Source organism: Carassius gibelio, chromosome A6 (assembly GCF_023724105.1).
Source record: "Carassius gibelio isolate Cgi1373 ecotype wild population from Czech Republic chromosome A6, carGib1.2-hapl.c, whole genome shotgun sequence".
Taxonomy (NCBI): Eukaryota; Metazoa; Chordata; class Actinopteri; order Cypriniformes; family Cyprinidae; genus Carassius; species Carassius gibelio.
This window is the reverse complement of record NC_068376.1, coordinates 23337580-23862135: the sequence shown is the minus strand read 5'-3', so window position 1 is coordinate 23862135 and position 524556 is coordinate 23337580. Positions and strand designations below refer to the sequence as shown.

The window sequence follows — 524556 nt, the reverse complement described above, 5'->3', positions numbered from 1 at the left end:
TGTCCTTGGTTTATTGTCTCACTTTATAAACTTCACACTGTTCACATCAAGCACTCAAATTCATGTCATTTGCTTATCTTTTCTAATGGGTCCTCTTTCTTCCCACCACTTAATCATTCTTTGTGAACGTGTGCTGTGCTGGTGCACGTCCACCAGAGCCCCTCCCTCTGTTTTCAGGCATCAACACTCAGATTAACAGCTATGCTTCTCAGTGTGCATCTCTTATCACATCAATAATCTACTTACCAGTGCATCTGCCCACTTCCCTCGCTGCTGTCCTCAGCTTTTCTTTGTACACAAAGACTTAAAAGTGCAAATCTAACGGTTGCTGCTGATTTGAATTTAAAGCATTGAGAATATTCACATTTTAATTGTTTGCATATTTTTTATATTGAATGTTAAAAAGTAAAAAAGAAAATCTATTGCTATTTTGGTGAATTTTATGTAAACAGTTATTATATTAAATTATAAAATTTTGCATAAAGAAAATAAGTATATTTTAGGACCATATATATGTATTGAATTGTATTGAATATATTTTGAACTGTAATATTAGTACACAATGTTACCGTTTTTTACTGTATTTTTAATTGCATTTTTTACATTTTGACAATTGCAGCCTTGGTGAGCATCAGAAAGACATCTTTCAAAAACATTAAAAAATTTCACTAAACATTATATTATAGAAAACCAATTTTGCATCATGGATTTATGGTTATGAATGTTGTGAGGATGTGCTTATTTTAAATTATTTCAAAATTATTTTTTAACAATCGAAATGGCCCTACAACCCTCTATTAGTTCATTCATTTAAACGATCAATGTCTTTTACTCTATTTCTTCGAAAAGTGACGAAGTTGTCGGTTGCACTGCTGTATAAGACTGAATGAAACAACAGTCCTTCTATAACTGGATAAACAAGTGCAATCATGGTCAAGGCGTGTGGATTAAGGCATCTAAAGGTTGTGCAGAGTGATTGAAAGATTTTGCACCTAACTGAAATAAAACTTTAATGAGCACACTGTGAAAAACAGCTAGCACGTCACTAACCAGATCTAGTGCAAACATCATCCACCCACATACACGTCTCCAGTCCGAATGACCTTGGAGGGGGATTTCCTGATGGTCTTTTGCACCGGCTGCTATTCTGAGGTTGCACGCATTCCATTTATCAGCATAGACACATACTTTCCATCAGCCTTTTACTCACCCCTGCTGTTTGCACATATGTGCCAATTTGAAAAAACAAACAAACATATATCTGCCATCCTTCAGTCATACAAATACATTCATTGTAAAGAATATCACCGAATAACTGAGTGTCTGCACCATTTGTCGGCACACTATAAGACAATAGTTAAGACGTTTTCCTATCACTGTGCGCACAGACTAGCTCCTGGCCATGTGGTCTGTGTGCTACCCACCATTAAGGGTCAGGATACACAAGTGAGTCTGTCACCAGAAAGATCCAAAACGGCGTTGTTCTGTTTCATACTTCCTGAAATATCATGTGAGATTTAAATTAACCCCAAACAACCCAGTCTATTCAGATCCAGACGTCTTCATACACTTTAGGCATCCAACATACAGGAAAAGAGGGTGTCAGAACCTCTGGAGTGGTCCAAAATGGATGAACAGTCTACCTGATAAAAAAATCATATAAATCCAAATTGTCCAGCATAATTGCATTTCATGTGATATGCGACATAAGTTTATTTAATATCTAATAGTTTGAAATGAAAGCAAACTAGAAGGTCAAATTGGCAACTTATTTACTTCTTGAAATGTACACAATATTGTTAAAAATGTTGGGGTTATTAAGATTTTTTTTATGTCTAATCTTTAGTCTTTATGTCTTATCTGTCATTTTTGTATACATTTTTTTGGATCCTTGCTGGAAAAAAAAGTATTAACGGGATAGATCACCCAAAAAAAGAAAAAATGATGTTTAAGCCTTGATTCCCATTCACTTACATTATAAGACTGATAGACTGAAACGGTTTGAGCTAAAAATCTTGGTCTGTGTTCTACTGAAGAAACAAAGTCACCTACATCTTGGATGCCATGGGGGTAAACAGATAAACATCACCTTTTACATTTTTGGGTGAACTATCCCTTTAATTTATTTTATTGACCCCAAACTTTTGGAAGGTCAAATACTAGAAAACACATCTGATGCTGTTTAATTTGACTGGAGTCATGTGGAATACATGCACACATCATGAATTCAGGTTAGGTAATGACAGAGTGACTTCACTCAAGTTTGATAGCGTTTTGCCCTTTCCTTCCCAGCAACTGGATCTTGTCATCTGATAGTGAGCTAACATATCAAAAGTACCTGACACTCAGCCTTGTACACAAATGCACGCTTGCACACATGCACTTTTATTGCAACAGAGAACAGTCCATCATTCCTTTGGCCTCTGCACAGTTCATCCCTCAAGAACAATTCAGTCTCTACGCCAAATCAAGTGTCATGATCTGACCCACAGCAGCATGTGAACACAGAATCAAAATACATTGTGAAATGTGTTTTGTTACTATTTCCTCATGTAAGGTGACACCTTGATAATAAAACAACAAATAAACAAATTCCACCCAAGAACAAACAATAAATTACATTAAATTAAAAATGTATATAAAAAAAGCTACAAAGTTAGATATTGTGATAATTGGCTTAATCTATAAGTGTCAGTGAATAATGTGAGACTATATACATTCATAGTATGAATTAACAGTACATTAAGTCATATTTCATTTGTCCAAGTGTCTTTCTGTTTTAAAATCCTAGCTGTTACTCAAGCACAGATTGTAGTTGAATCTCAAATCAGGGAAAATGCTACACACTCACACAGTTTCATACCTTAACCATTTGAGCTCTGAACCATTTAGGAAGTGAAAATCAAGCTAATTTAATTAAGTGAATTAATTAAGCGAACATTGATCTTCCACTAATATAAAGGTACCAAAAAGTATCACGGTACAAACATATTTTTTGGTTAGGGTACCATGGCCAAAATATATATTTTTTTAGATATGTATCCTGTAGTATTAAGTGATGTTGACCTTGGAAACCTATGTCAATGCAAAGTTACATGAATATGGTAATAGTTTAGAATCAATGGATTGCCATTTGACACCGTCATTGTACCATGGTGCATAATTAAGTTGTCATATTGAAAGAGTCGTAATAGTATTGGAAAGTTTTATCCCATTAAACATTGATATTTTCTAGCGTTCATTGTGATTACGATGACTTAGATTCACTGACAGTTGATGTACAAGCATGTAGAACAGATGTTTCATTTCAGTCTTGAAGGGTATTTGCTTAATTTGTCAACATATGCACTAGCATTTTTCGTTCACAATATACTAATCTCGATGCCTTACCTTTTCTGATTCATACAATTTTCTGTGAACTGAGTGAACCCCTCAGACCCCTGCTGTTCACTCACCGTCTCTGATCAGCACCTGGATGAGACGGCCGGTTCCACTCCGTGCCCGGGCCAGAAACTCCCTCAGCTCCTCTGTAACCACCAGAACTAGAAACATGGCGGGTCAGTGTAGTGCCTTCCTACCCGCCAAGGTACCTTCTGTAGCTGGATGAAGCTGGACACACAGGTCAGGTCACCTGGATGATCTTCTTTTTACGAATTATCTTCAATCAGCGGTCAGTGACAGAGCTGTGTGTTATATCAGAATAAAATATAAAGGCAGCAGTATGAAGTAAGAGTTTGGTGTTTGAGAGACTGTGTGCTATCCAAGAGAGAGGGCATGTGAGAGCAGCAAATGTGTGAGAGAAGGCTCCTGTAACTAGGACAGGATCATGTGTGCTGAATGAACCCGATCCCTCTTGCCCCAAATTTAGCAGGCACACTGTCTGGCCTCGGGTAACAGCCCGACCATCCCCCAGCACGGCCCCGAGTCCAGTTGTTTCAATCTTTTGATATGGATTTGTGAGCATTGTATTTGGGATTTGATTCATGCCCTTAAACCACAAGTACATTTACTCATTCATGGAGATGTTTGTTGTTTCTAATATTTTTATAAATAGCATACCAGGTTCAAGTAAAGCTCTAACTTAACGAGGCAAAATAATGTTCTTTGGTAATCAACAGCTTGATTCTATTATCTATAAATAAAAACAATAGAACTTATTTTTGTATGTCCGCTATACTATTACAGTTACTCACTGTTATGATGTTAAGTTTGATTATTATGATTGTATTTATCATTTTCGTTTGGATTGTATGGTATACAGCATTCAGGACTTTAATTTTTCAAATGTTCTTTTATGTTTGTGCATTTGGAAATTACTATTTCTTGGAAATTACTATCCTTAATTAGACATTATTTTGCATTTTAGCCACAATTTAAGCACAAAGTGTTTGTTTCCTGTAAATGTAATTATTGCAAGTGTAATTGTTTGTTTTTATTCATTTTTTAGAAACAAAAATAACAATTATTCATCTCTTTGTGTATATTTTTTAGTTTAAATGTCATTTTTAAATTACATTATGACGTACTGCATACAAACTGACTTTCAAAAAAAAATAAAATGAACCTATTTAATTTAAACTCGGGGACATGATTGTGCCCATGTTGGTCAATAAACCTTCTGACTGCTAACCTGAGAAAACAAATGAAAGTACATATTTGGATGTAACCTCTTGAAAGATTTAATTCATTAAAGTGAAAATGGCTACATTGGTACAATCATCAAATTACCATTCTCCGCCTTTACCCCTCAAAACTTGCATAAACACAATTGTTTCCTCAGTAAGTGCAAATTAACTTGAACAAAATAAAGTGAAACTTGAGTGAGGGGTGGTCATTGTATATTGTTATGAGATGTTTTTATAAGCGATTCAAAAGAATGCCAGTTTTGCAAATGCAAAATACATAAAAACAAGAAAACAAAGCCCAGTAAAAGAATGGCATAAAAGCAATTTGCACTCGCAGATGGAATTACACACATCCGCTATGAGCACGTCTGAAAGGCTTCAAAATCATATCTTTGAACAGTTGCATATTTAAAAAATGTTCCATTGACATTCCATTCTTCATTCACAAGATTCTAAATCTACAGGTGCTGATTTCAGCTATAGTTTGATTAGGTAAGATCAGATCTGCAGAAATGTTTTACGTCTCACACACAAGTCAATTTGATCAAGCACTTTGCTACGACCTCAAACAAAACAGAAAATGTGAACAGATTACTTTACAATGTTTTACAAAAAAAGTTTTAATGATACAGATATAAAATGAACAAAGAAATACAACTTGGCATCAAGGCCAATCTATTTACAGTTCAAAAGTCCTAAGGTGAGCAACTGTGTTTGCAACTCCAAGAGAGAGGTGAATGATGCCACCTGCTGGAAGAACATCACAGAGGCCGACCTCTGACAGCGGCCCATCAGTCATCAATCGTGGGTAACCAGAATGCCTGTGGAGGTGAGATTTTAGCATTTATTTTAAGTGGTTGTCAACTGGTGCACAGTGACTACTGCAGTATTTATACCTAATACCTCCTTTAATGATAAAGAAATAGTTCCACCAAAAACGAGACTTTTAGCCATCCAAGACGTAGATGAGTTTATATCTTTTTCTGAACAAATCTTCTGACTTGGATAAATTTAGCATTACATCATTTGCTCACCACTGGATCTTCTGCAGCAGGCATGTGATCAGCTAGAGACAAAAAAGTGGGAAAATCTGACCACGCCCCCCCCAGACATACTATTATTTTTTTTATTTTTTTATCACATTAAAAGATATATCTTATATTGTAATAATACATACTGTCCTGTAAAAATGAGAAGCAGCATTTAATAATAATCATTAGTTAGTTATATTACAATAGAATACAAGTATTAATAGAATAGTTATTATTAAAGTGAATGGGTGCAAATATTTAGGTGGATTGTGATGTGAAAAGACAAGGGATGGACTTTTAACATCGGAGGAAGCATTATTATGGATCATGGACTTGTATTTTAGCTGAAAGTGACAGTTTCAAGCTGAAATGCCTTGTTGGATTCGTTTCTTACAATCATGCTGATTTTCACTTTACAAGACATGATGGACTTGAGTCGAGTAGATTAGTTTTGGATTATTGTGATGTTTTTATCAGCTTTCTTTGAACTCTCATTCTGACGGTACCCATTCGCTGCAGAAGATCCACTGGTGAGCAATGATATTACATTTCTCCAAACCTGTTTTGATTAAGAAATAATCATGTCTTTCAAGATGAAGATGAGTTTGAGTAATTGTTTAGCAAATTTCCATAAATCCAAACAGCAAAAATGCAAGGATAGTAGATGTTTCGCCAGTAATTCGTTTTCAGAGGGCATTTTGGGTGCATGTATTCCATATGGATAAAACTGTAACAAAAATATCAGACCGGCTTATGGTTAAGGCTTACCATGTTAGAACAGGCACTGGCAAAGGTCATGAATTTGGGGTTAAATTGTAGACAGGTGACTGGACCAGTGTGCTTCCCATCAAGAACTGCTACTTTCATCCCACTCTCAGCATTCCACACATGGATCTTTCCATCTTCTGATCCTGAAAATCAAAATGTTGAGGTGACGGGCATCACTTTCTGTAAACTAATCTCTAATCTGAATCCATTGGTGATGACTTACCGATCATGGCGAACTGAGAGTCTGGTGTGAAAGAGGCCTCCAGAATGACACCTTTACTGTTGTTATAACCCTGCAGGGAGGAAGAAAGAAACTCCATGAGCCACCCTCTTAAACACAAACTTTGACAAAACCTTTTCAAAATGACACTATTTTCTCACCCCAAATGAGTGGAGCACGGCTCCTTTGAAAGCGTCCAGCACTCGGAGTGTTCCTCCATTGGTGGAGACCAGAATGAGCTTTCCGTCATTGCTGAACTTGAGACCCGTCCACTCACAGGTTCGCTCATATTGTAGTTTAAAAGTGGCGAATGGACCCTGAGGCAGGAGGTGTGATACATTCATTTTTCTCATTTGAAAGAAAAATACCACTTCTTCTTCTAAGATGCAGTTTTATACACTTACCTTATCAAAGGAGCGTAGATCGTAAAGCTTGACCATCTCAGAATTCACTCCCGCCGCAAAAATCAACCCCTCCGGATCAAATGAGCACACAGGCTTCCCTTGCAGGTGCATGAGGCCCTAGAATTACAACCAAGATTACAATCAAGTATAGACTAAACAAGAAAATCAAACACCAACTCAAAATAAAAATTCTGTTTACCTGACAGTTAGGTGAGCGAAGGTCCCACAGACGAATAGTTTTATCAAGGGAGCCAGAAATGAATGTGTCGTCAACAGGAGACATAGACAGAGCAACAACCCTGAAACAGGATGAAACACACAAAAACAAGCACTATAACTCAAATGCCAATAAACAACAACAACTATATATTTGATGTCACAGATCCTCACCTCTTACTGTGTCCAGGGAAGTAGCGAATGTACTTATTGTCATGTAGGGACAGGTATCGAATAGTGTCTGTAGTAGCACATTGGCAGTGAGAAGAAAATATCAACATCGCGTCAAAGTAAAATTTTACAAGTGAATTGATCAAATGTACTGTGTACGGTGTCAGGTGAACAGGCTCAACCCTGGGCAAGGCAGTAGTCTGTACAGTTAGCTCCTTAATAGGGCAGAATAACAGACCCTAAAAACTGTACAAACAACTACCTCAACCCAGAGCAGGCACAGGTAGACACACACCTCAGCAGTAAAGCTTTAAGAAAATCACTTAAATAAATAAACAATTAAATATAAAGAAAAAACATAGTAGTAATCTAATATATATATAGGAGTAATAAATATGTCATTTCATCTCATGTAATATGAAGTCATAAAATTGCACAGTTAAAAGGGTAAATAGAAAATGTTCCACTTTTAGTTAAAATAAAGCATATCACGCAGCAGGGAAATGCTTTCATAATATGAAAAACATATGAGCATATGAAACAAATGGTGAATAAACACAAAAAAAAATATTAATATTTTATTCAATGTCCTTTGTAGAGGATACCAGGATTAAGTTATATATTTAAAAAAAAATAGACATAAGAAGGCACGTATAGACAAAAACGATGCTTTCTTTTTTCATTCACCAATGTCCATAAATTGGTTCCCATTCTATACAATGTATTTATTAATTGCATCTTATTAGCATATTACTGTGTTCTTGGGGCAAACCATAATGAAAAAAGAAGTGTTAGAATGGGAGTAATAACTTGGCAACATTTTCATAAAGATTCTCTCATATTTCAGAGGAATACATGATCTATAATTTCTTTCCCTATTGATTTGTCTTCCCAAAATGCCTGATTAACCTGATGTTTGTCCTGGTGTCCTCTACAGAAGACATGTATAAAAATTATGCACTATTTCGTAACAAAGTCATATTCCGATTTGAAACCCCATAACATTTTTCCAAGATGTTTATCTTCGACAAACAATTTGAAAATGTGGACAGATTTAAATGACAATTTACAAAACATTATCATATTTCCCTAAAAGTGCTAAATTTGATCATCCCTAAAAAGCCCTGAATGTAGCAAGTATGGTCTTAAATTATTATGTCCTCTGCACAATGACAAAAGTCTAAGCTTGGGTCCCAGGAGGATTTGACAAAACTGAAAGGCATAGGAACTGAAATACTTTGATAACATAGTGTGACTTTATAAGGAGTCCTACCATCAATCTTGTTGGAGCTGTAGACAACAGTGTTGGCGGCATGGGTGTATCTGATGAGATCCACACCATACTTCTTACTGTACAGCGTCCGTTTGGGTCTGATATACAGGACAGAAGAGGAAATAAATAATTTAATCTGGTTGCTTACTTAGATACATGCGATTAGGTGCTTCGTTGTCACGAAACACATCACATTAAAAACAAAATACTAGAGATAACAACAGGCGGGCTCGAAAAGAGGCGTGGATGCTAACGGTTAGCGCGCGAGCGACCTCTCATTCAACTGTACATTCGACTCATTTCCGCGAATCGGTTCCTTCGAACTATTCGTTTCAAAGATGCGGTGGTTCTTTTACATAATTTCGTGGTCCTTGACAACCGAACGTATCATGTTATGATAAAGCCATACCAGTTATTAAGAGCGATGTTTATTTTATTTTATTTTTTTAATCAATGAGTTACAGTTATTTAGCTACCGCCGTGATTCAGCGCATAGAACATTAAACCGACTCAAACGAATCGGACATCGCTACTGTACATAAACATGTTCAAACCACTAAGAACAATAAACGTCATAAATCTTATTACACTACTAATCGATCTTAATCTTTCACATTTCACACAGAAATACTCATGCAACCAAGATCAATACTTTAAGACCAAATAAACGCGGATCACCAGCCAGTTGTAGGACAAGTCACACAGAGCAATTTATAAGCTAACGTTACTTACTTTCCCTCCTGGCAGTCGTACAAGACAATCGAGTCGTCATCGCTACTCGATATTACAGTTTCGCCGTTCGAGCTGAAGTCAAAGCAGTTGATTTTGTCCGAATTCTCTCGGAAAACCTTCGCAACCCTGAAGCTCCGCAGCACATTGTCTGTGAGCTTCATTGTGGCCTTTCTGCCTGGCCAGGCGCTGGGGATCGTCTAGTAAAAAACAGCGAGTAAATCGGGATCTGGTTTATCAGTTTTGTGTGTTGCGAGTGTTTCGTAATATTTTTTTAAAGTGAAAACAGTTTTAGATGTACATTTTTATCACGTTAAAAAAGCCCGCCGACAAAATTCGTCGATGAACCGGATTTCGAAGCCGAGGTGAAGGTAGCGGTAGTAAGGCGGTAAACAAAATGGCAACCACACCTGCGCACGCTTCAGAATAAAAGTCCCACTTCGACTTTAGCTAATAGCAGAGCCATATAGAGATCTATATGGTTCTGGCTAATAGTACCAGCCAGAGGAAGATTTTGGTGTTATTTAGGGGACTGATTTATTTTTATACAGTTAACATTACCCTTCCATGACGTACATGATAAAAATTAAATAAATGAACGTCCAGTTATTTAGTTTTGATTTGACAGCTGTAATGAGGATCTGGAATTTCACGTCTGCTCTTTAGCTGCTGTTTTGTTTATCTGTATTTGTTGCTAGGTTGAGTCTCATACTTTCAGCCGTGATAAAAAAAATACATTTGTAATAAATCAATAGTACGTTTAGTTTTCCATCATAATGTTCATCATTTTTTGACTTTTTAAATAATATAATATATATAAATAAATGCAGGGCTGGACAGAAAGAGGATGTTATTACCATACTACAAGACTACATCTATTCTCTCTAGTATACGATACATTCTGCACATAGACATCATACTAGCCTCACCCAAAACCTGCCAGTGGTATAAAAGTAAGCACTGCACTGTTCTAGACAATTACACAGAGAAACTGAGCATCAAAAGCTAACCAAATACAAAGCAGACAGATTCTTTTTCAGTGAATTAAAGAGCTGGATTAGGTGCACTTATCTTTGTTTCCTTTCAAAGCAAAGAAATCTACAATGGCAAGCAGTGATTCAAAGGTGAGTTCTGCAATGAACATATGATTAATATGAACTTGAATCAACCGACATTTGTTTTTCAAAGGGGGAAATCTGCACTGTTGGAGATGTGTATGTATTCACAGTGAATGTGAGTGAGTTTGCACCAGAAGAAGTTACCGTAACCTCCACCAATAATTCAATCCAAGTCTGTGCAGAAAAGGTAAGCAAAATAAATGGCAATTTTAATAGCAAGCTTTCTCTCAAATTTCCTTCAACGATGTCGTCTTGTAAAAATGAAGAGCATTTAATATCAGATTGAGCTTTGTTTGTATTTTTACACAACCTCTTGTCATAATCGTGTTTTTTTTTTTTCATTTTCCTTCACTGATGGCTCAGCTGGCATCAGATGGCACAATTGTGGACACTGTTTGTCAGAAGTGCCAATTTCCGGCTGATGTGGATCCAATGTCGGTCACATCTTCCCTAGAGAAAGGTGGCTTTTTGAGTATTAAAGCCCAAAAACAATCAGTAAAAGGGTCTGCAGTCATAGACTCAATCTAAGAAGTGAAAAATGAATGTATCTATGAGCGTTTTAGAAACAATCTGTTTTATCATTATTATACTTTAAATGTCATCCTTTGGATTTTTAAACAAAAACAAATGTTAAAATTTGTATTTTCTATTTGAATAAGGTTTCTGACTTCTATATATTGTCCTAGACTAACTGAGACTTGTCATGGCACTTGTATACTGTTGTTCTCTCGTTGGTTTGATTGCTTCTGTTGTTCTCATTTTTTAGTTGCTTTGGATAAAAGCGTCTGCTAAATGATTAAATGTGAATATATAATCTGAGGTTGATGAACATATGCATATAACAATGTTTCTTGTTGCAACTGTCTTCAAACTACAAGCAAACTCATTTTTATATTTTTGTTCACCATTTATTGACTCAGATATTTGTCACTGACTGAAATGACTAAGAAAATGATTTAGGCATTAGAAACCGAAAACTACTTCAAGTAAGTGGTATTCAGAGTGTTTCCAGAGCAGCATATTCCATCTATAAATTGTATTGCCCAATCCATGTTAGACTGACCCACAATATACATACAAGCTTAAGCTATACAATAATCTCTGAGTCCGTTTCTCTGAGAGCAGCCGGTGTGGAGATGGACACAGATGAAGCAGCCATACAGTCTTGGTGCCACAGGTTTTCTGCAAGGGCATTTAGGAGGGGTGCTATTTCACCAAGCCCCGCACTCACATCACCTCCCACTCTGAAGATCGGAAGACCCCAGACTTCTTGAAAATGTGTTACGTCGCTTTCTGTCACGTCTGTGTGCATAAATAAGTCAAATCTGCACTGTTAAGGGCCATAAATGTCAAATGACAACATAACATTATGCTGTTAATCAGAGTTATTTTAGTATCATTCAAATACATCTAGTTATAGTTTTTAGTAACATTATGAATGTTTTTATTTTTATATTTTACATGTTCATTTCCAACATAATTTTGTTGTTGTTTTGTCTTATATATATATATATATATATATTGTGTATTATGTATTATTTACATTTTTATTTCAGTTCTTGTTTATTTTATTTCAAGTAAAAAAAAAAAAAAATTAACTGTAATAACCCTGCATAATAGTAAATAGTAAATTCAGCTGGATAAAGCAAAAACTGTGTTGTTTTTATTTCAGGCTGCAAAGCAACAAAATGTGATTATTTTAAGGGGGGGGGGGGGGTGATTCTTTTCTGTACCCACTGTGGATTTGAATGTAAATGTCAACTAAATGCTGTTAACTGGTGAAGGATACTTGGTGCCGACGACCAGTTTAACCACTCGATCTGAAGATTCTGTGATCCGTGTTATCTGATTTGAAAGATCATCAAAGGAGCCACGATCAGTGAAGGAGAACAGGAAAAGGATTGCATCCACCTGTTCCTTACAGGACTGAGAAGAAGAATGACGTAATATATTTAACATCATACCATAAAATGATTCAGAACTTGTGGATTAAAGGGACAATTCACCCAAAAATTTACTCACCCTAAAGTTGTTCCAAACTTGTATGACATTCTTTATTCTGTGAAAGAAGTGAAATGACAAAAGAAGATATTTTAAGAATGATGGTAACAAAGAGCTGCTAGTCCCGACTGACTTCAGTAGTACTTTTGGTCCATACTATGGAAGTGAATGGAGACCAGCAACTGTTGGTTACCAATATTCTTCAGAACATCTTATTTTATATTCCACAGAAGAAACAAACTCATACAGGTTTGGAACCACTTGGTGAGTTAAATATGTAATTTTTTGGTGAACTATCCTTTTAAGGAAATGTAAGTGACATAAACTGTGTAATATGATGTTGATTCTAACCGGTAACATGTGGTCAAATCTTCGTATTGCACTTTCCCCACAATCCCAAAGCTCAAAGCGGAAAAACAGCACTCGACCACTCTCCTTCAGCCTTACAGGCCAGAAGACCACTGTTGTCTCTATGCCTATAAGAATCATACAGAAGAAATTACCACTGATGTTTTAATTGACAATATTAAATGAATACACTTACTGACAACTGGTGTAAACTGACACCTATCTGTGTGGATGTGATGAAGCATAACTTGACAAAGTTGCCATCCAAAGCTGTTATAAGTAACATGTTAGCAATATTTCTGTCACCATCTACAAACCCGATTCCAAAAAAGTTGGGACACTGTACAAGTTGTGAATAAAAACAGAATGCAATGATGTGGAAGTTTCCAATTTCAATGTTTTATTCAGAATACAACATAGATGACAAATCAAATGTTTACACTGAGAAAATGTATCATTTTAAGGGAAAAATAAGTTGATTTTAAATTTCATGGCATCAATACATCTCAAAAAAGTTGGGACAAGGCCATGTTTATCACTGTGTGGCACCCCCTCTTCTTTTTATAAAGGCTGGCTTCTTTTTTGACCTATAGAGTTTTAGCCAGCAACGGCGAATGGCACGGTAGTTTGTGTTCACCAACAATTTTTTCTGGAAGTTTTTCTGAGCCCATGTTGTGATTTCCATTACAGTAGCATTCCTGTATGTGATGCAGTGCCGTCTAAGGGCCCGAAGATCACTGGCATCCAGTATGGTTTTCGGGCCTTGACCCTTACGCACAGACATTTTTCCAGATTCTCTGATATTATGCACTGTAGATGATGATAACTTCAAACTCTTTGTAATTTTTCCCTCAGAAACTCCTTTCTGATATTGCTCCATTATGTTTCACCACATCATTGGGGGAATTGGTGATCCTCTGCCCATCTTGACTTCTGAGAGACAGTGCCAGTCTGAGAGGCTCTTTTTATACCCAATCATGTTGCCAATTGACCTAGTAAGTTGCAAATCGGTCCTCCAGCTGTTCCTTATATGTACATTTAACTTTTCCGGCCTCTTATTGCTACCTGCCTCTTATTCCAACGTTTTTTGGAATGTGTACCTCTCATGAAATCCAAAATGAGACAATATTTGGCATGACATTTCAAAATGTCTCACTTTCAACATTTGATGTGTTATCTATATTCCATTGTGAATAAAATGTAAGTTTATGAGATTTGTAAATGATTCCATTCCTTTTTACTCACAATTTGTACAGTGTCCCAACTTTTTTGGAATCGGGTTGGTATTATAAATTTATTCTGCAACTAAATGTGTATTATAATAAACGTGTTATGCGGCTGGTCAAGTTATCTCAAGACCGCCTCTGAATGGGGTTGAATATAATCGCTTATTTTCATAGGTCAGAAATAAGAGTCTTCATCTCACACGATGTGAGTTGAGATGTTTTTTAAACGTATTTATTAAAAGTACTATAAAAAAGATTTTTTACAATAAAAAATAGCTTAATACTTTTTAAATGTGTGATTCGTTCACCTGTGGTCTCATAGTGCATTTTGGGGAAATCGAGGCCAGCGAGACGGGCAGCAAGAGCGCTTTTCCCGACTCCAGTCTTCCCTGAGATGAAGACTTTGTAGCGAACGATGTCCACATTCATATGAGGAGGCATCATTGGTGCTTCTAACAGCCCTTAGTATATATAAAAAAACATTAAATGTAGCATGTATATGTTGGCTATAGCAGATACTTATTTTGCTTTTCTTTTCCCAAATGAACAAACTCTGGCCTTCGATAAGAAACAAGTGATGCCTAACTGCTGTATCCATGGTGATCATCCTTACCAAACTTTCTTCGTTTCTTATTATGCAGTATTCTGCTGAAAAACTCTCTGCTGTCTGGAAATCGGTGCCAGTCCGACACAATTATGGATCCAGGTGGGACAGACATTTGAATTTAGCGAAATTAGATAAATGAAAAGACGAATGCGATGCGCTCTGCGCGAACGTGAAGCCAACTAGATTAACCGTCAAACTGAAATACGTCAAAATAAAAGTCCAAAACGGAAGGTCTATTATTATGTAGCAAGCTCAAATGAAACGAACTTATTATTGTTTTATTTTATTTTCCTAATTATGGGGGTCCCTGAATCCACATTCTAAATAAAGACAAATGAACAAAATGTACAGGTAGCCTATATTAGTACATCATGTTATCTTTATTGAGAAGCCACAGCTCTTGCATATGACAACTGTTGGCTTTGATAAGGCAAACGCAAGAATGAATCCACCAGCTAATTGACACAGAAAAACAAAAACAAAACAAAACAAAAAAAGCTTCTGGAGAAGGTGGATCCCACCGGCATGCAGCAATGGCTCAGAATGCAATGTACAGCATCATATATACAAAAACAATAGTGAGACCCCAAAAATGGCACATAGCAGTTTCGACATCTACTAACATGAAGAGAATGTATTTTATTTGGACATACAAACTTAAAAAAGAGAGATCCTCTGCAAAAGTGAAACTGAACCAAAAATATAGCCATTTTGTTGTACTTTCTGACATCTAATTAAAATACGTCTCCAATGAGATATCAAAATGGAGGTATGAAGATATTGCATTTCTAGAATACCAATTCATTTTCATTTTAAGATGCCTGTAAGACAATGCCTAGTTGGATATTTGCAACAAAGGGCCACAGAGCCTCGACACGAAAGAGAGAAGTACAATGAAAATGTGCAGACACAGAAGACATTTACAGTTAACAGTTTTGAACTTAAATACAGAGGTTCCTTTTTAGTTTTGAAGCAGTTGGCATCCACTTTTAAAACAGACAAGACAAAGAAAAGTGTTCATACACTCATCTTCACAACAATGTACCATTAATGTATGTAAGAGTACGTCAAAGAAGCGCCATATATGTTATCGCATTGGACAGGGACACACCTAATAATCTCAAACAAATGGTACTCCATATTGCTTAGGAAAACATAGAAACAAATTCCTCAAATAAATGAGTTGGAAAAAATTGGTGCTTGTTTGCTGTTCTTATGTTATGACACAGCTAAAATTGCCAATCATGGTCTTTGCAATGTTCTTTTTACGCTTCATTACAATTCTTTGATTTGTATTGTTTTTTTTTTAGCTTAGTTTGTGGGCAATTCGAGCTGATGGGGGAGATCCTAGAGTGGCTAACTGGGTAATCAGAGTTGTTACATGCATCTTACATCATCAGGCTAAGTTTAAAGTGTTGGGGTAGGGCATAGAGTTGGATAGACGGGTCAGGTTCAGGGTGGTGGGTGGCACCGGATGGCTCGATGCTCTAATCATCCTCCTCGTCTTCCTCATCGCTGTCCTTCATCGAGATGCCCTGCATGCCCCCCTCTCTGACAGAGGCAGTGGCTTCCTCCAGGATCAGCCGGTTCCGAACCGTATCATACCCCTTGCTGTTCAATGTAGAGTCAAGAACGCCTTGCAGCCTAAAATCTCGATATTTCTTCTACAAGAATGGGAAATATCAGCAAGCATTATACATAGTATAAGACTTCTTTGCCCCTGAATGTTAAAGCTAAATACTTGTGTGTCAAACAAGGCCAGAAAGAATAGTGAGACTAGGGATGCAAGCTATTAAAATTCTGGACAATACCGATAAATAGCTGATATTAAAACTCAATACTAGCCTATTTTGTCTTAATTAATCACACCGGCAGCCAAAAGTTTGTAAATCCGTTTATATATTTAAACTGAATTTATGAAGCACAACATTATAATGTACAGTTTGAAAAAATAATTTTCATGTTGAGATTTGCAGTGTTATTAAATAAAAATATGGTAACACTTTATTTTAAGGTGTCCTTGTTACATATGTTACATGAACTTACTATTATAATAACAATTAATTATGCATAATTACATACAAGTAAATATAAGCCAAACCCAAATCCTAACCTTAACCATATAGTAAGTATTTTTAGTTAATTGATATTACTCTGTACTCAAATGCATAATTACACTGCAACAAGGACATGTATATAAATGTTACCAAAATTATCACTACTGTTAAGCTTAATTTTAAGCGAGTGTTACATGACAGAAAAGGTAATCGGCATGTAAGAATAAGGGCATGCATAATTTATATCTAATATAATACAGCAATTATCCATTAGACCAAAAACCCTATAATGACGTATTTAACTCAATATAGTACTGATTTTGTGCATCACTAAGCAAGCCCTGAATCATAAACTGAAATCTAGAACAAGACGTGTGGATTTAGCTTGACTAGAATCATACTACTCTAGCTTCAGAGTAAAAATAATTCCATTTAAGTTATAAAAAGAAATACCTTTACAACCCTGATGAGGATTTTGAGTTGATAGACATGAAGCTGTTGGTCCATGCGCTCAGTCAGCCATGTCGCCAGCAGATTCATAGTGGCTGTATACCATTGCTGCAAAGAACAAAAACACAGCATTCTCCAGCAAAACACAGACAGACAAACAAATGCATGCAAAAGACCAGCATGTGTAGACATATATAAAGACATACAGCAACCGCCACATGGGCAGGCGTGAGTAAACCCACAAAACACAAACTTAAACACTCCATTCACACAGGCAACTGATACCAACATTTACACAATCACACCCTCACTTAAATCCAAGGTTAGTCAGACAATTTGAAATTAATTCAAGAGCCAGCAGTGTGACTATCTTAAAAACAAATCTTGCATTAGGAAACTGCATAAAAATATTTAAACAAACACTTAATCTGCCCTACATTTACAGCTTAGACTGTAACCAAAGTTTCAAATGACTTAATACAAATCTGGTTATCTGAAATAAGCTTGAACGAAAGCCTTATTCTAATCAAAAGTCTTTAGCTTTTAAAAGCCATTCGAAGAAAATTAAACGGATTCAATTCATTGCTTCCCCCACCCATTCACCATTAAATTATGCTGCATGTTATAAAACAGCACTTGTGCATGAATCACCACTGAATCCAAAAGCATACTCTAAAGAACCCAAGATGCAAACAAAATGAGTGCAGTCTCAGTCAGGATCCTCAGAAACAAACTCATAAAAAAGTGAGAATACAGCAGGCAAAGGTGTGTTGTTATCTTAAACCATATCTACATAATGAAGATCTCATATTCATGCATATTCAGAATCACTTAAATGCTTCTAGTTCAAAGAGAACAGCACATGTGTGGTTCAATGAATGATGCAAACTATTTAGAAGAGGTAGTGCTGTATCCTATGTGAACAAATCAGTCTGAAGGGTTTTGAAGTGGGCTATGATCAGTTCACAAGTGGTACAAATAGCCTTTACCATTTAGCCAATCCATTTATATGTATATATTATGATATTATATACATCATTTCGTATCACTTGATATGTGATTATGTGAATTAAATCAGATTTCGTGTTGTATTAGGGTCATCTGATGGTTAGATCGGCGATTTCTCTTTATATCTGTCCACTTCAAATAGGTGGCCGGTCAGAGCGTGCAGTGCATGCAGAGAGTGCAGGTGAGTGTACAGGGCAGAGAGCTGTGTTTGTGTGTGTGTGTGTGTGTGTGCATGAGGTCGGATTTTTAGGAGGTGGGTCATGCTAGAAGATGTACACAGGAAGATTATTTGATTAGAACTCATGCCACTCGACAGAATGTGATCAAATAGCAGGACATTTAGAGATAAGTTCCACTTTGTCCTATAAAGAATGCAGAATGAGTCAGGATGCTGTCATTGGGTTAGGATAACATGATTGCAAAGTGTTTAGAGAGGGAGAATGAAATGAAAATGATACAACAGATGTACAGAAATGTAGTTGCATGCAACCAAAATCTGTAATACAAGTTGCATAATAAAAACAAAAAAACATCACAGTTGCCTGTTCAGACAGTACATGATGCTGGAAGAGAGATATTCAGCTTGGAAAATGGAGAGCTGCCAATCCTGTTAATGTTCTGGTCCCAATGTTTGTTCAAATATGTAACCCTGAATGTAAATTTAATATACTTGAATTAGCAAGTAACAGTGACTAATCAGTAATGGGAATTGTTTTTGACGTACAGCCCTAAGCTGAATATGCCTTTAGACAACTGACCTCATAAGATCACACTGAACCTAACAAATTTCCACAATTTCAGTCTGTTTGACACAACTGTCCAAGCAAGAATTCAGTTAAAACAAACAGTGAATCATTACAATCAGAAACATGCATGTTTCTTGCCATTATCCTTTAATTTGCCAATTAACGTTCACTATGTGGCTGCTGCCATTCTGAATTTTGGTATTTTTATAACTGCTTTTGATTTCATGCCTCTGAGCCTTTCACTGATGGTGATTAGTTTGGACAAAATATTTGAGAAGACAGACTGAAACTATGGAGCAAAAACAGGACAAATCATGCCAGATTCAATTTGGGTCTTTGAGGTTGGATGCTAAATGCATTATTACAAACTTAGTGTGGAGGGGGAAAAAGCACAATGGACATAACAAGCACTGAATTTTAAATAAAATAAAACAACACATAAATAAAGGCAGATCCATGCATAAGATGTGTGTCACAAATGTTCCAAACACAAGCAAGTAAAGCTGCAAAAAGTAATAACATAATAGACTTCCTTACAGTCAAACACACACACAAACGTACACACTTTTATCCACAATATTCTGATACATACAACCCGTTACAGTATGGTATGACACACAACTAAATATTCACACTCATATATGTATACTGGGAAAAAATACAGAAAATTAAATAATAATAAAAACTCTGACAAACCCTCACGCGCACACACACACACACACACACGGCTCCAAGACTTGGACACTTGTCCACACATCTGTTACATTGCTTATTAAAATACATAAACACACATGTATGCCATTGTGTAACAAAGACACATGTTCACAAAATCACAAAGGATTATTTTTCTAAACCGAACAGTGCTCTCTTATGCCCTAGGTCAGTTGGTATTTAAAATCAGGACAATCGCTTACAAATTTTATTTTAATACATGTCAATCATTGTTTAAACTGCAACTTCAATATGTAGAATTTATTAAAGTGTACAATTAGTTTTATGAAAAGCAGTGAAGCATTGGTTTTTGCAATTGCAACTGAAACTGATACTATAAGCATGAATTGCTTTGATGGTTTAAAAATCCCATATTACCGTACAAGTTAGGTTGTATAGTTAATTGCATGATTTTTTTTACATTTTTGTATAATATATTACTTGTTACGATCTGCCTCTTTTTCTCTGTGATTTAAAAAATTACATTTTGTGTTTAATGTCACAATTTTTGGTTCAAGATAAAATCAACTTTTTTGAGAGCACTGTCTTATAAATAATCCACTTTGTGACACTTCCCTCTTAAACAAGAAACCGCTGTGAGCATAAAGTCCAACGCACATTAGCTAACACAACACCAGAGCACAAAGGTCCAATGCATCGTGGCTAATGAAACACCAGAGCACAGAGAGCTGGAACAGGAAGTCACAGCAATGAGACATAAGGTAGCTGACTGAAAGCTTCAAGTCATGATTGGCCTTATGTGTCTGGATGTAAGATCTCCAGGTTTGGCACTCAAAATGTGACTTATCCCTCGTATGCCCCATTGTTTTGCCACATTTTGGATGGGCCCTCCTTTGTTAGGCATGGAGGTAACGGCATCTTACTTACATCAAATAATCTCTCTATATACACCTCCTCATTGACCTTATCTCTCAGAATGTCCTGAGAGTGACGGACAAAGGTCACATAGCCATCTGCAACGTCCATCCCTGGTTTCTGTGGAAGGGTGAAACCAGAAAAAAGTTAGTTTTGTATGGAATGGATGTGAATAAGAAAAATATATTTGGTAAAGTATGTTGAATTTTCAGTACTCACAGGGACATCCACATATTTTGATGCTGCTTTCACCTGAAATTTAAAAAAAAAAGTTTGACTCAAGTGCTTCTAAGAAAAATCGCCCTCCCTTAAAGTTGCACTAAGTAACTTTCTTCCTCTTATTTTAACACCTAAAGGAATTTTCAGTGTACATTAAAGCCCATACTAGAATTTTATAAAAAAGGGAAATAGATAATACTTACCGTGAAGGAGAGGAAGGAGGAGAAGAGAGTTCCCTCATCGTACCTGGAGATCTTGGCAAGTAAGTTCTCCAGAATGGCCACAAACTGTTCAGGTGGCACAAAACCATTATTTCGATGACAAACAGCCAACAAGAGTTAATGTCAACCATTTTCTCAAAACTTACCTTTGCTACCAAGAGTGAAATCATGTCTTTTACAGTGTCTTCGATTAGCTCATCGATTTGAGAGTGGTACTGTTTCTAAAATGTAAAGACAGATTTAAATACTTAGACGAACTTATATGGTGCGTATATATGAAGACAGAGAACTCAAAAACCAAAGACGAATTCATACAGAAATACAGTGGATGGCCAAATTCAAACTGAACATAAAGATGCAGATGCATATACAACCAAATTCATGATTGTACGTGATTAAAATATATAAGTTTACAAATTAAAATACGCAGCCTTGTAAAATAAATATAACTACTGAGGTTGACCAAACATGAAATTGTACTTAATGGAGACATTATTATTTTTCCTATAATTCCAATATTCTACAAAACACTTCTAGAAAAAAAAAAAGGATTAACGTTCTTTAAAAATGATTTCCTTTTATTCTCAAACATTTGCATATTATTCAATCCAAAAAAATCTATAAAGTTTCTGGGATTCCTGAAAATGGTGTGAAATTTCCAGTATAGATCAAGCGTTTGTCTATCACAACAATCAGAAGTTCTGCCAATTACCTCCTGGCCCATTTCCATGGCACACAGTTTAGCAGACTGGTCCTTGGCGTCCACCATCACATTGAACATGGTGCATAAGGACAGTGGGATGCGGAAATCTGTGGAACGGCTGCTTTTGGCCAGCTTAGATTCAAACGCTCCCCTGGTGCTGTTGACCAGCAAAGCATGTGAAGTAAATGAGTCATCTTGCATGAAATTTCATTCATACTTCAAAGTCATACTTTAAAATCTTCATGTATACCATCAAACGTTTTGAATCTGTTAAGTACTAGAGATATTATTTTTACCGTTTAACGCTGGTCTCAATCATGTCACTTGACATGAGCCTCATACGGTTATCCAAGTGTTTGGCAAACTCTTCTTCCGGCCAATGTAGGTCCCTGATGAAGGTCTGTAGGGCATCCAACTTCCAGAACAGATCTTCTGATGTTCCCGAGCCATTGCTGCCAGGTATAGTAAGATTTTTAGAGGTAAAAAGTCCAAAATATTCAGGATTCGAGGAAGATGCAGATTATCTAAGACTTTAAGATTGCTTTATTTTACCTATACACCAACTGGAGGTCCCAAAATATGGGGAATATAATCACACAATCAGTGCATGGCAAAACAAATGTGTTTACAAAACACTTCAATAACCTCGCATTTTTGCATGGTTATTAACCCTTATAGGACTGACCTGAATTCATGCATATGTAAATTTTCTTTAAAAGAGAAGGACCTGGGAATGTCAAGGTGAGAGAAGGCTTGCACAGATAAAGTTGAAACTAACAGATGCCAAGCAAGAGTGCTTTAACATGAAGCCAATTCTCTTAATGCCATCTCCTAGACTTTCTTAGAGTTAGTGTTTAATGTTAAAGGCGACTCTATATGCAATATGATTCTTAAAGGGATAATTCAACAAAAATGCAAATTCTGTACCTTTTCCTCACCTTCATATTACTCCAAACCTGACTTTCTTTTTTTCCCCCTTGGAACACATGCACAAAAATATGTTTTAAAGAATGCTTTTGTCCATAGAATGAACTTTCATTTTATGGACAATTTTTTTTTTTAAGTTGGTCCAGTGAAAAAAAATGTAGTAAAGATCAAGCTATCTCTCACCACTCATGCCCACAGAGACTAAAGGAGCTCCCAAGATCAAAACACACCATGCAGTCGACTCTGAGGACGCTGCCATCCTGAGTAGAAAGATGTGTCATAAGGGCCAGGGTTAAAGAGTTAAAACATAGGAGCGAATCGTGTCTTATGGAGACAGTCTCCATCTTGGAATTGGGTAGGCTCAAGTTCAAGTGGAACTTTACTTCAAATTCCTTATTGAAATGGGTATGATTCAGTGATCTTCTACAGCAATTGTGATGTCGCTCTAGTGTATATGTTGAAAAAGAAGCCCACTCTGATGTTTGAACTCTTTGGGTGTTAGTTTCTACTGCCTTGGATGCCAGCTACACTGAAGTAATGTCTACTTCAGAGCATCAGCTACCAACGCAATGACAGCGCTACGATCAGGCAGGGAGTTACACCAACCCACACCCACCTTCCACACAAAACAAAAACCAGTGTCCCTTTATGTTTAGACAACCTTTTTTATCTCAGCTATCCTACAAAATATTTATCTTACCAGTGATATTCTGATGATTATACCAGTTCTTTTTAATATCAACAAACCCTAATGTCATAGCATAATTCATGCAGGCACTTTTAGAAAGCACTAGCTTAAGGAATACAAAATAGTAATGAGATATTGACTACAACGACATTGCTCAGGATACAGGTAAATTAGAAAATGAAAAACTAAAGGAACTTTTTGAACTTAACTTTAAAATTAAAACAAAACTTGTTTTTTAAATAGTTGTTTTAATTCATCATTGCTGTTTTATTAATGGTTTTAGTCCAAAATTATGTGTGTTAACTTCAAGGACATCTAGTAGCTAATTTGTATGGATTGAATATAACTGTATTTGAATACAAAGCAATATCTTGGCTGTAGGTTTGGGTTGCAATCCAGATCTCACCACCTCAGTCTAACCTCAATGGCATGCACATTGAGGAAAATGAAGAGCTTTTCAGTTCTCATTTCAAATAACAAATCACATGAGCCTGTCTGGAACCCTTTGCAGGCTACTTGACATGAGAATGATTCCAGAGGCAAGTCATCTTGCCCTGTAGTTATTCTATATCCAATACAAAGAACATGGAAAATCTGCTATAGCCATCATTTAAAAGTCTTTTAACTATTGACAAGTTTATCAAACATCTTGCAACGCAATAACACTTAACTGCCGGTAAGTTAACTAACCCCAAACATTTTCATGCCAAGAAGACTTTAGAATGCATCAGATCTCAGGTAAATGCATTGAATACACACTCAGAGTCATATATAGCAGCCATCCAGGATGGAGTGGAAAAGCTAGGCATTTGTGGAAGGTTAACAGATAGTCCTGCTACTGGCACGGGAAGATTTGGTACTTTGGGAATTTGGAGGTTCACATTTGGTAGATTCACATTGGGCAGATTACTTGTTAAACTCCTGCAGAAACAGACAAAAAAAGAAACAAAAAAATTCCATAACAGTGGCAGTGTGGAATGCTGCAAATAAGCAATGTAAGACATACAATACAAAAAAGAGAAACTGAGAAATGGAAAAGACCATTTTTTACACATAAAGGAGCAGACATAACAACTGGAGGGAGGGAATCTACAAGCACATTTAAACAGAAGACCTGAGTAGAAAGAAACTTGTGGTCAATAATATCGACAACAGCAGACTTATATAAAAAGGAAGTAAAAGCAGAATTTTTCCACAGCAAGAACAAACAGCAGCTTGAAAGATTTGAGGATGGTGGTGGGGTGTTACACATATAAACAGACAACAAACAGATGAGAGAAACCATACTGACATATATTTCTCAAGGGCATAAGCTTAATTGACATAAGAGTATTCTGTTAGGCTGGGAATATTTGGGTAGCAGTATCTTTTCTAAAGATAGCAGATTATCTAAATACTGAAATCTGTTCGTTGGGAACTGGTATGAAATCATTAAAGTCAACATGCAAACCAAAATCAAGCATGACAGTATTGATTAGGACATAAAAAGCATTCAGTTTAAAGTGCACAATATGAGGGTTAGTTCACAAATTAAAAAAAAAAAACACAGAAGAGGATGGAAACCTACAAGACACTGGCTGAAGTCTATCCAGATATTGTGGACTTGGTGAACTTTCTCTAAATGTTTGGCAGCTTTCTCATATCAGGGATGGTTACAGAGGTCACTCTAGTATTTACATTTTTTTTTCAAATGGTGTAAACAAACTGGTTTCAGACTTTACCTGAGAAATCTAACTGGATGCTTAACAGTTTCATTTGATTAGCTGTTTATTTTTGCAGATAACAAAATCCATCATAAGATGGGGATATGCCTATCCCTGCTATCTCATATATAAATTAGATATTTTATTTAGATTTTTGTGATGTTTTTGTCCTGAAAGGCCCTGGCTCCCAGTGACCACACACATCGCTGAGGAAGTGGTGTCTTACTTTACAGGTTCCCATGACTCCCGCTCAAATCCCCTGTGAATGGACTGAGCGATGGATGACTCCATAAGATCCACATATCGCACCACAAGAGGGGCGTACAGGTCCTGCAGGTGTTTGTGAAACTTTCCGTTACACAGGTGATCTGTAAAAACAGAACATAGAAGGTTATGACAATTTTGAGAGTAACATACCTAACTTTTACATTAAAATCTCTATTTTAATCAGAATGAGAGTACTTTGCAGTACGCTTAGATGACAATACTTTCAGAACTCTTAACTAAATATTGCAAGAAGTGCTTACAGTCGATACGGAGGAAATCATTTAGAAGCTGAAAGAGCGGGAAACTGTCCCAGCTCTCGGGAGACTGGATCTCAAGTGCAGCATCCATATCAACTCCATAGAGTGACAAGAAGTTCTCAGCATGCTCCACCATCAGGTCTGACCACCATGCAAAGGCCTTGACAGTCCAGAAAAGGAAGAAAGAATGGAAAAAAACAAGCAGATAGTTAGAAAATAACAAGAGTATTAGGTGACCTCAGGCAAGAAAAAGATTGTAAACTGGTTAAGTGTCTGCCATGTGGCATTTCACATATTCACTTTGTACATCTGCTTCTAAAGTAATATCTTTCCATTTGAATGGTACGAGTTCAAATGAAGAGAAGTTAGAGTTTTGGTCTGAGTGATTCATATTTTGCTTCAACATTTAAGGTCCTTATGTTAATTAAATAGATAACGCTTTCAAGTAACCAGTTTACAAGGGTTAATGTGATCAATTTATCATTATGGAATTTAAAACTTACATTAAACCATTTATAAATTTGCAACACAGAAAAGTATACTAAATATCTTCCAAAACAAAGTCTTAATATTATGAAAACCATTTCACCATAAGAACAAATTTATGAATCTTCTGTAAAAGGTTGCATATCTTAAGAATTCTGAAGCCCTCTAAAGGAAACATGTTATTCCAAATAAGAGAAATATTCAAACTCATTTAATGAGAGGGCTTGTCATTCAAATCTAAAACATGAAAATACACCTTAAATTTCGTGTTGCAAATGTTTGCATATTTGTGAGCAGAGGTTATTTTTCTTATATCAGGTCAATTCCCAGTGGAGTCAAGATGCCAGAGGAGGTGCAGTTCTCATGCAAGTGAGGTAGAAATCCCTGCATGCTTTTGCCCTCCAAATGGAAGATGTAGTTCAACCGTTCACATCACTGCATCCCTACCCTTCGGGATGGGGATGTGTCTTGCGATCATGCAACACTGCCATCTCTGATACGCCAAAAAATGCAAGCAAGCAGCAGACATCTTTACTTGGCAATGCATATGGTTTGACTGAATATTTTTTATTTAATCTCTTAAAGTGACCATACATTTTGGGCCTGTAGTTGGGCATTGAGCAGGAGTTTCTGAGATCAATCAGGCTTGCTTGCAGTCTTGGCATAAAACACTTTTCTTCTAATTCAAACAACCAACCATTGATAAACCCATTCAGGGAATTGATCAGCCTTTTTAAGAGGCTTAATCCTTCCCTTTGGTTGCATGTTATGTCTTTTTTTTTTTTTTACCCCTCTAAACCCACAGTTTCAAAGAGCCTCGAAACATTTCCCCCAAATCCGCTCTTCTACAAAGGGATAGCAAGCCCTAAAACCAGACTTACCACACATCTTACCTGCAGGCTTCATAATTAACACTTCAAAAGCTACAGTGGTCATAATATTGGGACCAACAAATATAGCATTTGCTAGTGTAGCAGGGCAACGCATATGGCTGAGCTTAACCAGACAAACATATATAAAGTGGGGTTAGAGAGTGATAAGAGACACCAAATCCAAGCAACCCATGAATCCTTCCCCAAGGCCCTTCTTGCTTATCTGGAAGTGCTGGGTATGTGTTAACACTGTCATACTATTTACTAAATGCTAAAAGTATATAACACGAAATAAAATCAGCAAGAGTGGTCCTGGGAAGAGGGCTATGTCATGAAATTGGATTGGTCATTTTGAAGGATTGTGAAGTCTAATTACACTAGTAGAAGGGAACATATATTACTGGGAAAAGTTAGGGTGACACAACTAGCGTGGTGCTGGGTAAATGTAAACGTTCCCCTGGAAGCAAAGGAATCATTGAGCACTGACCTTGCTGGTCAGGGACACAAGCCTTACAAGTTTGAATGGAGACTTGACAGGCACAATGCTGAGGAATTAAGACGAACCCATGTAGGATGCGGTAAAACATTCTCTCACGTTGTGAGGAATGGGACATTACAGGGGAAGGGAACCCTTCATAGCTCATGCACAAGCCAGTAAGGGGCTTTTTTCACTGCATTAATTTTGATCACATACCTCTTTTCCCTGCAACAACACCATGGAGTGAATGGTGAGGAAAAATATGATCAGTGAAATATGAAGTGATGTATGTGCAAAGTGTTTAAGTAAGCACAAAATATTGATTATGAACAAATTTTCCAAAAACTTTTGGATAAAAAGTCACAGTTGTGAGATTTAATTCAACTGGATGATATAAAGTTGTAAATACATTGGGTTGAAATTGCCTTCTATGGTTATATAGTATGATACCAGCGGTTGGGCAGTGAAGTTATACAAAGTAAAATGTAACAGTATGATATACAGTTGGTTCTATGATGACTTGGGACTAAATCTAAAATATTTTCATCATTTGTGAATCTTGATCAGTGTGTGAGGGGGGAGATGTTTAAGAATTTCTCAGAAATCCAAGAGACCAACACTTTATGTTAATTATATCATGTCCTTTAAGAATCGTCTTGCCATACTCCACCCAGACATAACAGAAAAGCCCTTAACTGTGTGAATTGACATGCTTGAGGGAAAAGGTACACTATGTGATGACAACTTAAGAAAAAAAGAAACATGATACTGTACCGACTGGTCTCCTGTACTTGTGACCGCAGCCTGTTAAGCATATTCAGAAAGATACAGTAAATCTATCAAACTCAGGAAGACCATGGATTACCTAATACTTTAAATTGCATCTCGGAATAATTCTAATTATGTATTTGCTCTTGGAGTAGTAAATGCTGAAGCATGCCAGTTATTATAATTATGTCTTAAACCCATACTTGGCTCGCTATACATAATGCATCTTCAGTTCTAGTGAGTTATAGGCATTCCAAAGGAAACTGTCTAACATTCAGAATATAGAAACAATCTGTATTCTGAGGCTTTCTTTAGAGTATAGATCCAGGGAAAGTGGTTTAGAGACCTGGATCTCACGGGAGACTGAACTCTTGCTGTTTCACTGATTTCCGCTAATACAAATTGCATTGTGCAAACTGCACAGCTGCCTTTTTTATTATTAGAGAGGAGCCACTGGCCATTTAAATCAGCCCTATTTTGTACTAAAGAAAAAAGAGAGTGAAAGTGAGGGAAATAGAGAGAAAGAGTTCAGACTCACCTCTGCGTGATGGTCCTGGTTCTGATGTAGAACCTCAATTACTAACTCTGCCAGGCGGATGACATGCTCCAGTTTTTTAGCAGGCGTAGCTAGGTTAGCTACATTCTCTGGAGCAGAATGGTGGGGAAAAGAGGGATGGTTAATATTACAGTGGTTGATTATTATATTTATTCTGTGAATCTGTGATGTCATGGACACTACAATGCAGTTTGAAGAAGCTAAGTTCATAAATACCTAACTGTGCATGCAGAAATGACAACACTGTTGATGACACTCATAACACTTCAAGGGAAAAAAATGCCTAACTGATGTCAGAGACACTAGAATGTAATCGGTGAAGTAAAAATATTGTTTGAAAAGCTTGCAACTACAATGGGCTTCAAAAGTCTGAGACCACAAGTGGTTCTACATAGCTTTTTTCATAATTAATATATATTTATATCATTACTAACTATATAATCAGCATAATAGTTGAAGTAAAAAAATTTTTTTTAAAAATTAAAAATTCATAGTATCTATCTCTCTTTACACAGCTTGCATGAACTCCTTTGTGTAGAACCTCATAATCATGTGCTCCAGCATGATTTGAAAATGTTTTAAATAGTATATTCCCTGTCAATGTACACAAAAACAGAATAAATGCAGAATCTCTACTATGCTGTGTTTACATCATAACTTTCCCTAAATCCTAACATTTTAAATCCAGGTTTGAATTTTAGATGTTTAATGCGGACACAGACTTTTGGACCCCACTGTTAATACATTTATACTGACACAGTATTTTTATGTATCTAGGTAAATTCATAATAAAGGGTAGGACTTCTCACTGCTGTCTAGAATCTAAGGCCAGCATATGAGAGAAAAAGCAGACTGTCAGAGATATGCAACACTTTGATGAAATGAGAACATCAGGACACACAACAGTGTTTCTGGTTTAACATATAACCAACTTTAATCTAAACAAGATGAAATGAATAAGACAGAAAAAAGAAAACAGCTAAAGAAATAAAATAAAATACCGACCAACTCAGCAATGCTGAGGTCTCCACTAAAGGAGAAAAGAAAATCTTTAATTTATTGAATTAAATGTTACTTCGGTCATGAGGGACATGACTTATTTATCATTTCGTCTGACTCTTTAATCTTAGTGACTAGAATAAAACATGCCATTGGTTTATCGGTCTGTTCAATTCATGGGTTATTAATGGGGTTGGATGCCCTGTACTTAAATATACTACACTGTGAACCATTAATATCTGATATAAACTCATTCTTCCTAAGGCCATGATGTCATCAACAAAACATGATAAAGCATTGACAATGGATTTAATGATAATCTCTGATTATCATTATCCAAATTTCATACTTTATCTATTTTCAATGTGACTAAAATGTTGTGGACTGGGAATTAAAGAAGCAAAATATTTTAAACTGGTGAAGATTTAGAGAAGTGGTTCTCAGCTGGTGGGTTGTAACACAAAAACAGTTAGCAAAAATGCAGCAAAACCAGTTGAGTACTACTTATTTATAAAATCTAATGATGTCAAGATTTAGATATTCTTCAGTTACAAACTTATTCCCAGTACTTTAGTGAGAAAAATCTGCAATCATTCTACCCTCACATTTTATCACATTGAAAAGTCTAACACTGAAATATTTGTGAAAGATAGTATTGTTTCTTGTAAGTCTGCATGATGTAACACCATCAGTCTGACCATTAAGTGCTAATAGGTTCCGTTTCTATCTAAAGTTCCGTTTTTACCCAAATTTTTTGCACATATTTATAAAAGAATACTATCTTCACAAAAAAAGAATTGCACAAGGGGGATCCTTGTGTTATGGTGTTTACAGGACTTTCAGACCAAATAAATTGTCCCTGTAAATGTGTGATGTGCATGTTCCAGACAGGAGATGACGTCAAACATAGCTTCACCTGGATCCTTCTGATCCTTTAGAGTTTTCTCAACTTGAGAGAAAGAGAGAGAGAGAAATAAAAAGAGAATCAGAGCAACAAAAGGAGAGGGAGAAATAGGGGAGAAAGAGAAGGGAGAACTGGGGGTGGAAAAATTATTATTCCTTAAGGTGGCATATTTGGCCCAAAATCGGTGCAGCATCCCTGGTCATTTCACTCTTAGTCACTCACCATAGAATTATTGTGTAGTTGATATAGAATATATAAAAAAAACAATGGCACACAAATACACATGTAGATAATTACCTGGAACGACAAGAACAAAAAACACATAGCAAAGTAGCAACTGAAAAACACGCTGAACAAATAGACAATAGCGATTGTTCGGTCGCACTTCAAATCGAACACAGCTGTAGTAATCACGAACAAGACAGACTTGTGATTTTGGAACATATAAGTCATAGCTCGTACACGTGTTACTAACTCCTGCTCTCCCAGTAGCTCAGGCACCTGTTGATGTGTCTGGAACCCCCCAGTGAAACCACCTACCACACCACAGTAACGATATACACTCAGACAAAGTAAAATAGCGGCCAAAGTAAAAATGCATTCAAGTCACAAACATGAGCTTCAATCAAAAACGAACAAGAGGAAGCTGAACGGATGCATCAGTCATGTTGTATTACAAACAGATGGAACATCTCTCCCAAAGGGATTGGAATTGAAACGTTACGTATCATTCTCTAGTCATTGTCTGTCATCTGTGTGAAAATGGCAAAACAGAAAATTCCAAGAAGGACGTGACATGGAGGATTGAGTTGATGAAAGAGAGGTAAAGAATGAGTGAGGAGTGAGGAGAGGGTGAGGAGTTGTTACTCACGGATGGTTAAATCCATCACTTGTGTAGCCAAGGAGTAGACAGGATGATCATACATTGCCCTCTTTTTTCCTAAAGAAAAGGAGGATTCCGGCATGCAAGAGTTTGGGGTCAGAGGAAAGGGGTCAAGGGTTGAATATGGTGAAGGGATGTCTTGTGTTAAGGGAAGTTCTCATTAAGAAAAGTTTTTGGAAAGGTCGGATAATACAATGTGTTTTGATGGTTAAAACCCTTAGATCACAATCACCCTTAAACTCTCACTTGGACACAGTACAAATGAGGAGCAAAGTGGAAGTGGAAAACTTTTAAAGGTGCACCACTGTTCAAATGTTTGGGGCCAGTAAGGTTTTTTTTTTAAAGAAATTAATCCTTGAATTTAGCAAGGATGCATTAAATGCATCAGTTTTATAAAAAAAAGAAATTAATCATCACTGTTTTCAACAATAATATTGAGAAATGTTTCTTAAGCATCAGCATCTTAAAATGATTTCTGAAGGATCATGTGACACTGAAGACTGGAGTAATGGCTACTGAAAATTCAAATTCAAATTATAATATTTTACACTATCACTGTTTTCTGTATTTTAATCAAATAAATCAATTATTGGAAAGAGACTTAAACTTTTTTTTTAAGCACATCACCCTCAAACTTTTGAACGACAGTGTATTGTTCACCCAAAAATGACAATTCTTTCATTTAAAATGGAGAATTTCATCTCTTGTGTTTTTGTCAAAAACTTTTCGGAGCAGCCAGACAATTTTGTTTAATGGAAAAGGACTGCTTAGTCAGCGCAGTATCTGCTTTGTGTTCCAGTGAAGAAAAGAAAACCATAAACATTTTAAATCACACGAATGACATGATGAACTATTCATATTTGGGTGAGCTGTTCTTTTAAGGATATTGTGTCAATATCAGCCAAGACCGATTAGAGAGGCACAGATACTGTGTTCTGAAAGATTGTCAGCATTTGGCTCTTGTGTCATTGGTTTGTCACATTGTTCGAAATAAGCAACAGAACCAATGATTTGATGAAGTAGAGGATATTCATTCAGCGAAACGATTTAAAAATGATCTTCAAACATCTAAACACAAACATCCTCCTCAAAACCAGCACACAATGACTTTTAGTCCTCTTCAAACAGACACCTCTCCATATTGCCCATCCTTTTCTTTCTTGTAATCCTCTTTCATGCTTGTTGCCCAACTTGGCATTGTTTCATGGATGCTTCCCTCTTCATCTCATTGCTCTTTCTCCCAACCTGTTTTCCTTTAATGGGCTCTCCCTCCCTTCAACCGCTCCTTCCCACATACTTAATTTATTTCACCACATGGTCCGTCCCCATTCCTACATCCTCCCTCTCATTTTCCTTATTCCTTTTCCTCCTCTGTAACTATTTATCTACCCTGTTGTAATTTATCATCCTGTTTGAGCCACAATAATAGAAAAGAGAACGTGTGGAGACCGTCTGAAAGATGTCCAGTTTTCTATGTTACCGCAGCAGATAGGAAATGGTAAGAAGCTCTTCTTTGTGTGGAACTGAATGCATTTTTACACACAAGTCCACAAAAGGAGAATGGACAAGAAGACATTTAAACTTTTCTTGAAAAGAAAGAGAAAAACAAATGCAGTAATTGTCTTAGAATAAACACGTATATTATTTCAATCAAGACAGATGCTGTGCAGTTCAAGAATGTAGTCTAGTGTACTAAAATATATGTATATAAATGTATATATTTATCTGCAAACCACCAAAATACATAAACAATTTAAACCAAACTTAATTACCCAAACCTAAATTACTTTTCCTTTCATAAACTGAAAGCTGAAGAGTAGATTATTTACTCAAAACACATTTTTCAAATATAAACCCCAGTTTATGCATTAAATGGATATAAATAAATGGAAGCAGAGTACTTTTTTTCTCTAAAGTACAAAACTTCCCTTCTGTTTAAAACCATAGCATGGTTAAGTGCTTTAAAATCATAATGCTGTGAAAGAAGGGGGCAATGCTAGTCACCTTCCTCTCTGGCGTAGTCAGTGATGTGCTGGTAGTTAATTTGAGCTGCTTGCTCTAAGCATTTACGAATGACAGCCTTGACCTCCTCCTGTGGGACTGGGGTCACAATGTCCTTCATAAGCACCTGTGAAAAAGCACAAATCCAAATTTGTTATCTAGTGACAAAGTTTGTTGTCCTCCTGTAGTATGAATAAGTCATACTTTTTTTTTTTTTGTGAAATGATGCATGGCAGAACAAGTAAACATAGACAGGCGGTGCTAAATATAATAAAATACCATCAATTGCTTCTCTTTTCCTTCTATTGCTGCTACTCTGAATCAATATAAGCAATGTTGTCATTACCCTCTCCAGCAAAGACAGAGTGGCTTTCAATGCTCCCTCAGGGCGACCGAACGGAAAGCAATACCTATAACAACAAAAATTACATTGTGGTTGCTAAAATCTTATACAATTATATTGTTGCATGTTAAGTGGAGAAAAAAACAGAAAGGTGTGCATCAGTGGTTCTCAACTGGTAGGCCGAGACCCAAAAATGGGTTATGGACAGCAAGGTAAAAAACACAATGCTAAATGTGAATAATACAATATAATTAAAATGCAACTGTTTTCAAGAAAAGACAAAATACTTCCCATATCTTTTATGGCTGATGTCAGTCAATTAAATTTGATTTGAACAGGCTGTAATTGATATGTTTATGCACATATTGGCTGTGCACTCCTCATATTCAGCATAATACAATATTTGGCTCAGCATTTGTTCCATGCATTAAGCTGATAAATCACCTCTCCGCTGCTGTTTATGCATTTACAAAACTGTCAATTACTTTACTCTGCCTAATAATTTGCAAAATGATGGGCCTATGCAGTCCATGGTGATATTATTTTTAATATATGATTTTGAAGCACATTTTTGTCTACTTTTGTGGTCTTAAATTTTTAATGAGGTGTTGGATTGGATTGTTTTTTAATGAATATAAAATCTGTGTCCTGAAACGAAAGCAGTAGAACTGCTGATGTTTCCTGCTATAATACAGCTTGTGAAATGTTCAATGAAGGCCTTACGTCTACATACTCACCTAAAGTTTGTGATCTGATTCTCCAGAAGGACACGTAATCGCTCTTTGATTTCCTCAAAGCGTTCTTTTTCCTCCACCGTTACTGTTCCAAGACCATCAGGCCTATTTTACATGCAAAATATGGCAATTTTGAGCCAAGACAAGAGGGATACAAATCCAAAGAAAGTCTTGAATTGGGTTATTTATTATTTTGAGCCAAGACAAGAGGGATACAAATCCAAAGAAAGTCTTGAATGGGGTTATTTATTATTACAACAGCTACTTATGATACTACATCATTGCTTTTTAAATCTCTGTATATTTTCAGGGAAAGCAAATCAAACCACATTAACATTTCAGTCTGTAGTATATCACACTTGTAACAATAAAATACATGCCTGGCACACTGAGTCCAGAAAGAACATCTAACCAGAAGCAACTTTCTTAAATCTAATACACTGGCTATAAATGTATTTGTACCCAGCAGATGGGACCCTGTTGTGATACTCTTGGGAGACATTGATTCCAACCCAATTTTTTTATTTACAGCTATCGATGTTACAATACTCTACTTGGGAAAACGATTAAAATATATTGAATGCACACTCAGCTGTAGCACAATAATAAATATGCTTTCAACAAGTCAGTGGGAAGAGAAACCTAAACTAAACATGCTGTACAAGTGCATACAGGCATAAATTAAATGAATTAATTAAATTTAAAATCGATTCTACTTATTTTCTTACAGGTTATTGGTCTTATTGTCAAAGTAAATATATGACATTTTGCAATATTATGCTGAATTTAAAGGAATAGTAGCTTTTTCCTAATGAGAATTCACTGGAATTCACTAAGAATCTCTTGTTTTTCTTCCAAAATCATCATGTCTCTTTCCAGATTTCCACAAAGATGCTTTAAGATATAATTATCCCCCCTTTTCAATTCTAATTCATATAAGCAGCATTTACTGGAATGTTTCTGAAGCAGCTAAATACAATATTTGTTATCTGTCAAGATGATGGAAATCACTTTGAAATATAATCACTCAATTTTCCAGTTAATGAACATTTTTAATTAAGGCAATGTATGTTACATAACGGACATGCAGTATATTACTTTATATTGCTGTGGGAATAATCTAGGGAAATAATCAAGCTTTAGGGGTCATGGTCTGTTGAAAGTCATTTTTCAATGCTTTTACACTTTTTAATGTTCATTTACTGAAGGCTGAGTAGTTTAATGTTACCTCATTGAACCCAGTTTTTGAAAATGCTTATTATTGTGTTCATAGAGCAAGCCTTTGACTTATCGTTTACAGTTTAACAGAATTTACTCCCATAATTTGTGCAAAGCATCATGAGGTGTAGGAAAAGGGTGGATATATATATAATGTCATTTGACTTTGGAAAGAGAATATTTATATATTTTGGGTGAAAGACTACTGCAGTAGACAAGCTGAGCTGTTTAACCCATTTCACTTTGTGTGAAGTGTGTACTGTACAGTGTAGCATAAGACGCTGGTTATATGAACATACTGTATCCTTGATAAGCCCTCTTACCTTGTGCTTTCAGGGGCCAGCTGTGTTTTACATTTCCTTATATTTTTAGACTCCCTTTTCCCTCCAGACTTTGAGCCAGCCCCCTGAAACTCAGACCCCCTCTGACTATCAGGAACATGTAATAAATGAGCAACACAATGAGATTTGGAAAGTAAAATAACAAAAAAGGAGAATGGAAGATGTAGTGGCTGAAAGAATACCGCCGAGGTTTGGAAAGTGGAAAAGAAATGAAAAATGATTGAGAACAAAATACACAACAAATCAAACAAAATTTGGCAAAATTATAAAGAACATTCACATGGGAAAATATAATAAACACTGACGCAAAAATATGCTGATGACTTGCAAAGAGCCCTTGTTGTCTAACCTCGTTCCTGCTTCCATGATCTGTATCTTTCCCAATATCTAACATCCCAGTAATGTGGTGTAACCGAATGTGGGGCTGTACCTGTTGCCGTGAACATGGGAGGCACAAAACGCGAAGCTGTAGTGCAGCAGTGTCGGGTCAATCATGTGCCCGTTATCTGCCCTCTCCAGCAGGTCGCCAAGATAACACAGATGTCTGTGGCACCCTCTCACCCCGTTCCGAGCACAATATTCATCCAGAACAAACACCTGGCCAGGGCTAAACCATCCCTACAATTCCGGCAAATGGGTAGACATTTCGAAAATGATGTTTACAGTTGTTTTTCATTGAATTCAACCAAAGAACAAAAACACTTACCAGACATGCAAAGTTGTCATTAAGCCTGTGGTCCAACGTGAGCCTCTGCACCATCTCGAACAATGAGGCATGATTAAAGCTACACGGGTTAGCTGAGATAAACTCATCCATGCCGTGCTTCTGTGCCCTGTCAGCATCTATTCCAGCCATTCATGGGGGAGAAGGGGGCAGGGGTGGGTTCAAGGAAGAGGAAATTAGCAAACAGCAGGAGAATGATTTGTTCTCCTCCCACCACAAAAAATAAAATAAAAAATAAAATAAACACCTATAATGAGTATTCTATGGCAAATCAAGGACATTGAGCTTTCACATTGTCAACTTGCAGCAAAAGTCAAGCAGAGTTCAATTGGACCTAGCAAATGTGGAACTGAGTGATAACCCTCAGCTCACATTCAGTCTGGACGTGCATGCATGAGCTGATCTTCGCGTGGTCTCTTCCTGTTCTCTCAATCAAAAGCTTTTTCAATGTAAAAGCCACCGATGGCTTTGAGCAAGTGGTCGCAAGTCTAAATGATTTGAATTGTATTGTAGTTTCTTTCACATGATTGCAATAGATTCTGCCATTCGCAATTGGTTAATGTCACTCTTTTCAAGAGAGAAGATGGATTGTGTGCTCGTAAAAATACCAATGCCAAAAAAGAATTTGGGGCGATATGTTAGCCATCTTTGATTGAATGTAAGTTATCTTTAAGATAATACTGAAAGACCCAATGAAATGACATTTGATTAGACAGAAATATGTGAAATGGAGCATATTTTTGGTCCTTTTCTTCTACAAAAAAAACTTAAATAATTTTTTAAAAACATTTACTAGCATATAAACTACCATTCAAAAGTTTGGGCTAAATAAATCTTTTGAAAGAAGTCTCTTAAACTGCATTTATTTAATAAAAAATACAGTAAAAACACAAAAATATTGTGAAATATTATAACAATCTGAAATAACCATTTTCAAGTTTAATATATTTAAAATATTTCACTAACACTTCAACAAGGTTCCAAGAGTTAACGTTAGATAAAATATTAACTAACATGAACATACAATGAACAATACATTTGTTGCAGTATTTATTAATCTCTGTTAATGTTAGTTAATAAAAAATACAGTCGTTCATCGTTAGTTCATGTTAATTCACAGTGCATTAACTACTGTTTACAAGTACAACTTTTGATTTTAATAATGTATTAATAAATGTTGGAATTAACATGAGCTAAAATGAATAAATGCTGTAGAAGTATTGTTAATGCTTAGTTCATGTTAATTAAAGTAGTTAACTAATGTTAACTAATGAACCTTATTGTAAAGTGTTACTAATAATTATTTCTGAAATTATTCTAATATGCTAATTTGAAGCTCAAGAACATTTCTTATATTTATCTCAGTTGAAAAAAGTTGCTTAATATTTGTTGTCGAAATCGATAGATTTTTTCAGTTTTTTTTATTAATAAAAAAATCAAAAGAACAGTATTTATTTGAAACAATCTTTTGTAAAATTTAAAATGTCACATATGATCAATTTAATATGATACTGTATGAAATTACAAAAAATAAAAATAATAATAATTCCTACTGACCCCAAACTTTTGAATGATATTGCAGATGCTAAAGGAAATGACATAAAAGTCACAAAACATTTTTTTTATTTTTTTATTTCATGGGCTGTTCAATATCCTCAGTGTTCTAGGCTAAATTTAATCAAAATCAGCTAAATATAACAATTTTCTAAGTCCTATGCACAATTATTTGTTGGAGAAAGTAGTAAAAGAAAAGTTATTCCTATAAAACTGGCCCCCTGAAGAATTACATTATAAGCAACAGAATGATAGAATCTAAATTTGTGCAGTGATGAGAGAAAATGCGAAGAAATAATGTGCATCGTGTTACACCAGTGACTAGGGCGTGTGTCTAGATAACAACAACGATCTCACACCTTTCTTGTAAAGACATATGTCTAAAAATAAAGTGCTTAATTCAGTGCTTATGTGGAAAACAAATAAATACTAACTGGATCTGCTTAGAAGAACTCTGATCAAGTTCTGTTATCCTTTGTCTGAGTAAAGCATTGCTACAATTATAAAGACGTAGACTAAAATAAAAAGAGAAGGCAAAAAGAAAATAGAGGCACAGGAAAAGACACGGGATTGTAGGAATGAAAAACTCAGTGAGGAAATGAGCAAGATAGACAACCGACAAACTGAATGGGTTGAGAAAAGACAAACATCAAAATGAATGGCAAAGAAGCCCTATAACTAAGCAACTCGGGATGTTTAAAAGGAAGTGTAAAAATATACAACCATGGAATTGTAAGGAAGAAATAAGACGTAATAATTACAGGGTAAACCTGCAGGATTTAAGTATTTATTTTGCCTCATTCATTAGAATTTTTACATATCATAATTTATCTAATTAAAATACTGTTTTTTTTTTTACATTTTACACAGTTTAAAATCGGCTTATGCACAAATCATTGTGCTGCATTTAAATAAGGATATGACATAAGAAGATGCTAATAGGCTAGGAAACATTATTAATATTATTTTACTACCATAACATATTTTAATGGTTATATATGATATATCATTAAAATGGATGGTCTTTTACATGCAGGAACAAAGTGAGACACTCCACTATGCTTCCCTATGTCATGCAAGGAAAAGAAAGAGGTAACATTTTCCGCTTGCCTACCCATTAGCATTCCATATTGTTCTCTTTTCTCTTTGCAAGTTGACAATACTGGAGAAATTTTCAGTGTGTTCACAAGGGTTGTTGAGCACATTGACAAGCAAGCCACTTCAGTGGCGCGCCAATAGGCTAGCATTACCGTTCTAGTGCAGATACACGGCTTTAGCAAGGAGCCAACAGAGGCTACAAAAGTAATTGATTCATTCTATGTAAAGAATGGAGAATAATCAAAATAGGAAGAAAATGAACTTGTCTTTCCATCAGCATCTGAATGGATAACATGACATCAAAATGCTCACCTACTCAAGCAGAATAAGGGCAAACACACAGGTGCAAATAATGAACTACTGTATATTTTGCTAAGTTCTACTTTGGGTTTAGGGACTACTTCAAATAGGCCCATTTCCACAGGACAAAAGATAATTAGGAGTATTTCTCGGTGAGGAGGGATGGCAGTGCCTGCTCCTTCACATTGGCATTCAGAATACTCCACTTACATATTTGCCAACTCTTGTGAAGCTCAAGTTCAAAAATAAAGAATTTAGTTGAAAGGCAAGAGAACCCTCAAGAGTAAAGTTCAAGTCGTCAAAAATGAGCAATGCTTCACTGTTGCAGTTATTGTAGACAGAACTGATTGTCGAAATGGTACATTTGGTTTAGTTACTCAACCTAAAAACATAAAGTGCCAATTAAGTAACAATTAGTTGGCAAAATAAACTAAACAGATCTCAAAAGTGACATTTTCAGATAGATTTTTTATTCAGTCGATAACCAACAGGGCAATCCAAACCCTCCTCTACTTTACTCTGAGGGGTCTTGTGATGCCAGTGATGTTTATGTAGAGAAGGCAATTATGCAAATAAGTCATAAACCATACTACCTTAGCTAAATGATAAGTACATACGCACTAATTAACATGCAACCTAAACTGGAATAATGAAAGTTTGTAGTTTTAACCATCATCAAAAAAGTTCAACGGAAAAATTTAATTATCTACTTAGGGCTAAGGCATGAGGAGTGAGATTTGAAAGGAGGAGAAAAAGAACGAGAGAGAAAAAAAAATCAAGAGAGCACGTTGCATTGGTCAGATAATGGTTTTAGGATTATCTGACTGGTGCTAGCTAACAGGTTAGCACTTACCCTTGAGTCCAGCTAGAAGACAGCAGGGTAAGAAGGGACAAACCAGAATAACATAAAGACTAGCAACAAGGCTGAAGGAAAAAAGCAGACACGAAAACCCTGACTCCACTACAGCTGCAGGACTAAAGAAGGGTAAAAGCAAAGCATGAACTAAATAAAAACACAACGTAAAATACAACGACCTGTATCAACATGAGAGTTCAGTTTGAACTAGTGGGTGAAAAAGAACGAAAGAAAGAAAGAAAGAAAGAAAGAAAGAAAGAAAGAAAGAAAGAAAGAAAGAAAGAAAGAAAGAAAGAAAGAAAGAAAGAAAGAAAGAAAGAAAGAAAGAAAGAAAGAAAGAAAGAAAGAAAGAAAGAAAGAAATTTCGTTGTGCTCTGCTGCAGCTGATTTTGACAGGATTCTTATCGGTGCACTGGATACAATCTAAATCACAAGAACATTTACTAACACTGTACTGGCAAATACACTTACCTTCAGACATATATGATGTGAATATATTTGGTCGAATGTGTATTTGATGCCAGTATCAGCTATTAAACTGATTCTATGAAGGTACTGTTTAAAGTAAATAAATAATATAATCTGCTCATAGAGAATCAATCCAGTAACCATTTACCATTTAAAGTAACAATTGGAAGTCATGAAAATAATTCAGGCTACCTCAAATGTAACTGCTTTCAAAAGTATAAAAACATTGGTAACACTTGACAATGAAGTTCTATACGTTTAAAATAGCTAACACGAAATAGCCATGCTTTCCAGTTTAGTTATCTATAGGTTAATGTTTTATTTCTATTTTAACAGTTGTAAGAATAAATATTAGTAATGTATTATGAATGAACATGAATTACGATAAACAACTCTGTTACAACATTATCCTAAACAATAACCAAGATAATTACTGTTTCCAAAGTGAACTCTTTTATAAAGTGTTACCAAAACGAAAATACTCAGGGATTCAATAATGTTAACTTATTCGTTGTTTGTTATTTGATGTGATACATGCATTCTGTAATCAGAGTAAATCATGTCTATTTAATATATAAAAAGCTGTCATCAGAACCTTCATAGCATTCCAGAATCTGCAAAAACCATCTGCAGCAATGGGATGTTTGCTCGTGGGTGTGTATGTTGTATGTTTTATATTCCACTACTCTGTGCCATTCAAGACCACCTGGGGTGCGTTAAAGTGGAGGTTGAAACATTTACCCAGTGTAATAATGTTTCAGAAGGGAGAGGGGTCTGTCTTATAGCGAGAAAATTGAATGGCATCTGAACTTGTGAGGGAATCATCTGACCACAAGAAACATTCACAAACACACACAAGTAAATCAATGGAAAACAACACAGAACCTCTACCTTTAGGGTTTGTATATGTGATTAAAACGTGCTCTATACTTAATTGGATTTATTTGAAAAGTGTTAGTGTTTCCCTTAAGAGACATTTTGTGATATAAGACATAGCTATGGACAGATGCTGAAGTAGATGCACACCAAAAGACAAGGTTCTGAATAGCAGGATCTATTATTATTTAGAAGCTTCAAAGTGATTTGATATTAGTGTGAAGTACAATTTTTTTTTTTTTTACTTTACCAGGTGTTTAAATGCTTGGTGAGAACATGTGTAGCAGAATCTTTATTCAATAAAAATTGATATTCAAGTTTTAAAGGGACCCAAAAATGAAAATTCTGTCATTATTTAATGATTCTCATGTCATTCCAAACCCCCAGAACTTACTTTCGTCTGTAGAACACAAAATGACACAATATGAAAACTGTATTGCATGCAAATGAACAAAGGACAGGGTTTTCTGAAGTCTTTTGAAGATATATAAATGCTTTGTGTAAGAAATAGACTAAAATGTATGTGTTCTATAGAAAAAAGTAAGTCATATGGTTTTGAAACAGCATGAGGGTGACTAAAAGATGCCAAAATGTTCATTTTTGGGTTAACTATACCTTTATAGATAGAAGCTGGTATTGGTTGACCACTTTAAGTTAGCTGAAAAATCTTACTGTTAAAGCTAATCAGAGGTGCATAAGGGCAGTAACAAAGACATGGATATTAAAATAAACAAATTTTTCCACTCTACACACTCAATCTTACCTTTTCATGATACTTGTGCAGTATGCTGAGAGTGCAAGGTAGCATTACTATGACATTATGAGTTACTAATTCAACCTGACAACAACCTGAAATAATTTATTCATTATTAGTCTGTTTTATCTACTTTGTGACCGAAATGACAAGTTGTGATGGGAACACTGTCACTGTATGTGAGAGGTTGTGGGGTAAGGGGGATGTAGCCTAAATAATAAAGCCATCACTGTTTTAAAAAAGATGGATATTAACAACCCTTGCTATTTCATTTACTCGCCATCTCAGCTTCGGGCGGTTTTTGTCCTAACTGACAATGTAATAAATGCTTTGCAGGTATGTTTACTTACAGAACTGAGAGATGGGGGCATCCATCTGTGCTGCTGCTCCGCCCTTAGAATTCAGTTTCTGGACTTGGGTGGGCGGGACGGGTTTGTGTGATTGGCCAGTAGCTCGATACATGGCCTGTACCCATAGGATGCGGTCCTGCTCATCATCACTGGCAAAGATCACAGTGTCACCCTCCTTTACTGCATTGAAGAAAGACCGGCCTCCATCCAGACCTGTACAAACAGAAAAAAAAAGAACATTTGTCAACTTTCTAAATTCAGCGTAGTGGATAAGATGCGTATTTGCAGCATTACAAACAAAAACCAAAGATGCAGTTTATTACATTAACTATGGACATGTTCCACTAATGTCTGACAACCAGAAAGTGAGAATTGCTCTCATGACAGTCTGATACATAAGAGTAATGTGTGACTGCGGGAGTATAACCTGGCTGTGGGTCAGTGTAGTCCACAGTATAGCCATCTAGCTGGAGCAGCTCCTGTGGTTCTGACTTCTTCTCTCGATAGCTGCACACAGCAAAGGTATACTGACTTACCTATAGGAGAAAGAGAAACAAATTAATATGCCATATGTAACCCATTAGATTCCCTAGGATATATCTGTTTCATATTCACTACTTGTATATGGTTCATTAAGACACTGATGATCGAAAGCCATTTCTAATTGAAGCCAAAACCAACTTTGTTACATTCAAAATATTCTTCACTCTCTCAGCTGAAATATATAAAAATGTACCTGGACCAAGACAAAGAAGCGCTTCTTCCAGCGTTTCCAAACATTTTTGCCGACAGCCCATAAATACCTAAATGAATAATCACAGGTTTCCTCAGTATTTTACTTCATTCATTTAAACTCATACATACATAAAAATACTTTTATTCAACAAGGATGCATTACATTTGTGACAATAAATACATTTATAATGTTACACACCTAAAGATTTTTTATTTTAAATAAATTATGTTCTTTTGAACTTTCTATTAATAAAATAATAATGAAAAAATATATATCACGGTTTCAACGACAGCAAAACTGTTTTCTATACTGATACTAATATGAAATGTTTCTTGAACACCAAATCCACATTTTGATTGATTTCTGAAGGATCATGTTACACTAAAGACTGGAATAAAAATAAAGACTAAATCTTAAGTTCATTAAAATAGTAAACAATTTTTCAGTTGTAGTAACATTTCCAAATGTTTTTACAATGTTTGAATATGTTATTTTTTTAACTGTGTTTTTATCAAATAAATGCAGCCTTAAGCATTACAGATAATAAAAAAATAATAATACTTACTGACTGCAAATGGTATAGAGAACAGTAATGTACATAGTGTTTCATTATATCAGGAAATAAAAGATGTTATGTCTGGATGATACTGTTATGGAATGCAATAGGAGTATTCATGTACCCACAAAATCCCTTACCCGCAAGCCTTCATGTTCTGAGGTTTGTCCATGCGTACAGCAAGTTTGATCTTCAGATCTTGATCTGGGCAGGCCTTGGTCACAGTCATCTTGTGAAGCTCTGCCTGCTTCGGGCTGTTTGGAGTTGGGTGAAGAACCACCTAATCATTCAACATGAGAGATTCATGATTATTAGTCCATCTGATCACAATTCATAACACTAGACTATCACCATTTAAAGGAACAGCACGTCCAAAATTAAACTTCTGTGATTATTTACTCACTCAAATGTTATTGTTCCAAACCCGTATGAGCTTCTTTCAGGACAGAATGACAGAACTTTTATTTTTGGTGAACTATCTCTTTAACATGTAATCCTATAGCCTGTCTGCCCTAAACTCAGACTTTTCCACACATGAAGCATTCAGTAGACGGATAAACAGGTTGTGTGAGTGTGGGAAAATATCTGAGTCTGTGTGTGAGCCGATAATGACATATTACCAGCGTTTTCTGAGAAATTCTCAACATTCAGTTAATTCTGGCTCATACAGCTGTGTACTGAGAGTTAGAATGTACAGCTCTTGGCACCTTATCAGAGAAGAGCCCATTTTTCTTGTGTTTCCTCCTGTGCTTTTTTAATATGTCTTTTCTCTCTTGGATAAGTTGGCATAATCTTTTTCTTTCTGAAACATAATTATCAGTGTTGAAAATAGTTAACTTAATATTTTTGTGGAAACCATGAAACAAGATTATTTTATAAAATGTTTAAAAGAACATCAAAAATGTGACCATTTGTGATTCTGAATGGCAAAATGATGTAATATGATGCCTGTGCTAACAGTATTGTACTTATCATAGCCTACGTATTTTTCGGACTATAAGTCGCACCTGAGTATAAGTCGCATCAGTCCAAAAATGCGTCATGATGAGGAAAAAAACATATATAAGTTGCACTGGACTATAAGTCGCATTTATTTATAATGCGACTTATAAATAAATGTTGCACGAGGACTGAGCAGCATAGAGCGCCCTCTGGCGGCTGTAGACGGTAATGTTTTCTTTTAGTTAACTTCTCTTGGTTCATGTCAAATAAATTTTGATAAATAAGTCACTCATAAGTCGCAGGACCAGCCAAACTATGAAAAAAAGGGTGACTTATAGTCTGGAAAATACGGTAATTAATAAACAGGCATAATAAGCCAAAATTTTTGATCATTTCATTAATTATTTATTATATATAACAAATTAGCATCCAGAAAAAGGAAGTTTTGTTCTTTACGAACCTCTAAAAGTAAAAAAAAAAAACTTTTACTGATTATTTAAATATTCACTGAAACAGATCAGGGATTTGACTTAAAAGCAGTGCTTCTTGTTTCTTTACAGGGATTTTCAAGACTGGAGATTATTTTTTAGCCCCAGGCATCAATCAGCAGGAGAATGAGGCAAAAGGAGAATTAGAAAAATAAGACATCACTTCTACAACACCATAACAACCTCAAATAATCCTGAAACAGAATGTCACATGTCCAAACCCACAAGAAAAATAAGAAGGATGGAATGTTACCCGGCCCAGCTCCTTGTCCTCCAGGGCCAAGACCCCTGTGCTCTCTGTGAAGAGCTTCACTTTGACCGCTGGCAGAGGGTGTGTGGTGGTGAAGTCTCCTTGGGTTCCCCAACTGAGAACACACATAAACACAAGGCTTCTATTTACTTTTTCTACTCTCATTTTCATCCTTCTCACACACAAACAGTACAACCACCAAGGAGTTTCTTCAAGGCGCTCTTACACCTGCAGAATATGCCCTTTAATATGCATGGGAATGCTAACATATGGCTTTCTCCAAGTATCATACATCTCCTTGACACTTGGCCACTCTTTATTACTTTATCACTGCTTAACCAATGCGCACAGGGATTGTTCTGGAAAACAATCTCCGCAGTCCTATTCGGCTATACGGCAGGGCTGATGAAATCTTTCACTAACAAATCATTTGATAAGGTCATAAAAAAAATCTAATATTGAATGTCAAGTGCATGAGAGACAGACCAGTGCGTAAAATGTATCATCTGATGTTTTGTACTGTTGATTACTGACACAACAGACAGTCTGACATTTGGAAAATAAATACATAAACAACTAACCTAAACAAGATTTCCTCCTCTTTATGGCCACTAATCCATATGTAGGTAGTGTAAAGCCTCCATAAAGAGAGAAATATAATTGTGCAGCTTTGCAGGCTTCAACTTGTGTATAAGAGATCACACTGTAGTGCGGCTCAGCAAGAATGAGAGAAGACTATAACTCACAGACGTAATTTTAATTATCAGTATTGATATTATAAATAATAAATGCACACAATTCTCAGAACAATATGATGCAACAGTATAGAAAAGTACACCTAGGAAAACACAGATACACTCTCTGCTGCACACACACAGAGTGAGGGGTAGATTTGGCCTAGTAAAACTGAAACACGTGACATGATCTGCTGCCGTGGAAACAGGCTGCATGTTTCAAAGGCAGAAGTCAAATGAGATAGAAAGAAAAAGGGGGACAGCAAAAAAGAGATGGAAAGGGAAAGAGGGCAAAAAAGGAAAGCTAGCACAAGAGGGGTGTAAACCTGCTATGTGTGTGGTGGGAAGTGTGATGTATCACATGGAGAAGTGACAAATGCAGAATGAGCGATGGGTGAGCACTATCGTCAAGCTGTTTAATGAACACCAGGGGGCGATAAACATAACAGCTGGGCGTTGAGGACGGATACACACCATTAGAAAAAAACTGTTTTATTTGCAACAGACCTGTGATTTATATGTGGTCATTTGCATGTGAAATTATTAGCTTGAGGGAAATTTGTTTGCCAAATGTTTGCCAGTATACTCTTCTAAGGGCCTACAAGGGATATTCAATATTTTAGAACATAAAGGGATGAACTCACGAAGAATGACTTGCACCCGCTGATGATTTTCACACACTGTCTGTGTTGTCATTGCAATAGATTTACTAAAAGAACTATGGAAAGTATTGTTGCATCTGAAAAATCTATGCTGATGCAATTTTACTTTCTGCAGACAGCACAATTGTGAATGTTGTGAATGAGGCGCAATCTATAACTTATATGATCATTTACTGTATACAGAAAAGAGATTTTAGCACTGAAAATAATTACAAAGACTTAATTTACTGGAGCACTATTTTATTGAATTTAGCACCTGGTTGACAGATGGTTAGTGAATAAGAATCAGGTTTTTGCACGGATACATCGCAAATATTACTGAAGTCTTATGTTAATGAATGAAAGATTTTTAGTTTCAGGCTGAGTGTATGTATGGTTTTCATGGATATGGATGGGTTAGCATCCAACAGTGCTAAGGTTGCTGACACTGCACAAGGGCATGCATGGCTGAACTGTGTGCGTATGTGTGAAGGTGCCTTTGGGACAGCACAAGATATGTTTATTCTTGAACAGCTGACTGGATAACATTTTCTAAGTACATCAATGTCAATTTTTTTTTCTTGTCGATTCTGCTGTCTCTTTCACAATCTCCTCCTCTTAATCTCTCTTCTTCAGCATGTCTGTTTGATGTGACACATTCCTGTGTATCCATTAGCGCTGTTATGCTTCGCCAAAATGAGCCAATTCTCTCTGATTCCAGCCGCCAGTGACAGCATGAATACATGAATATAGACTGAATTCTATGACTCATAACCATAAGGCTTTTATAAGAGCTAAGTGCTTTACATTTGAAAGATGAAAAGAGAGGGAGCAGGAAGCAACATTTAAGTCACAAAAAGAAGAACAGACTGGAATAAAGTCATGGATAGAGAATAAAAAGGAGTAGGGGAGCTTTATTATTGGAAATAAGAAGAGCTGCATGCTAAATATTCATGATAAATGTACAATTTAGCTGGTGACGCAAAATGAAACAATATTTTGAATGTGTGATGTGTTTGATTCTGATGAATTTTGCAACATCAACACTGTTATTAAATTTAATTTAATCAACACTGAACTGATTTGAGTAGAATAGCGACACGACTGTCTTCAGTTGAGCTGCTGATCGCTGAATTGAACTTGTTTTACTGAATAAACTTTATCCAGTTCTTGAACTAAACTGAACCAACACTTAACCAACTGGAGCTGAATAATGACATTATCGTCTCGTTACAGCTGTTTTATAGCAGAATTTGAATTTGCATAATTTATTCAGTTATTTTCCAGCTTAATATTGTAATGTTGCTTTGAAACAATCTCTGCTGCATAAAGCATTATAAAAATAAAGGTGTCTTGGCCTGAATGTTTTAATAGCATCTTTCATTTGAACTTCAGTAGCAAAAGGTAAGTTTTTGGTTAGTTTGACTCACTTCAGTTCAAATGAATCCATTTCAGTAAATCAACTCACAACTCTAATTCAATTATTAATTTAAGTATTCAAATACTTAAAATGGTATTTTTCATGTTATGTAAGTGCTAAAAATGTATAACTAAAAAAATGTGTGAAATAATAGTGGAATATGTATATTACTGTTTATTTATATGCACTGGCACACAAAAAAAAATAGCTCTTGTGATCACATAGTGGAAAACAATGTGGAAAACTTGTTCAAGATTTATACAGAATACTGTCCCCCAAAAAAACTGAGATTTTATTGATGGATGGATGGATGTATTTATTTATTTTGTTAGCTTTTTTGCTATATTGCCCAGCCCTGGGAGGAAAGCACATAAAGGAGAAAGGGATAAAACAGGGGAACATGTATTTGAAGACTATGCTTCATTGTAGGTTTCTTCATTTTGTGTTGCAAGAAGGTGACCTTGTATATGAAACAGATTGTACTCTTGTCAAAGGCATGCTATATGGTGTGTATTTATGTGTGTGCAAGTTCTTACAGGTACACACACATGTGAAGGTTGGTGTGTGTGATGATAGAATATAAATGCTAATTCTCATGTGATGTCGTTATTCTTGGGGGGTGCTGGAGGCTCTCTGTCTCTTTCTCTCTTTCCCTTTGCCCCCTCTACTGGGATACGCACTCCTAATCAGTTTCTCCACAGCTGATTACTTTTCTGAGGAGACATGGAGGCTGCGTCTCACATTCTCTGATTCCTTCTTGCTCTCTCTTTGCTCTACCATGCTCCCTCTCGCTCTTTAGCTCGTTATAAAATTGGCATCTGATCCAATGATGGAACGCAGGGCCCAAAAATAGCACCGCGTCGTGTGCTCATCCCTTGTGTAATTGCCTCTGGCCAAATAAGAGAGTTCTAGTTGGAGGACACAGCACCTAAATCTGCACTGACGTTAGAAAAATTTAACGCATTCTGAGAATGTGAAAGATTGCATTTCGTATCGTCGTAACATAATTTTATATGCTCTAATTGTCGGGAAAATCTACCAATCCATAGGAAATCTATAGAGCTTATATGTTAAGTTACTAAAATGTAACTTGTTCTTAGCAACAGAAAGATTTATAAATGGATTATATAAATTCTGAATAAACATTTGGTAAAATAAGTATTTGTAAACTTTTTTATTTAAATGCAAATTTACACACAGCTCATTTTTTTAAACTTGTAATACTTTTAACTTTAATTCTTTTAACAATATAATTATACATTTTTACTAGATTTCTGATCACATAAATGCAGCCTTGGCAAGCACAAAACCATTTTAAACATCTCACCAACCCAAAACCTTTGAATGGTAATGTAGATGTAAATTTTGATCATCAAAAATGTTTGAATCTTAACACTGGTTCCAAATGAGCCATTAAAAGGAAAAAGAAAAAAGAAAAATAAAGAAAGTTGCCTACGTGGGTTTGGAGGCCTCAGCCTGGTCCGTCTGTAGCTTCTGTCCTCCTTCCACCTCCATTGTACAGTACACAATGCGATTGGGAGCCAGCGACTTCAACCCTTGGACTTCCATAATTACCACCTACACAGGAGGAACATTTGATTTTTATTCTGCATGCAGGTGTAGTATGTTTTGTAATGCTCACATAAGCAACTAAACATTCCTTTGGATGCTGTTTTAAAAGCTCTTATTTCATTAGCAGCCAGTTAACTTAACATTTTAACCACATTGTCAAATTTGATCAGTATTCAACTTTCTTGTTCTTGACACTCATTGAATAAGCACTGTTTTGTCTGGACCGAAAATCAATCCACACACCCAGAGCACCTATAAAATCTGTCAGCTCGTAGCTCCCCAAAACAAAATAGACTCCAAAGACAGAACCCAGGCTATCAAATCTATAAAACAATACTCCGTCAGCCTCTGTGACTACTAAAGCTGTGCCACGTTATAATCAACTGCCCTGAAAACGAGCTAGCTCAAGATAGTATAATTATAGCAAAACCTCAACCAGACCTGAGAGGGGAGATTTCTCAGAGGCATTTAATATTCTAAGGAATCATTTATCAAAATGAAGTATAATTTATTTTATTTTTCTTATGCCGCAGCCCTTTCTGTCTGCAGTCTATCGATAATTTATGTGATAGCAAGGGCTTAAAAACTCAGTAAAGCTTAAAATCTCATAGACGTATGTGTTAAAGTAACACTGCAGCTGCTAATGTTGCCAAATTTATCATAACTCCTCATTTAAATTCTCTGTCAAAACTAAGAAATGTCCATTAATTCGAAATGATGAAAGGCAAATACATAGATTCCTTAAAGATATTTACAAGTGCTATTTGAGATTGTCGAAAGGTTGGACTTTTTTTCAACTATGTAACATGCTACAGACAATTTTTTTGTTTTAAGTTTTGTACAAATCAGCACATTTCAACAGTTTAAAGGATACAACTACTGCTAAAACCTAAAAATACTTGGCAAAGTCTGTAATTTCTATGGAACTAGCACCAGAAATGCTTTAAGCAATAGCTTACAGAAGCCTTGAGCAGAGCCACAACTTAAAATCTCTCTCTCTCCCCTGGGCCCGTTGAGACGGCATACTATGTGAACCATGGCCTTGAGCACAAAACTAAGCTACACTGCCTGAAGGCTAGAATAGTTCTTACCTCAAGTGTGAAAGACAGCACAACATCAGACTTGGACAGCTGGTTTTCATCTTCCTGTCCCATATCAATGATGGACGTGTTGTGTCCCCTCTTTAGCTTCTGCAGTTTGAACTCTCCTCCCTTTGAAACCGGCATGCTCTCCAGGTTAGCCATCAGCTGGTTGACTGAGCTCCTCAGTTCCTCGATATACATAGCCTCCATCTCCTTCGACACAAACTTGGGGAATTTGCCAGCCTGAATTTTTTTGAGAAAGAAAGAAGAAATTCTAATATTTTTAATAACTAGTATATTTTTTTTGTTTTGTTTTTTAACTAGTATTTTGTAAGCCTGTATAAAAAAGAAAGCTGAACTTCATTAAAAATGTCAACCTGATGACCCAAAAGATATTTGCTATGGAACAAGTCCTACTTGGCAAAATTCTAGTAATTCGGTTGGAATTATAAAGTGACTGTGGGTGCATAAACTGAATTGGCTGAGATGCAATGGAATGAATGCCAATTGTGTTTACAACACGTCCAGAGCATCTCTGTCCACGTGTAAGTGACCAAATGATGAGACTTACCCGGGCAATCTGATCAGCCATCTGCAGACGCCCATCCAGTTCCCTCCTGATCTGAGCTGCTTGCTCGTCCAGATTATCCAACTGCACACACACACACACACACACACAATGTCAGTTACTGTCAGCCCACACACTAATACTAACCTATACATCTCCAGAAGGCAGCTAATCAGGTCTGACCAGTTACAACTTCCCTGCACCCCATATGTGACATAATTGGGGTCACCAAGGGTCAGACTTCGAAAAGGCAAATAGCCACACACATCCTGAAAGCAGAAATACAGCTGTTCCTTATGACTCTAAGTGATTAAAAATAATACAAATAACTTTCATTAACTGGAATAAAGTGAAAAAAATGAATATAATAATAATTCATTACATTTATATAGCACTTTTCTAGGCACTCAAAGCGCTTTACAAACATTCTACATAGGACCCACACAGACCACAGGATGAGCACCCCCTGCTGGCCTCACTAGCACCTCTTCCAGCAGCAACCTAGTTTTCCCAGGAGGTCTCCCATCCAGGTACTGATCAGGCTCAGCCCTGCTTAGCTTCAGTGGGAAACCGGTCTTGGGCTCCAGGGTGATATGGCTGCCGGCATTTGATTGAAACTTTATCTTAAAACGATAATGAGAAATATTGTCTTGGCAACTGACTAAAATAAGTAAAATTTAATGTATCAAAATTACTAAAACTAAAACTCAGATAAAAATAAATTAAACCTAAATAAAAGAAACAAACAAATCTTTTTTACAAATAACGTAAAAATGTATATAAAATTAGATATAAATGAAAAAAAAATTTATAAATACTTTTTATAATTACTATAAGTATTTATTTTATTTTAACTGTTTATAATACTAAAATAATACTGATCCTTGGTTCATCTGTGAAATAAAAAAGTAATGAGGAACAGTTGCATTTCTCCTTTCAAGATGTGAGTGACCATCTACCTTTTCATTTAAGTGATTAAAGAATAAATAAAATAAAATATAAATTTTCAATGTTTCCTTACTACTAAAAAGTACTAAGTTAATTTAATATATGTTACAAAGAAAATAAATTTAATTCATACTTTTTCATATTAACCATGTATTTCAAAATGTTCATCTTTATATATTTGTTTGTCCACTGCAACCCACACACAGAATCAATAAAAAAATATAATATATTCCATCTGTAACCAATTTTTGCACTGCTCAAATATATAGCCCCTCATACATAAATATATGGCTATAAATCCTGTTGTAAAGCATAAATTATATCACGCCCACAAGGGCCCTGGGGAAGATGAAAAACTCCAATGGAGAGGAAAAATCTGATGTGCTGGAATTGGAAATAATCTCTCCACCCCCGATAACTCTGTTGCATGCATGTGGGTGTGCAAGTGTGTCACTGTCTGTTTGTGAGGTTATGACATCTGAAGCCTCCCCATCCAAAACCATCACTTCCTGTCTATGTCACTCTCCTGCTCCTGTCCACACAGAAACCACAGGCGACAGCACCAAGCCAACCCTTGCCATGGCGACAGTCAGTCTGGAGTGGGAAACCCTGTCACATGGGGCAGAGTTGAGTCCTGGTCCCCAGAGCCCTGTCTATCTTCTGTCCTGCTCTCCAGAGGCGGTGTTCTGATTAAGCATGGCTCAGCAAATACAGGAACCTTCTGTGTGTGCATTTGTGTAAGTGCGGCCCCTGGAATAGAAGAAGTATGTCTTTGGAGTTTTACAGAGCAGAACTCTCTGCTCCATTGTGTTCAAACTAAAAGCTTTTGTTTACATTATTGATCATAACCCCTTTGGTCTTCAAAAGTCTGCATATGGGTATTTCTGAAGCTAAAAATGCCAGACTTAACTTTGATGGAACATTGGGAGGACTAGAGTGACCTAATGACCTGTTTAATGACCGCATTGTTCTCCAGGCTGGCTCGGGGGAGAGTAGTTGTGGAAGGGTGTGCCATCATTTTTTGGAAACAGACAACCTCTGCTCTCGATTTATGCAACATTATCATCTTTCTATGGTTCTCAAGTTAGCAAGCCATTCTAAATAATTTACAGGAGACGTCCACAAATATGACTGAAATGCAGTTCAGGAATTGATTGATAGTTCAAAGTGCAAACAAAGTGGTATAGCACAATTTCCTCGTTTATTCGGCCAGCTTCTGTTCTGTTCGGAGGTAAAAGGCTCTTTCATGAAAAGCCTAGACTTAATAATAGATGGTAAACAAAGCATGAAGGTTGGGTGTCTGTACAGGAGGTTCACCATTAGTTTATTTACCTCAGCTATTAATTTACCAGCTGTAACTCTGGTGTAAAGGCCATGTAATGGGCATGTGTTTAACATTAATTCATACAGTGTGTGACATTTCTCATCAAAGCATATCAAAACAACAAGCCATAGGAAGTCAAGCATTATATTGATTTTACACTAATAAAAGGGTGTATGCGTGTGTGTGTGTGTGTGTGTGTGTGTGTGTATATATATATATATATAGGGGGAAACAGTTAATAAAGTAGTAATTCGGGGAAAAAACAATTCTTCCATATAATTCAGTTGTCTCAAACAAAAAAATTGGTTAATTAAATAAAAATAATTATTATTAATAATTCAAGGGGGTATTTAGAAATTAACTTGTCTTGTGCTTAAGTCCTCCATTATGGACAGTAAGTCAAACATGTTTACCTTTTACTCAAGGATTACATGAAAATGTATGGACTGTTTATGGAAGGGATTCTTTATGGGAGGTTTAGCAAAAATAAAATTCAAGGAGGTAAATACTTTCTGAAGGCCCTGTAATTAATTAGAAAGTCCTCTTAGCTCTTGTTATGCTCTGTTGCAAGCAGTAAACAGAAAATTCCTGGCCTGGTGTCATCTCTAACTCAGGACACTGAAATATAATTCAAAGGATCTTTAGCCTTTAATTTGGACACTTCCAATTCAAAGGACACTGAAATCCCTGTTGGTTTTACATACAGCACCCAGTGTAACAGTAATGTTTGCTTAAGTGTTGTGATCTGCTGGAGTTAGACGGCATCTCAGCAGAGGAAGCTCCCGACAGCTGTAACCCCGATTCCTCTGTCCTCGCCGAGATGGAAGCGAGTGAAAGTCAGATTCACTACATCAATAATGCATTCACACATTTAGATTTGCTTATGGCAGACTGTGTTCTCTACCTTGCTTGTTTATTCCTCGTCACTCTCTTTCTCGCCGTTTCTGCTGTCACATAACTCCTTCACAGCATTTCTCTCAACCAACTCTACACCTGTCTTGATTCTCTCTCTTCCCTCAAGACTCCTCTGCTGCGTGCGGGAGAGTGACATCTGTGACAACACCAGATCGAGTCATGTGACTAAACCCTACAGCATGACCTTCGGCTGTCCACTGATATATTCGAAAGCCTGAATATCTTGGCTACTTTATTATTGATGTAAAGGCCAATCTGGCAGCTAGGAAGTGACAGAGGTGTTGTACGCATGTCTCTGTGTGTGTGCATGGGTGGGGTTAGATTAAAAAACATATTGCAATAGTCAGCAAAAGCAGGGTATTAAGACACACGGCAAATAAGAAGAAAAAGAAAGGATTTGTAAGGCCATTTTATACAGTACACTGTTACAAAGGGTTTCTAGTTCATTTTCAATGGGACAGAGGCGGCAGAACGGAGGCGGCACTGAAGCAGCACTGCTTGCTGAGCTTGTGCTCAAAAATCCTGATTTGTTGTGCATGTGGAAAGATTTAAAAAAATACAAAACGTTCTATAGCTTTTATTCAAAATATGACATTTTTGTTGTCAAAAAACAACAACAACGATTTTGCCGTTTTTTCCCGAGCTATATAAATCCTAGAAAATAGTTAATATCCAGTCTGTTCACCAATCTCATTTATTTAGGCTGATTTTTATTTGTGCTTAGCCTATTTTTTGGAGAAAAAAAATCACGCATTTTATGGACACATTGACACTAACACAAACCAATCAGCTACTGTATAAACATGTTAGACTAAAAATAATGGTTGCCTTATTTATTTTATAATTATATATATATATATATATATATATAATTATATATTGCTACAACTGCATAAACACAATACAATGATCACAAGCTGACTTTTTAATGATAATTTATGTAACAAATTTATCTGAATTCATTTAAATATTTTATACTTTTTTAAAACCAACATTTTTTTAATACAAAAAATGACTGGAGAGACTATCAAAAACAACGACAGCTGGAAGCAATTAAGTGTTCCAGTGTAGATCACTTCATTATAATGAGTGCAACTTAGTTGCAATGTGCTGTTTTATTAGCCATTTCTTATAGTACATGCAACCTGGAATATAATATTTAGAGTATTTGCCTCATTCATAAATGCACCATGTTTGTTTTCTAGCACTCATCATGGGCATCATTCTATATTCAACATCACTATGGAAAACAAGACTACCATGCTCTGTATAAAGTGCCCTTAAGACAGAGAAGTAGTAAGTGAAAGATATTAAAATAAAGAGACAGGTAGACAAGGATATGTTCTTAAATGACCGATGGTTTCCATTTTAATAGTTAAGAGTCAAATATGCCACATTTCATCATAAATATATAAATATATAAAATATATAAAATAATGAAAGGACATAACAGTAGAACTGTTCTTTTAAAAAGGAAAAAAGCAGCCACATCCTTTTGAAGGGCTGTTAGGGAAATAAGACAACCAATTATGAAAATAATTATATAGAACAAATGCATTGTTTCAGTCCATGATAGCATAAAAATGTGAATGATCATTTGCAATGTGTGTGTGTGTGTGTGTGTGTGTGCCGTAACCCTGCTGGTTCATTCTGAGCAGTTGATTAGTGGAGCACATAATCAGCTCCTGTCACTGGCAGCAATGAACAAACCTTCTCTCTTTCTCTGTTTCTGCAGTTACTGTTACTAACATAGGAAAAGAACTGCTTTTGTCATTGGGTCAGCTGGACTGCTATGGGTGTATCAACTTTTCCAATTGCTTTTGAGGAGATTAACAGGAGCTTTAAATGCAAAGCAATGGAGCTGACAAATTTAAGGAGCTTTTAAAGAGGGAAAAGGAGAGGGAGAAAAAGAGACAAAGAGGTTGTCTGACAAAGCACAATGTCACTGCCAGTTTTCATATGCACACAATAACTATATGTAGTCTTAGCAAAGATAACATACTGTAATGCTATTGTAGAAACTTATGTTCGACCAGTTGTGGAAACAGTGGAAATGTTGTCTAAAAAAAAAAGTGGAAAGAGATTCTGTTCTCTGATCACTTCATGGTTACTGAAAGAAGTTTGAGTTGGTTCTTGTAAAGACTATAACACACGTGAGAACACCCACATTTTTCCCAAATTGTCAGACCCTAAAATGACAGTTCAGACTTAAAGATGCCTTGAAGGAAAGATGCCCAATAATTCTAGAATGATTTCATTCTTTTCAACAGCTATTCTAGTGAACATTCCAATGCAAAATATGTTGCCAAAAAACTAAATATTGCAATGCCAATTTTATCCAATATCATGCAGTCCTCTATCTATCTATATAGATGGTAAATATCCACAGACAATTCTTTACATACATTTTTAAGCTGTCAGAGAAGCCAACAATAAAAGCTATACATGTCTCCTATACAACAAATAACAGACAACAATGAGAAAGAAGAAACATGAAAGGCTGAATGAATCTATGCAGTAATTCAATGAGGAGGCACTTGAGAGCACCAGAGGTGTGCATCACAGAGAGAATCTATTTGTGACTGGAGGGAGATGAGTGTGAATGGACCAGTTTATGAGCTAGCACTAACTACAGCACACAGCACATTCACTATTTTCTATCAACTTGACATAGAAGCGATCTAAGCAATAATTTTTAAATGTCAGAAGATGTCAGAATCATAAAATGTTACTCCCGAAATGTGGTTTGTGTTATCCATATGACTATTAGAAATGCTGCTTTAGAGTAAGTCATGTTGATTTTGCGTTCACTGGCAAACACTAAATATGTAGTCTTCGTTGCTTTGTTTGCAAACATTTCTTGCAGAAAACACTCCCGCCATAACTGCCCGCCATGGTTCATTAACCATTGCGTGGCAAAATAATCAGAAAGCAATCCATCCTTATTTGACAGGTTTCCTGTAAAAAGCTTCTGTTTATTAATGCACAAATGGCTGATAATAACACACTTTGAGATGGTTCAGTAGCTCTACATTCTAATGGTCTGCAATATTTGCTGCTGAAATAAGCAGTGAATACATACAGTGGCCCAAAAAATGTTTGGGGGATATTTAAGCCATATTTGTATGACTGTCAACGCATTGGATTTCAAACCAAGTCACATTTTTACAAACTTGTAATGTTTTAAATTCAAAAACAACAGATTCAAGTTAAAATTATTTAGGCATTTTAAGACTACAAAACCTTTTGGGGGTCGCTGCATGTATGGATTCAGCTCTTTTAAAAACAAAGCCAGAGGAGAAGTTGGCTGCAATGTTAATATATATATATATATATATATATATATATATATATATATATATATATATATTTGTGATGATGGGTATATGTTTATGTGCAGGGCAGTCAACAGCGCAGTTGCTCCAGCTGAATGCACAGAGCAGCAGACAATTTTTGCAAATTATGTGTGATTGTGCTTTCATTAAATACACTGCAGGTGGTGTATGAAGCATCTTTTGGCAGCCAAGAGAAAACGCCTCCTACACATGGCCTTGTGACCCACACAAGAGAGTCCTTACTGAGGATAAAGGGAAAGAGCTAGAGAAAGGCTTTGTTACTCTACAAATGCAAAATATGCTTGGTTTGATTTGGAGTGGCCCAATCGATTTTTGTTTACTGTGTAAAGAAACTTGTGGTAAACACATTTTTGATACTACCTCGGAAATCCGACCAGTTGCCTGCTTTGAGATTAGCTCAGAGTGCATGTTGTAACAGTTCTGAAATCATCAAAAAAACATAAGGAACCTTTCACCAAATTAGTTTTCCAAAGCTAGTATAAATCAGTGCTGATTGACCAGCTAATTGATGATCTCCCAAAGCAATTACAAGGGCTTTTTGATCATAAAAAGCATTGATCTTGCCAGTAGGATGATATGACATCCTAGCCTCTGAATCATCCCAAATGTGTGGCTGTGATCTATTCAAAGTGGGTTTAAAATAGCTCTTTTAGCTGTGTCATGAGATCTCAATCTATTCAGAAAGCATATGCCTTGAAGGATTCTCTAAAATAATCTCTTATAAACTAAGATCATGAAGATTTGGTTATATGACCCTTTATTTTTGTATCCACTAAGCCTAACAATAAATTTTAATAATCAAAAAATGTCCTATACACTACCGTTCAACAGTTTGGGATGAGTTTTTATTGAATTTGAAAGAAGTCTCTTATGGTTGCCAAAGCTACATTGAAAACAGTATTATTATGAAATATTATTACAGTTTTAAGTAACTGTTTACTATTTTAAGATATTTTTGTGAACTTTCAACTATTTCTGTAAGTGCATGAACCATCTGCTTTTGAGGATATAAAAGTGCCTATGAAACTGGCATAAAATCAGATGCAAAACATTGTTTGTTTGTCACGGAAACAGTGCTCACAGGTATACTTGTCACACAGAAAAGGTAGAAAATTCTGGTTGTGGGCTTATTTGTCAGCAGATGCAGCAATTTTGCCCCTGCCAGCACTGTGATGATTTGACTACACTGCCATGAACGCTGCCAGGACTGAGGAGATTTTACGCTGAACTTCCCTTCTACCTGTTCCGCTCCCCTCACTTAATGTTTGTCCATCCATCTAAAATGCACGCTTACCAGTTGATAAATTAACGGTTTCTTACTGTTTCCCTGAAGGCATTTTTCAGTGTGTTATAGATCTCTTAAGTGCTTACAACGAATGCCAATTTGGCCATATTTACAAACTGAGGATCTTTAATTTGGATAAGGTAAATGCTCTGTAGCATCCCATCTGAGGAATAGAAGATCCATTAAGAACTAAAAACAGACTAACACAGATTTTCTGGCAATTTAGCTGTGTTTTTGGCTTTCAGAGTGATGAACATGGGGAGACTGTATGCTAATTCCCTACTCTGAAGTCTGAGCTAGCAGGAAAAGTGGAAAAGGAAAAGTGGGTTAGCCATCTTCAAAGCACATCTGAAAAGAGAGATTTAATGGCGGAAGCTCAGGAAGGTGAAGAAAAATAGCTAAAATATGAAGACTATAAGAGTGTGCAATTTTTTTAAGCCCAGTGCTTTTCACACGGATGCCCCTTTTGGCTTAACACCTTTTAAAGTTGCTGTCCTAAGGTGATGTGTGTATTTTATTCAGTGTTAAAATACATTCTCCTAACCCAATTTAATGTGAAGAGACGCACTCACATGAACTTCCTGTTTTCCTACAGAATGTAAACACTGTGCTTATGTCAAATTCTGGCTCAGCCAATGTTACGAGTTTGGGATAGAATTACCTGTTTGGCCAAACAAGATGGGGAAGTGTTCAGTGAAAGCTGTATGAAAACGATGATTATTTTTGCACAACTGCATTACATAACCATAAGTAATCAGGCTTGACCTTAGTAAGAATAGAAACTTCAGAATTAGATGAGGTCATTTTACTTTCTATGTGAATACAGGCACACCTGCTAATTTTTCTTGATTACACTCTTCATCCCCAAATGACAGTAATTTCAGTTCTTCTAGACAAATATCATAACTGTGCCAGCACTGAAGTTTCTGTAAGGCAGGGGAATTTGATTTATTATAAACCCAAGGACAATAAAACCAAAGCAAGTCCTTCGCTTGAGAAGAACAAATTATTTTAGATCTAAAAATATGATGTTGTTTGAAGTAGACATGAGGGATCTTTGCATTACTTAGATCTCAGTACAATGGGGATCTTACTGTAACATTACACTGCGAACCCTAAGGGGATGTTAACATGAAACTTGTATTTGTATTTAAAGTAGACTGAGCGCAATGACAGAATGCAAGGGTCTCCTTGCATTATTAATTAATAGTATTAATAATGTTCATCATCTGGCAGACTACGTCTTGTATTAATTTTTCTAAAAATCCATCAAACGTGCACAAACTGACAGTCACCACCATAAGCTACTACTAAATAAAGTTGCTTTGTAACGATTTGTATTGTAAAAAGCGCTATACAAATAAACTTGAATTGAATTGAATTGAATTTAAAGGCAAAAACAAATAAAATATAATACCTTGATTATACAAAGAAGTCACTGTTCAACGTTGCATAAACATAATATAATTAGTCTTGTCACTAGTCCCACCTACCTGGCAAGCCTGGTACAACAGCTGGTGCTCAAACTTCTTGATCCCCAGGATCAGCTGGAACATCTCGTAGAGCTGGTCTTTGCTCAGGATGAGCTCGGAAGCGGCGCTGGCTGTCATGCGCTGCTGTGCCTTGCGTGGGTCCTCGTCTCCACGGTAGATGGTGTCAAACTTTGCCATCCAGGAACTCAGCACAGTCTCCTTGCTCAGACCATCGATCTCTGGCAGGCTCCGGACACGTTTCTCGATATGGCGCTTGAACACCTCGCGACAGTCCAGAGCGGACAGTCCGCCTGTTTGCACCATCTTAGCAACACGGTCGCTCTTAAGAAAAACCTACAATTCAAAGACAAGGGGAAGCCCAAAAAAAATATTATTCAAGACATATTTTGTGACTTTTGGTCCATAAACACTGACTTGATTGGCCTTTAAATATACAAATGTAATTTTACTGAAAAAAAGAAAAAAAAAATATATGTATTGAATATTATTCTTTAAACATAATACTTCAAATATACTCATTTAATGTTTATTCTAAATGTATAAAAATATATATATTGGTGACTATGACTAGCAAGTATGGTTCATAGCTTCTAACGTAACTAGATAACTAAAGCCTATTGGCAATTAGTCTCAGCCTTAGACGTCACAGACCACTGGCTAAACGTCTGATGCATACAGCAGACAAAAGTGGAAACACTTCAGGATTTTATTTTAAAGTCGTCCTCGGATTGGTTGAATTATACAGGATTCCTGGGAGACGTGCGAGTCATGTTCTTTAACAAAGACGCCGTGGCGCCAAAGCACCTCACGAAAGAAGAAAGCTGTCGCGTTCAAAACTGTGATGACGAGCGCTTATCAGGATTAACTAAACGGTGGATTGAAAAATGTAAAGTTTGCAGCATAGAATATTTAAAATATGTCAGAGAGTTTTACACACTCTACTGTGATGATCTTTCCATCGCCTGAAACCTGTCACTGAATGAAAAGGACCGTTGGACCTTTAAAGGTGAGATGGTGATAAAACCAGGAAACAGTTCTGATCTTAAAAAGTTTCACTTGGGTGAATTCTTAACATAATATGTTTTCAGTCACTCCAATCTGCTAGAAGAAATTATGCTTCCGTGCTCCTTTAATATTCTATGCTGTGATAGATACAACATCATCTACAGTGATATACTGCAGTAATATAACCAACGCCATTAAAGCCATGGAAAGCAATGGTTACTGTAAAAATTTCACAGCTTTGAAATGATGGGATCAGTGTGAGCAAAAATATTGCAGTCCTATGCGCTCCTCTGAATTATTCAGAAGATATTCCCTAATTCAAACAGGAATAATGGGAGAGAACATTTGTGATTTTATTCTTAAGTCCAACCGAAATGACTACTGAGTTCCAACTACCTCCTCTTTTCCTGTTCGCAATGTTTCAAATCTGGTTTTATAGATGTGTGTGTAAAACATGGTTTATGTTTTTCCTCAACAACTGGAGTGCTTGGCAGTTGCTTTTCTTCATTCATTAAAAGCCTTTCTGACATTCACTGTTTAAGAAGACAAATAAAGCTTTAAATTGCTGTCTGGTCCGAATCCAGACTGCAGTTTACTGTGAGCTTCTCTTTCCTAACAGACCCTGCAATAGCTTTTCTAGTTGGATCATTAAGGAAACCTGAGGGGGAAAATAGTCTAATTGAGCATGTTTCTGAGAAGTATTGCTACAGTCTAAAAAACTGTACAAATATGGAACAATGTATGTCTTAATATGAATTTTCCATATTGATTTTCACAGGTGGCTTACCTGTATTACACATGTTTTAGGGTTAAAGAAAATGTCCTGGCAGAACATTAGCAGTACCATTTCTGTTTTTCTATGTATTTTATGGAGTGTAGCAGTTCGCAGTTTGCCCATTCTATAACTAACTGCAGTTATATCTGCAAGTTGTAGGCACTATTGTAGACATACACTTTCATTTACTGTATATGGTTAGCTTTAATTCTTGCATTAATTATTAATTTCTCATTTAGCACATAAGGTATACAACACACATGAGAATCTTGTAATTGCTAATGGCTACAAGAATTCATTATTTACAACTTAGGCAATTAAACACAACGCATATGTATTAATGATTTTATATGCGAGGCAGCCTGAAGTATTCTAATAACCACTTTCAGCCATATTGCACAAGTAATTAGCATGCACAGAGGCCCAAACCACAGCAACGGGAAATAATGTGGTGACCTTACCACAATATTTGAATCCATTAGAATAGCAGTCTCTTCACAGAGCATGTGTAAACACTTGTTAATTAGCTAAGGAGAGCTGTCCCCGAAGGGCTATTAAGGCACTCTAATCTCGATGGTAATTCACTTGCAAAGTCATGCCATCTTCTAAATGTTTTGTCTAACCTGCAGTATGGTAACTACAACTGGCTATGTATCATTTCAACACACACTGTACAATAACCAAGGGGTCATTGTTTTTGCCTTCATTAGCTCGAGCTAATCGCCTGAAGGAGAGGTGACCACGACCTCACATGGACAGAGACACCAAACTTACTTTAATTAATTCAGTGCACTAGTCTATAGAGAACAATTTAAAGAATTCACATAAAAAATGAAAATAATAAAACACCTAGTTTATTTCTGGCTGCTTATTCTACTCAAATGTCCCTTATCTAATAATTTTACTGTTAGTTTAAAAGGTACTGTAAACTATTTTTGGGAAGCAAGCATCAACAACTACATGTCAGATTTCATTGAAATGTGCTTTCATATGTGTTTTCGGGAAATCATACTTGTATTTTGTAATAATATGCTCTGCAAACAGCAAAAAGCAAAAAGCAAAAAAAAAAAAAAAAAAAAAGGGGGAGTGGCTTGCACGTTTTTAGCCAATTTGAAAACCAGGCAATTAGAAATGCTCTAATGGTGTGTTTTCATGTTTGCTCAGATGGCCATATTTAAATATTTTTTATAGACTACCATTCCACTATTTCAGGCGAATAAGACTGATTTTCTTAATGATTTTGAATCCTCACCTTTGAATGCTCACCATTGCTGCATTTATTCGATCAAATATCCAGTAAAAACAGTATTATTGTGAAATATTATTATAAATTAAAATAACTGCTTTCTATTTTAATATATATATTAAATATATATATATATATATATATATATATATATATATATATATATATATATATATATAATATATTTTTTATGTATTTGGTCACACTTTATTTTAGGGTCCAATTCTCACTATTAAAAAACCATTAACTATGACTTTTGCCTCAATTAACTCCTTATTTGCTTCTTATTAATAGTTTATAAGGTAGTTGTTAAGTTTAGGGTATTGGGTAGGATTATGGATGTCATGCATTATATGTACTTTATAAGCACTAATAAACAGCTTATATGTTAATAATAGACATGCTAATAAGCAACTAGTTATTAGTGTGAATTGGACCCTATACTAAAGTGTTACCCCCCCCCAAAAAAAAAAGTAATGGTAGTGTGGAAATTCTTATATAGATATAATATCAGTAACATAACGATAAACATAAAATGTACATTTTACAGTTTAACAATATTCTTCTTTGACCAATAAGTCAAATATGAAACCAAAACAGGCTGATAAGTCTGAGGTGCCAGGTTGGAGGCCAATGTGATGCTTAAAAAAGTTAAAGAGTAATCATTGAAAAAAGGCTGCACAACCAATAATGTCATGAAGTGATTACTTGAGCAATTCAAGGGTCAATTTCTGCCTTTCATTCTACTGTTGCAATAATACTTCACCTCAAAATAGCTTTGAACTGCATTGATGAAAGCTTCATCTGCCACAATCTGTGTGTCTCCTTTGAGAAAAGACTCAAAGCGGTCCTTAGTGGTTTGCAGCTGCTGCTTGGTGATCTACAAGAAGAAGCGGGGAAAAGAAAACAATGTCAAAATTCTGATCATTTGCCATCGCAAAAAAATCAAAAATGTTTTCATAATGCATTCATTTGTAGTTCACATAGATAATACAGCATTTTAAAAAGATCTTAGCTTTTTAATCAGTGACTCCATCTAAAATGGTCTCTGTTGAATCTGTTATCAGATTTTGCACATCAGATGGATCCAATTCTATTACGGTGCAAGACTAAAGTAAATGATGTTACCGCAAAAGGGTTAGAGATTTTTCAGAAACAAATGACAAAGCAAAGTTGATTTCCCTTTAGCAAGAGACGTTTAATACATCCTTGTTTTTCTTGAAACACTCCCACAAGTACATAGTCTCTTCTCAAGTCTACACTTAAAAATACCCATTCTGCTTTAAGCTAAAAAAAAAAATAAAAAGAAAGAAATAAACAGACACCCACCTCCTAACTCAATAACAAACACACTCTCTATTCTCACAGTCAGATATCTCTAGCTACATCTGTCTCACACTCATTCTCTCACTTGCATGCTCTAATTTGAACTTCCCTGGCAGAAATTGTGTACCTAAATCCTTCACATTTTTTTTAGATATGTTGATTTTACATGCATAATACATCTTATTTCACCGAATGCCTACAAACGCTTCTACTACCTTTTTACCGTCTCCTAATGTGATTCATCACTCTCTCTCTCTGAATGTCATCAGGGCACAAGATGACAGAGTGACGAACGAGTAAGCAACAGAACGAGAGAACTGTTGTGAAGGAGAAAAAGAGCAGGCCAAACAGTATCCTCCTCCTCCTCACATAAAGCAAAAGAGCGAAGCACTGACTGTGCAACTGTGTTTTATGGCAGTGGTTATCAACTGGTTTTGCATCAGGGCTTAGATTTTACAGTAGATAAGTTGTTTATCATAGAAACAAGCCAAAAAAAAAAACACACACACAAAAAAAAAACACACAAAAAACAACCGCTCAACAACAACAAAAACAACAAAAATTATGTTTTTTTTTGTAATATATAATTTTGTATATTTAAAAATTGTATTATTTGTTTTTGGGGGAATTTGAGAATTCACTATGATATTCTATAATGTATTTAAAATAGCTGTGTTAAGATTTTTAATTTTGGTTTTATTTTCATGTTCAACTGAAAACATAAAAGCAAACAGCTTCGGAACGACATGAGGTCAGTAAATAATGAATAGAGTTTATATTTTTGTATTAAAAATCCTTTTCTTATCCATGAACTGCCCATCAATATGCAAACTTGTGACATGACAGGTTGAATAGGAAAATTGCCAAATCTGTAAACAAATAAACAGCAGTCTAACATATGGAGCAAACACTGGGCCAAATATTGTATTAGGCTGCTGAATATGTGAAATGGCTCACTGGAATACTTTTATTTCCTATTGGTCGATCATGACATTCTGTTGTCAAACATTTTGTTTAATGATCTTTAAACCATATGTAGGGCCACATTCTCATGATGTCCAGCATAGCCAAGTTTAATGTCTTACATGTCCCTCACTCTTTCTTCTCACATTATAAAGAACTCAAATCAATATTTCAGAGGTTTTTATTTATTCATTTGGTAAGTACCAGTGCAATAAGCAGAAGAGTTTACAGTGAGCCAGTCATAATCACAAAACCTAAACCCCCATCTTCTTCTAATCATCTTGTCAGAATAAATTTAGCAAAAAGGACCGGCAGACTGTACATTACCTGTATATTATTTTTTTACTCACACTTCTGCTCATGAGATAAAGGACGACTGATGTGCATGACAATCTTACTTTTTTCAAGATTACACCACTGTTTTTATCATCTCACTGAAACATTCAAAAACCTTTAAATGTGCTCTATTGCTCTGTCATGCATATGGTGGCTTGCTAAGCATACCAAAAAAAAAAAAAAGGTTTAACACGATGTTATGTTGCCGTTTGTCTTGAAACCACCAGTGTGACAAAATCTAAAGGAAACAGTGTTTTTTTGTGTGCAAATGTGTAGGAGGAAGGTGGAAAAGTACAAAGTACCATGTGCCTGTGAGACATCACAGCACCATCTGTGTGTTCATCTCTCTACTACAGTCCTCTCTCTTTCACACACACATAGAGCAGTTGACTTTATCGGCCTCCTCAACTGTCTGTACAGAGAATACTATAACTCCCAACAGCTTGCAGCCCTCAATATTTCAGAGTATGCTTTTCTCTTTGTTATTTCCAGAATAGTTTTTATGAAGGTCAGGTACAGGCACACAGGAGGTGATGTCTGTTAACACTCTGTTAACTGTAGAGCGAGTGTGTGTGTGTGTGTGCACATGTTCCATATGACATGAACATCTAATATCCTTGTATATATAATGAAGACAATCGAATGCAGGTGTTTAAAGGCCCCATTTTCTTTCCTGTGTTGACTTATTTCATACTGGAGGAAGAAGATGAAATAAAAGCGAGGGCACATTGTCTATGAAGAGAAAGATTATACATTTTAAATGCAAAAAAAGTCAAAAGTTTATTTTGTCAATGTTCTGAAGCACACAACTATATCTATTGCCCTAAAAACTTACAAACACGGACTAAAAACCTCAAAACGTACATTTTGATTTCGTAGCACCTTTAATAATGAATGAAGAAATTAAAGAAAGCAAGGTAGAAGACGAAAACATTGAAATGATAATGACGAACCTGACCATAATAACCTTTATATTTACTGGCTCGCAACATTAACTGCACCATTTAAAAGATACAATGATACAATATGGATGCCATTTCTTAAATTAATCTGCAATAAGGTAACAATAAGGTTCCATTGGTTAATGTTAGTGCAAGTTCATTTTAAATGGGTACATTTTGCCTTATAAACAAGTACAGTAAACCTGGAGCTCTTTTAAATCACAGTCTGATTTTTGTTTTAATCAGAAAGAAAGAAACAACCAGCCCTATATGTTGGACTACACCGATTTCTGTCCAATTAAAAGCAAGAATAAGTATTTTCCTCCTCTGCAACTGACTAGCAAAAACCAATATATCTAGTTCTACTGTAACATCATGTTTCAATAGGAAATATCTCAAAAGAGAATGGAAAACTGTGCTTGTGAAGTGATTTCTCCACTGAGCAATTTGGTAGAATCACCTAACAAGACAGAAATAAAATGGTTCATCAGGGCTCGAACATTGTTGACTTGTCTCTTTCAGCTTCAGCTAATCAGACTCAAGACACTCCTTCTTTGGAAATGCTATCGCAGTGCTATTTACTTCAACCTCACCTGATGAACCCATTCTCCTGTTATAAAACAAATCATTTCAGCAGACTTATCTTATTTAAAGCGTCATTTACATTTCATTTCTGTGAAAAACAAAAGTGTACATTTTCTATTGTGCGAATGAAGAAACAGCAGAATAAAATGCGGCACTCTTTCAGTTTGCGTGCGCGCGTGCACACTCAGCAGCAGACTGCAGAGTCATTAGTAATTATGATAATTGCATGAGTGCAGCAGCTTTTGCTGTGGGCCAGAGATGATGCATAAGAAGAGAGAGAGAGAGATAGATAGATAGAGAGAGAGAGAGAGAGAGAGAGAGAGAGAGAGAGATTAAATATAGATGAGTGATTTCAATGTTACTCCATAGAGGGGGGATGTATCATGTTTACATTCAATAATTAGCATCTTAAAAGAAATTAAACCTTATTTAATTTTAAGTTATCTCACTGTAAATTTGTTTTTTGAATTTCTTACATACTAGTCTGGCTGGCATCAAAGAAAGAGGTAGATGAAAAAATGTTACATAACTGAATGGGGGAGAGAAAATGGAGGTGTTTGCCAAATTTAGACCCAGACAACTAAATGAAACGGAACAAGAGGCTGAATTGAAATGAAACACACAAAGCCAAATTCAATATAGCACTCTCATCGTAATCATTTGTAAGTACATTATGTAAAACTTAAATGGATCTTTCACTTGCTTTCAAAGTTTATCTTAGAAAAGTCCTAACAATTTTGATTAAAGCCATTGTACGTTGAATTAAAAAAGATAAAATAAAAATAAAAAGTCTGTACGATTTTTGAAAGACACTTTTGAATGAATTATCTTATGTTCATCAATGCTACATTTATTGAATTAAAAAAAGTTAAAGTTAATTAGAACATTTATTTGAAAAAAACTTAACATTTTTGTAACAATGTAGAAGTCTTTCCTGCCGTTTTTGATCAATTTAAGGCATCACTGGTGAATGCAATAATACATTTATTCTGAAAAAATCTTACTGACCCAAAGCTTTTGAATGATATTCTGCAGTACTTTCAGCATCTGGAAAGGTTCCAACACTTTCCTGTAAGCTATTGAAAAAATAATGCATCATTATATTATATTATATTATATTATATTATATTATATTATATTATATTATATTATATTATATTATATTATATTATATTATATTATATTATATTATATTATATTACATTATATTATAGTTCTTCCTGGGAAATAGTAATATGTGTTGCTTTGGGAAACAGGTATTGGCCTATAGCTAAATACATACTATCATGAAATAATTAACAATTTAAATAATTTAAATTAAAATAATATTTTAAATTGATGATATAAGACATACTTTATATTATACAATTCCATATCTATTATGAGTAAAAACTGAATGAATGAGATAAATACTGTAATTGTGATTCCACACAAACTCATTATGCTGTGCCATTGAGAATATCAACACATCAAATACCAAAGGGGCCACGCACTTTCTAGCAGAACATTTTTAATGCTTTCTGTTCAGTAGATGCAATTAATAATCAGGATAATAAACAAACAAGCATGTAGAATACCATCCACACACATACAAAATCCTTGAAAGAAAAAAATACTAGCAGCAAACTGAGCAAATAGTGTCAAATAACATGAACCCTCTGAATACAGGTTTCATTCTTGAAAGCAGATTTAGATTAGGAACTCTAGCATCACAAAACTGCCATAATGAATCATTCCCAGCTTCACTGGACTCCCTGGAACTCATCTGCCAACGGGGAACAGAGTGTTCTACATTGTCCTGCAGCCTGCAACTCTTTTCCTCCTCTCCCCTCCCTGCGTCCCTCCATGGCAGTTTCTATGTTTAGCATGATGCTCTGAGCAGGGCTATGAACCCGCAAAGCCAGTGCTGAAGATAGCAGCTGGTTAGTTTTGGTGTCTCTGAGCCACAAGGCAGAGAGACCAGCCTTCTACTGTGCAGTCCCTGCAAGCACATTACATCATTACACATTACAAAACCTGAATTTAGCATTTCATACATGCTGTTAAAGGGCATCCTAAAATCTCCATTTTGAATTTCATTCAAATTCAAATTCTTTAGCATAACTGAACCTTGTGTCATCATCCATATTTAAGATGATTATGATAAACAATTAAATAAGAGGATGAAGAAAAGAAAAACCACTAACATCGGATATTTGACAATGGGTTTATGCAGCTTATTAAACAAAATGACATTTACATTACATTTTAGACTAAATATCTCCGGTTACTTTGTCTGTTTTTGCGTCAACAAACCTATTTTCAAACATACTGTAGTCACAACACAGTCGCGGTGTAGAGCAATTGGCTGAATCTGTGTTTTAAACAATTCAGCTAAGTGGATGTGTCAATGAATTATTCACAAGAAGTCACTTTTTTGTTCCTGAAAGAATCAGCATTTTGAACAACAACAAAAAACAAACGTTTCAGTGAGTCATTCAATGAGTCGTTCATAAAATCACTTCTGTTGAATATGCAGCTATTAGCATTTTGAAATAATTGGTTGAAGGAATGAATCAATGTTTCACTCAAAGTCAGTCACAGGTCGCCATCTACTGCCTTAAGTGTAGACAGTTCTTTATTCCCTGGCTGATTGACATTTTTTATAATGAATATAATTTAATTAATTTGCTACTGCCATAAGCTGAATTTAGTACACATAAATGTAAACATAAAAAAGGAAACATTGATTTAAATTTTGAAGACAGACATTCAGTAAGGATCATTTCAAATTTGTAAAATGGGTTAATGCATGTAAATATGTTTTTAATATAGCCTTTCTTTTTAATTTACCTTTTTGTACAGCCCCCTGGCTGTGCATTAAAAACCAATTAGCCAAGAAAGACTTTAAAAAGTTATTTGTTTCAGATTTACAGTATTTCAATATTATGATCTTTTTTTGTTGTTGTTTTTTTATCCCAATAAAATTCCCAAATTATTCCCCTATACTGATATTTTCTACTTTGTATTCGCCAACTTGTTCTTTATTTTTTTTAATTATATATTATCCTTTTAATTTAAGTCTTGTGAACAATATGTAAAACAACAAGAAGAAGAAAAAAACAGTTGTTTTGTTTACAGAACTATTGTACAAAAGCAAAAATGACTCTCAGTAACAGCCGTGCTGACAGTCAATACTAACACTGTAATAAAATATTCCTTTCTAACAAACCCAAGCATATACAGAACTTTAGCAGAAACAAAGCCTGAAGCAACAGAAGCTCGCTTCAGAGCAGTAGTGTTCAGGGAAATGCAAACAGATTATTTTGCACTTGCTTACATAAAACTTCACAACACTCCAAGATGCCTTCTTCAATATGTTTAATTGAATCCCTGGACCTCAGATAGTATGTACGCATGTGTCTTCTTGTGTACGAACATTGTCTCATCAACACGCTATTGGTGTATTGACAGCACAATAAAACTATGTGATGTTGGATTTGGGTGCGGGTGAAGTATCTATATGCAGAACGGAGTACAGTGCTTCAACAGATTGTGAAACCGTAGCATTTTAATCACACTTTCAAAACAGAGCCCACAGCTAGACTTTTCTTTGGCAGAAGCGAGCGAGGCAAGAACAATACATGTTCAGAGTGAGCAAGGGAGTAAAGTGGGGGAAATGATGGAAAAAAAAAAGTCTCATGTGATGGACGGACAGAGAGAGTGCCTTTAGAAGGTTTTTGGTGCTTCTATGTGAGCTGAAAGGTATCAAAGTATGAGACACTGTGTGACAAAAAGCTACCACAGCATGCTCAATATTAGTTGATGGGCGTGTGTGTTTCGCTCTCAGAGAAAGCTAATGATTGTGTGTGTGTGTGTGTGTGTGAAAACACTTGCCTGAAACTCCAGTTATCCAGCTAAAAATAAGAACCTGTGACATGTGACACACAGACTCTGTAAGATGGCTTCCTCCTGTGAAGAACTAATGTTTCTCTGACAAAAAAGCGACATGCACATGCCTCAGCCAAGTGGATTTTGAAGGCAACTTAAAATACAATTTCAAACATAAAAAAAAAAAAAAAACTTCAGTAATTGTAAGTATTTTGCACATTAATTGCTTTCATATTCTGAGCTATTCTACTTGTCTGTAAATAGTAGCCTATGCTTTATTAATAAGGTGTGTCCTCCAGTGTCATTGTTTCAGTAGGATGCATTAAAGGTGGTGTAAGCGATTTCTGGTAGCCAGTGTTGACATTACAAATCACCAAAACAAACATGTCCCTACCCCAAAATGGTCACGCCCCTATTTTGATAGCTCTGCCCCACACATACATATGCAACCCTGTCAACGATTAGTGCTGTGAAACGAAGCAAAACCAATGTTACACCGTGTCTACACCAGACACGAGTGGGGCAGCCCAACAGAATACTATAGAACTCATTATAATCAGTGCTGCTGTCTACACCATAGATTTATATACATATCTAAGATATATAAGAGATCATGACAAATCCCTGACAGATAACCGCAGCTGCTTTCTATTTATGACACATTGAAAAACATTTCTAATGATTTTCAACGGTCGCTTTGTCGCATTCAGTGTACTAGACAGACTTTAGCTGACACTGTATTACTCAACTATTGAGAGGAAACAAAGCAACCGATTGCAGGCCTTCAGCTCCTTGAGTTCTCTCCAGCACTGGAAAGCTGATCCGATGGGCCCTATTTCTTGGCTTATTGCCTTAAGCCTTTTCCTCTGTTGTTTTTATCCACCATCTCCATCTTTCTGTCGCTCAGCTCGGCTAATGTCCGTCCTGTGCACTGAACGCTCTTTCCTCCACATCATAATGTAGAAATGCCCCTTACTGCTGATAGGCTACAAGTTTTTTTGATACTCGGCCCAAATCGGTTTTCTAAATTGTTTTTGAAAAATTACTTCCCCCACTTTTAAGCAACGTTAAGCGTTTGTGACAGTCCATGGCCACAACCTTGTGCCAGTGGTACAGCATACGACGCAAATTGCAAGAAAAAAAAGGAAAAATATAAAATCATTCAGATTTTATTTATTCAAACCATCATTTCTGAAGTCACAATTTAGCAAAAAAATATGTCCTCCAACCAATATGCCTGCATAGGTCATTTGTCCAAATCCCTGAAATACGACCCATTAGAGCATATGCTACAATTACGCCGCTATCGGCAACAATAGACACTTTCATATTAATGCTTTTTACTCTTTAATCTGTATCATAATTTAGGTTTCATATTGCTTATTTGCTAGAGAATTGTGTTATATGACAATATCCGATCATAGGTTCGACACTGTCATGATTTTAAAACTTTAAAACATAAATATAGGTCATAATTGTACGAACAAGACGTACACGCTGTAGGGCCGTTTTTTTGTTGGAGCAAAATTAAAATTTGGTTTAATTTTTATTTTTGTATTTTGTTTTTGCACCACATAGTCTGAAAATGTTACTGTTAAGCATTACATGGGGGTTACATTTTGTATTTACTGATGTCTATGCTCTTGAATTTCAATAATTATAGCTGAAATAGAGCTAACATGTTTTGCGTTTGAGCTAATGCTGTTACTTTTTAATAATTTGTTCTTGTGGTGTTTTACAACTATTGAGAATGGTACCCAATGTCTATAAACGCTTACACATTGGGGTGGCAAGTTAGTCTGTGACTAATCTGTAGTGAGTGCTACAGATGCTGTTGGGGAGTATGGTATGGAGACTGTGGACCTGAGCCAAGATCTGTGTCTGTCATTTGTTTAATTTTCTCCTTTTTCACATGAGTTTTGAAGTTGGACTTCTGTATGCCTTTAAAAAAGTGTCCCCTTTTTGAATGTTTTGTGATTATTCTTAAAAGAGTGTATTTGTCTCCTTTGGCCATGTCTTATCCCATCTAATGCACAAAATGGGCCAAGCCTGCTTCTGCTGCTCCCTTAAAAATAATAGGATAAAATGGGGTTTTGAGGAAGCTTTCATGCTTCAATGTAATGGATGCTTTCTTCATGTGTTCAATGCTGAAATAGAGACCTTGAGAAAAACAGAAGGTCATATCGACCTGCCAGGAAATAGAGGAAAAGGGAGAGACAGGGACTGAAAGGAAGGAGTGCTAGTGATGCTTAATGGATTATAGGATATGGAAAAAGCTGTATGGGAGGGAGGAAAGGAGAGAGTGTATGTTCTGGTTTACAAGTTGGAGAGTGGGTGTGTGTGGCGGTGATGGCACGAGAAAATTCTGTCACATGCTTTAGAAAAAGGGTCCAGGCAGGGACCACAACAGCTAGTTACTGCTGTTCATCACACTAGACTGTGACACTATCCTCCTCCTCCACTCTGGCTAATACTACTTCCTTTCATCCTACATTCCATGCCTCTAGGCAAAAAAACCCTGCAGACTTATCTAAACTACTGTTCTGTCTCAAAGCTATAGACCTATTGGCCAGACTGATTAACTGGCAGTTTTGAGATTCCCAGCATCAGACAGCCAATAACTGTTCCCACTTGACTAATTGACTTGTGTCCAAATCTACAAATAGCTTTAAAAATGAATAATTTATTTAGCCTTGGTTGCACATTAAAATTATACAAATTCAACATATTCCTTTGTACGCCAAATCAAAGTTAGTTTTGGCTTGCTTCTGCATTGTAAAAACTAGAGAATCGTGTTATTATATCTCTCACCCCTAATTGAGCTGTCTATCTTCAAAGTGCACAAATATGAGAGGCCAATTAGTGCTGAATAGCAACATCTAATTGATCATGGGCAGGACACTTTATTTGCATAAATATTAGAAGTCTCATTAGGAGCTTCATTAGGGCAGAAGTAAGTTATCCATAGTTCCTGAAATCTAAGTGTGAACGCACATTCATATTTAGATATCATCTTAATTACACCCAACCAAAGACAAATGCACATGCGAGAGCAAAAGACATTGCCTCCTTTCCTGACCCATCTGTTATGTAAATGCACTTTATGATAGCTTGGGTCTCTTATTCAGTCTTAATATTTACAGAAAATAGTTTTTGCTCAAGCAGATGTCACTTATATCGCTGTCTTTCTCAGATTTCTCTTGGAGCAACACTTATTTAAATAGCCATAAAAAAATCACACATGTACAAAACCAATACAAACACAAACTTCCACACATGCTGCAATGCCCCTAAAAATTTTAACAAATATCAACACATTTTCAGCAAAAGCAAACATGTTCAAACACACACTGCTCTGGCTCTTTATAAATGTAAATACACTGTTCCAAAAGTTCAAACGCAGCCTTCAAAATGAGCATTGATTAATGAATATGGATGCATAACATTTTCTGTTGTCCACATTTACATTATTTATAATCAATTTCAGCTTCTGTAAAGACCTTGTATTAAATTAGATTTAGATTATATAAAATCACAAATGTAATATTTATGTTATATTTATATTACATGCATTGCAAATTTAGATATAATTAGCTTTTTTATATATATCAATATAATTCATAAATCTACATTTATCATTTTAAGAGAGTTAAGCTAAATTTACCCCAGAGCTGGGTCATACATTAATTAAAGTAGCACTAAAAATAGGCACCATTTATTCCACTGTTTAATAATTCACACTCAGATGTGAATAACCTGTAATATAAAGGAGGTTTAAGGACCTTCCAGCTGGATGTTTATTACTTCTGACAAAATGAATCTGCCAGTCTCTCACCCTCTCTTTCTCTCCTCACCTGTCCATTTTCTCTCAGTGTGCTTAATGAACCGATAAATTTCATCCCTCTCTCCCTGATATATTAATAAGGTAATTTCAGAATCTCCAAATCTCTTCAGAGGAGATCCAGCTCTGGCCTTTCAATCAAACATCCTCTTATCTCTCCTAACTAACTCCTGCTTCATCCAGCTGCCATAACCGCTGCTGTCTCTCAGGTCCTCCTAATCTCCTGTCTGACCTCCAGTCTCTCTCTATTATTGTCATTGTCACTGCAGTTTCCCCAACCTGTTCCCTTCAAAACAGACCCGTGTCTCTCCTCTACCCTTATATAGTCCCTTCCCTATTATGAATCATTCAAATTAAACATTAATTTCTATGATTTCCTTATTGTTTTAAATTATTTTTTAAATTATTTTAATGATAACATAGATATTTTTTTTAATATAGTATTGGAATCTCCATAAACAACCAGCAGACTATTTTTGTAACATTTTGTAACTTCATGTATGGTGCACATGATTTTGATTTTACAATGATAGATTTTTAGTGGACAATTCTCACATCTACTGTATGTCTCTGTAAATTAAAAAAGGAAAAGAAAAGAACTACTGGTCAAATAGGTCAAGCAGAGATAGTCAGAAGATTTTGATGTGCTTTCTAACTGTCCATCATTTTGGACATTTATGCCAGTCTGACAGTGTGACAGCTGAAATATTCTCATTAAATGGCATATTTACCTTCATTGTCAGTTGTTAGTTTGTTGTGAACTAATGCTATTTGTTTTTGGCAACACTGACACTTTGAGGGCTCTATTTTGTAAAGATGGGGGCTTGTCTGTTCAAACTGCAGTGCAAACTATTGGATATGTTTAAAAGCAAATATCTGGTTTCATGCATTGTGAAAAAAATGCAGAATTTGCTTACATAACTGTATTCTAAAATACATTTATCAGTAATCTGACACACACACACACACACACACACACACGCACACACATACACATACAAAGTTGTGTCCTGGTATGTCACAAAAACATGCCCACGCCCACGCGCGTGCACACACACACACACACACACAAATAGCAAATATAACGCGGACCCATTAATCTACCTCACCCACTGACCTGTTTTTAATTAAATCACTCATAAAATCACAACCCACAATGTATTATTGTTGTTACAGATTGTTTAATACGGTATGTGCAACATTTGTCTGGGAATTTTTTTTTTTCTTTATAAACCAAGCATCACTTGAATTTTAATTTCTAGTGACATGCATTTGGGCTTATTAATGCAAATTCTGTTTTACATCTTGTTTTTCACATCAAAGCCCATCACAGACAAGACCAAAAGAGACTGATTATATTTCTTGGGGGATTTTTATGTCTTTCTTGCTTCATATTTTTAAGTTTTCACTGCTCTACAAAACTATAGTTGATTTATGAAAGTTGGTCTCTTCAAGGTATGCATTATTCAAAGATGTCATTGCAATGAAAGTCACCATGAACTTCAAATGGACAAGTATCAAGCAATTTGTTTTATTAATATCTGGTCTTGTCATATTTTTGAAATTTATCATAGATTATGACATTTTTTATAGCTGTCTATCCTCAAAAAAAAAAAAATTCTTGTCTCATCATCTGCTAGTTTCATGTTTCACACTGATAAGAAGCTCTCCTTTTGCTTAGCAATCTGACCAGCCTTTCAACATGTGTGTGGGACTGCGACAGAGGTTTCACACATGCACAACCATACACACACACACAATACAATACATGCTGGCAGTGTCGCTCCGTAAAAGTCCTCAATTGGAAATCAGTGGAGAATGAAACTGAATTTGTGAGACTGGCAACTCGATGCAGGCATGGTAACTTCATCCATCATACAAAGCTGCTCAGGTTTTCCTTCTTGTCTGAAAAAGAATAAAATCATGTGGCCAGCAGGCCAACCCAGTGGGGCTCTTAGACCATATAGTGTCCTGTTGGGTCCATCTCTTTGAGTTTGATTGTGCTAAATACTATGAAAAAAAACAGGGTTTGGTTTAATTAATTTCTTATTCACCCATATTTCCTGGTCTTGCCTCTTGTAATAAATAAATAAATAAATCAGTATCTTCTTTTGCAAGCCCTACAACAATGCAGAAATTTAATTGGTTTCTAAAGCCTTTTATGTGGGACAGGCATTAATTCTTCTCAGTAGATGCTATAAACAGACCCTCATTTTAATATGTGAACACAAGACATTGCATTAATAAAAGTATCTAGGTGATGCATTTCATTTGAGACCAGCATTTCAGTAAATTTCCATCCAATTCATTCATAAACATTTGTGTGTGATAAAATTCACACATTTACTGTATGTAAACAGCATAGGTTTTAGATTTCAAACAGGCATCACTAAAGGCTTGTACATAAAAGTATAACACTAAAGTCCCTTTGCACCATTTTTCACAAGGTCAACAGCCTTTACAAGGTGTGACTGTGAAACACAAACAATAGTCAAGCTAAGGCTGTCAACATGTGATATCCCACACAAATGCACACAACAGCAGAAAATAATGCAGATGTGCAACTATAAGTGATGTGTATTTCTTTATCTCTGTATAAGCTTGATCCTGACTCCAATTAGGAATGGTAAAATGTAACAAAACAGTTCTGCCAAGATCTTTAATGTACATATTTATGTATTTAATGCATTAATATACCAGTTCACTAAACACGTTTCAGCAAATTCTGAAACATTAAGGGCCCTATTTTAATGATCTAAATGTAAAGTGTAAAGCGCATGGCGCAAGTGCACTCTGGGCTTGTCCAAATATACTTTTGCTATTTTAACAATGGTAAAAAGGTTGGCACGCCCGGGCACATGGTCTAAATGGGTTGTCCCTTTTCTCTTAATGAGTAATGGGTGTTTTTTGGGCTTAACGTGCAATAAACCAATCAGAGTCTCATCTTCCATTCCCTTTAAGAGCCAGTTGCGTGCCATTACGGATTTGCTATTTACACGGTGTAATTTGGCAAGCGCCAAGACAGAACGTGTCTCCGAGATGAAACAGAGCTGCTTGTTTGCCAGCAAATAGATAGCCTAATTCTGATACATGCGATGACTGTCCATTATGACATGTAGGCATTTATATATATATATATATATATATATATATATATATATAATTTGCCTACAAAAATTCTTATGCATAGCAATCCTTTAATGTTTTATATTTGGCATGTTTGTGTGATGCTGTGCATCCCTGTGTTTAATAAGCAGCGTGTACGCGCATTGCGGACCCACCTATACTAACACGCTCTTTAAATAACAAAGAAAAAACTTTGCGCCAGACTTTGAGTTGGTCTATGGAGCAGTCTATTTTCAGCTTCTTAAAATAGCAATGCACCAGCAATGCACCTGAACAAACCTCTTTTTTAGACCAGCATGCCCATTGGCGCACAAATTGGCACAAATTTTAGACAAAATATAGGCAGTTATTTAGTCTATTTTGCTCCACCAATGGAAACAGTTTTCAGCAAAACTACAACAGAATACCATTGTATGAAAGATAAAAAATAATCTTGATAAAAAAAAAGATTGAAATAAACATAAAAAAGAAAAGGGCAGGAAAGGAGACCTCATCTGTGTTCCTGTAGCTCAATTGGTAGAGCACTGCACTATCAAGTGCAAGGTTGGGGGTTCGATTCCCCAGGAACACATGATATGTAAAAATTGAATGCACTGTAAGTCGCTTTGGACAAAAGTGTCTGCTAAATGCATAAATTTATTTATTTAATTTAATTTTTAAATTTATCTGTAGATAAATTCAGCTGAATTTACAAAGATTTGCTTAGTTAAGTAAAAGACAATAAGCCTTCGAAAGCTGACATCAGCACCAGTAGGAGGAGTGATCTCTCAGCACGATGTACATACAGGGAAGTATGTACTGATCTAATGCTAATCTTAACACTTCAGTTTTTAGCTGGAGTGTGTAAGGGCCTCTGATGTGCCCTTGTTTCAAAACCACCTTATCTGCTAAAAAAGGGGGACATCTACCATCTATCAGTGATGAAAATCAAACACGGGAAGGATACAGATAATTGAAATTCTATCCTCCCCCAAGGCCCGTGAACAAAACTGGTGAGAGATCTTTATCATGTGCCTGTATCGTCTGGGGTTCAAGCAAAGGCTGCGGGCCCAGACCAGAGGCTCATGAGAGCAGATACAGGGTGAGTACAGGAGATGCAGCTGACAACATACAAATTAGTCTTAGGCAGTACACACAGTACAAGTGACTACCTGGACTGAAACTAGGAAAGAAAATGAAATGTGTCTCATATAGAAGCAATGAGTCTTTATTCAACATTATTGAATTTTACAATGAACTGGCTGAGCATTTGAAGGCTGAGTAGTGAGCAGTTTGCTGAAGATGTGAGCCACAATAATGAAGTCCTTTAGATTCAATACACTTGGATGGAAAAACTCCAAACATAGGAAGGTAGCCTTTTAGAAGACCAAAGATTTTAAATCTAATTCTAGATTTGATTGCTTTCTACTGTAAACACTGCATTCTTGGACGCTTAATAAGGTATTTTGTGAATAAACAAAAATTGAATACGTTTTGTTATGATAGCCAGCAGGTACCCTCAGTGATACACAGGAGTAGAAAAGCATGTAAAATTGGCCGCAAATGTAATAATAATATACCCAATGTATGGCTGTGATTTATAAGTGAAGGAAATAAATGTGAAACTCCGGTGAGACAGAATGCTTTATATTATTACAGCAGAGCATAATGTCATTATATATGGCTTTAGTTAAACTACATTTAGAATGACTTTAGAGAACAGAATGACAATTTTCCTTGTTGCAAGGAATCACCGGCATGACCTAGCATTATGTTGTAGGTAACATTATAATTGACATTTGGATATGAACCTAAAGAACATATAATATGTCCCTGCTTTTACAGTCATAAAGCAGAGACAGAAAATCAAGATACTCCATACACATAAAAAATAATCCACAAAGGAGATTTGATTTTCTCATGATAGAAAAACTGATTTCTTAACGAGACATATGCTACAGCCATTACCTTCAATCCCCTGAGCTCCTCTGATATCACATTAGCTGAATAAGTACCCATTAAACTACTAGTCAAGCTGTCTGCAAATAAAGTAGGGCAGCTCAAAGATATAAAAAATAATTTAATGATTTTTAGTGATGATATCTTAATCCCCAAATTCATATGTGAGCATCCAATTTTAGCATTTTTTTTTTCATTAAATTATCTTTTTCATCTGACGCTCCAGAAAAATCTCAATTTAAGAATCTTTGATGGTTTGAACTCACTGTTTGCAGATTCAGTATGTTATGATGTATAAAATGAGCACCATTAATGTGTACATATGTTTGTCGTTTTTTTATCATTTTACAGGCATTATCTTTATACCTACAATGTTTTATCTTCAGATTTATATTTAGTGACTAAACAGGTAAATATCATGCTGTCATATAGCTATCATCGAATTCCATTTTGCTTAACTTACTGTATGAATTTTATTGGGAAAAGTGTACCTTAAAACAACTAGAGCATGACATGATGCATGAATCTATGGATAATCTTTTTAACAAAGCCTCTGATGACACATTATTTAGCATTCACATTCCTCCCAATGGTGTTAGATCCATCTTAAATTTAGTCAACAAAAAAAGAATTTTAAACCTTCCTTCGACCCTGTTCTTGATAGGTGTCCTTCATGTCTATGATTCACATGGATTATTCTGTCATTAAAGTGATTGACTGCAATGACTCTATTGAACCTAAAGGACCCCAACAGTGACTCAACTTTGCGATTTTTTGTAATGACCCAAATACCACCATCTCAGACTCACTTAACTGAACTGGCACGCACTGTGAAGATCAGAGCTTTGATTTTTTTTCAATGACAAACAGCAGGTATTCCAATGCATGTTATTGATCAAAGCTTTTATATTTATAATTGCCTCTTAGACCTCATGTGAGGCTGCCTATAGCATTGAATAACAATACTGTGGGACAAATGCATGCGGTATTTCAATGAGGTCTATTGTGTGCTCATCTGACAAAGCCATATGGCATAACCAAATCTTGGGCTATATCCTGCTATGTTGACAATGTCAGATGTTTTTTTTTATTTATTTTTTTATTTTACACTTACTTACTTACTTACTTTATACTTTATTGTCAGACTGTGTCTGAAATTTTTCTTGCATAACAGTATTTATGTTTACAACATTTAACATACATTCTACATTGACATTCACTCTAGCACGTACAATTATACATTTCATACAACATTTATACATCCGCAACACCGTCCCAATACTCTTGATCTCTGATTAGGTGTTTTTGTTCAGTGCAAGGATTGCCTGGTGCACAAAAGAATTTTTCAGCTTCACTTTCTTAAATTTGGGAACTCTATACCTCCGTTGTGACGGTAATAATTCAAAGTCTTTATGCAGTATATGCGTAGGATTAGAGACTATATTGTTAGCAAGCCTAAGCATCTTCTTATAATAGGATGAATCGTAAAGCTTCTCAAGCGGCTGACCTACTATCTTTGAACAGATTTTTAATTGATTAAAAACCTTGTTTTTTAGCGCAACAGATAAACTTTTATACCAAATAGAGTTGCAGTATTGCAGTAAGCTCATTATCACAGACCTATAGAACAACAAAAGAATCTGCCTTCTTACTCCAAATGACCTAAGACGGCGAAGAAAATAGATTCTCTGCTTTGTTTTTTTACATAGAGTATCAATGTGATCTTTCCATGACAACATGTCGTCTATAATTACTCCCAAGTATTTATAGGTCTTAACAAATCTAATTGTCTCGTTGTGAATAAAAACAGGAGTTATATCCGCCATAGACCCGAATACAATCTCCTCAGTTTTACTTGTATTAATGATAAGGGCATTATTGTCACACCACTCTATCAATTTAGTTACACCTTGTTGATGAACCTCAGAACTATCCGAGTCATTCAACACAGATATTAAGACAGTGTCATCAGAGTACTTCAGAATATACTGATTAAACATGTCCGTTCTACAGTCGTCAGTATATAAAGTAAAAATTATAGCAGAGCTAACGCAACCTTGCGGTACTCCGACATTTGTAATGATTTCAGACGACACGGTTTTATTCACCATGACTCTCTGAACTCTATCAGTGAGAAATGATCTATACCACCAAATCAGATAAGGATTTACCCCCAGCTGTGCAAGTTTTAACACCAGTCTGTCAATCTGTATTGTGTTGAAGGCGGAAGAGAAATCCAAAAACAAAGTTCTTACAATTGTTTTGGGTTTGTCTAAATTTTTTGAGATAATGTGCACTAAAGAAGCAACTGCATCTTCCGTACTACAGCCTTTCTTATAGGCGAACTGCCAGGGATCTAATTTATCTTTAACTACCATAACCAAATGATGGAGTAACAGTCTCTCTAGACATTTCACAATTACAGAGGTAAGAGCTATTGGTCTGTAGTCTTTACATTTTTTTGGACATGATATTTTTGGTAGTGGTTTTATGTATGCAGTCTTCCATATCACAGGAACAACATGTGTGTCGACTGAAGATTGAAATATTGGTTGCCACACAGGTGCTAATTCATGAGCAAAATTTTTTAAAAGGCCTGCACTACAACCATCAGGACCCACAGCCTTTTTTGTATTGATAGATTGAAACATTTTCCTAACATCTTCAACCTCAATGACAATTCTCTCTGATGATGCTAGAACTACATCTGTTGTTTCTATGAATTTGTCTTGTTTGCCTATTAGTTCAAACCGGGTAAAAAAGGTGTTTAATTCATTCCCAAAACCAAGTTCATCATCAGTTACAATGGATTTTTTTGAAGATGACAATCCAGACATAGTTTTCATAATGTCCCAAACCTTTTTAGTATTATTAGTTTTGAGGGCTTTTTCCAGACACTTCTTATGAGCTTCTTTTGTTTCCTTTAGTTTAATTTTTAGTTCTCTTTCCGTTTGTTTAAATACCTTAATATCTTTATCCTTGAACGCTACTTTCCTCACATTTATCATTTCTTTAATATCTTTAGTCACATATGGTTTATTATTTGGAAAAACTTTAATTTCTTTAGTAGGTATGTTCAGCTCCACACAGAAATTGATATAGTCATTTAACACTGTAGTTCTTTCGTCCAGTGAGCCTTCATCAAAAATGTCCCAGTTTGTCCAATCAAAACAGGCTTTCAGTTGTTCTACACTTTCATTCGACCATATTCTGATCATTTTCGTTTCTGGTTTACTTTTTTTAAGTTTAGTCCTGTACACGGGAATCATGTGCACAACATTATGGTCAGAATTTAAAATTGGTGGCATACATTTGGACACATAGGCATCCTTTACATTTACAAAGCACTTATCCAGAATGTTGTTGTTTCTTGTTTGAGTCTTTACATACTGTTCAAATCCCGGCAACAAAGTCTCCAATTTGCACTGGTTTAAATCGCCCAGTACGATCACAGGTGCGTCGGAGTAGCTGAGTTGCAGTTCGTGAACATAGTCCGCTATCAGGCTTGCTGCCTGAGATGGTTTACCGTTGGGCGGTACATATACCACGAACAACAAAATACAACCAAATTCTCTAGGCAGATAAAAAGGTCTTAAGGTCATGCCGAGAATTTCCACATTTGAGTCACATATTTTATATTTTACTGAATAAGATCGACACCATTTCTCATTAATATACACACAGATGCCTCCCCCTTTATTTTTACCTGACATTTTATCTCTATCCGCTCGAACTAGTGTGAATTCAGGAATTTCGAAAAGCGAGTCAGGCATTGTAGACTTCAACCAGCTTTCCGTAAAACAAAGCAAAGATGCTTCACGAAATTCATTACAGTACCTTGTGTGTGATCGTATCATGTCCATTTTGTTATTCAGAGAACGCAGATTACTGAAGACGATTGACGGCAGCGGTGGTTTTTTAAATCTCCTTCGCAATCGGCTCCGAATTCCTCCTCTTCTTCCTCTTTTCTTTCGTTTTGTTCTCACCAGCTCACGTGGAACATTTTCAAACAGATTCTTATATTGGCCTGTTATCGTATACATAACACATGCTATATGCCCCAAATTACATTTACAAATTGCATACTAGACTTGTTTTTCTTTTTTCACATACTGTGAATTTAACACTAGTCAGGTAAAAAGGATTTATTTATTGAAATATTTAGCTTTTACTAATTTATTTAAAAATCTGCAATAGCATTTATTGAATGTCTGAATAAGAATGGACAAAAGAACAGATGTTTTTCCTTTTGTTACTTACAATAGCAGTAACTCAAGCTGTTAACTGTGGTTTCAGAGCATGTTGTTCATGGGATCAGCTTGAATCAATAACTGAGGGAAATTGAATAGGACCTCTAAAAGATACCTCTTAACAAGGAAACATTTTTATGATGGGTGACTACCACTGGTTTATTTTGTTTTTTCCAATCTTAGGTCAATTGTATGCAAATAAAACTGATAATTTCTAAAAACAGATTTGTTGCGTTCATTTAAGCTTGTTTATCAGCGGCCTTTTGAGTAAAAAAAACGGCATAATAAAAGAACGCGTGTAAAGTCGTTTTTACTAAATCGTATTTTATTATTTTACTATCATAAAATACGAGGAAGTATTTACACAATCAGGCCACATGACAAATACGTTCGTTGTTTTTTTTCGACCTTCTGAACAGTGGATCCCGTGTTCGCATCTGTCACCAAAAGTCACCTTGGAAGATGAATGAGTGGCGCGAGTGATGGCGCAAATGGAACTGAATATCCTATGTCCGCAAGACTGCACGCAACCGCTGACTTCCAATGTGAACGAGTCACATGACCGTACTACGGCAATGACACCGCTTTATTTTGGTCCTTCAGCCTCTTGAAGAATATCTATAATTAGAGCTCGTCTCGTGCGGCCGAATTTGACCGAACGTGCACGAATCCCTTCGGGTTTGGGGTCTCGCGACACCACCTCTCGAGGTTGAACAGCCTGAAAATGAAGGCTGTGATTTTTTTAGGCGTCCCATGCAGGATATGGTGATTTCTATAAAGGTTCCCTCACGTTAGAGTAATATCACGTGACATATGCATGGGGTTTCAGTACAATGTTTGCTGATAATGGCATGACATAAAAGGGGTATAATGATGCATAACGTTTTTCTCAAGGTGAGACCCGGACACCTCGTGCTCTTACCTTCAGCTGTCGCCTTGCCATGTCGGTAGGCTGCTTGGCGTTGAAAGGATAGGCGATGCATCGCATTACAAAGACATAGAGTTGCAGCTTCTTCTTTCGTTCCTCTTCTTCCCTCTGCAGTTTCTCCACGTCCTCCTTTTCCTGCTCGCTAGCGGCCGATGGGCTCGGGCTGGATGGTCGCGCGCTGGAGCCTCGGCTGGCGGGTTGGAGCCTATCAGAGCTCTCGCTGGTCCTGCTGGGGGAGATGCGAGAGGATCCGGATTGAGGAGCCATAACCTCTCTGCTTTCCTCTTCCACTATCCCGTCCGATTCCTCTTCACTGGAGGATGGATCCAACATTTTTGCTCTCGGACAGCGCTCGCCTAACCGTACAAGCGAATTAAACGCACGATGGGATGTTTACGGCGTGGAAGCGTGTCAGTTTGTTGAGGTAGCGTTCGGCATTCAGAGGGCTAATCGACTGTTGGTGAATTTTTAATATCTTGAAACACTTCGGGTGCGGAAGCAGACACTGCAATCTCTTCACACGGCCAGAGCAAAGGTGCTGCTTCTGCTGCAAACGAGTTCCGTGCTTTGCCCTCGTTCGCCAGTCATTGAGAGAGGGACTCGTGAGGAAATAGGATGGGAGGGGTGCGCGCAGTGAAATGAGCGAATGATGGCCACATCCTGCTGAGTCTCGCGTGAGACGCAGGCGCTGTCCGCGGTGCTGGATGAGAGAGCGGGTCATTTCGGTCATAGAAATGGTGAGGATAGTAGACACCGAGAATGTGTTATTTCATTTGACCTCTGGCATATTACATCACCCTATTGCATATTTCATATGAGATGTTTTAACTATATTTTTTGAAGTTATAACAATTGTGAACTCTATGTAATTAGTAGGCTATCTTTAGAACACCATAAAACATATAATATATACAAAAATATACGCTGTTATGGAATTTTCTTACGATTTAATAATGACAATAAAATGGTGTAGAATTTTTTTTTACTCCGAATTTGCTAGTAAATTTCACAAATACTAAGAATCCAGCAGTAACGCTGAATTAATTAAAATTTTGAAAAATGAAATAGTATTTTCTAGTAACACATACTCTAATCATCTGTTTTATTTGTACTGAACAATATTTTTTACAATGCAGAAAATATATAGGTTATGCACTATTTTAGTTTTAGCGCTATTAAAAAGTAACCTAATGTGTACTTCTTGTGATTACTATTTTATTACTATTAATTGGCTGTGTTTTAGTCCAAATAATATGATGACTTGATGTGACTGAATGTCAACCTGAATACATCTTTTTTATTTTTTCAAGTAGACTTGACATTCTCCAGTAGTCTGTGCACTGTTGGCTAAATATGAAGAAATCTTTTACATTTTTACACCTTAGAGAGACAAACAGTTCTTACAAGCTTTGCCATTTAGCGGAAGCTTTTCTATCCAATGCGACTTCCCTTGCTATGGCAACAGTCCCTCTGGAGCAACCTGGGGTTAAGTGTTTGGCTCAAGGGCACATTGGTGGTAGGGCTTTGTTTTCCTACTTAAAGAAACATGTCTTAAGGTAATTTTGGGGTCACTTCTGAAGGAGCAGCAAGTCACAGATCAGCAAAATCACAACATACAGTGTTTCTAATTGTGTTGCCAAAAAGGACAAAATGAATAAAGAGCAGACACAAAGAAAGACAATCAGATAAATTACGGTGTCAGCTGATAAAAGGATAGTCTGATTTATGATGAGCCCCACCCTTATGTGAGGCCTTCTCTTTCTCAATGATGACATGTTAAATAACATTCAAGGTAAAAGATTTAGGATCTGTTGCCTTCAAAAACAAATACATTTTAGTTTGTTTTTGACAGCACTGAATATTTCATATTAATATTTTTTGCTGTCTCATGACTGTGACAAATTTTATCATCATACACAGTCATGTGGCAAGAATTAATATTTGACTATGTACAGTAATATAGCCATATATCCAAAGGCTTATGTGAATTTTCCTGATGGATAGGGGAATTGTACTCCAATTATGTTGACTGCATTTTAATAATTTATCAGGATTATTCAACCACTATGAAATCAAAAGTAAAGTCATAGTGAAGATAGACAATATTTAACATGAACATTGCTTTCTAATTCTACAGAGAGACTTCTGGACTGGATATTAGACTGTTAAATTTGATAAAAGAAATAATAATTTTCATAATTATAATGTAATAATCAGTGTCTTCCGGGTTTTGACGTCACAACTGCAGCACTCTATAATAATAAAATATTTCAAGCATGAACAAGTTACAATAATAAAAATTCTGTTTCTGAAACTATACAATATTGATTATGCTGGAATCCTCTCTCACTGCTTATTCATCTATATGTTTTGCTGTCAGTGGATTGCTAACAAATACACTAAAACATCATTCTGATCATTTAGTGAAAATATGATTTAGAAACTGTATTGTACTGTACTGTATTATATTCTTAAAGTATAATAATTGTCTTTATCAAATGCAGCCCAGTGGCAAGACTTAGTCCCTGGCTATGTGTCGTCATATATTGAACAACATATGGGAGTTTTCCTGATGGATGAGGAAATGTACTCCAATCATGCTGCCTACATTTTGATCATTTATCAAGATTATTCACTCACTATGAAATCAAATTAAAGCAACAGTATTTGACATTATACAAAGACTTCTGGACTCCTCATTCTAAGAAAAAGGATAGAAAGAAATATCCTTCACAAAAACTGCCATAACGAAAATACCTGTAACACACACTTTGTTCTGTGAGGCTTGCCGGTGAATTTTCAGTTAAGACTATTAATATAAAGTCCCAATGGTTCAGACTATCACAACAGATGTTCAGTGAAAGCGGTGCTCTCCAAAAGCACATCTGCATGTTCACACATTTGCTAAATATAGATAAGTGTTTGGTTTATTTCAGAATAATTAAACTCTTCGAATGTGTCAATGAACCTAACCAATATGAAAATGAAAAATTTGGCCTTCTGCAACATAAGCAAATATACAGTAAACACAACAACCCACTTGTTTATGTTTTTTTTTTTTTTTTTTTACTGATCTCAAATCAAATGATTGCATTATGTCTGGTTCAGTCAAGAAACTTGATCATCAGATTCTACAGGCCATAAATTATTATCTTTGGAGGTCTACTTTCATGTTCTGTAGCACACTTTCATGTTCAGCGTTCCAGACCACAGGAACCAACCCTGGTGTTTCCAGAACAGTGATGCTATGCTGGCACTTCCTGTTTGGGCTTTCTCCGCTGGATGTTGGCACAAATGGTTCTCCAGATCCCCTGTCACAAACCCCATCCTCCCCCCAACTCCATCTGCAACAGAACTCTCTCTGCATTTTAACCATCAATAATTGAGTTTCCCTCGGCTGTGCTTTACTTCGGCTTCAATGTATGTTTTGCCATCTCTCTGTAGGTTGGAGGAACTTGTGTCGTAAAGCTATCATTGGTTTGCAGTGTTTTTGGCTTGGAGGAAGAATCCATTTCTGGTAATGTTTTGTATTCATTTGTTTTCACAGCATTTATATTATTCTTAAAGTTAGCTCATGCTTCTCCGAATATATTGTCTAATGCATTAAACATTTTGAAGACCACAGCCTGTATATGTACAGTAACAGTCTATAAATAATATAAAGTCAGTGAGGGTGCTTTTGGTGTTTGTGTGGATGTTACATGTTTTCATATTATAACAAAAATCTGACAATATGTTAGTGATTAATTCACAATATGGGGAGAAGTAGTTCATTTTATTCTCTCCATATCTTCTCCTGCAGAAAAAGACAAAATGGGTTATTAATAGAATGATTTGAGCTGGCCTTGACCCTACCATTTTCACATCCTCGCTCATTTCCTTTCCCCCTCAGTCTACTTTGACTTTAACACCTTAGCCATGACAGTTCCATAATTGCTGTATTTCAGGATTTTTACCAGTCATCTTTTCTCTCTCTTACTCTCTTTACATAAACTAATGCTGAACACTCAGAAGTGTCAAACCAAATCAAACCAAGTAGACACATTGCCCTTTAGATTATACACACACACACACACACACATACAGAGAGATATATATTGCATATATATACAGAGAGATAGAGGGAGGGAATTAATAAAGTGTGAAAATAAGCCTTCTTGTAAACATATTAATAAAAATGCAAATACAATACAAATAATAAAATAAAAAGAAAAGTTGTTCCAAAAAACTACTCAATGTGTACAAGATTCAGACATGGTAGACACGTTCGTTCTACAAACATTTCCTTACAAACATTATTTCCTTGTAAAGCAATTAGACTGATCTGAAATTAAACAACACAGAGAAGAATGGAGTGTGGGAAAATGTGCTCTGGTAATCAATCAACTGAGCAAATATAATTTGCATATTCTGAAAATCATGAAAACTGAAAAATACTGAAGGGACCATTTTAGATTTGGAGTTTACAAATATTTGTCCAATAAAATGTTCTGTCAAATATGTTCCTTCCCCATATATCACTATTTTTTACATAGCAGATCATGAACATTGAACTATTATATATATATATATATATATATATATATATATATATATATATATATATATATATATATATATATATATATATATATAGTACAGTACATATATATAAACAGTTTCAATAGGAAATGCATCAGTACGGAAAAGAAAACTACACTTGTCAAGTCATTTCATGGTTTCTTTAGCCCATAATGTCACTGAGTAAAGAACATCTAAAAAAGATCAGTCTTTCTTGACCGTGTGACATTATTAAAACATGTATGTGTGTCTGTTAAGGCAGAGTCATGAGAAAATGCCTGGATGTGTGAATGTCAGTGGGTCAATGGCAAGGCTGTCGACACATTACAGACATGGTTAAAAAGCTCTCTTACTGAAATGTCATTTCGACAGATTTCTGGAATCTATGATTTCAACATGTTTGATGATTTTGTCCTCAGTATTTTATAATAAGCAAGGGACAACAAAGTCTTTTATATAAAAATGTGCTATTGCAACTTGGCAAGTTAAGAAAATATGCTACATACAGTAAATTAACCTACATTTTAGCACAGTTAACTTGAAAATGTAAGTTAACCTAATTTAACTAAATTTTGCAAGTCCAGATTACTTGAAAATGTGAGTTAACCTATTTCAACTTAAGGTTACTTAAAGGGGTCATATGATGATGCTTTGAAGAACAATGTTTTGTGTATTTGGTGTAATAAAATGTATTTATGTGGTTCAAGGTTAAAAAAAACATTATTTTCCAAATAGAGTACATTACTCCTTTATGCCCTGCCTTCTGAAATGCATCGTTTTTTACATAGCTCATTGGTCTAAAAAGCTAGGTGTGCTCTGATTGGCCAGATATCCAGTGCTTTATAATTGGATGATTGCCTCAAGACTGTGACAGAAATGTTACGCCCCTTGTCATACTGTGATGTTTGTCCCCATCAGAAAACCCGAGGGACAAGACAAAAACAATCAAATCCATTACAAACAAGGCATTTACTGCATCCAGTGTAAACATAATACTGAGAAAAAAAAAACAACAAGCACTGCTCTACACTGCTAAAAACTCGTGTTTGAATCATCAGTGGCAAATCCTTTACATATGTAAACCTACTTACAGTCTGGGAGTCAGAACAGCTGGCAGGACTGTATATATATATATATATATATATATATATATATATATATATATATATATATATATATAAACTGTGCATCATCAGAAGATATTAGATTCCACCTCTGTTTTCAACTTGAACATTTGAGCTCTTTGAACTCAATACAAATGCTTTCAAATGCTGATGTTGACGAACTGTTGCTAGTGTTACAAGTGTTGATTATTGGAAAAATGGCGTAATGTGATTGTGTGCACAACTGTTTTTTTTTTTACTTCTTACATTTAAAGGAAATTACTTTTTGAGTCTGTTTTTCACCAAATATTTTTAGATAAATGAGTCATTGTAAAAATAGAAATTTCAATCATATTGATAATAATGCTATGGTGTTGAAAAGGGCTGTACCTAAGACAAGAGGTTTAAAAACACTGCTTAGATCAGTTTACTTAAAGAGAACTTAGAACTTAAACATGCATTCTGTTTTCTAGCTACAGTATTTAATGTGTATGTAACCAGTCTTTTCTTTATTCTCCATCTTGTTCCTAGGCTAGACAGGAACAGGAGAGAAGAAAAAAACAGAAAAAGAGTCATTAAATATGCAGTGAAGAGCAGCAGCACTTCAGGCTGAGTGAAAAACTCACTGCTGTCAGAGTTTCAGACCTGCCATTCACCGGGAAACACCAACTCTTTCCTTATTCTGAGAGATATAAACCAGGATATACACAAGTATCCTATTTGAAGACAAGACATTTAGATAAACATACAGGGATAAGTAGGATGCTGTTGTGTTTATTATGTCAATTATGAACAATACAATTTATCAGTCTTCACTCATTATTCAATCGTGGTGTATCATTACATAAAAGATTAATACAGCTGACATGCCTAAAGACACCAAGCGCTTTGATTCACTGAACAGTGCAGCACTGCAAACATGTGATAAAGCAGTCCTGCAAAATTACCTGCAACTTTCTCATTTCTGCAGCATAATAAAATCCTATTGTTAGCTGCATATTATGACACCTCTTATTAGGCGCTCTGAAACTCTTTTTGTATTATCAGTGTATTTGTTTTTTTTTTCTCCGATAATCAGTACAAGCATAATTAATTACCAAATTATCATTTCATAGAAATATTAAATGTAAAGCCTCCTTCTGTGTTGTAGAATTGCTTATGAGTTTTATAGTAGAATGCTCACGTCCGGTGTAACATTGGTTTTACTTTGTTTTACAGAACTAATCGTTGCCTGGTTTGCTTATGTGTGAGGCGGCGCTATCAAAATAGAGGCGAGAACCTTTTGTGTTAGGGGCGTGTTTGTTTTGGTTATTTCAAATGTCAACACTGAAATACCCTGTGAAATACCCTGCAGAAACAGGAAAGATTAAGAAACATTACTTCACCACTCTTATTCACTCTTAATAATTAAAGTGAAGTTCTTCTGTGCCACTAGTGCCTACATAATGAGTGAAATTCTTGGCATTCAGTGCAGCTTTTTAGATGAAGGGCTGTTTTTGTTACATTGTGTATCATCCACTATTAAAAACAGCAAATTTCCCGAAAGAACTCAGAACTATTATTAGAAATTTAGTGAAGCATCAGAATAATTTTGAAACTGATATTTCAAAGGTAAAAAGCTTCCAAAAAGTTGCTTTAAATCAGGCAATGTTGTTCCTGGGGTACTGATGACATGCAAAGTTTAGATCCTACCCTTACCTGCGTGCACCCTTGGTAAAATGAAAGACAATTTTGAATAGCTTGTTCAGGTGTGTTTTTTGTATGGCAGAGACATTACGATTTCACCAAGTACAACATGTTCCTGGATCCTTGTTGATCCTGGAACAATATTCCAATCAACCAATCAGAATTAAGATATAACTTTTCTGTTTTAGGATTACAACTAGAGTTAGGTGCTCCTACGCTCTTGTTAATCAGTTATCATTTCCCACTGATTTTGGGAATAAATTATGGGTAAGGTTAGGTTTAGAGGTAGGGATTGGGTCTATATTTTTGGAAAAAAATGTTGATCCAGGATCATCAGAAGATGTTGATTCAGGAACATGTCTTACTTGGCAAAATCACGACGACTTATAGGACGGCTGCTTTGAATCTTTTTATTTTTAAGCATTTCAAACACAACAGCACTCCTAGTGGAGAAATAAAGTAACAGAACATTTTTAATTCAAGATTGAAAAAGAAAGCACACTGAAGTCACAGCAGTGATAATGGAGTAAGTAAGCCCATGAATATAAGAGTGTTTGACACTAAATAATAAACAAAATACTTAAATAAATATTTATACATTTATATAACAATTATGGATTCTGAACGTTTGTATGAATGGCATGCAGGAAACATCTTCAAACAGCAGATGACAGCATTGTATAACAACATAACACGTAACTCGATTAGTATGAATGTGTAAGCACTTGAACACCTTTCTTTCTTTCTTTCTTTCTTTCTTTCTTTCTTTCTTTCTTTCTTTCTTTCTTTCTTTCCTTCTTTATACTGCAAATCTGTTCTTGGGTTTCATGACTCTCTAATTATCTCTTGGCTCTGAAAATGAACTTTTTACGGATCAAAGGAACTATTTGGCTCAGATCTTCTGAAGCCACCAATGCCTGCTTTGTTTGGTACTTTCAGTGCACCGTTCTTTATTCATAACATTTATAATAGCTGAAGGAAGACAAGGTGGCTGCAGGAGAGAAACATGAGAGAAACATTCCCTATTTCATTAACGACACCTATATGTGTTGTGTACATTACTTATTGTGTCCTCATAGTAGGCTGAGATGGAGTGAATACAAACATTTCATACTAAAACAAACAAACAAAAAATTATATATTTTTTATTAAATTAATATTTAAGTTAATTTTGAGCACCAATCTTGCCAACGTAATTAAATATCTTATTGGAATGTTATAATAATACATTATTCTCCTGAAAATTCAAATTCACAGACGTGAACCACTGTAATCATTTGCAATAATTAATGAAAATAGAGGGCCATTACTGTGGCAAATGTATTGTTTGTAATCATAATTACTTATTTTTATTTTGTCCTGCATGTAAAAAACTGAGGTAATGGCTGTAATGTGCCCGATACATCTGTTAAGGATTACATGATGTGAAGGTGATCTAGATTATTACAATCTTAATTGTATATTTTTCAGTGACTGTGAGTCTGAGTGTATGTACAGAATTTCTGCGTAGTTACATATGTGCAATAGGTCTGCATTTGTATGATCTGCATGGGTCTCTGTGTATTATCATGTGTGCACCTTATTATGTGCATCTGTGTGTGTGTGTGTGTGTGTGTGTGTGTGTGTGTGTGTGTGTGTGTGTGTGTGTGTGTACATGTGTGACACACAGAGCAGACACACACATTGCCAGTTTCTCTTGTAGAAGCATCTCTATGGTTTTCACTCACGCAGTATCTCTGGATTTGGCTGGCAGAGGAGCTCTACGCTTCTTTATAGACAGACACACAGGCTGATGCTTAATCTGCTTCATCAATGTGTATGGTCATATTTGCTCCGGTAAGACCCCTCTTTTTCTAAAAGTAATGATTCATTTTAAAGTATTAGGAATTGTATTTCACTAAGGATTGTCAGCACAATTATACAACTTATTTAAAACATTGCTTAGCTAACTTAGATCAAATAAAATATTTTTTTTTTTTTTTTTAATTCTATTCAATACTAACCAAACAGAAATATAATATGATTTGAAAGTATGTCAGTTTGTAATCAGTTTTGCTTACAAATTGACAGTCACAAGTGTATAATGAAAGAACATTTCGGACAGTATTTTGTGCAATTTCTCATGGTTGCATTCTCAAAATAGTGTTTAAATACATGCAAATATGACTATCGGTGAATCAGGCTTAATAATTAGCTGCTCTTTGGCGTAACAGCGTCGGCTCCCTGTTTGTAGTCTCTCTTGCTTGAATAATTCATCTGCTCTTGTTGAAATGTGCAAAAGATCGATGCCATCCAGCTCTTTGACACTTTAATGATGAATCTGAGTTGAGCTAAATGCAGCATGATTGCATATTTGTATATATATAAATATACATATAAATATATATATGTATGTATATATATATATATATAAATATACATACATGCATATTTATGTAAATTTGAGGTAATTAGTGTGTGTGTGTATATGTTTGTGTGTGTGTTTCTGGGTGTGCTGGCTATTTAACCTTTGCATAATTCACTGGGTCTCATCAGGACACATTTCTTGTCAAACGCCTGTGTCCACAAAGCCCTGGCACTTATCCAGTAAACCTCCAGCCCTTTCATTCATTACGCCAAATGCAATACTTAACCGGTGACAAATATACAAATCGTGTCAGACAACTTGTCAGACAAACGTGTCCAGGTCTACAATAACTGCAAGAGTTAGTGCACTTAAAAAAAACATCTCTGTCTAATTTTGCATGATTAATTGCGCAGCAGTTGATGAGAGGTCATTTAAATCAGAAAACAGGAGGATAATTAAAACAGAATGTTTTAATGTTCCGTGAGGTTAATTTGTCTTGACTTTGTGTGATGAAGTAAAGCTGCTGATAGAGAGTCAAGAGAGCTGATCTTTGTCCCCTTCAAACATAGGCTTATATCATCAGGTCTTTTCATTAATATTTTGCTTTTTTCTCCCACAGCTTTTTGCTGTTTTAGCATTTGCAACATGTGGGGGATATTCTGGCCAGATTATGGTTAAAGTAGAATGTTTCGATAAAACTCAAAATAACATCAGCATCAGTTTCAACTACCCATTCAGGTAAGTGTTCTTAAAGACCAAAAATACAATTTAAGTATTATTCTGCATGTTGTACTGTAAATATGTATTATAAGTTTACTTAAAAAGACTTGATTTGGTTTTATTTAGTCAAAGAAATTATTACAAAATTATAAGACTAATTTAACCTATACAAAGAAAGTATTATTTAATGGTGCGCTCAGTAGTTTCTTTACTCTTTTTTTTCATAAATTAATAAATTGTTCTGTTATTACATAAATTAATAAATGATGTTGTTATTTTAGAATTATATGCTATTATAATATTTATTAATATTTTGAATTAGCTTTTAAATTTTCAGTTTTCATTTTAGTTTGTTTTAGTTTTTGTTGCCTTTTTGTCCTTTTTAGTTATTTGTTTATGTTTTTTATTACTAGTTTTAGTTTTTAGTAATGCAACCTATATTATTTCCCAGGCTACATCTTTAATATTTGTAATTTTTACTGACTTTCGTTTTAGTTAACAGTAACAACACCAGAGCTTTTACCAAATTCTATTACATTAACCAGTAACACCCAATTATTGGCTACTTTTACTTGTAGAATAAATAAATCATAGCTAACTACCAAATACATATAATGTCATCAGTAACTGCTGTTGAAGTGAGTGACTGTTTTTAGAAGACGTTTAACAGATATCATCAGCCACTGTCTCTGCTTTTGAAGATTACCAAAAGAAACTGTGCTTGAAATGAAAAGAGGACATGTTTTGAACATGTTCTCTCTTCCCAGACTGCAAGAGGTACACTTCAGTGCTCTTCTATGTGAAGGAACCAGGAAAGAGACTGTCTTTCTGGAAGGGGATTATGCTTCATCTGCACAGTTCTTCGTCACCGTGTCGGTCCTGGCTTTTCTCTATTCCCTTTTGGCCACAATCGTTTACTTCTTCTACCAGAACAAATACAGAGAGAAGAACAGAGGTCCAGTAGTTGTGAGTGTATTTCAGAATTTCTGTAAGAAATGTACGCTGTAAAAGACAATTCTGAGAGCACAAACTGTGCTGAAAAGCTCAATATAACTCAGTTAAATCATCAAGACCCTCTTTCTGTTTATACTCTTCTTATTTTCAATCCCTATAGGATTTCTTGGTGACTTTAGTGTTCTCTAGCCTGTGGTTGGTGAGCTCTATTGCCTGGGCTAAAACTCTGTCTGGGGTGAAGACGGTCACTGATGTGCGTCAAATCCTGCTGTTAATGTCTGCTTGCAGAGCCCAGGAGAACTTATGTGAAGTCTTGCAGGAGCCCATCTGGACAAATCTCAACATGTCTGTGGTGAGCAGATAATTTTTCCACAGTATTGATATGCAATTCATTAGCAACTGACATGTTACCATTTAAAAGTATGGGGTCAGTAATACTTTTATTTTGCAAAGATGCATTTTTGCTAAATAATGCAAAAAGGATGCATTAGTTTGCAAAGCTGTTCTTATGAACTCGGTATCAAAGTTTCCTGAAAAAAATCCCAGTTTGCACAAAAATAAAAATGATAGGAATATTAAGCTAAATAATTAGCAGTTTTCATCATTGATAATAATAAGAAATGTTTTTATTTTCACCAAATCAGCATATTAGAATGATTTTTAAAGACCTTTTTTTTATTGTTACATTCCATAATTCCTCCTTGTCTGCTTACAGGCCTTTGGTTTTTTTAACTTCTTCCTTTGGGCTGGTAATATTTGGTTTGCCTACAAAGAGACAGGCTTGCATAAGTCCACTAAGCGTCATCTCTCCAGAACTCCCTCTGAGAAACGCGGCAGCTTCAGGCAATACAGTCAAACCAGTTTTGATCAATCCGGAGCTGGTTTTGGCCAGAGGCTCTACAACCAGGGGAGTTTTGACTTATCAAGCGGAGGATTCAGCCTACCCCAAACCAATCTAGGACAGCCGATGCTGTGCCGACAGGTGGGGAGTCCCACATCCAGAGGCCCTCTCATTTTTGTTAATGAGATGTGAGAGAGAGTGTGAGTGTGGAGCAGAGAAAGAAAAGAGAAGAGAAATGCTGTTGTTTTCTCAGTCTTAAGACAGATCATTTGTCGTTGTGAGTTTGATATTTCTATCACGTGATGTAGTCTGCATACTGTTATTTATTTGTTTACTGTATAATTAAGTGTATAATTTTTATGTATATTCTGCTATGAATAATGACTAATTACCAGTAGATGCCTAGGAAAAGCAAATGGCTTGAGCCCTGCCTTAAGACTGGCGTGGAAACCCTGTGGACTGAGAATAATGTCCAGTCAGAGATCTTTTTAATGAATCATTTTGTCTAACCATGCACGGTGTTCAGTGAAATGCATGCAAAAAGATTAGATAAAATCCAACGCAATGAAGTCAGTCTGTTGTTCCAGTTTATTGTAGCATTCAAAACTGTACAAATGTTAGTAATACTGACTGCGTCATAAAATTATTCTTATTAAAATGATTCACTTATTCCTCTAAATGGCTGTTTTATGTATTTCATGATGAATGCCATGCACCATTACCAATTCAGATTTCCTGGAAAAACAATGATTGTTAAGTGAACAATCTTAGTTGAAAATTACAACTAAAAACACAGAAGCAGTCCCATTTGGGGACTTATAGTGTATTCTCTTTTATTCTGTTTGTGCTTGTGCACTTTCTTTGTTTGCAGTGTCTTTTACAAAAAGACACAACCTCCACGACTGAAGCTACTTGTTTTCCCCACTAAGCCTTTTAATGAAGGGGTGTAAGGGAGCAATTAGGATCTTTTGGCCTGTCAGAGTCCTATCAGAACCATGTGGTTAACATCTCTATATCTGCAAAGTATATCCAGCAATGCAGTGAAGCTAACTGCTTGCAGCTGCCTAGGATCCAAATTGCAGCTTTTAGGTGATCATGAGATTTTAGCCACTGGCATGTTGCTTGTGCCAAATTAAAGTATACCACTGAGAATCTCTACAGCTGTTCAATTACAGGCCTTGGACTAAAAGAGTACAATGAGTGTCATTTAAAGAGCTTGGTAGAAAACAGACAGAAAGAAATGACGATGGAAAGGCAGTAATGCATATACGTTTGATTTGTCAAACAAGCTGTACATTGTAAATATTGCCGGTATTTATTTATTTATTTTACAATATGTAACTATTTCTTAAACTGTAAATACTAACTTACGGCACCCATCCACTACAGAGGATACATTGGTGAGAAAGTGATGTAATGCAATTTTTTTATTTTTATCGTTTTGATGAAGAGACAAAGTCAGCTACATCTTGGATGGCCTAAGAGTGAGGTTTGTTTGTTTTTTTTTTGGGGGGGGGGGGACTATTCCTTTTAAGAGTACTTACAAGTCAGGAAATTACATAATGGCAGAATTAACTTCACATCTTGCATGGTGATGTCACAGTGGCAATTATGTTTTACTCAGTCAAACATAATCATATAGACTCAGCCGACAATAAGATGTCATGGTGTTTGATATTAAGAGGTACAAGTGTGCATGAAGAGGAGGCTGGACTGATCCTCGCTGTTCCTCTACTGCAGTCCAGTTTTTGTCATTCTGTTCATCCATCTGTCACTTCTGGCTCTTAGACAGGGTCGTGGTCATAGGCTTAAAGATAAAACATACCGTACAGCTACGTACAGAACATGAGTTTAATTGCAGTTACCACCATCTATTACCATCTATTAATTAATTATTCCAGTAAATACCATAGTACACAGAGTAGAATTTAAAATTCAGAGACTACAGAACTGTATGCATTTAACATTTTTGAAGCAATATCTAAAAATTACAGAATTGTACTTTGAAATATAGGTTTAAAAATATCAATTTCTGTAATTTTCTAAGAAAAAAGTGATATATCTGGAAAGTGATATAATTTCTATTTGTAAATTGTGACTGTTAGGATTTTTACAACCTCAGTATTAACTAATCTTTATTTGATTTTATATTCATATTATCAAATACATGCAAACACAATCACCTACACAATGGGGCAAATACTGTGCATAGCATAGCAGGATGCTGGCATAAATGGGCATCTTTCACAGAAGGGGATAAGAAATGATAAACGCTTTTTTTCACTTTTTCAGTTCCTGCTGCTCTACCACCACCATGTTTCTTGTCCTTCACACAAATCCTCTTACAAGGTTCATATGCATCCCATACCTTTTGCATATTTGTGTTTTACTGTTTAGTTGCTGCTGACAATACTTAAATCTTAATTCTTATCTAAGCAGTGTCAAACTTTGAATGTTGGGCTTAAAACTGTTTATCTGAGTAATTATGTACAATAGGCCTACTCACATCCATGCCTTCTCTATGACCTCTGTGAATTTCTTTCCTCCTCTCTGGAACAGGTTAGTGTTTTAGACTTTTAAAGGTTTTGTTCATAGAAAGTGGTCAGGGTGCTTTTTGCTTGTTTGAAAAAAATGAAAAAGAACACCATTATATTAGACACTGTCAATTATATGCTGTATAGTCAATTATATGGTAGCCACTGTCATTTCCAACTCCCACCTAGAGGTGTCGCCAAATAAATGCTAGTAATGTGAATGTCTGAAGGCCACAACCAGGTGACAGACTGCATTTTAAAGCCCAATTACATTAAGTCTAATAACAACAAATTCAAACTTTAGACATAATTAAACTTTATATAATTCTTCTGCAGTGCCATTTTTGAAAGTATGTATCTTTCAACCCTCTAGATCAGATGCTATTTTATACTTTTCAACCAACTGCCAAAATGCATGAACAAAATTGTGGCAGTGAAGGATCAAACTGATTTTAAAAAGGCATCTTAGTATACATAATATTAAATAAAATTTGGACATGCTGACGTTTTTGTTACTTCCTTATAAATCACTGATCTAACATACAGTTTAAAAGTGCACTTGGCTGCTTTATGAATGCTTTATTAGTAAATTACTCAGCCATGGTGTGTGCAAAAATGCATGTACAATTGGTGATAACAAAGTTGTTTCTTGGCAATGTTCAGCCTCAAATGTTCTAGCTCCCCTCTATTAACACATGGCAAATGTTTATTTAAAAGCATGGTATTGGTGGGATTTTTGTCAGTCCCAACATGGGACGGGTTTTCCATCCAACCATTAGTGCATATAAAACCAACAACATCACCATAATTACAGGTTTTTTTTTTTTTTTTTTAATTTCAGGTAATTACTTTGTTTCCACCATACCAGATCACTAGAGAATTGTTTTATTTTGGCTGCAAAGATTCCTGTTTGTGAATATACAGACTCTGAATATTTTTGTGTTAACAAGCCTGGTGTCATAATATTGAATATTTGAATCTCTCTCTCTTTATCTAGCACATTTAACTATTTATAAATTAAATACAGAACTTATAACTTGGACAGCACTGCTTGTAAATTTATTGCATGCTTCTCGCCATGCAGGGTTTAAACCCATAATTCCTTTAGCCAGAGCAGCCAGGTTAGTGTACCACAGCTGGGTAAGCACCTTGCAAATTGGCTTTTAAGTAAATCTTTGTCTTATCTTTATCTTGTTGAGTCGTGCCCACTGAGAAGTCAATGCCGTTCCTACAACCAGAGCCTGATCTCGTAATCCTTTAAGTGTCAGTTGTGTCAGGGCTCGATGAGTGACACTTACATGATATGACTGCAATGTGCCGTGAGGATACCAAGGTGCAATGAGGACAGATTCTGGAGGGATAGAAACAGACATTAACATCAACACAAACATACAGCAGTAAGTGGAAAATGTTACTGTCAAGCATAAGGGGTCAATATTACATCCATTATTATCTCCAAGAGGATTCTTGGTGCATTCAGTCCTATTTATAAGATCAGAATGCTGCAATAAAGCAACAAGTTCATAAATTCTTATAAATGACACTTAGTGAGACAAATGTTAGAAATAAGCATTTGATCCATTGCATACTGTTTTTTTTAGCAGCACATAGATCAATAAGTTGAAATGTCCAAGTGAAAATAATAGCGAGAGCACTATACTTTTGTCTTAATGTCTTTTGTCTGAATTTTGACTTAATGTTGGAGGCCAAATGTCATTTTAACAAAGGCAGCAGTTAACTGAAGAGATTAAAGGTATTGTAATCATTTTGTCTTCCTCGTTTTAAAACATTCCTGTTGTTAGGGTAGCCTTTATTTTCTGCAAATGTAACATTAATGACATTGTAGTTTGCAGCCTTGTCAAGCTGCTTGAAGCAACATGTGCTGTTATGCTCTCATAAGTGTCACATCCTTTCTCAGATTTAGGATTAGTGGCTTACTGCCATGATTACTGATATCTTTTTCTGGAGAAAAAGTATAGGAGAAGACATCACTGAAAATATAAGACAATTATTATTCTAAATTTTAGATGTAGATCACAAAGATAATGTAACAACAACAACAAAAAAAAAAATTAAAAATGTCCATTACAGGAAATGTACGTTTGTTTAGTATAGGTAACTTTTGTAAAAATATATTTTTTACATATTTGTTAAACCTGTCATTATGTCCTGACAGTAGAATATGAGATAATCTGTGAAAAAATCAAGCTCCTCTGGCTCCTCCCAGTGGTCCTATTGCCATTTGCAGAAATAGAGCATCACAGTCCCGCCCACAGCTGGTGCCGGAAGTAAAAATTCAATGCAATTTCTGCATTGCCATTTGGGGTATAAGCCATAAAAACGTAACCATACATGGTAGACTTAAAACCAGCTAAGGCTGTACTAAGCGATAGTATATGATCATTTAAACGCAAAAGGATCATGGGGCACTAACCTTGTTTTGATATAAATGCCTTTTATTCGCGATGTCTTGGCTAATTACTTCATTACCCACAATCCTGAACAATCCCACAGTGATGCATCTGATTGGTGGAGCTCGTGTTACTGTCTGGTTAAACCACGCGAAGGTCCGTGAAGACTGAAGATCATTAATAAAAAAAATTAAATTAAATTAAAAACCTGTGTTGCGTTTTTGCCCTTATCAGTGCAATCATGATCTCCATGGCTGCCATGAGAGTTTTGCAGGGAGGTTGATAACTTAGCTAGACTACTGTAGCCTTCATATGGTATAAGTCATATCAAGCATTTTACAATGCCACTGTCAAAACAATATTTAGCCTAGGCATACCTTTTTATGCATTTACTGAACATTTGTGTAATGGCCAAAGACATGTGTTGACTACTGAGCGGTGATTGCAGTCAGGTACAAAGCACTGCACCATGTTGCTGACGTTAACCACTTTCACACACGCACACAATATATAAAATACACGATGTTAAATATAAAAATACACAATACACAATACCTATATAAAACACTATTTATTTACACGATTGTAAATTCACTACATTCACTATATAAAATAAAATCATCAGCCATCATCAGATTTGGAAGTCGATCAAAAGGCTCGTTCGCGGTTGTGGCTCCAGTCGAATTCAATGAGGCGCGGTGGTTTATGGGATGAGTAGTTCCTGCGCTCGAAATGAAAATATGTACACAGTCTTGTACCTTTGACTTTTTTTGGATTTTCTCTTAATTGTTTCACTCGAAATGATATGTTATATGCTAATGAGTTCAGCCGTAGCTGGTTATCCTCACACATGCTATAAAACTCTTTAGATACGGATTTTTCCGAAAGTCAATGGGAGAAATGAATGGGAAATTTACTTCCGGCACCAGAGCTCTCTCGGGCTGTGGGCGGGACTGTGATGCTCTATACATCGCTCCCGTTAAGAAACAACCAATCAGAGCTGTGGTCCGTAACTTTGTTTGTGTTTAAAATGTAGAAAAATGTATATAATAAGCAAGTACACCATGAATCCATTTTCCAAACCGTGTTTTTAGCCTGTCCTGAATCACTAGGGTGCACCTATAATAAGTGTTTATATTCGGACTATTTTAGATTGCTTCGGAGGTACCACGGCGGATTAACCCAGTACCTTTGTGATTCATCATAGACATAAACAGAGAGAAGTAGTTCCGGCTGCGATGTTGTTCCACAAGACGCAAGCAGTTCTGTTTATTAACCGCTAGAGAGTCAAAAGTTACCGACTGCAGCTTTAATCCACTTGAAGGCTTGCTGTCTATTTTTTCTAGTTTGAATGCTTGAAAAATCTTTTAAAAAAACTACATGATTGGGACCATGGATTTTCCATTTTCAGCCTTTATGAAAACATTTTCATTAGTATACTAAACTGAACAAACAAACAGCTACTAGCTACTGTTTAAATGGATTGTACTATAGACTTGAAAAAATATATATATTATTCATTTACTTTTGTGGATTCCAAAAGGGTAATTTTTGACATGGACCTAAGGTGTTGCTGATTCTTGTTTATTTTTGAGAAAACTTATTTCTGGAATTGGTAGCAGTTAATGTTTGCTCAATAGCACTGTGTGTTAAGATGAAGGTCGCATCAGGATCTTTTGGCAGGATCAGAATGGGAGGAGAAATTGGTGCTGAATGATGTTCACCCTGTTTATCTCATTAAAATAGCTCACCCTGCTTCAGTCCACAATCTAGAACAATTCTAACTTTAGAATAGAGTAGAATAGAGTTTACATGTTCACTAAGGTTTTCTTTGGGGTTTCAAACTGGGTCAGCTAAAACAAATGTGATTTATGGACTGTAATTATGTTAATTCTTTTGAGCATTCCAAAGGGTTTTCTACATTTGCAAACTTTTTCTATAAGACCAAATAGTATTCTAGTACTACATGGATAGTCTATATCTCGATATCATTTTCAGTATCGTATATGTGGGAGCAATTAGAATACTCTGTAATTTTATTTAAAAATGAAAACAAAATCAGTATTTAATGCCAGTATTTATTTCTATGTATCTCTTTTTCATTATTTACAAAATATATGTACATTTTAGGCAAAAGATACAAATGCTTGCCCCCCCGGCACACAAAAATAAAACCACAATTTCTGTGTTCACTGATAACATTTGTACACACCAAATATATGTGTCTTCTGCGTTCACCAAGTTAATGGTGATAGTGAACACAACAAAAAACGATTTCAACTGTCTCCCCCCACATCTCTCCACCCCCAGCTTTTTTCAGATGCCCACATTGGTCAGTGACTAAAAGAACATAATCTGTGAGAGGTCCAAAAGTCTATGCTGGAGATACAGAGGACACCTCCGTCTTGCTGGTGGATACAGTTGATGACTCCTCATCGCCAAGAGGGTTCTTTCCACAGAAAAGAGTGGTCAGCATGCAGCTCCGGAACTGTGAAGAACAATGCTTCATTTTTAATAGAGACAATAGAGAGAGAAGATAAAGAAGAAATAGAAAGGGATGTCTGGGATATGTAGGACAAGGCGGATAAATGTTTAACCTGTTTGTTTAGCAGCACATAGATGACAGGGTTATATAAGGCTGACGTCTTTGAGAAAAAGGCAGGAATAGCCATGAACTGGGCACTGAAAGCTGCTCCCTTATTAAAGAAGATCCAGGCAGCAACAGTGGCATAAGGGGTCCAAGCCACCAAGAAACCCAAAACCATCAGGATGACCATTTTTGTCACTTCCCTCTCAGCCTTTTGGGTAGATGCTGAGTCCTGCTGTTGAGCTGCAGCCTAAGAGAGTAAAATGACCATATGATTATAAGGATTGTCATGTTAACATAGTATTCTAATAACTGGTAATTTACAGGAATGTTTAAATTGACATTTCATACCGCCTTGACTGTGCAAACAAGCCGTCCATAGGTGAAGAAGATTATAGTGACTGGCAGTATAAAATGGCAGATGAACATGTAGAGGACATATGATTCATTGTTGTATTCAGGATTCAGGGTGTAGTAGTCTGGTCCACACGAGCACTGAATTCCCTCAGGAATATATCTGTTAAAGAAACGCACCTGATGTCAGAAAATTTCTGAGTAATCATGAAATTCGATCTCTGTTGCACTTAGGCAGGAAAAATTTACTACCACTTTTAATGCAAATTATTAAAATTGGCATAAAAGTTCAGTGTGATTGTTACACTAGAAAAAGCCTTATTGTGCTGCTTTAAATTTTATATTAATAAATCTAACACATTGCTTTTACATTATAAAAAACAAAACAAAACAAAAAACACGGTCCACTGAAATGTCTGGACAGCATAATGCCTTATTTGACCAACCTGGACCAGCCAACCAAAGGTGGAGCCGCACATGCCATGGCCATTACCCATGTAAATGCAATTCCTGCCGAAGCATGGGTGGAAGAGAATTTGAAACTACCCATTGGCTTGCAGACCACAATGTATCTCTCGATAGCCAGCACCACAAGTGACCAAAGGGCAACTTCACCTGTGTAGCAAATCAATAAAAAATACATTAACACCCTGCAAGGTAAGTTTTCCAAAATTGCAGTCCACTGTACACCGCAAGAATTCCTCAGAGCAGTCAAAAAATAAAAAATAAAAGCATCACAATTTTCCTCACCTCCAAGTGTGGCCATGAAGCCCTCAACCGCACAGCCAGTTGGTCCCAGAGCAAAGTAGCCATTAATTGCTGTGTAGAAAGTGACCGTGAATCCAAAACAAACCATGATGGCACCAGCCACAGCCAGGTTGACCAAAATAAAGTTGAGAGGTTGTCTGAGCTTTTTGTGTTGAGCTGTACAAATCAATGTAAGGCCATTGATGGGTAGACCCAAACAGATGAGAAAGAACATGTAGACAGCAAGCAATTTAAACTGCCATGGTTCAGCGAGATAATACTGAGGATACTCGAAAGGACTCCTCACTAGACCTGTCCTGTTGGACAAGGGGACGTAGAAGTTGTTTCCCTCAGTGCCATTCATCTTTGCACACTAGCGATCCAGATATAAAAGGTGTAATCTGCTGTTGTGGTACTCTTCGCCTGCTCTTTATTTGCAAAGATGCATCAGGAGTGTTTATATATCCCTCTGTGGTTCCTTATAAGGGATAAATCCAGACGCGTAAGATAGGGAGAGTGTTATAATGTGGGATTTGAATAAGAGCAGACATAATCACTTTTGGACTAATCACCCAGTAAAGCTTGGGATCTTCGACTTTTTAGGATTATAAAATTAGGCCACAATATTGGTTGTCAGTACAAAGTGCGTATAAACAAAGCTGTATTTATTTATTGAAATGTGATCATTGTATGTTCAGTCCATTAATGATAATATTAAAATCACACAAAAAAATCACCACTCATGCATTTTATTTCAAATTTTAACTTTTACATCTATCTCTAGGGAACTTAGGTGGACAGAACCTCAACATACGTAGATTTCTATAATATTTAAAATTTTCACTTACACTGATTTGCAAAAAAAAAAAAAAAATGCATATAAAATTGTTTATGCAATTTAAATTTCTTAAAAAAGGAAATACTTCATGATGGTTAATAAAAAATGTATTGTCAGCTCTTCAAACAAATTATAATATGACTTCAAAAGACTATATAATGCGCGATATATATAATTGTTATTTTTATTGGCCTATATTTGTATTTTTTTTAATTGTTTAATAGTTTCTGTCTTTGTTAGATAGTAGTCTAGTGGATAATGAACAGAACAGGAAATTAAATTAGAGTCTGTAGGGAGAAACAGAGAGAGAAAGTGCACCTTGAGGCTTTGAATTCCGAACTCGGAAACACACTTGTACTGCGTGATGGAGTGACGACCATGAGTCTTTTGGGCACTCCTTATAATATGTCTATACTTCATGGATTATGGAAATAAGCACCGTGGACTATACTGGTTTTGAAAGACATAAGGGTAAGTACAATTATGACAGAATTTGATGCAATCTCTATAAAATTATTTATAAAACTCTTTATCCAATAAACATAAGTCGTTGTAAAAATCATGTAAATTGTTGAAATTATATGCCAAATATGGTATTAGAAGATATTTTCTTTTAGGTAAAATCCTACTATACAGTAGTGAGCTGGAGGCTGCAATATTGTCCTTATATCGTTCATGAAAAGAAGTGCTGGCCCATTGTTGGCAAAATTACATAAAAAAAAAGCTCATACAATTAATGATTTAGAATTTGCTTAATGCAATATTGGTTCTATGTCAGCACAGCTGTTTCATCAGGGCGTAATGTATTTATTATTGATCTTATTCTTTATTCTGAGTGTTTTGCACATTTTTAAATAATAGTAAAGTTTTCAAAATTATAAAATAACACAACTGGAAGTAGGTCATAGGAATTATGTAGGCCTGTTTACCAAAAATAACACATAGTAGATGTATGGTCTGAGTTAAGTTAGGAATGAATTAACTCATTTTGAGGATATGCTGTGTCTAAATTTAGGCTATGTGGTGTTAATTGGAGTCTGTACAAGTTACTTGCTTCGATGTCTAATTTCATTAGCACCTCTTCAGAATTATAAAGCCTTCTTTTAGTACCCCCCTAAAAACTATTCTGGATCTGCACTGGCTGTGGCACATTGCTACATAACCTACTTAAGAGGTTTACTGATCAGAGTCATGTTCACGAACAAATCTTTCAGACCTGTTTTGTAAACCTGATCAACAGATGCACTGAAATGATCTAAAAGTGAAAATGTCAAAATGCAAACTAGCTATAAAATAGCTAAACGTATAGGTCTATATGGGCAATTTTTCGGTTGCACTTTATTTTCGAGACGTGTACTAACATGTACTTATAGTGTACTTACAGTGTATTTATCTAAGAAAGTTCTGGTAATACAAGGTAACCACATGGGGTAGGGTTAGGTTTAGGGGTAGGCTCAGGGTTAGTACCTAGTTATTACATAGTTATTGTAATTACTATAATAAGTTCATAGTATGTACATGAGGAACATGACTGTAAAATAAAGTGCTACCGATTTTTCTTTGTTTTTATTTTGGGCTGAATATGAGCTGAGACATACAACATGTAGCCTGCGCTATAGCCTACAATTTATATCTTTTCTAGAGCTCAAAACAGTGAACAAGGGATCAAAACAATAAAACCACATGAATATCATCCACCACACAAATTCAGAACAATCTGAGTTAAACACATAGTTCGGAGTGAGAATAAGGAGCAACGTGTCTGACACAAAGTCCAAGCGAAATAAGCCGTGAGATAAACAGTGTAATCCGTTGTAAAGTGACGGCACCCTGGTCAACCCTTGTCTCCAATTCCATAAAGCCAAGACGAGCAGGACCCCAAACAGCAAAGAGAACACAGGAAATCCACCGTCAAAGATCCAGCCACACCGTCCAAAGTAACTGCGTTGCAAACATCGACAGGCAGGCGTCAGGTGAATGCAGTGAAGACGGTTTTCAGATCTAGTTTGGCCCAGAAGTGCACTGTTGTAGACATACAAATGATATCACATGTCACTCTTCATGATTTGTGAATTAATGTGAAGTGGTCCTACGGTCCGAAACCGGTGTTTCTTCATGTTTAACGTCAATTATAGGCTAATAAACACGCAGACCGCTGAAATACAAAATCACGTTTTTTTTTCTTTTTTGTTGTTGTTTGTTTTGTTTTTTGACTGAGCCTGATTTGTGAAAACTTTCACAATCACTTTTTATCGCGTTTCAGTGTTTCTCGTTGCTTTTCCTGCTTTTTTGTGTTATAATGCCATGGTGCTGTTCCAATAAATAGCCTAGCAAGCCATTAGGTAAATGAGCTTATGTGTTTAAACTGTTGAGCTGTAGTTTGTCATCCAAACTAAAGCCTTTAAAGTTTTAGCCTAGGACCTGTTCCTACGTCAAACAAGAAATTGTTCAGAACTGTTAGGAGGTGGACCATGATCTTGTGAGTATGCTGCATGAGAGATTGTCAAAATTATATCCTCAAGAACGCTGCATGGGTAAACTTATTTACTTAATTATACTCTTCTTGAATTCCACAAGGTCAGTTGACTGACAGTTTCATTATTGGACCATTTGCCAAAGTTCTGTTGACCTTTCACCTGTGTTTGCTTTGCTCTGTCTTGGAGAGAGCATTCCTGGAGTTGCATCTGTTCTGTTCTCTCTAGCCAGTAGTGCTTTGTCTGAGCCTCCTAAAGGTCACATTAAAGACATTTAGGAGGAGTCAGAATGATAAGACAAATGCTGATGTTCAGCCTGGTCAGGCCTTATTAAAATAAATCTCACTGCTCCAAACTTGAATGTTCTTATTCAATACAAGTCAAGTTTAACCAACAGAATTGTGGCATAAAGTTGATTACCACACAAACAATTTCATGTTCAGTCCTCAAAAAGAGTATATTCTGAACTGATGACATTAGATATTGCAGCAACCAAAACCTGTTCTAACTTTATGATGACAAAATGTACTTATAAGATGCTATTATTGTTACGTATTTAGTCTGCCATTCAAATGGAATATATTTTATATATTCAAATGTGTATATATTCTACACTCCAAAATATGTAAACTGTATCAAAATTAAAGTTAAAAAAAATTAATTAGACAATGAATGGTTGTTGGGGCATTAGAATTAAATGGAATATGTAAATCTCATTGTCCACAATATTGCAGACAACAGCTTTCCTTGTTGCAGTGTCCAGCCTTACTGAGATACTGTAGATGTGTTACTGATGAATTTGTTTGCATTCTAATACCTTGATTTAAAAATATAGTGTGCTCAATCTGCTAATGGTAAACTAATTTCAATAATTTGACTAACTTCATAATAAAAACAAAGACATTTTTAATGCCAATATTTATTTCTATCCATTTGTTCATTATATACAAAATATATACACATTTTAGGCCAAAGATGTTAGCGTCGGAGTTCATAAAAAAGTTTATTGATAACCCATTAAGGCCAAAAGGCCTTTTAATTATACTTGATATTTGAGAGCTAATTTAATGGTAATAATAGTGAACACAGCCAAATAAGAAGCATCAACTAATTCAACCCTGTTTTTTTCTGTTCTTTTTTTAAGATGTCGAAATTGGTCATTGGCTAAAAGAAAATAATCGTGAAAGAAGTTCAGTCTATGCTGGAGATACAGAGGACACCTCCGTCTTGCTGGTGGACACAGATGACGACTCCTCATCACCAAGAGGGTTCTTTCCACAGAAAAGAGTGGTCATCATGCAGCTCCGGAACTGTGAAGAACAATGTTTCACTTAGAACATTTTTGTGGACTTGCCACTTTTTTGTAATTGAGAGAGTAGAGGAAATGGGATATGGATATGTCTTTACATTTCGGCAATTCTGATATATGATTACCTGTTTGTTTAGCAGCACATAAATGATAGGGTTAAATATGGATGAACTCTTTGAGAAAAAGGCAGGAACAGCCATGAACTGGGCACTGAAAGCTGCTCCCCTATTGAAGAAGATCCAGGCAGCAACAGTGGCATAAGGGGTCCAAGCCACCAAGAAACCCAAAACCATCAGGATGACCATTTTTGTCACTTCCCTCTCAGCCTTTTGGGTAGATGCTGAGTCCTGCTGTTGAGCTGCAGCCTAAGAGAGTAAAATGACCATAGATGATTATAAGGATTGTCATTTTAACATAGTATTCTAATAACTGGGAATTTACAGGAATGTTTAAATTGACATTTCATACCGCCTTGACTGTGCAAACAAGCCGTCCATAGGTGAAGAAGATTACAGTGACCGGAAATATAAAATGGCAGACGAACATGTAGATGACATATGATTCATTGTTGTATTCAGGATTCAGGGTGTAGTAGTCTGGTCCACATGAGCACTGCATTCCCTCAGGAATATATCTGTTAAAGAAATGCACCTGATGTCAGAAAATGTAAAATAACTGCAATCAAAATAACTGTGTTAAGAAAATTGTGTACTTTTAAATGTTTTCATTTAAAATCTAGCAAAATTACTAAGAATGAGAAAGCAATAAAAGGAACAAATGTTCTGTGTTCACCTGTGAAAGGTTTATTTTTACTGCCATAAACTGAAAGTAAGCTAACACTTTTAAATATTGAACAAATAATAAAAAAAGAAAAAGAGAAAATGCCTCATATTTAATTGAGTTGCTTGTTATACTTACTACAATCTTTACTCATCTATACTACAATTAAAGGCAAATTAATGAGATCTTATTAGACCGACCTGGACCAGCCAACTAAAGGTGGAGCCGCACATGACAAGGCCATTACCCATGTAAATCCAATTCCTGTCAAAGCGTGGTTGGTTGAGAATTTGAAACTGCCCATTGGCTTGCAGACCACAATGTATCTCTCAATGGCCAGCACCACAAGTGACCAAAGGGCAATTTGCCCTGTGAAGCAAGTGAAATAGTGAGATCAGCTGCACCCAAATTACACAGTACATCTCATAATACGTGATTAAAGCAGTCAGAAAACATACAATGCAATGATTTTCCTCACCTCCAAGTGTGGCCATGAAGCCCTCAACCGCACAGCCAGTCGGTCCCAGAGCAAAGTAGCCATTAATTGCTGTGTAGAAAGTGACCGTGAATCCAAAACAAACCATGATGGCACCAGCCACAGCCAGGTTGACCAAAATAAAGTTGAGAGGTTGTCTGAGCTTTTTGTGTTGAGCTGTACAAATCAATGTAAGGCCATTGATGGGTAGACCCAAACAGATGAGAAAGAACATGTAGACAGCAAGCAATTTAAACTGCCATGGTTCAGCGAGATAATACTGAGGATACTCGAAAGGACTCCTCACTAGACCTGTCCTGTTGGACAAGGGGATGTAGAAGTTGTTTCCCTCAGTGCCATTCATCTTTGCCCACTAGTGATCCAGACCAGGCAGAGGATGCAAATCTGCTGTGGTGGACCTGCTATTTATTTGCTAAGGAGTTGTTATATATCTGTCTGAGGTTCCTTTTAAGGGATAAATCCAGGAGCATAAGGTGGGGAGGGTGTTGCAATGTGGGATTTGAATGATAAGAGTAGACATAATCAGTGTTGAGTTAATCACATGTGAAGCTTTGGATCTTGACACTCTTTTGACATTTGACATTTTTATATTAAGAAACTATCACTTGTCAGTTCAGAGTGAGAATGCACAGCACTGTATTTCATAAAAAAAAACTGAAATTGTTGTCTGGTGTATAATAAGCATTGCAATTTTGTAGTCTCATATTTTAGGAAATGCTTTTCATTCTTATTACTTTATATACAATCTGTACATAAATAAAAAACAGTTGCATGCTAGAATTAAATGTCATGATTAAAGCTTTAGTCTTGTGATCTCATCTTAATTGTTAGCCGTCAATTAGACCCACTAAAAACAACATTTGTATGCATTTATTATTCTACTTTTCAATATTAATAACATTTTGTCAGATTTATGCAGAAAAGCGGACAAAGCAGATAAATACAATGATATTAATAGAATCAGGCATGATGTCGGACTTGAAATGGTCGTTATGTGTCTTATCATGTTTCTCACTGAAGCCTTGGGTGGGTTTAAGCAGTTCTGGTCATGACCTTTGCATGTAATGATTTCAAGAAAAGAGGCTTATGTTTAGATTAAGTGGTGAGCTACCTTGTTTGGAAGCATTGGTGGAGAGACATGAGATATGTTGAGCATTTCGCAAACTAATCTACCCATGCTCTATTTATTTAAAGAGTAAAGCACCCCAGATGTGATGTATACCTATGTGCATTAACAGAAAAGGATCAGGTCAGGTCTAAAAAATCTATGTGAACATATGCTTGTTGAAGACAGTGGACGGAAAAGCATTGAAGGAGTCGAGAAAACAAAGTTGGTGAATTCTGCACAAAAAATACTGAGCACACCTCTGTTTTGCCATGAAGATGAAGCATTTTAAATGACTATATGAGCTCTTCCATTGATTCAAGTGTCTAATAGGCATGAGTGACTTACCTGGACCAGCTCAAAACAGAGCAAACAAATACAGGTTATGAACTGCATGAAAGCGATAGCTGCTGATGCATTGTTGAAGAGAATTTGAAGCTCCCCATTGTGCCTTTCAATGGCAAGCACACCAAGAAACCAGAGACAAACCTGCTGAAAAGGAAACATAATATTGAATCAAATGGATTTGGTGGATACCAGACTTCATAACCAACTGAAATGCATTCATGCTGGAGAAACCAATTACATGTTTTACTGGTGGACACGTTTAAGGACTCCAATGCATGAAGAGCAGAAAGAAACTGAATCCACAGATGACCACAATTGTGCTGATTGGACCAAAATGTAGTTGAGTGACTGTCAAAGTTTATTGTGTTAAGTTGTAACCAGCAATGTGAGCCTATTTATAGGTAAATCAGAAATGACCAGTAGATATAGAAACCCAATGCACTGAATTATCATGGTTCTGGTAAATAGTACAAGCCACAGTAAAAGCAATTCATCCTCAATCAGAAAAGTTCAAATATGAACCAGAAGAGTCAAGCATGACAAGTTAAGCTACGCTCATCTGCATCCTTATATATTTTCCCTGTAAAAGACTATGACTTTGAGGTTTTATTTATTTATTCAGATGTTTAAAGAAATATGACAATTTCTGTGTTAGCTGTTTAAGCTGGAGATGGCATGGGGGGGAAACTGTTTTTATGCCCAGATGTTGTAGTGCACAGAGATCTGTAACGTCTGGCCAAGGGGAGAAGTTCAAACAGGTTGTGTCCGGGTTGAGAGAGGTCTGTGATGATGTTACCTGCCCATTCTTCACTCTTGAGTTGTACAAGTCCTGAAGGTTGGGCCAGTATACACCAATAATTTTTTCAGCTTACAGTCGGTTGCAGTCTTCTTATGTCTGATTGGCAGGCTGACCCAAACCAGCCAGTTATAGAAGTGCACAGAACAGACTTGATAACAGCTGAGTAAAGATATGTCATCTGCAGGAGCTGAAGACTACTAACAGGATCCTTGCATAAGTCTCTGGTTTGTCCAAATGTTGAGATTGTAATGCAGTCCCATGTTTTTTTTTTGTTTAGTTTTTTCTGTCCTTCTGAGTTTTGGCCTGCTGTGCCAAGAGTGTTTGCATTAAGTCAGTAAATATGGCGTCCTTCTAGTGCCATAATATTTTTAGAATAAAGTCCAAATTATGACATTAAAGTTATGTTACATTGCGTGAAAATTCCACCTACTCAAAAAAAAAAAAAAAAGTATGTGGCGGTTAACTGACTAAATTTGTTGAAATTAAGAAATCAATATTGGTGAAGTTATATTGTTGGCATTTCTGAGGTAAATGTTATGTTACGACTGTTATGACTATTCACAAGCTATTTTACTTTGATTGATTGATCGATTACATAAGAAGTTATTAACGTCTTCTGATTTTCTGATATTCAAGTATTTATACCATCAATAAAACAGCTTGTGAATAGTCATGCAATGTTATTTACCTCAGAAAAGACAACAGTAAGGAGTGTTGGAGACCACATTAACCTATACCATTTAAGGGGGCGTAAAAATGTATTTGCATATGGTCCTGGGGGTTGACTTGCCACACCACTGGTCTGACACAACCAACAACCGAGAATAGTAAAAGTACCAAAGTGGTACAAAACGGGGGTTCTTGCCTTGTTTAGCCTACTTTGGTTAATTGAATTGCTTTATTTTTTATTTGATGGTTTATAAGTGTATTTTACTAATTAGGCACCAATTAAAGGTTTGATGCATTTGGGGGATGTTTGAATGTTTGTTTAGCCTGCAAGCTGCAAAGGCTAACAAATGCTGGAAATCATGTAATGGGTTTAGTGTCTTGTTAGGGATTCTGCTCACTAGGGATAAACAAAGATTAGCAGCCTGTGCTAACCATGCAGTGTGAATACAAACTCTAGTCCAATAACCTACAGTTATTTTTTTAATTACTCTCCCATGTGGATACATTTAAAAACACAATTCACATTGTAGTGTTCAGTTAATCGTGTGATCCAGTCAACTCAAAATGATGAGCTAGCTTTGAGCTGGGACCCATACCATAATGGTAGCTGAACAAACTCAAGGTTGTAGAATTAAGATGTGAACCAAACCAATACAATAAGTCTTTGCTGGTACCATGACGCTAATCATCAACATCTGAGCCTGTCAGATACCAAAATATTTTCAAGCCTGTTTGATATTATCTTGTAGAGTGTGAGATGCAACTCAGTATCAACATGTCAGTGAGTGTTTAGGATGTTGTATGCAATAAAGAAGATTTGACCCTTTTCAGTTTTGGAAAATGCTAGTCTGGATTTTTCTGATGTAAACACAGTTTTCACTTCCTCAAAAGAGTAGCTTTGGAAGTAGCTTCCCAAACACTGGTTTCAAGCCAGGTGATAATGAGCTTAAGCTTCCTGGTTAAAACTCTGTTGGCAGTATAGTTGAATCAAAGCACACCAGGGTGTACAAACCTTCCTGGCAGTGGATTCTTTAAGAAATCTACCAAATACCACACATCTTGATTCTGTTGTGTGTTCCAACTGATCATACAGTTTTCCAATTGCTGACTAGCAGCATTGCCAAACATCTCATAGACTCCCACTGAAAATTGCTAATTTTAATGTCCATATTTTTCAAATCTTATTATTACTATATTCAAATATTCAAATAAAATTTAATAGGTTAGACAAAATATGCACATAATTCACGCCACAGTCATAAATTTGATTCCCAGGGAATGTGTAAACTTATATAGTGTGCACCTTAAAATGCAATAGATGTTGTTTTGAATAAAAGTTTCTGCAAAACGTGTAAAGATAAAAACTTGAGTAGTTTTGAATTAGAAATATTCATATTCATCTTTATACACCGATCAGCCACAACATTAAAATCACCTACCCAATGGTGTATTTACACATCAACGATGTGCTGAAAACAAGAAATTGTTCTTTCACATTTCTAAAAGGTTTCACATACAGATGACAACGTTGTCAAAACAATCCCTGTTCACATCTATATAGTGTGTTCCCTTTAACGCTGCAAAAACAGCTCTGATGCATGGAGGCATGGACCTCACAAGGCCTCTAAAGGTGTCCTGTGTTATTTGGCACCATTAACCTGCTGACAGGGGCCACTGCCATCAGGGAACTCCATTGGTATGAAGGAGTGTATGTGGTCTGCAACAGTCTTAAGTAGGTAGCATTTGTCAAAATAACAACCACATGAATGCCTGGGCATAAGGTTTCCCTGCAAAACACTGGACACTTTTCCCGCTTTTAACACATGAAATTATTAAAGAACTGACTGTTTTCTTGCTGTTTAATATATCTCACCCCTCGACAGTCGCCATTTTAACAATATAATCAATGTTTTTCACTTCACTTTTCAGTGGTTTTAATGTTGTGGCTGATCAGTTTGTGCAGTGTGTCAATCAAACCATTAGTATAAATGGCACTGTATAATCAGTTTGTATGTTCTCTGGGAAATTAACCCATGACAACTGTGCCTTGGTGTATTATTTTACCTAATCTGACCTTTCTTAAAACATAAATAAATAAATAAATAAATAAATAAATAAATAAATAAATCCTATAGCTCTCTCCTCAGGCCATAGCAGTATACTGGTGCTAATTTCTTTACCTCAAGGCTTCTGGCCAAAGTGGGATCTGTGGCCAGAATAATAGCTTCGATCTAATTATCTACTTTACGTTATTGAGAGTGAATTGTTTTAACACACTTACCTTCCTTCCCTAAATCATTGCCAAAATCACTAATAAGGTATGCTTAGAAAATCAATCACAAAGGGTGTACTGAGGTGCCATTGAGAGTTTGTGGATTTGGCTAACAAAGTATAGAAGACTATTTGAGGGGAAATGACTTGAAAGATACAACCCAAGATTTCACATCATTATGAGGTCAGGTCATTGGGATGAGTGCCACCAAAGACTTTTACTTTCTGGTCTACTCCTACCAATTATATTATTATATTATCTATATTGACATTTCATTATTATACAGCTATGGATGCAGATTATTTAATTTCTTATTTTTATTCACTTAGATTATTTCACTTACCTTTAAAATCAGGAAAAGTTGCTTTAAAAAATCAGAGATCTGCAGCAATGAAATTAGACTTTGTGGTGACTGAGCTAATATACTTAACCAATGACTTCTGGCTAAAGTACAACTCCCAAGCAGAGGTAATAGATCTAATTATCCAATTCCAGTTCATTTTCTGACCCACCACTTTTGCTCTCTCGTTTTACCCAATCACATATTGTTTGACTAAATATGCAGTGTCTTCAGGGTAAATTAGCAATTGGCAAGATGTAATTCTCCAGTTGGTGCTCAATGATTAAAAAGTTCATTGTTTTATCCTTCTAAGACTCCTTATCCAAATTAATGCTTCTTCTTTAATGGACATTCTTTAATGTCTGTTGACTTGCGTCCGCAATTTCTCAGAGAAGAGATTAATATTGAGCCAAATATGTAACGTCTAATTTAATGCCGATGTTTGGAAGTTCAGTATTAATAATCACTGATTTGCAGATTATAGTCAGTAGCAGCCTAGTCCATGTTGCCAGAACCTCCACATACCTCTGGCCCTTTCCCTGGTCTAGCTCTTGGGATGTGTTTTAATTGTAATCCAATTCAACATGTTACATCCCGTTACAAAGGGCTAATGACATTACAAATTAAATTTTCTCCTCAAATGACATCTTCAACTGAAGAGGTTGATTCACCCTCAATCAGCAAAGACATCTGTCATTTCTATTTATGTAGGTGAGTGAATGTATTGTACTTCATTCAAATTAAATAAATTTCATGTTATTTTAATATGCTTTCATTTAAGAATACACAGCCTTTTCCATCTATCTATCTATCTATCTATCTATCTAGTGTAATGTCTATCTATCTATCTATCTATCTATCTATCTATCTATCTATCTATCTATCTATCTATCTATCTATCTTTCTATCTATCTATCTATCTATCTATCTATCTATCATCTATGTATCATCTATCTATATCTATATATATCTATATCTATCTATATCTATCTATATCTATATCTATATCTATATCTACGGTGTATATATATATATAATTAAATAGTGGAAGTGACGCTTATGGAGTTGTAAAATCAAGTGGAAAAAAAATCAATCCATCCATCCAACAATCTACCAGTCATTCTCCAAATCACTTATCCTCTGTAGGATCATGTGGGTTTTGAGTTTATCCAAGCATCTTGGTGTGAAGGCATGGGAAACAGATTCATCCATCACAGGGATCTGGAAAGTCCCTTTACTTTCAAATGTCTTATTATATGATATCTGATTGCATATTAAATACTGATGAATACATAGCTGTTTTCGTCTTAAATAAGGCATTATGGATAAACTTTGGTTTACTAGAAAGGATAGTTTTTTTTTATTTTTGATGCATTTTAATAGTTTTTGTCAATGAAGATGCTGGCAAATTACTTGTAAATTGTAAATGGCATCTGTTTTGGTGTGGATCACTGCTTCAAACAACGTTTTAACAGATTTAAGTACACTACTCCACCTTTAAATAAGGGCTAGAACCCTTTTATTTGCTGAACCATCAGAGTCACGTCCAGTGAGGTGGCTTCACCCCAAAAGGATCAGTTGGCTTTGACCCAATAGGTGACTCAGTGTATTATTTTACATGTTGAAAACTGTAAAATGTAAAAATAACATTTTTAGCATTCTGTTATCACGATTGTTATAAATTGCAAATCAGTGCTTATTTACTTTTTTTATCTAAAAGTATTTATGCAAAATGCACTTTTCTAAATTTTAACATAAAATGCAAGTTTTTCTTTTTACAGTGTCCAAGAATCATGCTTTTCTTGCAGTTAATTTGCTACTGAAGTTCATGCTTGCAAAAATATGTCTTAAAAGACACTAGAAAGCCTGTGTAAAATTGAGTGTGAGATTAGTAGGAGAATTAAAATAATACAACAATTAAATGGTGGAATGGTGTTTAAAAACTCTTTTAAAACTAAAACGCTAGTGTATGATTTGTTCTGAAAACATTTGTAATGATCAGATTTTGTATCTGCATTTGTAATTGCTATGGTGAAGCAGAAACCAAAAGAGTGAAAGCAATGCTCTTTAAATATTATATCACCAAAATGTTAAATATTCACTAAATGTGCTTGAATTAGACACTCCCCGTGAAAATGAGCAAACAAAAGTGCGACTTTTATTAAACTTCTGTCAAATTTGAACTAAAGTTTATGTTTTTAAGTAAAACTCTACAAATTATGTACATATTTGCGATATTTAAGAAATTTTATACAAACTGGGAATTCCACAGTCTTGACTGTGTTGGCATTCATCGAAATTATATACTGTAGAGTATATGACCCTAAAAAAAGGTCACAAATAAAGTAAATGAGTTTTGCACTTAATCAGGACAAACAGGAAAGAGCCTGTCCCATCTGTCAGATTAACATCTCTGAGATGTCAACACCTTAGGAGGATTTCCAGCCACAAGTAGCTTGTGATTATCCCATTACATGCACAAAAAGACCCTGACAAGCTGTTAACACCATTGCTGTTTGCATTCTCTTCAAATGCCTCAATCCTGCCTGATTGGATTCACACCTTCTACGCAATAGCAAAGCCTTTCTCATGTTGAAGTACCAGAGCCAAACCAAAGCATGCACATGGCATCTGTTCCTCTTGACTGAAGTAATGTCTTCTAGAACGCATACCATCCACAATTCTTAATATATTTTATATGTTATATTACAAAAAATATATATTATTGTTTTTTCTAATTAAGGTTTGAAAGATTGTGCTACCAATGTTACCAGTGTTTCTAAAATAAAAACAGCTCCCATGTAACCCACAAAGCTTTACCTAGATGTTGCAAAACTATGCCTGAAACCACTATTCTCAGATTTCAATTACAGTATAAAAACTGAATGATCTATTCTTTTGTATTGCTCCTCTAAATGTTGGGATTCATTTAAAAAAAAAAGGCAAACATGTTTTAAGACATTATTAGTAAATGTTGATGAAAATTCTTCTGTAAAACTCAGGTTAGCTTTTTGATGCATTACAGTTATGGACAAATGTTAGCACCAGTGGTGACGTGCAATCGAAAGCCAATTTAATTTTTTTGAAACCTGGATGCCAGCCTAAACTTAATCATGATTTCGATGAGGTCTGGAGCGGTTCTGCAATTTATTCACACCAAGTAAAACAGCACACACAGTTCTCAAAATAATTTTTGTATTATACCAAACTTAACATGCACTTCCATTCAAAGGTTTGAGATCAAAAAGATTTTATGTTATTAGCTACTAGTATTAAAATATCACTTAGTCTGCATTTATATGGTCAAAAATACAACAGAGACTGTAATATTGTTAAATATTATTACAATTTAAAATAACTGTCTTCCATTTTAACACATTTTACAATGTAATTTATTCCTGTGAATGGTAAGGCTGAATTTTTTACCATTATTCAGTGACACACGATCCTTCAGAAATCATTCTAATATGCAGATTTGGTGTTCAAGACACATTATAACCAATATTGAAAAGTTTTACTGCTTTATATTTTTGTACATGCTACATTTTTTTTTCACGAACAGAAATTGCTTAAGAACTGCATTTATTCGATTTTTTTTTTTTTTTTCTCATTTTTATTTATTTATTTTGGTACCACTCAAATGTATTAATTACTTTCAAATAAAGATAATCTTACTCTTACAAATAAAAAAAAGCTTTTTAATTTTGTTACAAGTGAAATTGGGAATGAATTTAGCAAAACAGTAGAAAATGATAGTTAAGTTCAGGTGAGAAGAAAATCGGCATGAGAGGCTAAAGGTGTGGAGAGAATGTAAAAAGTCACACATGGCTTAAATAGGGATTAGTGATTAGAGGCTTCTTGTGTTTGGCGTCTTAGCGCTCAAGGGCTTATCACAGATCCGACTGTGCAAGGAAGAAACGATCATGAGCAGAAAGTTGAGTCGGCCGCAAGACTCAAACAAGGTCAGCGTCCAGTTTATATGCAATTACCCTAATGGCCCAGTTGAATGTGCAGACTTTACATCATGTGCCTGTTTGATGATGTATGTAACTGTAAACTGACACATATACACATTTTATATTAAAGGGATAGTTCAAACAAAATGAAAATTCTTTTCTTATTTATTCACTATCATGTTGTTCAAAATGACTTGACTTTTTGTTCCACAGAAGAAGAAACGTCATGCAGGTTTTTGCTGAACTATCCTTTTAACAGTCTTGCAAAGATACTAATTGTGTTACAATTTATTTTGTCATAGTGCTACATTATAAACATGCATACACTGAAAAATCCATCAAACATAAAAAACCTAGCTATATCTAACCATATTATTTATTAAAGGTCCCATGAAGTATTTCCATAAATCACACATGCATCAGTGTATGAATGTCATTACATTTGATAAAATATCAAAGAAGGCGGAATTTATTTTAAAGACGAATTATAAAATAGGACGGAAATGCTAGCTACTGTTCAAAATGTATTTTGATGCCACTTGGTTTGACCCTTTGTTATCTACTGTAATGACATTCAGACATCTTTAAGTGTGGCGTGTCCTTTGGGTTACCATCTATCTATATTTTGCACAAAACTATAAACTCATAAATATGAACACTTATCATATTGAAAGATGTCATGTGTGTGTGATGAGGAAAGCTGGAAGCAATTTGTAGTGGATTGAGGAAAAGTACTTTAATGTCAGATTGGTTTGGGACCATCTAATCTCCCTGTTTAGTCACCTTCACTTAGAAGCTGTACAAGCTTTCCATGATCTCATTATGGAGCTGTAATCACACTTACCAACTACGGCCCTCATTTCAGTCCGAAAGGACATTTAAGTCCCCCAAACTGTACTGTATAAACTGTATACTGTATACAATAAATAATGTGTAATACTCTAATGACTGGTAGTTGACATAAAGTTGAAAAATTATAGTAAGCATAATGTCTAAAGTAGACTATTGAAATAAAGTAAATAAAGAAATAAAATAAAGTGTTACCTAAATTGTTTTTGATTTGTTTGTTTTGAAGTATTTTATGCTCATGAAGGCTGCATTTATTGATCAAAAATTAAAAATAAAAACAGTAATAATGTGGTGCTTAATATTTTTGTGCAATCCATGACACATTTTTACAGTATTCTCTGATAAACAGAATTTTGAAAAGAACAGCAGTTATTTGAATATTTTATAACAATTTAAAAGTCTTTACTGTCATTTTTGATCAGTTGAATGCATCCTTGATGAATAAAAGTATTCATTAAAATATATATATATATCTTACTGATCCCAAACCTTTGAATGGTAGTGTAGACCTACTGCAAATATTTTACTGACAATTCTATTTACTGTTGCCTTGGGTTATGTGTGCATGCAACAAAGTATCTAGAGGTAAAACATGTAATCCCTTTAAAAATACTAAACCTCGACTGGACTAGATAACTAAGAAGAAATAATGGGTTTAATCCAAAGCACATTAAAAAAATATATTTTACAACAATATTTGGTGTCTGTATATTGGTAATGGTCCTGAGTCCAAACATTGTCCAGTAGATGGAGCTATCCAACAATCTCCGCATAGTAAGAGGATAACAACGAACTTGCATGTACAGTGGACAAAAATACACTTCTTATGTCCAGCAGGTGGTGCATTCATTCACCTTTGGACAAGCTAACATTACTTTCCAGTCCATCAAAAGTAAAAACTGTTTCAAGCAGTGTTCTGGGCATGTGAAGGTTCATAATGTTCATTTGCAGTCTGATTCTGATGATCCTTTACAGCAGTGATCCTCAAATCTGGCTCGCGAGATCCAGTTTCCTGCAGAGTTTAGCTCCAACTCTAATTAAACACACCTGCCTGTGATTTTCTAATGATCCTGAAGACATTGATTAGCAAACTCATGCGTGTTTGATTAGGGTTAGAGCTAAACTTCGCAGGAAAGTGGATCTCGCGAACCAGACATCACTGCTTTACAGTCTAAGCCTTAATCTTTATGTTTAAATGTTTGCATGGGTTAATTGAGAAGTCAACGTCGTTGCTGTAATGTCATTAGTTACCCAGCAGATGGCATGTTAGTCTAGGAAAGTGTATCAAAATCTTTTGTCATTAATTTGTCTAACCCTAACCAAACCCTAACATAAGAAATAATAACATAAATCTAAAAATAATTAAACAATTGTTTACAAAAAATAATCTTTTAAAAAACATGTTGAAACGCATTAAAAAATAGTTATACTTTTGTACATTTGTGTACCAAACACTTTCAATTGTAATTTCCACATTTATACACTTTTTTGGAGTGTGTTTGATTAACACACTTTATTCTCACAGGTGGAAAGCTGAAAAGCATAACAGGTGACCTTCAATGCCCTTTTTGTGGTAACACTTCAATGCATTTATAAAGAGAAAACAAGCCTTGTCCTGTTAATTCATTTGAAATACACATATATACAAATGTATTATCCATATGAACTTTACCATGTAACTGTATGGTCAACTAAAAAACTGTTGCTTTATTAAACATTTCAATACTTAACCATCATATGATATTCATAACAGAGCCGTAACCATGCCTTGAACATTATGAGGGACAAATTTTTAATTAATATATTTTTTATATAAATAAAATGAAATTCTAATAATTCTAGTTGTATATTTTACAATACGCACACATTCACTCTTATTTGTATGGCTGATATGTTTCTTGTCTCGTTACATTCTGTTAGGAATTGCACAAATCATGTAAATTATACCAAATTTTCCATTCAAACTTGTGAATTATTATTATTTTCTTTTACATTTCTATCATAAAACAGTTGTCAAATATTACATGTATTGCTACTTACATCTCACCTCACTCTCTTTCAACATTAAAACTGGTTTTAATGGATTTTGCACTCTATGAACAGTAAACCTCTCCTACTTTAAATGTGACTGGCCATCTCAGTCATTTTTACACTGACAAGTGCTGTTGAACGTTGGGGCAGACAAGCCTAAAATGTAACTTTTATAGTAACAAATAAAAAAAAATGTTTTTTAAAAATGTGTCATCCTAACAACAAACAGAGTAATGGAGTACAGTAGACAGTGCAAAAATTTCTAAGTCTGGGGAGGGGACAATGTGGCCACTTCTAATTATTGGGGTGGACTTTTCCCCCTCACTGTCTATGGTGGTTACTGCGCTGGTTCATTACTATGCCAGTAAAATGACACTGGGCTAACAATGTTTGTCACAGATCAGAAGGCCAAATACAAGACTAAAATGTGACAATCAGACAATGTCTCTGTGAGGTAGTGTGTTGGGTGTATGAACAGTTCTTAAAGTCAATAGGTCTGTGAAGGTCTCAAAAGAAACAGTGTTTAGCTTCTGTTTTGGGCGTTTAGGATCAGGCAGGTCTTCAGCAGGAGTACACAAGACTCTTACTCTCTGATATGAAAAATTATATATAGCATTAATTATTTTTAATTTGAAATTTGAAATTACATTAATATTATGTTTTAAATAAATAAATGCATACATAGAAAATTCTAAATCTATAAATAAATGAAATATATAATCTATATATATACATAATATATATACACACACATATTTTTTTTTTACCTCAAAATATATGGGAAAATATGTGAAATACATTTCAGTTTAATTGTTTAAGCTTTCAAAAAAAAAAAAGAGTTTCTTATTTGCATACCTGTCGCATAGACCCTGGAGTAGTGCTAACCAAATAAATGATCCACAGTGGAACTAGTAGAGTGGAGGAAAGGGTGAAGAAGCCACCAATCGCATAACCCCACCAGGGATACTCATACACATTGTTGAACCTCAGAGGAGTGTATTTAACCAAGGAGAAGAAAAATGTTCCCTAAACAGAAAGGAAAGAGAATGATGAGCAATAGGGAGCCGCCAGTTAGTTTGGAATGCTTTGTGCACAAAGTCTCAGAACAGGAGAAGGGCTTTCTGCCTGTCTGTCTTTTTCAGTTTAAAGACGGACACCAATGACAGGTGTCAGACACAGACTTACAGGTCGCAGACAAATCACTTCCTACCTTTACACACTGGCCTGAGGATAATTTGTGATTACAATATGAAAATAAAATGCCTCAGAAAAAGATTTCAAGGGACTTAAATGATACTCACTGTGCATACAGCTGGTGTTAGATATTTCCAGCAGCACTTCATGAAGGGCCAGGGCCGATATCCAATCATATCCTCAATGCTATCATAGAGGCGATCAGCACCTGACATAAAACTCAGACGTTTTTGAAACTCAAAAGTACATTGTAAATCATTTTATCACTTCACTATTCAGTGATGTGTATTCGCTTTTAATGTGCTAGGCATTGAGTACACTGTTGAATTAATTATATGAGCAGATGTTCTTTAAATATTTTAACAGAGGTCACAGGAGTTGCAAACATGTACCATTTGTGTACATTTCTTTACAGAGTCTTTCTTTGCAGAGTCAAATAAATGATTTACCATACAACCATCCAACACAGATGGACTGAAGGATAGCAAAAGTAAGAAGAGTCATTCCACTACAGGCATAATAGTCAAAAAGCTGGAAGACATACAGGCCACCCTGAGAGCGAAACAGAAAAACAAGAAACTGCTGACAGAAATGACAGGTACTGCAGTACTGATGTTTGTATTTTTAGATGTGATGTTTGTATTTTTTTTTTAATCAAATATCTTTGTGTTCTCATTTGTGACTCTCACCTCTGTTACCATTAGCAGACCAACAAGGAAGCTGGCAACACTTATGAAGAGGAGAAGAAATTTACGCCGATGTCCGATTTGGAAGAAGGAGGGATACATATCCGAGATGGCCGTCACCAGGGCTTCGTGATACACAAACTAACAGATTAATAGAAAAAGCTTCAGGGTATCCATACTAGGATAAAAGGAATTAAATATAGGAAAATCCTCTGTATTGCTTCCTGTATTTACCTCACTATCCAGTCCCAGGAATATGATCATGATAAAGAAGAAGACCGCCCATAACTGAGGCAGGGGCATCAAAGCTACAGCACGGGGGTAAGCGATGAATGCCAAACCAGGACCTGCCACAAAAAAAAAAAAAAAAAAAAATCAAATCAAATCAATATATAAATATATATGAACAAAGTCCATTTGTGCTCAATTTTCAGCAGTACAATTTAACCAAAGGCGTTGATTCATTTTGCAGTTACTATATCCAGAGCTATACTATATCTGATTTTTAGGTTTCTGTATGCTTATTTTTATGCTATATTGACATCACTTGCTTTACCTCAAGCCTTATATATGACTTTTACCTGACTCTGCAACCATTGAAATATCCATTCCCTGTTCATCTGCCATGAAGCCCAGAACCGAAAATATAGCAAAACCAGCCACAAAGCTAGTTAAGCTGTTGAGCAGACACAAGTATACACAGTCTCTGAAAGACAAATAGCAAAATACAAAAGTTTTTTTTTAGCGCAATTTGCAATGAATATACTCCTGGTTTAGAGAGTGCGATAGATCATATGAAGTACCTATAACAGTTGTTGTTATATTTGTTGTAGCTTCCCAAAGCAGTCAGTACTCCTGTACAAACACCATAGGAGTAAAAGATCTGACTACCTGCATCCATCCACACCTAAACATCAATTATTGTGTTTATTATATCATAATAAATAATAATCACAATTAGACATCACAAAATGAAACAAAGGGCAAAAGGAAGCAGTTCAGTGCCTGTGGGTCTGTGAGACGTGTTGGATCAGGGTAGAGGTAGAATATGATGCCGTTCTTTGCTCCAGGAAGAGTAAGTCCACGGACAAGCAGCACTACCAACATTAAATAAGGAAAAGTAGCAGTGAAGTAGACCACCTGAAAATAAGAGAAAGAGCGTTCACCATGTTACTGTTCCATGTTCCTATAACACACATTGATAAAAAGTTCTCACCTTGCCTGTGGACCTCACTCCCTTCCACACACAGAAGTAGCAGATGATCCAGGCCAGCAGGAGGCAAAGTGCCAAGTCCCATCTAACATTACCAATCTGTTCTATTCCCTCAGACAAGCCCAAAATTCTTCTCCTGTAGGCACAAACATGGAATCACATTCTGTTTTGCAACCTTTATTGAGAATCATTTTAATTAGCTGGAAGGTTTTTGTTATCCTGTGTTGCTTTAATTGCGTAATTCTAATAAATATATCCGGTTTAATGGGGTGCTATTTTCAACAACTTACTCCCAAAACTCAATAACAGGAGATGTGCTTTTATCTGGGGAATATTCAGTAATGTTGCTTTTTCTCAACTCTTTGCAGTTCTCTAAATAAAGAAGGCAGTGGTTATTCAATTGACATAACCCAGTATTATGATAATTCACACTGTTATGCGTGAGATACCTGTGTTCCAGTAGTTGCTGCAGCTCGCCCATGGCAGCTCTGAACTGAACGATGAAAAGAGGTAAAGGAAAGCCCAAGCAAGAATTATAATGTAATAGACTCCAGTATAGAGGACAACAACTTGGCTACCATAACCAAGACCTATGAAAAAATGAAAAAAAAGCAATGTAGTAGAGTAAAACACAGTAATACACTGATATTTATGAGTATATGAGTATATGAGACCATTGTTCACCTTCAAATAGAGGACAGATCTTCCTCCAGCATGTTATTCCACCCTGACTGGTGAACTGACCCAGTGAGGTCTCCAAAAAGAATAGTGGAATGCCACAGGTGAAGAGAAACAGCACATAAGGCACAAAAAATGCCCCTAAATCACAGAATGATTTATCAACTTAAAGCAAACATATACAAATCAAAATACAATGTGCAATATACAAAAAAACCTATATTCACATCAAAACTCCTGCAATACACACCAAAACACTGTGAAGATTGTATGTAGTCAGAATTAAATCGCCCTTATAAAGAAAAAAAAAAGTCTAAAAAGTGATTATTATTATTTCTATTTTTATGAATTTATATGTAAACATAAATACCATTTTATACCATATCAACCAATTCTATAAGTATATGTAAGTATGACTCTAAATAATGATCATTTTTAATAATTTGTTTTTCAATAATTTATTTTTTATTTTAATTTTGCAATGTAAGCATGACAACAATGTATGTTGACAATAAAGGCTTGGGATCACTATGACTTTTTTTTATACAAAAACAAAAATACAATAAAAAAAACAAAATTATTAAAACATTATTAAAATAATAGTATATATATATATATATATATATATATATATATATATATATATATATATATATATATACACACACTCACACACACACTCACACACACACACGCACACACAATTATAGTTTCCACAAAAAGCAATTAAGAATATTGTAAAATAATATTTGATTAACAGAATTAGTTTGAAATAAAAAAAAATTACAATGTAAACATTTATCATATTCATTTGCCCTTGCTGAATAATAATATTAATTAGAAAATAATAATAAATAAATAAAAATAATTCAACAAACTTTCAGAATAGTAATGTATATTAATAAGTTACTCTACAACATATTTTAGGCAAGATTAAAATGTATCCCATTAACATTGTGTGTGTGTTTGTGTGTATGTATTTATATCATGTCCTTCTTTATCTTAAAAGAGAACAGACTTTTTATGTATTCATTCCAATGAGGTTTTTGTCAAAAACACAGAATGATTGACACTGATCTCAAGGCCTTAGACACTGAGACTTATATCTCAAAATATTTAAACTATAACAAACTACCGCAGATTTTTATCTTCTGTGTATCTGAGTCTATGGAACTTTTTAAAGATAAAATATTATTTTATATTAAGAACGTATATAAAACAAAATTGAAAATACATTTTCACTCACCCCCTCCATTCTTGTAGCACAAGTAAGGAAACCTCCACACATTTCCCAGGCCAATGATGTGCCCTGCCACCGCCAAGAGAAACTCCAGTTTATTAGCCCATTGCTCTCTTGCCTGGGGTTTAGGTCTGGCCTCCACTAGGGCACCATTCATGAGGTTTAACTTCACCCCTGGCCTTGAGCCATGCTCCATGATGCTGAGAACGGATTTTTGATAAACATATATTATATATACAAATAAAGTTGTCATGTAACAGATATTTAAGGCATAATGAAAAACAGGGCCTGTGTGTGTTTGGGGTAGATGTGGGCCCCATGAGCCCATCTGTATGTTCATATCAGTGGATTCTGTAAACAGCTGTTGGCACATGATGGCACGTATTTTTTCATGTGCTTTTACCTCACAACAAACTAATGATATAGCAGTCTTCTATTGGTAAATTTTCCACATTTCCACATTCCATATGTACTGTATACAAATAAATGTAATATTTTGGCTACATGTTTCCTCTTTATTATTCTCAGCAGCTTTAAAATTGCACATACTACTTTGCAAGATACTGAAGTAAACAAAAAAAAATAACTTTTCACCTTTACATTCCAACTGTAAATGCCGTTAATTAATTAAGGTCAGTTATTAAAGTTGAGTATGCTCTACACCGGTCACCACAATCAGATCATTAAAAGCCTGAAAGTATTCATGCCATTCTTATCTTTTTTAAAACACTCACTAAAGTATAAGTATATTATAAAGATAATCAGCTCAAACTTACAATTGACTTACAGTTGATGACAGTTGATGCATATGTTTAATAAGAAATTGGATGAAAATTCATAAGTAAAGTGATTCCCTGTTGAGGGCATGGTTTTACTTCGAATGTACTGCTGAATCCATGCCTGTTTTTGATTGATTTATTTATTTCAATTTAATTATTTTTTTAAAACTACAGTAGGCCTATGTCTGCTGTTTCACTACAAGAAAGTCTTATTTAATGACAAAAGAGTAATCAAAATATACCTTTAATTGTGAAGAATCTGTCTCGTATGTCTCTTTCATGCAGTGCCTGTATCTAGGTTAGCAGTTCAAAATAATGTCGTCAAAGAGAATGCCTAAGGAGTGGCCAAACCGGCTTCAAGAGCTCCTGAAAGAGGACTGCTGGTCCTGAGTGGTTGACCGGGGTTTTTATTCTCTCCTTTACAAAGGTTGTAAACAGGACCATGCATAATCAGAACTTGTGTTTTCTTAGGTTTTGTGTGCCCCTGTGTATAGCATGTTTTTTCAGAGATAAAACAGTAAAGTCTTATCAGTGGGGCAAGTGACAACCAGTGGGTTTCTTTCTCTCACCCTACTTTCTTTAGCTATTTCTAGATCTTGCTCCATCTTTGAGCCTGTCTGACAATTTTGCAATAAGTTCAGTACAGTACTCTCTAAAGTTGGACATTGAGTAACTGGACAACTTGGGTAAAGTTGGTTTTATATTCAGACATTCGGACTTCCGCGTTCAATAACTTTGTTAATATGCACTTGAAAAAGACACTTTCGGTCAAGTATCATTACCGACCATGATGAGTACATTTCAGAACACATTTTTATGTCGAACTCGACGTTTTAAAGACGCTGATAAACACGCTTACCTCTATGGAGTGTCGTGACGTCATCGCCTATCTGAGGGACTATCTACAAATTACGTGTTTCTATTAAAAATAAATAAAAACACAACTGTTTTTATTTATTTGCCTGCAAATGAATAAGAACTGTGTTGATTTGTTGGTTTTAACAATGATATAATTTATTTCAATAGGTTTTGAAAGCATGGGTCAACTTCTCTGAAGCAAGTTGGAACATCTAGTCTGGACACTACAGAACATACTAAAGCCCATGTCTTGCTGTTTTATTCACCTCTGTTTTTCTGATTTTAAGTATGATAAAGACTTAACAGTGTAACAGTGTTCTCCAGGTGTTGAATGAAAATGCAAAAAGGCTGAACTCTATTATGTTTTTCTGTTTTATGACATCTTTGTTTAACATTAAACTCACAATTCATGTGCATTGATTGATGTTTACATTCCTGCAGAAATGTCACTTTGCATGGTACTGAATCCATCAGATTATTGACAAGTACTCAGAAATCATGACAGCAAACACGATGTTGATTTTGGATGAACATTTCTAAAACTATGGCAAAACTTTCCTCAAGATGCTTTATGAGAATTTGTGCTTAACATATATTAAATTTGTACCATCAATGTTTTTATGGGTTTCCACAATGACTTTTCCACAATCCACTTCAACAGCTTTTGAAAGAAGGAACCTAGTGCTAAGTTGCAAAATATTTATTTGACTCTCAATTACATACATTAAGTCTTTAATGTACAAGTATTTAATATAGATGTTCAAAAAGTACAGTACCATCACTGTATTCAGTTTCTCTATTTACACACCTTCAGTTCAATAACTTTTTAAAGGAGTCTCAAAACAAAACAAGCTGCTAAATAATTATCTGACCCTCTTCGTCATATCAGGAGTACTGAAAGTACAATTATTTGCTCTAAAAGATACATTTGCAGCGTCCCTGTATTATACTGTATGTTTTTCTTCATAGAGACACCCCCTTCAGTTCAATAACTTTTTTAAAGAGGCTCACACTGTTACAAAACAAGTAGCTAAATAATTATATGACCCTCTATAACATATCAGAAGTCTTGAAAGTAAAAGTGTTTTCTCTAAAAGATACATTAACAGCATCTCTGTATTATACAGGTCCATCACAATACATTAGAATTTCGTGGAAAAGTTCATTTGTTTCAGTAATTCAACTCAAATTGTGAAACTCGTGTATTAAATAAATTCAATGCAGACAGACTGAAATAGTCTTTGGTTCTTTTAATTGTGATGATTTTGGCTCACATTTAACAAAAACCCACCAATTCACTATCTTAACAAATTAGAATACTTCATAAGTACACATTTTTAGTGAATTGTTTGCCTTCTGGAAAGTATGTTCATTTACTGTACATGTACTTAAATACTTGGTAGGGGCTCCTTTTGCTTTAATTACTGCCTCAATTGGCGGGGCATGGAGGCGATCAGTTTTTGGCACTGCTGGGGTGGTATGGAAGCCCAGGTTTCTTTGACAGTGGCCTTCAGCTCATTTGCAATTTTTGGTATCTTGTTTCTCATCTTCCTCTTGACAATAGCCCATAGATTCTCTATATGGTTCAGGTCTGGTGAGTTTGCTGGCCAGTCAAGCACACCAACACCATTGTCATTTAACCAACTTTTGGTGCTTTTGGCAGTGCAGGCAGGGGCCAAAAATGATTGTGTATCCTAGTGAACCAAACTGAGAGACCATTTTGAAGGCTCAGGAAACCTTTCCAGGTGTTTTGAGTTGATTAACTGATTAGCATGTCACCATATTCTAATTTGTTGAGATGAAACAAGACCAAACAATGCAGATGAGGTGAAGGCCACTGCCAAAGAAACCTGGGCTTCCATATCACCTCAGCAGTGCCACAAACTATTCACCTCCATGCCACACCGAACTGAGGCAGAAATTAAAGCAAAAGGAACCGCTCCCAAATATTGAGTACATGTACAGTAAATGAACATACTTGTTGTACTAATTTATTATTATTATTATTGGTCCTAATAAGAATTCTAATTTGTAAAGCTAGTGAATTGGTGGGTATTTGTAAAATGTGAGCCCAAATCATCACAATTAAAAGATCCAAAGACTTAAACTACTTTTATTTTATTTATAAATGTAATTAATACACAAGTTTCACAATTTGAGTTGAATTACTGAAATAAATGGACTTTTCCACGACATTCTAATTATTGAGATGCACCTGCATGTTGTGCCTTTAGAGAGACACCTTCCAGTTCAATTACTTTCTACAAGAGGCTTAAACGGTTACAAATTCTTGAAATACAAGTATTGGTCATAAAACATACATTTGCAGCATACCTGTTTCTTCATAGACACACCGTAACTTCAATTCCAGTTCAATACCTTTCCAAAGAGTTTCACACGGTTACACCACAAGCTGCTAAATAATTATGTGACAATCTTCAACATATCAGAAGTCAGGAAATACAAGTATTGGCCATAAAACATACATTTGTAGCATCCCTGTTTCTTCATAGACACACCGTAACTTCAATTCCAGTTCAATACCTTTCCAAAGAGTTTCACACGGTTACACCACAAGCTGCTAAATAATTATGTGACAATCTTCAACATATCAGAAGTAAGGAAATACAAGTATTGGCCATAAAACATACATTTGTAGCATCCCTGTGTTGCTTCATAGACACACCATAACTTCACCTCCAGTACAATATAGTTTTCAAAAAGGCTCACACGGTTACAAAACAAGCTGCTAAATAATTATGTGACAATCTTCAACATATAAGAATCAGGAAATACAAGTATTGGCCATAAAACATACATTTGTAGCATCCCTGTGTTGCTTCATAGACACACCATAACTTCACTTCCAGTACAATATCTTTTTCAAAGAGGCTCACACGGTTACAAAACAAGCTGCTAAATAATTATGTGACAATCTTCAACATATCAGAAGTCAGGAAATACAAGTATTGGCCATAAAACATACATTTGTAGCATCCCTGTGTTGCTTCATAGACACACCATAACTTCACTTCCAGTACAATATCTTTTTCAAAGAGGTTCACACGGTTACAAAACAAGCTGCTAAATAATTATGTGACAATCTTCAACATATAAGAATCAGGAAATACAAGTATTGGCCATAAAACATACATTTGTAGCATCCCTGTGTTGCTTCATAGACAAACCATAACTTCACTTCCAGTACAATATCTTTTTCAAAAAGGCTCACACGGTTACAAAACAAGCTGCTAAATAATTATGTGACAATCTTCAACATATAAGAATCAGGAAATACAAGTATTGGCCATAAAACATACATTTGTAGCATCCCTGTGTTGCTTCATAGACACACCATAACTTCACTTCCAGTACAATATCTTTTTCAAAAAGGCTCACACGGTTACAAAACAAGCTGCTAAATAATTATGTGACAATCTTCAACATATAAGAATCAGGAAATACAAGTATTGGCCATAAAACATACATTTGTAACATCCCTGTGTTGCGTCATATACACACCATAACTTCACTTACAGTTCAATACCTTTCCAAAGAAGGCTCACACGGGTACAACACAAGCTGCTAACTAATTACGTGACCCTCTTCAACATATCAGAAGTCTTGAAATACAAGTATTGGCCATAAAACATACATTTGCAGCATCCCTGCTCCATAGACACACCATAACTTCACTTCTAGTACAATATCATTTTAAAAGATGCTCACACGGTTACAAAACAAGCTGCTACATAATGATGTGGTGATCTGGTGACTGTGGAGGCCATTACAGTTAAGTGAACTTATTTTCATGTTCAATAAACCAGTATGAGATAATTTGAGCTTTGTGACATTATCAGAAGATGGGTACACTGTTATCAAAAAGGGATGGACATGGTCAGCAACAGTAATCAGGTATGGCATTTAAACAATGCTCAGTTGGTACTAAGGGGCCCAAAGTGTGCCAAGAAAATATCTCTCTCACCATTACACCACCACAGTGTATTTTCGTCCACACAGCTGCCGCTCAATGGACAATCTCTGTAAACTCTAGAGAAGGTTTCACGTGAAAATCCTAGTAGATCCACCTTTTTTTTTTAAATACTCAGACCAGCCCATCTATCACCAACAACCATTCCACGTTCAAAATCACTTAAATCCCCTTTCTTCCTCATTCTGATGCTCGGTTTGAACTTCAGCATGTCGTCTTCACCTCATCTAGATTCCTAAATCTATTGAGTTGCTGCCATGTGATTGGCTGATTAGCAATTTGTGTTACCATGCAATTGAACAGTTGTACCCAACAGAGTGGCCTGTATATGTACTGAATGTGTGTGCTGTCTTTCATGGAGATTATGTGCCACTAATGGAAAAGGTTGGCCATAGACATTTTGCTGGCATCAGGTATAAAGCACTTTGAACAAACAGTTTATTTCCATGTTAGACACACAGAGATTAATTATAATCCTATCTACTTTCTAATAATTGCAGTGTCAAAACAGGTGTTTTGCTCTGTATGTGTAAAATCAGAAAAAGGCCAAACAGAGGAGCAAAGCACCAGGGTATTCACTATGCCATTTCTGCCTGTTGACTTCATATGTAAATTGAAAACAAGCGTTTTTTGGTAAGCTCTTATAGGAGCTTATGCTGAAAGTGTGTTTAAACAGCAATAAAGGTGTCTTGCGTATTCGATATGTTATGGAATTACTTTTGTAGTGTTTGGTTTATGTTTGATATTAGTCGTTTGGTGTACTCAAGGATTACTCATTTATATTATTTATATTCTTCAGTTGACACATATAAGGTACATTTTCTTAGTATTAAGTAATGTTTCAACAGGATGTAGGATAAGAAACCACAGTTGCATCTGTATTTTTAACTGAGCTTATCTGTATCACCTCATTGTCATGTCATATCAACCCTGCGCTGACCTTTACGGGTGGGGGGGGGGTGGAATTGTTGACATAAGATATAAAAACATTTTACATGTACCAATCAGACAAAAATTGTGTGGTGTATTCAGATGATGTAACCCCGAGTCTGTTTTCCTGTTCCTTTTATTTTAATATTTCATTCTTATCAATTATAATTATTACTTATGATCAAGGTAAACCGGAACCGGGAACACTTCCCATAACACCCAATGTATTTGCTACATCGGTAGAAGAATGGCATCTACGCTAATCTTAGTCAGTTTATCTCTTATTCTGAGGTCACCGTAGCCACCAGATCCAGTCTGTATCCAAGTCAGAGGGTCACTGCAGCCACCCGGATCCAAAACGTATCCAGACCAGATGGTGGATCAGCATCTAGAAAGGACCTCTACAGCCCTGAAAGACAGCCGAGACCAGGACAACTACAGCCCCAACTGATACAGATCCCCTGTAAAGACCCTGTTTCAGAGGACCACCAGGACAAGACCACAGGAAACAGATGATTCTTCTTCCAATCTGGCTTTGCTGCAACCTGACATTGAACTGCTGGTTTTGTCTGGTCAGATGAGAACTGGCCCCCCGACTGAGCCTGGTCTCTCCCAAGGTCTTTTCTCCATTCTGTCACCGATGGAGGTTTGGTTCCTTGCCACTGTCGCCTCTGGCTTGCTTAGTTGGGGACACTTCATTTAAAACAATATCGTTGACTTGATTGCAAATGATTGCACAGATACTATTTAAACTGAGATACTAGTTTAGATAGCTAGTTTAGATACTATTTAACTGAGATGATGACATCACTGAATTAAAAAAAAAACATCACTGTCTGGGCCAACCAGAAACCGTGGATGACAGGTGAAGTCTACAGACTCCTGAAGACATGGAACACTGCCTTCAGAGCAGGAGATGAGGTGGGCTTGAGAACAGCCAGGGCCAACCTGTCCTGCGGCATCAGAGAGGCTAAGAGACAGTACTCCAGGAAGTTAGCCCATCCATTCAGTGACAGCAGAGACACTCAGAGCCTGTGGCAGGGGATACAGACCATTATGGTCTACAAGCCCCCACCACAGACCTGTGACAACAACACCTCTCTGCTGAATGAGCTGAACACCTTCTTCCCTTGCTTTGAGCAACAAAACAGCACCACTGCACAGAAGACTCCACCTCCTCCCGGTGACCAGGTGATAACGCAGACCCCAGACAACGTGAGGAGATCCTTCAGCAGGATCAACGCACGCAAAGCTCCAGGTCCAGACAACATTCCTGGGCATGTACTGAGAGACTGTGCAGCAGAACTCACTGATGTCTTCACAGACATTTTCAACATCTCACTTAGTCAGGCTGTTGTTCCCACAAGCTTCAAAATTACCATCCTTAATTCCAGTCATGAAGAAGCCATCTCCATCCTGCTTCAATGACTACCATCCTGTTGCACTTACTCCCATCCTCATGAAGTGCTTTGAAAGGCTAGTCATGCACCACATCAAGTCTGCCCTCCCCCCTCCCTGGACCCTTTCCAGTTTGCATATCGGTTCAACCTGTCTACCGATAATGCCATCGTCACTGAGTCCACTCAGCACTCACACATATAGACAAAAAGGACTCATACGTCAGAATGCTGTTCATAAACTTCAGTTCAGCTTTCATCACAATCATCCCTCAACAGCTCATTTACAGTACAAACTGGTCCAGCTTAGGCTTAACACTTTGCGGTGCAACTGTCTGTTGGACTTTCTGACTGGAAGGCCTCAGGCAGTACGGGTCGGCAGTAACACATCCAGCACCATCACACTAAATACTGGGACCCCCCAAGGATGTGTGCTGAGCCCCCTCCTCTTCAAGCTGCTGACCCACGACTGCATACCATCACACAACTACAACCTCTTTATTAAATTTGCAGATGACACGACTGTGGTGGGTCCCATTAGACAACAATCTCTCTCTGAATGTGGAGAAGACAAAGGAGATTGTTGTTGACTTCAGGAGAGCACACACTCAGCATGTTCCTCTGACCATCAATGGTGCGACTGTGGAGAGAGTGAGCAGCACCAAGTTCCCGGGTGTGCACATCACAGAGGACCTCTCCTGGACTGAAAACACAGAAGCACTGGCCAAGAAATCACAGCAGCGTCTCTACTTCCTCTGCAAACTGAGAAGAGCCAGAGCCCCACCCCCGATCATGTACACCTTCTACAGAGGCACCATCGAGACCATCCTGTCGAGCTGCATCACTGTGTGATATGGCGCCTGCAACGCGTCCTGCTGAAAGACTCTGCAACGCAAGTGAGAGCAGCTGAGAAGTTCATTGGTGTCTCTCTCCCCTCCATCCAATATATATATATATATATGCATAGCTGCTTTTCAAAGTCAACTAAATGTATTACATAAGCCAATCCCCATGGTATAGTGTTCCCTTTGGAGTGTGCTTAATAACAAAGTGATTTGGGGTTAACTTGGCCAAATACTGCAAAAATGGAAATGTTAAGGTAGAAGTAGCATCAGGACCATGGACAGTGGCATAAAATAAAACCTAGTTTTCCTTTAAATTTAAAAAATGTCTAATTTGTTTCAGGTTTAATGCTTAGTACAATATTCTGTATGGTTTATATATATATATATATATGTATATAAATATATATATATATATATATATATATATATATATATATATATATATATATATATATATATATTACATGGATGTTGTAATGTATCTTTTAGAGCAAATACTTGTACTTTTAAGACTTTTGATATGATGTAGAGGGTCACATAATTATGTAGCAGCTTGTTTTGTAACAGTGTGAGCCTCTTAAAAAGTTATTGAACTGGAAGTGAGGGTAAGTGTCTCTATAAAGAAATACAGAGATGCTGTAAATGTATCATTAAGAGCAAATACTTGTTCTTGTAAGAATTTTGATATGATGAAGAAGTTCAGATAAATATTTAGCAACTTGATTGGTAACAGTGATAGCCTTCTTTGGAAAGGTATTGAACTGGAAGTGAAGTAATGCTGTGTCTATGAAGAATCACAGGTATGCTGCAAATGTAGGTTTTATGGCCAATACTTGTATTTCAAGACTTCTGATATGTTCTACAAGGTCACATAATTATTTAGCAGCTTGTTTTGTAACAGTGTGAGCCGTCTTTGGAAAGTTATTGAACTGGAAGTGAAGTTGTGGTGTGTCTATGAAGAAACACAGGGATGCTGCAAATGTAGGTTTTATGGCCAATACTTGTATTTCAAGACTTTTGATATGTTTTACAAGGTCACATAATTATGTAGCAGCTTGTTTTGTAACAGTGTGAGCCTCTGTTAAAAATGTATTGCACTGGAAGTGAAGTAATGCTGTGTCTATGAAGAATCATAGGGATGCTGCAAATGTATATTTTATGGCCAATACTTGTATTTCCTGACTTCTGATATGTTGAAGAGGGTCACAAAATTATGTAGCAGCTTGTTTTGTAACAGTGTGAGCCTCTTTTAAAAAGTTATTGCACTGGAAGTGAAGTAATGCTGTGTCTATGAAGAATCACAGGTATGCTGCAAATGTAGGTTTTATGGCCAATACTTGTATTTCAAGACTTCTGATATGTTCGACAAGGTCACATAATTATTTAGCAACTTGATTGGTAACAGTGTGGGCCTCTTTTAAAAAGTTATTGAACTGGAAGTGAGGGTCAGTGTCTCTATACAGAAATAGAAAGATGTTGTAAATGTATCATTAAGAGCAAATACTTGTTGTTTTAAGACTTTTGATATGATGAAGAAGTTCAGATAAATATTTAGCAACTTGATTGGTAACAGTGATAGCCTTCTTTGGAAAAGTATTGAACTGGAAGTGAAGTAATGGTGTGTCTATGAAGAATCACATGGATACTGCAAATGAAGGTTTCATGGGCAATACTTGTATTTCCAGACTTCTGGGATGCTCTACCAGGTCAGATAATTATTTAGCAACTTGATTGGTAACAGAGTTAGCCTTCTTTGGAAACCTATTACCCTGGAAGTGAAATAATAGTGTGTCTATGAAGAAACACAAGGTTGCTGCAAATGTAGGTTTTATGGGCAATACTTGTATTTCAAGACTTCTGGGATGCTCTACGAGGTCAGATAATTCTTTAGCAGCTTGTTTTGTAACTGTGTGAGCTTCTTTTAAGAAGGTATTGAATTGCAAGTGAAGTAATGGTGTGTCTATGAAGAATCACATGGATACTGCAAATGTAGGTTTCATGGGCAATACTTGTATTTCCAGACTTCTGGGATGCTCTTCCAGGTCAGATAATGCTTTAGCAGCTTGTTTTGTAACTGTGTGAGCTTCTTTTAAGAAGGTATTGAATTGCAAGTGAAGTAATGGTGTGTCTATGAAGAATCACATGGATACTGCAAATGTAGGTTTCATGGGCAATACTTGTATTTCCAGACTTCTGGGATGCTCTTCCAGGTCAGATAATTCTTTAGCAGCTTGTTTTGTAACTGTGTGAGCTTCTTTTAAGAAGGTATTGAATTGCAAGTGAAGTAATGGTGTGTCTATGAAGAATCACATGGATACTGCAAATGAAGGTTTCATGGGCAATACTTGTATTTCCAGACTTCTGGGATGCTCTACCAGGTCAGATAATTATTTAGCAACTTGATTGGTAACAGAGTTAGCCTTCTTTGGAAACCTATTACCCTGGAAGTGAAATAATAGTGTGTCTATGAAGAAACACAAGGTTGCTGCAAATGTAGGTTTTATGGGCAATACTTGTATTTCAAGACTTCTGGGATGCTCTACGAGGTCAGATAATTCTTTAGCAGCTTGTTTTGTAACTGTGTGAGCTTCTTTTAAGAAGGTATTGAATTGCAAGTGAAGTAATGGTGTGTCTATGAAGAATCACATGGATACTGTAAATGTAGGTTTCATGGGCAATAGTTGTATTTCCAGACTTCTGGGATGCTCTACCAGGTCAGATAATTATTTAGCAACTTGATTGGTAACAGAGTTAGCCTTCTTTGGAAAGCAATTACCCTGGAAGTGAAATAATAGTCTGTCTATGAAGAAACACAAGGTTGCTGCAAATGTAGGTTTTATGGGCAATACTTGTATTTCAAGACTTCTGGGATGCTCTACCAGGTCAGATAACTCTTTAGCAGCTTGTTTTGTAACTGTGTGAGCCTCTTTTAAGAAGGTATTGAACTGCAAGTGAAGTAATGGTGTGTCTATGAAGAATCACATGGATACTGCAAATGTAGGTTTCATGGGCCATAATTGTATTTCCAGATTTCTGGGATGCTCTACCAGGTCAGATAATTATTTAGCAACTTGTTTTGTAACTGTGTGAGCCTCTTTTAAGAAGGTATTGAACTGCAAGTGAAGTCATGGTGTGTCTATGAAGCAATAGAGAGATGTGGTAAATGTATAATTTAGAGCAAATCCTTGTTCTTTTATGACTTCTGATATGATGAAGAAGGTCAGATTAATAGCAACTTCATTGTTAACAGTGTGGGCCTTTTTTTGCAGACGTATTGAACTGGAAGTGATGTTATGGTGTGTCTATTAAGAAACACAGTGATGCTGCATATGCATGTTTTATGGCCAATACTTGTATTTCAAGACTTCTGATATGTTCTACAAGGTCACATAAATATTTAGCAGCCTGTTTTGCCTCAATGTCAGCCTTTTTTTAAGTTATTGAACTGGAATTTGTGTCAGTGGACAAGTGCATAGGTATGGATCTTTTTCAATGTCTACACTACATACATCTACAATACAAGACTGGATTTATGTTAACTTGGGTCACATAAATATATCGCTACTTTAGCATGTTCCCTTCTTTCAAAAGCTGTTGAAGTGGGTGACTTGTCATTGAGGAATCCCATAAAAACAGTGATGGTCAAATTAAATATGTGAAGCACAAATTCTTTATAATCCATCTTGAAGAAAGTTTTGCCATAGTTTTTGAAATGTTCACCCAAAATCAACATTGTGTTTTCTGTCATGATTTCTGAATACTTGTCAATAATCTGATGGATTCAGTACCAGGCAAAGTAAAATTTTTGCAGGATTGCAGACATTAATCAATGCACATGAATTGTGAGAGTTTAATGTTAAACAAAGATTTCATAAAACAGAAAAACATCAAAGAGTTCAGCCATTTTTTCCAATCAAGACCTGGAGAACACTGTTACGTCTTTCTTATACTTAAAATCAGACAAAAACAACAAAGGTGAATAAAATGCAAGACACGGCTGTAGTATGTTCTGTATGATCCAGACAAGATGTTCCAACTTGCTTCGGAGAAGTTGACCCATGCTTTTAAAACCTATTAAAAGAAATCATATGTCATTGTTAAAACCAACACATCAACACAGTTCATGTTCATTTTGAGGTAAATAAATATATAAAAATGTTGTTTTAACTATGCCATTAACTATGTTCAAGAGATTACACTTGATTTTCCACTTGTCTGAATTGTTAAATTATACACTAAATTATACTTTATGTACGTTTATTATTTTTTAATTCTTAAACATATCTTCAAACACCATCTGTATAATTTCTATTGTTGCTCAAGGAAAACCTATAGCATTAGAAGACATCATGTAAGTGATATTTGCTGGCACATTTGTGGTTGGCTCTAGAATACTTGTCTGATCGCACACAATGAAAAAAAAACATCGAACTTTTTAGACGGTGCCTAACGAATATCCAGCACTACGTTGGACATTCAGCGGACATTCGCTTCTAAATATGCCATAAAAACAATATTTGGCCATTTTGATCGATTTTGAAACCATTCTGTTTGGTTCACAATGATGTCGCTGATCAGAATTTGCCAAGAAAAACTTTCTTGCACATATAATTTGAAAGTTATTGAACGCGGAAATGTGGGAAAAGTGGCGAATGTGCGAATATAAAACCAACTTTACCCAAGTAACTGGACACCATGCCATTTGCTTTGCCAAATGCCATCAGGAAAGAAAGAATGCTGACATACCTGAATCGAATATGTTCTGTTTGTGCTTCACTACGCAATGTGTAATTGCTAGAGAGTCCATATGACATTCTCCAAGCATAATCCTCCAGAACTACTCATTCAAGTGAGTGTTTGTAGAATTGAAACAAATTAGGCCTACATAAATCTAGGTGGAATACAGATGCTGGAATACTGGTCACAATCAATTCCATTTTTGACAATGTTTAAGGAGAGATATAAGGAGTAGACCTGTTGTTAAAAAAAAAAAACTTTCCTCTATCATGCAGTAGTACTTTCAAAACATTGCGGTTTGTGGAATGAAACGCCATTTACCAAATCAACAGTGGCCTCTTGTGGTAGACTATAAGAATTGCGTTTTCCCATCGAAATTCAACAACTAGATATCATCTCGAAATTCAACTGTAAATGTGTTTTGAATTCTCGTTTGCTCTTTACTTTCAAAGATACACTGAATCACGTTATCTCTAGTTTAAAGACGAACCCCTGCGTTAAAAGAAATACTTACTAATTGAAATTGTAATTAAATGAATTAAATTACAAGATTCAAAAGCAACCAACGTGTTTCTAAAAACAAATTAATTTAGACGTGTATAGATGGTAACCCTCGCACTTCTATTTGCTACTGTAAAACACATTAAAAATTCTGTCAACTGCCGGCTTGATAGGTTATAAAAGCTTGAAAAAAAACTGTATTCAAATATTTGACAGTAATGAGGACAACACACAAAAGTAAAGGCATAGGTTTTATCTCTGAGAGAAGGAAAGAACAATGACGAGTTGCCTACAAGAGACATGCATTGCTTTCATAGATGTATTGATTGTTGGTATGATTGTATTAAATATGCTTGTGTACATGATTAATTAAAGCAGGCAAGGCATTTATCTGTACTACCAATATCAGCGCGGAACCAGGTTTACTTAATAGACACGAGTCGACTCGACACTTGTAGGAACAGATTCCTAGTGATGAAAAAGGAAAAACCCGGAGTGGAGCTACAACCACTGACTACGTTTTGAGCGGGGAGGGGAATTCATTCGCTCCGGTCCATTCACAAACCTTGTTCCACACCGGATGAAGGTCGGTGTTGCTTGGTGAGCAGAAGTTTGATGCTTTGCTTCTGTTGCAACTATGTGTCCGTTGGCGGAAATGTAATAAGCAAAAAAATAGATAGAGCACAGTCGTAATTTGCGTAATTATTTCTAACTGAGGCCGATAATGATTGAAACATGTCAACATTGACTTCTTTGGCACCGGGATTATGGTGGTCTTTTTGAAGCATGCAGAGACCAGAGCCAGGCTCAGATGTTGAAGATGTCAGTGAAGACATCTGCCAGTTGGTCAGCACAGTCCCTGAGCACTCTTCCTTCAATGTTGTCTGGGCCTGCAGCTTTCCATGAATTCACTCTAGATAGTGTCCTTTTTACATCAGCTGAAGCCAGACAGAGCACCTGCTCCTCAGGGGAGGGCATGGATTTAAGTGCCTGTGTGTTATTCAAAGCTTCAAAACATCCATAGAAGTCATTCAACAAGTCAGGGAGGTGAGTGTCACTGTTGTTGACATGTGATGTGATTTTATAATCCGTTAGGGCCTGGATGCCCTTACAGACATGCGTCTGGCATGCTTAGTATCGCAGAAGTGGTTGTTAATTTTCATGTCCATACTGGCATTTTGCTTTCCTGATGGCTTTGGAAAGCTGAGCTCCTGCTGACCTGAGAAGCCCTTCCTCACCCAGTTTGAAGGCAGCATCCCTCTGTCTGAGCAGGGCATGGACCTCAACTGTTAGCCAAGGCTTTGGGTTGGCATGCATAATTACAGATTTTCAACAGTGACATCCTCAACGCACTTCTCTATGTATCCAGTCACAGAGTTGCATATTGCATATTGTATATTCCTCCAAACAGACGTGCCTCCCTGAACATGTTCCAGGCCGTGTTCTCAAAGCAGTCTAGGGCTAAAGTGGCTCCTTCACATGCTGTCATTCATTGTTGTTCAGTTATAAGCCCCGCCTTGATGTTAGACACACACGCCCAAATACACACACACGTGATTCTACACTGTCGGTACTGTATGGACTCGTTTTCCCTTACGAAAGGTGGAGAGTATGAGAGGGGTGGGCTTCAGCGACTGCATTTTAACCACCGAATCACACTGAATTAAGCCTAACTTCATCGCGTTAGACTTCCTGAACTTTTGACCCGTCGTCGCCTGCATCAGGTAACAGCTTTTCGTTATCGGTCTGCATTGTTTTCAGTGCTTTCTAATTTATTGACGAGGTTCAGTTGAGCGCTGAGAATACCTGTGTAGTTGAACTGTTTTGGGATTTTGTTTTTTAGCAGTGTTTCACTTTGCACCCGGCGTCTCCTCCTCAGCGTGGGTTTGAACAACACTAGTGTTCGGCTGCTGAATATAGGCCAAAGGGCATGAAGACAAGCGCAATAACGGAGTAAGTTTCCTCCTCCTCTATATTCAGATCATAAGGGACAATACTGTCTCTGCTCCGTGACGATAAATAGTGCGTTCGTCAGGGTTGCGTCGAGTGCTGTTTGTGGTTATGATTAAGCATGTGCAGGCAGGATATTTAACGTTACCCGCCTCACTCTAGTCAAAATGCCACCTGTCACAATAAACCTGTTCCTTTGTTTAAATTGCATCTTTAATGTATTTTTGGATTTCGTTAGAGAAATACCTTATACATAGAAGTTGCAATGCTAATGAACGCAATATAATGCCATGTGTTTATTACTGTCTTTTAAGGACTTGTCTTTTTTCACCATGAACATTTCATCCACATGAACATGATTTGGCTGTATAAAGAAAGTAAAACTTTATCATAAATTTGTGACATTATATTAGCTTAACAGTTGATTATGTCAAAAGTTAGTTAATAGAAAGAAACATGTTGAAAACGTACGTTTCTTTTTGTTTTATATATCTTCTCCATGGACCTCCTGGAGTATCTATACTGGTCCCCAGGTGTCAATGGGATCATTACGAAATGTATCGGCCTGTTTAATTTATTTCACATATTGTAAGGTCACCGCACTAAACAATTAGAGCAAGAGAAGGGAATGTGACTAAGCACCCTGCAGTGCCTCTTGTTTTGGGGACACAAAATTATTTCAGCTGTGAGGAGTTGTGTAAATAACATGTACTCATTGCCATCTACATTTAATAATAATAATAAAAAAAGAATATATATATATATATATATATATATATATATATATATATATATATACATACATACATACATACATACATACATACATACATACATACATATACATACATACATACATATACATACATACATACATACATACATATATACACATACATACATACATACTTATATACATACATTCATCTTTTTAATTATTGTTATTATACCAACAAATTATTATTGGGAAGATTACCGCTCAAGACTTCAAAACAAATATATATATTTGATATATATTAACAATAGGCTATTTTGTTAACTGATGCTCAAGGCTCTTTGTTTGGATTAAATAAGGATGGTATACTGTAAAAAATGACTGTGATTTTAACTGTAAAAAACAGTGAAAATACTACAGTATTATAAAATGTACAGGGAAAAACCGTAAACTGATGTTCCCAGAATTCTCTGCATTGCATTTAAAATTTTGTTTGAATTTGATGTTTGTTCTTTTAAATACCTATGTTTCTTCGTATTTTTTTCTTATCTGTTATGTTTATTATGGTTGTATGTTACATATAATGCTGTTAAATTAATGTTCATTTCATATTTCAGGAGTATTACCATGATAGTGTTAAGTGCTTGTGTGAATATTAACATTATATCAATTTGCTGCTAAACTCCTCATATTGAATGTCTGCATGTTTAATTCAGAATATTTACCATCTGTGGTATGAAAATGATTGCTCAGAGATGCTGCTGAAGTGAACAAGTCTTTGTAGAGTTGTAAGCGAGAGTGCAGATGCAGCCTCCGCGTTGCCAGATCCAGCTATTATAATTCTTTTTTTTTACTTAATTTGACAATTTAGAAAGTTGATAAAGAAGGGAATTGTGGTTTAGGGTCAGTAATATCTTTCTTATCTAATTTCCAAAAGATTTGAAATAATTTTGGTTTATTATTTTTTTTATATAGGGTTTTGGTTATTTTAAATACAATATTAATAATACACAATAATTGCCGGCACTTAAACTGGCAGAACTCCCATGGTCCATGGACAGGTTATTGCTGACAATGACGTTCAGTAAGGGGGGAGGTATTACCTGTCAGAAACATTATCAATGCTGTCAAAACCTGTAGCATTTAACACTTAGTTAAACAAGTAGGGTACATAATTAAATGAAATACCCTAGCCATTAAGAAATCTATGCTAAGTCATTCAGTATAGTAGTTAACCTTTCACAAATCATGCTATAAACATTGATGAGAGCACTAGACAAAGTTATCAGCTATATATTGGTTATAAATAAAAACTATAACAGCAATATGTATGGCTGCATGAATAATAAACAACTGATAAATTTTTACACCCCATAAATATAGTAAAGTATTAACAAACTTTGATGCAATAAATAGGGTATGATTTAAAAATGAACATCCCTCCAAAACAGAGAAAACATCTTTCACAAACATCTACATTTCTGTCTCTTTTAAAGTGTTAATAGTGTATATAATTAGTTGTATTTACAGGGGTTATTATACCACAATTCTATAATAAGGGGGTTATTATATAAAGGCACCAAGTGTAGCAATCGATGCTAGTGCAAATAGCAAAAAAATTTTGTGATATGGTATTTACACTAAGTGCAAATAGCTATAGAATCTATTCACGCTATGTAAAAATGTTACTACTTATTGCAAATAGTGGCAATTATCTGCACCTCAGTATTGTAGTACATTGTAAAACAGTATGCAATATTAACTTACTGCGTGTAAATTGACATTTTAAATCAAATTATTAAATGGATGCCACACTATTGGGACAATAAAGCCATCCATACACCTATTCTAACCGTACCTGATACTTTATTTTCAAATTTTTATTACATTCTTCATTTTCATTTAAAGGTCCCCTTCTTCGTGATCCCATGTTTTAAACTTTAGTTAGTGTGTAATGTTGTTGTTAGAGTATAAATAATATCTGTAAAATTCTAAAGCTCAAAGTTCAATGCCAAGCGAGATATTTGATTTAACAGAATTCGCCCATGAAAAAAAACGACCCGTTTGGACTACAGCCCTCTAGTTCCTGTAGTAATGACGTCACTACGATGAGGTTTTTTTTTACTAACCACCGCCCACATGAATTCACAAACAGGGGGGCGTGGCCTTGTTGCGCTCCAACGGAGAAGAAGGAAGAGCTGATTGTTTTTGTCGCCATGTCGTTGAAACGCTGTTTTTTTTTTTTTATCTTGGAGTCCAATCATCTTTGTTTGGGCTTCCCAGGAACGCTGTACTTTGAGATTAATGGTTACAATTTATGTTTAACTCGGTTCCCGAAAATTATAATGCACATGTAAAACTATGTGCAGCTCATTTTGCTGAGGACAGTGAGCTTCCTCAATCTCAATCAGTTTAATGCGGATTCGCGCAAAGATTATTCTTGAAAGACGGAGCAGTTCCCTCTTTGTCTGGAGAAGGTGTTGTTTATGGACCACAACTGGTAAGTGTATTTTATTATTTAAGTTGGTGCGTTTAACAGTTTCTGTAACGTATTACACAAAGGGAAATGCCGTTTAGCTTTGTTAACTAGATGTTAGGGCTGTGCAAAAAAACGAATGCGATTTTCATGCGCATCTCAGTAAATACGCTCCTGTGACTATAAATACATCTCCAGCACGTGCGGTGCGTTCTAGTCCAATCATGTTACCAGGAGGGCAGCCTGCTCTCAGCTGCTGTCGAATCACAACACAGTTACCGCTGGCCCAATCAGAACTCGTTACGTATTTCTGAAGGAGGGACTTTATAGAACAAGGAAGACATCAGCCCGCTTTGTGACAGTGAAAACAGCAGTATACATATAGGTGAATTGTGTGAAAAATACTGTGTTTTTTTACACGCGAAACATGAACACATGTTATATTGCACATTGTAAACACAATCAAAGCTTCAAAAAAGCGCGTAAAACTAAAAAATAAAATGCTATTCTGGTGTGATAAGAAATTTGAAACGGGAGAAAAAAGTATGCGAAAAAGTGGATTCGATCCCAGGTCGATCACGGCGAAATAAACACATCACACATTATACCATCAGCGCCACTAAAACTGATACTCATTGATTGTCTTTTGTAGTATTGACTAGCCAAATCACACATTGGTGGGTGGAGTTAGTGTAAATAGCTTTAGCTAACAAGGTGGGCCATGTACACTAAGTGTAAATAGACACTCCATTACAAAAAAAACCCCGGACCTCACTAATTTTCAAAGTCTTTTTTTACGGCCATGTCAAAGACAGAACGAAACAATGCTCAATGATCGGGAATAGAGATGGGGTAGTGTGAAGAGAAAAAAAACAAAAAAAACTGAGCATGTGTTGATGCACAGTATACAGAGAATTTGACTGAAACGCTAGTATTGAAACATTTTGCATTCTACTTATGATAAAACCTATGATAGATTCAAAGTTTTGTGAAGAAGGGTCACTGGGAGGAAACTTTTGAGTGGTTTTTAGAATCAGTGTACATAACCATGACTATAAAATATGTATTTTATGTATGGAAAAACATATTTTGAGTTTTTATATTTGGGATATGGTCATTTGCATTGCAATGTTTAAGGCAGATTTTTAATTGCATGGTTTTGCTTTGGAAATGCATCTTAGTGAGCAAATAGTAAGTTATATATTTTTTATTTGCACTTACCAGGTTTAAAATGTTCATGAAATATAAAAAAATATATATTGCAGTTTTGAGCTGCTGAATGTTTGAGAAGCTGCTCTAGGTTAATATGAAAATGTATTTACTAATGAATAAAGTCTCTATTGAGTGTATGTGCAAATTTTTAAATTTAATTTAAATCTTGTACAAGAACTACAGCAAAACAAAGTTTGATACAAGAAAATATATTTTTATCAATAATTTGAGAAATTGAATACTACTGACTTCAATGGATTTCATTCAATTCCTTTGAGCACGACTGCTCTAAAACGGTCTAAATATATGATACCTACACATTCAAAACATCATTATTACCTGTGTGAAATTTTGAATGTAAATGTAACTGGTAAGAAGTCTTTCATGACACTACATATGCTGGGGTGTGAATTTGATAGGTGCTTGATATAAAATAAAAGGTGCTTTTAAAAAGTCATTGCATCTGGCGTTCATGAAAGAGTGCGAACCCTGTGGAACTACCAGATGGTGCTGAACAAAGACTCATTGCTGTTTTTGACCTTTACATGTTTTAATCACTGGTCTTTTCTAAATTTTGTTTGTGCTTCTCTGCCATCAATGTTTTGACAGGTGTTTGCTTTCTTTGTAGTGAAATGCAGCATGATCCAGATTTGCAGTTTAAACTGGCTTATTCAGATTCAGAAAGAAATAACACAGGCATTAAAACCCGAGCAAGAGGCCAGTGGTCCAGTAAAGTGGAGTTTATCTTAGCTGTTGCTGGCCAAATCATTGGTTTGGGAAATGTGTGGAGATTTCCATATCTGTGCTACAAGAATGGAGGAGGTTTGTATATGCTTGCACTGTGTGTGTGTGAGTTCTATTAAAAATAATTTTACCATTTCTTTCTGCACTTTGACAATTAATTGTATTATCTTAATTTCATTTTCACCTATTTTTAGGAGTGTTTTTCATTCCATATGTGGTCTTTCTGTTTGCCTGCGGCATTCCTCTTTTTCTTATGGAGACTGCTTTGGGTCAGTACACCAGCCAAGGGTCTGTCACCTGTTGGAGGAAGATCTGCCCACTATTTGAAGGTGAGATTTCATTGATTCACCTTTAATCACTTTTAATATCATTGTTAATGTACAATGGAGTAAATGCTGTTGTGTCAACCATATTACTGTATGTTAAATTTAGATAGTTGTAGTGGTCTAGTAAACAGCCGTAGAGACAATAGTGCTCAGAAATGTGAGAAGCTTTCTGTTTGTGGCAGACTTTAAAATATTAAGGTTGCTGCTGCTTATTGAATTTTCCCAGTTTTTAGTAGTTTTCCAGAGCCATTACTTTAACGTTTTGTAAACGGTGCAGTTATTCTAAATATGTAATCCGGTAATAAATTAATTCTTGAAAAATACCTTTATAATTTAGAAATTGTGTGTAAGGTTTATCTAAAAATGAAAAATTAAGGCACCCACTTTGACATTTTAGGTATCAAAAATATAATACTATTTTATACTATTATACTACTTGGATCCATATTTTGGATCCACAAAAAAAGTATGTACCGTATTTTTTGGACTATAAGTCGCACCTGAGTATAAGTCGCATCAGTCCAAAAATACGTTATGGCGAGGAAAAAAACATATATAAGTCGCACCGGACTATAAGTCGCATTTATTTAGACACAAGAACCAGGAGAAAACATTACCGTCTACAGCCGCGAGAGGGCGCTCTGTGCTGCTTAGTGTAGACTACAGGAGCACTGAGCAGCTTCTCTGACAGCATAGAGCGCCCTCTCGCGGCTGTAGACGGTAATGTTTTCTGTTAGTTCGTTTCTCTTGGTTCATGTCAAATTAATTTTAATAAATTAGTCACACCTGACTATAAGTCACAGGAACTATGAAAAAAAGTGTGACTTATAGTCCGGAAAATACGGTATGTAAGCCTGTATGAACATGCTTTTACTGTTCATTCAAATCAGAAGTTCTTTGCTCTGAGCCTCCACACCTGCCTTTCTCCTTCCATTCTTATTCCCAAATGCTAAAATAAATCACCCATAAATAATGGTTTAATAAGTTTGTGATTTGTAAAGTAAAGCAATAGTTAGAAATGAATTAGTGTTTTGTATTCAAATATATTTCCTGTGTAAATTCAAAGATAATTCATAAAAAATAATCATTAAATAAATAAATATTTTACATGTATATTCTATAGGTCTGGGTTATGGGAGTCAGGTGGTCGTCCTCTATTCCAGTGCCTACTACATCATCATTCTGGCCTGGGCTTTCTTCTATCTCTTCTCTTCTTTTAGTGCTGAACTACCGTGGGCTAGCTGCAGGAACTGGTGGAATACAGGTATGTTATAAAACTAGTTATTGTGAAGAGTTATTTGTGTAGTTGTGTAGTTATTGTCTTTTTTTATTTTCGATGGATCATGTTTTGTAGAAACTTTTTTTTTTTTCTTTCAACCTAACAGAGAACTGTGTTGAGTTTGACCAAATGGGAGGGACAAGAAACCTGAGCTTTATGGAGAATGCATCATCACCTGTTAAAGAATTTTGGGAGTAAGTTTATAAAATACCCAAAATGTTATTATTATTATCAGAATTGAAGATTTATATATACTGTGTATATATATATATATATATATATATAATATGTGTGTGTGTATAATATAATGTTTTATTTGCTATTTATATGTTTGTTTGTTTATTTATTTAAAGTAAGTAATAATTCAATTATTTAAACCTTTAACATCACAGAGAAGGCCTGTTAAGTAGTGAATATAAAACTTCCTAGTTATGCTCTGCTTTAAGTATTTACGATGTTGTGCAAAATGTCTTTCTTTAGGCGACCATATTACAATCTCATTTATAATAATTTAAAGTGCAAGTATGATCAGTTCAAATGCCAAATGTGTAATAATGCTAAATGCAAGCATAACTTTCAATTCGTCATTGTTGATACATGAATTTGGAAATAAAGTTATGAGAGAATTACACAGAATGTATTTTGTAGGAGACGAGTATTGAATATAACTGGAAGTATGAATGAGCTGGGCAGTTTGAGATGGGAGCTGGCTCTGTGTCTTCTACTGTCCTGGATTATTTGCTACTTCTGTGTGTGGAAGGGAGTGAAGTCCACAGGCAAGGTGAGAACCAATTGAAAGGCATATATATATATAGATATATAGATATATATATATAAGCTCAGTGGAGTTGTATATTGACGGTTGATGGTGTTTATATGCATTTAAATCAGGAATGCTGGATCTTAAAACGGGAGTGTTCTTTTCTTGATTTTTCAGGTTGTATATTTCACTGCTACATTTCCATATGTTATGCTACTGGTGCTTCTGATACGAGGTATTACGCTGCCTGGAGCCATCGATGGCATCAACTTCTACCTCTACCCAAACCCAGCACGCCTTGCAGACCCACAGGTAAACAAATCTCACATCTTTTATGAGTGGTGATGGTAGGAGATGATTAAGCATTTTTCACTTGAAAAGACATGTGCAAGTAACAAAATGAATAGTACTTTATTCATTACTTTTGTTTATAATGATGTACACTCACATGACGATCAGACCAGTCAAATCTGTAGCCTAGAAAAACTATTTTCCCTTTCACAATGGCAGCAATGTTGAGAACACGCAACCAGTTTAATGTTACTCATGTAACTTGCCTATTTTGCAACTTTTTCATATTCCATTATGGAATAAATTAATAACAGGTTTACTGGTGCTTTACTGCATCAAGTTGGATCGAAAACATGGATGTTTCTGAGTGGGACCAGACCCTTCATGTGTGATGGATTGGTCAGTAGTTGTGAACTTGCTCTCTCTCGCCACCAGGTATGGATGGATGCTGGAACACAAATATTTTACTCCTACGTTCTCTGCATTGGGTGCCTTACAGCTTTGGGAAGCTACAATAAATACAACAACAACTGCTACAAGTGAGCGAACCCATGTTACGAGAACCCATATTCAATTAAATTTACATTGAAATCCATAAATGTATGTGTGGAGGCAACAGATGTTCTTACCTGTATATATGCAGGATTCAATATAACAAGAACATTTTTCATTTACTGTATTTTTCGGACTATAAGTCGCACCTGAGTATAAGTCGCATCAGTCCAAAAATACGTCATGATAAGTTAAAAAAAACATATATAAGTCGCACCGGACTATAAGTCGCGTTCATTTACAACCAAGAACCAAGAGAAAATATTACCGTCTCCAGCCACGAGAGGGCGCTCTATGTTTTCAGTGGTAGACTACAGGAGCACTGAGCAGCATAGAGCGCCCTCTCGTGGCTGGAGACGGTAATGTTTTTTCTTAGTTCATTTCTCTTGGTTCATGTCAAATTAATTTTGATAAATAAGTCGCACCTGACTATAAGTCGCAGGACCAGCCAAACTATGAAAAAAAGTGCGACTTATAGTCCGGAAAATATGATACTGTGATGGGTTTAGATAGCATTCTTTGTCTTTCTGCTTCTAGAGATTGTGTTTACCTCTGCCTGCTAAACAGTGGAACCAGCTTTGTAGCTGGCTTCGCCATCTTTTCAGTTTTGGGCTTCATGGCCTTTGAACAGGGGGTCGATATCTCAATGGTAGCAGAGTCAGGTAACTTAAACAACAGCAGCTCCTTTGAGTCATGTCCTTTATGTCATTTCCTACACATTAAGTCTCAAATCGCTTGTTTTGCCAGGTCCTGGTTTGGCCTTCATTGCATATCCACGAGCTGTAGCTATGATGCCTCTGTCTCAGCTGTGGTCCATATGTTTCTTCCTCATGATTATTCTGCTGGGGCTTGACAGTGAGGTGAGGGCACATCATCTCTCAAGTACATAATGTGTTTGACTGTGTGGAAACTTCAGTTAGGTTTCTATTAACTCCTGCTCAGGTGAAGTTGTTTAACATAGCATATGTTTAATATACTACAGAAAACTGCATTACACACAGTATCCTGTTAAAAAGTACCCCAGGTTCATGACTTTTGTGCATGCAGTGTACAGTAAATATGTTTTCAGGGTAGTACTACATTATAACACTAATTACACCTCTTTCTCTTTTTCAGTTTGTGTCTTTAGAGTCTCTCATGACCGCCATAACAGACATGAATTCCAACTTCTTCCTCCAAGGACACCGTCGTAAACTCTTCCTCCTCCTCATTTGTGTGGGCTGCTTTCTCATTGGCCTCCTGATGGTAACAGAGGTGATTATATTCATCAATAAGCCATTACCATGGGTTTATTTTGTTCTTAATGGTCTAAGTTAGATCACTTAATGACCAATGTAAAAATATGAGCTCTCTTTTGCATCGGTTCAATAGGGTGGCCTGTATATCTTCCAGTTATTCGATTACTATTCCTGCAGTGGAATGACCCTCCTCATTTTTGCCATTGCACAGTCAATATGTATTGGCTGGTTTTATGGTGAGTGATAATACTGGATCGACGCTTAAAATCATGATGTATAAACCTGTCTGCCTTGCACAACTAATATAATAATGTTCTACTCCAGTATTTGATCATCATTTGATGAATTACTGCAGCCACGATCAAACAGATTGTAGGTTTTTGTGTGGAAATACTGTGGTAAAGATAGCTCCACTTTTCGGATATGCTATTCAAACACCATACTTTACAGTTATACTATTCAGGGACGACTTTACCAGAATAATTGGAGCATTAAGTACTTTCTTCAAGGACGCTAGTGGTGCTACAGTCACCTTTATTTAAAACCTGCAGTTTTTGTGTTGTTAGCTAAGATTTTCAAGCAAAGCCACCACCATACCATTCAGCATTGTGTTTATAGTAAGATTCTGGACATGTATCATAAACAATAAGAAAAGAGCACAAAACTGGTTAGGCGTCTTTTATTATGTGCAGGTTATTTATTTGGTCACCTCCTTCTTATTGTTTTGTGTATAACCTCCTTCCTCTGATTGTGTCTCTGGTTTTTCAGGTGCTGATCGTCTGTATGACAATATTGTTGACATGATCGGTTATCGTCCTTTGACATTAATGAAGTACTGCTGGAAATATATCACTCCTATTGTGTGTATAGTAAGTATGTGATTTGCGTGATTAAATGTGATATGGTCATATTAAGCAAAGAATTGCAGTTTCCAGCAAAGTAAAACTTTATGGAAGAACATCAGAGCTCTTTATTATGCTTTCACCACTTACATTCACTTACACAACATTTAATACATGTCTTTGCTTCTTTAGGGCACATTTGTCTTCTCTTTGGTCAAATTTACTCCTCTAAAGTTTAACAACACATCTGAATACCCGTGGTGGGGTTATGCGGTTGGCTGCTGGTTCACCCTCTCCTCAACATTGATGGTTCCCTTATGGATGATCTATGTTGTCCTCATCACTCCTGGTACATTGAAACAGGTAATTCCACGCATGATTTAACCGTAAAGAACACTAAATTATATTTAAAAGTATAAAGAAGCCATGTGCAAAGCACTGAACTTGCAGCTATATGCTTTCACCTTTTTTTAGAGACTGCGTATCCTTTGCACTCCAGCAAGTGATCTACCTTTGACATCAGAAAGACCAAAAGAAACCCTGTGACAAAAAATTATTATCACGAGGCAGTGGACCAGCCCCATTTTGGATGGACCAATGCTCATTACAGTTGGTATATGATTAGAAAATGTTGGATAATGTGTTATTTTCAGTAAGAAAGATTAACCAGAGCAGCTCGCTTTGACAGACTTTGTGCCTTGTAAAAGAAGGACAAGGCACGTTTGGTTCATTTCAATCAAATGTTAGGGTGTAACAGTATTTTTTTTTTTCTTTAGGTTTCTATGGGTCAGTCATGCAACACTTTGCTGTTTTGTGCCTATAGTCAAGAGCTGGTGTTTTGAGAAAGTGTTACAGAAAGTAAATCATGTTGGGGGTTTTGTATTACAAATATGATAACATTTATAGTAGATTCAAGAAAATTGATTAACCAAGAAAATCCATATTTTGGAACTTAAATCTGCTTAGATGTGCAGTCAATATTCTATAGTCTACCATCTATATTTTAAGTAAAAATGCTTAATTTAAGGTAACATCTATAGGTCATTCAAGCATATGTAAATTTTTATAAGTGATGCACTAGAAAGTTCAGTGGTTAATATTTTAATAAATGCTCCATTAAAATCAAGAGTCAAATTATTGAAAATGATTGCTCGTTGAAATGGGTTGGTGACCGCAGCTTGTTTTTACTTTAAAGATTTTTCTGAAGCATCCAAGCAAATATTAAATGGCTAGGTGAAAGATGAAAGCAGGGTTAAAATTGTTAGAGAATGAGGTTAGACACGATTGCGGTCAGGCATGACAGACTGTGTATACAGACTGTATATATACTGTACTGCTGTTTTACTGAGGTATGGTTAATGTGATTTATTAATGTTAATAATTAACAGTGTAGTTGATACAATAACAGTCAATGAAAATTCTACATTTGAACTGCCACTTAATTTGCATGACCACAGGAGATTAAAGTTGTATGCAGTTTAAGGGGGAAAAAAATGAAAGTTTTTAAAGTAAGTTTGTTTATTATTCTCAAGAATGAGAAGCCAGTGATGATGCTTTTCTTTAGACTACAACTGGGTTGAAGGCTAAAGGCCTCCATACAAAAAAAAACTACCTTTCTAATCTTTTTGTATTCTATTTTCTTTACATTTTATTATAAAATTATAAAAAATAACTCTAACTTGCTCTATTCTTTTTCTATGCTATCTGTTTTCTTTTTATTTATTATATTATTTAAAAGCCCTTGCTACAAGTACTGCGTTTAAGCTAACTGAGACTTGTTATAGCACTTATATATCATTGATCTTTTGTTGTTTTTTGATTGCTTCCATTGTCCTCATTTGTAAGTCGCTTTGGATAAAAGCGTCTGCTAAAATGACTAAATGTGAATGTACACACTCTGGCCAAAAAGGCCACTAAAACGCTGGCAGAGGATGAAAAAGCAGAATGTCTGCACTGCTTAACACTGTGTTCCGGGGAATAGAAGGGAATGGATTTCTTGTGATGTGAATTTATAAAGTGGGCCACTTACAATGTAGATTAATTAGTCAATTATGCCTGTACAAATTTTGTACACAGTTTGGTTTCTAAAGCAGTTAATTTTAAGAGTAATGAAATGCCAAAGTGATTTAATAAACAAAAAGTTTCTACACTATTTGCTAAAGTGGTTATTTTGAAGTATTAAATCATACAAAAATGTTTTTATATTTCAAAGTGTTTGCATATAATGACAAATGCCCCTATATTTTTACGCTGACATCTACATCACTGACAGTTTTTCTAGAGGCCTTTTGTCTCAGATTGTGCATTTGGGGTAAATGGTTCCTCTAGCGGCTTTTTGTTAATTGAAACAAACTTCCTTGTTGGTTGATGGTTTTATCTTCAGTAGTTCCATCATGCATGCATTTTGGGAGATTTTCTACAGTTTTAATAAATACTGGATGGATGGATGGACGGACAGACAATTACACTCTTAGGTTGGAGTTAGAAAAGATAAGATTTAAAGAAATGTTTTTGAAAGAAGTTAATTATGCCCACCGAGGCTGTATTTATTTGACCAAAGTGCATTAATATTAACAAATATCAGGGGCGTAGATTACGATCATGGAAATTCGTCCCCCGCACTTTTTTGGTCAAGTTTGTTCTCATAGAGGTTTTCAAGAGCTGGTGTGAATAAATATAGATTTAAACTCAAAGAGACGGGATAGTCTGCATATGATTTGATATTTAATTCGGACCCAGAATACTGCGAGATGGACACCACAGAGCGCAAACACTCCTGTAGTGTGTGTGCGTTTCATTCATACTCGAAGCCGGAGGGCGCTCTCGCGCAGAAAGCCATTACAGGAAATTCCTAATATGGGCAAAAGCGTCCAGCTATTGCTGTATGAAAACAGTTTTTACACAGAAAAAAAAGCCCAGAAACTTTTGCAAACACGAAGACATTAAACATACGATTGCAACTATACATGGTTTTTCAAGTAATCTCCAGCAGGTGATAAAGTATGAACAATGCAGTGCAAATTGACATAGCATTTATTACATAATAGAAACTATTCTGCCTTATTATGTGATAAAAAAAAATATTTGTAGTATATAAACAAATCATTATTATTTGTTATTGTCCAGCAGTTATACATTTCTAAGCCATCTAAAAGCTAGAAATATGAGAAAAATTTAAGTTGCCTTTAGTATCCACTACCAGTCAACAGTGTATTTTTTTAAATAAGTCTCTTCTGTTCACCAATCCTGCATTTATTTGATCCAAAGTAAAGCAAAACAGAAAAACTGAAATATTTTTACTAACCTATTTAAATCAACTGTTTTCTATTTGGATATATTTCAAAAATGTAATTTATTGAGATTTCAAAGCTGAATTTTTAGTATCATTACTCCAGTCAGACGATCCTTCAGAAATAATTCTGATTTGCCTCTCTCTCTCTCAAAAAAAAAAAAAAAAAAAAAAAACGAAAACACATTATGATAATGTTGAAACCAGCGGAGTAGATTTTTTTTTTTTTCAGGTTTCTTTGATCAATAGAAAGTTCAGAAGAACAGCATTTATTTTGAAATAGAAATCTTTTGAAAAATTATTGCTTTATCATCATCCCTTTTGATCAATTCAAAGTGAAGTTAAGTGACATACAGCCAAATTTGGTGACCCATACTCAGAATTCGTGCTCTGCGTTTAACCCATCCAAAGTGCACACACACAGCAGTGAACACACACACACACACACACACACTGTGAACACAAAGACTCGAACCCACAAAAGAGTCCTTGCTAAATATAAGTGTTCATTTCTATAATTTATTTTCCAAAAAACAAAAATTATATTACTCTAAGCTTTAGGGATGATATAGTGTATTATTTTGCAAAAGCTTTTTATTTCACATAAATGCTGATCTTTGGATCCTTATATTCAAAGAATATATCATGTTTTAAATATTGATAATCAGGAAATCTGTATATTAGAATGATTTCTGAAGGATGTGACACTGAAGACTGGAGTAATGATGCTGAAAATACAGCTTTGATCACACGAATAAATTACATTTTAAAATAAATTCAAATAGGGAGAAAAGTTATTTTAAATATAAAAATATTTCACAATATTACTGTTTTTGCTGTACTTTGGATCAAATAAATGCAGGCTTGGCGAGCAGAAGAGACTTCTTTAAAAACAAAATATCTTACAGTTCAAAAACGGTTGATTGGTAGGCTATATAGATTACAGAAATGTTATATATGTTAAATGTATATATATATATATATATATATATATATATATATATATATATATATATATATATATATATATATATAATTTCTGTCCCCCTATAATTTCTGTCCCCCTCACTTCTGAAAAGATGACTACGCCTCTGAAAAATATTATAACATTATAATGTTTTACAATATAAATGTATGTCTTGTGATGTCAAGCTAAATCTTCAGCAGTCTTCAGCTCACATGATCCTTCAGAAATCATTCTAAAATTTGGTGCTCAAGAAACATTTCTTTTTATAATCGATTTTGAGCTTTTTTAAAGATTTATAAAGTTTAGAAGAACAGCAACTACTTTATTTGAAGTATATCTTACTGACAGTTCTGTACATACAATATTTCTAAAAAGCATGTTAATTGAATTGGCAATTATACAACATTTTTAGAGTTTGTAAATGTCTGAAGTCAAACATTGACTGCAAACAACTACAAAAACACAGGACACTTAAACAGTTTTCTTTGAATATTTATTGACAGGCCTGCTGTAATGCATCAAACTGTAAACAGAAAAAAAGGTAACAAACCGTTTACTATTAATAATATTTTTAAAATGGTCTGAAATATGGGGAACATACTGAAAGACATGCAAACCACACTGGTTAATATTTGATCAAATCAACAAGTGGGTTTTAAGAAAACAATTCTTTGAAATATTCCTATCTTGTCAAAAGATTTGTCTAAAAATCATTTGAGCTTTTAATTGTGTTGGAAATGCAGCTCAAAAATATAGCTATTGAATTTTTCAGTCAAGTATATCTACTGGGTTTCAGGTTGAAAGTAACCTGCAGATACAGTCCCAAATCGAGGACGTTCCCAGGATGCAGTAAAGAGGCATGCACAAGTCTCTCAAAAGTATCAAAAGTGTGTTTGTGAATGTGGGCCTTCGGCGACTTCTCAAAGAATACAGCTGGTAGAGTCGCAAAATAGGTTTTCCCCAATGGGAGGATTGCACTTTTAGGTCCAGCTTCCCACTATGGTCACTTGAATCTAAATATTATACACACTAATACAAATATAATAGAAAAAGCATCAAGCCCCCCCTCCCCAGTCCACATTCCACCACTGCAAACTTAAACTAATCTGATTATGCACAAAGTCAATGCAATTACACCGAATACTGTACAGTAAATTGTAAGGTGCTAGGTTATATTCAAGTCTGTAATGCTTTTGCATTAATGCAGCAGATGAATGCCTTTCTGATAGCTAAGGCATGCATCGTACAGGTTTACTGGTGGTCATAGAATTGTGCGCTTTGGTTTTTGTTGTTGTTGTTGTTTTTTCATTTCAGGAATGTCACTAAGGTCTTAAGCTCCTCAACATAAATAAACCACTATGCAAATCCTTCCCAGCATTTGTTTTTCAGTCTAAAAAATAATGAGGTCTGAGGTCAAGGTGTATTGAGGGTTCATCCACGCCTCTACCCATGGCCTCTCTCATGACGCGATTGAGGATGGTCCAGCCATCTCCACAGCCTGACCTCCTTGCTTTGGGCGTCCTGAATGCGTCTCGAGTTTTAGGAGCCGTCCTGACTGAGACGAGGTCTCTTTAGTCCCTGCTTATTCTGATCTGAAATTCCACTGTCTTCTTTTTTCCTTTTTAATCGTCCCACCTACAAACAGAATCAACATATAACTAATAGTATGTTCAAAGTCCCTAAAATAATACATATATCAGTTATTTAAATGATAGTTTGCCAAAAAAATGAAAATATAAAATTTAACCTTTAATCTATTTTTTTTTTCTTCCATCAACAACCTTTATTTTTATTATTTTGAAGAAGAAAAAGAAGAATATACAGTTCTGGAATACAGAACTTCTGGAATCACAAAATTAACTGAGTTTTTTTTATGTTTTTAATGTATTCAGTTCTTATATATGTATATATCATATACATATATTACTTTAGCATTAAACCCATATGCAAATGTTATATATGTACATATATGAAATATAGTGATATGAATTAAAAACATGCAGGATATAAAACATTAGAAACTGTAATAATTTCATATATATCTAGCCCAAATAAATATAAATGTATGTGTAACACATACATGGACATATTTGACATGTACATGTATATACAGTATCTACACTAAAACCTGTCAATACATGTTGATATTACATAAATACATTTAAAAGATAGACATGTATTTAAAAAAAATTACAAAAACAAATTTTTTGTATATGTAACATATGCATATGTATATGTAACTAAGCATATGCAACTAAGCATATGTAACTAAAATAGTTATTGCTGACTTATATATATAACCTTATAGGTAAAATATATGACTCACTTATAAACATTCACTTGCTGTCACCTACTGGCGGTAGGTGTTATTTCAAAAAATGTAAGTATTTAAAGTTTTATGTTAAATACAAAGCATTAAGCCTTTTTTTACAACTGTATTTGCAGTTTAAATGAATCCATGTCATAAACTGTGTAAATACATGCCATTTCAGATGCAGGTTCCAGAAATGTTTTCTTATGTTAGAAGTGCTTCTTATTCTTACCCAAAAATACAAAATGGAAGAAATAGTTGCGAATACTAGATTATGTCTCAGTCTTGGCTGTGTTCATGTTTATTATTATTATTTTTTTGGTTAGTTTTGTTGAGTACAACCAAGGGCATTTTTTATTCAAGTAAAGAATAAAGCACTTCCCAATGCCGCATTCCTGAGTGAATTTGTCAAGAATTCAGTGTTAGTTGGCATACCTTAGCATCGTGTTCAGCAAACCTCTGGAACATGTTTGCATAGATCTTTTTGTCACGCTCATCGTGTTCACGAATCTTGCGCCGACAGATGGCTATCTGGCTGCGAGCAGCGCGGTTGAATGAGTTCACTTGCAAAACTTGCTTGAAGTCCACCATAGCCATGCTGAACTCGTTACGCAACAGACGCGCTTCACCTCGTCGATACAAAGCTTTCTCATTTTCTGGGTCCAGGTCAATAACCTAGTAATGACAACCAGTAAAACACAGTAAGAAATAGTTTTTTTGAAACACATAAGATGATATTTTGTTCACCGCTGTCTGAATGTACCTTGTTGCAGTTCTCCACTGTTTGAGAGTATTCACGCAATCGCAGAAAACACAGGGCAAGATTCAGATGGGCCACTAATAGCAGGGCCTGGATGGCTTGTAGCTGCTCTTTTCCTGTACCACACTCCATCTCTAACCAGTTTACAATCTGCTGGTACTGAATTACAGCATAGCTGTACCGTCCAGCCTGAATGCACAGTATAAAGCAGGCTGTTAATTACCTGAACGCTTAAAAAACAAGACTCAAAAGATGATTGTAATACGCATTTGAACTCAAAGGAAAAAATATAACCTATCCAATAGAATAACATTTGTAACATTTTAAGATAAATTGTTTATTCGTAGTATAATTAAGTAAATACATATACATATATTAAAATTACTTTTAGTTTTATGTATTCACTATTAGTAAAGCAAAAACAAAATGCAGAATGCTTGTCTACAATAAAATAAAAAACAACTAAAAAGGAAACAAACCTTGAAATACTGCGTCCCTTTTTGTTTGACTAAATCAGCACGTTCTAATTTTTCTTTAAGGTCCATTTCCCAGAATTCTTTGGCCTGGGGAAAACAACATGAGGAATTGTTAGGCTTCCTAGATTTTCTGTCTGTTCTGTCTATAACCATTAGGTGGCGCAATTTAACTGTATTATGGGATTTTCAACCCTTTTAAAGATATTTGTTTGCGAGGGAGGTCTGGCTATTTTAACCCTGTCTGTTTGATTCATTATTTATGTAATAAAACAATTAAAAAATAATTCAAAGGATATATATATGTATACACACACACACACAGACATACACAGACATACACACACATGCACGTACAGTGGGTTCCACAATTCTAAGATCACACTGAAACAGAACACTTTTGGAATAAATACTTTTGGGTAGAAAATTCAAATTATCTCACCTTTTCAAAGTTTTTCAGTGTAACTTCATATAGTAGTTCTGCATTTGATCCAATGTCATATTCTTTTTTACCCTCTTTGCCAAAACCATACCTGAAAGCATAAAATAAACTGAGTAAGTTGGAGATCTATATATGTATATATAATATGAGTATGTCAGATATGAGCAGCATTATGCTTAATGGCTTTGTTATATTCATGTAATTGGCATGGAAATATTTTATAGTAGTTTACACATGGCTGAATCTTGATTGTCAGCTTTATTATATTATAATATATTATATTATATTACATTTTATTATATTAAAGGGGTCATATGATGCGATTTCAAGTTTTCCTTTCTCTTTGGAGTGTTACAAGCTGTTCGTGGATAGATAAGATCCCTAAAGTTGCAAAGACTAAAGTCTCAAACCCAAAGAGATATTCTTTAGAAATGACAAGACTCATCCACGCCCTCCTAAAACGTATCGTTTAAGCACGTCCCTACATCTACGTCACTGTGTGGAAAGATTTGCATAACACTGCCCAAAGAAAGAAGGTATGTTTTATTCTTGCTGTAGGTTTGTTGCTGTCGCTGCCACCGCCACCATATCTTGGAGATGCTGCCTGCATCCAAAAGCTCTAAAATGCTGCCTTCGGATTAGGCATTCAAAGGCAGGAAGTCATCATGGCACATCCGAATCCAAAGTTTTAAGGCATTTTGAAGGCAGCATAGATGTATCCTTCGCTGACATTGATATCCCACAATCCTGTGCGTTCCATTCTGTGACTATTGAGCTAAAAAATAAAGATGGTATCTGAAAGTTGCATTTGGTGGCCAGTTTTTGTGTAAATGTATATTTCTGACTAACTTTTTGCACTCTTGATGTTATCTCTAGTGAGAAATCAGTATTATAGTAATACAATTTTTGTTAAGTTAACACCAAACTGTTAAGCTGCCTCAGAAGCCTGTCCAAAATCAGTCTAAAGAGGTGCCTTCGTGCAAAAGTCATTGCTTCATATGGCAGCGAGTTGTCGGATGCAGAAGCTGTGTGTTTTGTAATGAAAGCGAAACTACTTTGTTTGCTCTTCCAAAAGAGGACACAACTATAAATCAGTGGTTAAGTTGTATTTATAACACTGTTCCAGAACAGTTCAAACCAAATATTCAGATGTTTGCAATGCATTTTACAGAGGACGAGAACTGTTTCCTGGAAGAGTAGCCTACAATGTCGGTGTCCTGACAAATAATGCTGACTCACAGCCTGTAAGTATGTTTTAATATTTAAAGGATTTGCCACTGATGATACAAACGTGAGTTTTGAGCAGTGTAAAGTAGTGCTTGTTGTTTGTCATTTCTCCAATCACAAATGCAGACATGGTTTTATGTTTAAATGACGCAATGCAACACAACGTGTAAAAACACAGTATAAGTCATTATAATCAGTAATTATGTCCCCACTGGATGCTACAAATGCCTCGTTTGTAATGAGTTTTTTTGGTTTTGTTTTGTCGTGCCGGGAGACGGCATCACAGTATGACAAGGGGCGAAACATTTCCATCACACGCTTGAGTTATTCAACCAAATCCCATGCACTAGATAGCTTGCCAATGAGAGCACACCTTGCTTTTCAAAATGATGAGCTTTGTAAAAATTGATGTATTTCAGAAAGGGGGGCATAGAGGAGCAACAATAATGTATATTATAGGGCCTTTCGCACTGCAGGAATCTTTCCATAGTACCAGAACTAATTGTGGAACTACCCAGTTTTTTGTACCGCAGGAACTGTGTGCGATTTCAGTACCGGACAGTACCTTTTTCGAGAACCAAACTAGCTCCTGCTCCGGAGCAGGGTCTAACCAGCACAACTGGTACTAAATGTGACATAAGTAGACATTGATTGGCCACACTTGTTTGTAAACGCTCTCACCCGCCATGATTTAAAACGCTGTGTAAACATACTGTAAACATTGTGTCAATTTATTTCGCAAGTATGATGTACAGCGATAAATGTTATTCTTATTATTCTTCTTTGTTAATGTTGTGGAAAGCCGCGCACAAATGACATCGCTGTCGACCGGCTTACGTCACGTCCTAGTACACACTGTCGGTACGAATGCAAACCTATAAATCGTACTTGGAAATAGTTTGCGCAAAATCGTACACTGTACTTGTTGATTTACTAATCAGTACTTTAGTATTTAGTTCTGGAACTAAAACGGAGCAAAAGGCCCTTATGTGGAAAATAATGTGTTTTTTGAACCGCATAAACACATTTCATTACATCAAATACACGAAATAATGTTCTTTTTTAGCAACGTCATATGACCCCTTTAATCCTTGCCAAACAATATACAGTAAATACAGTAACTATTAAAAGTAAATCTTACTTTGGCTTTAGGTATAATAAACAGCATTCCCCCTTTTGGATTTTCTCCATGGCCCTGTCCACTCCTAAAGGAACACCCACATCCTCTGATTCACCCACAACAAAGGTGACATCTCGAGAATCAAATAACCGACCTCCACACCACCCCTTCAAGTGTACTGAGGAGCAGAGACCAGACAGCATTAATATTGTATCCAAAAGGGACAGAGATCATGTGAATGCATTATCAATGAAGAACAAGCACATTCCGAACATTCTAAATTCTCAAAATGTACCTTGTACTGTGGCCCCTTCATTAGGATTGTTATAGCCTTCGCCTTTGACCTTTATTCTCCTCAGGATCCCACCATCTTCTAAAAGCTCCTCCCCTCTGAAGCTCAGCAGCTCAATCTGATTGTGGGAAGCAGAACCATTTGTACTTTTAAAGATAACAAGTTTATACGAAAATAGGTTTTTTTCTTCTGGGTCTACCATTGTACACACCACAGAGAGACAAATATAACAAAGTTTCTAACACTTTTGTCTCAGTGGATGATTTTTTTTTCTTCTATTTGTCATATAAAAGTCACATTAAAACTAAATTGAAAAATAAAATACTTTATAAATGTCCAACAGAAAGTGTCAAAAGTGTTCATGGTTGAAGAAACAATAATATATTCTCTGCAAACTTCTTTACAAAATAATTTTCATTATTCATCCGTGTATTTGTAGGATACCTAATTGCAAGATGTTCCTACCTCAAACACAAGTGTGGCATTGGGAGGAACCTTTGGGGGGCTGCCAGCTGAACCGTATGCATATTCAGGCTTACAGAGTATCACACACACCTCTCCTTTCTGCATGGAACACACAACAATGTCCCATGCCTTGATGACCTGACCTGTGTGAATCATCCAGACAGTACTTCATGAATTCAATGCTTTTGTCATTATAAGAAAAAACCTTAAAAGTAAATCAAAGTATAAACTTGTTATATTGCTTATTTATATACAAATAGATTACTTATTTAATTAACAATTTAATTAAATTAGTTTTAACAATTAACAATAAAACTTCATAATCCACAGACACTCAAAAAAATTCATTTGTGGCTCATTTTCATATAATCTTATGTGATTAATACTGTCAATACCCTTTAAGATTAAATACAAATTGTTTCTTTGAGAATGAAACAGCAGATAACAAGGAAAGCACCACATGTCTACACATTCCAGCGATTACACCCCTTTTTAAATGCAACTGTCAAACGCAAATGTCATTAAACAGGAATTTCAGCCTTGCTCTTAAGTGAGAAATGAAATTGGCAGGTTACATAATTATTCCATTTAACAGACACTTTTGATAGAGTAGCATCCTAAAAATCATAGACATTTCAGTGTAAAATATTTAATATCCTCAAGGAAGAAAATGTTTTTTTATTATTCTTTTAAAATAATCTTATAAAACAAAACGTTCAAATTATATTTGATTTGCGCTTTTCAGCTTAATCAAAATGAACTAGTGATTTATTTGTAGCTCATTTAAGGTGCAAAATAAAAGCTTAATTGTGGTGGGACTACATTAATTATTTATTTCAAATGTTATTTTTAGGTTTTATGAAGTTTAGTAATAATAATAAAGTTTATTATTACTATTTTAAAGATTTGTAGCTGAAACTGCAAAAGAGGATTCTAGTTCCCAGCTTGCCTTGCAGGGGACTGGATGGGTAAATGATAAAATTAAGTGTTTTTGAAATTAAAAATGTTTAATGTCCTTTTATGATGACATTCGAAGAGTTTCTGTTATGTGGGGAGGAGTAGAGTTTTGCTTAGCATGTGGATGGAACATGAACAGTATGATGTACGTTGCTTAACTGAAAAAGCAATTACAGTTAACCACAAGAGAGTTCATGTGACTAATGTCTGCTTTTATTAAGGTTTGCGCAGTTCATTTTGGTTTTCTACTACACGAGTTGAGTAGGCACTTTAATTTAAGGTTAAGCAAGTCCTTCAAAAACCGAATACATGTGACCACTGTCCACAACTGAATCAAGCAAATAACCTACACACTGCATAGTGGGCCATGTTATGATTATTGAATGTGAAAAAATATGTATAGATAGCATATCATAGCATAGAGTTTCTTTCATCAAATAACAACTGGCCCTCTTTTAACATTTCAATAACAACACTTTAAATTTGTAAAATGATTAAATTAAATTTGAAATATCAATCTGTGAAATCAATTACCTTTTCCCACATTGAAAACAAAAGGCTCTTTACGGTCTAGACTGGAGTCAAACTTCTTGCCATTTAGGAGTCTGCCAGTGTAGTGGACATGCACCCTGTCCCCAATCATCGGCTTTTCCCCCTCCACACCATGCTGTTTCACAATCTTTAGAGACACATGGGAGAAAAAAATAACAATCCATCCTTACACAACCTCATTGTTATTTTAAATGAACACCAGATCATTCCGAATGTGAAACAAAATCCACTGATTTATGTCATGTTTTCACTAACTCTCATAAGTCCACTTCAATAAAGCATATGCTCCTTGAATCAACACCACAAGCATGCATGAACGAGTGGATGTAAAATGTATTGGAAACGTTTGAAATTTACATGAAAATAGTATCATTTTAGCAGACTCAAATGACAGAACATTCCTAAAGACATTGTGACTTTTTTTTAATTAAACATAATATAAAATGTTATTAAAAAAAGAAGTTTATATTCAATTTTTAAAAAAGTATAAAATAGGAGAACTTTCACTAGTGATTGCAAACTTTATACCCAATGTATCATTCACTACTACATGAAAATTCAGAAATTAAAAACTAACAGGATTACCTTACATACTCCACAGTCACCGTTTGGAGTGACATCAGTGCCTTGTGAGGTAAAGACAGCAGTTGGGCACTGGTTAGTGGAAAAGATGTCCTCTAAAGATGACATCTCGCCACTCATACATACCCGTGTTCCCCTAGAAAACAAACGTAATTTTAGCCAAATATAATTTTAACCGAAAATAATAAAGCACTGCTGTCTTGAAACAAATGCAAATCTTCACAATCAAATTTCCACATATGCTTGGGGGGCATTTCTTTATAGAAAAATATTTTGTAATCCTTCTTTTGTGAGGCTGGCTTGTTTTTTTCAATTCATTTATCAAACCTTGAAAGTTATGATGCGTAGTTTTGAAAAGGATGCACTCAAATATGCATAATAAATAAAAATGTGAGGCTGCGTATATCTTTGCGTATATATCGTAGATCTTTGTGTCATTATTCAAAAGATTGTCTTAATTGTTTTGTTTTTGTTTTGTATAGAAAAATTGACCATTTTTACCTGTCTGTGTGTGTGTGCGTGTTTAAAAGCATATGCATGTAGGGTTTTGGATTATTTTTATTTAAATGTTCACCACAGATTGTGAACGTGTGGCGGAACACTATGTTCCTTTTATTTAGAGTTCCTGGCACAAATTCAGATTTTTAGAGAAGGATGTCTTGGGAGATTTATGTCAGTAAACCTAGTAAAAAGACACAGGAACAAAACAAAACAGAGAAGGGAACATTCAGTCCCGTCCACTTTACTTTAGGCGACGAGACACTACAATGACTCAAGGCTCCCAATAAAAGACCTTCATTTTTATCTACATACACAAACTGAAGGTTTCAGGAAGCAAATCAATTTCAAGGAAAATTCATTGAATGCATAAGAGCAGATTTAGTAGCAGATACCTAAATAAAGACATGAAAAATTGTATGTCTATTTTATTCTGGAATTTCCCTTTGCCAAACTTAGCAATTTATAACTAACATATTTCAGCACTGAAAGTATAATATATATTCGTTAATACAAACATTCACCTCACTGCATATCAATTTAGGAATTATGTCTTGGAATGGGAATATGGTAGAGTGACAATTAACAGTCCAGGACTATTTGACTCGCAGAAGACGCATCTACAAAAATAGTCTGCTACCATCCTGGCTCTAACCTCATTGCTGTGGAAGCGTATCGTTCATTGAGCCTGACCTGAAAACCCAAGATGAAGGAGGTGGATGTATAGTAAATCAAAAAGAGTCAAAGATACAATTGCAATACCAGAAAGTCTTATCACTGTAATGGACGCATAAATAAAATACACATTTTATGTTAAACATCTTATTGTATAAGAAGTAGCCTAAAAACTCTAAAAACTACTTTTGAATAAATATTGTAGTATCGTGCTACAGCGCACATTCAGTAAGTTGCAGTTCTGGCACTGTACTTCCCGACATACATTCACATCAAATGTTAACTCAGCGGTAGAGTTACACTCACCGGTTAATGCACTTATTCACAATCACAAAAGTATATTATTTGCATGTGCTTTAAAGCCTTGCTGGTTAAACATTCACATCATATGTTAACTTAGTGGTAGAGTTACACTCTCGGGACAGTGCACTTATTCACAATCACAAAAGTACATTATTTGCATGTGCTTTAAAGCCTTGCCGGTTAAACATTTAATTTGCGTGGTGTTTTCACGTGCGCTTTTTCTAAGTGCGTACACCTGAGGCATCCACACTCTAAAAGCACCTGCTTACTGGACTAAGTTATATGTGTAAGTATATATAATGTTTTTTTTTATATTTGTCCATTCAGTTTCTTGAATGCTGCTAAATACACCTACTCCTTTGTTTTATTTGTATATTATGTGTATTTGTAATGAGTATCTTTGTTCTTCTTTTATAATAACAAATATATAAAAAATTATCTTCACCCACTTTGGCATAGATGTCTGCCATTCTTCTTTCATTTGTTTTTAAAATAGGGGAAATAGTTTGGCTGTACTTCTCAGAAAATTGGCAAAATTGTGTTAAAATTACGAATAGTGATATTCCTGAAAAAAAATTTGATATGATATTTTTTGCCATATCGCCAGAGCTGGCCAAAGGCATAAGCCAACTAAGGGGCTGCTTAGGGACCCCGTGGCCACCAGGCTGGTTTATTTAGCTAGTTTTCAGTACACCATATAGGTATCCCACTTAGTTTTCTAAGACTTTGAATGTTAAAGTGCAGATTAACACCTGACCACTCTTGTGGGTTTGCTGTTACAATTAAAAATCATATAAGGGTAAAAACATTTGAATGATGTAAGCAAAACAGCTACAAATAAAACTGATAATGTGTGTTAGACTTGTAGTGTATGAATAATCAAGCATTGACAATAATTAGTCGTATTGACGTCACCAAGGGGCCCCCAAAATAAAATTCTGCTTAGGGCCCCGTAAAGGCATAAGTCGGCCCTCCATATCACCCACCCTTAATTCATGCTTCTACAGCCCACTAAGTCTTTCTCTCCAGTGATCGACTCATTTAAAGGTGGTGTGACTTTTCTAAGCCATTATTGGAGCTCCATCTCAGATGTCCGCAATGTGGTGAGATTGCAACAGGCATTTCTGTTACAAAGAAGAGCGTTCAGAAGCAGTTGACTCATTCCATCCCTGAACATACCGTTCGCAGTAAAACAACAACATGTATGCACATAGATTCCTATTTAATAACCTTGTCAGACACCCAGTCTCTTTCTGTATTAATGACATTCAAGCTATCCAAAACATCAAAATTAAATTATCTGTAGACAATGATGCTTTTGCAACTCTCGAAAAAACATCTCTTACGTAAAAATCAAAGGTGTGATCACATAAATAGTGAAGGGGATGCATCTGACCCTAATATTAATACAAGGGAAAATAATTTCAATGGTTGATTCTCTAATTATAATATTGAATCCTCCCTGACTTGAATATGTGGTTGCTTACTAACCAAATGGGATTTTCTGTAAAAGACACAAGGATCCACTTGTAAATTACATTAAAATATGAGGTAACACTTTAGAATAAGGTTCCATAAGTTAATGTTAGTTAATGTATTAATTAATATTTTTTTTAAAATGAACAATAATTTTTTTACTGTATTCATTAATCTTTGTTAATGTTAGTTCATGAAAATACCGTTATTCATTGTTTATTCATGCTAATTCAAAGTGCATTAACTAATGTTAACAAAGCACAACTTTTGATTTGAATAATGCAATAGTAGCTAAATGTTGAAATTAACATTAACTAAGATTAATAAATGCTGTAGAGGGATTTTTTTGTTTAGTTCATAACTAAAGTACTTAAATAAAATTAACTAATTGAATTAACTAATTCAAAAGTGTTACCAAATATGAATTATAATCTAAACAGATTTTATGAAAATATGCTTGAGGAAGCAAGTCTGTGTAACCAAGTTCATGAGACGCATCTATATAACGGTTACGGGGGACGTGAAATGACATAATTTACAAATCTAGGAAAACCTGAATTCTCAGCACATCTCAAAATAAAAATAAAAAAGCCTAAGGCAAAAAAAAAAAAAAAAAAAAAACACTTTTTCAGTCAATAAACATGTTTCTCATTTCTACACCATAAACACCAAAAACATCTGTCCTTAAGGGTTTGATGGATTAATGAGACAATCTTAGAAAGAGAGTCTTTGAAATAGTAAGAAGTGTGTACAATATGGAGGTGAAATGTAATATAAAAAAGTCAAGTTAAATGAATATAAATTCAAGGAGCACTCTAGCATCAGAATTAAAAATGGGTGCATCACGTCCAGTTTCGTACAATGCTCCGTACCTACATCTCAAACGCAACAACGGGCTATGAAACAAAGCAATAGGCAATGTTACTTTTATGACAGCTACGGTTTTCTTTACAACATTAGTATTTATTCTTTCATTTTAATTAAAATATATGTCCACATTTTGGACACGTGGAATAAGCTGAATTGTTAAATAACGTGTATAATTATAAATTAAGTGCGCTTTTTTACTTGATTTTAGATATGAAGCATAGCACCATGAGAAAACATGCAGTATAGGCTGGTAGTGACCATATTAAGAACGCAGTTTTAAATATAAAAGGTAGTTTATGTGATGATAAAGAATAAAAACAGGCATGAAATAAAGACTTACAATATTTCCCTTTTGTTACTCGTTCCTCTCGTGTGTTTGACCATATATCCGTCCATATGCAACTTCAGTTTGTTTTACCGGCGAATGCCAAGCAGCTTAAAGGGAAATGAGCCCGCCCTCTCAGCGCGAGAGTACTAGATGTTCTACCGGCAGTATTTTACACTTCTACACACTAATACTCGTCAGCACGAAACGCCTCTGCGAGACATTGGGGAAAATGAAATAAGACTAAAGGGGGAGGAGTTAACGCGGGGGGGAGGGCAGTGTAGTGTGAAAATTAAGGGCAGGCCTTGGAAACTCTCCACAAAGTAACACAATGTTCCAGCTGTACTGTAGCTCGCGCTGATGAGAACACAGTGTCCTAGTAGACACCCTGACCCGTAACCCGTTGTGTGCTGACTGAACAGCTCAAGTTAAGAACAGCATGTGCAACCACACAGTCAGAGCACAGCGATATGCGGAAAGAACAACACGACTGAATGACGTTTTGTAACCGTGGAAGTTTAAAATGATAGAATCCATTGAAAAAAAATGTGTGTGGTAATATATCTATCTATCTATCTATCTATCTATCTATCTATCTATCTATCTATCTATCTATATATATATATATATATATATATATATATATATATATATATATATATATATATATATATATACCTGGCTACAGATTCATTACAAACTTTATTATTAGTTTGTTATTATTAGTTAGTTTATAATAAAACTAAATATCTAAATACTATCCATACTAAAGATGTAAATGTTTATCAATAGAATATTAGAAAATGTGAAGTCTCATGCTGGAACCTCTTAATTGTAATTTCAAAACATTTTACTATAAATGTTGTTGTTTTGTAAGTCACATGGATTTTATTGTTGAATATCATAAAGATTTTAACCATAAAACATGCTAATAGTTTTTTGCTTCCATACATTTTTAATAGTATTTTACAGTGACACTGCATTTATTGTTTTTTAATCTTTTTTATATTGTACTGTAATTTAAAGCTATCATGTTTTACTCAAGTTTTTATTTTATTTTTATTTTATAAACCAAAACAAAATATTCTGTAAAGAAATGTTTTCTATTTAAGATCATGCATTGTCTGTTCCGTAAGAAATTTCGAATACTATACATTTAAAGCTGAACAGCATCTTCAATAAATTAGTGTTTTAATATCTTATTTGATTATTTACATTTAATTTCTACACAGAATAATACCATGTCATGATGATATCTTGAAATCAAATCCAGCTTTTTAAGTTAGCATGCCAAATACTGAATAACATCAGCAATGGCAACATGTTATCTGCTTCAAAGGCCTCTATAGACTGGAACTGTAACAAAATGTTCCTGGCTTATTCAGAGAGCAACAAAAGGTGTCAGCAGGAACACAATAGGTGCCATGCATGACTGTCTGAGTTTAAAGGGATTGATTTCCCTTTTCAAGCCATATTTTAAAAAATAATTTCAGATGGTTAGGTAAACAAGGAACATGATGTGATTGAAAGATAAGATCTGTTTAAGCGGTTCAAGTTATTATGTATTTTGTGCAGATACAATATCAGAGATAGATACATGTTGTTTAGTTCATTTATTTGATTGTTTTGATTGATACAAACATTTTCAAATGTGCCCAAAATGTAATGAACTGAAATCATAGAGCTCTAGTATAACAATAGGCCTGCTTTTTTCCAGGATTATCTAGACATTGAAGTACTCAAGCAGGAAAGAAAGCCTTATTTTGGTATCTTAGCAGCAGGAATCTGCAAAAGAGCATATAATGTGAAACTCCTCAGTGTGAATGACACAAGCAAACAAGTGAGGGGCTTTCAAAGATAAGGATTCAGACCAATATGTCACTGCCAGCAAGGTCCAAGTGGAGACACTCCGAGTGAACTTGTTTGACCTTTTTCCTGTTTGTGTTGCCTGATAATTTAATTTATCAGATAAAAATCACTCTGTTCATTTTTATTCTTAATCAATATTTTGTTTTTTTGTCTTACGATTCTGACATGAAAATGAAATAAAAAATAAAAACACTTCTGCTGTTAAACAAATAAGTATAAAGACATTATTCTCTACTGAAGGCTTTGTGGTGATTACATTCAGAATATGATGGGTTCCTTCTATCAAAAGATGAACAGCCCATTAATCTAGGTCAGGGGTATCCAAATTCGGTCCTAGAGGTCCGGTGTCCTGCAGAGTTTAGCTCCAATTTGCCTCAACAAACCTGAAACTGTTATTTCAGAACAATTCACTCCAGTTTCTAGAGTTACAAATTAGTCATTAACAGTCATAGCTTTTACTGACAACAGGGTAAAATACTTGAAATGCATCTCGTTAATGTACTAAAGTAATATTTTTTTATTATGGTTTAGATGTATAAAGATCACCATCTGTGGTTTGTGGTTTATTAACCACTGAATAGTCCATTTGAAAAGAAAAAAACAATGCATTTCCAGAGCAATTAATGAATTAATGGATCATCAAAACTGTAACTTAATTCCTAGTATCTTTGCAGTATTCAGATTTACATTTTTAGCATATAGGTGGAATATGAAATAATACATGGAAATGCTGTAATATCAGAAACCTACACAATTTTAAAATGTGGTATGTCCAAAATATATATACAATTTCTACATAGCCTACATATTATGTTATGCACTTATATGTACTTTTTCATCATCCACAGAGCAATTTTAAAATAAATATTTAAAGTATGTCAATAACAGGATACTAGTTTCAGTTCAGTTAACATCCTGTGTTCTAGAGCCTTACATCATGCTAAATGTATGTCATAGTAGATTATTAAAATTAGACTTAATTACTAGATTATTTCTCACTGAACATTGATTCACCAACCATTAACAGATGGTTACAGAGGATATGGATAATCTGTTTTGTAATCCAAAACACTCAATTGTCACAATGCTACTTTTTCACATTATTCCTATTTTGTCATTTAATATACAAATATGTCAATCGTCCAGCAGTAGAAACGAGAATCATTTATGGGTCCACAGCCTATGCAATGGTATCCAAATGTTACATATTTTCAGATAGGACATGAGGCTTGTAGACGAAAATTATTTAAAGGAATAGCATGCAATAATGAGTGATTATAGGAGTATCACCTTGTCGCCAAATAATGTCGATTTTTGGGTTACAGTCAAGAGAATAATCCTGCTCGTTTTTCCACTGGTTTCTCAGATCAGTAGGTCCGCGCGTCAAGAACTAAATGTTCTAGCTCACAGTGGCACGTGTGGTGAAGGGAAGAGACTCTGTTGACTGACTCATCGACACAACGGAGGTAAGAAGTGCTACTGAACTTGACAAACCTGGTCTTGCGCACACGCGTCGTCTGTTTTTAGCCTGCAGCTTAAGTACATTTAATACAAACTTCTGTGAAGTGGAATTAACATGTGTAATAAGTGTCTTTATTCGCCTGAATGCACGGACCTGCTTTTTGGCATTAGAAAGCGTGAGATGTAATGGTGGTCTGCAACAGCAGGTACATAGAACCACATTTATGGCGCCAATAACAGGAAACTGACGTCTATAACTTAGAAATATGACGTGTTTCATTAACAGCGTGGGTCACAAAGAACTGGGTCACAAAGAACTGAAAAAAAAAACTTTACTATTAGCATGTCCTAAAATGAAGTAGTTTCAAGTTGTAAAAGGATTAACATTTTATGTAAGCTTTTTTCTTTTTTGTGTGTAAATCAATATGCATCTTTTGACATTGTCATGACAACTAGTCTTGTCTTCTTAATGTGTGTCCTATAGATGACTATGCAGCCTTACAGAAGGAAAGGCTAACAGCCTTTTAATTAAACCATATAAACAGACCTACCCTATGGGAGATAGTTAAGCATTATATATCTTTTGTAGAAGGCACAAATGTGATTTCGGCAATATTATATATATATATATATATATATATATATATATATATATATATATATATATATATATATATATAGATGTGTGTGTGTGTGTGTGTGTGCGTGCGTGCGTGTGTGTGTGTGAGAGAGCTTTAAAATAAAATACAGTTGTTTTAGTGCTTTTAATTAAACGTTCTTTATATTTTGCCATGTTCAGTCTTGTCACAGCTGAAATTGCTTCAAATATCACATAGGAAATGGAAGGCCAAGTGCAAGCATTGCTTTGAGGGATACAGTATTCTGCACAGAGTGCTTTATTGCATATTTTGGTAAATGTAGTATGTCATCTGGGTATTCCATGAATCTAAAAGTGCTATTCTGCAAATTATACATAGAAATAGCATAATTACTACTAGACAAAAGTTTGGAATAATAAAGTATTTTTAAAAGCTTTTGAAGAAGTCTCTTGCATACCAAAGCTGCATTTATTTGATAAAAAAATACAGTAAAAACAGTAAGGCTGTGAAATATTACTATTAAAAAATCATCTTTGCCATCACATGAATAAATTACATTGTAAAAAAAAATATATATATATATATATATATATATATATATATATATATATATATATATATATATATATATATATATATATATATATATATATATATATATATATAAGTAAATAGAAACAATTACATTTTAATTACATTATAAAATATTAATTAACTGTTTTATATATATATAACATACTTGGTGAGCATGAGAGACTTATTTCAAAAACATAAAAAAAACATATTCATTTCAAAATGTTGACTGGTATGCTATTTCAAATATCGCAACCACCATTTAAAAAACCTTTCCTCCAAAGACGTCAGAAAACCCAAAACAAATAACTGTCTGAGAAAGCACCTCAGAGTCATTTAAAGCAAAAGCTTCAGATGGTCATACATTTCTTTCTTCTTCTTCTTCTTTTTACAAAGGTCATTTCAGGACACCTTTTTTCAGTCATCTGTCAGGTAGTAGGGACATTTACAGCATGCTAAACAATCTCTTTTAAGGGGGAGAAAATTCTTCCAAGACCAAACAAGTTAGCACTTGCTGTTTTGCACTATAGGTTTAATACAGTATAAGCAAATTGGACGAGAAAACACAATTCAATCAAAATTGTGGAGTTTATCAATGTACATCAATGTGAGATTTTTTTAATTAAATCTTAGATCTCTTAAAATGTTCTCACAAAGAATTATTAAAGATAACCCGATTTGCTTTATACAATGCATGTTTACATTTCAAATTAGTCTAAGGTAACATTTAACAGATATAGGAATGTAAAGTGCGTATGATTATGTTTTATGTCATTTTTGAGTGCCACTAACATGTATAGAAATATCCACTAGTTGTAAGGAGAATGAACTTTACATTAAATGTATCAAAAACATATACTTCCCATTAATGTAGTACCAATGTCGTTTCATTGGGTGTGAGTCTAAGTAACTTATCAAGAGTTAAATAAAGACACAAGAACCACAAAAAGTGTGTGTATGTGTGTGTGTGTGTGCTTCAGTGCGTAAGTATATCTTGCTTTTATGGTGAGTGAGAGGGCGGGTTCATGAGAGGCTAACCAGTCATCAGGAAGCAAAATAGAACAGAATGTGCAGTACTAATCTGGGAGGAAAAACACATTCTGTGTCCTGTGTGGTAACATAAATTCACATTGTGTTGCATACAAATTGCCTACACATCGAACATAAGAATGAGGAAAATATATATTGGGCTCTCGAAGGAATGCTTTTTGTTTAGATATTACATAAAAAAACAGCAATAAATATAAATGACAAAACACCAGAAGAGTATGATAAGGGTGAGGTAGATGTAAACATGCAGAGTGCCCAGTGAGGCAAAAAGACACTCAAAATAAAGCCAGTCAGTAAAATGCTCTTTATTTGAATACAAGGTATGTGTTACAGAACTCCCCTGGTTTTTGCTTGATCCAAAACAAGGGCTGAACTATTGACCCCAAGATACCAAAAGTAACAAAAATAATAATTATAATTAACGTTTATTTTATTATTATATATTTCTATTTCATTCATTTTTTTATTTCCAAAACAATATGTGATTATTTTTAATCAAATACATTGTAGCCTTTATATAAAATATTACAGAGAAATAAGTAGGTATACATAGGGTACCTATTATGCTAAAACAAGTATTGAACATATTAATACAAATATATAATTAATTTGTTTAATGTTAACAACTAATGAAAACAATCTTGAGTGTTCTCCGAAGTAGTTCTGAGATTAATTCATTATAACATAGAAGAATGAACAGGTAAGGTCTGTTATTTATAACTGTGCTCGACCTATTAGTCCAAATTCGTCATTTAGACGCTGTTATGTGAAGTATTAAAACATTTGACGACTTAAAATATCGTTGTCTTATCTCTGTGTTCGATGTTCCTGGGCAGAAATGTAGCGTATTTTTAGGCCTATGAGCTTTTCTTTCGATGTCCGCGTTCTTGACGTTAACCGGAAGTGCTTTACTTTCAGATTTGCTCGCGAGGATCTGGTCACTACTATTAGCGAGCTAGCATCACAGTGTTTAGCCGCAGTTCGCTAACGCAAACAAAGCAGACTTAGCGGTAAGAAAATGAAACCTTCGTTATTTAATAACTATAAGGGGCACGTTAATTACAATGTAGTCGAATCTTCCCATTTATTTCACTTTGATATGGCTGTTCTTGCTCTTTTGAAGTGTGTAACCTTACGCCTGTGAACGAGCACGCTAGCCTGTTAGCTTGGTAAATAACTTTTAGTGTGTAACATATCCATTCGTATTATGTTTAATTAGACTTTGATTGTACTATACTTTTTTATTGTCTCCAAAGTCACTTTTCAACCTCTTTAGTGACAATTTCGATCGTTACATATTGCATCGTTTAAACGTAACACAGTTGAGTCGTTAGGCTTGTATCGTCCAGTTTAATTGCATAGTCATAGTCTCTGTGCTTATGTTTAATTTCTTGCAGCATTTTAGGTGTGCAGCTCAGAGTCTGGAGTTGGTGAAAGTATGGGAGGTAAGTCTTTATTAAATTTTTTCTAACCTCCACTCCAGCTATGATTTATTTTAGTGTGCTAGAAGAGGTGGGATAGACAAATGGCACCTAAAAATACAGTTTAATACTTGATATTAAACTTTTTTCCCCCCTCTACAGACCCTTCCCTAAGCCGGGACTGCCCACTGGATTGTAAAGTATATGTTGGTAATTTGGGCAACAGTGGTAACAAAACTGAGTTGGAGAGAGCATTTGGCTATTATGGTCCCTTGAGGAGCGTGTGGGTGGCAAGAAATCCCCCCGGCTTTGCTTTTGTGGAGTTTGAGGACCCCAGAGATGCAACTGATGCTGTGAGGGAGCTTGACGGAAGGTAAGAGCATCTAATTAAATTAGTCCTCTGAAATAGCAATTGTCCTGCAGATTAAATTATTCTGGTTAAGCAAAGGATTTCACAATTGGATATTGTTTGAAAAAAACTACCCAAATGTACATAGTTGTACCAGGGGTTATTATTGTAAGCTAAGACAATAAAAAAAAAATTCATAACTTGAAATATTAGTGAAGTAGGCAAATATGATATCCCAGAATTTGTGCTCTGCATTTAACCCATCCAAGTGTTATCTGATCAGCGTGTCCTGGGGTGTATTCCAGAAAGCATGGTTAAATTACTGTCAGCTAAACCCTGAACGTTTGGTTGATTAACCCCAAACCTTGCTTAAGTTCATTCAGAGTATGTTCCTGATTAAGACTCAAGACATTCTCAACAGAGTGACATGCCACTATGGAAACGGACGCTAAGAAAAAGTGTGCCATGCGGTTTCTTCATATTTTGTTCATTGGTCGTTTATATGTTTAGTGCATATTTTGCATTTAATTGACGATTGTGCAATTTTTTTTATTTAATTGTTTTATCTTTAATCCTTGAGAATCTGAATTATATTGTTTGATGCTAATTATATATTAAGTCATATCACGTATAAATTTTGATTTAGAGCTTAGACATAATAGAAAATGCCGATCTATGTGTGATATGATAATATAAAATGCAATGAATGAATAAATATATAATAAATGAAACATTACCTTGTCATAGTGTTTTATAATTTAAACAGTAAAATGAATGACCATATTAGAGTAATATATTACCTTATTTTTGGAACCAAAAGTTGAGGTTATCAGGTAGTTGAGGACACATTGTGATCGGAGCTCAGTGTAATGTAAATGCAATCCAGCCATCATGTCTGCATTTGCAGGTCAACGTAACGCAAATTCCCATCCCCCTCTCTCCCGAATTGTCAGAAGAAAGATGGAGGTCACTAGGACATGGAGCGCTACTGGGATTCGTACACTTTACACCCTGTCTACATCAGACAGACCGTTGTTGCGCCGGAACAGCTTCAGGCTGTCTACACTGGATGCGATAAAGTGACCATTGCAAATCACTTGAACTTTGTGTCAGTACATCATAAATGGAACAAGGCAACAGTTTACTGTCGAGTATTTGTTGTGTCATGTTGTGTCGCGCCACATCCAGTGTAGACAGCATTACTGACTATAACTGGTTCTATAATATTTTGTTTAGTCGCAGCACGCTGCTCGCTTCTGGTGTAGACATGGTGTAAGACTTATTTAAATATTGCACCGTAAAAAGTCTTCTGATCGGTTATCCAGATAGAGTAGTCACTTGATGACATGGTGTAAGACTGATTAACAGATCTGCTTAATCAGGTCATGGTGATTGTGTGTTAATGCCAAGTGTAAACGCAGCCATTTTTGATGCTATTTAAAATAAAGTAATCAGTATGATGCAGCTATTTGTTACTTTAACTCAGTGTATTTACTGTTTGATGTAGAAAGGTCATTTAATCTTTTTTATGTCTGCTTCAGAACACTGTGTGGTTGTCGAGTGAGAGTTGAACTGTCCAGTGGTGAAAAACGGTCAAGGTATCGAGGACCACCCCCTTCTTGGAATCGTCGCCCTCGTGATGATTATAGACGCCGCAGCCCACCCCCTAGACGCCGGTATGGTTCCTTTTTCTGCTCTCAAACAAGGCTGGATGTCTTAAAAATTCCTTTCACCTCAAGCTTAGTCATGGGCAGAATGACGAGCCAAGGTGTGAAGACTGACAAAGCCAGCATCTTTTAATAAATTCAGGCAAGCTGTTTGAAAACCTTCCTTGTGCTGTCCTTGCACTGATCAGTTTTCAGCTTTTGGATTGGTTAGCTAATGCTTCATTCCCCTCTACCGATGTTCTCTATTCTAAATGAGTGCTAGAGCCCAACCGATATGGATTTTTGGGGGCCGATGCAGATATTAACTCGAGAAGAGCGATTTATAAGCCGATATTTTTATTTTGAAAATAAACTGGATATTAGACCCATTTCCTATAAACTTTACTTACACAACATTCAATAGCAAAATATCTGCCTGTTCTATGTATGTGGACTGTATAAACCATTTTCCAGAAGGGATTTATGTAAAAAAAAAAGCCTTAGATTACAGTCTCAATGACTAAACAATTGCACATCAAAAGTATATATTTTTTAATGATCAAAAAAGTCTGATTTTAAACATTTAACACTTTTACTTTCTTCCAGTTGAAGCTGGTTTTAACAGTCTGTGTGTGTACTGTAAATAAATTATAATACTAAAGTTAAAGTGTTTGCAGAAGTAGTCCCACACTTTGCTGCTACAGCATTCACCTTTTTAAGCCATCTGTAGGGCAGAAAGAGAGACCGAGAAAGAATAAGCATGTGTATTAATAATATCACCATGTATCTTTACTCATGTCATCATTAGAATTATAATAATAATAAACAGGGATCTCCTACATAGGCAAAAATGAGAAATCTATATATATATATATATATGTATGTTTTTATTTGTCAAGCAACAGGTATTATCTATTACCTACTTATATTTAACAATATTATTACAACATTTTCCTGTTATGTCTGTAAACTGCTTTGAAACAATCTGTAAAAAAGAAAAAAGAGCTTGTTCAGCTCACATTTATTTACATGTCACCTCTGTTTTAATCCTTTCTGACACACCTACTGTAGTTACTGTAACTACACTATAGTTGCTCTCACAGACACATTCACAACGAACCCGTATATCTTCTCCTCTTCTCTTTGTGCAGTCTGAATCAAAACATCGTCATGCGCTGGCGAACGTAAAGTTAGCCTACTGTTACCGGAAGTTTACGGAATCAATTCGAAGTTGAATGGTTAACGTTAGTGTCATGAACACACCGTGGTCAATTTTGAGAAGAACCACCTTCAAACAAGTAGTTAATAGCAAGCATTTAAGGGGCCTGCTAAAAAGGAAGCTATATTAGCTATAGAATAACATAACAGTTGTTTTTTCGAGGCACGCTGTACATAACTTCTAGTCATTGACTACAGACGCCCCCTGCCACAGTTACGCGGTGATTATGTGGAAAACACTGCAGATATATTTAGAATTAGTTAAACGCTAACGTTACAGTTTGACCTCTTATTAATAGGGCAAATCCATGTTCATTTTCAGCGTTTATTGGTGCATCTTCTCAGTTAACAACGGCTCTGTGTAGTAACAGCTGCTCTATGTGAAATCATGCACCTGATGCAATTAACCGCTGATTAGAGAACCGGCTTTACTGACGAGATGCGCATTAACGATCGGCCGATCGTGATCGGAGCACCCCTACTTATTAATGTTCGCGCTCTTCCACTGATAAACATGGTATTAGCTTTGTGGCTAATCTAATATAGCAATGCAATAGCGGCTGTAAGTGATGTTATAGAATATTTAGAAGTGATAATGATAGGACCGTTAGCTAGAACTACCACACCGTTTTTATATACAGTGTATGAACTAAATCATTTCACATGACGAATGATAGACTCACCGTCAAAACAGTACATCTCCTTGGCTTGGCTGATCACTTGCTTCTGTAGTTGATTTCTGGCGCTGTTGTCAACTGGGGAGTTGCAGAGCTCCCTATGGTGCGCAAACTATGCATCACTCATAACATGAGTGAAGCATGAGACTCTGTTTCTCATGTTTCATTGCCGATGCCGATTTAAATGCATTAAGCTCATATCGTCCGATAATATCGGCCGGCCGATATATCGGTCGGGCTCTAATGAGTGCATTGAGTTTTTGCTTAGGAATATTCATTCAATTGAATTGTAGTTACAGATTTCCAAAGAATCTTCTTATTGTTTGGATTTTATGTCATTTTTCTATTTATATTAATGAAGCTGACCACCCCACCCCCCCTTTCAGAGACATCACCAAGCCTCTACTCATCTTCCTCTGAGTCAGTCAACTAGTCCTCTTTCAGCATCATGTGACCAGCGTACACCAATCAGCTCACATGATCCAAGCATGGCCACCAGCCCATTGGTTCCTGAGCATGCCTCTCTCAGGGTCATTCACCTCCTCCAACGTTAACCTGATCGGCAAAACCAACCACGCCACACTTACAACCAATCAACGGGTCTTATGGCCCTCCCCAAATGTCTACATGACAACATATCGTCAGCAGTTCTCATCTGGCTGACATCTTCAGCCACCTTCTGTATAGCTGTTAACATCTAGCAACCATCTGGCAAAATCTCCCCGCAAATTACGCCCTCCTGACCAGTACTCAGCTTCACTGCATCATAACTAGCTTGTTGAAAACAAAATAGTAAGTTAATGCCTTTTCCTCCCGCTTCACGACATTGAAATTTGTTTATTTGGTGGTTTTGAGGTATAACCTTTTTCCTTTTTAAAAAAAAAAAAAACATCCCTCTGTGTTTCAGTAGTTTCCAACTGAAATCTTTTTGATCAAAGGTTTGGCAAATGAATCAGGAACAGGCATTTCTGATAGTTAATAATGTTTGGCCCATATTGGGCTTCATAAAAATTAATTGAAGGCCAATTACTATCAACTCCACAAAACGATTGCATGAGGCTTCATGCATTATTAATATTTTTTGGCCATATTGTCTCCTGACTTGTTAATATTTCTTGCATCTTTATATAGGTCTCCTAGGAGACGGAGCTTTAGTCGTAGTCGGAGCAGGTAAGTTGCTCAAATATTTTTATAACCCTTCTGCAACTAATGTCAACACCATAACCACATTTCCATTTTAAATAATGGCTATTCATATGGATATAAACTGTAACTTTGCATCTCCTCTTACAGCTCCTTAGTAATGAGGTAACTATAATATATATTCTTGCATTTACTTGACTTTTATAGGTCCCTTTCCAGAGAGAGGAAAAGAGAGAGGTCTTTGTCCCGCGATAGAAACTATAAACCTTCAAGATCTTTCTCAAGATCACGCAGGTAGGTTAACACTTGAGAATAGTTGTGTAATGGCACAGCTGGAGTATTAACAGTTATGCTTACGTAATTTGTCTTTCTTTTCAGTCGTTCACGTTCCAATGGTCGGAAGTGAGAAATGTTGAAGGCCAGCCTCATCACCGTAAAGATCATCACCGTGCCTGTGCGCACCTCCTCAAAAGACTAGGATGATTGGAAACAGTGAATTTTTTTTTTTTTTTTTGCCCCCAGTCTTTTATAGAATGTGTCTTCCCCATAGTGTTCTGACTCTCATTTTTTAAAGATTTCTGTGCTTAATGGGTAGCAGTGGTTTCATCCTGACTAAATGCCTGAATGTAATTTTCTGCTCTTTGAGCAGTGAAAAATTCTGAATCAAATAACTCATGTCTGACTTAGATGATCATTTGAAACCTTTTTTTTTTTGTATGCTGTTTTTGTTTGTACTTCCATTAAAATAAGTTCCTTATTAATTCAGTGTATGACTTTTCTCTACATTTCAAACTGATTAGCTGTTCAGATGTTATTTGCAGTAAAAAGTTTGGTAACCCTTTTGTTATAAGGTTCAATTAACTTATTACATGTACTGATATTAGGCATCGTGAACTAGAAATTATGATATAGGTTATGATAATTTTCTTTATGTAATGTATTATTTCAAGTTGAATAAACAATGTATTGTTAACAAACATGAATTAGTAATGAACAATAGATTTACAAATTAACTAACCTATAAAGCCGCAACAATCGTAAACTAGGATCTATTTTGGTTAATTTGACTATATCTTATGTATTTTGTGTTTTAAATTGAAGCATAGGCTATTGGGTTGTTTTTCTAAGCCTTAAAATGTCCACTAAAGAGCCAGAAAAGGGTTTTGCTGTTTGCTTTGGGCATGCTTGCAAAATGTTTTAGAAATTAGAATATCGTAAGCTTAAAAAAAAAAAAAAAATGCACTTTGTTATCAAAAAGTAAGAAGAGAACTAAATGGTTTACGCCGTTCACATGGTAAGAATGATTAGCAACTCTCTTGATGAAATATATACTTTATATATACAAGTTCACACTTTTAATGCAATTTGTGTCAATAACACAGGAAGTTGAGGGTAGCAGCAAAAAGGAAGCTGCTTGAACAGAGCCTCCTTCAAAAGAGAAACACAGACAACTAAAACTGCGCTGTTAAAACACCCAGGACTGCAAAGTGAATGGATCCCTGAAAGGGACATCAGAAGGTAACATCAGTTTATCATGGTACTTTCCTAGTGTCACAAGTTGTAGGGAGCATGTCTTATATTTAGGCTCTGTCATTTTGCGTCATTGTAAATGCTAAATATTACATGCAAATGATGTGGTTTTATCCTCATATTATTCATATTGACGTTGGGATTATTATATAGTCATGGTATTTAGTTGAGTCGAATGTCTTGTTTTCACATTGCGTACATCTAAGTAAAGACATGACACAACCTTCATCCGTCCAACATGTTTTTACACATTTTTATTTAAGTGATGTTCATCATGTTAGGATGAATGTAAGCAGACTCATTACTCATCCATACGGGATGGATGAAATGTGTGATGAAGGTGTTATGTTTTTTTTATAACCTTATATCTATCTAGTATATAAAACAGCTTGTTAGGGTTAGGTCTGATTTTCACTGTCATTCATCACAAGCAAAAATCTTCATTGGAATCAATGTTTGAGAGCACATGTGTAACAGTTAGTATGAGTCATATACATGTGTCGCATCACTAATGCTCTCTGGTTTCCTTTTTACTCATGTTCTTAATTGTCAAAGATGTTTAGAAATGACTCATCTCCATTGTTTGTCTTATCATATGAACACATGAACAGTCATGTCAGGCAAAAGATCCAAGAAGAACCAGAGACCTGGTTCATCTCGACGAGGACCTGAAGTTCTTAACAGCAATATCGAGAAAGATGATGAACAGTTTCAGCAAATTGCAGAGTCTGAGGATGGGCGAAATGAATTTCACACCTCCACTGAATACCATTCAACCCAGTTTGATCATCCACCAAGCTCAAGCACTGATCAGCAAACATCTGCATTAGAATGTCCTCCACATGCAAGGGGTCACAAGGATTCACTCATGGAGAATAAACTGCCAGAGCAGAAAAGAAAAATGGGATCAACTCGCAAGAGAATTGGTAGGATTAAAGATGAAAGAAAACTTGATGAAATCAAGAGAACTGGAGAGTTTGATGAAGAATATGTAACTCAACCAAACACATCAACCACTGAGGAACAACATGCTTCTCTAACAGAAGAAGAACAATCAAGGTCAATGAGTTTTCCTTCTGATTTAAACCTTCAGACAAAAAGTTCTGAATTGAGAAAGGAGCCTGGAACAACTCTTATGCTTGGGGTTTTAGAAAATGAAGAAAAAGATACAATCCACTATCAAGAAATAACCTTTAATTCACATGAGGTTTTAAGGGATATTCCTATAGATGAGAAAATGGTGCCATCTGTCCATTCTATTGCTGTCACTGTAGCTGAAAGTGATTTGCTGCAGAAGGATTCAGTCATGTTTGATGAACCTAGTTGCCAAGATATCCCAATAGCCAGTACCTCTAGACAAAAAAGAAGGATTTGCTCAACCCGCAGGCCTCTCGGAGAGAAAAACAGGGAAAATGTAGGTGTGCAAGAACATTCAAGTAACATAAGAGAGAATAAAAGTAAAGCAGAAGTTCTAGGCGAAGCAAAGTTCCCCATGTCAGAAGAGATGGAGCAAACATGGGATGGTGTGGCAAGAGATGTTTCATTGTCCCACACAGAATCAGCGTTGGTTTTAAATCAGTCACTTTTGGCTGAGAGAGCTGAGCTGAAAGAGCCTGATGTTTCGGCAGGAACTGAAACTATGAACAAATCAGTTACTTTTCCCCTTGTTGATTCAGAAAAGCCCCTACCCGAAACATCTAGCCAACATGGGACTCCATCACTCAACGAGGGATTTGATTTTAATTTTGGTTCACACACTGGGGATTTTGTAAACAAAGTTTGGAAAGAGGCAGAAAGTGATTTAAGTGATAACAGCCAATGTGTGCTTAATACAAGTAAAGATACAAACACATCTTACAACTTTACAGATGTAAACACAGAAGCCAAGGAGAAGGTTCTAAAACAGAAAGAGGAACTTTCTATAAATTATCAAATGAGTGATTTATTACCAAAGCAAGATGCGCAATTAGAGGAACTTGAGTTAAACTATCAAGAATATTCTTTAAGCCAGCATGACATAGCTACTCTTGATAATAACTGTGGTTGTTCTATGGCTCAACTTAAAGTAGGAGGAAGTAGAAGTTTTAATGTGCCTGTGACTAATATTAGCCATGCAGAACCCACAGCAACCAATTTACCACATGAGATGAGTGATGCTTTTGATGAAAAGCAAGAGATTCAAGTGGAAATAAAACAAGAAAGTAATGTTTGTGATTTTACTTTAGTAACATGTGATACTCTGACTGATTTAGAATGTATTATGGAAGAAAATGAAGACCCCCAGATTTTAGCTGCGAGCGAAAATGAAAATACGAGCAATCAAAGAGGATCTGAAACAGACAATGCATTGAAAATTACAGACCAGCATGATGTGAGAGATCACAATGTAATACAAACAATAATGGATGTAAGAGATAATGAAAAAGACGCAGAAACAAGCACTGAGACCATTTGGATTTCACATCAGAAACCATGTGAAGTTCCAGCTGAAAAAGAGGAGCTAAATAGAGAACAAGAGCAATATTCATCGAATATATCTCGAACACAGAGTCCACTACAAGATGCTGCTGGCAAGATGCTAGAAACTGATGAGGTTAGAAAAGGCAGAAAAGATACTGAGAATGCTGCAAGTAATGATGTGACCACAAAGTCAGAGGAAATGTTTAGTTTTAAACTCTCAGCAACAGTTAGAGGATCTCACGCACACCAACAGCTTTTCATGCAATATCCTGATAAAGAAGGCTATGACTCGCATGAAAATGTGAATGAGAAAAGTGAAGAGGAAGGAATACTTGTCAGTGTAGAATCTGAAAATGCATCTTTTGATAGAGGCGATGGGAAAAGTGAAGGAACTAAGGTGGATGCAGAGCCCGTTGTGATGTCAAATGTGGAAGCTGTGTATAATGATAGTGAATCAGCAAACCCAGAGCAAAACAGAGAATTGGCACTGAAAGTATCTACAAATGCTGAGAAAGAGGTTTCAGGGGAAAGAGACACAATTGTCATGCAAAGTGACATCAACTTAATTCCTGAAGAGGCACACTCAAAATCAAGTCCAGTTATATATAAGAGGAAAATGGGCTCAACTCGTAGACCTCTCAGAGGAAAAAAAGGACAAAAAATAGAAATGGAACATCATGATGAAAATGAGACACTTGAATGTGAAGGTATGATCAATTTAGAGAAGAAAACATTTAGTTTGGAGGATGAATCCATTACAAATGCATCTCTGTTAAGAACCACAAAAGATGGAGTTAAAGTACAGGACATGGAATTATGTGAGGACAATGATGTTGGTCCTGTTGAAAGATCTGAGTCTGCTCTCCTGCAGTCATCATGTCGTTCAGATTTCCTGTCTGAGGAATCCACTGCAGTAAGTATCTGTCATGTCACAGAATCACAAACCCTCATGAAACTGAATGAAGAGTCCCAGGAAAATGCTGGAGATGCTGAAAAAGTAGCAGCAGAGGAAAACAAAGACCTACAATTAGAAACTGAATCACAGAACAAAATATCTGACACAACAACTTATGACGCTGAAGGAACAGAGGAGAAAATCAATGATGTTAGTGTGACATTAGTCAGAGAAGTTGAAGTTACTGGAGATACAGGTACAGTGGAGAGTAATTTGACTACGGAGTCAGATTTTCTTCATACTTCTCCTGATGTACACATAGAAGCATTGAAAATATCTGAAAATGTTGAGAAAGATGTTTCAGGAGAAACAGACACAGTTCTTAAACAAAGTGACATCAGCATCATTCCTGAAGATTCTCACACAGAAGAGGCACACTCAAAATCAAGTCCAGTTATTCAAAAGAGAAAAATGGGCTCAACTCGAAGACCTCTCAGAGGAAACAAAGGACAAAGACAAGAACATGATGAGAAAGAAATCTTCATTTTGAAGGATGAACCCAGTCCAGATGAATCCAGATATACTGCAGTGAGTGTCTGTGACATTTCAGAATCACAAACCCTCCCAAAAATTCATGCTGGGTCCCAGGAAAATTCTGGAGATGTTGAAATAGTGCCAGCAGAGGGAGACAAAGAACGACACTTAGAAAACAAAACATTTGACTCAACAGCATTTGGAGGAGAAGCAACAGAAGAGAACATCTGTGAAGCTAATGTTTTAGACAAAGAAGTTGAAGTTACTGGAGATACAGGTACAGTGGAGAGTAATATGACTACGGAGTCAGGTTTGATTCAAAATGACACTTCCTCTGATGCAAAACTGGAAGCATTAAAAGTGTCTAACGATGCTGAGTGTAAAGTTCAGGAAAAAACTGACACAGTTCCCAAGCAAAGTGACACCACCATCATTCCTCACGATACTCAGAAAGAGGAGGCACACTCAGAATTCACAGTTATTCACAAGAGGAAAATGGGCTCAACTCGTAGACCTCTCAAAGGGAAAAATGGACAAAGAAAAGTAAAAGAACATCATGATGAAAATGAGACACTTGACAGTGAAAATATGATCAATGCAGAGAAAGAAACAATAAGTTTGGAGGATGAACCCCCTCTAGATGAATCTACATTACAAAGTGTAAAACTAGGAGCAAAAGAACAGGACATGGACATAAGCAAGAAAAATGATGTTGGTCCTGTTGAAAGATCTAAATCCACCGACCTGCAGTCATCATGTAGTTCAGATTTAACATCTGAGGAGTCCATTGCAACAAGTATCTGTCACATCACAGAATCACAAACCTCCATGAAACTGAATGAAGAGTCCCAGGAAAATGCTGGAGATCCTGACAAAAGGGCAGCAGAAGAAGACAAAGACTTACAATTAGACATTGAATCACAGAACAAAATATCTGACACAACATCTTATGAAGCTGAAGGAACAGAGGAGAAAATCAGTGATGTTAGTGTGACATTAGTCAGAGAAGTTGAAGTTACTGGAGATACAGGTACAGTGGAGAGTAATATGACTCCTGAGTCAGATTTGATTCAAAATGACACTTCTTCTGATCCAAAACTGGAAGCAATAAAAGTATCTGACGATGCTGGGTGTAAAGTTCAGGAAGAAACCGTTCCCAAGCAAAGTGACACCACCATCATTCCTCACGATACTCAGAAAGAGGAGGCACACTCAGAATTCACAGTTATTCACAAGAGAAAAATGGGCTCAACTCGTAGACCTCACAGAGGGAAAAATGGACAAAGAAAAGAAAAAGAACACCGTGATGAAAATGAGACACCTTACAGTGAAGATATCATTAATGTAGAGAAAGAAACAATAAGTTTGGAGGATGAATCCATTACAAATGCATCTCTGTTAAGAACCACAAAAGATGGAGTTAAAGAACAGGACATGGAATTATGTGAGGACAATGATGTTGGTCCTGTTGAAAGATCTGAGTCTGCTCTCCTGCAGTCATCATGTCGTTCAGATTTCCTGTCTGAGGAATCCACTGCAGTAAGTATCTGTCATATCACAGAATCACAAACCCTCATGAAACTGAATAAAGAGTCCCAGGAAAATGCTGGCGATGCTGAAAAAGTGGCAGCAGAGGAAAACAAAGACCTACAATTAGAAACTGAATCACAGAACAAAATATCTGACACAACATCTTATGAAGCTGAAGGAACAGAGGAGAAAATCAATGATGTTAGTGTGACATTAATCAGAGAAGTTGAAGTTACTGGAGATACAGGTACAGTGGAGAGTAATATGACTATGGAGTCAGATTTGATGCAAAATGACACTTCCTCTGATGCAAAACTGGAAGCAATAAAAGTATCTGACAATACTGAGTGTGAAGTTCAGGAAGAAACTGACACAGTTCCCAAGCAAAGTGACACCACCATCATTCCTCAAGATACTCAGAAAGAGGAGGCACACTCAGAATTCACAGTTATTCACAAGAGGAAAATGGGCTCAACTCGTAGACCTCTCAGAGGGAAAAATAGACAAAGAAAAGAAAAAGAACATCATGATGAAAATGAGACACCTGACAGTGAAGATATGATCAATGTAGAGAAAGAAACAATTAGTTTGGAGGATGAATCCATTACAAATGCATCTCTGTTAAGAACCACAAAAGATGGAGTTAAAGTACAGGACGTGGAATTATGTGAGGACAATGATGTTGGTCCTGTTGAGAGATCTGAGTCTGCTCTCCTGCAGTCATCATGTCGTTCAGATTTCCTGTCGGAGGAATCCACTGCAGTAAGTATCTGTCATGTCACAGAATCACAAACCCTCATGAAACTGAATAAAGAGTCCCAGGAAAATGCTGGAGATGCTGAAAAAGTGGCAGCAGAGGAAAACAAAGACCTACAATTAGAAACTGAATCACAGAACAAAATATCTGACACAACAACTTATGAAGCTGAAGGAACAGAGGAGAACATCAATGACGTTAGTGTGACATTAGTCAGAGAAGTTGAAGTTACTGGAGATACAGGTACAGTGGAGAGTAATTTGACTACGGAGTCAGATTTTCTTCATACTTCTCCTGATGTACACATCGAAGCATTGAAAATATCTGAAAATGTTGAGAAAGATGTTTCAGGAGAAACAGACACAGTTCTTAAACAAAGTGACATCAGCATCATTCCTGAAGATTCTCACACAGAAGAGGCACACTCAAAATCAAGTCCAGTTATTCAAAAGAGAAAAATGGGCTCAACTCGAAGACCTCTCAGAGGGAATGAAGGGCAAAAACAAGAACATGATGAGAAAGAAATATTCAAGTTGAAGGATGAACCCAGTCCAGATGAATCCAGATATACTGCAGTGAGTGTCTGTGACATTTCAGAATCACAAACCCTCCCAAAAATTCATGCTGGGTCCCAGGAAAATACCGGAGAGGTTGAAATAGTGCCAGCAGAGGAGGACACAGAACGACACTTACAAAACCAGACATTTGACTCAACAGCATTTGGAGGAGAAGCAACAGAAGAGAACATCTGTGAAGCTAATGTTTTAGACAAGGAAGTTGAGTTTATTGGAGATACAGTTACATTGGAGAGTAATATTACTACTGAGTCAGGTTTGATTCAAAATGACACTTCTTCTGATGCAAAACTGGAAGCATTAAAAGTATCTGACAATACTGAGCGTGAAGTTCAGAAAGAAACTGACACAGTTCCCAAGCAAAGTGACACCACCATCATTCCTCAAAATTCTCAGAAAGAGGAGGCACACTCAGAATTCACAGTTATTCACAAGAGAAAAATGGGCTCAACTCGTAGACCTCTCAGAGGGAAAAATGGACAAAGAAAAGAAAAAGAACATCATGATGAAAATGAGACACTTGACAGTGAAGATATGATCAATGTAGAGGAAGAAACAATTAGTTTGGAGGATGAACCCCGTCTAGATGAATCTACATTACAAAGTGTAAAACTAGGAGCAAAAGAACAGGAGATGGACATATGTAAGAAAAATGATGTTGGTCCTGTTGAAAGATCTAAATCCACCGACCTGCAGTCATCATGTAGTTCAGATTTAACATCTGAGGAGTCCATTGCAATAAATATCTGTCACATCACAGAATCACAAACCCTCATGAAACTGAATGAAGAGTCCCAGGAAAATGCTGGCGATGCTGACAAAGTGGCAGCAGAGGAAAACAAAGATCTACAATTAGAAACTGAATCACAGAACAAAATATCTGACACAACATCTTATGAAGCTGAAGGAACAGAGGAGAAAATCAATGATGTTAGTGTGACATTAATCAGAGAAGTTGAAGTTACTGGAGATACAGGTACAGGGGAGAGTAATATGACTATGGAGTCAGATTTGATGCAAAATGACACTTCCTCTGATGCAAAACTGGAAGCAATAAAAGTATCTGACAATACTGAGCGCGAAGTTCAGGAAGAAACCATTCCCAAGCAAAGTGACACCACCATCATTCCTCAAGATGCTCAGAAAGAGGAGGCACACTCAGAATTCACAGTTATTCACAAGAGAAAAATGGGCTCAACTCGTAGACCTCTCAGAGGGAAAAATGGACAAAGAAAAGAAAAAGAACATCATGATGAAAATGAAACACTTGACAGTGAAGATATGATCAATGTAGAGGAAGAAACAATTAGTTTGGAGGATGAACCCCCTCTAGATGAATCTGCATTACAAAGTGTAAAACTAGGAGCAAAAGAACAGGAGATGGACACATGCAAGAAAAATGATGTTGGTCCTGTTGAAAGATCTAAATCCACCGACATGCAGTCATCATGTAGTTCAGATTTAACATCTGAGGAGTCCATTGCAATAAATATCTGTCACATCACAGAATCACAAACCCCCATGAAACTGAATGAAGAGTCCCAGGAAAATGTTGGCGATGCTGACAAAGGAGCAGCAGAAGAAGGCAAAGACTTACAGTTAGAAATTGAATCACGGGACACAATATCTGACACAACAACTTATGAAGCTGAAGGAACAGACGAGAAAATCAATGATGTTCGTTTGACATTAGTCAGAGAAGTTGAAGTTACTGGAGATACAGGTACAGGGGAGAGTAATATGACTACGGAGTCAGATTTGATTCAAAATGACACTTCTTCTGATCCAAAACTGGAAGCAATAAAAGTATCTGATGATGCTGAGTGTAAAGTTCAGGAAGAAACCGTTCCCAAGCAAAGTGACACCACCATCATTCCTCACGATACTCAGAAAGAGGAGGCACACTCAGAATTCACAGTTATTCACAAGAGGAAAATGGGCTCAACTCGTAGACCTCTCAGAGGGAAAAATAGACAAAGAAAAGAAAAAGACCATCATGATGAAAATAAGACACCTGACAGTGAAGATATGATCAATGTAGAGAAAGAAACAATTAGTTTGGAGGATGAATCCATTACAAATGCATCTCTGTTAAGAACCACAAAAGATGGAATTAAAGTACAGGACATGGAATTATGTGAGGACAATTATGTTGGTCCTGTTGAAAGATCTGAATCTGCTCTCCTGCAGTCATCATGTCGTTCAGATTTCCTGTCGGAGGAATCCACTGCAGTAAGTATCTGTCATATCACAGAATCACAAACCCTCATGAAACTGAATAAAGAGTCCCAGGAAAATGCTGGAGATGCTGAAAAAGTGGCAGCAGAGGAAAACAAAGACCTACAATTAGAAACTGAATCACAGAACAAAATATCTGACACAACAACCTATGAAGCTGAAGGAACAGAGGAGAACATCAATGACGTTAGTGTGACATTAGTCAGAGAAGTTGAAATTACTGGAGATACAGGTACAGTGGAGAGTAATTTGACTACGGAGTCAGATTTTCTTCATACTTCTCCTGATGTACACATCGAAGCATTGAAAATATCTGAAAATGTTGAGAAAGATGTTTCAGGAGAAACAGACACAGTTCTTAAACAAAGTGACATCAACCTCATTCCTGAAGATTCTCACACAGAAGAGGCACACTCAAAATCAAGTCCAGTTATTCAAAAGAGAAAAATGGGCTCAACTCGAAGACCTCTCAGAGGGAATGAAGGGCAAAGACAAGAACATGATGAGAAAGAAATATTCATGTTGAAGGATGAACCCAGTCCAGATGAATCCAGATATACTGCAGTGAGTGTCTGTGACATTTCAGAATCACAAACCCTCCCAAAAATTCATGCTGGGTCCCAGGAAAATTCTGGAGATGTTGAAATAGTGCCAGCAGAGGAGGACACAGAACGACACTTAGAAAACCAGACATTTGACTCAACAGCATTTGGAGGAGAAGCAACAGAAGAGAACATCTGTGAAGCTAATGTTTTAGACAAAGAAGTTGAGTTTATTGGAGATACAGTTACTTTGGAGAGTAATATTACTACTGAGTCAGGTTTGACTCAAAATGACACTTCCTCTGATGCAAAACTGGAAGCATTAAAAGTATCTGACAATGCTGAGCGCGAAGTTCAGGAAGAAACTGACACAGTTCCAAAGCAAAGTGACACCACCATCATTCCACAAAATTCTCAGAAAGAGGAGGCACACTCAGAATTCACAGTTATTCACAAGAGAAAAATGGGCTCAACTCGTAGACCTCTCAGAGGGAAAAATGGACAAAGAAAAGAAAAAGAACATCATGATGAAAATGAGACACTTGACAGTGAAGATATGGTCAATTTAGAGAAAGAAACAATTAGTTTGGAGGATGAACCCCGTCTAGATGAATCTACATTACAAAGTGTAAAACTAGGAGCAAAAGAACAGGAGATGGACATATGTAAGAAAAATGATGTTGGTCCTGTTGAAAGATCTAAATCCACCGACCTGCAGTCATCATGTAGTTCAGATTTAACATCTGAGGAGTCCATTGCAATAAATATCTGTCACATCACAGAATCACAAACCCTCATGAAACTGAATGAAGAGTCCCAGGAAAATGCTGGCGATGCTGACAAAGTGGCACCAGAGGAAAACAAAGACCTACAATTAGAAACTGAATCACAGAACAAAATATCTGACACAACAACTTATGAAGCTAAAGGAACAGAGGAGAAAATCAATGATGTTAGTGTGACATTAGTCAGAGAAGTTGAAGTTACTGGAGATACAGGTACAGGGGAGAGTAATATGACTACGGAGTCAGATTTGATTCAAAATGACACTTCCTCTGATCCAAAACTGGAAGCAATAAAAGTATCTGACGATGCTGAGTGTAAAGTTCAGGAAGAAACCGTTCCCAAGCAAAGTGACACCACCATCATTCCTCACGATAATCAGAAAGAGGAGGCACACTCAGAATTCACAGTTATTCACAAGAGAAAAATGGGCTCAACTCGTAGACCTCTCAGAGGGAAAAATACACAAAGAAAAGAAAAAGACCATCATGATGAAAATGAGACACCTGACAGTGAAGATATGATCAATGTAGAGAAAGAAACAATTAGTTTGGAGGATGAATCCATTACAAATGCATCTCTGTTAAGAACCACAAAAGATGGAGTTAAAGTACAGGACATGGAATTATGTGAGGACAATGATGTTGGTCCTGTTGAAAGATCTGAGTCTGCTCTCCTGCAGTCATCATGTCGTTCAGATTTCCTGTATGAGGAATCCACTGCAGTAAGTATCTGTCATGTCACAGAATCACAAACCCTCATGAAACTGAATAAAGAGTCCCAGGAAAATGCTGGAGATGCTGAAAAAGTGGCAGCAGAGGAAAACAAAGACCTACAATTAGAAACTGAATCACAAAACAAAATACCTGACACAACATCTTATGAAGCTGAAGGAACAGAGGAGAAAATCAATGATGTTAGTGTGACATTAGTCGGAGAAGTTGAAGTTACTGGAGATACAGGTACAGTGGAGAGTAATTTGACTACGGAGTCAGATTTTCTTCATACTTCTCCTGATGTACACATCGAAGCATTGAAAATATCTGAAAATGTTGAGAAAGATGTTTCAGGAGAAACAGACACAGTTCTTAAACAAAGTGACATCAACCTCATTCCTGAAGATTCTCACACAGAAGAGGCACACTCAAAATCAAGTCCAGTTATTCAAAAGAGAAAAATGGGCTCAACTCGAAGACCTCTCAGAGGGAATAAAGGACAAAGACAAGAACATGATGAGAAAGAAATCTTCATTTTGAAGGATGAACCCAGTCCAGATGAATCCAGATATACTGCAGTGAGTGTCTGTGACATTTCAGAATCACAAACCCTCCCAAAAATTCATGCTGGGTCCCAGGAAAATTCTGGAGATGTTGAAATAGTGCCAGCAGAGGAGGACACAGAACGACACTTACAAAACCAGACATTTGACTCAACAGCATTTGGAGGAGAAGTAACAGAAGAGAACATCTGTGATGCTAATGTTTTAGACAAAGAAGTTGAGTTTGTTGGAGATACAGTTACAGTGGAGAGTAATATGACTACGGAGTCAGATTCGATTCAAAATGACACTTCCTCTGATGCAAACCTGGAAGCAATGAAAATATCTGACGATGCTGAGTGTAAAGTTCAGGAAGAAACCATTCCCAAGCAAAGTGACACCACCATCATTCCTCAAGATTCTCAAAAAGCGGAGGCACACTCAGAATTCACAGTTATTCACAAGAGAAAAATGGGCTCAACTCGTAGACCTCTCAGAGGGAAAAATGGACAAAGAAAAGAAAAAGAACCTCATGATGAAAATGAAACACTTGACAGTGAAGATATGATCAATGTAGAGGAAGAAACAATTAGTTTGGAGGATGAACCCCCTCTAGATGAATCTACATTACAAATTGTAAAACTAGGAGCAAAAGAACAGGAGATGGACACATGCAAGAAAAATGATGTTGGTCCTGTTGAAAGATCTAAATCCACCGACCTGCAGTCATCATGTAGTTCAGATTTAACATCTGAGGAGTCCATTGCAGCAAGTATCTGTCACATCACAGAATCACAAACCCTCATGAAACTGAATGAAGAGTCCCAGGAAAATGTTGGCGATGCTGACAAAGGAGCAGCAGAGGAAAACCAAGACCTACAATTAGAAACTGAATCACAGAACAAAATATCTGACACAACATCTTATGAAGCTGAAGGAACAGAGGAGAAAATCAATGATCTTAGTGTGACATTAATCAGAGAAGTTGAAGTCACTGGAGATACAGGTACAGTGGAGAGTAATATGACTATGGAGTCAGATTTGATGCAAAATGACACTTCCTCTGATGCAAAACTGGAAGCAATAAAAGTATATGACAATACTGAGTGTGAAGTTCAGGAAGAAACTGACACAGTTCCCAAGCAAAGTGACACCACCATCATTCCTCAAGATGCTCAGAAAGAGGAGGCACACTCAGAATTCACAGTTATTCACAAGAGAAAAATGGGCTCAACTCGTAGACCTCTCAGAGGGAAAAATGGACAAAGAAAAGAAAAAGAACATCATGATGAAAATGAAACACTTGACAGTGAAGATATGATCAATGTAGAGGAAGAAACAATTAGTTTGGAGGATGAACCCCCTCTAGATGAATCTACATTACAAAGTGTAAAACTAGGAGCAAAAGAACAGGAGATGGACACATGCAAGAAAAATGATGTTGGTCCTGTTGAAAGATCTAAATCCACCGACATGCAGTCATCATGTAGTTCAGATTTAACATCTGAGGAGTCCATTGCAATAAATATCTGTCACATCACAGAATCACAAACCCCCATGAAACTGAATGAAGAGTCCCAGGAAAATGTTGGCGATGCTGACAAAGGAGCAGCAGAAGAAGGCAAAGACTTACAGTTAGAAATTGAATCACGGGACACAATATCTGACACAACAACTTATGAAGCTGAAGGAACAGACGAGAAAATCAATGATGTTCGTTTGACATTAGTCAGAGAAGTTGAAGTTACTGGAGATACAGGTACAGGGGAGAGTAATATGACTACGGAGTCAGATTTGATTCAAAATGACACTTCCTCTGATCCAAAACTGGAAGCAATAAAAGTATCTGACGATGCTGAGTGTAAAGTTCAGGAAGAAACCGTTCCCAAGCAAAGTGACACCACCATCATTCCTCACGATAATCAGAAAGAGGAGGCACACTCAGAATTCACAGTTATTCACAAGAGAAAAATGGGCTCAACTCGTAGACCTCACAGAGGGAAAAATACACAAAGAAAAGAAAAAGACCATCATGATGAAAATGAGACACCTGACAGTGAAGATATGATCAATGTAGAGAAAGAAACAATTAGTTTGGAGGATGAATCCATTACAAATGCATCTCTGTTAAGAACCACAAAAGATGGAGTTAAAGTACAGGACATGGAATTATGTGAGGACAATGATGTTGGTCCTGTTGAAAGATCTGAGTCTGCTCTCCTGCAGTCATCATGTCGTTCAGATTTCCTGTCTGAGGAATCCACTGCAGTAAGTATCTGTCATGTCACAGAATCACAAACCCTCATGAAACTGAATGAAGAGTCCCAGGAAAATGCTGGAGATGCTGAAAAAGTGGCAGCAGAGGAAAACAAGGACCTACAATTAGAAACTGAATCACAAAACAAAATACCTGACACAACATCTTATGAAGCTGAAGGAACAGAGGAGAAAATCAATGATGTTAGTGTGACATTAGTCGGAGAAGTTGAAGTTACTGGAGATACAGGTACAGTGGAGAGTAATTTGACTACGGAGTCAGATTTTCTTCATACTTCTCCTGATGTACACATCGAAGCATTGAAAATATCTGAAAATGTTGAGAAAGATGTTTCAGGAGAAACAGACACAGTTCTTAAACAAAGTGACATCAACCTCATTCCTGAAGATTCTCACACAGAAGAGGCACACTCAAAATCAAGTCCAGTTATTCAAAAGAGAAAAATGGGCTCAACTCGAAGACCTCTCAGAGGGAATAAAGGACAAAGACAAGAACATGATGAGAAAGAAATCTTCATTTTGAAGGATGAACCCAGTCCAGATGAATCCAGATATACTGCAGTGAGTGTCTGTGACATTTCAGAATCACAAACCCTCCCAAAAATTCATGCTGGGTCCCAGGAAAATTCTGGAGATGTTGAAATAGTGCCAGCAGAGGAGGACACAGAACGACACTTACAAAACCAGACATTTGACTCAACAGCATTTGGAGGAGAAGTAACAGAAGAGAACATCTGTGATGCTAATGTTTTAGACAAAGAAGTTGAGTTTGTTGGAGATACAGTTACAGTGGAGAGTAATATGACTACGGAGTCAGATTCGATTCAAAATGACACTTCCTCTGATGCAAACCTGGAAGCAATGAAAATATCTGACGATGCTGAGTGTAAAGTTCAGGAAGAAACCATTCCCAAGCAAAGTGACACCACCATCATTCCTCAAGATTCTCAAAAAGCGGAGGCACACTCAGAATTCACAGTTATTCACAAGAGAAAAATGGGCTCAACTCGTAGACCTCTCAGAGGGAAAAATGGACAAAGAAAAGAAAAAGAACCTCATGATGAAAATGAAACACTTGACAGTGAAGATATGATCAATGTAGAGGAAGAAACAATTAGTTTGGAGGATGAACCCCCTCTAGATGAATCTACATTACAAATTGTAAAACTAGGAGCAAAAGAACAGGAGATGGACACATGCAAGAAAAATGATGTTGGTCCTGTTGAAAGATCTAAATCCACCGACCTGCAGTCATCATGTAGTTCAGATTTAACATCTGAGGAGTCCATTGCAGCAAGTATCTGTCACATCACAGAATCACAAACCCTCATGAAACTGAATGAAGAGTCCCAGGAAAATGTTGGCGATGCTGACAAAGGAGCAGCAGAGGAAAACCAAGACCTACAATTAGAAACTGAATCACAGAACAAAATATCTGACACAACATCTTATGAAGCTGAAGGAACAGAGGAGAAAATCAATGATCTTAGTGTGACATTAATCAGAGAAGTTGAAGTCACTGGAGATACAGGTACAGTGGAGAGTAATATGACTATGGAGTCAGATTTGATGCAAAATGACACTTCCTCTGATGCAAAACTGGAAGCAATAAAAGTATATGACAATACTGAGTGTGAAGTTCAGGAAGAAACTGACACAGTTCCCAAGCAAAGTGACACCACCATCATTCCTCAAGATGCTCAGAAAGAGGAGGCACACTCAGAATTCACAGTTATTCACAAGAGAAAAATGGGCTCAACTCGTAGACCTCTCAGAGGGAAAAATGGACAAAGAAAAGAAAAAGAACATCATGATGAAAATGAAACACTTGACAGTGAAGATATGATCAATGTAGAGGAAGAAACAATTAGTTTGGAGGATGAACCCCCTCTAGATGAATCTACATTACAAAGTGTAAAACTAGGAGCAAAAGAACAGGAGATGGACACATGCAAGAAAAATGATGTTGGTCCTGTTGAAAGATCTAAATCCACCGACATGCAGTCATCATGTAGTTCAGATTTAACATCTGAGGAGTCCATTGCAATAAATATCTGTCACATCACAGAATCACAAACCCCCATGAAACTGAATGAAGAGTCCCAGGAAAATGTTGGCGATGCTGACAAAGGAGCAGCAGAAGACGGCAAAGACTTACAGTTAGAAATTGAATCACGGGACACAATATCTGACACAACAACTTATGAAGCTGAAGGAACAGACGAGAAAATCAATGATGTTCGTTTGACATTAGTCAGAGAAGTTGAAGTTACTGGAGATACAGGTACAGGGGAGAGTAATATGACTACGGAGTCAGATTTGATTCAAAATGACACTTCCTCTGATCCAAAACTGGAAGCAATAAAAGTATCTGACGATGCTGAGTGTAAAGTTCAGGAAGAAACCGTTCCCAAGCAAAGTGACACCACCATCATTCCTCACGATAATCAGAAAGAGGAGGCACACTCAGAATTCACAGTTATTCACAAGAGAAAAATGGGCTCAACTCGTAGACCTCACAGAGGGAAAAATACACAAAGAAAAGAAAAAGACCATCATGATGAAAATGAGACACCTGACAGTGAAGATATGATCAATGTAGAGAAAGAAACAATTAGTTTGGAGGATGAATCCATTACAAATGCATCTCTGTTAAGAACCACAAAAGATGGAGTTAAAGTACAGGACATGGAATTATGTGAGGACAATGATGTTGGTCCTGTTGAAAGATCTGAGTCTGCTCTCCTGCAGTCATCATGTCGTTCAGATTTCCTGTCTGAGGAATCCACTGCAGTAAGTATCTGTCATGTCACAGAATCACAAACCCTCATGAAACTGAATGAAGAGTCCCAGGAAAATGCTGGAGATGCTGAAAAAGTGGCAGCAGAGGAAAACAAGGACCTACAATTAGAAACTGAATCACAAAACAAAATACCTGACACAACATCTTATGAAGCTGAAGGAACAGAGGAGAAAATCAATGATGTTAGTGTGACATTAGTCGGAGAAGTTGAAGTTACTGGAGATACAGGTACAGTGGAGAGTAATTTGACTACGGAGTCAGATTTTCTTCATACTTCTCCTGATGTACACGTCGAAGCATTGAAAATATCTGAAAATGTTGAGAAAGATGTTTCAGGAGAAACAGACACAGTTCTTAAACAAAGTGACATCAACCTCATTCCTGAAGATTCTCACACAGAAGAGGCACACTCAAAATCAAGTCCAGTTATTCAAAAGAGAAAAATGGGCTCAACTCGAAGACCTCTCAGAGGGAATAAAGGACAAAGACAAGAACATGATGAGAAAGAAATCTTCATTTTGAAGGATGAACCCAGTCCAGATGAATCCAGATATACTGCAGTGAGTGTCTGTGACATTTCAGAATCACAAACCCTCCCAAAAATTCATGCTGGGTCCCAGGAAAATTCTGGAGATGTTGAAATAGTGCCAGCAGAGGAGGACACAGAACGACACTTACAAAACCAGACATTTGACTCAACAGCATTTGGAGGAGAAGTAACAGAAGAGAACATCTGTGATGCTAATGTTTTAGACAAAGAAGTTGAGTTTGTTGGAGATACAGTTACAGTGGAGAGTAATATGACTACGGAGTCAGATGTGATTCAAAATGACACTTCCTCTGATGCAAACCTGGAAGAAATGAAAATATCTGACGATGCTGAGTGTAAAGTTCAGGAAGAAACCATTCCCAAGCAAAGTGACACCACCATCATTCCTCAAGATTCTCAAAAAGCGGAGGCACACTCAGAATTCACAGTTATTCACAAGAGAAAAATGGGCTCAACTCGTAGACCTCTCAGAGGGAAAAATGGACAAAGAAAAGAAAAAGAACCTCATGATGAAAATGAAACACTTGACAGTGAAGATATGATCAATGTAGAAGAAGAAACAATTAGTTTGGAGGATGAACCCCCTCTAGATGAATCTACATTACAAATTGTAAAACTAGGAGCAAAAGAACAGGAGATGGACACATGCAAGAAAAATGATGTTGGTCCTGTTGAAAGATCTAAATCCACCGACCTGCAGTCATCATGTAGTTCAGATTTAACATCTGAGGAGTCCATTGCAGCAAGTATCTGTCACATCACAGAATCACAAACCCTCATGAAACTGAATGAAGAGTCCCAGGAAAATGTTGGCGATGCTGACAAAGGAGCAGCAGAGGAAAACCAAGACCTACAATTAGAAACTGAATCACAGAACAAAATATCTGACACAACATCTTATGAAGCTGAAGGAACAGAGGAGAAAATCAATGATGTTAGTGTGACATTAATCAGAGAAGTTGAAGTCACTGGAGATACAGGTACAGTGGAGAGTAATATGACTATGGAGTCAGATTTGATGCAAAATGACACTTCCTCTGATGCAAAACTGGAAGCAATAAAAGTATATGACAATACTGAGTGTGAAGTTCAGGAAGAAACTGACACAGTTCCCAAGCAAAGTGACACCACCATCATTCCTCAAGATGCTCAGAAAGAGGAGGCACACTCAGAATTCACAGTTATTCACAAGAGAAAAATGGGCTCAACTCGTAGACCTCTCAGAGGGAAAAATGGACAAAGAAAAGAAAAAGAACATCATGATGAAAATGAAACACTTGACAGTGAAGATATGATCAATGTAGAGGAAGAAACAATTAGTTTGGAGGATGAACCCCCTCTAGATGAATCTACATTACAAAGTGTAAAACTTGGAGCAAAAGAACAGGAGATGGACACATGCAAGAAAAATGATGTTGGTCCTGTTGAAAGATCTAAATCCACCGACATGCAGTCATCATGTAGTTCAGATTTAACATCTGAGGAGTCCATTGCAATAAATATCTGTCACATCACAGAATCACAAACCCCCATGAAACTGAATGAAGAGTCCCAGGAAAATGTTGGCGATGCTGACAAAGGAGCAGCAGAAGAAGGCAAAGACTTACAGTTAGAAATTGAATCACGGGACACAATATCTGACACAACAACTTATGAAGCTGAAGGAACAGACGAGAAAATCAATGATGTTCGTTTGACATTAGTCAGAGAAGTTGAAGTTACTGGAGATACAGGTACAGGGGAGAGTAATATGACTACGGAGACAGATTTGATTCAAAATGACACTTCCTCTGATCCAAAACTGGAAGCAATAAAAGTATCTGATGATGCTGAGTGTAAAGTTCAGGAAGAAACCGTTCCCAAGCAAAGTGACACCACCATCATTCCTCACGATACTCAGAAAGAGGAGGCACACTCAGAATTCACAGTTATTCACAAGAGAAAAATGGGCTCAACTCGCAGACCTCTCAGAGGGAAAAATAGACAAAGAAAAGAAAAAGACCATCATGATGAAAATGAGACAGCTGACAGTGAAGATATGATCAATGTAGAGAAAGAAACAATTAGTTTGGAGGATGAATCCATTACAAATGCATCTCTGTTAAGAACCACAAAAGATGGAATTAAAGTACAGGACATGGAATTATGTGAGGACAATGATGTTGGTCCTGTTGAAAGATCTGAGTCTGCTCTCCTGCAGTCATCATGTCGTTCAGATTTCCTGTCGGAGGAATCCACTGCAGTAAGTATCTGTCATATCACAGAATCACAAACCCTCATGAAACTGAATAAAGAGTCCCAGGAAAATGCTGGAGATGCTGAAAAAGTGGCAGCAGAGGAAAACAAAGACCTACAATTAGAAACTGAATCACAGAACAAAATATCTGACACAACAACCTATGAAGCTGAAGGAACAGAGGAGAACATCAATGACGTTAGTGTGACATTAGTCAGAGAAGTTGAAATTACTGGAGATACAGGTACAGTGGAGAGTAATTTGACTACGGAGTCAGATTTTCTTCATACTTCTCCTGATGTACACATCGAAGCATTGAAAATATCTGAAAATGTTGAGAAAGATGTTTCAGGAGAAACAGACACAGTTCTTAAACAAAGTGACATCAACCTCATTCCTGAAGATTCTCACACAGAAGAGGCACACTCAAAATCAAGTCCAGTTATTCAAAAGAGAAAAATGGGCTCAACTCGAAGACCTCTCAGAGGGAATAAAGGACAAAGACAAGAACATGATGAGAAAGAAATCTTCATTTTGAAGGATGAACCCAGTCCAGATGAATCCAGATATACTGCAGTGAGTGTCTGTGACATTTCAGAATCACAAACCCTCCCAAAAATTCATGCTGGGTCCCAGGAAAATTCTGGAGATGTTGAAATAGTGCCAGCAGAGGAGGACACAGAACGACACTTAGAAAACCAGACATTTGACTCAACAGCATTTGGAGGAGAAGCAACAGAAGAGAACATCTGTGATGCTAATGTTTTAGACAAAGAAGTTGAGTTTGTTGGAGATACAGTTACAGTGGAGAGTAATATGACTACGGAGTCAGATTCGATTCAAAATGACACTTCCTCTGATGCAAACCTGGAAGCAATGAAAATATCTGACGATGCTGAGTGTAAAGTTCAGGAAGAAACCATTCCCAAGCAAAGTGACACCACCATCATTCCTCAAGATTCTCAGAAAGAGGAGGCACACTCAGAATTCACAGTTATTCACAAGAGAAAAATGGGCTCAACTCGTAGACCTCTCAGAGGGAAAAATGGACAAAGAAAAGAAAAAGAACCTCATGATGAAAATGAAACACTTGACAGTGAAGATATGATCAATGTAGAGGAAGAAACAATTAGTTTGGAGGATGAACCCCCTCTAGATGAATCTACATTACAAATTGTAAAACTAGGAGCAAAAGAACAGGAGATGGACACATGCAAGAAAAATGATGTTGGTCCTGTTGAAAGATCTAAATCCACCGACCTGCAGTCATCATGTAGTTCAGATTTAACATCTGAGGAGTCCATTGCAGCAAGTATCTGTCACATCACAGAATCACAAACCCTCATGAAACTGAATGAAGAGTCCCAGGAAAATGTTGGCGATGCTGACAAAGGAGCAGCAGAGGAAAACCAAGACCTACAATTAGAAACTGAATCACAGAACAAAATATCTGACACAACATCTTATGAAGCTGAAGGAACAGAGGAGAAAATCAATGATCTTAGTGTGACATTAATCAGAGAAGTTGAAGTCACTGGAGATACAGGTACAGTGGAGAGTAATATGACTATGGAGTCAGATTTGATGCAAAATGACACTTCCTCTGATGCAAAACTGGAAGCAATAAAAGTATATGACAATACTGAGTGTGAAGTTCAGGAAGAAACTGACACAGTTCCCAAGCAAAGTGACACCACCATCATTCCTCAAGATGCTCAGAAAGAGGAGGCACACTCAGAATTCACAGTTATTCACAAGAGAAAAATGGGCTCAACTCGTAGACCTCTCAGAGGGAAAAATGGACAAAGAAAAGAAAAAGAACATCATGATGAAAATGAAACACTTGACAGTGAAGATATGATCAATGTAGAGGAAGAAACAATTAGTTTGGAGGATGAACCCCCTCTAGATGAATCTACATTACAAAGTGTAAAACTAGGAGCAAAAGAACAGGAGATGGACACATGCAAGAAAAATGATGTTGGTCCTGTTGAAAGATCTAAATCCACCGACATGCAGTCATCATGTAGTTCAGATTTAACATCTGAGGAGTCCATTGCAATAAATATCTGTCACATCACAGAATCACAAACCCCCATGAAACTGAATGAAGAGTCCCAGGAAAATGTTGGCGATGCTGACAAAGGAGCAGCAGAAGAAGGCAAAGACTTACAGTTAGAAATTGAATCACGGGACACAATATCTGACACAACAACTTATGAAGCTGAAGGAACAGACGAGAAAATCAATGATGTTCGTTTGACATTAGTCAGAGAAGTTGAAGTTACTGGAGATACAGGTACAGGGGAGAGTAATATGACTACGGAGACAGATTTGATTCAAAATGACACTTCCTCTGATCCAAAACTGGAAGCAATAAAAGTATCTGATGATGCTGAGTGTAAAGTTCAGGAAGAAACCGTTCCCAAGCAAAGTGACACCACCATCATTCCTCACGATACTCAGAAAGAGGAGGCACACTCAGAATTCACAGTTATTCACAAGAGAAAAATGGGCTCAACTCGCAGACCTCTCAGAGGGAAAAATAGACAAAGAAAAGAAAAAGACCATCATGATGAAAATGAGACAGCTGACAGTGAAGATATGATCAATGTAGAGAAAGAAACAATTAGTTTGGAGGATGAATCCATTACAAATGCATCTCTGTTAAGAACCACAAAAGATGGAATTAAAGTACAGGACATGGAATTATGTGAGGACAATGATGTTGGTCCTGTTGAAAGATCTGAGTCTGCTCTCCTGCAGTCATCATGTCGTTCAGATTTCCTGTCGGAGGAATCCACTGCAGTAAGTATCTGTCATATCACAGAATCACAAACCCTCATGAAACTGAATAAAGAGTCCCAGGAAAATGCTGGAGATGCTGAAAAAGTGGCAGCAGAGGAAAACAAAGACCTACAATTAGAAACTGAATCACAGAACAAAATATCTGACACAACAACCTATGAAGCTGAAGGAACAGAGGAGAACATCAATGACGTTAGTGTGACATTAGTCAGAGAAGTTGAAATTACTGGAGATACAGGTACAGTGGAGAGTAATTTGACTACGGAGTCAGATTTTCTTCATACTTCTCCTGATGTACACATCGAAGCATTGAAAATATCTGAAAATGTTGAGAAAGATGTTTCAGGAGAAACAGACACAGTTCTTAAACAAAGTGACATCAACCTCATTCCTGAAGATTCTCACACAGAAGAGGCACACTCAAAATCAAGTCCAGTTATTCAAAAGAGAAAAATGGGCTCAACTCGAAGACCTCTCAGAGGGAATAAAGGACAAAGACAAGAACATGATGAGAAAGAAATCTTCATTTTGAAGGATGAACCCAGTCCAGATGAATCCAGATATACTGCAGTGAGTGTCTGTGACATTTCAGAATCACAAACCCTCCCAAAAATTCATGCTGGGTCCCAGGAAAATTCTGGAGATGTTGAAATAGTGCCAGCAGAGGAGGACACAGAACGACACTTAGAAAACCAGACATTTGACTCAACAGCATTTGGAGGAGAAGCAACAGAAGAGAACATCTGTGAAGCTATTGTTTTAGACAAAGAAGTTGAGTTTATTGGAGATACAGTTACTTTGGAGAGTAATATTACTACTGAGTCAGGTGTGATTCAAAATGACACTTCCTCTGATGCAAAACTGGAAGCATTAAAAGTATCTGACAATGCTGAGCGCGAAGTTCAGGAAGAAACTGACACAGTTCCAAAGCAAAGTGACACCACCATCATTCCACAAAATTCTCAGAAAGAGGAGGCACACTCAGAATTCACAGTTATTCACAAGAGAAAAATGGGCTCAACTCGTAGACCTCTCAGAGGGAAAAATGGACAAAGAAAAGAAAAAGAACATCATGATGAAAATGAGACACTTGACAGTGAAGATATGGTCAATTTAGAGAAAGAAACAATTAGTTTGGAGGATGAACCCCGTCTAGATGAATCTACATTACAAAGTGTAAAACTAGGAGCAAAAGAACAGGAGATGGACATATGTAAGAAAAATGATGTTGGTCCTGTTGAAAGATCTAAATCCACCGACCTGCAGTCATCATGTAGTTCAGATTTAACATCTGAGGAGTCCATTGCAATAAATATCTGTCATATCACAGAATCACAAACCCTCATGAAACTGAATGAAGAGTCCCAGGAAAATGCTGGCGATGCTGACAAAGTGGCACCAGAGGAAAACAAAGACCTACAATTAGAAACTGAATCACAGAACAAAATATCTGACACAACAACTTATGAAGCTAAAGGAACAGAGGAGAAAATCAATGATGTTAGTGTGACATTAGTCAGAGAAGTTGAAGTTACTGGAGATACAGGTACAGGGGAGAGTAATATGACTACGGAGTCAGATTTGATTCAAAATGACACTTCCTCTGATCCAAAACTGGAAGCAATAAAAGTATCTGACGATGCTGAGTGTAAAGTTCAGGAAGAAACCGTTCCCAAGCAAAGTGACACCACCATCATTCCTCACGATAATCAGAAAGAGGAGGCACACTCAGAATTCACAGTTATTCACAAGAGAAAAATGGGCTCAACTCGTAGACCTCTCAGAGGGAAAAATACACAAAGAAAAGAAAAAGACCATCATGATGAAAATGAGACACCTGACAGTGAAGATATGATCAATGTAGAGAAAGAAACAATTAGTTTGGAGGATGAATCCATTACAAATGCATCTCTGTTAAGAACCACAAAAGATGGAGTTAAAGTACAGGACATGGAATTATGTGAGGACAATGATGTTGGTCCTGTTGAAAGATCTGAGTCTGCTCTCCTGCAGTCATCATGTAGTTCAGATTTAACATCTGAGGAATCCACTGCAGTAAGTATCTGTCATGTCACAGAATCACAAACCCTCATGAAACTGAATGAAGAGTCCCAGGAAAATGCTGGAGATGCTGAAAAAGTGGCAGCAGAGGAAAACAAAGACTTACAATTAGAAACTGAATCACAAAACAAAATACCTGACACAACAACTTATGACGCTGAAGGAACAGAGGAGAAAATCAATGATGTTAGTGTGACATTAGTCGGAGAAGTTGAAGTTACTGGAGATACAGGTACAGTGGAGAGTAATTTGACTACGGAGTCAGATTTTCTTCATACTTCTCCTGATGTACACATCGAAGCATTGAAAATATCTGAAAATGTTGAGAAAGATGTTTCAGGAGAAACAGACACAGTTCTTAAACAAAGTGACATCAACCTCATTCCTGAAGATTCTCACACAGAAGAGGCACACTCAAAATCAAGTCCAGTTATTCAAAAGAGAAAAATGGGCTCAACTCGAAGACCTCTCAGAGGGAATAAAGGACAAAGACAAGAACATGATGAGAAAGAAATCTTCATTTTGAAGGATGAACCCAGTCCAGATGAATCCAGATATACTGCAGTGAGTGTCTGTGACATTTCAGAATCACAAACCCTCCCAAAAATTCATGCTGGGTCCCAGGAAAATTCTGGAGATGTTGAAATAGTGCCAGCAGAGGAGGACACAGAACGACACTTACAAAACCAGACATTTGACTCAACAGCATTTGGAGGAGAAGTAACAGAAGAGAACATCTGTGATGCTAATGTTTTAGACAAAGAAGTTGAGTTTGTTGGAGATACAGTTACAGTGGAGAGTAATATGACTACGGAGTCAGATTCGATTCAAAATGACACTTCCTCTGATGCAAACCTGGAAGCAATGAAAATATCTGACGATGCTGAGTGTAAAGTTCAGGAAGAAACCATTCCCAAGCAAAGTGACACCACCATCATTCCTCAAGATTCTCAAAAAGCGGAGGCACACTCAGAATTCACAGTTATTCACAAGAGAAAAATGGGCTCAACTCGTAGACCTCTCAGAGGGAAAAATGGACAAAGAAAAGAAAAAGAACATCATGATGAAAATGAGACACTTGACAGTGAAGATATGATCAATGTAGAGGAAGAAACAATTAGTTTGGAGGATGAACCCCCTCTAGATGAATCTACATTACAAAGTGTAAAACTAGGAGCAAAAGAACAGGAGATGGACACATGCAAGAAAAATGATGTTGGTCCTGTTGAAAGATCTAAATCCACCGACCTGCAGTCATCATGTAGTTCAGATTTAACATCTGAGGAGTCCATTGCAGCAAGTATCTGTCACATCACAGAATCACAAACCCTCATGAAACTGAATGAGGAGTCCCAGGAAAATGCTGGCGATGCTGAAAAAGTGGCAGCAGAGGAAAACCAAGACCTACAATTAGAAACTGAATCACAGAACAAAATATCTGACACAACATCTTATGAAGCTGAAGGAACAGAGGAGAAAATCAATGATGTTAGTGTGACATTAATCAGAGAAGTTGAAGTCACTGGAGATACAGGTACAGTGGAGAGTAATATGACTATGGAGTCAGATTTGATGCAAAATGACACTTCCTCTGATGCAAAACTGGAAGCAATAAAAGTATCTGACAATACTGAGTGTGAAGTTCAGGAAGAAACTGACACAGTTCCCAAGCAAAGTGACACCACCATCATTCCTCAAGATGCTCAGAAAGAGGAGGCACACTCAGAATTCACAGTTATTCACAAGAGAAAAATGGGCTCAACTCGTAGACCTCTCAGAGGGAAAAATGGACAAAGAAAAGAAAAAGAACATCATGATGAAAATGAAACACTTGACAGTGAAGATATGATCAATGTAGAGGAAGAAACAATTAGTTTGGAGGATGAACCCCCTCTAGATGAATTTACATTACAAAGTGTAAAACTAGGAGCAAAAGAACAGGAGATGGACACATGCAAGAAAAATGATGTTGGTCCTGTTGAAAGATCTAAATCCACCGACATGCAGTCATCATGTAGTTCAGATTTAACATCTGAGGAGTCCATTGCAATAAATATCTGTCACATCACAGAATCACAAACCCCCATGAAACTGAATGAAGAGTCCCAGGAAAATGTTGGCGATGCTGACAAAGGAGCAGCAGAAGAAGGCAAAGACTTACAGTTAGAAATTGAATCACGGGACACAATATCTGACACAACAACTTATGAAGCTGAAGGAACAGACGAGAAAATCAATGATGTTCGTTTGACATTAGTCAGAGAAGTTGAAATTACTGGAGATACAGGTACAGTGGAGAGTAATTTGACTACGGAGTCAGATTTTCTTCATTCTTCTCCTGATGTACACATCGAAGCATTGAAAATATCTGAAAATGTTGAGAAAGATGTTTCAGGAGAAACAGACACAGTTCTTAAACAAAGTGACATCAACCTCATTCCTGAAGATTCTCACACAGAAGAGGCACACTCAAAATCAAGTCCAGTTATTCAAAAGAGAAAAATGGGCTCAACTCGAAGACCTCTCAGAGGGAATGAAGGGCAAAGACAAGAACATGATGAGAAAGAAATATTCATGTTGAAGGATGAACCCAGTCCAGATGAATCCAGATATACTGCAGTGAGTGTCTGTGACATTTCAGAATCACAAACCCTCCCAAAAATTCATGCTGGGTCCCAGGAAAATTCTGGAGATGTTGAAATAGTGCCAGCAGAGGAGGACACAGAACGACACTTAGAAAACCAGACATTTGACTCAACAGCATTTGGAGGAGAAGCAACAGAAGAGAACATCTGTGAAGCTAATGTTTTAGACAAAGAAGTTGAGTTTATTGGAGATACAGTTACTTTGGAGAGTAATATTACTACTGAGTCAGGTTTGATTCAAAATGACACTTCCTCTGATGCAAAACTGGAAGCATTAAAAGTATCTGACAATACTGAGCGTGAAGTTCAGGAAGAAACTGACACAGTTCCAAAGCAAAGTGACACCACCATCATTCCTCAAGATTCTCAGAAAGAGGAGGCACACTCAGAATTCACAGTTATTCACAAGAGAAAAATGGGCTCAACTCGTAGACCTCTCAGAGGGAAAAATGGACAAAGAAAAGAAAAAGAACATCATGATGAAAATGAAACACTTGACAGTGAAGATATGATCAATGTAGAGGAAGAAACAATTAGTTTGGAGGATGAACCCCGTCTAGATGAATCTACATTACAAAGTGTAAAACTAGGAGCAAAAGAACAGGAGATGGACATATGTAAGAAAAATGATGTTGGTCCTGTTGAAAGATCTAAATCCACCGATCTGCAGTCATCATGTAGTTCAGATTTAACATCTGAGGAGTCCATTGCAATAAATATCTGTCACATCACAGAATCACAAACCCTCATGAAACTGAATGAAGAGTCCAAGGAAAATGCTGGCGATGCTGACAAAGTGGCAGCAGAGGAAAACAAAGACCTACAATTAGAAACTGAATCACAGAACAAAATATCTGACACAACAACTTATGAAGCTAAAGGAACAGAGGAGAAAATCAATGATGTTAGTGTGACATTAGTCAGAGAAGTTAAAGTTACTGGAGATACAGTTACAGGGGAGAGTAATATGACTACGGAGTCAGATTTGATTCAAAATGACACTTCCTCTGATCCAAAACTGGAAGCAATAAAAGTATCTGATGATGCTGAGTGTAAGGTTCAGGAAGAAACCGTTCCCAAGCAAAGTGACACCACCATCATTCCTCACGATAATCAGAAAGAGGAGGCACACTCAGAATTCACAGTTATTCACAAGAGAAAAATGGGCTCAACTCGTAGACCTCTCAGAGGGAAAAATACACAAAGAAAAGAAAAAGACCATCATGATGAAAATGAGACACCTGACAGTGAAGATATGATCAATGTAGAGAAAGAAACAATTAGTTTGGAGGATGAATCCATTACAAATGCATCTCTGTTAAGAACCACAAAAGATGGAGTTAAAGTACAGGACATGGAATTATGTGAGGACAATGATGTTGGTCCTGTTGAAAGATCTGAGTCTGCTCTCCTGCAGTCATCATGTCGTTCAGATTTCCTGTCTGAGGAATCCACTGCAGTAAGTATCTGTCATGTCACAGAATCACAAACCCTCATGAAACTGAATGAAGAGTCCCAGGAAAATGCTGGAGATGCTGAAAAAGTGGCAGCAGAGGAAAACAAAGACCTACAATTAGAAACTGAATCACAAAACAAAATACCTGACACAACAACTTATGAAGCTGAAGGAACAGAGGAGAAAATCAATGATGTTAGTGTGACATTAGTCGGAGAAGTTGAAGTTACTGGAGATACAGGTACAGTGGAGAGTAATTTGACTACGGAGTCAGATTTTCTTCATACTTCTCCTGATGTACACGTCGAAGCATTGAAAATATCTGAAAATGTTGAGAAAGATGTTTCAGGAGAAACAGACACAGTTCTTAAACAAAGTGACATCAACCTCATTCCTGAAGATTCTCACGCAGAAGAGGCACACTCAAAATCAAGTCCAGTTATTCAAAAGAGAAAAATGGGCTCAACTCGAAGACCTCTCAGAGGGAATAAAGGACAAAGACAAGAACATGATGAGAAAGAAATCTTCATTTTGAAGGATGAACCCAGTCCAGATGAATCCAGATATACTGCAGTGAGTGTCTGTGACATTTCAAAATCACAAACCCTCCCAAAAATTCATGCTGGGTCCCAGGAAAATTCTGGAGATGTTGAAATAGTGCCAGCAGAGGAGGACACAGAACGACACTTACAAAACCAGACATTTTACTCAACAGCATTTGGAGGAGAAGTAACAGAAGAGAACATCTGTGATGCTAATGTTTTAGACAAAGAAGTTGAGTTTGTTGGAGATGCAGTTACAGTGGAGAGTAATATGACTACGGAGTCAGATTCGATTCAAAATGACACTTCCTCTGATGCAAAACTGGAAGAAATGAAAATATCTGACGATGCTGAGTGTGAAGCTCAGGAAGAAACTGACACAGTTCCCAAGCAAAGTGACACCACCATCATTCCTCAAGATACTCAGAAAGAGGAGGCACACTCAGAATTCACAGTTATTCACAAGAGAAAAATGGGCTCAACTCGTAGACCTCTCAGAGGGAAAAATGGACAAAGAAAAGAAAAAGAACATCATGATGAAAATGAGACACTTGACAGTGAAGATATGATCAATGTAGAGGAAGAAACAATTAGTTTGGAGGATGAACCCCCTCTAGATGAATCTACATTACAAAGTGTAAAACTAGGAGCAAAAGAACAGGAGATGGACACATGCAAGAAAAATGATGTTGGTCCTGTTGAAAGATCTAAATCCACCGACCTGCAGTCATCATGTAGTTCAGATTTAACATCTGAGGAGTCCATTGCAGCAAGTATCTGTCACATCACAGAATCACAAACCCTCATGAAACTGAATGAAGAGTCCCAGGAAAATGCTGGCGATGCTGAAAAAGTGGCAGCAGAGGAAAACAAAGACCTACAATTAGAAACTGAATCACAGAACAAAATATCTGACACAACATCTTATGAAGCTGAAGGAACAGAGGAGAACATCAATGACGTTAGTGTGACATTAATCAGAGAAGTTGAAGTTACTGGAGATACAGGTACAGTGGAGAGTAATATGACTATGGAGTCAGATTTTCTTCATACTTCTCCTGATGTACACATCGAAGCATTGAAAATATCTGAAAATGTTGAGAAAGATGTTTCAGGAGAAACAGACACAGTTCTTAAACAAAGTGACATCAACCTCATTCCTGAAGATTCTCACACAGAAGAGGCACACTCAAAATCAAGTCCAGTTATTCAAAAGAGAAAAATGGGCTCAACTCGAAGACCCCTCAGAGGGAATAAAGGACAAAGACAAGAACATGATGAGAAAGAAATCTTCATTTTGAAGGATGAACCCAGTCCAGATGAATCCAGATATACTGCAGTGAGTGTCTGTGACATTTCAGAATCACAAACCCTCCCAAAAATTCATGCTGGGTCCCAGGAAAATTCTGGAGATGTTGAAATAGTGCCAGCAGAGGAGGACACAGAAAGACACTTACAAAACCAGACATTTGACTCAACAGCATTTGGAGGAGAAGTAACAGAAGAGAACATCTGTGATGCTAATGTTTTAGACAAAGAAGTTGAGTTTGTTGGAGATACAGTTACAGTGGAGAGTAATATGACTACGGAGTCAGATTTGATTCAAAATGACACTTCCTCTGATGCAAACCTGGAAGCAATGAAAATATCTGACGATGCTGAGTGTAAAGTTCAGGAAGAAACCATTCCCAAGCAAAGTGACACCACCATCATTCCTCAAGATTCTCAAAAAGCGGAGGCACACTCAGAATTCACAGTTATTCACAAGAGAAAAATGGGCTCAACTCGTAGACCTCTCAGAGGGAAAAATGGACAAAGAAAAGAAAAAGAACATCATGATGAAAATGAGACACTTGACAGTGAAGATATGATCAATGTAGAGGAAGAAACAATTAGTTTGGAGGATGAACCCCCTCTAGATGAATCTACATTACAAAGTGTAAAACTAGGAGCAAAAGAACAGGAGATGGACATATGCAAGAAAAATGATGTTGGTCCTGTTGAAAGATCTAAATCCACCGACCTGCAGTCATCATGTAGTTCAGATTTAACATCTGAGGAGTCCATTGCAACAAGTATCTGTCACATCACAGAATCACAAACCCTCATGAAACTGAATAAAGAGTCCCAGGAAAATGCTGGCGATGCTGAAAAAGTGGCAGCAGAGGAAAACAAAGACCTACAATTAGAAACTGAATCACAGAACAAAATATCTGACACAACATCTTATGAAGCTGAAGGAACAGAGGAGAAAATCAATGATCTTAGTGTGACATTAATCAGAGAAGTTGAAGTTACTGGAGGGACAGGTACAGTGGAGAGTAATATTACTACTGAGTCAGGTTTGATTCAAAATGACACTTCCTCTGATGCAAAACTGGAAGCATTTAAAGTATCTGACAATGCTGAGCGCGAAGTTCAGAAAGAAACTGACACAGTTCCCAAGCAAAGTGACACCACCATCATTCCTCAAGATGCTCAGAAAGAGGAGGCACACTCAGAATTCACAGTTATTCACAAGAGAAAAATGGGCTCAACTCGTAGACCTCTCAGAGGGAAAAATAGACAAAGAAAAGAAAAAGAACATCATGATGAAAATGAAACACTTGACAGTGAAGATATGATCAATGTAGAAGAAGAAACAATTAGTTTGGAGGATGAACCCCCTCTAGATGAATCTACATTACAAAGTGTAAAACTTGGAGCAAAAGAACAGGAGATGGACACATGCAAGAAAAATGATGTTGGTCCTGTTGAAAGATCTAAATCCACCGACCTGCAGTCATCATGTAGTTCAGATTTAACATCTGAGGAGTCCATTGCAATAAATATCTGTCACATCACAGAATCACAAACCCTCATGAAACTGAATGAAGAGTCCCAGGAAAATGCTGGAGATGCTGAAAACGTGGCAGCAGAGGAAAACAAAGACCTACAATTAGAAACTGAATCACAGGACACAATATCTGACACAACAACTTATGAAGCTGAAGGAACAGAGGAGAAAATCAATGATGTTAGTGTGACATTAGTCGGAGAAGTTGAAGTTACTGGAGATACAGGTACAGGGGAGATTAATATGACTACGGAGTCAGATTTGATTCAAAATGACACTTCCTCTGATGCAAAACTGGAAGCAATAAAAGTATCCGAACATGCTGAGTGTGAAGTTAAGGAAGAAACTGACACCTTTCCCAAGCAAAGTGACACCACCATCATTCCTCAAGATACTCAGAAAGAGGAGGCACACTCAGAATTCACAGTTATTCACAAGAGGAAAATGGGCTCAACTCGTAGACCTCTCAGAGGGAAAAATGGTCAAAGAAAAGTAAGAGTGGAATCCGAGGAAGACACAAAAGCACACTTGGAAGTTCAATACCAGGATAATGTGGTTGATCACATTGAAACACAAGAATTTTTGAATATAAGAGATAATAAAGATGAGGACAGAAAGACCACAGAGACAGTGGACATGTCAGTGCAGGAGCCATGTGATGATTTGGAACTAAAGCAGAGATCAGATGTATCTCAAACACAATCTGGGCCATCACAGGATGATACTGGCTCACATTTATTTGAGGTCCCAGAAAGAACTGCAGATTTTGTTAGAGACAGATTTGCCTGTAGAAGTCATTCTGCTCTGATCTTGTCTGATGCCTTGCTTATGGAGGAAACCCAAATGTATGTCTCATCTGAGAATGCTGCACCGACAGAGATGGCTGAAATGCATCCATTCTCCAAAAGGTCTATGAAGAAGAGAAAAATGGGGTCAACTCGGAAGAGAGGGAAGAGAATGGTGAATGATGAGGAGGTTGAAGAAGAGAAAGAGGGAGAAGCTGAAAATACAACAAATGATGATGGGACCACAAAGTCAGAGGAGAATTTAACTATTGAAGAAGCCATTGCAGGATCTCCTGAACCCCAGCAACTGTTTATTTCATCTGCTGATAGAGAAGGCCATGAGATCCAGGATATTGTTAGTAAATCAGATGTGCAGACAGATATCTCAGAACAAAATTATCCAAATTCTTCCATAAATCCAAACCTATTGATAGAATCTGAATGTTCTTCAAATGTTGCAGCTGAAATGATTTCAGACTTTTCATTGGGATATGCTGACACATACTTAGGTCCTAAACAAATTGTCATTGTCAAACAAAGTGTCATTCCTAAAGAGTCTCATAGAGAAGATCAATCGAGCTTGAATCCAGTCTTTCAAAAACGTAAGATGGGGTCAACGCGTAAGACGCTCAGAGGGAACAAAGGGCAGGGAAAAGAAGAATCCAAAAAGATGGATAGAGATAGCAAAGAAATGACACAGGAGCAGGATACCGAACCACATTTAGCAACCAGTGCAAGAAAAACTGAATGTAAATTTGATGAAAAGGTAGAACAAAACTTCCCTGTTGACTTTTCTCATCCAGTGGCTTCTTCAAAAATGTGCCCTGAATCAGAAAATGGAGGGAAGGAAGTTTCTCCAAATATCCATGACCTATCGGAGGTGAGCGAGGAAAAGGGGATGGAAAGTACTGGAAATGACAGTAATAGTGAGAATGAGGCAATCAATCTCTATGACAGGACAAAGGACAAATTTGTCTTGAAAGTTAATAACAAAGATGTTGATCAAACTGTGTCTGTAGATGTTTATGTAGGATCAGAGCCTGAACAAACTGAAAACACAGGCCATGTTTTTCCCACACAAGAACTAAAAAGCACTCAGGATGATTTTGTTAATGAAATCAGTTCCACTCAAGAAAAGAGGCGAAAGATGGGCTCAACCCGGAGAAATCCTAAAGTAATACATGGGGAAAATATGGCCGATAATGCAGATGCACTTGGTGTGGCAGAGAATAGCGAAACTAAGAAAGCAGAAGATGATTTGGATGATATGCCTTTAGCATCAAGCATCAATCAGTCCAAGGAAGTGTCTTCAGTCAGTACCACAGATCTTGAATCAGAAATGTTAGGTAGTGCAACTGATTTAAAAGAAGAAAATGACCATCAGAACAATTCTGAACCTAGTGGACCAACAGTGCCTGAGACACCTGAAAACACCCTTCAGTTAGTGAATGCTGATGTTACCAAACATCCACAGTCAGAGACTGTTACTACTGAGAAGAGAAGAAAGATGGGCTCGACTCGGAAGAATCTCAGAGCAGGAAGAAACCAAGGAATAAGAGAAGGTTTTGAGGAAACAGAAACTACAGATACAAATCTGCAGATGCCTCAGGACTCTGAAATGAGCTTAGGAGACCAAACATCTTATGATTACTCTGATCAGTCAGAAGATTCACTTCTCAGTGAGATAGAGAGAGCATTAAATAAGACGTCTCAAAGTTCAATGAGTAATGATGGGGAATCAATCATCAAAGAGCCAAAACACATAGCGAATGCTCCTGATCTCAATATGCAAGAAAACTCCGAAATCAAATCTCTCCAGCCGACACCATTGGTTCACAGTGAACCCAACTCACCTGGAGGACGAAGAAGAAAAATGGGGTCAACTCGCAAGAATTCCAGACAGCAGCTCAAAGCAGAAAGGGAGGATGAAGACAAAGAGGATGGGGAGAAAGATATTTCGAATTTAAGAATGGATGAGCAAGAAATCAAGGATCTTGAAAGAGTTGAGGTGTCTATAGTGCCTAATATCACTGAAAACAAACTAAATAAAGAGTATCTTGATGTCTCTAGTGCACACACAAGTAGCAGCCAGCTAGAAGAGAGCGCTAACCCTGTTTGCCAAGAAAGGACGTCTCCATCAACAAAAAGGAAGTTTGGGTCCAGACGTGCTAATAAGAGCAAACAAGGCCTTAGTAGTCTGGCCACTTCTGATTTTAAGAATGAATTAGAAGATGGAGATCATAAAGCGGACAAGCTGTGCAGTGATGTCTCAGAGGTATATATCTCTTTGTTTAGAAAATGTCCTTACATTTTGTACTTCAATCTTTAATGCTACTTGCTTTTAAACACTAACAAATACCTGTATTGCTAAGGTTTGTGATCCATGCCTCACCTTACAACCAGAGAATCAACCGATTACCCATCCAGTCTCTGAGCAGAGGAACATGGAAGCCAAGTATGACACAGAGCTATATAATAATTCTTTATCTGTATATATAATATATCTTTATTTAATTTAATTTTTCCTGCTCCAGAAATGAAGAAGCTGCTCCAAAAGCCACTGGTGCTGGTCCCGTTTCTTTGGGCCAAATCATTAAACCTGATAGAAGCACTGGAGCTAAGCAGACTGTAAATTTAAACAACAGTAGTGAGTACAGTGATAAAACATTGTCATGTAATTATTTCTTAAAGTTTAATATCTGATACTCATCTACACACAAACTCTGTCATATAGTTTCAGATGCTGAAGAAGTTCAGTTTAACGTTGTCATGGTGGGAAACTGCAGTGTGGGGAAGACTTCCTTCATCAGACGCTTCCATGAAGGGCAGTTCACTGAGGATTACCGCTCCACTATTGGTGGGTGCTTTGCGGTGGAGAGCAGGCATTCTTGTTTACTGAAGCAATTATTCACATTCCCATTCAAGATTTTGAAAAAGTTTTTAAAAAAGTATTTTATGCTCATACAGTTTATTTGATCAAAAATACAGTAAAAACAATACTATTGTAAAATATTATTAGATTTTCAAATACTGCTGATTTGATTCTTAATAAACATTCCTGATTATTATCAATGTTCAAAACAGTTGCGCTGCTCAATATTTTTGTGGATACATTTTTTCAGGATCTTTTTCATGTATTTACTGTTAATTTTGGTTAAATTAATGCATCCTTTCCGAATAAAGGTGTTAAATTCTTTAAAACATCTTACCGACCTTAAATTTACAATGGTATTGTATAAGGTGCCATGGTACACTATATAGAAATAAATTATTTCTAAGAAGAAAAAATGCAGCCTAATGATAATGATCAGTTCCAAATGTATAAATATATAAAATATATAAATATATATATATATATATATATATATTTTTTTTTTAAGTTATTTTATGTTACATATTTTATGTTTTGCACCCAGGTGTTGACACCTGTATACAGACTGTTGCTCTGCCTGACAGAACTGTTAAACTGCAGATATGGGACACAGCGGGTCAAGAGAGGTAAGAACTCAGAATAAATTAACACATGATGAAAAAAGTTGTCTGTGTGTAATTTAACCCCAAAAATCTTTATAAGGTTTCACAGCATCACCACACAAGTGTTCCACAGAGCTGATGGGCTTCTGCTCATGTATGCAATCACATGTTCAAACAGTTTTATTTCTGTACGAGATTGGATCTCTCGAGCTCAGGTATCTAATGTTTTCATTCCTTCATGTTCCTTATATTTTACTAAAAATATATTGAAACATCCCCTTCTCTAAATTGTATTATGACAATGTTACGCAGGAAAGGGCTCCTGATGATGTCATCATGATGTTGCTTGGAAACAAGAATGATTCTGGAGAGCGTGCAGTCCAGATTCAAGAAGGAGCAGATCTGGCCAGAGTAAGAGATCATCGTGACCCAAAAAAAAGTACTGTCCAATTGTTTTGCCTGAGTATATTTCTACTCAAAGTCTGGTTGTATTTTCTCTTCATTAGGAATACAACATAAATTTCATGGAGTGCAGTGCTGCAACTGGGGCGAATGTGTCAGAATCCATGACAACTCTAGCAGAGTAAGACTCGAAACTGACAAAACCCATCACACCAATTATTACTTGTTCAACGTGTGTTTTCTGTCCATGCATAAGGATAAAGATCTTGTTGCTACTAGGTTGTTAATGGAGCGCAAGTCACAGAAGGAGAGACACGCAACATTGAGAAGAGAACCATCACAGAAGAAATCCGGTTGCTGTTGAAAACACACTCCCACACACACAACACGCATGACCTTTCAAAAGTTTGGGTTGGGTAGATACTTTTTGTAGAAATTAATACTGTTATTCAGCAATTATTCATTAAATTGATCAAAAGTGACAGTAAAGAATATATCAATTCAGGGAGAAATATAAAATAAATATAATATTAAAATAAATGGTGATTTTTTTTTTATTGATCTATTTATTTAAGAATCCTGGAAAATTTTACATTCATAAATTATCAGCTTTCCTGTCAGAGGAATAAATAAAACCCATAAAAAGTAATAATATTTCACAATATTACTGTTTTTATCAATTAAATGCAGTATTACTCAGTATAGCATACTTTACATAAAAAAAAAAAAATTGTGGGTAATGTGTAAACAATTTGTAAAAAGAAAAGGCAAAAAAAAAAGTACGCTGCTTATATTTTGTTGCTTAAGGAGAATGTCATTTCTGTATTTTATAAATATGTACAAAGTACAATAATGATTTCACACATAATTATAATATAATCATACATTTATTTAATGTCTGTTAAGTGCTTTAATTCCTACTGCAAGTGCTGAGTGTAAGTAAAAATGAATACAAGCAAATAAAAAATCTATACTCTTACGATTTAGAGTTTATGAATGATGAAAAATCACTGTTTTGAGAATTATACGTTAGTACATACTAAATCATTGACAGACTAGTAAGCCTTCAAAACAAGACACTACTTTAAAAAACAAAAAGCTACATTTAGCTAGAAATGGTATAGAATGTTAGAAAAACAAAGCACCTGTCATCTCATTTTGTCATCACAATGTCAAAATGCATAGATTATTTCACTATTTGTGAGGTCTTTGTTGAAAAAAAACAAACGTCTCAAATCACATCAGAAACAGTAGTCAAAAGAGAAGTTTGTCGATCTTTGTATCTGTTGTCTGAAATTTAAGCAATAAATACTAATGCATACACACACATTCATGACACACAACTCAATGGTTTAGGTCACAAACAAAGAGAATGGCTATAAAAAGAATGAGAATGAGGGAAAATACAATGAAGACAATCTGAGCTGCCCACTGACTGTGCGGCACTCCTGTCACTGCTCTGGACCGTTCAGAAGGAATCATGTTGGTCAGGTTCAGCATGTAGCCCAATGTCCAACCAACATCTGTATCTGCCACCTGTAACCATCATACAATCTTATATGAGTACAAATCACACTGATGGGGAAAGTAAGCCCATTTACAGGGAGATTCCCAGAAGTCTGGAGCAGAGGTCATCTGATGGTGAACATGTTCACCAAGTACAACATTCCAATCAACCAATCAGAATTGAGATATAACTTTTAAAAAAATATCTGTTTTAGGCTTAAAATCAGGGTTAGGTGCTTCTACACCCTTTTTAATAAGCTATCTTAAATATTTAAAATATTTCCCACTGATTTTAGGAATAAAATATTGGTAGGGTCAGGTTTAGGGGTAGGGATTGGATCAAGTTTATATTTTTGGACAATAATATTGATCCAGGATCATCAAAAGATGTTGATCCAGGAAAATGTCTTACTCTGCAAAATCACGCTGACCGTCATCTGATATATACTGTCAGGCTGAGAACATGGCATGATGTCAGTTTAAGATACTTCCACTGTGCTTTTGAGCAATGCAAATAATCTGAAATTAAATTCTAGTCTCTAAATGATTTATGAATCACTGAATATCCATATTTAGTCTGCTATATTAATGAGGAGGATATTGACCTGTATGTATACCTGTAAATTCAAACCTGACCTGTAAATTTTTATTACTGAACCGGTTCATTTCGGTAAAGGAATGCTAATAATATAAGCTGATGAAACCTTACCTGTTTCTTAAAAGAGATTTGATCCCATGTGTTATTGAACTTGTATCCTTTCAAGAGAATAGTCATAATATAATGAGCAGAAGCACAATAATCTTTCAGATATTTTGGAGTAGTCTTTGGATTTCCAGCCTTCAGCTGCAGAAAGAAATAATGGTCATAAAAATGAATTTAAGAATCAGTATTACAAAAGATAACACCAGCATCATCAAATGGACTCGTAATGTGATTCACTTTCACTTCTAAATTTTCCAGGCATTTTACTATAAAATATAGTACTGCAATTAATGTCTGTGAACTCACAGAGGTCCAGTTTTTGTTGCAGTGGGTCTCAATAGTGGAAAGAACCTGGGTCAGTGGAGCTTTTGGGACAAGTCCAAGGAAGTCAAAGGTGTAGAAGAATGCAGAAAAAGCCTGAGATGTATAAGAAGAATCCAAAAATTATAGCAGAGGATCATTTTGATATAAATATCATTTATATCAAGAGTCATTTATTTATTCATTTGGTTCGTTCAAATGGCTGATTCATTTAGGAGTGAAGTAAATGGTTCTTTATGAATGGTTCATTGAATCATTAGGCTTGTTTGGCTAGAATCTAACCCCCAACCTTGCAATTGATAGCGCAGTGCTCTACCAATTGAGCTACAGGAACATATATATATTTCATTTCCTTCCTAACATTAAATCATACAACTTTAATATCATGCTACTAGTAATTAGTGATGATGATTTGATAAGGAAAGAAACACTTACAAAGAATTCGCCATTGACTGGAGGTTGATAGGCACCATTGAAGCCACAGTCTGGTGAAAATGCACAGTCGGTCAGGTTAACAATGTTCTCCATTAGAGAAAGACAGAGTGATGAGTTACCCGTTCCTAAAAACTTTACTGTAGCTGTGCTGTTAAAACTGTTTGGTTTGACCACACAGGGGGAGTTGTAAAGGTCATTCAAAGTAAGATTGAGGTCAAATCCAACATGGTAGCATGGGTGACTGATAACAGGTGAGGATCCAGAAGTCTAAATGAAGCAAACCCCATATCAGACATTCAATTATGACCATATTTTTATTGGTAAATACTTTCTTTCCAAAACTTCATACAGTAAATGTGTTTTTGCTAAAACTAGTATAGTAAAAACCTACTCGGAGATAATGAATAGAATTAAACACCAACCTTGTGGAGGTAGACCTGAAGCTTCCTCAAAGCCTGGTCCTTGCCAAAGCACAAGTAGCTGTGTGTGTACAGCTCATATTTGTGCCCATAGAGCTGGATATTAAAAGCTGAATCTTTGTTTTTCACTGGGTCTTTTGGGGTGAATGAGATCTGTGTTGATGAGCCACCGAGATCAAGAGCCCCAAGGATCTTTCCTGCTTTTGGGTGGATCCAATGGCCCTCAAATGAATGCTGCAAAAAAAAAAAACATTGAGGTACATGATGTTCTAACAAAAGAGAAGTGATTAATAGTGATTAAGTATCATTTCTACTGTTGATTGATTTAATTAACTGAGTCTGTGTTGTCAAAACAACATGAAAAACTGTACATGTGTTCAGTGGCCTTTAGGAAGAATGACAAATAAAGATATCTGACATGATAACAAAGTAATAACTTTAGTTTAAAATGACTGATGCTGCATTGTTTGGTTTTTACAATGTTCATTGGATCATTGTAAAAGAAATGGGCTGACCCTTAAGTTTGAAGAACTCTGCATTAATATCCACTCAGTCCTAATTTCTTCAGTGTTGGAAAGCCATTATTCACCTTGATAAAACTCTCCATGAGATAGTTGATGGTGATCCAACCAAAAGCCCCCTCCTCCATGCCAGAGAGTATTCTGGCCCCTCGAAAATCAAATGGATAGCTTTGGATTGTTTTGGTGACTTCTTCGAGAATGCTGTCTGCTAAACTTTGGTCCTGTAAGCTGTGAAACCAATGTAAAGATCAGTGTAATCCATATCATTTATATGACACTTCTGTCAATTATTGTTAAGTTCAATCACCTAAGAAGCCGCATGCCAGCAGTGGCACCAAGGTACACAGGTGTAGTTTTCCACTCTCTTTCTGGTATTTCTGCCTTGGCCTCATCCAAGCATTTCTTAAGACTTTCTCCAGCTGCCAGAGGGTTCTGTACATAGCTGGATATACCATCACCTAAAAACGATAAAAATCATTTGACAATTAAATCTTAAGTACACATAGTATAGCCTACTCATAGGGACCGGCATCCCAGCCATTTAGGCCACGTGAAGTTTTGTGATGGACCTGTTGAAACGGTTTAGTTTGTTTTCTATTCAGTGAATGAAGTAATATTGACTAAATGCATTCGATTCATCTTTGTCACCTTATAAGACATAATTAAATCACCGCAAAGTGTTATAATGTTAGGGAACAAGGAGCTGGACAAGTTTCCAGCACTGTACTCACCATCCACATCACAGCTCTGTTTCTGAGAGACTATTCCAGTGTTATTCTCTTTGTTCCCCACCCACTGGTACAGGAAGAGTGCCGTGTGAGTTGAGCCGGCATCAAACACAATCCCATACTGAGGAAGTCAGACAAAGAGTTCCATAAATTTGGACAAAACTTGATTTACTGGGTGTGCTTACTTTCCTGAGCGAAACACACACACATCCTGAGGGAAAACATTTGACAGTAACTATCACATTCAAGTTAGACCACAGGATTCATAAAAATAGTTTGTGTTGAGGAATTGTATAGAACTTATTTGGTTGTTCGGTTTACTTGTGGTCTGAAATCATGTATATTTTCTTGTTGTTTTAAGTTTGTTTGTTTTCTTAACCATAGATTGGTTTGTTTTTGTGAGACAGACTGCGTAAATGATGTGTGAAATAGATGCTTTCCATCTCCTGTATTCCGGAAAGCAGGTTGCGATGCTTTGGTATGTGCTTCGTTAAATATGGAGCTGTTTTACTAAAGATGCCTCCATCACATATGCAGACTGATATCTAAAAGTTTATTTTTGCTCTTCTTTTCAGTCTGATATTAAAGTTGAATAAAACTCTCAACAATAAAAACTAGCTAGGTTAGCTAGCTAGGTTGTTCACACTTTCTCCATCGAGAAGGAAAATGTTGGTAACACTTTACAACAGGGTTCCATTTGTTAACCTTAGTTAAACCATAAGCAATACTTTGCAATAATATCATTAACCTAAACCTAAATTAATACATAAACTAACAACAAACAATATATTTGTTATAGTATTTATTAATCTTAAATAGTTAATAAAAATACAAAGGTTTATTGTTCACGTTAGCTCAGGGCAATCAATTATTATTAAGAAATACAACTTTTGGGTAACCAGTTCTCACTATTAACAAGTTACTATTAGCATGGATATTACTAGCATATTGGCCATTTATTAGTACTTACAAAGTACATATTAATGCCTTATTCTGCATGACCATATTTTGGATTCCTTACTCCTACCCCAATCCTGAACTTAACAACTACCTTACTATTTATTAATAAGCAACAAATTAGGAGTTTAATTAGTTAAACGTCATAGTTACTAGTTAGTTAAAGTGTGACCAGCTTTTGATTTCATTAGTCAGTGTTGAAATTCATTAACTGAGATTAACAAATGCTTTAAAACTATTTTTCATTTTTAGATCATCTCAACAACTATAGTTACTATAGTTAACTAATGTTAACAAATGGAACCTAACTGTTAAGTCCTACAGAATTTATTAATTTAGGTTCATGTTAATTTCAATACGAATGCATTTCCACTTGAGATGTTAATGTGTAAAGTTAGTTGTAAAGTGTCAAGGGTTTTATTTTAAATTATTAAAAATAAACTCAATTCATGAATATCTTAACAATAAACACTTGTTTTAGAAACAAATAGACACATACTGTATTGTGTGTGGTCAAAATATTATCACTAATGTGACAATAGTGTTATATACAAGAATTATGTTTTCACGGATACAGGTTTAAATGTCCTGTTCCCATTTCCCTTCTTTCACCCTCCACTTTCCTGTGGGTGATTGCCCTCTACAAAAGTGGACATGAATACTTTTTTTTTTTCTCAAACTGTGACCGTTAAAAGTTTAACATAAAAAAATAACTTATTTTTTAAATGTCTCAACGATATCAAATTGTAGAATGAGCAGAGTCACAGTTGTAGAAGTGTTATCCGACACCTATATATATTTATTATAATATCCGATAAAGCAAATATTGACACCTGTTAAGATGATCTGTTTTTAATAAACAACAGGCAGTGCAAGCAGAAAAAAGAACATTTTCTGATAGGTATCTCCTGTATGATTGCCTTTTACAACTGTAACTGACATCTTTGCACCTTTGTTGAGGATTGATCCAAAGTCTGATGATTTGCAAGCGAGAGAATCAAAGCGATGATGGTTGTACAAGCTACGGCTGCCATTGCAGCACCCAGCACTAAAGCTTTCACCTGAATCCCCATACCTGCAATCTGTCCTGAAACAAAACAAATATGCACTACAGGTACAAGGCTGATCCACAAATATGTGAAGTTCATTTCATGCATGCCAAAGTTAAATAGTCAAATCCTGTTTCAGACACATTCATTTGTCATAGCTTTGTTTACACTTCACATGCTCATTCATGTCTACAGGTGTACAAGTTTAAGAGAATCAATTATTAACCGAGATCTTCAATTAATCTTAGTTGTTTTAAAGCTGCTTGGCAGATAGAGACACATAACAGTAACAATTTAGAGAGAAAGCAAATGTCTTACCTTATTCCCTCTCCTTTACCTGTCCAGATGAACTTTCTCTTTGAACATATATGTGCCCGCGTATTGAAGACAGGTATGTGTGCAATGCTGATACCTCCACACCTTTACTCCAGCCGGGGCCTTTGGGAACTGAAGTTATACTCCCACTTCCCCAGTATATCATCAGCTCATTACACACACACATAACACTCTCACTAACTTTTCCTCTTTCACACACACAGTTAAGTACACATACTCACAAACACACATTTTCATTGGACCAAATATCCTCTCTTATTTTTATGTATCAGTATCACAATTTGAATCATTTATTGGAAGTTTTTTTTTTTTTTAAGAATTTGACTAGAACTGTGGGAACTGATTAAAAAAACTACTTATCTGAATAAAATTGAAAGCATGCGCTAACCTCATTGTTACTTAATAACTAATCTCTTTTTGACTCTGTTGTGTTAAAGTCCTTGGGTTAACAGTGTAGAGCACTACCCAAATTTACACAGACAAGAAAAGCACCCTTTTACCATTTGTAGAAGAATATTGCTGCTGGACGAAACCTTTCACAATGTTATGAAATCTGATTAAACTACACTGATAATTATGGATCCTTCACTGAACCTGCAGTCTGGAATTCCTTTTTCTCCTATATGAGGAATTTTTGGCAAAATTTACCTTTTAACTGGTTATGTAGACTAGATACTTTAAATGACAAGGAAAAACTATTATTCTTTTAGTAACGCTATGGATTAGGGAATGGAGTTTTCCCTCAATTAACTCCTAATTACTTCTTATCGATCGTAAGTTAGGTAGTTTTTCAGTAATATTCAGTAGTATTCAGTAGTGTTATATACAAAATTTGTATATATGTTCTGCTTTCCTAATATTTTTGCAATTACAGTTAGATGAATTCATCTTTTGGCTTGTGATATAGCCTACATTATATGCAAAGGGTTCTTTTTGACAGGTCAACTAATAAACAATTATAGCAAAAGTGGAGGTCAAATCTTAATTTTATTCCCATAGCTTTTGTTTTTAATAATGGAGAAGACTTTTTAAATAGACCACATTCCTGACACAGTCAAGATCGGCTTACTTTATTTGTTCAAAATTTACTTTGCTTAACCTTCTTATACAGTTTTACTACAACTGCATTTTGTCTGCAGTGAACAATTCAAACATTTCAAACAATACATCAAATCCAGATGCCTTACGTATTTATTTATTTGTTTATTTATCAATTAAAAACAAAAACCTCCAGGAAATATAAGACTGGATTTTATATTATATTAGCAATTTACTTTTGATAGAATTCACAAAATTATTTTAATCCAACAGGATTTTGAATTTGAATTAGGTAGGCGAAAAAAACATGCAAAACTGCTGGAAAAACACATTTTTGTACTTCAATGTCAATGTCTCATAGTTAAAAAAAATTTACTTAATGTTAGCACAATTTAGGTATGTTAAAATAGCCTCTTGATTAACAATGTTTTGAAATGTTGATATTTCTGTAATTTTACAAGAGATCAAATACATCCAACTAATAACACAAAATGTCACATTACTATCATAAAATCCATTGCTAAAACAATTTTAATGTTTGTGCTGTCTTTTTCACCAAAGTACCCGCTCCTGTATGTTTGTAACAAAAGTTTTTTCATTTTAAACCTTGTGACAATTTCCCGTTTGTCAATAGCCGCTGAATCCCATTTATTAAGACATTTATAATAGGGAGACAACAATGTGATGCATAGCAGGAATTTGGTTTGCGGTAGACTAAATAAGCGTTTACTTGACTGCTTGGTGTTGAAGGATCTCGTCCAGTAGAGGGCGATGATGCATCTGTAATACTAATTTGTCATGAAAATTATACCAATAATCTTAGTTATACTTTCATAACTATTATATATATATATATATATATATATATATATATATATATATATATATATATATATATATATATATATAAATATATAAGCAAAGAGTTCTTGCAATGATCCAGGGTGCCAACCAGAAAGCCTTAATTATGTGAGTCGCTATAAAAATATTATTCTACATATTACATTTCATACAGTCAGACTACATGAAAACATTTGGGTAATGAACTCTCAAGATGAACTCTCAAGCTCTCCTTCTGAGATGGTTGTGGACAGAGAGACACCTGTGACAATCAGTGAGGGGTGAACAAAACAATGTTGAATGAACCAACTGCCTCAATTAGGATGATTTGATTCTTGGGAAGTATTTATCCATTTACTCTAACTTAGAAATTTGTTATGCAATCATCATTTTGCATATTTAATACTGCATTTTAGTTATGTTCTCAGTGTCATCATTGATAATATTTAAGTTGTGTATGTGTTAATTTTTCTCTAGCTGTACGATTTTGGTACAAGCAGCAGCATCAATATAATGTTGGCCAGCGCAATCTATGGCTTTAATATTTAACAAAAATATTTGTATAGAATTATGCATTAAGAAATGAAAGCTGTGCATAGTGGCATGTGCTATTGGCTTCTGTAAGTCAGATTCCATGTCACTTAATACTGTGCGTGTGTGTGTGATTTGACTTTTCTGAATGAATCATGTGATGCTATTGTAATGTTTAGTCACATTACAAAAACTCTAAATAATATAATATAATATAAAACTGCATGATGTCATTTCTTACAGTTACATAATTCTTATAGTATCATTTTACAGTATTTACAGTGTGCTCTATTCCCAGATTTAGGATTAAAAAGCTAATGGAAATATTAGATCATCTTCAATTGGCAAAAAATTGAATGGATATAACTGGAAGTATAAATGAAATCTGCAATATGACAATTTTCTCTTATCTTGTGTCTTAAAACAGGTGTAACAGTGGTTTTGGGGCTCTGCATGACCATGATTAATTGAACAGACAGAGACTTCCTTCTTTGAACATACACATCGAGAGTGCCATCAGACACATTAAAGCTGCAGTAGGTAACTTTTGTAAAAATATATTTTTTACATATTTGTTAAACCTGTCATTATGTCCTGACAGTAGAATATGAGACAAATAATCTGTGAAAAATCAAGCTCCTCTGGCTCCTCCCAGTGGTCCTATTGCCATTTGCAGAAGTTCATCCGCTCCCGGTAAGAAACAACCAATCAGAGCTGCGGTCCGTAATTTGTTTGTGTTCAAAATGTAGAAAAATTTATATAATAAGCGAGTACACCATGAATCCATTTTCCAAACCGTGTTTTTAGCTTGTCCTGAATCACTAGGGTGCACCTATAATAAGTGTTTATATTCATACTATTTTAGATTGCTTCGGGGGTACCGCGGCGGAGTAACCCAGTACCTTTGTGATTCTTCATAGACATAAACAGAGAGAAGTAGTTCCGGCTACGATGTTCTTCCGCAAGACGCAAGCAGTTCTGTTTATTAACCGCTAGAGCGTCAAAAGTTACCTACCGCAGCTTTAACTACATTTTTGTCATTGTCTTATAATTTTCACTCTGTGGTTCACTCGTCCAGATGTGGACTGTGCTCTACTGACAAAGGACCCCTATTTTAATAAGAAGTTTCTTCAACTAGTTCATGCACACCCCTCCTCCCAACATTCATCACGTGAGCTGCAGCTGCACAGCTCCATCCAGCATTGGGTGAGTGACTTTTCAGTAATAAGATTAGATGAGGATGTCCTGGTCAACTGTATACTTGTCCATCCAAGTTATAATTGTGCATCATTCAGATTTGCCTTCAGTTAACATGAAATAATAAAAACACTGAAAAGTGTTAGCCAATCAGTTTTGATAGTTAATCGGTTGTTGTTGTTGTTTTTTATCACCTAGCTAATTAAATGTGTTTTAAGCATTACTACTATGTTAGGCCTGGGTGATATGACATCGCGGAGCCTCGCTTTCGATTTCAACATGGCGGTCTGATAGAAATAGTTGGTAGAAAGGCTACTAGAAGTAAATGGGTTCTGTTGTCAACGTGAAACCAACGTGTCCATTAATTGTCTCTAGTTAGTCATGCATGATTAGTCTTGTTTATAATAATTGTATCTCTTGAAAATAAATTTTCAATACAACGGTTATTGCATTTTCAAAATATCTTTGCTCGGCTGTAAATGATTGCTCAGACTCTGATGAAACAGCACATCCTCACGTGCTACTAGTTGCTTTTCTCATCGCTGCTCAGGATAGATCAACCACAGTGTTCTTGTATTCTGGATGAGGCTTTTGAGATTTAAGATTTATTTTGCGAATTTGAGATTTATTTCAGAATCTTTCCAATCATCAAATATATTTTAAAAATATTAACTTACTCCAAAAATTAATTAATTTAAACGCGGTCGAAATGTGGGATTCTGCTTTTTGAGCCGACAGGCGCCCCTAGAGGAAAACTACTAGTAATCATACAGTAACCAGAACCTTTACCCTCTGTTACCTCGCTTTCTAACACTACGTTGCCATTTGTAGGTTATGTGTGCATTTTGTATTATCAGAGCATAAGGCTTGTAGGTTTTTAGTCGTATTGGTGATGCGGGGGCCGGTGCGTTGGGTATTATGGGATGTGAAGGACACAGTGTTAAAGGTCCGTCGCTCGGTTGGAGAGCAGTACTGCAGCGAAGCAGAGCGAGCAGGACTAAAGCTGCCCGCTGCACAGGTAGATACTGCTTTCAGACAGGCCTACAGGCAGCTATCTAGCCTATTTCCCAACTATGGCAGAGCTCAGGGCATGAACAGCCAGGAGTGGTGGACTGGACTAGTGAGGGACACTTTTGCCCAGTGTGGGGTAGATGACCCTGCTTTACTGGATAGTCTAGCCAACAGACTCTATCATAACTTTAGTGGACCAGAAAACTGGGAGGTAAGGGGTATTTTACTTTTCAGGTATTTAGCCATTAAAATTAAAAAGATATTCGTCAAACTCAGCATTTTCGGCTGTTGTTATTACTAATTAACAGATCCTCCTGTAGGGGGCGCTCGTTCATTATAAATCTCCATTACCAGTTACTGATTATCCTGTAAAATGAAAAGCTGAAATAACTTGAACATAGGCAAGTACATACGGTTATGCTCAAGTAACTGAAATTAATTTTATTGTATCACCATCAGGTGTTTCCTGATTCTAATAGAACTCTGATGTTCTGCACCGCTTTGGGACTCAAGCAAGGCGTTGTTTCCAACTTTGACAAGCGTTTGGAAGGGATCCTTCGGGGATGTGGCCTTCTCACTCACTTCTCATTTCTCCTGACCTCAGAAGAAGCTGGGGTTGCTAAACCAGACCCTGGCATTTTTACCCAGGCGCTCGTGCGGTGTGGTGTTCCAGCCTCCAGTGTAGTTTATGTTGGGGACCATTATGTGAATGACTACCTGACCTCACGCTCATTGGGTATTCGAGGTTACCTGCTTGACAGACAAAACTGTAACAGGCACCTTAATGTTCCCCCACAGCATAGACTACAGAGCCTAGATGAACTACCAGCTCGACTGAAACAGGATGCAGCCTGATGATTATGTAATGTTGCTGCAGGCTTAAACTAATTTTTAAATGGGCCATATTTTCTGCAGATGCTTGTTTCGTATGATGAAACATAAGATGTAAGCCAAAAACATCAGAAAGGAGGATTGGAAATTGTTCTGGAAATGTACTTTTAACTGTATAGTTTTAATGAACTCCTAATGTACTGTTTAAAATTATATTTAATTGTGAAAATTGTTCGGTTGTTATCCACTCTTTTGTAAATATAGTATCTGGTAAAATACTGCTCAGACATCAGTCCCAAAATACAAATGTATGACTTCCAATACATATAGTGCTCTAAAGAAAATATTGAGATTTTATCCATTATAATTAGAAACCCTACACAACTTTTCTCTATTTTCAAATCACATAATTATTTGCTAAATATTTCTAATTAACAATCTCATCCGGCTCTGTCCTGACATAGAATACGTTTTCTTTCAGGCATTTTTTTAATTCAATTAACAAATAATTAATAATTCAAATAATGTGTATATAAATTAAGTTAATTAATATTTTGTTAAATAGCTAAAAATAAAATTGAATAAAAAAAATTCATAACTACTTATTTTCTCTATAAACAGCAGATGGCGCTTTAGTAAGTGTCTTATAGTGTACTGATCGAGGGACATTAACTAAACCTTATGAATCTGAAAAACAAACAAAAGTTATTTAGTCTAATTCTTTTTTTTTTTTTGCCATTTGCAAATCATTTCTACAGTGAAATAGTTCAGACAGACAATAATATTAAAGACAATAGAGGTAGTTTCTGTAGAGGCTGTGGATGGCTGGTGGAGAGGGAGATCATTTAACCCTAATACCCAAATACTCTTATTCCTCCCCATCTGCTCCAGCACAAATACCAGCTATGGTTGTACAGTCAAAAAGATGAAAATTAGTCCAAAAATGAGAATGGCGGGGGAAAAAACAAACCACGAATAACGTCTATGCTCTTCAATTATTGTGGAATTTGCATTAGGATGAGAAGATTATGAAATGAGGGCAAACAGCAGCAGGACACAGACTGTGCACTTCCATCTGCCTATACAGAGTGTTTCCTCAGGCGATCTTCACATAATCGACAACTGGAATACATCCTTTCTGTTGTGTTTCTATCTCGCTGCTCTGTAAGCGTGTTGTGTGTATTCAGTTCCCTCAGCAGAGCGCTTAAAACAAAGCTGGCTTTAGAGGCTCAGCCAGTCGGCTATGAGGGGCTGTGCTGCAATCCAATTGAAAACCTTAATGGGATTGAGAAACCAAATCAACAGAGGATCGTGAAATAAGAAGAAAGGGAGAGGAGATCGAGGTTAAGAGCAGTTAAGATGAAATACGCCAAATAAAGATGAGAAGAATGACAAAAATAAAGGTTAAAAAAAGGTTTCCAAATTGATGCCACAGACGAACCATTTTCAGTGAACAGTTCCACTAAAGAACCATTTTGTGAAGAGCATTTTAATAATCAAAATTCTTTTTTCCAACATAATTAAACTTTTATGCTGTGGAAAGTTTCCATGGATGTTAAAGTTTCTTTAAAGGCATCTATTTATCAAGTATGGATTCTTTACTGGGGCACTATATAAATAAATAGAATAAAATAAGTGGAAAGAATTGAAGCAAAAAATAGTCTGTGACCACAAAAAGCGAACGGTAAATTACAAGTGAATAAAAAAATAGTCACGCAATGCCAGTCAAGCAGGCACTTAACTTCATGTGGTCACTCATGTGCAAGCTCAACTGCTTTAGGTCATGATCTCTGGGGGCCTTCCCCCTCATCTCACAAAAGGTTTAGCCAAACAAATAAATAAATAAATTGCTGAGTAAGTAAATAAAGGAGCGGAGCTTTACCTCCAGCAAAAAGAGCACTCTGGCTCTGTTTGACCCTTTTCAAATATTCAGATGATGAAGGATATAAATAAACAGAGTGGAGTTTATAACTGGCAAGGAGGAAAAGTATGCTTCATAAAAAGTTTGATGAAATGAAAAATTACGATAGGTAAGAATCAGGTCCAGTCCAGATTTTGCTGCACTTTGTGATATTTGGAAAAATATGCAAACTTAGAGGTCAAAACACTCAACAAAATATCATACAGTGAAGCATGTGACAGTCCTATTGGAATCATTTAACTCTTACCTTCATGCCTGACTGATGATCAGAGAAAACACCTCATTCTTCACATACAGTCCAACCAAAACAATATTCCCCACAATTTTTTTCCCCCAACAAGGAAAAAGACAGTATTTTCAATAGAACGACAGATGGTGTTTACATTATACCATACACAAACGTCAGTCAATAAGCTACTAATCGGGTTGAAACAGGATTCAGTTGGAACAAAGCAAGAGATGCAACACTGAGCATCATCTCTAGTGCTAAGACCAATTCATCCGTTAGTCTTTAGGTTTGACATCATCATAATCATCATGGATGACTGTAATTCCACATATGGAAATTATGCAATGACTGCATGTTACAAAACTGTTCAATCCGAAATTCCCAATGCTTGCTTTACAATTTTAACAAACTCCTCAACAAAAAAACATTACATTTGGAATATCGTAGGTTTAACACTCACCCACATTTTTTTTTCAACTTCTATTTGTGAATTTTATATTCAGTCCTTATGTTTACAATTAAAGTGAAATATCAGGATCAGTCACGTAGATCAATAGATAAACATAGATAAATCATCCTGAATCTCTTTTTTCAGGCTGATCAAAATCATTCACAAATGTTGTCCGTGCTGACAGCGTAAGCGTTAAATTTTTTACTTGGATGACTTTTGGGATCATTATATCAAATATTTCATGAGGCTTCACGCAGTGATCAGATTTCAGTAACATGGCCAAAAATAAGCCTTTTTTTCTATCTTTCTTTGTGCTAGATCAGTCATTTGCCAGCTTCTGAGAAGGGTTTAGATTGAATAAAACCTACAATGGCATACTTTATACATAAGCCTTCTGACCTTAACGGTCACTCAACATTCGTTTTATAACATGAGATTGGCAAAAGCTTGAGGACAGAATAAGATAATGAGAAAACAACGAACATATGGATTAAAATATTTCAGTGTAAAAGTTTCCATCTATCTTTACAAGCATAAGTTGGTAAGGACAGCATGCATCAAACTGAGTAATATCAATAATGGTTTGAGCCTCTGTATGCATATGTGTGCCCCAATAAACATGATAATAGTGAATTAGGCAATTAAGATACAGTGAAGTGTTATTCTTTAAGTGCGGGAATAAAGATGCACTATAGCCATCACCAACATCCATCATATAAAATATAGGTGCAGATTTAAAGGTGACTGTATTCACAGCGTGTTTGAAATTGTACATTGCACAAGAAGAGCACAATGAAATGTGTGTAATTATGTGATAAGACATGCATCCAATTATTCCATATGTGAACATGCAGATGTTATGTGACGTCATAACACGGCTAAAAATAGTGAACATACTGAGGCTCCCATTCTAAACCATTTACCCTACTGATCCTGACAAATCTTTGATAGCGAACAAGCAAATTCTGTGCATGAAGACAATTTTTTTGTGGGATTTGTGAATCTATGCATAACTTCAAGTTACATGTCATTTTTGTGAATGGTTTTATCATACATTTCCAATATTTTTATTTTTTTTAAAATGTAATTATAAATGTAAAATAAATTATTTGTCCTTCAGAGCCGGCTATAGTGTCTCATGTTTGCGGTTAATCTATGAAAAGTTGTTTACAATTTTTAATCAACATTATAAGGAGATCAAGCTCAAATAAATTGGCAAAAGAGTCTGTTGTAGTTTTAATATTACATGCTACTAGTTAATGTTAAGTAATCTCCCATTCTTTATCCATAATGTGATTCAGAAAATAATGTGATATTATATCCTTGTTAAAAAGTATATCTTAAAGTACTTTTTAGTGAGTTTCACATTTCATTAATAGCATATTATTAGTGTTTTTTTTAATGATAACAGTATTTTAAAAGACAAAAACTGGGAGAATGTTGTCTTATACATCTATAAAGGTAATTATAGCTTTAAGATAAGCTCTGTTAGCAAGAATGATTTTTCTATAACCTCTCTCAAAGTTTTTTTTTTTTTGGGCCATAGATCCGTACCTTATTCCAAATGGCCATGTGTCTACATCACTGGATGCTGTAGCTAAGTTCCATGTAGTTTGTTCTGAGTTCTTCTTTCAGAGTTTCTCAGTTTTTGAGTTCCATCTTGAACTCTTGTCATTGCTGTTGTTGTTCCAGAATCCATATCCTTTTAGGAATGACTCAGTCAGTCTGAATGTAAAGTTCCATGTTTGGGTTCTCCCACTGTCCACATCGAAATGCTCTCAGTTGTCTCTCAGCTCTCTGTAGTTTGAGAAACGCAGTCATAGTGAAGTCAAGGAGTAAGATGAAATATTTTTTAGTCTCATTTTTAAGAGAGCACCTGCATGAGCTCCAGAAAACTCATGTCAAACCACTGCATGGGAAGAGACAAAAATGAAACATATAAGGATTACGTCATTGCAAGTCATGTAGAAGCCTTTTTTTCACATAATAAGATTCTATAAGGAGGAAAGGCAGAGGGGTTTGATCAAACTACTCCAAAACACTTTACAAATTAATACCTTGTGTGTAAGGAACATTTTCTGATGAGATGAGAAGACAGTAAGTTGGAAGTGGAGGAGAAAATTGACAAAACACACATGTAAGACAAACAATGTTTCGCCATAGTCTGATGATATGCAAAATTACTGATATGTTACTGTGGAAACACAGGCACAGTTCTACCTAACAATTAGAAATGCCTGACGATGCTGACAAACTATGTGACAACGTCCCGTTGACAAATCTAATTAAAGCTTTGCAATACTCTGTCAACAAGCAGCACTGTTGAGCAGACTGGCAGTGATAACTGAGGGTATTTGTATGGACAAAATTCCAACAATTCCATTTCTAATTGCGTAATTATGTCTGGGGATATTCAGTTCCTCCAGTGATTACACATAATCTGCCCACTAAAACAAGGGAACATATGCTCACAACATGAAATATGCTACCAAGCTAAAGTTTAGACACTCTACTGAATCATTTTTCAAAATCGTTCTTAAAAACCTTTTGATCTAAAAACTTAAAGGGATAGTTCACCCAAAAATGAAAACTACCCAATGATTTACCACTCATCCTAGGTGTATATTACTTATACAATCAGAGTTATATTAAAAAATGTCCTGGCTCTTCTAAGCTTTATGATGGCAGTAAAAGGTGGTTGAGATTTAAAAGCCTAAAAAAGTATGTCCATCCATCATAAAAAGTGCTCCACATGGCTCTGGGGGGTTAATGAAGCCCTTCTGAAGTGAAGTGATGCATTTGTGTAAGAAATATATCCATATTTAAAACTTTATAAACTCGTACGCACATTCACAGGAGAGTGGGGAGGACGAAGATGTAGTGTAAGCTCCGGTGAGAATATGCTAGTCTCGCGGGAGCCAAGCTTTATTAATAGCAAAGGAAATCCAGTTGGCTTATATTTAATTTATTTTTTTTTTTTTTTGCAAATCCTTGTTTTGTACTTATTGTTCATGACTGGGGTTTTGTTTTGCTCTCTCCTCTGCACTTCCACATTCGTCACTTCTCACCCGAGCTTAATAAAGTTTTGGAAATTAAGTTAATAAAGTTTTAAACATGTATATTTCTGAAAGCACTTTTTGGGGTTTCAAAATCTCAACCACCATTTAGAGCCATTATAAAGTTTAGTAGATGAAGGACATTTTTTAATATAACTCTGATGGCATTTGTCTGAAAAAAAGAAAGCCATATATACACCTAAGATGGCTTGAGGTTGAGTAAATCATGAGGTAATTTTCATTTTTGGGTGAACTATCCCTTTAAGGATTTACTTTCAAATAGTTTTGTAGACAAAAGGAAACCCTTAAGTAATGTGACCAATTCTCACTATTATCTAGTTGCTTATTAGCATGCCTATTATTAACATATTGGCTTTTATTAATACTTATAAAGCACATATTAATGCCTTATTCTGCATGACCATATACTACATCCCTAATCGTATCCCATACCTAAACTTAACAACTATCTTACTAAATATTAACAAGCAGCAAATTAGGAATGAGGCAAAAGTCGTTGTTAATGGTTTGTTGATGGTCAGAATTGGACCTTAAAATAAAGTGTGATCCAGACAAACGGTTTCTTTTTTAAAAAATTTGTTTTACTGTTTAAATGTTTGACATCAGTATTTTTTAAAGCAATTAATACTTTAATTGCAGAATAATGCATTAAAATGTTCAAAAGGCAGTAGAGAGTAAAACATTTAAAGTTTGTTACAACAGATTTCTATATCAAATAAATTTATATTCTTCAAAGAACCTAACGAAAAATTTATTATGGTATTATGTATCTACAAAAATATCAATAAGCACAAATATTTTCAACATTGAAGATAAAAGAAATGTTTCTTGAGCACCAAAATAGCAAGTTTAAAATTATTTCTAAAGGATCATGTGACACTGAAGATGGGAAAATTCAGCTTTGCATCACAGAAATAAATTACATTTTAAAATGTATGAAAGTAGAAATACTTTATTTTAAACTATAATAAAAATTCCCCTAATCCTTATAATTTTTATTTTCTACATTTTAAACTAACAGTAAATAGTATGTAGGTGTGTCAAAACTGGCAGTGTTTATCATTTACATATTTCACATTTAATCTTTGTATCTTAATTAGGCTTAATTACGAGTTAAACAAAAGAACCGATTGAAAGCACTGACACATTTAATGCCCTACACATTTCAAATAAAAGTTTATTAGTCTTTGTTTCACCATGACCAACTATTACTGTAGTCTCTGACAATCTTAGGGCAGAGTGACAGCAGATGGCTAAACTAACAGCTTAAACCCTTGAGCAAAGACAAATCATAGGCCATTAAAAGTTAAAGGGCTCACACATATGCTGGTCTCAGTATGCAAACACCCCCTATTGATGATCATAATTAGACACTGCATGACACTTTACACGCGACATTACAGCTCAGCAAAAAGTTGTGTAAAAATGGAAATATAGCACCAGAATACCTGTTTCTGAGTGACAGCAGGATGTCCCACCCGTCAGAATACTCCTAGGCTTCTCTGACCAACACGAAATGGTGTTACCTCGCCCACAACCACCCCGTCTCCACCAACAACTAGAAAGACAATGTGTGAAGTCTGTAAATGACCTCTTTCTCCTTCCACAAAAATTGTATTGCACAGTTAATTCAACAAAGACAGAAAGACAGATAACAGAATAAACCCAACAAATAACCTGCTCTGGGGAAATTATGATATATGCTGGGATTCATAATAAATAAATTAAGCCCTTGTAATTAGATTATATTACGCTCTTAAATGCTTATAATGAGTTCATACTTTTTATACAGTTCTACATACAAACATTGTTTGTACTGTAAATGTTACACGATTGCAGAAACTCTAATATGCTGATTTTGTGCTCAATTTTTATTGTTGACCAATTAATAATAATTGTCAATTTTATCAATGTTGAACATTTTATTTGCTACTTTATATTGTTGTCGAAACTGTGATTAAAAAAATATATAATTCAGGATTCTTTGATGAATACAAAGATCAAAAGAACATTATTTATTTGGAATAGTAATGCAATGTTTCTTGGCTGAATAAAAGGTTTCTTTATTATTATTATTATTATTATTATTTAACCCTTAAATGGTAGTGTATTACAGTTTTCACAAAATATTAAGCAGAATAAGAATGATTTCGACATTGATAATAATAAGAAATGTTTCTTGAGCAATAAGTTAGCATATTAGAATGATTTATGAAGGACCATGTGACACTGAAGACTAGAGTAATTAATACCAGTAATTTGCTGTCACAGTAATAAATTACATTTTAAAATGTATTCAAATAGAAAATATTTTTTCAAATTTCAATCATATTTCACATTATTATTATTATTATTTTTTTTTTTTGTGAAAAATACAGATTTAAATGAATCATACTCACTTTAGTAGAGTGCACAGCAGCATGAGTAGAACACTGCCCACCACACACAACACCAGCATGGTGGCCACAGTCTGTTGCCTGTGGTTAGATGCCACCACTGCCAAGAGGTCTGCATGTTCACATCGCATCCCCACAAAGCCAGGATGACATCTACACAAAAATGCACAAGAGTGATTTTTATTATAATTGAAAAGGGAGCTTTATAAAACTAAAACCAAAAATGAAAATAAACACTGCAAATCGTAAGTATATTTAATAAATGTTCATAAAAGCATTTCATTTCAGAATGAGGACGCTGCCAGTATCATGTTTATAATATAAATCAAATTCAAACTGACTACAATTTATTTGACTTTTGTGGTGAACTACTACATAATGATATGGACATAGAAAAAACAATAAATTCCTTGAAAACAGGAGGACTCCTACCAACTTAGACACAAGCACCAACACGGAGTTGAATACTGCTATTGTGCCAGATTTATACATGGAAATGCAATTTAGCAAAGGACAAAACACTCTTGTCTTGACAAGGACAGCTTAACGAAGATGCTGTTAGCATTTATCCAGAAGAATTTATCCAAGTGAGTCAGCAATCAAAATGTATGTCAGAATGTTTAGCCGTTTAATCCCATTATTATATGAAAATATATGTTGATTGACCAGAGAGAACAAAAGATACAAATGAGATTAAAAAATAAATGAATAAAAAAATCTGACCCAAACAACATTCACAGTACTAGGATTCTGTAATGTTTTTTTTTTCAGTGAGTATTTCATAGAAAAAGTTGGTAGTGACAGCATTAAAGTCAAATTTCCAACCTTCTGACAGCATGTTGTAAACTGCTCTTGTAAAACAAAACCAGCACTATAACGACTGAAATATATATAAAAATAACGTAAGACTGCTTGAACATACAGATCAGTTTTGACTCCTTAAAAACATGCAGTTCTTTATTATCAAATTTGAGAAGGCTAATGTGAACATGCAGATTGTTAACAGACTACGGAAAGTCAGAATGCCGGAAATATACATGGAAAAAAATAATCCAATTAGAAAATAAGACAATCTTAGAACTTACATGCATGCAGGTGTTTCCTCCAGTATGAGAAAGCGACATGTGCCATGAAAACAGAAGTGGTTATGGGAGTCAGGGCAGTCATCGAAGTGAGAGTGGACAGCGGCTGCTATAAATTCTAAAATGTATGCAAACAAAACAAAATAAAAGAACCTGGGTTTAATATGGACATAAATCACCATTTCTTGGTTGATAAAATACAAAGATCTATGCAAGAATTCCTTAAAAATGTATTTGCAAATGTTATGCCTGAAGACAATTAATACTGTTGCCCAGTAACTCAGTTCCTCATAGAGTTGTGAACATAACACAAGATTACTACATCATTACTGACCCCCACTTCAACACAAACAGAATTATCTTACTTATATTACATTTCCAGCTTTTATTTGTTATATACTTGCGAAATTTGTTATATCTTGAAGAACCGAAGAAGTGGAAGATAGAAAATAATTCTAAGTTCTCCATCAATCAGAATTAGAAGATTTCGTACATAGATCACAGCCCTTTAGATTTTATTTTTTCAAGGCTGCCCCTTTCTCAGACTCTATCCTCCCTAAGGCACACTTTTGATCTAAAGAGAGCACAAAAGCAGACATGGTGTAAGACAAGAAATAGCTAGACTTAGCCAGGACTAGCGGTCAAGATCTGAGGGGATTTCTTGAAATTGACAGACTCCTGTTTCTAATCATTGGGAGCTTGGCCTGTAGAAGGTATTTACACTGGATGAAAACTGTTTGCAGTATAATAAATAAAGGACCATGGTTAAAAGCTTCTGCCTTTGTATTAGCAGCCTACTAATACCACGTGTGATTTCATTATGAAAAAAAAAGTTTATAGCATTATTTACGAATTTACATCATTGTTGATAAGATTTTGAGATGTAGCCATTGCACTGAAAAATTAATGAATGATTGCAGTTGATTGTTGAGGGGCAGTGTTTAAGCAGACAAAATGATTGGAGGTGTCTGGCATACATCACCAGAGAGAAGTCTGTCATTTTCATAGGATGATTGATATCATCAAGTTTTCATATAATGTCGACTTCAACATTCTTTTTAATTTCTATGAGGCTGCGGTCTAATATTTAATATATTCCATATTCACTGATTCAAAAAATACACATTCAGCATAAAGGAAAAAGCAGACAGAGCATACTTTTGACACGTGAAGTAGTAGTGGTTGTGGTCGTGCTGCTGGTGGTGGTGGTGGTCGTGGTGGTAGTTGTTGTTGTGGTGGTTGCAATGGTTGTTGTTGAGGTAGAATTCTCTTGCACCTGCCCATATGTAAAAAGGGATCCTACAAATCAAACACAGCAAGCACATATTCAAAAACAATAGCACCACAATGGAACTCTATTGTCGTTGAGAACAGCTAAATAGATGAGGACGAGGTGTTCAAAACTATTCAAATGTCACTGCTACTGCCTCTGTGGAATCTAGTATAGTGAACACCTTACCCAAATGGGAAAATGAGGATCCAACAAAGTCAAAAATTGCCAGACTCATGACCGTTACAGCAATGAGAAAACAGCGGAACAACAGCATCACACACTAGAGAGAAAAAGGCTTGAGTGGCGTCCAGTGCAAATGAGAAATAGCTACTTAAAGCCCACCTGCTTTAGACTCAGAGATCAATTAAAATGCCCTGGAACATCAGTGGGAGCAACTGACTTCTGACCTTCAGACTATTTTAAGAGCTACAAGGGAATGGCTGGGTTAAGATAAATTAAAGTGGATTTGTGATGCGGATCTCTCCGCATACACAGGTAAGACACTGCCGGAGGAATCGTTGACATGGCGTAACTAATTCACTCGTACATTTACAGAAAATGGAAGAACCACCACAAATCCCAAAATGTATTGCTCTGCTCTAAAACTTATCTAGCGATAGAGTTTTAATGTATCATATATGCGTAAAATTGCATTGCAATGAGCTCAGTGGAAAATAAATCCAAGATGAGTTAAGAAAATGTTTATTATTAAAAAACAGAAAGTTCTGATATGCCAATTAGGGTATTGTGCTATTTGCTTAGCAACACACTAATGCCAAACTAGTGAAAACATTTAGTCGAGCAACCCTTGCAAAGAGCTCTCTGTTTAGGGGTTAGAGATGCTGTCTAATTATAGTGTGTTCCAAATTATAAGGTTCCATGATGGTTAGGAAGTAGCTGCCTATGTAGGCATTAGACAGTGATGTAGAACAATTAGTTCTTGAAAAATAATATTTTTTTGACACTGGCTGTCAATTTAATTCTATTAAATGATGTCACTATATAAATACACCTAATAAGGCCTCTCAATTGAATTTATGTCAAATGCTAATAATATTGATAAATATACATATATGTTTTTAAAGATTGACAGCCTATAAATCTAGAATCTATTTTTAAGTAAAGTCCACTCATCCACTGTAAGGACATAAAATAAAAAAAATACAGAGACATCTCTCAAAATATTTAAATCTATCTGTATCTTCCATAGAATTAAGTAAGTCACACAGTTTTGGACCAATATGAGCATGTGAATTTGTATTTTTGGGTGACCTAGCCCTTTAAGTTAAGAAAACCCTTTCTTATCATTGCAAGGATATTCCTTCTAAGGGTTTGCTTAACTTACCATCTGCCGTTCCTTAACCATCATTGTACCAAAATCACTTACTGAGATTATGGGACCTTGATCACAGGAAACCTTTCCTATATCCTTAAAAAAACAAAAACAGCTGCTTACAGTACAGATACAATCACTCAGTCATTAAAAGTAGCGAGTCTAGCGACTTTATGGGGCATTAAGTCAAATCAAATTCATATGAAATATTATCACAACACGTTTCAAACTAGCTTTACAGAAAGCCTTACTGTTATGATGCTTTACCACAGAGCATCCTGCATCAGGCAGGTTTAAAATTGCCTGGTCATGATTGAATGCATATTAACATTTGCTTAATATTAAAAGCACAGAAAGCAACAACAGACATCATGTCCTGCTGATTTTAAAATTGCTTCGGTAACCTTTACTGAATTTCTCTAATCAAAATTGTTTACGGAGTTAAGAACTTGGCTTCATTATAGAAACAAAGCCATAAAAGATGGACACTAAAGAATAGCTCTATATTTAAACTAAGCTCTGTTAACCTCGTTAGAAGCAAGACTTATGAGCCAAATAAGCTGCTGGACAAAAAAGGACAGCAAACCACTGCTTCTTCCATGACTTGGATAAACACTGAGAGCACATTATTCATGCTATACAGCTAAAAAACAAACAAACAAACAAAAAATGTACAACAAACCAGAATAATTATATGCTGGACATTACTAATAAGTCTGTCATTAAAGTTGATGAGGATGAAACGGTGGGTGTCAGGAGATAGTCACTTCACATACTTCCCCTAATATCATTGTTTTTTTTATATATTGACGATTAGAGGACTGTAAAATTATGACGCTACAAACATCTACCTCTCTTATATTAAAAATGTGGCGACATTGTTGTTTTCTTTATATTTCAAACGTTTAACTTTAATAGTTTGCTTTAGTGCCTCAATAATTTATGCATATTATTATTTACTTAATAAAAATAATAGCAGTAACTGTTAAATCGAATGAACACAACATCAAATATTTTTACTCACCGGTGAGAAGGAATATTGTATCCCAAAAAGCACGATACATCATTATAAGGCGTTTAGGTGGCTTGGTGGTAAGGATTCGCAGCGTCGTTTCTTATATTAAAACGTTTACTCTAGCCAACTTTAAGGAAATCTGAATTCCAGAGTAAAACTGTGTGATTCTTTCTTCACAGTTTCATGAATCTTTCTCGACAAAAGACGCCATGCGTCGATTCAGGTATTTTAAACTTGACGTCTAACTTGAGCACCGCCGTCTTACCACTGACGTCATATAAAGCCCTAACTGTATTTTTTTCTAATTAACTATTATGATACAGATAAGAGGTAAAACATTGTTAACTACAAAACCACATCACTAATAATCAGTCATAGCTCAGAACCTTCTCCACTCCTTTGACATCCTTCTGTTGTGCGTGCGTGTGCGTGTGTGCGTGTGCGCGCGTGCACTCGTGTGCGCCAAATAGAGGCGTGCATTTGCTTGAGACCAGGGAGTGTTGTAATATTTTTATTTAAACCCCTGTAACTATTTTATTATATAAATTTATATATATAATATATCATTTATTATATAAATGATTACTTAACTATTTTATTTGGTTTTCTTTAAGTATGCATTTTTTTATTTGATATTCAGAACCTACATAGTGAGTTGAATTTTAAATGTATTGTTAAACGTCTACTAAAATATGTGAGATACACTTTTTTTTACTTTTTTTTGTGGTTAGTAATGTCTTTAAAAAGATTTAGGGTCCTGGTTACACTGACCTGGCTACATCTGATCTCTATTTTAATAAGACTAGATTGAGAAACCATTGAGAAACCATAGATCGTCTTTGTGGTCTGCTGTTACAACATATAAGGGGAAGAACCCAAATGTCCAGGTCTTAGGGTGAGTTAAGCATTTTATTGTGTTACCTTAGCTCATCTCTTTAAGCATTTTCTTAGTTGATCCAAATTGTTAAATACTAATTTATTTCATAGGCCAACCATAAACCAAGCTTTTGCCTATTCCTTCATTTCTTTATTTATGTAGTACTTATTTATTTATTTATTTGCAATTCAACATCATAGTGCAAACTTCAAGAGTGCAAAAATATGATAACGTTATGCTGCCCCCTAATGGAATGAAGGGATATGGTCTAATATTATTACTCCTGTTCTATATACTGCGATACCATAAATATTTCTCAAGTACATGTGATGATTGAATGTAAAACAACCTGAAATTTATTTGTATTTAAAAACAAATTATAATAATAATAACAATATGTAACTATTCTGTTTTACAGTACCTACAGTTATATTTATATTCTGATAGGTGGAGTTGAACTAGTTTAATATCATCTAATTTTTCTTTTAAATGGATATGGACTTGAAAGTGGATACAGTGCCAATGTCTGCATGGAACAGTATAGTTTAATTCAACAGGTGTTCTCATTGTTTTATCTAGTCAGGAGGGTGGTTGGTTGTATTCTGGGGTTACTTATTGGCTGTTATAGACGTGTGTCATAGTCTTGAACTCTTTTCTACGCACCTTTCTCAGAGCATTACTGCCTCATTTAATGGCGAGCACAAAATGACAACTACCTTCTCAGTTCTTAGATTTTATCCTCTGGATTATTTTTCTCAAAGCATTATTAGTACTTATAAAGAAGACAGCGTGACCACAAAGGGAAAGAAGATAGAGTGTTTATGTCATAATTGCTGCTGTTATTTTTCATTAGTCTGCTTTTTGTTTTTAAATTAAATAAATAGCTATAAGTTCCACTGTAAAATCATATAAATGCGACTAATAATGACATTTGAGTAAAATATTATAAAAAAAATACATTTAAAATTCATTTGTTGACCACATCAAGGCACTTAAAATCCTTTTTGTAGGTTCATACATAACATCATATGTTGACACTTAGAAATTAAATGTTTAATAGTCATTTTATAATTTAATTTGAGTTATTTTGTTGTGAAGTTGATTTGTTTGTTTTGTTGCCTAGAAGTGCATTAAATGCTTGCAAACATTATAGCTGATTTGTCTAAACAGGGTCATACATACACTTTGGTATTAATGGTGACATCTACAGCTATTTGAGGAATTCTACAATATGGATACAACCTGACTATAATGAATGCACTGACTGTTTTAAGTGTTCCATTGGCTTTGTGCTTGTGAAAGAGTAAAAATGTTTACATTTATGTCATATTAGTAGTCTCTTTGTCTGTTAAGGCCAATTGCCAGTTTTCTGTTCTGTGCTCGTTCCTGCAGGTCATTCAGAACTTTGCCAATGAGACATTTATGGAGCGATGGGGAATACAGTTGTGGGCTTATGAAGTCACACTGATATGGACCTTTATTGTTTCCATTTTCTCACTGGGTGGCTTTATTGGGACCCTGATAGCAGGGCCAGTGTCTGTAAGTTTCAGGAGGTGCAGTTAATCTTGTTGTTATACAGTATAATATTAAAGTTCATGTTTCATATGTTTCATGTTTATAAATTGTTTTATTTATCTTTATTTAGACTTATTTTAATATGATATAAATTAAAAAATTTACCATCTCCAGATTTTTGGTTGGCATAAATATATGTATACACTTTTAATGTGATAATCAGGTTCTTTCCCAGAATGTCAAAGCTGCTTTGGCACACAATGAAAGTAAACCATTCACTTCTTTTGCATATAAAAAATATTGTGTTTCACAAAAAAAAGTAAAAATATATGTTTGAAATGATATGAAGGAAAGTAAATAATGGCAAAATGGGCTCATTGTCATCTCTGATCTTTTGGAAATCTGCATGTAATTCTCACACATGATTATATCCATTAATCATGTTTGTTCCAGAGCACTGCAGCGTCTGCGAGGCTGTGAGGAGCAGAGAGAAGAGCTGGATGAGATTCTGCAGAAGCAGAATGAAACTAAAGGTGAGCGTGCCAAACAGCCATAGGAGCTCTTCACTTACCGCAGTGTTCGCTGGCTTGGCAGCACATCACTGTGGCGGTACTGAGCAGTGCCATGCAACTGTGCAGTAATGACTTGGTGAGACCCTGCCTATGTCCAGTCCTGTCAATATTTCCTGGAACTTAGGTGGAAATTCAAGTGTAACTGGATCACCGGTGCATTGCTTCATAAATTGAATGTTAACCTAAGAAAGCACACCCAGTAGCTCACAAGAATTAATGTTTCATGCTGATGTTAATATCTTTAGATATAAATATATAAATATATATATATATATATATATATATATATATATATATATATATATATATACTGTATTTATGTACATAACGTTTCCATAAATATATTAAGCAGCACAAATTTTCAATACTGATAATAAGAAATGTTTCTTGCACCAAATCATAAGATACTTTAAAATAACATTAAAAGATCTTATTGACTACAAACATGAATGGTAATTTCATTTTTATTCATACAAAATTTTCATCTTTAAAAATGGTGCATATTAATATTATATATTCACTTGTAATATTGTGCAAAAGAAACATTTTTTTAGTAAATTCCCTTCGGTTACTTAGCATTTGTGGTTAATAGCAGTTAAAAGCCACATTTGAATCTTTTTCTGTAACTTAAATGAGGAAACTATAACAGCAAATGACTTAGTGACTTGCAAAGCATGCTTTGATCAATCTCTTCTGTACTTAACACTTTTTTGAACATGACTCAAAATGCTTCAGAGGGATTTCAAGTGTTAGTCCTGGTGTGTGTTTTGCACACTCAGAAATCCAAAAGATTAAGGACCTTTTTCTTTCAATCCTCAGATTTACTTCTATGCATCAAATGTATTCCAACAAGCGGCTCTATCTCCAGGACAGATTCCGTATGTGACCACTGGCACTGGGATGTGTGAATTCACCACTTGCACTCTGTGTGTGAGTCTGCCATTCATCTGTTAACAATTGTGTAACTGTCTCAGAACAATACAGGCAATCCTTTGACCCACTTGCATGAGATGTGAGTAAATTAATGCACCCTGAATGTTAGGCTGATTTAGGCTAAATACAGAATAACTTCTGTATGGAATGACATGGTTAAACATGAATTTTTAAATATGTGTGTCAGAACCTGTTAATAATAGAAAGGTTGGGTAGGAGGCTGATGTTGATGGGCTGTGATCTTCACTGTGGCTCTTTCACTAGAGTTGTGTTTTATTCAGTGTTGTATTACCTCTTTTTCCCTTTACCAACACACACACATAGTCACACGGAAGGTTATGTACAAGCTAATGTCTAACCTAATGTCTAACCTCAAAGTGGACACATAATGTCCAGCTTTAACCTCATTGTCATCTGGAGTGTTCAGCTGAATGAACATCATCTTTGGTTAACTATGACTTTTACTTATGTTTTTACATTTCACCCAATAGAATATGGTTACCTGGATGCCTTACCTGAGCATGACCTGCATCTTCACCTACATTCTCAGCTTTGGCATGGGACCAGGTAAATTACAACACCCTAATGTTATTTCATATTTATCAAAACTGTGTTCCTGTTCTTCATACGGTAGCTGGGGTGACTGGAATGCTCCCAACAGAGATTTTTAACCCGACGACCCGTCCTGCCTATATCTCTAATGTGGCTGAACCTCTTCATTATTGGGATGATCTTCCCTTTCCTTGTGGTGAGAACTTTTGGGGGAAAAAGTCATATTTTCGAACGTTAAGATAAATGCAACGTATTTCATTTGTGTTTAAATGATTTTTAGATGTTTTAACTGTAAATTTGACAAAGTACCCATTAAGAATAAGATTTCTTTCTTAATGTCCTCTGTATGTGTTTTTTGCAGAGTGGTTTAGGACAGTATTGCTTTGTGCCATTTGGGGCTGTGTGCCTCCTGACTGCTTCATATATTCAGATGGTTCTACCCGAAACCAAGGGAAACCATGGACCCTATCCATGATCACTAAAGAGTTTTCAGACTCAATTACCATGGACAGGTGAAGATGGATCCAGAAGGAAAACAAGCTCAGTATCTACTAGGGGAAATCTTTCACTCCATTGCTCCATATAGAGTGTTAACAATTCTCACCAACTAAATTAATATGTTTTAGAATAATGTCTTTAAAATGATGCCTTAATTGTTCTTCACCACACCAAGATTACATCTTGCCATGTTTCTTTGTACGTGCATTACTTGCTGATTCATATTCTGCATTTAAAAAATATCGACTTGCTTTGTTACTTGATTCATCCATTAATCATGCATTACCATTTCACATTAATAAAATATATATATATATTGCTAACCATAGTCCTAACTGCTTAGAAATGAATGGAAGGAAGTGCTCTGTAGCTCCCTTTACCACAATTCAGAATATTTTTTTTAGTTTTGTTAGTACATTTGAAACAGGAGATGGTTTGACTTTGGCAGGGTCATTCAGGGTGTGCAGTTATTACAATTCTGTTGAATGTTTCTCCTCTAGTTCAGTGTGACTCCATAACACTCTTACAGTGGTGAACCCCTGAAGCTTTTCTTACAACAGAGAGCTTTAGTTCACAGTGAACACGTGATTCTGGCTGGTGTTTAGAATAGATTAACAAGGCTATTCTGCTAAATCTGTTGCTTATTTCTGCACAAAATGGCAACCCTACCTAAACTTCTGCCAACTTTGAAGATACAAATTGTTTTGGGTCACCAGTTACCCAGCTGACTCATTTAATGTAGTTTTGTACTGGACTGGGCTGTTAAAAATCTACAGACATTCATGTGTTATCCTTATCACAGTTATTAATACTGAAGTTGTTCATTAAAAAAGAAAATTCTAATACAACAGATCAGTTGGTTTTTGGGTATAATGAAATGGGTTAGCTATTAAAATTAGGGTGAAGTGAGCAAAAGTAGAACACTTTTTGGTAGACCGTGTTAAATATTCCATGTCTTTTTCAGGTAAAATGGGACACATTTTCAGCTAGTTGGTGCTTAGGTATTTGCTTATGATTGGACATTGTACAATTTTTTATAGAAATGTCAAAATATAAAATTATTGCTTCATACCAATGGATCTATACTAGCGGATTGTGCTGCTGAAAGTGAATTCATATATAGTCTACTCATCATAGTAATCATCATAAATAATTAAAACACTTCACCAGAATTGCAAATTTAGGAAAGTTAAACATCCTCTTCAACAGAGGTACATACATTTAAAGCATAAAAAAAAGAAAAAGGATTCATTTAAATGGTTTATTTATTCATCCATTGCACTTCAGCCCTGATTCACACTGCTGTTCTTTCAAGTTAAATATCCAACATTTCAAATCTTTCTGCATTTCCTGTACATTTTCTACTGCCCAGCTATTTAATACAAATGGAAACACAAAATAAGCAGTGCTGTACCGCATTATGCAAGAAAAGAATTTTTCATTGAAAACAATATGCATAAATTCAAAACTCTGCTCACCTCTGATCACTTCCTCATTACTGCTAACCTAGCACTTACTCCTGAAGTGGCACACACTCCAACGCAGGTCACCTTTCGACGGAACCTACGCTCACTCTCTCCATCTCGCCTATCTGCTGTGGTTTCATCCTCTCTTCCACCACTCTCTCAGTTTACTGCTCTGGACACGAACAGTGCTACGGACACTCCACTTTAACATCTTGCTTGGACAACTTTTGCCCACTGTTGTCTAGACCAGCACGCACTGCCCCATCTGCCCCCTGGCTGTCCGAGGTTCTCCGTGAACATCGCTCTAAACTCAGGGCAAAAACATCGCTCTAAACTCAGAAATCAAAAAACTCTACGGACCTCAGTGTGTATCAATCTCTCCTCTCTTCCTTCTCTGCAAATGTCTTCACAGCTAAAACATCCTAACAGCTGCTGTGACGCTCAGACACTCTTCAAGACTTTCTCTTCTCTTCTTAATCCGCCGCCTCTACCTCCTCTATCAACTCTTACAGCGGACGACTTTGCAGCTTTCTTCACAAATAAGACAAGATCCATCAGTGACCAATTCTCCACACCGCAGACTGAGGACAACTTCACAATGACCGATGCACACTCTTTATCCTCCTTCTCCCCACTCTCAGAGATGGACGTCTCCAAAATTCTCCTGTCCAATCATCCTCCTACTTGTCCACTTGATCCTATCCCCACTCACCTCCTTCAAGCGATCTCTCAGTCATACCTTCACTTACTCACATTATCAACTCCTCTCTTCACTCTGGAACATTTCCCTTAGCATTCAAGCAGGCTCGGGTAAGCCCACTGCTCAAGAAACCATCTCTAAATCCAGCGCTTCTTGAAAACTACAAACCGGTATCCCTTCTTCCATTCATTGCAAAGACACTTGAGCGAGCTGTGTTCAACCAGCTTTCTATGTTCCTTGGACAGAACAACCTCCTGGACAGCAACCAATCTGGCTTCAAAAGTGGCCACTCAACTGAGACTGCTCTGCTCTCGGTTACTGAAGCCCTGCGACTAGCAAGAGCAGCTTCAAAATCCTCGGTACTCATCTTACTGGACCTGTCTGCTGCTTTTGACACTGTTAATCACCAGATTCTCCTGTCCACCCTCAGAAAGATGGGCATCTCTGGAACTGCTCTCCTGTGGGTTAAGTCCTACCTCTCTGACAGATCCTTCAGTGTGTCTTGGAGGGGTGATGTTTCAAAGTCACACCACCTTGCTACTGGGGTTCCTCAAGGCTCAGTACTTGGACCACTTCTCTTCTCCATCTACACGACATCTTTAGGATCTGTAATTCAGAAGCATGGCTTTTCTTATCACTGCTATGCTGATGACACCCAACTCTACTTCTCATTCCAGCCAGATGACCCGACGGTAGCTGCTGGTGTCAATAAAACAAGTCTTCGTTACTGGGCCCTTACTTGAGTTTCTTTATAATTTTGACTTTCAATCAGACAAGGAGCAAGAAACTGATTGGCTTTGGAATCATGGCAGCACTCATGCAAAGGTTTGTGTATGCATAAAGGTATGCACAATATTAGCAATAATGAAAAGCATAACTTTGGTTTTCTGCTACATTTTGGCCTTCTTACCACATCATCCTCGCTTACTAATCTTATACATATAAAATGTATGTGTTATGATTGGATTTTTCACCCGTCAAGTATGAAATAATGAAAACCTACATGATTGTTTTCACAAAAGATTACTAGTCACATTTTGTACAAAAAAATAAAAACACTGAAAAAAATAAATAAATAAATAAAAATCACAAGAAAGAAAATTCTCAAATACAATTTTATTTTATACCCATCTCTGTGCCAAATAGACAGAGACACAAAAAAACAGTGTACAAAAACAAACATCAATAGAAAAGTATGCTTCTATCCAAATGTCCAAAAATTGATCAAGGTTGTGACAAATTGCAGAGAAACAACATTTTGTCAGAAAAAAAAGGTAGAATACCAAACAGACAAAAATTCTATGTGCATGTCTTTATACAAAAGTGTCAATGAAACTCTGTTTGTATATGGTTTTCATAAGATAGGTCCTTTAAATGACAGATTTTTCCTACCCATCGCTGTTCACAATCAGTACTGGGAAGGCACTTTGCAACATACAAATATACAAATACAAAAGCAAGAAAACAAACAAACAAATGTCTCCAGTGATGTAATAAGCCAGAACACCATACAAGACAAATAACGACAGCAACAAAAATAACAGACCAAATCCCTACAAGTTAAAATGTATAAATAAATAAGGGCAGCAAATATTCAAATCACACTTACTGGGCAATGGACAATGATTGTTACTATTAGAAGCATAACATTGCAATCAATTAACAGATGTTATGAGCTGATATTAGCAATGATTAGTCAAATAAGCAAGCTGAAGCAAAGAAACCTGCAGGTTTTCCACTGCCCAGATCAGTCCGCTTCAGATTTTACGGCTGTGCATGAAAACATTAAGTCGAACAAGTACATATGGTAATAAAATAAAGATTTGTGTGTACAATGTCATCTATAGCTTCCATCTTAAGTGACCGCTTGCAACACTCCTGTAACACTGTACAAACTGCCATTCCAAATACATTTACTGTACACTATACTAATAACCTGCAGGGTAAAAGAAAAAGAAAAGAAACCAGCATTAACACTGCATTTAGAATAAGTCTAACACTAGATACACACTCAAATACTTGCATAATAATACAGACACAACAAAATGATGGATTTGTCAGTATCAACTTAAAATAATTATTTTAAAACTTACTCTTCCAAGAAAGAAAAAAAAATCCATTCATTTAACAAGGCCAAGGAAAATCTATATACAAGAACCCCGTTTACATAAAATGATATAAATGGCCATACATATATACATATTTGTTTTATATATATGAATGTTACATGTCATGTATAGTGACAAGACTTTTAAGTTAAGCAGGAATGTACTGAACCACTTAGAAAAACTCTTGATATATTAAAAAAAGATTACAAAGCCCTCTGTATATATTACATTCTAGAGATAAAGGACATTGGAGAGACTGCAGCATACATACGTGTACTCATATACACGTCATCATTCTCACGCTGTCCTCCTGTCGGCTGCATGATTCAAGAAAATAGCACGTCGCAACAAAACTCAATATATACCTTTTCTTAAAGGAGACTTGGACACCGGTATCAATAAGTTAATAAAATATATTCTTTACTTCTTGCTATATCTTACTGTGAAACCTGAAATTGGTCCCTGTTGGACATTTGTCTCAAAACATGGAAACAAAGAAACACCAAAAAAAAAAAAAAAATTATACAGAGATAACAGCCATTATTTGGCCTGAAGTTTTCAAGGATTTCAATTCATTTAAATATTTGTCAAAGTAATTCCTTCAGCAAAAGTCTAAAACATTTATATGTTATGACTGGTTGCTGTAGGTTAAAGGTCATTGGACTACAACAGTTGCGTAAATGACTCAATGTTTTCTGATTGTGAAAACTTTTGTTTCGTTTAGATTTTGTTAAAATTGTAACACTTGCTATTGTTCTGCTTCTTGGTGAGGTAAGTCTGGGCACTGATAAACTAGAGGTAAATTCTAAAAAAGTTTGGGGGATCAGTTTGTCTTTTAAAGCAAACATCATCCTCAATCCACCATCTGGAAGCTGAGATACACGCGTGTCAAAAAATACCCAATATACATATAATAAAATAAAAAAAATCAGGATAGACCAATGAAATTGAGGATTTGTCCAAAGTGGAATAAACAGATTAGCTGCTTCACACCAAGATGGCATCCATGACGGCAAAGTCAAAACATTAACAAACATTACAATAGTAAGAAATGTGAAAAAAAAAAGTAGTCTACGTATGGCGTCAAGGAGTATGAGACAACAGAATAAACTCGCAGTTATCAAACGTTTGGTTATCCAAAAAGGTTAGAAGAAATGTCTGTGTCTCAAAGGGGTCATTTGTCCCCTAAACCAATTCCACTGCTGCCCATCTCAGAGTCCACTAGTGAGGAGGCAAAGGCCGACTGGACGATCTGAAAACCAAAGGATTCAAGAAGTGACATATTCTGTTGGGGAGAAAAAGGTGAGCCGAGATCACCGAGACCGGACCCGGCTGCAGCACGTTTCTTATGAACCCGGTGATGGTGCTTGTTGAGGTAAGACTTTGTGCGGAAAGTCTGGCCGCAGTCGCCGCAGGCAAACTTCTTTTCTTGGTCCATTTTTTGGATGTTTTTGGATCCCCCCGGCGAGGTCACTGCATCCTCAGCTTGGCCATTGAAGATGAAAGATGTCACCTCCATTTCTTCTCCCTCAACTTTCTGTTCAGCTTTGAGGTCCGTTCCGTTGGAAAGGTCCCCGAAAACTGCATCCGATCCATCAGAATCCTGATGGGGGCATTTCCCAGCATTCTCCTGCCCGTCTGAGGTAAACACGGAGTGGGGAAGGGGATATCAGGGAAGGAGGGGGACAGAGAGATATATAGGAAGAGAGAAGGAGCCTCACATTTAGCAACATATCTAAAAAATTAACTCTCATGACCACAAAAACTACTAGCTTGTCTATCACTGAGCATTATATTGTGGCGGGTCTAATTTTTTTTGGTGCTGTTATACTTTGGTTAAGAAAGAGAAATTGAATCTTTAATTAAGGGAAACTGTATTCTATTGTGTACAGCTCCTAAAGGAAATATAATTCTGATTCAGATTATTCAGTCCGCTGAGTACCTCTAGGGTCTAGAGCAGTGGCACTTAACTTTAGTTTGGAAACAAAAATGACAAATTATTTTTTTCATCATTTCTGCCAATATTTACTCACCCTCAAGTTGTTCTAAACCTGTATGAATTTCTTCCTTCCATGGAACACCATAGAAGATTTTTTGAAGAAATCTGGGAACCGAACAACATTGGAGCCTATTGATTTATAGTGTATGGATAAGAAAAAAAAAAGTATTCTATGTTCAAAAAAGAAAAAAAAAATCCAGTTTTGGAACAACATGGGGATGAGTAAATGATGACAATTTTCGTTTTTTAAGTATAGCTTCTTAGACTTCTTCGGCACAAAGTAGACACTTTCCCAATACCAATCATGAAACTTGATACCCAAAACTTTAATATTTTTTTGTGCTTTTTTCCCCACATGTATAGCTGCCAATAACAAAGTGACACTTCAGGGCATGAGACCAAAGATCATTTCTGATTGGCTTAGAAGCACCTTATTAGGGAAAAATGAGAACTTGTGCTACAACACTGTCATTAACGAGTCACATTGAATCTCTATGAGCAAGATGTTGAGTACCAATGGTCTAGAGTTCCATGCTCTTTAGATTCGATTCCATTCAACTTTATTGTCATTGCACATGTAAGGTACAAGGCAACGAAATTCAGTAAGCATCTAACCATAAGTGCAATAAGCAGTAAGTACAGGATATAAAGTGTCTACAATAAGGACATTCGTGTCTTTAACTCTATTCCACTATTTTGTACTCAAACAAATATATATAATTTAAGCTGGCTACAGGGCATTTATTTTATGGCCCCTTGAAACTATTATTAAATACAATCCAGTTCTTCCAAAGTATAAACTACGAAAAACAAAAGAGGTCAGATGTGGGTACTGTTAATGTAAACAGATGAAAATCAAGCAGCATTGAGAACCACCAGACAAAAGCATGAGCAAAATGCTGACGAGCCAATTATTACGTAAGAACTTAAGTGCTTAGCCGATATTTGTGCCAAACTTATTAGTTTCAGCATCCAGACAACCTCAGTTCTTTGGCTCACCACATTGCCACCCTCCAAACAGCCGTACTGACCTGTAAGAGGTCCGTGAAGTGGAAACCCTGGTGCTCCAGAAGAGCGGCACTCCCAGAAATAGGGAGTTGGACCTGACTTGCCCAGAAGCAGCTCAGGCTGCAGGCCCAGGGCCGGAGGGACGGGCTGGGGTAGAACTGGCCCAGTTAGCCCCCGAAAAGACCCCTCGGTCTCTGGAAAGGTAACCAGGAGACGGCGACTGGTGCAAAGGTCTACACCGCCAGTAACCGCCCCAAGAGGTAAGTGATATGGATAAAGGAACAGACAGAGAGGCCAAGGGGGACAATTCGCAGTCAATACAGTCAGATGACCACTAGCTTCACATCAGTTCAGAAACTGTGAAAATTGTTTGTTCAAAGCTAAAATGACAAAAAATTACTTTTAAATGAATGAATCTTTTTCTTTCATTACATGCCAAGCCAGCAGCTCGATGATACTGTTGGAGTGATATTGTAATGGCAATTCTGTACTGATGTAAAGTTAATGCTGCTTTTCTGCTTTATTTCTGCATTACGTTTTGCCTATTAACTCACTTGAAACAAGAAAAACATTTCATCTTAATAATTCTTGGCATTTCCATTACTAAGGAATCATGGAAATATTCTAGAACACTTCCTTTAGAAGAAGAAAAAAAGTGGTCTCCATAATGTTTCCCATCATGTTCAATAAAGACATTCCCAATCACAAGCTGCTGGATTCTATGGCAATAATTGTTTGAAAAAGGTCCATTAAATCCACAGAAACAATGTACAGCGTGTACATATGCACTTATGTGGACATGCATGAATGATTGATCAAAAATGCTTTCATTATGCCAGCACTTGATGGAGATGATAGTAAGCCACACAGAATGGGACACATGGCCATGCTAAATTGGTCAGCAGCAATGTAAGTGACTAGCAGACAAAGCTGATTGATAGGGCTGCATCTATTATTTAACTCATGTCTTAAATCAACTGTATCTCTAAATTCATCTTATTTAAAATCACGACCACTGAAGATACTTGAAGTAATAGTTCACCCAAACTGAAAATGAAAGTTGTAGATGAGTTTGTCCATTGGAACAGATCTGGAGAAACTTGCACACCAATGGATCTGGGTCTGCAGTGAATGGGTGCCATCAGAATTAGAGCCCAAAGAGGTAATAAATACATCACAATAATTCACAAGTAATCAAAAATAACAATTTTAACAAATTATAGACTTGTATTTTGGACAGAAGTAATGGTTTCAACTTTCAAGTAAAAAAAAAAAAAAAAAAGTTGTTGTTTTTACTTCACTAGATGTTAACTGATGGACTGGAGTCATGTGGATCAGTTGTGGAATATTAAGATGCTTTTAACAGCTGTTTGGACTCATTCTCATTCTGATGGCAGCCATTCACTGCAGAGGATTCATTAGTGAGCAAGTGAAGTAAAGCTACATTTCTCCAGAACTGTTCCAATGCAAAAACAAACTCATCTACATCTTGGCCTAAGGGTGAATACATTTCCAGCAAATTTCCATTTTAGGGTGAACAACTCCTTTAAATGTATAACTTTCTTATAATTTACATCTGGCAGCTGTACATTATAATCAAAAACCCTAAAGTTTACAAAATTACAACTCTACATATGCAATACTTCATCAGTTATACAAAGGTATCATTACAATTGCCCATTTTGGTATCCATTTTGCACAACTCTACTATCTGAGCTAAAGAAATTCATCCTAGCATTCCTCTTAAAAAGTGAAACACAACCCATACTTTCAGCAACAAATCCTTTCTCATCCACTGAGAGAAAAGTCCTGAAAGATGTTGTGATAGGGGAGAACAGCCAAATTCTAAACAACATAACCCTGATTCCCTGCTGCATTAAATGAAAGATGTGCAGCGCTACAATCTGTGTATGCGGGTGAGTTTCTGTGCAAGCAGATGCAGCATCTGATTAGCAGCAGTGAAAAAGACAGCAAGTGAGCGAGCAACAATTTGACGCTGTGGGGAGAGGCTTGCTTGCCTTCCACTGCGCACTGGCGTCCTGAGTGGTAGGGGGCGCCGTTGTGCATCTGTGGTCTGTTGGTGCGAGGTTCAGGGAACTGATGTGCTGCAGAGGAAGGGAGCATGGACGAGCTGTGGTGCGTTTTTATGTGCACCTTTAAGTAGGATGCAGTAGAAAAACCTGAGACCATCGGAAGAACAAGTAGGAAAAACAAATACAAACAATAAAACAAAAAGCAAAACAATACTCAGTCTTATTAATCAGAGGTTTATTCTATGACAAAGTACATGCCACGAACCTTTTAAGTACTACTATTTAAAACTTTAGCCTTTTTTCCCTTAGACAGTTTACTGCATTGAACCTAAACTAACTTATTAAGGATGGTGCCATTGGGAATAAAAACATGGATCATTAGCTGCGTATTTCGTATAAATTCACAGCACATGTTCTGCTTTCTATATAAGCTTTTGAAACATTAGTTAATTAAAATGCATGTTTGACCAGTACCTTTGTTGCATATTCCACAGTAGTTATGAGGTCCTTCACTGTGTTTTTTCAAGTGGTCGGTCATGTAGGCAGCCCGGAGGAATTTTCCACACACTTGACATGGTATCTTATCTTCATGGCACGCCAGGTGTGACCTCAGGCGGTCTCGTGTTGCGAAGGATGCATTGCAAATCTGAGACATTTCAAGATATGGTTTAGAATATTTCAGTTCCAATCTTCTACATAGAATGAATCTGAATGAGGACCTGGGCTGTCAAAACAACATCCGAAACAATAAAAAGGCATTATTAAAGGATCATCCCATCCTAAACGTGGTCAATATGACTTGTGTGCTACATATTGCAAATATTTTGGAGCCAAATTATATTATAGCTTTGAGTGAAGAACCAACAAAAATGTTATATCACCATTAATTATTATTTTTTTTCTATAGAATATTGCAGTGTTTACTAAAAATTATCTGTGCACATCACTTTTTTAAATTCATGTACTATTGTAATTTTTAAAATCAAGAACATTAGTACAGACGATTTTCAAAAAACTAAATCAAGTCCCACCCTGCATTTTTTCTTTTTCCAAAAAGTTTTTCTAGATGTCACAGTAGGGTACAGAAGATAATTCTAAGTTTCATGCCGACATTAAGTCATTATTTACTGATAATCATCGCCTGTTGCAAATTGTTGACCACTGTGACCACAGTGTTTTTACATGCACTTTAAAAGTTGTATTGCAGTCCAACTAAAATCATGCCAGTCAGGTTTTTGCAAAGTTAAACTAACAGACTAACAGATAATTCAACTGTACTTTGGCTTTGTCCAGCATGTAGCATGATAACAACTACAAGTTAAACTAATCTGATCTATCTGGTTTGTGAATGAGTCATTTGTTGCATCTTAATTCACCAATTTATACTATACCCTAAAAGTATATATTTTTCTGTTAAGAAAAAGTACATACGTTTGAGTGTGTAGCAGAAGAGTAGACTAGTTTTGAGAAATAGTTTTAATAGACCACTCTGTCACATAGTTACTTGCATCCTCTCACTGTAATCTTAAAACGTCCTCACATGTACACACTCCACATTTCAGGTAATTTCATTTATTTACCAGGGTATACCTTTGGAATACTAATTTCAACATACTAAGATTTGGAAAACACTAATTCTAAAATGTAATATTATTTAAGATGGATAGCATGAGAATTACGTAGGACGCAGCAAGTGAGAGCAGATTTGTGAACTGCAGCAACTGATTAATTAAATAGATTCAAAAAGCGATTAATTAAATTAACTGGAAAAAAAAATTGCTCTTGCGCCAAGAATTTAAGTGAAAAACAATTAAAATTCAGGGGGCAGTTACATATAGTGCTTGGAGTAGTCTTAAGTCAACTAACATTTTCTGCAAGACTGGTCAAAATATTTTCAAGTCAGTTACATAAAAAAATTAATAAAAAAAATTAATAAAAAAAAAAAAATCAAAGCATTAAGACTGGTTATCAATTGGATACCTACTAGTAAGTCAAAGTAGTTCCCTATCAAGTTCCCTCCTTTCAGGGAACTGATATTACGTACATAACCGGAGACGTTCTTAAGATACTGTCTATGTTTATGCATCTGGTCCCAAGTCTGTTTCTCACACAAAGCTTCATATGGCTTCATAATTTGTATGGACCATATTTATAGTACTTTATGGTGCTTTTTGTCATTTTGGAGTATGACATTCCTATGTCACTTTCAATATATATAAACAAGTACCTGGAAAATAATTCCAGAAATTCACTTTCTGAAAGAAAGTCATACACATTTAAAACAACACAAGTACATAAAGTTTAGTATTTTTCACCTGACATTTGTGAGGTCTCTCTGTGGTGTGAACCTGCTTAATATGTCCATTCAGATGGTCTGGCCTACAAAAACATCACACAAACAATTTATGATGATGACACAAACACATAAGCGAATGCTATATTTGTAATAAATGCATCTATAAATGACTGCACTCACCTGGAGAAACCTTTACCGCAGCTTTGACAGACATACGGTTTACCCACCGAGCCGTCGTGAGACCGCACGTGGTAAGACATCCTATCCTTGCGTTTGAAGCGCAGCCCGCACACCGGACACGCGTACGGTTTCTCGCCCGAATGTGACAGTTTGTGCCGGTTGAGGTGGTAGACGTCACGGAAGACCTTCCCGCACAGATCACACGCGACGTGTCGTCTCGTCCTCTCGCGTTTACGGTTGTCCGCGGGCAGACCGTTTTCCTGAAACTTCGACTGGGGATGAGAGACCATCGTCGGGCCGTCCACAGCGACCAGCTCCACTCCCGTGCTCACCCCGCCAGTGAACGTCCCGTGCTGCATCTCGTGGTTTCTCAACTGGACGTCGTCTGGAAACATCTTACCACAAACCCCGCACGAGAAAATGCCGTCATTTTCGCTTTGAGCAGTGCTGTTATTGTAAGTGATCGGCTCTGTTGTGGGCTCTTTTTTGGGTCTCCCTCTAGCTCGCTTGGCGCCGTCGCTGTTGGGAAACTCCAGCGGGGAAACAGCTAAGTGATCGGTGGCTGGTGCTCCGGGAGCGGCCGCCTGCGATTTATTACTCGGTTGCGTCGGATCGCCACTGTCACTGTCATTGTTGTCGGTAAACACAGCGCCGTTAGACACGCTCCCGTTTGACATGTCCACGGGCAGGGGATATGACAGCTGCTCAGCGGCCCTGAACAGACTGTGCTCGCCTCCTCGGGAAGGAGGCACGAGGATCTGCACGTTGGACTGTTTGATGACCTCCTGACAGATCTCGATGACGGATCGCATGAGCAGAAACTTCGCCGCGGTCATGAGCTCCGGGAAGCACTCCAGACGCACCACGATCTTAGACGTGTACGCGAAGTCCAAGATGTCTCGGAAAACTTTGGGGCTAATCGTGTGCATCTCCAGCTCTTTGCTCTGGCTGTCGTCTTCCGTTTGACAGCTGAACACCGACTCAAAATACTCGCTGCACGCCGCCAACACCGCCTTGTGCGCGGGGAAGCTCTCCTCTCCGACGCGCAAGATAACATCACAAAACCTGCCTCCATCTTTTCTCTGGCTGTTGAGGTTGTGTAGCATCTCGGCGCTGTGTTTGCTCACCTGGTACGTGTAGGAGGAATTCCACGGCTGTTCTGTCCTCTCCATGCCGCCTTTATTTAACAACCGAGCCTAACGCATACGACGGAAGAGGTAGACAAAGCCAAACGAACGGCAAACACCCAATAAACAGAACTACTCAGCAGCGACCACCACTCCTCGCCTTTTTAGCATTTAACATGTTAGCAGGGGGAAAAATGGCAGCCCCCCAGCTTCCTGTGAACTTTGACCTTTGCTTAAAGGGAGGGGGGTGTCGTTCGCGTTTTATAATTTCCGTTTTAACAATGTTTAATACATTACTTCAATCCAAAGATAAGGCGCGGATACTAGTCCCACATCGAAATTTAAGTTTCGTGTCCGTCTTCCTGGTTCGCAGCGTTATGAATTCACATCCTTGTTTTCCAGTGAGCCCCCTCCCTCAAATGTACGCCAGACACTGAATACATGACAGCAGACCCTTTCTCTACACTAACATATTTAGGAAATATACGGTAAACGAGAACAAAATTAAAGTGAACAGTCAAAACTCTTGAAATGACACAGTAGCCTAGACAGACAGCTGCTCTCCTGAACTGCTAGTGTACTTTTCAATCACAAAGACACAGACAATAGACTAAGGTAGTTGTTGAGGACTGTACTCTGGCTTGCAGTGTGTCTGGATGCTGTATTGTTCGTACTTGTGGTAATCTGATGTACAAATACTTTAGGGAAATACTTTTTTTTTTTTTTTTTTACATTAAATAGCTACATAATGCAATTTTATATATTTAGATTTTATGTATATATATATATATATATCCCCCCCCCCCCCCCCCCCCCCCATTTACTCATCCCATTTTTAGTATCGGTCTTGTCACTATCAAGATTGTGTTGTGGAGCTTCCGTCACCAAAACATATCACACTGGTTTCACACCAAAATATTTACCATTTTTGAGTTCATTGTCTTTCTTGGACAGAAAATCCAAATGTCTATTTATATATAAAAAAGTTAAACTTAAACTTTTTTACTAGTTATTACAAATCAATTTAGCCTCTAGGACTTCGTTTTGCATTCATATTAATTTTGTGTTGTACTTTCATGTAGTTTTTGTGCTTTTGAGCTTTTTTAGTTTTTTTTAGTTCATGCATTATCCAGTGTCCTTGGATTTGTAAAAAGCCTGATTAAACACAGAACAATACTGTGCAGAGCAAAGTTCAGTAAAGGGAGTATAGCTTGGACATGCATGGGTAACACTAGAACAGACTCTAATTTATGGACCAAGGACACCAGATACATGCAAAGCTATGAAATTCTATGAACATTTTTTTGCTACAGCAGTTTTGCCACTTTGAAAATACACTTGGCAAAAATATACCAAGATGACTGTCTAGTTACACTGGAATATGAATGAACTGTGGCATAAAAGCAAATGACACTGCAATATAGCTACAGCCATTCAATGCAGAAGACTTGTTCCTCAATCAACCATTTGGAATGTCCGTTTTTTTATTCTAAGACCTTGAAATCACTGAGTCAAATACAGTTTTGTGAGAATTATTATTTTTTTATTTAATTTTTCTTATATTTAACTATTTGTGCTACCTAAATTAATAGCAAATTACTTAATTGTAATCCCCTGCCACCCTAAAACAAATGTGATTCAAAGCAGTGCTTCTCATAAGGTGACTAAGAAGACTGGCTGGAGGAAGGATGGGAGGGTTCTTTTTTTTTAAAAAAAAAAAAAAAAAAAGGGGGGAGGAAACAAAGGCACAACTAGCATTCACTTCTTGGGGTGGAAGAATGTCCCCTCTTGCAGAACAATCTGGCTTCAATACTCCAGCAAGTTTCAAGGGCATGCATCTCTGGATCAGGGATGCATTAAAACACTACACACAAACATCTCCTTTCCAACAAATCCGCAATACTGTCCATTCCCACCCAGATCAACCCTAGATGGGAAACATGGAACACTGTGCAGATAGTGTGACTGGACAAAGAAAAAGCAACTTTGCAGTTTCTCATTAGTTGGATAACCTTCCCCACATGAAGACAGAAGAAAGAAAAAAAAAAAAAGTCAATTCTATGTACAAGGTGGAAATTTCCATAATCTGTACAAATTCAGGCCTATACATTATTTACTTTACTGCAAAAAGAAAGTTCAAAACAAAAACTATGAGAAATTTGTGACAAAAACGTCTTTTCCCTCTTAACTTCAGGCCTTCTCCAAGAAAAAAAAAAAAAAAAAAAAAAAAAACACCAAGGGCTCTGACATCTGTACATAATGGTATAAATCAAAGTTCATATCTCTCCAACTAGAGGGTAGTGGGGAAGGGAAGGGATGTCTTGCTTCGCTCCTGCTGACTGCTCCGAGGATGTCATCACTGCCGGAACTCGAGCTCGTCAACACTGATTACTTTAGTCGATGGCATGGAAGGGAGGGGCTGTTGTAGCACGTCAGATCCAAACCATTTTGCCAGACCTAGAGGAGGGCTACCCCCTCTTCGCTGGGAATGGTTTGTCCGATGGGGACCATGGCTCTGTGACTGTGGGCCTCCTGATGGAGCCACTGGCAGATCTGTGGAGAATGTTTTTTAATAAAAATTTTAAACCATAAAAAGATAAACCATCAGCATATTTATTTGCTCTCTTCTGTCTGCAAGTAAACTTCAGTAATAAACATGTTTAAAAGCTTGAATCTAGTAAACAATAGTAAATTGGCTGATTTTGGGCATTGGGATGATCAGAAATGGATCAGAACTCCACACACTTTGACAACTCAAGTATAATATCAGCAATTCTTTAAACTGCATTCATCAACATTAGATTGTATTATAATCAGATTAACAGCCATTGGCCAGTGAGATGGTACATAGCAGCAAACAGTGACCGTAAAGAAAGTTTCAAAAGACTTCCATATCAAATACATTTTTGACTTTGATTAAAAAAAAAAAAAAATTCAGATTTTCTTTTTTTTTTAGTTTCCAGAAAAACATTAAGCTGCACAACCATTTCAGATAGCCGAGAAATGCTTTTAAAATATTAAGTGTAAATTTAATTTCACAATTTATATCATGATATGGTAATTTTTGTTATAAGAACAGAGGCAAGTAACAAACAGAAAGGATCAATACAATAAAACATGAAATAAACCGATTTAAGGTACAGAAGGTCTATTTAACAGTAGAATTCAAGGAGATGATACTCAATGCAGTCCTTTTTATATTTTGAGTACTTTGTCTTCACTATATGAATGAAACATCCTACATTTATTAAAGATAGTAAAGTGAGTCCAGATTAGTGAGTGATTTTCTATTTTTCCTGATTAACATTGTAGAGACAGCAGCAGGAATATTTGTCTACGGTCATTTTTAAAGGTCCAATAACATGGATTATTTCCTTTTCTTTAAATGCTTTTTAATGTTTCCTTAGGTGTACTTATATTGTTAGTATGATTTTTACATTTGAAACAAAAAGCATTTTTAGATCCTGATATTAGCCCTCTGGCTTGAATGCTCTGTTTGAAGGGGCGTGTCTGCTGGGAGACTCAGAGTAAACCACAACTGTTGTGATTGGCTGACATCTTTGCATACGAAATGCATTCATGTGGAACCCCTCTCAAATAAATAAATAAATATATATTTTTTTTTTTTTACTATTACAGCTGTCGAGATTAACGAATCATGGAAGGGTTGAATATATAATTATTTTTTCGATCTTTTCCCATCACATGAAAGGCTGCAGTGATGAGCATTGAGTAGACAGAGTCTGTTTATCGCGTGGATGCAGTGATCTCGTCATTATTGCAACACGTTCTCTCACAAAATGCTTTCACCACAGCTAACAGCAAACACATGAACACAGTAAGAGCTCCGTTGTGCAGCATAACAGCGTCATTCATTGTAACGGCAGTTTGGGCAGGTGTGCAGATATACTCGCGATGTGTAACCGCTCCGGAAAAAAAGCGAGCGTTCTTTGATCGCTCTCTGTAGTTAAATCACAATTTAAATAACAGATTTGTTTCATGCTACTAAGAGAAACAACATGAAGTTGATCGTTTAGTCACTGGCTTGATTCACTGATGCATAAACCGTATTAAACGATTTAGAAAGAATGTCTGTGAACTTGAAAGATTAGCTACACATCATAAATCACTGATCACAGATCAGGCATTAATGAACACGGTTACTCACTGTTTGTGCCGGTGCTGTCGAATCCATATCATAAAAGTCTATTTGTAACGCCGGTGCTGACATTGCGACTGAATTATATGTAAATATTTGGGCGGGCAAAGCAGAGAAGGGGAGGTAACAATTCTCGTTGCAACGTCACAACGAGGAGATTCAAGATCAGCCCGTTTGAGCTTCCATTTTCTCAAAGGCAGAGAAAGATAGAAAAATCTCAATTTACACCGATTCAAATTTCTAAAAACTTGGGGACCATATACAGGCTAGGGGAACTCATATTAATCTTAAAAAAACCTCAGAAAGTGAAATTTTCATGTCATAGGACCTTTAAAAGCTGCTTGGACATAATTTATTGATACACACATTTTCTTTCTCAGCCGTTTGTTAATTTCGGCCATAGACCAAGACGGGCATTTTAAGACAATTTTGTGAGTATTTGACCACTGAAGCACAGTAACTGCTGAAAGATCTTAATACGCACTCAAGAAAGAGGACTTTAGTGCATGCGCTTCAGGTAAATAATTATATATTACAAATTATTCAGAATTTGGAATGCATTTTAAGAATACTTTTCCCCATCAACTGGTAAAAATGCACAACACCGCTGTATGCTGCTTAAAAGACTGTGCGCTCTGATGTAAACAAGCACACATGAAAAGTGTTCACATGGGGGAACACGTGAGAGGAGCGCTGAATGAAAGCACATTCCCTCCTACAGCAGATGGCGCTAAACTGCAGAAAATTCAGCCCTAGCATTTAGGGGGAAGTCATGGCTTAAGTGAAGTGACATTCAGCCAAGTATGGTGACCCATACTCAGAATTTGTGCTCTGCATTTAACCCATCCGAAATGCACACACACAGAGCAGTGAACACACACACACGCACACTGTGAGGACACACCCGGAGCAGTGGGCAGCCATTTATGCTGCGGCGCCCGGGGAGCAGTTGGGGGTTCGATGCCTTGCTCAAGGGCACCTAAGTCGTGGTATTGAAGGTGGAGAGAGAACTGTACATGCACTCCCCCCACCCACAATTCCGTCCGGCCCGAGACTAGAACTCACAACCCTTCGATTGGCAGTCCAACCCTCTAACCATTAGGCCACGACTTCCCTTAGTTAGAGAGTTTGACTCCTAACCCTAAAGTTGCGGGTTCAAGTCTCGGAACTGGCAATACCACGACTGAGGTGCCCTTGAGCAAGGCACTGAACCCCCAAACACTCCCTGGGCGCTCCAGCATAAATGGCTGCTCCAGGTGTGTGTTCACTGCTTTTTACTCATCCAAAGTGCACATACACACAAAGCACAAATATTTTAAATAATTTAAAAAGAATTATTCTTTAAAATGATTTTAATAATTATTTAAATAATTGTAAGTTTAAATAGCCATTAAGATTTGTGGAGTTGTTCATCACAGCACCAAATACTTACATGATCTATTTTCAATCTCTTTTTTTTTTTTTTTTTACATTTTAATCTGGACTACAACATACCCTAGATATTGTTCGAAAGTGTTTTGATTATTGTTTGTTCACACTATACATTAGGGCTTCATTAGTCAACAGTTAATTTAATAAACTGCCAGTGAAAAATTCGGAACATTCATTATCTTATGTATTCCAATAAACACGTTAAAATCAAAAATTGCAACAGCGTTATTTAATGAGCTAACATGAACTAGGAGTTTAACAAAGTTTAATAACTTCTATAGCAAGTGTAACTTTCTCATTGTGAATGTTAATGCATTAAGGTTAAGTAATGAGATCTTATTGTAAAGTGATACCTATTGGTCTTTATAGTTCTTTGCACTTTAATCTTTGAATTTCTTTTCTCTTTATTTGCTTTTCTGAATAGTTATTTTTGTTATAAGAAAAAAAAAAAAAATCAAACCTGTTATACTGTTAGGATTCAATATCGTGATAATACAGTATACCCCAATAAAATCATTAGCAATTAATCGCAACATGAAAACTGCATATCCCTACATGCAACTACTCTTAATTTAGTAATTTTAACACACTGGTGCTGTACTTACTTGGTCTCTGCTGCTGTTGAAGCTGTTGCTGCATGACTGCTAACTGCATGTGTGTTCCTGCAGCTCTAGGGGCCATGAGTGGATGCCCTGCAGGACCAAGGGGATACAGAGGCTGCCCTAAGAGGGCTGGGGGTAAACCCTGAAGCTGAGACAGGTCTACAGCCTGAGGGAACATGCCTATTCATGCAGAGGAAAAATAAAAGAAATTCACTAACACTGTTTTCAGTTACCAACAGGAATACGGCTGTAATGGTTAAGGAGGAAGAGAAATCAAAAAGGTGTTAAACCAACCTGTTTGTAATAATGTGGGTCCGAGTTGAGGCTGGATGCCCTGAGCCAGCATTCTCTGCATCACGCCTGGGTGAAGCTGGGGTGGAGGTCTGACCAAGGGGACGTGGGGAAGCAGAGGGACTGGATACATCTGGGGTCTGGGGAAGGGAGAAGATGGTCCTGGTGACAGCATAGTGGGAGTGTGGCCTGTTGTTGAAGGAGGCCTGGGTCGGTCTGGGTCTTTATTATAACGACTCTGAGTAGGAACAGGGGTGGAGCATGCCTTTACCCCACCAGTCTGAGGACCACTGGTGTCCCCATCTTCCAGAAAGGAACTGGGTGATGGAGGACCATCTATAAATAAAAGGAAACTTCTTTAGGAAACAAGAAAAATAGAAAGAGCTACTCCATTTATTCAACCTGCTCTAATCTCTTGATATATGTGCATTGTTTCATACCCTCCTGTGAATTATGGGAGTTCACAGTCTCCTCCTTGCTTCCTGGTCTACTCCCAGGATCATCTCGACTTTTCTCTTTTGACTCATACATTTTTTTGATCACAGAAGTGGGAGTGAAGGATGGAGACAACTGCAGCAGGGGAGAAAATGTTGCTTAAATCAAACAAGTCATTCGTTTCCATTTGTGTTTTTTGGTCTATATAGAGACATTTAAGTTACTTAATAAAATGGCTTTTTAAAGTTGATAATAAATCAGGGGCCATATTCACATTTTAAATCTTTGCACTAAGCTCTCCTTAATAACAGTTAATGTTTTTAGCTAAGAATTTCCTCTTACAAACTACTCACAAAACTGCCGATACCAATTTTGTCGTAGCATAAGATTTTTCCCAGTTCCTTAGTCAAAGGCTGAACTCGTTGCTATGGATGATGTCATCAAGCTTACCAACTAAGCCAACAGTAATTGGCTGAGAGGGGATGGGTCTCGGTCAGTGTTTTATTCAGAGATATGGTAGAATGAGGTAAATGTTTGTCTATCATTCATCGACCTCAAATAAGGCTTGACATTTGAAAATTACCTTGCAAGTTGTAGCAACTTTTTACGACCGCTGTATAAATGTGTACTATTAAGCACATATTTTCAGAGTGTGGAAGCTATTAGCACAGAGAGGCACCAGGGCAATCACTGGCATTTTTTCCTGACAACAGTGGAAACAAATCCTCCATCATGTTTGTTCAATACAGAGGAGTAATAATTTGAAAGGGTGTACTCAAAATATTAGCTAAATGTTGTGCTTTTGTAAAGAAAAACAGGAATGAGCTTACTGCTGTCTCGCAGGCTCTTTAAACTGGAGCACATCATAAAAATTAAAAACACAATTATATCTACAGGAAGCCTGTAATGTCTACTTCTAAGTTAACTAATTAAAATCAAAAACTCACATTGTGTTATCCATTTGAAATGTGCCTTTAGAGAAAATGCACATCACTGTACTGAAGAGATGGCAAGTTAGCATCATTAGCTTCATCTTTGCAGATGACACCGACTCAGAAAACAGTAGTTTATTAACTAAATATTTCCTTACACCTTCATAGTCAATCTCTTTGCCAGTACTTTGTGGCAAGCTTTGTGTGTGCTTGAGAGCAGAATAGGCCATAAATGTTCATTATGGCTTAGTGTTGGTTGAAGCGTTCAACACTGTATGATGAATAAATCTCTTACTCACGTCGCACGTACGTCTGCACTTTGTCGTTTATGATAAGCGTTTGCAAGAGCAGAATTCAGTCAGCGAGCGCACACACTAAACAAAACTCCGGTGTTTCAGCAATGACTCATCTGAATTTCAAAGGCATCAGCCATAGACTAGATCTCCTATCGTTGATACACAATGCTATTGTCACAACTAGAGTTGTTCCGATTCCGATACTAGTATCGGAAATATCTCCGATACCACAACAAATTCTGGCATCGGCGAGTACATGAACCCATATACCGAATCCGATACCATTTTCCTACACAAAACCTAGTTATGACCGCTAGCTTTGCCTAACCGCTGCACGGTTCTACTTCGCTGCTCAGAATGCATTGCAAACACAGGAAGTTGTGCTGTGTTGCCAAAAGCAACCCGTTTAGAGCAGCGAAGAAGAAATGAAAACGCATTAGCAGCACTGATCTATATATGACTGGATCGCTCATCGCGTTCTAAACTGCCAACAGACAGTGAAGCCACTTCTATATTATAGATCAGTGGTTAGCAGTATGTCTCTGTAGTACTGGTAGTTACCAACTCCTGAGTATATTCGGTACCCGCAGCTGAGTTCAGTTGCTTCCATGTTAAAGCGCAGGGCTCCAGACAGTAGCCGAATATATACTAGGGTCTGTGAATATTAAACTGCAAAACACTATTTAAATATTACTTCTGCAAATTCTACATCTCTGTGGGTGACTGACGCAGATGGAGCTCACTGTGTTGTAGTCTCCACTGTGTGTCACTATATGAGGATACGAACAAATAAACCGTCACTTTGAGAATTTACTGTTTCATTTGAGAAAAATGTCATATCATAAACAGACACTCAAAGATCTTCATGGCAGCCCATTAAAATAAATGTTTGGTATAACATGAGTAAATTGACAATATATTAAGCTACTGTTGTCTACAGTAGATTTAGCTATGTCTCTATGTAGTAATAATAATAATACGTCTCCATTAATAATAATAATAATAATGCCTAGACTGTTGCTTGATTTTTTTGCTTGTTTTGTTGTAAAGAGATTATCTAATTAATATATCATTTTTTATATTCCTAGACTTATTTGTTGCAGTTTTTTTTATACAGTTATTGTAAAACTAAAATACCTTTTTTAGTTGCAGTGTTAGATTTTTGGCTGCATTTGAAGTTATTTTTCACTTAAGAAAATAGTCAAATTTATGTCAGATAATAAAAATACTGTAATGAATACAGTAGTTCACGATGTATTTGTTCATGTTTTTTTAAGGGATCAGTCTGAAGCACACCATAAGAATAATTCTAGCAATTTACACAGGGCTAGTAGTATATACAGATACAGACCCAGGTATCGGAAAGAGAAAAGGGTATCGGAACATCTCTAGTCACAACCCTATTATGGTTTACTTCTTGCCCAACTCGTACATGAAAAGGAATCCAATTCTACTAAAGGGAAACTGTGAAATGCTTCTAAAATGTTGGGAGTGTGTCCTAAAATTAGGACTGACATGCCCATTAAATTTTTAAAAGTTTCTCCTAAATAGTCAAGTTAGGAGCTTCTTATAGCCTTAGATTTTTGTTAATATGGCCCTTAGATGATCAAATGTCTCAATGACCGTTACATTAAACATCACAGATTTGACTTACTACACTTGTTACTGTATTGCCAGGTGAGGCCCGGCCAGGCAGGTGAGGGCCAGGTGAACGGTTCATCCTGGTTTGTCTACAAAACAGGATGATACAGATGCATAAGATGAGTACTAAGAAAGCTCAATGATTCATAAGGATGAAACAATTAGCAAGACATGCTCTGTGCCTGCCTGTGACCTGCTATGGTCTCTGATAATCCAAATTACCTGTTGCGAAACACCATATCGTGAGCCTGTTTGTTGTAGCCTTGTTGGTACTGTTGGCGATTAAGAGCTGCCAGATCCTGCTGAAACAAAGCTTCCAGATTGGCCTGGTCCACTCCCATTGGCAAAGCTCTAATCTAAAAATAAGGAATTCATCTGATTAACAAATAATGCAAAACCAAGAACAGTACATTTTATTGTAATTTGTTAACAGCCTTTCCCCAAACAGAAAAAAAGATCTGCAAAGTTACAAAGCTCAAAGTCCAATTCAGGAGATATTTTAACAAATCACTTTTCAAAAACTACAACGAACGACTCGTTTGGACTACAATGCTTATTTTCCGGAATTTGTAATCTCACAAAGATTGACGAATGGGACAAGACCTGGTTGAGCTGCACTAGAGAAGGCAACAAGTTATCACTATGTCAGAGACGCACTAGTTTTCCCAAGGCAGACGAACGTGGTTACCATTTTCAGGATTTAAAATTGTGCTCAAATTGATTTAATCTTGACACAATATTTACAGTGAAGATTGCAGCAAGCGGCTGTGGTAAGATCAGATCAGACGCAGAGTGCTGTCAATCACAGTACACACTGGCCCAGCTAATCAATCACAGCACATTTTGTATTTCAGAAGGTGGGCCTTCACTTGATACAGGAGAAATTCTGGCCGTTCATGCCTGACTGGGGAGAGAGGTGTTAATGGTAATGTAAAATGTGAGAAAAAAATTGGGTTTTTTTAACAACCTAATATGAGACTGTTCTAGTAAACCCACAAAACTAAATAAAGACTTTGAAAAAGAGCCCCTTTAAAACCAAAGACAGAATTGATGAAATAGACTTTTTGAAATGATGCATGCATCCTTTAAAAAAAATAAATAAACATTTTGATATCTGCCCATAGTATTTGAGTTTTACCTGTGGTAAAGTCCTGACCCGATTCAAGTCTGGAATTTGATCCAACACAGTTTGTGGGCCAGCAGGGAACCCTGAGAGTCAACAAAAGATGGGTGAGGAACATGAAATAAATTATATTTGCTTTCACATTCAACATGCCTCTATTGGTTTTAAATCAACTAAACTCATTTTACCAGTTATAGGTGGCATGCCCGGGAAAAAGTCCTGTATAGGGGCTCTCTGTTGAAAGAGTGGGGGTGAAGCGCGGTGGTGTACGAGGCCAGGCACAGGGGCAGGAACAGGGCCATGAGGGGCAACCAACAATTCCTGAAGCACAAGATTCATTCTCAATTCTTGCTTTGTTTTGCCTCAAGACTGCAGGACAGATGTCAATTACTAAGTATACTAGTGCCTCAGTTATTACAACTTTTTTGGCACACACTGATTTGTGTGCATGAACTTCAGGTTAGGGATTACTGAAAACAGTTTGCACAATTTGTTACAGTGGTACACGTCAGTCACATCACATAACTAGGTGTACTGATGTCCTGACAAGTAAAAATTATTTGATAGAACTTGTATTCAATAGGGATGCACCAAATATTCGGCCACCGAAAATTTGTCCGAAATTTTTTTTTAATCGAAACATGGCCGAAATGTGATGACACAAAAAGAAACCGCGACCTGCATAGTGCAGACCACGAGCTCCCCGTGACCTTCACTTCACACCAGTGGGTCATAAGAGAACATTCTCTATTATGATATTACTGCGCCAAGACGAAGTGCTTACAAGTACTTGCCATGGTATTCCGCCACACAATATAGTTATCCATTTTACACGCTTCGAAAAGTGCATCGTTTTGTTTTGTGTTACCATCCTAGGTCGAGTTACACTACGCAAGTAACTATTTAAATAGGGAAAACGTGGAGGTGTTTGGTAGCTTCTCTGCTTGGCCCATATTGAATGAATGGGCTAAGCTAAGTGCTTTCAAAGTGTCACCGCGCGCCAAAGCGATTGAGTGCACGCACTGAGACGAGAGAGGTATGTATCAACTCATCTTAGTTAAGGGAAAAAACATTGTTTAATATGAAAACACGGTGGAGTATCCCTTTAATAAATATTTGAATAATTCGTAATAGATGTATTTTTTTAAACTAATATTTTATAATTTATGCAATTGCAATGTCTTGATTTTAGTAAAGTTAGTACACAGTCATAGCAATAAATGCACTAATAATTGGCATAATGTATTTCGGTGTTTTTGTTTGTGGCCTTGGTTTTCTCTTTTTCCGTTTCATCCAACAATTTTCATTTAGGTGCATCCCTAGTACTGAACAAACAGAATGTCCTTGACAGATCACCTGAAAGATGTTTTTCTGCTGTGAGGTGGGTACCTGCGCCTCTGATAAGGACACAAGAGCAGGATCCACTGACTGCTGCTGTAACTGAACAAAACCAGGGAAAAAGTGATCATGGTGCGAGTTGGAACATGAACCAGACAAAAGCAGACTTGATTCAATGCATGCCATTTGGTTCATCAAGTTTTGTTAGCTAAAGCCATAAACACTGATCACTGATGGCGCCTACATCACACCAGTGATAGCTTGAGGCAAAAAAAATTTAATAAAAACAATAAGCCAAGCATGTTATAAAAGATTCACTGTAGTCAGAACAGGATAATACCAAGCAAAGCATGCAAAAGTTCACAGACAAGTGAGCCACAACCGCTAAACACAAATTTATGCCCATCACTAGTCAAAATAAACACTCATTTACTAGCCCAGATCAACTAGCAAGTAAACAGCGCTGGCCTGCTTGCATGCAAAGGCAGGTAATCTTTGAATGCAACAATCTGGACGATCAATGCATCAGTCTCATACATGCAGCTTTACCTGAGGTTGGACAGTATGTAGCAAGCTCTTACAAAACCATGCATACATAACTGATGGCTGCATACTTACACTGCTCCCGCTGGCTTTAGGGTGGGTGGGCAGGGTTCCACTTGCCTTCATGGTGTTGACTAACTTATTAAATGCAGACATGTCAGGGTCTCGTGGTCGTGGCGCAACTCCGGTACCTTCCGTGAGAGCCTTTTCAAGGTGCTCCACCATGAAGGGGGTTCCCCCACCTCCGCTGGGCTGCTTTTGAGGTAATGATGGAGCCGGTTCAGGCTGCATCTTCAGGGCCTTCAGACTCCCTTCCACTTCCTCCAAAGACAACACCACCCCTGAGTTTGCTATAAGGCGGCAAACAGAAAAAGTTTGTTTTGATTATCTTATTAGAAGTAGCAATTTGATATATTGATGAGAAACATCTGTGGCCTGCTGTCTAGAGATTAAGTTGTATATTTAAAAAAAAAGGAAAACAATATTCTTAAAATGCTAAAAACACAGAATGCTACTCACTGCTCTCTTTTAAGTGAGCCTTGTTGACATTCAAACTAGACAGTAGAGGTTTCAGGTCAACGTTGGCTTTATGCAGCAGCTCCAATATGTCCACCTTCTCTTTGCGTTCCACTGAAGAGATGGGGGTGAAGTATAAAGACGTACCCTGATTCAGAGATCCAGTATGAGGATCAAGACCTGACACAGACACGCACAAAATTATACAACAAAAAAGGACAAACTGACGCATCAAGCAAGCTTTTTACATTTGCTTTACAGATTCCATATTTTCATTAACTTTTCATCAGAGGTATTAAGTAGTGGGCAAGTAGTGTTATCGTACATTTAAATAATACTTCAGAATATTACACTTTTTTTTTTTTTTTTTTACACACTGAGCATTAGAGACTTTTAAATTGCAGTGTAAAAGGGTTGTCCCCGACTATTTTCAATTGTTGCCGATATTCTGTCGAATCCTGTGTTTTGGAGGCAGGGCAAAATACATTACCAAGAGTCAAGTCAGACATTCATCATAATTACGTTAACACACAGGGAAAATGTGTAACGGACATCTCAGATACACATGGGGTTTTGTTTTGATTAAAACAGTTAACATTAAACGTCAGTGAAACCCTAAGAATTCACAATTTTACAAGTGTTCTCATTATAACGCTATGTATGAGACAGTAGTTAAATGTTCTGCATTTCTGTTTTGAGCTGAGAGCACTGAAGGTGACCAGTAGAAAAGCATTTTATAGCAGGTTTTTAATAAATGGGATTTAACTTCCATATCTCATATAGAATACACTATTTAAATAAAATAACGTTAATACAGTGTTGGGGTAGTTACTCAAAATTAATTTGTTACTAGTTACTTCTGTAAATTGTAATGAGATTACTAGTTACCGCATTTGAAAAGTAACTTCACTACTTATTACTTTACCTTTTTAGGGCCCTATGAAATCAGCTTTATTTTTTCCCAAATTCCGTTTTAATTTTTCTGGATTCCGTTTTTTTTCTCAACTCCTTTTTAATGGTTAAATTTAAATTGTATTAATCAAATACTTTTATTTAAATTAAACCGTACTCTTATTTTGACATGTTAACATGAATACCTTTACAGTTCCGTGCATGTGATGTGACGCTAGTTTTACTCAAATCAAATGCTTATTGAAGTGAACGCAGCATGACTCTCAGTGCAGTTCTGGAGGGGGAAAAACATTTCATAAGGCTATTTTAAGATATAATTGAATAAATTAAGTTGTTTTTATGCATGGAAAAATGTCAATGACTTGCGGAAGTGCATGAGAACCAGCTATGTATGCATGTATTAGACGTGGAAATAACGTGTCTCTCTCTCTCTCTCTCTACTGTATAAAAAGTATATTACATATTATGTAAAGTAAAATATTATACACCACAATATAATATAGTATTCTAGTCATTACATCCAAGTTGTCTCTCTGGAACGCACCATTAGGTTAAGGTCAATAAACGAGCGTGTACTACGAGTCATTCTATAAGGTGACATTTCAGCACTTGACAAACGGACAGCGACTCCGTAACTAATCCGTTACTTTGTAACTTCTTACCCCAACACTGCTTTAATATTACAACTTATCGAAAAAAAATCCAGTCTTTCTCACCTGCCTGTGTCAATTTGTGTCTTGTTAAAGTTTTAAAACCCTGCCGCCAAGATGCTCCTCTGTCGATCACGGATTATGGAAAGTGAAACTTAAATCTATAGGGTTATTTGGATTTATTATGGCACTTTAAAATATTTATTTGAAGCTACTTTTCAGATTATTATTATTATTTACAGCCTTATTTTAATAGGCTGTATATTAACTTATTGGGAAAAACCAGTAGTTCTATGTAAAGTCAGACATTTGAGCAACCCCATACAGCAAAAATCAGCCTCCTCCTATAGAAACATTGAATCTTCAACTATTCGGGGTCTCCCCTAGTAGTGTATATTAGCAGCATAATACATGCAACCAAAAGATACAATAACTTGCATGGTTTGCAGGAAGTGTACAAAAAATAAACAGCTAAATAATCATTTCTTTTTTTGCTTATGCTGATTTTTAAAAACTAATGTCCATGTTTGTGCACTGTAATAGGAAAGGGTTACCTGCTAGTCTCTCCAACTCCTCATGTGGTGTGGAACGCAGACTGCTGGAGTGGCTGCCAGAGGGACTTCTGTTACTGGAGAACCAGCGACTGAAACGACTGGACATGACAGGACCCTCAGCAAGGACATCTTCAATCATCTGGGGGAAAGAAAGTGAAGGCCTGGTTTAAACTGTTATAGCACAGAAGCAGGAAAAGGCCATGGGGAGCGGATGACACTTACGTGAAGAGTGTCTGCAGACTGCTTAGCGTAATGGGGTGAAAATGGGCATTTTGGAGAATAGTTGCATTTACAAGATCCCCACGTATTTCCAAAAATAAATTATAATTTGGCTCAACCCCCATCAACCCAATCCCAAATTCCAGAAGTATCAGTACAATCTTTAAAAGTCAGATGGGCATAAATTTGCATTTCATTGAGCTTTCTATACAACAAATAAAAAAATTAAAAAAATCAACAAATAGCTTGATGCCACACATCCGCAAAACCAATCATTTCATATTTCTAACACCGGTAATCAACAGCAACATATAAATCCAAAAAGGTCTGCTGAACTGCTCTGCAATCATAAATACATAACTACCTATCATTAGATTCATTTAGTAGGCACATTTATCTAAAGCTATGAACAAGTGAAGAGATTCACAACAGATTCATTATAGAGTCACATCCAGCCATATGAGAAGTACTGCCTTGAAAATAACTATCAAAAAGAGTTACAAACGTATAAGGAGCACAGTGAACGGTACAGAGTAGAATTAAAAAAAAAAAAATTCATAAAAACCTTACATTCAGTATAGTGTACTGTATAGACTAATTAAAGTGCTCATAAAGTCCCTAATAACTACATGGAGCAAACATTTCTCAAAATCCCCAAAATACCTGAGGTGTGATTTTTCTATTCTTTCTCGCTTTAAGACAAGCCAGATATTATGTGACCATCACCCTTAGAAGCATGCAGTGCTCCCCATATCTTACCGAAGCCAGACCAGGCATGGTCTTTTCAAGATTGAAGAACTCATTGAAGTCAAATTCTCCAGGGGTTTGCTCAGGTAGAACCTCAGCATGTGGAACTTCTTGATCTGCTAACTCTTGAACCGCTTCACGATCCCCAGAGAGCCCACCATTACATTCAACTGTAGGTATGAAAGAAAAAAAACATGCTGATAAAGATGTTTAGCCCCTAAAATGCTAATTTTACCAAAGCAACCCTGCTAAAAAATTTATATTTTAACCCCGGGAGGCAATTTTTATCGGGGAACCTCCTGGAACACGATTGTGCTAGTTTTGAGAAGCAAGTGGGCAGGATTTGTTTTGAAAACCTGGCAACCCTGATCTGAAAGAACGTACTGGAGATGTACTTCTAAATCACAGGAGTGCCTTTACTGACGAGATGCACATGAAAATCGCATTCGATTTTTTGCACAGACCTACTGCAAACTTTCTTTTTTTTTTTACTGATTTTCAGTGTAGCATTCCAACTAATACACTGCTTAAAACTATTGCTCAGAATTTGTAGCTTTACTAGTTTACTAGCTAATAAAATGTGTAAGTGTTCAACAATTCAATATTGTATTTAAAACTGTCACCTCATCCCGAATACGGGACGCCTACGTTTACTTCACTATATTACAATCAAATCTAATCTTGACAAACTATATATCATTGGAAAGGTCGAAGACTCCCAAATATATATTTTACTACTGTTTTATGTAGGAAAAGTAATACATTAATTTATGCCAAGGGTGCATCCTCAAATCTACATTATAACAGGAGTTTTGACCTTTGTTAAAAATAAAAAAAAAAGTCACCGATTTCTCTATCACATTTTAGAAATCATCAGAAATTATATCTCATCTGAAAACTTAAATCTCAAAATTCATCCTTTAAAACCCATTTTAAAATCAGACATTGCATTACCATGTAAATGGTATATCAATATCATGTTACAAAATGTTTTTCAGTCATGAATTATAAAAATTTAGGTTTGTATCATGCACATTCATGTCTATCTTCAAAAACTTTAAGGGTTTACAAAAATAGTTGTTTACATTTTAATATTAAAATATACATTTATATTATTTTATGAACAAAATTAAAGTGTTTTTGCTGATATCTGATGCAGTGACTATTCTGCATCATGATTACGTAACAACGTTATCACGCAAATGACATCACAACGTCATTTAGCAACAATTCCACCTTTAGCAATTTTCTCTGAAAATTAGTTGGCAACAATGGCTGATAAAAGCACTTATCAAACAAGTGAAGCATTTCTAAGGTGTTTGCATTGTCCTAAACATGAACAATACATGCCTTCTTTAACAGACTCTGGCTTCTTCCTGGAACGTTTGGTCCTGCGCTTGTCCTCCTCCAAGATCTTGTCATCAAAGCCAATGAGCTCAATGGTCTCAGACTGACTAGTGGGTCCACCAGAGAACCACTCTGGCTCCTCTTCTGCATAGGAGTCATTTCTTCTTCTCTCACTGAACACTCTTTTGTCTCCAAAGTCTCTCTAAGGTAGAACACAGAAAACAATATGTTTTATTCTTTGAACATGCTCCAAAAATGGCAAAGTTTCATCAAAATGTCATGGCACTATACCTTACCCTAAATCTCTTGTCCTTAAATTCACGTTCTCGGTCTCGTTCCCGCTCCTTGTCAACTCGTGCGTCCCTCTCAAATACACGTGATGCAATGATACGGCCACTCCCTATGCGACGTGCTCCCCCCAAACGCAGTGACTCATTCTCTTTGTTCTCCAGAGGGCTGATGGGGCGACGAGGGAGGGCAGTGGGTGCCACTTGACAGCCACTGCCAAAACTACGCCGCTGTGGACTCAGAACCACCTCAAGATCATCATCTTTCACACGTTCCCGAGGATCTGGGGAAGGCAAAGTTAATTCTGGTTTTGTTTCAGCAACAAGGCTCTGATCGTCAAATAACAATCGAAATATCTTGGACAGTTACCTGCAATTCTTCGTTTTAGCGGAACTCTGTCCTCTGCATAATCTTTCTTGTATCCTTCTGCTGGACAGCTGTTTTCTGAAGAGGAATATAGTGAGGCATGCCATTTTTCAGGGTCCCAAACCCCATCACTATGAAGAAGAGAGTACCATTAAACACATACCAGGCTTAGGCTTTCCATATAATTAAAATAAGCACCAGACACTAATAGTATTCAAACAAATTACTGCTGTAAATTGTCTCTTTGATCATGTAACACTGAAAGCAGCTGTCGAGTGTTAAGTGCCACTGACAAAAGTATGGCACTGACAATACTAGCTGTCAAAGCTTAAAAAAAAAACAACATGCAAAGCTTCATGCTCCTTTTCATGCAGGATAATATGGTGCAACATTCAGAAATATTCAAATTGAACTGGCAAACAAACACTAAATAAATTCACCTGTCATATTTCTCTGAAAGACACTCTGGCCTCTCATTGGAAATCGGCAATTCTTTGATTTCCAGAAGCTCTTCCTGCAATAAACAATTAGAAGCATTACAAAACTTAATAAAACACTTTACATCCAAAATATTCAGGGGTGCTTTCAGAGTTTTGTGTCAAAGTTTGGTTCAATGGGATGTGAACACAGTTTACTAAACTCTGATAGGCTTCACTGCATTTACAAAAAATGTAAAAAAAAAAAAAAAATGGGTTTTAGTATTGTCAAAAAAAGATTATAAGATTAAGACTTCGTCAGTGATGATGGCCTTGTGGGTAGCGCGCTGACATACAGTGCAACTGTGCTCACAGTGACAGTGATCCCGATCCCCTCTCTCCATTCACCCAGTGCTTAAATAGAAACTTTAGGAAAAAAAAAAAAGATTATAACTTTAAACTTTAAAAAATACCTTCTGCATCCCTTACCTAGCGACAAGGGTAACTTTAAAGGGGGGGTGAAATGCTATTTCATGAGTTTATAACACTGTTGAAGAGTTGGATTCCCATGCTAAACATGGACAAAGTTTCAAAAATTAAGTTGTACGTTTGAATGAGTATGGAATGTGAAGTTAGATGGAGCGGAATTTCCTTATATGGGTCCTAAGGGCACTTCTGCCGGAAGAGCACGCGCTCCCGCAGAGCAGAGACATTCACTGATCAGAGCGAGAGACCGAAATGTCACAAAAGAATTGTGTTTTTGGTTGCCAGGGCAAGACAACCCAGCACAGATTACCACCAAAAAAAACAAAAAAAAAACCAGCATTAACGGAGTTGTGCAAGTGTTTTTGTTTGTTCCCTGCATTTCGAAGATGCTTGTTTTACAGACAAGGCCCAGTTTGACTCCAGATTTGCATATCGTTTATTTCTTAAGGATAATGCAGTCCCAACGAAAAAGGGTCACGATCGTGTGTTGGAACCGCAGGAGGCGAGTAAAACTGCTTCAAATATCTCTGTGTTGTTAACTTAACTATCGGCACCTAAGCACATCAAGTAAACAACATGCGATGTTGTCATCAAACTGCACTTTCCACATGTACACTTAAAAAAAAAAAAAAAAAAAAAAAAAAGACGACATAAAGTGGAACTTAGTCATTTTCCAAAACCACTAAGCAAATATATACAGTTTCAGTACATACCACATAGAGATGTCGTTGCTGATGCTGCTGTTGTTAAATTTCAGCCTCTGGATCGGATTCTGGATCATAAATATATGCTGAATATGACTGTTAGCCATGGTTTGTTTTGGATGATGGTTTTTTTCATCACGGTAATGTCAGCTTCCACTGACGCTCTCTACGCAAAAGCCTACTCGCACTCGTGATTCTTTAGCTCCGCCCACACGTCACGCTTCCAGTCGCTCGTGTACAGACTATCTCTCTTATAAATATAATAAAACTAAAGACTTTTTGGAGTTATGAAGGATGCAGTACTACTCTATAGGTACTCAAGATTAACAGGATATTGAGTGAAAACGAGCATTTCACCCCCCCCCCTTTAAGCAGCTGCTGATTTGATGACAAACATAGCACAGTCATCCAACAGAAGCAATAAAACTCAGATTCAAACCAATCAAACCAAGTCTGAAAGCACCCTTGAAATAAAAATTCACTATTTCTGAAATGCAGGTTACAGATTTTTTTTTTTTATTTAATAAATCATTGGTGTATGTTTTTTTTTTTATCTTTTAATATTTAATCAAAATGGATCTTCTGCTGAACACTTTCTTTCTGGTTATGCATTCAGGACTACTCCAGTCATCTTCTCAAAATCTGATCAACAACTGATGGACAGAACCCTACATTTTCTATTTTTCTTGGTTGACTTTATAGCTGGGCGATATATCGAATATTAGCGATAGTATCGGAATAATTTTGAAGACGATGTAAAATTTGAATATATCGGGAATATCGAATATTTCAAATTCAAGCATACTTTCCCAAAAGAACACGCCGAATGTCCAAAAAAGGAACCTGTAACTGCTCTACGCCCCTCTACTATGAGAGCTTAATGATAGCGGTTGCCAGATAACAAGAGTTTAAATCTCCGAATCAGAGCTACACTGTTACAAGGATACATTTTCTGCCCGGTGTTTGCTTATTTTAAGCAATCTGGCAACCATGCACACGTGCTCACTCCTCATTGCGGAAGAGCCGCCGACGATAATCTGAAAACACTTACAAGCTAGAATTGAGCGATCTAATGAAAGCGTCGTTCAGCCGGTCTGTGTTCTGTCGTGAGATCTCAACTGTATTGTTTGCATTAGTGATCGCAAAATAAATGCACTTACTCGACCGCTGATGTTTGAATAGAGAAACACAGGCTATGGCCAATTGGAATTACTATTGGGGAATTTCACTATGTTTACCAGTTTCCATAAGATAGACAGAGAGAATGCAAAAGTCTTTGGTATTCATTTCTATATATTTATATATAAGAAATAGCTATGTGCTTCAGCAACTAGCTCCCCATCTAAGAGGGTTTTTAATGCCAGTAGGAACATAGTTTCATGCCACAGAGCTTCTCTTAAAACCGCAGACAGTTGACAGACTTGTGTTCTTAGCTTAAAAACTTGTTAAATTTTTTTAAATAAAATACTTATCCCAGTTGCATAGTATAAATTGTGAATTGCATCCACTAAAAAGTTGACAGAATGCACTTTCTGTACTTAATTTGCACTGCTTCAGTTACATATAAGCCTACATGTATTCATTTAATGAAAAGCAGTAAGTGATCTCTTGGTCTAAATTTTTTTTAACTGCTTAAATAAGCTGTTTAATCTAAATTGTTTTTTTGTGGGTTTTTTTTTTTATGGGCAAAAGAAAATCATGTTTTTTTTATTATTTAAATGCAAATGCAAACATAGAGATATATATCGAATATCGTAAAAATTGACAATAGAGATATCATTTTTTTTTATATATCGACCAACCCTAGTTGACTTTACATCACAATACAGATTAAAAGACCTCCGCTACATCCATTTCATCATGACTTTAAAGCCTAGTTTCATAGGCTTTAAGTGTGATCTTTTAATTAGTAGGACATTTAAAGCTCTAAAACTTACAACTTGTGTTCAAAGTATATCACAGTAGAGCTGAAGATCTTTGCCCGAACCCGATGGGACCCGTCGGGTTCAGTCGGGTTCGGGCTTAATTTCTATCATCTTACGCGGGCTCGGGTCGGGATCGGGCTCGGGCTCGCGCTCCGGTTTGTGAGGTAAACGAGCAGTCATGTGATGTGTTCCGATTAGCGCGAGAAAGATGACAAAATGAATGCTGAGCAGGTGTAACGGAGGCATGCCTGTGGTGATTACGTTTTGGTTGCACCAGCAACTAAAGCAAAGTCTGAGGTGTGGAAAAGTTTTGACCATGCTTATAATGAGAATAATGAGTGAATAATGACGCACCATCAGTGAGCGCAGGAACGCGCTGAAGACATCTACAGTGGATTCAATCATTTTCCTCCACAAAAACATGTAGACCTAGCCTAATCTCTTTGAGTAAAGTTTTTTCAAACGATAACTAAATATTCATTGAGTCTTAAATGCATAATGTTGACAGAGTATTTACGCTAATGTTGGCATTATTCTTTTATTAAATAAAGCAAATCAAGCAGAGCCTTTATCTTAATTTCGTTATTGCCAAATACCCATCTTAATTTAAAATTTATCTTAATTTAAATTTTTTTTTTAAAATGAATCGTTTTTATTGGTGCGTTGGTCTATGTATAGGCTAAATGAGCCTATGTCTAGAATGCTGAGATGTTACGATGTCACAGAGGACTTATTTTATTTCTTTATTCCAACTTCCAAGTGGTCTAGTCTACGTTAGTTATGAGTAAATTATGTTAAAACATGAATAAATTACTCATTGTTGACAAAAGGCAAAATAGCTGTGTGCGTGCGCACATTTGAATAATGTCGGGCTGTAAACGGGTTCGGGCTTTAAAAAAAAGCTGTCAATCAAAATGTACATGTCGGGCTCGGGCCGAAACCTGTCGGGCTCGGGTCCTGTCGGGCCTAACTTTTAATGCCCGATTACAGCTCTATATCACAGCATAATATCAAAAGACTAATGCAAATTTGTTTTCAAAAGAGGTTTCCTTTAGGGGATTGATCTCACCTTGGTGTATCTATAGGCAGAGGTCACAACTAAATCCTTCACCGTTTCCACCATGTTTTCACCATTTTCATCCTTCTCCATGACTCAGGTGGGTGGTCAACCTGAAGTGAAGCCCCAATATCAGACACTCTGGGCGCCTGTGGATGATGTTCTATAGCATTAGTTTAACCGCTGTGACAAAGTAGTGCACATTTATTTGGTTGGTTTAAAAATACTACCAAAAAACTAACCATCAAATCCAAAATCATTTACCAACTGAATGTGATTGTACAAACAGGCTACAATCAGTTTAGCAATGGGTATATAAACCCCTTTAAGTCTATGAAAACTTCAAATTAAATTTAACTTGGATCTATTTTTAATGAGGATTGGAAGGTGTAGGTATTTACTATCATCAGGTAAATGTTTGGCTCCAAAGAAGCTGTTTTATTAGCAAATGACGAGGCAGACAACAAGCAAACTACACAATACTAATCAGCCTAATTAAGGAACATTGCACTAATATCTCTCGCACGAACAACGTGTCTGTTTTGAAATAAACAAGCTCCTCTCTCGACATGCTGATGAACTCACCTGATATTAGAAACGGTGTCACAGCACCTTCTCTCTTCGTCTGGATACCGCAGTTAGCTTCTGGCTACGTTATCTGTCCTATACCAAACTACAAGAGATTCTGCAGTCAGTCCAGATTTCAGACACAGGTTAAGCTTTCTGCCTAAAAACAAAGTTTCTCAATCCTGACAGGTGACTCGGATATCCCTTGTCACTCCAGATTTATTCGCTAATTATCAGAGTGAAGCATTTCATTAGCAAACTGGCTAAACTCAACTAGCCGACGCCGAGGATTTACTTCGGTTTATGTGCACAAACGGCTCTATTTGCACTGTTTCCGCCTTTTAATTATACGTTGGCTTGTTTCTCTTTTGGGAGTTTTTTTGAGAGAGCGAAAAACTTCATAAAATTCCGACTCTGTTTGTTTATTTATAGGCTAGTGAGTCGGGTTAGCAGGCTAGGAAACTTATCCCGACTCATAAAGCTGCAAAACGCACGCATAAAGCGCGTCAATACATTAAAGCTCACATATATTAGGACCAATTCCAGCAGATAGCTGGGTTCTACTCATAATTAAAGCTTGTAGTCCGACTGCAACAATCATTGTACCTCGGGGTACTTTCTCTGAGCTCTCTCTTTCGTCTCTGTTCAGTCGCAGAGCGGCGAATTTCTTCAGATCTCTGACTGGTACTGAGAGAGGCCCCAATCAAGGATTATATAGTGTCTAATCACGCCTTCTTTAAAGTTTTAAGAAACAAACACTCACGTTTGATTGCAATTTAAAATCTAATAAAACAGAACACCAAACTGCTTGTTTAGAAGTGTGGATTTTATTCAAGGGCGTTGACAAGAGACGTTTTAGAATTTTAGAGCAAGAATACATTTCAGGCAATCAACGTGGCCACCCATTGTAAATGATAGTCACGTGACAGGATGTAAACGGGTTTTTATTTACATAATTTTGACTGTAGATAAAAATGTTTACCTGCTATTTATTCGATTAAATAATATTATGGACACGATGGATTCTGTTTTAATTTTATTGTCAACCACGTTGTACTTAATTTAATCAAACAGCATTTCAGAAAAAATAAAAATGTAATAATAACAAGAAAAAGAAAACAGGTGCCATTCATTTTATATTTATGAGATATACTCACTGATCTATATTATAGATCAGTGGATATACAACAGTTCAATTTATGTTTCAAATAAATGCTGTTATTTTGAACTTTCTATTCATCAAATAATCCTGAAAAAGAAATATATTATGGTTTGCAACAAAAATACAATTACACAATACAAAAATAAAATTGTTTTTTCAACAAAAAATCAGCTTTGCAATCACAAGAATACATTTAATTTTAAAATGTATTAAAATAGAAAAAAAATTATTTCAAATAAATGCTGCTTTGATGAGCATACATTTTAGTGTTAAAAAATCTTAATGATCCCAAACTTTTAATATGTAAGACTTTTTAATTGCTTTAACTTGAGATACAGTGACAGATTGATCAGTCACAATTATGCATGTACTTTTTGCATTTTATGCATTTCATATGTCTTCCTTGTTGCAGCTGTTGCTCAGGATGTATGGCGTGTTGCTGTGCTGGAGAAGTATTGGTCCCAGTGGAACAATAGCCGCTTTTCCACTGTCGGGCCAGTGCGAGCCAGGGCTTTAAACAGGCCGGGCGGGGCTAATAGACTCGGGCCAGTAGCACCGAGGCCAAAATAGCACTGTGTTTCCACAGCCAGGCCTGAAGCTCTGCTGCGCTTCACTAAAACCTGCCCTTTACATGCCTCTCAGAAACAATGTCACGATACCCCATCATTTCACCAACAAAGAGAAGTTATCAGAAAACTAATAAGAAATAAATCACTGGAACTAGCGCGATCACAAAACTAACACGATGACAGCGGGCTTTTGTTTGCATTCTTTGTTAAATATTTAAATTCTAAATCATTGATGTTATACTATAAGTGATGCATTGAGCATAATGAATTAATTTATCAGGCTTGAAAATTAGCATCGCTTATAAATATTTCTGCCTTTTATGGTGATTATAATCCACATCGGATCGGATCGCATTATTTCAAACACTCACTGCTGACTGAAAGTCAGTTTAATGCTGGTGTTATAGCTGTTTTCTTTCTGAAATGATCCGCGGCGCTGACGCTCTCCAGACGCGGAGAAACTCCTCCTTTGTTCATAACCACTCCTCTAGCCCCAGCTGGTCCGCTTTGGCCCGAGGTTTTCATCGGCCCAAAAATCCCTGGCCGTTGGTCCCGAGGAAGCTCCGACAAGGCATGATCAAGCCCGCAAGTGACAGTGGAAACACGACCTAGCCCTGGCACACACTAGCTCGCCCGCTTTTAGCTCGACAGTGGAATTGCGGCTAATGTGCTGCATTTCAGGATCGCTGAGAGAGACAGAGGTCAGAGAGCAGACAAATTGGCCCAGCACGGCGCCCAGCGGCTGGCGTTCTCACACTGGAGAAACTGTATCTTTGCTTACACAGCTAAACAGATAGTTCCCATATACTTTTAAACTGGAAGAAACAATGAAATATGTCAGTGAAAGCACTCTCGTTATCTTGTAGGCCACCTGAAGTTAGTGGATTGCACTTTTGCCTTAAAAATGCTTCTAATATTTTATAAAAAAATCGGTGTAATTGTATTTACATAGGAGTTGGAACTAGGCTCTGATGCCTGCTTACAACAGTAAAGGCAAGTTTCTGTGGCTAGAACAGTGTGTCCATGTCTTTGTTGTATTGTACGAAAATGTACATGTATTTGTCCTATTTAGGCAGCAGACTTGCAGTTGGGAATTTTACACCTGGTGGAGAAACTTGGAGGTAGAGAGAAAGAACGGTAAGCTGACATCCATGAATGTACAATCACCAAAAATGTGGGACAGTGCAACAACATTCTCATCCTTTTTTTGAGCTGCAGCTACTTATGATTGATTGTTACTGTCTCTTTGAAGTTTTTATATAGTATTTTGTGTCTGAGGTTTAATGTTTTTCGACATACAGCTGCAGAGCAGAAGAATAGAAGTGGAGAAAACTGAGACTGCCCTTTGGCATTGGTTCCTCAACCTCCAGGCCAAGGTATTGCCAGGTCATGCACCACTTATTACTGATAATTCAGGGTTCCTGCAACCGCATAATTTCATAGTTTGGTCTATATGTTTTCAGGTGTTTTGCTTGTGGCGGTTCTGGATTGCAGAGTGTCAGAGAAAACAGAAGCGTTTGACTGAGGCAGCTCAGTTTTACAGAGATGAACTGTTGAGAGAGGGTTGTCACTCACATCCTCACACACACAGCACACATGAGAGCTTTCTCAACTAATATTGCCCAGCACAGCTATGAACAGGTGAGTTTTGGTCTGTAGAGTACAGGTTTGTTTATGCGATTGCAGTGATATCAAGCCATCTGTGTCACATACAGAGCTGTCAACACCTTCAGGAATTGGTAAGGTGCTGTGCCATACGATGGAAGCCTGTCAAGGGTAAAACAGACAGCCACCCCAAGAAGAGTGTGTCTTTTTTTCTGCCGGAAGACCACACCCCCATCACCACCCCCTGTCCAATCAGCAGCCAAGCAGCAGAGCAGAGGCAGAAAGATTCCATCATCAGTCAGCTGTGAGTAAACTCCTTTTTATTGCCGATATTAATTCAGATTTTATTTGTTTATATATATTTGTTGATTAAGTGGTTAATTGGATTAGGTTTTGTTGTGTTTGAATCTACTACAAGCTTCTATAACTGATTGTATAATTACTTAATTGTAAAACACATATAAAAAAAGTGTATGATACAACATCAAATTCTGTTTTAATTTTTAACATTTTATTCAATTTTTTTAAAACTTAGGGAAACTATTCTGCTTGATCATCCTGTTTTGTTATCAGGTGGTCAGTTCGGGTTTCTAGATTGCAACCGAGGAGACCAGATGACCTGCTGCAGTCCCCATTCAAACCTCTGCCACATGACTTCAAGATCAGCAGGTGAAGTATTTTAATAACTATGTTCACATACTAATGAACATCTGCTTTTATCTATGGTTTTCAAGTAGTCATAGGATGTCTGTAACAGAGACTTCTCCGTTACCCTTAGTCTGTTTGACCAACAACCCACCAGAGTCACCTGGAATGGTGCGACAACCAAAGGTCCTCCTCCTTAAACCTGGTCCTCCTGGATATATCGCCAGTCATGGCCAGGACATACTGCTTCCTCCATTTTCATTTACTGTCTCTTTAGCACATGGCAAGGTAAGCACCGATGCTGCTAGAACACTTGTTTGAATGCTTTTGTATAAACAGCAAAAAAGCTTAAAAGATCAGGAGCTCCCACTGCATTCTACGCATTTCACTTCCAACCCTCTCCTAACACAAGGTAAAAACAGGTAGTCTTTCATAATATGAAGAAGGGCTGGGCGATAAAACGATAATGAAAATCATTATGACATAATTTTTCTTGATAAAATGATTACAACAAGAGTTTGGTAAATGTTAGATGTAATGGTTCATATAAAGCAGAAAAGTGATTATATTATTTATAAAAATGTATTATGTTATTAATGTAGACATTAAATGTATTAAAGGAGACAGAATTTAACAATCAGAATAATTTAATTTCACTATATAAAAATAAGTTTGTTACAATTATATACAAATGTTACTGTTTTTGATGATGAATGTAAATTTACATTTGCATCCTAAATCAAACAAACTACTACTGTCAACTCAAAATGTAATATTATTAATATTGCAGCCCATACTACAAAACAGTGCTGAAGATACGAGTCATCAAAGTCGGGCAACCGGACAAATAATAATCATAAATAGTCTTTCAATATGTTTTTGAACCTCAGACTTGTAAAATAAAGCTCTCTTCAAATTAGGGCTCGACAATAAAGCCCAACATTTTTTTCAAATCAGTCAATATTGATAATCTTTAATTCTTTGAAGCTTAAAGGCAGATTTTTGCTCTTAAGTGAAAGTCGTTTTGAACTACTCTAAGTGATCAGAACATGACAAACACTTCACGATTTTGAATTTATTTTTCCTTATCAAAATAAACATCTTGATAGAATAATTTATTTCTTAGTTTATGCATTCTCTAATGAGTGATATTCTTTTTAAATCATGAGCAGGTGTTCATGAGAGAAGACCTGAGCAGGAAGAGGAGAATGAGGAAGATGAAACTGTAGATGTGGAGCAAACTGAAAATCTCACAAAAGAACTACTAGATATTAGACTGGAAAATTATACCAGCAAGACATAAAACAGCTACAGTAAGTAAATCTGGCTTTCAATAGGATGAATAAACTGCATTTAGAATTATTTAGTATAAAATAAATTACTATATTTATTTTTATGGAAATCAGATATAACAACTAAATTCAGTCTTCAGTCCATATATAGTGATTTATATATAGCATATAACAGACAGCTAAAGTGATCCTGCAGTAAAAGTCCCAAACCTACATTACAAATATGTTTTCAGACTGGAGCTGTTTTGAAGAAGTGTGATTGATTCTCCAGCTGTAGTTTGACTGAGTCAACATATTAAAGTGGTTATTTATTCTAGCAAACACAAAGGAAACTTGGCCTTTGTTGTTAATAGTTGTTTCTGCTTTGTTTGAGAGACTAATGAGAAGAAAATACTTGGATTCTGCACATTCTGCACATGTTAGAGGGAATAATTGCATTTCCATTTTGTGATCTAACAAAAGGGCTTCAACAAATATCTTCAGCTTTATATATATAAAAAAAATTGCACCTAATGAGATGTCTTCACTAATATAGTGAAAACCAGTTTGTGGGGTGTGTGTGTGTGTGTGTGTGTGTGAGTTTAGGACATGGTGTAAGCTCCAAAAGGTCTTGTGTAACTGTCTGGAAACAACAGGCATTGAGGGAGAAACTGAGGAATGAGGAAGCATTTTAAAGGAGTTAAGTAAGGTATCCAATCTTTCTTTTTCTCTACAATCAATCATACACGTATTCATGTCTTTAAATGTACAGTAAAAAATTCAGAAATAACAGTACAAGGAAACATTGGTTGCTCAAGCTACACTATCACACAGAGAACACTGGTGGTTTACATTTAACGCGCATATTTTTAGAGAATTGACGTAAACATAAATCTGAGATGCTCAAAAACAGCTGTGTGTAGTGCCACTAGATAAAGCTTACAGACTGCATAAAACCTTGCTTTTGCTTATGATATGCCATATCGGAAATATTATAATACGAATTGTTATAGACATTCTTAAAGGGTTAGTTCACCCAAAAATGAAAATTATGTAATTAATAACTCACCCTCATGTCGTTCCAAACCAGTAAGACCTCCGTTTATCTTTGGAACACAGTTTAAGATATTTTAGATTTAGTCCAAGAACTCTCAGTCCCTCCATTGAAGCTGTGTGTATGGTCTACTGTCCATGTTTAGAAAAGTAAGAAAAACATCATCAAAGTAGTCCATGTGACATCAGAGGGTGAGTTAGAATTTTTGAAGCATCAAAAATACATTTTGGTCAAAAAATAGCAAAAACTACGACTTTATTCATCATTGTCTTCTCTTCCGTGTCTGTTGTGAAAGAGTTCAAAACAAAGTTTTTTTGTCATATCCGGTTCGCGAATGAATCATTCGATGTAACCGGATCTTCTTTAACCAGTTCACCAAATCGTTTGAAACGGTTCGCGTCTCCAAAACACATTTATCCACAAATGACTTAAGCTGTTAATTTTCATAATTTTCATTTTTGGGTGAACTAACGCTTTAAGATCTAAGGTTATTATGTTAGTCATTTGAGTAGCTTAAATTTATAATAAAATTATACTTGTCATTACACTCGTAGAGGTATAATGTATGGTGTTTATGTATTTAAGATAAATACAATGTATATAAAATATATATATATATATATATTAGTGCTGTCAATCGATTAAAAAAAATTAACTAATTAATCGCACAATTTTTTAAAATTAATCGCGATTAATCGCGATTAATCGCAATTAAAAGACTGAAACTTTTTGGATATGTAAATGTAAAATGTAAATAATTAATGTAAACTCAAGACAAAGAAACTATTTAAATTCAAAATATGATTGTTTATTGGAATTTTTGTTTAACTTGTAACACAGATTTTCTCATGTAAACAACATACCTGCAATAAACCATCAATATCCTCCAAATTAACTGTTGGCTTGAAAGCCATTTTTATTACAGAAATAAAAACAAAGGCATGTAAGTACCATTTGAATTTCAAAACAATCAATGCCAATAAAAAACAAAAACGATTTCCATGTTGAATTCTAAGTGGACTGCAAAAAAATTCCAAAGTATAGTCATTGCCAGTGCTTTAAGTGGGCTGGTACGCACCAGTACTCAGTACCGCCACTTCCAAATATAGCTCTTGAGCGTACCGCCACCTCTCCGTGCGCCCAGAACGTGCTTGTAGCGTACCGTTACGCTCATTTAGACATCTGTTTTAATAGAGGTTTTAATCTTTTACCTGCACTGCTGATTTTCAGAGCGCCCTTCACAATGCAAGCTTCCTAATTCATCCCACCCAGAGCAGAAACTACATTACCCATACACCCTTAAGTTATACAAGTGAATAGCGCATGTTTCGCTTTTCCCACTGTTAAGTGTCAACAACTCGTTGTGAGTTATACTAAAGCAAAATCTTGAGTATTTATTGTCTCATAAACATTAAAAACTGTCTGCGGAGGTTGAGTCGTCCTGCAGCCCCCGCTGGCTGTTCATTGGCTGCAGCATCTTTTTTCTAAGTTCTAAAAAAAATACCGTAGACGGCAAGGCACAAAGACAATATGATCTTTTTGTCCCCTTTTTGTTTTAAAGCTTGATGAAGAGAGAGAGCGCAAGTTGCTGCAGCTGAGGAGGACAGTGATGCACGCGCACAGGAGTGATTGACAGTTCGCGGCACTGTGTACAAAAAAAACTCCGCTACACAATTATTTCGTTATTTTCGTTTAAGCTTATTAACGTTAGCGTTACAGAAAGGTCTGATTTACGCACTGTTACAGTCATTGTTTTTTTTTTTTTTTTTTAAACAATGACATTTGAGTTCATGATTTTAATGTTGCTGTTTCTTGTGGCAGGCTAAATTAAGAGTAATGTTTCTTGTGGCAGACTGAAGAGTAATCCGGCAGAGTTTTATACTGAAACTTTCCGTCTAAAAGTCCTTCCTTGGTCTTAACCATATTTCTTTGCACGTTGAACACACATAGGCCACAACTGGAAATAAAAAAAACTGCAACCGCGTTAATTGCGTTATTTTTTTTTAACGCGTTAAATATTTCAAATTAATCGAATGCGTTAACGCGCTAATTTTGACAGCACTAATATATATATATATATATATATATATATATATATATATATATATATATATATATATATATATATATATATATATACTGTATTTTCAGGACTATAAGTCGCACTTTTTTTCATAGTTTGGCTGGTCCTGCGACTTATAGTCAGGTGCGACTTATTTATCAAAATGAATTTGACATGAACCAAGAGTGCCCTCTCGCGGCTGGAGACGGTAATGTTTTTTCCAGTGCGATTTATAGTCCGAAAAAAATATATACATATACATATATATATATATATATATATATATATATATTCTATTTTACTCATGTTAGACAGTAGATATTTGTTTTATTAATTTATTTAATTATCAGAATAATTTTTGTAATATTTCTTTGCAGCTTGAGATTCGCATTTCTTCTCTATCTTTGAGATTAAACAAACAGAAACCCACCATGATTCGCCATGCTGCCTGAGTTAACACCATCCAGAGCCAACTACTATCCTCCAATGTTAATGTAAAAACACCCACTAAGTAGGCTATGGAATATAAAGTCAACTTTATGCCAGAAACAGTTTCAGATGACACAGAATTTTTGCAACCCTTGGGGAAAAAAGATAAATTGTGTGACTAAAAACTGAAACTAAAACTAAAAACAAACCGTTTTATTTCAGTTATTTATACAAAGACACTGTTGAAAATATGTATTTAAATTTTTAATAAAGCATTAAATCCCATGTTTTGTTGTCTTGACATTCCTTATTTATCTTGACATGTTAAAAACTGGGTATAGCCTACACGAGTAAAATTATTGTTGGCTTTGCATGACGTTGGAATGTTGGATCTCAAACTTGGAATCATCTTTTGGACGTTCGTATGGACGCGTTGCTGCTTCAGTGGAGAAAGTACAGTTGCATTCAATACGAACACAATTCCGAACAAAACGCACTTTCTGGAAATGTCATATAGCTACTACTTCAAGCTAGGAAGGATGCTTGGACGAGAATGTTCCACGTGACATAAGAGTTCGAGTGTAATATTTTCCATATGCGCGCATTTATTATAAGAACTATTCGCTTTGAAAACAACCGCTTGCCCAGAACAGGTTTTTTTTTTTCAGACTGACGCAAACCTAGACAGTGAGATCTTCGGTGGGCGATTTGCCCCTTTCACTGAAACGTCTCTGCAGGACTCTAAGTAGACAGTTACTGTGATTCATTTTCCCGGAGCAGATTCTGATGCTATGATGAAGCGAGTGAGAGTAATTGGTATCTTATTGCTGTGCTCCATCACCAGCTGGGGTAAGTGCGCGTTTGCTAAAACGAACTAAAATAAACTGTCAATTTAACGCTTACCTTTTCCAGTTGTATTCTTTGCATGCATTTTATCATTCTAAGATATTTAAATTTTCATATTTTTGAAAGTAAAAATGGTTTTAAAAAATATGTTCAGGGGATAAACATAAACATTTGGTGAAGAAAAAGTTGTTGGACCTCTGCCAAAATTTTCATTAGCAATGAATGCAATGTGGCGCACACATTTTTATTTTACTTTTTTTACAAGACAAAGTTAGCAGGGACCGTGTTATAAAACTAGCCAACATTTAAAAATTTTGAAAAACATTATCAGTGCATCAGATTGTCAATAACTGTAAAAGAAAAAAAATTCTATACGCACTTTAACTTACAGAACTTAATTTTTGCGATATTTATGATGTATAAAACAGTAGTATGCCTTGAAAACTACGTAAATCTTGTCGACCGTGCGATTTTTATGGGTTATAATTTTTTTTTTTTTTTTTTTTTTTTGTATTTCCAAACAAATAGTTTATGTTCCACAAATACATACAGATGTGTAACTTCTGTTTTGTGACTTCTGTTTTGTGTAACTTCTGTTTTGTGAAAACACACTTTCACAAAATTTGGTCTCACAAAAAATAAAAAATAAAAATTTGTTTTTGTTTTTGTAAAACCTATGTTATTTGTGACCTATTATATCAGTGTTTGTTTAGTGTTTGCCTGTCTTATCTGCCTGCAGGTAAGAAGATGCGCTGGTGTACTGTCTCCGACCCAGAGCAGAAGAAGTGTGCTGAGCTGGCCAAAGCTCTGGTCGCTGTCCTTCCACCTGCGGCTGTCAATGCATTCGGCCGTCTCTCATGTGTGAAAGCTTATGGCACTGTGGACTGCATTAATAAGATACGGGTGGGTTACATATGATATTGCACAAGCTAAAATCTGTTTCAAATCAGCCCCTGGGACATAAAAGTAGATGCTTTATGTTCTGCTATCCTATTGTCAGGATAATAAAGCTGACCTTGTGACTCTGGATGCTGGAGAAGTGTACTCTGCAGTAAAACAGTTTGGACTCACAGTAGTTGCAAAGGAGATCTACAGAGATGGTATCATAAAAAAAAAACAGTTTCAGTTCTTGCTCTATATTTATGTGTCTTGTAGGTCATATGCCTCACACTTTGCAAGCAGTAACATGTAAATATCTTCCTTTTTCAATTTGTCTTCCCGCTCATTTCATAGGAGGATGTATTCTTGCAGTTGCTGTGGTGAGGAACAACAGTACTTTAGATATGCGCTCTTTGAAGGGCAGTAGGAGTTGTCATAGTGGAGCTCGCTGGACTGCAGGTTGGAGTCTCCCTTTGGGACATCTCCTTTCTCGAAACCTCCTGCCCTGGGCAGAGGATGAGCCCCTCAGTCAGGGTAAGACAACCAGTCACAAATTATATATGACCTGTGGTACTGTTAACTAAAACTCATACTATTAAACATGAAAAATGCACTTAAAAACATTTATTTTAAAATGATTTTAAATGAGAAAACTTGCCATGATGAGTATTAAAATTACTGGAACCAAAATAAAAATGAAATAAAAAAATTAAATATATATATATATATATATATATATATATATATATGTGTGTGTGTATATATGTAAAAAAAAATGTGCATAACATAATTAATAAAACTTAAAACAATAGCTCTACCAAAAATGTAAAATAAATCTGAAAAAATTACCCTCAGGCCATTCAAGATGTACAGTGGAGATCTAAATTAGAGAACAGTGGAGAAAATGAGTAGAAATTGTAGAGGCCCTTGCTTTGAATGACTACAGCACATCTGCAGCCGCAGGACATCTCTAGTTTCTCACACTGCGCTGATGTGATCTTGGTCTACTCTTCTTCCTGTCATTTCAGTAATTGTAGTGGGTTTCCTATTCATAACTTTGTCATCAAGGATTTTTCTGAGAATTTCAGTTTGGTTTAGATCAGGACTCAGGACTCTTTCAAAGCAAACAAAGTTTTCAAAAATATGCATGTATGTATTCCTACTGCTAATATTTTGACTGTTTTGTCAGCGGTTAGTACTTTCTTCAAAGCCAGCTGTGTGCCTGGAGCAACTACAATGGCAACCAGCCTTTGTTCCTTGTGCCAGGGTCAGAGGTCATACATTCGTCAGAAAAATTTCCACTGTGAGACATCTCACAGTGAACCATTCTACCACAACCAAGGAGCGCTCAGGTTAAAATAATCTTATTTACACCTATATCAATGAATCCCTGCCAGGTGACCTGGAGGGTCTTACAGTATCCATTCTTTTTCTTGTAGATGTTTACAGTCACGGGCAGGTGATGTAGCCTTTGTGGATCACACAGCTCTGGACAGCATAGATGGTTAACACAATAATGCACTCTTCCAAAAACATTTATGCTTTTACAGTGTGGATGAACAAATGATTAAATCCTATATGTGATTAACAGCTTTTTCCTCTCTTTCAAATTTCTGTTTGATCCTGGCTTATAGTTTTTTTTTTTTTCTTAAACAGAAAGTGAGAAAGATGAGTTCAGACTGTTATGTATAGATGGAACTCATGCTCCCCTCAGCGGTTTTAGAAATTGTAATCTTGGGCGAGGCCCTGGAGGGGGTGTGGTCACACGAATGAACATCCGTAAAACTGCTCGGAAGTTCTTGGTCACTGCTCAGGTATGATTTAGAACTCATTAAACCCGAACTCTCTTTTGTTTACCTTATGAACAAAGAGACATCATTTAGTCACCCTCATGTTGTTCCAAAGCTGTATATGTTTTTTTATTTTTGTGTGAACTATTCCTTTAACGAATGGAATGATGGTCCTGTCAGGCTCAAGTTGGTTCCTGCAGATGTCCCTTATTAATGTTATTGGTGTCTTAGCAGAAAGTAATGATAGGATTTCAGGATCTTATAAGAGAAAAAATCTTTGCTTTGCTTTTTTTTTTTTTTTTGTGTGTCTTCTTTTGAAGATGTTATTTGGTTTGAGGGGAAGGGAGCGTCAGCGCTTCCAGCTGTTTGAATCAGCATCCTACAGTGGGAGTGACCTTGTCTTCAAAGATGTGACGGAGAAATTATCAGTTCTGATGGAAGACATGGATGTGAGCCAGGTTCTGGGACTGGACTATGTGGCCTTGCTTAAGGGCCTTGGACATGAAGGTAAAAGATTGCTTCCCATCTGTACCTATTAATTTGTAATAAAAGACTTAGACTTTAATGTGTGTGTGTGTGTGTGTGTGTGTGTGTGGTTAGGCAGCTCACTGGAGGACAGTGTGGTGAGGTGGTGCTGTATAAGTCATGCTGAACAGAAGAAATGTGAGCAGTGGGCTCTTAGCATAAAATCAGATCCACTGGTGTGTGTGAAAGCCTCCTCTATGAGTGACTGCATTGAGAAGATCAAGGTCCAGTAAGACATATTTTCAGCACTTGTGATTTATGTTTAAGCAAACATCTACATATTTTATGTTATTTAATTTTATTTTATATTTTATAAACAAATGCAGAGTACAGTTTCATCACAAAAAAATATTTTATGGCCTAAACATGAAATTTTCTAAAAAGAACTTTAGAGAACATTTACAGATAGCTCAAAATTATTGGCTTTAATCTGGCACCTGGTGCTAATTTACTTAATTTTACGGCAACCCCTATTTCACTAGCAGCAGATAATATATATATTCTGTTTTGCTTTAGTGTATTATTATTATTATTATTATTTAGTTCTAGTAATTTTAGTACTTAATTTTATTTCATTTCAATTAGGTGCTAAGACAAAATTTCTAATTTTTGTAATTCATTTTTTTTCTCAAATATTTTTTAAGTTAATGGAAATGATTTTTAGTTTTAGTTAATACCAACAATGGTGATTGTTCTTTGCATCAGTGCCTAGAACAGCATGTATTGTTCATTTTCACAGCGGGATGAGGTGGATGCTGTGTCTCTGGATGCCACTCACGCATTCATAGCTGGGAAATGTGGCCTTGTCCCTGTGGTGACTGAATATTACGGTATGTAAAACGCCTAACATCCTAATGTACCATGACATCATGTCTTCACATTCTTCTCACCTTGTTTTGATTTTCTCCTTGCTGGTTCATTTGAAATTTAGGAGAGAAATGTGAGAATCCTGAAGGAGTTGGAGGCCATTTTGAAAGTGATGGTAATAAAGGGCTGAAATCAGCTTAGCATAAATGATGCATCTCTACATACGTCTTTTACACATTTTGTTTTTATCTTTGCAGAATTACCATCAGTGTATGGTGTGGCAGTTGTACGTCGGACAAGTAGGAATTTATATTTCGGAAGTCTGGGTGGCAGACGATCCTGCCACGGTCACATGTACAGCCCTGCTGGCTGGGTTTTACCTGTAAGACACACGCTCAGCACAGAGCACAACAGCAGCGCCGCATGTCAGCCGAATAATGGTACTCCATGTTCTTCTCTATTACTATTACAGAATGGTCTCTGTTTGCTTTAATGTCGTGTGACTGTTAACTGGTGTCAAAGAACCATAACAAAATGACTGTGTTGTTAAATTATTTAAAGGGGGGGTGAAATGCTCGTTTTCACTCAATATCCTGTTAATCTTGAGTACCTATAGAGTAGTACTGCATCCTTCACAACTCCAAAAAGTCGTTAGTTTTATTATATTCATAAGAGAAAGTTAGTCTACTCTGTACCGATTTTTCCCGGAAAAATACGACCTGCTGGAGGCGTGAGTGGTGGGCAGAGCTAAAGAATCACGAGCGCCAATAGGCTTTTGTGTTGAAAGCATTTGGAAGCTGTGACTTTACCGTGAGGACAAAACCAACCAAAACAAACAATGGCTAACAGTCAGATTCAGCCGTTTATTTATGATCCAGAATCAGGTCCCGAGGTTGAAACTGAACGAGAGCAGCAGCAGCAACGACTCGCTCCGAGTGGGGCTCGAACCCGGGTCTCCGGCATGGGAGGCGGACGCACTAACAAGGAGGCAGAGATATTTGAAGCAGTTTTACTCACCGCCTGCAGTTCCAACACACGATCGTGACCCTTTTCGTTGGGATTGCATCATCCTTAAGAAATAAACGATACGCAAATCCGGCGTCAAACTGGGCCTTGTTTGTAAAACAAGCATCTTCGAAATGCAGGGAACAAACACAAACACTTGCACAGCTCCGTTGATGCTCTGTAAAAATAAACTCCATCCACTGGTCCCTTAATGCTGGTTTTTTTTGGTAATCTGTGCAGGGTTGTCTTGCCCTGGCAACCAAAAATACACTTCTTTTGTGACATTTCGCGACGCTCTCGCTCTGATCAGTGAATGCCTCTGCTCTCAGTACTCTGCTATACGGAGCGCGCGCTCTTCCAGCAGAAGAGCGCGCACTTAGGACCCATATAAGGAAATTCTGCTCCATCTAACGTCACACAGAGCCATACTCGAAAAAAACTTTCCGAAACTTGTGACAAACCGGAAGGAGTATTTTTGGAACAGAAATACTCCTTCAAACGTACAACTTAATTTTTGAAACTTTGTCCATGTTTAGCATGGGAATCCAACTCTTTAACAGTGTAAAAAAACTCAGTATGCATGAAATAGCATTTCACCCCCCCCCCCCCTTTAAAAAAATAATTTAAAATCTCACTGGGTTACTTTAAGTAAATAGTTTAAATCTATGCGTCTATTTCAGCTGACCAAAAAAGTGTGGCAACCCATCCTTTAAAGAAATAGTTCAGCAAAAAATTAAAATTTTCTGAAAATGTACTCACCCCCAGGCCATTCAAAATGCAATTCAAAATTGTTTATTCATTGCAACACATTAGGAGAAATTTAGCATTACATCAATTGCCCACCAGTGAATCCTTTGCAGTGAATGGGTGCCGTCAGAATCAACTGATCAAAACAGTTGATGAAAACATCACACTAATCCACAAGTAATCCACACGACTACAGTTCATCAGTTAACCTCATGTGAAATTAAAAACTGCATGTTTGTAACGAATGAATCCATCCTTAAGATGTTTTCAACTTCAAACCATTAGTCCTCTATCCACGATGAAATGTCATCAAGACTGAATCAGGAGAGACGTGCACATATCAAGCATCTTTTACAAGTAACAAAAATGTTGGTGAATTTTGATTTGAGAGGACAACAAGAGATGGAAATATCAAATATTAATGTTATTTTGGAATTATAAACTGGTTTGAAATGGTGCTTTAAAGTTATAATATCATCTGCATCTTAGATAGCTTTGGTGTAAGTTTTTTGGTGGACAACTCCCTTAATGTAACCCACTCTGTTTTCAGTGTACAATGAGGTGTTTTGGAAAGGTTGTTTGCCAGGAGGTAAAGGCAGTCTGTGTAAGGTGTGTATGGGTGGGACTGAAGAAGCTGCCACCAAACGGTGTGCTGACAACCATAATGAGCGTTACTACGGCAATATGGGTGCATTAAGGTGAGGAATTGCTGTTGTGAACAGTTTAAATAAAATGGTGTACATGACAATATGTGCAAACCATGCAGCTTTGCAGGCTTTAAAATGGCTTTTACTTTACAGGTGCTTGGTTGGAGACCCCAGTGGAAAGAGCTTCGGAGACGTGGCCTTCATGGAACACCACAATCTGGAGAGAAACATTGAACGTAAGATGTGCACGCTGAGAAATGTCATCGGTATGAATCTCATTGGTAATATGTGTGATGTGTTTGATGGACAGGTCTAAACACCAGTGGATGGGCAGAGGGTTGGCTTACCTGGGACTTCGAGTTACTCTGCGGAGATGGCAGCCGGGCTCCTCTGACGGCGTGGAAGACCTGTAACTTAGGGGCAGTCCCTCCAAATATTGTTATGACACGTCCTGTTCTTATAGCTCGCATTTATGACCTTTTAATGAAGTCACAGGTCTGCAAACTGAAGTGATTATCATTCGATTGAGTTAAGAGTCTTTTGGAATCGAAACCTGATGTGTTTTGTGCTATAGGAAACCATAGCAGCTCGTCCAGATTCTGGGTTCCAACTGTTTGAGTCTCAGCAGTACGGAGAGAGTGACCTGCTCTTTAAAGATGCTACAAAGTGCCTTGTTCACACCAGTCACATGGACTACCGCACCATACTGGGAGAAGAGTTCTATTCACAGACTGAGAGCATCTTCAACTGTACACACTCAAGTGAGAATAAATGGAAACAAATTATTATTATATATGCACACCAAGTATTTGTTTGCATTAATATTCAATCATTGAACATAAGTAAATGTCTCTGATTATTAAAGCATTTTTAATTTGGGCTATTGTTTTTAATTAATTATTGATGATTTTGTATTTTTTTTTGACAGACATCTTACAGTTCTGCAATCAAGATGTGTGCAGCATATTCTAAACATCTATTCAACAAAATGTGTTTTGACTGTGTTAAAGCAGCATGAGCCATGCTATATATGGTTTATTTTGTATCATCACTGACATACAATAAAGTACTCTATTAATATATATTATATATATATCTGTGAGTGCAATACTGGAGAGTTTATAGGTTTTATCACAGCTGGAAATGTTTCAACGTGCCAAAACTGGAGGACATTAACTAAACTACATTTACCATCATGCACCTATGTGACAACACAGAAGTTCTTGTTTAGATTGCGGCTACAGCTACTGTACTAATGTTTGCAAAATACTTTTGGTGTCAAGGATTTTATTAATACAGGTGCTGTGCGTCTGAAATATTTGTTAAAAGTTAAGGTATATTCGACGAGAGGCATAATGTCCATGCTATGTTTATTAGGTGTCCTAGCTTACTTGTGCATTTCAGTCAAGTTGTACAATGAGTATTAAGTGAGCAAAATTATTTATATTCCACCTAACGTTACTGACATCACAAACTTGAATTAACTGACATGACTTTTTTATGTTTATAACGTTATAATTGACTTTATGATCCGGATACTATTAAATATATTGCACAAGATTTATATTCAGAAATGTTATGACATAATACATACCATACACCGTTTTTTATGTTGCACTTAAAGGTTTATATGATGCCATAGTCAGATATGAATGCTATTTACAAGCCAATATTTGTGATCAAAAGATGGATGCATGTATATATTTAAGTTATAATATATATATATATATATATATATATATATATATATATATATATATATATATATACACACAGGTGCTGGCCATATAATTAGAACATCATCAAGAAATGTATTTATTTAACTAATTCCATTCAAAATGTGAACCTTGTATAATATATTCGTTCATTACACACAGACTGATATATTTCAAACGTTTATTTCTTGTAATTTTGATGTTTATAACTGACAACTAAGGAAAATCCCAAATTCTTTATCTCAGAAAATTTGAATATTGTGAAAAGGTTCAATATTGAAGACAACTGGTGCCACACTCTAATCAGCTAATTAACTCAAAACACCTGCAAAGGCCTTTAAATGGTCTCTCAGTCTTGTTCTGTAAGCTACACAATCATGGGGAAGACTGCTGACTTGACAGTTGTCCAAAAGACGACCATTGACACCTTGCACAAGAAGGGCAAGACACAAAAGGTCATTGCAAAAGAGGCTGGCTGTTCACAGAGCTCTGTGTCCAAGCAAAAAGTGGTAGAAAAAAAGTGTACAAGCAATAGGGATAACTGCACCCTGGAGAGGATTGTGAAACAAAACCCATTCAAAAAGGGGAGATTCACAAAGAGTGGACGGCAGCTGGAGTCAGTGCTTCAAGAACCACTACACACAGACGTATGCAAGACATGGGTTTCAGCTGTCGCTTCCCTTGTGTCAAGCCACTCTTGAACAACAGACAGCGTCAGAAGCATCTACAGACAAAAAGGACTGGACTGCTGCTGAGTGGTCCACAGTTATGTTCTCTGATGAAAGTAAATTTTGCATTTCCTTTGGAAATCAGGGTCCCAGAGTCTAGAGGAAGAGAGGAGAGGCACACAATCCACGTTTCTTGAGGTCCAGTGTAAAGTTTCCACAGTCAGTGATGGTTTGGGGTGTCATGTCATCTGCTGGTGTTGGTCCACTGTGTTTTCTGAGGTCCAAGGTCAACACGGCAAAATACCCAGAAAGTTTTAGAGCACTTCATGCTTCCTTGCTGCTGACCAACTTTATATAGATGCAGATTTCATTTTCCAACAGGACTTGGCACCTGCACACAGTGCCAAAGCTTCCAGTACCTGGTTTAAGGACCATGCTATCCCTGTTCTTAATTGGCCAGAAAACTCGCCTGACCTTAACACCATAGAAAATCCATGGGGTATTGTGAAGAGGAAGATGTGATATGCCAGACCCAACAATGCAGAAGAGCTGAAGGCCACTATCAGAGCATCCTGGGCGCTCATAACACCTGAGCAGTGCCACAGACTGATCGACTCCATGCCATGCCGCATAGCTGCAGTAATTCAGACAAAAGGAGCCACAACTAAGTATTGAGTGCTGTAAATGCTCATACTTTTCATTGTTATACTTTTTAGTTGGCCAAATTTCTAAAAATCCTTTCTTTGTATTGTTCATTAGTAATATTCAAATTTTCTGAGATACTGAATTTGGGATTTTCCTTAGTTGTCAATTATAATCATCAAAATTAAAAGAAATAAACATTTCAAATATATCAGTCTGTGTGAAATGAATTAATATAATATACAGGTTTCACTTTTCACCTTGTGTGACAGTGGGAAGACGTGCCTCTACAATACAAGCTATTGTAATAACGATTTGTTCCTGCAAGTGACTCAACTGACTCCAGTGATTTGGAACAGCTCCAGGCCTTTGTGTCACAGGCTTCTCGTCTGTTTGTGGTAAGCGGCGCCAGACTCTCCACTGAATCTGGAATTCCAGACTATAGATCAGAAGGTGTGGGACTGTACGCATGGACTAACAGGCAGCCTATGCAACACTCAGACTTTTGTGTGCAGTGCGAAATTGAGGCAACGATACTGGGCACGGAACTACGTGGGGTGGCCACAGTTCTCATCACACCAGGCGAATTCAGTGCATTTCAGATTACGAGACTGGGAGGAAAAGGAAAAGTGCACTGGCTTGTCACTCAGCATGAAGATGCATTACACTCAAAAGCTGGACAACAGAGACTAACTGAACTTCATGGATCTACACACAGGTAATGCAGGACATGATTGAAGATTATTTGATTACAGAGTTAAGAGAGAATCTAAGAGAGTTTAAAATATATATATATATATATATTATGGTAATATATTTATTTTATTTATATTTATCTCATTTAAGTTTGGTCTGTTATTAGGGTTGTGTGTTTGGACTGCGGGCAACTGACTCCACATGCCGAGCTGCAGGGGTGTTTTGCAGCTCTTAACCCTGGCTGTGCAGCAGGTGCTGTGACCTCAGATGGAGATGTGTTTCTGGAAGATGAGCAGGTGCTGAACTTCACAGTACCTGCATGTGATGCCTGTGGTGGTGTACTCAAACTTGAGGTGACGTTCTTTGGTGATGTAGTGAACCGGACAACAGTTAACTTTGTGCATAACAAGCTGGCTAAGTCTGATGCTGTGCTTGTGGCTGGATCCTCTCTTCAGGTGAGTAACGTTTTATCAATAGCACTTTTAAAAAAACATTTCCTATTCATCTAGAGACCATGGTTACTCATTCTTACTCACTAGCTGCCATCTACTGGTGTAATGATGAATTGCACATAAAGGAGAACATATTATTGTTTATTTACAGTTTTTTTGGGGGAAAAAACATAATACACCAGATTGCTACTTCAGTTTATAGAATTATTTTTACATATTCACATGTTCTTAGTTAGTTAGCTAGAGTTAAAAGTGCAATTAAAAATACAGCATATTGGCACTAATGAGTTAAGAGGAAAAAAATATTTTAACGATTTTAATCAAAATCTCTGTGGTTATAATATTTAACTGAAACTAAAACCACAAAATAATTTTGATACTTGAAGTAAAATAAATGTTAAAATAAACTGAAATTAAAGAAAAAAACATTTTTATTTCAGCTATTTGCTATTTATTTCAATACGAGTAAAGGCGACTGTGAAAATTCTAACTTTCCATTGAAAGTAAAACAATTGAAACATGAAATTCGTATGAGTAAAATATCTCTGAAGTATATTCCCATTCATGTTTACATGAGCATGAAATTCTCCACCAATGACTTCCTGTTCCACATGATTATGAATATGAGGAACACGAAGGCCAAATTCCCTTAGTCATCCATCAAAAGTAGTAAAACCAAAGAATATAGTTCTGATGTGCAGAGCAAGATTGTTGAGCTTTATAAAATATAAAGTGGCTCTAAGAAAATAGCTGGCTTTTATGATCAGATGAAAAAAAAGGAGCTTTTTGGCAGCAAACCCACCAGATGGGTTTGGTGCAAACAGGGATGAAAATTACCCCATGCCCACGGTAAAATATACTGCTGGATTTTTAATGTTGTGGTCCCATTTTTCTGCCGGAGGTCGTGGACATCTTGTTCAGATATATGGCATCATGGATTCTATCAAATACCAACAGAAAAAAAAAAAATTTAAACCTTACTGCCAATCTTAGAATGGGCCATGTTTTGATCTTCCATCAGGACAATGATCACTGATTTGTGTCACTGTCTGAGCACAAAATTAATCATCTGCCGTCTCAGTTCCCTGACATGAACCCTATGAGCCCCAACATGGAACTGGGAATCTGAAAGATCTGAAATCAAAAAGGTTGAGATTCACTGCCTAAATTTATTATATGCACACAATATTACACGTTGCTTTGGTAAGAAAAAAATAGCATAAATGATACAGAAAATAGGTGATGCATGAAAAAAAAGGAAATTAAAAAACTTAATAAACAATGTAAGCACATATTTAATAATAAAAAATAAACATAAATCAAATTTATTCAAAGGGTCACAGAGGGTAAAGTGACAGTTTCCCTAAAAAAGCAGAGATCAGTCAGAACTGGCTGTTTATTAAATCTCTCTCTCAGACTCTCTGTCCACTGATGTACATGCCATTGTACTTGTGGCCATAGCTCTTCAGGAACACTGAAAGAGTAAAGACAACAGCGATGATTGATGTCACGGGTGTGCCATTTGACCCAAACGGTGCACACCACCAGAGGTGTCATACACAGACAGTTCCTGAATCCTTCAGTTTGGTCAAACCAGTATGAGGCTGGATAACCTAACAGGATTCCAAAAAGAGTGCACAAGTTCCAGTCATTATACAACTCCTCTCCCAGTACAATCACTGAGGAGTCTTTATCCAGCTCAGTCATGAAGAATTCTGAAAGAGTTTTGATCATATCCTCAGTTTTATTTTCAAAGCCAGCCAAGACGGGTTGTTTTCTTGAGGGACATACGTCCATCAGAATGAGATCTTTGCTTTTGAGCAGTTCGTCCAGGTGGGACTCAACAGAGGCACGATTAAAAATGAACGTGTTGCCATCAATGGACAGAATCCGTAGTGGATTGGTTACAACTCCAGACTCCTGTAGAGAACTGAGATACATCTGAAGTTGTTCTGGAGAAGCTGCATTACTGTCGTAAAGTAGAGCAGGTTTGACGCCCAGATCCACAGCCATTATCTGAACAGTCACATCAAGACATGTGGCCGGAGATAAACGCTTCTTACGAGGACACAGTGACTTCTGTGCTGCAGAGATGAGCATTTCTGATGAAGAAACCATTTGCAACTCTTTCCAAGTATACATATACAATATTTGTTGACACAATGAAGGCTCCCAGTATATTGGTCAGGTCCGTAGTGGTGTCGTTGTTAAATGACACATTTTTATCGGCTCGGTCATTTTAATTAATCGAGTGAATGATTCATAACACAGATAGATTCTCGTCACACACTGATGTAAATGATTCGAGTTTAGCGAATCAAAATCCTTCCAGAAAAACTTCCTGTTAGTTGTAACAAGTTAAAAGTTCCATAATGTACAGTCAAACGTAGATTTTTGTCTCATTGCAGAATCTTTTGAACATTTTGAATAATTATAAAATAACGCGCGTCGTCCAGTTTCCCCTAAAGCGTCATTAGAAACGCCACTTACGCGGACTTTTATCTTGAAATCTTTCAACTGAGAAACGGAAGTATATTCTATTTGACAACTGCTACAGTTGTTAAATGGCAAAAGCAGGAGAATATTGTAGTACAGTATCAAAGTAATATAGCTGTATAATGAAGCGAAGGTGACGTTTATTTTCCACCGACGGATTTCGGTGATTTTGTTGTTAGTGAGTTTCAATAGTTGAGTTAAAAAAGAGTAAAGTTTACAATGGGTTCAGAAGATGTGCTCAAGAGTGCTTCAACACTGGCCTCTTATAATGTTATGCTTCAGGTAACTTATTACTACACTCACAATACTATTGTGAACACATCAAATGCACCTATATTAGAGACATATGATAAACCAGTATGTTGATATATATATTTTTTTTTACATTGCAGGTGATGTTTCGAGTGTTGACTTTTCTCTTGAATGCATTTACTTTGCGGTTTGTGTCCAAGGAACTGATAGGCGTGGTAAATGTGAGGTGGGTTTGCAATTCCAAATCATAAACTCGAACATTCCTCTCAATGGGCCACTAACTGCAACGTCTGCTTTTGTTATAGGTTGATGCTGCTCTATTCTACATTGGTGTTTCTGTCTAGGGAGGCGTTCCGGAGGGCGTGTCTAAGCAGCGAGGGGGCGGGGCGTAACTGGAGACAGGTCATCAACCTGTTATGGCTCACGTAAGCAGAAATTCCTGTAGGTTTATTAACCAAAATTGGCTTACTTCTGAAACCAACAAGCTGAAACGTGGGCAGGCACTAATTAACTCTCTCTCTCTCTCTCTCTCTCTCTCTCTCTCTCTCTCTATATGTATATATAAATTAAAAAGGAAAAAAAAGGATTTCATGAGATGAAATCAGAGATTTATAGATGATGATTCATATAATAACTGAAATTTCAAGGAATATTTTGCCTAAAATTAAAATTATTTTTATTCTCTTTCTTTTACCTTCTTCTCATACTCTCAGATTCCCTGTGGGTTGTGTGTGGGGTGTGCTGTTAGTGTGTGTGTGGTGGTGGGTGCTCCAGGCACCTGATCCTCAGTCCATCCCGCATTATGTTCCCGCAGTTGGATTGTTCTGCCTAGCTGCACTTACAGAGCTGCTGGCTGAACCCCTCTGGGTTCTTGCACATGTGCACATGTTCGTCCGTTTAAAGGTGTCAGCATCCGCTATCATGTTTTATGTTGCACTTTATAGTGTCATTGTAGATTGAATAAGATGAATGTATCTGATCAAATGACACATATTTGCAGGTGATTGCCGAAAGCTTAGCCATGATTGCTAAATGTCTCGTTACTGTAGTGATGGTGGTCTCAGCGCCTCAGTGGGGACTTTATATCTTCTCTGCTGCCCAGGTATATATGTTTGCATGTTTGGACACTGAACATATACAACATATATAGTATCTGGTTTCTAATCTTTATTCTGTGTGGGTTTTTTTTGACAGTGTGTCTATGCAGGGTTTTTGTTGCTTTGTTACGTGTTATACTTCATCCATTTCCTTGGCTCAGAGGAAGCAGAGCGTAAATTGTTTCCTGTTAGTCACATAACAGATCTTCTGCCATCTCGAGTGGATCATGAGGTGACTTATTTTATAATACGACACCACATCATTTTTTTGTTTCATTGAAACAACTACATTGTGTTTTGTTTTTAGCCACTGTTAAACTGGAAGTTGACCACACTGACCTGGAGCTTTTTCAAACAGTCATTTCTCAAACAGATCCTAACAGAAGGTTAGTGCCTATCATGTTTAATTATGCAGTCATTTTTTTTTGTCTGAATGATCAAATGCTTCTATTAAATATTTTGTTTTGATTTTATAGGCGAGCGTTATGTGATGACGTTTTTGAATGTGCTTAACTTTGGAGACCAAGGTGAGTTTGTACATTCATATACACAAGCTATTATACACAAACAGCGTATTCATATTATAATTCCTATTTTCCTTTCTATTTACAGGGGTTTATGATATAATAAACAATCTGGGCTCAATGGTGGCCAGATTTCTTTTTTTGCCTATTGAGGAGAGTTTCTACGTGTTCTTTGCTAAAGTGCTGGAGCGTGGACGAGATGTACGACATCAAAAACAAGTCGGTGTCTGTTCATGTTCCTAATTTAATGTGGTGCAGCCACCCAGATGTGGATTGGCTAACTCTAAGATGTTGATTGGTCCACAGGAGGAAGTTTCCATGGCGGCTGAAGTACTGGAATGTCTTTTGAAGCTGGTGCTTTTAATTGGTCTGATTATCGCAGTTTTTGGTTATGCATATTCTCATCTGGCACTTGACATCTACGGTGGGGAGCTTCTGAGCAGTGGAGCCGGTAAAACATTAATATACTTGTTGCTTACAGTGGATACTAGATTATACTAACTTCTGAGTTTAGGCAGATACATTTGTTATTTTTGTATTTGTGCTGTAAACATTTAAATGGCCTGTTTGTGTATTTTGCAGGGCCGGCTCTGCTACGGTGTTATAGTTGTTATGTTCTGCTGTTAGCCATTAATGGAGTAACAGAGTGTTTTGTTTTTGCTGCTATGAGCAAAGAGGAAGTCGACAGGTGAACAACACATAATTACTATGCTGTATATATATATGTTTTTGAAAGAAGTCTTTTATGCACACCAAGGCTTCATTTATTTGCTCAAATACAGTAAAAACAGCAATAATGTGAAATATTATTACAATCCAAAATAATCATTTTCTGTGTTAATGTTTTTTTTTTTTTTATTATTAAGTATTATTTTTTTCTGTGAATTTTCAGCAGTCATTACTTCAGTCTTAAGTATCACATGATTCTTCAGAAATTATTTTAATGTGTTGATTTGGTGCTCATTAAACATTTCTTCTTAATATCACAGTTGAAAGAAACCATTTGTGCTGCATTATATTTTTTTAGAAACCATGATGCATTTTAAGGATTCGTCGTATGAATGCATTTATTTGTACAACAACATTTATTTGCTTTTCAAGAACAGCATTTGATTGACATAAAAAAATCATTCACAGATTAATTTAATGCATAATTGCATGATAAAAGTATTAACTTCTTTCGAAAAATCTTCCTGACCCAAACATTTAAACTAGTGTTATATACAGTATATATATCTTGTTTATACAACATGCTTTTCTCTCTCTCTCTCTCTCTTTAGATATAATCTGGTGATGCTGGGCCTGTCAGCATCATTTCTTCTCCTTTCTTATTGGCTAACCTGGATGTTAGGTGGCATTGGCTTCATTTTGGCTAACTGCTGTAACATGGCTTTGCGAATCACTCACAGTATTGTTTACATACATGAGTATTTTCTGCTAAGTGAATACAGACCTCTGTGGGGGCTCCGCCCACATTCTGCTGTCATTATTGCACTTGGCGTGAGCTCCATCCTCACAGCCTGCTCAGAGGTATCATGCTAGTGTCTTATTGTTTAATTATATAATTTGTTGTGATGAGCCAATTTAAATCGGATTTCTAACCATTTTGTCTTTCAGAGCATGTTCTGCTGTGACGATGGCTGGTTGCTAAGGCTGGTTCACATTGCCGTGGGGGCAGTTTGTCTCCTGGGTGTGGTCGTCACAGTATATTTTACAGAAACAAGACTTGTGCAGTTTGTTAGGACTCAGTTGTTATCGAAATACAGCAAGAAACATACATGAGCTTTTACTTGAAAGCATACTGATGGATTGAAGGTTCCTATTCCCACAGGGCATATCTTATAGAATATATTGATTGATTTAAAAAAGACATACAGAGAATATTGCAATGTGATGCAAATATATCAAGGGGTTCCCAGTATGTAACTACTGCTCCAATGTGCCTGTTTGTCCTTCATCACTATGAAATACTACAAATGCAATAAGATTGTGAATAGTAATGCTTTTTTTTAATTAGACCAAATGTTTTGTAACATTGTACCCTTTGCATAGTGTTACTACTAGATATACTCTAGCTGTATACATAAGTGGTAAATTTTGTATGAATGATTGTTTACATAAATGATGTACAAAATGGTTATACGTATAATAAATTAAAATGATACTGGGTACCACTGTCTTTGAAAACATGTAAGATGAGAAAATAATATCTGGGAACAAATAAACCTTTTTTTCCTGATTGCACAAATGTAAAGTTTTCAAATATTTGGAGTCAGTAAGATATTCTTTTTAAAGAGCAATACTAATTTTATTTAGTTAGGATTAGGCTAAAGTGACCGTAAAGATTTTTACATTATCAGACAGTTTTATTTTTTAAATAAATGCTGTACTTTTGAAATTTCTATTCATCGAAGAATTCTAAAAATATATTTCACTGGAAAAAATACCCTATACCCTATCATAAAAAATGCAGCTTTGTCATTACAGGAATATACTACTTTTTATTGTATTTTTTTATAACAGTATTTACTGTTTTATTGCAGTTTTTGTATTTCCAATCTTTTTATTTGGATTTTCAATAAACAATACATCATAAAAAAGGCGTAAACTGCAGGAAAATGTCCATATTAAGCTCTCCAACAAACCTTCCATTATAGCTGTTTTTGCTGTGTGTGTGTGTATACAGTACAGACCAAAGGTTTGGACACACCTTCTCATTCAAAGAGTTTTCTTTATTTATTTTTATGACTATGAAAATTGTAGATTCACACTGAAGGCATCAAGGGTTATTTGACCAAGAAGGAGAGTGATGGGGTGCTGCACCAGATGACCTGGCCTCCACAGTCACCGGACCTGAACCCAATCGAGATGGTTTAGGGGTGAGCTGGACCGCAGACGGAAGGCAAAAGTGCTAAGCATCTCTCGGGGAACTCCTTCAAGACTGTTGGAAGACCATTTCAGCTCTTGAAGCTCATCAAGAGAATGCCAAGAGTGTGCAAAGCAGTAATCAAAGCAAAAGGTGGCTACTTTGAAGAACCTAGAATATGACATATTTTCAGTTTCATCACACTTTTTTGTTATGTATATAATTCCACATGTGTTAATTCATAGTTTTGATGCCTTCAGTGTGAATCTACAATTTTCATAGTCATGAAAATAAAGAAAACACTTTTGGTCTGTACTGTTATATATATATATATATATATATATATATATATATATATATATATATATATATATATATATGCAGCTTGAGCATAAGGGAATTTTTCTAAAATATAAAAAAATCTTGATTTACTGAAAAGTTTGTACTTTTGAACAAAGATTCTAGCATGAAGCTTTATGAATTTTTCCTGAGTTTGCAAACCAGTGAAAAGGGCTAAGAAAATAAAAATATTAGGAATAGCAGGACATTAAGTCATTTCTGAATATCTCTTTGCTCTGAGACTAATTAACATTCACAAACAATCACTTAGCAACACTCAAAAGAACAAACACAACTGTTCAAATAAACATATGAAGTCATTTTAAGCACTCCAGCATGAGCAGTAAAACAGATACAAGGCACAAACCATGAACTCTTTTCATTTCTCCACTGCTGGTAGTACTGAAGATGTCATCTTTAAATAACTATTGTATATCCCTGCAGGAACAGTGACTGAGATTAAATGGGAGGAGGAACAGTGTGACTCATGCTTTGGCCAAAGGAATTATGGACCCTTTGGGATTGGACTCTGCAAGGGAAGGGTGTGTTTGTGTACGTACACTTACGACCAGTATAAAACAGAATCTTCAGCAAGACTGTAGGACTTCACATCTGATATTGAGAGTTGGCCATGTCTCAAGTAAGAGAAGGATGACCACAGACGAAATTAAGTTTACATTTTTTCTTGTCATTCATTTTTCTGTTTCTCCTCAGCAGGGTGAAGAAGTTAAGAGGCCTGAGGTAAAAGCAGAGGATTTGGTTGGAGCCAAGGATAAATTGGCATCTGGAACAGAGATGAAGAGCAAGACCTTTGAAGTGATGCAGGAATGCGGTGAGTCGAGCAGCAACCGCAATAATTCAGTTAAAAGATTGTGTGTGAAATAAAAATGTCACTGAATCCAAGTGTCCTTGTTTTTTGACTTGGAGCCAAGAGGAAAAAAGAAGAGCTGAGTGTATGTGTGTGTGGTTTTTGTAATGTTTCCACTCCATATATAGCAGGAAGTGAGAACACAAAGACATGGGGGAAGACATTCTTCTACTAATCACTTTATTTATGTGATGTTTATCATCTCAAATTTGTCTTATATGTTTATTTTGACTCATTTGTTTCTGATTCCTGAAAGATTCCTCCTTTTATAATCTCAACCCAGCTGTAACATTTTACAATGTACTTTTGTACATTTTATCACCATTGTTTAAACAGACCATCAGTTCTCTTAAATTTGAAAATGTCGCCAAGTTATCATCTAAGACTATTAAAAGATTGTAAACCATTAAGAAACATGATTAATGAGAAATTTGTCTTTTGGGGCATTTACTTCGCTTCTTTTTTTCAGTATCAATAACCGCATGAATTTTTGTCAATTCATTAATGTATAATTTACATAAATGGAGCCCTTTGTGATGAAGTAACAAATTCAGATGTGTTGGATATTATAGTTTGTATTATTGTGTATACTGAGTATCTTTCTGTCTCTTCTTTTAGAACAAGCTGGAAAGGTCGCACCATCCGTCTTCAGCAAAGTTCGCTCAGGATCTGAGACTGCCTTTAACAAACCCAGCAAGAGAAAGTAACAGTGGAAAACCAGTTTTACTGAATTGCACAGCTAAAACATGGATTTATAAAATAAATCCAAAGCATTAACATTGAAAACTCTAAACATCGTCATCATTCAACACAGCTGATAACCTGCTCTTTATATGTACCTAAATGTACCTTTTTCTAAAAAGTCTTTAAACCATTAAAACAGACTATGGTAATATATTTTTTTGAAAAATATCCTAGAATGCTAAGTTGCAAAATGTATTAAATAAGTAAATAAATGAACTTGTTGGTTTAGTTTTAAATTGAACAGAAGTTGAGCATTTGATTTTGTGTGAAAATGAAATATTGATCATAAAAAACTCCCATTTATATTTCACATTACTATTAAAAAAAGATTTATTTTCAAAACAATAAAGAACAGCAGACAGGACAATGGAAAAACTTATCCTGCAGGAAAATAACATAGCTGGGGGGTGAAACTAAAGAAATCAGGATGTCTAAGCACGTTAAATAGGGAATGTATTATTTTCCTGTTTTTTCTACCAGTTTTTTGACTAACAACTGTCACAATTGGGTAAAACAATAAAGTAGCCATGCATTGATGCTGAGTTGGCTTAATCATACTGTTAGAATGTCATGACAAATGTGAACTAAACAACCAGTAAAGCAAACATAAGCAGTCTGTACAGTTATTTCATAAACTTGGTGTGCTGATCTTGTAGGATCTTTGCAGAGGACTTGGCATCATAGAAGAGTTCATTAATTTCTTCCACTTGTTCCTTTTCGACTACTTCTCTTCCCTGAACTCGTGCCAGCAGACTGGCAGGGGTCAGCAGCTGCACTGCATATCTGCATTTACACAAACTCACACATTAGCCAAAATGACATAACCAAATTGCATAAATTATGAATGCAAGCAACACAGAATGTGACAGTTCAATGCTAATCTAAATAAATATATGTGTTTTTCAAAAAGCAGTTAAAAAGTCTTACCTGAGTGTAGTCTTGGTACCGATCTCTCCAAGATGAGATAAAGCCTCCTCGCTGATGTTGATTCCTTCTGTCTGAGCTCGGATCTTTATTATCTAGAGCAACATGCAAATGAAACAACAGCATGAAATGTCTAATTCATCTTTTAGAATATAAAAGCTTTATTTGTAAGCAGCTTGTTTAGACACAAAAGTTTGCGCACACCTGTTTCATTTCTTGAGGAGTGTACAGCATAGTTCTGATAATCATGACTCGATCCAGCAGATCCAGTGGAATACCGTGAGGAGAGCTGATGTCCTCTGTCCCCCTAAAACATTATTATGTATAACTGTTAACTTGTCAATCAACTCCACAAGCAATCAAATGGATCAATCAAAACTTACAATGTACAATTTTACAACACTTATTAATGTAGTTTAATGTGACTTTTTACATATATTAATATATTTTTAACAAGTTGTATGAATTAACATTCATGTACATAATGAATGGAAATAAGCAATTAATAACAATATTGCTATAAATAAACGGCACTTTACAATAAGATTCCATTTATTAACATTAGTCAACTACAATAGTTAACATGAATTAACATTGAAAAATAATTCCAAAGCATTTATTGGTAACACTTTACAATAAGGTGTCATTTGTTAACATGAGTTAATGTATTAACTAACATGAACTTAGAATGAATAGTACATGCGTTACAGTATTTATTCATCGTTGTTAATGTTAGTTAATGAAAATACAGTTATTCATTGACCATGTTAGTACACAGTGCATTAAGTAATGTTAACAAATATAGCTTTTAATAATGTATTATTAAATGTTTAAATACACATTAACTAAGATCAATAAATGCTGTAGAAGTATTGTTCATGCTTAGTTCATGTTAACTAACACAGTTAACTACTTGTAAAGTGTTTATTCATCTTATTCGTCTTAGTTTGTGTTCATTTCAACATTTACCAAAATATTAAAAATAGTGGTAGCTGTTAATATTATTTAAGCCAACAAGAACTAACAATGAACAGTTGAATAGATACTGCAAAAAATTATTGTTAGTTAGTTAAAGCAATAACAGACATTAACTAATGGGACCTTATGTTAAGTGCTACCAAATAAAAATTAACTAAAAAAATTAAATAATTTTTTTTTTAGTTTGTTAGTTCATGATACCTTATCCATTAATGTTAACTAACTGAACTTTACTGTAAAATTGTTACTAATTTACTGTACTACGTTTCCCACTGTATCAAAAACCCACCTTATAAGGCAGTTTCCTCGATTGGATGCAAACACTACGATAGGAGCGATGGAGCTCTCCAGTGCTCGATGTAGGTAGGTAAAACACTCGATGTCCAGCATGTGAACCTCATCAATGAACAGAACACCAGGAACCAGCTCTGCCACACCCTGATCAATGTACTTATTCACCACTTTATTGATCTCCCCTCTCAGTTTATCTGAATACACAAAGACAGTTCAAAAAGGCTTCATTAAAAATCCTGTTCTGATTATCAGTATATAAAAAAAGTATGATACCTGTGATTTCTGTCTTCTTGGGTTTCATCAGTTGACCCATCATAGAAAGTATGTCCTGGCCTCCCTGGAAAACATAGTATGTTCATATGACCAGCATTATGGGGATCCACTTGAAATGCTGGACAACATGATGTCTGTGTGCACATACCTGAGGTCTTGCATTAGCAATATCCAGGTCATGAAGTGTAACATCCTGAATAATCTCTTTCTTCTTGTGTACATCACCTTTCGGTAGAGGTACGTACTCTTCCGCCTCCAAATCAAACTCTGTTGCAAATGTGTCACATCGCCCCTGCCTCTGCAGACCAAAAACAGAAGGACTGATTATGAATGAACTTAATAAAAGCCTTGAGAGGTTTTGGGACCATTAAACAGTGTCAATTTATTTACAAGGGAAGTGGACTGCACTTTATGTGATGTAGGATTTTGTTTAAACACTAGAGTTGTGCAACTAATATATATATAAGGGCTGCACGATTAATCACATTCGATTGTCATGTGTGTCTCTGTAGTAAAGCTGGTTCTGTGATTAGTAACAAATATCCATCACCTGCCTTCCAATGGAGCAGCACTTACTACACAGAGCCGTAGTTCACTGACAAGCTACGCAATACCGCGTCATAATTGCAGATGAATTGCATGCTGTTATGAACGTGATATTGCGTAGCTTGTCAGCGAACCACGGCTCTGTGTAGTAAGTGCCGCTTTTTTTTTTTTATCCTTTAAAAAACAAAGCTAAAATTGTGTTTGTGATATTAGTATTTTGTAACATAATAAATGTCTTTACTGTCACTTATAATTATATATTATTATAAAATAAAAATATTAATTTCTTTCAATAATATAAAAGACAATCTTGTCCTTTACACTGCTGCCAGACTACCTGCTTACCTGAACAGACAAAAGATTACTTCAACATGCCAAGAGCAGATATAGGGAGGAGATGTTTATGTTTTTTTTTCATACCTTGACTGCCCCACTGTTCGCTTCGATGTAGATAACATCACCGACCTCCACTCTCTCCTTCTGTAGACTTTCATAGATACTGGGATCTAGCTGCATAAGCATAACAAAACATTAAGAGATATGATTTCAAACAGAGACAAAATCAGCTTCCATCCAGCTCTTTATCTTTGAAGTTTAAGTGTGCAAGAAAAGCGCTTCCACTTCCTTACCTTCAACTGTTTGGTGCCTTTCGCTGTCTTTAAACCAATAATGACATGACTGATAGTTTTTCCATAGCCCCCCATTGGGTTCTCCGTCTCACAAGGAGACAGTTCAGTGACCTCTCCCTCATAAACCTCCTTAGTCTCCTTGATACGCAGACCTGCACAATCAAAACATAAGAATTTTAAGTACAAGAATGAAGAGAGCTTATGCTAACATATTAAATACTAGTGGATCTTCTTATAAGGTTTTAAAAACCTACAGAATTCATTATATATTAAATACCAGTGAATCTATTAACCTGTGTGTGTTCAATTGCCAATGAATTTCTATGTCAGCACTGTAATAATGTGTGCATGCAAATCTCACTCTCGCCTAATGACTAATATCAAGCTACAATGTTTGTGCATGGGGAATTATTTACTAACTAGTAGCGTAACAAGTTAAAATATAATTGAATGTGTTTTTCACCTTCATTATAAACAGTGTCTCTTAAATGAAATGAATAACTGTTCACTATTATAAATGCATTTTTACAGGTTATGGTGCACAGATATGGGTTCTTTCCATGAGAGCTCACCTATGGCTCTTCTGAAGTTCTCCATCAGCACTTCAGTCTTTTTGATTTCTGATGAATACACTTCACTGCCCACCATAGGACAGAATGGCACTTTATTTCCCAATTCCTGTGCCATGGCTAATGCTAGAGCAGTCTGCAGAGGACAGAAATACAATTATCAAACCATAAACACTCTCGCAAAGGGCATCTCTGAATCTAATGAAAATTACTGATAAAATAAAGGTTGTCAGTTCTTACCTTACCTGTTCCAGGCGGTCCAGCCAGTAAAATGGCTCTGCCAGCCATCTTTTTGGAACGGATCAGCTCTACGATGATGCCACAAGCCTAATAAACAAGGGTAAAAATATAGAAAATGTTTATATTTGCCATTTTTTTGAAAATGGGAAGGATTTACAGCAACATGTCGTCCTTTATAAAGGAACAGTATAATAATATCAAGTAGCTAACCTTCAGGAAATTAGCCAGAAAATATTAAAAGTCTCCAAAATCAGGAACTGTTATAACCACAGTAAAATATTCTTGGTGAAAGTGAAACACACATATGCATTTTTATATTGCTCCTGAATCCTAACATATAACGTTACCATTATTTAGACATTTTGTATTCGTTATTCACATTCACAAACAACCAGTCAATAATGAGTGTAATCAAATTAACGGATTCTGCATTCATTAACAAACTGGCAAAATATGAAATATTTTACCTCTCTAGCTGTCTCCTGTCCCACTAGCCCGGACGAGGATTGTTTCGCATTACCGGCCTCGTCCAGCCCGAGACCCTTTACATGGCTGTGAGAAGCGATGCGTTGCGTCTTGGTTGTGCTTTTTACCTCTTCGATCTTCATGTTCCTTATTAGTTATTTAAACAATCTAAAAACTGAGTAAAATAATTTCTAGCCTACTACACGAAAGGCCGTTGAAATCAAACACAAGTGACCCGCGTTTCCATGTGGGTAACTAAGGCGATTTGAGGAAGTACCGCCCTGGAAATGTTTTGTTTTTTTGTCGATCTTTGCAACGATTGGTCCATTGGTCGAAACTCTGTTTAATCATTGGACGCTCCCTTTGTCCGTCTGTTCACTGAATACGCCGAATACGCCCCTTTTTTCCGTTTGTGTGCTGTTTGAAATGTTGTACTGGAACGAAGATGCACCACTGTGTGAGTTCCACAAAACTCTTATCTAATTGTGTAACAAACATGCTGTAAACAATTTAAACGTATATATATCTGACCAATGACGCATTTTCTTTTTCTAAAACAAATGCTCTGAAGAAAGGAGTTGAGTTGCTGCACAGGAAAACTGTCAAATTTCAGAAAATTTGCTGAAAACAGTAATTTAAGAGTAGCAATATTTACGTTAGCACGTTAATAAAGATATCACCACCCAAATTAGAGACACTATTAACTGACAGTTAATATCGAGCTGGTTGGTTTGAACCAGCAGCATTGCGTTGCGGTCTGTCAGCAGATCAAAGTCTATGTTCCCAACAGTCGCGCGGTTCTAGTGATGGCAGATTCCAGTCCTCCTAAAACACTGAACTTCAACTTTGGTGTCCTCGGCCATGTGGACAGCGGAAAAACGTGTCTTGCCCATGCGCTGAGCAGCATCGCATCCACCGCAGCCTTTGACAAGTACCCGCAGTCCAAAGAGCGGGGCATCACGCTGGATCTCGGCTTTAGTGAGTTTACGGCGCCCTTAGGAGCACTTGAGAGAATACTGAGGGGACAGAGGATACGACAATCTGCAGTTCACACTGATGGACTGCCCGGGACATGCGTCCCTCATATGCACCATCTTTCATCATATGCATACTACTTGAAGATCCTGTCAGTGCATCTGACAACTCTATCCAGAACTACCTCTTATGATCAGTAGGTGGTGTGTATAGTATTTGAAGTGGTCATGTTAATAAAGACTGAAATATGATATAATAGATAGATTTTTTATGGAATTTTTTTTTTTTTTTACTTTTATACAAAATATAAAATGGAATCTTAAAAATATGCATGTGTGCTGATATTATAGTATGATACAGAAGAATATGGCGCTCACATTTAAAGAAGCAAAAACATTAATTCAATGAAACAGGGAAATTCTGAGAGCTTTTAATGCAATTCAGTGATATTTCTATTACAGTATTACAGACTAGCTTTAAATAAATATAAATATAATTAGTCACACTAAATCGATCAATGATATGTGTTTAGTAAGATGATATTGTATGCTTGTACAATAATGATTAAGATGTGTTGGTTCCTCAAGACTGTTTCGTATTTGATACATTATAAAAAAATAAAAAAGATGTATGGATAATTGAGTAATATTACATTTCTTCAGTTCAGTAAATGTTAATGATGATATAAATATTACATAAAATATAAAAGTTATTCTTATATTCACTTTATAAAAATCATTAAAGATCACATCAAAAACACCTGTGTACTATTACCTAAGATTGAAAAAAAATTAATCGTATTAAAAGGCTTTTTATTTGCTAAAATAGTTTGAAGAGTATTAGAATGCACAACAGATTTTTCATAAGTTTTGATAATGTTGATCATTTAGGGACTAAGGACATTAAAAACGGATGTTTCAAACATGATACCGTAGGCTTTATAGAATTAAATCACACTCTCAAATCAAAAGACATCTGCTTAGTTTTAATGACAGACTTGTAATGGTACAAAATATAAAATAAAAATGCATTTAAAATTAGAACACCTTTCACAGTTACAGCAAAGAATAGCATTTTGTCAACGTATTATCATGATCAGATTCTGTTATTTAATGCACGTCCAAAAAAAAAATACAGGTGTGGGAATTCCTTTGAAACAATTTTCTCTCAAAAATTGCTTGTAAATTTATCAAATAAGTTACACTGAAAAAAGCGTGAAATTTTGAATTAGAAATGAAAACATACTTATTTACTTTACATCTATGAACTGTGAACAAATTATTTTTCTACAGTGGAATCATATATATTTGTTAATAGCTAGTTATGGGTGCAACACATCAATATTTCTCCATATTAAAAGCTCACATGGCTTGTTTTCTTGCATACACAGTTTATGATGTTCCCAGAGGGATGTATGAAGAAATAGATGATGAGAAACAATGTCTAGAGGGTTTTTGTTAACCTTCAGGTCCAAATAAACCCAGAGAACTCAGAGTGTAGTGGGAATGTCTAGTGTAATTGCGTTGATGGTACTGGTGTGTGTGTGTGTGTGTGTGTCAGCATTTATGGCACATGTGGTTAATTAAGGCGGAAGGGGGTTGTTCAGGGTTCCAGCTTGACTTCCTCTCTCCCCCCAGAGGGGATCTCTCAGGAAAGAATGAGTGCCAGAGAGAGGGAGAGAAAAATAGGGAAAGGAAAGTCAATAGCCAAGTCTCCTACTTCTATTATTTTTGGTCTGTCTTTCTGTAATACTGTCTAGCAGCGATGACTGTTATCATTGTTGAAGTTATATGTTTTACTCTCATCTGTATACTTGCATTCAGGCACTCAGATCATTGATCTGATGACGTTGGTGGTTGACCCCCCCCCCCCCAAAAAAGAAAGAAAAAGAAAAGTTATGATGTCAAAGAAGTAATAGGACACTAAGTCAAATTTAGGCAAATTTGAACATTGACTATACAAAAGATCAAGGGTCACTCAGTGTCAATGATACTGTGGAGATACCAGCGCTAGAGGTATTTATGTATTTCTGTGATTCTGACCCCAGAATTTTGAACAGTAGTATACACGCAAACAGCACAAAATGAATAGGTAAAGAATTTGTCTATTTTTTCTTATTTCTCTGACTGTTTCCAAATGTTCAGTTTCACCATGGTAGGTGAACAAATTTTTTGCTACATAGTGTATTGACACGATCAGCTCCTTATTTAAGTTTTTGTCTATTCCCCAGGTAAATCGCAAGGTCAGACCTGTGCAGATGTTTCGAAAGCCAGTTCCTAGTGCAATGCAAGGCGAATAGGGTCGGTGTGTGTGTGACCCAGTTTGACCCAAAACTGTTAGAATGAGGTGTAGTACGCACACCAGGTTCATTACACACTTTTTTTGCTGCTATTATATCCGTCCAAAAGATTGAATACTACCGTGGAGCACTTACCAGCCTTGCAAAGTTTCTCATTACTTTTGGACACAAACCTGTTATGGCACGTATCTAATTTTTCAGTCAAGTGCTTCGCAGGAACGAAGACTGTATCCCCACCTCTCAAGAGCATAGTGCAAACTTTTTCTCATCTGATTGGGAGTTTCATCACCTGGATGAGTATCTGACTTTTCAGACAGAAGGTGGGAGAAGGGAACCACAGCAATGGGCTTTACTTGAGTTTGAACGCCCAGTCACATGTCCACTACTTTGCTTAGTGATTGGGTCACGAGTCACGACTGGACTCTGATATCCATGGTAACACATGCAGGCTTGCCTAAAAACTACACAGAAGACAGCACTGCCTCGGCTCAAAATCAGCAAAGACAAGCAGAAAGAAGGAGCAGTGGAACGGGTGACTACAAATATTCACACTTCCATTCAAAGATTTGGGGTGAGATTTGTTTTAGGTAAATGAATACTTATATTCAGCATGGATTAAGTTGATCAAAAGTCACAGTAAAAGTTTTGGGTTAAAGATTCCTTTGACAAATAATTGTGTTTCTATTGCACTTTCTATTCATTACATAACCCTGACAAAAATGTATTATGGGTTCCACAAAAATATGAAGCAGCATAGCTGTTTGAAACACTGACAAATATAAGAAATGTTTCTTGAGCACCAGATAAGCATACTAGTGTGATTTCTAAAGAATCATTTTGAAGACTGGAGTAATGGCTCCAGCTTTGCCAATACAGGAATCATTTAAAATATATAAAAATGGAAAGAGTTATTTTTTTATGATAATATTTCACTATATTATTGTTTTTAAGCAAATGAATGCAGGCTTGGTGAATATAAGAAACTTAAAAAAAAAAATAATTATCTTAGGAACCCAAATCATACAAACCTTGAATTGTAATTGAAATGAACATAATATACATGATTTTATATATATAAATTAGAATTAATTAATTATATCTGATTTCATATTTTGTTTGTTTTCATACATGTTTGACTTACCGGTATTTCATTAATTGATTTGACATTTTTTATACACTTCGTGTACTCTGGTTCTAGCCAAGCAGTTTTTCCAATTTTCTTTTCCAATTTTTTATCTTTGGTCAGGTAACAGATAACTACTCTGTGATTGGCGATACATTTTTAAGAAGGAGACGAACCTTTAGCTGTTCATGGATTTAAAAGTTACACTGTTGACAGGAGAAACAGGCTCCATTGAAGGTGGCTTCGGCCAAAGTGAATTCCAGGTAAACAAAGACAAAAAAACTATTTTTTTACTCTCTCTTACTTCTTTCTTGGCCCCTTTAACCTCCTTCCTCTAAGTTTTTTTTCTTGTCAGGTGACTTGCAGGTCAGGTGACTCATTCATTCATTTGTATACAGCATATAAAACAAAAATGCACGCTGAATCTTAAATATAAGTGCAAAGAAAAAAAAGCTCACATCCTTTTCCTGACCCTCAAAGCTTGCTTTGTGTAGGTGGACCTCAGCCACACAAATATACGTAGACAAACATTACAGCACACCCCTCACTTCAGGCCCAGTGAAATGGAGTAGAGTGAATGTATCCATAACTATACAAGATGTTTAGCATTTGTTTTATATACATTAATTCAAATTATTGCCTAGCTTGAGAAAAAGTAAGTCAGTCTAGATTTAAAATAAAATTTTGATTTTATGAAATTTTGAACCAGTCACCATACATCTGAACTTCAAACGCTATATATATTTGATCCCCACAAAAAGATGGTTCAGTCCTGAAAAAAAAAAAAGAGAAAAGACTAATAAATGCTGTTATATGACTGCTTATAAAACAACTAATAGCTTAACTGCTGTAGTTGCAGTGTATATTTAGTGATTTACATTTTGTTTGCAAGAGTGTGTGGAAGGTATTTGTGTTTTGTGTTTGACATATCGAGAGTGGTTGAGACATTGCTTTAGGGCAGAATGCGTTGTGAGTGTAGGCAAATATCTCTGCTGGCAAATCAGAGGCCAAATTTGTTTCCACACACCTCACTTTCAGTTACTCTACATTTATAAATATCCTTTTTTCCATTTGTTTGTTCCACTGTTTATGTATGTAGGTTTTTTTGTGCAAATGCAACTGAGAGTGGTAAAAAATGTTAAGAAGGGCCATGATAAGTCTTATCAGTGTTTAGCGATTTGCTTTATGGATTTGAATATATCTATTCCAGTTACGTTGTCGCAACTTGGGGGAATCTGTAGGCAAATTCGTTCTTAATATGCGAGAATACAAATAGCAGCTGTACTAAAATATTAAATGCCATCTGTGTTGTTATACTTCCCTGTTTGTACCTGACACCATAGATAAAAACAAAGCCTTTATTTGTTTTTCATTATTATTGCCATTAACTGGATTTTTTTTTAAGAAGTGCATACACAAATAACTTTAATTCTCTTACGCACTCTTTCTTTGACTAGCAAATGTGCTGGCATGGGTTAATTTACAGTATCACATTGTTCTAAAAGGAAGATGTGTTAAACTAATGGACTAAAGCTTTTTTAATAGATTTGTATGGAACCTTTTCCTACTTACCTTTGACTTAACCTCTTAAGGAATCTTTTAATGAGGTGTGTTGCACAGAAGAAAGAAAAATAATACAGGTCTTGAACAACACGAGAGAAAATTATTGAACTTAAATATTTAGGTGAATTATTACTTCATTGTCCAACTATTCCTGTATGTTCCATTACATATGACAGTATGACCTTGAGCCTCATCTGAATATGACTTCAGATCCAGAAGTACAAACTTGATTTTAGTTTAGTTTAGTTTTCTATATATATATATGATATATATATATATATATATATATAAAATGATAAAACCAAAAAATTTATAAAATGTTTTTTGTTTCAAATAAACACTGCTCTTTTGAACTTTCTAAATATATATATATATATATATATATATATATATATATATATATATATATACACTGTTAATTATTTGACTGTAAATTTACAATAAATTGCAGGTTAATAATTGCATGACTTTCACAGTAAGTTACTGTAACATTTTTACAGTAAATTATTGTGAAATGACAGCTGTATACTGTGACTTCACAGTAATTCTGACATCGCATTACTGTGATTTAGCGGTAAGCTGCTGTAGAATTAATGTATTTAACTGTGAAATTACAGTTGGTGTCTATGTATTACTGTAATTTAACAGTAAGCAGCTGTAGAATTCATGTATTTAACTGTGAAATTAGTGTCTATTACTGTAATTTAGCAGCAAGCAGATGTAGAATTAATGTATTTAACTGTGAAATTAGTCTATTACTGTAATTTAGCAGTAAGCAGCTGTAGAATTACTGTACATAACTGTGAATGTCTATCTATTACTGTGATTTAGCGTAAATGATGGACCAAACAAAACTGATAAAAACAGTGACATAACTTTATTTTTTAGAAGTAAAATACAATTTAATTACATGAATAAAACACTGGGCAACAGGGATTGACACTGGGTAACAGGAATGTGTGTCAAAAGAGAAAGAAGGAGACAGAGAAGAGAGAGTGAGGGAGAGAGATGTAAGAAAAGACAAAAAGGTGGGAATAGAGAGGGTCGCAGGTGTCTCTCTCCTTCCCTCGCAGCTGGCACCTGCATAGTGTGGGTTCTATCCACTATATACAAAAGATAAGAAAGACAAAAAGTTTAAGTTACTCTGTGGTGGACTGACTCCCTGTAAGTATGGTGCTCGCATTGTAACACTAATCCTAAAATGTCTACAATTTAAGTAATTTCAACTATTAAAAAAAATGTGAATAGTACTCTCAATTAATATTAAATCAACAAACCAGGACTCTAATCACTCCTGTTACTTTTACCCAGTCCTATTATTTTTCACGTGAGTAACAGGACTGAAAGTAACATGATTGAGGTTAAAAGGTTAGTTCACCCAAAAATGAAAATTCTGTCAGTAATTACAGAGCACAAATTAAGATATTTTTGATGAAATCTGAGAGCTGGATCACTCCTCCATCGGCTTCTAAGGGTTTGAAACTTGCTGGCCCAGAAAAATGTATTAAAGACATCTTTAATATAGTCCAAGTGACTCCAGTAGCTCAATCTTAAGTTTATAAAGCGACGAGAATACTGTGCGTAAAAAAAACAACTTTATTCCACAATTCATTTCCTTCTCTGTGGGCCTTGAGTTTTTTCATGTAGTAAAACAGCGTAGCGCTTCTGTGTTATATGTCACACGTAGGCTCACTATTGGCCGACGCTGGTCATGTGTAGTGATGCATGTGACGTATAACACAGAAGCGGTACGCTGTTATACTACATGAATTCACCCGAGGCCCAGAGAGAAGGAAATTAATAGTGGAATAAAGTCATTATTTTTGGGGGGGTTTTGCGCACAAAAAGTATTCTCGTTGCTTGGTAAACGTAAGATTGAGCCACTGTAGTCACTTGGACTATATTAATGATGTTTTTAATACATTTTCTGGGCCAGCAAGTTTCAATCCCTTAGAAGCCTATGGAGGAGTGAGACAGCTCTCAGATTTAATCAAAAATATTTTAATTTGTGTTCCGAAGATGAGAGAAGGTCTTACGGGGTTGGAACAACATGAGGGTGAGTAATTACTGACAGAATTTTCATTTTTGGGTGAACTAACCCTTTAAGCAAAAATTGCATGCTAAATTGCATAGTAATTCAACACAGTAGCAAGTAATGTAAATTTACACTTAAAACTATTGTAAAGTACTGTAAATTTGACGTTTTTTAGACGTCAAGGCATGTTAAAATCAAATAAACGTAAAAACAATTAATTTTACACATTTATTTTGCAGTCTGTCTAAACTCTACATTGAATCAGGAGACACTATAGAACACATTAAAGGGATAGTTCACCCCAAAAATCTTTGGAACACAAATTAAGATATTTTAAGAAATCCGAGAGCTTTCTGTATCCTCCATGGACAGCAATTATTTTACTTTCAAGGCCCAGAAAGATTGTTAAAATAGTCCATATGTATACAGTGGTTAAACCTTAATGTTATGAAGCGACGAGAATACTTTTACTGCGCAGAAACAAAACAAAACAAAATAGAATACCGACTTTATTCAACATTTTTCCTTTCTGTGCCAGTATCCGATGCTGTTCACGTGATGTGTTCTTGATCATGCATGTGATTGCATTGCGCACAAAAAGTATTCTCGTCGCATCATAACATTGAGGTTGAACCACTGTAGTCACATGGACTATTTTAACGATAGTTTTACTACCTTTCTTGGACTTGAAAATGGTTATAACATAGTAGTCTATAGGTGGGATCAGAAAGCTCTCAGATTGCTTAAAATTTTCTTAATTTGTGTAGAACAAAATTCTTGTGTTTGGAACATCGTGAGGGGATGTAATTAATGACAGATTTTTCAATTTTGGGTGAACTAACCCTTTAATAGCTTCAGTAAACTTCTTACTGCATAACTACATCTAGCTTAAAGGAACACACCGACTTTTTGGGACTTTAGCTTATTCACCGTATCCCCCAGAGTTAGATAAGTCCATACATACCCTTCTCATCTCCTTGAGTGCCTCTGTTTGACGCACCCACCGCTAGCCTAGATTTGGAAAAAGACTGGAGGTAAACAGCTCCAGCTAGCATACTGCTCTCAATAAGTGACAAAATAACGCCAACATTTTCCTATTTACATGTTGTGATTTGTATAGTCACAGTGTGTACAAATAACAAGGTCATATGAGACACAACCATCTTCTAACTGTATACATACTGGGAACTATATTCTCAGAAGGCGAAGCACTGCTACTTCTGTGGAGTGATTTACTCCAATTCTGAGCAAACTCTCTGCTCCTCACCACAGGGCTTCTCAGGTGCTGTGAGAAAATCACTCCCCAAGTAGCAGTGCTTCGCCTTCTGAGAATATAGTTCCCAGTATGTATACGGTTAGAAGATGGTTAGAGTCACTGTGACTATACAAATCACAACATGTAAGTAGGAAAATGTTGGCGTTATTTTGTCATTTATTGGGAGCAGTATGCTAGCTGGAGCCGTTTACCTCCAGTCTTTGTGCTAAGCTAGGCTAGCGGTGGTTGCCTCAGACAGACTTACGGCAAGCACGGAGATGAGAAGGGTATGTATAGACTTATCTAACTCTGGGGGATACGGGGAATAAGATAAAGTCGCAAAAAGTCAGCATGTTTCTTTAACACAGATACTGTGTTTCATTAGTCCGTTCTTAAATTGGAACACAGCTTACATTAGATTGACATCCATTCGAAGTCAATGAGCTTCCTGATAAGAGTGCAGACTTGCTGGTTCATGTGACCTCTCTGCCTCTTAGATTTTGTGCCCGTCTCTGGGTTGATGCTCAAGAAGCACCTACAAACAAAAAGACAGAAGAAACCTGTTAGTTTAATTTGTGTGATGAAAAAGGTGTCAGTTCCCAGTCACCACCTTCAGTGGGTCACTGCTTTTGCAGTACAGAGTCAAACTAAAGTTAGCTCAGTTTAAACAAAGGTGTAATTCAGGTGTAAGTACTGTAATTCAGAAAAAAAATGCATGGAACTGAACTGAAAAACATTTCCATCACAAACACAGTCAAGAATAGACCTTCACCAAAGTAGAGGTGTGTGATTTACGTAGGCAAAGCATTCGCACACAACAATTTACATAATTTACATGTTCCGTTTGCAGAGGATGGAGTAAGAGCCTGTTGCCTGTCCATCTCCCTATGGCTGTTTCTACTTGTACTCTTCCTCCTAGAATTATAACCCGTTCACAGATGATGTGATAAACATTTCATTTCTTATATCTTTTTCACAATAAAGCACCCAGTTTTCTAGTTGTTTCTGACTTTTTTAAGCTTTGTCTCTGGTCTAATCTGGTCTGGTCTCCAGCACAGACACACAAATTAAGGCCCCGTCCACACTACTGCGTTTTCGTTTAGAAACGGAGAATTAAAACGAATATCTCCGTCCACACCAGCGTTTTAGCTGCGTATAATGCTGCGTTCACACCAAACGCGAATAGAGCGTCTGGCGCGAATGATTTCAATGTTAAGTCAATGCAAAGGCGCGTTTACGCGCGTCTGGAGGTCTCGCGGCGCGAATGGGGCGTTAAGCGCGGCGCGGAAGACGCGAATTCGCCTCATTCGCGCGTCTAGTTCGCGCGAATTACGCGAATTGACGCGCGAATAGAGCGCTTCGCGTGAAACGCGCATTAAGCGCGAATGGTGCTTTTTGTGCATTTAGGGTTTGACGCAAATTCGCGTCTGCCGCCCGAGTTGAAAAATGCCTCCGGTTGTGCAGGAATACCCTTCTCCACTCATTCAACAAGGAGGAACGACACATGTTGTCAGTGAGCAGTCAACCGGAGCTAACGTTATATGACAAAAATTCATATTTCTATAGAGACAGGAATAAAAATGACCTATATATATATATATATATATATATATAAAACATATTAATAGATAAATTGAATATAGGCCAAAGATAAGAAACGTTTCATTTTACCCCAAACGAATTATATTTTATCTTGAACCACTAAAGACACATCAGAGCCAGCGGCAAATGTCAGAAGATCTAGCCGAGGTAAGGCTACTCTCGGCGGATACATGATGACGGAGCTCCCGCTGATCGCATGGAGCTCATCTCCGAGATCGGCGAAACACATTTTTTAAATAGACGCTGTCATTATAAATAAACCGCATATTTGAGTTTAAAACAACTACATTCTCGCCTGAAATACTTTTAAAACTACATTTCATGACACAATAACAGTAATATTTTGAAAATTATCCGAATAAAAATGGCGGTTGAAAATGCTGCGTGAACTCAGCTGGATGAAGCCCCCCATTCATTTTTCTGTTGACGAGAAAGACAACGGTTGCTCCGTTTCACACACACAGCAGGGAAGAAAATTATAAAGTTACTAATTTGAGATGAATTTAATCCACCTTTGCCCAAATCCACAAACACCATAATTTATCTAGTTGATAATAACTGTCATAATACCCACATTAAGGCCACACCTTACCTTATAACTTTATGTATCGTTGGTCAATGTAGAAAATGCTGTGGTAAAAGAGAGAACGCTGTTAGAGTAACTAAGATAAGCTTTAAGTAAAGCTAAAGTTAAATGTTCGACGGTGTATCTAATCAGACATCTCACAGTTAACTTAATACGGTATAATTAACACTACAACCAACGTCTTTTCATTCAAATTTGCGCGCTTAAACGTCGATGCGAGTCTGCTCCAGCTAAGTTACAAAAACATGACAACAGAACCTACAACTAACGCTAATTTGGTTCATACTTTTAAATTACATGCACTATCATATAAAAAACATCAAATTGATAAAGTTTGACATTTAAACACTTACCGCTGTCTGAATCCACCGAATGAGACCACGTAGATCAGAGAGCTCTGATGACGCTCTGATGACGCTGCCGCAGTTGCCACTCAAAAAAGACGGCATTCACAGTAGTTTCTTGTAAAAGCCCCGCGCCTGCATTATTTTCACAGTAAAAGTCTAAATACGGTATTATATTGTGAATTATCACAGTTAAAGCCTGTGAAGTGGTAATAATGTGATTAACTGTGAAATATTACAGTTATATCTTGTGAAATCCTGGAAAAATTTTACAGTGTATATATATATATATATATATATATATATATGCTTGTTGCAGTCTGATTGACCACTCATTTCTTCTATGTAAGGATCAGAAGTTCATTGGATGTGTTTTTTTACTAATATTAATGAAGCAATTTTCTCTGATTAATTACAACAGGAAAGATACAGAACACTGTTAAATGCTGCAGGCATAATAACTCTGTGTGCGTCTAATACAACAAGGCTTTTATGTGCTGCTCAGTGTTTGTGGCATTGACTCTAGAGCTCTAAACACAACACACACACACACACACACACACACACACACACACGCAGTCTTTTACTTACCTTTTCCCTTCTGTGACTCAGATAGGAATCTCAGTCTTTTATTTTGTGTGTGAGTGCATGTATGTACAAGCCTTTGATATGACAGCTTGAGTCTGTTAACCTCTCTAATCAGGGTCCTTCATCAGAAAGGTCTTTCAGAGTGCCTGTTTAAAATTCATAAATTTAAAGAGAGGGGAGAAGAGGGGCTGAAAAAGGGAATAGAGAAAAAAGGGAAATAAAAACATAAACTCTCCCATGAGGTAGAAGCTGCAGATTGTCTCCTTCCTGACCCTGGACCTGCACTGATCTTGAAATGAGCTCAAAGAGGGGTAAAGTCACGCTCGGTGTTTGACTTACCACTAACATTAACATTATCAGCTTCATCAGCATGGGCAGTTGGCATTTGTGTGTGTACATTTTTAATTATTTTCTTTGATCTCATGGATTGTTTCCTTACGGAGTATTTTCTCTCCCTCCTAAAGCGCTCTCTGTAGTGACGCTGCAATAGCACTTGCTCACATGTAGAGGGCATTAGTATCCCCAAAGCCAGTCCAGTTGTAGTCATTATTCGTTTTAATTACGTTTCTCTTTTTTAATAAATAAATAAATAAAAACCGAAACTACCTGCGATGGACATGAAGTGTTCCTGGACACCTCAAATGGTGAACCGAACTGAACAGAGTTAAGCTATTTCTTTTCTATGTGAACAGACTAGTGTTATACTTATACTTTATACTGACTTGAGACAGTAGGTAAGTAACGAGCTCCCACCTAACGCAATAGAATCCCAGAACACCACAGCAATCATGTTTTGTTCAGAAATTGTAAACACGGGTAAAAATTATTAAAATACTGTCTTTATGTTCCCCAGCTATTAACTGACCAATCATTATACATGTTATATTAAGTTCAAACTTTTCTGTTAGTGTTAGGTGTGGGTTATATTCTATTATTACACGGCTCTGTGGAATACTTGATTCTGATTGGTCAGTCGCGACATTCTGAGGTATGTTATCCCTGGATAACAACCTGCAAAAGCTAACACAGGCTCATCTGGTTAACAGCATTCGGCGCTGTACTCTTGCTTGAACTATTTTTTTCTTGGTGGAAGTTTTGCATTTGTTTAGCTAATAAAATATTAAGACTTGATTCAAAATGCTGTGCAATTGTTTAATTATGTCATCCTGGTATCGCGGACTTGCTCTCGTTTCATACAAACGCATCTTAATTATTATTTTCATCTTAATTATTTTATTGCCTTAAGGTTTATTGTGAGGTTTATTGCTTCGCGTCGGGGTCCTGATGCATTATATGCAAGCCATGAAAATCATCTGTTTAGTCTTGATTTGTAATGGCATACAGTTGCCAAAATGCATCAGTCGTTTTTTGCATAGTGGCTTTAATCTCTCAATGAATCAATCACTTGTGCAAAAAACATCAATCCTTCTATAAATCAATGGGCTACTACTAGGGACCTATGTACTACTAATCACATCATTTCCCTTAGTTGAGTTTTTAGCTGAACATAGTGTCTCTGCATTTTATAGATTTGCTCAAGTCTCTGGGTGAATGAAAAGTTTAGTGCATTTTAGTGCATTTCAATATTATATATATATATTATGTATTTTTATTATCTGAGGTTCACTTTTGCAAGAATTAAACACATCTAACTAAAGCCCGCATCTTATTAAAGCCCGCAATGGAAGTGATTTTAGGGTGAGATATTGTGAACTGCTCACTTACACACACACACACACACACACACACACACACATATAAATATATCATGTTTTCCTGTGTGCTGCAATATGTTGTCTTCACAGAGTCATAAAGTAACACACTCTTATAATATAAAGGTCCACGTCCATAAAAAAGCACACTCATTCAAAAGGGTGCTTTGTTCCGGTCCATTATCCCACTTTCCACCCTTTCTTTGAATGCACTTTATCTCTGTCACCCCATTGTTCTCTCCCACCTATTCTTTATGTTTCCTTTGTTTGGGCTTTTATGTCCGTGCAACCTTTATCCCAGACCTCCCTTTCTCTTGTTTTCCTTTTCTTTGTTCTGCACTTTTCTTCCAGGTCAGCAGCATTGTCACTGTCTGCAGAAGAATTTAACTTTGTCACACAGGTATTTTGTGTTCTATGTGTATGTCTAGATCATTCGATGCATATGAGTTTTAAAATAAATTGATGAGAGTATGAGTCCATCTAACGTGGTAGATGCAAAAGTTATTTTTTTAAATGTGTGCTGTAAATGTAAGGCTAAAGATTGTAACCTTTGCCCTTTGAGGTTTACATGCCGTTGTTTAGGAGTGCATCAAACTGTCATTTTATGTTTTTGGATCAATTTGTCGAGACGGACACTTCAATATGAATTGCTAGACCGTAAGAAAGGAAGTAACAGAGGTCAATCTGTTTCGAACAGTTCAGGTTACGCTCATCCAATGTCCGATTCATTGTTCCAATTAGCAGGGCGGTAAAAGCCTCCCACATCCCTTACTGAAGAGACGAATCAAATTAGCATGCCCTCCATCTTATCTTTGAATGATAAACAGCCAGCTATTAGATTACAGCTATTAAATTAGAAACAGGCTCTAAACAAACAATTATCTGAATGTAAGTGTGGGATGGGTAAAAAAAGGGTAAAACAGTGTGTGTGGAGAGAATTTATGGATGCATGCAGACTTTAAACATGATGGTTCCATTTACTTGTAATTAAAAAAAAAGTGTTATGTGTAATGGCTTGAATTAGTTCGATAACATCAATACATTACAAAAACAGAGAATAACAACTATCAGCCTCTCCATTTAAACCCATTTCCCATACTTATACATATTTTACATTTAATGTACACTAAAATCCTTAATATTATTGTGGCACATATGTGACGTCTGGATCTGCATGTAGTTAAAAAAATAATTTTACTTCTAGATAAACTTAACACAATTATGCTAATTATAGTTGAAGTTCTAATGACCCAGCTGTCACTCAATACATCTCTTGGGTTACTGTAACAATGTGAGACCTATTCTACCACTAAGACCCTTGTTTTTTTTCATTTCAAACAATAAAGACACAACAGCAATTCATGGACAGAGCCGCCTTTGTGTTGTCTAAAAAGTGTGTCCAGATTTAGCTTGTTCATGTTTTAATTTCTCAAAAGTATCAGTATATTCTATAAATCTATATCTTCTTTCTTTCTTTCTTTCTTTCTTTCTGTGAATATTTTACAAATATTTGACTGTCAATCAACTTTTTTCTTCTTCTTCTTCTAATTTCTGTCTTTTTTCTTCGCTGGCCTACACAGCTCTATCCATGACCCATAGAGGTTTGCAAAAAATTGAATTTGATTTTGCTCATTAATTTGGTAATTGACTGAATTCTCTTCCACATCAATTTGATTAAAGTGCTATTTATTATATATGTAGCTTGATATAATGCAATATTTTTTGTTTAAAATGTATTTCATTAGACATGTGAACTTTTGCAGTTTTAGCTTATTTTATTGAGATAAAATACATTGTCTATTGATTTCAGGCCTTCAATATGTTATCATTTGATCATAGTCTCATGATTTAATGAGCATGTCTGTATTTACTGTTATTGAGCCAGATAACTTGTAACAGTGTATTTAGACTCAGTCCCCTCCTGCCTCCGGCCTACTTTCCTGCCTCTAAGGTTTCTCTCAAGACAAAACCACTAGGACAGGGAAAATAAAAGAGTGGAGAAAGAGAGGAAGGAAAGAGAAGTAAGCAGATCTGTTACCCTGTTCCAGTAGGATGGCAGTAATACACATACACACTCTCACACAAACCACCTCACACCACACAAACTGTCCCTGGAGAGGGGAACTGAGCACTCACAGTTGGGTTGTCATTTAAAATAAGTGATTGTTCTAAGACAGAGGATGAATTAATTTACCTGCTATAAATGAAGATCAGGAGAAGAAAAGACAGACTGAAAGGGGCTGAATGGCTTGGCCGATATGGGAGGGTTCTGTTGTGTCCCAGTTTTCAAACAGAATGTTTGCAAACAGCTACAGCTGTCAGGTCAGATTGGACACACATAGTGTACTAATGTTGTAAGCAAATATCTATACACTAAAATAATATACTAGATACACACTAGTGTTCAAAAGATCAGGGTTATTTAAATTTGGTAAGATGTTTTTTGAAAGAGGTCTCTTTTAACCATGGTCGCATTTATTTGATCAAAATATATTATTGCTATTGTAAATAACTTTTTTTCTATTTTAATATATTTTCAAAAATAATGTATTACAAACCCGATTCAAAAACAGTTTGGACACTGTACAACTTGTGATTAAAAAAGGAATGGAATAATTTACAAATCTCATAAACTTATATTTTATTCACAATAGAATATAGATAACATATCAAATGTTGAAAGTGAGACATTTTGAAATATCATGCCAAATATTGGCTCATTTTGGATTTCATGAAAGCTACACATTCCAAAAAAGTTGGGACAGGTAGCAATAAGAGGCCGGAAAAGTAAAATGTACATATAAGGAACAGCTGGAGGACCAATTTGCAATTTATTAGGTCAATTGGCAACACGATTGGGTATAAAAAGATCCTCTCAGACTGGCAGTGTCTCTCAGAAGTCAAGATGGGCAGAGGATCACCAATTCCCCCAATGCTACAGCGAAAAATAGTGGAGCAATATCAGAAAGGAGTTTCTCAGAGAAAAATTGCAAAGAGTTTGAAGTTATCATCATCTACAGTGCATAATATCATCCAAAGATTCAGAGAATCTGGAACAATCTCTGTGCGTAAGGGTCAAGGCCAGAAAACCATACTGGATGCCAGTGATCTTCGGGCCCTTAGACGGCACTGCATCACATACAGGAATGCTACTGTAATGGAAATCACAACATGGGCTCAGGAATACTTCCAGAAAACATTGTCTATGAACACAATCCACCGTGCCATTTGCCGTTGCCGCCTAAAACTCTATTTGTCAAAAAAGAAGCCATATCTAAACATGATCCGGAAGCGCAGGCGTTTTCTCTGGGCCAAGGCTCATTTAAAATGGACTGTGGCAAAGTGGAAAACATTTCTGTGGTCAGATGAATCAAAATTTGAAGTTCTTTTTGGAAAACTGGGATGCCATGTCATCCGGACTAAAGAGGATAGGGAAAACCCAAGTTGTTATCAGCGCTCAATTCAGAAGCCTGAATCTGTGATGGTATGGGGTTGCATGAGTGAGTGTGTCATGGGCAGCTTACACATCTGGAAAAGCACCATCACCACAAATGCATTTGCTAATTAAACGAGGTGTATGATAGGGCCCTTAATTTTTAGATATTATTTAAAGATTTACTTTACATATAAAATGCATTATCTATAAATCAACACAACTTTGAATACATTTACATGTACTCCATACTTATTTTTCACATACAAATTGTAAGAATGATTTATTTGATTTCACTTGATTTCTGGACTGTTTTTGTTTGCACCGTCTCCTAAAAACAAACCACGAAGACCTTCTCTGCTCTTTCACTTTTATCTCTCTGGAGATATCTTATCTTTTGTCTCTCTGGAGTCTTGGTCTTCATTCACTGCTTCAGTCCAGTCAGCATGCTGATAAGTGTTTGCAAGCGCACTCGAGTGTCTCGAGTGTATAAGGCCACACGTGTCTTTTGGATTGTTTATATATGTTTGTAACATCTCAATTTGATAATGTTTTTGCAAATAAGGCAAGAACTCGCACAGAAAACACTGTTTAAATCATTTATTAAATAAAATGTAAAATAAGCACACAGTAAAAGTGTATTAATGTTTGTGTTAATGCATGTGTGTACAGAAAATATTAATTGATAATATTGATGTTGATACTAGTTTAAAGCTTGAAAATAAGAACAAAGAAAAAATAAATTAGAAAAAAAAGAAATATAGTTATATAATGGCAAATGGTTTAGGGACAGGTTTATATTATCCTTTTTTTAATGCAGGGCTGCTTCTAATTCAGTTGCATTAGGTGCAGTGCTATAGATGACATGAAGAGGCATAAACATTTTGGAAATGTGATTATATTTAAATAAATCTGGGAAACCACAAAATAAAGTGCAACATTTTAAATCAAGAATGAGTAGAATTTTGAGATTTGCATAATGAACATTTGAGCCTGTAACATTAACAAAATGTCCTTGACCTGAACATTAAAACTGAAGAATGCAGTTAATGTGTTAATTAAGTATAGGATCTTCTACAAGTGTCTCTCAGCCTATAGCAGAGACTAAGCTGCTGTGACTGAATGCGGGATGTAATTGGATTGGTTGGGTCATATTGAAGGGGTGGGGCATGTTGGCGATGTGGCTGAAGGTGGATGGTTTCTCATGCACACAACTGTTAAATTGCTGAAAATGTTCTCCTCTCCTCTTCTTAAGTTTGCCTGACATTTTCCTATTGCGTGTCTGTATCCCATCTTTCTTCATAGTAAGTGGACGGTTCACCTGAATCCATAAATAGATACAAACACTGTAAGCTAGATTATATAATTATTATTCTATTTAATGTTTAAATATTAGGAGGAAGGACTGCATGCATATTCAACATAAAAAAAATAATGAACATTTTTAATGCAAACAATGGATACATTATGGAGACCACTTAAAAGTGGAAATTCAAAATGTAAGCAGAGATGTTATTCTGTCATTCATTTTGGTGTAGTCTTTATAAAGGAAGTGTTACGGTAAGGCTACACAAAAACATTTACTCACATTATGTAGTTTGTAGTATAGACCACAGGCATTACAGACAGGTTCCCCACTGGAATTACGTCTCCAAAGTGTGGTGGTCCCTGTCTGGCAGTTGGCACAACAGGTACCTGCTCGTCTAGATGCGGACTGCAACATAAAACACACATAAAAAGAAATATGATATAACACATGGTTGATGGGAAGTAACTGAGCAATGAGGAAAAAAATTAAGCTTGTGAATGAAAATATGGTTGAACAGGAAAGAAAGAAAAAATTCCAAATTAGCAAAGCCTGAAGCTATGCAAAATTTGGTCGAACTGGCATTAAAGGTGAAATTACAGTTCCGATGCTGTCAAAGATTATATTCATATTTGTCTCATAAAATAAAGAGATTAAAAAAGATTTTCTGTCTGTGATGATGAAATATAATATTATAAAATAACATTTAAGATTTACAAAATTAATTACAAAATATTATATATATTATAATAGACTGCATGCAGCCTTGTATTATAAGAGAAGTAAGAATATAGCATGTGTATTGCTTCAGTATTATAATAACATATTATTTTTATTTAATACATATTTGGAATACACCAAACTTAAAAATACCTAGAAATAAGAAATAATAATTCTTAATAATAATTAAATAAAGAAACAGGATGATACTGACTTCAGAATCTTTACTTTAAGTTGTCTGTCAAACTCACATGTCAAACAGAAGTACGCCCTCAAACACCATAAATTCACATAACTATAGAGATATAGTAGATCCTCAACATGCCAAAAGAAAATACAGCAAGAAAACAACCGCAAAAGGAAGTATTTTTGGGTCTCACAAAATTATCGGTACCAAGCAGACATCCTGCCAAGGAAACAAATGGACCGAGCTGTCTCTGCAGGTGCTCTTCAAATATACGACCTGTAGCTGATGCAGAAGCACTCGTCACACACTGACTAAAGAATAAGACCCCAAGCTAGTCAGCCTAATTTATAGCTAATACACTTTAAATCGAGGGTCACACAAAATACAGACGCAGTCACTTTCAAGTTGATTTATTACGTTTCCCTCCAGTGACAGCCGTTCTGCAGCTGCCCTGTGCTTAACCATCACACTGGACTGGTCCATTACATGCTTTTCACTCTTCTTCTGTCCTTCTCACACCATTGTCCGTTCACCTACTCTGTCAGTACATGTCATTCTTTAATGTGCCTCAAGGACTGGCTTCTATTTTAATCGTAGGACATGTGTCCTAGCAGCAACTTTGATGAGTTCTGTCCCATCGTCAGCTCAGACCAAGATGTAATGCAGCAGACATCATACATTACACGGGCACAGTATCATAGAAAGTGAAATACTACACCATTACTACAGTTTTCCTTATGTGGTAATACTGTCTAGAGGTCCACATTCATCAACTGTTTAATTTTTCATAAACATAAAAAAAATATGTATTTTCTCTCTCTCTCTCTATATATATATATATATATATATACACACACACACACACACACACACACACACACACACACTGACATTCCCAAAATACAATGTAAGCAAGGGTGTGTATACGTATATATATGGCACTTACCAGTTGGCGCTTGGGTCTGATGAGGGGTCGGTTCTGGCCATTCATTTTGTGATAGAGACCACATGCATTACACAGATAATGACCTGATCCATCTCTCCGCCACAGAGGAGTTGATGTAGCTCCACAGTTCACACATTCACGCCCTTCTGGCACACAGTATCCACAGAGGTGCACAAAGTGAAAAACAATGTAAATAACTTATTCATGCTGACTACATTATGCACAAATAGACGGATAATCAGATAAATAGACATTTGTTTTATGGATATGCACACTTTCATACTTTTGGGATATCTGTCTTCCAATTGGGTCTACCAGTAATTGCCGTCATTTGGAGTGAATTTAATAAATAACACCCAACAGGAAGCAACAGTATTCAAAGGCAAAACAACTAATTCATTGACTTCATAAATTAAAAGTTATTTCTAACTTTTTACATTACAGTCATTCCTTGTCAAGTGTGTTAAACCGAACCTTTAGACATGGCCCAAAACAGCCCTAAATAAATCTAATACTAAATTATTATTTATTTAATTCTAAATAAAAATACTTGTAATGCAAATTATATAATTTGACTATTTATTAAATATTAATTTTTAAACTAAAATAAAACTAATTAAAATTAGTTCTGAATATATGTCATTGAATATAAAAAGAATATATCATTATAAAAGTAATGTGTAGTCAGATTTATACAGAATATCTTTAGATAATAATATCGAATACATTGTTATATATTACAATAAGTGCATTTTCCTTTATTTCAGTCCAGAAAAACTGTACCTACTGGAACAAAGTTGTGTCAACACATTACAGTGTCCTTGTTACACGTATTCATAATTTATTGCAATACTAATGTCTGCTTCATAAAATAATTATATAGTAGAACGTTTATTCGGTATGAAATTATAGCCTATATGAAAACTATATGTTTGGTTCATTTATCGCTTGAAAATTAACCTGTTTTAAGTTCCGCTGTTAATATGAATTATGAACTCTGAACCTACCTGAGAAAGCGTGGCTTTTACTTTTGTATTTTGACGTCATGTTGCTCGCGCTGCTCCCAAGCAGACTTCTGGAATGAAACACACTGCCTGTGTACTCGTGCGCTCCAGCTAGTGCGTATTCAGAATATGAAGGTACATGAGCTGTAGTTTGTGCCAGATTGCCACGGATTGGTCTAGAGCACTCCATCTTCATCCCGTCGACAAGAGGCAGATGGTACTTCCCAGCGTCCCTTACCACAGAACAAGCAGGGTCAGAGGACGCATCTTTGGGTGGAGTAGTGGGCAGGCAGTAGAGCTGAGGGCTGCAGTGTTGCTTCATTGACAGGCACGACATCGAACCCGGGCCATGCGCTCCGGTACCCGTGTACAGGCCGTTTGAGCTCTCGGCACTTTTTGAATGAAGAACTGCTTTGCCCAGGTGGTTGACGGTCCACGTGCTGTGGTGCTGGGTCACTGGAAAGGTCGATTTGCTGTTTTCCAGGATAGAAAGACCTTGAGTGTGGATAAGGTGAGATCGACACATTGAGCCACCCGTAAGCCGTGCTGCTAAAAGGGGAAAAAATACAAGTCCATTGGTAAAAGTAAGTTTGATTCAATTTTTTCGTCCACGTTTAACCACACTGTAAAACTGTTTAAAAAAAAAACACTCGATAAAAAGTAGGCTGTTAATCCAAATGAGGAAACTCGAAAATATTTTAAATCGCATCAAAAATAATAGACAAATTAACTTGTGGGAGGCCAGATTTTTCAGTGAAGAAGCTAACAGAAAACTATCAATTTGGGATTATTGTTAACATCTCGGAATATTTTTTAATAGGCTTACGTCACATATTTTTAATTCAGCAGAATATTTTTCGAATCGAAATTTTGTCATAGGCTATGAGGCAAAACTTTATTTTCTTTAATACATTCGTTAAAACATTAAAATATAAATCTAATGTAGGCTAATACAGTCTATTAATATAATCCAATATAATATAACAATTTAAAAAGTAAAATATAAAAATAACAATCTTTGTAAATGTTTTTAATTTGTAGGCTATTTGTAAATGCACTCAGCACAATTACAATGAGAAAACAGTATGCGCATCCTCAAACTCCAACCCATTTGGAGTCGTCAAACTGAATTCGAACTTGTGTGCATTGAAAATGATATCACATAATTACACAATAACATTATGTATAATAACAACAGTATAGATCTAATAATGGTGAAAAAATTAAATATGTTTGACACTAAAGGCTAAGGCAGTAATGTGACCCAATAAATATGACCTACAGTTTTAGAATAATTAAGTGATGCGGTAAAAAGCATTTCCTTAAATCTCAAAATCGTGCCAAAATATAACACTGAGAAAAAGAAAAAAAACTCCAGGCCTACTCACCATGCGTTTGACTGTAAGACATTCGTGCACGAGTATGAGAGTGGGACCCTTGTGTGTGATAATAGGGGTATCCTTGAGAGTCCAGATGACTGAGAAATACATCCACCTCGTCTGGTGGCAATAATGGGGTACCTGGCTCCATATATCCCGAACTATGATGTCCTAAACCAGCGTGTGGAGACACCGAATCTGAGGTACCCATTAAAGCTGAATGATGAGCATGCATCTTCCACCGGGTTTCCGCAGGGAGCTCCATCATCTGTAGTTTTCCCGTAGGAATGCAAACTTTCGTATGCGGAAAAAAAAAAAAAATCTTTACCTTTTTTTCTTAAGTTAGCTATTCCAAGTTCATCCAGTGCGTTTTTCCCAAATAATGTTTTCTTGAATGTCTTAAATATAAGTCCAAATGACTGAGTACACCTATGATAGCGTAAGTTTAAATGGCTGTATTTTAAAATATTAAATCAGAGTTGGTGCGTCTGTTGTGTGACAGGAGCGTTTAAAGTCACCGGGTGCGTTGTGACACTTCTCCACTTTCAAGGTGCAAAAACCACAAAAATGGCACTACAGCTGATTACCTCAGCTATATGTGCTGGTGTACACTGAGATAGATCCTCAGATAATGTTCAAAACCAAATCCTTTGCGTCGGAAAAAAGCTGAGGTTAAAAAATAGTCCAAGAAGAGTAACCGACCTTCTTATCTCGTCACTCCAGGACACGCGACTACGGTTCAAAAGGCACTTGTGCCTCGTATACGAGTATAAGTGCCAGAGTGATAGCCACAGGTAGTCACACCAACGACTAGTCAAAAACAGTGTTCAAAAGAGTTGTATATGAGGCAGAGAGCGGACTCCTCCCGTCAGCATAAATGACTTTCTAGCCAATTGGAGTTCACTTTTTTTTCCAGCTTGACACCTGCAACTCCAATTTACCCCGTGCGTCTATTTATCCAACCACGCCCCCTGGATCTTGTGTTCTGCAGTGAGGGGCTACTGTCCCTTTGGCTGCAGGTCTGCGCTGCTGGTTATTTCACATTTCACATCTTGCTTCCCGGGAATGGAGAAGTCATTGATTGTTAACGATTTCAGAAAACGATTCATGTTAACACTACGAAAAAAATGCGTGCACATTTATAATATTTATAGAAAATTAATATTTAAAAACTACATATGCAAAAAATATGCATAATGCAAAAAAATACAAAGAATACAGCCCGTATAGTGCTGGCTTTGAAATTGATTTAAGAATATTAAATCGAAGTTTATGAAACTGGTTTGCCTATTAAAGTAGAAACCTGCATGCTCCAGGTGAGATGAGTAGGCCTACCCCCCCACCCCACCTCTACGAAGCAATACAACGTCCTCCATCGACTTCTCCCGATCTTTAATTATTCAGGGAATAAGTTTCTGGCCAGCGCGCACGTATTGTCTGTCTCGGCAGATACGTCTCGTGCGCGGTCAATGACAACACGAAACCGCTGACCACCTACCCTGACTCTCATAAGATCTTTCCATCACTCTGAGCGAGAGAGAGAATGGGAGTCAGGCAAGGTGAACGAGAGAGAGAGAGAGAGAGAGAGAGAGAGAGAGAGATGACATTGCTTCATAGACATTGCCTGCCGCTGCCATTTAAAAAATAGACAAATGCATGTGTTATGTAAATCGATCTGTAAATCAAATATAGATATTTGTTTGCTAACATTCATTCACATCACACATCAAATTATAAACCAAACCCTTAAATGATACCTTCGTTCTATATTTCCACCATGATCAAAAAGTGACAATTAACTTCAGATAGAGCTTAAACATACATTTCACATAAATTCTATGTTTTGTAATTGGTTTAAAATCCTCTCCAGTTTTTTTTTTTAAAGGCTAATCAAAAGGCTTTTTAATGCTGTTCAAGAAAGAGCAGCATTGATCGTTTCCAGTATACATTTATACATTTTAAATATAATGGAGTCAGTTCTCTGTGATGACTAGTGCTCCAATGTGCAATAGTCTTGTTGTTGTGCTCGTGCATCTTATGGAGCATCTGCTCAAGTTTGAACAAATCTTAAGATTTCATAAAACTTGTATGATAAACATGTTTAACCTGAAACTCTCTCTTATTACATTTGGCTTTCTCTCTCTCTCTCTCTCTCTCTCTCTCTCTCTCTCTCTCTCTCTCCACTTGACAGCATAAGCTCAACAATGTAGCCCATGATTGGCCATTTGTTTCCTCCACAAAAGAAAATCAGGAAGGCAGCATTAATAACATATTGCAGTAACAATCTGTCAGTTATCTTTTCCCTTTCTCAGGCAAAAGAAGAGTTATTACCAGTCCTGATTTCCTGATGAGATTATGAGTGTTTTTCTTGACCAGTATGTACATTTTTTGTTTTATAAATCCAGCATTGTTAATTCTTTTTTATTCTTTGAAGAACAACCTTTTACAGTAATTGAAGGACTTTTATTGTGAAATAAATAAATAAATTCTTCTATTATAATTATTTTCCTTTTTGACGTCTGAAACCATACTTTTGTCCCGATTTGGACAATGTGGAAATCATAAGGATTTTCATTGTGTGTGTGTGGGTGTGTGTGTGTGTGTGGGGGGGGGGTATCTTTTTGTGAATGTCACTGAATGTGTGTGAAGATGTTGTAGTGTGAATAACCCTCTCCCCCTCCCATACCCAGAATGCCTTGCAGGCCTGGTTTTCACCACATCAGGATACAGGGCTGCTGGCTGAATTCCGGTATGAAACGGAGCGCTGGTGCACCGCAATCTGTGTGTCATACACATGCACATCCCTCTTCAGAAAGATGGACAGGTGCTGTAACGGACACTTGCTTTTACACACATGTAACATTCATTGAGTGCAACCATGCAGTTCCATTTCCACCAATTAATTTCATGCCACACACAGACACACACAAACTTTATAGTCACTTATCCACTCTGTGCAGACAATTACCAAAACATCATCACACATATTAAAGCTGATGCTTCAAATTTCAGTCAGGACATTTTCAAAATTAGCATACTTCAGTCTTAATTTATTTATTGTGAAGATGCTAAAAATGTATCCCTGTATAAAATCTTTTAGAGATGGTGTCAGGTGTATTTTGTGATGCTAACAAGTAAGTAGTTCACCCTAATGGACCATTGAAGGTGAATTTTGCAAAGGTAGATTCCAGCATCTTTTTAATCATAGTTGGGAAGCCCTAGCATGGAGTTTCCTGTTTGTATCATGTGTTTATAGGCAAGTCACATTACAACTTTATTCTGACATTGAGTTGAATGTTTATGCCCTTAAATGAATATTACCAGTATGAAAATATGTGTCTCTGACTAAATGAGATTTCTAAAAATTGAAAAGTGACAGTTTCCAAGATCTCAAGGAAAGTCAATGCTATCCATTAGTGCAGTGCCAAATTAAATAAATCTATGAGCATGTTTTGGTTGTGAAAGTCCATGGCAGTAGGACAAAAGTAATAGGAAAGAAAAGTGTAAGCTTAAAAAATTAAAGAAAAGAAGGTGTTTTTGTGAATGATGGGGACAAGAGCGACTCAAATCTTGGATCCCGGGCTATATTTTTATTCATAATTGCATTAGGTGATACTCAGCAGTTGTTCCCATCTCCCCATTATATTAAGCCATAATAGACTTCTATTAAGAATCTACTGAGATGGCACTAAGCATCTTTAGCATGCTTCAATCAAAACAAAAGGACTGGAGATCAGATTTTCAGTCATTCTTAACTCAAACCCGCCATCTTCTGGCCATTTTCGGCTTCATGGAGCTTCAGATAAATCGATACAACATTCTCAACACTCAGCCTCCCGAATACTTCAGGCCCTGCTTTCCCATTAATCTGCCTGATAAGCATAAATAATGAAAAATATAGATATATGCTGTCTTACTTAGATGATAAAAAATACAATATAGCAAAGATTACACACATTAAGTAGCTGTTCAACTTTAAAAAGGTCTGCTTCTGATACAAATAGCTAGATGTGGAAATTTCCTTGGGGACAAATGCACACTTTGTTTTCATTACTATGTGCAGTATGCAAAAACATGTGGTAAGAGAGTAAGTGTATGTGTGCACGAGTGTTTTCAGCTTTAAGGGGATGTGCTGGGTAACTGTTGCCCGCTTTGGGTTTCCGGACTGGGTGCCTGCAGACTGTTAGTCCCCCCTCTCCCTCTCCTTTTATCTCTCTCCCCATCACTCCTTTTATCTCCTTGTCATACAAGCCAGGCACTCAGCCAGGATACTGTGGTAACAGCTAAGCTGGCTTCTGCTTCACCATAGTGATCTTGTTGGTGGAAACGAGAAGAGCAGAGAAGCCTCCTTCAGTGTGAGTAACTGTATATTTGTTCTTGATCCACTTGATTCATTCACCAGCTAAACAAGCAAGGTTGCATATAATGGACTGAATATCCACAAAATAAGTGGACTGTACTAAAGCCATCCACATTTGTGGCTGAACTTCAAATCCTCATGGTCGGTACATACTTAAAAATATGCCATTATAAAGTTGTATTTCTACTTTATAAGATACAGACCATTGAGAGCAAAAACATCCCCCTGTGCAAAATGTCCCATGTTCTCTGTGTTCTGTATACAAAGGCCTAACAGAACTCATGCAACAGTATGGATGAAAAACTCCAGTGTGCTGCAGCATGATTTGGTGTGTTTGAATGTGTATCTAAGTGAGTGTATGTGAAATATCATATCTGGTTGGTAGTCAGCAGATCATAGATACTGACAACGTGTTGAACAGACTTACATCTATTTGTGAAAATGGCTAAAAGGAGCAGTTCACACTCCCACTATTTGCCCTCTATAACACACACTTTCTGTCTTTCAGGCATCAGGGATCAGAGGGCTGTCTTATTAGTGCCATGTAGATGTGAATTTGTGTACATTTTGTAACCTATAATGCCATGGGACTGAAATCTCAACACTGGCCACAGTGGCTTACAAGAAACCCTTTGCTTTATTTGCCCCCAGACCATACAAAGGTTAGAGAAAGGAGAGAATCAGATTGGAGTCTGATTCACGTTGCAGCATACAGTGCTGCAGCTGGATGAGACGCATCACACATCTTCATGACACACATAAACATACACAGACATAAAAACACAAAGAACATGCATTTTGAATCTCAATCACCATATTCAACATTGTATACAAATTCTCCATATCCTAAGACTTTATCTTAGTGTCAGTAATATTACTTGTTAATGTTCTTTAATATTATATATATATATATATATATATATATATATATATATATATATATATATAGACATTTATAATTATATGATTCTACCTAGAATGTACATTTGTATCCTTATAGATGTCTTAAATGCAAAGTATTTAGATATGTGTGCTGTTGAATTTAACCATTATCGATTATTATCCAACAGGCAAATATTAGATACAGGAATAAAAAACATATGCTATATATATATATATATATATATATATATATATATATATTACACCACCACACGAACCCACAAAAGCAACAAATATTAATAACATTGAAAAAACAAACAAATGCATACAGACACCGACAAAGTAAGGCTTCACTTTTTTGAGCATGCAATGTTAACTACATTAGTTAAAACTAACTAAAAATGAGCAAAATTTCTACAGCATTTATTCATTATAAGGGTAACTTATAAAATATTTGTGCCCAGTACAGATCATTTAGGTCATGCTTGCCTGTGCGTTTTTGCGGTTCTCTGGAGTCTTTCTAACTCTTGATTCCTGAGAGTGAGGGTGATGTATTTTAGGGGATAATGCTGTTGCACTGCAGCTCCCCTCACATCTGCAGTTGGACGACCCAGCCACCAGGATGTCCCTCTGACAAAGCACACAGACACACATCATGTACGCTTCCCGGCAAAAGTAAGGGCAAAACACACACACACACACACACACACACACACACACACTGCTCAGGATAGCACACAAGGTCAAAGAGATAGTATGCACCTGTTCCATGTCTATTTCTCTATCTACTCTACCAGTATCTAGTTTATACTAGTTACCTTCAATAAGATTTTCTTTAGCCACACTCTTGTGTTCAGATCAGTACCATCTGCAGTCTATCAATTCCTAGACATTATCTTTTTTCTCATTATGTGCTTGTCAGTGTCTCATCTCCTGTTATCTTTTCTAGGGTGACCATATGAACCATTTACCCAGGACGTGTCCTTGCCAGGATTTCTATATTGCCTAAAACATCCAAAGTAGTTTGACCAATAACATGCAGATATGATACATAATCAACCAATCGTGGCGTGTGAGAAGATGAGATCTACAGAGAACGATCAAAGGAATGCAAATACACGTACATGTTAGGTATTTGTTCGTTCATTCAGCTTGAAGCGTCGTTTTGCACCGATCATTGTATGACACCAAAGTACCAAAAGAGTGATTCAAATTCATAAGGAGCCATCTGCTCTGTTCTCTATAGCTCTAATGAATGTCATACAATGATTGATCTGCACAGCACAAGCAGCCAAATCTGGATATTTTTCCTCTCCTGTTTACTCTCTTCTGTCGTGAGGCTCTTTTGGCTCAGATTCCTACATAACTGTGGCTCTTTGCTGTCTGAAATGCACTGGTACACCCACCCCCTAATATACACAAGTACACACACTTGTTCCTATATGTTTACATGCACATTTAATTGGTCGCATGAAATTTCACCATCAAATCCATCTAGGATCTACAAATAAACACAAACTCTCTTACAATCACATTCAAATACAAAGATAAACAACCTCATCAGGTTTTAACTCAACCTTTTTACTGTTTTGGAGTGTGTCTAATGTTTATTGAGTTTGTTACGGGTGGTAAAACGTTTCCTCTTTTAAAATTCTTATTAAAAGACAGACAGTCGCTTATTAATATATATATACATATATACATATATATATATATATATATATATATATATATATATATATATATATATATATATATATATATATATATATGTACACACAGGCAGGGAAGGAAAAAAATCTATTGAATAGCGTGACCTCTGCTGCACTTTGACCTTTAACCTTTCTCTGTCTCAAGCGAGAAGGTGCTAGACTTATTTTATTTGACAGGTGTTTGCTTTTTGTGTGCTTGTGTACAACAGGAAGTAGCTACAACAACTCTGTAACTGTAAATATGCCAACATGCATATTACAGTCAACGCATGACTCACCTGCAGTGGGTATTGAACAGATCAAAAATGCCTATGTTGGATTATTTCCCCGTAAAATTGTAATTCATCGGGTGCAGAAACGTAAGACATTTACAGTTTGTAATGAATTTAAGAGGTCTGTACCCTGTTATTATGTGTTACACCTACAAGGTTTGGAAGATGTGAACACATTGTACTGTACATGTGTTTATTAAATTTCATCACATACGATTATCAGTAGATAGACTGCCATCTAGTGCTGAATGTCTGGGATAAAGGCATTTAGAGGAGAAAGTGGATTAATTTAAAAAAAATTGTTTTGTTGAGGTATTGCAGAATAATAAACTTCCACAACTTGATATGTTGATCAGACATGATGCATTCAGGTTTTTCTTTTGATTATTTACAAATATCTACTTATTTCGTGGCATTAGTTATTAGTTCAATAAAATGTCATGAAGCTTATTGACATTTATGTGATGGGTGGGGCCACAAAATACCCTAAACAACAACATAATCATATGCACATTTCGAAAAATAATCAAGCAACTGTTACTGAACACCAGTGATTTTAAGATATTATATATATATATATATATATATATATATATATATATATATATATATATATATATATATATATATATATATATATATATATATATATATATATTCCCTTCATATGTTTTGAAACTCTCAGAAGTATCATTGTATGGTTATATCAACCAAATCTGTATCCTGTATGGAAGGACTAATTATACAAATGTATTCTGTGGCGACCCCTGAAGTTTTTAACAGCTCATGCCACAATAGGGGCGGGGTTTGCTGAGTATTTTTATTTTTGAAAAATACCACACATTGTTAGTTAGTCTCAATGTTAAACTAAACTTTGATTTGTTATATCGTGTCGTAATTATTTTTATGTTCTCTTCTTACTGTACCAACTATTATGTTTATCCAGATGGTCAAAATTAAATCACAAAAAGTTTTAGCTTTCACAGATTTCTAATCTGTCGTTTTAGCTGCTCAATGCAGTAAAGATCCTTTTGAGATGTTAACTATGATCATGTTCCTGTAACGAGTTGTCAGAATCCTCAAATTCTAGCAACTGAAGCTCAACTGGGAATCTGATCCCATACTCAACACTATTTGATATAATAAACCTTTTAAAACCTAAAAAGTTTAATGACTAACGTACCATGCAACTGTCAAATAATAATGTTTTTATTCGAGCAAAAAAATCACTTTCACACACAAGCGCAGGAGAATACAGTCACCGGGAACAAAAAAAGCAAAGGAAATAAAAAGTTTGCCAATCCACAGCCACGGGAGGGCGTTTAATGTGTTAGTTGAGTGAAATTAAACTGCTTGCATCTCGAAGGCGTTTGGTAAACACGGACTGAGTAGTATAATTTCTGAATCGTTACTTTCTAAATTTTCACAGCAAGTTTATTGTAAGAACCGTCTCAATATCCTTAAAAAGTTTTTCGTTGGCAAAGTAAGTGCCCCTACCCAAAATCGCAAGGCATTGTGTGGGCAAGATCTTTTCTTTGCTTTCTCGCGCCACGGTTTTGCATTTATTTCATCACGTTTGCACACTGTCAGAAAGAGCACCTTTTGCACTTCCAATATGAATCATTTAACTTAGTAATATATGTCATCCTAACCAGATAATAGCTCCCAAAGTCGTGGAAAAAAACACAACTCCACAAGCGCCTCTGACGACGGTGTTGTTGTTCTCAATCACGTCCGCGTGGCGCCGTTAAATCTGACGATTCAAAACTCTGAGATGAGGTTCGCATTCTAGAGCTGATATTCTCGCGTTCTCGAATACGCCCATATAAACGCATCAGATTTGATCATGTCTGCTGAGGTCGAAGAGTCGGCACCCGCCCAAGCCCCTGCTCCAGCAGCACCCAAAACGAAGAAGGCTTCGGCGAAAAAGGCAAAACCTGCCGTGACTGCTTCTCCTGCCAAAAAGAAGAAAAAGAAGAGCAAGGGGCCCGGGAAGTACAGCCTGCTCGTCATCGATGCGATCCGAACCCTGGGCGAGAAAAACGGCTCGTCGCTTTTCAAGATATACAACGAAGCGAAGAAAGTGAGCTGGTTTGATCAGCAGAACGGCCGCATGTATCTGCGCTACTCCATCCGCGCGCTCCTGCTCAACGACACGCTCGTGCAGGTGAAGGGACTGGGTGCCAACGGCTCATTCAAGCTAAATAAGAAGAAATTTGAGAAAAAAACAAAGAAGAGTGCCACCAAGACGACTAAGACAGAAAAACCTGCAAAGTCGGAGTCCAAAAAAGAAGCGACCAAGAAAGTGAGTGCAAAGAAGAGCGCCAAAAAGAGCCCCGTTAAAAAGAAGACCTCAAAGAAGACGAGTGTTAAGAAGGCGACACCCAAACCGAAGAAAGCAGCTGCAAAAAAGCCAAAAGTCGCGGTGAAGAAGGCAACCAAGGCGAAGAAATCAAAATAGACTTTCTGTGAAAATGAAGAATTATATTTTTGTATAGCTTCTTGGAAAGAGAACACATAGACAAAGGGGGATTTTTTTTTATATATGTATATTGATATTTTTGTTGACTTTAGTTATGCTCTCATTAAGGGTTTGATCGGATGTAGTGCTTCTAGAAAACTGCTTCATAGAGACACACCCACTTTAGTTTCTGTGCTGCAAGACGTCATGCTTATTCTTAAATGAAAGTAAAAGTTTCATTTGCTGCACTAAACAGGATACTTGGTACTAGCTAACTAGACGAAGATGAACGCTTTGTGGCTAGAACAGCGTTTTTTTTTTTCATATGACATTTTGATGAACTGCAAAAAATAACAACGTACTTGTTTAAATAAAAATGTGATGTTTAAATAAAAATGATTGCACAACCTTCTTGAAGACTGTTTAATGGTGATCCATTTTTAAACATGTTCATTTAAACAACAGCGTTAATATATCTCAAGATTAGATTAATGATTCAATTTTATTATATTGTCCTGAGCACGTTATATTTAAACAGTAACGGGTGCATGCACAAAAATAATTTGAAGTCACCAGTGAAAAGGGAAATACATTTAAGACTACTTATTTGGGATCTAATCAAGTTGTTGGAGATGTAAACTTTTTTTTCATAAAGTTATTAATGTATGATCTTTTTTCTGCTGTTTTTTTTTTATCCGTGCGGAGCACTTTGAAAAAAAAAAAGACCCTCATGCAAAATTATATTTTTAAAATGAATCAAAAACATTACTTGGTAGAGCAGTTTAGATTAAATAGTACTGTGCATACAAAAAAAAATAAAATACAAACTTACAACATTGCAAAAATGTCTGTACCAAGTAAAAGTCCACATTAAGCATTATTGTCAGCGAATGAAGCATAACACAGGCATGCTAGCCCTTTTTAGTATAAAGATGTCTTCGACTTAAAAGAGTAGGTTCAGAAAAACCAGTTTACAGTCGTCGCCCCTTACTTGGTGAAAAATTGGTATCTTCCAATGAGATGACTGGCGTTACACGCGGAAGTCGCCCGGTGTTTGTAGCACTTCCGTCTTCTGCTCCAACGGGTACACAGAAATGGTAGGTTTGTCTTTCAACACGTCGAGAAACAAGATAAATTTTGTTTTGTATATATAAGTTTTAGAATATAAATGATTATACTGTTGTGACGCAAATGTCTGATTGCTGGTGTTTGTTTCTGCGTTGGTATGAAGTTGCTCATTCGGCTCGTAGAGCTAACATCCCCACCCTTATTCCCCAGTCGCGGGTTCACTGATACTGATTTGACTATTTATTATGTATTAACAATGCCAGCGCTCTGTAATACAGGGTTTTTGTATTATGGGCAAACTAACTCAAACTGACCTGTTTCATATTGAATCTTAATCGATGGCTAGCAAATAAACAAGCAACCCTTTATTATTAAATATACCAGTGTCGTGCTACACATTTTATTTCATCTGTATTGTTACCCATAAACGGGTCTATACGTGCAAATTCTGTTGATCTGGTTGCTGGTTACTAATGTGATATTTACTTGTTTTACTTATCCACAACACAATATGTTATAGGTGCTTATCCCAGGTATAACAATATTAAGTTGCTTTAGGTATGTTAATTATGTGTACAGACAACTGTCTGTTTTATAGTCTAGTTCTATGCGGTGAGCTATTTCTGATTTTAATATGCATCATCTTTCATGCAGGTTTTGCACTTCCTCCATGTCTTGAATTTAAGTTCAGGAAGTGTCAGGCTTCAGAAGTGTGCAGTCTATGAAAAGATTTTTGGTGTTTGCAGGTTGACTTAGCCACTTAAAGTGTACAGTATATATATATATATATATATATATATATATATATATATATATATATATATATATATATATAATATTATTATTATTATTATTATTATTATTATTATTTTTTTTTTTCTTTCTTTGGAGGACTTAAGTGCTTAAGTACAGTATCCTAAGAACTCCCCTGCAGGTTCAGGCGTGTGTGGAACCAAACGAGTGGAAGTTGTGAGCCATTTGCTAAGTGCTTGCTTGCTGTAAGGTAGCTGACATTGTTCATCGTCCTGAGTACTGATTTAGTTTGATTTGTTTCATCAGACGGCAACTTTGCGCCCATACCTGAATGCGGTGCGTGCTACACTGCAGGCAGCTCTCTGTCTGGAAAACTTCTCCTCACAGGTGGTTGAAAGACACAACAAACCTGAGGTTGAAGTCCGGTAAGTGTGTATAATGTGACTGTTTGCATATGTGTTTTATTTGTGTGTGAAAGTTACATGATTCAAATAGGTCAGTGGCATAGATCTGGCTGGTTAAAACTTAACATAAAAATGTTTACAATATAAACAATTTGTGGTAGATAGTTTGAAAGCGAAATAGCGAATACTACTGTAGCAAAAGTTGCAGTAAACAGCCCAACCTAACCTACCAATGGAATATATTCTTCAAAATTTCATTTCAGCTTTAAAAGAAATAGAGAACATATGATAATTTCTAATGTTTTACTCTTGAGCATCTGTTTTTTTTTTGTTTTTTTTTGCTCCTGGTGATTATTCCATGGTCCTTAAATGCATGACACCATGAGACCCCTGAACGTGTTGTTATTGTTAACAAAATCAGTTTTATTTTTGTTCACTAAAGCCTAAACAAAATATAAATGTTAGATGAAAAGCTTAAAATTTAAATGAAAATGAGAAATGTTGCCTTTACGGTACTAAAATTGCTAAAACTTAATAGAAGCTATAAATAAAATGACACTTGCCTAACAAAAATAATAAAACTTAAATTAATTCAAATGTATTAATTTAAACTTCATTATTATAACGGAAAATCTAAAAATAAAATAAAATTCAAAATATTAATAACTTCTATAATAGTATGTCAATTATGCTGATCCTTGTATTTGTATCAGAAAAATGTGTTAGAATGACTGATTAAAATCAGAGTAGGCAGTGAACCGAAGCCTGATTTAATGTCTATGGTAATATAATGGTGATTCAGCATGCCATTTTAAAACCAGTTGTGGTGCTTACTGCAATAGACAGTTAGCCTACTTCTGTTGCATTGTATGCAGAATGTCAGTGTGTTTGTGTGTATGCTTTACTATTTCTGTCTTATCTCAACAGGAGCAGTAAGGAGCTGTTGCTTCAGCCTGTTGTAATCAGTAGGAATGAAAAAGAGAAGGTCTTAATAGAAGGCTCTATCAACTCTGTGCGAGTCAGCATTGCTGTCAAACAGGTTAGAACATTTGTTTTACCCCCAACTCACTTTTGCTATTCTTTCGGAGATGGGTCTCGAACTATTGGTATATATTGAAAATTTAAAATGTGACTAATAATACAAAAAGAGAAGTATTGTGGTGGTGATGAGACAAGTGAGGGAGGGTAGTTTCACTCTGACTCAACACATGCAGTCCGCTGAATGCGGTAAACCAGGGGATTTTTTTTTACCAGGGTTTAATACATTTTCATTAATGTTTTAAAATAAGCATGTGCTAAAAAAAACACAAACAAGCTAGGTGTAGTCGTAACTGATTAATTTAACATATAAAAATTGGAAAACAAGCATTTTTTCATAATTACAGCAGAAATACCAAACATATATATATACCAGTATGTCAGTATTGGAAGAGGGGGTCCTTTGAATGTTGTGTTGGTGATTTTGGGCATTTTGAGTCACAAAGGTTGAGAACCACTGTGGAAGGCCAGTAGGTATGTGATTTGCGTTTCAATAGAACAAGCTAAGAATCCAGTTTGATGGCTTGTTTCTGTCTTTAATGGTCTGTAATTGGATGACGCATCTCCACTGGTCCACTAAAGGCTGATGAGATTGAAAAGATCCTATGTCACAAGTTCATGCGCTTCATGATGATGAGAGCTGAGAGCTTCTTCATCCTGCGAAGAAAAGCTGTCGAGGTGAGAGCAAGCGGAGAAACTTACTAAACCCCTAGGCCTATTTCTGTGATTACAAAGCTTTGTGTTCGCCGTTCATTTTTATTTCTTGCAAACAAATATCATAAGTTCTTTGCTGTGAAATGTCTACATGTAAAATGATATTTTAACAGTGAATAACCTTCCTTTCTTTTGTCAGGGATATGACATCAGCTTCCTCATTACTAACTTCCACACAGAACAAATGTACAAGCATAAGTTAGTGGACTTTGTCATCCATTTTATGGAGGAGATCGATAAGGAAATCAGTGAGATGAAACTGTCAGTCAACGCCAGGGCTCGCATAGTTGCAGAGGAGTTCCTCAAAAATGTGAGTCTCTCTGTAAGCTCATTTAATCGAATGAATGTTCCCGTCACACCAGCAAACTCTCTTACTCTGTATTCTGTTTGTGCTCAACAGTTTTAGGAAATTATCAGTACACCTTCTACTGGCTGCAATACCTGGGTCACATTGGATGCTGGAAAAACTGATGGAGAGCTGGTGGGCTACTGAGGAAGTAGTTAAGGTGTGATTTGTTTCCTGGATCACCAGTGAAGGTGGAACAGCTGGATCCAGAGGGTGTCGTCTGTCACAGGAATGAATTCAGAGTATTGCAGTATTGTAACTTAAGAGCAAAGTGAAGCCACAGTACTCCTTTTGTTATTGTTTTATTCCTTTGACTTTTTTTTTTTTTGCCCTCTCTCAATTTTTAAGTTGTGCTAAATGCCTTATTTTGTTTTAAATGTGTTTTGTTTCTTCACACTCTGCAATTCCATTTATGTATCCTGTCTCTGTTCATCTTATCCCAAATCCCTTTGCTATTATTTAGTAGTTGTGAAGCGCTCACAACATTGCAATATTCTGAATATGCCACTGCTTTCCCTCGTGCTCATGAATATTAATGAGTAGGTACTGTACATATTTTAAAGTATAGACTCATTTTACCTCTGCCTTTCTAATAAACCTTAAAATCAGGGTGGGTCTATATAAATGAAACCTCAATGATGCTCATGAGTACTAAGGAAAAATATTCAATGTCTAATCATTTAAAACGGTTTGTTTTGCCATTGTCAGTGTTTTTTATAAATATGTATACTGTGTTCAAAATTTTCAAGGTAAGTTTTGATATAAAAAAAAAACCTCACGCTGGTGCACATGGATTTTACAAATCATATCGGTCATGGCAAAATAATGATGATGCTAAATAAATCCCTTTATTGCTTGTAATGTGTTGTGTACTGTGGGAATGACCACTCTTTCAATTTAGTTCAATTTTCAATTTAGGTTCAATTGCTTATCGCGGTAAGTTTTGCTCCAGTCTGTCTTCTGTACACTTTGAATGTTACAGTATGTACAATGCAATAATGGCTCATATTTGAAGATCCTGAAAAGGATCAATAACCGTTTGATACGCAATACCTTTTTATGACATATATATTTTAAAAAAAGCTCATCACAAGATATTCAAATACTAGTAGAAGTAACCTATTTTTAGTTGTTTATTCACACAGCCAAGGCTAGGTAATTGACCTTTCTTCTGTGTCACATGATATTTAGAAAATACCATAGGTTGGTATCATAATTTAAGAAATTTGTGTTATTATAATTATTGTTTTTTCCAATAATCAGAATTATTTTCAGTTAAAAAACAAATCTAGGGATATGCCATTATTATTGCACAGACTTGGGGAGAATAAGAATTCTGCAATTATTAATTTTATATTTAACTAAGATTTTGAAGTAGAGTTGGTAATACTTTTATAAATATCTGTTTTCTCTTGGTAGTATAGCAAAGAATTGATAGCAATCTCATGTTTACATAACTTTTTTTTTCTCTTTTTATAATTAAAATGAGATAGAAATAAAAGTACTCACCTACCTCTTCTCCCTCAGGCTCTTGTATATTTTGTGTTGTTTTCGAAGGGCAGCTGCATGAGTGCATCTATATTTGTTCTTAATCCTTATAAGATGATCATATGAAATCTTAAATCTCATACATCCCTTTTCATTGGGGAGATGAGCTCATCCTTGTGGGTAACCTGTTGAGAATTTTTACAGAGCCCCTATCTTGTTTCCCATCCCAAGAAAACTCGGAGTGTAATTGGTATAAATCATTTAATCCCTTGTTGAACTGATGGGCAGTTCTTTAACAACCACAAGAGATGGGTCAAGAAATAAAGCTGGCAGAGATGAAGTTGCCCTTACTGTACCATAAAAATAGAAATCTAAAAAAAAAAAAAAACAGGTAAAATAATTCTCCTTGGGTCACATAAGTTTAACAACTGTTCTATTTAAACATTGAAATGGGTAATTGTCTCAAACAGCTATATCCAATATGAAGATGCAGAAACGAAATCAATAAATTAGCGGCTTATGCACAAGTGACAACACTACAATGCTATCAATTGTATAACATAGCATCAAACTTCTCACATGATTCTAAAGTTATTGTTACATGTCTTTTCTATCATTTTAATAATAATAAAAATTTATAAATAAAAAATTGGAATATGCATGTTTCACTTTGTTTAAAGCTTCAGTACATGTCTTTGATATGCAAAGCTCCAGACTAAGTGGAAAAAGTGGAAATATTGTAGCAAAACTGCAATACTCTGTTTAAAATAACTTCAAATTTATCATCAGATAAAAATAATATTCCAGAGAGAGATGCGAAGGGCAGTCCAAGCACCAGATAGAGAGAGTTTTGCTGACCAAACACATTGTGTGCTGTGCTGTGCTCTATAAAACAACTCAAGTGTGAAGCCATTGATGGGGGCTGACTTCCAGTAGGTGAGTCACACTGAAAAAAAAAAAAAAAAAAACAACTTAGTCTGCCTGCAAAAATACACAAAATGTATAAAGTTTATTAAGTTTATTATGTGTACAGAAACAAAAATCATCTCTATGTGCTGAAGGGATATCTTCTTTTAAGGTTTCTCACATCATTTAAGCCAATTTCTACTGATTGGAAGCAAAAGGAGGCAAAAACCTATGATATGACCTCATCAAACAATAATTATCATTATTTTATTGCAGTAAGGTATGGGATTATCACTTACTATTTCAATTATCAATATCCTTAATGATATTGATGTTTGGTCTATCTGGTCTATCCAGTAAAGTGGCACCTTGAGTGTTTTGGTCCAGTGGCCATTTACCTCCGGAAGCCATGATTTACATCTAAAAACTAAGTAACAATAGAAATAAATAATTTACTGCAAGTTCAAAAACATACAAAGCATTTTAGTAATCTGAACCTAGTATTTTTCCCCCTAAAAAACTGCCACAGTGAAGGAGGATGACATTTTTCCAATGAATCTTATCGAACATGGGGGGACACAAGTTGAACATTATTGCATTGAGATCATATTTTGCATTATATAATTTTAAATAAATAAAGATTATCTGAAACAACAGATAATGTGAGCATTAAATTATTATATTTGTGCAGCAGTATGAAGTCTGTCTTTCTTGTCATATTCCTTTTGTAGAGGCTCTTCTGATCACCACTAACCCATACGACTATCCCATGATCAGTCAGGGTGAGATCACAGTCAAGAGCATCAATAATGTGGAAGCCAAATGTCTGAGCACTTAACATTTAATGCATAATCTTATGGTTTTATACTCTGTATATTATATTTTATATATTTTATACATTATATCAAATACATTGTAAAAGGTACATTTGATTGTTTTTGACTTGTAGACCGCTATTGATATTCTGGGCTTCAATGCTGAGGTGAAAATAGGCATCTACAAGCTGATAGGAGCTGTGATGCATCATGGGAACATGAAGTTCAAACAGAAGCAGAAGCAGAGGGAGGAACAGGCCGAGCCTGATGGAACTGAGGGTGTGACTTCAAATTTAGCTATAAAAACATTCAGATATGGTTACAATATGGATGCATATAAATTATTTATTTAAAAATATATATTTTTTTTCAGTGGCTCATAAACACGACTACATATATCTGATAGTGTTAATATTCTGCAGGGTCTATTTTTTAACAAATGTGTTATTAAATGTATATATTATATTTGTACTAAGTATTATTCTGTTCAGAAGCAGTGTCTGCACTGTTTAGGGTAATTTTACCATGTTAAATATGTGTTCATATTACTTATGTTCGATATATTGTTCTACTGGTCAACATGGAACCCTGGAACATGAGGAATCTAAGATTATTCTTATCCAGATTGAGCTAAGCCAAGTGAAAGGGGAGACTGATGGTAAATTGGCTGAGAAAGAGGAGGAAATAGAAAAGATCAAAAGGAATAAGCTGGAAGGAGACCTAAATGAGATGGAGATTCAGCTGGACCATGCAAATAGCAAGGTGACTGAAGCTCAGAAACATCTTAGGAACGGCAGATCAAAGTAAAATCGTGGAGCCCTTGTAAAAGTTCCAGTTTTCCTCAGCTGGGAGCTGAACCTTATCCTCTTAAGTACTTATTACATTGAATCAAGTTATAAATCTTTTAACTGGATGCCCTAGTGCACCTTGATGATATTCTGAGGGGTATAGACTAGAGGAATTGAAAGTACAGGTTACTATGGTTGAACACAGGAACAACCTGAAGCAGGCCGAAATTGAGGAGCAGAGATCTGCTCTCGAGTGATGATCTCTCAGAGATCTGCAAAGTGGTGGATGTCAGTGAGCGTTGTAGGACTTCTACACTCCCAGGTTTGTTTTCAAGTGTTTCTAATTTAATTCATCTGGGCTCTTAGATAGAATAGCCAGTGGTAAACCATGTTAATTTCCATAATACATCTACACCAAAAAGAAGCTTGAGGTCAATTTAGTACAAAGGTGAAGTGGATGATGCTGTTCAGGGGGCACGGAATGCAGGAGAAGGCTGAAAAAAAGCTATTACTGATGTAAGTGCCTATTTATATGAAAGTACACATTGATATGTTTTATATGACTACATGTCCATAAAAGTTCACACATTTTTATCCGGTCAAATCCTATTAATTACATCTAGTGAACACTGAAAAAGAGCTGTAGTCATTTGCAGGCCCCTATGATGGCAGAAGAGCTGTTGTTGACTTCTGAGTATACATAAACTAAACCCAAAAGTCCATAATATTTGAATGTTATTTATGTTTGGGGTTTTTTCACAGGGAAAAGAGGTTGCAGAGTGAATCACATTTCAATGAGAGACAGCAATTAACAGTCATGTGATTAATAACTTTGACCACCAAACAACAATGGCTGCTGCTGTTTTTCTTTTATTTAACATTTTGACTTGTTCTCTTAATTTCTAATAAATCTTAAATAAAGATTAAAGCTTCTCACAAAGTATCCATGTCAATCAGAACCTATGGTTACATGGTAAATTGTTTAAAAAGTGATGTGTCCTTTGCTTACACAGAACTGAAGTCCACGAGACCATAGTAGGTGTCCTATTTGTCCTTTCATGTGTACTTCTTTGGGGATATGATGTAACCTCAATGCATTTTGCAACGATTGAACTGGTGCACACTGGATTACAACCAAATAAATGACTATTAATCAGCCTACATGGTATTCTGTCACTTAAAGTTTACATTTTTGTGAAGTAATGCGACATCGGATAGCAGTACCTTGTGAAATCTAAAGGGTGTCCAAGTCGTATCAGCTAACCAACGTCTTGTCCTTTTAAGACTATAGGCTACTGCAATTCGCTGTGGGCCAATTTTCTAGATAGAATATGATTCACAATATAGTGGCACGTCTACTTCTCCCAATCATCAAAACACTGTCAGACTCTGATGTCAGGACTAGAATAACCCCTTGTTACTTCAACATGCTCCTACAGGTCTGTTGTCTTCTGTCCTCATACACTTTCTCTGCTTCTCTGTGGTGATCTTATCTTTCTCTCCCTCAGGTACTCATTCTGTCATGCTTTAAAGCATTATTTTAGAAAACCACACCCTGTGAGTTAACACAAATGTTAAAAGCACTCCAAAGCAAGTACAGTATGTGCAAAATCATGCAACTGCATCAAAAATATAATATAAATGAAAATGTCAGGGTTTCTACAGACATGAGCAAGTTAAATTGAAGACTTTTTAAGACCTTATTAATACCATCTTATAAGACCTAAACCTGTAATGGAAATACACATTTTATTACATTACATATATGTAATATTTAATGTGTTTAAATAAAAAACAAAACAAAATGTCATTGCTGTGATAAATTATACAGTGAAATTTTCATATTAGGAGACAATATTCCATACAAAATATCCCTTCAAAATAACTGCATCCATTAGATTTTGGTGGAGTAAACAATTTATTCAGAAGAAATATTTTCATCAGTGTTCTAGCAGCTTTTACATACTTAAATCTGCATATTTGTATTTACCTTTACAAAGATTTACTTTTTAGATGTATGCATCATCTTTCATGCCAAATGATTAGAAATTACCAAAAAATTCAATGGATCTGGTATGAGTCAGATTAAATATTTTCACCTGCAAATAACAATAATTACAACTGCAATAAATCATGTTTTGAGATTAATGTTTTAAATACATTTATGAATATAAAAATATGAAATGTTGAGGGAAAAATTTATATTTTCCAACATACTTCCCAACTAAACCAGTAAGTGGCGATAAGTCACTTAATGAGTGAGTCACCTAAAGTTTTTCATAGTCTATTCTTCAAATTCTGTGGTGGTGTGATAGAAATAGATCTTTTTCAATGAGTTTAAATAGATTTTTACCTTTTATGGGCATTTTTTTCTTTATAAAGCCATTTCATTTGAGTCAAATTTTTACATTTAATCAGTGTATTAGAATAATAAGACATTTGGGTTGTTACCAAGCAAATGAAATCAGTATCAACAAAATTTTATCTTTGCAATCCAGACATAAACTGCACCTATTTACACACTGTTTAATGCAGAACATGAATGCATTTAACCTGCAATTACAAATGCCATATTGTAATTTTTGGTGGAAAAAGGCACTCCTTGTGTGAAATTCATTACCTATATGAAGTGGTATAAATATACACATTTTTCTGCCCCTATGTCTTGAATTTGTGATCATTCTGACAGTAATTTAATAGACTGAATCATGCAGTTAAAGAGTGCACTGTACTAAATGCTCACACGCACAATGCGCGCACTCTGTAGTTGTTTCGAATTTTTGTTTGTTTGTTTTTTGCATCTGAGAATATTGAGGCAAAATAGCTCATTTGTCATGTTGCTATTTAACTATATCATGTTATGAATAAACTATACATTTTGAATTTTTACCTCAGTGTGTTTCTTCCGTTCAGTTTATTTGTGCTATTACGCTTGTTTGTTCTGAAGTCTCTCACAAAGTGACAAACCGAGTGAGCCTTAACAGCGCGACCTTGATACCAGAAATATACTATCCATTATCAGTTGGAGTTTATACTGAATGTTGGATAATACAATTAGAAGAATCATTCTCGCGCTTCGATACTTGGCTGGTTATTTTTGTCACTTATGTTTTAATCAGGCTATTTGTCTGGTAAGGCAAGTAAAAAGCATTTAAAATGCTATAGCTCTATCTATATAATAATAATTATATGAATATAATGAAAATGTATACTTATCTGTGGTTCTACTCAACTGTAGGCTACTCAACCCAACTGCATCCACCAAGAGGCTTTGTAAGCAGCTGATCTCTGCATGGTGTAAATGCGGCATCATACTCAGACATTAAACATTAAAGCAAAGCCAATACAAACTCATTTGTCTTTTGCCACAAGAAGCAAAGACGCTGTATTATATTTCAAAGTCCTAAAATAAGAAGCAGAAACAACTTGAAACTATGATACAACTGTCTCATCCAACAACCATTACACCAATCCGCAATCTTTAAAGCCGCACACTTGCAGGCTCTTGACAGACACTAAAACACTTGGATTTTGTTTTGAAATATAATGCAGGAAGTTCAAGACATAATAAATCCCCTGAGCCTGCTGCCATTTGGTTGGTCAAAGACTGCACTGGTGGCTATATTTGCAATTTGTCCAAATAAGAATGTAGTGTTATGGGTGGGTGATCAAGTTTCACATTTTTATTCGATGGAGCCCATTATATCTCAAGAGTAACTCCCCCACAATTTTTAAAGCTTTCTGCTCTTTGCCAGTATGAGATCACCTTTCCAGTGGAAAGACTGACCTTAAGGCTCACAAAGCCTACTTTAAATCAAATCTGGAAGTATTCAGCGACTTCATTTGTAAGTCGCTTTGGATAAAAGCGTCTGCTAAATGATTAAATGTAAATGTAAATGTAAATCTCATGTCACACTTAGCCAAACAGAGAAGGACCATCAGACTAAAGAGGTCCTGATCCACTATTTTAAATCTTAAAAGTGAAAAAAAGGCCATGCACACATTCATCCAGGACTCTCGGCATAGAAAGGTCCAGCTATTAGCACACAATGACTCAAGCTGTTGACATCAAGGATTTTGTCACCACCTTGGACTTTGTTTCATCCCCAGGAGAGGCCTGGTGAGCCTCAGCTGTTCTTAGCGAGGAAGGGCATGATCCTTTGGCATCCCTGCTTGTTTCTTGAAGGGACAGAAGTATACCAATCTGATTTCTTTGTAACATGTCAAATTTGTAAAGCTCCTGCAACTTTATACCAGTGACATTTGAAGTCTTCTCATCAACGAGGTTAATTACTTATTATTGCCAGACATTCATAAGAAGGATTTATGACTGAGGGTTAGTTGTACTGACTTGCGCATTGTGGTTATTGATTTGCTCTCCTTATTTGTACCAGCTGAATACTTCCAGTTAAAAAGAAAAATATGTTGTCCTTGTGGGGTCATGACTCAGGACTCTTGGAATAGTTTTTTTTTTTTTGTTTGTTTTCTCTCTCGATTCATTTTTGTGCATACTGTAACAATGCAAATTTCTGACCAATATAGACAATAAATTCATAACAGTTCAGATTTACATTGAAACACTTAAAATGGGCTAAAAAAAAAAGCTCTACAGATTTCTGTACTACGACAATAACAATTTAAAAAGATAAAACCATCCTGGAACTCCTTCTCATTTTCAAGAGATAAAAATAATACAGTGATGCTGCTGAAGGGGACAAATGGAAGTGGGCAAACAGGACTCATGACCAAAAATGAGATGCTGAAATGTGCTGACAGGACACTTGCGCCTCAGTATAAAACAGGGCTTTCCTGACTCCTCCTTGGGCTCACAACTACACAGCTAAGGTGAGTGTTTGAACGCTAAGCCCCAACGCAGATGGTTTTTCTACGCACAGTTCTTTTTTTTCTATATAAGGATATTTTTAGGCTTTTTATTTCAAATTAAAACATTGTGCTTCTTCTGTGCTACTTTTAAGAAATTATTTTTGCCTTAACTACTTATTTTATAATTTGGGCAAGTTTCAACTAACGGACTAACAACTGGCTTGCTTTTGTTTACAGTACACAGAGGAGGTGAACTGCAACACAATATCAATATCAAGTTGGTGCAATACAAAGGTAAACATGGAGCATCTTTTAAGTGAACGGAACGAAATGTTGCCAATGTGACATACTGACATTTTTGAAGTTGGTTGTGACAATTCATGCATAACTTAATGTTCTATAACAAGGTTTTGTCATTCTCAACCACCATCCCTCAGATATTAATTTTAATTTGTATATATATATATATATGATTCAATACTGTAGAATTTTTGGCTTTGGGTTACATGAAGTACTGGGTTATTTTATACTTTAGCCTAATGTTAAAGGGTAATATCACACTTACAGAATCGTAAATGTTCCTTTGAATATAACTTGCATTACAAACAGTATTAGTTGTTTTTCTTTAAGAGTGCCACTATGGAACCGGAAATGGAGTGTTTTGGCCCTGCGGCCATCTACCTCCGCAAGCCAGAGAAGGAACGACTGGAAGCTCAAAATAAGCCATTTGATGCCAAAACTGCCTATTTTGTGACTGAACCCAAGGAGATGTACCTCAAAGGGGTCCTCAAGAGTAGGGAGGGTGGCAAAGCAACAGTGCAAACTCTGTGTGGCAAAGTGAGTATAAGAGATACTTTATGAAATTTGCCAAATAAATTTTACAGACATCTGCATTGTTTCTTTAATGACTGTAAAATGACTCTCCCTCCAGACCCTCACAGTAAAGGAGGATGACATTTTTCCAATGAATCCCCCCAAGTTTGATAAGATTGAGGACATGGCCATGATGACCCACCTCAATGAACCCACTGTGCTGTACAACCTCAAAGAGCGTTATGCAGCATGGATGATCTACGTAAGTAATCAAATGAACAGAACTGCATACTTTAAATGCATTATGCTATTTTGGTTAAGCTAAAATCCTCTTTTGCAGACCTACTCCGGGTTGTTCTGTGTCACTGTGAACCCCTATAAGTGGCTCCCAGTGTATGATGCTAAAGTTGTGGCAGGCTACAGAGGCAAAAAAAGAGTTGAAGCACCACCTCACATCTTCTCCATCTCTGACAATGCCTATCAGTTCATGCTCACTGGTATGGAAAACCAATGTTTATGGCTGAAGTTCAGTGGTTAAGATTCTTAAAAGATTTGTTTAAAAAAAACTAACTGTGCTTGTATTAGAATGTACTAAATGACTTTCTCTTTTGTAGATCGTGAGAATCAGTCTATCCTGATTACGTAAGTAATTTGATCACAGATGCAAAAGCATTACTGTTTGATGAGCAGAAACTGTGAAGTCTGATGCATGGTATAATATATTGGACCATATTTTCAGTGGAGAATCTGGTGCAGGAAAGACTGTGAACACCAAACGTGTCATCCAGTACTTTGCAACAATTGCTGTATCTGGACAGAAGAAGACAGATGCCATTGCTGGAAAAATGAAGGTATCTATGCTATTTGTTTGCCAATGTGATAATGATGATGGGATTATTAGATTGTATGGTTACAACATCAATCTAAAACAAGCAGTAGAATACTTATTTGAATGGCATCTCTAACACATTATGTATGGAAGCATATGGGTAGCATTATTCAATTTGGGATGTAATATGCAAAATGACAATGCAATATGTAAAATGGCAATGCATTTCTGTATTTACATTTACATTTTCCAATACATTTGTGCAACGTTTGGTGCAAAATGAAAATTAAATTACATAATTTTCATTTGCCATTTACTACACCAGTTTTAAAATGTAAAATGAATATTTATTTTAACGCTTTATAAGTTGCAAAATTAAAATGAAAATGTATTACAGAAATGATTAGATATGTCTAACATGTTAAAGCAAAAACTGTGGCAAAAATATCATTTAAATGCTATTTTTCTTAATTGCATTAACACTCACAGTCAAGACACTTACGATTGCATTTTCATTCGGTGTCCCGCAATGAATGTAGCAAAACTCAATGTGCACATTGAAAATGCATTCCGAGCCGATCACGTGTCCCCGCCCTCGCGCCACGTCAATCATTGTGTGAACAAGGCGGGGCTTACAGAATGTCAGAGACTCAAGTCTCAAGAACAGTGTTGCCAACTTAGCGACTTTGTCGCTAGATTTAGCGACTTTTCAGACCCCCATAGCGACTTTTTTCCAAAAAAGCGACTAGCGACAAATCTAGCGACTTTTTTTTTGACAGACCTTATTTAGTCTCTGAGACTCTCCGACACTGCCGCACGAGCTCTCTCTCTCTCTCTCTTTCTCTCTCTCTCTCTCTCTCTCTCTATTTCTATCTCTATCTCTCTCCCTCTCCCTCTCCCAGCGTGCACACACGCCTCTCTCTCTGTGCATCTGTTATGTTCGGCGAGCAGAGAGGAGAAGCACTTTCAGTTAAAAAATATATTCTGTTGCTTCTAACTCTATTTTACATACAAGTATAGCCGAAATCACAGTACAATCATTATCTTAATCTTATGTGTATGTGATTTCATTAGACATTGTCATAAATAGGATTTGAGAGCTGGTTATGTAGTCTTAATGGACCGCGTTTCATTCATTATAATATTAATTCCGTTGTCGGACAACAGAAACATTAAAATATAATAATTAAAAACTTGTATTGAAAATTTTAGCTGCCTTAAAATGCATTACATGAGCACAGAAAGGGCAAGATAATATGACGCACTTACGTCATGAATATGCTAATTAGCGTGTGACGTCATCTAGCGACATTTAGCGACTTTTCAGTCAGGGTTTAGCTACTTTCCATTGAAAGAAGTTGGCAACACTGCTCAAGAAGAGGATTCAATCAAGTGAGACAACATGGACAAGACAGTTGGTCCGTGTATGTTTTGATCATTTCGGTTTATGGCTTCAATATTTCATTCGGACTTGTGGGCGGAGCTGAAACGCTGCTTTCATCTGATTGGTCGAATCGGATCGGTTTTCATCTGACAGCCTTCAGCTGAAATGTCTGAAACTACACTCACTGTTAATTAGCATAATATTTGAATCAGATGTAGCTGGGCACATAATTCGTGCTGCTGAAACCTGCAAATTATTTCTAGGTTGTAGTATTGTATGAATATTGTCCCACTGATAAAAACAGTGCAAATAGTTCTGTCCCTTTGGATAACAGTAAAGTGGAAATAAATATAGTTAAATTTATGAAATAAAATTAAATAGGATTTTTTGGGAAGGTAAGTCTGGCCAGTTATACAAGCAACACGAGTCGGACGAGTCTAAAGATATGAGCTGAATTGGGTGAAACATTAAAGTTCTAGTCTGTGTCAATTACTCTCATAATAAATAATAATAATAATGTTAACTGTATTTTTCGGTATAAGTTGCATCAGTCCAAAAATACGTCATGACGAGGAAAAAAACATATATAAGTCGCACTGGACTATATGTCACATTTATTCAAGAGCAAGAGAAAACATTACCGTCCACAGCCGCGAGAGGGCGCTCTGGGGTAGGCTACAGGAGCACTGAGCAGCATAGAGCTAATTTTACTATTTTTATTTAGAAATGTAACTATATTCATTTTTACAATTATTTATTAATGTCACACACACACACACACACACACACACACACACACACACATACCTAGTGCCTTATGACTTAAAAGATGAGAGTGGTAAATGTTACAGACATGGAACTGTTCAGTCTATTATTGATTTTAATTTCCACTTCACTGTTATCCAAAGGGACAGAACTATTTGCACTGTATTTATCAGTGGGACAATATTCATACAATACTATAACCTAGAAATAATTTGCAGGTCTCAGCAGCACGAATTATGTGCCCAGCTACATCTGATTCAAATATTATGCTAATTAACAGTGAGCATAGTTTCAGACATTTCAGTGCTTCACTCGCACTGACTCTTATTTTGCCTGAAAGAATGACAAGACCGAGCTGAAGGCTGTCAGATGAAAACCGATCCGATTCGACCAATCAGATGAAAGCAGCGTTTCAGCTCCGCCCACAAGTCCGAATGAAATATTGAAGCCATAAACCGAAATGATCAAAACATACACGGACCAACTGTCTTGTCCATGTTGTCTCACTTGATTGAATCCTCTTCTTGAGACTTGAGTCTCTGACCTTCTGTAAGCCCCGCCTTGTTCACACAATGATTGACGTGGCGCGAGGGCGGGGACACGTGATCGGCTCGGAATGCATTTTCAATGTGCACATTGAGTTTTGCTACATTCATTGCGGGACACCGAATGAAAATGCAATCGTAAGTGTCTTGACTGTGAGTGTTAATGCAATTAAGAAAAATAGCATTTAAATGATATTTTTGCCACAGTTTTTGCTTTAACATGTTAGACATATCTAATCATTTCTGTAATACATTTTCATTTTAATTTTGCAACTTATAAAGCGTTAAAATTAATATTCATTTTACATATTAAAACTGGTGTAGTAAATGGCAAATGAAAATTATGTAATTTAATTTTCATTTTCATTTTGCACCAAACATTGCACAAATGTATTGGAAAATGTAAATGTAAATACAGAAATGCATTGCCATTTTACATATTGCATTGTCATTTTGCATATTACATCCCAAATTGAATAATGCTAACCATATGCTTCCATAATTATGTGCCCACCAGGGGTCACTTGAAGATCAAATCATTGCAGCAAACCCCTTGCTGGAAGCCTATGGAAATGCCAAGACTGTGAGGAATGACAACTCTTCCCGCTTTGTAAGTATGGCCTTCTGTGTGCTTTGATTCTGTAATGGAATTTTTTATACATATTTTCCTGATAAAATTTGTTTTCTTACCTTTAAATTATCTAGGGTAAATTCATCCGAATTCATTTTGGCACTACTGGAAAACTAGCCTCAGCTGACATTGAAACTTGTGAGTCCTTCATTTTTTTTTTGATTTCAACTGACTGATATTATAATAATTACTTTTATTTGTCTGATAATCATCTTACTGATCCATAGATCTGCTGGAAAAGTCCAGAGTAACTTTCCAGTTGTCTGCTGAGAGGAGCTACCACATCTTCTACCAGCTCTGCACTGGCCATAAGCCAGAATTGCTGGGTAAGAAATTGCACATTATTGCATTAAGATCATGTTTTACAATAGTTAATTTGATTTTAATACAATTCTTCTAAAGAATGCAAGACGAAATATTCAATCTTTGAAGTAGAATCAAGTCTTTCTTTCTTGTCATATTCCTTTTGTAGAGGCTCTTCTGATCACCACTAACCCATACGACTATCCCATGATCAGTCATGGTGAGATCACAGTCAAGAGCATCAATGATGTGGAAGAGTTCGTTGCAACTGATGTAAGCAGAAATCAGCTTGTCAAGTAATTTACATAAAAAGAAACATTTTTAATAGCGTTGCATACTCAGCAAAAAAGACTTTAACGTTATTATGTCCGAATCAAATGACAAGAAACACATGATTGTCTCTGACTTGCAGACAGCCATAGATATCCTGGGCTTTACTGCTGATGAGAAAATAGGCATCTACAAGCTGACAGGAGCTGTGATGCATCATGGGAACATGAAGTTCAAGCAGAAGCAGAGGGAAGAGCAAGCAGAGCCTGATGGAACTGAGGGTGTGAATTGAGTCTAAATTCAGCTGTAGAAACATTCATATATGGTTACAATATGAATGAAAACATGTATTATTTTTCTTAATATATTAATAATTTACTTTAAATATTTTTTTCCAGTGGCTGATAAAATCGCTTACCTCATGGGACTGAACTCTGCCGACATGCTGAAAGCTTTGTGTTATCCCAGAGTGAAGGTCGGGAATGAATTTGTGACCAAAGGTCAAACAGTTCCTCAGGTGTGTGCATTTGAAAATGTATAATTAATGATAACATCACTGAATTTTAATGAATAGGCTGTTTTTTAAACAATGCAATGGTATAAAATTTAATTTTCTTTTTTATAAATTAGGTGAATAATTCAGCCATGGCTCTGTGCAAGTCAGTCTATGAGAAAATGTTCTTGTGGATGGTTGTCCGTATCAATGAGATGCTGGACACCAAACAACCAAGACAGTTCTTCATCGGAGTGCTTGACATTGCTGGTTTTGAAATCTTTGATGTAAGTTGACAAGATAAAAAAAATGTGAATCTGGTGCTTTAGATTCTTGGTTCTTATACTGAAATATTTTATGTTCACTACAGTACAATAGCCTGGAGCAGCTGTGCATTAATTTCACAAACGAGAAACTGCAACAGTTTTTCAACCACCACATGTTTGTGCTGGAACAAGAAGAATACAAGAAAGAAGGTATTGAGTGGGAGTTCATTGACTTCGGTATGGACTTGGCTGCTTGCATTGAGCTTATTGAGAAGGTAACAAATTTCAAATTTAGGGCAAAAGTGTTTTTCATAACTGCTTTGCTTTGATTCCTTTTCTTATCTTAAGAAAATTTGCTTTTTTCTTTGGTTTCTTGCAGCCAATGGGTATTTTCTCCATCCTCGAGGAGGAGTGCATGTTCCCTAAGGCAACAGACACAACCTTCAAGAACAAGCTGTATGACCAACATCTTGGTAAAAATGCATGCTTCCAGAAGCCCAAACCTACCAAAGGCAAGGCTGAGGCCCACTTCTCCTTGGTGCACTATGCTGGAATTGTGGATTACAACATCACAGGCTGGCTGGATAAGAACAAGGACCCTCTGAACGACTCTGTGGTTCAGTTGTACCAGAAATCTTCAATGAAACTGTTGGCTCACCTGTATGCTGCTCATGCTTCTTCTGAAGGTCTGTCAAACCAATTCACACATTTATGACTGTAACATTAGGATGCAAATATGAAAATGGAGTTTTGTCAAAAATGTATTTCTGTACATGGCATTGTTTACCAGAGAGTTCTTTACTGTACTGTTTAATCAACAGCTGAATCTGGTGGCAAAAAGGGTGGGAAAAAGAAGGGTGGCTCCTTCCAGACTGTGTCTGCTCTGTTCCGGGTAATGAAGTGGTTTCATTTTACTCCTTAATATTATTTTATTATATTTTATTAAGGGGTACTGGGTGATAGCTTATCTGTTTATTTTTCAACCTTCAGGAGAACTTGGGCAAACTGATGACCAACCTGAGAAGCACTCATCCTCATTTTGTGCGTTGCTTGATTCCAAATGAATCAAAGACTCCAGGTCAATATTTTTTCCATTCATGTTAGAATACAGAAAAGCATGCAATATATTTAAATGAGTGATTCTGTGTTTATAAAAAGTTAAAACAATAATGAAGTTTAACTTTTTATTTTAGGTCTAATGGAGAACCCTCTGGTCATCCACCAGCTGCGCTGTAACGGTGTACTGGAAGGAATTCGAATTTGCAGAAAAGGTTTCCCAAGCAGAATCCTCTATGGTGACTTTAAGCAGAGGTAAATATGTTTTTTAAAAAAATTATCTCATCCTTGATGAATATAGATTTTTCTAAATGAGGGGCATGTATCCACAGCTAGTAATTTGCATGCAACAAATGTACTTTCTCTCACGCACATATATGCTTTTCTTGCATGGCCAACAAGATCTTATAAATGCAATATAACTGGAAATGCATATAAACAGCTTTTACACACAAAAACATGTACACAAGATTAGTGAGTAAGACCAGTACTTCTTACTTCATGTATGTACTATCCAGGTGCAAATTTCAACTTGGTAAGATTCTGAAACCACATTATTGAATTTATTCAAGGTAAATAATGTCATATTTTGAATGACTTTTCTTTAGATACAAAGTATTGAATGCTAGTGTCATTCCTGAGGGTCAGTTCATTGACAATAAGAAGGCTTCAGAGAAGCTCCTTACCTCCATTGATGTGGATCATACCCAGTACAAGTTCGGACACACCAAGGTAAGAATGTTTACAAGACTGCAATCACTGTTGATAATACAGCTGTCACTAACAATGTGAAAACCAACTCAAATTATAGGTGTTCTTCAAAGCTGGGCTTCTGGGTACCCTTGAGGAGATGCGAGATGAAAAACTTGTTATCCTTGTGACCATGACTCAAGCACTTTGCAGAGGCTATGTTATGAGGAAAGAGTTTGTCAAAATGATGGAGAGAAGGTTTGTCTTTGCTTAAAAATATACTTTAGGGGGTAACGCTTCATATTCACACACAGGATCTGACCATTTCTTCTGATTCTATCAATCAGAGAGTCCATCTTCTCCATCCAGTACAACATCCGCTCATTCATGAATGTGAAACACTGGCCATGGATGAAGCTGTATTTTAAGATCAAGCCTCTGCTGAAGAGTGCAGAGACTGAGAAGGAAATGGCAGCCATGAAAGAGAATTTTGAAAAAATGAAGGAGGATCTAACAAAGGCACTTTCCAAGAAGAAGGAGCTGGAAGAGAAGATGGTTTCCCTCCTGCAGGAGAAAAATGACCTGCAGTTACAAGTGGCATCTGTGAGTTTTTCCTGCTGAAAAGATCACAGACAATCTATTCATCTTTATAACATAACAAATACACAACTTAAAAAAATAAATCTAACAAATGATGCTTTTATAAACAGGAAACAGAAAACCTTTCTGATGCTGAGGAGAGATGTGAAGGACTAATCAAAAGCAAGATCCAGCTTGAGGCGAAACTTAAAGAGACAAGTGAAAGATTAGAGGATGAGGAAGAAATCAACGCTGAACTGACAGCCAAGAAGAGAAAACTAGAGGATGAGTGCTCTGAGCTGAAGAAAGACATAGATGATTTAGAGCTTACCTTAGCCAAAGTGGAGAAGGAGAAACATGCCACTGAGAACAAGGTTGATATCTTTAGTAACAGGTAAACGTGTTCTTTTAATCAGGTTACAGTCACTCAAATTATCCCCTGTATCTCTTAGGTTAAAAACCTTACTGAAGAATTGACAGCTCAAGATGAGGTTATTGCTAAGCTGACAAAGGAGAAGAAAGCCCTCCAAGAGGCACATCAACAGACTCTTGATGATCTCCAGGCAGAGGAGGACAAAGTCAACACTCTGACAAAAGCCAAAGCAAAGCTTGAGCAGCAAGTTGATGACGTGAGTTTGAAATGTAACAAATTAGTGCAAACTAGTAGTTATCTGCCTAGTTATTGTTACAACAAGAAGCAGAAATCAAACATTAAATTAATCTTTAAGAGGAAAATAATGGTTACTAATGTTTCACATTTGCGAAACAGCTGGAAGGCTCTCTGGAGCAGGAGAAGAAACTCCGTATGGACCTTGAGAGAGGCAAAAGAAAGCTTGAGGGTGATTTCAAACTTGCCCAGGAATCCATAATGGACCTGGAGAATGACAAGCAACAACTAGAAGAAAGGCTGAAAAAGTGAGGAACTAATAAAACATTGTCATTCTATCCTACTTACCATCGTGATTCAGACCCCTTGTTCACTTTCAGAATAGTTATAACATTTAGTTTTTTCTTTCTTTTAACAGGAAGGACTTTGAGTCAAGTCAACTTCTGAACAGGATTGAAGACGAACAGTCTCTTGGTATTCAGCTCCAGAAGAAGATTAAAGAACTTCAGGTCACTCAAAGTACTACTGAGATTTTATGCTTATTTCTTGTAATTAGCTGTTACTCATTAAAGTTTTGCTACCACAGGCTCGTATTGAGGAGCTTGAGGAAGAAATTGAGGCAGAACGTGCTGCTCGTGCTAAGGTCGAGAAGCAGAGGTCTGATCTCTCCAGGGAACTTGAGGAGATCAGCGAGAGGCTTGAAGAAGCAGGTGGTGCCACCTCTGCCCAGATTGAGATGAATAAAAAGCGTGAGGCTGAGTTCCAGAGATTGCGCCGAGATCTGGAGGAGTCCTCTTTGCAGCATGAAGCGACGGCCGCGGCACTCCGCAAGAAACAGGCTGACACAATGGCAGAACTGGGAGAGCAGATCGACAACCTCCAGCGTGTGAAACAGAAGCTGGAAAAAGAGAAAAGTGAGCTTAAAATGGAGATTGATGACTTGTCAAGCAGTATGGAGGCTGTTGCCAAATCTAAGGCAAGTATTAACATATTCATGGAGTATTGGATGTAAAACAGCACTGTATTGTATAAAAATAAAAAATAAAAAAAATTCATCAAAAAAAATTGTGTTTTGCAGACAAATCTTGAAAAGATGTGCCGTACACAGGAAGATCATTTGAGCGAGTTTAAGACAAAGCATGACGAACATGTACGCCAAATCAGTGATCTAGGTGCTCAAAAGGCAAGACTTCAGACTGAAAATGGTAAGTAGTGTTTTTACAGAAGGGATAATAAAATGACATTCTCAATGTACACACCTATACAACACTACAGTTACTGACCATCATTAAATCTATGCAAGGTGAAATGGGACGTCAACTAGAAGAAAAAGAGGCTTTGGTTTCTCAGCTGACTCGAAGCAAACAGGCTTTCACTCAGCAGATTGAAGAGCTGAAGAGGCAAATTGAGGAAGAAGTCAAGGTAAGGAATTAGCATTTTCTTAATTAATGACCTTATGAACTGAACCTACTGAATAACACTGGAACATTTTTATTGTTTAATAAGGCCAAAAATGCCTTGGCTCATGCTGTCCAGTCATCACGACATGACTGCGATATGCTCAGAGAGCAGTACGAGGAGGAACAGGAGGCCAAATCTGAGCTCCAGCGTGGCATGTCAAAGGCCAACAGTGAGGTAGCTCAGTGGAGAACCAAATATGAGACTGATGCCATTCAGCGTACTGAAGAGCTTGAGGAAGCAAAGTAAAGGAAATCACCTGCTTAGATGTTCTCACAACAAGAAATTAAGCAGTAGCAATGACTAACATTTCATTGTTGCTTTTAGGAAAAAGCTTGCTCAACGTTTGCAGGATGCTGAGGAGTCCATTGAGGCTGTCAATGCCAAATGTGCCTCTTTGGAAAAGACCAAGCAGCGACTGCAAAATGAAGTTGAGGATTTCATGATTGATGTGGAGAGAGCTAATGCTTTGGCTGCCAACCTTGACAAGAAACAAAGGAACTTTGATAAGGTAAAGCAACCGCGTCTTTTGCACATTATTTCACTTGCATTCAATATTGTTGTGATGCACCTCACCATAGGTATAATGTTAAATGTCATAAAGGTCTTGGCAGAATGGAAGCAGAAGTATGAGGAGAGCCAGGCAGAGCTGGAAGGAGCCCAGAAGGAGGCTCGTTCTCTTAGCACAGAACTTTTCAAAATGAAAAATTCTTATGAGGAGGCTTTGGACCACCTGGAGACTCTGAAGAGGGAAAACAAGAACCTTCAGCGTATGTAGAATGATTCACTGCAGAATTATCAGTGATCTTTTCTTTTGCTCTTCTCCAGAATAGTATGTTTCAACCCACTGTTAATCATGCATCCTTTCATGTATACAGAGGAGATCTCAGATTTGACTGAGCAACTTGGTGAAACTGGAAAGACTATTCATGAGTTGGAGAAAGGAAAGAAAACTGCTGAAATGGAGAAATCTGAAATCCAGGCCGCACTTGAAGAAGCTGAGGTAATGTGGTGCTTTTTTTTTTTTTTTTACTGACATTATTTCCACTGTTCTAGCAAACTATTCCCTACAAACTATCCTAATTTCCAGGCGACCCTAGAGCATGAAGAATCCAAGATTCTCCGAGTCCAGCTTGAGCTGAACCAAGTGAAAGGGGAGATCGATCGGAAATTGGCTGAGAAGGACGAGGAGATTGAACAAATCAAGCGAAACAGCCAGAGAATCATTGATTCCATGCAGACCACCCTGGATGCTGAAGTCAGAAGCAGAAATGATGCTCTGAGAATCAAGAAGAAGATGGAAGGAGACCTTAATGAGATGGAGATTCAGTTGAGTCATGCAAATCGCCAGGCTGCTGAAGCTCAGAAACAGCTCAGGAACGTCCAGGGACATCTCAAGGTTTGTTCTGTTACAGCAGTATATCACTATATCTTGATCTGGAATCAGATGATCGAATTATCTCTCGATTGCTTTAGGATGCTCAACTCCATCTTGATGAGGCTTTACGAACACAAGCGGACATGAAAGAGCAGGTTGCTATGGTTGAACGCAGGAATAACCTGATGCAGGCAGAGATTGAGGAGCTGAGATCTGCTCTGGAGCAGACAGAAAGAGCTCGCAAAATGGCTGAGCAGGAACTTGTGGATGCCAGTGAGCGAGTGACTCTCCTACACTCCCAAGTAAGAAGAATAATTTGTATTTTCTTAAGGGATAACTCAAAATCAAAATTATTTTTAACATTTTTTCTATGTCTTCAGAATACCAGTCTTATTAACACCAAGAAGAAACTGGAAGCAGATCTTGTTCAGATTCAAGGTGAGATGGAAGATGTAGTCCAGGAAGCACGCAATGCTGAAGATAAGGCAAAGAAAGCAATAACTGATGTAAGTAAAAAAACTGTTCACTTATAAGTTGTGTATATTTTGATGTTTTTTTAATTTCTGTCGACTACTAATTTACACATCCTCCTTAACCAAAGAAACTGAATTTCTGAATAAAAAATTATTCCAGGCCGCCATGATGGCAGAGGAGCTGAAGAAAGAGCAGGATACAAGTGCACATCTTGAGAGGATGAAAAAGAACATGGAGGTTACAGTCAAAGACCTGCAGCACCGTCTGGATGAGGCTGAGAGTCTGGCCTTGAAGGGTGGAAAGAAGCAGCTCCAGAAACTGGAAGCTAGGGTAGGTGGCTATACACATGGTACAATACATTTTTAGAGACTTAACATTGGCTAATTTTGAAGATGAATGATGACATCAATATAATTAATGGTTTAAAAAGTGGGTGGACGGACTGAATTATTCAACGCACTTAAGGCCTTGAGCCGAAATGTTGATGTTTTGTCCTGCTGGTGATATATGTAAAATAAGATGTTAAAATAAGACTATTTTTGTGAGTTCAGATCATGGTTTCATATAAAAAGGTAATCAAATAAATTGACCAAAATAAAGTATTAAGAGATGAAAGATTGTTGTGCAAACGGTTTTGTTGAATGTACACATGGCACATTCATTTACTTTATCACAAGCATAAAGTCAGGAATCATTTTAATTATAATCTGTATTTCAGGTTCGTGAGCTTGAGGGCGAAGTTGAAGCAGAACAGAGACGCTGTGCTGAAGCTGTGAAAGGAGTCCGCAAATATGAAAGAAAAGTGAAGGAACTGACTTATCAGGTACTTCATGAAACAAAAATATATACTATATGTAGATATGATAAATGGTCCAATTAAGGCATTATGTTTTCCTGACACAGACTGAGGAAGATAGGAAGAATATCATCAGACTGCAAGACCTTGTGGACAAACTTCAACTGAAAGTCAAGGCCTACAAGAGACAGAGTGAAGACGCTGTGAGTAATTTTAAAGTTTGAAATATGGTACACTACAAAATATTCTGGCTATGATAAACCTAAACAAGTGTTATTTCACTGACAGGAGGAACAGGCCAACACTCACCTGACCAGGTTCAGAAAGGTGCAGCATGAGCTGGAGGAAGCTCAGGAGAGAGCGGACATTGCTGAGTCCCAGGTCAACAAGCTGAGAGTTAAAAGCCGTGAACTCGGGAGGGTAAATATCACACTTTTATTTTATTTTATTATTTATAAACAAAATTTTGTGCATAAGCATTTTAAACAGAATCTACAATATGAAACAATATTATGCTCATTTGATAATATTTGTTTTCAATTATTTTTCATTTGTTTACAGGGTAAAGAGGCTGAGGAATGAACCTTCTGAGAAAGAAGAGAGTGGGCAGAGAAAGAAGAACTCATATAATATGAAATCCTTGTAAAATGTCCACGAAAACCAGTAACTAATAAAAAAGCTCATTTGATGTGTATTTGTGTTTTGTTTAATGAAATATTTGGTTACATTTGTATAGCTTTAATGTTATTTTTTTAAAATAATAATAATTTAAAACACTGGTTAGATCTGTATCTATGTGTGTTCACCTGACAAAAATAAAAATGCTAGTTCTACATGATTCCAACAAAATTAGTTTTTGCCCAATACATACGTGGGAATACAAATGAACTGAAAGACATGTATAATTCTTCTATAGAAAAACCTACTGAGAAAAACAGAGGTTTAAAAACTCCATAGCTATGACAGAATTAGCCATTACTTACCCTAACGCCATGTGAGCATCCAGCAAATGGGTCATTCTTCAATTGCGGTGGCAAGTGGTGTCCCTCTACTTTACTACTTGTTACTAGTGACGTACATAGAGATGGGCAAAAGATTTGAAATCTATAACGACTAGTTTCAGCGATTCAGAGTCGACTCCTTACTTTAGAAGCCAATAACTTTATAAATCGTGTACTTTTTGGTTTAATCACTTTGCACATTGTTTACACTGATGGACAGCTACATCATACACTGTAATACAGGTAATTTTTGATTTCCCATCTGTGTGGCTCTTTAATATGTTTGTGTTTGTATTGTATTTTATGGTTTTATTTTACCTGTACAGGATTGTTGCAAAATATACTGACAACATATTATGAGAATCTGTTTGCAAAATGTCAAATGTTAAAACAGAAAAGTGTTTTTTTCTTTTTTTTTTTCTTTTAAGAAAACAACCTAATTTCTAACAACCTAATGTTTACACATAGATTGTGTAGTCACTTTAAGAGCATGACGGGGTGAAATCTGACCTCAGCTCTCAAGTACTGAGGGCCTTTCCCAAACCTTCATGCCAAAAATACCAAAACATAAGCATTGCAAAGACAATAAGCAAACTGACAATATATATAGATATATAAAACTTTCTAAACATGCTGTAATAACAATTAATGTTCAGTTGTCATTATTTTTTTCTTGTTTCCCCCATTCGGTAGTTTGACAAATCATGGTCTATAATTAGCTCTGTTTCTTAGCTGGAATGGGCAATGAAGGTTGAGCATGCTCTCTCTCCCAGTGTTTACTGTCAGACGCAAGGCAGCCAGTGTGTTTGGGTCGACTGAGGGTAATGGACGAATCGTTGCCTGAAGGCAGACATCACAGGAAGCCAGAGATCTGGTATGATTCACTGATGTATGTGCTAATGCAGCTTTTTTCCGATAATGTGACTCATACAACAATAACTGACTTCTTTTAACATGTTGGAACATTGACCTGTTTAGCACTGACCCTTAGAGCAAGATAAAATTATTGGTGCATCAAAATGAACTTACAATAATATTCTGTCGATTTTTCATTAAAGTGTGCACTAGTATGTCCCTGCCAGTTTAGCTGCATTAGCTATTAATTTGTCTTTTATTCAATTCAATTCAATTCAAGTTTATTTGTATAGCGCTTTTTACAAAATAAATCGTTACAAAGCAACTTTACAGAAAATTATGTTTCTACAATATTTAGTAGTAGCTAGTAGTTTGTGCACATTTGACAGGATTTTAGAAAAAATAAAAATAATAATAATAATACAAGACGTAGTCAGCTAGACGATGAACTATCAATATTATTAATTAAGTTATTATATGATTCAGTCACACATTTAGCAATAATTGTTAGTTCTGTTTGTTGATTCAAGGTAGCATCATCTGGGGTCCTCTGAGGGTCAGCATCATCTCTTCTCAGGTGTTCTGGATCCAGACTGGAGCTTGTTTAAAATCCTAGTTACCACGGGATGTAAATCCCGTGGCGAAACATAGAAACAAAATACAGACATCATTAGCATAGCTGCTGATCCAACAATGTAAAATTAGTTTAACCCAAGTTAATGAATAAAAATGCACCTTTGAACAGATGCAACTACACTCACAATTAAAAAGATACATTATTCGAATGCTTGGCGAAAGAGATGTGTTTTTAATCTAGATTTAAACAGAGAGAGTGTGTCTGAACCCCGAACATTATCAGGAAGGCTATTCCAGAGTTTGGGAGCCAAATGTGAGAAAGCTCTACCTCCTTTAGTGGACTTTGCTATCCTAGGAACGACCAAAAGTCCAGCGTTTTGTGACCTTAGGGTGCGTGATGGGTTGTAACGTGGTAGAAGGCTAGTTAGGTACGCTGGAGCTAAACCATTTAGGGCCTTATAGGTAAGTAATGATAATTTGTAACTGATACGGAACTTAATAGGTAGCCAGTGCAGAGACTGTAAAATTGGGGTAATATGATCATATTTTCTTGACCTCATAAGGACTCTAGCTGCTGCATTTTGGACTACCTGTAGCTTGTTTATTGAAGAAGCAGGACAACCACCTAGAAGTGCATTACAATAGTCCAGTCTAGAGGTCATGAATGCATGAACTAGCTTTTCTGCATCAGAAACAGATAACATGTTTCGTAGCTTGGCAATGTTTCTAAGATGGAAGAATGCAGTTTTTGTAACATTGGAAATATGATTTTCAAAAGACAAATTGCTGTCTAATATAACACCCAGATTTCTGACTGTAGAGGAAGTAACAGTACATCCGTCTAGTTGCAGATTGTAATCTACAAGATTCTGTGTAGTGTTTTTTGGTCCAATAATTAGTATCTCTGTCTTATCCGAATTTAATTGGAGATTTTAATTTTATCTCTTCAGATACAAGTTCCTTGACACTTCTAAAGGATCTCCAGGATGTATGTAGGCTAAACTACTCTTTTCCAACATTTTCTCTAAGTTTTACGCTGTCAAGAGACAAAAAACAAAATGGATCTGAGAGCCAGGCATGGTTTGATGCTGTTGGAACAGCTAAATCGAATGCGGGATGCTGAGCAGTTAACAGATGTGGTTTTAATTGCTTAAGGTGTTAGCTTCCCATGCCACCGTGCGGTGCTTTCTGCCTTCAGCCCCTACTTCCGTGTAATGTTCACCTGTGGCCTGCGAGAGTGTACCAACCATCAGGTGGTGTTAAAAAATGTTTTTGTTTCAAAAATGTTGCTTGTTTCAATTTTGCATGTTTGTTCACCTCAAGAGACAAAAATAAGTAATATCAAAAACTAGGCATAGCCCATGAATGAATTTTAGTGTCTCCTCCTGCAGGTGGTATTGGGTGTGAAGGTGTGGATCGTGGCCAGTCACGTCACTGCCTTAATGCAGTGGAGATCTACAACCCTGAAGGGGATTTCTGGAGGGACGGTCCTCCTTTACCATGGCCACTCGTATCACTTTGCAGCAATGCATCAAATGCTGGTGTTGTTGACGGAAAACTTTATGTCTGTGGATACTACAAAGGAGCAGGTAAAATATTGTAATGTCAGTATCAGTCCACTTACTTCAGCCTTCAACTTGAATTTAAATTCATGCAATCAAAAAAAAAATTCAATTCAACAGTCATTTACATTTAATTAAACTAATAGACAACATTGTTAGTACTCCACTTTTTTCCAAGATCGTCACGATACCATCACTAAAGACATCCTGCAGTTGGATCCCTGGGAAAACGTATGGACTGTGGTGGCAAAGCAGGCGCTGATGCACGACAGTTATGATGTGTGTTTGGTGGGAAAAACTGAATCCTCGTGGACTCATGCCCCCTCCTGCTGACTTGGTAGAGGAATGACAACACTATCCATGTGATTTTGCAGGACAAGATGCTTTTTTTCATTCACAAGACTGTACGAAAACTGTAGAAGAAGGCTTTCTTTAATAGTTATGAAACAATTTTGATTTACAAAGCTGCAAGTTTTTTAGTGATTTTAACTTTGATATGCTTTACATTTTGGGGTTTCAGATAATATTACCAATAGCTGAGGTATAAAGTATGAGTTAAGATACATGCCGAAGGATATGATTAACTCTCACATCATTTACAGCTCAGATTAAGTAACACTCTAAGACACTGTGCTAAAATATGTAAGTAAAAATACATTGCAGGGTTGCACAATACAGTACATGTACTGTAATTTTAAACAGTGAATGCAATTTATTAAAAATGTTAATTTGTCAAAGTTAACAGCTAAATCTGTCAAGTTTCAACTGCAAACAATAGGTTAATATGTTTTTTAAAACAGTTTAATATGTTTTTAAACTATTTTGTACAATTATTTGTATTTGTCCTAAATATTTGCAAGGCCAATTTTTTTATATGACATGCCTAAATTACAGAATGTGTTTGAATGTAAACGCTTTAGAGTCATATGATACAAGTAAAATAGAATAAAACATTATTACATGTAGTAAAGTCTGCCTATTTGTCTTTAAGTTTTTATAATATTCATATTTTGAAAAGAATTGACAAGGCCAATCAACAGAAGAACAGGTGTCTATAGCAAGGAAAGGGGGTAGAGTACAAGGTTTGCTTGTTCACAGGCAATTTCAAGTTCTACCTTTTTAAAAAATGATCATAGGAGATACAATTTCTCAAATGTATTCTGAATTCTGCATCTCATTCTGAGTCATTAGTAAAGTCAAAAAGCTGCCAGAGGCCACCTTCTGCTCCTATGACACTAGTTTTAGGTTCAGGTACCACATTTTCCCATTCAGCCATCTTGTATTCCATCATAATTTGGGAGCTGTCTGTGTCTTCAGACCACAAACTGAAGGGGTTTAGTGGTTGTTCAGCTACACACATACTGACTGGTGCTACAGTGGCTTGCTGCTGTAGTTTTAAGTGATTCTCTGCAGTAGACTTGTTGGTCATTTTCCAGTTGTCACAAAGAGAAGCCAAAGGTACTCTGTCTTTTTGTTCACACTGAAGGTCTACATTCTGCTGGCTGTCCTTTGAGAACTTCATCGCTCCTTTTTTTCTAACCATCTGTCTTTGTGGGAGAACAAATGCTCTCTTTTTCCCCCTATAATTCAGTGGTTTTTGGCGCCTCCTAGGTACTTTCAGAGGTGGTATCTCATCAGTGACACATCGGTTCTCTCTCCCAAACAATGGTTTTTCAGGCTCCAGATGTCTATCTACATACTGTCCTCCATTGTCCTCAATGGATCCAGTGATTTGAACATCCACATGTGGGCTTGAAGGTCTGGTCTCAACTAATAGTTTGCACCATAATCTCTGCGAAGTATCTGGTGAAACCTCATCTGTGACTGCTGTCTGCTGTCTATCTACAAGCAGAGCATGTTCATTTCTGTTTTGTGTATTCTGTGTTGTAAGTGGACACTGGTTCTGTTCTACTGCTTTTCCTGAATAAATGACAGGCGTGATGCATATCATCTGGCTCTCATGGTGTTTTTCAGCTGACATGACACAGAACCTCTCTAATAAACCAGGTGATGTCTGGACCTCACTGTCAGTCATTCTAGCAGTGCCAGGTCCTGTCATCGGTTTCTGAATAGAAAACAAAGTGCTAAGTTGAGACAGAATTTTTCCCAGCATGTCCTGTTCCTTGCTCTGCTCTGCTTTCAGATGCTCCAGATACCGTTGGAGGTTAAACATGCTTGCGCTCAACTCTTTTGCAGCCAGACTGTTCTATTTAATAGAAAATAAATGTAGCTTTATTACCAAGGCTAATATAAATTACATTAGTATTAGCTTTGCATCTGTTATACCGCATATGCAGTCTTTACCTTGGCTTCCCTGTCTGCCATTTTTTTTAATGTTTGGCTCTGCAGAGTCTCAAACTGACATGCTATACCTACGTTCACACTGTTTAAAAAACCTTTAACTGCAATAGACAACATAATGTCTTAGTCTTATAAATAACAGCTACAACACTGAAAATACTTTTAAAATATGTATCTGCTATTATATGATCAATAATTATCTTTGATGATATGGTATTTATGGAATTTAGGGTCTACCTGTTATTTTTAGTTAAAAGAATAAGCAAAACATACTTGTTTTGGAAAATGTATCCATTTTGTATCCATTTTCTCCACTACAACTTTGGTTATGTCATTACTTCCACCAATGCGATTTAACAAAGTCTCTCTGGTCTAAAAGGGAAAATGTAAGTAAAAGTCCAGTAGTATTAAAACCATGACTTTGTGCAATATAAACATTCTAAATGTGTTAAAGATGCATGAGTGCCTTAAGTACAATGCTTGCATTTTCCAGAGTTTACTGCAATTGTAGAATCCCATGAGTGAGAATTTCCCTAAAAAGGGAATAAAATATATATTAAACAATATGTCAGGACAGAACCAGAGCTATGGGAAAAACTGCAATAGGAAACTTAAAAACAGACACAAGGAAAGCTAGTTTTTCATTGCACAAGGATCAAGAATAGACTGACTACCTTTCATGTTTTTCTTTGGCTTTTCTTTTCTCCTCCTCAAATCTGTCCAACGTGGCAACAAATTTGCCACTAGTGGAGTTTGAGATTTTGCCATCACCACCGAACAAGAACGGCTTAGAACTGTAACTGCCGGACACCATCATTTCCTTCATCGGTAGAGGATTTAGACAATTTGGAATTAATATGAATAAAATTTTACAGACTCATTTACAACAATGTCACATTCATTTTCATTTATTAAAGGTTTGTTGACCAGGAAAAAACTAAACAATCAAGAACATGTTCATTATATTATACCAAACAAAACATGGCATGTTATTTATACCAAATAAATAGTTACAAAAATATTTACCTCCTGTGAGGTATGCTGAGAACCTCTGCACTGTCCACTCATCTCGTGGGTAAACCCTTGTGAAATGTCAGGCCACATCTGAGAGCCCAACAGAAACTGGTAGTCACTCAGGCTGGAGTAACGTTAGTCACTGGTTCCCAGACCCTTATCATTGTTTATCCGTCTTTTACAAGCAGAGAGCAGAATAAACATCAATATTAAACACTATGTTATTAGGTCATATTTCAGGGTAATTAATTGGTTAAGTTTAAATAATAGTGACGTTAAATGTTTCCTGACAAATTCTCAATTAAAGAATTAATTTAAGGGACATAAGTTAAATTACCCAAGAGTTACTAGAAATAATAAACATGAAATCAAAACTACTACAAAACACTGTGTGTAATTGATTTAAACAATGATTTTTGTTAAAAATAATATATATATATATATATATATATATATATATATATATATATATATATATATATATATATATATATATATTCTATCTAGAATTTATGTGAGCGAACGCCAAGTGTTAAAAATGAATTTTCTCGCGACTGCCGTCATCAAAGCTGAGCTAAAGAAGAAATTAATGTTTAAAGAAATGATACTTACCTTAACATTACTTGTTTGATATGCAGTAAAGATTCTAAAGCAACGTAACGTGATATAAATTATGGTGCTCGCTGATGCTGGCCTAGCCTGGCAGTTACTGCTTTCCCGGGCTACTGAATTTAAATAGACCAATCACCTAGCCCTGGAAAGATCGCTAGATGGCGCTATTTAAATACTTATAATTTAAGATAAGTAGTATATATATATATTTCATTTTAGTATGTATGCTTTTTTTCATACATTCAGTTATTTATTTAGTTTTTTTTGTTTTAGTTTAGTTTAGTTAATTTCAGACAGACAACTTAGGTTCAAGACAATTGAGCTAATGTACAACATAACATAAACTTTACATTGCAGTTTATTAAATTGCGTGTTTGTAGTGACATTATGAAGGCATTGTACAGTGTCTCATGTAGCTAAATCTAATATTTATATGCTTGTGGCATTTAAAAGCTTAGTGCGGTGGTATAGTGTGGATTCGTGAAATTTTCACCACTACTCGAGAGTTACTGGTCTTGTTAAACAATCGTACTTACTGCAATAACATCCTTCTGCGTAGAAAAGCAGTGTGGTTCTGGTTCATAGAGATACATAATAAAGGCCTTTATTATGTATATCTATGTTATGGTTCACCATAATCGTCGACTAAACTGTATCCTAGCAACCAAAACTACGAAACCTCTTGTGTCTTCATAATAAAAGTCATAGAGCTTAGCAAATGCAAAGCAACACGATATTGCATCTCGTGTCCATTAATTTATTCATTTTTATAATACGCCTATATGTTTTCAGTAGAAACTCTTTAAATGCTTCAAATGCCACAACGATACATAAAATCTCAATCGTACAACGATATTGACTTCTGAGATTTCTTTCATACATTAGTTACTAGAATTCACATCACAGCCTGAGCATAAATTAATAATGAAAATGTTCTAATAGTGGTTATATAACAAACGCTATCTAATGACAGCAAAGCTACAACAGTAAGAGACTTGTATTTTGGCAGTTCAGTTTATTAATCAGGAAGTGAAGTGCCGTTGACTACAGATTTCTGACACATTGCGTTTCACAGGTAAGTTCACGTGTTTATTATCATAAAATCTGAATTATGTCGTCGGTAAACGAAACAGTCATGGCTTCTCTTTTATTTATAGATTGTTTTGTATTATGACATCCTAGTTATCCACACAGCAAGCTAAAGTAATTAGCCAGCTGCTTAGAAAATAGACTGTTGAAGAACTTGTTTGGTGGGGTAACGCTTTTTTATTTATGCCGTGCGTTATAATGGTGTTAAATTGTGCTTCTTTACATAATATACACCCACCGACCAATACAATAAAAATAAAACGTGAATAATCAGATTGTAGAATTAAACGTCTAGGAAGGGGACAGTCTTGAGGTGATGGGTATAATGTCCACAGAAAACCCTGATGGCCCCACCCTACGTTTTCATTTAAATATATAAAACGACATGCTAGATTTAACAGAAAACAGCATACCTCCAGTTGGGGCATTTCAGAACATAAACATAAAGGTCTTCAGATCCATATTGACTCCATCTAACCCACAGGAGTAACTAATCTCATCATGAGTAGAGTCTACTACATCCTCAGTGCTGCTCTTTTTGTGTTAGAAATCCCAGAGACCAAGGTATCTCTTGTCTTTTCTCTTCAGGAATGTTTGGAATAAACTCTCAGTATGTGAGAGCCATAACTATTGTGAATACATTGGTTGCTTTAAATCCATTCTCTAAAACTCAAATCAAGATCGATTCCATTCTTGATGCATTTTGTTTATGTATGTATTTCAGGCGCTGCTAGAAAACTCCAATGACTGTTGTAAAAGAATAAAGAGAATGAATGAAACCTGTGTGAATATTACACTCTGTGATCCTGGTATGTTTCTCAAATAATATAATTTAGTTAAATTTAAACAGAGCTGCAAACAAATGTCCTTCTTTTAATACAACATGAGCAAATTCATATTTTTAAAGGCACATTTTGTTCCTGAGCAATGTTGTATGTAATTGACATGGACATTTGGTATGATTTATATATATTTTGTAACCTTGAATCCTCCTCTAGGACTCCTTCAAGTTCAGGAGAACAGTACAACTTTTTGTGTTTCCTGCAATTCAACAGAGCAGGGGAATTCATCTTTACTGAACAATAGTGAGTGCTGTGACATGTTCATTAATTAGCATCTGTACAGTCTGAAAGATTGCTTATAATGTATTTTAATAAGTAAACACACTTTGTGCACATGCATGCACCATTCCTCTATCATGCTTTATTGAAATGTTTAAGCTGCAATTTGGGAGTTGGTTGATTTTTTTTTTTTTTTTGTTTTTTTTGTTTGAGGAATAGTTCACCAAAAAATGTAATCTCCCACAGGCCATTCAAGATGTAAATGAGCTTGTTTCTTCAGCAGAACAGATTTGCAGAAATTTAGCATTACAGCACTTGCTCACCAATGGATCTTCTGCAATATATGAGTTGATATAAACAGCTGATGAAAACATCACAAAAATCCACAAAAAAAGTCCAGTTCTGAACAAATATGTTGGTAGATATTGATATGAGAGGAAAACAGTATGGTTTTTTTTACTGGATGTAGAGCTATTTTAAGTACATTTTCAGCAAAGGTTTTTTTTTTTTTTTTTTTTTTTGGTGAATTATTCCTTGCAACATTATATGCGTTGTTTTTGATGTATTTAGTTTTCTTAAAATCTTTTTATTAATTTCATTGTTTGTTTTTAATTCTCCCTCTAGCAAGGACTAGTCATATTCTAGTACCTTTATTCTCAGTGATTGGTAAGTTACTACCATAATAATAGTTATGTGGGCACCTTTAAAACCTTTTTTTCTCTATTGAATTGCACTCCGTAATCTCATCTTTTGTGCGTTGTGTCTGTAATGGCAGGTGGTCCAGGTGTAGCAGCTTCTGTCCTTCTAGGAACTCTTCTGATCAGCCTGTGTCTCATCCTCTCGGTTGCATCTTTCTTTTACCTGAAGCGTTCCAACCGCCTCCCTGGTGTCTTCTACAGCCGCAACAAGGGTAAAAAAAAAAAGTCTTAAAAGCCTTAAATATGTAATCGGTTAAAGCTTTGGTTAACTTTGTTTACCCAACTGTGTTGAATATTTTATGTATGTATATATTAATTATTGTTGTTGTTATTATTATTGGTGGTGTTTTAATTCAAAATTAGTTATGGGGGGATTGTGAAATTATGTAATTTTCTTTTATCAGATTTTATATTCCAACCAAGTGAGAGGGTAAGATATCCATAATCAATTTCCTTTTTTGTTTTTGTCTAAATACTTTTTTGTTCTATGAACAAACACAACATTGTGTGGATACCAAAGTATTAACTTGTTAATTTTTCCTCTAAGGCTGTCATGATTCCAGAAACTACATCTTCAGGTAGGAGAAATTTGAACTACATAATCTGTATTTTGAATTTAGTTGTTTAAATTGGTGGTGCGTCATAATTCCTAATGTGCTACATTTCAAAACCTCTATTGAGAATATCTGTTTGATAAAAATTTTTAGGAAAATATATATCTCATTCATTCATTCATTCATTCATATATAATATAATTTATTGATTTATTTGTTAAATCATCTACAGTCCGCAAGCCAAGATATGTTAGGAGGGAGAGGCCATCATCAGCATCCAGCAGTGCTACTGTGGTGACGGGAGCAGTAACCAAGGTATACAATGTGTGACCAGCCTTCATGGGCCAGCTATGAGGACCCTTTTAAAACATGGGTCTGTCCCAAAGCACTGTTTTCTTATAGGATCGCCTTTTTTGTGAAACCTTTTCTTTGTTGGCTACATGAAGAAGTGACATGTCTTGATGTAGGATTTATCTTTTTTAATTTCTTTTCTTTTCACTGAAGCAAATTATTTATTTCTATTTATATATTTTTCACACAATGCATTGTTCCCCTTTTTTTTTTTTTAAGAGACCAGGTGTTGCACTACTAGAGTATTTTTGATTGTTGAGCTGTAATTAAGTCTAGTAAGTTGTTCTTGAAAGAATTTTGTAATATTTATATTTGTTAGCAGTATTTTTGTGTGATATTGTACTTTTGAATCTTGTGACATTGTAACTAGGATCCAAAACAGGACTTCCGGAGTTAGTCATGTTTGCACACTACCAGCTCCTCCCACTTCAAGTAAAAAAAAGAAGACATTCGCATATTTACTATTCAGTTGAAATCTTTGTTTTTTACCTGTATACACAAATATATTTTCTATGAATCCTGGACCATCTCCACAAATTCCATTAGCACATATTAATGCCGTATAAAATACCCTAGTATTGAAAGAACTCCCACCCTAAGTTCTTATTTATAAAATGACATAGAATTAACAGAAAACAGCACACCTCCAGTTGGGGCATTTTAGAACATAAACATAAAGGTCTTCAGATCCATATTGACTCCATTTAACCCACAGGAGTAACTAATCTCATCATGAGTAGAGTCTACTACATCCTCAGTGCTGCTCTTTTTGTGTTAGAAATCCCAGAGACCAAGGTATCTCTTGTCTTTTCTCTTCAGGAATCTTTGGAATAATTTCACACAACTCTCAGTATGTGAGAGCCATAACTATTGTGAATACATTGGTTGCTGTAAATCCATGCTCTAAAACTCCATTTAAGATAAATAATGATAAATTAATATTTGCTAGGCCTTAAAGTTGTGAACTTGCTATAAATACACTATATACAAGCAAGGAATTGTTGCCAAACACAGAACTATTTATCCCATCTTTCCATTGTACAAGACAAAGTGCCATTAAGTGATCGTGTTAATGAATGAAGACCTACAGTCAACATTTTTGATTTTGGAAATTTTACACAAAATTAGAATGTCAAATTCTGAAAGAACTTTATTAAATTTATCTTGATTCTTGGTTGGACAAAACAAAATGCTTGATATCACTGTAGTGTTATAAAAGGAGTAATACACTGGTATTTCTATATAAGGAGACGGGAGAAGTCCGTTACCTTTGTTTTACTTTATTTTGTAGATGTTTTTGCAAATAGCGGCCTTTAAAATGCCATATCATCCCCCATGCCTATATATATTTTGATGATTTTCAGTGTAGTTTTTAGGTTTTCTCATTTGTAATAATGGTTCTGTTTATTTAAAGTATTATTATGGTTTTTCTACACCTTTTCTATTTCATTTTGGGAAGAGTATTTATTTGAACATTTTTATTGTAAAGTTTAAAATCTTTAGTATGCTGGATTAACGGAAAGCAAGGATTGTTTACTTTAGGTGGAGGTAAATGATGTGGTTTCATGGGGATACATCTGTGATACTGGTTTAAATTCAACTTCTTTCTCATGTCATTTTATTGGCTGTTGTGCAGCAACTGGAAAGCATGTCAATATATTTTGTATATGAATTACATTTCGATGGGTGTTGATTATGAATTTTTTTTTGTATGTTGATGTCCTGACTGAGTATTAATCACATATTGAATTATATTTGATGAAGATTTCAGTGTTTACAGAAATAAAAAATATTTTGATTTATGAGACACCATTGACTTGTATTTAAAAAATAAAAATAAAAACTTTGTATCATAAAATATCATTTATAAGTGGTTTGGAGTGTTGGTTATGAAACTCTTTAGCATTTTAATTGCTGTAGTTGCATCATTGCTTTGTCATCTGTAGAACAGTTATTAAAATGGTCAAATATTATGTTGGAGTTTAACATAATCAAACTTAACTATCCTTGTGCTCAGGAAACCGCTCCTGTGAATGTCACCAGTCACCAGTTTGCGTCAGTCTTTGGTAAACAGATGGAGGGACTTTGATCCCATTTACCTAAAATATTATAAGCACTTCCTTATAAGACAGTAGATCAGAATGGAGCAAGTACGACATGACTGTATTTCCATTACCTCAATCCTTTGTGATTTTTTTATCATGTCTCACTATTTAATACAATTGCAAATATACACATTTATAAGGGATTGTTTAAAGCATTCAGTACAAGTGAAGTCACAACAGTAGTTGGCACACTATACTGAAAACACGAGTCACTGGGCATACACCCTCAGTGAGAAAAAAAAAAAAAAAAAACTGACTTTTGTTGCACATATAAACACATCCCAACCATTTTCCTTATACCTGGCTGCTTATCTCCAGGTGAGAGAAAGTGGTTATATATTCAAACATCATGTGACTTTGAAAATGGTTTGAATTTATGATCAATTTCTTATTATGGTTTTATTATGTGTGTAATGTGAATAACATAACCTTATCTTATAATTTCCCGTAAGCATTGTTTTTGTGAAACCAGATGAATAATAATAAACATGCAGAATGTTATAGTTTATCAACACAATTTTTTTTTTTTTTAGAAGATTCTATTTATGTAAAGGGATAGTTTACCCAAAAGTGAAACTAATGTGATCATTTACTAACAGAAGATAATCCAAACCTGTACGAGTTTTTTTCTTTTATTGAACACAAAAGAATATATTTTTAAGAACCAAACAGTTGACAGCAGCCATTGATTGATTGATATATATATATATTTATTTATTATTTTTTTTTTTTTTTTTCTCATTCTTTGGAAGTCAGTGGCTGTTGTCAACTGTTTGTTTACCATCACTCTTAAAAATATATTAACAGAGGAATGACACTCGTACAACTTTGGAACAACTTTAGGCTGCTTAAACAATGACAGAATTTTCATTTTTGGGGTAAAGTACCACTTTAAAAACAAACGCATTTATATCTTATACAAAATATTCAGTTTATGTGTCTCTCCAGCTGATACTATTCAAATCTTAATAATTCACAATGCTTGAAATGAATGTGCTTTATAAGTTGTGTTAAAGCTTAGTCACTTGCTATGCTTTGTCATTCTTATGTTAACTAAGGTATTCAATGACAACCTAATACTGTAACCTAATACTATCGGGAAATCAGTTCCTACTTCCTTCTCTTTGTCACCACTCCTGCTTTTCCATAGTTGGCACATGTACGTGTATCAGACAGTGTATGTGTGAAGGAGTGGTTGAGGATCAGAGAGAGAGAGAGAGGGAGAACAAGGTAATGATTTATGCTCACTTGAGTCACAGCTCAGAAGTTTCATTCAGAGTTCAGAAGAGCAGGACAGACAGGTCTGGAGAAAGTCAGGCATTTAAATAATTGTCTGGGGAACTTTTCAAACCTTTCAGCCATTGCTGGAGCCATCTACAAGAAGAAGAAGCAAGCATCTATGAGATAAAAGAAGAATATCGTCTTGCACTTTTAAGGTAATAAGGTAATCCTTTGTTTTTGTTTTTTTTTGGTTTACACTGCCCCAACAAACATTAAAAATAAATAAATAGATACATAAAATTACATACATAATTTAAAAAGAATAAAATAATTAAAAACAGTTGTCTTTGATCAGCAATTTTTTTTTGTGTACTCCTGTTTAGTCACAGTACAATAAATGTAAAAATTATGAACATGTATATGTGATGCTGATTAAAATTTAAGATGATATGCACCATGGCAGTCCTTGTATGAAATAGTATGCAATATATATTCCTTTCATGATTGCTTTTTAGATATTTGCATATGTTTTGTCTCAGCATCACTTCCATATACATGTATCAAATACAGCACTGAGTGATGCTCACAGCAATCACATTTACATGTGGTAGTCATTTGATGTCAGATACTGCTAGTTTACCATTTAACCATTTGGGATTATACAATTCAAAAAGGATCCTACTCTTTTACTATTCATTCAGTTACATTGCATAGTAAGCGTTCCAATAAAATATCAAAAGATTTACAGAAAAGTTTAGCATTAAGATTTTAATTCAGTTATATATATTTAGCAGTGCATCAGCATTTATATTTGTTGTTATATATTATATATTTTGAGTTTTTTTAATCATATATTGCCATACTTTAACTCATAAATGGATTCACTTTAAAAAAAATGTTTTAAATGAAACAAAAATTATTGAAGTATGTTTAAAATATAAATTCAGTTTTTCTTTTTTTCATTAACTAGCAAGGTTTTTTTTTTTTTTTTTTAGTGTAGGAGAAGAGCATATGTATCTTTTTTTAGTAATCATTGTGCCACTGACTAACTTTTTTTAAATATAATTTTGCATTTCAGATTTTCTTCTGATCACACAACAGGATGGAGGAACCTGAAGTATCCACAGCATCACGTACCAATTCAATACGGCACCAACACATGACACAAGTGGCCTCCGGTGATAATCAGGACAATGCCTGGGATGCCGGTCCAGAGTGTTCAATCTGTTTTTGCGCATATGACAACACCTTCAAGACACCAAAGCTTCTTGAATGTACCCATACCTTCTGTCTGGAATGTCTGTCTCGCTTTGTGGCTATTTCACCAGAGCAGGAAGGTACCCAGATCACCTGCCCTCTTTGTCGGCAGCCAACATCCGTGCCTGAGCATGGTACACCAGATCTAGCCACTAGCCAGGTAGTGTTGGGTCAACTTCCTGGCGACCAGCAACACCTGGAGAACGTTTTCCTAGATGGAAAGAGGCTGTGCTACTCAAACCCAATGATCCCCAACTGCGTCTGCATTGACATTGGTGAGCATAAATCAGAGGAGACACCGAGGAGAGAGGAGACAAGAGAGGGATGTGGACACAAGCTGCTGCGATTCCTGGGTTTTTATGGGAACTGGAAGAGGCTTGTGCTTTTCATCATAATGCTTCTTGTCATCTTCTTTGTTATATTGTGGCCTCTCCAGTGCTTTATCATCTCAAACTCCATGTCAGAATGCTTCAGAGAATCTTCAGGTATTCCAGCTACGCTCACTACTCCCAGACCCACAGTGGGTACATAAGACACACAGGTGGACACAAGAAGCTTTTATCCAAACCCAAAAACAGTTTGAAGTTCATGAATAACAAATGACATTCAGGTTGGATTGGCATCGGTCTAAAAACATGGCTGATAAGCTGAAAACGCAGCCACAACCTTTACAGCTTCATATGACAGGAAACCATGCTTAAAGTGCTACTTTCTCCTTTAAACTCAATATTTGTTTTGTCATTACCATGAACTTTCCTTTCCATATCACATACTTCCTAAATGCCACTGTAAATATATAAAATTATCTGTGTCTAAAACAAATAAACAAAATAAACACTAGGGTAAAAGAGTTTTTATAATTGACACTTTTTAATAAGATCCTGCTTGCTTTGGCTGGAACCCCTTAAATGCTCTTTGCACATTCTGTAAAATGATACGCCTGAAATTTATTATTATTCTTATTGTTATTATTATTATTGTATGCTTATTTGCAAAATTATTATTATCGTTATTATTATTAATTAACCATGCATATTAACTAATGAGTTTTTTAAATGATTGTATTATGAAAATATATTTTGTAAAATATAAAACATTTGCATTTCTTTTTATTCAATGTGTCACACTATATCTATTCTATTATTTTCACCACTAAATGAACTTATTAACTAAATTAACTTATTGCAGATTAATTATTGGCCATTTATCCACTGTTTTTGGTAAACGTCTCTTTTAACTAAATATAATATGATTTTATCATATTTACAGTAATACTTCATGACACTATATAACACTGTCAGACTTTTATTACCACAGATAAGTGGCTATTGATCCTTTTACTTCTGTTAAACCATAAAAGCAAAAGATTTTCCATCCAGCATGTTGTTTTAGGATTTAACCCTTTACTGAATAGCAGCTTAGCTGATCAGTGACAGATTCGTACCATCTCCCCGGAGAAACCCTATTTATAAATGTGAAACGGAATGGCCCTCTCAGAATGCAGGACACACACACACACACACATGATCCATGTGATCAGACACATATCTCTATTTATAACAGACCTGGACGCAGGGCCCCTCTCTCCCATCGCAAGGGCATTGGGGTTTTGGAAGGCCTGCCATGGCAGCGTCGGATCAACATTGAAGTGTTTTGAAAGCATAACTGACAACTGAAGGTAGGAAAAATATATAAGAGATGAGATGTTGAGAAGAAATTTGACTATGCAGATTCTGTGGAGCTAGAACTTTGTGGAACTCCAAAGAGGAGTTTTTGGATTGGAACTATTTTCCATTGGCCTATGCTGTGTGTACTAGTGCTGCTGTATCAAAATGAGCCACTTAACCATGTACTCAGTATAAAAGGACATCATGCACAGGGCATCATTAATATTAAATAATCAAACAACACTCAGTTTGTGTATTAAGACAATGGCTGGATCAAATAATAATTTCACAACAGTTTTGATGCTCCTGGGAAATAAATAAAAAACAGAGTATAGCTGAATGCATTTCCTGTATGCTAAATGCACATCCACGTGTGTTTGTAAGAAAACCCACCACAAGCTAGATGAGATAAGACCATTTCTCATTAAAGATTGTAAAATCAGGATCGTTATTCTTGCCATCAAGAGACACATCTAGGTCATTTCTAAGCAACTGGACAAAGTAAAATATTTGTGACCCTGGATCACAAAACCAGTCTTTAGTCGCTGGGATATATTTTCGGCAACACCCTAAAAAAACATTGTATGGGTCAAAATTATTGAAAATATATTTTTCTTTTATGCCAAAATCATTAGGATATTAAGTAAAGATTATGTTCCATGAAAATATCTTTTAAATGTAATACCGTAAATACATCAAAACTTAATTTTTGATTAGTAATATGTAATATGCATTGCTAAGAATGAATTTGGACAATTTCTAAGGTGATTTTCCTCAGTATTTTGACTTTTTTGCACCCTCAGATTCCACATTTTCTAATATCTTTATCTCGGCCAAATAATTTCCTATCCTAACAAACCATATCAATTGAAAGCTTCAGATGATGTATAAATCTCAATTTCAAAAAATTGACAAATTTTTGAAAAATTGGTTTTGTGGTCCAGGGTCACATTTGTAAAAGGCAAGTCACCCAAACAGCACATCATGCTGATGTGTTTTATGGAACTCTCATGAGACTATTTCCTCTCACGGAGATCTTTCAATCCACAAATCACCTTGCAGTGAGTTGTTGTGAATACTCTCGGTACAGTCTGCTGTGGAGTCAGGTGACAGTCAGGCCAAGATCATCCTCACAGGAGCTTTGGAGACAGTCTAAGCATATTACTGTATTTTTTAAGGATATTTCTCATTGAATTTGAATTTGTTGAAAAGGAGTTTGGGTTTTCATCTTTTGCATTTGATTGGCCTAGTCAAAAATGTTCGATATTCATTAACTAATCACACTTAAAAAACTTTTCTAAAACAGTTTTATTTAGCAGATTAATATAGATCTTTCAGCTGAGTTTGACCTTTTTTTTTTGTAACTAAAAATAAAAATTCTCACAACCATAATAAAATCTCATATTAGTGATAATGTTATTATCTGTCATTTATGTTAACTTTTCACAGACAGCCAAGAATATTAAATTAGGTTTACATGCAAAGGCATTAAAAATACCACATTTAAAGTATAGTTTCTGTTTTCACACAATACTTTTTCCTAAATTATTTATGGATGTCCAATATTTTTTTTCTACTGTAATCGTTTGATGCCTTTGAATTCAAACCCTTGCTGCTCAAAAGTTTGCATGAATGATGATTTTTACATACATATATATATACTTTATTGATTTATACTGATCAGCTGAATAAAATACTTTACTCTTTAAAAGTTTGGGGTCAGTGAATTGTTTTTATTAGTTTCATTTTTGAAAGAATACTTTCAAAAATGAATATTTTCCCAAACTTTGGAATGGTAGTGTATATATTTTAGTTAAAAAAAAAAAAAGAACATTATAATTGTATTTTATTTTTTATTTTTCAGATGTCATAAAAAACCTTTTGCACTCAACTGCAATGGATGACTTAGACCACAGTGTGCTGATAGCAGAGCAGGACTGGGACTGTTTCTGTACGGACACTAAGGAATGTTCTGTTCAGCAGGCCAAGCTTGCAGCCTTAGACGAGTCTGGCTTCAGTGACACTGATGACGACAAAACCTCTGTCCACTTGTCCTCTCTTTCAAGCCAGACCAGCCCTGATCAACTCTGTGAAAAAGAAGGACAAAAGCAACAACAAATAAGAGAATTTAAATTAGAACATAAACCTAAGAACTCAGAGTTCAGGTCCGCTGAGCAGATGTCCGATTCTGGAGCAAATGAACCATGGGCTACATGTGAATGTCACAACAAAGCTAATAAAGACAGCAACCTGACTGAGAAGTTAAACTTACAAAAATTAGGAGAAATGTCTTTAGAAGATATAAAGCATGAAAAGAGAAAGGATGGTAAAGAAACATTAACTGAGGTGGCGGACTGTTCACCAGTTGCCAAAAAAGAGAAGGAACGTTGGTTTGTGACTGTAAATGACAGCCCAGTCCGCCTGAGAGTAAAGGATCCCAAATCAGTCCCCCCCCAAAAAAGACGGAAAATAAAAAACACTTTCTTATCACTTTAGACAGAATAGCAGAGTGATGAAGTGCTCTACAGAACCAGATAAAGAAATTACTGAGATACAAACAGCACAGGACAAAACAAGAACATTTTTCTCCTGACTCACCCAATATTCTAAAGGTACTTCATATTTAAGATGTAAAATGTATTTTGCCCACTGGATTGTCTGAGGATGAAGGGGGGAAAACAAGTTTTCCTATTATTCTAAAAAAGGAAAGCATTTCATAAATGCCAGACGTTAAATTAGAAAGAAATCCTGCCGACTCCCTAAATTCACTTTTAACCCCCAAACAGATGGCACTTCTCAGTGACCCTTTGCCTGGGATCAGGAAAGCACTGTGTGTGATAAATATGACAAATTCATAGTAGATATTAGCTGTGAATGTCAACATTCATCTGATAATTTGAGCCACTTTAATAATGACTCAGGGTTGGAAAGTCCCAGATTTATTCTGGGTGCCTCTAAACCCTCTGCTCCTTTAGATACTGAAGAAGAAAAAACAGAATCGCAAGAGCCCTTAAGACAGACTTATAATAGAGAAGAATCCTCCCAAGAGACACAATCCTCCAATAACAGTGCCAAGACTTCTGGTCCAACTCGACCCATATTTGGTTATAAACCTGACAATAAATTATACTTTGCAGCTTAGAATAGCCAATTCTATGCCAATAACAGGTCTCTATTAACAGAAAGCATAATTCCAGAAGAAGGCAGCCCTGTGGTCACTGTCGATGCTCATCTTCCAGATAGGGATGATGTGGAACCTAAAGATGGTAGTTTAGAAGATTGGCCCGGTAGACGACGAAACGGATTCAGACTATTTAACACATTCAAATTACTCTAAACCAGACCGATCGAGCTGTGAATTCTCAACTTATTTTGATTTCAATGATGGGTTTGTACAACCTCTTCATGCAAGTGCAAACCCTAGCCCTGAAACCCTTGAAGACAAAGAGCAAACCCAAAGTTTTCTTGAGTCTGGCATAGATGAGATGGTGAAGCTGTGCCCTGAGAGTGATCCCTCGCTATATTTGTATTCAGAGACAGAAGCAGAAATGCAGGATGTATTTTTAAAAGCTAAAACAACAACAGCCCATTTTTTTTTTCGAATACTGATATTCTAGACGATCAGTGTCTGCTGTCTTTCTTCGAAATCTTGGGAACTGACATCAAAGCAGACCAAAACCAGACTTGGATCCCAGAAAGTAAAACTTGGCTTTGTTTTTCACAGAGCTCATCTGTGGCTGAGAATTATGATGACTTCAGCTCAGATTTTGAGGTTGGGAATTTTCTCATTCAAGTTTCAACAAAGAGTGAGAAAACATTGGTACCTATCTATTCCTCTTCTCACTCAATAATTAAAGACCTACAATTTCCAGAGGTAGAAGAGGTGATAGAGTCAGATTGTGAAGAACGCCCCAGTCTGAGTTATGAGGTGTACGAGCCCTTCTGAAAAAGTCCAGCTTTCACTAGCTGGAGAACCACCTGGAGAAAACTTCTAATGGGAAGGAGTTGGTATAGAATGGCCACCTCTGGGTGTTTTCCCAAGTCAGCTGACACAGTCTATGGTTATAGAACAAGAACGTCATCAAGGTCTAGCACATCCAAAGCTTCCAGAGCTTTTCCTAGAAAACCAGGCCCTTGGACAAATGACAGCACATCATATACATGTTGGGGCAACTTTTGCAAACACAGGTACAATCTTAAGGGCATTTTTGAGACCAAATAGATGAAATAGATATGAAAATGTCAAGTCTAACACTGAAAAATTTTGCTTACAGATAGAGATTGCTTACTTTTTTATTAAAGCAAGCAGACATGTGCCTTGTTTGCATTGCTTTTGCGTCTTGGGTATTGATGTCAAGCAACCCACAATCTAACGACATGTGAAAGCAGGTAAGAACGTCATGTATTTCTGCAATAAGACACAAAGACCAGACTGTTACATATTAAATTAGGCAATTTATTCAGATAATATGAGCACACAAAATTAACATGATCGTTTTTCCCTCTATTATTTTTCAGCTCTTCTGGCAAACATGAGTGTGATCTCTGCCATCCAGTACTTGCGGCGATAAGTAAAAGAAGGATGAACCATAAAAATCTAATATTAGAGCTTTCTGAGGATTTCTCACAAGGGGCCAGTGTACAGGAAAAGGGTTCATTTTGCACAAATCCACAACAAACACTTTAGTAAATACACATATTAGATTGTATTCCATATTTACTAACAGTCTGATATTTTCATGTTTAACATATTCATGTTACAAAATAGGTGTTCAATCAATAAATAACTTATCAAAGGACAATTTTGTTAAAGAAAAGCATACAAAGCAAAGGAGGAAACATTAGTTGTTGTTTTCCATACAAACACTTGTTCAGTTAGAAGACATATATTGCTTTAAATATTATTTTGATATGGACCAAAAAAAAAAAACTGTTAAGTTTTGCGTCAGTTATATTCAGGACTCAAGCTGTGCTATACATATTTATGTAACTAACAAGTAAACCGTTTTGCAGTGTACATATAAAAAACATTTCTATGATCATCACTCTAGATGCATCTATTAAATGTGAAAACATCATGCAGCCAAAGCTTTAAAAAACATTTTTGATAATAATAATTAATATAGTTTTTCAGTGAAGAATCAGATTTGAGCACATTTCATGAAGAATATAAATTTGCACATAAAATATAGTTGGAAGTTAAGGAGGTATCAGAAAGTGCCAGAAAAATATGACTGATTCTGAGTGTCAAATATTTCGATCACACATAAGCAAAGACTGATGTCAGTGTATTAAGTGTATATGAAACAGCCTCAAGAAAATATGCTTACAAAAAAAAAACGAATGAATTTATTACTAAAAGAAAATGTACTGATGAAAAAATGAAAAGAGCCGAGTTGACTATGTTCATATGACATGTTAAAAGAAGAGCAAAAATTATTTGAGCTGTTTGTAATCATGCATTCATCTTTGAAATGTCCAACTATAAGGTAATTGCAATCAGACAACACTGTGCATGTACAGACAAATATACATAAAGACATGGATATTAAAAATTTGAATATATTTCCCATTAAAAATATCCATATACTTTATATAATGCTAGTACAAATGTTTTGTACTAATTCAAAGAAAATAATGACTTTTTGGCAGTTTTGGAAAAAGGGACCCATCAAATTTCCACAATAACGGCATTAACAGATAACACTCATCAACTGTCTGGTTCAACACATACAAAACAATGGCACTACATTTCACGATTTCTATTATTTTACCAATTAATAGTAGTGCACAACAATACACTTGTATTGTATAATGAATTTCATCTTATTGTGAAAATGCTGTGCTCTTTCCCAACCAGCCTGCCTATGAAAATGTAACTTACTAAACAGTAGCCTGGTTGTTTAATTAAAGCTGGTATTGATGATACCATTAAATATACCATATGCATTTTATTGCTAACTGCAGGTACAGTACCTCTCCATAAATGAACTTCCTAAACTTCTGTGCCAAGTAGGGAGGGCCCAGAAACTGACCTCCTCTATCAGATTGTGTCCTTAAGCATGCCTGTAAACACTTCAAGCAGGTGACTGTTGGCCTGATCAGTCTTCCACAGCATCATATGTCTGTCCATGGCAGTGAAGCGGCTGTTCTGCAGAGCTGGAGAAGCTCTGTTTCCAGACAGGGAAGGATCAACATTACAATCATAATGCTAATACTCAGCCTAGATTTGGTCTACATTATTAAAATCAAAAAAAGTTAAATTGCTCAATAAAATAAGGTGTTGTGGAGTTTACTACAGGTAGGCTTTACTGTATAACGATGAGCTCACTGAGGTATAGATGAAGAGGCTGACATAGAAAGGGAAGGATAGAGAATGGAAAGCATGCACTTCTTGCACACAGATCATCTGAAGTTTTTGTATCCAAATCTATCATTGCAACTTTTACATTTCAACAGTTAATATATTATTTCAAACATATTTACAATCTTAAAACCAATGTTTCAGCAAAACATTGACACTAAATTGTGATAAACTCTGGATATTGGACAGCACTTTTCAAATACTTAGTAAATCTACAGTACTGTGCTTTCAGCACAATAACAATATTACGTGGGAATTTAATTTCTTACAGAAACTTCTAAATTACAGAAATTTCTAAATAGTGTTCATGCAAGGAAAGCAAATTCACTGTGCTCCAAAAGGCTAGTTATTTCATACAGCACAAATGATTCGGTCAACCGTTTATAAGTGCCAAAACAGGGATAAACCCACACTGGATTTTCTGAAATAAAAGCCCTGATACCCTTAACACAGAATCACTCTGTAATCCACAGTAGAGGATTTGTTCATTTCAGGACTGCTTGTCTCCCTCTTTCCTCAGACGGCTGTCAAATAGACAACAGAACAAAATGTTTTCACTTAAGAATCCGAGTAAACAGGTAATACATTTTTTTTAAATTCAGTGTACTGTGGGGTGACAAATTTCACAGTAAACACAGCTTATCTGGTTTATGGGCACGCTACTTCAAAGAAAAAAATCTTTGGAATCTTTAATCAAAAGATCTTGCTATAGGCTTATTTACTCATGCACTCTAGAACAGAATGTTAATGTGGTTCACCTGTAGTAGTCTTCTTGGCTGGGGAGAGGAGCACTATGTAAGTGTGCATGTCCATGTAGCCACTGCTGCTCCAGGGCCAGCCTCTGCAGCTCTGCTGACTGTGCCTGCATTGCCTGCAACTGATGCGCAGCTGACATCGGAGCCAGGGGTCCTGGTAACTCTCTGGGGAATGGTGTTCCTATTAAAGAAAGTCAAATAATGTCTTATTTTGGTTACTTTTCCCTCAAATAGTAGAGAACTATTTCCTACCGTGGTACTGTAATGTTTATGTAGATGCTGGATAGTCTTGTGAAGTAACAATAAAGCAACAACAGGTTTACAAACATTATTGCATTACATTAGGGATGTAAATTTCAGCCATTTTGGCTCTTTGAATAATGAAAGTCACAACTGATTATTATCAGCAGCAAAATACTGGCGCAGACAGACTATATAGACATTTATTATACTGATTTGGAGCAGGATATGTTTGTATAAATATTAAATTATATTAAATTGCATTAATATTATATTATATGTTCCTGTGGCTCAGTGGTAGAGCATTGTGTTAGCAGCGCAAAAGGTTGTAGGTTTGATTCCCAGGGAACACATGTTAGGTAAAAAAAAAATGTTAGCCTGAATGCACTCTAAGTCGCTTTTGATAAAAGTTTCTGCTTTATACATGCATTTAATTTAATTTAATTTAATATACAGTTAAACATTTTGGGGTCAGTTTTTTTTTGTATTCATTACTTTTAAATTAAATTAAAGTCATCAAGGTGACAGTAAAACATTTATAACATTACAAAATACTTAAAATGCAAATAAATGCTGTTCTTTTGATGTTTCTATTCATCAAAGAACCCTGGGAAAAACAATTACGCAGTTAACACAAAAATATTAAGATACAGTTTTCAACAGTGATAATGATAAGGAATGTTTCTTGAGCAGAAACTATAAGCATATTGGGATGATTTCTGAAGAATAAAGTGACTGGAGTAATGGCTGCTGAAAATTCAGCTTTGCCTTCACAGAAATAAATGACATTTTTAAAACATAGAAAACATTTTATTTCAAACAAAATATTTTTTTTCTCTAATAAATGCAGTTTTCTGATCTTGAGAGACTTTCAAAAACATCTCACTGACTAAAATATAAATATAATAAATACATTAAATCTTAATCTTACATATTCATTCCACAGAATGGATTTAAACATGGTTTAAAAAAGGAGCTGAGAGTACTCCATTCTTACTGGCTGCTGAAAGCTTCATAATTAATAAAGAAGCATGCAACTAACGGAGATATGGCTAATTAAAGGGGAGGGTGTTTCGGTTCTTCTCAGCAGTGGACATGGGTTACATTTGGACCTGGCTATATGAGTGGAAAAATGTTAATCATTCAGAATTAACTCTGAACTTTCTTTTATCCTAAAAGTGAAACAGGGAGTCTATTTGGTGACTCACCAAACAGAGGGTGGCGGAGCATTTCATGCTCATTGGGTAACTCACTGAGTAGGGGGTTGGAGATGGCTCCAGGTGGGTAGGGGAATCGTGCCAGAGGGGGGCCAGCAGCCAATGGGTCCACCAGAGGATGAGGCCCTTGGGCTAAAAGACAAATACATTGATATTTCCATTTACTTTCTTGAAAAAAATGTGATCTAAATAAGTTCTCACCTTGGTTGAGAAGGTCCTGTTGGTGCAGATGAAGATGGGAGTGTATATGTGAGTGCTGGTGGTGGTGTGGTGTAACGTTGAGCATCTGTAGCCGTGCAACAGGGTCACCAGCAGCAACAGAGGCCATCCTTTCAGCATGAAGCCGTTCAGCTGTCAAACGCTCAGCATAGCTGATTTCTGGCCGAGGGGGTGCCGCTATGCTGCGGTCCATGGCTGGGTGGAACTGAGCGAAGGGGTGAGGCCCAGCCACATGAGGCAGAGGCAGGGCACCATGGCGGGCAAAATGCTCCATGTGATTTGCCGACGGATGAAGTGGGTTCTCAAGCTCTGGCGGTTTTATCTCAAATCCAGGCTTCATTCTTTCTCGGATCTCTCTCTCTCGAAGCTCACGAAGCTCTCGCTCTCGAAGGGCTGGGTCTGCTGCGTACAGCCCTGGCATGTGATAAGCCAGAAGGTGCTCACCTGGCCCAAGCGGCATGAAGAAAGGATGGTTGCGGTTGCTGGGTGACATGACGTGGGGGCGGGCGTACTCGCTGAGTGTGCGGAGGGCTGGAGTGTCAGGGCCGAGATATGGTGGGACTGCAGCCACAGTGGTTGGAGGTTCGAATGATGGACGGCCTGGTTGCACATGGGCAGCAAGCAGGTGTTCACCTATTCGGCCATCGTGTGATGAGCTTGACGCACGCTATGTGAAAAAAGAAAAAACAAAAAAAGATGTTATATTATAACCTTCTTTAAAGCGAGATTCTTTATCAAAATTAGTAAAAAGTGATTTTAGAGAGAAAGCAGATCTGTGACTGGCAAACTATATTAAATACATTTTTGAAAAAGGAGCAGTCTTATAAAAGCATGTTGAAGACATATTTCACCACAAAAGCAAAACCACAAAAAGTAGTTATTCTTTTTTGCAAAGTTTTTAAATTAATAGTACATTCATTCTTTTATTTATATATAAATTCAATAAAAAACATTATCTTAATAGTAAAAAAAATACTATAATGATGTATAAATACTAATATAATTTTTTTTTTGGATTACAGTACTTAGCATGACATTTTTTACATTACAGTAAGAATACTTTGAGGGGAAACTGCCATAACAAATGTTGCTAGAAATGGTTTAAGTAAACCATAGTTTCCTTTTTTTAAAGAGTGAAATATGTCAAATTCAAAAGTAAACACCACACACTGTATACTTACAGAGGCTTTATCAGAGTCTCTCTCCCTTTCTCGCTCCCGCTCTCTTTCTCTCTCCCTCTCACGCTCTCTTTCTCTTTCTCTTTCCCGTCCCTGTCGAGCGCTCAGCTCTGCTTCTCTTCTAGATCTTTCAGCAGCTTCCTCTCGTTTTTTGGCCAGTTTTGAGGAGGCCAGTGGGGTGAAGTACAGGTCTGTGCGAGAGCAAGAGTTGTAACCTCGGCTGAGGTGTTTGATGAATCTGCAGTTGACAAAACAGAATTTACTATGTATGCTGAAAATGTGCTATGTATGCACAGTTATTATAATAAATGTTTCATCTTAGTGAATGGCATTTTGAAATGTTTTCAAAAGGAAATTCAGATTCCTTAATGAAAAAAAATAAGTAAATTTAAAATAAATTTTATCAAAATCTGTTTGCAATATAAAAAAATAGACTACTACATTGGGAAAACTTATAAATATCTGCATATTTTTCATTTAATAAATATGAAAAATGTAAAATACCGACAAATGTGATCGACATACCTTGCTGACTGACTTGCATGACTGGGTATATCAACCACTGTTGGTACTGGAGAGGGACTCCTGCGAGGCGGAGGTGGGCTATCACACTCTTCCTCCTCATCAATCGGTTCCTCTTTAATATGAGCCTGTCCAACAGGAGTGCTTGCTGAGGAGGAAGTGGAAGGCTGATGGGCAGGGACAGGAGAAGTGTAAAGAGGAAATGAAGCAGTGGACTCAGGAGCAGGACGATTTTGTGGGAGCAATGGTTGAGAACTCGATGCAGTTGGAGGGGCACCACTGGAATGACCTTTGACCTGCTGGCACTGTGACTGAGTCAGAACTGAAGGTTGAGCGGGGTGATTTTGTGGAATTATGTGCAACGGAGGAGGCTGGGAACAAGGCAAGTGCTGTGAGGGCAAGGAAGCAAGAGGCTTTAGAGCAGGAGGTGGAGGCAAATTGGGATGGATCTGCAGGAAATGGGGTGGAGGTGCAGAAAGGTGAGGGGGCGGCTTGTGAGAAGGTGGAATTGGAGTGGTCGGAGGGGGCTTGATTTGGGATGCTGCTGTAGAGGGAAGAGGAGGAAGAGGGCTCTCTCTTTGAAGGTGGAGTGGTCTGGAAGCAAACCCTGATGGAGGATTCACGCCGGATGAAGGATTCTGCAGCTGACCTGAATTGTGCTGATAATTGAGCGGCACAGGAAATGACTGCCCCTGCCCTGGACACTGCACCTGCTGAGACGAGGAGTTTGAATAAGAGGTGGGGGCTTCGGGTCCCCTGGGACCGCTTCTGAAAGTGGTTGGAGATAAAACCTCCTGGGAAACCTCTAGGGATGGTGCCTTCGAGATGGCGGTAGAAGCTCCAGGTGAAGGGGCAGATGAGGATTCAGGCAAAGAGGGCTGAGGAGATGGTGGTGTTTCAGAGGGGGCATGTGTTGTGGGTGTAGCAGCAGGCTGCTGGGGTTGGGTTTGTGGGGTTGAGCCTGGTGCAGGGGGTGGTGCTGGGGAGTCCGAGTCACTTTCGTTGGCCTGCAGGGGACTTGCCAGACTGGGGGAAGAACTGCGGTTGTCCTGATCAATGTCTTTAGTGTCGCTGCTGCCATCATCATTGGCACTGCGGCTATCTGAGCTCTCGCCTTCACCCTCACCTTCTGATGGAGAATCAGGACCCTCCTGGGTTAGAGAAACAACGCTTAAAAACTAGACATCATGGCATCGCTATATGGTATAGACATTATTAACAGTGGCTCAGTCCCTCCATCAGTGGGAGTCTATGGATTTTTTTCTACCAGTTTTATCATCTGCCATGTAAAAATGGCATGGCATGATCACTTAGCCAAGTTTTTAATACTTAAGATTTTATACTCCACTAACGAGATAAAACAGAGTTTCCCTTACATGATTCTTGGGTCGTTTCATGTTTTTTCTTTCAGGCTCATCTGCATCCGGAGCTGCTGACTCTCTCTGTCTTTTCACACCCTTTTCTATAGATGCCTCTACTTTTATCTTCTAAAGTTAAATAAGAAAATAATTGAAAATGAAAAGGTTAAACAACACAAAAAAAAAAAAAAGATAAACACACAGGTTTGCACTTTTTGCTAACTTAAAACAGAGTGGGTTCCTTTTTATCACTACCTTGTTAGTCTTCCCAGCCACTCCATTCTTGATATCGGAGCTGGAAGCCCTGGTTGCCATCGCAGTGGAACTGGCTCTGGGGGGCTGTCCATTAGATCGCACATCCTCGAGGGTGGGAGACATGTCCCTCTCGGGACTTCCGGTTGGTCTGTTGCGCCCACTTCGAAGAGATGAAATCTACATGTAGAGACACAGTAAGACTAAAATAAGCGAGCTACTCTTTATAAAGTCTCAGCCTCAGACGTCATGCCCACAGACCATTGGCTGAACATCTGATACATACGGCACACAAAAGGTGAAACACTCAGAAATTATGAAAAACTCCTCATTGGCTTGGTTTAATTATACAGGATTACGGGGGAAGTGTGGTGTGTTCTTTAACATTCTGCCCAGAATCAAAGATAGTGGCGCCAAACCCCCTCACGAAACAAGAAAGCCGTAGACAAACACTTCTCAGGATCAAATAAACGCTGGATTCTCAAAAGAATGTGAAACATTATAATTTAATCATTTCACAGCATAGAATCTTTAAAAATAGCCTCATGGATGGGTCTTGGCCAATGAAAGCATTCATGGATTTCAGTCCTTCAGCGTCAGTCTAAAGGTTTGGCTACGCATGACTACTTTTTACATCACCCTGAGCACAACTAATGTGGAAGATAGACCTACATGTGATGGCACCCGGCTCCGACGGGTCTTCATCCCATGTCTGACTCCCTCTTCCTCTTCTTTGACAGGTTTGAAGAGGTAGGGCGGATCTGCTGGTTTAGGAACAGGTGGCAGGCGCCGATGCTTGCTGAAGTGAGAGTGGCAACTAGAGCACAGCAAGACATTGTCTCTCCCTCCATGATGCCAGTCTTTGGAGCCTGAGGGAAACATTTGTGAGAGACATATTGAAAAAAGACGACACAAATAAATTCAAAATATATACAGAAGTCAAAAAAGTTAAAAGGCTAACGTCAAAGTTAATTGGGGTTTATTATTTTTCAGGGACAGGTGTATTTAGCAGTAGCATTCAAGAAACTGAATGAAAAATATAAAAATAAAACACTATATCTACTTCAATGTATAAATTATACATTAATTGATATTAAAGCAACTGTATTGAAGTTCTTCAGTCGAGAGCAGTGCGGGATTTTTCTCTTTGTGTTTTGTTGTTTTATTAATATTAAAGTGTCCCCAGTGACTTCCATATTGTGTTTTTTTCCCCACTATCAATGTCAACGTGGACCAGCAACTTTTGTTACCCACATTCTTCAAAATATCTTATTTTGTGTTCAGCAAAAGAAAGAAATGAATACAGATTTGGGAGAACATAAGTAAATAATAACAGAATTTGAATTATTGGATTGACTATCCCTTTAATGACAAGCAGCAACATGTTTAGTACTATTATTCTGCTGTTACTTTAATAAGAGAAGACTTGATTATATCCATCGGGAATTGTCTGAATTGTCAAAAGTGGGACAAACATTTTCATAAGCCCAGGAATCTACATTACGGAAATAGGGTCAATTTTGTATCTCAAGTTGACTTCAAGAACTGTTAAACCTAAGCAGGTTGAATGCAGTGTAGGGTGACTAACGAAGTACTGCATAAAGTCACTTTCAGAAGAGCATGATGGTTGATGGACACACGCATGTGGTCAGCAAATTATAAAGTATAAACAGCTTTCTCAATATAGAAGCTATATACAACGTTGGAGAAAGGTGAAAAACTTACTAGTGGTTAGACAGTGACTGCAGGCTTGACCTTTGCCACCCTGCTCACTATCTTCACTATCCAGATCATCTTCACTCGCTGAACTAAGTTCCACTTCAGACAGAGAGACAGAAAATGCAAAAAAATACATTCACTTCTTGAGGAGTTACTTCCTTTAAATTAGAACCATATTAGACTTGCTATCATGTTTTGAGAGTCTGCAATAAATGAACAGACAAATGGTGCATAGTGCTGCACTTACTGGAAGAAGTGCGAGATGTTGCATTGGCTGCAGCGGTCGCGTTGCGAGTTTTCACTTTGCGAGACACTGGCTGCCTTCTCTGCTGCCGATGAGGTCGTGCTGCCACGGCTTCAGGAGTTTTCTTCCAGTAGTAGTAGAATGTGATTAGCTCACCCTGAGATGACAAATGTGTTTTAAAAAATAAAAGACTCCAGTTTGACAGAAACTAGCACACATTTAAGGGGGCAGTCATAGCCAAAGAGTCAGACTTGTAACCCCGAAAGGTCGCGGGTTCGGCAGGGATTGTACTCTCTTCCATCCTCAGCACCACGACTCAGGTGAGACTCTTGAGCAAGGTACAGAACCCCCAACTGCTCCCTGGGCACTGCAGCAAAACTGGCTGCCCACTGCTTCGTGTGTGTGTGTGTGTGTGTATATGCTACTCACTGCCATGTGTGTGCACTTAGATGGGCTAAATGCAGAGCACAAATTCCGAGTATAGGACACCATACTTGGCCACATGTCACTTCACTTCCACTTTCACTTATAGTTAGATTTCAATGGCAGGTTTCCGTACCGTTTTCTTACTAGGCAGCAGCTCCTTACGGATCTTAAAGAAGTTTTTGCCATACTGTCTGAGACCTTTGATAAACCGTTTCTGTAAATGAACATGTTAACAGATTCAGAAATCTTAACTTTGACTTTTTGAAAAGTTTTAGTATCACACTTCTACATTCCACTATAAATTACCAGGCTGTATCAGTCAAAAATGTCAAGATAGAAGTGAAAAATACAGTTTCTCACCACTTCATCTTCTGACCAGCTTTTCTCAATGAGTTTTGGAACAGGTTTCTTCACCAGACACTGCAGGGCTTTGGCTGCATCATATTGGCTTTCATGGAGCTGTGCACAAATCAAAATAAAATGATATAATCTAGTTGCACAGCAAATAGTTGGAGTGGAGGTAATATATATATGTTGAAAGTTTATATTCGTCCTAGTTTATATTCTATCCTTCAATGCAATTACAACAAAGATCATAAATTACAATCGATATTCAATTATACTAACAATAATTTCTGAAAAATGCTACAGCAAATGAAACTCACTTGAATTCAGAGGAATTAATGATCAAAATGTATTTTATGACAAATCATAGTTAAACCACAAAATGATAAGCACTTGCCGTATTTAAAGCATTTAATGTGGTATCATCCCGTGAAGCTGCAAGACAACCATCCTCTGTTGAACCTCCATCACACATCCCTGCAAACGCTGCCATGCTCCTGTTTATTCAGAGAACACAGAACAGGTTATGTTGAATCATACACCATCCAATTCAGATCCCTTTTTAGACATACCCTTAAAGCGATTATGAAGATGAATGTAAAACAATGAATAGGAACTGGCATCCAGCCAAGCAAACCATTACCTGGCAGCACGTAGGTACATGAGAAGGTCACAGTCATTGACCCCAGGTGCCCACACCAGCTCCTCATTTTCTGTGACAGACTCTGTTCCATGAGCAGGTGGTGGCTGTAATTCAGGTAGCTTGGCCTGCATATGACAATATAACGGTCAAGAATAAAACAGAGGACAACAGAACTTATTTAAGGATCTTTAAAGCTACACTAAGTAAATGTTTTGTTGTGAACTTTCTTACTTCACTTTTATCAATAAAACTTTTTTATTTTTAAATTATCAACAATTACTGACATTGTCTTTAATGCACTGCATATATACATGACTTTATAACTCTTTGTAATAATTTTTACCTGATGACTTGGTCCCACTCTAATCTCTCCTTGTGTGCTGTTCAGCTGCCTGAATGACAAAATATTATTAAGTTTTTGAAATATGGCTGTCCAAGTGCATTAATCAATCATTACATAAATATTAAGACCGAAGCAATACGTAAAGCCAACATTCCACAGGTAAATACTAAAAAATTACGCTTATAATAAGCAATACATGAATGCCAACACCATATTTAAAAGAAACATACTATAATATACTGTCACAGAAATACGTATAAATGTACTATAAGTTGAAAAACTTAGTCCATATCACGTGAGTTGTTTCATGTCTCTGTTTTCCACCCTTTTAAATCGCCTCCTTTCAGTGTTAATCATAAAATGTGATTTGCCTATCAGCAGTCGTGATGATCAATCCAAATCCCGCCTACGTTGCATATCCAGCCAATCAACGTCCGCCTGCTCCGTTCCCTCCAAAGGTTATATAAACTGGGGCTTGGACGTCCAGCTCATATATTTACACATAAATCATTACATTGCTGCGTGCAGAATCAAACACAGTGCAAATCAAAATCAGTACAAAGCACTTACAGCGTGATATGCACAAACGCCGTACGCTATCGAATAATTTAGCGCAAAAGAAAACGTTATGCTAAAAACAATTTCCTGCACAGATACTTAATTTAAATAACAGACGAATCAAACTAATTAGCAAGAGCAGCAGCACCGCGCTCAACGTGCATTAATACTTAGCAGTCGGCAACAGTAACGTTATCTGCACAACATCTGCTCCATTTTATCTCGTCAGGCTCCTAGCTGGCCTCTGCGTGTGTGTGGCCGAGCGAGACGAGCTGTCAAGTTCAAAATCATCTCGGTTTGCACTAGAATGCAAAAGTATTCACGATGTCTCAAAAAGCGCTGGCGCGCGCAAAAACCATGCATTTGTAATAAAAAGAAACAACAAACCTTCGCGGACTGAACAGGTCGTCCATGGCAGAGGCTGTTTCGCTAGTGTTTACAGTTTGTTTGCGGCGGCGGCGGCTCAAAACTATGCTTTCCTCTATTTCATACTACTCAAAATGGAGGCTGCGCGGAGTATTTTTTCCTCAGCGCAGGCGATGACCTCAGTGTTCACGCACAGCCTGCTGAGATCTCCTTCAACAAGCATAACTGAGCATGTGCCGCTGCAGCCAGCGCTAATGGGATCATCTCCGTGTCCGCTGTCTATGGAGATCAGCTTCAGGGAGATGTGTTTGGACATCCTCTCGTGTCAATAATCACATACGAATATAGATGTGTCAATCAATATAACCACCTTAGTCTTGATGGCATTCCTTTGCATCTTTAATAAAAAGGCACCATGCACGAACAATGAACAATAACAATCTCGTCTTATTATAGTCAGTGTGGGGGTTGTAGGATATAAATACAACTGTGTATGCTTAGATGGATTCATATCTCTACAGCTTTACTGTTAACAAGTAAGTTTCAGCTTCATATTTCTATTAATCATAATACTTGTTGTTATTATTATTATTATTATTTAACCTCAATAGTTTTTCCTTATTATTATTTTTTTCACTTAAGTTTGGAGACCAATTCTCACTTTTAACCACAACTTTTGCCTCAACTCCTAATTTGTTGTGTATTAATAGTTATTAAATATCAGTATAACACATGCTAATAAGCAGAGGTGGGTAGAGTACCCAAAAACTTTACTCAAGTAAAAGTAAAAGTAATTCTAGAAATATTTACTCAAGTAAAAGTAAAAGTACTAGTCTTGAATAGTTACTTGAGTAAGAGTAAAAGAGTATCGGATAAAAAATCTACTCAAGTAGTTAGTTACTAGTTACTTTGGGTCATATATACGGAGCCTTTTTTTATATAGATATATAGACAAAAAATGTATGTAATGTATGTGTGTGTGTATAAATGTATATATTTCATCAGCCTTTAATCCAATTTATGTAATTTATTATAAAACCCTGTCTGTTTATTTAAGTAACAAATATAGGTGTCATGCCATAACATATTTTTAATACGACTGACTTTATTTTAAATGTGAATTTAACATTGAAAGTTAATGTGATATAAATATTGCTACTAATCTTTCATTGTTCAGAAAGAGAGCAAATAACATTTACATTATTAAACATAATTTTCACTGACAGTCTAGATTTCATTCACTCTCAGAAACTACCATTAAAATCACTGAAACTGTTAACACTGTGAAATCAATATCTTAATTATAGATTCGTACACACATCTGCACTTTGTTGTTTCTGACGAGAGAATTCGGCAGAAAGAGGTATTCAGTCAGTGAGCGAGTGAAGGAAGCACCGGCATTTCAGCGATGACTCATCGAACACCTCTGATTGGCCATTGCATTCAAAAGCTCAACAGAACCGTGTGTGATTGGTTAATGCGCAGCGCTGTAAAAACGCGTCTGTCTCTGGCTCAGCGCCAGCAAGCGATCACAGATCTGAATTTAGCAGCTGATGATATGACTTGCTGAACGTACTCGCACTGGTGTGATTGTATTAAAATTAATAAAATCTTAATCGGCTATTCTTTGTCTTTTGGAAGCTGCATTCAACCTGTTATAAGCCACACACGTACAACAAACTAATGTCACAGTGGTATCGTGTACTGTAATCGAATGTAGCCCAAGTTATTACCTGTTAAACAGTAGACAGCACACGCGTTCATCTAATAAGGATCTCCATCGCAAGCAAAGAATAGCCTTTGCAGATTAGCTTTCAATTCAGTGCAGTTTCATAGCCCCGTTTTCAACGCTGCTAATATTCTTAAACGTTACAACTCTGAGTGAACCGCTTCAGACACTCAGCGCGTGCAGCATGGAACTGAACGACTCAATCAAACTGATTCATGAACCAATTCACTCGTTTGCCAATTGGTTTGATCAAGCCTTTGAACAGAGTTGACTCAAAAGAATGAATCATTCGCGAATGGGCATCGCTCATTGCCCAGAGAAAAGTAGACGGCGCGTTTGGAATAAACTGAAGCATTTATTGCATTAAGATAAAGTAACGAGAGGGGCGTCGCCCACAGTAACGAAGTAAAAGTACAGATTTTTCCCAAAAAATGTACTCAAGTAAGAGTATAAAGTACCCATCTTTAAATATACTCCGAAAAGTATTCGTTACCCCGAAAAATTACTCAAGTAAATGTAACGAAGTAAATGTAACTCGTTACTACCCACCTCTGCTAATAAGCAACTAATTAATAGTGAGAACTGGTCCCCAAACCACAGTGTTGCAGTTTATACATTTATTTTCTAATTTAAAAGCTTCATGCCATTATAGAAAACTAACAACCATTGTGGTATATAAAAAAGAAAAGTTAAACAGAATCAAAAGATTTGTATAACCATCTGCACAACACAAGACATGCTCAAACCTGTCAGAAACAGGCAAATGTGAGACTATTTTAATTATAATTGCCTACAACACAAAGGCCTTTTATTAGTTGAGGAAATGTTTTTATTTTAATAGTATCCACTATCACAAGCACCCCAGGAATCTGCTATGCAGCAGGTTTGCTTTTTATTTTTATTTTTTTTTGCAATACATTCATTATCACTCAACTACATGTAAAACTCATCCAAATGGTCACAATCACAAAGTTTATGATGCTTTTTATCTGTATGCTTGATGATATGGTCCCTGTATCCTCCTAATCTTCAGTCATAGCAAATATGACTGCTACTTCCTGTTGGTATTGCCACATCTTGAACTGAACTATTAGTCCATTTACTGTAGGATGGTAAGTAGTTCAAACTTTACTTTTGTGGTCTCAGTTCAGTGGATTTCTGAAGTTTTTCCCAGCAAACTGAGCTTTATCCCCCAGTTCCTCTTCAATTCTGTGCATGAAGAAAACAAGCAGGTATGCAGAAAAAGTGAAACACATTTCCTTATTTATGCCTCTATGTTTATAACCAAAAATCACTGAAAAAATATATGGGCAAATTGTTATTCTTCATTTATATGTAATATCAAGCATTTGAGCCTGCAGAGATTCAGTAACACTTTCCGATCTGTTTGACTTTGAGCAACAGGCAGTTGCAAGCCTTGTTTTCCACTGCGTTAGCAATGCGTTTGGGGTTGGTGACAGTAAGATCATCTCCCAGCACCTGTATGTCTGTGCTGTTGGTAAAATAGGTCCAGGCCTCCCAATCATCTTGATCAAAGGGGTCCTCAATGGAGACCATTAGAGTAATGATAAAAACAAAAAAATCACATCTTTGCATCTGTGCTCAAAGAAAAAATAGGTAATGTAATTAAAAAGAGAGCATATGACTGATGGATACCAGGATAATCCTGAATGAAACTTTTGTAAAGGTCAGCAAGCTCATCGGGGCTGATGTACCGTTGGGGTCATCAGGAGACTTGAAGTCTAAGTCATACTTTCCATCACCATAGAATTCAGATGCCGCCACATCCATGCCAATCACCAATCTCATCTGTGTATCCAGCTTTACTTTTAACAGCTCTAGGGCTATTATAAGCAAACAAAAAATAAAAATTATGTCATTTCAGCTGTATAGTCTCAATCAGTGTGATTTGTTTTTTTTAAATACCTTCTTGGTTCTCCAGGATGTTTGGTGCAAATCCTCCCTCATCCCCAACGTTCGTGGCATCCTTTCCATATTTCTCCTTAATAGCATTCTTTAGATTGTGGTACACCTCTGCACCAATGTGCATGGCTTCCTTAAAGCTACTGGCCCCGACAGGCAGAATCATGAATTCCTGCATTGCCAACTTATTGCCAGCATGTGAGCCACCATTGATCACATTAAAAGTCTTTAGGAAAACAATAAGCAAAATTCAATAGAAGCATAACAATATTTTACATTATAATTTGCTTTTCTATTCTTAGAGAGATTGAAATAGCAAACAAATATATATATATATATATATATTCAGTCACATGACACTTTTTCTTATTGTACAATTTCAAATTGTATTAGTTATGTTTTTTTTACCGGGACAGGCAAGATGACCTCTGGGTTTCCAGCAAGGTCAGCAATGTGACGATACAGAGGAACACCTTTCTCTGTAGCTCCTGCCTTACACACAGCCAGGGACACACCCAGGATGGCATTAGCTCCAAATTTAGCTGATGTTTGAAACAGACACAGGAATTAAAGGACTATGACTAGACACAACACACAATATTCGCATTACTCAGAATTTGGGAAACAATCACTTTTGAGTATATATTTGTCTTTTTTTGTGAGAATATTTTTTTAATGTACTCTACTGTTCAAAAGTTAAAGCTGTATGGTAATATTGTGAAATATATAAACAATATTTACAGTCACTTTTGATCAGTTTAATGCATCCTTAGCTGATTTAAAGAATTAATTTATGTAAAAAAAATTACTGGCTATCTAATCTAATCATCTTCTCACTGGTTTACACTTTTGAACAGTAGTGTAGTGTAATTTAACTGTTTGGGTAATTGGGTGTAAGAAATTTAAAAAAGGAGAAGACCCATTAAGGGGAAACTATTTTAACAACCGCTTTCCTATTGTTAAATGTGTAAACATGTAAATATTATGATTTACACTTGTTATCAGTTCCGTCCAGTTCCAGCATGAACTGGTCAATCTTTTCTTGCTCAAGTACAGGAATTCCCTATGTGACAGAGAAAGAGAGCAAGGCAGACAATAAAATATAATTAACAACCCAACAAATTTACAGTGATAACACTGGCTTTCTTTTGTTTCAGTGTTAACATTCTGAAATACTCACCTGGCTGATCAGGGCAGGAGCAATAGTTTGGTTCACATGCTCGACAGCCTTTGATACACCTACATTACACAAAAAGACGGACAATATGAGCAGTATTCTACAGGTATATGCACAAGTTATTGTGAATTGTATGGTGCTGCAATTAGACACATGCATGCCTCTACATTCCCTTGCATGGTTTATGCCACGAAGCTTTAGATTACAAATTAGAAAAAAAATCTGAAAATGTCAGACAAGCAAAAGCCATCTGATTTATTCCATGCAAACATTGTGCATTAAATAATATTGAAGTGTCACTGTAAAGATTCTTGCATTATTCACTGATCTGAATCACATGCACAAGCATTTCAGATTTTACATAGATTTTTCATAATAAATAATTCAAACTCCAGAATTCGCCACTGGGTTGAATAACTCCGTCATTGAATAAGATCCGTCATACCAAAAAAAAAGTTTTCTCATTAGTTCTTTAGGGTACCTGTTAACACAAGGCTGAACTCACTAATCAGGACATTTGATAAGTCCTCTTTTCCAGTCTAATAGAAAAGAAAAAAAACAGAGCTGGGAAAAAGTAACAGCCCTGTGTTCGGTAAACAAATCAAGCTCAATAAGTCTCGATTATTTCCAAAACAATTAACAATAAATTCTGTAAAACCAGATGAAATGTGATTTCTAATATCATTCTGAATTCATCGAAAAACATAAAAAGCAGAGTTACCTTTGCCTAGGTAACGTGACTTATCATTGTCTCTCAGCTCCAATGCTTCATAGATTCCAGTAGACGCTCCACTAGGGACAGCAGCTTGAAACAGACCTGTTTCAAAACCAGTAGATGAGTTTTAGTTCTGCCATTTCAGTTTAGTTTTCACTTTAAAAAGGAAATGTCAAAGGGAATCACCATTCTCTGTGTAGAGGTCCACCCCGACAGTGGGGTTGCCCCTAGAATCAAAAATCTCATGGGCATGTATCTTCAGGATAGACATGTTTCTTAAAAAAATAAAAATAATCATAATAAAAAAAGATCAGATTAAAGGGTCAGTGTCTACTGAAATGTTTATCTCCACAAATCTAACCACACATCTAAAGGAGATTTCAGGGAAACCTGAGAACACCATCTGCAGTACTGTAATACCACTTGGTCCACAGTGTCACTTTGTCAAATCCTCTTTCCTGCTATTAGGCCTAATCAATATTAAAGGGAAACATCTGCATGAATAAATCCACATCTCTTTCAAGCAGATACATAGTTATTAGCTTTCAAATATGCACATAGTGTATTGAAGATTGTGCTATCCTTTGGGCATCATGAGAAGCTCTACATCTAATTAGATTAGCAGATGTCAGTCACTCTCTGGTCATTATGCGGTCAACAGAAAATCTTACTGAACTGGTCTATAAGTTTTTGCATACACATAATAAAAAATATTTGTTCAACTGTACACTATTATGAGTGGCAATGGTGAATCTCAAATTCAGTCATTTCCTTCTTGGAATCGGATTTCTTTCACGTATAGTTTGTTCTGCAAATATTTAATCCCATTAGAGCGTGTGAACCTGAGTGGGCGTGATGGAAAGCAAGACTCATCACGGTCTTCTATCACGTGCTTATGCATGTTGACTCTCATTCAGAGTTTTATGTTATTTTAATTTATGAGAACGTAATGCTTTCTGTCTAAATATCTGCATATAAGCGTACTGAGATTCCCAGGGACTAAAGAAAAGCCTGATTACAATGTAAAACAAATGTGATATCAGCTAGAAGATGGTCAAAATAAAGTGGATATTTGTAAGTCCATAATGGAGTTCTTCTTACCTCAGAGATAACGTATAATTAAAGGACAAGATGAAGAAATCAAGCTTTAACTCAAGTTTATAGACACAGTTAGAGGCTCTGGGTAGAAGTGCTCACCTGTGCTCACTCTCAGAAGAAACTCGCCCATAGGGGGAGATGAAAGACTAACTAAGGAGAATGGCAGTTGGCTTGAAACATTTAGTGCGGAAATGGGCGGAGCTTCACGGGTGGTAAATTGTCGGATATATATATATTTGATTGTACCTCTTTTTTTAACACTTAATATTATATTTACAATTCAATTGATAATACGATTCTGGTCAGGAGTAAATTATTGTTCAGAACGCTAGCGAAGGGGACGGAGTTATCACGTGTTACGTGTTACTTTTCGCAACGCTGCTTAGACTTAATCAATCAAAGTCGTTGATTATTACGAGACTAAGATATCATAAAATTTAATTTAGTAGCGATTGCTTTGAATTATTTTCATTCATATGACAGGTAAAATCTTTGGAATTAATAGATTTAGTGCCATATAATCGATTATATAGAAAAGTAAAAATATCTGCATTAAGATAAAAACTATCTGAAATTTGAATGCAGGTCAATGGAGGATTCGGCTTTCTAAGCAGCCATGCACTCCCTTCGTCCCTTGAGGAAGAAACTTTTGTCTAATATGAAACGGTGATTATCTAGCAATATTTTCCACCTAGTGGGGGTAAATAATACGATATGTTATTGGCGTTCTCCAGCAATGCACCGAAATTAATTTTTTCAGAATAAATCTTATTACATGCCATATTGATATAGATAATTTACTGTAAATAATTTGAATTTTTGAGAATGTAGAATGTTGCTGAGACTTGAAGCCTGGTCTTGTGATTTTGTAAAAACAAAATAGGAGCAAAATAGTTGGCCAATGTACTTATGACAGAATAGCAAGAGGATGATGCACAGTCCTACTCTGCTAATCTGCTGCTGAAAGAAATGTATATAATAACTCAAATTCAAAATCTCAGATTGTTAAATCATTAACCTTCTGCCATATTCTTGTCTGTGGGGAGAATGTGATGCAACAACAAGAGGCACAATAGAGTGTTTGTGTGCTGGAGAATCCTGGCAACTCATTCCCTTGGGCCAATAATCCCTCAGGTCATTGCCTCCACCCTCCCTCTTCCATTCCCTCTTTTTATCCCGCTCTCTTTCCACCTTTCGTCTCACACTTATACACTTCCTTTGTCCAACTATTCTTTTACTCACTCTTCCTAAAATGCTCAAAGCAGTCAAGTTAGTGTAGATCAGTTTCACATACAGGTGCGTATTTCCCCTCATGCATGTTTGTGTTGTGGAAACAGTTGATGCTTGATGTTTTTTTGTTGCTTCTTTCAGGTACAGGTTTCTCAGGAGGCCTTCCTAACAGCCAGCTGATCCCTGTGTTCCTCCATCCTCTCGCCTCACAAATAAGACCTCAGGGATCTCATTAGCAATCCACAAAGGTTTGTGGATATGGTGAGGCATTGACCTGTTGCCTGGGTTACAATGCAGTCCTCGTGTCCCAGCATAAACTCCTGCTAGAGTTGGATTTCGCAGATTCTTTGTTCAGATGCATGCTCTAAATTGTGATTACTGACTGAACAAGTAGTTTGAATAATTATTTATTATGTGAATCAATAATAGGCTGTAAAACTACAGAGCCCCATATATTCAGTAGTTTTTGTTGTTGTTGTTTAAAGAAGTATGATTATATGTGCAACAAACAGACACACACACACACACACACACACACACACACACACATATATATATATATATATATACACTAAAAACATAAGATCTGCAGATTCATGGCCAGAAAAGTGTAGTGTGCATAAATCTATTGTATACCGTAATACTGTACTGACATTCGTTACCTGCTCTTTTTGAAGCTGCCTAATATGCAAGTGATGTTACCGATCCCTGAAACCTGTTTAGTAGGCCTGTCCTGAACAGACCTTTAGCACAAGTACTTCGTTGTCCCAGTGAAACCTTAAATATAGCTCTAAATGCTAACAGCACAATTTAATAGTGCTTTTATGACAGCATAGGGAGTGGATCCTTATTTTTTATAGTCAACAGTCTTTTGACAAACTGCCTTTTCCCACATATATTCCAGATTTAAGTTCAAATGTTACAGGTGGGCAGACTTCTTACTTTCTCTTCATCTTTAAGTTCTAAAAAGGAACACAAGTTCTCACTGCTGATAAGTCAGTCTGAATATAACAATCAAATTGTCTAAATCTATAAAAAATGAAAAAGTATTTTCAATGATGTTAAATATTTTTGACACTGATAATCTTGCATAATCTTTGTAAAAAAAATTTTTTTTTACAATTTCTCTACCATGTAATTAGATATTATTTCTTTTGTATTGCTTTTTACAGGCAAATAAGTAAATTATGTAAAAATAGTGTAAAAGGCATAATTATCAGCTGGGTTTCATTTCTGCAGTTTTCATATTGCCTATTCCATGCCCCAGTGGAGTTTATTATCAGTGTAAACAATGTAAATGATCATAGGGGCACACAGAGGACACATTTACTGATTGCTGAATGTCTTTTTTTAAAACTCTAATCTAATGATGAGCACTGGAAAGGAGAGTAACACTGAATAAAAAGGAGAGAAGGACTTATTCTAGTCTGTTGCCCTAAAGTCTGTCCCAGAACAAGAGAAACTGAGGATGGGGCGTGGCTTTTTGAAGGTTAAAAGCTTGTCTCATTTGTGTACTCAGAAACCCTGAGGCACTTCCACACTAAACTAACCAATCACAGAACACAAGACACACCTGCTCTTAGAAGAAGGCTAAGGATTGGCCCCAGCATAAAAATGACACCTGGGCAGGGCTCCAAGGTGTACCTGAAAACCTAGATGTTTTGTAGGAACAGTTTCTTCGCTTCAGGGGCTTTTGGAGATTGTGTTTCTTCTCATGCTTGAGACTCCATTACTATTGTCTATGCATCTTCATCAGGTACCTTCAGACCGGTTCGAGAGGTCTGGTATAACGTAGAAGGAGCAATCATGCCTTTATCAAGTAGAAGGACCAGGAAGTGATCTTCCTCAGCTAAAGCGACGCTGCGACACAATGGCATCTCTTGTCCATGACTCCATTCCGAATGACGGCAACAGGAATTCATAGGGTAACTTTTTTTTTTATTAATACGTTCAACAATTTGACTTAATTATTCATTAATTACAAAAAAAATGTATTTTGTATTTTCAGGTATTTCAGTTAATATATACATTAGTATATTTTACTAATAGTAAATGCTAATAGCAAACTATTAAAAAACACAATGAGGTGTAAACCAATATAAATTATATTTTAGATAAACACAATCTTCCTTATGCTCTTTAATGTAAAAATCTAGTATGAATTTCAGGATGAAATATGAATCATTAAGATCAATGAAACATAAAAGACTATGAGTGCACAGCATGTTAACTTTCACTTCCGTAATGTGTCAAACCTGTTGGATCAGTTTAAAACAAAGGGGTATGAAGGAGAATATGTAAAGCATTAAAAGAAAGAAATGATGTTAAATAATGAAACTAATTTTTTTATGTTATAATATAGAGTTGTATTGTACAAATTAAACATGAATTAGACTTGGATGCGAGAAATTGTTGAAAGACTTTTAAAATTGATTGACACATGGACCCACGCTCTGATAAAATCTCATACACACAATTTTTCCTGTATTCAAATTTTATATTTTCCGTGTTCTAATGAAAAGGTACAGGGAAGAGAAAATATGCCCTGATAAAATTAATATATTTAATGTTACTGTAAGCTTTGACATTAAACAACAATAGAGCCAAAATGTAAAAACTGTCTTAGCTTGGTTTCAGAAGTAAGCGAGTTATCTAATCGAATCTTATCTAATCTGTTGTACAGGTGAGGGGTCAGTCAGGTGCACACTCCGGTATAGGTGACAAAGATCAGCCATTTTGATTAGCATGACTAAGCGCTTTCCTTAGCACTTATGTTGTGTGGCTGTAATGGGATTTGGAAGCTGTAGACGCAATTTTGTTTTGATGAAGGTGCGACTAATTAGTCAAACTCTCCCAGGTCATGGAGACGTCTCAAAGGTCATGGTTTCTAAGGAGGCAGACCAGGGCGTACACCTAAGAAATAAACTTCTGGTGTTACGACGTTTTCGTTGTTTCTAATAATAGTTGTGAAGAAAATGCATAAATGCATCGTGAAACTGGAAGTGGTCCAGTCTGAATGAACATGTAAATATGCCTGCATCAAAAGCCTTTGGGGTCTGTTGCAAGATGAGTGGCATTGGAAATATTTAAAGCTATAAATGAAGACGGGCCAGTCAGGAAAAAAGATAATCATTAACAAACTCCTTACAATGTCTTACTAAATTACAGTAACTTTTATATATAAACTTTTATCATTTTATAGTGACAGAGAAAAGCACATTGTCTCCCTTCATGTTTTATGCTGAACTGAAAACAATTAGATGAAAAAAAAAAACAATGTGGCAAACACTGGATGACCGTCTCCATCTTACAAGGCAGTTTTGGATGTTATATCTTCTCTAATACTGCCTGGTAATGATGCATATGGTCCTCCACGAGCATCGTTAAAAATGCTTTGCATCTGGGTGTGGAGATGCAGACTATGCAAATACAAGCACATACAAATACACAAAGTAAAATATGTTGTGGTTTTATGTGCATTTCTTGGCTGGATCATTTGAATACTTTCATGCAGAAGAAGTTTGTTCATTGTCTCTAGGGTACATCTTACCCAGCAGTGCTTGGCTGTTCACTGATGTTCTAACACTGTTTGGTAACGATGCACACTGGGGGCTCAGTGACCACGACTTTAACAGAAAAGGAACATAAAATGCTTTTTTTTTTAAATAAAACGTGATCAAGTTTGGAATGCAGAATATTTTGACTTCAGAATGGTTAAATGTACTTTAATAAATCAAGTTAATGATTTAAAACAGGAAGACTGGATGAGACTGCTTGATTATAATTAAAGGAAATATAATTAAAAGAAGCCATCAGTAAAGTTCTGAACCCCACCCTGTTATATCCAAATGCCTTCATGAATGTCACAAAAGTAATTCCATCTTACTCACACACCCTCTAATGTGTTATGTGCCACTCAACGATCAGTTCATCCTCCTTTTCTTGCATCTTATTGTGTGCATGACACCTGAGATCTGTGTGACAAGCACCAATTGAAGTGCACCAGTTCACCTTTCCTGTTCACCACGTCGAAAAGGAAGAAATGCCAGTCAAGAACATTTAAAAAATCATTAAGGTTGATTTCTTTCTGTGTGTGTGTGTGTGTGTGTGTGTGTGTGTGTGAGAGAGAGAGAGAGAGAGAGAGAGAGAGAGAGAGAGAAAGTTACTGATTTTAAACCCATTTTACATATTTTTCAGGTCATTATGTATTCTACAATGGAATGTACAAAGAAAAGACAAAATCTTTATGTGAATAAAACAAGTAAATAATACAGGAGAGATATAAATAAAACAGACTGATGGGACAACTTATATGACAAAAATATGAAAAATATATCTGCAGGCATGACTCCGTAAAACTTTTGGTTGTATGGGAAGAAGGAAATGATGCATTTTCTATTCATTTAGTAATTTCAGGGGTATGTTTACTTAGAAATTAAAATGATGTCATCTTTATTTGTCTTCATGTCGTTCCAAACCTGTATGACATAAACGATCACAGAAGAAGATATTTGGAAGAATATTGCAGCTGTTTTTGTCCATATAAAACATAAACTGACAAGTTGTCTCAAATCCATTTAGATGTTGATGCTCGGTTCTGACAGTGACTCTTTGAACCTCTGCTTGCACTTTATCCTTTACTAACAGACCCTTTAAACAGTTTCCTTCAAGATCCTTCTCCTGAAAAAATAACCACTTTAATTCTGTCACTCTGCTTTTATCTCTTCTGCAGTGACATGACATCAGACCCTTTCCTCTGCTTTTCCACTGCAGTAAAATCCACTGATTTGTGTCTTACCAGGCAAGTTTAGATTTTGATACTCTGTCTAATACTGCCTGGTAATGCCATCAATCACAAGGAATTTGATCACCATTTTTCCTTTTCCCTCCATACCTACACTGCCACAATGGAACAGTGTTTTTTTCCCATTTATTTATTTACTTTTTAAACAGTGTTCAAAGGTGTTATCTAAAAAAAAGTAGCCTAATAGGAATGCTGTACCTGATATGTCAAATTTTCTTATAACATGTATTAATAAATATGGTTCTGACCTTTCCTTGCCATATTGTTTAACTTAATTTGTTTAAATGCACCCTACATGTAAATTTATTCTGTATTTTGGTCAATAAACTCAATAAAACTGAATTCCGATCAAATATGTAAGTGACTTTGTGTGTTGATTTGTGGATGAAACCGGATTGACACTTTGACCAATAAGGTCCATTAACTAATTAACTATTTATTTGGTTGCTGGATAAGGATTTTTATACATACTTGAAATTATATAATTCAATCTGTATGCCAGATAAAAAAATAAAAAAAATGTATCAAACAGATTTAAACCATATATATATGTATATATATATACATATATATATATATGTATATGTATATACATATATAGATATATATTAGTTATCAGACAATATCTGTCAGACAGCGTTTACTTTCCTCAAAAACTTGCAGAGCAATAGAGAGCCACACATTTAGGACTGCTTTTATATTGCGAGATCAAATGTATGTGGATGTATAAACTCAGACAGCATGACTTAAACATCCAGTCCTCTAGGAGGCAGCACTTACAACATGTGGCCTTGACTGTTTACAAAAACGAATAAACCGAACTATTACTTCCTTATCACGCTTTACGACATCATTTACAAATTAAAAATAGTTTCTATCAGAAACATATTTGCTGAGCAAAAGACATGTCTGGAATTCCGCCGGATTCTTGGCAACCCCCCACAGTATCGCTGGACACAACGTAAGTCGCAGTATAGACATTAGTAAATAGATCTGTGAATGAATGAGACACGTTTTGATAACATATAACAAGCTTTGATCATTGCTGTAATTGTTTCATTATTTATAGATGTTGAAAATTCTAAGCTTTCCCGCATGTTTGTATTAAAAAGGAAAGATCTAATTACGTCATTCAGTTGTACTGGATAACTTAGATTGTGATTCACGACTCATGCGGTTCTTTTGAGCTGTTTAAAAAGTCAAACGTTCACTGATTATTTTACAATGGAACGTTATTACGTCGTCCCATTTTTATGAATCATATATATATGAAAAGATTGTTATTATAAAGTTTATTTTAACTTTTAAGTTTCTGAAAGATGTTGCATGCTCATATACGGAAGCAAGATGGCATGGCAAATAGGTTAAAGCATTCACAAACAAAAATATTCTAAACGTATTTTTCTTTCCAGAATGGTAATATTTTAAAGTAATCTTTACTTGTCTTTTATGAACCATCTGTTTCAATCTGTTGTAACTTACAGTGGTTCCTTAAAAAAAGTCAGCTACTTAAGGGAAAACAAACTGTTTCGCACACAAATCTGAGATTAGTAGACATTAACCTTTACCAGCATGCATATTACGACCAACCATCACTTTACACTGTCTTTCCAGGATGGGAACTATCGTGTTAGAACTGTACTGGAATCATGCGCCAAAAACATGCAAGAATTTTGCAGAGTTGGGCAGAAGAGGATACTACAACAACACCAAGTTCCACCGCATCATCAAAGACTTCATGGTTCAAGGAGGTGATCCAACAGGGACAGGTGAGGATGAAAACAGTACTCATTCAACACTCCTTTTAGATATTTCATTCAATATATAACACAGTACGCTCATTTAAGCAGCTGTTTGATGTTAAAGGAATCAAATTCTACATACATGAAGGATGAAATAAAGGTGGTGAATATGTTTTATCAAGTGATACCATCTACTTTTGTCTTTAGTGCAGTAGACTTTAGATTTTAATTTGCTGTAATGGTTTGTTTAGTTTGCACAATTTATTTATATAAAAATTGATTTTATATTTGCAGGTCGTGGTGGTGCATCTATATATGGCAAGCAATTTGAAGACGAATTGCATCCAGAGTTAAAATTTACAGGTGAGTAATATAATGCATGAGTAGATTTAATAATATTGTAAGTAGCACTGCTATTTTCAATAGATCCTATGGAGAATAAGAAGAATAAAATGCTAGGGAAGTATTTTGTCCGTTCCCAAAAATGTCCAGCATAATAACTAGGTTACACCTTAAGTTTTTATATTACAAATCAGCAAGTGCTTGATTTATTTATGTATTTTGTAGGTGCTGGAATTCTCGCAATGGCCAATGCAGGACCAGATACAAATGGAAGCCAGTATTTCCTCTCGCTGGCTCCCACACAGTGGCTGGATGGGAAACACACTATATTTGGACGGGTCTGCCAGGGCATTGGAATTCTTAATCGTATTGGCATGGTTGAAACCAACAGTCAGGACCGCCCTATGGATGACATTAAAATTCTCAGAGTGAATCTACCTAACTAAGACGTATGCTTGCATAACCTTTATGCCTTATTTTTGTACAGTCCTTTTATTACATTAAACTTTCAGAGTTTTCATAAAATATACTCTGTGCTCTCTTGATTCTCCTGTAAAAACCCTTGGCCACATGGTGGCGTCTCATCAGTACAAGTTTGGGTTCATTAAAGAAATAAGACTTTTTAATGTGTACATTCCTTTACATTACACCAAATGACACACAAAAGGTTATTAATTATTTGGCATCAAGCTTGAATGTAATTGGAGATGACAATCATGATTTCAACACAGTCACTCTGCATTAGTTGCATATAGATTTGAAATGCTTTCTTTGGAATAGAATTAGAGAAAACCTGATCATACAATTTTCTAAATCATTGAGTGTTTTCTAACTCCTGCCAGTGATGCTAATTATTAAATATTCAATACTTACAATTATATTGAATATATGTTAGGCAGAGAACTTTAAAAAGTGTTAAACAAATAGCACACAATGTGGCCTAGCAGTGACTTTTTTTGGCAGAGCAACATCAGTTTGAATCATTATCACCATAATCCTGGTTTTCTAAACAGATGTTTCATGATCCAAGACTTCAAAGGATTTTTATGGAAGCCCACATTTCAGAGTGCAGCTATCCTGGATTAAGTTTAATCTATGACTATGGAAATAAGTAAACGAAGTCATAGAGGTTATGACCTACAAAATCCTATTGTTGGAGTTTAAAAATGGGTGCTTGTCTGTGAAGTTAGTAATCAGATCCTATCAAGAAGGAGTAGAATAGAGTTTCAAATTTTATCATCTGGGAGATTGGAAAATTTCCAGACAGAAACAAAAACTATTTCTCTCTTCAGTCTGTTCATTGTGTCTCTAAAATTCATGAAACTCTCTTCTATACAAATAAAGATATGTTTGATTTGTAGACTAATCTGACGGATGTTAAAAAGATTCTGCTATACATTCTGTTAATACATAATCTATATATATATGTATAAAAAAAATCTGTTTTATATGTATGATAAATCTAAAAAGAAACTAGAATATGTGTTTTTAAAAAAAATGACTGAAGGCTACATACTACAAAACATACAAGTAGAAAAATACATCATTCCTGTCTGTGACTTGTACTTTCCAAAACCTTGGTGCTGATTAAGCAAATTTTACATAATGCCCTCAAGTTATGTGAAACACTGAATATCACTGAAAGAAATATCAATAAAGCTCTGACCAGGGATCACATAAAAACAATGCCAGACAGCTCAATTTATCTTATAACAGGTTATCTTGCATGAGAAAATCTTAAAGGAAATCCCAAATAAGCTGTCCTCGGAGAACACCCAACTGTCCAAACGCATGACTGCTTTATTCATCATAGCCGATCTACTTTAAAAACAATGCCTGACTGCTTTATTGATTTTATAGCAGGTTAACTTGCATGAGAAAATCATAAAGAAAATCTAATAAGCTGTCCTCAGAGAACAGCCAACTGTCAAAACGCATGGCTGCTTTGTTCATCTTGTACAGTATATGTTTGTATAGTAAAAGTATCTGCATCTGTAAAGTATCTGCATAAAAAGTATTTTGTCATAACTTGGGCTCAGAAACAGCACTAATAGATTACAGTCCATATTATCTTATTTTATACAGAAGGAAGGATATCTGGAGTTATTTAAGATGATACCTTACATTAATGTTTTGCCTCTTTAATATATCAATTTAACTTTCACTAGGCCACCTAACAATTTTTTTCTTCAAACTGGAAAACTTAATTAATTAAGCCATTAGGACTAATTGACTGACCTGCTATTTAATATTTAAGGACAATTGAGGTAATGGTATTTAAATATTAATGGTGGTCTGGGGTCTTTTCTCTGTCTTTACAGGATGACAGAGTATAATGATGTGCTGAGAGACTCTGAGACTGAGGTAGATCCTCTGCTGGAGTGCAAGCCAACTGGAGACGCTGAGGGCAACACATACAAAGACATTTTTCACTTAACCTTATTGCATTTGAATCCAAAGGAAATGAAAGGAATTAATTCCTGTTTGTGAAGCAGTTGCCAGCTGGTTCTGTTAAAGGTTTCAAAATATTTCCAGACATGTATATAGTGCTGAAATGCTGAAAATTTTTCTGGATAACACCTACCTCCCAGAAGGTCCCTTTCTGCTTATAGAGTTTGTAGATCATGATAATGGGGATGAGGGAGAGAGAAGATACTGCAAGGAACCAGCCAATAGCGTATGCCCACCATGGATACACATATGAGTTATTAAACTTCAAGGGACTGTACTTGACCAGAGAGAAGATAAAGGTGCCCTATAGGAAATAATTATCAAATTATTTTTAAAAACATTTTTATATAAATTATTGCCCATCAAATAATGTATCACTAAACTGTTCTGATTTTAAAATGTGACAAAAACAAACATACCACACAGACAGAGGGGGTGACATAGAGCCAGCAGTACTTCATCATGGGCCAGGGTTTGTAGCCAATCATGTCTTCTAGGTTCTCATAGAATCGGTCAGCACCTTGGTGAAAATAAGCACAATAAGTCCAATGAAATAGTAGTTAGAGCAATTTAAAGAGTATTTAAATGTAAGCTACCAACCATATACCCATCCAATGGCCACAGACTGACATGTAGCCAGGAACAGGAGAGTGGCTCCACTGCAGACGTAATGATCAAACAACTGAATGATGTAGAGACCACCCTGTGAAATTAAAAGTAGAACACTAGGAACGATATTCTAATGAACAGAATGCACAGCCATGGATTGTACAAGCCTTATGTTTGATATCAGTGTAACATAAGTGAGTTAAAAATCTGAGCTGATTCTGAGGTTGATCGTGAACTTCTGTAGGACCACAAATGACTTCCAGTAAAAAAACATAAATTATTCATTAGTTACTTTCTAATTTATTAGCTGAATTGTGTTGGGCTCACCTCTGTGATCATGAAGAAGCCCATCAAGTAGCAGACGAGGCAAATCCCTAAAAGTAGCATCTCTCTTCTGAAGCCACGTCTCAACACCGTGGGAAAGATATCTGTCACTGACGTCATTATGCTCTCCAGTCCAACAAACTGAGTGACACAAAAAAGGACATTGGATGGGGAGGCAGGAAGAGGGAAAAGAGCAAAGCAACAGAAGTTAGGCTAAGAAAGAGAAGGGGGTCTAACCTGACTGTCCAAGCCCAAAAGGATGATCATGATAAAGAAACACACAGCCCAGAACTGAGACCACGGCAACAATGTCACCGCCTGAGGGTACACTATAAACACAAGTCCTGGACCTAACGGCAGCCAAGGGAAGGGGGTACAATGACCAACACCACTGTGCATTACCCCACTCTTACTTAGTGATCAAATAAATAATGGGTAGTGAACTGCAATAATGGAGTCTTCTTTAAATAGTTGTATTAAAAAAGACCATAAGGATATGCAATGACAATTACCCATTAAAACAAACAATGTTATTCCATTTAAATTTCAATTTGATAGTTAATTTGGTAGAACAATAAAATATGTTTTCTCTTACCAGACTCGGCTACAAGAGATATGTCCACCCCTTGCTCCAGTGCCATGTGACCCAGAACAGAGAAAATAGCAAATCCACCTAAAAAACTGGTTCCACTGTTCAGAAAGCAGAGGTAGAAAGAGTCCCTGTAGAAAGAGTGAGCAGGACCAATTTCTGATTCTTTCACTGATTTAAAGCTCTAATTCAAACATGAATAAGTGAGATACACATTAAGTGAATCTATCAGTTCAAATAAATTGTTGTCCTTCATACAATGCACACTCACTTATAACAGTCATTGTTATATTGATTGTAGCTTCCAAGAGAGCTGAGGTATCCAAGACATATGGCGTAAGAGTAAAAGATTTGAGTACCAGCGTCCATCCATACCTTTTCAAAGAAATTAACAAGTAATACAATTCAGAAAGAGTAACAGGATACAGAATATGTATACTCATGCTGATTTTGAAAATTGAGATGAGATGGTCGATTAAATTCTCCAGTCCTGTTTTCTGTAACTCACTCTAGATTCTCTTATGCCTTTACCTGTGGGTCAGCTAGCCGCGTCAGGTCTGGGTATATATAATAGTAGATGCCGTTTATGGCACCAGGTAGAGTGACTCCTCGTACAAGCAGTATCAGGAGCATAACATAAGGGAATGTTGCTGTGAAATAGACTGCCTGTAAATATAATAATAATAATAATTTTAATTAGATCTTTAATTGACAATAACATAGACGGTCTGGGTACTGCATGCTGGAAATTGATTTCAGCTCTAAAACCGGTAATAAAAAGATTTGAAATTATTTATACAAGTCATTTGCAGTAAAATTTTGTCATTACGCTCTTAGTTTTTTAATGACAGCTAATATGTATTTCTGTTAAGACTGTAACCTTCCCAGTAGATTTCACGCCTTTCCAGATGCAGAAGTAGACCAGGATCCAGACAAGTAACAGAATAAGAGCCAAGTCCCACCTTACTGTGCCCAAATGCTCTATTCCACTGGACAGCCGCAAAACTCTGTGACTGAACACACACAAGCAATATGACAAAACGGTGAGTTGGCAGACTTATGTAAATCAACTGCTATGTGAGACAGTCACAAGCAAAACATTACCATATTCATACAGCATTGTATTTACATGGTACCATGGTACAATAAAATTTCTACAATGTCAAACTTTAATATTGACTGTTATTTTATTGCTTTATTAATTATTATTATTATTATTATTGATCTTAGTGTATGTTTTTGAATTTTCATTTAACTCACTGCCAGAACTCCATCACAGAGGAAGAGGCATTAAGAGGAGTCATCCACTTTGAACTAGAATTCTTCCCACCAAGCACAGTACAAGTATCTAAAATCAAAGACATGCAAATATGGTAAAAAAAAAAAAGTATAAACATCAAGAACTCATATACCAAGACCTTACCTGATGCAATAATTTCACAAAACATCTGGTTCATATATATAGTAACTAGATAATATTCAGTAGATATCCCACTCCCAACCCTGGCATAAGCATCAATGTTTGGTGAAAGAGGAGACAAAAAATAGCCTTAAAAACTCCATATTTACTAAGTAAATGTGATACAAGGCCTCCATGTATATATATACATACATCTGATCTTTAACCAAATGTACCTGTGTTCCACAGATTGCTGCAGCTGGCCCAGGGCAGTTCCACACTGAAGGCTGAGAAAAGGTACAGAAAGGCCCAGGCTATGATGATGATGTAGGTGATTGAGCCATAGACAATTATCATTTGACTCGCATAACCCATTCCTGAAAAAGAGACTTGTGTTAGTACTGACTGTACAAATACTTGACAATAAATTTAAATAATGTAACACCCAGCATGCAATAAAATATGAACATGTACATGTTAGAGACAGAGTACACTGTTTACTATAACTATATACTGTTTACATATTTTGCTATATTTTATTATTATATTTCTTTATAGGTTTATTTTGGTTAGAAATAAGAGATTGGTGTTATGGGCCACTAAATTAGTTATCTTAAGGGAGATAGCTTCTGCCACTAAATGTAGTTGTTGAAAAAGTTTTAATTTTAATATGAACTGTAATTGTCACTGCATATCCCATTAGTCTAATAAAAAAAAAAAAAAAAAAAAACAAGGCCACAGAAACTGTTAGCAAATGCATTTTAATTAGCAGAATCAAGTCTGTAGTTGCAAGCAACAAGTATTTTAAAAAAGGAAATCTAAATATTAACTATATGCTTCAGACATTTATCTATTTAAAAAAACACACAAAAACATGACAAACATGTAATTTCACCAAATTATAATAAGTATCACACAATGCATACTAATCAAGAAGTGAGGAACATACCTTCAAAAAGAGGACAGATCTTTCTCCAACATGTGATGCCTCCCTGATTCGTGTACTGACCCAAAGATGTCTCAAGCACAAAAAGTGGGATACCACAAGTAAGAAGGTACAAGACATATGGAATGAAAAAAGCCCCTAAGGATTTAAGAGATGGTATTTATTTATTTGACATCATTTGTGTACCGTTAGAAGGTCAGTGATGTCCAGTATAACAGTCAGTTGGCCCTATGCATACTTTGTTCAAGTTGTGGAATCTCCCAATTCAACTGAAGATATGACTTTTTCCACATACATTATCAGTACTACAAGGTCAAATGTTTTAATAAACATCACTAAGGTTATTGTGACCTGATATCGCATTCATTTTGTACACTTTTTAATGTCGGGCACATTAGGATAAAAATAAAATGTAAAATAAATTATAAAAATCTACATTTTAATATTGTTTAGGGAAAAGTTTACATTTTTGAATTTTTATAAAATGTTTTTTTAGGATTAATGTTATCTACCTAATGGAATACAAATGCAGATCTCATATAAAGGTGTACCTGGTAGTGAATATGTTATCTGGCTGTATGATATAATAAACAAGCACAGCAATTTATGTAAACTGACAGATGGTTTATAAATGCTTCTCAATAAACATCACAGACATGAAGTGAATGATAAGACTATAACACATAAAAAGTTCCAGATTAAGTTTAAGTCCCTTAATCACACATAAATTAAAAACCATAATAAAATCTGTCAACAACTAGTCCAAAACTACTCACCTCCTCCATTTTTATAACAAAGATATGGGAACCTCCAAACATTTCCGAGCCCAATGATAGCTCCGGCCACAGTTAGCAGAAATTCAACCTTGTTTGCCCATTGGCCTCTCTCTTCAGGACTTTGATTAACCTGTTGGTTCCCTGTCCGGCTGGTGGAGGAGCCTGCCATACTCACAGTGTTTATGTCCGTCAGTGCCTTCGTAGATGTGTGTGAATGATTTGAAGAAGTGAGTCTAGACACAGTGAATATCTAGACTCGCTGGGGCGTGATTCTTCACCACAGCTTTTAAGCATTATCAAGGGTGGGCGGCCGGTGATCAGCCTCTCAGGTTTTTTTATCCTGAGGGTGAGAGTAGAGATGTGTTCACTTCTTCCATTCAGTCCAGTAGTTCTGCAGGCATTTTAGTAAAAAAAAAAAAGGTTTCTTCTCAGCAGTGTAGCTAAAGGATGCTGTCTATCATGTCCTGGGCAGTTCTTCCAGTGCTCTTCAATGGCATGCTCAGCTTCTGGAAGGTATGAGGGGTTGATCTGCTGAATCCAGTAACCTGACAGCTGCTTGTCATTATCATGGTACTTTCGTCTGGGTTCATTGATTTCTGACACACAAGGGGAAAAATGTGTACCTGCCACTCGCAAAACTTTCACTAGAATGTTCTTAAAAATATACAATTTGATTTCTCTTTAAGAAAAAGTATGACGTTCATTCCCCATAAAATCACTCAAGACCAGCAGGACTGTATACTTCCTGTAGGCTAAAACTGAGATTAAACAAACATATATAAAACAGAAATATATTTCTGAAAAATATTTTATTTTATAATATAAAATATAAACGTCTCTTATGGAAACATTATGTCCTGAGAGAAGGAATTTCATAATGGCATATTCTATGTCTATACCGTGCGATTTATATATATATATATATATATATATATGTGTGTGTGTGTGTGTGTGTGTGTGTGTGTGTGTGTGTGTGTGTGTGTATGTGTATTTAAAAATATTTGTGTATGTTTATGTAATAAATAAGAAGTCTTTTATAAATTTACACAATTAATATTAAAATGTTGTTTTTCCTACTGCCATTTAAATCGTTTTTTTTCTTAATTTTTCATTAAGACTGTGTTTTCTGATAAATGTTCATTGTTTTCATGGGAGACATATCTGAGAATGGCTTGGTTGTGTCTACAATTGCAAGGTCAAGATGGCCTTGTGTTAAGGTTAAACTGCTCAAAAACGTGATTTAATTAATAATTTAATAATAGTAAGGCTCAAGCACTGCAATAATAGATGAAAACTTTAAGTTCTCATATTATCTCGTCCTAAATGGAGTATTTTTTTTAACTTGATTTGACCTCTAAACTTGCTCAGCAATCTCTTATAGTGTCTTGACTCTGCCCTTCTTACAAAATTCATGCTTATATCATCACAATAAATGACTAATGGGTACATTGCACAACAGCTTTTATAACAGGATTTGATATAACTCAAGACTGAATTCTTAAAAAAAAACTGTTATTTAAGAGTTGAATTATCCACATGATTACAGATTCTTTCCTGCTAGATTAGGTGAAGGATGAGAAGGCACTGTAGATCACATACTGCATGGCATGCATATTAACTTATGCATTATATAAGACACAAAAAGCCTATTCAATATTTTCTGTGAATAAAAATGTGAGAGAAAAAAATTTCTTGACTAGCAATCAAAGTCAGAGTATTTCAAGTCTTTATTATTAAAATAAATTAAAATAGCATTTTATTAATTTATCTATATATCAGTGAAATCATAATAATTATTCTGGTAGTTTATTAACAGCAATTTGATTTAAACACAATAATGCAGTTTTTTAGATCAAAGTTTTGTACATAATTGATTCAAGTAGCCTATTGACAATTTAATCACAATTAAAATTAGAGCATGGACAATTTAACACCTTTTCAACATCTTTGGCAAATTCTTCTAAAATTACATCAAAAATTGACCACGCTTGTCAGTTTTTATCATGATATTTTTGCACAGTATCTTACTTAGTCTAAATGTCAGAGCTCCTGAATGTAGTGCATGACCAACTTCTATTTTTTTTTCTCTTTTTAAAATTAAAATAAATACAAGAAAAAAGTAAAGCGTGAAATAACAATAAATAAAAGTTATATATTTTTTGTTGCAATATGTTTACAATACAGTTCATAGAATTAAAAAAATTATATTAATGAATCAAAATTTGGTGAAACTGAATTATTGGTTCTAATTAATATGTTCATCACAAGATGAATGACTGTAAAATTGCTCTAACCAAACATTCACTTTCTTTTGCCTTGTTTATTGTTAAAATGCATGTACACATCCATTTACACATTTACAGATTTTATTTTGATCGTCAGATCATTATACATAGGCTTATATCATAGTCCGAAGTGCATCTTGACATTTTCATGTTTTGTTTTCCTTCATTCTTTGCAGTTATAATAGGTAAAACAGTAAAATATAAATTAAAACCTTTTATTTTATATTTTTTTTACTGACCATTTTGTGCCTGAGGGGGCAGAGAGAGAGAGAGAGAGAGAGAGACAGAGAGAGAGAGAGAAGAACAGAAAAAAGTACAAAATAACAAATATTTACTTGACCTCAAAACATTCTAGCCTGATCTTGTTTGTGGGAAAGTAACATTGTCGGGCTTCCTAGGGTTTAGTCATTTAAGAAATCTAATCTTTTTGCTCTCCATTAGCCTAAATGATATCACAAATAGGCCTAGTTGTCCAAAAAATAAATTAAATAAGGCAGTTTAGCTAAAGCAGAAACCACAGATTTTGGATTTTCTGTAGGCATATTTCTAATGTTTACAGATCCAATTAAAGCTAGACTCATGGATGGTCTGAAAGCTGTATCTTATCTCTAGACATGCAATCTCAATCCAATCAATTAAACTGGGATTGCATTTCGTTTAACTCCCATTTTCCCCAGTGACCTTACAGTTCAATTCCACGCGATTACGCTAACATTTACTTAAGAAGCTTTCTGCTAGCTGCTAAATAACCTTAATATTGAGTAAATAATAAAGTAGAAATAATGTACAATCAGCACAAAATAACCTGTATCAGTTTGTAGGCTACACTGTAAAAAATAAGTGTAATTTTAACTGTAAAATTTTGTAAAAACGCTACGGAAAAAAACTGATAATAGGTTAACAGTAAGTTCCCGTACTATATACAGGGAAAAACTGTAAAAGATCTAACAAAGCATTTAATGTAAATTTACAGTAAAATTCTGTTAATTATACAGCTTTTAGAAGTAAAAAAAGAACAAATCAATGTATAATTTACAGTCTAAAACTGTAAACTGATATTCCCAGAATTCCCTGCGTGACACTCCACGTTTGAAAGTATTTTGTTTAAATAATCATGTTTTTAAATAGTTCTTGTTATCAGTTATGTACATTTGAGCTTTATGTTACATCTTCTGTTGCTTAATGAAAGTTTTTTGCATTATTTAAGTATCACGTGTGTTACCATGATGGTGTTTTGTGTTTCCATAAATGTGCACCTTCTATATGTTAATATATACTTCTGCTTGTGGTGAAGCTACTTGTGATGAGCTTTGATACTTCATGTGGCTTTCTCTTATACAGTACCATCTTTATTATTATGGTGGTTGTCAGTATTTTCAAGGTACAAAACAGATTTAATTTTGTGTGTTGTTGAATTTACTGGTTTATATTCACATTTTCTTGTTTGTAAATTACAGCTTTATATTGTAAAATTAACAGTTTTTGACGTAAATGTGTTTACAGTTTTCTGTATTTTTACAAAATTATTCTGGCAACCACAGCTGCCAAAAAGTTTTTGTAAAAACAACAAGAATTTTTTTACAGTGTATTTTTAATTACCATTTGACAGCATTTTCCTTCATTGAAGTTATTTCTTAGGCTACCTGTTGTATGGAGATTACGCTAATAAATCACCAGTTTGAGGTCTATTCAAAAGCCCTATTCGCACGGGATTAGTATTACCTGGTGACCTCCGGTATTTTGTAATAATTGCAGGGACGTCTGTGATCTTAATCCCGTGCGAATCGGCCTGTAATTTATAAAGTAAAAATTCCCACACTAATGACCTACCATATCTTTCGCCGAGCACCGGGTTCCAGTGATGACATTAGTCCCGTGCGAATCGTCATCATAATTTTTCGAGGTTTTTGTTTCCTTTGCGCCTTTTTAACCATCCTTGCGAAGAATGGAGATGCGTTGGAGTGTTTTGATAGTATTTTGGGTGTCATATCGCTATAAATACACCATACAACTATACAATTTGCAGAAAGAAAAAGCTCAAAATGTTTCGAGGTTAATGTGTTAAAAAATTAATAAAGCATAAAGCATGATGTATTATTTTAACCTGTGGAAATGTAAATGACACAGTCTACGAAACTATATTAGTTTGAATCCATCTAACCGGACCATAACGAGACTCTCAAAGCCTTGATTGCTATCCGGGAGATAAATCCACAAATTGAAGGCTGTCTCATAAAAGCGTCTGGAACTCATTTGGCGAAGGGAACGACCCTTTCTTTTACTGTCTATGGGAACGACAGACTTTGACAACGTTGCGCGTGCGTGCAGCATTCAGCTCTCTACCAGTTGTTACAAATATTCTATATTTCTTCTCATTATTATTTTATTTAAATATTGTCTAATTGTGTTTAAGTTTAAAAACTTTCAAACTAAACTTGCTTAAACTACCATCTTAAATACTATTTCTGTATTAAAATAAAGACAAATTTAATTAACAGATTCTAGGCAACGTTTATATGAAGTCTAAATCAACCACAACTTTGCTTTAAAATGTGTTGCAAGATTTTCTAACTGAAGATCACATAACGTTAATCGGAAGTCACTTAAGTGAAGTGACCATCGCTAACTTCTTAATCAAGCTTATTAATAATATTTTTAAACTATAGGTAGCATTCGAAGGAATTCGAAGTGCCCTTCAAGGGCGCAAAAAGCCGTTTGGAATTCTCCCTATATAAAAATATTATTAATAAGCTTGATTTTACTATTTCTTAAGAATGTGAATGCTACATAGCAGTAACCCATAGATATGTATACATAGCCTATATGGTATAGCCTAGCCTACAGTGTTATGGCATTCCCAGTGTTTTTATTATCAGTGTTATTACTTTTTAAATAGTAATTTTTAAACAGTTTGTTAAAATCCCCCCAAAATATTGAGAAATGTTTTTCATAGTAAAATACCATATAGATGTTAAAACTAGACTGACCCCCTGAAAAGCGCCTGAAAGTGTTTCAAGTAGGCTACAACATATACGTTAGCCTACTTGTTGTTGTGAGTGTAATATGATGAAATGAAAACGTAATAATGATCAGACAAGAGTAGCTTATGGTCTTTATTATATTGATCATTGTCTCACTTTTAAACTGCTTTAAAACTATTTGTCTTACTCTAAACATTTTAAATAAAACAAGATAACCCTATTATTTTCTATAATCCAACCCAGTCAGCAATAGTAATAATGACTCCGCAAATACTATAAAAAGTACAGATGATTAATAACAAATAAATGTTGAATTAACATGTTTTTATTAAATTATTTTACATTTACTTTAAAGATTGTTTTACAGCGTGTTTATTCCGTTGTTCGTTTACTTACTTATCGGTGTGTGTGTGTGTGTGTGTTCTCATTGAAAAGTCAACCAGATTCGAACATTTCTTTGGTCGTCTTTAACTTATTCTTGTAGCCTTTGCTGCCATCTAGTGTACTAAGTATATAGCTCACAACGGAAAATGAGAGTACATAATGTTTCATTTCTTTCGAGAACAATCCATCTTGTTCTCAGACATTCAAACATGCATCAGAGCAAACACTTGATGACATTTCCAGTTTTAATATTGACATTACATTTAATCAAATTCATTTTTATTATACAAGCCTTTCTTTTCAAAACTTTATATGACCGAAAATAACATTCAACATGGAGCATGCCTGCTTTGCATTGTAAGAATGGGGAAGGGTTGCAACTGCAACATCAACATACTATATGAGATCTCTGATCTGTTTATAGAGACTGCAATGTCCATCTAATGGAATGACTGTCTAGGCGATGCTCTTTCTACAAATGGCTGTGGCAAAAGTAGTGTGTTGCGCCAACACAAACAAACACAGGAGAAGCTGACTACAACTGCATACTCATATATGTTATGTACATACACAGAATTACATACAAGAAAATGTAAATACTGTATATAAAGTAACAATCAAAAAATCGAATTGAAATCGGAATTCTTGAGACGAAACATTAACATTAACACATCTTTTCATCAGGGAGGATAAAAACATTGAGTGTAAATCACCTCATCTGAGCATTTTACAAGTCCATCTCTGCGTGGTACATTCATACAGAGAGTAATATGGTTCGAGAGCGAGACAGTTTGAGGAGCTTCAGAAATGCAGTCTCTGGTAAAGAGTCCATGCATGGGCAGCCCTCGTTCTCTGACACATTTGAGACACATTCACATTAATGTACAGTACATCACAGTCATTTGAGCTTCACCCTAAGCTTTATTATGGCAATGTAAGTTTACAGGTCATTTGATAAGGTCACTGCAAAACCCTCTTCACGTGGAATACCTTCCCAGCTTTAGATGAGAAACTGAATTATAATCATCTGATGAGAGTTGGCATTCCATAAATAAGAGGTTCAATATTGTTTTCATGGAAACAACGGAAAAAAAAACTGAAAGGTTTAAACTATGTCCCATTTAGGTCAATAGTCACATTCAGTCATTATACGTCTTGGTCAATTAAAAAAAAAAAAAAAAAAAAATTTCACATAGGGATTTACAGTACTTTCAGATGATTGCTCACCCAATTACAATTTAAGTGCATTTAACCTGGGTCTAACTTACATGTAACTCAAAGGTTAATTTCCCTTGATGAATGAAATTAACAAGGTTTATGGAAGATATAAAACCAACCAACCAACCAACAAAACAGGCAATTACACTCCAAAGTGGCCCCTTGCAATCAAAGTCAAAACAGGATTCTAGTTAGTACGTGCTACCGTACCTTTAAATTTCCACTATAGCTACACCTTATTTTAAAAGAGTGGATGAAAATCACTTATGGCACAATCAAGTTCTCTATGATCCCACACCTACAACAAGATGATGATTTTTTTCTCCTCAAGCCTGGTTTAAATACACATATAGCGCATGTTTATCGAGATGGAGCCTGAGAAAGACAGTAAACCCACTGCTGATCCAGTCCTTTCTGAATACACACACTGTGACTTGTATCACAGAACATGCTCTTGAACAACTCAAACAAATATATCTGATATGAATCCATTAGCTGTTATTGCAAAATGTTTATCATACCACAATACCAAAATATAGATGTTAAAAACTAGATTGATCCTCTGAAAAGTGTCTAAAATGTCCTTATAGTTCATCATCGCATTCTTAAAAGTACAAGTATGTAAATGTGATTGTGAGTGTATTATGCTGATTTTATTTGGATTTACTATTTGGCAGCAATATTGTATTGAACTGCAAGGCTCTCAAAACGAAAACGTCGCAACAATGTAGCATTTAATCTTTAAATCAGTTATTTTCACTTTTTTTTTTTAAATTTTGGTGGTAGAAAAATAAATCACATTTATTACATTTATTACTCTAAACATTTTCCTTTAAAAACAAGTTACTGGTACCTGACCCATAAAATATTTTCTTTCAATTATGGCTTCGGGCAAAGCATTGAAATCTACTGTGATGTTGTTAGTTTCCAATGGAGTTAAAATAGTAAGTACAACCCATCTCACATTAGATATTTCTAAGTTACAAGTTCGGATCAATTTTTTGCTAAAAAATATATGTACAATAAGTAAGGCCCACAAAGCCTTGCGCTCAGAACAATATGGCTGCCAATAAGATTCTGAAAAACTGGGTCTACATCCGTGCCCAGCAAGTAAGATAAAAACCTCAGCTCTTGGAGGTCCCTAGCAAAATTTTCATAACATCAGAAATGTATAGCTACATCAGTATCGTTGGTGAGAGATAAATTCATTTTAGGGCTGAATAAACAACCATTAGAAAGCAAATGCTAAAATCAAGAAACAAAATATGCATAACTATATTAGTACACTGTGTTATAAAAATAGCTGATTTATGAATTTCCAATGAAAAACTGCAGTAAATGTTAGAGACTATAAAATATCACCTTTAACTAATTAGGATAGATACAATGGGATTTCATTGGGAATACACTGACACGTCTAGTTTTTTTTTGTGTACTTGTAGACAAAATATTATCAAGCCCTGAACTGATCATGATGTAATTGTAAAGAACAGCTGCATTTATGTTTTACATTTTGCTGATTGTTAGCCCTAAAATTCAACATTTACCAATGGCACATAGTTCAGTGATATCATTATATTTTTGGCACAATATGTTCAAATACAGATATTATTCAACATGAAACTGCAGTTTAAAAAAGACATTAACTAATACCAAGGTAGATTCTGTGGTCTCCCATACCTCCTTTGGTATCTCTAAAACAACTAATCTAACAACATGTTATCTACTTGTATGAATAATTCAAATACGAAACAACAAATAAATTAATAAATAAACTAACAGACAGCTAGATAGATAAATAATTCTAAATTAAATAAATATGTTTGCCTGGCATACTTTTTAAGATATAAAAAAATAATTAACATTCTTACCTCTGAATATGCATATGGTGCTTTACGTAGCTTTACAAAACATAGATGTACATAAATACACTCTCGAAACTCACAGAGATTTGTCACTCTCAGGTATATTGTCACTTCAGGGATGTGAGAATAGCAGGTTTTTTTATTGTATCATACTTTAACTTTTTTTTTTTACTTTTTTTTACTTTTTTACTTACTTTTCAATGTAAATGTCTGCCTTAAATTGCTCTGATATCTGACCGTGTTCCGATAGGAAAAGATAAATATTAATCAAATAAAAAAGGACTATCAAAGAGCAAATGATTGAGCAGATACTGAACAGAATAAGCTAATTTTTGGATCAGAATTATCTTTCCTCTCAATGTGTTTTGCTGAGCCAAGGTCTGGATCTTAGTACTCAAAACAGAGTACTTTGAAACATTGAATTCTCTATTTCAAAACCACCACAAACCCAAAGAGTTACAATGAATCATGTTCTAAAGAATTACTTTTAATTGTGTTAACTTTATTTTACTATAACTGAAATAACGGGAGGCTCAGCTACAATTTGAGACTAATAAGTGCAAACTGAATTGATCGAATCATCAATAAATAAAAATACTGAACAATTAGCTCAATTCATCCTTGATGCTGCCTCCAAATAGCTACATATGGGAAGTGAAACAGACAATGAGAGAGACTTCTGGAGTAGCTTTATGTTGATGAAGAGCTTGTCTTCAGTTAGTTTCGGAAGAAACTTTTATCTGTTTGATATGATCTGACGTGGTAATGAAACACTTACGGTGGTTCAAGTCTGTTCTGCTCAAGTGTCAAAATGCTATGCTGCCTTATTGAAAAGTAAAGGAATAGCTCACCTAAAAATCATCTATTCATCTTAATTTCACTCAAAATATATATGATATTTTGGTTATCTAGCAGGCCGCTGTTTTAGTTTTTGGGTGATCTATTCCTTTAAATCAACAAACCATAAATGACAAATAGAAAAAACAAACAAACAAACCAAAACTGAAAAAAGGATTAAGACATTGCAGATTGTTTCCTGAATGAAGTATTTTTTTCTGAACCCAATTCTTTGGCCCAAAGCCCAGACAGCAACCAAAAACCACGGTGATAAGTAGTCAACTATCATCTTCCAACCTTCCCACGCAAAATGTGAGAAAAAAAAATACAATAAAATGTTCAGTGTTCGGCTCAATGGAGTTACTATTTCATCAAGCAGCAGTTGGTATGAGTGTAGAAAATGAGAAAATAGAGGCTTCACTATAATGGTGGGAGGAAATACCACCAAAACGCTCTTTCCCGAACATTTCCCTCATTTTTATTCCTGTCATACCTGTAACTCTCTTTTTCCCGCTCACAGAGGTAAGTCGGTACTGTTGTGGCGTGTCTTCCGTGAGGTGCCGTCATCCCGAGGGAGAGCCTTCTGTAGGTTGGACATGGCTGCTGTCTTCTTCAGGTCAATCACGGCGTAGCATTCTCCACGGCGGGAGGACGGAGCTGCTGCGGTGGCGGCAGCCATGCCACGTTTGAGGGGAGGGGGTCTCTGTGGTACCGGAGCCCCTCCTCCATGTCCCGAGCAAATGGAGGGCTCGCCCTCCAGGTCCACCTGGATGTAGTTGAGCTGGCGAGAGGGAGGAGGAGGCGGGTGACGGCTGTGCTGCTCACAGGTGCCGCTGCCACGTCCCGCTCGCTGACGTCTGAAGTCGAAGTTGAAAACTCGGTTGGCCCTCTCAGGCGGGTGAGGGTGGGGAGGGCAAGAGTGACGAAGACGTGTTGGAGGCTGTAGCTGTTGAGAGTTTGCATGTAAGTACGTTTCAGTGTTACTAGTCAATATAAAATATAAAATTGTATTTAATTTGTATTATAATTTTATTTTTAAATATATGTATCTATTTAATTTGTAATTTTATTATATTTGATTGACATTTGATTAATTCATATCAAGGGCACCTCAGTCATTGTATTGCCGGCCTGAGACTTGAACCCACAACCTTAGGGTTAGGAGTCAAACTCTTTAACCAATAGGCCATGACTTCCACCAACTTTTCTGTATATTTATGACTTCCCAGGCCTGGAAATCAATTTTTTCCAATTCCCTGATATTACCCTGGGATTAGATTTGGCATGTATTCTCTACATGTATTTGCTCATGCTCTTGTTGACGCACCTGTTCAGTGTTAACATAGTTCTGTAGGGCATCACGATGAATCCCACCGCTGCCACCACTCTCTTGATGGTATCCATTTGGGGTTATAGGCCCTTCGGAATACTCATACTCATCATATTCTTCTTCCTCTTCCTCCTCATATTCGTCCTCATCCTCGTCTTCATCCTGATCCTCTTCTTCCTCACGCTGAAGCGCACGGTATTCCCAAACCGGGGGGAGTGACGGAAGGTTCTCATAGTTGAGCAACGTGGTGCGCCGATGACCACCGATCCCCACTCCCCGGTCACACCCATATCCCTGTGGAGGCAGCGGGGAAGCGTGTGTGTGCGTTAGCGGGAGAGAGTGTGGATGCATGTGTGAGCGGGAATCACCGGTGGTGCTGCTACTGCTACTGGAGCCCAAAGACTGAGATTGAGACACAGTGCTCGGACTCAGCCGTTGCCTACGTGCCCCACGGAGTCCGTTGATATTCTCATATGTCAGCTGGCTTTCCGGGCAAGGCTCCATGCTAGGGTGTCGGTGGATTAGATGATGGCAATGGTGGTAAGAGTGTGTGTTGCACATGTGTACGGTCGGAGTCTCCTCTCCTTCTGTTTCAGAGCTGCCATCTGGTGCTCGAAGGGGGTGAGTGATATGGCGGTCTCTGTCTCTTTCCATAAGGTGGCGCTGTGCTGGGGTCGGACCTAACATGAACTTCACCTCCTGGGCTCCAGGCTGGAGGAAGACCTGAGGGTCTTTGTGAGGGTCATCCAGGGAGCAACAGTGCATGCTGGGCTGTCCTGGGACTGGGCCCCCACGTATGGTGGTGGTAGTTGAGGTTTCCGGGTAGGTGGTGGGCCGCACTTCGGGCAGGGAGTGGACACAGTGGCGGCTTGAGAGGTCAGTTTCCATGCCCACTGTATTCACATATGTATGGGTCTGGAAACGAATAAGAAAAGGTAGTTAAATTGATGTATAAGCGACTGACAACACACTTTTTACCTGGACTACATTTTGTATTATAAACATTTTAACACCTGTATAAAAATAAAGTGGTCCACTTTTGAAGCACAGGATCTGAGCTGTCCATTTGTAAATAGACTCTTATTACATACGCTCATGATATCGTAAATCTTAAAGTTTTCTTTATGTTTTTTACTTAATATAAAATAATTGACTTAATATAAAGCAACACAACATGCTTTTCAAGTAAAAATGAATAAAACAAATTATGTTTTGAGAAAATGTCTAACATTATTTGTCTAATGCAATGCTGCTTGAGCATCCAGATACTATTTGATGCTACTGTATGTGTGCACAGGCAGGTGTTGGTTCTCACTTGGTCTTCCAGTCCCATGAGGCCGTGTCTGTGATCGTTGGTGAGAGAGGGCTGCGATGAGTCTGCACTGATTGGGTATCCTGGGTATCCATTAGGAAAACCCTGCATCGGGAATGCAGGGGCTACACAAAAAGGCCAAAGCACAGTACACATAAGCCGGCCACATTTAGGTCTTCCTCCTATAAGCTACATTCTGTTGATATGTGGGCAAGATATGTAATCCAGAACATTTTAAATGAGGTGTTGCTATCTTTGGCCCATGTTGCCTAATGACCTCAATGGTCTGTCTAACAAAAGCCAAATGCTTATAAGACTAAAAGCCACAAAACTGTAAATAATTATGAATACCTACATAAAATAGCTATGCTTTCAAAAATTCATTATGATTATTTAGCTGAATTGTAACATTGAAACAAGCATTTTCTGTAAAGCTACTTTGAAAAAACATGTATTGTAAATGCGCTTTACAAATAAACTTTTATTCCAAAAAGCTAAAATTGGTGACTAGTTAGATAAATGTTATAAAAATCTTAATGTCAGTGTTATGACAGAAATGTAAATGCTTCATAGCACACCTAAAAATAAAAATAAAGTTGTGAGAGAAATTTAATGATTGGAGTGTGAAAATATGTAAACACAGGTGGCTAGGTGCTTAAATGTGCATGCACTTTTTCTACTGCTAAAAAAAGCAATACGGTTGACGTGTGATAATAATTAACTTGTCTATCCATATTTCATAACTGATTTCTAACATGATCACAACTGTTCAAATATTTTGACCGTATTAAAACAGTAAAGACAGATCAACTGATGAAAACAGTTTTGATGTACACATATATGTAGATATGAAACCCTGTGTGGTCAAGTGTGTAGATATTCCAACTCACTATTGGGTGTCTGTGGAGTTCGAGGCATGTCCATCTCTGGTGCATGCCCAGGCCGGGTCATGATCATGGGCTCCTCCACCACATTGATGCTGTTACATTGCATCAACTCCTGCAGCAGGTTGAAGATCTCTTCTGCACGAGAACACTTGAATGCAAAGATCCCTGTCAAACATGCAATAAAATAGCAAGAAAAATTAATTAATTAATAGGTGGAGTGTTACTTTCCTGCATGGGAGAAAGTGCAAAAATATAGTGGCACGCAAATCCTAAATTAGGATGACAGCATTAAACTTAACTTAATTTAACTATAACTAATATTACTACAATACACATAAAAAAGGGTAAATCACCTAAACATTTAAATTTACTCATCATGTCGTTCCAAACCCACTGGAAAATGTATATATTTTTTAATGAAACCTAAAAGGTTTCTGTCCCTGCATTGAAAGACCAGGTAACCAAATCAGTCACACTTTAATTTGAGGACCAAATTCTCACTATAAACGAATGATTAACTATGTCTTTTGACTCAATAAACTCCTAATTTGCTGCCTAATAATAGTTAAATGTTAGTTGTTAATTCTAGGTATGGGGTAAGATTAAGGGATTTAAACTATGGTCATGCAGAAATAAATACAAAAAAACAGCCAATATGCATGCTTATAAACAACTGGTTAATAGTGAGAAATGGTCCCTAAATGAAAGTGTTACTACCAAAAGATCAAAAAATAGTTCACAGAAGGTTTTGGTATTTGCTTTACACACAATTTAGACTTAAATCTGCTCAAAGTAAAAGTAAAAATCATCTCACCTTGTCCTGTCTGACATCGACGGCCACTCTCGAAAGAGAAGAGGTTGGAATCATAACCGTATCGACGCAGGCAAAGGTATGGCCACCGGATGGCATCACGTTTACGTGTGTGCAGGATGAGCTCTGTCTGTGTGAGCTCCATGGTTCCTGAGCCCAACTCATTTCCCTCATCGTCCACATTGGTCACCTGTCAGACATAACAGGTTATTACAGCAATGCTCTCCTAGGCTAACTATTCTCAAATGTTGCACTTAAAATGTATATTTACTGCAACACTATTTTTTTAAGGTTTGCTTTATCAGAAAGTGTCTTGTGAAATGCACCTTAAATTTGTTGAGATGGTTGTCTCGGAGAGCGTCTCTGTATAGACAGCTCCAGCAGCTCCCCATAGCTTCAGCAGGCCAGCTGAAACCTTAAACAGTAACAAACAGATTCTAAATTGCTGGGACTATATGGAGACAACTGAAAGTTAATAAACAAACATTGTTTTAAGTAAAATAAAAATAAAAATAATAGTAATAAATAAAATAATGGGTAATGCATGAAGAGATGACTGAAGACAAAAAGAGTGCTTATATGCTCACCTGGTCCAGGCCATCAGTGGGAGTGATGCTTGTGTCAATCCCAGAATCCTCTGCTGGGTGTCATGGTGGAAGTGGGGTGTGCTGGTAAGAGCATCCAGTCCCAGGGCACACATGTTTCATTTTTCCTATGAAGCAGAAAAAAAGAAAGAACTTGATGTACAATCCATTGAGTATCCTGTCCTCTTTTTCAAAAACGCCTTAGCTGTGATTAAGATACAGGGAATGAAGTTGCTCTGTCTCCTCTCGACTCCCGCTGGATAAATAAAATGTAATTACTTTATACTGGGAATCTCATTCTCAAGTGGAATCAGCCAACAACTGGTTTCACCTTCAGGTCCTATAATATATGCACAGATACTTAGAAAAATAACTGAGAGGCACAACTTATATTTCAGATGGCTTCAGCAAAGAAGATGAAAAAATCAGTTCTGTGCTATTCCAATTTAAAGGGATAGTTCAGCCAAAACATTTTAAATTCTGTCATCATTTACTCACCCTCACGATATTTTGAAGAATGTTGGTAACCAAACAGTTGCCGGTAGCCATTAACTTCCACACATTCTTCAAAATATCTTATTTTGTCTTCAACAGAAGAAAGAAATCCATACAGGTTTGGAACAAGATGGTGAGTAAATAATGAGAGAATTTTAGTTTTTAAATAAAATATCCCTTTAATGTAAAAATTCTGCTGCCATGTAGAAACACATAGAACATGCAGTAAAAATGCAACTTTTAAGTTAGATTTTTGTATTGGTTTTGTTAATATATGAGATTTTGTGTTATTTTATGAATCTATTGAAGCACAAAGTATGCACATAACTCTGAGTACAGAGTACCATATTCATGCACTGCTGTTTTACTGTGTCTGTAGTAAATCTTTACTTAGTTAAGGTACTGTAAGGGTGCATTATTATATTAAACCCCACAGACAAAAATCCAACAGGTGTCTTTACTTAGTGTGTAATAACCACTAAATCCTATCTAGAACCTCTGTCCTAATAAACATGATTTTAAACCCTTTCATTAACCGAATCTTAATTTTATTTGTAAGCATGTCGAAATGAATGACATTAAACACGGTGAGAGAGAGAGAGAAATTCTTTTTTGAGTTTATGAATGCCAACGTTATATTAAAGGAAATGTATCAACTATTAACTAATATATACATGATATAATGATCATATCATAAGTTGTCATAGTCATATGTTGTCTGTTTTATGTCTAATATTAATATCAAATTTAACCACACTCAAAATTAATAATCCAGTGCTCACACTGGTCAATATAGCATCATGAGCATCTCAAAACAACAGTATAAAAGTGTTCAGTAAAATAAAGAATGCATGATTAAATACAAAACGTTTAATGATGGAAGATGGCAGCATTTTAAAAGTATGCAAGACTCTTCATTAACATTCATGAGCAATTCATTCATAAAGTTTGTCATGCACATGAAGGCCCAGTCATAAATTTGCTTTCCACATACACCCAAACTAACATACAAAGTATATCTAAGTAATGTAGACAGAAAAAGGAAATAATATATTGATAATGCATTGAATATTTGATATCTTGTGAGCATGTCAGTTCATAACATCAGGCCACACAAGAGCCTCACACAGCAGTTCGAACCTGAAATCTGATTCTCTGAAGTCTGTTATGCAGGACTTTGGCACCTGGAAAATTGTGTGTTTTCTTTTTCTTTCTGCAGTTCACGCAATAACCCAGAAGCTTACATCCGAATCTCGTGCAGCAGGTCTCTCGAATAGACACTGAGTGACAAATAGATGCAACTTGAACGTCTTGTAGCACATCACCGCCAAAAATCAGTCGAAATACCGGAGAAATGCAGCACAGATCTGCGGAGCTAGCTTTTTTAATGCTCAGACAGAAAAGCAAAGTACAAGTCGAACCAGTAAAAGCAATACTTGCGGTGTTCTAGGAGAAGGTTCGCTGTGTTCCAGCCTTTGTATCAACGTTAGTGTTACACTACCACTAACCGTTTGCAGCTGGATGCTAGTAACTATTGTGCATCAAACACAGCACATTCACGCCAACTAATGAGATGAATGAGAGCAGGATGCGATCGAGCTCGCGCTGTAGCCAAACAGCAGCATCAAAACATGTTTAGGCTACTGCAGAACAATTCAGCTGCGGTTGCTACTCACATGTTTGGCAATGATTGCAATACGAGACGAGAGAGATGAAGGATGCGAACAGCAGTCTACGCTGGATGCTACACCATCGGACTTGTCGGTCGGCGTGGTGGTCGTTTTTTGATGCTTATTCTAGTGGCAAGACTAAGAAAAAGCGAAATGCGTGAAAATACAGCAATAAAGGCAATTGTTTTCCCCCCGTAACGCCCCCTTGCTGCGGCACGGGCCTCTCTTTGACATTTCCCGACCACCAGGGTGAGAGTTCAGGCAGACAACGAGGGCTGCTGGAGCGACAAGAAGGTAGAATATGCTGGAGGACCAGAAGATGATGAGGTGTGAATGTGTTTGAGCATCACACGATGACGTGTTGGCAGCAGCTCTGTTTAAATCCACCTTGCAGTAATTTAAGACAGACGAATCAAATTCCCATTGGATTTATGCGTTCAGCATTCTCCCAAACAGGTGTTTTACTATTAGACAAATGGCTAAAACTTTACTTCTGAATCGCTTGTAACTGTGCCATGTTCTTTTGGTTAGAGCGCATAGAAGAATAGAAATTTAGCTACCTAAGTGTTGAAAACGTTTAATCTCAGAGCCATTTGTATGAGTTTATGGAAAAATAAGAATGCCCTAGGTTTTATAAAAAGATAATTCAACATTTATCTTAAAACACAGGTAAGTTTTTAGAAACTATGCTACATTTTTAAATAGATTTTAGTTTCATACGTTTTTGAAAAACATATATAATTTGTACAACTAAGGATTTTGAGGGGGTTTCTATGTTTTTCTTAAAAAGGTCAAATATCTGAGGTTAAGTTCTGAAAAATATCAGATAACAATCATTATATTTATAATAAGTTCTAAAAATGAGAAATATATAAAGATAAAATGTATAAATGTCTCTTTTGGGGAAATAAGTCATAAATAGGTAAAATATCTAATATTTGAAAAATATTTTATGAATGGTTAAATGTTTTCTTATTTATAATACAGTAAGTTAGGAATATCCATCAATCTTATAGCATATCCTTTTTAACCTCAGTCCATCTTTTTTTTTTTTACTGAGGCTGATTATATTTAATTAGGAAATGAATCCTGACTATAAATCTTTTTCAGACAAGGCATACAACTATAGTAAATGGATACATCAACATCAGGTATCAATTACATGTCTGTCAGCCTGTAAAAGGCAACAACAACTTTGCTGCAAGTTTGATTGAAGAAGTTAAAGGCATATCAGATGGATAGAATAAGCTGTTGGTTTTACATGGAGCACATTCCATCATTGTGGCGACCACATTAGGATCACATGATTTCAAAAACCAATCCTTTCCTGATATATAAAATCATATATCATATGATGACATATGATATATAAAATCTTATATTATGGAAGTAAAATGGTAATTCACATTGACTTTCTTGTTCAACACTGATGATAATTTATGGATCACCCCTTTCAGTGATTTAACCTGCAGCCTCTAAGTACCAAGCTCAGATATCATTTTCCACTACATTTTTTTCCGCCCAGAAAGTGTAACTTTGAATTCAGCTTTGAATCTTGTCTGAAGTCACTGGGGTATATTTGGAGCAATATCCAAAAATAAATTGTATGGGTCAAAATGATTGATTTTTCTTTTATGTCAAAAATTATTAGAACATTAAATAAAGATAATTTTCCAGGAAGATATTTTGTAAATTTCCTACTGTAATTTAATCAAAACATTTTTGATTAGTAATATGCATTGCTAAGAACTTAAAGAGCCAGTAAGATGAAAATTATAAGCTTCCTATCACTGTTTATAAGTCCTGTACAATAGGTTGTCATTTTGTCAAAATATCATTTTAAAATTACCTCAATTCTCAGAGATCCCCAAACGGTTCGCGCGAAGCTGTTCAAAAGATTCAGTTTCCTTAAACCCCACCTTTCGGTAGCATACTATGTTCTGATTGGTCAACTAACATAGTCAGTTTTGATTGGTTGTTTTGCACACAACTTCATGGTAAACAATTCGTTAGCATCTTTTTGGGGTGAATTATGTCTTATTCCTCTCATCGCGAAGCAAACAGTAAAATAAAAACATGTATCTTCGTTGAGTATTCACAGAGTTACACTTCATTTTAATGACGTGTTTGTAAATGAAGATCAGCACAAACAAAGGCTGCAGACAGCACACATACTGATAAGACGCTCGGGAGAAAACAGACACATAACTTCATAATCATACTTCGCATTGTGTTCCGGAGATGCTTGTTGGTCTAAATAAAGTTGGTAATGAAGCCTCTTTTATGGCCAAACGCTTTGAAAATCCCGCCTTGTACTCACCGAGATTAGAAAAGCAGTCATCAGTGAAATGTTGTGAACACAACAAAAGGGATTTGTTGTACGTTACTGCTCTGTTATTGTGGTAAAAACGAATTTAAGCCATTGGTTCTTCTGATCTTCATTCTTTGGCAGTGAAAATAAAAAAAACTTGCCTTTACAATTAAAAACACACTGTCTCCTCGACATGATGCTATCACACCAACCACAGCGTCTGTGTGGGGGGTGGGGCAGGTCAGAGTTCCGTTTCTCTCAACACGGTAGGCGGAGATTATTATGCAAAGTGTTCTAGTGACGTACATAGAGATGGGCAAAAGATTTGAAATCTATAACGACCCGTTTCAGCGATTCAGAGTCGACTCCTTACTTTAGAAGCCAATAACTTTATAAATCGTGTACTTTTTTGTTTAATTACTTTACACATTGTTTACACTGATGGGCAGCTACAGCATACACTGTAATACAGGTAATTTTTGATTTCCCATCTGTGTGGCTCTTTAATTGGGACAACTTTAAAGGCGATTTTCTCAATATTTAGATTTTTTTGCACCCTCGGATTCCAGATTTTCTAATTGTTGTATCTCGGCCAAATATTGTCCTAATATTGTTTCCATTGTCCCATACATCAATGGAAAGCTTATTTATTTCAGAAAAAATGTACCCTAATGACTGGTTTTGTGGTCCAGGGTCACATATGACATTTTTGAGTGTCAATATGCCCAGATGACTACACACAAAAAGAAAATTTTGCAGACTTTTAATTCATAAACAGCATGATGACATAAGGACTGAGAGGGAACTTGTCCTTATCCTCTTCCTGCTTTATGAGTCTCATTATGTTCATTGTATTCATCAACAGAGAGGCCTAAAACAATTCCTCATTTTCTTGAGGAGAAGGTGCTGAGAAATCCAAATTCTCAAGAAGCTCCTCAAACATATTATGAGGCACAGAGGAGGATGAATCTTCATGTTGCTGCTGTCATCAGCTCTGTTTGTCTCATCCACATATATGCCAAGATTCTTCACCTCATCCTTTAGACTGACAGGTCAAAAGGCTGGTAGAAGGTTGTAAACACCTAATAATTTCAGTGGAGTAAGCTCATGTAGATTTGAAGGATCCCAGATCAAATCGAAGTATGAAAACCATAATAAGCATACCAATATCACCAATGACACCAAATGGGGTCTCAATTGCATCAGATCTGGGAAGGACCAAAAACTGGCTGGTAGATGGCCCCTTTACTCTGTAATCCTGTGAGAGAGGGGGGATGAAGTTATTTTCTTTCACGGTGGGTCCTTAAGAATTATGCAATGCCATTTAATTTAAACTTGCAAAAAAATCTTTAAATCTCAATTAAATTATTGATGTACATACATTAAACAAAGCATTTTGGAAGAATGAAAAATTTATTATTTATTTAATAACTTGCTAATGAGGACAGTTAGGTAACTAAGTTAAGAACTATAAGGTTTACATACTGAAGATTAATTTGGTTTAAATCAGTCAGTTCAAGCAGGAAATCATACTTTCTTATCATTATTCTGGCATATTTGAGATGGCGGAGAGCAAGAAGGCTGCTCGTGCCCTGGCTTGTTCTGGGACCAGCTGTGGGAAATCATTGAAAAGTATATGTTTGTGGAAAAAAAATTGCTCTCTCAAATAAAAATAAAAAAAGACACACATGCTCAGCTGAGATAATACCAGCACAATTAGCTCTCAATATTCTCATCTGTTATAAAAAGATTAATGTTAGGATTTTATAGTTGCAAGTTTAACAGCTGCATGAATTCAAAAAATGTATGTTCACAAAAATACACAAATATGCAGATATATAGATAACATACAGAATACATGTTCAACATTTTTAAATATTTAAACATTCTTAAATACTTAGATTTTAAATGTTTTGCATAAACCATTGTGATTTTCTTTCTTTCTTTTTTTTAAATATTTGACCACAACAAAATTCAAATAAATAATAATTTACAATACTAATTTAATTGTTTTTTTGTTTTTTACATTTAATTAATTTCTTACGTTTATATAACACTATACTGCTATACTACTATACTATTTAAAAGAAAAATTTTAAAGAAAAAGTTTATACATAACCATGCTTAAAATAATGAACTAAAGAAATGTCCATTTTGATTTACCACAGAAGTATGAGACACAGCGGCTTATTGTGCATATCTCAATAAAATAGTGTTTTGAATGAATTACAATAAAGCACTGCACATTTCTAATAGCTAGTGTGCACATTACATCACGTCTACAAGTAAAAACATAGTGCATCTGTCACAGAAACAGTCTATGAAACACATGAAGATAGCCTACTGAGGGAGTCGTGTTCATAGTCTGTAGGCTACATTCTGCATGTTTGCACGTTTCCTTGGTGCTCTTACACGTCCAGAACAAGGGAATACTAATTTCCATGAGCTCTTTGTGTTCTTTTGCATATAATATTCACGATAGCACATCATTTATTAAATCTATAAACACACATTTCAACAAATATTCATATATTTATTGTCAGTGACAGGGTTTTGTTGTTGTTTTTGAGGCAATAAACGGTTCGTCTTCGATTATACCAGCACTTTTTGCCCTTGTGATATTTGACACATTTTGGGAAAGCTAATTTTCAAAACCGGCATTTGTTCCAACGCAGCGCCGCGTTGATCTGCTTGAACACACTTTTCAAGCATTACTATGCTATATGATCGTTTCACAACACATTTCAGATGTTCACATGCCTCTCTCAAGTGGCCAGCGTTTCAGTAGTATTAAACGCGAGAGCAGCCTTCTTGCACGCCCACTGTCTGTTACACAAACTTGTATCATGATTTCAAGATCACTCCGGTCATAGAAGGCCATCGAGACGCCTCTCTTCTACAAACAGCGCTTCGACCAGTCGATTCAGGTAAAGTCAGCAGCGTTGTTATTTAATACAACAGGTATTTTGCTTTGCTATGTCTCTTATTAGTTCGTCGTATGAATTGTGAACTGAATTCCATAAGCAGTATCGCGCGTTAAATAATGTTCTGCTGATCTCGTGACTAACATTATGCAAACCCGTCATACTGTTTCACACTCTTTGCACAAAAAAGTCTATTTATATCTTCGTCTTTAAAAAACAATTATACGAGTCGACCAGTACATACGTGAAGTAGATCCCACAGTAGGACAAACTGAACTGGCAATGAACCAGATTTTTTTTTTTAGTATGTTACTTTTGTTCTGTTGTTCAGTAGTTTAACCATCAGCTATAGCATAAGTGTAGTCATATATGAATGTTTTACTTATTTACTTGTTTTTGTGCGGATATTTTTTGAGCTTTTTGGCAGTTGAATTAATTGTGAGAGAAGGGCTAATTATGTTGTCCTAATTATTTTACTGCAAACGAGCCCTAAAGCTCTCATGTCTCACATTCTGTGGAGATAAACTTTCAGACTTGGAAGAAGTTATAGAGACATAAGGGTGGAGAGCAATTACTCAAAAACAAATGTTACATAATGTACACAGTCAAATGTTAAGAAACCTTATTTTGCCACTTTGCCCTGAAAGGATGTGGATTCCTATGCTAAGTTTTACTGCTCTGCCACACGTTGGTGGAATATTTGGAGGTTTAATTACACGGAAAGAGGTGAAGACCTGGTACACCACGCTCAACAAACCTTCATGGAGACCACCTAATGCTGCCTTTCCAGTGGTGTGGACCACTCTCTACACTGGCATGGGGTTTGTTCAAACATTGGCCACTTATTATATCTGGCAGTTACGCATTTAGTAACTTTGAAGGAAGTTGTAGTTAAAAGTTAATGAGTAACTAAAGGTAATTCCAGATGGTGTAAATGATTTTCTGTATCTATCTCTCTCTTTTTTGTTTAAAGCTACGGTTCATACCTTGTGTGGAAAGAGCTTGGAGGCTTCACCCAGGATGCATTGGTACCACTGGGGCTCTATGGGATGCAGTTGGCGCTTAATTGGGCCTGGACCCCCATCTTCTTTGGCGCTCACAAAATTAAACTGGTTAGATATTATTCTGAGTTTCAAAAATCCTACTGATATTTTGGTTAAAATACAGAGAAACTGTGTCAAAGGTAAACCAGCACCAGTTTTTCTGCAGTTTTCCAAAGTCGTTGTGAGATAGTATCAGACTTGAAAAACTTATTTAATCAGTCTGTCATTCCAAACCTATATGCATTTCTTGCTTCTGCTGAACACACAATGTGGTATTTTGAAGAATGTTAGTAAACAAATGGTTCCCATTGACTTCTATTGTATTTTTTTGTCAGTGTTTATATAATATCTTGTATGATTAACTACAGCAATGTTCTATTCTTCTTTCATATCTAGGCAATGATAGAGATAGTGATGTTGACCGGCACAGTGGCAGCCACAATGGTGTCTTGGTATCCCATCAGCCGCACTGCAACACTTCTCATGGTACCATACTTGGCCTGGCTCTGCCTCGCTTCCAGCCTCAACTACTGCATTTTGAGGGACAATCCAGACCCCAAAAAAGATGACTAAAGAGGCAAATAAAAATAAACACTATTCTAACTAACACTGAATAGAGCACAAATGCAATCATGCTTTTTTTATTTTGCTTTTTGGTCATTTTGAAGTTACCTTTTTAATTCTGAAGAATTATATTTTTTTTTTTTACTTAACGTTTTGTAACATCAGAAATTGAACAATGTATCTTAATTATAAGAGAAGGTAAGGCAATAAAATAAAAATGTTCTAATGCATCCATGAATTATATAAACTTGTTCTATCAATTCACTCGAGTTCAGAATTTCACACTGATCACTTTATATGCTCTTTAAATATAAAAATGTTTTGCTTGGTTCTTGACAATTCTTTATGAATAAAAATGTTTTCATGACTCTTGGTTTTTTGGAAGGAAATTTAGTTAAAACATCACACTTTTTTTTCCCCAAACTATAAGATCTCGTCATAAACTTTGTGGCTGTGCAAGGGTGGTGGTTTGGCAAAGATTTTATCATTATCTTCTGTGAACATATTTTCTCATGGCACAGACCATATTATCAATATCTGCCAGAAAATTCCCCAGTGTGCATCAGCTTTATGTACTGCAGCTAAACTGCACTTTGTTATTCAGTCATAAACCTAAATTATACATAAAAATTCACAAACATCATAAATTATATAAATATAAAAAAAACCCCAGCATACTAACTGTCTTATATGGGGCATGCATTGAGCCAATAAAAAGTTTACATTAATTTATTAGGGATAAAAAATAAATTAAAAAAAACTGTATATCCCTCAATGAAAGCCTTTTTTGACCATTTTTAAATAATTCACAATCTAAAAAAATAAAATAAATGAAGGGCATAAACACGCATATAGAAGCAAAAACCATAAAGAGTGTACATAATTCAGCATGGCATTTATCCAGTGAAATCAAAATGAGAGATACTGGACTGTTACATGTGAAATACAAAAAAATATTTTTATTATGGATTCAAGAGGAAGAATATGCAATAAAACCAAAGATTAACATTGTATAACTATATATTTTTTCCAGAATTAAATCACATTTCTCCAACTTTAACAGCACTCCAAATAAAACCATCAGTTTTAAATCTTGGAAGTCTCTGTCCAACATAAAAGATCAACATGAAGAGAGCTGCAGCTGTGAGAATTGAAGATTTACATACACACCTTAATCCTTTTATTTGAAAAAGTGCAAAGGGGAATAAATAAGAGCTGTGCCAATATGAGGATTATTTTTCAGCTTTTTCAGGGGTTCCATCTTCAGGTTTGGAGGAGAAGCGCTCCATTAGTGTCTTCCACAATCCTTTTTTCTCCTCATCTGTGTTTCCTGCAAAACCAAGAAATAAGTAAAAATGCTGTTTCTTTTTACCTTCTATTGAGATTTATATATATTAAAAACAACGCATCACCGGTGAGCATGAGAATTAAATCAACCAATTAATGTAGTTACATTGAAATTTCCTAACAGCTGAGCTTAGGAAATCCTCACCTGTTGCCAAAAGTATTCGGCACTCCTCCACAGTTACACCTGTAAAACTTGTATCTTTTGCCCTCGGAAACTGAAAAACAAACATTATGATGCAGTCACGTTTAAAGATGGTAGGGCAAATTAAAACAACAATATAAGAAAAATAACTGTAAAACAAATGTTATGAAAGGTCTTTTGACGATAAATCCAGTATACGCACATACTGTAAGTGTCTTTATCTACTTCAAAGTCCCTAAAGAATAGACAAGATATGCATCTTTCAAAAGATACTAAAATATAATAATGCCGAAAGAACGTAAGTGTTGAAATAAATCTAAAAATAATAATTCCAATCAATGCAGATATGCCCGGTTTCTATCGTCCAAGTTCAGCAGCACGCTCACATGCAGGTTTCTGTTCTCCATAAAGGTTTAGACTCACCTTTTCTTTGTACACATTACTGTTGATGCGAGCCAGACTTTCATACATCTGATCACATTTCTCTGGATCTGAAATCTAAAGTGTAAACACAAGACAACATAGGCAATGCAAGATATTTGAACAGCTGCTTAAATCATTTTGGGAAAGGATATTTTAACATCACATTAACCATAACATTAGACACTTAAGAGGAAATAAAACTTCAGAATCAGAAAGAGCTTTATTGCCAAGTGTACTTGCACAAACAATACATTCTTCATACATGCATGATACTGCAAATAACGGTAAATCTTGAAATAATTACAATACCTGCGTATTTTCCCCTTCTCGGAAAGCACTAGCGACTCTTTGGCGTAAAAACGTTCCTAAATCTCGGCCTTTCTTGGATTCGTCCTTTGGCCATTCCTCGCACAGCTTCAGAAATCGACGGTATCTGGTGGCAGCCATGTTTAAAGTCTGTTTCAAGACTCAATGCATCTTCTTCTTCTTCTTTCGGGTTTAATGGCGGTTGGCAACTAATCTCAAAGGTGCATTACCGCCACCTAAGACTCAATGCATGCACGGTCCTGAAAATATGTAAGCCGTGAAAGGCCAAGTGGTACGGCGTTTCAAAATTGATTCCTGATAAAATGAAACAGCACGTGTCTCAATACGGTTTGTTCCAGTCGAGGATCCGTAGCGCGATATCGTGAACCTCGTTATTTAACGTAGAAATCTCAAGGTAAATGTCAAAGTGCCTCTGGCTTGCTCGGCATTACTAATATAAAGTCAAATAAAATGAGCGGAAAGGAAACAGAAGGGCCATCAGGTGGTCTCATGGGATGGATTAGCTCAGCTTGCCATTTCGCGGCGGACAGAAATGACTTCAGAAGGTTTGTTACCGTTTCAAACGAATTACTAGCAACTCATAACGTTACTCAAAATGACGTTCAGATGTAACGTACGTTATGGTTTTAAATATTTGCCACCACGTGACCATCTCCTTTGTTTTCATGTTATAGGAATCTCCTTGTGAACCTGGGTTTATTTGCAGCGGGTGTTTGGGTGGCAAGGAACCTTTCAGACTTTGACTTGATGTCTCCTCAGCCAGTCACGTGATGTTATTTCCCAAGAAATATTTTAACAGGTAAAAAAATCTTGAGCATTGTACACCCCTAAACATCTAAAACCGATCTGAGACTTTATTTTGTCTTTTCATCACAGGTGAAAATGGAAGGTCAGAGACCTTTTCTCCGATGGTCTTGAGGACCATTCAATTCTTGAAGGGAATAAGTCCCAGCAATTGGATGGTTACAAATGTAAAAACAATGTACATTATGCGTTTTGTTGAAATAAAGCTCATGTTTAAACAGTTGCGTACAGCCTTTTATTTAATATACATATCAATATTGAAACTTAAAATAAATTAAAAGGTCCAGTAAAATTAGCATTTTAGAGCACTTCATGGTGTCCTTTTCCTTAAGAACAAACTGCTGCGTTTCCACGTTCTCTGCCTCCTATTTTGAAGAGAAAAGCTTTCATCCAGGTCTCTTTTTCTAACCTGAGGACACAATGATTCCCCATTTTAGAAGTTACCTTAAATAAGGATTTTTTTTATTTTAAATAAGGATGAATACACTTCCACTGTGCAATAGATTGTATTGCCAAGACAAGGCAAAAAAAAAAAAAAAAAAAGTTAAGCTGAAAGTTACCTCGTTGATGCAGCCAGTATCAGGCCTCTGGAAGATTGGTTGTAGTTCTTGATCAGATGGAGCAGGAAGGATTCAGGAGGAAATCCCAAACTTGTTTCGAGCTCCTTTACACATACTTTATCAGGAAATGGTGCATGGTCCTGCACAACAAACCGGTTTCCGCTGAGTGGAGTATAAAAAAAAAATAAAGATAGTCCATTACCAAACCTAGGTAATTCTTAAATTAAAGGGTCCATAAAAATGGAGATCTTCTAGCATATCATACCTTTTAACAGAGAGGAGCAAGAGATCATTGAAAAGGTGTATGTACACATCTCTGCGAGACACTGTAGAGCCTCTTTGACTGCCGCCAATCATTAGATGCTTGAAAGTTCCCTCTTTAATTAAATGACGCCCTCTGGTGATTAATGGAATGGACTAATTGAGAACAGGAAGAGAGTGGTTTTAAATATGGCAGCAGAAAACACAAAAAGGGAATTACAGGAATAAGATTTTATACCTTAACATTTCCAAAGTCCATTAACTTGTCCAAACAAACAAGCAACTCCGTCCTCTTCATTTGTTCGACATTCCGGTCACACTCTTCCACTATCTAGACATTTATATGCATTTGGAAAGTAACATGATTTATACATAATATTTATCAGCAAGTAATAAATGAGTATCCAATTCTGATATTATAATAGAAGGCATTTATTATTTTGAAAGCAAAAGCATGATACAGCCTACCTTACGTACAGCTCCAATGGCTTCCATCAGATTAGGGACATTAGAACAAACACGTTCAGCTCGTTTGAGGATGTTCTGAACAAAACAAAATGTTCACATTCACTAAAATGATGGCAAAAGGGATTTTCTCTGAAGAGTCTGCACATCTCTCTGGCTTGTGTAAATGAAAGCCGACCTCAAGTAAGAGCGTCATCCTTGTGATCCTCTGGAAGGGAAGAATCAGAAAAGACTTCAGGGTCTGTCTCTGGCATTGTGGATCTCCCTCTAGTTTCTTCAGGATCAGTGCAAATTTCTTATTTTCCTGCCTGGTGGGGGGGGGGGAGAGCAGGATGGGAATCAGAATGCTAGCATGCCATTTAATTATGTTCAATAGGGAAGATGCATGAAAACAGAACCTACGTCAGTTGAGCGACAAGAGCCTCCTGGTACATCATGTTGGTAATATATGGCACGTAGACTTTTTGGAAACGTTGCTGGTGATTCAAAACAATATCACCAGCCCGGGACATTACCACATACTGCCTAAGATGGGACTCCATGTCCTGCAGAAATCTGAATTAACAAAAAAAAAAAAAAAAAAAGTGGTCAGCAAGACTGCATTAGTTAAAAAAATAAATAAAATAAAAAGTAATATTGAAATACAAGTTAAAAATAACGGATTCCAGTTTAAAATGAAATTTATTCTAGTGATGGCAAAGCTTAAAAACTTCAGCAGTGGTTATAGCGGTCTTCAGAATCTCATTCTAGTAATGATTACTTGTGTTCAAGAAACACTTATCAAGGTTAAACATTTTGAAAACCATGATGCATTTTTTCAGGCTTCTTTGAGCATTTATTTGAAATAGAAATCTTTTGTAAAGTTACAAAATGTCTACAGTCAGTTTATCGGTTTAGTAAATGCTTGCTGAAACTTAACCAAGCATAACTTTCGAATTCATGTATACAATTCTACATGCTCACTTCTATGTTGTATAAAATAAGATCTAGAAGTTAATAACAGCATATTCAAGTATCCATCCTTACCGTTCACTGACTCTGCAGACATCCTTTAGGTTGGAGAACAGAACATGGTGCTGCACACGGGGCAGGATCCCTTTGAGTTCTGCGGAGCACTGAAACACATTCAGTGCTACGATCAGACTCTTCTGATACGAGGCCTCGGACACAATCAGCTCAAACATGGCCTTGACCGAAAGCACAAAAACAAGGGATAAGTATTGTGGAAAAACAGTAGATGGACCAGTGTCATAATTTGCATGCAAGATTTGTTGGTGTTCTGCAATACACACACGCACCTCCTGAAGCTGGATCTCATGCATACTGAGAGAGTTCAGATGAGGCTTTACTTGCGGTAGCTCCTGCCATAGAGTGTATGACTTGGCCTGTAGTCCTGGAGGGCTCAACACAGAGGATGGGCTTGACGCAGGGGGAGTTTTCAGACCAGAAATCCGTATAGAGGACACAAATTCTGACAACCCAGTGTCCTGTACTCGGTGTAAATCCTTCTTCATAGAACTCATCCAAAACTCCTGATATAAGGGGACCGCTAGGAAATCAAAATTGAGACTTCAGATATCAGGCTTTTATGATACGCATTTTTTTACGTTTGGTAAGACTCATCTGTAAACTTACAATGATTGATGTACTCGGATTCAAACTGGGCAACGTATGTTTCTTGCGGAGAACTGACTTCCATTGCATCTTCCCTAAAACAAGGGAAATGGTTGAAAAGAAACTGCTTCATTTTCTGTGCAGAGGCTGATGAACATGAATAAATAGTCAACACTGGGTGCCTTGAAATGTCTTTTTGTGAATCATAAACATTACCTTTTCACCTCACTCTGCTCACAGTACATGTCAGAAGATTTCAGACTGGAGCTCTCCCGAGTGAAGAGGGATGGCACAGGCAGAGAAAAGCCCATTAAGTTCCATAATTGCAAGCTTGCAACTGATTGAAGAGCTTTAGTCAACCCTTCAGATGTGCTAACAAAAAGAGAAATCAAGATGAATTCCAACACACCATTTAAACCCTTTTTTAAAAGATGCACTACAAGTCTTGGTCCTTATTGTGTGATAGGCGGTTAAAAAGGAAGCAAAACAACAGGATAGGAACACTTGTGATACAGGACCAAAGTTAGAGCATAGGAATAACGAACAAATGTAATGTAATGTAGTATTCATTTCGTTTTATAACATACCAGTTAAGTCCACCAGACGCTTCACAGTCCTCTACATTTGTTTTAGAGGGGTGTTCATCCAGCCCGGGGCGATCAGTATCACCAAATAATGCTTCTGTGAGATCTCTATCGGACCAGATCCCCTCATCCTCCACGACACGAGCCATAAGAAAGCGGTGAACCTCCTCGTGGCTTACTAACTTTCAAGAGTTTTAATGTTCAATACTGAATCTAAATTTTTTTTTAAATGAATTATTGCAGTCAACATACTGCTTTTACACAGCAAGTCACCAGTCTAATTGATTCAGAAGAGCGTTCTCACCTGTCCAATTTCGCCCAACCAATTTTACTGCAATTGATTGGGCGTTGCTTTGACGATGAAAATCCCTTTATTATTGGCTGAACCTAATGTCTGTGTCTTATCACGTGTAACATTTTTTTATTTGAAGAATGATTTCAGATAATAAAAATCGTCATCACATTGCACACTGTTTAAATGATTTTTGTAAGATGTAAATGAAACAAAGTGTATTTAAATACGTTTTACAAAATACAACTTCACGCCCTCGAAATTTCAGTTTTAATTCGTTAGGTTAGTTGCAGTTTATATGTATTAATAAGAACAAACGAAGAATTGCATATAAATAAAACTTAATTGTTTCATAATTAAAATATGTATTAATATATGTATTTGGTTTTCAGTGTGAAATGCACCATATTATTATGAAAGATGAATGACATTGTTAATTTTAAGTAATTTAACTAGAGTAAATAGGCATTTTAGCACAAGATTTTCAAAACTGACAAATCTGTCCAGTTTATCAAATAATACAAATTAAAACATAGAAGGCATTGTGCTTATGCACTTGTCACATTTTTGCAGTCTACTATATACAATACAAAAACAACAACATCTGCACATTTGAAATATAAGAATCTCTTTTTTCCTTTTATTTGGTTTTAAACTGTATACAAGATTGAACTGATTTATATGATTCAGAGGTTACAAAATAAGAATGACAAAAGATCACAGACAGCTGGAAAGGGAACATCAGGACTTTACATCAAAATCAAGTGTTTAGACGAGGGACAACAAATACGAGAATAAAACAACTTAGTGGTAGATGGCCAAAAAAAAAAAAAAAACTTCCTGTAGATTACTTTGTCAGCACCAGCTTTTTCCTGTCCATTTTAATTTAAATCAAAAACACAATGTAAAACACTACATTCACACCCACAACATCATGAATCTGATCAAAAGAGATACTACTCACAATAAAAGTATGTTATAACTTCCCCTTTAGACTTGTTTTATATCATTACCAAGAGGCTTACAATATTATTCAAGGATGGGCTATGAACGCATAGGAAATGATAAGTCTATTCTTTAATAATTTCCTAAGGCAACCTATTGAAAACATGTCAAGTTATACAGGATTGGCAACTATCAAATAAAATAATAAAGAGAAAATGACCTCAGCTTGAACATTATTGCCAATTCAAATAGGAAAGGGGACTCTGAAATGGGTGCTTTACCAGTTTACTTTCTGCTCCTATAACCACATTTCTACAAAATAAATTTAGTTTGATGCTTCAGAGGTTTCTATTTAAGATCAATATACATCAGGCATGTAAATCAGTTTTGAGATGTAAAACCATGCAGTTGTTTGAAGATTGGAAACAGGTACTGAGCCCCACCACCTGTAATTATTCAAAATCCTGTAAATTGTTTGACAGTTTATCAATCTTTTTCAAACCAAACCATAAAATCAACACTCTATTACGAACTATTGAGGCAACATCCAAAACTTAAAAAAAAAAATGTCCGCACAGACATCATCATTCTGTTGAAAGGGAAATATGGCCAGCTTCTCACAAATCTATTTTTTAAACATTTTGTATGTTGGCAAAGAAGAAGAGCCAGAAGAAGATCAACTACAAAACCACAAGGACTGCTAAAGGAAAGCCACATGATAAAAAAGGCTCGTATGTTAACTGTTGCCACAACTAAGAGTTGATTCTATGAGGGCACAGTGATCTTTCTTGCAAGCAGCACCAATAAGGCAAGCTCCACGCTGCCTTGAGCCTGTTCCAATGCCTCAGCAGCCTCAAGGGCTGAAAACCCTGATGCCTGGATCCTCTGAATGTGCCCTAGTGGAAACTGTCCCATTGAGAGTTGTGGTGCAGGTTGGATGGAGTCTCCAAGGAAAAGAGGATCCGTCTTAGTGGTTTGAGTTTGAGGAGATGCAACAGGCTCTAGGCTGGAGTTGGCTGATGAGCCAGCTGCTACAGAAAGCGGGTGCTGCTGAAACAGATCAGCAGAGATGTCAATGCCTGAGGTGTTTTTGTCCACAATGTCTTGCCCTTGCTGACCCTCTGGGAGCTCAAGATCTCCCTGGGAAAAAGTCACTGTCCCAGAACCTTCTTCAACAACAAAGGTCTGATTTTCTTCAGTCACATTAGGGCACTCCGTCATTTGTTCCACAATGGGATTTACCGGTCTAGAAGGTTGGTTCTCTGTGTGCCCTGGATTGCTTGGTGTTGGTGCATCTGGAATGTCCCTCACTGAAGTCAAGTCAGCTTTAGCATCACTTTCTTCCATGTCATTAAATGTGGCAGTATTTGAGGATGAGTCAACAGTTGGGTTCAGAGTGACATGGTTTGTTGCAGCAGGATCCTGGTCCACCTCAACAACATCTTGTCTTGGTGTAGTATCATTAGTATTAGATAGAGGAATCCTTCCAGAAACTGTTGGACAACTGTTAGACATCAGAAGTTTATGGAGCTCCTTAAGGGCTTGAGCCAAGGAAGGGGTGTTCTCTGTCTCTTGCTGTTCTCTTTCACAGGGTATTACACTCACAGAGTCTGAATGGACAGAAGAAATGGCTGGTTCAGCATGACAGGGTTCAATGTTTAAATCTGAAACAGGCATGAGTTGTGGTTGAGCCCCTGAAACATCCTCCATCATACTACCTTGGTCTCTCTGGGACTTATCAGAAAAGTCATGGCCAGGTTCTGGTTTTGCATTGGAAGAAACGTCCATGTCCACTTCCTGATCCAGCGTGAGAGTCTGAGACTGTGGGTTAAAAAGAATAGAGGGTGATTCTGCTGCTGCAGTCCCAGAGGAAGTGATATTCTTCCCCAAATCCACATCTATCGGACTCCCGGAATCTCCTGAAACAATGTTGCCTGTCACTTCATTGTCCTCGGGCACAGTACTAGAGAGTGGTCCCTGAGAGGGAAGAGCGCTTGGGATAGGAGCATCTGCTTGCAAGCAAGCCGATGACGGATCTGCCAGTCCTTGGGACTGCGATCTGAAGGTGTCATCAGAGGGATCTGGAGAGGGTTCACCCACTTTCAAGGGTTGAAGTAGAGAGGATTCAATCGCTGCGGGAATTTCAGCTGGGGACACTCCTTGGTTTATAGAGACTGGGGCAGACTTGGAATGGTCTTGGGTGAGACTGTGGGGTTGACTTAAGTTGTTGTGGGTTGGTTGAGGTTGGCTGTGGGGTTTAAATGGCAGGGATTGTGGTGAGGTAGTTTTTCCATCTTCGATATCTATAAGAGAAACAGTAACTGATGAAGTTGAGAGTCTACACTGAAATAAGTTAAACCATGCAAATTCAGCAAACACTTCAAACCATGCAAAATAGTTAACATCATGTGCAGGATATTACTCACAAAATGGAAGCCATTCCTGTTCATACCAATGTATATGTCCAATTTTTACTGGGTAAAATACTTTATTAGGCTAATGAAAAATACCCACTGTCAACATAATACCTGGTAAGTAGAGCCCTCTCCTGTGCCTGTCCATATGACATCAGTTTTGTCCTGCTCATAGTTAGGGCACACAAACGCCACACATTTCATGCAATAAGAGGCAAAAAATTAGCAAAAACACATCCAGAAAAAAGAGAAAAGAGGCATGCACCTAAAATCACATTAGATACACAAGGTGATGTTTAACCTAAATAAGTTTTTGGTGAACATGTTAAAACTGAAGAATATATTCTGAAGAGCCAATGTCCTACTAACGTTTTAACCCATGCTTCCTCAGATAGTTTCATTAGTGTTACTTTGTCAGGCATGTACAAGTATACACTACTGTTTAAAAGATTGGAGTCAGTAAGATTTTTAAAATGTGTAATTTTTTTAAAAGCAGTCTCTTATGCTCGTTAAGGCTGCATTTATATAATCATAAATGCAGTAAAAACAAATATTACAAATGTCTTTACTCTCACTTTTGATTAATGCAGCATTGCTGAATAAAAACTATTAATGTCTTTCAAATAATCTTACTGGCCCCAAACTTTTTAATGGAAGTCTTTTTCATTTATACATTGTCCACCACCTTGTGAACTAGATGAGTTGTTCTGCACTGCAACCAGGATAAACAAACTACATAAAACTGTTAAAAACATTATTTTTATAAGGTAAGCCTCATAATTCTACAACAAACCACTAATGAGTATTCATTCCTTGTGTTAAATTTTAGCTCTAGCCTTTATTCCAGCCCTATTAGACATGCCATCTCTTGGCCAACATATCATGCATCTCACCGCTGTCCTGCACAGATCTTTGTAACGCCTCTGCAAGTTCTCGATCAGCGATCTCCTCAGGCCGGGTATCCTCTCGTCCCTCTGGCCCATATGCCAGCCGGGCGCACTCAGGCAGCTCTGCCTCAGGTAGAAAACGTGTCTCTGTTCCCGTTGTCCCAATAAGGAGGACATTTTTCTTTAGGTCTATGGAGCACTGAATGAAAGCAATTGGAGTTAAGAACAACAGTCAGTAGGAGATAGCAAACCTTGCATGCTCAGATTTCAAGTAATGAATGAAAAACAATGAAAACTTCTACTAGTAATCTCTAAAACTTTTGTTCAATAAAATACAATTGACATAATATTACATAAAGCTAATAAACTATTTAGGTGATATTTGTAAGATTAAAGGAGATATAAAATATTTTTCTGAGCACACACACTGACAATAACATGCAGACAAAGTAATCTCACATGCTAATGTATATGTGTCTAGGGAATATAGAAAAAGTCTGCATCCTCAACTTTGTTTTATTCGATTAAAGCAACATTAATGGCCAGGCAAACAGATTCCATTACGGAAAATAGATTATTTGACTGGCTATGAACCAAAGTTTACAAGCAGACCTGGTGTCTCTTCAGCATGTCAAGGCCGAGCAGCATATCCATGGGCTGATCTTCCAAAATGGAGAAAGAGCAAGGCAGGAAATCTCCTTCTATCTGCACCTGGGCTGGATGTAAAATATATATTTAGTATAATAAGATTGGAAATTATTTTTGGGATGAAATGGATACTGAATATTAAAAGGAGCAGGACTCAAATGCCATACCCAAATGGACTCGGCCTATAATTTTCTGGGTGCCAACACCTTTGGCAATGCCTGCCCAGCGTCTGTCCACTAGACGCATGATATTACATCGCTCTGCACATGCTTGGCTCATAATTGTCATCTGAGCTCCTAAAGAAGGATAACCAGAAGGATAAAAAAAAAATAGTACATAACATGGACAAAAATTTATTAAAAGTAGTGTCAAATAGCGTACGATTAAAATAAATCACCTTGATGCTGTATATTTACCCAAAATATTTAGCATTTGGTTATTAAGGCATAATGTTCAACGTGACATTACGCCGAGCAATATATAACAAAGCACTCAACAACATAATTTCCAGAAGACTTAATAAAAATGAATTAAAAAAAAAACATGATTTTCTACCCGAGTCAACAAAGGCCTTTACTGGGTGTCCATTGACGATGCAGTTGATGTAGAGCATGACCACCTGGCCAAAACTCTCAGGTGCTTCTTCCATAGCAATGGTCATATTCTCCTCAATGTTGTGCTGTCTGAAAATTAAATTACATAAAGTCACGGATTCAGTGCTTTTCTTTTGTTTTTACAATCCCTGTGCCACAGACAATGTTTTTGCTGTGCAAATAATCTCACCCTTTATTTTTTACCTGATTTCTTCCTCAATTTTGGCCTGAGCTTCCAAGTCAAAAGGATCTGCAGTCAGCAGTTTGATTCTCTCCTGCTCTCTTCGGGCTCGGTCCTGCTGCTGCTCCAACAGCACCTTGGTGAAGCGCTCTGACAAAGGAATCAAAATGATTCTTTCACCAAACAGTCAATCTTCTATATAAATGCATTTAAGCACCGTCATCTTAATTTACCAAGGTCTCCACTCAGTAGAGCTTCAGCAAGGGGAGGGTTTCTCTCCTTAAGCAATGACAGCTCATGTGGATTTGCCAGCAACATGTCACGTAGCAAGGCGGGGTTGTCCAATCCCTGAGGAGAAAGGGCTGAGCCTGGTGTGGTGGCAGGAGGCGGCTGTGACTGGGTGGCACTGGGACGCTGGGCTTGGTGCTGTCTGTTTTGGCCCGAGGAGGTCCCAGGGACCGCAATGGAACTGAAATCGATGCGAGGCAGACCTACGATATTAAGATTTGTTATGATTAATGCCATGATAAGCTCATGTTAATCCATTTTAAAATAGATCAAGATATGCTGGTTTACCAGGAACTGTGGGTTGTGGCCCTAGTAACCTAACAGCTTGTCGTAACACTACCACATCTCCATCCTTCAGCCCATAGTTCCCCAGGGCTCGGGTGGGATCTTTTAAAGGCTGCTCTGCATATGAGATCTGTACAGAAAAGGTTGCATTATTTTGTTCAATATGTGAAAATACAACATATCCTCTTTTTCTCAAAACACCTAAGAAATTTTAAGCATTTTAGGTCTAAAATATACAACAAACGCTTCAAAGCTTTTCTGTTAATAAATTACGGGTTACAGTTTCAATTCATGCACCATTAAATGGGCATACATAAAGAAAGTTTCACTTTCGGATTTTAATAACCTCAATACGCCCATATCAAATAAAGACTCAAATAAAGCCCATTTCCACCACATTAGAATAAAAAAATATATGCTTTAGTAAATCATAATTATGAGAATAAAAAAATCATAATAACTACATTTAAAGTCAAAGTTGAAATTATGAGATAATAAATCATTACTACTACACAAAAAGTTTAAATCTTTACATAGAAAGAAATAATTATGGCAAAAAACAAGTAAATAAAGGCATATTACAGGTCGTAATGAAATTTTCATCTCATATTTTGGCTTAATATAACCATTTTGACGTATTATCTCATAATCACGACAATATATGTCATGATTTTGATTTACCAAAGCATGATTTTTGTTTTTGTTACGAGGTGGAAATGGGCTTCCATGTTTAACTGAACAATTCCGTGTATTACAGTTTCCTGACATGATTCATATTTAGCAAACAAACTAGGTTTAATTGAAATTAGCATGGCAAACGCAGATATGGCCGGTTAATCTTTCAAGATCTGGGGTTTTCCAGAAGTGTTGACATAGGCACCGTGTGCTATTAATAGAATGGACCTGCTGGCTTGTTTGGCACCAATTTGTTTAGTCAGGTCGCTTAGCATAGAGGCTAAATAACTGTTGCAACACTTTTGAAAAATGTTTACCTGAATTTCCCTGGCTGGTATTCCTGATTCTAGTTCGCAAAGCGCCACAAAATCCCTGAGTTCAAGCTCCGGGGACACTTCCAAGGCGAAAGTAGTTTCCGAGCGGTCTCTCGGTGCACAAAACACTGTGAGCAGCATTGTGCTCGGGGTCGCTCGAACCCGGTTACCGCTAACTTACTCGCTGTCAGAAATTGCCGTTACTCCGGAGTTTTTCTGTAGGAAATGAGCACAGGACCGTCCCGTTAAAACGCTGCGTAATATTTGGTTATGAAAAGCTTAAATGCATGGAGAAACAACTCAACAAGCAAACACAATTCACCAAAAAAGAATTCGTCCACTTCCTTTCCACTGCTGTTCAGATACTGCCGCAAACCGAGTACGTGTGTCGTAGCATACTGAGACAGGAAGTCAGAAACAACCAAGGGGCAAGGAACTCGATCGGAAGTTGAAGTCGGGTGGGGGCTGCCATCTTTTAGCAGAACTTCACTTGCGTTAGCATTCCCATTGACTCCCATTCATTTTGGCGTCACTTTGACAGCGAATAACTTTACATTTGAGGCGTTTAAAGACTCTGTTTGTCCATTATTTATTTCTAAAGATACACGACAATGTATAATGGGCTCCAATACCTTCTATGTTACATTATGGCCCCGTATAAACAGTTTTTGTAAAAAAATAGGCTAACGATTGCGTCATAACCACTCGGCTCTCTGTCGCATTACCGTACAGACAGGAGGAGAAGCTCGCAGGCAATTAACTTAATATGGCGTACTGGCGTTACGTTTTAAAATACTATACAAAATAATTAATCAGAATACTTACTCCTGCTCACTCACAACAAAGAACTCCCCGCTCGAGCTCGCCGTCTCTGCAAGATTAACGATGACAGTTTTCACGCACAGCTACTAGAAGATTTACATCTGGCAGACAGGTTGCTGATGTCGTCAAGCCTCGTTTGAGTCTGCGCGTCAGAAACGGAAGTGCTAAAAAACGCTAAAACCGGGCTTCATTTGTCTCAATTGAGTTCCAATGGGGTCGCTGTGTCCATTTCTTTTACTGTCTATGGAAACAACACACAACGTCAAAACAGTAATGCATCAGAGAATATGGCGAGAAGTTTCACTCTCACTACACTTCCGACTTCTGAACTGGTTGCAGTTCCACTCTGATTCCATATGAGGGCGCACAAAGGACGAGTGCATAATGAATGGAGATCAATGACGGTATACCCCTCAAAATCAACTTTTCTCAAAATATGATTTTTTGTCTAGTAATTTGAATGTTGTATTCGAAAGGAGATGCAAAGAAAGTACACATTGCTGGGTGATAGATTTTTTAGAATCACTTATTTGCTTTAAAAAGTCTTTTAAAATGTCAATGACGTCATACACATTCACATTAATTAGCAGAATGCTAGCGTGTTATGGGCAACAACAACTCAACCTGTAAGAAATCGAAAGGACATAAGTACTCGTTCATTCAACTTTCGACCTATAACACATGTTGAACTTGCAAAACCTACAATGAGATCTGAGATTTCTCATCGGCAATCGGGTGAAAGGGACAAATTTAGCCGTCTAGCCCCATAGACTCCCATTCATTTTGCACTCATGGCGATCGCCCCCAGTGGATATCTGGTGGTACTGCAACCAAAATTCGGTACAATAGGACTTAATAGGGAGTGGGAAGGCTCTCCGTAGACAGGCTCTGAATGTATTTTGAACAATGAAATAAAAAAAGTTAATCATCCAGTATTTAATTAAAAGTTAACATATTAATATCAGAAATTTGGATTGGATTGAGTGTATGTCTTTTTTTGTCCTTTGTTTGTTTGAAATCCTATCATTTTCTGTTTAATTCTACAGGTTCTTCTAAAAAAAATTAGCATATTGTGATAAAGTTCATTATTTTCCATAATGTAATGATAAAAATTAAACTTTCATATATTTTAGATTCATTGCACACCAACCGAAATATTTCAGGTCTTTTATTGTTTTAATACTGATGATTTTGGCATACATCTCATGAAAACCCTAAATTCCTATCTCAAAAAATTAGCATATTTCATCCGACCAATAAAAGAAAAGTGTTTTTAATACAAAAAAAGTCAACCTTCAAATAATTATGTTCAGTTATGCACTCAATACTTGGTCGGGAATCCTTTTGCAGAAATGACTGCTTCAATGCAGTGTGGCATGGAGGCAATCAGCCTGTGGCACTGGATGGAGGCCCAGGATGCTTCGATGCTTCGATAGCAGCCTTAAGCTCATCCAGAGTGTTGGGTCTTGCGTCTTGCAACTTTCTCTTCACAATATCCCACAGATTCTCTATGGGGTTCAGGTCAGGAGAGTTGGCAGGCCAATTGAGCACAGTAATACCATAGTCAGTAAACCATTTACCAGTGGTTTCGGCACTGTGAGCAGGTGCCAGGTCGTGCTGAAAATCGAAATCTTCATCACCTCATCTCTTCATAAAGCTTTTCAGCAGATGGAAGCATGAAGTGCTCCAAAATCTCCTGATAGCTAGCTGCATTGACCCTGCCCTTGATAAAACACAGTGGACCAACACCAGCAGCTGACTTGGCACCCCAGACCATCACTGACTGTGGGCACTTGACACTGGACTCTCCCCAGTCTTCCTCCAAACTCTGGCACCTTGATTTCCGAATGACATGCAAAATTTGCTTTCATCCGAAAAAGGTACTTTGGACCACTGAGCAACAGTCCAGTGCTGCTTCTCTGTAGCCCATTTCCTGCACACGCCTCTGCACGGTGGCTCTGGATGTTTCTACTCCAGACTCAGTCCACTGCTTCCGCAGGTCCCCCAAGGTCTGGAATCGGTCCTTCTCAAAATCTTCCTCAGGGTCTTGTCACCTCTTCTCGTTGTGCAGCGTTTTTTGCCACACTTTTTCCTTCCCACAGACTTCCCACTGAGGTGCCTTGATACAGCACTCTGGGAACAGTCTATTCGTTCAGAAATTTCTTTCTGTGTCTTACCCTCTCGCTTGAGGGTGTCAATGATGGCCTTCTGGTCGGCAGTCTTACCCATGATTGCGGTTTTGAGTAATGAACTAGGCTGGGAGTTTTTAAAAGCCTCATGAATCTTTTGCAGATGTTCAGAGTTAATTAGTTGATTCAGATGATTAGGTTAATAGCTCGTTTAGAGAACCTTTTCATGATATGCTAATTTTTTTAGATAGGAATTTTGGGTTTTCATGAGCTGTATGCCAAAATCATCAGTATTAAAACAATAAAAGACCTGAAATATTTCAGTTGGTGTGCAATGAATCTAAAATAGTTTAATTTTTATCATTACATTATGGAAAATAATGAACTTTATCACAATATGCTATTTTTTTTTGAGAAGGACCTGTATATAGATGCTCGGTTTTCAGTGTAGCTTTAGTAAAGCTAAAAGTCAGCGCTTCTCAAAGTCCGGACTCCGGTCCGGATCCGGACCCGGAGAGAATTCAATCCGGACCGCCTCCATTTCATATTTTAACAGCAGTAATTGTGTGTAAGGGATTAAAAGTCTGGATTTCCTACTTTAGTAAACGCATGTCAAAATCATTTGTTTAGTGTTTTATGTATTTTTGGAGATGTTCCGCAATTAAAGCGAAGGCGATATATTGAAAGTTTTCCTCCGTGATTCAGTTGCCATGACATCCAGTGAGTGTAAACGTTTGACGTAATTGGGCGCGAGTCGCGCGACGCGTCACTTCACTTCACTTCACTTCACTTCACCTCACCTCACCTCACCTCAGTAATATAAGCGTTTGAATGGTCGTGGAGGATGTCATTGTCCAGGAAAAGAAAAGTTGACCAAGAAAATAGAGTTTTCAAAGATGATTGGACAGAGAGGTATGCGTTTATTTTGCTCCAAACCAGCTCGAAGCCATTCTGTTTGTTTGTAACGAGACAGTTGGAGTTGTGAGTGGAAACGTCAAACGGCATTATGAAACAAAACAGAGCTGTGACACAGCAAGACAGAGCTATTTGGACTAAAATGGTCACAGCTGAAAATTTCCCCAATCTACAGAAAGTAGTCATCTGTGTTCTAACCATGTTTGGGTCAACCTATCGGTGTGAGTCTGCATTCTCAGCAATGAATGCTGTAAAGAACTCACACCGCAGCTTGACTAATGAACATTTAGGCCAGTTTCTCCGTCTAGCAACCACACCTTTTGTGCCACGGCAGCTGATGGGAGACAGACAGTGCCATTTCTCACATTAAACTGCTCTGTATTTTGCACCATGTTACAGGGCTCCAGACTGCGACCAAATGGTCGCATTTTGCGACCAAATTTTGAGAGTGTGCGACTGAATTTTACATCCAGTCGCACATGTGCGACCAGTAGATTTGCACACGCACGCACGCAAACACACACACACACTTGCACACACTCGCGTCTCATTGAGTGATGCCTGTCTGTGAGGCGGCAAATGCGTGTGAGAAGAATAGGGAATGGCCACTGTAAGTGGCTAAAATGTGTGGAGGGGGAGGGGCCTAGAGATAATTGAGCGGTCGTAAACATCTGTGGGAAGGAAACCGAGACAAATATCATCACAACCTGATATGTGCGTGCGTCTGAGCTATGAGCAAGCGAACTATTGATTCGTTCTTCCGACCTGCGGCTAGTGTACCAGTGCCAGAGCATAGTGTCACCGTCAGATGATGATTCAGAGTCAGAGGTTGGTGTGGCTAAAAAAGTCCGCACCAGGGCCGGCCCGTGGTATAGGCAAATGCTAAGGGCGCCACTCATCCATAGGGGCGCCAGAATGAGTGAACGAGTGATTTTTTTTTTTTTTTTTTTTTTTTATAATAGGCTACTATTTAAAAACCATTAATTCAAAACACTTCCAAATAAAGCAAAAAAAAAAAAAAAAATCCGGCTCTTCAATCTTCCCCCGCCCATCGAGTGCTTGAAGTGTGTCAGAAACAGAGTGCGAGCACGATCAGTTGTTGGTAATTTGTTGTGTAGCGTGCCCGACGCCGCATCCAATGTATACAGCACTGCTTTTGTTAACACACAGCTCGTAGAAACGGGCCTGGCAGCTCGCGCCAGTTCTAGACACGGTGAAAGTTTCCTGATTGTGACGGAAGGCCGAATTTACATGACACATTATAAATGAGCATAGTCTGCGATAGATACAGTGCCAAAAAGAAGAGAAGAGGATAAAGACAGAGGTAAAGAGATGTAGTGAAATAGCAATTTATTGCATAGGAGTAAGAAGATACTATAATTTCATGGCAGTTATTTTTACCTTAAACTTAATGTTAGCAGTTGTTCTGAGATCTGAGTCCCCAGACTGTGATTTTGTACAATCAGTTTTAAGACGCATTTTTTATTATCACTTTTTTTTTTTTTTTTTTTACTCTACAGTTTTGGGGGGATACAGTACAGGCCAAAAGTTTGGAAACATTACTATTTTTAATGTTTTTGAAAGAAGTTTCTTCTGCTCATCAAGCCTGCATTTATTTGATCAAAAATACAGAAAAAATGTAATATTGTGTTATATTATACAACTTAAAATAATTTGTTTTGAATTTATTATACTTTAAATTATCATTTATTTCTGTGATGCAAAGCTGAATTTTCAGCATCATTACTCCATTCTTCAGTGTCACATGTGACATCCAGTCTATCACATGATCCTTTAGAAATCATTCTAATATGATGATTTATTATGAGTGTTGGAAACAGTTCTGCTGTAATGTGTGTGTGTGTGTGTGTGTGTGTGTGTGTGTGTGTGTGTGTGTATATATATATATGCATGAGGCGCCAGGTAAAATCTTGCAAATTGGTCAGGGCCGGCCCTGGTCCACACTCACCATTTTCGAGAAGACTGGCTGTAAGAATTCAGATGGCTGAGGTACTATAATTATTAGAACTACTTTTCACCAAATACAAAAGCCAGCTCGACCTTCAAAGGAAGAATGGCTTAAAACTTAACGAAACATACAACAACGATAAAGCATGCACACAAACTTTTTTACTATGCACATTTTTTATTCTGAGTGTATGGAATTTTGTTTACTATTTGTACTGTCATGACAGCGATGGTGCTGTCAGTTTACCTTGTTGCATCTTCAAAAGTGCAGAATAAAATGTGACACTGAATTTGAAACGGCACATTGTATTTTCTGCATCTATTATTAAAGTATTTATTAGTAATACAGTGGAAATTAGTAGATTTGGTTAGCATGTTGATTTACGGTGTGCGCCCCTAAATTTTCTGGTTGTGCCCCTAAAATTTTCAGTTGGGGGCCACTGTGCTCCTAGTGTAAAAAGTTAGTCTGGAGCCCTGTGTTACTTTTGTGGTGTTTTGTTAAGAAAAATCCAGACCCTTAAATTAATTGTTTTGCCACTTTTGCACGTTATTCATGTATTTTGAATGCAGCCACCTTATTTTTTCATAAAATGAATGTTAATTTGTAATACATGTTGATCAAAAACAAGTTTTGTAATGACCAATAGTTCCGGACCTTTCTCATTGTTGAAAATTCAGATTTGGACCTTTGAATGTAGACTTTGAGAACCCCTGCTTTAGACTTTTATTCCCATGTATACATGAATGCATAGGCTATTTATTTAGACTTTTTGTTTGTGTAATTACTCCAAGATTTATAACCAGATTAATTAACTGTACTAATAGCACATACACAACAAAAATACATGAAATTACTACATAATATTCAATATGTGTATGCATACTATTTTGAATTACTGAGACATGTTTGATTGTTTGAACCACATTACTGTAGAGGGCGCTACGGCACAACTAAAATCATCACCTCTGGACTGGATATTGACTAGTTTTCTGAGAAAAAAATACAATTATATCAGTTTTAATTAATATTAGACGTATAATTAAATGAACACTGTTATAATAAATATGAGGAAAGACACTTATCAAGGTACAAAGAAACCCATTTCCAGATCACTAATTAAATAAGCAAATGTGTGACATTGACTATGTGAACCTCTGTCCAAAAGGTCAGAAATCATTTTTTCAGTTAATCTTTTTAGTAAAATTATTATACTGACATACAGGTGCTGGTCGTATAGTTAGAACATCATCAAAATGTTGATTTATTTCACTAATTCCATTCAAAAAGTGTAACTTGTATATTATATTAATTCATTACACAGAGACTGATATATTTCAAATGTTTATTTCTTTTAATTTTGATGTTTATAACTGACAACTAAGGAAAATCCCAAATTCAGTATCTCAGAAAATTAGAATATTGTGAAAAGGTTCAATATTGAAGACACCTGGTGCCACACTCTAATCAGCTAATTAACTCAAAACACCTGCAAAGCCTTTAAATGGTCTCTCAGTCTTGTTCTGTAAGCTACACAATCATGGGGAAGACTGCTGACTTGACAGTTGTCCAAAAGACGACCATTGACACCTTGCACAAGAAGGGCAAGACACAAAAAGGTCATTGCAAAATAGACTGGCTGTTTACAGAGCTCTGTGTCCAAGCACATTAATAGAGTGGCGAAGGGAAGGAAAAGATGTGGTAGAAAAAAAGTGTACAAGCAATAGGGATAAACTCTCATGACCTTAACACAATAGAAAATCTATGGGGTATTGTGAAAAGGAAGATGCGATATACCAGACCTAACAATGCATAAGAGCTGAAGGCCACGATCAGAGCATCCTGGGCTCTCATAACACCTGATCGACTCCATGCCACGCCGCATTGCTGCAGTAATTCAGGCAAAAGGAGCCACAACTAAGTATTGAATGCTGTGCTCATACTTTTAATTTTTATACTTTTTAGTTGGCCAAGATTTCTAAAAATCCTTTCTTTGTATTGGTCTTAAGTTATATTCTAATTTTCTGAGATACTGAATTTGGGATTTTCTTTAATTGTCTGTTATAATCATCAAAATTAAAAGAAATCAACATTTGAAATATCAGTCTGTGTGTAATGAATTAATATAATATACAAGTTTCACTTTTTGATGATATTCTAATTATATGACCAGCACTTGTATGATTTCCCTCTTAGGTGTATAAATAATACTACAAACCTAAAAGGCCAGTGACTTTCTTAAAACAAAATCTGACAGTAAAAATAAATCTTAGTCCAAGTCATTTTTTTTCACCATCAAAATGTTTATTGGACCATGTGAAGTTTCTAATTTTAAATCAGAGTCATGTACAGCATTTAATCATGTGGTCTCTTAAGTACATTTTATAAAAACACCTTATAATGCAACAACATACAAAAACTGATGACTCTCTGAGCTTAAGATAGCTATGTTTATGTACCAGATATACAAATTGTTTTCAAACTACTTAAAATACAATATATACACACAAGACTTACAAAGCACACATTCAACACAAATTCAGGTCAATCCCTTGTTCAAACATAATTACCCACATCACAGCAGAAATGCACAACATAATCTATGACTGTAGCATGCACATATTGATTTAAACAACACTTGTATATAATATCTGACCTAATTTGTTTTTGTACACTTTTTTTGAATTGCTCTTTCCCCAAACAGAGCTAACAGCACACTCCCTGCATTCAACTGTCAAGTTTGTACAAGCCCAGCAAAATTATTTTTAGACATCCTAACTTTGAGAGGACAAGTTAAAAATTGCATTGAGATCGGGGCACCCTAAAATGCAACAAGACTGCAATCTCACTGATGCACCATGAGAAGGCTCAAAATATATGTTGGGTTACAAAGGGCCTATCGTGTCATAGAAGGTTATAGTTCAGTCATTTTAAAGGAAGAGTTGGGGGAGTGCTCATGATTGGTTTGGTTGGAGCAATGAACTGGCTCAATACTACATTCTCATGCACATAATAGAGCTTTTTCCTTTGGACTACAATGGAAATGTGTCACTTTTGTAGAAATTTCTCCATTTTTGGGTTAATGAACGAGAACCCAGCAAAAGCGCTTTGGTCCATGGAATCAATCAGACCTTTCTCACAGTGTGAGAGACGGGGTTTCTCACTCAAAAACTCCCGGTCAAAGTTACTGCAGTCATTTGGAGCTTTCTGCAATTAAATACATTTTTTTTAATAATGTGGAAACAAAGACAAAAAAGAAGAGAATTGGATATGAGAGGGAAAACATACCACTTTTGGTTTGAAGGGGGGCTCAACTTCTCTCCTTTCTAAAGCAGACCAGTTGACAGTCTTGAAGAATAGGTGGCCTCGTATATTACCCACAATCCCTAAACGGCGTGATGGGTCACGCTCAAACAGCTGTGTACAGATGTAATGTGTTATTGCAGACATTTAAATGTGTGTAATGTTTGTAAATGTGTATTTGGGCATGTGTACCTTTTCAAGCATGTCTCTCGTATCCACTGTCATCCAGCGGGGATAATTAGGTGTGTCCATTCGGATTGATTCAAACAGCTCGTCCTCATCATCACCATGGAAAGGAGACTGACCAATCAGCATTTCATACACCAACACGCCAAATGACCACCAGTCTACTGAGAAGGAGTACTGCTGACCCAACAGAATCTGTGATTTCCCACACACAAACACATCGGGTCAATACCAGGACATTACGGCCTGAGAGTGAACCAACATCAAAGTGGGTTTCATACCTCAGGAGCGATATAATCTGGAGTTCCACAGAAGGTTGTGGCCCGATTGTCCCCAAACACATTCTCCTTACACATTCCAAAATCAGCTATTTTTATATGGCCTTCTCCATCTAACATCACATTATCCAGCTTGATATCCCTGGCAAAAAAAAGGGAGAGAGCAATAGTTAAAATTATCCAGAAAGCCTTTCTATGAATTCTGAGTGGAGTATTTACTAAAACAGTTGTGTACCTATAAATGATGCCTTTGGAATGAAGAAACTGCAGGCCACACACTATTTCGGCTGCATAGAACCTGGCAGAAGAATTCCATTCAGAACAATTACTTTGGTGCCATTTATAATGCCCATTAAAGCGATAGCTCACCCAAAAATGAAAAATCTGTCATCATTTACTCACCCTCATGTCGTTCCAAACCTGCATGAGTTGCTTTCTTATGATGAAGATAAAAGAATATATTTAAAAAATAGCTGGTAATTAAACAGTTGGTGGTTCCCGCTGACTTCCATAGTAGGAAAATAAATACTATGGAAGTCAATGGGAACCACCAACTGTTTCATTACCAGCAATCAAAATTAAGAAAGCAACTCATACAGGCTTGGAACGACATGAGTGTGAGTAAATGATGACAGAATTTTCATTTTTGGGTGAACTTTCCCTTTAAATCAAGGGTTTAACTATATTTTTCTATTACTGAAACTATTTTATTTGCATATGGATGACATACGTGGCTCTGTACAGATCAAAACGCCCCTTTTCCTGTATGTGAAACATCAAGTCTCCTCCATTCAGATACTCCATCACAAAGAATAAGTGCTCCTGTTAAAGATAAACAAATTAAATTTTATTTGTAACTATAACAAATAATGACATTCTCCATTAATATATTGTTTGGCACTGTTGCTAAGATTTAGAAACCTGTGGGGGGAGTGAATAAATAGCACTCTTTTCCACCCTCAACACCACGACCGAAGTGGGACCCTTGAGCAAAGCACAAAACCCCAAATGCTTTCTGTACACAGCATCAATATGGCTGCCTACTGCTCTGGATGTGCGTGTCCACTACTGTGTGTGTGCACACATGGATGAGTTAAATGCAGAGCACAAATTCCGAGAATGTGTCACCATACTTGGTCACACGTCACTTCACATGAGTCAGGAATTGAATTCAGGTCACCTACATACATCATGAGCAAAGACCACTGAGCCACTCTGATACTTTCTTGGAAAATCTAATATTAATGTTCTGTCCTATTTTACTGAGCTAAGATCAAGATGTAGTCAAGTTTAGCTTTGAAACTACATCCATTCTGTCTTAAGAATAATAAAAAAAAATTTGATCTGTGCCATATAAAAGGTCCTTACTAGAATGTGAATGTTTGAAGTAGAAAATTTGAATTTTATTGAGAAAAATAATTTACGTTTTAAAATGCCCCAGTGATAATTTAATAAATGTGACTGGCACAACTGCATACATACAAAGTTGTGTGTTACTATTTTCTGGCTGTTTTTTTGAGTAAATGTCTGGTGTACCTTGGTCTGAAAAGTGGAGTATGTGTGTGTAAGAAATGGATTTTCCCAGGCGAGAGCCAGCACTCGTTTTTCTACCATGGTGCACTCCACATCATCATCCATCAACACCACATCTTTCTTCAGTGCCTTCACAGCAAACCATTCACCAGTGCCCCTTAGTTCAGCCAACAGCACCTGACAACAGGAAGATGATGAACGTGTGTTAGTATGTGTGACCCTGAGCACAAGTGTATATGAATATGTGTTTGAGGGAGAGAGAAGTTGTTTGTTACTTTGCCAAAGCTTCCCTTGCCCAGGACTTTATGGAAAACGAAATGCTCAGTAGTGATACGTGTTTGGTGAGTGATTCGAGAGGGGGGACGAGGACTCGAACCCTCCCACAGACGACCATAAGGAGCCCCATCTACAATAAAAAAAAATAGTTTTTTTAAATTGAGGTCAAATCAGAATCTTATTTTTAATTCTCACAATTAGTAACCACCAATCATACTTACTTTTATCATCAGGACTTTTATTAAAATCCTGGTAAACACCAAGATCCTGGGGGTTGCTCTGCGAGTTGCTTTCAGGTCGCTTGGTGGATTTCTGTGACAACAAAAACACACCACTTAAAAACATAACAGCATTAATATATTGAAACAGTATGTTAAGTGCCTCGTAACTTTGTGCAACCTTGTGCAAACATTAATATTTACACTTGAGACTTGGGTAAGAGCCTCCGCCAGTAGTTTCTGGTTGATGCCACACAGGTTGGCAACTTTGGTCTGGCACTTATGATGGACATTCATGGAGCAGTCTGAAAGAGAAGAGGTGATTGCAAACACATAATCAGGGTCCAACATTAAGACTAGCATCAAATAACAAAAGTGCCTTTTTTCCAAGAAATTACAACTAGCTCATTTATAAAGTTACTGACTAGTGGGCTGGTCATTTTAAGTATTTCTAATTATTAAAATGCCTGAAACCTCAATATAAACGAATGATGGCTAGCAGTTAATTTCGGGCCTTTTCAATACATACACATCCTCCTCCACACATAGTATACGCACCCTCACATTTGAGGCCCTGTTTGACAAGACCCCACAGCAGACTACCACAATGGTCACAAAAGGTGGGGCTCATGTAGTTGTAGGTCTTAAAGCGATGTGGCATGTCAATCTTAAAACGTTCCTTCTGAAACTGTAGGCACACAAAAACTTTAAATAACCATTGCACAATAAAATAAAATGATACAATACAAAACATACCATAGTTTCTCTACTGTTGGTTGCAGTGCCCGTGCACCTTCCAATAATTTTATCAATACACTTCTTGTGGATAACTGCATTGCATTCTGGTGGAGAAAAAAATACATTTAAGGGGGGTTCAGGCATTGGGACAGGATGTGCTTTCATAGTGTTGCTATATTCTGAATAAAACATTCAAAAGCTTCATACAAGTTAAACACTGAACAATGGGAAGCAATCTATTCACGTATTCTCTCATTTAGGGCACATTCCTACTAAAACAAACTGCAGATATAAGTGGAGAAGTATTTAGGATAACATCAAAATATACTTACGTCTACACTTGTAACCTTGCTTGTTAAGACCCCTGGGCAACAAAAGACAAAATTGTAAGTACGCCTGAGTTACGAAGTACTTAAATCTTACAACTGAACAATCAGGACTGACCAAACAAATTCTCTGCAGACAGAGCAGAAGGTAGGCTGTCTGAAGAAGGTGGCAATGAACTCATGGTTTTTGATTACGTGAATCTTCGCCTGTTTGATTGCTCCACGACGGCGATTGAGAGTTGGTGCCTCCTCTTCCAACACTACTGACTTACGAAAGTCTGAAAGATGAAGGGAAAAAAATTCAACAGGAGAGAAGAATCAAGTTCATAACAGGAAACCTTTTGACAATAATTTAATGAAATCTTTATGTCCTGAAAACAATTTAATTAATAATACTTTTACATACATATATTAAATATTATGCATTTATTCATTTCCTGATACATTTTTTGACCAAATTTTTACCAATCCACTGTATTACATTTTGTCTAGCTGTTATGAACAAGCATCTCATGTAAATGTCCCCTAAGAAACACACCTGACTGTGCTCAAGAGTATCCACAACCAGCCTTAATGTACTGTAAAGGGTTTCTTTAAAACTGATTAACCGACTAGTTGATTGATTGATTAATTACACTACCGTTAAAATTTTTGGGGCCAGTAAGATTTTTTTTAAAGGAATTATTTTATTCAGCAAGTATGCAATAAATCAAACGTGTAAGTAAAGACTTTAACATTGTAAAAAATATTTGAATATCAAATAAATGCGGTTCTTTTAAGAATCCTAAAAAAATATATTTCTGTAAAAATATTAAGCAGCTCAACGGTTTACAAATGTGAAAGTAATACAAAATTTTGCTTTAGAAACTAATCAGCATATCAGAATGATTTCTCAAGGACCACAACTTTTGAATGTTAATCTAATTTTACACATTTTGCAAATCTGCAGTTGAACATTTTGTATTCTGAAAACACTGAAACGGAAGAGAAGAGACAGACAGAATGTTTGACAGTGTAATGCAGGGACAAGCTGTTCTAACATGTTCAGCGGAGACATTCCTGAGCACAGAACTTTAAAGTGAGTCCAAATGAATTCACACATGCCCATACATATGATCAGATAAGAATGACCCCTCCCACTGCTAATGATAACAGGTTAGAATCAAGCAGGGGTTGCAGTGTCTATTGAGAAGGAGCTCAAGGGTAGCACTGAGGTTAAAAAAACACATTAACTTAGGGTGGATGTACTAAACTGGTTGAGCATAATATGAATATCTGTATTTAAATCTACCATGTTTTTATTGAAATGACATTTTTATGAGAGTCCCAATCCAGTCTCAAGTTAATGAGACTTTTAGCTCAGTTTTGGAAAAACCCTTTCTGTGAACATTAAATCACTGTACAGTAAGAGAGAAAGAGTGTTTAAGTGAGAGTATGATCGAGTCTTACCTGTATTTGAATCTTCCAAAAAGAACTGTACAGACATCATAACCTTCCCTGAAGGCTGCAAATCAACCTGAAAATGAAGCAAGACTATAATATTACCTGTAAAAGTGCAAACACTGACATATAAATACAAATGTATACACATAACCATGTCATCACAAACCCAAAACTCTGCACGTCCATTTGCCTTCTTGCATCTTTCTGCCAACACAGACACACCCACAGTCACTTCAGCTAAAGGTTCCTCTGCGGTTCTCATGAGTAGGATTTGTATGACACGTCCCTCATAAATATGTGCATCAAATGTGGATCGCCAAGCAGGATACATGGTGGGCTTCTTCTGGATCAATGTTTTTCCTCGTTCTTAAAAAAGGAAAGGTGGACATTTTTGATTTAACTAAGTTAAGTCTTGCCAGCTTTGATACATTAATCAGATAGAAAAATTATATTATAATCAGCACAAGAAGCATGGCAGGCATTCCAAACATAGCCATGTACTTGAAACCCATTACACACACAGACACGCACAACCACATAGACACATTTACTCACCAGTGCTGAGAGCTTCTTTCATTTTGATGGCACAGAATGGCGTCTCAGCCGTTGGCGAGAATGTGCCAAGATCATAGGAATTAAAGGCAATCCTCAGGAAAGGGGCCATGGCAGACATTCAAACACAGCCTAAAAAAAAAGATACAGACAAGCAAAATTCTGATGTTTTGATATGCTGAGTACAGCAGCATCACTGCATACAGCAATACAGAAAAAAACATTAAACTGCTTTATTAACTGCATGTGCATGCAGAGGAAATTGTTTAGTCTTGCTGAAATGATCAGAGTGACATGACCAGTGACCTTGAAATAAAAACACTTGAGCTGCAGTTTCTAACACTGGGATTCATCAAAAAGGAATGTAGACTGGCAGGTGCTATGTATCATCACAACTGAACTCTTCTCATTAGTATTACCACTGTTTAGAATTAAAAGAACAATACTTCCTTTTTATTACCTCACATTGAATCGGTGGAGCAAGTTATGTACCAAAGAGACAATTATTTGTTAATGCAGGCGTCAGAACATCAGAAGGTGTTTTAGGAATTAAGTTAAAGTTTTGATTTCTGAAGATTACGGTTATGCAACTTCTAAACGTTCTATATCAAAATCTATTTCCAAAGACTTAGATTCCATATTAAGTGACACATTTAGTGTATGTAAGTTGTCTGTGTGTTAAAGTGTGGTAAACCTAAAAGGTAACTGGTTAAACTACACACTAAAAAAATATATTACCTAAAAAAAAAACATTTCAAATGACAAAAACTATCACAATTTCTAATGAAATTAAGTTCAACCAGCAAACTACACTGAGTTAGAGCAACACTGACTTAATTTGTAATGTATGTATTTTTAAGTTAATTACTCAAAATATTAACGTTTTAATGGATTTGTGGGCCTGAAACCAATTTATATGATCTTTTTTCAATTCAAATCCACAGCGATCATAGCACTTGCTTAATTTTACTTATTTAGCATGTGTATTTAATGAACAAGTAAGAGGTTGTCACTGGCATTACCACAGTGGTTGCTAATAGAGTCAATATAGTGCTTACATTCATGTGGTCTACTCTTCGGCACTATGGAAACCACAAAAACTTCAACATAACTGAAACTCACTAAAAACACATAAAATAATACTTAATTTCAACACTTACTCTCCTTATCCAGTTCTATGCTAAGCATGCTGGGAACTAGACATTTCCAAAGTTAACAAGACAAATTTATTGAGTTACTACAACTACATTTTTGAAGAAATTCAATTTAGAAATTTTAAATTAAATTATGCACAATATTTACTTATCAAAATTTTCAACTGAACAAGGTTTGTAACTGAAAAGCTCTTTAAATACACACCCAATGACTAAGATTAAATACAAATATATTTCAATGCAAAGGTTCCTTGTTTTAATTCTCATTCATGGCACAGAACTAAGCAGAAAAAGCGTCCCTAGCCATAGCATTACCCTATGAGTACATCGTGTTTATTTCTATTACATTATCATACTTTATAATGGTGGATCAGAACATTTGGAACATGACCCAGATGAGGTTTATAGGTTATGGGGCTGAAATTGATCAGTCCTGTGTAACATCAAGACTCCACCCACTTCTGTTGAAAGACAATGAAATGACTCAGGCTGTGACTGGAACACAGAAGCTTCATAACAAACTTGTTTGTTGTGTTGCAGTGACTATTTAAACTGTATTACTACGGAGTGTGTAATACTAAGAAAGACAGGGAGAGAGATATTTGAACACACCCATACATACACACACAGAAACACACTTCTGCTTTACTTCAATTATGAAGCGCACTTGTCGAAACATGTCTGAAACCATGTCTGAAATGTCCAAACACATTGCAGCATCTCATTCGTAAACCTACATCTCTGCTTGTGTGTGTGTGTGTGTGTAGTTCAGGTATACCTTACATTATGGGTACAAAATGTCCCTACAAAGATGGGGACAATATCCAAAATACCCTTGTCCTTGTGGGGACATTTTGTGGTCCCCATGAGGAAACAAGCTTAGAAATCAATACAGAATTAAGTTTTTCTCAAACTGTAATGCAGAAAGTGTCTTGTGAGGGGTAGGTTTAGGGTAAGGGGATAGAAAATAGAGTTTGTACAGTATAAAAACCATTATCCCAATGTCCACATAAAACATGGAAGCCCAAAATGTGTATGTGTGTGTGTGTGTGTGTGTGTGTGTGTGTGTGTGTGTAAGAGCTAGCAAATCAGTTGTGTTGTGGAGGTTTGTGTCAATAACATAAGCTTGCAGCAGAGTACAAATCGAATTCAAAAACAATCCATGTCACATCAGTCAGAGTCTCTCTGGATGATCACACATGTATAATGAATCCTGTTCAACCAAATTCAGCAAAAAAAAAGTCTAGAAGAGCCTGTGGACCGGTGTTAGTTTAAGCACGAAAATAAGAGCGATAGAGAGAAGGAGAGAGATTGCAAGGGTGTTGGGTAGGCAGGTGTGATTAATAGGCTCCATGTGCTTTCTTGAGCATAATAAGTTAAAATGAGTGTTAAGAGAATGTTTGTACTCATTAGCCATGATAAAAGCTGACACACAATTACAAGGGTGTAGGAAGTGTGTGTCTGTGTGTGCATGGCCTTGTTAGGTAAGCATCACTAGTGCTATTGCACATACTTCGGATTAGTGGTTTGTTTTATATAGGAATAGTCCACCCAGAAATGAAAATTGTCATTTACTCAACGTCATGTAGTCCCAAACATGAAAGATTTTCTTTTGTTTTGTTTTCCATTGACTTTGTATTTCTTACCGAAACAAACTGGTGTGCAACATTCTTTAAAATATTTTTTCCTATGTTCCGCAGAGGAAAAAAAAGTCATAGAGATTTGTAACTACTTGAGGATGAGTAAATCCAACAAAGTGATGTTGGCACGTGGCACACAAAGTAATTGATGGCACGCGAGCAATAGGGAAAACTGCATACTGTCGTACATTTTGAGGTAATAACTTCTCATAGTCACACACCCTGTTATGGGTGTGAGAAAGTGTGAGAATTAACTTGCACTAGTCTACGGATGGGTGCGCATCCGCTGCACATACTAGGCACTTCAGATTAAAGCCTCAGCAGTCTAACAGCGCTTGTCAATGTCAAAATGACTGAGATGGCCAATCAAATCAAAGTAGGCGGGCTTTACTTTTCACAGAAGCAGAGCATGAAGACCCGTGAGGTGGCCTCACATGCCTGCTGCTGAGAACGTGCTCAGGAGAGTTTTAACAGTTCTAACAGTACAGACATTGTGTGAATCAGAGGTAAAAAAAAAAAAAAAACAATATACGGTTCAAATACGGTTTACGGTATAATACAAATACAAATACGGTTCAGTTTCTTTCACAGACCAATCATTTGGTGCCTTTACACATCAATGTATCATCACAAGGCGCAGGGCTTAATTTGGTTTTGTTTTTGTATGTAAATTAGTCTTATTGTATGTTTTAGCCGTGATTCCCATTCACTTCCATTATAAGACTGAAAGACTGTAATGGTTTGTGTTAAAAATCTTCGTTTGTGTTATAGTAAAGAAACAAATGCCGCTTTTCAACTGTGTGGTACAACTTGGCTTGTATTTCCACTGCTGTTTAGTACCGCTTTAGAGAGGCGGGATTATTTACATGGCGTTATTATTGCACCGCCTCTATTGCCGCAACTCGTGTAAATACTCCGTATTGCCCCCGTCAATCGCTCGCTGGATCCGATCCTCTGATATCAATGAGAGGAACGTCTGTACTTCCTCAACAGACCACAAAACGGCCATTTTTTGGTTGTTAAAAAAGGTGCTTGTTCAAAACAGTTGTGTTCTATCCTTCGCTGGCTGTGCTGATTTTAAATCTAGGGGTTCTGTTGTGTTTGTGTCTCAGTTTACACGTCATGTTTTGGTAACAGTAAGGTTCACCGGGAACCTCAGCCGAGGTGGTACTAATAAAGAAACCCCCCAAAAGTGAACCAGTGGAAAACCCCCCACAAGTGAACCATACCGAACTGTTCCGTACCATGCCATGCAGTGGAAAAGCCCCAAGTGTCACCTTGGATGACCTGGGGGTACTCTATGTTTTTAGGTGAACTATCCCTTTAAAGAGACTAAAGAGCGAGGTAAGATTAAACTGCAAATAATTTAATATTAGTCAATTAGTAACGATATGTTTTACGACAGAAATTTAAATGACCAACCACTATATCGATTAATGCAAACAACTTTTTTTCTTAAATGTGGCCATTTTGAGAGCGAGAGAGAGGTGTGTAAATTGTTTGCATCCGTTTGCAAACTATGAAAAGGAGTTTAGTTACTAAAACAGCAGTTTTACCCCCCAATCCCCCCCCCCCCCTTGCTGAGAAATATAATGTAGCGATTCAGTATAGATTAAAAAGTTGTGGTGGATTTGGTCACATGGCAATGCTGACATAAAGTTCATGAGCTTATCAGATATCTGTGTGCGAGTGGTGTCTGTGTATGTGTGTTTGCGTGCATGCATCAATTAAAGCTGCGCATTAATATAGAATGGTGATCAAACTGAATGGTTTAAATGCATTGGCCCTGTCACACACACAAACAGTGGTGTTCAGTATGGTCACACTATATATCTGTTATTCAAGAAACTTTCGAAAGGTTTAAAAAAAATTATGAAAAAATCTTCAGCAACTACTTGCAAGAAAATCAGATAGGCCTATTGTTTTTTTCTCATATCATTTAAAAATGTGTATTTACTGAATAAATACAGAATGCACTAAAAAGGGGGGAGGGGTGGGGTTGGATGTTGGCACAGTGGTTAACCAGAAAAATTGCATGTCATGCCGAAAAAGGTTGCAGACCCCTGGTGTAACTGATCTTGCACTGTTAGTGCAACAGAAATCTCAAATGGTTCAACTTAAGGACATTGAGGTGTGTTACATATTTGGATTTGCATATTAGGAATTTAAATCATAAATACTTCAGAGTGTCTTAATTTGACCTGTAATCAACCACCTAGAAACCACTCAGAACACCCTAGCAATGATCAGTTAGTCCTTAGCGACTGCATTACTGAAATTTTAAAGCTTTAAAGTGCATGCAATACACAACTATTGCACAACAATTCTGGGGTCTTTCAGTTCGGTGAGTTAACAGTTAGCCTAACACTGATGTCAAAAGGAGCAGAAGGTTTCATCACTCATGTCCAGAGTCATACACTCAACATCTAATGTAAAGGACAGGAAGGAACTATCGACACCCTTGAAAAGAATGAAAGAGTAGAGTATGGTGTAAACGGTTCGACCACAGCAGGATGTGTGTCTCCACTGCAGAGAGTTATCACGTCAGTCACATGCTAGTGTAGTGATGGATATTTAATATTGAAGGAAATTAACTGAAATCTGTCTAGAAACCGCCGACAACAACTAAAGCAGCACATAATTACTGTAAAAATGTAACAACCATTTCCACCATGCCCCAATACACAAACACACACACACACACAAACACTTAGTCATCTCAAATAGAACAGCGCTACATCTGTTTTGTGTATTAGATCAATAATTATTGATATATTTCAGAGGACCGTGTCCTCGATATTTTAGACAACCTAAATGTCACAAACTATTGTTACTTCTGGACTATGAACAACATTTTAAAATTCATCAATAATGTTTTTTTGTTACAGTTCTGTGTAACAAATTACCTAGACTTTGCACTTCACAGGCGCGTGCAGCAATTTTTTAGTAGCACCAGCTGACTGCGAACTCGTCTGTAATGTATCAAGTTCTATCTAGGTAGGTCACTAGGTCTTGAGACGTAATCTCTGTTCCCTTTTCAATTACGGAGAAGTGTTGTCTAGTAAGACAAAGTGTGAAAGCACCGATTCTCTCAAGGTCCATTAGACAGCAGCGTACACAAGAGTGCGGTGTGAAACTGCGCCCTTTTTTTTTTTTTTTTGAAAACAGAAAGTCATATAAAACATCGAGGAGGAGAAGGACTGAAGTCTTAAGTAGCCTATCCAAAAACACAGACTGCCTCCACTTCGCTCGAATCCGTTCAGCGCATCAGTCGGAAAAAAAGAAAAAAAACAGCAACAGAGAATAAGTGAAACACTCCGCAACATTACCAAAGTTCGGTCACGACCAAGCAACATTACAAAATAAACAACTAAAACACAAATAGGCGCTGCTAACTTACCTCTCCTCCGGAAGAAGCAGACTCTTCTCTGAGACGCCTGCTTGCTTTAGTGATTGAACTGTTTGAGGAAGTACAAATCGCTCGTAGAGTTCTAAGTAGGGCGGAGTGACGTCGCACAGGTGCTCTCTTTCTTCGCGCGATCCCTCTTCTGTCTTGGGCGTGCGCTCAGATGACACTTTATTAAGCCATTGCGCATTGCGCTGAACAGAGAGCACAGGTGGGTTTGTAGAGTCCGTCCAGTGTGTATGTGAGTGACCTCTTTGCGAAGGTTTCAGTATACTTCTAGAGTCTAGACTATTGAGAGCCAACTTATGGCAAGCAATTTAAACATAGCCTATATTCCTATAACAAATGCCGATGTTTAGAGGTCAGGCTCTGCCGATGGCCGCTATGTGCTGCCGATTTTTAGGGCCGACATCTTGAATCTTGAATCTGTCAATCATTTACATAACAGTTTTACAGCGTTTATCAAGGCAGAGTTTTTCAAGTTTGTTGGAACATAAATGTAAACTTAAATATACATTTAAATAAACAAATTATTGAACATTAATTTTAACGACGATCGATCATGGAAATGAAAATTGACATCCCTAAATGCAAATAAGTTGGATGGAAACCCGGCTATTTTCTGCATCAAACCATGCTTCCGAACAAATTTCATACACTGTTTTGGGCTGCTCCAGGACAGTTCTGTGTCTCAGAGCATGGTGCAGTCTGAGCGGGGCAGAGTAACGTAGCCCTCAATCACGCTGTGTAGTGTTTGTGAGAGCTGCCACCTTCTCCACGCACAGTGAAATTCTCTGACTCCAATACAGGAAAAATAAAACAGAACTTATAACATTGGGTCTAATATGTTAGCAAGAAGGCTGCTGATAGTTTATGACTACACTCCTTAAAGTTAAAGTTAACTGAATCTTTAACTAGTTGTAGCATTATGCCAGTTCCCGACGGTTCTATGCTATTTGTTTTTTCTTTCACAAAGTGAAGCAACAGGTCATATTTTACTAGTAATATATAGTAAATATATGTCCATATGACTTTGAAATATCAGAATTTAAGCCTTACCTGTTGTTGAATCTTCCAAAACAAAAGTTTTGGATTGGGGTCCTTCACATATGGCAGCAGCATTTTCTACCATACCAATAACACAGGGCTGTCCACGGACGTGCCTGACTTTAAATCGGCGCAACTAAACAAGGAAATCGGCCGATGCCGATATACAAACAAAAGAGACAAATATCGGTCCAATATATCTGCCCCTGATATATGTAATAAAGAAGTACTTGTGACTAATTGGCTACAAGTCACTAGTGAAAATATGCTGTCAGAATTGACCTATCGGATTTTTGACACAGCAGGACCACCATTCAAGTGGGATTTAAACATACCATGGAGGGATATATAAGAGATTTTAAAATAAATATTGTGGGTATTTATTGGAAGTGAGGGTTTACAGATCACAGTGCAAATGGGAGAAGCCCAACACTGTTCATGTATCGCAGCAGGGTATGGTTAAATTAATTAACATTTAACCAGTTTAATATGAAGAGACAGTGAAACTGTACACTGTAAAAGATGTGAGAACAGTGCACTATTTAGGTTTTAGACTCACTAACTTTAATGATAGCTAGTTTCAGCCAGAGATACTTTGCTAAAGCACAAGTTGACATTAACATTCTGCATGAGAAGATAAAAACTCCAACTTAATGCGAGTATGACAACCAGAAAACTACTGTAATGTTTTTGTCTGTATTGGGATTGGGGGTGAATGCTTTGGGACATTTTGCTCTGTTTTGTTTGGGTTTAGGAAATAGAATAAAATAAATTCCATTGCCTTATCCTCTCAGGATCGCTGGAATCACTGTTACAAGTACCTCAGGCACATAGTTTTTTAATTTTTGAAGCGCAAACCCCACAAAATGATGCAAGCTTCAGATCTTGAACGTGACGCCGAAACCTACAGATGTCTGAGACAAGTTCTGCTCCCCATGCAACTGATACTCGAATGCCACTGGCTCATCAAGGGGAGGGGCTTACCAATAGGTCAATTATCATAAAGTGGACATGAGTGGACCCTCAAGTTGTATTAATGAATGGGAAGCTAGATCATTTTATTAACACTTACAGGCCCTAAACTTAAAAGATGGCAGAGGACAGAATTATGTCTGTAGTTTTTTTTTTTTAATAGGGGAGAGCAGGGGCAAAAGTACCATTTTTCAGAAAAACTTAATTTTAAAAGATAATGTTGTATACAGAGATATATTTCTGCTGTGGCCTAACAATACCAGGTGGTATTTTGTAGAAATGTAGAAAGACTTCAGTATAATTTCACTTTGAACATAAGTTGAACATTGTTACTTTCGACCCCATCGGTTGGGACGAAAGTAACACACAGGTGGGTCAAAAGTAACACAACAATATAAGCTAGAATTTTTTCTGTTAGTCTTATTTTTCTTAAGTATACCTGATTGTGATCTTGTTAATAAATTAATGCAAACATATTTTGTCCTTTTATCTTTGCAAAAATATTATTAAATTACATTTTCATATTTTCATTTTAAATTTAAGTTTAAGTTTCATCAGATGTCTTAAAACCTCACTGTATTTTTTTATTGTAAATTTCAATGTATTTTATATAATAATAAGAAAATTCTACAGAATGCACAATATAAAAATTTTATCACATTAGCATAATAAAAAAACTCTAAACAATATAACAGTAGGCCTATTTATGTTTCCATCCAGTTGTTTTATGCATGAATTAAAAATGTGCATTAAAACATCTGGAAACACTGCAAATTCACAGGTGGAGTTGTAAAGGCTAAGATACGGCTAAAACCTAATTATAAATGTGATGTAGCAGCTGCACAGAGAGTGATGTTCCTCCATGTCTAGAAACGCCCTCTCAAAAACATCTGGATAAAACCAGACCTCTGTCTGTCTTTCTGACCCTTACTAAGACATATTCTTTTGGTATAATATGACATTAACATTTGTAAGAAATGATGCAAGACACAGAAATTCACAATATAGCTTGCACTGGAACAAAATAAATACTTTTTGTGACAAGCGGGACAAAAGTAACAACTGTTACTTTCGTCCCGACAGGAACTCCTGACATTTTAACTCGATTTAATTTTATATAAAAAAAATTTGAAAATGAAAAACTTTAGGATGTGTTAAAACACTAAATAACCTGTAGATTGATCATTACTTTGACACATGAAACAAGAAAAACAACACGACTAAAAAAAAAAAATTACTGCTTCAATAATTTACTTTTTGTACTCGAAAACAGTTTTACGGACCTAACTTCGGGAAACAATGAGGAAATCACATGATATTTCTCAGCTCCGTCAAGGATTGCATGCTGAACATGCTGTCATATCTGGGAATGCAAATGCAGAAAGAGGCTCGGAGAAAATCGCTTTGTTACTTTCGTCCCGTGTTACTTTCGCCCCGGTTCTCCCCTACTAGCACTAAACAGTAACTAGTAAAATTTTAAATAAGCATACTGGTAAGACCAGTACCATATTAAGCGATTAATGTTAACACAGCTTGCCACATGTGCCAGCGTTATGTCCTCAGCTGGACACACATGCAACCAGAAACAGTGATTGTGCTGGCTGGTGATTTATATATAGTTTACTCAAGATGCCTTAAGATGAAGAACAGGTCCCATGTCTCTTTTCTATATTGCTTTGATGGAATATTACCTATAAAATATATGCTGAAAGGTCACATAAATGTGGGTATGAAGGATGCAAAATGTGAAAATCAGCATCATTCTGTGTGTGTGCCTATAGTCTTGTCCTGCTTTCCTCCTCTTGGTCCACAGTGCTGTAGAGTGAATGTCCTAGATTTAAGTGTGTGGGTGAGATTTTAAAAAAGCAAAGAAACAACAGTATCTATGTGTGTGTAGATATCTGGTGCAGAATTGGAGGTGGTGAGGGGGCTGATTTGCTTCCCCTTATCTGTGATCAAGCAGATCTACACAGATAAATGGTGTGTTGCTAAATGTAAAATACCTTTTAGTACTAATTAAATTATATTTAATAATTTGTCTTTTTCTTCTTTGTTTATGAAAATAACTTTATAGAAATAGCTCGACTAAGTATACAGATTCATTAGTTTTAGTGAAATTTGTGTCTGACACACTCGTTCACATAAAGATGCACACATACAAACACTCTGTAAACAGCTGTCTGACAGACTGGTAATGCCTTGGTAGAAGCCACATTTCTTCCCCTTTTTACCACAAACCAATGAAAAGAGTATAAGTACTTATAAATTTAAAGTGGAATAAAAAAATTATAAAAGGCACTAAATAAAAGGGAAGTGGAAAAATGAATAATTTTTTTTTTTTTTAGAGATGAGTTTATTCCCTATGTATTAACAGTATTGTAAATCAAGACAGCTAACACCATTTAGAAAATGAGAAATTCCTTATATATATGTATATATGCATATATATGCATATATATATATATATATATATATATATATATATATATATATATATATATATATATATATATATATATATATATATATATATATAAATGTTTGATGTTAGACTGGGTAATTTGCTCAGATAGATCAAGAAAAGATTAGATAATGTTTTTATCTTGTAGGAAAGTGAGAGATCTTTCCTCCCCCTCTCTTCATCTCTCTGCTGCAATGCAGAGGAACATAAGATACTTAAAAGACTCAAAAATGTCATGACAGTGTCAGTGTGACTGCCACAGAATCACACTCTTACATTTTTTTTCAATCTCTCTATCATCAGTGAAATCTTCTTGGTCTACAAATGTGAGACTAAAACAGGTATTCTGTAATACAGTATGTCTCACCTTTACATACATCTTAACTATGATCAAATCTTTAATTTATTTGAATGATCTAAAAAGATTAAACTGTTTATAATTTACAATTTATTAATTTATAATTAATTTGTCTATACAAGAGTCATGCAGTAATTAACTGGCTAATGTAGTAAAATAAGTTGACTTTCTTTGGTAGGTCTCAGTGAGAAAGGTGGAGTGGGCTGGCCTACAAGCTGTCCAATTAAAGATGTTTTAATTATCAATAATAATAATAATCTCAAAGCACAGTAAATTATCATTAATTCAGTGAGGTCAACTTTTAAACATAAAAGCACACATGCACTCAAATTGAAGTGAGTATATAGACAGTCTATTAACAGAAAGGTAGATTCCAATCTTGAACCATCCAACACCGCCCTTAATGATTTTCGCTTTAACAAGGAATTTAATTCTTTCTGTTTCATTTTCTTAAAGATGTTTCAATGCCAATTTTTAAATGCAGAGCTGGTTCAACAAGACCTTGAAGTTATGAAATAAAAATGGACTTTATTTTGATTCTTAATTGCATGCAATCCAAAAAAAGTGCTGTCTTTATAATCTTAAAGTAACATACGCCCTCTGAAACTACTTTCCTTTTGGCTTGCAAGCGCCTTCCACTGACTGCATGCCATACAGAAATCACGCCCAATTGCTTTCTGTCATTTCTTTTATGGAACGCCCACTTTTCATTCTTAAGGTATAAAATAAAAAAATAAAATAAAATAAGACTCATTTACATGTTTCTTATTCAATATATTGTTTCTCTTATATATGTTGCAAAAATATTTTTGTTTTTTTTAATAAGGCATAACATCTCAGGTTACTTATGTAACTTCTTCGTCTGAAGCTTGCATCCGAATCATGGCAAGAAACCTAGAGGATGTAGTGTCTCGTTCCCTACTCAGGGAACCATGGTTACATAAGTAAGCTTCATAAAAAAACTAAACAAAACATAATCACTTTTCCATTACATACAAAACTGAGCTATTTTAATAGCTGTAACGGTAGTATTAGCTTTTTGAAGTATGTCACTATTGTTGAGATTAATACAGTGAATCTTGATGTTATGTTTGATGTTTTTTTTTTATAAATGCTTGAAATTATCTGATTAAAACTCTGTTGGGTCTCAGTCTGTTGAACCATTGAGTTGCTTTAATAAATAATGTGCAACTCATACTCTAGATTACACTCGATGAAATCAGATAATCAGACCGCTACACAATGTTATCTTAATGATCAGCAAGCAACCGGTGTCCTCTAAACACGTTCTCTTGTTGTTTTTGCCATAACAAACATAGCTACAGCAACTAGAGAAAAATGTAGTCTAGTGTCAAATTGCCAACTAAAGCTAACACTGATCACCACTGGTGACATCAAACTAGACCAAACTATTATTTTTAAAAAGACAACAACATCTAAACCTCTGTTAATCTCAATAAGACCTTTTGTAAATGTATGACAGAAATAAAGTCAACCTGGTTTATAAGTTAAGTTGGAAATACTGTTTTTGGAGTTAGTTAATGAAGTTGACAATGGTTGGGTTTTTCCAACCAAAATTTGACATCTGACCAACATTTGAGTCCATATCCAATGTCCAATGCTTAAATCTTAATTTGAATTTAAGGGGATACTGTTCTAAAAATGTTATTAATATATATATTTTTTAGAATGTTTTAGGAAAACATTCTGGAAACTGAAATAAAACTTGCGACTGAAAACATTTCCAGAGCATAAAATGTTTTCGGAACATTCTTAGAACAATAACATTCCTACAGTAGCTGGGTTATTGCTCATGCTCTTATACACACTTAGTAATGCAAGCAAGTGACTGCCAATGTGATTCACTGACATCATGTCGACAGATGAGGTTCATTAAAATTACACTGTTATGATAGTTTTCTTTGGATTTTCCCAGCGTAACTGCCCTGAGTTCTTCACATAAAAATTAGTGTAGGCTCTCATTTTTAAAGTTTCGTTACTGTTCACACATTGGCAACTAAAAATTATTAATAATGTCATATAATTTGCTTTCATCTGGCCAAAAACTGTGATAGGTTGTTAGCAGTACTATTAAAACAAGTGAAAATAGATGTTGTACTGTATTATCTGAGAAATAAAATGACCTATGGATTAAGTATTTTTAAAATACTGTTTCTCAAAGTGTTTAATTACACATAACATTAGACTTTTTTTTGTCCAGCAAAATACAAAATACTCAAAAGTAATTAAATATGTATTTTATGTATATAATATGTATATAAAACACAAGCCCGCAGAGAAGTGAAGTGTACAGTGGCATCAAGTACGTACACCCCCGCAAGAGAACAATTCTTCCTCTTTAATAAATAAACTACAAAATAAGCAACTTAGATAGCATCTGCACACTTCCCAGTGTCCAGCCATCTCATATATGCCATGTAATCAAAAACCTTGCCAGCTTATATGATGGATTGATAGTTAAAGCCGGTGCAAAACTTACAATGTTGCTACAGTCATTTTTTTTAATACTCTTTTTCTGAGTTTCTCAATATGCAAATGTATGTTATCTAACAAGAAAGATTATTAATAACTTGATAGAAGATCCATGTGGGTGTAGGCCTATACTGCATATCGTCAGCTCAGTAATGAACTTGATTACAGCCTAGCATTTTTTCTACATAAACCTGGTTAATTTGGATCATATTTATTTAGACACACACAAATATATATAGATATGTATATATGAAGAGAAAAATGGGGAGGTAGAATGGATGATGTAAAGCAAATGAAGAGAAAGGGATAAAGGGAGTTATAATGATGAATATGTCTCTTATTTGGGACAAGGTGTCCGTAACTTTCAGGTACTCCAGAAAACAAACTCTTATCCGTGCTCTCTCACTCTGTTCTGGGTCACATTGTCTCCTGGGGATGAGGAAGCAGGGCAATGCCAGCCCTCCCCTTTTCTTCAATTCCCTCTCACACACAGTCTCAATCTGTAATACACTCTTTAATTACGGAGTTGAAGATACTTAATTACTGAATCGCATTTCTAAAATTCACTCTCAGTGGACTCAACCTGGCTGTCAATGAAAATAAAACTTAAACAGCACTTAGGGGTTCAGAAGAGTTACAGAGATAATTATAAACTTGGTTTATCCTAAAGTTTCTCTATCTAATCCTAAACTGCATTTGCCTCATGAAATACACATAGCGTAGAACTGAATTGAAATTAACCTTATAGGGAACCATTATACAAAGCTCTGACTACCATATTGTTATGGTGTTATTTCAACAGTGGTCAACTCTGCAGGTATCATATGCATAACCACATTAGAGAAGCAACACACAATGGAGGATGAAAAAGGAAGTTGAGGCACTAATGAGGTTTGAAAACCCAAAATGAACACAATGACACTACACTCAATTGAAGTTTACCCCAATAATATAGTGACAATTAATCCTTCTGACAAACTTCTTACACTTTCATCTTTAATATGCATTAAGCCCTCGTATTGTAAATATAACATGGCAAGTGAACAGATTGGCATTTTGGACAAAAGATAAGTAAATTTAACATTACATCATCAAGTGCAACGAGAATACCAGCTCAGTTGCTAAATACTCAATCTAAAATTAGTTTGTAGAAGTCACTGTCCAAATGACTGACAGCAGTATACATATATATATATATATATTACTAAAATATTTTAGTGCTCTGGGGTATTGCATAATATATTATCGCATTGTATAATGGTTAAGTAAAGCAACATCTCACGCTGGAAGTGCTTGCTACAGTGTGCCTTTAAAAGTGTGTCTTTAGAAGAAGTATTTGGCACAAAATAAATGTCTGAGTGTGAGCATTTTGTTCCCTTGGTATTCCAAAAATATGCCTGTTGCGTCACATTAGCGTCGAGATGGTTGATTACACTCCCAGTAACACAGAGTAGTGATTTTTGAATGTGATGTGAAAATGCTTTGCTCTTGAATGATCAATAACAGATTTAATTGCTCATATCAGAAGACAAAAACAGGACAGCTGATGCTACAGGACTGTAGCCTCTTCCATGGCATTGACCCACCTAGAACAGAACAGAATGGTCATATTATGTAATAGCAGAACATATATTTAGTATATATTTATTTAATGTTTTTAAAAAGCTGTATTTATTTGATCAAAATGAAGTAAAACAGTAGTATTGTGAATTATTATAACTTTACATTTCACATTTTCTTAAATGTATTTTAAAATATAATCTATTCTTGTGATTTCAAAGCTGGATTTCAATCAGTCATTACTCCAGTCTTGAATGTCACATGATCCTTCAGAAATCATGTTAATTTATTGATTTGATGCTCAAGAAACATTTCATATTATTATCAACATATGTGCTGCTTAATATTTTTGAAATGCTAATACATTTTTTCAGGTCGTTTAGATAAATAGCAAGTTCAAAAGAACAGTATGTATTTGAAATCTTCTGTAACAATGTAATAATCTTTACTGTCAGATAAATTTAATGAATCCTTGCTGAATAAAAGTAATAATTTCTTTTAAAAAAACTTTACTAAACCCAATACTGTCTGTGCACATTATAAATGTAAATACAATGTATTGTGTGGATGTAATATGTGTTTTAACCTTTGTGCAACGTGACTGTCCTGGGCTCTGAAAGTATAGAAGAGAGTGCTGTTGTTGTACAGCTGAAACATGCTGCTCTCCCCTTCAACCTCTGACCTTACAGAGAAACCCATCAGAGGGAGGGTCTCGCATGCAACCCTCTCCTTATATAAAAGAAGACGACATAGGGAAAGATTAGGAGCTGCATGTTCCAAGTTAATGTGAGCAAAAACGTGACACTGTGCATTACCTCAGGCTGTGGGTATGTGTAGAGAACTTTATCTTTTAGGAGGAACCACAGGCTTCTCCAACTTCTCTTGCTGTTCCTGCACCTCTGCAGCGTTCCACTCATCACCCCCTCGGACACTGTCTCCTATGCAACACGTGATGTTTCACCCCAAATTCAAAGGAAAAATAAAACATTCAAAGAATAAAAATTGGAAAGGGATGTAATTATTTGAAAACAATGCCATGCCAAAAATCTTAATGGTCTTAAAATAAGACTCTTTTAATAGCAAAACTTTATCAGACACTTTTATGACCTTTTAGCTCTTGACTTAATACAAGATAAATGACTACTGAGAACAACATAATGATGATATTTCTACAGTAGACAAAAAAAGAGTGTTATTAACAACATTTCAGAGTGATATAGGAGTGAAACATGATATACTGGAGTAATATTTAGTCCAAAGATACTATCAAGAGGTTATGGGATACCTGGTTGAACGACAGTTGGCCTTTGCGGCTCTTCCATAGACTTGATGGATGAATGTTTTGGAAGACAGAAGAGAGAGGTCGACTGCAGCTCTCTGTTAGTGTGGCAGCATCTTTTCAACAAATGTACGCACAATTATGAGGAGAGTCAAGCATAAGTATGTTTAATTAACAGAATTACTTTGAATGAATGAAAGACATTGTGGTTGTACCATGCTTACGAAGCTCACTGTAACAATGATCACACACTTTGGCACGTCTGTTCTTCATGTATTTGAGGGGGGATTTGTTCCTGCAACAATCTCTGCAAACAACCTGTAAGTAAAATATGATGAGAAAATCTGAATAAATATAGCTTATGAGTGGTTCTCTATGCGAAATGAAAATTTGCAGTATTGTATTCGCCCTCAGGTCATCCAGGTATAATATGTGTATGTTTTATTTCTTCATCTGAACAGATTTGGAGCAATGTAACATTTCATCATTTGCTCACCAATGGATTATCTGCAGTAAATGGGTGCCATCAGAATGAGAATTTATAAAAACATCATAATAATCTACAAGTAATCCGTATGACTCCAGTCCATCCTTTAATGTTATGTTGTGTGCATGTAATAAACAAATCCACCATTAGGAGGTTTTTAACTTTAAGAGGTTAAACTTTTGACTCCATATTATTGCTTTCTCCTGTGAAAAAGCCATCTTGTCTGAATCAGACAGGGTTCCTACACATTTTCCATTCCAAATTCTCAAATTTCCAGACCTCTCATAGAGCCCTATGAAATCCATCTAAACTCTGTATTTTTGATAAAAATTAAATTGTATTAATCAAAAAGCATGTTCATTAAAATCTCATAAAACTTCTACATTTTCACATCAATTTATTAAAAGTTTAACAAAAAATACATGTTTAGGGCCCTATTATTTTTTACATTTTTTTCTTTATTTTATTGTTACCTAATTTTGTGTTTTAGCATGTCTAATTATTTAAATGCATAAAACAACTTAATTTATTCAAAAAAAAAATTTTATAGCCTGATGAAATGTTTTTTTTTCTCAGAAATTCTGTTGTGTATTTAAATTTTTTTCTGGTTATCAAATGAAGACATAAAACATTAATTTAATTTACCTTTTAATTATTGAAAATTAAGCTAACTCTATGTTTTGGTAAAAAGAGGGGGTTTACTATTAAAATTAAATCAGAAGAAATGTTGTGTGATTATTCCTTAACAGAGACACGCAGAACATGCAGGATCCATGCAGGATCCATATTTAAATCAACTTTTCTGGCTTAATATTTACAGCTACTAGTCCATATCACGATTTGATTTAAGTGTAATTACCTACTTTTGATTAATTCATTCAAAATCTGACAAGTGATATTCCACGAAATCATAGGTCCCTACTATCAGTAGATTTTTGTAGAGCTCCACCGATATATTGTTTTGCCGATACTATCGGCCGTTATTAGCCTGTTACAGATATATTGGTATCGACAAATATGCCGCCAATGTTACTTTTTTTTCATTTTATCTTTTCATGCACACAAGAATCTTTTTGTGTCCTCGAGAAACTATTCACATATAACTGGTAATTCTTTTGCATGCTTACACAATTTCTAGTTTTATATAACCCATTTCCTTTGTGCATCACTGCCATCTTGCTATAAATAAAGCAAGAGCATGGATGGACAATAGATCTACTTGCTCAAAATTGAGCTTTCCTTGTAGTAGTACCTCTAATATCAAGGCCTAATGTCCAATTTAACCTTAATATGGTGCTAAGAATATTGTGAGAAGAAACCCAAAATGCAAAACATGCACCTTGAACCAATTGCAGTAGTCGTGTTTGACAATCACTAAGTAATCACTAAACGGGTGCCACTTCTTGTACGATAAACTTATTTTCATTAAATTCTTAAATAAAAAAAGAGGTGAAAAAGTCTGCAAATGCAAATATTTTTTCCATACTCTGCTTTCTATTTTCCATACCTATCCAGACCTGGAAATTACTTCAATTAAATTCCATAGTTTTCCAAACCCCGTAGGAACCCAGATCAGAATAGAAATATGCACAGATAAAGCACCATTTACAAGAGAAAGCAGTCGGATTTTGACGAGAGGACAAGAGGTTATGGACTTTTTTTTTTACTGGAGGAAGCGACATTCACTGAACAGGATTCACCTGTGAGCAAATGATGTAATACAGCATTTCCCCAAATCTGTTCTGACGAAGACAAATTTATATACAATATGGATAGCCTAAGAGTGAGTAAATTTTCAGCAAATTTAAACTTTTAGGTGAAATATTCCCTTAAGTGTGTTTGTACCTTGCCGCAGGCATGGCAGTGATGGCGTCTGTTTGTAAGACTGAAATGTGAGTGACAGTTCATGCAAACTGTCACCTGGGAAACAGACAGCAGAGGAGGAGCGTTCTCGCCCAGACATATCTCTGGACCGTCCACTAACTAAAAAACAAGTACACAAATGTATAATTTCAGAACAGGAAACAAAATGTCAACTCTTTCAGATGTTGACATTTTATCACACTGTATTTAAAGTTTCCTCACCCCAAAACAGTCCACTGGGTCTCCTGATACGGGGCCAAGATTCACTAATGTCCGATTCAGTGTAACAAACCAGCCATCTCGTTCTATGCACGAGCTGCACACAGAAACACATGCATCAGTCAAACTGCACAAATACACTACATATGTATGAGTGAGTGTTTGAGTTTGTGTATGTCACTTGCTTGGCAGACAAAGTGATGCTTATATCTTTAACGTCTATCTTCAGTGCAGTCTGACCATTCTCTATAGGTGGCTTGCTGACCTGAAAGACAAAAAAAAGTGAAAAAGATTTAGTAATTATAATTCACATCATCTAGGGTTCAGATAATGAAATGAGCTTAAAAGAATTTGCACTTACAAGAGGAGAGGCGAAAATTAAAGAAGAATTAAAAAATGAGAAATAGACAAATAAAATAATATATGCAAACTAGAATAAGATAAGGAGAATGATCTGCTATATTTTATTTTCTTGTTATTTTATTTATATTGAATTATAAATTTTTCCTTTCTCATTATTTTAGTTCTTTTTATCATTTTGTTGTATGCATTTTATTTTCTTATACTGTTAACTTTAGTTTTTACAATTTATATGACATTTTTAATTACAGTTTAAGTTTTAGTAACTTTAGTCATTAATCATATTTTTATTAGTTTTAATTTATTTTTATTTTATTGTAGAAATTTTTAATACTTCAACATAAACTTATTTTATTTCATTTAGTTGCCAGATTTAGTTTACACTTTTTCTCAAAAATTTCTAATTAGTTTTATACCTCATATTTATACTTTATTTTTAATTCGTGAAAACTGTTTTTTGATAGTTTTAGTTCAAAATAACCACATTACTTTAAATGAGTGTCTTGAACACTAAATATGGTGCATTAGTGAAAAGACAGTTTCCAAAAACCACTGTGAATGAATGAACAGTAGAAGTGTCCATGAATGCTGTCAGCTTTACCTCCATCCCTGCCAAAGGTAATCTGTTGATGAGTCTGTATTTGCCATCTTGCTGAGGATATGTGTACAGCATTGTGTCATTCATCTGAAAATGTAAAAAGTTAAAGAAATACATAAAATTGACAACATACAAGCATAATTAATTACTTTGGCAGGTTTTATATTTGCGAACACATATGGGGGTCACCGCCACAAATGTTCACCACAAGGGGGTGCAATCACATTGGTTTTTGACCAGAAGTTTCTTTGCTGCATCACTACTCTGTCAGTCAGTGACCACAGGCAATGTTTGTATTAATGCAGGTTGTCTCAACAAGGTGTGTTAACATAGTGATTTAGAACAAACTCAAACGCGCATTTAAGCTATGATTTAACAAAGGGAATATGAATTGACTAAGATGCTTATTTCTCTGTGAACTTGAATCAATAGTCATCAGTTGCTCAGTAAGTATTTGTTTATTTGTTCAAACAACAAAAATTCAGTGAAGAATAAATACAGCTATACAGCTTAACACAACCAAGATGAATCTTTGTAGACAGGACGTTGTGCAAACACTGGATTCAGACATGCCTTCCTACTGTCAGACACTGCCTGATAAGGCAGCATATTTTGTCTTCTGAAATGTTAATCAATGGTGCATAAGAAATGCCACAGACTCAAGCAATAAAATATGAGGGAAATCTGAGTTCAGCACTCTTGGGGCCACGTGCCCGTCTCAGCGCACAACTGTCCGTCTGGCTGAAAAGTCTACAGTATACTGTATTTCTGACAGCCCATCTAACGTCCATCCTGTCACCACCTGTTCTGTTATCTTAACACACTGCTTTGCCCCGTTCCCACAGACTTATTCTGTGGTGAGAACAGCACAGCAATAACAATAGCAGATGTAGACATAAACACACACTGACCAACATCCTGTCAGGAAACTCTAAAAACAAGTAAAATAGCCCACAAACACAAAGGAGAGACACTAGAGACTATATAGAAAGAAAGCAACTGTGCCTCTTGCCTGCTCAACTAAAAAGTTTGATAATTAAGATGAAAATGTATGTAAATAAAATACAATCACATACCAAGAAAAGGTGACGTGGCTGCTTGCACTTTCTGCTGACTTTCATCAAGGTGCCCTCTTTCACAAACACCTAGGGCACAGACACAGACAGACAACCTTACTCATCATTAATGCTTTGAAAACCCTAATAATTTAGAAAAATTCAGAAAGTTGTGAAGGGCATGTGATCAGTAAGCCATTGAATTCCTCACTCTTCCAGGCTGTAGGAGATCTGTCAGACCCAGAACACTGTGTTCAATATGGACCAAACGCAGGAGATCCGCCTGACAGAGAGAGAAAAGGAATGCAAAAATTGCCATACATGGTACAGCAGTGTCATTAACACATACTGCCTTGGTTCCACATGCATAGACTGTCTGTAAGCACATTAGGCCAACAAACACATACTCACTCCATTCTTAAGGCTGTCATTAACATGATGCACAATATCTGAGACCACAACCAAAGCATCTGAGGGGAAGACAGACGTAATATTTAATACATGTACATTTTCACACATAAATATAGAATATATTAAATATTCCATAAAAAAAACCACCTCAAAAACATTATTAAAAACTTCATATATTATAATTACATAATCATTAGAAAAATGTTTCAAATAAATTAATATTAAGTCCCACTGCAGAACTTCCCAGAACATGCTCTCTTACAAACAGATGCTCTCTTACAGCAGCACTTCATAAATAAATTATCCTCATAGATAAATGATGCAGAAAGGCTTGTTTAAAAAGATGACTGAAAATCCATGGTGGGGTCAAAGGTCATTTGCCTTTTGTGAAACTATCAAGAAGATCAGAGATATGCTGTTGCCTAAGCAAACCAATTATACACACTGAGAGATAAGACCAAAGGTTTCGTTTGTAATTGCAAACATGTCAAGATAAGAATCAAACATCAGTTTCTTAAATTGATGAAAACTAATTTGGCTTCCTCGTCTGTAATCCAAGAGACAGAGAAAAAATAAAAACAAGATAAGAAAAAAAGTGTAAGCTTTACGATAGTTTTATCTGTCAAGTCAAGTCACCTTTATTTATGTAGCTCTTTTAACAATATAGATTGTAACAGCAACTGAAGCAACTGAACAGCATTAAATAGGAAAATAGTGTGTCAATAAAATAGAAAGGCAGTTCATCGTTGAATTCAATTATGTCATCATCCAGCTCAGTTGAGTTCATCTGTGAGTAATGCTGCAGTTTACCTTGTGTTTTTTCAAACTCTCTGGAGTCTGGTGAGAGGTTGTTCAGGTAATCTTTTAGAAGAAAGCACAACAAAAAAATAAAGCAATATTAAGCAATACTACAGGTCTTGGTATAAGAATTCAAGATACTTTTTCTTTTAACAAAAACAGCTACATTTTAAAAATACATAAAAATGTATTATAATTAATAAGGATATCAACTTATTAGTTAAAGGGGTCATATGATGCGATTTCATTTTTTCCTTTCTCTTTGGAGTGTTACAAGCTCTTGGTGCATAAAGAAGATCGGTAAATTTGTAAAGTCTCAAATCGAAAGAGATAATTTTTTATCAAAGTTAAGACTCTGCCACCGCCCCCTAAAACAGCTCATTTAAAATACGCCCCCACATGTCTACATCACTATGTGGAAATATTTGCGTAATGTCGCCCAAATGTTCACGCAAACACTGTGGTTTCAGTAACCACAGTTAGTGTTGAAGCCATGTCAGGGAGATGCTGTGTGTATCTAGGTGAAAGCAAAAGCACTTTATTTGGACTTCCGAAAGTAGGTGCATTTAGGAATCTTTAAGATCACTTACAACAGAATAGCAACGCATTATGGAAAACTGTTTCGTGAACCTAGGAGAGGAGGTCATTCTGACTTTGCTATGACAATCTGGCGCTTGTGAATCAGCTACTGTAAGTATGTTTTGATAGAGGCGGGGCATAGAGGACCTACAATAATGTACCATTTTTGAAAAATAATCAGTTTTTTGACCATTAAAGCATGTCAACACCTTCTATTACACCAAATACACAAAATAATGATCTTTAAAAAAGCATCATATGACTCATTTAAAACGTATTTAGAAGTCACCTGTTAGCAGCATACGGTACTGCAGGATACGCACAATGACCTGCAGCAACTGCTTTTTTAGTGTCACTGCATCTGGTAGCTGAGACACAAAACACATGCTACATTATGTAATGTGTATAACATAGATACATATTTAAATACATGCCATCTGAGTAACTGAACACACAACTAAAACACATTTACATGTTATCGTACAATACAAAACACATGTGACTTGTAATCGGACAATACAAAACACACACACACGCTCAAATCACATAGAACAGTTACTGCACATGTAATAAATGATAGTGGCAGGTTGATGGATATGCCTAATAATAAGAATAGATTTGGTTCAGTTAAAGTTGTCAATCAGTGAAAACACAAACATCATAAGTCCCTTACTGTGCTTTGTATGTGTTCCAGATAATTCAATTTTTCATCATAATGACTGATGTAAGAAGAGAAAATGGAAAACTCGTTCTTCTTTGCCAGGATGATTTCAGCAATGCTTTCATTCTGATCCCTGATGAGTGGAGTGAAATGGAGAAAACAGATGAAATGATGACAGATGGACATTATTCGTGGATGACAAACAACTGAAGGTAGCAAATGCATGTTTGTGGGTGAGAGAATCTTACCATTCTTTAAGACGAGTCTCCAGGAATGTGTGGATGCTTTGGTGGAGAGTATAAATATCAGGTAGCTCTGTCCACACTGTCATTATCCTCTCATCCGCTTCAACTGACTATTGTGTGAAAGTTAGGGAAAAATAACTTCATCGGTATGTTTCTACTGAAATCCACACATAATGTCAATGAGATATAATATAAATAACCCACCTCACAGAGAAGTTGTAAAGTCTTAACATGCCTTAAAACGGAGGGAAAAAAGCATGGACTTAATAATATAGCTATTTCTATTAAATTTAATTCAGTCATTTTTCAAACACGAACTTGCACCCACTAAATAATAATTGTTTTGTCAATGAGGAAATAAATGACTTACTGGACCTCACTATCCAGAAGCTCTTTGGCACTATAGAAAGCCCTGGAACAGTTGACAGTCTGAAATAAAATGGTTGAATAAACTGAGTTGAATAATAAATTAAAACAAATCTTTGCAAGACACAAAGAAACACTAATAATAAGCTTACCAGTTTGTCAGATGCCTTGGTCTTTTTCTCTTGTGTACAAGCCACACCCACAGACACACCTACTGTTCCATCTTGTCTCACATTAGGAGAACAGAAAGTGTAGAGGCTAAATAACAGAGGAAGTACAATCATGAGACATTCAAAAAATAAATAAATTAACTACACAGACTTTTAGTTATCAGGAATGTAACACGTTGAGCTTTTAAGGGCTAATCTAAGTAATATGCACATCTAAGTAATGCAAGGATTGCGTTTGCATTATATCATTAGTCTATGGAAATTAATTTTTCTAAAGTTCAGGTTGTAAAATGTCAAAACACCTTTTAATTAAAAATCACTTGAGAAAATTAAGTTTGTTTGAACATCATATTATTAGATTAATAAAATAGATCTATCATGCATTCATATGTCTGAGATTTACCTAAGAATTGCCCATCAGGATTTTGATATGTTAAATAACACATCTGCTTATGATTCCACCTTTTTATGAAGTTTATAGTGTCTAGTTTCTCTAAACTAGATTTTGTCTAATTCTGAGCTTCATATTAATAATATAAATATAATTAAACAATATATCAATTTATAAACAATTGTACCTATCTGTTTCTTGCTCAGATGGCTGACTTCTGCCCTGGAAGCCTGGCAGACTGCTCATATCCACATAACCATCAGTATCACTCGTTGAACTCTGATTTCGTTGACTCTGAATGACTGGATTCAGGAGGCGAATTTGCACATTCTCATAGTGAGAAACAGCATTTTCAACATTCTCATAATCTGAAGAGTCTGTATTGGGAGAGGAAAAAGATCGAGGTTTGGAAAGGGGATGGGGCTCAAAGAGGGAGCCTAGTTCCATAGAAATGGTGCTTGAAGCCAAATCATTATTAAGGGTGAAGTTTAGTCCCTGTTTTTGTCTATTCTTTTGAAAGACAAAGGAAGAAGGCGACGTAGATGGATTGCAATCTAGAGTGCTCTGCAAATCAGGGCTGCCAATGTTATGCCTGATAAAGTCCAAGCGTTTGCATGAACCTTGCGGACTTGACTCAGACGAGGACCTGGAGGAGATTGAGCGATTATCCATCACACTTTTACGATCTGATTTCCTAAGGAATCGTAATGGCAGAAGGTATCGCTTGAACCCAAAATCAGGCTTCTTGCAAGAAGCGGAGACTTCGTTCGTGAGGGATGGAGAGCTTTTTCTGATTGGTCGTTTTGTGATGGATGCAAGTTCAAAAGGGGGTGGTATATCGACTCGTGTGGCATTAGCTAATTTTGAAGTGCCTTGTGAAAGACATCCTAATGAGCCTGTCAGTGCAGGTCTACTATCTCCGATTGAACACTGATCTGTATAGAAGGAGCCAGGGTGTAGCATAAGCCGCCTATTTCCTGTTTCAGGGCTACTCATTAGGTCAACTCTCTTCCTGGGGGTTTCCACAGATATAGAGCGAGTCATCAAGTACTTCCTGTTCTGAAGGAAGTCTTTAGCTTGGATTTTTGGCTCTGTTTCTTCATACACATGATCTACTGTGAGTTCTTTTCCCTCAGATCTACTCAAGTGGTCACTTGCAACTCCTTCTTCTTGTTCTTCCCCAACACTCTCTTCTTCTTGATTTTGTTGTAAACTTCGGCCTTGGCTTTCAGGTTGCTGCTGAATGAGTGAAAGGGCGTTGATGGCATCAAGATTTAAGCTGGAAGGTATGGCTTCATCATGCTTAACCACATATTTGCTACAGTAGTTGTGATTTGCATCTGCTACATCATCATCTGAGACCATTTCAGAGCCAAATGGCTGAGAGGAAGAAGAAGAATTTGAAAAAGAAGTCAGATCGGACTCAAGGAGAGTTTCACCTTCACTCTTTGATGAAGGACAGTCTGGAGAGTCAATAGCAGCTGAAGGATCCTGAGATGCACTGTCATCTGATAAATAATGGTTTCCTTTATCACCCATTTGCTCTTTTTCTAACTGTATTTCATCATCCTCTTCCTCAATGGAAGTTGAAGACAAATCAGAGCCGTTCAATCCCTCCTCCAAAGTAAGCATAATAACATCTCCATTGGCGCTCTCCTCTGTTTCTGTTATTTGGAAAGGTTCTGTTTGTTCAAAAAGGTCACACTCGGAAAGTCCATCTTTGTCTGCTAACGCCTCACCAGCATCACAGATATCAGGGAACATCCCATCTATGTCTTCTTCACTGGAAAACATTCTGCCTGGAAATGTACCATTTGGGAAAAATGCTTCAATGAAAGTTTTATTTATGCAAATTTCATCATACAGGAATCTGTCTGTGCACGCAGTGCATCCATAAACTGCATTAGAAGCCAACTGAACATCATTAGACCTTTTATGTGATGTTGATACACCATTTTTAGTCAGTCTCCATGCTATCGTTCCAGTGTCCTCTACTTCAATCTGTTCGGTCTCTATATTATCGTCCACATCTCTCTTACTGCATAAATCAGAGAGAAGGTCTATTGACTCTTCCTCAGCCTTAAATGTCTGAAATGTCTCACCTTCTTCTAAACCCTCGACAAAATCTAAATCAATTCCCTGTGCTAACTCATCCCCGCATCCTAACTCATCTCCCTGTTCCACGATAACACCAGGTTCGGTCTCTTCTACTTGCATTGTCTTTTCCATATGTTTTGTTTTCTCTGTCTTCCTCTCTCGTGACCCCTGCTGTTCCAGTACTATATTTCTACGCATTTCCGTCATATGCTCTCTTGAGTTTGGAGGCCTTAGGCTTTTGTTAGTGTGAAGCATACTGAAATACATGTTTTACTGAGATGATACTGGAGTTCTTTTCTAGGTTTGGACGCAATTTTTGATTTGGGTTCTTGAATATCAGAATTATTCAGGAAAAGATGGTTTACATTTCCTCTTTAAAAGAGGCTCAGCCTGGAAGTGTCATCTGGTGTCCAGGGCATGCTCCTAAAACACAATAAGAAAATATTAGTAATTAAAAAAATTGATTTTGCTGGAGAGTAGCATTGTAAATAAACATTGTAACATCTGAGGGCATAAAAAAATAGTTCCATCTGCACTGTAATAAATTAATTATTTCTTTGATTATTGGAAAAAGAAAAAACTACTTATGTCATCACACTTCAACATGTTTTATTCAAAGTGTTTCTTACCGTTTCTTTTGTAATTGTTTAACAAGAAATTTACTATCAAATTCTGAATAAAATTTTTTTTTTAAGTTTATGCGTTTAAGATTTTCTATTTACAGATGAATAACTCCAAAAAAAAACGTATAAAAAACAAACAAAATGAAATTTACAATAAAAACATCGGATATCACATAATTCTAAACTCACAATTGTATAAACACATTATAAGGTGTTTATTATCTTTACAGATTTGAACGCTTTGCTTTATTTTATAAGGTGACAGTAAAAACTGTCCACCCGTTTTAATCGCATATTCCACTCTAAATTCAATAATATTTCACACACTTTTAGACATTTAAATTCCCCACAGACACGTACTCTCGTTTTCTAAATGAAGTTAGGCTACAGTACTTGGTTTTCATTACCACACTACCACGGTAAAAGCTCACCTGCGCTCATTGTCGATCATCTAGTATCTGAAACACGTAAAGCGATGACAGGCCAAATTCAATTGAACACGATGTCGTAATCCAGTAATTACACAAGATTATAACATGAGATTATATACAGACTACTTCTCTTACTTAACTTGCGATATAACAGCAGTACAGGACATCGGTAGCGACCAGCACGAGCACGAGCGCGCGCACACGCACTCACGGACGAGACTTCGCCTTGACTTCCTGAGGAAAGGGCGTCAGGACACAAAATAAAAACAGTTTTTAAATCAAGGCGAAGCTTTTTTTTTTATCGATATATATATATATATATATATAGAGAGAGAGAGAGAGAGAGAGAGAGAGAGAGAGCGTGTAATTCAAGAGCACACTGATATAAGGGAGAGAGAGAGAAAAAATATTTTCTCTATATCTATCACACAATATGAATATAATAGATATTTAAAATAAATATTAAACAGAAACTGGACTTTGGTCAAAGTTATTTCAGGGCAGTATGGCCTTCAGAGGTTTACATTACAGGAAATCTCTTATCCTGCATAACATTCCTTAACAACAGACATCCAAAGAGCAGGCATGGAGAAAATTCTGTGTTCTAACATTCGATTTTCTTTGAACATGTTCCTAGTGACAATTGTAAAAAATATTAATACAAAGCTTTCCTAATGCACCAAAAGACACACACACAAGTCCCCATAGTGTAGAAAAACCTGTACACACACAATCACACAAGCTTTTAGTTTGACATTCAGATTAGATCAGTGAAGTGAATGCAGAAAAACATCATCAGGACTACAGAATAACATTTCATGTATAATATCTCATACTTATGTCAAGTAACAGGTGAAAACCATATAGTTCATGTCACTGTCTGTTTGTAAATGCAAAAATGGCTAAGTAAAGTGAAGCTAGCACTGAGGAAAGGTCTTGCATCATTAGTTTGTTGATATTAACTTCAGTTACATGTGAAGTGACCAAAGAGTTAATCCAGGAGTAAAATCTGCAACTGTTATTTTTACATGTACGATTTATAGTAGGAAGCCTTTTCTATAGGCTTAAATAAGGCCATGACCTTTCCCCAACAACTCTACAGAAATGTGCTTCCTTCCTCAAACGTCTTTAGCCTGAGTTTAGTCTGGATTAGAATGAACATTCAGTTTTCCAAGAGTACAATGAAAGAGTTAAACAACCTACTTCAAACCTAAGACTTATAACTAACTTTAGCTTAATGATAATTTTTTTTTCTGTAATGTTATTTGCTATAGATTGTATACAGTTGTCCATCTTATTTCTAAAATGACATTTTTTTTTTTTGTAATATCCTGGGTATTTTGTGAGATGAGCTTCTTTATTTTATTATTTACCTATTTGCATCTTTATTGCAGCATGAGTGGGATTCAGAAGTGGTTTCTTTTTAATTTCTTCCAGATTTTAGCAAATCACTATGTCACAAACTTTTGATGAACAAGAAAAAAAAGGAAAGTGTACATAATACACTGGATCACGTCATGCATGGTTTCTTCTTTATACATCCAATTTTTTATACCTTTATTTCTTCTAAAATACATATTACGATCTCCTGGACGCTCCTTTTTTTGATATACAATGACTACTTAACAGAGGCTGAAAAAAATAACAAAATTCTCTTCTCCTCTTTACTCACTACCTAAATATGAGGGGCTTTTTTTACTCTTGATTAACATTACTGCACATACCTGTAGGCTAAGCAATCTGAAAGTGTAGTCAGTCATAACCTGAATGTGTAATTCTGGTACCCTCATTCACAGTCCAAAAAAAAAAAAAAAAAAAAAATGGGAGGTGATATCTCACTGGCACACAGAGGATCTGCAGTGTCTGACTCACCCAGGTTTGTAGTCATCAGGTTAAAGTGAGCAGTTAGCAAACCTGCTGTAGACAAATGTTAAGTACGGACACATACACATACTGTACACACAAAGACACACTAATGGTGGAGGCAGACACACTGACACAAAATCACTGTTCATCATTTGAACAAAGAAGGGAAAAAACACCCTGAACACTCCACCCTTTCCAGTTCAAGCAGGAAATGCTGAGCATGATAAAGTAGGTTGAACGTTTATCCAGGATTGTGTGTTATCTGAGCGTCAGTCCTTTTGATCATACTTCAGTTTGTGTGTTCAATTTTAACTGCAAACGTGAACGTTTACCAGTCAATATTGATATATGTTGAAGCAGGATATTACTATAAATATTGTATCTTAGTTAATGCACCAGCTCTGACTGGAGAATTCTGTTTTATAGCAGCAATGAAGCAACACACCTGTCAATATTAAGAGTTTCTAAATACTCCAATCATTAAGAAAAGTTGAGGAACTGACACAAGGAAATATCACCTGTAAACAAACATTTTATGCTTTTTAACATTTTATGGTTCATAATTTCAGAAAACAAACTAGTGTCTTAGCACATAACTATTTGCAACAAGTAATGTGCAGTTTAGGTAAAGCTTAATTGTGTTAAAAGCCAACACATCAAGATCTATGAAATGTAATGTTTAACCTAGTCTCATACTGGTGAATCCCTGAAGGGTGCTATTTTTGGAAATGAAAATTCTTAGAATTATTTCATGTAAAAAAAAAAATTAAACTTCAGGTTAAAATAACCTTTTTGTTTGTCAGCTCTCAAAGGGCAGTTCTCTACAGAATAATGACAATTATGCAGAGATTTTTTTCAACGCTAAGTTTTTATTAATGTAGTAATTAATAAATAAGAAAAGAAAGTACAACTTATTACTTATTGTAGTTTTGCTAGTATTGTAGTGTGTTTTATATTAAAAAAATATTAATGATGCTTGTTTTACATTTAATTTCAATTCAAAGGCAAAGTTTGGCACTTTGGGGCTTTACAAGGTAAGACATTCATAAATATAAGCAGACATACCTAGTTATACTCATATACCAATCATCAACTTCCCAAAATAAATAAGTTTACCTTATTGAGATTGATAAGCAAATAATTACGTGGACCCCTTTTTCGGTACACTTAAAAAAATGATTAATTTAATTTATTTAAAAAAATTATGGTAAGTGATTGCAATCTATTTATTTTAGCTACATTTAAATATATTTTGCTGAAAGTTAATCAACTAAATTAGTTTATTTAAATATAGCTAAAATAAATTGTTTGCAACCACTTACCATAATTTTTTTTTAGTTAATTCAATTAATCATTTTTTCAGTGT

General features: G+C 36.3%; 41 protein-coding genes, 2 long non-coding RNA genes and 6 pseudogenes across 116 annotated transcripts in view; 21 read left to right on the top strand and 28 right to left on the bottom strand.

Moving 5' to 3' along the window:
* The window catches only part of LOC128015809 (twinfilin-2), a 10390-nt gene extending 6593 nt beyond the window's left edge, over positions 1–3797 (bottom strand). The window contains exon 1 of one of the 2 annotated variants that reach the window (XM_052599989.1): positions 3456–3797. In XM_052599989.1, coding sequence (XP_052455949.1) covers positions 3456–3552 — 97 coding nt within the window. In that variant the 5' untranslated portion in view covers positions 3553–3797. The remainder of the gene's footprint in view (positions 1–3455) is intronic. The other variant, XM_052599988.1, reaches the window with a different exon arrangement.
* Positions 3798–4655: 858 nt separating this feature from the next.
* LOC128015810 (WD repeat-containing protein 82) lies at positions 4656–9863 on the bottom strand. Its single transcript, XM_052599990.1, has 10 exons — positions 9739–9863; positions 9441–9637; positions 8709–8806; positions 7439–7505; positions 7248–7347; positions 7049–7165; positions 6806–6961; positions 6648–6717; positions 6425–6567; positions 4656–5446 (listed from the first exon to the last, which is right to left on the bottom strand). Exons 2-10 carry the CDS (start codon positions 9599–9601, stop codon positions 5417–5419), a joined length of 942 nt encoding a protein of 313 aa, XP_052455950.1. The 5' UTR covers positions 9602–9637; positions 9739–9863; the 3' UTR covers positions 4656–5416.
* Positions 9864–9930: 67 nt separating this feature from the next.
* LOC128015808 (heat shock protein beta-7-like) lies at positions 9931–11295 on the top strand. Its single transcript, XM_052599986.1, has 3 exons — positions 9931–10561; positions 10626–10742; positions 10919–11295. The coding sequence occupies exons 1-3, from the start codon at positions 10541–10543 to the stop codon at positions 11081–11083; spliced, it is 303 nt and encodes a 100-aa protein (XP_052455946.1). The 5' UTR covers positions 9931–10540; the 3' UTR covers positions 11084–11295.
* A 146-nt stretch (positions 11296–11441) lies between these two features.
* Positions 11442–14921, bottom strand: cplane2 (ciliogenesis and planar polarity effector 2). Its single transcript, XM_052599985.1, has 5 exons — positions 14744–14921; positions 14439–14591; positions 12908–13032; positions 12345–12481; positions 11442–11880 (listed from the first exon to the last, which is right to left on the bottom strand). The coding sequence occupies exons 1-5, from the start codon at positions 14847–14849 to the stop codon at positions 11643–11645; spliced, it is 759 nt and encodes a 252-aa protein (XP_052455945.1). The 5' UTR covers positions 14850–14921; the 3' UTR covers positions 11442–11642.
* A 177-nt stretch (positions 14922–15098) lies between these two features.
* Positions 15099–87182, bottom strand: LOC128015806 (calcium-dependent secretion activator 1-like). 7 transcript variants are annotated; one of them, XM_052599984.1, is made up of 31 exons: positions 86568–87179; positions 65236–65349; positions 61444–61776; positions 52126–52206; positions 51564–51797; positions 50357–50478; positions 46109–46220; positions 44566–44705; positions 43870–43936; positions 43561–43669; positions 43134–43346; positions 36860–36996; positions 36584–36771; positions 34598–34699; positions 33864–33927; positions 33521–33644; positions 31505–31573; positions 30646–30678; positions 28713–28819; positions 28181–28210; positions 25574–25730; positions 25273–25414; positions 24103–24264; positions 22025–22180; positions 21738–21885; positions 21172–21246; positions 21008–21091; positions 20805–20837; positions 20598–20705; positions 17248–17352; positions 15099–16401 (listed from the first exon to the last, which is right to left on the bottom strand). In XM_052599984.1, the coding sequence occupies exons 1-31, from the start codon at positions 86904–86906 to the stop codon at positions 16225–16227; spliced, it is 4065 nt and encodes a 1354-aa protein (XP_052455944.1). In that variant the 5' UTR covers positions 86907–87179; the 3' UTR covers positions 15099–16224. The 7 variants fall into 7 exon arrangements, with proteins under 7 accessions (XP_052455944.1, XP_052455938.1, XP_052455940.1 ...); XM_052599978.1 differs by lacking the exon at positions 30646–30678; XM_052599980.1 differs by lacking the exon at positions 31505–31573 and having other exon boundaries at positions 86568–87178.
* LOC128016259 (uncharacterized) lies at positions 52611–52727 on the bottom strand (annotated as a pseudogene).
* Positions 87183–94611: 7429 nt separating the features above from the next.
* On the top strand, positions 94612–99434 carry LOC128015805 (synaptoporin-like). Its single transcript, XM_052599976.1, has 5 exons — positions 94612–95758; positions 96889–97007; positions 97757–97955; positions 98104–98295; positions 98659–99434. The coding sequence occupies exons 1-5, from the start codon at positions 95735–95737 to the stop codon at positions 98974–98976; spliced, it is 852 nt and encodes a 283-aa protein (XP_052455936.1). The 5' UTR covers positions 94612–95734; the 3' UTR covers positions 98977–99434.
* Positions 99435–105793: 6359 nt separating this feature from the next.
* LOC128015803 (green-sensitive opsin-2) lies at positions 105794–107865 on the bottom strand. Its single transcript, XM_052599974.1, has 5 exons — positions 107421–107865; positions 107117–107285; positions 106668–106833; positions 106327–106566; positions 105794–106217 (listed from the first exon to the last, which is right to left on the bottom strand). Exons 1-5 carry the CDS (start codon positions 107779–107781, stop codon positions 106104–106106), a joined length of 1050 nt encoding a protein of 349 aa, XP_052455934.1. The 5' UTR covers positions 107782–107865; the 3' UTR covers positions 105794–106103.
* Positions 107866–111891: 4026 nt separating this feature from the next.
* On the bottom strand, positions 111892–113808 carry LOC128015804 (green-sensitive opsin-2-like). The gene is made up of 5 exons (XM_052599975.1): positions 113297–113808; positions 113019–113187; positions 112507–112672; positions 112164–112403; positions 111892–112039 (listed from the first exon to the last, which is right to left on the bottom strand). The coding sequence occupies exons 1-5, from the start codon at positions 113655–113657 to the stop codon at positions 111926–111928; spliced, it is 1050 nt and encodes a 349-aa protein (XP_052455935.1). The 5' UTR covers positions 113658–113808; the 3' UTR covers positions 111892–111925.
* A 929-nt stretch (positions 113809–114737) lies between these two features.
* LOC128015802 (sodium- and chloride-dependent GABA transporter 2) lies at positions 114738–132345 on the bottom strand. 2 transcript variants are annotated; one of them, XM_052599972.1, is made up of 15 exons: positions 131716–132345; positions 130701–130894; positions 129461–129595; positions 129226–129366; positions 129067–129148; positions 128780–128912; positions 128569–128703; positions 128367–128470; positions 128145–128269; positions 127798–127910; positions 127567–127704; positions 127327–127429; positions 126985–127085; positions 126539–126709; positions 114738–114911 (listed from the first exon to the last, which is right to left on the bottom strand). In XM_052599972.1, the coding sequence occupies exons 2-15, from the start codon at positions 130888–130890 to the stop codon at positions 114738–114740; spliced, it is 1845 nt and encodes a 614-aa protein (XP_052455932.1). In that variant the 5' UTR covers positions 130891–130894; positions 131716–132345. The 2 variants fall into 2 exon arrangements, with proteins under 2 accessions (XP_052455932.1, XP_052455933.1); XM_052599973.1 differs by lacking the exon at positions 114738–114911 and adding an exon at positions 125337–126273.
* A 13923-nt stretch (positions 132346–146268) lies between these two features.
* Positions 146269–159269, top strand: LOC128015795 (sodium- and chloride-dependent GABA transporter 2). Of its 4 annotated transcripts, none has more exons than XR_008183999.1 (17): positions 146269–146456; positions 146576–146685; positions 151714–151907; positions 152024–152158; positions 153279–153419; positions 153541–153628; positions 154083–154215; positions 154372–154506; positions 154921–155024; positions 155575–155699; positions 155785–155897; positions 156154–156291; positions 156409–156511; positions 157044–157144; positions 157310–157480; positions 157592–157726; positions 157894–159269. XR_008183999.1 is itself a non-coding variant. In XM_052599959.1 (16 exons), the coding sequence occupies exons 2-16, from the start codon at positions 146663–146665 to the stop codon at positions 157661–157663; spliced, it is 1776 nt and encodes a 591-aa protein (XP_052455919.1). In that variant the 5' UTR covers positions 146269–146456; positions 146579–146662; the 3' UTR covers positions 157664–159269. The 4 variants fall into 4 exon arrangements, 2 of the variants coding, with proteins under 2 accessions (XP_052455919.1, XP_052455920.1); XR_008183998.1 differs by having other exon boundaries at positions 157592–157730; XM_052599959.1 differs by having other exon boundaries at positions 146579–146685; positions 157592–159269.
* A 2580-nt stretch (positions 159270–161849) lies between these two features.
* Positions 161850–178009, bottom strand: LOC128015797 (peptidyl-prolyl cis-trans isomerase FKBP5). Of its 2 annotated transcripts, none has more exons than XM_052599964.1 (11): positions 177861–178009; positions 170558–170690; positions 169955–170099; positions 168464–168606; positions 168002–168116; positions 167728–167884; positions 165360–165450; positions 164924–165007; positions 164448–164633; positions 164120–164359; positions 161850–163008 (listed from the first exon to the last, which is right to left on the bottom strand). In XM_052599964.1, the coding sequence occupies exons 2-11, from the start codon at positions 170672–170674 to the stop codon at positions 162913–162915; spliced, it is 1374 nt and encodes a 457-aa protein (XP_052455924.1). In that variant the 5' UTR covers positions 170675–170690; positions 177861–178009; the 3' UTR covers positions 161850–162912. The 2 variants fall into 2 exon arrangements, with proteins under 2 accessions (XP_052455924.1, XP_052455923.1); XM_052599963.1 differs by lacking the exon at positions 177861–178009 and adding an exon at positions 174717–174915.
* Positions 177947–187468, top strand: srsf3a (serine and arginine rich splicing factor 3a). Of its 2 annotated transcripts, none has more exons than XM_052599970.1 (7): positions 177947–178036; positions 181651–181698; positions 181837–182047; positions 183565–183699; positions 186696–186734; positions 186915–187001; positions 187086–187468. In XM_052599970.1, the coding sequence occupies exons 2-7, from the start codon at positions 181692–181694 to the stop codon at positions 187111–187113; spliced, it is 507 nt and encodes a 168-aa protein (XP_052455930.1). In that variant the 5' UTR covers positions 177947–178036; positions 181651–181691; the 3' UTR covers positions 187114–187468. The 2 variants fall into 2 exon arrangements, with proteins under 2 accessions (XP_052455930.1, XP_052455929.1); XM_052599969.1 differs by lacking the exon at positions 177947–178036 and adding an exon at positions 181172–181263.
* Positions 187469–188102: 634 nt separating this feature from the next.
* On the top strand, positions 188103–225663 carry LOC128015794 (uncharacterized). 29 transcript variants are annotated; one of them, XM_052599937.1, is made up of 19 exons: positions 188103–188225; positions 188849–191848; positions 192404–192436; positions 193190–194656; positions 195965–196711; positions 197459–198046; positions 198800–199513; positions 203618–204370; positions 209222–209974; positions 210722–211309; positions 219530–223083; positions 223181–223263; positions 223343–223455; positions 223543–223665; positions 224225–224306; positions 224383–224497; positions 224595–224693; positions 224789–224865; positions 224964–225663. In XM_052599937.1, exons 2-19 carry the CDS (start codon positions 188851–188853, stop codon positions 225046–225048), a joined length of 12972 nt encoding a protein of 4323 aa, XP_052455897.1. In that variant the 5' UTR covers positions 188103–188225; positions 188849–188850; the 3' UTR covers positions 225049–225663. The 29 variants fall into 29 exon arrangements, with proteins under 29 accessions (XP_052455897.1, XP_052455889.1, XP_052455914.1 ...); XM_052599929.1 differs by adding an exon at positions 200816–201427 and having other exon boundaries at positions 195965–198046; positions 204233–204370; XM_052599954.1 differs by lacking the exon at positions 195965–196711 and having other exon boundaries at positions 193190–193903.
* On the bottom strand, positions 192443–218560 carry LOC128015801 (uncharacterized). 12 transcript variants are annotated; one of them, XR_008184007.1, is made up of 6 exons: positions 217033–217181; positions 210676–210867; positions 203488–203571; positions 201860–202185; positions 194141–194200; positions 192443–192640 (listed from the first exon to the last, which is right to left on the bottom strand). It is a non-coding gene; the product is annotated as an uncharacterized LOC128015801 (long non-coding RNA). The 12 variants fall into 12 exon arrangements; XR_008184011.1 differs by lacking the exons at positions 192443–192640; positions 194141–194200; positions 201860–202185; positions 203488–203571 and adding exons at positions 193243–193387; positions 196943–197002; positions 204662–204987; positions 209092–209175; XR_008184005.1 differs by lacking the exons at positions 192443–192640; positions 194141–194200 and adding exons at positions 193243–193387; positions 196943–197002.
* LOC128015796 (ectonucleoside triphosphate diphosphohydrolase 8) lies at positions 225231–231788 on the bottom strand. Of its 2 annotated transcripts, none has more exons than XM_052599961.1 (10): positions 231642–231788; positions 231225–231361; positions 229321–229438; positions 228897–229047; positions 228658–228817; positions 228072–228302; positions 227650–227916; positions 227200–227310; positions 226900–227034; positions 225231–226220 (listed from the first exon to the last, which is right to left on the bottom strand). In XM_052599961.1, the coding sequence occupies exons 2-10, from the start codon at positions 231345–231347 to the stop codon at positions 226029–226031; spliced, it is 1488 nt and encodes a 495-aa protein (XP_052455921.1). In that variant the 5' UTR covers positions 231348–231361; positions 231642–231788; the 3' UTR covers positions 225231–226028. The 2 variants fall into 2 exon arrangements, with proteins under 2 accessions (XP_052455921.1, XP_052455922.1); XM_052599962.1 differs by having other exon boundaries at positions 231225–231356; positions 231642–231774.
* Positions 231789–236048: 4260 nt separating this feature from the next.
* Positions 236049–237339, top strand: LOC128015798 (haloacid dehalogenase-like hydrolase domain-containing protein 3). Its single transcript, XM_052599967.1, has 2 exons — positions 236049–236487; positions 236736–237339. Exons 1-2 carry the CDS (start codon positions 236158–236160, stop codon positions 237129–237131), a joined length of 726 nt encoding a protein of 241 aa, XP_052455927.1. The 5' UTR covers positions 236049–236157; the 3' UTR covers positions 237132–237339.
* Positions 237340–239160: 1821 nt separating this feature from the next.
* On the bottom strand, positions 239161–250345 carry LOC128015799 (protransforming growth factor alpha). The gene is made up of 6 exons (XM_052599968.1): positions 249894–250345; positions 247422–247562; positions 246267–246381; positions 245185–245334; positions 244234–244343; positions 239161–241617 (listed from the first exon to the last, which is right to left on the bottom strand). Exons 1-6 carry the CDS (start codon positions 249934–249936, stop codon positions 241610–241612), a joined length of 567 nt encoding a protein of 188 aa, XP_052455928.1. The 5' UTR covers positions 249937–250345; the 3' UTR covers positions 239161–241609.
* LOC128015192 (solute carrier family 2, facilitated glucose transporter member 11-like) lies at positions 250094–255045 on the top strand (annotated as a pseudogene).
* Positions 255046–258098: 3053 nt separating this feature from the next.
* LOC128015793 (POZ (BTB) and AT hook-containing zinc finger 1) lies at positions 258099–268090 on the bottom strand. Of its 3 annotated transcripts, XM_052599923.1 has the most exons (6): positions 266622–268090; positions 266461–266524; positions 264620–264791; positions 264131–264292; positions 262136–262345; positions 258099–260743 (listed from the first exon to the last, which is right to left on the bottom strand). In XM_052599923.1, exons 1-6 carry the CDS (start codon positions 267791–267793, stop codon positions 260280–260282), a joined length of 2244 nt encoding a protein of 747 aa, XP_052455883.1. In that variant the 5' UTR covers positions 267794–268090; the 3' UTR covers positions 258099–260279. The 3 variants fall into 3 exon arrangements, with proteins under 3 accessions (XP_052455883.1, XP_052455885.1, XP_052455886.1); XM_052599925.1 differs by lacking the exon at positions 262136–262345 and having other exon boundaries at positions 266622–268089; XM_052599926.1 differs by lacking the exons at positions 262136–262345; positions 264131–264292 and having other exon boundaries at positions 266622–268088.
* Positions 268091–269269: 1179 nt separating this feature from the next.
* Positions 269270–292014, bottom strand: LOC128015792 (eukaryotic translation initiation factor 4E transporter). 3 transcript variants are annotated; one of them, XM_052599920.1, is made up of 20 exons: positions 291900–292014; positions 291312–291399; positions 290739–290875; positions 286579–286652; positions 286142–286269; positions 285781–286055; positions 285488–285686; positions 284150–284307; positions 283172–283310; positions 281059–281235; positions 280615–280889; positions 280015–280098; positions 278847–278979; positions 278674–278744; positions 277758–277891; positions 277549–277624; positions 274672–274801; positions 274235–274567; positions 273944–274120; positions 269270–270301 (listed from the first exon to the last, which is right to left on the bottom strand). In XM_052599920.1, the coding sequence occupies exons 3-20, from the start codon at positions 290817–290819 to the stop codon at positions 270105–270107; spliced, it is 2841 nt and encodes a 946-aa protein (XP_052455880.1). In that variant the 5' UTR covers positions 290820–290875; positions 291312–291399; positions 291900–292014; the 3' UTR covers positions 269270–270104. The 3 variants fall into 3 exon arrangements, with proteins under 3 accessions (XP_052455880.1, XP_052455882.1, XP_052455881.1); XM_052599922.1 differs by having other exon boundaries at positions 290739–290839; XM_052599921.1 differs by having other exon boundaries at positions 291312–291954.
* A 2293-nt stretch (positions 292015–294307) lies between these two features.
* Positions 294308–300176, top strand: LOC128015191 (uncharacterized; annotated as a pseudogene).
* A 385-nt stretch (positions 300177–300561) lies between these two features.
* On the top strand, positions 300562–308415 carry sxph (saxiphilin). The gene is made up of 17 exons (XM_052599919.1): positions 300562–300939; positions 301676–301839; positions 301937–302036; positions 302170–302349; positions 303005–303167; positions 303255–303319; positions 303472–303629; positions 303926–304112; positions 304206–304354; positions 304870–304960; positions 305062–305112; positions 305195–305377; positions 307240–307387; positions 307490–307572; positions 307647–307831; positions 307911–308097; positions 308265–308415. Exons 1-17 carry the CDS (start codon positions 300882–300884, stop codon positions 308306–308308), a joined length of 2196 nt encoding a protein of 731 aa, XP_052455879.1. The 5' UTR covers positions 300562–300881; the 3' UTR covers positions 308309–308415.
* Positions 308416–309022: 607 nt separating this feature from the next.
* On the top strand, positions 309023–312638 carry LOC128015190 (NAD-dependent protein lipoamidase sirtuin-4, mitochondrial-like; annotated as a pseudogene).
* Positions 312639–312658: 20 nt separating this feature from the next.
* On the bottom strand, positions 312659–313976 carry LOC128015790 (UPF0739 protein C1orf74 homolog). The gene has a single exon (XM_052599918.1). It carries the CDS (start codon positions 313649–313651, stop codon positions 312839–312841), a length of 813 nt encoding a protein of 270 aa, XP_052455878.1. The 5' UTR covers positions 313652–313976; the 3' UTR covers positions 312659–312838.
* A 66-nt stretch (positions 313977–314042) lies between these two features.
* On the top strand, positions 314043–318240 carry LOC128015789 (protein RFT1 homolog). Its single transcript, XM_052599917.1, has 13 exons — positions 314043–314287; positions 314398–314483; positions 314563–314682; positions 314971–315160; positions 315258–315359; positions 315452–315586; positions 315662–315740; positions 315831–315881; positions 315967–316097; positions 316185–316329; positions 316461–316566; positions 317159–317408; positions 317496–318240. Exons 1-13 carry the CDS (start codon positions 314225–314227, stop codon positions 317658–317660), a joined length of 1623 nt encoding a protein of 540 aa, XP_052455877.1. The 5' UTR covers positions 314043–314224; the 3' UTR covers positions 317661–318240.
* Positions 318241–321007: 2767 nt separating this feature from the next.
* Positions 321008–325920, bottom strand: LOC128015788 (ruvB-like 1). Its single transcript, XM_052599916.1, has 11 exons — positions 325616–325920; positions 325149–325235; positions 324912–325044; positions 324340–324491; positions 324131–324220; positions 323313–323462; positions 323165–323228; positions 322887–323085; positions 321824–321926; positions 321623–321714; positions 321008–321478 (listed from the first exon to the last, which is right to left on the bottom strand). The coding sequence occupies exons 1-11, from the start codon at positions 325754–325756 to the stop codon at positions 321319–321321; spliced, it is 1371 nt and encodes a 456-aa protein (XP_052455876.1). The 5' UTR covers positions 325757–325920; the 3' UTR covers positions 321008–321318.
* Positions 325921–326419: 499 nt separating this feature from the next.
* Positions 326420–330582, top strand: LOC128015189 (selenocysteine-specific elongation factor-like; annotated as a pseudogene).
* A 1361-nt stretch (positions 330583–331943) lies between these two features.
* On the bottom strand, positions 331944–337628 carry LOC128015787 (uncharacterized). Of its 2 annotated transcripts, XR_008183997.1 has the most exons (4): positions 337405–337628; positions 337058–337095; positions 335277–335398; positions 331944–332676 (listed from the first exon to the last, which is right to left on the bottom strand). It is a non-coding gene; the product is annotated as an uncharacterized LOC128015787 (long non-coding RNA). The 2 variants fall into 2 exon arrangements; XR_008183996.1 differs by having other exon boundaries at positions 337058–337626.
* Positions 337629–343609: 5981 nt separating this feature from the next.
* Positions 343610–349486, bottom strand: LOC128015786 (GATA-binding factor 2). Of its 2 annotated transcripts, none has more exons than XM_052599913.1 (5): positions 348680–349486; positions 347295–347840; positions 346288–346433; positions 344717–344842; positions 343610–344449 (listed from the first exon to the last, which is right to left on the bottom strand). In XM_052599913.1, the coding sequence occupies exons 1-5, from the start codon at positions 348936–348938 to the stop codon at positions 344216–344218; spliced, it is 1311 nt and encodes a 436-aa protein (XP_052455873.1). In that variant the 5' UTR covers positions 348939–349486; the 3' UTR covers positions 343610–344215. The 2 variants fall into 2 exon arrangements, with proteins under 2 accessions (XP_052455873.1, XP_052455874.1); XM_052599914.1 differs by having other exon boundaries at positions 346288–346430.
* Positions 349487–357661: 8175 nt separating this feature from the next.
* LOC128015777 (histone H1.10-like) lies at positions 357662–358768 on the top strand. Its single transcript, XM_052599898.1, has one exon. It carries the CDS (start codon positions 357743–357745, stop codon positions 358355–358357), a length of 615 nt encoding a protein of 204 aa, XP_052455858.1. The 5' UTR covers positions 357662–357742; the 3' UTR covers positions 358358–358768.
* A 552-nt stretch (positions 358769–359320) lies between these two features.
* On the top strand, positions 359321–363705 carry LOC128015780 (actin-related protein 2/3 complex subunit 4). The gene is made up of 6 exons (XM_052599906.1): positions 359321–359454; positions 360485–360603; positions 361510–361621; positions 362203–362298; positions 362474–362644; positions 362735–363705. The coding sequence occupies exons 1-6, from the start codon at positions 359452–359454 to the stop codon at positions 362738–362740; spliced, it is 507 nt and encodes a 168-aa protein (XP_052455866.1). The 5' UTR covers positions 359321–359451; the 3' UTR covers positions 362741–363705.
* A 7740-nt stretch (positions 363706–371445) lies between these two features.
* Positions 371446–385532, top strand: LOC128015762 (myosin heavy chain, fast skeletal muscle-like). The gene is made up of 41 exons (XM_052599864.1): positions 371446–371522; positions 371739–371795; positions 372132–372338; positions 372433–372576; positions 372655–372811; positions 372929–372956; positions 373054–373165; positions 376355–376447; positions 376543–376606; positions 376696–376794; positions 376941–377044; positions 377184–377322; positions 377440–377558; positions 377672–377821; positions 377905–378075; positions 378180–378486; positions 378622–378692; positions 378791–378878; positions 378994–379111; positions 379465–379588; positions 379668–379804; positions 379894–380149; positions 380257–380499; positions 380578–380754; positions 380895–381040; positions 381151–381241; positions 381319–381708; positions 381811–381937; positions 382036–382154; positions 382239–382435; positions 382518–382701; positions 382795–382960; positions 383069–383193; positions 383281–383589; positions 383667–383870; positions 383949–384074; positions 384202–384372; positions 384761–384865; positions 384946–385041; positions 385127–385258; positions 385400–385532. Exons 3-41 carry the CDS (start codon positions 372141–372143, stop codon positions 385418–385420), a joined length of 5808 nt encoding a protein of 1935 aa, XP_052455824.1. The 5' UTR covers positions 371446–371522; positions 371739–371795; positions 372132–372140; the 3' UTR covers positions 385421–385532.
* A 4345-nt stretch (positions 385533–389877) lies between these two features.
* LOC128015188 (uncharacterized) lies at positions 389878–391157 on the bottom strand. Its single transcript, XM_052598858.1, has 2 exons — positions 391137–391157; positions 389878–391038 (listed from the first exon to the last, which is right to left on the bottom strand). Exons 1-2 carry the CDS (start codon positions 391155–391157, stop codon positions 390007–390009), a joined length of 1053 nt encoding a protein of 350 aa, XP_052454818.1. The 3' UTR covers positions 389878–390006.
* Positions 391158–393754: 2597 nt separating this feature from the next.
* LOC128015778 (uncharacterized protein C1orf159-like) lies at positions 393755–398319 on the top strand. 5 transcript variants are annotated; one of them, XM_052599900.1, is made up of 10 exons: positions 393755–393834; positions 394333–394412; positions 394573–394657; positions 394847–394933; positions 395534–395575; positions 395685–395819; positions 396012–396037; positions 396155–396185; positions 396394–396476; positions 396883–398319. In XM_052599900.1, the coding sequence occupies exons 2-10, from the start codon at positions 394350–394352 to the stop codon at positions 396907–396909; spliced, it is 579 nt and encodes a 192-aa protein (XP_052455860.1). In that variant the 5' UTR covers positions 393755–393834; positions 394333–394349; the 3' UTR covers positions 396910–398319. The 5 variants fall into 5 exon arrangements, with proteins under 5 accessions (XP_052455860.1, XP_052455862.1, XP_052455863.1 ...); XM_052599902.1 differs by having other exon boundaries at positions 396394–398319; XM_052599903.1 differs by lacking the exon at positions 394333–394412 and having other exon boundaries at positions 393762–393834.
* Positions 398320–399840: 1521 nt separating this feature from the next.
* On the top strand, positions 399841–402154 carry LOC128015776 (RING finger protein 223-like). The gene is made up of 2 exons (XM_052599897.1): positions 399841–400053; positions 400917–402154. The coding sequence occupies exon 2, from the start codon at positions 400941–400943 to the stop codon at positions 401625–401627; it is 687 nt and encodes a 228-aa protein (XP_052455857.1). The 5' UTR covers positions 399841–400053; positions 400917–400940; the 3' UTR covers positions 401628–402154.
* Positions 402155–402466: 312 nt separating this feature from the next.
* Positions 402467–407220, top strand: LOC128015767 (uncharacterized; annotated as a pseudogene).
* On the bottom strand, positions 407198–419759 carry LOC128015763 (arginine-glutamic acid dipeptide repeats protein). 4 transcript variants are annotated; one of them, XM_052599866.1, is made up of 17 exons: positions 419533–419759; positions 418588–418636; positions 418245–418369; positions 417999–418098; positions 417617–417715; positions 417390–417470; positions 416834–416987; positions 416593–416685; positions 415540–415736; positions 414871–415047; positions 414634–414744; positions 413261–414408; positions 412739–412973; positions 411540–412224; positions 411330–411470; positions 409885–410062; positions 407198–409650 (listed from the first exon to the last, which is right to left on the bottom strand). In XM_052599866.1, exons 1-17 carry the CDS (start codon positions 419556–419558, stop codon positions 409617–409619), a joined length of 3633 nt encoding a protein of 1210 aa, XP_052455826.1. In that variant the 5' UTR covers positions 419559–419759; the 3' UTR covers positions 407198–409616. The 4 variants fall into 4 exon arrangements, with proteins under 4 accessions (XP_052455826.1, XP_052455827.1, XP_052455828.1 ...); XM_052599867.1 differs by having other exon boundaries at positions 411375–411470; positions 419533–419754; XM_052599868.1 differs by having other exon boundaries at positions 411330–412224; positions 418588–419105; positions 419533–419757.
* Positions 419760–422113: 2354 nt separating this feature from the next.
* Positions 422114–426282, bottom strand: LOC128015775 (alpha-enolase-like). Of its 3 annotated transcripts, XM_052599895.1 has the most exons (10): positions 426253–426282; positions 425242–425330; positions 425062–425157; positions 424344–424402; positions 424157–424226; positions 423572–423705; positions 423167–423389; positions 422897–423084; positions 422720–422782; positions 422114–422449 (listed from the first exon to the last, which is right to left on the bottom strand). In XM_052599895.1, exons 2-10 carry the CDS (start codon positions 425324–425326, stop codon positions 422444–422446), a joined length of 924 nt encoding a protein of 307 aa, XP_052455855.1. In that variant the 5' UTR covers positions 425327–425330; positions 426253–426282; the 3' UTR covers positions 422114–422443. The 3 variants fall into 3 exon arrangements, with proteins under 3 accessions (XP_052455855.1, XP_052455854.1, XP_052455856.1); XM_052599894.1 differs by having other exon boundaries at positions 422114–422782; XM_052599896.1 differs by lacking the exon at positions 422114–422449 and having other exon boundaries at positions 422641–422836; positions 422956–423084.
* A 6698-nt stretch (positions 426283–432980) lies between these two features.
* On the top strand, positions 432981–434796 carry LOC128015781 (peptidyl-prolyl cis-trans isomerase-like 1). Its single transcript, XM_052599907.1, has 4 exons — positions 432981–433148; positions 433802–433956; positions 434224–434292; positions 434497–434796. The coding sequence occupies exons 1-4, from the start codon at positions 433093–433095 to the stop codon at positions 434715–434717; spliced, it is 501 nt and encodes a 166-aa protein (XP_052455867.1). The 5' UTR covers positions 432981–433092; the 3' UTR covers positions 434718–434796.
* A 75-nt stretch (positions 434797–434871) lies between these two features.
* On the bottom strand, positions 434872–441607 carry LOC128015772 (sodium- and chloride-dependent GABA transporter 2-like). Its single transcript, XM_052599885.1, has 14 exons — positions 441366–441607; positions 440593–440727; positions 439880–440020; positions 439505–439592; positions 439125–439257; positions 438776–438910; positions 438516–438619; positions 438251–438375; positions 437893–438005; positions 437659–437796; positions 437323–437425; positions 437142–437242; positions 436856–437026; positions 434872–436672 (listed from the first exon to the last, which is right to left on the bottom strand). The coding sequence occupies exons 1-14, from the start codon at positions 441532–441534 to the stop codon at positions 436556–436558; spliced, it is 1773 nt and encodes a 590-aa protein (XP_052455845.1). The 5' UTR covers positions 441535–441607; the 3' UTR covers positions 434872–436555.
* Positions 441608–447246: 5639 nt separating this feature from the next.
* LOC128015771 (fibroblast growth factor receptor substrate 2-like) lies at positions 447247–458321 on the bottom strand. Of its 2 annotated transcripts, none has more exons than XM_052599883.1 (8): positions 458031–458321; positions 455863–455987; positions 455602–455690; positions 455279–455465; positions 454468–454629; positions 453581–453702; positions 452263–453180; positions 447247–451881 (listed from the first exon to the last, which is right to left on the bottom strand). In XM_052599883.1, the coding sequence occupies exons 3-8, from the start codon at positions 455665–455667 to the stop codon at positions 451450–451452; spliced, it is 1887 nt and encodes a 628-aa protein (XP_052455843.1). In that variant the 5' UTR covers positions 455668–455690; positions 455863–455987; positions 458031–458321; the 3' UTR covers positions 447247–451449. The 2 variants fall into 2 exon arrangements, with proteins under 2 accessions (XP_052455843.1, XP_052455844.1); XM_052599884.1 differs by lacking the exon at positions 458031–458321 and adding an exon at positions 457495–457865.
* A 4773-nt stretch (positions 458322–463094) lies between these two features.
* LOC128015782 (translocator protein-like) lies at positions 463095–465233 on the top strand. The gene is made up of 4 exons (XM_052599909.1): positions 463095–463262; positions 463907–464080; positions 464233–464371; positions 464699–465233. Exons 2-4 carry the CDS (start codon positions 463908–463910, stop codon positions 464873–464875), a joined length of 489 nt encoding a protein of 162 aa, XP_052455869.1. The 5' UTR covers positions 463095–463262; position 463907; the 3' UTR covers positions 464876–465233.
* A 572-nt stretch (positions 465234–465805) lies between these two features.
* On the bottom strand, positions 465806–467269 carry LOC128015783 (ubiquinol-cytochrome-c reductase complex assembly factor 2). Its single transcript, XM_052599910.1, has 4 exons — positions 467088–467269; positions 466779–466853; positions 466359–466428; positions 465806–466196 (listed from the first exon to the last, which is right to left on the bottom strand). The coding sequence occupies exons 1-4, from the start codon at positions 467223–467225 to the stop codon at positions 466099–466101; spliced, it is 381 nt and encodes a 126-aa protein (XP_052455870.1). The 5' UTR covers positions 467226–467269; the 3' UTR covers positions 465806–466098.
* A 158-nt stretch (positions 467270–467427) lies between these two features.
* Positions 467428–468127, top strand: LOC128015785 (mitochondrial import receptor subunit TOM6 homolog). The gene is made up of 3 exons (XM_052599912.1): positions 467428–467650; positions 467780–467904; positions 467982–468127. The coding sequence occupies exons 1-2, from the start codon at positions 467556–467558 to the stop codon at positions 467874–467876; spliced, it is 192 nt and encodes a 63-aa protein (XP_052455872.1). The 5' UTR covers positions 467428–467555; the 3' UTR covers positions 467877–467904; positions 467982–468127.
* Positions 468122–471738, bottom strand: si:ch73-15b2.5 (rho guanine nucleotide exchange factor 5). 2 transcript variants are annotated; one of them, XM_052599886.1, is made up of 12 exons: positions 471397–471738; positions 471026–471181; positions 470831–470904; positions 470494–470744; positions 470222–470382; positions 469598–469750; positions 469374–469503; positions 469199–469273; positions 468969–469061; positions 468735–468886; positions 468470–468631; positions 468122–468318 (listed from the first exon to the last, which is right to left on the bottom strand). In XM_052599886.1, exons 1-12 carry the CDS (start codon positions 471540–471542, stop codon positions 468237–468239), a joined length of 1635 nt encoding a protein of 544 aa, XP_052455846.1. In that variant the 5' UTR covers positions 471543–471738; the 3' UTR covers positions 468122–468236. The 2 variants fall into 2 exon arrangements, with proteins under 2 accessions (XP_052455846.1, XP_052455847.1); XM_052599887.1 differs by having other exon boundaries at positions 470545–470744; positions 471397–471636.
* A 558-nt stretch (positions 471739–472296) lies between these two features.
* On the bottom strand, positions 472297–479395 carry LOC128015766 (protein DDI1 homolog 2-like). 2 transcript variants are annotated; one of them, XM_052599874.1, is made up of 11 exons: positions 479238–479395; positions 478919–479131; positions 477930–478056; positions 477587–477844; positions 477377–477503; positions 477135–477262; positions 476747–476875; positions 476544–476647; positions 475938–476130; positions 475159–475209; positions 474836–474933 (listed from the first exon to the last, which is right to left on the bottom strand). In XM_052599874.1, the coding sequence occupies exons 2-10, from the start codon at positions 479054–479056 to the stop codon at positions 475199–475201; spliced, it is 1215 nt and encodes a 404-aa protein (XP_052455834.1). In that variant the 5' UTR covers positions 479057–479131; positions 479238–479395; the 3' UTR covers positions 474836–474933; positions 475159–475198. The 2 variants fall into 2 exon arrangements, with proteins under 2 accessions (XP_052455831.1, XP_052455834.1); XM_052599871.1 differs by lacking the exon at positions 475159–475209 and having other exon boundaries at positions 472297–474933.
* A 7634-nt stretch (positions 479396–487029) lies between these two features.
* Positions 487030–500880, bottom strand: LOC128015769 (protein kinase C delta type-like). 3 transcript variants are annotated; one of them, XM_052599877.1, is made up of 18 exons: positions 500860–500880; positions 493604–493732; positions 493215–493414; positions 493055–493121; positions 491724–491883; positions 491612–491643; positions 491298–491383; positions 491100–491229; positions 490746–490846; positions 490545–490635; positions 490323–490453; positions 490051–490224; positions 489245–489336; positions 488750–488812; positions 488518–488656; positions 488243–488431; positions 488036–488164; positions 487030–487954 (listed from the first exon to the last, which is right to left on the bottom strand). In XM_052599877.1, the coding sequence occupies exons 2-18, from the start codon at positions 493719–493721 to the stop codon at positions 487796–487798; spliced, it is 2061 nt and encodes a 686-aa protein (XP_052455837.1). In that variant the 5' UTR covers positions 493722–493732; positions 500860–500880; the 3' UTR covers positions 487030–487795. The 3 variants fall into 3 exon arrangements, with proteins under 3 accessions (XP_052455837.1, XP_052455838.1, XP_052455836.1); XM_052599878.1 differs by lacking the exon at positions 500860–500880 and adding an exon at positions 499795–500163; XM_052599876.1 differs by lacking the exon at positions 500860–500880 and adding an exon at positions 495146–495196.
* Positions 500881–508110: 7230 nt separating this feature from the next.
* LOC128015765 (FYVE, RhoGEF and PH domain-containing protein 5-like) lies at positions 508111–521551 on the bottom strand. The gene is made up of 21 exons (XM_052599870.1): positions 521325–521551; positions 518361–520693; positions 517765–517870; positions 517617–517675; positions 517451–517481; positions 517250–517356; positions 517014–517134; positions 516630–516708; positions 515774–515824; positions 514964–515022; positions 514764–514835; positions 514574–514642; positions 513501–513584; positions 512725–512804; positions 512543–512636; positions 512303–512440; positions 510186–510288; positions 509977–510086; positions 509507–509629; positions 509278–509420; positions 508111–508717 (listed from the first exon to the last, which is right to left on the bottom strand). The coding sequence occupies exons 2-21, from the start codon at positions 520535–520537 to the stop codon at positions 508681–508683; spliced, it is 3843 nt and encodes a 1280-aa protein (XP_052455830.1). The 5' UTR covers positions 520538–520693; positions 521325–521551; the 3' UTR covers positions 508111–508680.
* Positions 521552–524556: the final 3005 nt, after the last annotated feature.

What these genes read in the sequence shown, in the direction of transcription:
- LOC128015810 (XM_052599990.1), bottom strand. Translation starts at nt 9,601, where the DNA reads ATGAAGCTCACAGACAATGTGCTGCGGAGCTTCAGGGTTGCGAAGGTT. An exon ending in CAGCTCCAACAAGATTGATG is followed by an intron (nt 7,506 to 8,708) that starts GTAGGACTCCTT and finishes GTGCTACTACAG; the next exon opens with ACACTATTCGATACCTGTCC. An exon ending in TTCGCTCACCTAACTGTCAG is followed by an intron (nt 7,166 to 7,247) that starts GTAAACAGAATT and finishes TTGTAATTCTAG; the next exon opens with GGCCTCATGCACCTGCAAGG.
- LOC128015808 (XM_052599986.1), top strand. Translation starts at nt 10,541, where the DNA reads ATGGCAAGCAGTGATTCAAAG. An exon ending in TGGCAAGCAGTGATTCAAAG is followed by an intron (nt 10,562 to 10,625) that starts GTGAGTTCTGCA and finishes TGTTTTTCAAAG; the next exon opens with GGGGAAATCTGCACTGTTGG. An exon ending in TCCAAGTCTGTGCAGAAAAG is followed by an intron (nt 10,743 to 10,918) that starts GTAAGCAAAATA and finishes CTGATGGCTCAG; the next exon opens with CTGGCATCAGATGGCACAAT.
- cplane2 (XM_052599985.1), bottom strand. Translation starts at nt 14,849, where the DNA reads ATGTCTGTCCCACCTGGATCCATAATTGTGTCGGACTGGCACCGATTT. An exon ending in AATGCACTATGAGACCACAG is followed by an intron (nt 13,033 to 14,438) that starts GTGAACGAATCA and finishes TGATTCTTATAG; the next exon opens with GCATAGAGACAACAGTGGTC. An exon ending in AAACTGGTCGTCGGCACCAA is followed by an intron (nt 11,881 to 12,344) that starts GTATCCTTCACC and finishes TTAACAGTGCAG; the next exon opens with ATTTGACTTATTTATGCACA.
- LOC128015806 (XM_052599984.1), bottom strand. Translation starts at nt 86,906, where the DNA reads ATGTTGGATCCATCCTCCAGTGAAGAGGAATCGGACGGGATAGTGGAA. An exon ending in TGGCTGATCAGATTGCCCGG is followed by an intron (nt 51,798 to 52,125) that starts GTAAGTCTCATC and finishes AAAAAAATTCAG; the next exon opens with GCTGGCAAATTCCCCAAGTT. An exon ending in GCTGCTATATATGACTCTGA is followed by an intron (nt 22,181 to 24,102) that starts GTGTGTATTCAA and finishes TATACCTGGCAG; the next exon opens with CAATGGCTCGGGAACATCAG.
- LOC128015805 (XM_052599976.1), top strand. Translation starts at nt 95,735, where the DNA reads ATGTGTATGGTCATATTTGCTCCG. An exon ending in GTATGGTCATATTTGCTCCG is followed by an intron (nt 95,759 to 96,888) that starts GTAAGACCCCTC and finishes TTTCTCCCACAG; the next exon opens with CTTTTTGCTGTTTTAGCATT. An exon ending in AGTTTCAACTACCCATTCAG is followed by an intron (nt 97,008 to 97,756) that starts GTAAGTGTTCTT and finishes CTCTCTTCCCAG; the next exon opens with ACTGCAAGAGGTACACTTCA.
- LOC128015803 (XM_052599974.1), bottom strand. Translation starts at nt 107,781, where the DNA reads ATGAATGGCACTGAGGGAAACAACTTCTACGTCCCCTTGTCCAACAGG. An exon ending in CCTTTGGTTGGCTGGTCCAG is followed by an intron (nt 106,834 to 107,116) that starts GTTGGTCAAATA and finishes TTTCTTTAACAG; the next exon opens with ATATATTCCTGAGGGAATTC. An exon ending in TTGTTTGCACAGTCAAGGCG is followed by an intron (nt 106,567 to 106,667) that starts GTATGAAATGTC and finishes TTACTCTCTTAG; the next exon opens with GCTGCAGCTCAACAGCAGGA.
- LOC128015804 (XM_052599975.1), bottom strand. Translation starts at nt 113,657, where the DNA reads ATGAATGGCACTGAGGGAAACAACTTCTACATCCCCTTGTCCAACAGG. An exon ending in TTGTTTGCACAGTCAAGGCG is followed by an intron (nt 112,404 to 112,506) that starts GTATGAAATGTC and finishes TTACTCTCTTAG; the next exon opens with GCTGCAGCTCAACAGCAGGA. An exon ending in ATGTGCTGCTAAACAAACAG is followed by an intron (nt 112,040 to 112,163) that starts GTAATCATATAT and finishes TGTTCTTCACAG; the next exon opens with TTCCGGAGCTGCATGATGAC.
- LOC128015802 (XM_052599972.1), bottom strand. Translation starts at nt 130,890, where the DNA reads ATGGAGCATGGCTCAAGGCCAGGGGTGAAGTTAAACCTCATGAATGGT. An exon ending in GAGTGAGGTCCACAGGCAAG is followed by an intron (nt 128,704 to 128,779) that starts GTGAGAACTTTT and finishes TCTTATTTTCAG; the next exon opens with GTGGTCTACTTCACTGCTAC. An exon ending in TAACACCAGCTGTATGCACA is followed by an intron (nt 126,710 to 126,984) that starts GTGAGTATCATT and finishes CTTTCTGTTTAG; the next exon opens with GGAACATTTTTCTTCTCCTT.
- LOC128015795 (XM_052599959.1), top strand. Translation starts at nt 146,663, where the DNA reads ATGAAGACAAGCGCAATAACGGA. An exon ending in CAGGAACTGGTGGAATACAG is followed by an intron (nt 153,420 to 153,540) that starts GTATGTTATAAA and finishes TCAACCTAACAG; the next exon opens with AGAACTGTGTTGAGTTTGAC. An exon ending in GCCTCCTGATGGTAACAGAG is followed by an intron (nt 156,292 to 156,408) that starts GTGATTATATTC and finishes TCGGTTCAATAG; the next exon opens with GGTGGCCTGTATATCTTCCA.
- LOC128015797 (XM_052599963.1), bottom strand. Translation starts at nt 174,772, where the DNA reads ATGGACGGATATATGGTCAAACACACGAGAGGAACGAGTAACAAAAGG. An exon ending in GTGACTGTGGAGTATGTAAG is followed by an intron (nt 170,100 to 170,557) that starts GTAATCCTGTTA and finishes GTGTCTCTAAAG; the next exon opens with ATTGTGAAACAGCATGGTGT. An exon ending in CAGTGGAGAACTGCAACAAG is followed by an intron (nt 164,360 to 164,447) that starts GTACATTCAGAC and finishes TGTCATTACTAG; the next exon opens with GTTATTGACCTGGACCCAGA.
- srsf3a (XM_052599970.1), top strand. An exon ending in AGCCCACCCCCTAGACGCCG is followed by an intron (nt 183,700 to 186,695) that starts GTATGGTTCCTT and finishes ATCTTTATATAG; the next exon opens with GTCTCCTAGGAGACGGAGCT. An exon ending in TTTAGTCGTAGTCGGAGCAG is followed by an intron (nt 186,735 to 186,914) that starts GTAAGTTGCTCA and finishes TGACTTTTATAG; the next exon opens with GTCCCTTTCCAGAGAGAGGA.
- LOC128015794 (XM_052599927.1), top strand. Translation starts at nt 188,851, where the DNA reads ATGTCAGGCAAAAGATCCAAGAAGAACCAGAGACCTGGTTCATCTCGA. An exon ending in TGAAGTTACTGGAGATACAG is followed by an intron (nt 204,371 to 209,221) that starts GTACAGGGGAGA and finishes CTGGAGATACAG; the next exon opens with GTACAGTGGAGAGTAATATG. An exon ending in GGATTACCGCTCCACTATTG is followed by an intron (nt 223,666 to 224,224) that starts GTGGGTGCTTTG and finishes TTTTGCACCCAG; the next exon opens with GTGTTGACACCTGTATACAG.
- LOC128015796 (XM_052599961.1), bottom strand. Translation starts at nt 231,347, where the DNA reads ATGGGGATTCAGGTGAAAGCTTTAGTGCTGGGTGCTGCAATGGCAGCC. An exon ending in TGGATCAATCCTCAACAAAG is followed by an intron (nt 229,439 to 231,224) that starts GTGCAAAGATGT and finishes TGACTTCCTCAG; the next exon opens with TATGGGATTGTGTTTGATGC. An exon ending in AAATCTCTTTTAAGAAACAG is followed by an intron (nt 226,221 to 226,899) that starts GTAAGGTTTCAT and finishes TGATGGTTACAG; the next exon opens with GTGGCAGATACAGATGTTGG.
- LOC128015798 (XM_052599967.1), top strand. Translation starts at nt 236,158, where the DNA reads ATGCGGGGGCCGGTGCGTTGGGTATTATGGGATGTGAAGGACACAGTG. An exon ending in GTGGACCAGAAAACTGGGAG is followed by an intron (nt 236,488 to 236,735) that starts GTAAGGGGTATT and finishes TATCACCATCAG; the next exon opens with GTGTTTCCTGATTCTAATAG.
- LOC128015799 (XM_052599968.1), bottom strand. Translation starts at nt 249,936, where the DNA reads ATGATGTATCGTGCTTTTTGGGATACAATATTCCTTCTCACCG. An exon ending in TACAATATTCCTTCTCACCG is followed by an intron (nt 247,563 to 249,893) that starts GTGAGTAAAAAT and finishes TTTGATTTGTAG; the next exon opens with GATCCCTTTTTACATATGGG. An exon ending in GAGGAAACACCTGCATGCAT is followed by an intron (nt 245,335 to 246,266) that starts GTAAGTTCTAAG and finishes ATTTTTGTGTAG; the next exon opens with ATGTCATCCTGGCTTTGTGG.
- LOC128015793 (XM_052599923.1), bottom strand. Translation starts at nt 267,793, where the DNA reads ATGGAGAGGACAGAACAGCCGTGGAATTCCTCCTACACGTACCAGGTG. An exon ending in TGCGGTAAAGGTTTCTCCAG is followed by an intron (nt 266,525 to 266,621) that starts GTGAGTGCAGTC and finishes ATGTTTTTGTAG; the next exon opens with GCCAGACCATCTGAATGGAC. An exon ending in CTGTGGAATATGCAACAAAG is followed by an intron (nt 264,293 to 264,619) that starts GTACTGGTCAAA and finishes CGATGGTCTCAG; the next exon opens with GTTTTTCTACTGCATCCTAC.
- LOC128015792 (XM_052599920.1), bottom strand. Translation starts at nt 290,819, where the DNA reads ATGGAGAAGGATGAAAATGGTGAAAACATGGTGGAAACGGTGAAGGAT. An exon ending in TTAAGGACAAGAGATTTAGG is followed by an intron (nt 285,687 to 285,780) that starts GTAAGGTATAGT and finishes GTTCTACCTTAG; the next exon opens with AGAGACTTTGGAGACAAAAG. An exon ending in TCAACAGCAGCAGAGACCAA is followed by an intron (nt 270,302 to 273,943) that starts GTAAGTACAGCA and finishes CATTCTCCACAG; the next exon opens with ATCTGCCAGTGGCTCCATCA.
- sxph (XM_052599919.1), top strand. Translation starts at nt 300,882, where the DNA reads ATGATGAAGCGAGTGAGAGTAATTGGTATCTTATTGCTGTGCTCCATC. An exon ending in AAAGGAGATCTACAGAGATG is followed by an intron (nt 302,037 to 302,169) that starts GTATCATAAAAA and finishes CTCATTTCATAG; the next exon opens with GAGGATGTATTCTTGCAGTT. An exon ending in AGCTCTGGACAGCATAGATG is followed by an intron (nt 303,320 to 303,471) that starts GTTAACACAATA and finishes TTTCTTAAACAG; the next exon opens with AAAGTGAGAAAGATGAGTTC.
- LOC128015790 (XM_052599918.1), bottom strand. Translation starts at nt 313,651, where the DNA reads ATGTATACTTGGAAAGAGTTGCAAATGGTTTCTTCATCAGAAATGCTC.
- LOC128015789 (XM_052599917.1), top strand. Translation starts at nt 314,225, where the DNA reads ATGGGTTCAGAAGATGTGCTCAAGAGTGCTTCAACACTGGCCTCTTAT. An exon ending in GCTTAACTTTGGAGACCAAG is followed by an intron (nt 315,882 to 315,966) that starts GTGAGTTTGTAC and finishes TTCTATTTACAG; the next exon opens with GGGTTTATGATATAATAAAC. An exon ending in GCTTCTGAGCAGTGGAGCCG is followed by an intron (nt 316,330 to 316,460) that starts GTAAAACATTAA and finishes TGTATTTTGCAG; the next exon opens with GGCCGGCTCTGCTACGGTGT.
- LOC128015788 (XM_052599916.1), bottom strand. Translation starts at nt 325,756, where the DNA reads ATGAAGATCGAAGAGGTAAAAAGCACAACCAAGACGCAACGCATCGCT. An exon ending in GACAGGAGACAGCTAGAGAG is followed by an intron (nt 325,236 to 325,615) that starts GTAAAATATTTC and finishes CTTGTTTATTAG; the next exon opens with GCTTGTGGCATCATCGTAGA. An exon ending in CAAGAAGACAGAAATCACAG is followed by an intron (nt 323,086 to 323,164) that starts GTATCATACTTT and finishes TTGTGTATTCAG; the next exon opens with ATAAACTGAGAGGGGAGATC.
- LOC128015786 (XM_052599913.1), bottom strand. Translation starts at nt 348,938, where the DNA reads ATGATGGAGCTCCCTGCGGAAACCCGGTGGAAGATGCATGCTCATCAT. An exon ending in GTCTTACAGTCAAACGCATG is followed by an intron (nt 347,841 to 348,679) that starts GTGAGTAGGCCT and finishes TTCCCCTTTTAG; the next exon opens with CAGCACGGCTTACGGGTGGC. An exon ending in TCAGACCCAAGCGCCAACTG is followed by an intron (nt 344,843 to 346,287) that starts GTAAGTGCCATA and finishes TTTATGTTGCAG; the next exon opens with TCCGCATCTAGACGAGCAGG.
- LOC128015777 (XM_052599898.1), top strand. Translation starts at nt 357,743, where the DNA reads ATGTCTGCTGAGGTCGAAGAGTCGGCACCCGCCCAAGCCCCTGCTCCA.
- LOC128015780 (XM_052599906.1), top strand. An exon ending in AAACCTGAGGTTGAAGTCCG is followed by an intron (nt 360,604 to 361,509) that starts GTAAGTGTGTAT and finishes TTATCTCAACAG; the next exon opens with GAGCAGTAAGGAGCTGTTGC. An exon ending in TCAGCATTGCTGTCAAACAG is followed by an intron (nt 361,622 to 362,202) that starts GTTAGAACATTT and finishes GGTCCACTAAAG; the next exon opens with GCTGATGAGATTGAAAAGAT.
- LOC128015762 (XM_052599864.1), top strand. Translation starts at nt 372,141, where the DNA reads ATGGAACCGGAAATGGAGTGTTTTGGCCCTGCGGCCATCTACCTCCGC. An exon ending in AGAAGATTAAAGAACTTCAG is followed by an intron (nt 381,242 to 381,318) that starts GTCACTCAAAGT and finishes TTGCTACCACAG; the next exon opens with GCTCGTATTGAGGAGCTTGA. An exon ending in CCGCACTTGAAGAAGCTGAG is followed by an intron (nt 383,194 to 383,280) that starts GTAATGTGGTGC and finishes CCTAATTTCCAG; the next exon opens with GCGACCCTAGAGCATGAAGA.
- LOC128015188 (XM_052598858.1), bottom strand. Translation starts at nt 391,157, where the DNA reads ATGGCAGACAGGGAAGCCAAG. An exon ending in TGGCAGACAGGGAAGCCAAG is followed by an intron (nt 391,039 to 391,136) that starts GTAAAGACTGCA and finishes TCTATTAAATAG; the next exon opens with AACAGTCTGGCTGCAAAAGA.
- LOC128015778 (XM_052599900.1), top strand. Translation starts at nt 394,350, where the DNA reads ATGAGTAGAGTCTACTACATCCTCAGTGCTGCTCTTTTTGTGTTAGAA. An exon ending in ACCTTTATTCTCAGTGATTG is followed by an intron (nt 395,576 to 395,684) that starts GTAAGTTACTAC and finishes CTGTAATGGCAG; the next exon opens with GTGGTCCAGGTGTAGCAGCT. An exon ending in TCCAGAAACTACATCTTCAG is followed by an intron (nt 396,186 to 396,393) that starts GTAGGAGAAATT and finishes AATCATCTACAG; the next exon opens with TCCGCAAGCCAAGATATGTT.
- LOC128015776 (XM_052599897.1), top strand. Translation starts at nt 400,941, where the DNA reads ATGGAGGAACCTGAAGTATCCACAGCATCACGTACCAATTCAATACGG.
- LOC128015763 (XM_052599865.1), bottom strand. Translation starts at nt 419,558, where the DNA reads ATGGACGACCTGTTCAGTCCGCGAAG. An exon ending in GAGTGGGACCAAGTCATCAG is followed by an intron (nt 418,370 to 418,587) that starts GTAAAAATTATT and finishes TGTCATATGCAG; the next exon opens with GCCAAGCTACCTGAATTACA. An exon ending in GGAGCCGGGTGCCATCACAT is followed by an intron (nt 415,048 to 415,539) that starts GTAGGTCTATCT and finishes CTCTACATGTAG; the next exon opens with ATTTCATCTCTTCGAAGTGG.
- LOC128015775 (XM_052599894.1), bottom strand. Translation starts at nt 425,326, where the DNA reads ATGTCTATCCTGAAGATACATGCCCATGAGATTTTTGATTCTAGGGGC. An exon ending in GGACCTCTACACAGAGAATG is followed by an intron (nt 425,158 to 425,241) that starts GTGATTCCCTTT and finishes GTTTTGAAACAG; the next exon opens with GTCTGTTTCAAGCTGCTGTC. An exon ending in TTTCATTCAGGATTATCCTG is followed by an intron (nt 422,783 to 422,896) that starts GTATCCATCAGT and finishes GTCTCCATTGAG; the next exon opens with GACCCCTTTGATCAAGATGA.
- LOC128015781 (XM_052599907.1), top strand. Translation starts at nt 433,093, where the DNA reads ATGTCTGGAATTCCGCCGGATTCTTGGCAACCCCCCACAGTATCGCTG. An exon ending in ACAGTATCGCTGGACACAAC is followed by an intron (nt 433,149 to 433,801) that starts GTAAGTCGCAGT and finishes CTGTCTTTCCAG; the next exon opens with GATGGGAACTATCGTGTTAG. An exon ending in TCCAGAGTTAAAATTTACAG is followed by an intron (nt 434,293 to 434,496) that starts GTGAGTAATATA and finishes TGTATTTTGTAG; the next exon opens with GTGCTGGAATTCTCGCAATG.
- LOC128015772 (XM_052599885.1), bottom strand. Translation starts at nt 441,534, where the DNA reads ATGGCAGGCTCCTCCACCAGCCGGACAGGGAACCAACAGGTTAATCAA. An exon ending in TCTGTGATGGAGTTCTGGCA is followed by an intron (nt 439,258 to 439,504) that starts GTGAGTTAAATG and finishes GTGTGTGTTCAG; the next exon opens with TCACAGAGTTTTGCGGCTGT. An exon ending in AGAAAGGGACCTTCTGGGAG is followed by an intron (nt 436,673 to 436,855) that starts GTAGGTGTTATC and finishes TGTTGCCCTCAG; the next exon opens with CGTCTCCAGTTGGCTTGCAC.
- LOC128015771 (XM_052599883.1), bottom strand. Translation starts at nt 455,667, where the DNA reads ATGGGGAGCTGCTGGAGCTGTCTATACAGAGACGCTCTCCGAGACAAC. An exon ending in ACCATCTCAACAAATTTAAG is followed by an intron (nt 455,466 to 455,601) that starts GTGCATTTCACA and finishes TATGTCTGACAG; the next exon opens with GTGACCAATGTGGACGATGA. An exon ending in TCGATGTCAGACAGGACAAG is followed by an intron (nt 454,630 to 455,278) that starts GTGAGATGATTT and finishes CATGTTTGACAG; the next exon opens with GGATCTTTGCATTCAAGTGT.
- LOC128015782 (XM_052599909.1), top strand. Translation starts at nt 463,908, where the DNA reads ATGTGGATTCCTATGCTAAGTTTTACTGCTCTGCCACACGTTGGTGGA. An exon ending in ACTCTCTACACTGGCATGGG is followed by an intron (nt 464,081 to 464,232) that starts GTTTGTTCAAAC and finishes TTTTGTTTAAAG; the next exon opens with CTACGGTTCATACCTTGTGT. An exon ending in GCGCTCACAAAATTAAACTG is followed by an intron (nt 464,372 to 464,698) that starts GTTAGATATTAT and finishes TTTCATATCTAG; the next exon opens with GCAATGATAGAGATAGTGAT.
- LOC128015783 (XM_052599910.1), bottom strand. Translation starts at nt 467,225, where the DNA reads ATGGCTGCCACCAGATACCGTCGATTTCTGAAGCTGTGCGAGGAATGG. An exon ending in GAGAAGGGGAAAATACGCAG is followed by an intron (nt 466,854 to 467,087) that starts GTATTGTAATTA and finishes TTTACACTTTAG; the next exon opens with ATTTCAGATCCAGAGAAATG. An exon ending in CCGAATACTTTTGGCAACAG is followed by an intron (nt 466,197 to 466,358) that starts GTGAGGATTTCC and finishes TTGGTTTTGCAG; the next exon opens with GAAACACAGATGAGGAGAAA.
- LOC128015785 (XM_052599912.1), top strand. Translation starts at nt 467,556, where the DNA reads ATGAGCGGAAAGGAAACAGAAGGGCCATCAGGTGGTCTCATGGGATGG. An exon ending in GACAGAAATGACTTCAGAAG is followed by an intron (nt 467,651 to 467,779) that starts GTTTGTTACCGT and finishes TTCATGTTATAG; the next exon opens with GAATCTCCTTGTGAACCTGG.
- si:ch73-15b2.5 (XM_052599886.1), bottom strand. Translation starts at nt 471,542, where the DNA reads ATGGCTCGTGTCGTGGAGGATGAGGGGATCTGGTCCGATAGAGATCTC. An exon ending in ATCCGAGTACATCAATCATT is followed by an intron (nt 470,745 to 470,830) that starts GTAAGTTTACAG and finishes TTGATTTCCTAG; the next exon opens with CGGTCCCCTTATATCAGGAG. An exon ending in GCTCTTGTCGCTCAACTGAC is followed by an intron (nt 469,504 to 469,597) that starts GTAGGTTCTGTT and finishes CCCCCCCACCAG; the next exon opens with GCAGGAAAATAAGAAATTTG.
- LOC128015766 (XM_052599871.1), bottom strand. Translation starts at nt 479,056, where the DNA reads ATGCTGCTCACAGTGTTTTGTGCACCGAGAGACCGCTCGGAAACTACT. An exon ending in TACCAGCCAGGGAAATTCAG is followed by an intron (nt 478,057 to 478,918) that starts GTAAACATTTTT and finishes TTTTCTGTACAG; the next exon opens with ATCTCATATGCAGAGCAGCC. An exon ending in AAAGGCCTTTGTTGACTCGG is followed by an intron (nt 476,876 to 477,134) that starts GTAGAAAATCAT and finishes ATCCTTCTTTAG; the next exon opens with GAGCTCAGATGACAATTATG.
- LOC128015769 (XM_052599877.1), bottom strand. Translation starts at nt 493,721, where the DNA reads ATGTCTGCCATGGCCCCTTTCCTGAGGATTGCCTTTAATTCCTATGAT. An exon ending in GCAAGGGAAGCTTTGGCAAA is followed by an intron (nt 490,225 to 490,322) that starts GTAACAAACAAC and finishes TCCTGTTGTCAG; the next exon opens with GTGCTGTTGGCTGAACTAAG. An exon ending in CAGATTATATCGCTCCTGAG is followed by an intron (nt 488,432 to 488,517) that starts GTATGAAACCCA and finishes GGGAAATCACAG; the next exon opens with ATTCTGTTGGGTCAGCAGTA.
- LOC128015765 (XM_052599870.1), bottom strand. Translation starts at nt 520,537, where the DNA reads ATGTATTTCAGTATGCTTCACACTAACAAAAGCCTAAGGCCTCCAAAC. An exon ending in ATCTCCTACAGCCTGGAAGA is followed by an intron (nt 514,643 to 514,763) that starts GTGAGGAATTCA and finishes TCTGTGCCCTAG; the next exon opens with GTGTTTGTGAAAGAGGGCAC. An exon ending in AGCATCACTTTGTCTGCCAA is followed by an intron (nt 512,637 to 512,724) that starts GCAAGTGACATA and finishes TTCTGTGTGCAG; the next exon opens with CTCGTGCATAGAACGAGATG.